Source organism: Capricornis sumatraensis, chromosome 14 (genome assembly GCF_032405125.1).
Source record: "Capricornis sumatraensis isolate serow.1 chromosome 14, serow.2, whole genome shotgun sequence".
NCBI classification, from domain to species: Eukaryota; Metazoa; Chordata; class Mammalia; order Artiodactyla; family Bovidae; genus Capricornis; species Capricornis sumatraensis.
The window spans coordinates 42,802,791-43,379,506 of NC_091082.1; the positions used below are offsets into that span (position 1 = coordinate 42,802,791).

A 576,716-nucleotide genomic window follows, 5' to 3' on the forward strand; every position below is an offset into this window, starting at 1 on the left:
GAAAAGATCAATTCATCATCATGGACTAGCATAGTGTCTGGTATGTTGTAAAGGACTTAATAGACATGTGTTGAATTCTATTGTAGAACTTTCTTATGGGCAGGCTCTAGGTGCATTTTCTTGTGCATTTTCTTCCTTATTTTGGGCAAACTGGCTCTATTTTACTATCGTCTTTCCTCTACCATGCTTTGTAACTTCCTGAGGATTTCACTTCCAAATCTCTCAGCGCCAGTGACCAGAACGTCTCTGACTCCAGAGATAAATTACTTAAGACAACCGAGTGCCCCCTTTTTTCTTCCTTTATCCTGGGAAGGGAAGTTGCCTCTTAGAGGCAGTATCACATAATGTAAGAATCATTAGATTTGGAAACTTAAGATTTAAGTCCTGACTCTTACTCTGCTGAGCTATGTGACCTTGAGAAAGTAAGTGCAAGTAATTGAAGCCCAGTTTCTTCATTTGGTTTTTGAAGGTTGCCCCTTCCATTGAAAAAGTGATTTAAAAAATTTATTTATTTTTGGCTGTACTGAGTCTTTGTTGCTGTGCCAGCTTTTCTCTAGTTGTGGTGAGCACGGGCTAGTCTTCATTGTAGAGCATGGACTTCTCATTGAGGTGGCTTCTCTTTTGTGGAGCACGGGCTCTAGGGTACACAGTCTTTAATAGTTGCCACATGTGGGCTCAGTAGTTGCAGCTTCAGGCTCAATAGTTGTGGTGCAAGGGCTTAGCTGCTCTGGGGCATGTGGGATTTTCCAGGATTAGAGATTGAACCCACGTCTCCTGCATTGGCAGGTGGATTCTTCACCACTGAGTCACCAGGGAAGCCCCAATCCCTTCCATTTTTATTATTTTAATGTTCTAATATTCTAATCACATCTTCTATCATTTCTAATTTGAAGACTGTTCTTGGCTAAGAATTTGGAAACTAAATAGGAAGTGAGTTGCTTTGTGTTTTCCTACCTTCTGAGGCCATGACCCCACTTACCCTTGTCCAGCTGCTGGACCATGCATCCCAATACCAGCCTTGTTGAAAGCTCCAGACATGGCCTGTTCTTTCCATGCTTAGCCCTCCTTCGGGAGATCTGCCTTCTATCTCTCATTATACCATTCTGATTTTGTATCTGGTTTTCGATACTTTCTAGACACCCTACCTTGCCTATTGGATGAACTGTTTCAATTACTGTAGCCCCTGGTGTCTGACCAACAGAAATGAGGGTCTATTTCTAGGTTTCTGATCTGATCAATATGACTGCTATCAGATTGTCATTCTAAATACTTTATTTACCTTTCAATAAAAAGATTTTCACAGCAGAACAAAACAGATAATATGAGTTTTGTTTTATTGTTAAGGACACTGAGGCTTAGAATGGTCAAGTCACCCATGTGACCTAGATTTTAAGCAGTGGAGTCAGTTAAAACTCAAGCATTCTCATGCCCTCTCTAGTCCTGTTCCAACATGCCAAAAGGGCAGGAACAAAGTTGCAACATTTCTGTATTCCTTCCCAAACTTTATACAGCATCTCACTCATAATATGTGCTCAACTAATTTAAAAGTGTATATAACATTTAAAAATTGTGTCATTTTGAAAGTAATCTATATCAGAATTTAAACATTTTAACAACAAGGAGGGTTATGATATGATTTCTTTTGTGTGATGATTCCTACTTATCCTGAGTGAAAGTTTTAGGATTTATGCTATGTTAAGCCATGCTAAGTAGTTCAAAATGGAGTCACAGTGGCCAATGTGCTTTCATATTAGTTGATTTGACATGTCTGCTGTAAGACTGTCTTTGAGCAATAGACTAACAGTGCTAATTTAGATAAGCAATTTACTAGGCAACTTGGGATTTATGTCACTGGAACTGAAGGAGCAACTGATAGAGACAAGATCCCCTGGCATGTAACTGTTACGCCTACTGACAGACAGACTTCTTAAAATTAGACCATGGAACTGAATAACTGTAAGGCTCTTTGCTGGAGGACCTAACTCTGAGATGGTGAGAGTTGTTCCAAGGATACTGCTGGGGGCTCCCTCAGAGCTTCAGATGACTTTCCACTCATACTTGTCCCTTGCAGTGAGCCTTGCTGCTGAACTTGAGACTCCTCCTGTCCAGGCTTCTCCTTAGGGCATTTCATTACCCCTTTCCATCTCCCCATGTTGACTAACTCACGTTGTGCAGTTATTCTGTGCCATATACCTAGTGATTTGTGAATTGAATTGGCTACAATTCATATGTCTCTAATTCTGTGAATCTTACCTGGCTTCATGGCTGGACCCTAATAAACAAGGGGAGAGGAATGCTCCTGATAAAGACAAATTTTAGTTTAAACTTTTTTTTTTAATGCCAGCCCTCTGACATTGGTATGGGAGTTCTAATTAGGAAGGAGATGCCCATAAAAATAGACAAAAGGATGGTAAACGTGGGGAATAATTCATTAATGAGAGTATTGTGCCATAAATAATTGAGTGTTGACCACAAAGAAGAAAGTATTTCTTAAAAATCTGTTATTTCGGAGAAGATTTCTTCAACTGCTTTGTGTTTTTCACTCTGCCTATATCAATCTCAAATCAATTATCCCTTAAAGCGCCAGTGTAATCCATTTAACATGTCCTCATCTTTATCCTTGCCCCTGTGTCACTTACAGTTTGTTCACACAATAAAAGCCTCAAATTAATAAAGTGCTTTCTTCTAGAAATTCAGAATGCTTTCTCCATGTTGCTGTTTAATTAATTCTCAAAGCATTTCTCTGTGGAGTGGGAGTGGAGTGGGAAAAGGAATTATTCTTTCCTTTTATGACACAGGAAACAGGTTTGAAGAGCAAATCATTTCTATATACTGTAAAACTTGATGTTAATTCAGTTTTGTTCAAACTCATAGACCATGGTCTTCTAGCACACCTAATCTTTCAAACAGAGTCATGTTCATGGATTTATTCACTCAATAAATCATGAAATAATTATTGGGTGCTCACTATATGTCCGGAGAAGGCAATGGCACCCCACTCCAGTACTCTTGCTTGAAAATCCCATGGACTGAGGAGTGCGACTTCACTTTCACTTTTCACTTTCATTCATTGGAGAAGGAAATGGCAACCCACTCCAGTGTTCTTGCCTGGAGAATCCCAGGGACGGGGGAGCCTGGTGGGCTGCCATCTATGGGGTTGCAGAGTCGGACACGATTGAAGCGACGCAGCAGCAGCAGCACTATATGTCAGGCTTCCCTGGTAGCTCAGTCGTAAAGAATCTGCCTGCCAAGCAAGATCCCTGTGTTGAGAAGTTCCCCTGCAGAAGGAAATGGCAACCCACTCCAGCATTCTTGCCTGGGAAATCCCATGGATAGTCCATGGGATTTCAAAAGACTCGAACAAGACTTAGCAACTAAACAACAACAACACAATATCCTGTTCTAGACCCTGGGGATGTAATGAGCAGGAGAGGAAAAACGCCTGACCTCACTGAACTTAAATTCTTTCAGAGGGAGAGAGACAACAAACTAGTCAATTGCACTGTATCTTCTCTATGACTGGACAAATGGATACATCACTACACCTTACCATTCAATTTGTTTGAGAAAAATATCTCAAAATACAGGGTTCATGAGGAAAAAGATAAGTGATTTTGAGTGATGATAGCTAAGAATCACATATTTACATGGTTTTGGAAAGAGACAGAAAAACATCTTAGAGTAACCATGTTGTTTTGGTGCTTGCAACATAAAAAGTCATTAAATGGGCCAAAAATACAACAAGAACATATTAAAGTCTCATGTTATAAGATCCAGATGGACTTTGAGGGATAATCTAGTCTAATTCCCTCAGTATACATATGCAAAATGTGAGTCCTAGAAATGTTGAAATGATGGACATGATTTTGTTTCCAGCACCCTGTAACAAAAATTATGAATTGCCTAATGAGGCTTAATAATAACAGTAGAAGAAACAGTGAAACGTGCTGTTCCTTGAATCTTCCTCCTTGATATTTGCCTTGCAAGGGTAAGTGGTCAGAAACATTCTTGAGTCATAAATGCACAGAGAGACAGAGGTGTAAGTCAGGTACATGGAGGGATGACAGTGAGATGAGAGATGAGACAGAAAATAGAATGAAAGGCATCTTGGTGGGAAACCCCTGGAGTTTTTTGAACTCAAACTGTTGCTGGAGGCATTTTTGCACATTATTTTCCATAGGACTTTGGAGACACACGGAGGCATATTTGAATCTGATTTCTAATAGAAGGTATATGACCACGGTCAGGTTTCCTAACTTGAACCCGCTCCTTTACATAGCTTGTGGGATAAATTTTGTCAGAAATTTTAAAAAATGTTGAGAAGGAATGTAGATACAAATGATGTCTATATATAAATATAGATATGGTAGGAATCCAGCAAATTTTAGTCTTATTACAGTAATTTTCCTAATGTGTTTCAGAACTTCTTGTGTCTTACTGGAAACCCTTTCCCTCTCTCAATCTCTACATGGAGATATGCTATCAATCCTTGAAGAGTTCAGGCTAATGTCACCCCATTTCCTTCAGTCAGTTCACATACCCCTGATCATCCAGTTTTGCACTTTCACATAGTTATTGGTTTCAGGGTTTTATCTCCCTAATTTGGATTTCTTGTAGAATAGTGAAAAGCATTAGGAAGACTTGGATTTGAACTCTGCCAGCCACTCAGTTTGAATTTGAGCAAACTCCAGGAGATAGTGAAGGACATGGAAGCCTGGCATGCTGCAGTCCATGGGGTTACAAAGAGTTGGCATGACTTAGTGACTGAACAACGAACAACAATAACAAGCCACTCAGGGAAATAGAACCAGTATGAGTATAAAGGAATAAGAGGTGTACTACAGGAACAATAGTTTATACAATTGTGACGGAAGCTGGGGAAGTTACTTTCTAGAAGGAGCAACTGAAATATCTGAGAAAAGTCATTACCAGACCCTCTGAAGCCATTTTGTGAGTGGGTAAGTTGAAGCTTACTTGTTGAAACTTATCCCTTCCCAGGGATATCTGGGAAGCCAGACATAGCCAGGTACTGGAAGGTACCTGAGGGAGCTGGTAGAAAGTCAGTGGGAAGCTGTGGTCTTCACATGGCTTCTGCTCCTTTAGGTCCACATTCAGGCCCTTGGTATGTGCATGGGGTGACTGTTGCTCATAAGGGTTGGGAATTAGGAATATCTGAATGTGAAGTGAGAGCATGGACACGCTAGAACATTCTGGGACGCTGAGTGTGTCACTGTAGTCACACTACAAAGTCCTTCAGAGAAGAATAGGTGTTACCTCACTCTATTTTCCTACTTTTGCACAAATTCCTCCTTTGGCAAATTCCACTCACATGCATACAGAGAAGGCAATCCTGAAAAATGTAGTTTTAGCTCAGCAAGCTGGCACAGTACAAATCAACACAGGCACTTATTGGTTATGTAGGTTGTATCCAGCAGCTTATGTAAGCTTTCTAATCCTCCCCTTCCCCATTGGTATCCAATATAGAAGAGATGACAATTATAACTACTTTCTCATGTGGCGCTAGTGGTAAAGAACCTGTCTTCCAATGCAGGAAACGTAAAGAGAGATGGGTTCTATCCCTGGGTTGGGAAGATGCCCTGGAGGAGGGCATGGCAATCCACTCCAGTATTCTTTGCCCAGAGAATCCCATGGACAGAAGAGCCTGGAGGGCTACAGTCCATAGGGTTACACAGAGTTGGACATGACTGAAGTGACTTGGCATGCATGCACGCATGCAGGGTTTTACTAAGGATTAAATGAGATAACCTAATACACTGGAGAAGGAAATGGCAACCCACTCCAGTGTTCTTGCCTGGAGAATCCCAGGGATGGGGGAGCCTGGTGGGCTGCCGTCTGTGGGGTCACACAGAGTCGGACACGACTGAAGCGACTTAGCAGCAAACAATGTATTCTAAATATAAAAACAATACTTATCATATTATTATTATTAGATGCATCAATTCATTTAGTTAACATGCATCTACTGTGTGCCAGACACTGTACTATGCCTGGGATGTTACACAGCAGTGAGATAAACAGACAGTATCCCGCCTGTCATGAAGCTGATCAGACACCAATTAGACGTTCAAATAGAGATGTTAAGGAGGCAGTTGACAGACTGGATTTCAGAACATGAGTCTACATGAAAGGAATACATTTGGGAGTTATTACTCTAGGAAACATTTAAAGGTCTGAGTCTGATTTATCTCACCCAGGGAGTTCTCATAAAATGAGAGGAGTAGAGGCCCAAAGATTGGGATATGAGGCATTCTAAAATTTAGAGGCAAAAAAGATAAAGAGGAACAAGCAATGAGGCTGAGAAACAGCAACCGGTAATGTAGAAAAGAAATAAAAAGGGGTAGGGGAAATGAGAGAAATAGGGGAGAGAGATTAAGAGGCACTTACTTTCCGTTTATAGCAGTATGGTGGCTTAGTTGTGTCTGACTTTTGCCATGCCATGGACTGTAGCCTACCAGGCTCCTCTGTCTATGGGATTCTCCAGGCAAGAACACTGGAGTGGGTTGCTATTTCCTCCTCCAGGGGATGTCATGGGTCTAAAATGTACAGTGTGGGACATGTAGTCAATAATTATGTCATATCTTTGTATGGTGAGAAACAGTAACTAGTCTGACTGTGGTGATCATTTTGAAATGGATAGAAATATTGAATCACTATGTTGCAACAGGAACTAGCATAGCCTTGTAGGTCAATTATCCCTCAGAAAAAAACAAGCACATGAACACATTCAAAGAAAAACATCAGATTTGTGGTTACCAGATGTTGGGGGTGGAGAAAGGGAATCAGATGAAAGTAGCCTAAGTGTACAAATTTCAGCCACAGATAAATAAGTACTAGAAAGGTAATGTACAACAGGGTAAATATTAACACTACTGTACATGGTATATGAAAGTTAAGAGAATAAATCCTAAGAGCTTTCACCACAAGGAAAAAATAATTTTTTTTCTTTCCCTTTGCATCTATGAGATAATAGATATTCATTCACGAAGTTTACTGTGGTAATCATTTTACAACGTATGGAAATAAAATCATGGTGTGTACACCTTAAACTTATATAGTGCTGTATGTAAATTATGTCTCAATAAAACTAGAAAAAAAAAAGAAATAACAGCCAGTGGTACCCTGATAACCAAATGTAGAAAGTTTTTGAGAAAGTGAGAGGCATAAACTTTAACTTATGTCAGTTCACATACTGAGAACTGACCATTGATATAGTAACAAGGAGATTATTGTCAGAATAGAATGGGTTCAAGGCAGAATGAGGGAAGAGGAAGCTGTTGGTGTAAAAGCAGAAAAATAGGACAAGAGTAAGTGGGAAGTGTGACAAGGGCGAGTTTACACATACCTATATCTGTATCTATGTATAGATGTTTCATGTATGTATCTTATGTGAGATAGTCTACATATAGCTATTGACATATAATGGGTAGATAGGTGGATGAGGTAGATGGATAATGGGTAGATAGATGGGTTTTATACTCTATGCATACAACTGGTGCATATTTTACACCTCATTCATAAAATATAAAATGTTAGCTCTATTCTGTTAGTTTGCTGATTGATGGGAATGTTCCATCAGTGCTGAGCTTGGGTGAGACCCCACTATCGGGATAAAATCTCTATCTTGAGATGTGAGGGAGAAAGACTGCTTCTTCCAGGCAGTCCTCCTTAACACAGTATTAACCAGAGACATATCTCTTACATAACAAATCGCCAGCCACAGGTGTTAGTTTCTGCAAATATCCTACAGTCAATAATGAGTTAAGAGAAAAATGTTCAAACAGTTCAGTTCAGTTGCTCAGTTGTGTCCAACTCTTTGCGACCTCACGAACCGCAGCACGCCAGGCCTCCCTGTCTATCATCAACTCCCGGAATCCACCCAAACCCATGTCCATCGAGTCGGTGATGCCATCCAGCCATCTCATCCTCTGTTGTCCCCTTTTCCTCCTGCCCTCAATCTTTCCCAGCATGAGGGTCTTTTCAAATGAGTCAGCTCTTCGCATCAGGTGGCCAAAGTGTTGGAGTTGCAGCTTCAACATCAGTCCCTCCAATGAACACCCAGGACTGATCTCCTTGTAGTTCAAGGGATTCTCAAGAGCGCTCTCCAACACTACAGTTCAAAAGCATCAATTCTTCGGCGCTCAGCCTTCTTTGTAGTCCAACTGTCACCTCCATACATGATCACCGGAAAAACCATAGCCTTGACTAGACAGACCTTGGTTGGCAAAGTAATGTCTTTGCTTTTTAATATGCTGTCTAGGTTGGTCATAACTTTCCTTCCAAGGAGCAAGTGTCTTTTAATTTCATGGCTGCAGTCACCATCTGCAGTGATTTTGGAGCCCAGAGAAATAAAGTCAGCCACTGTGTCCACTGTTTCCCCATCTATTTGCCATGAAGTTAATATGCCCAATTATTCTTTCCAAACTTATTAATCCAATTCATGACAACTTCCCAGAATTGACTGAATGAATGGCAAGAGAGGGGCTGAAGGGGAAGAGGCAGGTTTTGGCTACAATAAGAAAGTTAAGGACATATTTAGCAAAGAAGTTGAAAAAGTGGCAATTTTTTCTGAAAAAGATCACAATTTCTAGAGCGCACCATGGAAAGATTTTGGGAACTGGGGAAGAGAGGGAGATGGTCAGACTAGGGTGTGTGTAACATAGTTTGGGCTAGGAATCTCTGCCCTGTATTATTCAGAATACAGGGTAGGTTGAAAAAAATACATGTTCCCTGGTTAAAACCTGACAGGAGCCAGGTGGGACTGAGGAAATGCACTTGAGGACACCGTCCTGGGTTTACTTTGACGGGCTCTCCTGACCAGCTGTAAGTTCCATTTTTATCTAGGAGGTTAGGAAGAGGCTAGCTTGATTATTTTCTGTTTCTCCCTCACACCTGGCCCAGCTGTGGAAGGAAAACCTCAGATATTTTAACTTCACGACCCTGTCCCTGAAAGCCAGACACACAGCGTTCTTTACTATAATTGGGACAAAAGTGATTTTTCTTCTTAATGTCACTCTAATCCTTACAGAAGAACTAGTGACAGCAACCTGAAGAATAATTATGCGGGAATCATCACTCCGCCCTCATTCTTTGAAAACTGCTGGAGGGTGAGAGTTAAGTGGGTGACAGGTCCTCTGAGCATCTCTTGTCTAAAAGAGAAACCAGAGATTGTGACTATACCTTCACTGTAACAGGTGGCAAGATGTGCACTTCGAGTTGGCCGTCTCCAAATCGTTTCCCATTTCTCTAACTTAGGGGGAAGCTGTGAAATTTGCAGGCAAACGAGCTGAATGACTCATTTGATCCTGGACATTTCCTTCACTCCTAGGATGTCTCAGTATCTCTCTACTCCCGTTTTTAAAGCATAACGATAATCAGTCATCCGCTACCCTCGCACTGTCAGCGTAGTCACCGGGCACGTGACCAAACGGGCCCGCCGCAAGGGGCTACCTCCATTCCTGCATGCCTCCATCCATCCATCCACCCACCTACCCATCGCCCTTTCTGTTCTCCGGCTTACCCTCCCATCTCCAGGCCTTTAGCGGCGCGCACACCGGCGAGCCGGGTGTGCAAGGGCCCGGGTTGCACGCGCTTGGGGGCAGGGCGGCCACTTTCTCTGCCCGAGACGGTGGGGCGGCGGAGGAGACAGGGCAGCGAGGCCGCGCGGAGCCGAGCCCCCCCAACCCCGCCCGGCTCCCCTCCCCGAGCCGGCACCTAGGGACGCCGGGTCCCACGTGACAGTCCCCTCCTCCCTCCCCAGTCGCGCGCACGGGCCGGGCGTCTCGGTCCCGCGCGCGCTCGTGGTCCGGGAGTCCGGGAGCCAAGCGAAGGAGGGAGCGGTGGAGCGCGGGCCGTCAGAGCCCTGTGCCCGCGCGGAGGTGATGAAGCTGGCCGCGCGCTGACACCGCCGCACCCAGCCGCCGGGAAGCAGGCGCCTCGGGCCGCGACCTTGAGGAGGAGGTACGGGGCTGGGCACGGGGATGGGGGTGGGTGGGGGTGGGGGCGGAGGTCGGAGGCGGTGCCCCGGAGCCCCGCGCCCGGGTCCGCGGGGCTGACACCGCCGCCGGCCCGGCTCCAGTGCGCGGCTCGGGCTCGCCTGCCATTTGCTGCCGTCGCAGGCGAGCCGGGCTTGCTTGTTTTCCCCTGTCTCTGCCTGGTCGCTCCGAGGCTTCCGCAGTTGGCGCTGCTCACGGTGACCCAGGTAATTGCCTGAAGGGCCGACCTCCCACCTGGTCTTGTTGCCAGGACACCTTCTCTGCCTTCTGGCCGGGGTTGGGCAGGGTTACGCCGTGACTTCCGAAGCCGAGTTGGGCCGAGGGGAGAAGCAGCAGTGGCCGGGCAGTGCAGGCAGGTGAAAGTCGAGGAAGCTCCCTTGACTCTGTGTGGGAGACCTAGGGGAATGAAGAGGAAACATATGACTGGAGAATGGCCCAGGAATGGGCCTCTGATGCGCTAGCATGCGGGGAAACTAGACAGACACCTGGGAGAAAGTGCTGCCACAGGGTGTTGCCTTTTTAACCATTCGCGAAGGGAGGGGGAACACCATCCGGTGGAGATGCAAGTATTGGGAGAGAAGAGAACTCTGTAGGATGGAAATGGTAACAGTTTTTTTTTTTTTCCCCTCTCCAGTGAGCCTCAAACACTTTAAAAAATGAATATCCAGAAAATCAAGTCAATTAAAACCCTAGTCAAATGACAATTTTAACTAAAAGATTGTCATTTCCTACAATTTCCTGGGAGTACTGTAGGTGTAAGTTTGTTTGTTTGTTTTTTTTTTTGAATCTGTTTCTGTGCTACTTTCTACAAGCCAGCCCCAGCATATAAGCATGCTCCAATGTTGGATGGGGGAGATGAATCAAGAGTCAACCTTCTTGGATAGTTAGGGAGTTTGGAATAGTCATGTACACGCTGCTGTATTTAAAATAGGTAACCAGCAAGGACTATTGAACAGCACATGGAACTCTGCTCAATCTTAGGTGCCTGCCTGGATGGGAGGGGGTACTTGGGGGAGAATGGATACATGTATATATATGACTGAATAGCTTCACTGTTCACCTGTAACTACCACAACATGGTTAATCGGCTGTACTCCCATACAAAGTAAAAAGTTTAAAGTTTGGAAAAATAAGAGTCAACCTTCTTAAGTACTACCATTAAGAACTCACTGAAGTCTCTATCTCTTGCAGGGTAGACTGATAATTCCTGTATCTGAGAGTGGACCACGGGTGTGTGGTGACATGGCCCAGGGGAATAATTATGGACAGACCAGCAATGGGGTGGCAGATGAATCACCCAACATGCTGGTGTACAGAAAGGTAAGGATTTCTTCACTTTCCTGGAAAAAGGGAAACTTCTGACTTCTTTGAAATTTTCTTTTCCCCCTCAGATCAGAGTATCTATTTTGTGACCTTAGGGATTCTCCAAATCCCAGATTACTGCACATTGTACTTGAGGATGAGCTGACATTCTCAAGTAATGCATATGTGCAGGGACATAGTGAAGTACATGAGGCTACTGATACTCTCTTCTCACACTTTCCCAGTGGATCCTACATGGATGAAGCTGCAGTCAGCAGCAGCAGCAGCAGCAGCAGCAAATTTGGACATCCCACATATTTTATTTGTCACATACAGGATTTTATAGCATCTGTAATAGTTTTTAAAAGCTTTTTTTCTAATACTCCTCCGAAGCATTTGGGTTGTAATGATCATACAGATGTATAACATTTTAGAAATGAATGAAGACTACATTGCATTCCTGGGGCAAGAGTGAATGTGGCTATGTATGTATGGTTGGTTTAATAATTTTGCTTCTAACTAAATAATTCCAGTTTCTATTTTTAAAATCTTAGCTTAAGGTATTTTTTACTTTGTGCTATTTTTATAATTTTACTTATGGGTATTTATGTTCTAGTGCCATATGCCCATTAAATAAATCTTTATATTTTAGAAGCTTTTTTTTCCTCCAAACTGATCTGACAGCTTTATGCATTTTATAACGATGCTGTCAATACCAAACTTTTAGATATTGAGCCACCATAATAAAGGTGTATTTGAATATTGTATGTGCTTCAGAGTGGTTGCTTAGGTAAATTCTTTCTGCTTAGAATCAATAATCTGACTAAAATTAAGGAAACAGCATTCTTCATTTAAATTCTGGTACAGAAATTACTGCATTTTCTGGGGGATTATTTTTCTTTAGCATATTATCTGTAGTGCTTATTGGGGTAGGATTTCTTTAGTTAACACTATCAGTGGTAAAAAGGAAGTTGGGCCTGGAAACCAAGAAAACTGTTAATGACTTTAATTAGTGTGACCCCATTGAAGAGTCTAGGATGAGTTTACTAGAGGATCAGAACTGGTTATGGAGAAAGATGAAACGCTTTCCACCTTGACCTGTACTAAATTCAGACTTTCCTTCAGTATGGCCCAGTGTCATTAACAGGTGCTGATGATATGTGTTTGCAGAAATCTTGTTATTGTTTCTGTGTGAATATGCATGGATATCCTGACGATGCTAACCTTGTAAACTCTAGTATGTTGTGTACTTGTGAATGGAGGGGTGTCTGTGTGTGTGTGACAGCACAGTAAAACTTTTTCTTCACAGGGAAAAAAATTGCCTATTTTAGTCTTAAAGCATCCCGACTGGATAAATCAAGGAAATAATCCCTTTGAGCTTAATTATTACTATTCTATTCCTATCCTGATTGAAATTATTGGATATTTGCCCATTCTATATAAATTCAGTTAGAAGAAGACCTATTTGGGGGCAAGTTACATGTTTCTAAAGAAGTTGTAATATTCCTTATTTTTTGTATGACTTCGAATATCATAATATGAAAGATATGAGAATTGTAAATTCTATCTTGTAGGTTTATGCAGTGTTGAGAGTTGGACTTTTGTAAAATTACTAAGTTAGCTATTTTTGTTAGGTCATACACTGTATTCTCCATTTCCCTATAAATGATCTGAGGCTAAATGGATTGGACACCTAACAGTTAATCTTGATTAGAAATAAACAATATGACATCAATCTGTGTGTCTCATTTAGTCAGTTATCATGAGAATAACTGAAAACTGAGGCTAGGAGTTTTATAGATAGTTATTGGATTTAGTGTACCTAAGGTTCATACTGCTAACTTTGAAACACTAAGTTGTTTAGTATCAAATTGTCATTATGGTTACTTAAAAATGAACAGGCTATGATGACTTCATGGCCTGGGGAGAGAATGTAATTCTTTTTCATTCTTTTAAGCCTTTCTGTTCTGTTGTGTAAGCTTGGAACTACTTGTGCTACTTTTTTTGCCCTCCTTTGTTTAGGGTAGTGACACATATAATTAATTTCTAGAAAAGATTTCCCTGAGAAATCCTTATTAGAAAAATGTAACTCCAGTAAATTTTACTCATAATGCTTAATTGTGGGTTGCTTGTCTATCCTTTTATTCTCTGAATGTATATATATTTTTTGTTTTTGTTTGTGAGACAAATAATAATATTAATACATAAATACCAGATAATTTATATAAAGAAACACAATGTTCTTGATTATCATTTGCTGGTTACCAAGTCTCATGGTCTGTCTCTGTAGGCAGATATACATCATGACATCATGTGACCATTTAACTTCTGTTTTTTTGTATCTTATGTGGGCTTTGACATTTAATATCTTCTCCATAGAGACAAAATTTTAATGTGAAGAACAGCAAAGTAGTTGGAGGAGGGTTGTAGGTTAACTTAATGTATTAGAATATTTCAACTGGTGGACTTGCATAAAAGAATAAGTGACATGATGCAAATTCTAAATCAAAGGTAAGGAAAGAATTTCAACCTCACAGTGCCTTGCTCAGTATCAGTGAGGAGAATGCTTGGAGAAATTGCTGTTTTATTGATTTATGCCAATTTTCCACTTCTGGTTAATTGTGGAAACATAGCTTTTAAAGTGGGCTCTGAACTAGAAATGTTCATGGTGTTCTCACTATTTCCCCTCCCTGCAAGCCACCCAGGATTCAGATGGCTTATACCTACTAAAGATACGCATGCACTAATTCCGTGTTCTCTTGGTAAGTTATGCATGAGGTTTAGGAATGTTCTCGTGTGGAATAGGAAACAGTGAATGGTTGTCAAAGTGGAATACACAAAAGAGTTGGGGTATGTGAATTTCTTGTGTTGGTCTGATGCCCCTCCACTATGATTGCCCTCCTATGGATTATTGTGGTTCCTGCAAATAATGGGAAAATTCCAGGAATCTTTTTTCCATGGAGAATTCCTTTGTGATATTATGGGGAAAATGTACAATGGGTAGAACTATGATCTTCCAGGTAGAGTGAGTGCTACCATTGTAAAAGCTACAGGCATTACTAACACAGTTACTGACCAGGGTTCTTGGACTCCTTAATCAATAGAAATTGATAAGATTCTAGATGAGAAATTCAGGCAAGATTTTATTGGCTTTAAGGCTTTATTGCTTACTCCTCGAGGTGGAGCAAGGTAGCCCATTAAATGGGGTGAGGGTAAGGATGAATGTGTGGTTTGGACTGGACAGATGCCTTGGGTGGTCTGCCAGCCCCCTTGGTGGGGCTGTGTGCAGGGATCATGCACAGTACCCGGGATGCCTCAGAAGTGGCAGCTGGGTTTTTGGTCTTTTTGTATCTTGTTCATAATTTGCCAACTGCATATGTACGCAGTTATTTTTAGTGTCTTACAGTTTCTTTATATTCTGTTGCTTGAGATGAGCAGATGAGGAGATGTTCATCCAGGTGCAAGCATTGCAGCAAAGGGTCCCAGGTCCAGTCCCAGCTTGTCTCAACACTGCTTCATGATCGGGGTTGGTACCTGCAAATCAGTCTCGGATATTTGCTGGTACCTTTTTGACTTAATGTGAGGACTCTCTGTAGACTTCGTTTGATAGCAGAGGTACATTTTAAAAAATCATATGAACAAAATATTATCCTTACCAATTTTTCAATTTATAATGTTGCTTTTTCCACAAGCGAGTGATGAAACTAGAGTGGTTATGTCATTTTATATATCTGAAAACATTAAAAAATGTATAAAATGTGAGGCTTAACCACTTTTAGTAGGGGCTTCCTAAGTTCCTTTTGGTAGGCCTTAACTAGAATGGAATAGAAATAAATCAGCTTCCCGAAGAAGAGACCCACCTAGCTCCAACTCACCCTGGATTCAGACTAGCTTCTTGAAATGTATGTAGAGGTAACAACTCACATGTCAAACACTGCTCTCTTTCTTGGTCTTCTCATTCCTGGGGGTGGTACTGGCTGTGAAGGACTGCTGAGCTAGAACCCAAGATTATAGGGAGACACATTCTAAATTTGGTATCTGGCCAGCATGCTGCCCACTAGACAGCATACATCACATTTCGTCCAGAAGCTGACATTCCTGCATTTGAAAAACAAAATATCTAGGGCACCTTGTGGGCCAGTATTTCAAATTGGCTGGCATGCTGGCTTCATACTAGCAAAAATGTTCAGAATGACCAATAATTTCTGGTGTTATTGCAACAACCATTTATGCTCCAGCTGTCAGAAAAGAAAAGGAAAATATTTTCCTCATTCACTGTTTTAGTGGAATGAACACATCTTTTGGAAATAGCAAACGTATAAAGTTCACTATGCCTCTCCCCTCCACAAGCACCCTGACCTTTTTCCTCACCCCTTCTCTCTTCCCTTCCTCTCTCTTTGTTGTCCATCTAGTCACTCTCTTTCCATTTGTTTCTTCCTTTTTATTTTTCTTTTCAAAGAAGACCTAAGGGTGAAGATATAATTTTCTGTTAAATGCTGCTTATTTTAATTTTGAAACAAAAAGTTATGTTTTGGAGGTGAGATCAGGTACTAGCCTTCTTTTGACTACCTCTTAGGCACAGACACTCAGATGGGTGCTTTTAAACTTGGTATCGTATTGTGGTTGTGGCAAAGGTTTAGTCTTGAAGGACTCAGTTCAGTTCAGTCACTCAGTCGTGTCTGAGTCTATGTGACCTCATGGACTGCAGCACGCTAGGCTTCCCTGTCTATCACCCAGGGCTTGCTCAAACTCATGTCCGTTGAGTTGGTGATGCCATCCAACAATCTCATCCTCTGTCGTCCCCTTCTCCTGCCTTCAGTCTTTCCCAGAATCAGGGTCTTTTCCAATGAGTCAGTTCTTAGCATCACGTGGCCAAAGTACTGCAGCTTCAGCTTCAGCTTCAGCGTCAGTCCCTCCAATGAATATTCAGGACTGATTTCCTTTAGGATTGCCTCATTTGATCTCCTTGCAGTCCAATGTACTCTCAACAGTCTTCTCCAACACCACAGTTCAAAAGCATCAATTCTTTGGTGCTCAGCTTTCTTTATAATCCAACTCTCACATCCATACATGACTATTGGAAAAACCATAGCTTTGGTTAGATGGACCTTTGTTGTCAGTGTCTCTGTTTTTTAATATGCTGTCTAGGTTGGCTATAATTTTTCTACCAAGGAGCAAGCGTTTTATAATTTCATGGCTGTAGTCACCATCTGCAGTGATTTTGGAGTCCAAGAAAATAAAGTCTGCCACTGTTTCCCCATCTATTTAACATGAAGTAATGGGACTAGATGCCATGATCTTTATTTTTTGAATACTGAGTTTTAAGCCAGCTTTTTCACTCTCTTCTTTCACTTTCATCAAGAGGCTCTTTAGTTTCTCTTTGTTTTCTTCCATTAGGGTGGTGTCATCTGCATATCTGAGGTTATACTGATATTTCTCCCTGCAATCTTGATTCCAGTTTGTGCTTTATCCAGCCCAGCATTTCTCATGATGTATTCTTCATATAGGTTAAATAAGCAGGGTGACGATATACAGCCTTGATGTACACCTTTCCCAATTTTGAACCAGTCTCTTGGTCTGTGGCCAGGTCTGTGGCCGGTTCTAACTGTTGCTTCTTGACCTACATACAGGTTTCTCAGGACGCAGGTAAGGTGGTCTGGTATTCCCATCTCTTTTAAGAATTTTCCACAGTTTTTTGTGATGCATACAGTCAAAGGCGTTAGCATAGTCAATGAACCAGAAGTAGATTTTTTCTGGAATTCTGTTGCTTTTTCTGTGATCCAACGGAGATTGGCAATTTGATCTCTGGTTCTTCTGCCTTTCCTAATTCCAGCTTGAACATCTGGACGTTATCTGTTCACATACTGTTGAAGCGTAGCTTGGAGAATTTTGAGCATTACTTTGCTAGCATGTGAGATGAGTGCAATTGTGCAGTAGTTTGAACATTCTTTGGCATTGCCATTCTTTGGGATTGGAACAAAAACTGACCTTTTCCAGTCCTGTGTCCACTGCTGAGTTTTCCAAATTTGCTGGCATATTGACTGCAGCACTTTCACAGCATCATCTTGTAGGATTTGAAATAGCTCAGCTGAAATTCCATCACCTCCACTAACTTTGTTTGTAGTGATGCTTTATTGTAGGACTAAGATGGCTCTATTTTTAAAGATTAAGATGGGACAATTGGCCTGTCTTACATAAAAGGTGTAGGGGAGCTCTCAGCCCAGTCAGAAGATCACCTCTGCTGATTGCTTTGACGTAGACGTTGCCTTGGGAAGCTCTTTGTGTAGACAGTCTGTTCTGTGAAAACAGATATATCTGCAAGAGAGGGGAGTGACTTGTTTTCCTCTTTGGAAGAGAGTGAGTCACAGACATCACTAGTTTCTTAGTGGTGAGTTAGCTGACATTTTTAGCATTAACTCAGTGAATTTGTCTTTTCAGGATTGTCCAGTCTGGTCAACCTTGAAGTTGTCACATTTCTCCCTCCTCAAGCTCCTTTATGAAAAATAGCTTTGACATTTTTGCACTTTGAATATCTTGATCTGTCTGTGTATAGGGTGCTGCTGCATGTTAGTGTAGAATATTTATAGGTGATAAAATGAGAAAGGTTTGTTAGAAAACAAAGGAATGTTTGCAAATGGATAATCACAAAAGGCATTTAGGTCCTCAGATTTCTAAACTAGGGGCTCAGATGGAAGGCAGGCATCTATTCCATTTCTAGAAAATTCCAGAATGAAGTGTCTTCTGTGTATATGACTTGAAAGCTCCTTCCTAGACTAAGGGATGTGTCTACTATAGATATGAGTTTAATCTGTTTGAATCAGATGCAGACCTGTTTTTTCCCTCAGTGATACTAATGAACCCTGAGATAGAATAGGACCATCATCTGTGATACTTCTGAGAAGTAGACAGAGATGTTTTATGAGTAATAATTTAATGATGAATTTTGGATAATAATTAACATGAGCTTGGAGCAAGGAAGCCTTCCATTGAGCTTTTTGCCTCACTGATTGTTCCTTGTCAGTGCTATTTGTGGGATTAAGGTAAGGATTTGTGGCTTGAATTTTATTTCCTTCCTTTCTCACCTCCAGCCTAACCGAAATCTTAATTGATCAGAGGAAAGTGCAGATGCAGAAAGGAGAAACTATGTAGAGGTTTTTAATGCCTTATAATAGCCTTTGTGGCTTTGTTGAGTGATGGAAGCAGGGTATATTTAGGTAGTATGTTTGATGGAATGGGATCACTGCAGAGAATATGAAATTATTTTGGATTTGGATATTTATGACTTAATAAATGTTAGGTCTCCTTGAAAACGATATTGCAGCACAAGTAATTGGCCCTTGCTCTCCCTTTCTCCCTGTGCAAAGGAGGCATTTGAATGTCAGTGTTACGGAGGTTTCTATCTTACAAAATATCAATCTAATTATAAAATAATTGTAAATGTTAAAGTGGGTACGCAGTTCCTCAGGGAAAAAAAGACCCAATTCTCTGACATTTGCCCAAGGCAATATGAAAATTTAACTTACCCTCCTTTTAATTCCCTTTGTCTTGTGTCTAATTCAATTAACAAAGGTCTCAGGACATTGGAACTCTAATAGACAATCATGAACTTGATTCCAGTTCCATTAAAATTGGCACTTGGCCTAGGCTAGAAAGAATTTTGGCTGAGGGGCCTATCCAGGGAAATAAGTTGTTGTTCTGTCTTCTGGAAAAATATATAGGAAAATGGTAGCTTTTTGATATTAGCTGGGTTCTTAACAGTAGTCTAGGAGCCTTCTTATTTTAGGTCCTTTCTTCTTCTTTTTTTTTTTTTTTAGTTGAATTTATTTATTTTTAAAATTTAAATTTATTTATTTTAATTGGAGGCTAATTACTTTTACAATATTGTATTGGTTTTGCCATACATCAACATGAATCCGCCATGGGTAGGTCTTTTCTAATGATTAGCACGTAAAATTCTCTTTAGGAGTCAATGTGCTAAAGTAGAAGCATGTGCACTTCAGCTGAGTGGTTTTGGTTTTAAATCATGACTCTGCCATTGTTTAGCTATGCAGCTGTGGGTTAGCAACCTGCTGCTGCTGCTAAGTTGCTTCAGTCATGTCCGACTCTGTGCGACCCCATAGATGGCAGCCCACCAGGTTCCCCCGTCCCTGGGATTCTCCAGGCAAGAACACTGGAGTGGGTAGGTTAGAAACCTAACTCCCTTCATTTCAGTTTTCTTACATGTAAAATGTAAAATGATACAAAATAAAAAAAGTTTCCTTCATAGAGCTGTTGATAAAATGAGTTCGCCTGTTAAACAACCCAATAAGTCTTGTGTTTACGGTTTAGTTTCAGTAAGAAATAAGTGTCCTGGTTATGCTGTGGCATCCATGGATTATTCCAGCATATTTAATCACCCACTATACTAGATGACTAGATTCCCTTTTCCCTTCAACTATAGTTTAGCATTTGAAGCCCTGGGAATAAGACTGAGAACTACTCTGACCTACTCTGGTAGTAGTTTTGTTCTTGATTTAATCCTGACTGGAAGTTCTAGGCTGATGAAAACCCAGAATTTGATGTTCTGTGGCAGCACTGTCTAATAGAGCTTTCTATCATGATGGAAATATACTATGTACTGTCTAATATAGTAGCCACTAGCCACAGAGGGCAGTTGAACACTTGAAATGTGGCTAATGTGACCAAGGACTTGAATTGTAAATTATATTTAATTTTAATTAATTATAATTTAAATTTAAATAGTCCCCTGTGGCTGGTGGCTATTATATTTGATAGCACAGTGATTATGGAATAAAGCCCATAGAAAAAGCAGTATCAAAGAGAAAAGATAAAAGAGAAGGCTGTACTTAGCTTGAGACTTGGCATGCAGTGCTTGCAACAACGTTGCAACAAAAAAATTGTTCAACAAACAGTTATAAAAATTATAGTACAGCTAAGATGGCGGAGGAATAGGACGGGGAGACCACTTTCTCCCCCACAAATTCATCAAAAGAACATTTAAACGCTGAGTAAATTCCACAAAACAACTTCTGAATGCCGGCAGAGGACATTAGGCACCCAGAGAAGCAGCCCATTGTCTTCGAAAGGAGGTAGGAAAAAATATAAAAGACAAAAAAAGAGACAAAAGAGGTAGGGACGGAGCTCCATCCTGGGAAGGGAGTCTTAAAAAGAGGAAAGTTTCCAAACACCAGGAAACACTCTCACTGCCAAGTCTGTGGCGAGCCTTGGAAGCACAGAGGGCAACATAACAGGGAGGGAAAATAAATAAATAATTAACACCCACAGATTATGAGCCCAGTGGTAACTCCCCCAGCAGAGAAGCAGTGCAGATGCCTGCACCCACCACTAGCAAGCGGGGGCTGGGCAGGGAGGCGCGAGCTGCAGTGCTTACAGTAAGGATCTGGCCTGAATGCCCCAAGGGCAATCTGAGTGAACCAACTTGGGCTAGCAAAACCAGACTGTGGGATAGCTACCACCCGAAAAGCCCTAAGACACTGCCAGACCCACGCACAGAACAAAGTACTGAACAGAACTAGCCGGCTGCAGACCATCCCCCTTGGTGACAGGCAGCCAGAGCCAGAAGGGGGCAATCACAGCCCCAGAGAGGCATTATCTACCCAACTGCAAGCAGGCTTCTTTGCTAACTAGGACTTCTCGGGGTTCTGGACAGTCAACATCTGCCTGAGAAGGTGCGCTGGTTGTACACCCAGAAAACTGAGTGGCAGGGATGGGGGAGGTGATAAGTCGCAATGACCACATTGCCAAACACCTCATCACCTGAGCTGCTTGGACCTGGGAAGTGCACAAAACACAGGCCCAACTGAATCTATGCCTCTGAGGACTACCCGAGTCCCTGAACCTGAGCGGCTTAGACCTGGGAGGTGCATGCAGCCCAGGGCCGGCCTCAGATGGTTCCCAGCAGAGCAACCTAGAGCCTGAGCAGTGCGGGCAGGGAGGGCACACGTGCCGTGAGTCGGGGCAGACCCAGTTTGGCTGAGGCACTGCAAGCACACGCCAGTGTTATTTGTTTGCAGCGTCCCTCCCTCCCCACAGCGCAACTGAACAAGTGAGCCTAAAAAAAATGTCCACCACCGCTCCCTTTGTGTCAGGGCGGAAATCAGACTCTGAAGAGACCAGGAAACAGAAGAAGCTAAAACAGAGGGAACCGTCTTGGAAGGGACAGGTGCAATAGATTAAAACCCTGTCGTTAGTGCTGACAACATAGGAAGGGGCCGATAGATCTTGAGAAATATAAGCTGAACCAAGGAACTATCTGAAAATGAACTGACCCCACAATACCCACAACACCACCAGATAAAGTCCTAGATATATTTTTACTATTTTTATGATCATTTTAAAAAATTTAAAAAAATTTTTAAGTCCTCTATTAGTCCTTTAATTTTCACTTTTATAACCTACTATTACTTTGCAAAGAAAGACCCTATTTTTTAAAGCAAACTTCATATATATATATATATTTTATAATTTTTGTGACTTTTTTTTCTTTCTTTCTTTTCTTTAATATTGTATTTTTGAAATTCCAACTCTACTCTAGATTTTTAATCTTTGCTTTTTGGTATTTGTTATAAATTTTGTACCTTTAAGAACCCAATCTTCAGTACCCATTTATACTTGGGAGCAAGATTACTGGCTTGACTGATCTATCCCTCCTTGGACTCTCCTTTTTCTCCACCAGGTCACCTCTGTCTCCTCCCTACCCCCTCTCTTCTCTACCCAACTCTGTGAATCTCTGTGTGTTCCAGATGGTGGAGAACACTTAGGGAACCTATTACTGGCTGGATCTGTCTCTCTCCTTTTGATTTCCCCCTTTTATCCTCCTGGCCACCTCTGTCTCCTTCCTCCCTCTTCTCTTCTCTGTCTAACTCCGTGAACATCTCTGAGAGGTCCAGTTGTGGAGTGCACATAAGGAAGTGATTACTGGCTAGCTTGCTCTCTCCTCTATTGATTCCACCTCATCTCATTCAGGTCACCTCTAACTCCCTCCTCCCTCTTCTCTTCTCCATGTAACTTTGTGAACCTCTCTGGGTGTCCCTCACTATGGAGAAACTTTTCATCTTTAAAGTTTTAGTTGTTTTATCAATGGTGCTGTGTAGAAGGAGACATCTTGAGACTACTGTAAAAATAAGACTGAGAACCAGAAGCAGGAGGCTTAAGTCCAAATCATGAGAATATCAGAGAACTCCTGAATCCAGGGAACATTAACAGACAGGAGCTCATCAAATGCCTCCATACCTACACTGAAACCAAGAACCACCCAAAGGCCAACAAATTCCAGAGCAAGACATACCACACAAATTCTCCAGCCAACACAGGAACACAGCCCTGAGCTCTAATATACAGGCTGCCCAAAGTTACTCCCAAACCATTGACATCTCATAACTCATTACTGGACACTTCATTGCCCTGCAGAGAGAAGAAATCCAGCTCCACCCACCAGAACACCAACACAAGCTTCCCTAACCAAGAAACCTTGACAAGCTACCTGTACAACCCCACCCACAGCAAGGAAACTCTACAATAAAGAGAACTCTACAAACTGCCAGAATACAGAAAGGCCACCCCAAACTCAGTAATATAAACAAGATGAAGAGACAGAGGAATACCCAGCAGGTAAAGGAACAGGATAAATGCCAACCAAACCAAACAAAAGAGGAAGAGATAGGGATCTAGCTGATAAATAATTCTGAATAATGATAGTGAAAATGATCCAAAATCTTGAAATCAAGATGGAATCACAGATAAATAGCCTGGAGACAAGGATTGAGAAGATGCAAGAAAGGTTTAACAAGGACATAGAAAAAATAAAAAAAGAGTAAGTATATAATGAATAATGCAATAAATGAGATAAAAAACACTCTGGAGGCAACAAATAGTAGAATAACAGAGTCAGAAGATAGGATTAGTGAAGTAGAAGATACAATGGTAGAAATAAATGAATCAGAGAGGCAAAAAGAAAGATGAATAAAAAGAAATGAGGACAATCTCAGAGACATTCAGGACAGTGTTAAATGCCCCAACATTTGAATCATAGGAGTCCCAGAAGAAGACCATGAGAAAATACTTGAGGAGATAATAGTTGAAAACTTCCCTAACATGGGGAAGGAAATAATCACCCAAGTCCAAGAAACCCAGAGAGTCCCAAACAGAATAAACCCAAGTTGAAACACCCCAAGACACATATTAATCAAATTAACAAAGATCAAACACAAAGAACAAATATTAAAAGCAGCAAGGGAAAAACAGCAAATAAAACACAAGGGGATTCCCATAAGGATAACAGCTGATCTTTCAATAGAAACTCTTCAGGCCAGGAGGGAATGGCAAGGCATACTTAAAGGGATGAAAGAAAATAACCTACCGCCCAGGTTACTGTACCCAGCAAGGATCTCATTCAAATATGAAGGAGAAATCAAAAGCTTTACAGACAAGCAAAAGCTGAGAGAATTCAGCACCACCAACCTAGCTCTCCAACAAATGCTAAAGGATCTTCTCTAGACAGGAAACACAAAAAGGGTGTATAAACGGGAACCCCAAACAGTAAAGTAAATGGCAACGGGATCATACTTATCAATAATTACCTGAAACATAAATGGGTTGAATGCCCCAACCAAAAACAAAGACTGACTGAATGGATACAAAAACAAGACCCCTATATATGTTGTCTACAAGAGACCAACTGCAAAACAGGGGACACATACAGACTGAAAGTGAAGGGCTGGAAAAAGATATCCCATGCAGATAGAGACCCAAAGAAAGCAGGAGTAGCAATGCTCATATCAGATAAAACAGACTTTAAAACAAAGGCTGTGAAAAGAGACAAAGAAGGACACTACATAATGATCAAAGGATCAATCCACAGAAAAAATATAACAATTATAAATATATATGCACCCAACATAGGAGCACCGCAATATGTAAGACAAATGCTAACAAGTATGAAATGGGAAATTAACAATAAAACAATAATAGTGGGAGACTTTAATACCACACTCACACCTATGTATACATCAACTAAACAGAAAATTAACAAGGAAACACAAACTTTAAATGATACAATAGACCAGTTAGACCTAATTGATATCTATAGGACATTTCACCCCCAAACAATGAATTTCACCTTTTCTCAAGCACACAAGGAACTTTCTCCAGGATAGATCACATCCTGGGCCGTAAATCTAGCCTTGGTAAATTAAAAAAAAAATGAAATCATTCCAAGCATCTTTTCTGACCACAGTGCAGTAAGATTAATTCTCAATTACAAGAGAAAAACTATTAAAAATTCCAACATATGGAGGCTGAACAACACACTGCTGAATAACCAACAAATCACAGAAGAAATCAAAATATGCATAGAAATGAATGGAAATGGAAACACAACAACCGAAAACCTGTGGGACACTGTAAAAGCAGTGCTAATGGGAAACTTCATAGCAATACAGGCATACCTCAAGAAACAAGAAAAAAGTCAGATAAGTAACAACTCTACACCTAAAGCAACTAGGAAAGGAAGAAATGGATAACCCCAGGGTTAGTAAAAGGCAAGAAATCTTAAAAATTTGGGCAGAAATAAATGCAAAAGAAGCAAAAGAGACCATAGCAAAAATCAACAAAGCCAAAAGCTGGTTCTTTGAAAGGATAAATAAAATTGACAAACCATTAGCCAGACTCATCAAGAATCAAAGGGAGAAAAATCAAATCAATAAAAATAGAAATGAAAATGAGAGATCACAACAGACAACACAGAAATACAAAGGATCATAAGAGACTACTATCAGGAGTTATATGCCAATAAAATGGACAACATGGAAGAAATGGACAAATTCTTAGAAAAGTACAACTTTCCAAAACTGAACCAGGAAGAAATAGAAAATCTTAACAGACCTATCACAAGCACGGAAATTGAAACTGTAATCAGAAAACTTCCTGCAAACAAAAGCCCAGGACCAGATGGCTTCACAGTTGAATTCTACCAAAAATTTCGAGAAGAGCTAACACCTATCCTACTCAAACTCTTCCAAAAAATTGCAGAGGAAGGTAAACTTCCAAACTCATTCCTTGAGACACCATCACCTTAATACCAAAACCTGACAAAGATGCCACAAAAACAGAAAACTACAGGCCAATATCACTGATGAACATAGCTGCAAAAATCCTCAACAAAATTCTAGCAATCACAATCCAACAACACATTAAAAAGATCATACACCATGACCAAGTGGGCTTTATCCCAGGGATGCAAGGATTCTTCAGTATCCACAAATCAATCAGTGTAATTCACCACATTAACAAATTGAAAAATAAAAGCCGTATGATTATCTCAATAGATGCAGAGAAAGCCTTTGACAAAATTCAACATCCTTTTATGATAAAAATTCTCCAGAAAGCAGGAATAGAAGGAACATACCTCAACATAATAAAAGCTATGTATGACAAACCCACAGCAAACATTATCCTCAATGGTGAAAAATTGAAAGCATTTCCCCTAAAGTCAGGAACAAGACAAGGGTGCCCACTTTCACCGCTACTATTCAACATAGTTCTGGAAGTTTTGGCCACAGCAATCAGAGCAGAAAAAGAAATAAAAGGAATCCAAATTGGAAAAGAAGAAGTAAAACTCTCACTGTTTGCAGATGACATGATCCTCTACATAGAAAACCCTGAAGCCTCCCCCAGAAAATTACTAGAGCTAATCAATAAATATAGTAAAGTTGCAGGATATAAAATCAACACACAGAAATCCCTTGCATTTCTGTACACTAATAATGAGAAAGTAGAAAAAGAAATTAAAGAAACAATTCCATTCACCATTGCAACGAAAAGAATAAAATACTTAGGAATATACCTACCTAAAGAAACTAAAGACCTATGTATAGAAAACTATAAAACACTGGTGAAAGAAATCAAAGAGGACAGTAATAGGTGGAGAAATACACCATGTTCATAGATGGGAAGAATCAATATAGTGAAAATGAGTACACTACCCAAAGCAATCTACAGATTCAATGCAATCCCTATCAAGCTACCAGTGGTATTTTTCACAGAGATAGGACAAATAATGTCACAATTTGTATGGAAATATAAAAAACCTCGAATAGCCAAAGCAATCTTGAGAAGGAAGAATGGAATTGGAGGAACCAACCTGCCTGACTTCAGGCTCTACTACAAAGGCACAGTCATCAAGACAGTATGGTACTGGCACAAAGACAGAAATATAGATCAATGGGACAAAATAGAAAGCCCAGAGATAAATCCACACACCTATGGACAGCTTATCTTCGACAAAGGAGGCAAGAATATACAATGGGTTAAAGACAATCTCTTTAACAAGTGGTGCTGGGAAAACTGGTCAACCACTTGTAAAAGAATGAAACTAGAACACTTTCTAACACCATACACAAAAATAAACTCTAAATGGATTAAAGATCTAAATGTAAGACCAGAAACTATAAAACTCCTAGAGGAGAACAGAGGCAAAACACTCTCCGACATAAATCACAGCAGGATCCTCTATGACCCACCTCCAAGAATCCTGGAAATAATAGCAAAAATAAACAAATGGGATCTAATTAAAATTAAAAGCTTTTGCACAACAAAGGCAACTATAAGCAAGGTGAAAAGACAGCCTTCAGAATGGGAGAAGATAATAGCAAGTGAAGCAACTGACTAACAACTAATCTCAAAAATATAGAAGCAACTCCTGCAGCTCAATTCCAGAAAAATAAACAACCCAATCAAAAAATGGGTCAAAGAACTAAATAGACATTTCTCCAAAAACATACAGATGGCTAACAAACACATGAAAATTTGCTCAACAGCACTCATTATCAGAGAAATGCAAATCAAAACCACAATGAGATACCATTTCACACCAGTCAGAATGGCTGAGATCCAAAAGTCTACAAGCAATAAATGCTGGAGAGGGTGTGGAGAAAAGGGAACCCTTGTACATTGTTGGTGGGAATGCAAACTAGTACAGCCACTAATGGAGAACAGTGTGGAGATGCCTTAAAAAACTGGAAATATAACTGTTTTATGACCCAGCAATCCCACTGCTGGGCATACACATCGAGGAAACCAGAATTGAAAGAGACACGTGTACCCCAATGTTCATCACAGCACTGTTTATAATAGCCAGGACATGGAAGCAACCTAGATGTCCCTCAGCAGATGAATGGATAAGAAAGCTGTGGTGCATATACACAATGGACTATTACTTAGCCATTAAAAAGAATACATTTGAATCAGTTCTAATGAGGTGGATGAAACTGGAGCCGATTATACAGAGTGAAGTAGGTCAGAAAGAAAAACACCAATACAGTATACTAATGCATATATATGGAATTTAGAAAGATGGTAACAATAACCCTGTATGTGAGACAGCAAAAGAGACACAGATGTATAGAACAGTCTTTTGGACTCTGTGGGAGAGGGAGAGGGTGGGATGATTTGGGAGAATGGCATTGAAACATGTATAATATCATATATGAAATGAATCGCCAGTCCAGATTCGATGCATGATACAGGATCCTTGGGGCTGGTGCACTGGGATGACCCAGAGGGATGGAACGGGGAGGGAGGGGAGAGGGGGCTTCAGGATGAGGAACACGTGTATACCTGTGGTGGATTCATGTTGATGTGTGGCAAAACCAATACAATATTGTAAAGTAATTAACCTCCAATTAAATAAATTTATATTAAAAAAAACAAACAAAAAGATCTCCATAGCAACAGGATTATAAATAAGAGTGGAAGGTTGTGAGATTCTGAAATATTTATTAAGGTCATCTCTGGTGCTGTTTACATATTTTATACCATTTTCTATTTTGTCTAATGAAGCATTGCTTTTTATGGTCAGGCAAAACTAAATGCTATAAAATAGACTATTGCTTCAGAATAAATGGCATAATAGAAATAAAATAAACACACAATTGACTGAAAAAAATTATAGTACAGATGTAAAGCTTTAAAGGAGATCCATGGTCCGCTAAGGAAATATTAGGAGATATTGTAATAGATTACACCAAAGGTTTATGTTTTGGTTTTTTCCCCACCATATGGAAACTGAAAGTGGTCTGCAGAGGTGGCCCTCCAAAGGTCAGATGATAGAGGTTGTTTTGCAGTAAGACTAAAATCTTCATGCACCATGAATATCCCAGGAAATGCACTTGCAGCATCTTAGGTGATTTACTAATGTTGAAAGCATTCCAATTAACCTATGTATCTTATGGAGTCTCAATCATGCATTATAGCCATTCCAATTCCTGTTAAGACTGAGGGGAAAACCAGAAGTTCTGGGTACAAGGAATTTAAAGTGGTTGTAATCCTTGTTGAGAATTTAAAATTGGGGTATAAAAAAATCCATTTTTTTAAAGCTTACTTCTTTTTCATATATCTCAGAATGTTGAAAGGAAGGCAGTAGTCTAGGGAAAGTAGTTAATTCATGATGCAGTGACCGAGTCTTCAAGTCAGAAGATCTAGATGTGAACCCCTGCTCTGCCCTTGATTGGCTGCATAAGTCAGGGCAAGTTTGTTAACTTCTCCTAGAGACTACTTTACAGAATCATTGAAAAGATGAACTGTAAGTGAGAATGTTTGACTGAAAGTGATTGACAGGTTATGCTACAGACTGTTTGGGAACTGTGGAAGATACTGAGGTTCCTTGCAAGAATAAATTTTGCTAAACTCTCCTTGACCAAACTGGGAAGAAGTTTGCTGAGTGTCCCTGTGGCCATAGGTCATTTAGAAGCCTAGCTTCCCTCCAGTTGGTCATTGATGGAAGTTGTCAAGATTGATATATATATATACATGACCATCTTTGGCCACACAAAACCTTTTGAAAAATCAGGCAGACTGGTTCAGTAGAAAGTTTTTCTCTAGTACAGAATCTAGGGAAAATGTTCAACTTTAGTATTTAAAATGATGTATACCAAAGCATTTTGAAGGAAATTAAGTATCACATAGAACATATTATTATTCATATTTCTCTTGCCAAACTTTTTAAAATATATTTTTTTTTCCTGGAAATCAGGGCTATTTGTCACTTGCTCCAAGTATTATATTTAGTATTTTGGGTTTTGACTTTTAGTTTATTGTTAACTAGAATAGTTGTCATTTATTGAATGCTTACCATGTATCAAGGCCTTCATGTATATTATCTGATTTCCTTAAAATATATTGCATATTATTACCATCCTGTTTTTCTAATAAGAAAGCTGAAACTGACATACACAGACTAAGTGACTGTCCAAGATTGCTCAGGGATTAGTAGCAGAGCTGGTGAACTCCATGAGGATGGAGACTCCTATCTTCAGTGCTATGTTCACAGCACCCAGAGAAATGGTACATAGTAGATGTTTCTGAATATTGAGTGCCTAAGCACATGAATCAGTGAATGAACAAATGAATGACTGCACAAGTGAATGAATGCTTGATCCAAAGTCTGCATTCTTGCCTCTTCACTGTGTTGCTTTCATTTAGATTAGTGAATGGGTAGCATGTTCGAAATTCAATTCTGTGCACCATACATTCATTGAAACTCAGCTATGATTGAACCTTGTGGTGGGCCTTGGGAATAGAGTTTTGAACTAGACAGATAGGGTTTGAATCCTCACTGAGCTTACTTTACAGTGGTGAGATCGGGTATCAGATAACTTACTGTAGAGTGATTACTGCTGTGAAAAAGGAAGAACCGAGTGTTAGGAAAGTAAATTTATATTGGGTCATCTGGTTTCTAAAATCAATATGTTGATCCGTGTCTTCTGTTTGCAGTTCTAAGTGCTTATCACAGTGCCCAGCTTCTGACACTTAGTAAGTGCTCAATAGATGAACTAAATTGAGCTGAGCTAATGTTGAAAGTCTTCAGAGATTTACAGAGACAGATGAGGCAAGAGTGTTGATCTTATCCCTTCTATCTTATGATAGATCAAATCTCTCCTTCCATAGACTTAAAATTTACTCAATACTTGTGAACTTGAATAAAATTATTTTGCCTCTTTGAGTCCCAGTTTCCTCATCTATAAAATGGAGATAGTAATAATAATAATGATGATGACCATGACAGATTATTATAAAGATTAAATAAATAGTATATGTAAAGCTTGGATAAGTAGGAAACATTTAATATATGTTAACTATTACTTATAAATGCTACCCCAAATGGTTTCTTTATAAGTAGAAGAGATGTCATATGGAATTCTCCAGGCAAGAATACTGGAGTGGTAGTTATTCCCTTCTCCAGGGAATCTTCCCAACGCAGAGATCCAACCCAGGTCTCCCATGTTGCAGGCAGATTCTTTACCATGTGAGCCACCAAGGAAGCCCCTTATAATGAGCATGTCCCTTAAAATTTTTTCTTTCTTAGGCTTATTTTAGAATTTAGAATTAGCTGCTCTTCATTGGCTCTTGATAATTTTGTTTAAAACTTTTTCATATGGTAAATGTACAAAAACAATATTAAAATTTTTCATTATAGCACAATTCAAACAAGTGCAAAAGTAGAGAAAAATAATATAAAGAATCTTCATGTGCCAATCCTGTAGTGTCCTGTTTCATTTATATTTCCTCACTTTGGAGTTCCCCCAGTTGGTTGTTTGAAGCAAATCTCAGAAAATATATGACTTAAGATATAAGTTTTTTAGTGTGTATAAGTACTTTTAAGGAAGATAAAGGTAACTAAAATGATTATTATTTGTCCTGCATCCTTAAAACAATGACATATTTTACTCCATAAGCTTTTAAATTCTTTCACATTGCTCAAATGAGTCTATCATTCTTTCCATTTTTCCAAAAAAAAGAAGCACAACTTTTTAAAAAAAATTTTTTTTTTTTTTACAACTTTTTTAATGTACTTATTTATTGGCTGCTCTGGGTCTTCGTGTTGTGGCTCACCGGCTTTAGGCTCGAGGGCTCAGTAGTTGTGGCTTACAGGATTAGTTGCTCCACAGCATGTGGGATCTTCCCTGACCAGGAGTGGAACCTTTCCCAATGGAACCTTTCCTTTGGGCTTCTCTTGTGGCTCAGTAAAGAATCCCCCTGCAATGTCGGAGACCTGGGTTTGATCCCTGGGTTGGGAAGATGCCCTGGAGAAAGGAAAGGCTACCCACTCCAGTATTCTGGCCTGGAGAATTCCACGAACTGTACAGGCCATGGAGTTGCAAAGAATTGTACATGATTGAGCGACTTTCATATCTTTACCACTGGAACACCAGGGACGTTTGTTTCTGTTTCTTTTTGGTAAAATACACATAACATAAAATTTACCATTTTAAACATGTTTAAGTGTACAGTGGATGAAGCACAGCTGGGATGAAGATTGTTGGTAGAAATATCAACAACCTCAGATATGCAGATGACACCACCCTTATGGCAGAAAGTGAGTAAGATCTAAAGAGCCTCTTGATGAAAGTGAAAGAGAGTGAAAAAGTTGGCTTAAAGCTCAACATTCAGAAAACTAAGATCATGGCATGTAGTCCCATCAATTCATGGCAAATAGATGGGGAAACTGGAAACAGTGACAGACTTTATATTTTTGGGGCTCCAAAATCACTGCAGATGGTGACTGCAGCCCTGAAGTTAAAAGACACTTGCTCCTTGGAAGAAAAGTTATGGCCAACCTAACAGCATATTTAAAAGCAGAGACATTACTTTGCCGGCAAAGTTTCATCTAGTCAAAGCTATGTTTTTTCCAGTAGCCATGTATGGATGTGAGAGTTGGACTATAAACAAAGCTGAGCTCCAAAGAATTGATGCTTTTGAACTGTGATGTTGGAGAAGTCTCTTGAGAGTCCCTTGGACTGCAGGGATATCTAACCAGTCCATCCTAAAGGAAATCAGTCCTGAATATTTATTGGAAGGACTGATGCTGAAGCTGAAACTCCAATACTTTAGCCACCTGATGTGAAGAACTAACTCATTTGAAAAGACCCTGATACTGGGAAAGACTGAAGGCAGATGGAGAAGGAGACAACAGAGGCTGAGATGGTTGGATGTCATCACCGACTCAATGGACATGAATTTGAGTGAACTCTAGGAGTTGGTGATGGATAGGGAGGCCTGGCATGCTGCAGTCTGTGGGGTCACAGAGAGTTGGACACGACTGAGTGACTGAACTGAACTGAATGGAACTGAAGCATACAGTTCAGTGGCATAAAGTACATTCACAATGTTCAGCAACTATTACCATCATCCATCTCCAGAACTTTTTTCATCTTCCTAAGCTGAAACTCTGTACTCATTAAAAAACAACTCTTCATTCTCCTTTCCCTCAACCCCTGACAGTCACCCTTCTACTTCCTGACTCTATGAATTTTACTGCTCTTGGTCCCTCATCTAAGTGGAGTTATGCAGTGCTTATCCTTTTGTGATTGGCTTTTTAAACTTAGTATAATGTCCTCAAAGTTCACCCATGTTATCACATGTGTCAGAATTTCCTTCCTTTCTAAGGCTGAAAAATGCTCCATTGTATGTATGTACCGCATTTTGTTTATCCTTTCATACATCAACGGGCATTTGGGTTACTTTCTCTTTTGACAGTGTGTGTCATGCTGCAGTGAACACTGGTGCATAAATATCTGACCGAGACCCTGCTTTTAATTCCCAGAATTAGAATTGCTGGATCATATGGTTATTGTATTTCTAACTTTTTAAGGAACCGCCATATTGTTTTTCATAGTGGCTGTACCACATTTTACATTCCCACTAGCAATGCACAAAGACTTGAACTTCTTCACATTCTCGCCAACACTTGTTACTTTTGATAATAGTTTCCAAATGGGTATGAAGTGGCATCTCTTTGTGATTTTGGTCTGCATTTCTGTAATAATTGAGCATCTTCTCCTGTGCATGATTGGCTCTTTTCATATCTTCTTTGGGAAATTTGTGAACTTTTAAAGACAGACTAGATTGTCCATATCTAGAAATGGTTATATGAACTATATGATCATATGTCTAACCAGAATTCTGTTATTTTTGTTTGGATTTCTGAGCTACCTTTTTAATAATGATGAGATTTTCAAAATACTTTCTATCCTTAGGTTCCAAGTTTATACAGTTAAAGTGTAACTTCCATTTTTGACTCTTTCAGATGATGGTAGGTATGAAACTTAATGAATACAAAAATTAAAAAATAGCACATTTAAAGATAAATTCAGTTTTGTTTATTTTGAATCTATGAAATAACTGCTTTTTGGGCATTGAGGTGGGACAGGCAGTCCACATCTCTTAAAGAATTTTGTAAATGTTTGAAAGAATATCCGACTCTCTGAAATTATATATTGTCTTTCTTTAACTTTTATTTAGTCTCTCCACCTTTTTATTCCTGGCACATTTAAATGTACTAGGACAGTGCTAGTGAATATAGAGCATTCACTCTATTCTTTTTTTTAATTTAAATTTATTTATTTTAATTGAAGGCTAATTACTTTACAATATTGTATTGGTTCTGCCACACATCAACATGAAACTGCCATGGGCGTATACGTGTTCTCCATCCTGAACCCTCCTCCCACCTCCCTCCCCGTACCATCCCTCTGGGTCATCCCAGTGCACCAGCCCCAAGCATCCTGTATCGAACCTGGACTGGTGATTCGTTTCTTATATGATATTATACATGTTTCCATGCCATTCCCCCAAATCATCCTACCCTCTCCCTCTCCCACAGAGTCTAAAAGACTGTTCTATACATCTGTGTCTCTTCTGCTGTCTCGCATACAGGGTTATCATTACCATCTTTCTAAGTTCCATATATATGTGTTAGTATACTGTATAGGTGTTTTTTCTTTCTGGCGTACTTCGCTCTGTATAATCGGCTCCAGTTTCATCCACCTCATTAGAATTGATTCAAATGTATTCTTTTTAATGGCTGAGTAGTACTCCATTGTGTATATGTACCACAGCTTTCTTATCCATTCATCTGCTGAGGGACATCTAGGTTGCTTCCATGTCCTGGCTATTATAAATAGTGCTGCAATGAACATTGAGGTACTCGTGTCTCTTTCAGAATAGAGATACAATTGATTTTAACCAGAAAAGTTACTATTCATTTAGATTAGGGTAGAAAGATAATTGCAAATGAATTTGTCCTTTTATCTTAAACCTTGCTTTTATACAGTTATATATTCTTTTCATAGCATTTCTTTTAACTGATTTGAAGTGATTAACTGATGTGAAGGTGTTGGGATGGGACTTTCAGTGGCTTCAATCAAAATAATTTATCTGTTGGAAATGTGTTCCAGGATTCCTAATTACTGTCTTACTCTGAAAGTTTACTAGAATTAATTAATTTGCTGTACACTGTGATTTGTTTGACTTGTACCCTATTGATTTGTTTGACTCAAAGCTCATTATCACTTTATAAAACTATGTAAACCTGTCTGCCATTCATATTTCTTTTCTTCTTCCATAGTAATAGCACCCTGCATTTTCATCAAGGCATATGGCCTTTAGAATAAAGATTGCATTTCCCAGGTTCTCAGGCAGCTAGGTGTAGCCCTGTGATATATTCTGGCCAATGAGATGTAAACAGAAGAGATGTATAGTATCTGGGAAGTGCCCTTAAAGAAAGGATTCCTTTCTTTTTTTCTTTTCTTGCTCTTCCTGTTTGGAAAGTAGTCATCTTAGCCAGGAGGTGAAAACTGAGTTGTGGATAGCAGAGTGAAAAGGGAATGAATCTGGTTCCTTGATGGTTATAGAGGCAGCATAGCAACTTGATCTGCCTATGTAATTGTATTAGAGAAAAATTAACTTATGTCTTCTGTTTTTTTAAGTTTTTTTGTTTGAAGTAGTTCTAGGTTTACAATAAAATTGAGAGGAAGGTGAAAGTCACTTGGTTGTGTCTGACTCTTTGCGACCCCATGGACCCCAGTCCATGGAATTCTTTAGGCCAGAATACTGGAGTGGGTAGCCCTTCCCTTCTCCAGGGGATCTTCCCAACCCAGGGTTTGAACCCAGGTCTCCTGCAAGGCAGGTGGATTCTTATCCTGCTGAGCCACCAGGGTAGCCTATGAACACTGGAGAGGGTAGCCTATCCCTTCTCCAGCATATCGTCCCAACCCAGGAATTGAACTGCGGTGTCCTGCATTGCAGGTGGATTCTTTATCAGCTGAGCTACCAGAGAAGCCTGGTAAAAGTCTGGAAATTGAGAGGAAAGAACAGAGATTTCCCAAATATTCCCTATCCTACTTAACCAACCTTATCAATATTCATCAGAGTGGTAGATTTTTGCCAAAGATGTACTTATATTGATGCATCATTATCACCCAAAGTTCTTAGTTTACAGTAGAGTTTGCTATTTTTATAAAAAAATTATTTTATTTATTTATTTTGCTTTTGATTGTGCTGGGTCTTTGTTACTGTGTGGGCTTTTCTCTAGTTGCAGTGAGCAGGGGCTACTCTTTTGTTTCAGTGCTTGGGCTTCTCATTGAGGTGGCTTCTCCTGTTTTGGAGCATAGCCTCTAGGGTTTGAGGACTTCAGTACTTGCAGTTCCCAGGCTCTAGAGCCCAGGTTCAATAAATGTGGTGCATAGGCTTAGTTGCTCCAAGGCATTTGGGATCTTCCTGGACCAGGATTTGAACACATGCCTTCTGCATTGGCAGGTAGATTCTTCCCCACTGAGTCACTAAAGAAGCCCCAGGATTCACTGTTGATGTTGTACATTCTGTGGTTTTAACAAATATATAAAATGTATCCATCGTTATAATATCTCTCAGAGTATTTTTATTGCCATCTTTATGTCTTCTAGATATTATGTTTTGAATTTTCTGTAACTTGCGACCAAATCAAATTCTAACCAACTCAATAGTTATATCCAAAACCTTTTATTTTTAATCTGTAAGATAGTAATTGGGAAGAAGCTTTTTTATTTTGAATATGTTTGTTGTTTTATTTAAAAAACCATCTATTTGTTTTCTAGGAATAAATCTAATTTCTTTAAAGCAATATAATTTGGAAATTCTGACAAATAATTATGTAAATGGTTCAATTTAATTTAGTAAAAATTTGTTGAACAGTTATTTTGTGCAAGTTAATATGCTAGAAGTGTCAGGGGATAAAGAATCAGTGATGACAATAATATATTCTTTATTAGAGCACTTTACAATCCCCAAATAGGAGGATCAACATTTTTACAATTAGTTTCATGTATGTATATGTGTATTTGTAAAACCTCATAAAATTGATGGTCCACTTATTCAGTTAACAAAAACAGCTCTTGTTTTCTTTTGAGGAAACTAAGGCCTGGAAATGTTACCTGTCCATGTCAAAAAATGCACATTAAAACCATATATTTCATTTTGTGTCTTAGTCGCTCAGTCGTGTCTGACTGTTTGCCACCTCATGGACCCTGCCAGGCTCCTCTGTCTATGGAATTCTCCAGGCAAGATTACTGGAGTGGATTGCCGTTCCCTTCTCCAGGGGATCTTCCCAACCCAGGGATATAAGAGGAAAAAGTTCATAAAATTTTGAATTTATTTCTTTACCTTAGAAATTAGTTACTCATAGGATAGTTTTTATAGCTGAATATGTTCTTAGAGTGCCTTTGTTGCTTGTAAGTTTAACTGATTTGAAAATGGAATCATTTTACATAATAAAACACAAACCACTTAAAAGTTGTGGAGCTAGGCCAGTACTGCTTAAATTTATTTGAACAGTATATTCGAACCTTACTTTATGTCTGGAAGCATTTTGTTGAAATTATTTATGAATAATAGTATGAATTTCCCTTCTTGGTAGCATCTTTGTTGGAAATTGTACATTCTTAACCATGTAGATAAGGTCCTGAGTTGAATTTTAACAAAGCGAGTCAAATCAGTATAATGAAAACAATTTATTTACACCAGCTATTCCATCAATCTGTGGTGCCCAAGTATATCAGAAATATCCACACAACAAAGCAAAATATAGGCATTTCTGCTGTGGCATAATACATTCCATTAAAGAAACCCCACACTCTGCAAAATCACATGCTAAAAATAACTGGCATTTTGAAGGAAATAGAATAGGAATAGATCACTTGAAATGTTTTACTCACCCCAAACATTTAATGTTATAATTAAGCAATAACCAAAACAATCTTATTAAAAATTCTAGCACAGCTGTAAAAACATGCTGACTTCCTTATAAGTAAAGCAATAGCACAGTGATACAAGCCATTGCCTTTAGAAAGTAAAGGAGAGGGTGGCTTGATGGAAGAGTATATAGGGGAGTACTGCATGCTGAATTACGGAAAGGAGAACAGAAGGACATTATCAGATGGAGAAACAGTAACAGGCTTACCATGAAATAGTCCTAGCCTGTTATCTAGTGTTTGCTTGTTCATTTTGTACAGATGTCTGAGAGAAATGTGGAGTAAACCCTTTTGACACCTAATGATTAAGCCAGAGGAAGAACGGGTCATATGAGCAGTGCTAGATTCCTCCAGAGCTTGCTGTACCCACACCTTTTGGCTTGTTCCCACTTTCCTGGATATTTGAAATGATTAAGGATATATGACTTAATCATTGTATGACTGGATATTTGAAATGATTAAGGATGTGTGGTGGGGGGCATGCTTTATACATATAGTCTACAGGTTATAGGAAGTCCTGTGGTTATGAAGGTGGAGCTCAGGAAAGCTTAGTGCTAAATGAAGTCTTGTGATGCCTTCAGGCTTCTCTGGTGGCTCAGATGGTAAAGAATCTGCCTGCAGTGTGGGAGACCTTGGTTCGATCCCTGGGTTGGGAAGATCCTCTGGAGAAGGGAATGGCTATCCACTCCAGTATTCTTGCCTGGAGAATACCGTGGACAGGGGAGCCTGCAGGGCTACAATCCATGGGGTCACAAACAGTAGAAGACGTCTGAGTGACTGACACACTAACACTGTATATATATATATATGCATGTGTATAAAAATTTATATAAATATGAACATAGATATAGTAGTAACGCACCAGAGTCAGCTTAGTGCACATTGCTCCCTAACACCATGTTCACATACAGCCTGTGTACAGATTGAAATCTGCCATAGTGGGAATTGGCAAATGCTATAAAATCAGGGTTCTTTTACCCTCTTCCTCTTCTTAAATGTTAAACATTTACTAGGACATCATGGTGTGTGCGTGTGTGCCCGTGTGTGTGTGTGCCCATTTGTGCATGTGTGTGTGTGTATGTGTGTGTGTGTTTTAATCTTTGTAAGTATTTAGAAAGAGGATCTGGTTCTGGTTTCCCTTTATGTCCCTAGAGAAACTAACATATCACCTGGCAGAGTTAGTGAATATTTAATATTACCCTGGTAGCTCAGCTGGTAAAGAATCTGCCTGCAATGCAGGAGACCTGGGTTCCATTCCTGGGTTGGGAAGATACCCTGGAGGAGGGCATGGCAACCCACTCCAATATTCTTGCATGGTGAATCTCCATGGACAGAGGGGCCTGGCAGGCTACAGTCCATGCGGTCGCAAATAGCTGGACACAACTAAACAGGCACACACAATAATTGTTTGACAAATTTAAGAAAGAGAATTGTGGTTTAAAATTTTTACAACAGACTCAATATATTTGTTTCTATAATTTTATTAAAAAGTAATTCCACAGACTAAAATGAAAATAGCGATTTTTTTGCAGTTTGCTGTGTAAGTTGTTAAATTGATAGGAGTGGTATTAATGCTCCAATCCCAAGATTGTTTAAACAACCATTTAAGCCTCCACATAGTAGAAAGTACGTTGGACTGATGTGAAGTCCCTGGTCCTAACTTTGCTTATCTTTACTGGCTTTTTGTTTTTGACAGTCTGTCTGGATCTTAATTCTTTGATTTGTGGAACTTGCGTGTATCGGTGCATGTCAGAGGGGCATAGCTGATGCAAAGATGCTTTCCAAAGCAGTGCAGAGCTTTCAAGGCATGATTCAAGGTGCCAGAGTAACTTCCTGTACTCTCCTAGTAACCTGAGAGATGTAATCCATTTCCCAGTCCATTTCCCCCTTATGAGTGAGCTTAGTCTTTAGTTTCTTGCTGCACTGTTTCATTTTATCTGGTTTAGGCCTTCTTATTAGTGTGGAGATTGGAATAATCAGTGTGCAGGAAATTAATTGTCTCATGGATATTATTTTTGACTGTTTAAACATTAGACTGGCAAAACCTAGTGTTCCTGCTTGCTGATTGTTAATGACCTCTAATATGTCATAATTTAATAATGCTTGTGAAATAAATGTTTGCTTTATTTTGTGTTTGTGTATATTAGAGTCTTTGCATAATCAACTGATTAATTTATTTTAATTGGAGGCTAATTACTTTACAGTATTGTGGTGGTTTTTGCCATACACTGACATGAATCGGCTATGGGTGAACATGTGTCCCCCATACCAAACCCCTCTTCCACCTCGCATCCCATCCCATCCCTCTGGGTTGTCCCAGTGCGCTGGCTTTGAGTGCCCTGTTTCATGCATTGAACTTGGACTGGTAATCTATTTCACATATGGTAATATACATGTTTCAGTGTTATTCTCTCAAATCATCCCACCCTCACCTTCTCCCACAAAGTCCAAAAGTCTGTTCTTTATATCTGTCTCTTTTGTTGTCTCGCATACAGGATCATCATTACCATCTTTCTAAATTCCATATATATGTGTTAGTATACTGTATTGGTGTTTTTCTTTCTGGCTTACTTCACTCTGTATAATCGGCTCCAGTTTCATCCATCTCATCAGAACTGATTCAAATGTATTCTTTTTAATGGCTGAGTAATACTCCACTGTGTATATGTACCACAGCTTTCTTATCCATTCATCTGCTGATGGGCATCTATCTAGGTTGCTTCCATGTCCTGGCTATTATAAACAGAGCTGCAGTGAACATAGGGGTACACGTGTCTCTTTCAGTCCTGGTTTTCTTGGTGTGTATGCCCAGCAGTGGGATTGCTGGGTCATAAGGCAGTTCTATTTCCAGTTTTTTAAGGCATCTCCACACTGTTCTCCATAGTGGCTGTACTAGTTTGCATTCCCACCAACAGTGTAAGAGGGTTCCCTTTTCTCCACACTCTCTCCAGCATTTATTGTTTGTAGACGTTTGGATAGCAGCCATTTTGACCAGCGTGAGATGGTACCTCATTGTGGTTTTGATTTGCATTTCTCTGATAATGAGTGATGTTGAGCATCTTTTCATGTGGTTGTTAACCATCTGTATGGTTGGTTGGAGATATTTGGAGAAATGTCTATTTAGTTCTTTTGCCCATTTTTTGATTGGGTCATTTATTTTTCTGGAATTGAGCTGCATGAGCTGCTTGTATATTTTTGAGATTAGTTGTTTGTCAGTTGCTTCATTTGCTATTATTTTCTCTCATTCTGAAGGCTGTCTTTTCACCTTATAGTTTGCTTCATTGTACAAAACCTTTTAAGTTTGATTATGTCCCATTTGTTTATTTTTGCTTTTATTTCTATTACTCTGGGGCGTGGGTCTTAGAGGATCTTGCTGTGATCTATGTCAGAGAGTGTTTTGCCTATGTTTTCCTCTAGGAGTTTTATAGTTTCTGGTCTTACATTTAGATCTTTAATCTGTTTTGAGTTTATTTTGTGTATGGTGTTAGAAAGTGTTCTAGTTTCATTCTTTTACAAGTGGTTGACCAGTTTTCCCAGCACCACTTGTTAAAGAGATTGTCTTTAACCCATTGTATATTTTTGCCTCCTTTGTCAAAGATAAGGTGTCCATAGGTGCATGGATTTATCTCTGGGCTTTCTGTTTTGTTCCATTGATCTATATTTCTGTCTTTGTGCCAGTACCATACTGTCTTGATGACTGTAGCTTTGTAGTACAGTCTGGAGTCAGGCAGGTTGATTCCTCCAGTTCCGTTCTTCTTTCTTAAGATTGCTTTGGCTATTCAAGGTTTTTTTTTGTATTTCCATACAGGTTGTGAAATTATTTGTTCTAGTTCTGTGAAAAATACCTTTGGTAGCTTGATAGGGATTGCACTGAATCTACAGATTGCCTTGCATAGTATACTCATTTTTACTATATTGATTCTTCTGATCCATAAACATGGTATATTTCCCCATCTATTTGTTCCATATTTGATTTCTTTCATTTCAACTGATTATTCTTGAAGTGGTTTTATAGCTAGGACTAGTGATAGGATTCTTTGCCAAGGCATAGCCTTGGCATAGCCTTTTTCAATTCCTTCTTTTTATAAAAATACATAATGGTCATAATATTTAAAAAAAACAAACTGAAAAATCCATTGTTGTTCAGTTGCTAAGTCATGTCTGACTGTTTGTGACCCCACAGACTGCAGCATGCCAGTCTCCCCTGTCCTTCATTGTTTCCTTGAGTTTGTTCAAATTCATGCCCATTGAGTTGGTGATGCTATCTAACCATCTCGTTCTCTGCCACCCCCTTCTTCTTTTTGCCTTCAATCTTTCCCACAGTCAGGATCTTTTCCAGTGAGTCACCTCTTTGCATCAGGTGGCAAGTTTTTGAGCTTCAGAATCAGTCCTTCCAATGAATATTTAGGATTGATTTCCTTTAGGATTGACCAGTTTGATCGCCTTGCAGTCCAAGGGGCTCTCAAGAGTCTTCTCCAACAGTTCAAAAGCATCAATTCTTCAGCTCTCAGTTTTCTCTGTGGCCCATCTCTCATCTCCATCCACAGTAATTTTGGAGCCCAAGAAAGTTAAATCCATGGACTTAATGTTACTTTTTAAAAAATACAGTAAAGAAGGAGACTTTTGTCAACTGACTGGGGGGTCCTGCTTCTTGGGAGGAATGTTTAGTTTGCCCCCTCCTCACTATATTGCCCTGTGATAATACGAAATAACTTTTTAACAGCCATTCAATTGGAGAACGAGTCCCTTCAGGATAGGAAGTCTCTTTCTCTAGGACTTACCTGGTGGCTCAGATGGCAAAGCGTCTGTCTACAATGTGGAAGACCCAGGTTCGATCCCTAGGTCGGGAAGATCTCCTGGAGAAGGAAATGGCAATCCACTCCAGTATTATTGCCTGGAAAATCCCATGGACAGAGGATCCTGGTAGGCTACAGTCCATGGGGTTGCAAAGAGTTGGACACGACTGAGCGACTTCACTTTAAGAGGTGCATTAGTTCAGTGAGACTGAGTGTCATTGAGGTTATTAAAGCATTCTGTGGTCTAGAATGATCTTAGAGGTCTTTATGACCCAGACAATCTCTAACTAAGAATGAACTCTGCTATTTCAACCATTGCCCTTGTTCTTAGTGGAAACCTTAATTACTCTTTAAAGGGAAAACTGTTTTAAGCTACCGGTTAACTACCATGTTCATAATGTCTAGAAGCTGAGAATTCTGAAAAGCTTTTACTTTTTCTCTTCCATCATTGCTTATTCTAGAGGATTTTATTTCTGGTTTACTCTCTTTTTGAAGGAAATAAAACATTTTTGATATATATTACATTGAATTATTCTGATAATAGATTTCTGAGAAAGTTCCCTGTGGTTATGGCTTTTGTTTTACTTAAATATAATGAAACCAAACAGTGTTCACAAAATTATATTATAATTGCTATGAAACTTATTAAAATAGAGAAATACAAAGGACTGTTTTTTCTACTAAAAATAACAGATATAAAATAAATAGAACCTTTTTATATTAATAAAGAAATCTAAAAGTCAAAATGACCTTTTGATCTTGCTAATAGATCATACTACCTATACAAATAGTTTTGATGGTCTTACAAAAAATAATAAACCATAGGACTTTCCTGCTGGCACAGCATATAAGAATCTACCTGCTGATGCAAGGGACACGGGTTCAATTCCTGGTCTGGGAAAATTGACATGCCTTGGAGCAACTAAGCCTATGTTTCACAACTACTGAGTGCACACTCTAGTGCCATGTGTTGCAACTCCTGAGCCTGTGAGCTGCAATCACTGGAGCCCAGTGCCTAGAGCCCATGCTTTGCAAGAAGAGAAGCCAATGCAATGAGAAGCCCATGCACCACACCCCAACAAGAGAATAGCCCCCACCCCCCACAACTAGAGAATAGCCCCCACTCTCCACAACTAGAGAAAGCACTTGAGCAGCAACCAAAGACCCAGAGCAGCCAAAAATAAATTAAATAAATAAACAAATATAATTATATAAAAAGGAAAATATGGTGTATTCCTTTAAATCATTGTTAAATTATTGAATTTAAGGAGTCACATCATGACTATTAGGCTCAGTGAAAGATTGCTATAGCTAACATCTAAGCAGTATTTTGAACTTTACAGAGTACTTTTAAAGATGCTATTTCTTTTTAGTCCTTATCCTGTGGAAGTTATTTTCCTTATTGAGTATGGCAGATGAGAAAGTGCAGTCGTAGACTTAGCCAAGATTATAGATATGAGGACACAAACCAAGGTTTTCTAACTCACAAAGTGGTTCTCGTTCTTCTAACCTAAGTCTTTCCTTAGTCATCTAGATGCCATTTTCTGTTATAATGGCCTCAGAGTAAAAATTGGAATGATCTGGCTGAGATATATCTAGTCACTACTGGATTACTCACAGCAGATTTTCACCTGTGAATAAACAGACTTTATGAAGTTGCTGTACCTCAGTAACCTCATCTCAGCAACTGTGTGTTTTTCTGTCAATCCCCAGTAAGCTAGCAGGACTTCAAAAGTTAGTGATGAAGAAAGCTAGGGGAGGCAAATGACAGTATTATAGTGGTTGATGCCTTTAAGGAGTGACTGGGTCTACCTCTCTATTGATCTGTTTGGAAACTCTTTCTAAACTCCCAACTACTGAATTTCCTCTCTGTGAGAGACTCTTCAGAACAAAGCCTTGATTTGTTATCCTTTTCTCCCCAGGTGAGAGTGAATTGAGACAAACTCAGTCATGACTATTCACCATTTTGGAATAAAACTCTTCACCCCTTGCAAGAAGCAGTGAAAACAAAGCCTGGTGGGGGAAATAGGACTATCTGTTGCATTCCTGTAATATCTGAATGTGGTTCAGAAGTTGAAATGTTGATTTTTCTGTTCATGTCAGTTAGTGGCGAGGATTCAAAGGCTTTATTTTATCCACATTCTAGCTAAATTCTCTAAGAAAGGTCAAGTTGCCAGTAAGTTTCTGCTTCTCATTTGTTTATAGTATGCAACCAGGAAATACACCACGATCAAGTTTTCAAGAGTTTACACAGTTAATTAGGTTTTCTCTAAAAGGGAAGTGCCTCATTGTTTTTGATATTTCATTGGCAGTTTATGAAGTAAAAAATTATAAATCTGAATGGTACTTTTTGGAATAAATGTCTAGATGAAAGGACTGGAGTGGAGGCTGATGGTACAGTGGGTGAGAGGAAGATTCACTGTGAAAGTACAAGAACAGTTTTGGAAACTAGTCTGTGCTCTCAGTCTATTAACAATTTTAACCTTTATGGAATAACAAAACTCCTTCTCTATCTGCTGAACTCGCCAGCGTTTGACTGATGTTTCTTTTATGATGCTAATCACTTTTCATCTCTGCCTTACCATATATCTTTGTATTTGTGTGTATGTGAATGAAAAATTACCATGTGACCCTCTAACTTGGAATATCTAAATATAAGCTGTATTTCTCTCTCTTTTTTTTTTTTTCTGTAAAACATCACTGGGAAAACTGCTAGCTGGTTAATAAAATCACCCAGAGTTCTGCCTATAAGCTACATTTGGCAGAGCCAGGATTCAAGCCCACAATAAAAAAAAATGTTCTTTCCACTATTATATTATTATAATGCAGTAAATTAAATAGATTCTCAATCAGGTTTCATTAACAGTTTCTCACCCTCAAAGTGAAGCTAAGGGTTTTGCAACCTTAGTGATGACTTTAAGTTCAGTAAACAAAAGCACAGTGGATAAGTGATAATACCCGCTAAAATTAGAGTTTTTCTGTCATTTTTGATAGAGAGGATCTGAAATTGGCAATAAAATAGTACGTATATTTAGGTGCCTCTTTAGTTGGATTTTGATATCTGACAGAGTAGTTTTAGAAGGAAAAATCCACTAAATGGGAATTAATGTAGGAATTATGTACAAGCTATACTAAATAGGGATGAAATGATGAGTGATGAAGACACTTACTTCATCCAAATAGAAACAGGGTTTTATTTTGCTTTGTAATATGAAAGCGTATGCCTTTAGATTCTACAGTGAATAAATAGTTTCCATAATAAAGTTCAACCACAGAGTAGCTTGATTAGTAGAGAGCTCTGGACATTATAAATCTGTTTTTGCATGAGTGTTTTCAACAGCTCTTTGTTTTGTCAACCCCCTTACAGTTTAGTTCACATTGAACTTGCAATCAAAGGAAGACTCCAGGTATTTTTCAGAGAAGTCTATTATATAGCAAGGCCCCCTTCAAATTCTACTTTGATGATTATTTAAACCTAAACGCTGGCTTTACATTGAAATTTGTCTGATTACATTTTATTAAATTCAGTTCAGCTTTCCATCGTGTTGGTTTTTTTTTTTTTGTCTGACAGATTATATATTCTATTCCATTTCACTATCAGATGTGTGACATGGGCCACTTAAAGCTGATCATATCAGAAGACAGAGCCATGAAGCCTCACTTTAGTTAACAATTTCCCACCAAGTTTTCACTGATATATTTACCAGTATTTTCTGTAAACTCTAATTTGGAAACATCATATATATCTTGTACCTATATATTACCCACCAGGAGCATATAAGGAATTTTTTTGTATATCTTCCAAGATTTCACTTAAGTTCCTAGAGCTAAAGAACATTGTCATTTTATCTAGTATGAAGGACAGCACCACACTGTTCAGCAATTAAGAACCCATGGGAATCTGCTGCTTAAGTGGTTGCTGTTGACTTAGCTGCCTTACGGAACAGTGTTAGTTGGAATGTATGGTCAGTTGATATCACCAAGCCTTGTGTAGAAGATTAACTCTTCATTGCATTTTCACAACCGTAAAGTCTCTTGTGAACCATTTTGTGTAGCATGATACAGGAAAGAGACTGATATTTCACCTTTAGTGATGGATGTACCATCTGTGAACAGTTCCAAGCAACTGTAACTGGATTCACAATTATTTGGACATTTAAATACCCTTAAGCAATTGAGTGCATTTTGTATGCTTTCTGATCTTCATTGCTGTTGTTCAGTCCCTAAGTCATGTCCGACTCTTTGCAACCGCATGGACTGCAGCGAGCCAGGCTTCCCTGGCCTTCACTATCTCCTGGAGTTTACTCATGTCCATTGAGTTGGTGATGCCATCCAACCATTTCATCCTCTGTCGCCCCCTTCTCCTGCCTTCACTCTTTCCCAGCGTCAGGGTCTTTTCCAGTGAGTCGGCTCTTTGCCTCAGGCCTCTCTCTTTTTACATTTTATTGTTTGTTTATTTATTTATGACTGCACTGGGTCTGCATTGCTGCAAGCAGGCTTTGTCTACTGTGGTGAGTGAGAGCTTCTCATTGCAGGGTTTCTTTTGTTGTAGAGTGCGTTCTCTAGGTGTGTGGGCTTCAGTAGTTACAGCACATGGGCTCAGTAGTTGCAACATGTGGGCTTCATGGAATCTTCCCAGACTAGGGCTCAAACCCATGTCCCCTGAATTGGCAGGCAGATTCTTTACTGGGATACCAGGTAGGTTCTCTATTTTCTAATGATATTATCTTTGTATCTTATCAAGGTCAGATTGGAATGATTTCTGCAATTCTTTTGATACATATTGATTATATATGTAACTCATCTGTGGACCTTGGTATAGAAGGTTTTGGTATAGATATGGGTTATAGTCAAATTTGCCCTGAGAAATTTAGGGGATAAGTGACAGCCCCAAAGTTGGCCAGTGAGGGACGATAGATGTTGCTACTAACATTTTACAGATTGCTTTTTTATTAACTGGAAATATATCAACTACCTAACAAAAATGATTCTTTTCATTCCTTTGTGTTGTCCATAAGGGAAATGAGAGAAAGTATTGTTTACGAAGATAAGTCATGTTGGCCTCTATTTCACATTTATTGTTGATTTTTTGGTGTGAGTCTGTGTTCTGGAGGAAGGAAAAAAATCTTTGTATCCTTGGTAGACCACTTGCCTGAGCATCAGCTTTGTTTTCAGGATGATTCCACAAAAGAAATCACCCCACTATAGATTTATTTTGGGGTATTTAACAAAAGATAAGATGGACTTTTCTAAAATGTTATTATAGAGACCAGAGATTTAATAAACAGGGTTGCAGGAAGACATCATAAGGTATTAAAACAAGCATCCCAGACATTAGCCAAACCTAGGAAATGAAAAGGGCTTCCAAGGGGTGCAGTGGTAAAGAATCTGCCTTCCAGTGCAGGAGACACAGGAGACTCAGGTTACATCTCTGGGTTGGGAAGATCCTCTGGAGTAGGAAATGGCAACCCACTCCAGTATTTTTGCCTGGGAAGTTGCATGGACAGAGGAACCTGGTGGGATATAGTCCATGGAGTCACAAAGAGTTGGACGTGACTGTGTAACTAAGCAAGCACACACACATGAGATGAAGAAGCATGCTGGAGAGTTTAGCTGTCAGAGATCAGAACAGATAGCCATTATGCCAGTGGGGCATATGGAAGTTAGAGGCCAGAGCAGGTGAAACGTTTGAAATTCAGACAGGTTAAATTAATCTATGTTGAAAACTAAATTAAAGTGCTAGCCGTTAGATTATGGTTAGCTCACACTGGCATAAAATCTTGATTTAAAACCTGCCAGGACAGATATTAATTCTGTAATAGATGTGGACCCGGGCCTGTAGTTTCTGATAGTTAAAACAGCTACACCCTGGCTTGGAGTTGGTGAGCAGTTAGTGGTCTTTTCAAAAGTCTACAGTTGACAAAATATTGGGGATTAAGTGGACCAGGTAGTCCAACAGTTTTAGTTTATATATGAGAAGATGAAACTTTCTAGAAGCTAAGTCATTTGTCCAGGGTTACTAGCTAGGGGTCGTAAGGCTCTGAACATGCTGCCTACCACATATCTAAAGATGGTAACATGAAGAGACTTCTGTAAAAAATTAGGGTAGGATTTCACTTATTTTCCCCCCGGGGTTTCATTTTTAACAACTTGTAAGTGGATCAGTTTTTAGCCAAACACACATTCCAGGCTTTTCTGTGGCAGTTCTGACTTCATAAAAATTTTCAAAGAGCCATTAGATGTAAGATCAAATTTAAAATGTATGTAATCTTTTATACTGGAGAAGGCAATGGCACCCCACTCCAGTACTCTTGCCTGGAAAATCCCATGGACAGAGGAGCCTGGTAGGCTGCAGTTCATGGGGTCGCAAAGAGTCAGACACGACTGAGCGACTTCATTTTCACTTTTCCCTTTCATGCATTGGAGAAGGAAATGGCAACCCACTCCAGTGTTCTTTGCTGGAGAATCCCAGGGGCAGTGGAGCATGGTGGGCTGCCATCTATGGGGTCACGCAGAGTCGGACACGACTGCAGCGACTTAGTAGTAGTAGTAGTAATCCTTTATACAAATACTGCCCCCCCCCCAATCCAATACTTTTTCAAGTCATATCTCCTTATTTCTGTTTTGAAAAATTTGGTCACTTTAGCTGTATTATAATGTGACAGTTGTACTGTTAGGAACAATTTTAAATCAAAACCCTGAGTCAGACTTTAGCCACAGAATGAATTCTTTAACTTCTAGGTTAGTCGGTTGTTAGATTTTTTTTTTTGGTTTCTTTTTCATAAATGACAAACAGCAGTGTAAAGGTGTATTTTTGTACTTGTATTATTTAATGACTGATTTAGTTGCTTATGTGATAAAATGGTGAACTTTTGTCCTTGTGCTGTCATTTACTCAATAATAAATAATAAATCCAAAATGCAGTACTTGGATGCAATCTCAAAAACGACAGAATGATCTTTGTTCATTTCCAAGGCAAATCATTCAATATCACAATAATCCAAGTCTATGCCCTGACCAGTAACGCTGAAGAAGCTGAAGTTGAATGTTTCTATGAAGACCTGCAAGACCTTCTAGAACTAACACCCAAAAAAGATGTCCTTTTCATTATAGGGGACTGGAATGCAAAAGTAGGAAGTCAGGAAACACCTGGAGTAACAAGCAGATTTGGCCTTGGAGTACAAAATGAAGTAGGTCAAAGGCTAACAGAGTTTTGCCATGAGAATGTACTGGTCATAGTAAACACCCTCTTCCAACAACACAACAGAAAACTCTACACATGGACATCACCAGATGTCAATACCAAAATCACATTGATTATATTGTTTGCAGCCAAAGATGGAGAAGCTCTATACAGTCAGCAAAAACAAGACTGGGAGCTGACTGTGGCTCACATCATCAACTTCTTATTGCTAAATTCAGACTTAAATTGAAGAAAGTAGGGAAAACCACTAGACCATTCAGGCATGACCTAAATCAAATCCCTTTTGATTATATAGTGGAAGTGAAAATAGATTCAAGGGATTAGATCTGATAGAGTGCCTAAAGAACTATGGATGGATGTTTGTGACAAGGTATAGGAGGCAATGATCAAGACCATCCCCAAGAAAAAGAAATGCAAAAAAGGCAAGGTGATTGTGGAGGCCTTACAAATAGCTGAGAAAAGAAGAGAAATGAAAGGCAAAGGAGAAAAGGAAAGATATAAGCATCTGCATGCAGAGTTCCAAAGAATAGCAAGGAGAGATAAGCCTTCCTCAGTGATTAATGCAAAGAAATAGAGGAAAACAACAGAATGGGAAAGACTAGAGATCTCTTCAAAAAAAATTAGAGATACCAAGGGAACATTTCATGCAAAGATGGGCTTGATAAAGGACAGAAATGGTATGGACCTAACAGAAGCAGAAGGTATTAAGAAGAGGTGGCAAGAATACACAAAACGATACAAAACAGAACTTCATGACCCAGATAACCACGATGGTGTGATCACTCACCGAGAGCCAGACATCCTAGAATGTGAAGTCAAGTGGGCCTTAGAAAGCATCACTATGAACAAAGCTAGTGGAGGTGATGGAATTCCAGTGGAGCTATTTCAAATCCTGAAAGATGATGCTGTGAAAGTGCTTCACTCAATATGCCAGCACATTTGGAAAACTCAGCAGTGGTCACAGGACTGGAAAAGGTCAATTTTCATTCCAATCCCAAAGAAGGGCAATGCCAAAGAATGTTCAAACTACAGCACAATTGTGCTCATCTCACATGCTAACAAAGTAATGCCCAAATTCTCCAAGCCAGGCTTCAACAGTATGTGAACCATGAACTTCTTTTCTTGGGCTCCATAATCACTGCAGATTGTAACTGCAGCCATGAAATTAAAAGACACTTGCTCCTTGGAAGAAAAGCTAAGACCAACAGTATATTAAAAAGCAGAGACATTACTTTCCCAACAAAGGTCTGTCTAGTCAAAGCTATGGTTTTTCCAGTAATCGTGTATGGATGTGAGAGTTAGAGTATAAGAAAGCTTAGCACTGAAGAATTGATGCTTTTGAGCTGTGGTGTTGGAGAAGACTCTTTAGAGTCCCTTGGACTGCCAGGAGATCCAACCAGTCCATCCTAAAGGAAATCAGCTCTGAATATTCATTGGAAGGACAGATGCTGAAGCTGCAATCCTGTGGCCACCTGATGTGAAGAACTGACTCATTGGAAAAGACCTTGATGCTGGGAAAAATTGAAGGCAGGAGGAGATGGGAACAAGAGAGGATGAGATGGTAAATGACATCATCAACTCGATGGACATGAGTTTGAGTAACCTACGGAAGTTGGTGATGGACAGGGAACCCTTGGCTGCAGTCCATGGGGTCGCAAAGAGTCAGACAGGACTGAGTGACTGAACTGAATTGAAATAGTAAATATGAATGTGTCTAAAAAAGCCCCCTGAGTTAGGGTAATTATTTTATTGGGAAAATGAAATTAAAGAGTTTCAGATTTCTATATAGTTATTTTTTCCTGTAGAAATTTCAATAGTAAGAACTTTATAAATACCTTTATATGTGTAACTGTAAGACCTAAACATATAAACTGATTGATTCTTGATTACTTCTGACTTTTGCTCAAGAGTAATAGTCTTTCTTTTCTTTCCATCACCATCACTATCTTCAGCATAGCATTGTTTGACATTCTTATCACATTTCCCATTGAATGACAGCCTTATTTTGGGTGTCTAGTTTTGATGCTGCTGTTTTTGTCATTATAATACTGACTCACATAGTGGAACACAGGAAACAATTGATGTCCATATCCTGGGCTCAATTATGAAAACTTATGCTACAGTGTTTTCTTATTGCTTACTATGTATTGCTTATTAAGAAATCTCATGCAAATGTATTTTTATTTTTCAGGCTGTTTTGTTCATCTCCTTTAACACTATAATAGAAAAATAGCCATGCCAAGCCAGTCTTATGAAGTTTATTTATGATACTGTGTATCCTATAACCAACTGCATTTTCCCTCAAACATTAGTATGTTTATAGGTCATATCTGTGGCCTGCCTTGAATAGAGTGTAAGGATGAGAGGCAAGTATTATAATTACCTAACCATGCTTATGGTATGATTCTACTTTTTCTTCTGTCATTTTTGCTTCCTTGGGATTTTCTAATCATTGAAATTTAATGTATCTTCATAATTGACCATATATATATATATATTTTAATAAGGCATGGCATAAATAATAATGTAGATAAACTTCAAATATATTTTTTAAAGAACAAGATGAAGTACAAACAATAAATATATGCAAAATTTGGTACAGCTCTTGTTGGCAGACCTACAGATAATGTTAGTTCACAACCTCAGTAGCTTCCTGGCTGAAATCTGAAACCTGCTGATGGAGGGGAATGGGAAATGGAAGAGGCAGACACTGCAGGTTGTTGTTGTTGTTCAGTAGCTCAGTTGTGTCCGACTCTTTGCGACTCTATGGACTGCAACATGCCAGGCTTCCCTGTCCTTCACTATCTCCCAGAGTTGGTTCAAACTCATATCCGTTGAGACGATGATGCCATCCAACCATCTCATCCTCTGTTGCCCCCTTCTCCTTCTGCCTTCAGTTTTCCCCAGCATCAGGGTCTTTTCCAGTGAGTCAGCTCTTTGCATTAGGTGGCCTAAGTATTGGATCTTCACTTTCAGCATCAGTCCTTCCCATAAATATTCCAGATTCCAGGTGGCAGGTGGAATAAGCAGGAAACATACATATGAGACTTGCCTTGGGTGACTGTAAGACAAATGGGTCTCCACACCTGCCCTCCAGAATCTTAAAAGTTTACCTAGTTGTATCAACTGTACCTCAGTAAAAAAAATAATAATGCTAAGTTTGAGAAACTCTGAAGGAAAATTTATCTGGAGGCCTCAATAGGATTCAGTCATGTATTCATTTCAGATGGTCTCAACACCACACTGCTCTCTGAAGCCTGCCTCTGTCATCATGTCCTGTTGGAGAGCCCTGCATGGAGTGTGTACTCCAAGGACAGGGACCAGGTGGGGAGTCTCCGAATGCCTAGAGGCAGCTCAGGAGTCGACCTGCAGTCCTATCCTCTCCATACTTTGTTCCAGCACATACACAGAGAACCACTCTTGTAGGGATTGAAGAAAGGAAGGCGTCAGCTGAAGGATTCTCTACGTTGAAGTGATGGTGCAAATGAGGAGGCCAGATATGCACAACAGACAGTCTTTGGCAATAAGCCACCCTTCCTGGAGTGACCTGAGAGAAAGCCAGACCAAGAGTGGTTTCCTCTGCTCCTCACTCAGGAGTTGATGTCATAGCACAACTGGGGTCCCCTAATTTGGATGTCGAGGGATTTCTTCTTTCCCTTAGTCTTTTTCCATTAATGGTGAAACTGGAGATGTAGCTCTTAAAGGTACCTCTGTCTGGATATGAATCCTGAGGGAGGAAAATTGACGTTATTAGTGCTTGAACAGTGTTATGACTTTTCTGAGAAGGCTAATAGCCCCTGGGGAAGCTGACCTTTGCTGGGAGAGGTGGCAAAGGAGTCCCATTGTTTTATCAGTAGATTCTGTTACCCTGTACTTGAGTTTATTTAACAGTGTAGTCTCTAGAGAAGCAAGTACTTGTGATATAGTAAAAAAACAAAAAGAAAAGAAAAAAGGAAGACGAAAAAGCTAATGGTTGTTCCAAGTTATCCTGTTTACCTGGAGAAGTGAGGAAAATTACATTTTCCTCTGATCAACTTACAGATATTCCCTCCCTCTTTCCTTCCTTTCCTCCCTCCCTCCCTGCCTTTCTCTCTCCTTCCCCCTTCCTCTTTCTTTCTCTCCCTGACCCTCTCTTTGTGTCTTAGTACTTGATTTGTATTTAATTAAAAAAGTACATAGTTTCTGAGCATGTTATCCTACAACCCAACAGACACATGCACAACAGATACCAGATCTAAAATCTGCACTTGACGCCTTGGAGTTTGAAGAATGATCTCTATAAGAAATATTGGAGTGACCCAAATGGGTCACCGTTTCTCTTGCCAGTAGGCATATCTTGTTACTCTCCTCTAGAAATGAAGTGAATGTCAAACAAGCAAGTAGGTTTGTGTACCTATGTCTCACAGTTGATTATGCATACATGAAAGATGTCTTGAAGCTATTCAGATCCTTTAATTTTCTCCTGATTCCAGCCCTCATGTTAGCAACATAAATATCCCTTTTACCATTGTGTGGTCATAATGCAGTTTTGTATTTACAGCTTTATGGGAGGTACTGGAGATGGATGAGTGCAGTAGTACTTATTGTATGATTATTTTTGCCTTTTAATTTTTCCAGTTTTATTGAGATATAATTGACATATAACATTGTTTAAGTTTCAAGTGTATAACATAATAACTTGATATTTCTATATATTGTGAGATGATTACCACATTAAGTCAAGTTAACATTGCATCACAATTATACACTTTTTTCTCTTTGATGGGAACTTTTAAGATCTACTTTCGTAGCAACTCTCAAATATACAATATTGAGAAATGTATTGAAAATGTACATCATGCTGTACATTACATCCCCAAAACTTATATCTAGAACTAGAATTTGTACCTTTTGACCACCTTCACCCACCCCACCCACCTCGCTGGCCTCTGGAAACTACAAATATGATTTCTGCTTCTATGAGCTTGGTTTATTTATTTTCTTAATATATGTATTTTATTGAAATATAGTTGACTTACAGTGTTTCAGGTTCCCAGTATAACAGATTCAGTTATACAAATACACATATATTATTTTTCAGATTATTTTCCATTTTAGGTTATTACAAGATATTGACTTTAGTTCCCTGTGCTATACAGTAAATCTTTGTTGCTTGTTGCATATCTATTTTTTTTAATTAGAATTTTTTTTTAAATATTCCACATATAAATGAGAACATATGGTATTTGTTGTTTTCTGTCTGACCCACTTCTCCTCGAGTAATACTCTTGGTACGGTGTGTGTGTGCTCAGTCGTGTCTGACTCTTTGCAACCCCATGGACTGTAGCCTGCCAGGCTCCCTTGTCCATGAGATTTTCCAGGCAAGAACACTGGAGTGGGTTGCCATTTCCTTCTCCAAGGGATATTCCCAACCCAGGGATGAAACCCATGTCTCTGGAGTCTCCTGCATCAGCAGGCTGATTCTTTACCACTGGCACCGGCCAGGAAGCTCTCATAAATGCCTTTATGGTTCACCAATATCATTGCAAATGGGGGTGCAGACATCCTCTGGGGTAGCATTCCTGTTTCCTCAGACACACATCCACAAGTTGAACCACTTCACCATATGAAAGATCTGTTCCTAGTTCCCTGAGGAACCTCTTCACTGTTGTCCTCAATGACTGCATCAGTCTGTACTCTCCCCAAGAATGCATGAGGCCCACCCTTACCCCTGCCAGCACTGACCATCCCTCAGCCCCCTGATGACAGCCATTTCATCAGTTGTGAGGTAACTGTCATCCTGCTCTGACTGTCTTAATAATTCCATGCATGTGCTGGCCACCTGAATATCTTCTTTGGAAAAAGACCCATTCAGGATTGTATGACTTCCACATAACTGGTAGATATGAGGATCCCCTGCTAGTGTGGGTCATGGTGATCATTCATTAAGAATTTGGTGAAAAGGGTTGCATAGCTCCTTCATGTCTGGTTTCACTTTGTTGTGCTTAACACCAGCAGGAAGGCCTGCCGTTGTAGTGAGTAAAAAGTTTGTCACGTTGATATAGGGAAAATCTTCATTGTGTAAATGATTGTTTTGTTTTCCGTCATTAGGATCCTTGAAATCTCCTTAGAGTCCAGTTGTTGTTGGGGACATGTTGATGGGGAACTGTGGACGTTGAAATATATTATGTCAACTATTTTTGAATACATTTGCCAGTATTTTTCTCATATCAAGGTTACCTTGTTTATGAACTCTACATTCATATTATTTTTCCATTCCTCTTCATTTGAAATGTAGCTGCAGGTTTTTAAAACTTTTATTTATTTATTTATGTTTGGCCGCATTGGTCTTTTGTTGCTACAAGTGGGCTTTTTCCAGTTGCGGTGAGTCAGAGCTACCCTATTGTGGTGCCCAGGTAGGCTCTAGAGTGCAGGCTTCTGGTAGTTGTCGTGCATGGGCTTAGTTGCTCCAGGGCATGTGGGATCTTCCTGGACCAGGAATGAAACTCATGTTGCATTGGCAGGCAGATTCTTAACCACTGGACCACCAGGGAAGTCCCGTGGCTACCGATTTTTAAGAAAATGTATAATTATAAGTCTATAATAGAATGTGAAGTGTTAAGGTAGAAATACAGATTGCTCTGACCACAGAAAAGGAAAATTTAAATTCTGAATATAAGTACTAAATATATTTCATAAGGAAAGAGCAATATTCTGAACCTTGAAATAGGTCAGATTTTTACATACACACATAAGTTAGAAGGGGTATCTAGCCACGGAAAATTCATCGATATGAGAATGAGCCATGAAAAGTTGGTAGGCAGCAGTAGAGAATGATGCCAAGAAATGAAATCAGTTTGTAAAAGGTCGTCATAATAATTATAATAGAATGTAGCCTTTATGCAGCAGATGGTGGTGCTCTATAGGAGAGTTTTTAATTGAAGATGACTGTGAATTAGGAGGTATTTTGAAGCAATACAAAGATTGCATGTGTGAGAAGACAGAAGACTCAATGATGAGGTCCTCATAAAATCCCCAAGAGGGTAATGAGGGCATAAGTTGTGCTGTTTGTAGAGAAAATGGGGAAAAGGGCGTTGGTTATATATGAGATATAGCATCAGTAGGTAGTGATGGATAAGCAACTATCATCTAGGTTATAAGGCAAAAAATGTTCTGGGTTTCTGCTTCCATATCTATTCTTTTCCTTTACAAATTTTCTCCATGACAATGCATTGTAGATTTAAAATATTCACTATTATATCTAACTATTTGAAGTGATAAGATAGTGATAAGTAGTTAGGCAGTCAGTTTAAATTTAAAGCTCATTTATTCCTCTATTGAGTAGAAAAGAAAATCCTCATTATTATTGTCATTATCACAATTGTGATCATCATCTAACAACATTGAAGGCTATTTGTGCTCAGCACTATTGCTCATATTTTCACTTATTGCTTATAATAGCCCTTTGAGGCCCTCTTATTATACCCATTTTACACATGAGATACACGAGGCTTAGAGAGATTAAATAGCTTCAGTTCAGTTCAGTTGCTCAGTCCTGTCCTACCCTTTGCAGCTCCATGGACAGCAGCACACCAGGCTTCCCTGTTCACCACCAACACCTGGGGCTTGCTCAAATTCATGTCCATTGAGTCGGTAATGCCATCCAGCCAACCATCTGTCTTCTCCTCCTGCCTTCAATCTTTCCCAGCATCAGGGTCTTTTCCAGTGAGTCAGCTCTTTGCATCAGGTGGCCAAAGTATTGGAGCCTAAGCCTCAGCATCAGTCCTTCTAATGAATATTCAGGACTGATTTCCTTTAGGATGGACTCGTTGGATCTCCTTGCAGTCCAGGGGACTCTCAAGAGTCTTCTCCAACACCATACTTCAAAGCATCAATTCTTCGGTGCTCAGTTTTCTTATGGTAAAACTCTCACATCCATACATTTCTACTGGAAAAACCATAGCTTTGACTAGATAGACCTTTGTTGACAAGGTAATGTCTCTGCTTTTTAGTATGCTGTCTAGGTTGGTCATAGCTTTTCTTCCAAGGTACAAGTGTCTTTTAATTCATGGCTGCAGTCACCATCTGCAGTGATTTTGGATCCCAAGAAAATGAAGTCTGTCACTGTTGCCATTGTTTCCCCATCTATTTGCCATGAAGTGATAGGACTGGATGCCATGATCTTAGTTTTTTTAATGTTGGGTTTTAAGCCTACTTTTTCACTCTCTCACTTTCATCAAGAGGCTTTTAGTTCCTTTTCACTTTCTGCCGTAGGGCCACATAGGTAGTAAGTGGCAGAGCTGGACTTTGGTTTCAGGCAACATTGGCTTTAAAAAATGACACTATTTGCCTTTGTGCCTCTTTGCTGCAGCAGTTTATCAAGAAAAGATTAAATTCTTTTATTTATGAACTTCCAGAATTTACTCAAATTATTTGGACATATTATGAATCGGTTGTGTTGGAGTTTGGGTTATATTTCAGAATAGTCATAACCCAGTGGGTTGACTGAAATCAGATTCTCAAGGTATCAGGACCTCAGACAGCTCTCTAATGGCAACTACTTTGATCTGGCATCTTTTAAAAATAATTATTTATTTTTGGATGTACTAGGTCTTTGTTGGTGCATGGGCTTTTCTGTAGTTGCAGTGAGTGGGGACTACTCTCTAGTTGTGGTACTCGGGCTTCTTATTGCGGTGGGTTCTCTTGCAGGTGGAGCACTGGCTCCAGGACACATGGGTTTCAGTAGTTGAGCCAAGGCTGTAGATTGTCACCCTGCTTATTTAACTTCTATGCAGAGTACATCATGAGAAACGCTGGACTGGAAGAAGCACAAGCTGGAATCAAGATTGCTGGGAGAAATATCAATAACCTCAGAAATGCAGATGACACCACCCTTATGGCAAAAAGTGAAGAACTACTAAAGAGCCTGTTGATGAAAGTGAAAGAGGAGAGTGAAAAAGTTGGCTTAAAGCTCAACATTCAGAAAACGAAGATCATGGCACCCGGTCCCATCACTTCACGGCAAATAAATGGGGAAACAGTGGAAACAGTGTCAGACTTCATTTTTTGAGGCTCCAAAATCACTGCAGATGGTGATTGCAGCCATGAAATTAAAAAGTTACGACCAACCTAGACAGCATATTAAAAAGCAGATACATTACTTTGCCAACAAAGGTCCATCTAGTCAAGGCTGTGGTTTTTCCAGTAGTCATGTATGGATGTGAGAGTTGGACTATAAAGAAAGCTGAGCGCCAAAGAATTGATGCTTTTGAACTCTGGTGCTGGAGGAGACTCTTGAGAGTCCCTTGGACTGCAAAGAGATCCAACCAATCCATCCTAAAGGAGATCAGTCCTGGGTGTTCATTGGGAGGACTCATGTTGAAGCTGAAACTCCAATACTTTGGCCACCTGATGTGAAGAGCTGACGAATTGGAAAAGACCCTGATGCTGGGAAACATTGAGGGCAGGAGGAGAAGGGGATGATAGAGGATGAGATGGTTGGATGGCATCACCGACTCAATGGACATGAGTTTTGGTGGACTCTGGGAGTTGGTGTTGTACAGGTAGGCCTGGCATGCTGTGGTTCATGGGGTTGCAAAGAGCTGGACATGACTGAGTGACTGAACTGAACTTGAAAATCCCTTGGACTGCAAAGAGATCCACCCAGTCCATCCTGATGGAAATCAGTCCTGAATATTCTTTGGAGTATTCCAAAGATGCTCAAGGTGAAGCTCCAATACTTTGGCCATGTGATGCAATGAACTGCCTCCTTGGAAAAGACCCTGATACTGGGAAAGACTGAAGGCAGGAGGAGAAGGGGATGATAGAGGATCAGATGGTTGGATGGTATCACCAATTCGATGAACATGAGTTTGAGTAAACTCTTGGAGTTGGTGATGGACAGGGAGAGTCCTGGTGTTCTGCCATTTATGGGGTCACAAGAAGTTAGACATGATTGAGTGACTGAACTGACTGACTATCTTTATCTTACATTTCATAGAATGTTTGTTAGAAAAAAGTAGGGCCACTGACACTATGACTGTGTAGAACTAATACTTCCTGCTCTACTGTCAGTAGGATTTCCAGAACTAACACCATCAATAGTAGTCATGTTGGTATTTATTATTTGATGCCGTAAAGACCTTCAAGTTTTCTGAGGGTGGAACTTAAGGAACACCTGAGGGGTTGCCTAGCATCAAGGTTTAGTTCACCCATAAAGGAGAATTTATGCAGCTGACAATTCAGTTCAGGGTGGTAGATAATAAAGTCTTTTTTACTTTCACTTTTATAAGTAGGTTATTCAACCATCAGATTATTTTTCATTAACTTTCTTGATATGAAATATAAACAAGTGGCAGATAAGCCACTATGTAGGTTTTCTAAAACAAACTTCTGATATCAGTTATAGGGTGGACATAGAATGACTAATATCTTACAATACCTGGATCTATTAAGGAATGGTACTAGTGGATTATGTGGAAAAGGAATGTGTGGATTATGTGGAAAAATAAAATACTCCTGGAATGTCTTATGAATAATTATTTTAAAAGATCCAGTCATTCACTTATAGTTCTGAAGTTGTATACCTACTCTGTCCTCACTGCTGTGAGAGGCCATAAAATGAGTAAGATATGTTAGAGGTGTCAAGAGAGATATAAGTCAAATGATTGCGAGTGTAGAGGACAGAGATGTTACCCTCGTGTGTGCAGACTCATGGAGGAGAGGTTTGGATGAGTTGGGTGTGAATAGACAGAATGGAAGGAATGTTAGTCCAGTTGAAAAAAAAGAGGAGAGCACAGATGTAGGGTTGAAGGCGAGTTCTCTGAATGCTACAAGAATACCACAAAACCTTTTGGAGATGAAGTATAGATTTTTACAAAGGGTATGTGGTTTACCAGTGAAGGAGGCAGGTTGGAGCCAGTTTGTGAAGACCTTGAATTCTAGACTCAAGGTTTGGACTTTGTTCTACAAATAATGAACAGGAATTATACACGTTAAGTCAAGGACACATTTTTGAGCTATATTTTAAGAAGTCTAGTCTGGGTACTATGTCTGGGATATACTAGAAAGATTATTTAGGATTATGGTTATAAATTCCTAGGTATATTTTATTCTTTAAGTTTTGGAGTAAATATCTGATACATATGGTAATTCTATGTGATAATTCCAGATAAATGTGGTAATTCCAGATACATGTGGTAATTCCAGAACTGAAGCAATCACAGCCTCCTGTCTTCACATTGTTATGTATAAATGACAGTATTCTTTGGTTTGAAGTAGTAATTTTAGGAAAAAATGTTTGAAACAGTCTGATGTTGAAAACTAGACAGCATATTAAAAAGCAGAGACATTACTTTGCCAATAAAGGTCCATCTAGTCAAAGCTATGGTTTTTCTAGTAGTCATGTATGAATGTGAGAGTTGAAAGTCCATCGGACTGCAAGGAGATCAAACCAGTCCTAAATATTCTTTGGAAGGACTGATGTTGAAGCTAAAGCTGCAATCCTTCGGCTACCTGATGGGAAGAACTGACTCATTGGAAAAGACCTTGATACTGGGAAAGATTGAAGGCAGAAGGAGAAAGGGATGACAGGATGAGATGGTTGGATGGCATGACCGACTCGATGGAAATCAGTTTGAGCAGGCTCCAGGGGATGGTGATGGACAGGGAAGCCTGGTGTGCTGCTGACCATGGGGTCGCAATGAGTAGGACGTGACTGAATGACTGAACTGACCGATGTTGAATTAGTTAGAAATCTGGCTTTTGATTCTGAATCAAGTGGAAAGTTTTTCACGGTCCTCTTGGAAACTGAATCTGTGTCCCTTAAACTTCATATTTGTGGAATGTCATGGAAGAATGTTGGCTGAGTTAAAAGAGATGTAGGGTTCAGATCCATCTGGGGACTCTGAATTGCTTGGAAGCAGAAAGCATTGGAGACAAAAAAACTATTCATGCTTATTAGGTTATTAATATAGAAACAATTTCGTTTCTTTGGTAGGTAGGAAGGACAGTAATGCTGAAAGATGAGGTGGCCAAAAGTGACTCTGATCTTCTGTGATAATTTGATCTGAAAGAATTTCTCCCTGTGGTGGTACAGTTTAAGGAGAAATTTATTATCTCCTCCCCACCACCCTGCCCAAGTTTGGACCTAGGAATCATACTCATGCTTGTGCTAAGTCATTTCAGTCGTGTTCTACTCTTTGTGACCCTATGGACTGTAGCCCACCAGGCTTTTCTGTCCATGGGATTCTCTAGGTTTGGAAAATAATAAAATTGTTGCCAGATTTAAATATTTATAAAACCTTCATGAAATTCCCTTTTTCAGATCTAGACTTCCTGTAGTGAGTGACAGCATGTCCTCCTATCTTTCTCTGTGGGCCAGTGCTTATAACAGTGAGTTTTTGCTGTTTCCTCTGTCCATTCAAGTTATATAATGCTGCTAAGTCGCTTCAGTCGTGTCCGACTCTGTTTAACCCCAGAGACGGCAGCCCACCAGGCTCCCCCGTCCCGGGGATTCTCCAGGCAAGAACACTGGAGTAGGGTGGCATTTCCTTCTCCAATGCATGAAAGTGAAAAGTGAAAGTGAAGTCGCTCAGTCATGTCCGACCCTCAGTGACCCTGTGGACTGCAGCCTTCCAGGCTCCTCCGTCCATAGGATTTTCCAGGCAGGAGAACTGGAGTGGGGTGCCATCGCCTTCTCCAAAGTTATATAATATTGAGTGTTTACCCTGATGTTAGTCAGGTAACTGTCCAGTCCAATTTCTATTTTGCTTTGTATTGTAGACATAGCTGCATTTGGATTTTATGTGTTATTGAAACAAGGAAGTCTTGTTCCCACAACCCAACCAACCCCCCCCACCAGTGTTTTGCTTCTGCTGTGGAAAGTGCCTGCCTCAGTCCAACACTCAGCAACCTCTACTGTAACTGTTAATGTACCTTCTGTCTCCACTAGTCTGTTGAGAGAAGCAGCAGTGTCTCTCCCTTCTGTGTTCCAGTGCCTGACACAGGGCCATCAAGTGATGTTTAGTCAGTAAATGCTGTTGCTGCTGTTTAGTCACTAAGTCTTTGTGACCTCAAGGACTGTAGCCCACCAGGCTCCTCTGTCCATGGGGTTTCCCAGGCAAGAATACTGGTGGGGGTTGCCATTTCATTCTCTGTGGGATCTTCCTAACTCAGGAATCGAACTCGAATCTTTTGCTTGCCAGGCAGATTCTTTACCACTGATCCCCCTGGGAAGCCTCAGTTAATAAATACTGCTAATTAAATTAATGGATTGAGTTTACATGAATAATTGTAACCTTTCTTAACACGTCAAATCACCTAGTTGGTTTAACTGTTCTAGTCAAAGGGCCAATCATTTAAATGAAAGAAAGGACAAAGGCCTACCGTTTATTTAACTTATGGGAATGTCAATGTTGTTCATTCATTCATTTTTTTAATTCAGTAGGTGCTGTGCTAAGTCACTTGGGAATAACACTTTCTGCAGTTATTTCAGAGTGATAAATCCTTACTGTTGATGAATACATGGAGGGTTCTGTCCAAAGGATAAGCATTTATATTGCACTTGAGAGCCCAAAAAGTCTTCCTGGAGAAGGTGATGCTGAGTTTTGAAGGAAAATTGGAGTTAGTTAGTTTAAGAACATAGGGTAGGATACTTTTTAGGAACAGGAAGTTCCTTAGTGGTCCAGTGGCTAAGACTCCACACTCCCAATGTAGGTGACTTGGGTTCAATCCTTGGTCAAGGAATTAGATCTCACATGCTACTAAGAGTTTGCTTGTTGCAACTAAAGACCCGGAATGCTGCAACTAAGACCTACCAGAGCCAAATAAATAAATAAATAAATAAATAAATAAAAGTGTATATTAAAAAAGATATCAGGTATAGATCTACAATGGTGCAGAGTTGGAGTCGGCATAATGCTTCAGTGAACTACAAGTACTTCAGCATGGCTGGGGAAAAGCCTGGGAGAGTAATTAGCTTCTTTTGGACATTTACCTTAGATAAGAAATTATAAAATATTTTCTTAAAGATATTTAATTAGTAAAATGAGATGGTAATGTTCTCTTTCTTTTTATTTATCCTTATTAAAAATAAAACTTACTCACTTCAGCCCAATAGTAATACATGACTGTTATGGAAACTTGGACTACACAGAAAATAAAATGAAACTCCTTCTTTAATCTCTCCATTCAGAGAGCCTACTGCCATTAATATTTTGGTGTATTTTCTTACTGATTTTTAAGATATCAACATTTAACAGATATCATTAACAATAATAATTGATGTGTTTTTATAGTTTTTTCTTTTGTATGTTTCATATCTAATTCCATTAGATGTGTAGAACATGAGAAAAGTCAAAGTCAATCAATAAATCATTTCATCAGTAAATCATTTAATGATCAATAAATCATTAAACCATTCTCCTTTTATTTCAGAAAAGGAGAAGAAAGTTAGCATTCATAGACAAAATGTTAGGTATTTTCATATGAAATATTGTCAGCCAACCAAGTTAGCATTGTGAGAATTCAGACTATAATCCCTAGAAGAAGTACTCATGGGATGTTATGTTTCTGTGGATTTCCTGCTGCAGGTCTGGTTGTTCATGTGGTCATTTTAACAATCTGATGAATTACATGAAAAATCACAGATAATCCTAATGTAGTTTATGGATCAGTGCTCTTCATTTGATCATTTCTTTCTACCTTCTGTTTTTGTTTTTTTTAGAGTCACGTACCATGCATGTTTAAAGGGTTAAGCCAATGCAGTCTTTTCTAAAGGATACAGAGAATTGAATAACCAATTGCTTTATAATAAAACAGTATAAATGATGACTATTTTTACTTGTAAAACAGCACTCCTATGTTGAAAGCTCTCAGAGTAGGAGCACTTAAATGCTGGCAATTGCATGCATGTATTAATACATAAGAATAGTTTAAAATGCTATCATATATAAGAACCAACTTTTAAAAGTGGCAAGCTCTTAGAGATAACCCACTTGTTATATTTCAGCCAAGTATTATTTTACAGTTAATGTGAAATACTGTAGATGTGTATAATTTTATTGCTATTTTATTGTTAGAGCTGAGATATTTCCAGTAGTGTTTGATGTTTGGATTACCATATTGACTCAATAACCTTAACTTACTGTCCATATATATGTCTTTATTTTGCCTTTTCTATCAGAATGTTTACTCTTTGGCTATAAACTCCTGAGTGGCAGGAGATATATCCATAATACATAAGCAAATGTATTAAACAAGGAATAAGTATGCTCATTCTTCATTGAGAAGGTGAAATGGGTCAGGAGCATCAAGATGGCAGGAAATAGCTTTTATGTGGAATATGCAAGAAAGGATTTAGTTTATGTAAGGAAGCCAAGGCCCTGAAAGGGAATCTCAGAATAACTGGTACGGCATATGAATCACTGTTTACTGCACAATGTTATCTTCTGCTTTGGCAAAGGAGATGATGATATTATTGTCCTTTAAGATATATTCAGAACCTAAGAATACATCCAACAACAGCAACTGAGGAGTGGCTGAGAAACAGATGTGTGAAATCTTGATAATCCAAAGAGATATGTCTATAGTGTAAATAATTTATATGTTTATTCCATGATGTTTTATAAAGGTTGCATACTTTGATATGCGGGAACCACACTGGTCTCTCTTTTCAAAACCTGTCATCAGAATCCTGGATGACTAGGCATGTGGTTTAGTATGGTGGGTTCCTACATAAGATCTTAAAAAGCCGCAGCTGAAGGGTTGATGGCAGCTTCTTCTAGGCATATTGAGAGACCCACGAAAAGATGAATGCAGAAAGCAGGAGGCAAATCTTTTCCCTATTTTTGGCTCCAAGTCATCTTGCTTACTGGAAACCAAGCTGCAATTATAAAGCTGACTTGTGATGTTTCACAAGAGTCAGTTGTTAAACAGCTCATACAACTCAATAACGAGAAACAAAACAACTCAATCAAAAAATGGACAGGAGACCTAAATAGACATTTCTCCAAAGAAATAACGCAGATGGCCATTAGGCACATAAAAAGATGCTGCACATTGCTAATCATTAGAGAAGTGCAAACCGAAACTATAATGAAGTATCACCTCACACCGGTCAGAATGGCCATTATCAAAAATTCTGTAACTGACAAATGCTAGAGAAGGTGTGGAGAAAAGGGAGCCCGCTTAACACTGTTGGTGGGAATGTAAATTCGTGCAGCCACTATAGAGTACAGTGTGAAGGCTCTTCAAAAAAACAAAAATCAAGTTACCATATGATCCAGCAATCCCACTTCTGGGCATATATCCAGATAAAACTCTAATTTGAAAAGATACATGCACCCCTATGTTCATAGCCACACTGCTTACAATAGCCAAGATATGGAAGCTAAATGTCCATTGACAGAGGAGTGGATAAAGAAGGTGCGGTATATATACACAGTGGAATAGTACTGAGCTATAAAAAGAAAGATCAAATAATGCCATTTGCAGCAACATGAATGAACCTAGAGATTATCATACTAAGTGAAGTCAGAGAAAGAAAGGCAAATGCCATAGGATACCACATATGTGTGGAATCTAATATGACACAAATGAACTTATCTATGAAAAAAAACAGACTCACAGACATAGAGAATAGACTCATGATTGCCAGGGTGGAGAAGGGGTTGGGAAGGGATGGATTGGGAGTTTGGAATCAGTAGAGGCAAGGGAGCCCTGGTGGCTCAGAGGTTAAAGAGTCTGCCTGCAATGTGGGAGACCTGGGTTCAATCCCTGGGTTGGAAAGATCCCCTGGAAAAAGGAAATGGCAACCCACTCCAGTATTCTTGCCTGGAGTATCTCATGGACAGAGGAGCTTGGCAGGGTACAGTCCAGGGGGTCACAAAGAATCAGACACAAGTGAGCGACTTCAATTTCACTTTCTCTTATTATACATAGAATGAATAAATAACAGGGTTCTACTGTATAGCAGAGGGAATGGTATTCAATATCCTATAATAAACATAATGGAAAAGAATATAAAAATAATAGATGCATATAACAAAATCACTTTGCTATACAGCAGAGATTGGCACAATATTGTAAATCAACTATACTTTAATAAAATGAAAAAAGAGTCAATTGTTAAAGTCTCAGAAAGTTTTTGTCTTGGTTTTTAAACATAGCCATAAATAATATAAATTTACAATTCTATAAATTATATTAAATGAGATAATAAATACTAAAAGCTCATTATTTCCTATTGTTTTTTTTCCAAATTTTATTATTTTCTGTGCTTTTGAAATTATTTATCTTGTCAATAAACAGCTTATCGCTTCCCAACTTTGGGTTCCAGATTATACATTGTGTGAGTACTAAGTCACTTAGTCATGTCTTGACTTTTTGTGGCCCCGTGGACTGTAGCCCCCCAGGCTCCTCTGTCCATGTGATCCTCCAGGCAAGAATACTGGAGTGGGTTGCCGTGACTTTCTCTAGCAGATCTTTCTGACCCAGGGATTGAACCTGCATCTCATATCTCCTGCATTGGCAGGTGGGTTCTTTACCACTAGCACCACGTGGGAAGATATATTATTCATCGGAAGCTTGAAATCAACCACAATGGGGTTGTTACACCACAGAAATTAGCTAATAGTATGAATGAGTTGCTTACTTGACTGTTTCTTATTAAATTCTAGGTCTGAGAAAGTGATGGTGAAAACATTGACAATGAAGATGCAAACATGTAATACATTGTGTTTGTAGCTGTTACATTGTGAACAGCAAAGAAAACAGAAGTGTTTTAATATTCAAAAACTGTTATCTGAGTAAAAAAAAGTTGCACACATCATTGATAAGCAAGTTAAGTTTTGATAATCATCGTCCTTGTTTTACTTGTTAAAATAAAAATATCAACCAGCATCCCTGCCACATATAAAATTATAACAAAAATTTTATTTGGAAAGGAGCTATGGCTTGAGATTCAACTCCATTTGTCAAATCATGGTTGAATTCCAACCATAGTTGGCTGTGGATAGGACAGTTGGGTAGGAATCAATGAAAGCATCCTGTGAGAATCAATTGACTATATAGAATTTACAATAGAAGTATGTTTATTTTATTCTTGGTTAATTGTGTGGCAGTCATTCTGCCAGTAAGTGTGTGTGTGTGTGTGTGTGTGCGCGCGCGCTCTCATGTGCTCAGTCACTCAGTTGTGTCTGACTCATGGCCTGCCATGCTCCTCTGTCCTTGAAATTTTCCAGGCAAGAATGCTGGAGTGGGTTGCCATTTCCTCCTCCAGGGGATCTTCCCAACCCAGGGATCAAACCCATGTCTCTTATGTCTCCGGCATTGGTGGGCAGATTCTTTACCACGTGGGTATAATTTATAATAAACTTATGTTTATACTTACATTTTTGGAGAGCCAGGTTCTGTCATTTATTAACATAGTGCTGCCAAAATAGAGGCTGATGGCAATACCACCTACCCCTTGACCTTCAAAGTTGGGCTTGTTTATCGGACTCTGATTATGAATCTGTGGAAAAACCCTTTCTCCTCCTTCATCTTGATTAGAAATTTATTTCATAGACTCAAAGCTTTCTGTTTGTTTAAAATGTTAACATTCCCAAGAGAAGTGGCATGTTATTCTTTATTAGTCATTAGCATTATCGTATGCTTGAACTTATTGTATTGCTTCACTGATAAGAGAGTCAGGGATATTGTGGCAGTGAAAAACTCAGAACGGAGAGTCAGAAATCACAGAGGAATTTTACCCACTTCATTATTTTGTTCAAGGGCAGCAAGGAATTTAGAGTTAGATTTATTTATGAATATTGGCCACAGGAGAATTTAGCATCCTTTGTGGGATAGCGATCTTAAATTGCTTGCTTCTTTTACTGGGGTCTTTTCTGGTCAGCGGTTCTATGTGACATTCCACAGCTCAGGGGCGGGAAAGTTAGTAAGGTAGGAATTTTGGTATTGTTCAAAACGTAAGTCAGCTGAAATTATCAGGAAGAACTCGTATTAGAGAATGCATTCAAATCTTTGGTACTACAAGGAAGTGACTCGCTGATTACTGATATATATTTTAAGCCATTAAATTCCTGAAATCTATTTACTCCTAATCTGAAATTTTTCAAAAGTAAGGCATAGCAGTTTCCAGACATCAGAGAGTTAACAGGATAACTATGCTGGAGGAAATACAGGACTCAAGAGGAACACTTTAAGTTCATTATTAAAAAAAGATGAAGTCAAAACTTTAAAATTCCTTTGGTAAACAAAGTGTGGTGGTTGATTTTGAGACTGATCACTATTCAGTTTCAAATAATTCTGTATGAGGCTTGTCTTTTCCTTAGGTTGAACTCTGAGCACTATTAAGTAGATCTTAAATGCTGGCACTCTTGTACTCCCTAGCCCCACCCTCATTTCTGTCATTATTGACATCTCAAAAAGTGGTACTACCATTCATTCCATTGTTTAAGTGAAAAATCTGGAAGCTATTCTTGATTCTGTCCTTTTTCTTTTCTTTCTTTTTTTTTTTTTTTAAGAATAGTGTTTTGATGTCTTTATTGAGTTTGTTACAATATTACTTCTGTTTTATGCTTTGTTATTTTGGTCAAAGACATGTGGTATCTTAGCTCCCCAATGAAGAAACAAACCCACACCCTCTGGGTTGGAAGGTGAAGTCTTAATAACCACTAGACTTCTGGGGAAGTCGCAGATCCTGTCCTTTTCCTCAAGTTATAGTCCATACATCAACAAGTTCCCTTGGCTCTATCTTTAAAATATGTCATGACTTCAACCATGTTAAGTCATTTCCATAGTTACCACTATCATCTTTTACATGAAAGTGAAAGTGAAGTCGTTCAGTCGTGTCCGACTCTTTGCGACCCCATGGACTCTAGCCTACGAGACTCCTCCATCCATGGAATTTTCCAGGCAAGAGACCTGGAGTGGGTGCTATTTCCTTTTCCAGGGGATCTTCCCAACCCAGGGATCGAACCCGTGTCTCCCGCATTGCAGGCAGACACTTTTATCACCTGAGCTACCAGGGAAGCTGTGGCTTTACACAGCTGTGTATCTTGTCCTAGATTACAAATCCATATGGGATTTGCTGTGGTCATTGCTATGACCGCTTGTTTCACCAAATCTGTGAAAGGCAAGGGTCTGTCCCTGGCCCTTTGCTACAATTGCATTGGTCTCTGGATGAGTTTCCAGTGTGCCAAGCTCATCCTAACGCAAGCAGTTTACACCTGCTGTTCTTCTGTCTGAAATTCTCCTTCCCCAGATAGTCACATGAGTCTTGATTTCACTTAGGTCATTTGTCAACTTGCTTGAATTCCCTGCATTATTCTCTTTGTTTTCACCCTGGTGTACTTCTCAGCATTAATCATTATATGATATTATATTACATATGATTTTTAGTGTTTGTTGTTTGCTTTTCAATGAGGACTTCTTGATCACATAATTTAGTAATGCTGTTTTCCTGATATTTCTAATTCCCTTTCCCCTTTACTCTTATTCATAACATTTATCACTTTCTAACATTGTATGTAATTTGTATATTATGCTTTTGTTCCTAATTTGTTTCCCTCACTATAATGTAAGCTCCATGAGAATAGGTACCTTTGTAGGTTTTATTCACTGATGTATCCTCAGTGCCTAGAATAGTGTCTGACACATAGTCGGTGCTCAGTAAATAGTTACTGAATGAATAAATATCAGGAATGAATATTTGCTGAGTGATTGGAAAAAGTAAGGAAAAGCTCCCTATGGTTTGTAATCTAGTGATATTAATTCCCTAATCAAATGTCCTTTGTGAGGCTTAAAGTTAATAATATGCTAGGAAAGTCCCAGTTGTGGCAAAGTCACTTTATTTTTTAATAGTAATACCTTTTATTGAACACCTACTATATGCCAGTCTTTTTACATTCATTATGGCATTGCATCATTATAACCCTCTTAACTAAGAGCTGGACATGGAACAACGGACTGGTTACAAATAGGGAAAGGAGTACGTCAAGGCTGTATATTGTCACCCTGCTTATTTAACTTCCATGCAGAGTATATCATGAGAAACGCTGGGCTGGATGAAACACAAGCTGGAATCAAGATTGGTGGGAGAAATATCAATAACCTTAGATACACAGATGACACCACCCTTATGGCAGAAAGAAAAGAACAAGTAAAGAGCCTCTTGATGAAAGTGAAAGAAGAGAGTGAAAAAGCTGGCTTAAAACTCAACATTCAGAAAACAAAGATCAGGGCATCTGGTCCCATCACTTCATGGCAAATAGATGGGGAAGCAGTGGAAACAGTAGCAGATTTTCTTTTTTGGGCTCCAAAGTCACTGCAGATGGTGACTGCAGCCATGAAATTAAAAGATGCTTGCTCCTTGGAAGGAAAGTTAAGACCAACCTAGACAACATAGTAAAAAGCAGAGACATGACTTTGCTAACAAAGGTCTGTCTAGTCAAGGCTATGGTTTTACCAGTAGTCACGTATGGATGTGAGAGTTGGAGTATAAAGAAGGCTGAGTGCCAAAGAATTGATGCTTTTGAACAGTGGTGTTGGAGAAGACTCTTGAGAATCCCTTGGACTGCAAAGAGATCCAACCAGTCCATCCTAAAGGAAATCAGCCCTGAATGTTCATTGGAAGGACTGATGCTGAAGCTGAAACTCCAATATTTTGGCCACCTGATGTGAAGAACTGACTCATTAGAAAAGACTCTGATGCTGGGAAAGATTAAAGGTGGGAGTGCTATGTATGTATTCACCTTAAGTATCAGGGGCAAAGAGAATCAGTTTAAATTATTTGGGGGCCTTATTTTCCATTTTGGGAACACATTCCATGGTACAGTCAGTTTGGCTATACCACTCATTTGAAATCACAAATTTGTTCCAAAACAATTGCTATATTAGAGAGCAGTTTGCATATAATAGAAAGTTGACTTTTGAGTGAATGAAGAAAATGACACCCAGCTGAATTGAACCATATAAAAATGCATAAAATGTACATTTCATAAACATCTATAACTACCTCACATTTCAGACCCTTGCCATGATCCACACTCACCTCCATATGGTGGTGTTGTTTATTGTTTAGTCACTTAGTCACCACGTCTTTATTTGTTTTTGTGTTGATGGACATTTAGGTTGGTTCCATGTCCTGGCTGGGCTTCCCTGAGAGCTCAGTTGGTAAAGAATTTGTCTGGAATGTGAAGTCAAGTGAGCCTTAGGAAGCATCACTATGAATAAAGCTAGTGGAGGTGATGGAATTACAGTTGAGCTGTTTCAAATCCTGAAAGATGCTGCTGTGAAAGTGCTGCACTCAATATGTCAGCAAATTTGGAAAACTCAGCAGTGGCCACAGGACTGCAAAAGGTCAGTTTTCATTCCAATCACAAAGAAAGGCAATGCCAAGGAATGCTCAAACTACCGCACAATTGCACTCATCTCACATGCTAGTAAAGTAATGCTCAAAATTCTCCAAGTCAGGCTTTAGCAATACATGAACTGTGAACTTCCAGATGTTCAAGCTGGTTTTAGAAAAGGCAGAGGAACCAGAGATCAAATTGCCAACACCTGCTGGATCATTGAAAAAGCTAGAGAGTTCCAGAAAAAACATCTATTTCTGCTTTATTGACTATGTGGATCACAGTCACTTTGACTGTGTGGATTACAATGAACTGTGGAATATTCTGAAAGAGATAGGAATCCCAGACCACCTGACCTGCCTCTTGAGAAACCTGTATGCAGGTCAGGAAGCAACAGTTAGAACTGGACATGGAACAACAGACTGGTTCCAAATAGGAAAAGGAGTATGTCAAGGCTGTATATTATCACCCTGCTTATTTAACTTCTATGCAGAGTACATCATGAGAAATGCTGGGCTGGAAGAAGCAAAAGCTGGAATCAAGATTGCTGGGAGAAATATCAATAACCTCAGATATGCAGATGACACCATCCTTATGGCAAAAGTGAAGAACAACTAAAGAGCCGCTTGATGAAAATGAAAGAGGAGAGTGAAAAAGTTGGCTTAAAGCTCAACATTCAGAAAACTTAAGATCATGGTATCCAGTCCCATCACTTCATGGAAAATAGATCTGGAAACAGTGGAAACAGTGGCTGACTTTATTTTTCTGGGCTCCAAAATCACTGTAGATGGTCATTTCAGCTATGAAATTAAAAGACACTTACTCCTTGGAAGGAAAATTATGACCAACCTAGACAGAATATTAAAAAGCAGAGACAGTCCTTTGCCAACAAAGGTCCGTCTAGTCAAGGCTATGGTTTTTCTAGTGGTCATGTATGGATATGAGAGTTGGACTATAAGGAAAGCTGAGCACCGAAGAATTGATGCTTTTGAACTGCGGTGTTGGAAGGAGATCCAACCAGTCGATCCTAAAGATCAGTCCTGGGTGTTTATTGGAAGGACAGATATTGAAGCTGAACCTCCAATACTTTGGCCACCTGATGAGAAGAGCTGACTCTTTGGAAAAGACCCTGATTCTGGGAAAGGTTGAGGGCATGAGGAGAAGGGGATGACAGAGGATGAGATGGTTGGATGGCATCACCGACTCAATGGACGTGGGTTTGGGTGGACTCCAGGAGTTGGTGATAGGCAGGGAGGCCTGGCATGCTGTGGTTCATGGGGTCACAAAGAGTTGGACACAACTGAGCAACTGAACTGAACTGAATTGAATGCAGCAGACCTCGGTTCAATTCCTGGGTTGGGAAGATCCACTAGAGAAGGTATAGGCTACCCACTCCAGTATTTTGGGGCTTCCCTTGTGGCTCAGCAGGTAAAGAATCCACCTGTAATGTAGGAAACCTGGGTTCAATCCCTGGATTGGGAAGATACCCTGGAGAAGGGAAAGGCTACCCACTCCAATATTCTGGCCTGGAGAATTCCATGGACTGTAAAGTCCATGAAGTCACAAAGAGTCAGACACCACTGAGCAACTTTCACTTCACATGTCCTGGCTATTGTAAACAGCACTGCAGCGACACTGGGATTCATGTATCCTTTTATGGCTTTTTTGGGACGCATGTCCAGAAGTGAGATTGCTGGGTCATATGGTAGTTCTGTTTTTAGTTTTCTAAGGAGTCACCATAGTGGCTGTATCAATTTACATTCCCATGGGTGAAATTTTGAGTGTTGTGCTTCTAACTACATTTTCCCTCTGATAAGCTGTGTGGATTTTATTGCACAGTTTTTTGTACTGCACAATTTTTAGGAACACCTATGTTGTGTTATAACACAACAACAAAAATAGCAAAATTGTGTAACAAAAATGGTATGCCATTTTTTATTTTCATAGTGATTCTTTGAGGAAGATATAAATGAAGAATCAAAACATGAGAGAGAGTTGAGAACCTTGTCAAGAGTCAAAAATCAGTCAATGTCAGAACTATAGTCAAACCCAAGCCTCTGTCTGTAAGTGCAGTTCTCTGCCTCAGCAACTTCAAGGACGAAGATTCGAGGATGCTGGCTTATTTCTTTGATCAGTGTCTTGCAGATGTGCATTCCATATTCCTCTGTGGGAAATTGTCAAATGAATACCTTTGATTGAACAATGAATTTTAAAAATAACAACAAGAATATTAAGGGTTTTAAAATTTCACATAACAACAGAATATTGTTTAGTCACTAAATTGTATTCAACTCTTTGCAACCCTATGGACTGTAGCCTGCGTGGATCCTCTGTCCATGGGATTTCCCAGGTGAGAATACTGGAGTGGGTTGCCATTTCCTTCTCCAGGAGATCTTCCCGACCCAGGGATCAAACCTGTGTCTCTTGCATGGCAGGCAGATTCTTTGTCACTGAGTCACCTGCAAAGTCCAACAGTGCAATAGGAAAAAAATTTTAAATTGGGTGAGGGAGGTATTTATAGGCTATGGGAGCCTGATTTCCTCATCAGTTGCTCCTATAAGTCCTTTTTCATGGATAGTCATTACCTCCCTGGGAATTTTATGATGCTGTGATTTTGCCCTGGGTTTTGGTAACATTCTTTACTGTAGCAGATGGTATATTGGTAAAAAGAACACATTCCTGTCTTCCTGTGTTGACTGCTTCGTTCTGTCTTTCATCTCTCTCTCTCTCTTTCTCACACACACACACACACACACACACATTACTTCTTCATCCTGGTCTTAACTTACCCTAAGATAAACCTACTTAATGGAACATGGTTGACTTGACTAAATTAGAAGATAGATTTGCTACTAGGAGTCAATTTCTCAAGTTCTTGACTTTTTTGATAAAGAGAAGAATGACTGCAAGTATTGGTTTTTTGCTCTCCCTAAAATGAAAGTCCTTTGAAAATAATCCACCTTTCAGACATCAGGAAGAAGCAAACATGCTGTGTGCCTTGGAAATATGCCTTATTAACTTATAATGGAATTACTCACAAGACAGCTTTAATGGCATTTTTGGGCCGATGCATCTCCTATCTTGCTCTGGAATGCTAGCATATTTTTGTGAGTAGCAGAGTCTGCGGCATTTAAACTCCACTTACTAGGGTTCTTAAAGATACTCATGTCAGTGTGAAAAATAGATTATTTTAAATTAATAAGAAGCTGAGCACTGTATGGTGAGAGGTTAAACTGAGGCAATCATGCAGATTCATGAATCTGTTCTATTTCAATTCTCATGTTAACCGAAGTATTGTAATTTTAGATTAATTCTAACATTTGCATTTTGCCTTGCCTCTTCTGCCAGAGAATTAAATGTCACAATCTGTATTCTTTTCTTGAGTTTTTGGTGAATCAGGAATCTTTTATAGGAAAAGACACTGTAATGCATAACATTGTAACACACTATTCCTCAGATCTTTGTTATTATACTGACTTTATCACTTTTGCATTCTAGTAATGCTTCACTATATAAGTTTGTTGTTGAAATCTGTTTCCAGGGGCAAATGTCAGATCCCTACAGTTTTATTGCCAGATGCCATGACTTTTGAATGATTTCTTTTGATAACAAACTTTCTTTACAACAGCTTGGAATATGACCTAGATGACTGGATGATTTCTGTTCATTACGGACTCCTTGGCTTGCTTATTCTTGTCATTTTCTGTTGAGTGCTTGCATGCCTTGAATATTACAGGAGAGATTATTGGAAGATAAGTGAGTGAAAGAAAGTGGACAGTTTTGAGCTCCTCGTTTGTCCATGTACTCAGTCACTAATGCCTCTCTGACATAGGTGATGGCTGTTCCTCAGTTTAGAGAGGATGATGGCGAGGAAAACAAAGGAGACCTGATGTTATAAGAACCAGTATTTAAGGAATTACAAACATTTTTAGTTTAAACATCTGCATTAGCTCGCCCTTTTTTTTTTTTTTTATTAAATCCTGCTTGCTTTGTTTTGCTGATGATTTTTGTGTGCGTTAAGCTCGGAGGACCCCCAGACAGTGGGCTCATTGTAAGTATCTGTGGTGTGAATCAGTGTTTAATTCTGGAAGCATGCTGTAAAAGGCAGTCAAGAGTCATGGTCAGATCTACTAGATTACAGATACTTATACCCTGGCTATGTTAGAAACTTTAAAAATACTTAGCAACGGTCGAGCTCAAGGTCTTAAAAGTACTTACACAGCTGAGCACATCCCTTTCTAAGTCTTTCAAGAAACAGTTGTTGTTGCACTGTGGCCCACCAGGCTCCTCTGTCCATGGGGTTTTCCAGGCAAGAATACTGGAGTGGATTGTCAATTCCTTACCAAAGGGATCTTCCTGACCCAGGGATCAAACCCACATCTCTTGTGTCTCTTGCATGGGCAGGTGGATTCTTTACCCCTGAGCCACCAGGGAAAGCTTCTCAGGAAATAGATCTGCTGATAAAACAAACAAACAAACAAAAAAAACTATTTGCTCTGACCCCATATCAGGCTTGTTGCTGTCATCTTACAGAGCAAATGTTCAAAGTGTGATACTTTATTCAGGTGCTTGATCCACATAAGTGTAAAAATGTAAAGTTGATTTAGTTTTGCTTAAACATGACTAGAATATGTTACTATAGCTGAGTTGTAAGGCGATACTTTTATGGTCCTGTTTTAAATACCAAAATGGCATCACAGCTCCTTCTGTCTTCAGTGGACTGTAAGGGATTTGTTTGGAGGCTGGACTGGTGGTGTTTTTCCATTCTGGTCAGTATGCCCTGGGCTTCAGGCTAAAGAGAGCACTAAGTGCCCCCCTGCCTCATCTCCCTAGCAACTGCAGTGGCATCAGTGCCTGAAACAGCACTTGAGAAAGGATAAAGATCATTGTGTCCAAAGTTATTCCTAATTTCCAAGAGGTAAGGATGTGTGTGCATCCATCTGCACATTTTAAGCAGAAAATCGCAAGAGTGAAAAACATATTAGAATGGGGGGAAAAACAGTATCAACAGAGAGCTGGAATTCTCATTGAACACATATTCCTATTGCCATCTATATCTGTATCCTGAGATCAGGAGAAGCTTTGACTTTCTCACCAAGGATACCCTCTGAATGCTGTGGAGCTTTGGGTCAGCAAAGCTGTCTTCTGTTAGCTGCCTTGTTAGATAAGACATTCCATTCATTCAGTTGTTTGTGTGTTTATCCATGCTAAGTCGCTTCAGGCATGTCTGACTCTTTACAACCCTATGGACTGTAGCCTGACAGGCTCCTCTGTCCATGGGATTTTCCAGCCAAGAATACTGAAGTAGGTTGCCTTTTCCTTCTCCCGGGGATCTTCCCAACCCAGGGATCTAACCCACGTGCCATTGTGTCTCCTGCATTGCAGGTGGGTTCTTTACCACTCGTGCCACCTGGGAAGCCCTCAGTTGTTAATATTAACTGAGTATTTATGTGTATCAGATTCTCCAGGTGCTGGGAGACACAACAGAAACACAGAACAGATTAAGACCCCTGCTATTACAGAATTTCTTTTCCAGTGTATACTCATTCATGTATATGACTTATGAAAAGGGCTTAGGAAAATACCTTTCATATAATGGGTGATCAGTGACCAGCATTCTCTGGTGAGGATGAAGAAGTGACCTATCTTCTCTTTACCTGAATTTCAATTTCCCTAAAAAAATCATGTGTCTTTTAGTTGGTTTGAATGAATAACTAAATCTCTTAGCAGTTTGTTGCGATCTATTGAGGAATTAATAGAAATGTCTTTGAAAGGCCTGTTCACTGCCTTTGCTCAATGGGAAGTACTGAGATAATTGATGCACTCAAAACAGTCTGTTGTTTATTTTTATATAATATGCATTTGGTATTTATCTCCTTTGGCAGTTGGTTACACCAATTTCTATTAGACTCTTCCCCAATAACAGATTAGTGAATTTAGGAAATTTTCCTTTAACCGCTTTTAAATTCATTAGGATGTAGGAGAGAGTACACACTTCCAGGCTCACTTGGAGTGTTTTGGATGTCCTCAAAGTGTTCCTATAAATATCTCATTCAATAGATTGCATGTAAAGATTGGAAAGGAAGAAGAGCATTTTTCTATGGTCACATTTATAATAAAGCTGAGGAGGCTCAGGAAGGAGGAGATATATACATACACACACACACACTATTATGGCTGATTTGTGTTGTTGTAGTCAGAAATCAACACAACATTGTAAAGTAATTATCTTCCAATTAAAAATTTAAAAATGTACTATTAATAAAGCTGAAAAAAGCTAAACCACAAGCCACACAGTAGATTTCAATGAAAATCTATTTTAGCAAAAAACGGTGGATGAACAAATACTCATTTGCCTGCCAGGGGCTTTGATTTCATTTTTGTAGCCTTTCTCCCTTACAAACCACTTCATTACTTTGTTACGTTTTTGTTAGTGTGCTATGAAAGGAAACACTGTAAAACCAGTCATATGATGCTATTTTGCCTAACCCCTTCTGTTCCACAGTAGGCTTCTAGAGGTGTGAGTGAGTGTGTGTGTGTGTGTGTAAGAGAAAGAGAAAGAAAGAGAGAGAGAGAGAAAGAGAGAGAGAATGAGTAGGGTGTCTTCTTGTAGTTTCTTAGAAAATATATTAGTATTTCTCTTTTCTAGTCTACATTCCATCCTCCAAGGCCATGAACTATTTCCAACTTCATTTCTACTGGTTAGTTGCAAGTTAATTACCTTGGAGGAAGTTACTTCACCTCTTCACATCTTTTTTCCTTCTATGAAAAGAGAGTGGGAGAGTAAAGTTTGTCAGAAGACCTTTGAAGTTCATCCAGTTAAGAGATTATTTTATTCTTTTAATAATCTCTCTGAGGAAAATACCCACCCAGGTTCTTTGCACACGTTCTCTATTATCCTGACACACATTTTAGCAAGTGTGGTCATGTCTGATCCTATGAGAGCATGGCAGTCACTGAGGTGGAACTTGATCTAGAAAACAGGCTGAAAATAATGTGGCATTGAGCATCAGCTTCATATTAATGCCTGTTTCTCCAGTTATATATTTCTTAGTTAACATAGGAAAACTGGACGGTCAGTTCGTTTCTCTACCTGGCATCTCCTGGCACCTCCCCCAGTACCCTCTCAGCCCTTTGCTGAGTGATTTTATTTTCTATACAGCTTGTGGCACTTAGAAATTGAAGTCCTGCCTGAGCCATATTACACACTTTTAATCATCAGATACCTCCTGTGAAGTTGCTCAGTCATGTCTAACTCTTTGTGACCCCATGGACTGTAGCCTGCCAGGCTCCTCCATCCAGGGGATTTTCCAGGCAAGAATACTGGAGTGGATTGCCATTTCCTTTTCCAGGGGATCTTCCTGACTCAGGGATCAAACCCTGGCCTCCCGCACTGCAGGCAGACTCTTTACCATCTGAGCCACCAGGGAAGGTGGAACCAGATACCTCCTGGGCCACTTGCAAATAGCAAAAACAAAAACTGGACAACTCCAATCCACTGAGAACTTTGATTGGATGTTGTCATTCAGTCCCTAAGTCCTGTCCAGCCCATGGACTGCAGCACACCAGGCCTCCCTGTCCTTCACTATCTCCTGGAGTTTGCCTAAGATTCATGTCCATTGAATCAGTGATGCCATTCAACCATCTCATCCTCTGCTACCCTCTTCTTTTGTCCTCAATCTTTCCCAGCATCAGGGTCTTTTCCAATGAATTGGCTCTTCGCATCAGGTGACCAAAGTATTGGAGTTTCAGCTTCAGCATCAGTCCTTCCAATGAGAATTCAGGGTTGATTTCCTTTAAGGTTGACTGGTTTGATCTCCTTGTAGTCCAAGGTACTCTCAAGAGTCTTCTCCAACACCATGATTCAAAAGCACCAATTCTTTGGTGCTCTGACGTCCTTATGGTCCAATTCTCACATCCATACATGACTACTGGAAAAATCTTAGTGTTGACTATACAGACCTTTGTTAACAAAGCGATGCCTTTGCTTTTTAATATACTGTCTAGGTTTGTCATAACTTTCCTTCCAAGAAGCAAGTGTCTTCTAATTTCATGGCTGCAGTCACCATCTGCAGTGATTATAGGGCCCAAGAAGAGAAAATCAGTCACTGCTTCCACTTTTTCCCCTTCTATTTGCCATGAAGTGATGGGACTGGATGCCATTGTTAGATGTACTTCAAGACAAATCTAGGATCTGATGCTTCTCACCATTTCAACAGTTGTTGTTCCGTTACTCAGCTGTGTCTAATTCTTTGTGATCCTGTGGACTGCAGCACACCAGGCTTCCCTGTCCTTCACTGTCTCAGGGAGTTGCTGAAACTCATGTCCGTTGAATTGGTGATGCGGTTACACCCTGCCATTAAGCATGACTGTGGCTCTCCCAGGTGGGTGAAACACCTAACTCGTATCTCTGCTTCTACACTTGCCTCTCTGGTCTTTCCTCTGCTCAGCAATCAGAGTGGCCTTGGTAAAATGTAAACTCATCAGGTGGTTGACCAATGAAAATTTCTCTTATAGACATATTCAAATAATAAGTGGATAGGTGATAGAATGTAAAATATTATCATGTTGGAATGATCATCAATAGGCTTTTTCTACTATAAAATAAAACTTAATCTATATTACTGTTCCTCCTGATAAAAATACTCTTTCTTCATCTGTAAAGGAGATTTGTCCAAAAAATGGAACTGAGTCTGCACTAGCCCCTTGATCTTACTGCCAATTTATAGGAGACAGGGAATCATGTTATATGAAGTCAGAAGGCTGCAGTCTGCAAAATCCAGTCAGTTCAGTTCAGTAGCTCAGTCATTTCTGACTCTTTGCGATCCCATGAAATGCAGCACGCCAGGCCTCCCTGTCCATCACCAACTCCCAGAGTTCACTCAGACTCACATCCATCGAGTCAGTGATGCCATCCAGCCATCTCATCCTCTGTCGTTCCCTTCTCCTCCTGCCCCCAATCCCTCCCAGCATCAGAGTCTTTTCCAATGAGTCAACTCTTCACATGAGGTGAGCAAAGAATTGGAGTTACAGCTTTAGCATCATTCCTTCCAAAGAACACCCAGGGCTGATCTCCTGCAGAATGGACTGGTTGGATCTCCTTGCAGTCCAAGGGACTCTCAAGAGTCTTCTCCAACACCACAGTTCAAAAGCATCAATTCTTCAGTGCTCAGCTTTCTTCACAGCCCAACTCTCACATCCATACATGACCACAGGAAAAACCATAGCCTTGACTAGATGGAACTTTGTTGGCAAAGTAATGTCTCTGCTTTTCAATATGCTATCTAGGTTGGTCATAACTTTTCTTCCAAGGAGTAAGTGTCTTTTAATTTCATGGCTGCAGTCACCATCTGCAGTGATTCTGGAGCCCCCAAAAATAAAGTCTGACACTGTTTCCACTGTTTCCCCATCTATTTCCCATGAAGTGATGGGACCAGATGCCATGATCTTCGTTTTCTGAATGTTGAGCTTTAAGCCAACTTTTTCACTCTCCACTTTCACTTTCATCAAGAGGCTTTTTAGTTCCTCTTCACTTTCTGCCGTAAGGGTAGTGTCATCTGCATATCTGAGGTTATTGATATTTCTCCTGGCAATCTTGATTCCATCTTGTGCTTCTTCCAGCCCAGCGTTTCTCATGATGTACTCTGCATAGAAGTTAAATAAGCAGGGTGACAATAAACAGCCTTGACATACTCCTTTTCCTATTTGGAACCAGTCTGTTGTTCCATGTCCAGTTCTAACTGTTACTTCCTGACCTGCATATAGGTTTCTCAAGAGGCAGGTCAGGTGGTCTGGTATTCCCATCAAAATCCAGACCGTGGCAAACTTTGTGGCGTAGACAACCTGTTTTTTTCAATAACAGAAAAAACAAGTGCAAGAAAAAAAAAATGTTGGAGATCCTGCAGATTAAAAGCAACTTTAGAAAAAGCCACAATTGCAAGGTGTGGGTCTTATTTTGTTCTTTGTTCAAACACACAAACTAAAGAATATTGTAAGTTTACCAAGGAAATATGACCACTGACTGGACATCTCTTGATGTTAATAAAGCATTGTTAGTTTTTCAAAGATGAATCTAAAGTATGATGGTAAATATTTAATAAATGGATCTCCATAAATTAAAGCCCTGATTTTCATATTTGTTGATTTCTGTGAAGTATGTTCTCCCTTTGTGGCCAATTTCAAGTAATCTGTTTGAGATCAGCGATCCCTAAATGGGAAGGGATATACACACCAGTGCTTACTGGCCAAGTCAGTATGAACTGCTTCAGCCCACACTCTGGGTGATAGTTATTGATATATTACAGTGGTGTTAAAAAAGAGTGCCTATATTTTGGAGGTCTCTACTAAAATACATGGGTTTCTGTGGTGGCTCAGCAGTAAAGAATCTCCTATCAATGCAGGAGACATGGGTTTGATCCATGGGTAGGGAAGATCCCCTGGAGAAGGAAATGGCCAATCCACTGCAGTATTCTTATCTGGAGAATCCCATGGACAGAGGAGCCTGGAATCGCAAAATGAGTGGGACATGACTTAAAGACAAAGCAACAACCATCACTAAAATTCATGTATAATATTGTAAGGTAATTAGTCTCCAATTAAAATAAATAAATTTATATTAAAAATATATTTTAAAAACTCATATAGTTGAAATGACAGGATGTCTAAGGTTTTCCTCAAAATGATCTGGGGTGAGAGTGGAGTAGGGAGTGTAAATGAAGCAGTATTTTAGACTTAGTCACAAGTATACTGGAATTTCTTATACATTTTTCTCCACCTTATATGTGTCTTATATTTTCTAAAATAGACAAGATTGTAAAAAGTTATATTTTCTACTGAAAATCCTCCAGGACTTCCTATCTGAGTAGATGCTGAAGTCCTGCCTACAGGAGGACAGAAGGTTAAGAAGCCTACACTTAACCTCTCCTTTCACTCTGCTCCACTGCTGTTGGCCTACCTGCTGGGCTTCAGTGTGCTAAGCCTGGTCTCTCCTTTGGGCCTCTGTGCTGTCTCTGCCCAGAATACTTTCCCCAGATGACCATAGAATTCACACCCTCACTTTCTTCAAGCCTTTGCTTAGATGCTGTCATCCTAACAAGGGGCCTTTTTAAGGCCCCTTTCTGCTCACAGCTCCAGCCTAGTACTCTTGATGCCCAAAACTTATCATTTTCTAACACATAATATTATTTACATATTTAAATCAGTATAAACTACACATTTAAGTAGTAAGAAGCGCCTGGAATGCAGTGGTTACTCAAAATAAATTTTTGTTGAACAAAATGAGTGAATGAAGGTGACATCTGTGAATGTCACAGAATTTTTCTTCTCTTTTATTTGACACTTCTGATTATATTACCTGCACTGACTATAAGATTTTTATTTCTGGAAGCTGTAGCTGCTGGAAACACTTCTTAATATTGATAACAGTAGTACAGATTGTCTTAGATTCTCTTCAAAACATCAATATTAGCTAGTTTCCACACCAGTAATGCAGAGGTAGAAACCTTCTATAAAAGACTCCATTATCAGTTCAGTTGCTCAGTCGTGTCTGACTCTTTGCAACCCCATGGAGTGCAGCATGCCAGGGTTCCCTGTCCATCACTAACTCCCAGAGCTTGCTTAAACTCATGTCCATCGAGCTGGTGATGCCATCCAATCATCTCATCCTCTGTCATCCCCTTCTCCTTCCTTCAATCTTTCCCAGCATCAGGGTCTTTTCCAATGAGTCAGTTCTTTGCATCAGGTGGCCAAGTATTGCAGCTTCAGCTTCAGCATCAGTCCTCCCAATGAACATTCAGGGCTGATTTCCTTTAGGATGGACTGGTTTGATCTCCTTGCATTCCACGGAATGTGCAAGAGTCTCCTCCAACACCACAGATCAAAAGTATCAATTCTTCAGTGCTCAGCTTTCTTTATGTTCCAACTCACACACCCATTCATGGCTACTGGACAAACCATAGTTTTGACGAGACAGACCTTTATTGGCAAAGTAATGTCTCTGCTTTTTAATCTGCTAAGTTTGTCATAGTTTTTCTTCCAAGGAGCAAGTGTCTTTTAATTTCATGGCTGCAGTTACCATCTGCAGTGATTTTGGAGCCCCTCAAAATAAAGTCTGTCACTGTTTCCATTGTTTCCCCATCTATTTGCTATGAAGTAATGGGACTGGATGCCATGGTCTTCGTTTTCTGAATGTTGAGTTTTAAGCCAGCTTTTTCACTCTTCTCTTTCACTTTCTGCCACAAGGGTGGTGTCATCTGCATATGTGAGGTTATTGATATTTCTCCTGGCAATCTTGATTCCAGTTTGTGCTTCATCCAGCCTGGGATTTCTCATGATGTACTTTGCATATAAGTTAAATAAGCAGGGTGAAAATATATAGTCTTGACGTATTCCTTTCCCAATTTGGAACTGTTATTCCAGTTCATTGTTCCTGAGTGGCTCTAATTGTTGCTTCTTGACCTGCATACAGATTTCTCAGGAGGCAGGTAACTTGTGTGGTATTCCCATTTCTTGAAGAGTTTTCCAGTTTGTTGTGATCCATACAGTCAGAGGCTTAGGCATAATCAACAAAGCAGAAGTATATGTTTTTCTGGAATTCTCTTGCTTTTTCGATGATCCAGCGGATGTTGGCAATTTGATATCTGGTTCCTCTGCCTTTTCTAACTCCAACTTGAATATCTGGAAGTTCATGGTTCACATACTTTGAAGCTGGGCTTGGAGAATTTTGACCATCCTTTGCTAGCATGTGAAATGAGTGCAGTTGCACAGTAGTTTGAACATTCTTTGGCATTGCCTTTCTTTGGGATTGGAATGAAAATTGACCTTTCCTAGTCCTGTGTCCACTGTTGAGTTTTCCAAATTCGCTGGCATATAGAGTGCAGCACTTTAACAGCATCATTTTTTAGGATCTGAAATATAGCTCATGTGGAATTCCATCATCTCCACTAGCTTTAAAGAGATCATAACACATATTTTCAAAACAAAATTAGTAAGCTTCAAGAGGAAAAAGAATGACACTTTGATTAGTTTACTTCTAAAATGTCTTGATCATTGTTTTAGAGGGTTAACGATTTTTAGTTAGGAGCTGGTTCTTTTGGATTTTAGCATATTTGCATGAACCAGAATTCCCCCACCTCCACTGTTCCCCCATTGTCTTGCAGCGCATACTTAGATAACTTGCTTTTTTTCAGTACTTATTCATCTAGGTAGATTAATGTTGACACTCCATAACCATCATCACTAAATGTTCAGGGGAACATATTGTCAGAACTTCAACGAAGAACAAATCTCCTTACTTTTTGGACCTCAAAGAAGCACTGATAATGCTAGGTGAAATTCCTAATGCCATGGCCCAAGCAGAGAACTCCAAAACTTGTCTGAATTTTTTTCATACGTGTTAGTAGGGTGTGTGCTAAGTCACTTCAGTCATGTCTGATTCTTTTGGCTCCTCTGTCCATGGGATTCTGTAGTCAAGAATACTGGATTGGGTTGCCATGCATCCAGGGGATCTTCCTAACCCAGGGATCGAACCAGTGTCTCATATTTCTCCTGCATTGGCAGGTGGGTTTTTTACCACTAGTGCCATCTGGGAAACATGGGCCTGACTTCTGTATTGAATTGTGCTGTCCTTTTTTCCTCTTTGTTTCTACACAGATTTGTTTTCCCTAACTATCAAAGTTAGCTATTTCAGTGACCCAGGAATAGGAGCGCTTCAGTGTAGAATGTGAAAACCATGGTTGGTTTTTTTCTTAAATCACAACCAGCTAATGACTGAAGGGCTTGGTTTTCATTCTGTTGCATGGCTTTCAGTGGGACACTCAGGTATTGAGTAAAAGGAGAAAGGCTTAGAAAGTAAGCATATGTGAAGGTGCTCTACTTTGTATGGTGTTAGTCACTCAGACATGTTCACTCTTTGCAGCCACATGGACTGTAGCCCACCAGGCTCCTCTGTCCATGGAATTCTCCAGGCAAGAATACTGGTGTGAGTTGCCATGCCCTTCTCCTTCCTGACCCAGAGATCGAGCCCAGGTCTCCCTCATGGCAGGCAGATCTTTTACTGTCTGACCTACCAGGGAAGCTCTATCTTCAGTTCAGTTCAGTCACTCAGTCATGTCCAACTCTTTGCAACCCCATAAACTGCAGCAAAGCAAGCTTTCTTGTCCAACACCAACTCCCAGAGCTTGCTAAAACTCATGTCCACTGATTGGTGATGCTATCCAACAGTCTCATCCTATGTCACCATCTGCAGTGATTTTGGAGTCCCCAAAAATATAGTCTCTCACAGTTTCCATTGTTTCCCCATCTATTTGCCATGAAATCATGGGACTGATTGCTATGATCTTAGTTTTCTGAATGTTGAGTTTTAAGCCAACTTTTTCACTCTCCTCTTTCACTTTCATTGAGTGGTCCTTTAGTTCTTCACTTCCTGCAATAAGGGTGGTGTCATCTGCATATCTGAGGTTACTGATATTTCTCCCAGCAAACTTGATTCCAGCTTGTGCTTCATTCAACCTGGCATTTCACATGATGTACTCTGCATAGAAGTTAAATAAGCAGGCTGACAATATACAGCCTTGACCTACTCCTTTCCTGATTTGGAACCAGTTCATTGTTCCATGTCTGGTTCTAACTGTTGCTTCTTGACCTGCATACAGGTTTCTTAGGAGGCAGGTGAGGTGGTCTGGTATTCCCATCTCTTTAAGAATTTTCCATAGTTTGTTGTGATGTACATAGTCAAAGGCTTTGGAGTGATCAATAAAGCAGAAGTAGATATTTTTCTGGAATTCTCTTACTTTTTCTATGATTCAATGGATGTTGGCAATTTGATTTCTGATTCCTCTGCCTTTTCTAAGTCCAGCTTGAACATCTGGAAGTTCACGGTTTGCATACTGTTGAAGCCTGGCTTGGAGAATTTTAAGCATTACTTTGCTAGTGTGTGAGATGAGTGCAATTACACAGTAGTTTGAACATTCTTTGGCATTGCCCTTCTTTGGGATTGGAATGAAAACTGACTTTTTCCAGTCCTGTGTTCACTGCTGAGTTTTCCAAATTTGCTGGCATATTGAGTGTAGCACTTTCACAGTATCATCTTTTAGGATTTGAAATAGCTCAACTGGAACTCCATCACCTCCACTAGCTTTGTTTGTAGTGATGCTTCCTAAGGTCCACTTGACTTCCCATTCCAGCATGTCTGGCTCTAGGTGAGTGATCACATCATTGTGGCTATCTGGGTAATGAAGATCTTTTTTTGCATAGTTCTTTTGGTATTCTTACCACCTCTTCTTAATATCTTCTGCTTCTGTTAGGTCCATGCCATTTCTGTCCTTTATCAAGCCCATCTTTGCATGAAATGTTCCCTTGGTATCTCTAATTTTCTTGAAGAAATCTCTAGTCTTTCCCAGTCTATTGCTTTCCTCTATTTCTTTGCATTGATCACTGAGGAAGACTTTCTTATCTCTCCTTTCTATTCTTTGGAACTCTGCATTCAAATGGGTGTATCTTTTCTTCTCTCCTTTGCCTTTAGCTTCTTTTCTTTCCTCAATTATTTGTAAGGCCTCTGCAGACAACCATTTTGCCTTTGTGCATTTCTTTTTCTTGGGGATGGTCTTGATTGCTGCCTCTTATACAGTGTCACAAACCTCCATCCATAGTTCTTCAGGCACTCTTTCAGATCTAATCCTTTGAATCTATTTTCACTTCCACTGTATAATCATGAGGGATTTGATTTAGGTCATGCCTGAATGGTTTAGTGGTTTTCCCTACTTCCTTCAATTTAAGTCTGAATTTGATAGGAGTTCATAATCTGAGCCACAGTTAGTTTCTGGTCTTGTTTTTGCTGACTGTATAGAGCTTCTCCACCTTTGGCTGCAAAGAATTGCAGCCAGATTGGGATTTGGCAGTCAAATTGGGATTGACCATCTGGTGATATCCATGTGTAGTCTTCTCTTGTGTTGTTGGAAGAGGATGTTTCCTATGACCAGTGCTTTGTCTTGGCAAAACTCCATTAGACTTTGTCCTGCTTCATTTTGTACTCTATAGTCAAATCTGCCTGTTGCTCCAGGTATCTCTTGACTTCCTACTTTTCCATTCCAGTCCCCTATGATGATAAGGACATCTTTTTTTGGGTGTTAGTTCTAGAAGGTCTTGTAGGTCTTCATAGAACTGTTCAGCTTCTTCAGCATTACTGGTCGGGGCATAGACTTGGATTACCATGATACTGAATGGTTTGTCTTGGAAAAAGCAGAGATCATTCTGTTGTTTTTGATCATTCTGTCTGACTTAGGGCAATGCAAATTAAACAACAAAGATACTACTATATGCCTGTCTGTTCTGGAAATCCAGAACACTGACAGCACCAAATGGTGTGAAATATGGGGTAACAGGAACTCTTCATTCATTTTTGGTTGTATAGTTACTTTGTAAGACAGTTTGGAAGTTCCTCAAAAAATTAAGCATAGTCTTATCTACAGTCCAGCAATCACTTTTCTTTGTTATTTATCCAAAGATATTGAAAACTGTATCCACACAAAAGCTTGCGCATAGATATTTATAGCAGCTTTATTCATAATTGCCAAAAGTTGAAGGCAGCACAACATCCTCTAGTGGGCTAATAGATAAATAAACTGTGGTATAACCAGACAATGTAGTATTATTCAGCACTAAAAAGAAATGAGCTTTTAAGCCATAAGAAGACATGGAAGAACATTAAATGCATATTACTAAGTAAAGAAAGTCAATCTTCAAAGACTACATACCGTATAATTCCAACTATGTCACATTCTGGGAAAGGCAAAACTATGGAGACAGTCAAAAGACAGGTGATTTCCAGGGATTAGCAGGGAGGAAAGGACAAATAGGTGGAGAACAGTGGATTCTTAGGGCAGTGAAATTACTCTATATGATCCTATAATGATATTTACATGTCACTATACATTTCAAAACTCACAGAATGAAAGTACAATACCAAAAGTGTACCCCTAAAGTAAACTATGGACTTTGGGTGATTATGATGTGTGAGTGTTATTGGAGTAACAAATATACCCCTCTGGTGGTGGATTGATAATAGGGAAAGCTTTTTGTGCATTGGGGGTTAGGTGGAATATGAGTACTCTCTGTATTTTCAACTCTGTTTTGCTGTGAACCTAAAACTGTTAAAAACAAAGTCTATTTTTTTTAAAAAAGACAGGAAGGCTTACTAAAACTGAGAGGAGAGTACATTAATGTGTTAATGTGATTAGTTAAGGAATGAATTGAGAGGCTGCTCCATAATTCTCATACCTTTGTAATAGATTGTTATCTGTTGATATGCAAGTATAAGTGTAAATAGATTTCAGGAATGAAAATCAAAGCTATATTCAAAATTAGAGTGGATTAGACCTCATAGTCTTTCCTGTTTCCTGCAAAAGATGCTAGATGTGTAGCGATACTGGCTTCAAATCATTTTCTAAATATTCCAGTTGCCATAGCAGCCAAAGCTGATGATGGAATTTATATACAGAGCCTTCAGAAAAGAGATTTGCTAAAAAAGTCTTAATAGTTGCTCAAGACGGGTTTTCATTTCTCATCTTCAAAACATTTTTTTGATTATAAGTTTTCTGCATTTATTTTAGTAATTAACATGGTAGTATAAATATTTTTTGACCTAAAATATGGGCCTATCATCTAAGTGACATATATGAAATGGTTAGTGTAGTAAGTAGTCAGGATAATTGAAACACTGACTTTTCCGGAGAATATGAAGACTGTCAACAAATCTGGGAGTGTCAGTGGCTGAACAGGGAAGCTCAAGAGCCTTTAGAACTCTATTAGCTCAGATTTGTTAGCCCTTCTTTCTCTTTAAACATATTATTATTTCTTGGGGATTGATCCTAGATTTCAGATTGTACACACTGGAATTAAAATTAAAGGGGGGAGTGAGAAGTACTTGTCATGTCCTGGGTTCCCCTGGATATGTAGTTTTGCCGCCTGTTTATCTGTGATCTATGTGGTGGCAAACATGCCTCAGCCTTGTGCATAGCTCAACTGACCTTATTACATTTATTTTTGTATTTCTTTTCTAGATGCTTATCTTAAGGTTGCCAGAAATGTTGTGAAAGGAGTGAACACAATGGACACTAAATTCTTTCTCCATGACTCTGTGATATCCTTGGATGATTAGATGATGGGAGTTCTGGAAACTTTGAGAGAACTGACCTTTATCAGTGTTGCTGCTACCAATTAACACAGTTTCCCTGTTGACTGGTGCCACTGTCTGCTTAGTGTTTAACATTCATAGTAAAGAACAAGCCTTATTTGGGGAAAAGTATTTGTGAGTTGCTCGTCTACCCTCTGTAGGCGCCAGAACAGTCTCTAAAGTTGGGTCCTGGTTTCTACTTAGCCTAAGCGTCTCTTTAATAATACACAAGGGGGTAGATGACTGTGCTCAGTGCAATGAAGAAACAGTAAAATATGCTATCAGGGAATATGGAAAAACCTGAGTTAGTCGGAGGAGTGAGATGAGAGAAGATCTTCCTGAAATGGTGACATTTAAGCTGGGATCAAGAGAGTGAGTAGGTGTCAGTCGGGCAAATGACTCTTCTTGGGTTAACTGACCTTATTTTAACTTTTCAAACGTAATGAAAGCTTCCTGATCAGGGTCTTCAAGTTACTTAACATTGGCTTGATGTGAGGGTCCTCTCCTGGTTTCTGATTATTTTTGTGATCATCCATTTCTTAGTCTTCCCTAGTAATCCACAATCAGGAAGTTAAGTTTCTTTCTTTATCATCTGAATTTGAGTAATATTGAATAATTTTGTGATTCCTCTTCTATGTCCCATTGGTCACTGTCCACCCAACATCTCCTTTGAGGGGAGTGAGTTAATGTACTGGTAGTAGATCCAATGGGAATTGAATAAGACTTGGCTTGAAAATATTTCCGTGTTGTTCAAGTTCCCTTTAATAAAATCATTTTAGTGGTTTTCTGGTTGACTTTCTTTAATATATTGCTTTACCATGTATATGATGTTTCAGTGTTCGGTTTAAATCTTGTAGTAAAGTTTGCAACATTACAGTTATTTCTTTACCATTTCATTTGACACCTTCAGACTGATGTAGGTGCCACTTTGAGTCACTTTGATTTTGCTTTCTTTGATACTATTCATTAGAAAAGGATTCTTTACCATCTGAGCCACCAGGGAAGCCCAGAAAAGGATTCTTACTACCTTGTACACTTAACATCTCAGGATTAGGACACTCTGAAAATCTGAAACTGCTTGTATCAACCCATTATTGAAGTCCAGATTAATGGTTTATGAAGTCAAAACTGTCTATGGCTTAGTACTATAATTGTTTACATGTCAAGAATTCAGCCCTGGCTTTTATAGACTTCAAAGCAGCTCAAGCTTTACCATGTAGTTTTTCCTGGTATTGGCCAGTTACACTGTTGAATTTTCACCCGGTGGTGGTGTCCCTAGAGACAGGTTCATTCTTATTTGCTAATGAATTCTTAAATTTCTGAAATGAGGTTTTTAGAATCACAGAGTTTGTTACTGATTTGTCTCCTCATGGAGCTGAATAATCAAAGCCATGTTCAAATTACATATGAAGAAAACTGACTATTCCTATACCTTGTTACAAAAATTTCTATCTTTTCCTTATATTAGTAGGACATTCTTGTGTCCTCTCTGAATTGAGTCCACTTATCTTAATTGAGTGGTTCTAAAATGATGCTGCTATCCTTCTGGAGATTCATTCTCATAATTTATCTGTCCTTTCCATCCCTCCTTTTACACATTAATCCCATAAACATTCATTGAACACATTCTATGAGCCAGACAGCTATCTAGGTTCTAGGACTACAGCACTTAATTAAAGATACACAAATCACTTTCTTGATGGAGTTCACATTCTAAAGGCATGAAGTGAGTGAAAGTCGCTCAGTCGTGTCTGACTCTTTGCAACCCCATGGACTATATAGTCCATGAAGTTCTCCAGGTCAGGATACCAGAGTGGGTAGACTTTCCCTTCTCCAGGGGATCTCCCCAACCCAGGGATCGAACCCAGGACTCCTGCATTGCAGGCGGATTCTTTACCAGCTGAACCACAAGGGAAGCCCAATCTAAAAACATGAAGCAATGAATAAAAGAAATAAAGAAATACATCATTTTAGTTGGTGATGAGTGCCATAGAAGGAGAAAGCAGAGAAATGGAGTGCTGGTGGGCAAATTTTTAAATCAGGTGGCTAGAGGGGAAAAAAAAAACCCTAGCTGAGAATCTTCCCTTGGAATACAGATGTGAAGGAAATGAGATGATACTATCGGAGGAAGAACATCCAAGCAAAAAGAGTAGCAAGAGGGAAGATCCTAGAGGAGAAGAGATGCCTTGAAAGGTCAGGGGTCAGACTGGAAGGACCAACAGCAAGAGGAAAAGAGGATAAGGTCAAATATGTGACAAGGACCAGGACATATAGGGCTATGTGGGCTACCTAAAGGACATTATAGGGAGATGGAAAAGCCCCTGGAGTTCTGAGGAGAGGAGTGATATGATCTGATTTACACACAAGCAGGTTTACTCTGACTGTTATATAATGGGCTGAAGGGGATTTAGGGAGACTGGATAGGAGTTTGTTGCAATAATCTGTGCAGGAGGTGAAGGTGATATGCATCAAAGTGGTGGCTGTGGAGGTGGTGAGAAGGAGAAGGATTCTGGGTGTATTTATCAGGTAGATGTAGAGAGTTTGTTGATTGATTGGGATGTGAAAGAAAGCATCACATCAAGAAGGACTCAAACTTTTTTGGCTCAAGCAACTGGAAATGTGAAATTACTATTAAAAGAGGTGGGGGCTTCCCTGGTGTCTCAGTGCTAAAGAACCCGCCTGCCAATACAGGAGATGTGGGTGTTCGATCCCTGGTCTAGGAAAATCCCATAGGCTGTTGAGCAAATGAGTGCGTGTGCCACTGCTGAGCCCACCCCCTAGGGCCCTTGAGACACAGCTGCTGAGCCCACGTGCCACAACTACTGAAGCCCTTGAGCCCTAGAGCCCAGGCTCCACAACAAGAGATGCCACTGCAGTGAGAAACCCATGCAGCACATCTAGAGAAGAGCCCCTGTTCTCTGCAACTAGAGAAAAGCCTGCATAGCAACAAAGACCCAGCACAGCCTAAATTAATTCATTAAAAAAGAGAGAGTTGGGGAAGGTTGGAGGAGTATAGGTTTGGTTGAAGATCAGAAGTTTAGACAAGGCCTCCTCCTTCCTCCTCCTTTCTTAAGAGCCACAGTTGTTCTCAGTCCTGGCACACACATGCTCACTCCTTCCCCACTGAAGGTGGTTGACAGCTTCCTAGGCACTAGAGTCTCATTCAGTGCTGAACAAAAGGGGCTGGAGCAGGGGAGAGGATCTGTGTAGAGACAGAGTTGCCTTTGTAACATTTGAATTTTGTATGGAGTCCTGGAGGGCCAGGGACTTGAAGAAAAAAATGCAAATTATATTATACTTCATATTTAATTTTAATACAATCTCAGAAAGAGTCAAATGGAGAACTTTGGTTGTAGTTGTTCTGATACACTGGTGTGTGTTTTCCTCTTTCTAGTCAGAGTTGAGACCTCAAGCTAGAAGCCATTCCTCTGGAATTCAGATTTTTAATTCCCTCATGCTATTCCTCTTCTCCTAGGCCCTTTCTGCCTAGATTTAGATCTTGCTCCCAGCCTGGTGCATCGGGTGCATATTTGCTTCTTCACTGCTGAATTTGTTGACTGAATGGGGTTCAGATCTATGATACGACTTGTGCCTTAAAAACTTCTCCTTTTAGAACAGATCATACTCTCATTTGTAAAAGGATTTCACATTAAGATTGGGCTTCACTGGGAAGAGATTCATTAAGATATGGGTACATAAGCTATTTGAATGTAACAAGGAAAATGGAATCTTTGAGATTCAGAATTCTCAGAGATAATAGCATGTTAGTCATTTGTTAAACTGTATTTTATCTAGTAATGTTTACATGTTTATACTATAAGGCCTCTTTGAAAGAGGCTTACCTAAAAATATTGACTTAAACAAATGTTAAGTAAGTAATAGTACAGGAGGGTCACAGTAATAGCAAAAATTGCGAAAGTTTGGATGTAAATAAAAAGTTAGGAGCCTTGTTGTTATTTAGTTGCTAAGTTGTGTCCAACTATTTTGTGACCCCGTGGTCTGTAGCCCGCTGGGGTCCTCTGTCCATGGGATTTCCCAGGCAAGAATACTGGAGTGGGTTGCCATTTCCTTCTACACGCGATCTTCCTGATCCAGGGATTGAACCCCATCATCTGTTTGGCAGGTGGGTTCTTTACCACTTAGCCACCAGGGAAGCCAGTTCTAAATAATCAGCTGATACTTGGAAGTATTCTTCTGTATCTTTGCACATTGATCATTCAGCCTATCATTGTGTATGTTGAAGACTGGAGATTTTTCATGGCACAAGGTCATTTCAGACATACTGGGATTTATGAGAGTTCTCGATTGTATTAATGATACTTTTCTACTGAATCTAGTAATTGTAAGAAGCATATAAGGATCTTGAACTCTCAGTTCCCCTGGGCTGCTTCTCAAGCATGTTTTATTTGTTGTTTTAGTACTGTTAGTAACAGTAATTTGATAGGTAGCATGTGTGTGCACTCAGTTGCTCAGTCATGTCTGACTCATTGTGACACCATGGACTGTAGCCCACCAGGCTCCTGTCCATGGGATTTTCCAGGCAAGAATACTGGAGTGGGTTGCCATTTCCTCCAGGGGATCTCCGTGACCCAGGCATAGAACCAGTGTCTGCTATGTCTCCTTGCATTGGCAGGCAGATTTTTTTTACCACTGAGCCCCCTGGGAAGCCTATTGGTAGCATTGATTCAGATAGTTTCAGGTATTATCTACTTTGGCTCATAGAAATGCCAATAAAATGAATAAAAGAAAAATCAATTTAGGTGAAAAAGAGAATAGACTGAACAGCTGATTCTTGTCCGTTTCCCAAGCTGGCCCTTCGGGACAAGAAGAGACATAAGCAAGACCCAGTGTGTGATGTAGGTCTTCCCCAGTGTCTCAGTCGGTAAAGAGTCTGACTACAATGCAGGAGACCCAGGCTCAGTCCCTGGGTTGGGAAGATCCCCTGGAGAAGGAAACAGCAACCCACTCCTGTATTCTTGCCTGGAGAATTCCAGGGACAGAGGAGCCTGGTGGGCTACAGTCCTTGAGGTCACAAATAGTCGGACACAACTGAGTGACTAACACTTTCAGTGTTTGGTTTGCTTTTGCAAGGATGTTTAGGTGTAAAAATTTCCTCTTCAGTATTAAGGAAAAGTATCAGTTTGATTAAGGAGTCGCTAAAACTGTGTCTTAAAAAACAATTAAATCCAATTTGAATTGATAAATATATTTTAGTCCACAAAGCTAAGAATTAGTTTGTCTCTCCTGACTGGTACCAAACTGCTTGGTAGATTTTTATCATTCTAGTTTTTAAAGAAAATAGCCTAAGTCAGGCAGTGTTCACAGACACCTGCAACCATGCTGAGTCCCACACAACAGGATTTGAAAGAACAGCTTCATTTCTATGCATTTCACAGCCTGCAATGTAGTTGGCAATGGGCAGAGTTAAAAAACAACAGTTGTCCTGTTGGTTGCTGTGGTGATGGCCTCAAGCTGGTAGCATTCCAGAGGTGAATGTCTCAGCTCATTTGGGTGAGGCAGAAATGACACGCTGCTTAGAGCTCGGCTCTCCAGGTGTGTTTTTAACGTGACAGTTACTGCAGAGAAATGTCTATTCTGAGACTGGTTGATTTTATTTTTAATGTTTCACCTGAAAACATTTTAATGTCACTTGACACCCGCCGCCCCATCACCATTTCCAGCAGCCGTTCCTCAGTGCTCAGTCTCTCTGAATGTGGGGCCACGTTTACCATTGAGGGTGGCGTAGCATTCTTGGCTCCTTTTCTCCATGGTACTGAAATAGGGGCTCACCTTTCTGTTTGTTTTTCGTGGCTCTGTCAGCGTCCACTTTTCTTTGTTACAAAGTATGATTCTCTGAGGTTATTCCTGTGTCCTCTGTCTGACTCTTTCTTTGTCCCTTCTCCCTTCTCCTCTCTCTCTCCTACTCTTAATTTCCCCACCTTCTCTTAGCCAGCCACCACTCATGTCTATACAGATGATTCCTGAATCCATGTAACCAGCCCAGAATTCTCTCTCAAGTTTTAAATTCACATTTCTAATTCACTATTAGAATCTTAAGATACCCCTTTGTTGTTCAGTCGCTAAGTCATATCCGACTCTTTGTGACCCCATGCCAGGCTTCCCTGTCCTTCACTATCTCCCGGAGTTTACTTGAACTCATGTTTATTGAGTCAGTGATGCTATCCAACCAGTTCATCCTCTTCTGCCCCCTACTCCTCTTGCCCTCAATCTTTCCAGGCACCAGGGTCTTTTCCAGTGAGTCATCTCTTCGCACCAGGTGGCCAAAGTTTTGAAGCTTCAGTTTCAGCACCAGTCCTTCCAGTGAATATTCAGGGTTGATTTCCTTTAGGATTGACTGGTTTGATCTCCTTAAATGCTTTAAACTCAACTTGTTGAAAATATACTCCTACCTCAATTTTTTTGAATAATATGGGCCTCTAATTAGTCACCCAGAATTGAGTCCTTGAGGCCATCTTTAATCCTCCCCTCTCCCATCTGTATCCAAGCATTGGTTGAGTTATAACCAGACACCGAGGTCTACCACATCCTCACCTTCGTCACTCAGGCTTAGCCTGACACTTAGACTCTTAAAATAGTCTTTCACTTTAACTGATTCAGGATGCTACTTGCTGGAGTAATCTCCAGAAGCACAGTTTCAGCCGAGCCTTCCCTGGTACTCAGAATATGCTCTGTGGACAGAAGAAAATCTCTGTTCCTAAGTGTGGTATTCAGGGCCCTTTCTGCCCTGTCCCCTTTCCCTATATTCTGCCTCAGCACAGCTATCTGCACCCACATACCAGTGCTCTGGCTGCTCAGGAAATGGGTTTTGTTTTCTTTTTATAAAATAATTTTATTTATTTACGTATTTGTCTTTGACTCTGCTTGGTCTTCTTTGCTGTGCAGGCCTTTCTCTAATTGTGGTAATTGGTGCCTACTTTCTCATTGTGGTGCATGTGGCTTCTCTTGTTGCAGAGCATGGGGCTTTAGGGCATGTAGGCCTCAGTATTTGCGGCACATGGACTCTAATTGCGGCTCCTGGGCTCTAGAGCACAGACGCAGTAGTTGTGGCTCATGGGCTTAGTTGCTCCACAACATGTGGGATCTTCCTGAACCAGGAACTGAACCTGTGTCTCCTCCACTGGCAGGTGGATTCTTTACCACTGAGTCACCAGGGAAGCCTGGGTTTTACTTTCTTACTGACTTGTCTTTGCTTTGAAAACTCTTTCCCTCAACCTCTGTTATCTTTACATTTTTCTTATTATATAACAAACTTTAAATGATGAATACAACCTCACAGAAATTTTGAAATACAACAGAAAAATTTTAGAAAGGATCTAAAATTCTTACATAATCACGTCACTCAGATGCAAGAACTGGTGTGTGTTTATATATAAATATATATATATATTTACCATACATTTAAGGGCTTCCCTGGTGGCTCAGATGGTAAATAATCTGCCTGCAATGGAGGAGACCCAGGTTTGATTCCTGGGTAGGGAAGATCCCCTGGAGAGATGGCAACCCACTCCTGTATTCTTGCTTGGAGAATTCCATGGACAGAGGAGTCTGGCTGGCTACAGTCCATGGGGTCGCAGAGAGTCAGACACAACTGAGCTACTAACACACATGCCAAACTTGTAGTTTTGTGATATTGATAAACACTGTATGTACAGATTTTACATCAGCTCTTTTTACTTTAAATTATGTTTTAAGCACTTTCTGGTGCATTAAACATCATTTTAGAATATGTGTCTAATGTCTGCAAAATATTTTATCATATGAACATACTGTAACTGACTTGAAATCTACTGGTCTGTGTAGTAAGTAATTTTAAAGAGGTGTAGTTTTCGGTTGCATTTTAAAGATGATTATCCCTATACTGTTTCTTTAGGACACATGGTTTATTTCCTCTGTCCTCTCTCTCTTATCTCTGTTATTATCCCTTTATTTTCCCTAGAATGAGGAGTGTTCAGTGTAGATTAAGCATTTGGCTGTAAGCAGGGGCATGGGCTTGTCCATGGATCCACCCACCCTTGGCTTGAGTGCTTATAATGTCTTCTCACACCCACAGCCTGGACTGGTGGTGCTATGAGCAGTTTCTAAATCCTGCACTGGTCTGTTGGATTAATGGGATCCTCTTCTATCCTCACTATTTGTCTCTCTAATGGGCTAATAAAGGGACAAAGCACATGAAAATCCACAGCCCTGGTGTCTCCTAATGTTATCAGGGCTCTTCAGACTTTGCTGTAGAAGCCACCTTATAGTGTTTTGCTTTGTACAATCATACCCCCTTTCAAGAAGTGCTTTAAGTCTTAAGTGATCCCGTTTACATCCTCTCTTCTCGTTTTAAGGAGTTAGTTTGAGAAAAGTTGAGGAAAGAATAGTATGCATTAAAGTTGAAGCCAAGACACCGTTTCTCTCATTGATTGCACTACAGAAGGAGTGCTCTTAGTACTTTGAATACTGAGAATTCTTTGGGATGGAATTAGAAGAATAAGGAGTGTCCGATCTCTGCTCAAGCTGGTAACACTGTCCCATTTTAGGCAGTAAACCATGTTCTGGCCAGTTACAATCCTCAGTTCAGCTCTGCAAGTTGGTGACCAGTGGAAATTCTTTAGGGTTCTTTATTGGAGAACCATCTGCCTTAGCCTCTCTTTCTGTGTTAACATGTTACTTCAGTTGTGAGACTTACTAACTGTAAGCCACACATCAAAAGCTCCCCATGGCTCTGTGAAGCCCATCTAAAATGGCCTTTGCATGAACTGATCCTGATGTCCAGGGGAACTTGGCCCCAAATCTTTCTCCCTGTGTTCTCTTAACATGTGGGTTATTCTGCTTTCATTTGGCATAATCTGTGTACAGTGGCCACAGGACTGGAAAAGGTCAGTTTTCATCCCAATCCCAAAGAAAGACAATGCCAAAGAATGCTCAAACTACCGCACAAATGCACTCATCTCACATGCTAGTAAAGTAATGCTCAAAATTCTCCAAGCCAGGCTTCAGCAATATGTGAACCATGAACTTCAGATGTTCAAGCTGGTTTTAGAAAAGGCAGAGGAACCAGAGATCAAATTGCCAACCTCTGCTGGATCATGGAAAAAGCAAGAGAGTTCCAGAAAAACATCTACTTCTGCTTTCTTGACTATGCCAAAGCCTTTGACTGTGTGGATCACAATAAACTGTGGAAGATTCTTCAAGAGATGGGAATCCCAGACCACCTGACCTGCCTCTTGAGACACGTATATGCAGGTCAGGAAGCACCAGTTAGAACTGGACATGGAACAACAGACTGGTTCCAAATAGGAGAAGGAGTATGTCAAGGCTGTATATTGTCACCCTGCTTATTTAACTTCTATGCAGAGTACATCATGAGAAAGGCTGGGGTGGAAGAAACACAAGCTGGCATCAAGATTGCTGGGAGAAATATCAGTAACCTCAGATATGCAGATGACACCACCCTTATGGCAGAAAGTGAAGAGGAACTAAAAAGCCTCTTGATGAAAGTGAAAGAGGAGAGTGAAAAAGTTGGCTTAAAGCTCAACATTCAGAAAACAAAGATCATGGCATCTGGTCCCATCACTTCATGGGAAATAGATGGGGAAACAGTGGAAACAGTGTCAGACTTTATTTTTTTGGGCTCCAGAATCACTGCAGATGGTAACTGCAGCCATGAAATTAAAAGATGCCTCCTCCTTGGAAGGAAAGTTATGACCAACCTAGATAGCATACTCAAAAGCAGAGACATTACTTAGCCGACTAAGGTCCGTCTAGTCAAGGCTATGGTTTTTCCAATAGTCATGTGTGGATGTGAGAGTTGGACTGTGAAGAAAGCTGAGCATGGAAGAATTGATGCTTTTGAACTGTGGTGTTGGACAAGACTCTTGAGAGTCCCTTGGACTGCAAGGAGATCCAACCAGTCCATTCTGAAGGAGATCAGCTCTGGGATTTCTTTGGAAGGACTGATGCTAAAGCTGAAACTCCAGTACTTTGCTCACCTCATGCGAAGAGTTGACTCACTGGAAAAGAGTTTGATGCTGGGAGGGATTGTGGGCAGGAGGAGAAGGAGACGACCTAGGATGAAATGGCTGGGTGGCATCACAGACTCGATGGACGTGAATCTGAATGAGCTCGCGGAGTTGGTGATGGACAGGGAGGCCTGGCCTGCTGCGATTCATGGAGTCACAAAGATTCGGACACGACTGAGCGACTAAACTGAGCTGAACTGTGTACATTTTAATCCCTTTGCCAGTCTAAATTCATTAAGGAAAGAAGTACCTTATTTACCTTGCCATTTTCTCAATAGAAATCTGGGAAAAGAGGTGGGGTGAGTGGAAACAAAAGATGAGTGCATATAGCACACTAGGTCAGGTGCATGATACTTTCCTTGTGCCATTGCATATGACCATTATATTCTGATTAATTGCATACATGTGTGTGGGTCTCCTTTTCAGTGCCAGTGTCACATTAAAAAGGAGTGATCACAAATATACACATATTTACAAATAAGTTTAGTTATTAAAATCCATCTAGTCAATCCTTGTAATGTCTACACGCATTTCCCATTGACACTTGAGAAAACTGAGCTTTGGAGAGTTTACAGAATTTATCCAGACTCACATGACTATGAAGTGACAAAACTGGTATCAAAATCCAGATCAGATCAATGGCAAAACCTCTTTGTCTTCCTCCCATACCCCCTACTTCTGATAAATTCATGCTGAGGTGTTCAGTTAATGTGCAGGTGAGTACAGAGTGCATTATCTTTCTTTAATACTTGGTTTTAATGGGAGGATAATTGCTTTACAATGGTGTGTTGGTTTCTGCTGTAGAACAATGTGATTCAGCTGTAAGTAGACATATATTCCCTCCTCGGGAGCCTCCCTCCCTGGCTCCCATCCCACCCTTTAGGTTGTCACAGAGCGCTGACCTGAGCTCCCAGTGTCACACAGCAGCTTTCCGCTAGCTGCCTATTTGACATGTGACGGTGTATATATGTCAGTGCTGCTTTCTCAGTTCACCCAACCCTCTCCTTTCTCCTGCTGTGTCCACAAGTCTGTTCTCTATGTCTTCATCTCTATTGCTGCCCTGCACATAGGTTTATCAGTACCCTTTTTCTAGATTCTATATATATATATTCAGTTCAGTTCAGTTGCTCAGTTGTGTCTGACTCTTTGCAACCCCATGGACTGCAGCACGCCAGGCCTCCCTGTCCATCACCAACTCCCAGAGTTTACTGAAACTCATGTCCATTGAGTCGGTGATGTCCTCCAACCATCTTATACTCTATTGTCCCCTTCTCCTCCCGCCTTCAATCTTTCTCAGCATCAGGGTCTTTTCCAGTGAGTTAGTTCTTCTCATCAGGTGGCCAAAGTATTGGCATTTCAACTTCAACATCAGTCCTTCCAGTCAACATTCAGGACTGATTTCCTTTAGGATGGACTGGTTGGATCTGTATATATATGTATGTATAATATGTATGTATACATATTATACATATATATGTATTAATATACAATATTTGTTTTTCTTATTCTCTTTTTTAAAATCAATCTAACTTGAAAAGAAGCCAACATTTCCTATTTTGCAAAAAAAATATAGAAACAGAAGATTTTTATTTTGCACTCAGAGATAGTGAATAATGGGAGAGATGTTTAGGTATTTGGATTTCATGTAACTATGCTAATTTTCTACCTCTTTGCTATCTTTTGGTAAGCTTTTGTTAGAGAAGTTATTCATGTATCTTAAAAATTTAATCTGTTGGCTAGTGGACTGTGTCTGAGGGAAGTTTGCCCATGTTCTTTGGAATGCTACTTTGTTTTCAAACCATCTGAGTTGCACATTTGGCATCAGCTGCTGCTATTTTTCTCTTGATCATCTTGCCTATAGCAGTTGTGGGTGAGACATTATTGCATATGCACTCCCTAAAATACATACTTCTCATTTACAAACACTTGTACATATGAACCCTACTTGCTAATGTGGCATTTGATTTTTTAAAAAGATTTAGGTATTTATTGACTGGTGGGTCTTTCTTGCTGCATGTGGGCTTTCTCTAGTTCTGGTGCACGGGCTTTTCGTTGTCATGGCTTCTCATGTTGTGGAGCATGGGCTCTAGCTGTTTGGGCTTCAGTAGTTGCGGCGTGTGGGCTCAGAAGTTGCCACATCCTGGCTTAGTTGTTCCATGGCATATGGGATCCTCCTGGACCAGTGATCGAACTGGTGTCCACTGCTTTGCAAGGCGGATTCTTAACCACTGGACCAGGGAAGCCCCAGCATTTGATTTTAGAGGGAGATTTTCATATGTGTTTGCAATTAAGTGAAGTCGCTCAGTCGTGTCCAACTCTTTGCAACCCCATGGACTGTAGCCTACCAGGCTTCTCCATGGGCTTTTCCAGGCAAGAATACTGGAGTGGGTTGCCATTTCCTTCTCCAGGGGATCTTCCTGACCCAGGAATCAAACTCGGGTCTCCCGCATTGCAGGCAGACGCTTTACCCCCGAGCCCCCAGGGAAGCCCCATTTGCAATTAACTAGAACATAAAAACTGAGGTAGAAGACTGAGATACACTGTGGCTTTAACCTTTTCATATGTTCTAATGATATCTTCTTTGGTGAGATCGGAAATTCCTTGAGAGAGGATTCCAGCTGAGTTTGGATAAGTGATGACACCACCCCCTTCCAGTGCACTGGGTGGAAGGTGCCTCTGTGCTCTCCCTTGCCTCCATAGCTCCTGCTCTTACTTAAGTAGCACCAGGCACAGTCATGCCTCAACCCTGTTGTCTTCCCTGCCATTCCCCATCTCTCCTCCAAGCAGGTTGTTTGAGAGTGTGTTTGATCTCTGATGCACCGGAAAAAATGAGATGTGATGAAGGCTTCCTTCACTTAGAATAAGAACTCAGGAACCCATGTGCTTTCTAAATATGCTTTGAGGTTGCTCTGTAAATATTGGTTCACTCAATAAAAAGATAAGTACACCATTTTGTTAAGGACTTATTTAAACTACTGTGTCATTGAATCTGAAACTATAAAATTGGATGAGTTGTATAGAATCTGATTGTTGAGGAAGGTTACTAGATGTTACTGTACAACATGGTGAGCATTATGATAGAAGCCTGGAAAGGCTATTAAGTGAAGTTCTGTTAAATTGCTCAGTTGTGTCCGACTCTTTGCGACCCCATGAATTGCAGCACGCCAAGCCTCCCTGTCCATCACCAACTCCCGGAGTTCACTCAGACCCACGTCCATTGAGTCGGTGATGTCATCCAGCCATCTCATCCTCTGTTGTCCCCTTCTCCTCCTGCCCACAATCCCTCCCAGCATCAAAGTCTTTTCCAATGAGTCAACTCTTCGCATGAGGTGGCCAAAATACAGGAGTTTCAGCCTTAGCATCAGTCCTTCCAAAGAAATCCCAGGACTGATCTCCTTCAGAATGGACTGGTTGGATCTCCTTGCAGTCCAAGAGACTCACAAGAGTCTTCTCCAACACCACAGTTCAAAAGCATCAATTCTTCAGCGCTCAGCTTTCTTCACAGTCCAACTCCCATATCCATACAAGACCACTAGAAAAACCATAGCTTTGACTAGATGGACTTTAGTCGGCAAAGTAATATCTCTACTTTTGAATATGCTATCTAGGTTGGTCATAACTTTCCTTCAAAGGAGTAAGCGTCTTTTAATTTCATGGCTGCAATCACTATCTACAGTGATTTTGGAGCCCCCCAAAATAAAGTCTGCCCCTGTTTCCACTGTTTCCCCATCTATTTCCCATGAAGTGATGGGACCAGATGCCATGATCTTCATTTTCTGAATGTTGAGCTTAAGCCAACTTTCACTTTCATCAAGAGGCTTTTTAGTTCCTCTTCACTTTCTGCCATAAGGGTGGTGTCATCTGCATATCTGAGGTTATTGATATTTCTCCCTGCAATCTTGATGCCAGCTTGTGTTTCTTCCAGTCCAGCGTTTCTCATGATGTACTCTGCATAGAAGTTAAATAAGCAGGGTGACAGTATACAGTCTTGATGTACTCCTTTTCCTATATGGAACCAGTCTGTTGTTCCATGTCCAGTTCTAACTGTTGCTTCCTGACCTGCATATACGTGTCTCAAGAGGCAGGTCAGGTGGTCTAGTATTCCCATCTTTTTCAGAATTTTCCACAGTTTATTGTAATCCACACAGTCAAAGGCTTTGGCATAGTCAAGAAAGCAGAAATAGATGTTTTTCTGGAAATCTCTAGCTTTTTCTATGATCCAGCAGATGTTGGCAATTTAATCTGTGGTTCTTCTGCCTTTTCTAAAACCAGCTTGAACATCTGGAAGTTCACAGTTCATGTGCAGCCTGGCTTGGAGAATTTTGAGCATTACTGTACTAGCATGTGAGATGCGTGCAATTGTGTGGTAGTTTGAGCATTCTTTGGCATCGCCTTTCTTTGGAATTGGAATGAAAACTGACCTTTTCCAGTCCTGTGGACACTGCTGCGTTTTCCAAATTTGCTGACATATTGAGTGCAGCACTTTCACAGCATCATCTTTCAGGATTTGAAATAGCTCAACTGGAATTCCATCACCTCCACTAGCTTTGTAGTGATGCTTTCTAAGGCCCACTTGACTTCACATTCCCGGATGTCTGGCTCTAGGTGAGTATCACACCATAGTGATTATCTTGGTTGTGAAGATCTTTTTGTACAATTCTTCTGTGTATTCTTGCCACCTCTTCTTAATATCTTCTGCTTCTGTTAGGTCCATACCATTTCTGTCCTTTATCAAGCCCATCTTTGCATGAAATGTTCCCTTGGTATCTCTAATTTTCTTGAAGAGATCTCTAGTCTTTCTCATTCCGTTCTTTTCCTCTATTTCTTTGCATTGATCGCTGAGGAAGGCTTTCTTATCTCTCCTTGCTATTCTTTGGAACTCTGCATTCAGATGCTTATATCTTTCCTTTTCTCCTTTGCTTTTTGCCCTTCTTCAGAGCTATTTGTAAGGCCTCCCCAGACAGCCATTTTGCTTTTTTGCATTTCTTTTCCATGGGGATGGTGTTGATCCCTGTCTCCTGTACAATGTCACGAGCCTCCATCCATAGTTCATCAGGCACTCTTATCTATCCGATCTAGTCCCTTAAATCTATTTCTCACTTCCACTGTATAATCATAAGGGATTTGATTTAGGTCATGCCTGAATGGTCTAGTCATTTTCCCTACTTTCTTCAATTTAGTCTGAATTTGGCAATAAGGAGTTCATGATCTGAGCCACAGTCAGCTCCCAGTCTTGTTTTTGCTTACTGTATAGAACTTCTCCATCTTTGGCTGCAAAGAATATAATTAGTCTGATTTCAGTGATGACCATCTGGTGAATGTCCATGTGTAGAGTCTTCTCTTGTGTTGTTGGAAGAGGGTTTTTGCTATGACCAGTATGTTCTCTTGGCAAACCTCTATTAGCCTTTGCCCTGCTTCATTCTGTGTTCCAAGGCCAAGTTTTCCTGTTACCGCAGGTGTTTCTTGACTTCCTACTTTTGCATTCCAGTCCCCTATAATGAAAAGGACATTTTTTTGGGGTGTTCTAAAAGGTGTGGCTTCCCTGGTGGCTCAGACGGTAAAGCATCTGCCTACAATGTGGGAGACCTAGGTTCGATCCCTGGGTTGGGAAGATCCTCTGGAGATGGAAATGGCAACCCATTGCAGTACTCTTGCCTGGAAAATCCCATGAATGGAGGAGCCTGGTAGGCTGCAATCTATGGGGTTGCAAAGAGTCGGACACGACTGAGTGACTTCACTTCACTTCACTTCTAAAAGGTGTTGTAAGTGTTCATAGAACCGTTCAAATTCAGCTTCTTCAGTGTTACTGTGGCATAGACTTGGATTACTGTGATATTGAATGGTTTGCCTTGGAAATGAACAGAGATCATTCTGTCATTTTTGAGATTGCATCCAAGTACTGCATTTCAGACTCTTTTGTTGACCATTATGGCTATTCCATTTCTTCTAAGGGATTCCTGCCCACAGTAGTAGATATAATGGTCATCTGAGTTAAATTCACCTATTCCAGTCCATTTTATCTCACTGATTCCTAGAATGTTGATGTTCACTCTTGCCATCTCCTGTTTGACCACTTCCAATTTGCCTTGATTCATGGACCTAACATTTCAGGTTCCTATGCAATATTGCTCTTTACAGCATCGGACCTTGCTTCTGTCACCAGTCACATCCTCAGCTGGGTATTGTTTTTGCTTTGTCTGCATCCCTTCATTCTTTCTGGAGTTATTTCTCCACTGATCTCCAGTAGCATATTGGGCACCTACCGACCTGGGGGTTCCTCTTTTGGTATCCTATCATTTTGCTCTTTCATACTATTAATGTGGTTCTCAAGGCAAGAATACTGAAGTGGTTTACCATTCCCTTCTCCAGTGGACCACATTCTGTCAGACCTCTCCACCATGACCTGCCGATCTTGGGTGGCCCCACATGGCATGGCTTAGTTTCACTGAGTTAGACAAGGCTGTGGTTCGTGTGATTAGACTGACTATTCCAATCGTCCGAGGTCGGGGCGACGGCCAGTGAGGAGATACCCCTCGTCCAAGGTAAGGAGCAGTGGCTGTGCTTTGCTGGAGCAGCCGTGAAAAGATACCATATGTCCAAGTTAAGAGAAAGCCAAGTAAGACGGTGTTGCGAGAATGCATAGAGGGAAGACACACTGAAACCAGAATCACAGAAAACTAGTCAATCTATTAAGGGAAAGCAGAAGACAAATAAATTAAGCTTGTGAATTAGGGAATATTTCCTGATAACTGGACAATGGAACTAAATTTTTAAATACGAATGGGCATTTACTAGGTGGAGAATGTCCACAGGATAGAAAGAAGAAAAAAATTATGCAAAAAAGTGCAGTTTTAAGAGAAAGATGATACGTTTAGGGACCTGCAATTAGTTTGAATTGATGGACTGGGCTGAACTCGAGCATCAAGAGAAGCTGAGCAGCTTCAAGGAGTCCAAGGGTGCCCTTGGTGAGCGTGTATGACCAGCTTATTAGCCTCTGTCCTAAAGGTACGTCATTGAGTTGCTAAACTTACAGTAATTAATTTCCACTGGCAATTCACAGAGATAGTGGGCTAATACACGTCTAATTCTGCTCAGCTTCTCATTGAAACTCGAGTTCAATCCATTCATTGAAACATGTCCCCACAGCCCATCCCCTTACCACTGCACAGTGTGTATGCAGTTTGTGTGGAAGGAAAACCTACTTTCTCTAGCCTGTCATTACCAGTTTTGCCACAGCCACTGGGAGAAGCACTGCTCAGTACTTGTCAAGGATGGTCTGGGTATGAGTGTTTCTTGCATGGCTCAGGACTCCCTGCTTCAAATACCAGAGGACTTCTTGTTTCTGTTGCTGCTCAGTGAAGAATCGAGACAAATACAGGCACTACCTCTTCAGGGACTTCGTGGAGAGTCACTGCCAGCTCCAGCTGTGTCCTGGTGCAGACTGCCCCATGGTTATCAGGGTACAGGAGCCCTGAGCTCACCAAGTACAGTGCCAGTGGTACAACAAAGTCTTCTGTTTTAAGTGTCATCAGATGTATCATGCCTCCATAGACTGCGCTGCAATCTGGAAATGGATCTCAAAGTGTGCAGATGACTCTGAGTCAGCCACTGCATTAGTGCTCACACTAAAGACTGTCCCAAGCACAATATTTGCATTGAGAAGAATGAAGACTGCAGTCACATGCAATGCTCCAAGTGTAAATATGACTTTTGCTGAATATGTCTAGGAGATTGAAAGACCCACAGGAGCGAGTACTATGAGTCATGAAGTTGGTACAAGGTGAACCCTGACATTGTCAATCAGAGACAGCAAGTCCAGGCTAGGGAACCCCTCAAGACATTCTTTTTCTACTTTAAGAGAGGCACAGACATACCAGTGGATTCATGAGAAGATTCAGGAGAGGATCATGAATAATCTGGACACACGGATCAATCAGTAGTACCTTCAGAAGGATGCCAGCTCTTGGACAAGTGTTGATATATACCCTGCAGGACACATACCTGTGTGCATAGTACATGGAGTCTGGACTCAGGAAGAAACTGAATACCAGTGGATTCAGCTGGAGGTTGAGATCCAAAACCTGTCATAAAAGGTGAAGCGTGTGGACAACTATGACCAGATGCATATACCAGAGCAGTGGAGGAGAACCCTGCTGAAGGGTTTTTGTGACACATAGGTTGGGACATGGACAGACTGGTGGGAGGAAGATGTGGCTGCAAGGTCTTGCAGTTGCCCTACTGCATGCTGCAGGCTATCACAACCCTAGGCAACAGCCAGAGCCTCACTCCTAAGAGATGGTGGCCACATACCTCTTAGTCAATTTCTGTTTTTTTTTTTTTTCCATCTTTTCTTTCCTACCAGGGTAGAGGCCATGTTGAATTGGCCTCTTCTCAGGACCTTTAGTTCCCCCAGGATGGTTGTTGGGAGGGGGGAAAATTTTTCCTGAATGACTGGTAACAGTACAAGATCATTGTGCTTGTGCTTAGTCACTCGGTTGTGTCCGACCCTTTGTGACCCCATGGACTGTAGCCTGCCAGGCTACATGGAGATTCTCCAGGCAAGAATACTGAAGAGGGTTGTCATGCCCTCCTCCCGGGGATCTTCCCAATCTAGGTCATTACAACCTATGTAATATTTAGTGGTTGTACAATTATATGAAAAAGGAAGGAGGGGGAGCAAAGAAACCATAGAATTACACAGAACTCTTTTAAAAATAAATTGGCATTGGAATGTTAAAAAATAAACAGAAAGTAAGTGATAAAAGATGGAATCTTAAAATATCAGGAAGGAGCAAAGAACATGTTAAGTGAAAGTATGGGTAAATACAGTAATTTTCCTTCTCCTTTTCAGTTTTCTATTGTGTTTGACAATTGAAGCAGAAACTACAACTGTGTCTAATATGGCTAAGTGCATATGAAGGAAATATTTAAGGCAACTATATTGTAAAAAAGAGAGGACAAAGATAGATAAAGTGAGTTAAAGTTTCTGTATGTCACTCAAGTTGGTAAAATAATGATACCCAAGTAGATTTTGATAAATTATGTGTCTATAATGTAAAACCTTAAAGCAACAAAAAAGGATTACTCACAGAAATTCACCTAACAAGACTATAAAGGTATCAAAATGAAATTTTATAAAATTTCAAATAATCCACAGGAAGGCAGGGTAACTAACACATATGCAAAAAACAGAATAGAAAAAAATTACAAAGGCAGACTTAAGACCTAACATTTCAGTCAATCATTACATTAAAAATAAATCACTCAGTGAAAGGTTGTTGCTGAACCGCAAAAAGACGCCAGGATTCTTGGCCTCCCGAGGAGAAGAATTCAATCCTGGGCCAGAGACGAGGCTTGATTGCTCAAAGCTTTTGTGTAATAAAGTTTTATTAAAGCATAAAGGAGATAGAGAAAGCTTCTGACATAGGCATCAGAAGGGGGCAGAAAGAGTACCCCCCTGTTAGTCTTCAGCTGGATGTTATATAGTCACTAGCAGTTTGTTAATGAAAGGAGTGTCTTAAAATTCAGAATGTCACCAGGCCCCTCATCCATAAGATGTATTTTGGGATAATCTTGGCACCAGATGAGTCATCCCCGGCCATAAAATGATTGACTTGAATCTTGTAGAAGGGCAGATTACCATACAAATAGTTTTGTTTACATAGATTAGGGGAACAACGTCTGAGTACAACATACTGGTTTGTCAAGTAGGTTCTGAGCCATTAGGCGAACCGACTTGAAGACAGAGTCTGGGATAAATGTATAGTACATTAACATAGCTTAAGACAAATATTTCCATAAGAAAAATACATTGGTTAACTCAAAGTTTGAGAATAGTTAACTTCAGGTGGAACCAGGTGTCATTATGGCAACACAGTATTTTAAGAGAAACCTTTTAAAATTTGTATAGAGAAGGGAAGAGAAAAAAATCACTAGTTTGTTTCCTCCTGCCACTTAAGAGAGAGAAAAAAATGTCTGACACTTGCAGCCTATTTCCTCTGTTTGGAGACCCCTGGCCTTCTTGTGTTTTAGTTACCTTCTCATCAAGTATACCAATAAAAACAGTTTGGCAGAGTGGATCTGAAAACATGACCCAACTATACGCTGTCTATAAGGAACTGACTTCAAACACAATAATAAACAGATAGAAAGTGAAGAATAGGAAAATTTATACAAATATTAAAAGAAACAATAAGTGACTATATTAATATTATATAAATTAGGCTTCAAGGTCAAAAATTACTAGAAACAGAAGGGGACATTATGTAATGACAAAAATGTCAATCTAGCAAAAAGATAGCAGTCTGAAATATGTATACATCAAAAAGTAGTTGCAAAATATTTCAAACACAGCTCATAACATTGAAAGGAGAAGTAGACAGATCTACAGTTTAGCTTGAGACTTCAACAATTCTCTCTCAAAAGTGGATTAGAACAACTGGATAGAAAAACAATACGGTTGTAGAAGAACTGAGCAACACCTTCAACCAGCAGAATCTAATCAATATTTAAAGAATACCCTATAAGTAAGATATATATTTTGGTTCAATCCCTCGGTCATGTCTGACTTTTTGCAATGCTATGGACTATACAGCATGCCTGACTTCCCTGTCCTTCACCATCTCCTGGAGCTTGTGCAAACACATGTCCATTGAGTTGATGATGCCATCCAACCACCTCATCCTCTGTCATGCCCTTCTCCTCCTGCCTTCAATCTTATTATAAAGATACACACACACACATATATACATTTCCAAATCCTTATGGAACAATGCCAAGATAGACCACATCTTAGGACATAAAACTTCTTTCAGTAAACTGTAAATAATCTAACCCATAAATAGTGTGTTTTTTGACCACAGTGGACAAATTAGAAATTAATAACAAAATAATAATAGGAAAATCTCCAAACACTTGGCCACTAAACAACATAGTTCCAGATAAATCATGAGTCAAAAAGGAAGACAAATAGGAAATAGTTAAGATAGATCTGAATGAAAATGAAAGTACAGTATATCAAAGTTTGGGAGAAAAAGGAATTCTCTCTAAAATTGAACAAAGAAAAGATGTTTACCCTCACCACTCTCATTCAGCACAGTGCTTAAAGTTTTAGCCAGTACAGTACTCAAGAAAAGGAAAGGACATTCAGTTAGAAAAGAAGAGGTCTCTGTTTGCCGATGACATGATTGATTATGTGGAAAATTCCAGTGAATTTATGAAAAAGCTCCTAGAACTATGAAGTGAGTTCAGGAAGGTCATGGGATACATGATACAAATCTTAAACTCACTTGTATTTCTATTATCATGGCAGTGAAAATTGTGAACACCAAAATTAAAAATGCAATGCTATTTACAACTGCTAAAGATAAAATTGTAATGTTATATATAAACATAATGAAACAAGATATATGTTGAAACTGTGCAAAGCTGATCTAATAAATGAAAGATTTAAATGAATGGAGAGACATACTATGTTCATGGATTGGATGACTCAAAATATTACAGTGTTGATTCTCCCCTGAATTGATATATAGGTGTAATATAATTTCTATCAAAATGCCAACAAATATTTTTGTAAATATAGGCAAGAATGCTCGAAAATTTATAACGAAAAGCAGAGGAATTAGAATAGCTAAAACCATTTCAGAAAGAAGAATAAAGTTGGAAGAATCTGTTTTCTCAATTTTAAGACTTATTATATAGCTACAGTAATCAAGATTGTGTGGTATTGTCAAGAGGGACATATACATAGATTAAAGGAACAGAACAGAGTAACCAGAAACAGACCCATACAAATATGACCAACTGATTTTTAACAAAATTGCACATTTTAAGGAGGAAAGGTAGCATTTTCATTGAAAGGTGATGGGATAATTGGACACTCGTGAGGAAAAGTGAACCTCAACCTCTGATATTTCTCATACTAAAATTAACTGAAAATGGATTATGAGCTTAATATAAAGTAAACTGATAAAGCTTTGAAGAAAAACTTAGGAGAAAACTTTAAAAATAAAGAGTTAAGAAAGATATTAAAAGCATAAAATATAAAAGGAAAAAAATAAAAGTGGACATCATCAAAATTAAAAGCTTTTGCTCTCTGAAATACCCTGTTAAGAGAATGAAAGGCAAGCTTTGGATTAGGAAAGAATATTCGCAAACACTATATTTGACAAAGGACTACTACTAGGAATATATAAAGAGCTGTCATGATCCATCTTTGAAAAACCAAACAATGCAGCTTAAAAATGGCAAAAGAAATGAGGTTTTTCACCGGACAAATGACAAGTATATAAAAATATGTTCTACATCATTGCTTATAAGGGAAATGAACCTTATTGTTGTTAGAACCAACAATAAGAAGCAACTACACAGCTTCAAATGTCTAAAATAAGAAAACAGTAGCAGTAGCAAATAATGGGGAAAATGCAAAGAAACTAGATGATTCATACATTGCTAGTGGGAGTGCAAATTGTGATAGGCATGCTGGAAAATAATTTGACAAGTTCCTAAGAAAATAAACTTACAACTATTACTCTCAGTTCAGTTCAGTTCAGTTGCTCAGTTGTGTCCGACTCTTTGAAACCCCATGAATCGCAGCATGCCAGGCCTCCCTGTCCATCACCATCTCCCGGAGTTCACTCAGACTCACGTCCATCGAATCCGTGATGCCATCCAGCCATCTCATCCTCGGTCGTCCTCTTCTCCTCCTGCCCCCAATCCTTCCCAGCATCAAAGTCTTTTCCAGTGAGTCAACTCTTCACATGAGGTAGCCAAAGTACTGAAGCTTCAGCTTTAGCATCATTCCTTCCAAAGAAATCCCAGGGTTGATCTTCTTCAGAATGGACTGGTTGGATCTCCCTGCAGGCCAAGGGACTCTCAAGAGTCTTCTCCAACACCACAGTTCAAAAGCATCAATTCTTTGGCGCTCAGCTTCCTTCATAGTCCAACTCTCACATCCATACATGACCACTGGGAAAACCATTGCCTTGACTAGATGAACCTTAGTCGGCAAAGTAATGTCTCTGCTTTTGAATATACTATCTAGGTTGGTCATAACTTTTCTTCCAAGGAGTAAGCGTCTTTTAATTTCATGGCTGCAGTCACCATCTGCAGTGATTTTGGAGCCCCCAAAAATGAAGTCTGATACTGTTTCTACTGTTTCCCCATCTATTTCCCATTAAGTGTTGGGACCGGATGCCATGATCTTTGTTTTCTGAATGTTGAGCTTTAGGCCAACTTTTTCGCTCTCCTCTTTTACTTTCATCAAAAGGCTTTTTAGCTCCTCTTCACTTTGTGCCATAAGGGTAGTGTCATCTGCATATCTGAGGTTATTGATATTTCTCCTTGCAATCTTAATTCCAGCTTGTGTTTCTTCCAGTCCAGCGTTTCTCATGATGTACTCTGCATATAAGTTAAATAAGCAGGGTGACAATACACAGCCTTGACGTACTCCTTTTCCTATTTGGAACCAGTCTGTTGTTCCATGTCCAGTTCTAACTGTTGCTTCCTGACCTGCATACAGATTTCTCAAGAGGAGGTTAGGTGGTCTGGTATTCCCATCTCTTTCAGAATTTTCCACAGTTTATTGTGATCCACACAGTCAAAGGCTTTGGCATAGTCAATAAAGCAGAAATAGATGTTTTTCTGGAACTCTCTTGCTTTTTCCATGATCCAGCGGATGTTGGCAATTTGATCTCTGGTTCCTCTGCCTTTTCTAAAACCAGCTTGAACATCTGGAAGTTCACAGATTACGTAGTGCTGAAGCCTGGCTTGGAGAATTTTGAGCATTACTTTACTAGCGTGTGAGATGCATGCAATTGTGTGGTAGTTTGAGCATTCTTTGGCATTGCCTTTCTTTGGGATTGGAATGAAAACTGACCTTTTCCAGTCCTGTGGCCACTGCTGAGTTTTCCAAATGTGCTGGCATATTGAGTGCAGCACTTTCACAGCATCATCTTTCAGGATTTGAAATAGCTCCACTGGAATTCCATCACCTCCACTAGCTTTGTTCGTAGTGATGCTTTCTAAGGCCCACCTGACTTCATATTCCAGGATGTCTGGCTCCAGATTAGTGATCACATCATCATGATTATCTGGGTCTCGAAGATCTTTTTTGTACAGTTCTTCCGTGTATTCTTGCCCCCTCTTCTTAATATCTTCTGCTTCTGTTAGGTCCATACCATTTCTGTCCTTTATCAAGCCCATCTTTGCATGAAATGTTCCCTTGGTATCTCTAATTTTCTTGAAAAGATCTCTAGTCTTTCCCATTCTGTTGTTTTCCTCTATTTCTTTGCACTGATCACTGAAGAAGTCTTTCTTATCTCTTCTTGCTGTTCTTTGGAACTTTGCATTCAGATGCTTATATCTTTCCTTTTCTCCTTTGCTTTTCACCTCTCTACTTTTCATAGCTATTTGTAAGGCCTCCCCAGACAGCCATGTTGCTTTTTTGCATTTCTTTTCCATGGGGATGGTGTTGATCCCTGTCTGCTGTACAGTGTCACGAACCTCATTCCATAGTTCATCAGGCACTCTATCTATCAGCTCGAGACCCTTAAATCTATTTCTCACCTCCACTGTATAATCATAAGGGATTTGATTTAGGTCATACTTGAACGGTCTAGCGGTTTTCCTTACTTTCTTCAATTTGAGTCTGAATTTGGTAATAAGGAGTTCATGATCTGAGCCACAGTCAGCTCCTAGTCTTGTTTTTGTTGACTGTATAGAGCTTCTCCATCTTTGGCTGCAAAGAATATAATCAATCTGATTTTGGTGTTGACTGTCTGGTGATGTCCGTGTGTAGAGTCTTCTCTTGTGTTGTTGGAAGAGGGTGTTTGCTATGACCAGTGCATTTTCTTGGCAAAAGTATCAGTCTTTGCCCTGCTTCATTCTGCATTCCAAGGCCAAATTTGCCTGATACTTCAGGTGTTTCCTGAGTTCCTACTTTTTCATTCCAGTCCCCAAAATGTGCATTCCTGGATATTTTTATCCCAGATAATTGAAGATTTTTTGTTATTTTTTTTAGTAATTCATGTCTGACTTTTTGTGACCCCACCTACTGCAGCACACCAGGCTTTCTTGTTCTTCACTATCTTCTGGAATTTGCTCAAACTCATGTTCATTGAGTTGGTGATACCATCCAACCATCTCATTCTCTGTCATCCCCTTCGCTTCCTGCCTTCAATCTTTCCCAGCATCAGGGTCTTTTCTAGTGTGTGAGGTCTTCGCATCAGGTGGCCAAAGTATTGGAGCTTCAAGTTCATCATCAGTCCTTTCAATGAATATTCAGGGTTGATTTCCTTTAGGATTGACTGGTTTGATCTCCTTGCAGTCCAAGGGACTCTCAAGAATCTTCTCCAATACCACAGTTTGAAAGTATCAGTTCTTTGGCGCTCAGCCTTTTTCATCGTCCAACTGTCACCTCCATACATGACTAATGGAAAAACCATAACTTTGAGTATACTATTAATTTTTTGGGCATAGTGATGTCTTTGTGTTTTAATATGCTGTCTAGGATGTCATAGCTTTCATTCTAAGGAGCAAGCATCTTTTAATGGCATGGCTGCAGTCACTGTCTGCAGAGATTTTGGAGCCCAAGAAAATGAAATCTGTCACTGGTTCTACTTTTTCCTTTTAAGCCAGCTTTTTCACTCTCCTCTTCACCTTCATCAAGAGGCTCTTTAGTTCCTCTTCACTTTCTGCCCTTAGAGTGGTATCATCTGCATATCTAAGGTTATGATATTTCTCCCAGCATTCTTGGTTTCAGCTTGTGATTCATCAAACCGGGCATTTTGCATGATGTACTCTGCATATAAGATAAATAAACAGGGTAACAATATACAGCCTTGCCATTCTTCTTCCCTGATTTTGAACCAGTCACTTGTTCATGTTAGGTTCTAACTGTTGCTTCTTGACTCACCTACATGTTTCTCAGGAGGCAGGTAAAGTGGTCTGGTATTCCCGTCTGTTTAAGAATTTTCCACAGTTTGTTGTGACCCGTGCCGTCGAAGGCTTTTGTGTAGTCAGTAAAGCAGAAATAGGTGTTTTTCTGGAATTCCTTGCTTTGTCCTGATCCAACAAATGTTGGCAGTTTGACCTTTGGTTTCTCTGCCTTTTCTAAACCCAGCTTTGTACATCTGTAAGTTCTCAGTTCACCTATTGCTGAAGGCTAGCTTGAAGGATTTTGAACATAACTTTACTAGCATGAGAAATGAGCGCAATTCTCTGATAGTTTGAACATTCTTTGGCCCTGCCTTTCTTTGGGATTGGAATGGAAACTGACCTTTTCCAGTGCTGTGGCCACTGCTGAATTTTCCAATTTTGCTGGCATATTGTGTGCACTTATTTAACAGAATCATCTTTCATGATTTTAAATAGCTCAGCTGGTATTCTATCACCTCCACTAGTTTTGTCTGTAGTAATGTTTCCTAAGGCCCACTTCATACTCTAGGATATCTGGCTGTAGGTGAATGACAACACTATCATAGTTACCTGGGTGATTAAGACCTTTTTTGGTATCATCCTTCTATGTATTCTTACCGTCTCTTATCAACAAACTTCCTTTGGTGGCTTAGCTGATAAAAAACTCGCCTGCAATGCGGAGACCTGGGTTTGATCCCTGGGTTGGAAAGATTCCGTGGAGAAGGGAATGGCTACCCACTCCAGTATTCTGGCCTAGAGAATTCCATGAACTGTATAGTCCTTGGGGTCACAAAGAGTCAGACACAACTGAGCGACTTTCACTTTTTTCTTATCTAGTCTTTCCCATTCTGTTGCTTTGCTCTATTTCTTTGCACTGTTCATCGAAGAAGGCCTTCTTATCTCTCCTTGATATTCCTTGAAACTCTGCATTCAGTTGGATGTATATTTCTCCTCTCCTTTGCTTTTCACTTGTCTTCTTTCCTGAGCTATTTCTAAAGCCTCCTCAGACAACCACTTCACTTTCTTTTTCTTTGGGATGGTTTTGTTCACTGCCTCCTTATGAACCTGCATCCATAGTTCTTCAGGCACTTCGTCTACCAGGCCTAATCCCTTGAATCTATTTGTCACCTCTACTGTACTGTATAATCATAAGGGATTTGATTTTGGTCAAACCTGAATGGCCTAGTGGTTTCCCTTACTTTCTTCAGTTTAAGCCTGAATTTTGCAACAAAGAGCTCATGATCTGAGCCACAGTCAGCCCCAAGTCCTGTTTTTGCTGACTATATAGAGCTTCTCCACCTTCAGCTGCAAAGAATATAATCAATCTAATGTCAGTATTGACCATCTGGTGATGTCCATATGTAGAGTTGTCTCTTGTGTTGTTGGAAAAGGGTGTTTGCTATGACCTGTGTGTTCTCTTGACAAGACTCTGTTAGCCTTTGGCTTGCTCTAAGGTACTCCAAGGCCAAACTTTCCCATTACTCCAGGTATTTCTTGACTTCCTACTTTTCAATTCCAATTCCTATTCCAATTTCCTATGATGAAAAGGACATCTTTTTTTGATGTTAGTTCTAGAAGGTCTTTTAGGTCTTAGAACTTCAACTTCTTCAGTGTTAATGGTTGGGGGCATAGACTTGAATTACTGTGATATTGAATGGTTTGCCTTGTAATGAACAGAGATCATTCTATTATTTTTGAGGTTGTACCCAAGTACTGCATTTCAAACTGTTTTTTTTTTTTTGGACTGTGAGGGCTACTGATTTCTTTTGGACTGTGAGGGCTACTGATTTCTTCTAAGGGATTCTTGCCCACAGTAGTAGATATAATGGTCATCTGGATTAAATACACCCATTCCCATCTATTTTAATTCACTGATTCCTAACATGCCTATATTCATTTTTCCTATTTGACCATGTGAAATTTGCCTTGATTCATGAACCTAACATTCCAGGTTCCTATGCAGTATTGTTCTTTACAGGACTGGACTTTGCTTTCACCACCAGACACATCCACAACTGATGTGTGGATCATTCCCACTTTGGCCCAGCTGCTTCATTCTTTCTGGAGCTATTAGTAATTGCTCTCTACTCTTCCCCAGTAGCACATTGGACCCTTTCTGACCTGGGAGGCTCATCTTCTGGTATCATATCTTTTTGCCTTTTCATACTCTTCATGGTGTTTTTGTGGCAAGAATACTGGAGTGGTTTGCCGTTCCCTCCTCCAGTGGGCCATGTTTTTTCAGAGCTCTCCACTGTGACTCATCCATCTTGGGTTGCCCTGCAAGGCACAGCTCATAGCTTCATTGAGTTACACAAGCCCCTTTGCTATGCCATGACAAGTCTGTGATCCATGAAGGGGGAAATTTTCATTATACAAGATGAACAAGTCCTAGAGATTAATCATTCAACATTTTGTCTATAGTTAACAGTACTCTATTGTAGACTTAAAAGTTTATTAAGAGGATAGAGCTTAACTGTTTTTTATCATAAAAGTAAATAGAGAAGGCAGTAAGAAACTTTTGTAAGTGATGAATATGTAAGCATAGATTATGTTGATGGTTCTGTGAGTGTATACTTATCTCAGCATACTTAATGTGTATTAAGTATTGAATACTTAAATGTGTACAAGTTTTGTATGTCAGTTGTAACTCAATAATGCCATTTGAAAACTGTGGTTAAAAATATAAGTGTGATAGCATTGAGGAAAGCAAGCAGAATAAGATGAGAAAAAGTTATAATGATTTTAAAAAGTGGTAAATATTTAAGAGAAAATGAATCAGCATACACATATTTACTATTTCTGAAAAAAAGAAGCAATGAAATGGAAAAAAAAAAACTAAAGACACAATTTAAGAAAATTTTTCATAACCAAAGGAAGCCTTGAACCCAGGATTCAAGTGCCAAAATTTTTTGATGCAAAACAATCAAAATAGCTGTATATTCTAGTAACTTTACTAGTTCTCAAAATTAGAAAAAATGATTTGGGTATAATATGATAAAAAAAAAATAACTGAGCCCAGTTTTAGACATTCAACAAATTATCTACAGCAGAAATAGAAGCCATTGGAGCAATACCCTCTATTGTTCTTTACCCACCTCCCCCCAATTGCAGCAGTGCTTTTAACAGCAAAAGAATCAAAGAAATATGTAAATGCAATCATTAGAGATCTATTTAAATGAATTATAATATTAAATTATAGTATATACATGCATTGGGAGATTATATAGCTGTTAAAAGAATACAGCACCCCCAACAGTAATATTTGGAAAGACTTCAAAGATATACTTTAAACAAAAAATCCAATGACATGCTACTCCGTATTATTTTAAGATATATTTTTAGAAACTAATAGTAGAGATTGTCAGCAGAGGTAAGAGGGATACTGTTAGCTCTGTCTCTTCTTTTTTTTTCTCTATGCCCATGCTACTAAGAAAAAGAACTGAAACAAAAAGAAATGAACTTGTTTATTCAAAATATGTTCTCTACCAGAGCCTGAAAATTCCGTTAGAGTCACCCTTCAGTTTAGCCACTGATTTCCATTATAAGGTGATATTCATAGGTCCGGAGAAGGCAATGACACCCCACTCCAGTACTCTTGCCTGGAAAATCCTATGGATGGAGGAGCCTGGTAGGCTGCAGTTCATGGGGTCGCTAATGGGGTCTCACAGAGTCAGACATGACTGATGTGACTTAGCAGCATTCATAGGTCAGATAGCACACTGTGGTTTCCTTGGGAGAAATGGACCATTACAATTCGTTTGTTTTTCTTCAGAACCAGAGAAGATGCTCCACAAACACTGCTTGTCTGAACATTCCCTAAACTAAAATGAAGCAACAGAATAGAATCCTTAAGATGATTCATATTATTGCTTGAATATGAAGATTTTACCAGATTGTCAGCATTGCTCCTGAAACCCATTTAGCCAAATGAAACAAGGAATTGAGAACTGGAAATAAAATTAGCACTTCCAAGCCGTTTTTCACTCTGCTGTAAGACTTGTATTTTTCATTTTTTGATCAGAAAGATATATCTGTGCCTGTCAGTAGAATAATATTAACCTTTTAGGCTTTATCAGGAGCTAAGTATACTAATGACTGGAGTTATCCTAAGTTAATTGTTTTTAGTCTGAACTGTTTATAGAATATTTTTGAGGTCCCTAGAGCATTCTGTGTTCTGATCCATTTTGAGCTGATCTTAATGTCTCTTACTTCATTTCCAAGTTCTGTAGGACAAATCTCACTGTAACCCCTGTGGTTCCACTATTGACACAAGAGTTATGACGGAAAAAGCTCCAAGGGATCTTCCTGACCCAGGGATCGAACCCGCATCTCTTATGTCTCCTGCATTGGCAGGCGGGTTCTTTACCACTAGTGCCACCTGGGAAGCTCCTCTTAAATAGGGTAGGGTGATAAAATAATTGGATCATCTCAGTGTTTCCCATACAATCACATGTTTATTTCTCAGCCATCAGCATGGATCATTTTGGTGTTGACTTAACCCACACAAGCCCATGTAAGGCACCTTTCTAGATTCATTAAAATCTTCAGATAACTAAGTCTCCGTTTGAATGATTGATACTTCTAAAAACAAGTAGGTTTTTCTTTTGTGTGCTCAGTCACTTTAGTCATGTCCAACTCTTTGAGACCCCATGGACTGTAGCCCACCAGCGTTTGCTGTCCATGGGATTTTCCAGGCAAGAATACTGGAGCAGGTTGCCATTTCCTCCTCCAGGGGATCTTTCTGACCCAGGGTTCAAAACTGTCTCCTGTGTCGCCTGCATTGGCAGGTGGATTCTTTACTTGCTGAGCCATCGAGGAGGTCAGGTCTTTCTTTTACTGACTTAGTTTTGTTTCCTACTATAACTTTTTGAGAAATGTATATACAAGTTACAGAACTGAGTGAAAAGAGCAAGGGAGAAGTAGCTAAAATGCCATCTGGAATGGCAGTGCTTGGACTCTGGCTAGTTTAAAGCATGCAAGCTTGATTCTTTCCCTGTTGTGCTCAAGTAGGGCTCTATGAGATCACTGAAAGGAGGTCCCTGGAAAGCTTTTACAGATGAATACCTTGCCTGCTCTTAACTCTGTTTTTTTATTCAGGCCATTAATAAAGACCTACTAGCTAATCTTAATTGCTACAAGAGAGAAAAAGGTGCCCTCAACTGTGGCCAACATTTCCTACCACAGAAGATTTAAAAAATATCTTAAGCTACTATAAGATGCAAATAGAGAGACACAAAACTCAAGATGGCGGAGTAGAAGGACATGTGTTTCTTACGAGAACACCAAAATCACAGCTCACTGTTGAACAACCATAGACAAAACTCTGGAACTTACCAAAGAGATACCCTACATGCAAAAACAAGGAAGAAGTCACAGTGAGATGGCAGGAGAGCCGCAATCATAATAAAATCAAATCCTGTACCTGCTAGTTGGGTGACTCACAAACTACAAAATAATTATACAGCAGAAGTTTTCCCACTGGTGTGAAGGTTCTGAGTCTTATGTTAGGCTTCCCAGCCTAGAGGTCTGGTAATGGGAGGAGGAGCACCCAGAGAATCTGGCTTTGAATCTAAGTGGAGTTTGATGGCAGGAATTACACAGGACTGGAGGAAACAGAAACTCAACCCTTGGAAGGTGTACACAGGGACCCATGTGTACCAAGACACAGGGGGGAAAAGTGGTGATCCCATAGAGACTAGGTTAGACATAACCTGCTTGTATTGAAGAGTCTCCTGCAGAAATGTGGGCTGGCTTTGGCTCAGTGTGGGGACAAAAACGTTGGCAGCAGCATTCTGGGAGTACTCATTGGCATGAACCTTCCCAGAGGCCACCAGTAGCCCCACCCAACAGACAGCACAATGATCCAAAACTTACAGGATGCAGGATAGGCACTTTTAAGATGGAAGTTTGTAGCAGTACAATCACAAATAAACAACCTAACTTTACACGTAAAGCAAATAGAGAAAGAAGAACAAACAAAGCCTAAAAATAGCAAGAGGAAAGGGATAATGAAAATCAGAGAAGAAATAAACAAAATAGGAATAAAACAATAGAAAAGATTAAGGAAACTGAAAGTTGATTCTTTGAAGAGATAAACAAAATTGAGAAACCTTTAACCAGACTCGTCCAGAAAAATAGGGAGAAGGTTCAACTCAATAAAATTAAAAATGAAAAAGAAGTTACAATGCACACCACAGAAATACAAAAAATCATAAAAGACTACCACAGGTAACTATAGTCCCAAAGATGGAAACATAGAAAAAAATGGACAAATTCTTACAAATGTACAATCCCATAAGACTGAACTATGAATAAATGGAAAATATGAACAGGCTAATCACAGGCATTGAAACTGTGATTAAAAATCTTCCAACAAACAAAAGTCCAGGACCAAGTGGACTCACAGATGAATTCTATCCAGCATTTAGAGAAAAGTTAACATCTACCTTCTGAAACTATTTCAAAAAATTGCAGAGGAAAGAATTCTCCCAAACTCATTCTATGAGGCCACCATTACCTTGATACCCAAAGCAAATATACCACAAAAACAGAAAATTACAGGCCAGTGTTACTGATGAACATAGTTGCAAAAGTCCTCAACAAAATACTATCAAACTGAATTCAACAATACATTAAAAGAATCATACACAGTGATCAACTGGGATTTCTTACAGGGATGCATGGGTTTTTCAATATCTGTAAATTAATCAGTATGATTCGCCACATCAGTAAGCTGAAGAATAAAAAACCATATGATCATCTCAGTAGATCCAGAAAAAGTTTTTGATGAAATTCAACACCTGCTTATGATAAAGACTCTCCAGAAAGTGGGCACAGAAGGAAAATACTTTATCATAATAAGGGCCATATATGATAAACCTATAGCTAACATCATATTCAACACTGCAAAGTAGAAAGCATTTCCTTTAAGATCAGGAACAAGGCAAGGATGTCCACTATTGCCACTTTTGTTCAACATAGTTTTGGAAGTCCTAGCTATAGCAGTCATAGAAGAAAGAGAAATAAAAGGAATCCAGATTGGAAACAAAGTATAACTATCACTGTTTGTAGATGACATGATACTACATAGAAAATTATAAAGATGCTACCAGAAAATTACTAGAGCTCTTAGAGCTCATCAATGAATTCAATAAAATGATGAGAAAATTAATATACAGAAATCTGTTGTATTTCCATACACTAAAAATGGAAGATCAGAAAGAGAAATTAAGGAAACAGTCCCACTTACCATCACTCAGAAAGAATAAAATACATATAAATAAAGCTTCCTAAGGAGACAAAAGAATTGTACTCTGAAACCTGTAAGATGCTGATGAAAGAAATCATGGACAGCACAAACAGGTGGAAAGATATACCATGTTCTTGGATTGGCAGAATCAATATTGTTAAAATGACTATAGTACCCAAGGCAACCCACAGCTTCTGTACAATCCTTAACAAATTACCAATGGCATTTTTCATAGAACTAAAACAAAAAAATCTTAGAATTTGTATGGAGACACAAAAGACCCCTAATAGCCAAAGCAATCTTAAGAGATGAAAAACAGTTGGAAGAAAGGGCTCTCTGACTTCAGACTATACTACAAAGTTCAGTTCAGTTCAGTTCAGTTCAGTCGCTCAGTCATGTCCGACTCTTTGAGACCCCATGAATCGCAGCACGCCAGGCCTCCCTGTCCATCACCAACTCCCGGAGTTCACTCAGACTCATGTCCATCGAGTCCGTGATGCCATCCAGCCATCTCATCCTCAGTCGTCCCTTTCTCCTACTGCCCCCAATCTCTCCCAGCATCAGAGTCTTCCAAGTTACAACAGTCAAAACAGTCTTGTACTGGCAGGAAAAAACAACAGAAACATAGATCAATATAATACATTAGAAAGCCCAGAAGTGAACCCATGCACCTATGGTCAATTAGTCTACAACAAAGGAGGGAAGATTACACAATTGATGAAAGACAATCTTTTTAATATATGGTTCTGGGATAACTGGACAGCTATATGTCAAAAAATGAAGTTAGAACATGCTTTAATACCACACATAAAAATAAACTCAAAATGGATTAAAGACCTATTTGTAAGACTGGATACTCTTAAACTCTTAGAGGAAAACATAAGCAGGACACTGACATAATTCATAGCAATATCTTTTTGGACTCATCTCTCAATCTCACACAGTAATGAAAGTAAAAACAAAAGTAAACAAATGGGACTTGATCAAACTCAAAAGTTTTTTTGCACAGTAAAGGAAACCAAAAAAAAAAAAAAAAAAAGAGAGAGAGAAAACAACCCACAGAAAGGGAGAAAATATTTATTTTCCATTATACAACCAACAAAGAGTTAGTCTTCAAAATTTATGAACAGCTTATGCACCTCAGTAGGCCAAGAAGCATGTGAAAAGATGTTCAACACCACTAATTATTAGAGAAATGAAAATTAAAACTACAGTGATATAGCACCTCGCACCAAGCCTAATGGCCATCATCAAAAAAGCTATAAACAATAAATGCCGGAGAGAGTGTGTAGAAAAGGGGACTCTCGTACACTGTTGGTGGGAATAAAATGTGGTACAGCAACTATATTGATACAGTGGACTACTACTCAGCTGTTAAAAGAATGAACTAATGCTATTTGCAGCAACATGGATGGACCTGGAGATTATCATACTAAGTGAAGTAAATCAGGCAGAGAAAGACAAATATTATATTATATTGCTTATATGTGGAATCTAAAAAATGATAGAAATAAACTCATTTACAAAACAAAAACAAAGTTTTGGTTACAAGGAGGGATAGAATTGGGAGTTTGGGATGGACATGTACACATTACTATATTTAAAATAGATAACCAACAAAGAGTTACTGTGTATAGTACAGGGAACTCTGCCCAACATTCTGTAATTATGTAAATGGGAAAGAATTTGAAAAGGAATGGATGCTTGTATATGTATAACTGAATCACTTTGCTATACACCTGAAACTAACACAACATTGTCAATCAACTGTACTCCAATATAAAGTAAAATTTTTAAAAACATCTTCAGAAAAATAAGATGCAAATAGCAAGTTCACACATACCATGTGTGTTTTAAGGAATCAAACAACTGATTGTACAGACTCTTCCTACTAAATATCACCTTTCTTCAGAAAAGATAGACAGCTTCTTTCACTCATCATAGGAATTAGTAAGTACTTAGCAATGTCTTGTCTGTCCTGCATCAAAACATTATTGCTGGACTGTGGCTTTAATGTATGACTGTGGTCGCTTCTGAAGTGTCAGCTATTATCAGTCTTCATGGTGAAAATCTGTTATGCTGAGCCACCCCTAACTTTCCTCTGTACTGGGTGCCATGAGTGCAGTTATAGTACACTGTTTTGACTCTTAACTTTCACTTCTGTCAATAAATCCAACTGGCCATCCAGATAATACAGGAGTGCATCCACCTTGCCAAAGTTAACTTGAATAATCAATCCATCCTGTATAAGGAAAGGTCTTAGTGCTCTGGTTGTGGTATGATCTGAAAGAATGTATTTAGAAGGTGAATGATACAGATAATTTAATATAATTTCTCAGTTTAATATAAACCAGGAGAAATTTAGGATTGCAGTTTTCCATTGTCAGTCATGAGATTGGGAGGAAATACCAAATGTAACCACAGGGCATTTCCATGGGCAGTAATTAGATTTTACTAGTAATATAATTGTATTCATTTTAAACCTGGGAATGTCATGAGTAATAAGCCAATTCAAACCATCCATTAAAAATTTTCTAACTTAATTTCTGTATTTTCCATCTAAATACATTAGAGTTTAGCCTTCTCAGTTAATATCATAATCATATATCATAGATTAAATGGATATTTCTTCATCTGTAAAATTGCGGCAGATATCCATGGTATAAAATCACAATAAATAATATTAGTTCCAGGTAGAAATTACCTTGGAATGACATTATTACTAAAAGTTATTTGAATAGTTCTGTTATTTGTGTTGTTACTTCTTCAAAAAGTTCAGGGGACTTTTAGTTTAATTAATCTTTGTCCAGCTAGGTGTCTGGGTAACACAAGCAATTTGGTGTCTAATTGTGTCTAATACCACTTTCCTCTTTTTACACGTTCAGTAAAAGTTTGCACATTTACACATTAGTAAGTGGTGTATCTAATACTACTTTCCTTTTTTTGCACATTCCGTTAAAGTTTGAGTGGCTACCAAGTATCAGCACCAGTCCAGATGCTGAAAATATAAAGATGAAGAAAATTTCTGGTTGGATGTAGGAAGTTGCAAGGGAATATCACTCCCACACTAACTTTGACATCAAGCCACATACTCTACAGTATTATAATCTTTCAAATCTACCAGAAAAGAAAAGAAAGCCAAATTAACTAAATGCCAGACAGCCAAAAGCTGTTTTTATGAGAGGAGAGACTCATAGTTGCTTTCATTCTTGGTAGATAATCAGGAGAGGAAAAAATCTACCATAAGCAAAAAGATAAAGAGAAACCAGCTTAACTTTTTACAGTGGCATGTGAGTTGGCATGAAAGATTAGAATTCCAAGGAGCTCCAGACACAGACTATCTGCAGCGATTTGTCAACTCTTTTCTAGGGCCCTTCACCAAATGTACAGAGGTACAATGCCAAATAATGGCATCAGAACAAGTTTGCTGAACTCACTTATCTCTGAGATATGAGAGGCCTTCCTGAAATACAAGTCAGAAGACTACTGAAAGCTAGGGGTAGGGCACGAGGGATAAGACATCTCTCTCTCAGGGGTTTTAGACCTTTGTCAAGTACAGTATAATAGCCACCTTCATTGGAAGCACTGATGCTGAAGCTCCAATACTTTGACCATCTAATGCAAAGAGCTGACTCATTAGAAAAGACTCTGATGCTGGGAAAGACTGAAGGCAGGAGAAGAAGGAGATGACAGAGGATGAGATATGGATGGCATTGCTGACTCAGTGGACAGGAGTTTGAGCAAGCTTTGGGAGATGGTGAAGGACAGGGATGCCTGGCATGCTGCAGTCCATGGGGTCACTAAGAGTCAGACATGACTGAGCAACTGGACGAAAACAGAAGGCTGCCAGTGAGGCCAGAAAGCTGAGATCATCTCCCTTGAGTAATTAGGATCTTCACAGAATGTACTGGAAAAGCTTTCCAAAGACTAGGGGTCAGGTAGTAATGCTAAGAGAGATATCTTGAGGTGCACAGAGCTATTAGTGGGACTGGAATAAAAAAGATAACTCCCTAGAAACCCAAACAAACAAACAAAAAAAACTAGAAGATGGACTGAAAAGTAAGTAGAGATTTTTCAGAGCTTGAAAATTGGGTGGCTGAGTGCTAAAGGAGAACTTTAGCAACTCTTGTAGACTTGCCCATGGGCCAGTCTTCCTGAAGGGAAAGTCCTAATCATGTCTTTAAACTTTTGAAGCCAGTGCAGAAGTAAATGTGACTAAAGCTAAATTTCAGCCCGGATGCATCTCAACTACAGATTATTTGAACTCTGCCCTGACAGAAGAAAGAATGTATTCTTTCTTGGGAATTACAATTATTTTCTTTAGCCTCTAATATTATTTTATCTACAATGTCTGAACCACAATAAAAGTTTATGAACTGTGCAGAGATATAAGGAATATGACTTGAAGTAAAGAGAGGAAATAGTCAATAAAAGTAGACTAAGGGATGGACTAGATGATGGAATTATCAGACAGACTTCAAAAGCCCATAATATAATTCATTAAAGGATCAGTGGAAAAGTGGACATAATATGTAAACATACAGGCAATTTCAGCAGAGAGATACAAGCTATTTAAAAAAGCCGAAAGTATACTAGAAATGAAAATTACAAAATAAAAAAAAAAATTACTTGATGAACTTAATAGCAGATAGAGGAAAGGATCAGTATATTGAACAAATGAAAAGTGAACAAATGACCCAAACTATAAAATAAAGAGAAAAAAAGAGAAAAGTATGAAAGAAACTACTTGAAACCTGGGCAGAATTTTAAATGGTCTAATCATAAGAAATTAGAACCTATGGAAAAACAGCAAAGTAGCAGAGAAAAAAAATATTTGATGGGAGAGTAATGGAGAATTTTTCAAAATTGATTGACAATCTTAAACTTGACAGAAAATCTAGAGAAAGACTGGATATATAGATGGGGTCAAGAACTTTTCAGATTGGATTTTCAAGGAATGCTTATATGAGATTAGCGTAATTTGAACATAAATCATTAGCCATGGTAAAATATAGCTGAGAGAATTTTAGGGCAAGAAAAAACCAAACAAAGCCCTAACTTAGTATTAATAATAATCCTTGCGTGTTTGAGGGCAGCAGAAAGCCAGTAAAGGAAATGCTGTGGAAATAATGTGTAGAGATCAACAGAGTGAAATCACATGACCTTGAGTATGCCATTGAAAGATGTGATGGGCAAATTCTGCTAAGGGAAGATATTGGCAAGTCTTTCTGCATTTAATTGGAATAGTTTGGACTTTGGAAATACCCAGACAAATTTTGACATCTGATTTCCTTTTTAATCCTTTTGAGATATAAACTTTTCAATTCAGGAAAGGTTATTTACTGGTTTTTCTAGTCAAGCTCATCAGGAAGCTCTGACATCATCCTTGGGTGAAGATCATAATAATTTTATTATTTTTGATTTCTTGATGATGATATTTATTAGCATTGAATTATGTTACTGTCTCCAGATAAAATTAGAGAATTTCTGTTTGTCTTAGTTTACTAGTTATTTATTTATTATTAAAATTTTTTTAGTTATTTACTTACTTTATTAATCTTTATTAGAGTATAGTTGCTTTTCAATGTTTTATTAGTTTCTGCATATAGCAAAGTGAATCCGCTATACATATATCCCCTGTTTTGGATTTCCTTTCCATTTAGGTCACCGCAGAGCATTGCATAGAGTTCCCTGAGCTATACAGTAGGTTCTCATTAGTTATGTGTTTTATACATAGTATCAATAGTGTATATATGTCAATGCCAATCTCCCATTTCATCATACCCACTCTTACCCCCTTTGTGTCCATATGTTTTTTTCTCAATGGCTGTGTCTCTCTTTCTGCTTTGCAAATAAGATCATCTATACCATTTTTCTAGATTATGCATATAAGCATTAATATATAATATTTTTCTCTTTCCGACTTACTTCACTCTGTATGACAATCTCTGGGTCCATCCATGTCTCTACAAATTTCCCAAATTCGTTCTTTCTATGACTGACTGAATAATATTCCATCGTATATATGTACCAAGTCTTCTTTATTCTTTTTTCTGTCGATAGATATTTAGATTGCTTCCATATCCTAGCTATTGTGGGTAGTGATGCAGTGAACACTGGGGTACATGTGTCTTTTGAAATTATGATTTTCTTTGGGTATGGCCTATTAGTGGGATTTCTGGGCCATATGATAATAGAAACCTCCATAGTGGCTGTATCAATTTACATTTCCATTAACAGTGCATGAGTATTTCCTTTTCTCTGAACTCTCTCAAATATTTACTGTTTGTACATTTTTTAATAATGGCTATTCTGACCTGTGTGAGTTGATTCCTCATCATAGTTCTGATTTGCATTGCTCTAATGATTACTGATGTTGAGCATTTTTACCTCTTGGCCATTTGTATGTCATCTTTAGAAAAGTATTTATTTGGGTCTTCCACCCATGTTTTGATTGGGGTATTTGTTTTATTTTTTGATATTGAGCTGCATGAGCTGTTTGTTATTTTGGAGGTTATTTCTTTGTCAGTTGCTTTGTTGCAAATATTTTCTCCCATTCTGAGGGTTGTCTTTTTTTTTTAATTTTAATTTTTACTTTATTTTACTTTACAGTACTGTATTGGTTTTGCCATACATTGACATGAATCCGCCACGGGTGTACATGAGTTCCCAATCCTGAACCCCTCTCCCACCCCATATCATCTCTCTGGATCATTGTCTTTTTGTCTTGTTTATTATTTCCTATACTGTGCATAAGCTTTTCAGTTTAATTAGATCCCGTTTATTTATTTTTATTTTCATTACTCTAGGAGGTGAGTCAAAAGATCCTGCTGTGATTTATGTCAAAGAATATTGAGCTTTGCTTTATTGTGCTGTGCTTTCTTCTAAGAGTTTTATAGTGTCTGGCTTTCTATTAAGGACTTCAGTTCATTTTGAGTTTATTTTTGTGTATGGTGTTAGGGAGTGTTCTTATTTTGTTCTTTTATGTGTAGTTTCACCAGTTATTGAAGAGGCTGTCTTTTCTCCATTGCATATTTTTGCCTCCTTTGTCATAGATTAGGTGACTATATGTGCATGGGTATATCTCTGTACTTTCTGACCTGTTCCATTGGTCTATATTTCTGTTTTTGTGCTAGTACCATGCTGTCTTGATTACTGTAGCTTTGTTGTATACTCTGAAGTCAGAAAGCCTGATTCCTTCAGCTCCATTTTTTTTTCTCAAGATTTCTGTGGCTATTTGGTGTCTTTTGTGTTTTCATACAAATTGTAAAATTCTCTGTTCTAGCACCATTGGTAATTTGATAGGGATTGCATTGAATCTGTAGATTGCTTTGGATAATATAGTCATTTTCACAATATTGATTCTTCCAGTTCAAGAACATGGTCTATCAGTCCATCTGTTTGTGTCATCTTTGATTTCTTTCATCTGGATCTTATAGTTTTCTGAGTACAGATCTTTTGCCTCCTTAGGTAGGTTAGTTCCTGGGTATTTTATTTACTCTCTGGCAATGGTACATGGTATTGTTTCCTTTATTTCTCTGTATTATGTTCATTATTAGTGTATGAGAATACAAGAGATTTCCGTGTATTATTTTTGTATCTTGTGACTTTACTAAATTCATTGATTATTTCTAGTGATTTTCTGGTGGCATCTTTTGGATTTTCTATGTATAGTATCACGACATCTGCAAACAGTGACAGTTTTACTTCTTTTCCAATTTGGATTCCCTTTATTTCTCTTTCTTCTCTGATTACTATGTCTAGGATTTCCAAGACTATGTTGAATAATGATGGTGAGAATGAAAATTGTTGTCTTATTCATGATCTCAGAGGAAATGCTTTTAGTTTTTCACCACTGAGAATAATGTTTGTTGTGGGTTTGTCATATATGGCCTTTATTATGTTGAGATAGTTTCCCTCTATTTCATAGAGATATCTTCCCTCTATGTCCACTTTCTGGAGGGTTTTGTTTATTTATTTGGCTGCAGCAGGTCTTAGTTGTAGCATTCAGGAACTTTAGTTGCAGAAATGTGGGATCTTGTGCCATGACCAGGGGTCAAACCAGGGCCTCCTGCATTGGGAATGCAGAGTCTTAGCTACTGGACCACTAGGGATGTCTCTCTGGAGAGTTTTTATTATAAATGAGTGTTGAATTTTGTTGAAAGTTTTTCTGCGTCTACTGAGATGATCATGTGGTTTTTATTCTTCAGTTTAATGGTGTATCACATTGATTGATTTGCATACATTGAAGAATCTTTCCTTTTCTGGGATAAAACCCCACTTGATCATGGTGTATGATCCTTCTAATGTGTTGTTGGATTTGGTTTGGTAGTATTTTGTTAAGGATTTTTGTGTCTATGTCCATCAGTGATATTGGTCTGTATTTTTCTTTTTTGTGATATCTTTGTCTTGTTTTGGTATCAGGGTGATGGTGCTGGTAGAATGAGTTTGGAAGTGTTCCTCCCTCTGCAGTTTTTTGGAAGAGTTTGAGAAGCATAGACGTTAACTCTTCTCTAAATGTTTGATAGAATTTTTCTGTGATGCCATCTGGTCCTGGACTTTTGTTTGTTGGAAGATTTTTAATCTCAGTTTCAATTTCACTACTTTGATGGGTGTGTTCACATTTTCTATTTCTTCCTGATTTAGTCTTGCAGGACTCTACTTTTTGTCCATTTCTTCCAGGTTGTCCATCTTTTTTTTTTTTTTTTTTTCATATATTCCTTATAGTAGTCTCTTATGAGCCTCTATTCTTCTGTAGTGTCACTTGTAACTTCTTTTTCATTTCTAATTTTATTGATTTGTGTCCTCTCTCTTTTTTTTCTTGATGAATCTCACTAAGTTTTATCAGTTTGTTTATCTTCTCAAAGAACTGTGCTGTGGCATGGACCCTCTGTGTAGGTCTCACTCTGTCCAGTCTGCCACAGACTGGTTGTTTCACCCTTCTCCAACAGCCTCAGATGCTCCTCCTCTGTTCCAACTGATCTCCCTGTTGATGAGGGGTCTTCCTGGATGTGGGAAACTCTCCTCTTCCTCAGCTCCTCTATGAGGGACACAGGTCCCATCCGTCCTGCCCTCTTCTTTTTCCCTTATTCTTCCTCTCATCATACCTGGACATGTGGGGGTCTTTCCTATCCTTTCCAGTGTCCAGGGTCTTCAACTAGTGTTCAGCCAGTGCACTGTGATAGTTGTTCATTCTGTAGGTGTATTCTTGATGCATTTGCAAAGAGAGATAAACTCTATGTTCTCCTACTCCTCCACCATCTTGAAATCCTTATGGTCATAATAGTTTGATGTTTTAAAATTAATATATATGTATTTTTTTGTCTGCACTGGGTCTTTGTTGCTTTGCATAGGCTTCCTCTGGTTGTGGCAAGTGAGGGCAGTTCTTCATTGTGGTTTGAGGGCTTCTCATTGCAGTGACTTCTCTTGTTGTAGAGCACAGGTGCTTGGCACAGGGGCTTCAGCATTTGGAACACCTGGGGTTTAGAGCAGGGCTCAGTAGTTGTGGTGTGTAGGCTTAGCTGCTCCATGGCATATGGAATTTTTCTGGACAAGGGATCGAACCTGTGTCCCCTGCATTGGCAGGTGTGCCAATCCATTTATCCACTGTGCCACCAGGGAAATCCCATAATAATTTTAAAGGTTATAAAGTATATTTACATTTTTTGAGTTTTAAATTCACATTTTAAAAGAAACATTTTAGCTAGGTTAGTTTCCACCACCAGAAAATAGGTCAAATTTCCACATAGATCAGAAGTGAGATGATGAGTGTTTCGGCCATTGTCATGATATTTAAAATATCATGCAGAAGTCAAAAGGGATGTTAAATATCTGAATGGAGAGTTTTATTTCTATGAATGTTGCTTCATAGTCATTCTGAATGTCAGGTCTTTTGTACTTCTCACGACTTAGAACAATAACCTACCTGAAGAATAAAAATCAAATTCACTAGAACTTTAATTGGTGGAATTTTCTTTAAACTAAGAGTTCTTTAAACTAAGTTAAAACTTGAAAGTTTTCTTTACTAAGACAGATGCTTGACCTTTGAGTCATCAGTATGCTTTCCAAGGCCAGGCTGGAAAAAACTGCTTGAATTTTCATGTAAGCCATGGAAATATGGCTTAAATTTTGTCTGTTAAAAAATAAGTTTAAGTAGGTTTGGAATGGGTTTTTATTATTGTAAGATTTATAATTCAAAAACCAAATGACCCCAGAATCATTTAAAGAGGAGTATTTCTGCCCCTTGAGATTGATGGAAGGAATAGATGTCTGCTGTTCCATGTGTTCAATTTTAAACATGCTTCTAGTTAGGCCAAGGGCACAGACATATTTGTGCCATAGAATGTTTTTAGCCTTATTCTACTCTGCCTACTGAGGTGGAGAATTTTAATGGGAATTGACCCTGCAGGAGAGGGACTGACATTTTAATGGATCCTTGAGAGCAATCAAGGAGGCAGAAACAGGCATCCATCAGTGGAGCCAGTGGAAATCAGGCAGGGCTGACACAGTAGGTCTCCCAGAGTGGGTGAGGCTTACACCAGTTCTGAAATTAGTGAGGTGAATTAACTAAGATTTTGTAATACTCAGGGTCTCTGAGTTTGTTTTAAAAAAGCTTTTATCTGTTCCTCTGTGTTATCCAACTCATTTCAGGCTTGCTGATAAATGTGCTGCCAAAAGTAATGATGTTCAGAAAAAATGAGCTGTTTTTAATTAAGCTTCATAACACCCTAAGTTTGCCAACTACTTTTAAGTCCATGGCCCTAAATGACTAGGATGATTTACAATGATGGATTTGTTCATGTATTGTTCGGGCACTAATGTGAAAGTCTACTGGAAAATTCATAGATTAAGTTTTGAAAAACTGGCACTTCTAATTTGGGATACTGATGATGCTTTTAGATAGAGGAAATGTTTTTATGGTTCAAAGAATATCAGATCGCCCCATTGTCATCAGAATGACTTTCCTTTACTTTTAAGTTTCTAACTGTTCCATTTTTCTCTTTCTTTTTCAGTTCTTCTGACTTAGTCTTTTCCTTTTCCTTGGTTTCTAAATCTGACCAGAGGCATATGAATAGACAAACTGAAAGCGTGCATGTGTGGGTACGTGCTCAGTCATATCCAACTCTTTGCGACCCCATGGACTATAGCCCTCCAGGCTTCTCCATCCATGGAACTTTCCAGGCAGGGATACTTCAGTGGGTTGCTATTTCCTCCTCCAGGAGATCTTCCTGGCCAAGAGATTGAATCCACATCTCTTGTGTCTCCTGCATTGGCAGGTGGATTCTTTACTTATGTGTCACCTAGGAAGCCCAAGCTGAATGCACATTTTTGTCAGTTGTTCTTGGAAAAAGCTTTGGAAAATTGTATGATAGTTGTATTACCATTCCCACCTAGTAAAATCTATCAAGCTAGAAGGACATGACTTGGCAGGAGTCCTTGCTTGAGGAACCCTGGGAATGAGATGTGTGGTACAATCCTTCACATTTATTTTTACTTGCTGGCACCCCCAGATGTTGTGGTTGTCCAGTGGGAGGTCTGGGAGGTATCCCCTCATTTTTCCAAAAAAGCATCACTGGACAAGAGTGTCACCTCCTTAGTCCTCCTACCTATTCATCTGAGGCTTTTGAGAGTTTTAAGTTTTAAAAGGTTATAGAAGAGTTAGAAAACAAGTTTTCTTAAAAAGAGGCCCTGGATTCTGTCAGCTCCTCCATTTTCCTTAAACTATTAAAGATAATCTCCTGGAAACATGAGGTAATTGACTTGAGTTAGGAAAAAAAAATGACAAGGATGATCAGTATCATGCTGTATAATTAGTCCATGAAATTTTCAGGATAACTGCTGAAGAAATTTCTCCTATATTTATCTAAACAAAGAATTGAAGTTGTAAAATAATAGTACAAATTTCTAGTTGAGCATGGAGCTTTGAACATGTGGTTCACCTCAGCGTCCTAAAAGTCCTCTTAAATGCTGGTGCAAGATATAAAAGTTTAAGTTCAATAGTCAAGAGGAAGGAGAGAAGTCAGGAGTGGGCTGGGAGTACCCAAACATTTCTGGAATAGGTAAAGAGGTTGTAGGGGTGGCGACTGATACAGTAATGGGATAGAGCTGTAATTTGTGCTTGTAGATGTTATCATACAACACTCACATGATTCTCAGAAAGGCAGCATGATTGGAGGTACCGATCATGGTATCCCCAGGTATCATAGGTACAAGGATAAAGTACAGGAAAATCAATTTGCGTACAACATTTAAACCTGCGCTTTCCCTCCCATACCCCACGGTGCCAGGCAGCCACTCCTACCGTTGCTTCTTTAGGAGCCTAGACATCTGCAGCTGGGAAAACAGACTGGAGAAACTGCTACCTCAGGGAGCCCAGGCACTTGGCAGGCCTGGGTTCTCAAGCAGGGACTGTTTTGCTCCCCACCTTCTGGGGGAAGCTTGCCAATATCTAGAGACCTTTTTAATTGTCAGAACTTGGGAAACTTCTGGTGTCTAGTGGTTAGAGAGGCTAAACAGCCCAGCAGTGTCCAGCATGGCCTCCCATAGCAAAGGATTGTTTAGCCCCAGATGCCATTAGTGCTGAGGCTGAGAAACCCTGCTCTGGGGTGAGCAGAGGCACAGGGTTGGATGAAGGGAATGAAACCAGAGTCTGCCTGTTGAACACTGGGAACCCCAGTTCCTTTCCCTACTCTACTCTTGGAGTACCAAATGGCAGGAAGTCACTCAGAGGTGTCTCTTCTGCAACAGAGAAGAAAAGGTAATGGGACAGTGTCCAACCAGCAACTGGCAAGACCACCAATACACATAGAGATCAGTCAGCTTGTTACCATTTTAGCTTTAAATATGAGTGACAGGAATTAATGTTAGAAATATTTCAGACTTAGGTTGTTATTTTAGAACAACCTCTGAAAGAAAGCACACACATCCTTACACTGAAATTAAAATTGTACAAACTATAAACAGAGAACACTAAAAAAATGTGTAGAAAAGAGAACACTTCAAAAAAAAATCTCATAATATCCTCAGAGAGATATTAGAAGTTTCAATGTATTCTATACTAAAAAGAGAAATCAGAGAGCAGGAAAGAACATAAAAAATGTGTGGTGCTGAATAAAATGGGAGCATTAAATGAAAGTTGAACTTTTCCAGGAAGTAAAATAAGCAAAGAAACTGACAATTGGAGAGAGAAGATGAGAACTACAGTTCTATGTGTCTACTGAAAGTTATATAGAAAGAGAATAGAGAAAATATAGGTGAAGAAATGAATGAAAACAGTAATGTGAGATTAATTCCCCAAACCAAGGAATTTGAGGCTCAAGAGGGGAAGAACTGCCAAGCAATCAGCACCAAAACTTGGAAGAGAAAAATCAGGTCAAATTGTTGTGAATTTTTGGAACACTAAGAGAATTAATAGGTCCAAAGAAAGGATTGGGAATAAAAATTGGATCAGGCTTCTTAGCAGCAACCTGATCCACTAGAAGTTAATGAAACAATCCCTTCAAGAGTTATGAAGAACAAATGGTGTGGCCTGATCACAGTCATCAAACTAGAATTCTAAACCCAGTCAGACCTTCTATGAAAGGTGAGGAAGAAAAAGGCATTTTCAGATAAGCAAGAGGCCCCAAATCTACATTTTATGCAGCCTTTTCTGGGGGAAGATACTGAAAGAGGGGAGAAGCTATCGGAGATGAACCTGGGATCCTGGAAGCAGGGTACCAAGGTACCTCCCAAGCACTTTACCTAGGGAGCACAATGGGTAAGGGAACTTGCAGTTGGGCCATTCTGGACCCCTCCTGGTTTGCTGCAGATTGTTAAGACACATATAATGTTGTGCCTTGATACCTCAGGGTCTTTCTTTTATCTCTTGCTCTGTGTATGTGTTGTCTACTTAATCCTTTCCTGCACTAATCACTGCATTTACCTTTCCCTCTCTTGTGACATCATGGGAAAAAAAATCAATCCACAGTCACTGCTTTGATATACTCAGTATTATGAGATAAAATATAGCTTGATGGAAACCTCAAGATTGTCTCCCTTGATAACTTCATTTCGTAGCTCAGGGAATGAAAGCTGTGGCATGACTTGATCATAATCCCATAGTATTGCTGCTGGGCATAATGTTATTAAGATAAAATAGTCATTTATTTGATTGACAATGAGATACTTTGGAATTTCCATTCAGGAGCCATAGAAGGCTTGGGTCTTCACCAGCTGAAAAGGGACCTTAAATATTTTAAGAATTAGAACAAGGGGTCATTAGCCACATACACATAACTCTCCTGTGTCATCTGCGGTACTTGGGATCCATCCAGAGAGGCCTCCTTCCCTTCTTCTCCCTAGCACACTGTAAATGACTAAGGTAGTGCAAGGGGGGAAGATGAATAGAGTAGGGCAGTGGGCTCTAACCCTGAAGATGAAGAGCTGAAATTCAGACTTTGAGGATATATTGTTGTGGTTTAGTGGCTAACTCATGTTCAACTCCTTTGCAACCCAATGGCCTGTAGCCCTCCAGGCTCATCTGTCCATGCAATTTTCCAGGCAAGAATACTGGAGTGGGTTGCCATTTCCTCCTCCAGGGGATCTTCCTGACCCAGAGATTGAACCCTCATCTCCTGCATTGCAGGTGAATTCTTTACCAATGTGCCACCTGAGAAGCCCCTGAAAATATATAAATGTGCTGTAATGTTGTTAAATAATTTTATTTCACTTGAAAAATCCTTTTTCCACCGGTTCTTTGAAAATAACTTATTTTTCCTGGCCCATCCACAGAGTATATATGCAATATATATTATTTTCATTTCAATCTGAAAAGTGCCTTCATTTTTTAAAAATGTACAAACACACTATAAAAATCAGGGCAAATAGCATTTTTTACTTCTGGCTTTCCTAACTATCATAATTTTCTATAGGTCGGAAAATCCCATGGATGGAGGAGCCTGGTAGGCTGCAGTCCATGGGGTCGCTAAGAGTCGGACATGACTGAGTGACTTCACTTTCACTTTTCACTTTCATTCATTGGAGAAGGAAATGGCAACCCACTCCAGTGTTCTTGCCTGGAGAATCCCAGGGACGGGGGAGCCTAGTGGGCTGCCATCTATGGGGTTGCAGAGTCAGACACGACTGAAGTGACTTAGCAGCAGCAGCAGCAGCATTATTACTAAATGGTTATTTTTCTCTACTTGGTTACAGTTAACATCAAGACTACTGGTCCTTATTTAGCAGCTGTCTTCCGGGTATAAAGGGTGGCATAGAATTCTAGAGCTGGAAAGGATTTTTGTTACCATCTCAATTATTGCCCTTATTTTTTAAAGAAGTAACTTGAAACCCAGGCAGAGCTGAGACTGGAATATATATATATGAGAAACCAGACAATTTGAGGCTCCTGTTTGTGTGACAAGGCTTGAGGAGCGCCAGCAGGACTCCTTTGCTAAATGTCTGCGCCACTGTCTGTCATCCAAGAGGACGTCGGAACCTTTGAGGCTTGAGGAAGCTTTACATTAGAAGTATTCTGTTGAAACACAGATGTCTGATGGAGGAGTCCCATCTTAAGTCCATTTTATTTTATTTATTTAAAATTTTTAATTAATTTATTTATTCTGTTGTGTCAGGTCTTAGCTGTGTCATGTGGGGTCTTTGTTGTGTCACGTAGGATATTTTGTTGCGGCACACGGATTCTCTAGTTGTGGCTCAAGGGCGCAGTAGTTGTGGTGTGCATGCTTAGTTACTCCATGGCACGTGAGATTTTAGTTCCCTGGTTTGGGATTGAACCCGTGTCCCTGTATTGCCAGGCCGATTGTTAACCACTGGACCACCAGGGAAGTCCCTTAAGCCCATTTTAGCCAACTTTGTGGATGTTTGCTGGAACTGTATAAGGAGTTAGCAGAATGAGGCACAGGACTGATCTGGATTTAGGTCACAGAGAACAGTGGGATATAAAAGAAAAGGGCATTCCAATGCTTTGTTACTGACTTTCATGACAATATTGTCTACATATAGTGTAGATACTACTATCCCCATATTAGAGATAAGGAGCCCATGATTCAGAGAGGTTAAGTGACTTATCCAAGGTCTACCTACAGAACAAAATGAAATGTTCCCAAACTAAACAATAGAGCACTTTAATCTTTTGTCTTATGCAAACCTAAGTTGAATGTCTTTTGAGTTGTTGTTGTTGGTTTTTTTTTTTTTTTGGTCTTTTGAGTTTTGAAACATGAATGCTTGGATTAGCTACCTTGTGAGAAAGCATATGTTACTTTGAAGAGAAGTCAGGCTTTTTCAGGCAATAAAGGTAATTAATATACTCAACATAGGTGGACAGAAACAATTAAGTTTCATTTCATGATGATTCAACCACTGAACAGGTATTAAGAGCCATGTTGTCTGTGTCCAGTAGAAACCAGGAACAGAAGAGCAGTAATCAGTCCCTACCCTCCAGTCACCTACAGTGTGTTTGTGTGCATTTCCTACGAGGAACAATAGAATGTTATTAGGACAACTGTGTGGCTTAGCCTGCAAGTGTTCTAGGAACTCAAAGAAGACTGAGACCAGTAGAGCCGCAATGGTTAGAGGAGTTCCAAGGTGAAGGTGGAGCTTTCAGTGGACAAGCAATGAGAATTTGGATGTATACAAGACAAATGTAATATGAATAGGAGGCAATGTGGTGTAGCTGAACAAACATAGGGAGTCAGATGACTTTGCATTCATTCTGATCTTCACCATGCAACAAGCTGATTATGGAGTTATAAACCAATATTTTAATCTCTATTCTAACTTTTAAAATGAGGGAATAAGACTACTTGATCTCTAAGGGCCCTTCTAGTGCTAGTATTTTATAATCTTAAATGGTGGCAACTAAGTGGATATCGGGGATATCAGTAAGAGTGGGTATCAGTTGAGATTTGAGTACTATCTCATGGGACTCAATGATGCAGATGATGTGCCCTGCTTTGTCCTAGACCCTTTCACTCTTCGACCTCAGAAACAGTTGTTTTTGCTATTAGATTAGTATTTTAGTGGTATATAATTTGCTCCTGACTTTGTTCTTTCTTTGTTCTTTCTTTTTAGTCTTTATACTTACCACATCTTTATATGTCATCCCAGTGAGTACATTAAGTGATAAGCTCCTTGAAAACAGGACCATACCTAATTAATACTTGCCTTGTATAGCATGTGCCACACAGTTGCTGCTAAATATTTTTCAGATAGAATTAAATAGAACGTTTGAAATGCTTCTTGACTTTTTATGAGAGATATTGCATTGGTCATTAGAGTTGGTGCTGGAAACTGAGACGAGGGAGAGTGGGACAAGAAGGGAAAGTGGCCTTGGTTATGTGGGCCGAAAAACCGGAATTGGGGCTCATATCTCTATCTGTCTATAATTTCCTGCTGTGTAGCATGGTTCACTGATGGAACTGACATTTCCTGTAGTATTGGAGAATCATCATTTCTATTTAGATGTAGAAATAAAAAAAATGATGGTGTAGATTTAGACTAATTGTTTTCTCTGAGGTACTGTAGGATGGTAGTATAGAAATGTGAATTCCCATGTTGCTGGGCAAAGTCACTTGGTGTAGAAATTTTTGCTTATATCTTACCTCTCGTAGATCATTTGAGTATTCCTCTCCTTACTCCCCCCTTGAAGTTTTGCTTGTTAAAATTCAGGCTTTGATGATGTCCACAGAATTTCTAGCCCAAATCAGTTCTATTAGAAACTACCTACACTTGTCTATTCCTTAATGGGCTTGTAAGTTGTTTGACTTGCGTGACCTTGGCCTTTCCTAGTGTAGGCATGGATTGAGAAAAACCTGTGGTTGCTTGGGGGGAAAATTGCATTTTATGACTTCCTCATTTTTTCTACTTGATTATGTTCTTTAAAAGGCATGGCATGCATATATGAGTACTGAAAGGCTGCTGTGGTACTCACTAAATATTTAAGTAAATTGCCTTAGAGAAGGTCATCAAAATCTTTGTGTGATTCAATACAACTGAATTCTGCCACTCAAATTCTATTACTTCTTGTGTCTGAAACATATAAGACTTTTAGTCTGGAATAGTTTTCTCGTTTCTTTCCCACTCACATTTCCTGTCAATTTGTTTTATCTACTTTGAATCTTGGGCTCTTCTCTCATTTTCACAGGGGATATGGGGTTCACTAAGATTATTAAAGTGCTGCAATTAATTACATTTCTGGAAGAAAGGGGAAGTCTTTCCACTTTCTATAAATTAAAATGAATAGGATGAAATGGAAAAAAGAATTAAACCTCTTGCCAACCTGGTATATCAGATCTCATTAGATAGTCACTAGACAGTTCTTTAATTGTATTCAATCTCTGAAGGAGATCTAAATTTTTATAAGGTTGTAATGTATATCTTTAATATACTATTTAAGTCCTCCTATGTGTGTGGTGGTGTTGTTCAGTTGCTCAGTCCTGCCCAACTCTTTGTGACCCCATGGACTGCAGCATTCCAGGCTTCCCTGTCCTTAACCATCTCCCGGAGTTTGCTCAAGCTCATGTCCATTAGGTCTGTGATGCCATCCAGCCATCTCATCCTCTGTCCCCTTTGCCTCCTGCCCTCAATTTTTCCCAGCATCAGGGTCTTTTCTTTTTTTGCATCAGGTGGCCAAAGTATTGGAGCTTCAGCTTTAGCGTCAGTCCTTCCAATGAATATTCAGGGTTGATTTCCTTTAGGATTGACTGGTTTGATCTCCTTGCTGTCCAAGGGACTCTCAAGAGTCTTCTCCAGCACCACAATTTGAAGGCATCAGTTCTTCGGCATTCAGCCTTTTTTTATTGTCCAGGTCTCACATCCGTACATGACTACTAGAAAAACCATAGCTTTGACTATACGGACCTTTGTAGGCAAAGTTATGTCTCTGGTTTTTAATACACTGTCTAGGTTTGCTTTTCTTCCAAGGAGCATCTTTTAATTTCATGGCTGCAGTCACCATCTGCAGTGATTTTGGAGCCCCCCCAAAATAAAGTCTCTCACTGTTTTTATAGTTTCCCCATCTATATACCATGAAGTGATGGGACTGGACACCATGATCTTAATTTTTTGAATGTTGAGTTTTAAGCCAGCTTTTGCATTCTCCTCTTTCACATTCATCAAGAGGCTCTTTAATTCCTGTTTACTTTCTGCTATCAGGGTGGTGTCATCTGCATATATGAGGTTATTGATATTTCTTCTGGTAATCTTGATTCCAGCTTATGCTTCATCCAGCCCAGCGTTTCACATGATGTACTCTGTATATAAGTTAAATGAGCAGGGTGACAATATACAGCCTTGAAGTACTTCTTTCCCAATTTTGAACCAGTCTCTTGTTCCATGTCTGGTTCTAACTATTGTTTCTTGACCTGCATACAGGTTTCACAGGTGGTGGTCTGGTATTTCAATATGTTTAAGAATTTTCCACAGTTTGTTGTGATCCACACAGGCTTGGGCATAATCAGTGAAGCAGAAGCAGATGTTTTTCTGGAATTCTCTTGCTTTTTCTATGTTCCAATGGATGTTGGCAGTTTGATCTCTGGTTCCTCTGCCTGTTCTAAACCCAGCTTATGTATCTGTAAGTTTTTAGTTCACATATTATTGAAGCCTAGCTTGAAGGATTTTGAGCATTACTTTGCTAGCATGTGAAATGAGTGCAATTGTACAGTAGTTTGAATATTCTTTGGCGTTACCTTTCTTTGAGATTGGAATGAAAACTGACCTTTTCTAGTTCCGTGGCCACTGCTGAGTTTTCCAAATTTGCTGGCATATAAGGGCAGCAGTTTCATAGTATCATCTTCTAGGATTTGAAATAGCTCAGCTGGAATTCCATCACCACCACAGGCTTTGTTTGTAGTTGCTAATTTTCAATGATGTAAAGGAACTGGGTTCTTTCTGCTTATTTAATGATTGGTCTAGTAGACTAAAAGTTAATTCTAATTCTAGCAAACACTTTTTGCGTGAAATTGGGCATTCCATTTCAATTCTCTGCACCTCTGGTTCCTTATCTGTGAAGCAAGGTACATAGTTTTTCTTCTCTTTTCTTTCCTTTGTGTGTACCTGCAAGATGAGTGAGAGAATAAGAAGTGGGGAGAAAAAAAAATGAGGAGAAGGCTGTGGACAAACAGTGAGAATTTGGGTGTCGACAGTTAATCTTCACTTCCCTCATTCAGTTTAAACACAGGGGATGTTTTTATTTTTGTTGTTCCCTCAAATTCAGTGTCTGTTCATTTTTCTGTCTGTCCTTAGAATGCTTTTGGGTTGGTGTTTCCTGTCATAAGCAGTGAATTCCTCGAAATTGTTTGATTGAGTTTGAATGATACTGTATTGAAGTAATGGGCATTACTAACTGCTTCTGTCAATGACATAGTGGAAAGAAGGTTTTTAGGTGATGATTAATGCCAGCCTCTCTGTAAAACTTGGCTTCAAAACTGAAATAAGAGTTATTTCTAATTCCCAGGAGAAGCTTAAAATACTGTTAGTAGACATGAATGATTCAGAACCAGTCATATCTCATTGCTTTGTTTCATGTTTATCATCCAAATAAGTTGAAAATCAGTAGTTGCTAACTAACAATTATATAAATAGAGTCAGTGTGAGATACTGTTCACTTATTTAGAAGAATTGTGAGAACTTTAGCAAACTAGTTCCTAAGGTTATATATCTTCAGGGTTAGAAAAGATTTCAACAGTCATCTTCAGCCCTCTTTGTGTCCCAATTTCTTCATCTTCAAAAGGAAAGAAGGCCGAATAATTGGATAAGATGATCTACCAACTCTGAAATTCTTTGAAATTTTGTGTTGTGGGTGTTTCAGTGCTTGAGTAGGTGAATTCTAGGATCAGTCTCAAGAATAAATCAAATATTTCAGGGGAGAATGTTAGAAATGTTGGTTTCTAGCATTTTCCAGGTGGTAAAATACTTGGTAATATAATTCTTAGTATATAATTATTGCTTTGCAATTTATCCAGTTACTTTTCTGAGAATATTCTGAGATTAGACAATATTATTCTGAAAATAGTCAGCATCTTATAACTAATTTATAAACAGACAGCTAAAACCTCAAAACCCAGCATCCTATGGACTAAATGTTTGTATTCCCCCAGATTCTTATGTTGAAGTCCTTAATTCCTAATGGGATGGTATCTGGAAGTAAAAGTTTGGGGAAATAATTGGGCTTGGATGAGGTCATGACAGTGGAGGCTTCACGGTGGAACTGGTGCCTTTATGAGAGGAGAATAGGCCAGAGTTTTCTCTCTCTGCCATGTGAGGGCACAGTAAAAAGGCTGTATGTAAACCAGGAAAAAGAGGGCCTTCACCAGGCTTCCCAGGTGGCACTAGTGGTAAAGAAGCTGCCTGCCAGTGCAGGAGACATAGGAGATGCAGGTTCGATCCTTGGGTCAGGAAGATCCCCTGGAGTAAGAAATGGCAACCCACTCCAGTATTCTTGCCGGGAGAATCTCATGGACTCAGATGAGCCTGGCAGGTTACAGTCTATGGGGTCACAAAAGAGTTGGACTTGACTGAGGCGAACCAGTCTGGCACCCTGATCTCAGCCTTCCCAGCCTTCAGAACTGGGAGAAATACATTTTGGTAGTTTAAACTACCCAATCTATGGAATTTTGTTAATAGCAGCTTGAACAGAACAAAACACATCTCAAAAAAAAAAAAAAGGAAAGAAAAACTCAGTCGCTCAGTCGTGTCTGACTCTTGGCAACCCCATGGACTGAAGCCCACCAGGCTTCTCTGTCCATGGGATTCTCCAGGCAAGAGTACTGGAGTGGGGTGCCATTATGTGACAGCAAATGATAGGCAGACTCTGGGAGCTGAGGGCCTTACTACTACAACCTCAAGAAATAAATCTTGTCAAAAAATGGTGAGGTTGGAAGAAGACCTCAGACAGGAGTGCAGATTAGCTAATGCCGTTATTGCAGCCTTGTTTAACCCTGAGCAGAGGACTGATGTAAATTGTGCCGAGATTTTTGACCTGTGGAAGCTATGAAGTAATAAATGTATGTTGTTCAAAGCTGCTAAGAAAACACATCATGTCAAACATCTGTGTAGAGAAGGTGAAAATGCCATAACATCTATCCTTGAAGGATTTAAAATTTATTTGTAGAACTAGCTAAATTGGATATGTATGGGTGGGGGGAGTTGTGAGGCTTAGGAAAACTCAGGTGAGAGACAACCAAGTATGGTTCAAGACCTCCTATCCCTCTAAATTCTATGATCCTCATGGAAAGGGGTCATCCAAGATCTTTTAGAAAGTGAAAAGTGAAAGTGAAAGTTGCTCAGTCATGTCCAACTCTTTGCCGTTCCATGGACTATACAGACCATGGAATTCTTCAGGCCCAAATACTGGAGTGAGTAGGCTTTCTTTTCTCCAGGGGATCTTCCCAACCCAGGGATCGAATTCAGGTGTCCCACACTGCAGGTGGATTCTTTATCAACTGAACCACAAAGGGAGCCCAAGAATACTGGAGTGGGTAGCCTGTCCCTTCTCCAGCGGATCTTTCCGACCCAAGAATTGAACTGGGGTCTCTTGCATTGCAGCCAGAGTCTTTACCAACTGAGCTATCAGGGAAGCCCCAGATCTTTTGGAAATAGCTACTAAATGAACTGAGAAAACACTGAGATGAGTGTAACATGTTTCCCAAGTATTGAGACTTGACTTTGTGATGTTTCCCAAAGAAAGAAAACCCCAATGTGTTGTTCAGGGGGCGTGTCAGGGAGATGAAGAGAACTTGGTCTTCACCTCCTGGTGATAAGCTCACTTTTCAGTTCCATTTGCTTTTAGAATTATCAAGAAGGAAGTGCAAAAGTTAGCCTTTTCTTAACATATGGTTATGAAGGACCATGTCATACCTGCAGTGTCATTCTCTGCAGCCTCATCCTGTAAATCTGGGTATGGCTGGTGAGGGTTCTTTTGCTCTTGGCAGATCTCCCAAATAACTTGCTTCTTCTGGTGGCCAAAGGATTGGCTTCTTATGATTTAAATGTGTGGCTTCATTTTTGGAACTTGAGCATACATTCTTGAAAAATTCTGGGCCTCCTGTGAACTGGAGAGCCCTTTGACTGGAATGACTTTCACTCCAGTCAAACTTCATGTGCTTTATTCCTTAGACTATTTCCTTTCTTTGCTTTGTTCCTCACAGTCATATACTCTCTACAGTGAGAGCATAATAGAACACATTTCAGGAGAGGTTCTTTTCTTGCTGAGCTGCAATGATAAAGGTAAGATATCTGAGTAATAATTAATGTCTTTGAAGCCCAGGGTGGTTGTTGAAGGCTTCAAGTACTTTTTTATTAGCACCAAACACAAAATTTAATTAAAAGCAGCCAGGGATTAATTTTTAATCTGTACCACTGGTAATACCTTCTCAGTATCAAATAATTACTTGATTAATGTCTCCAAAATGTTGTGAAAGTGTGTTTAAATTTTCAAAGGATTCAGAATTTGGTGCAAAAATACAGGATTTGAAAATATACAGTGGAAAAGACATGTTATTATTTAAAGAGTCATCAAAAAATAAATGTCAGAGTATCAATCAAGAACACTTATTAAAAACCAGACCTAAGTATAAAGGATTCAAACATTACCAAGGCTTAATCCTGTCCTTGAGGTGAGCAGGGGAGGCAGACCTAAAAATAACAAATATAGCGAATAGCTTATTATTCAAAGGGCCTTTCAGAAATCCCCTGGGCTCAGCCTTCTTGTTTTTTGAACTTCCTGATGGTATCAATATTTCTTGGTTTGAAAGAGCTGTTATTTCCTCTTGAGTTACAGAGTCTCATATTTGCTGCGTGACAAGTGACAGGCATCATCTGACACATGTCCAAACACCCATGGAACAGCCATTTATCAAAATGACTGGTGCTTTAACGACACAGTGCTTACCCCTAAGTACAGAAGGTTTGTGCACCAGAGAGATCTGAAAGAAAATGGAGAGGCAGAAGAGAAAAGCACTGCCTGCTTTATCTTACAAAGATTTGTTTTTTTACAAAGATTAATTCTCACAGTTTAAAGTGCACTTGTTACTCTGGAGGTAGTGAATGTCGAAAACCACAGTGTTAAAATGTTCATAGTGGTGACTCCAGGTATTATATAGAGCATCATTTTGTTATTCATAGGTCAAACATAGAAAGGTATGAATAAGCAATTACACATTTTTAAAAGTAAAAGAATCATAAGTGCTCGTCATCGACTGAATGTTTGTGTACACCCCCACATTTATATCTTAAAATCCTAACTCTCTAAAGTGATAGTATTGGATTCTGAAACCGGGAGGTGATTAGGTGATAAAGGTGGCACTCTCATGAATGGTGTTAGTACCCCTATAAAAGAGACCCAAGAGAGCTCCCTCCCCACTTTTGCCATGTGAGAATGCAGTGTGACATCAGTGTACTGGGAAATGGGTTCACATTGATTTCCCAGTGCCTTGATCTTGGACTCCCAACCTCCAGAACTATGAGAAGTAAATTTCCATTGTATATAAGTCTCCTAGTATATGGTAATCTGTTATAGCAGCCTGCACAAATTAAGATGGTGCTTTTGACCTGTTTCGCTAATGTGAGATTTAATTTACTCTTATTTCCTCCTCCAGCAAAATTATTTGCTCTTTCTTTTTAAAAATGAATTTTTATTAAATATGAAATATAAAAAGACAGTGTAAAATGTAATGTATGCCATAGAGAATAACACTTAAATGTTATGTACTCATCATTTATTTTCCTTCCACTAAAAAATTACCCATATCTTGATTCTTCTATTTAACATTCTCTAAGGCTTCTTTACAGTTTTCCCATGTATATTTGCCTTGTAAAATAGCATCTTTGGCTTTTCATATTCTTGGTGGTTTAGTTGCTAAGTTGTGTCCGACTCATTACGACCCCATGGACTATAGACTGCCAGGCTCCTCTGTCCATGGGATTCTCCAGGCAAGAATACTGGAGTGGATTGCCATTTCCTTCTCCAGGGGATCTTCCCAACCCAGGAATGCTTAATGTAATATTAATAGAATCATATTATGTATATCCTTTAAAAAGTTAGCCATTATGAATCAATTCATTGTTAACTGCCATATAATATCTCTTATTTACATATAAATACCATTTATTCTTTCAACTGATGAAGGAAATTGTCAGTATCTTTCTGCTACAAACAGTGGCACTAGAGGCATCCTTGCATATGTCTCCTTGTGAACTGTCAAAGAGTCTCTAAGATGTATACCTAGGCAGAGATTGCTGTGTCACAAGGTATGTGTAAGTTTTCCCTCAAAAGATTTATAGATTTAATGCAGTATCAATCAAGACCACAGCAAACTTTCTAGGTAGAAACTGGCACGTTGATTCCAAATTTATATGGAAATGTGAAAAGCCTAGAATTGCCAAAACAATTGGGAAAAGGAGGTCAAAGTTGAAAATTTTACATTACTGACTTCAGGACTTATTCAATTAACAAAACAGAATAGTAATCTAGAAACAGACCATGCACATATGGTCAATGAGTTTTGATAAAGATGCTAGGACAGTTATATGGGAAAAATAATCTAGACAACAAACCTAGACAGTACATTAAAAAGCAGGGAAATCACTTTGCCAACAAAGGTTCATATAGTCAAAGCTGTGGTTTCTCCAGGAGTGGTGTATGCATGTGGGAGCTGGACTATAAAGAAGGCTGAGCATGGAAGAATTGATGCTTTCAATCTGTGGTGCTAGAGAAGATTCTTGAGAGTCCCTTGGACAGCAAGGAGATCAAACCAGTTAATTCTAAAGGAAATCAACCCTGAATATTTGCTGGGAAGACTGATGGGGAAGCTGAAGCTCCAATACTTTGGCCACCTGATGTGAAGAGCTGACTCATTGGAAAAGACCCTGCTGCTGGGAGAGACTGGGGACAAGAGGAGAAGGTGGTGAAAGAGGATGAGACTGTTGGATGGCATCATCAACTCAATGGACACGAGTGAGCAAACTCAGGGAGATAGTTAAGGACAGGGAAGCCTGGTGTACTGCAGTTCATGGGGTTGCAAAGTGTCAGACATGATTTAGTGACTGAACAACAACAATACAAATAAAGTCAACTCAATATTTTTCATTTGCAATGATTTCAGAAATTTTAAAAAATCTAAGCAAATCAGGTATAAAGCAAAACAGGCCATCTCAAGTAACTTCTGATAGTGTACATTCCTAGAACTTTTGTGGAGGATAGTAGGCTAAATGTGAGTATCCCAACTTCATTCTTTTGGACTGGGCATTCTAACACTAAGAAAATAATTGTATATCTTCAAATATATATTTATTGTAGCACTATTTATGTTAGTAAAATTTTAGAAACAACTTAAATGATCCTTAACAGAGGAGTCAGTTCAGTTTAGTCTCTCAGTCATGTTAAATCAGTTATAATGCATACATAGTGTGGAATATGTAATTATCAAAAGCATTGATTGCCCAGTTTCTCCCATTTCCAGTCATCCATTTATCATTCCACACATTTATGTGTGTGTGTATTCATATTTGTGTAACTAGGGGGAGTGACTCCTGTATTAAATGTTTCAATTCTAAGTCACAAAATGTTACATATTCTAAGGCACTATTAAGTTTTTCAATTGGAGAGAAAAGTCCATCCCCTGCTTGAGGTGGTAGGGGGTTTAAGAGAGGGGGATGGGTCTAAGAAAAGCTGAGAAAACACATACTGACAAGTAAAAATAATGAGATGATGGTTTTAAATCATGATAGACTATTTTTCATGGCTCAAGTAAACTTATTGCCAAATTCAGACTTAACTTGAAGAAAGTAGGGAAAACTACTAGACTATTCAGTACCGGACCACCTGACCTGCCTCTTGAGAAATCTGTATGCAGGTCAGGAAGCAACAGTTAGAACTGGACATGGAACAACAGACTGGTTCCAAATAGGAAAAGGAGTACGTCAAGGCTGTATATTGTCACCCTGCTTATTTAACTTCTATGCAGAGTACATCATGAGAAACGCTGGACTGGAAGAAACACAAGCTGGCATCAAGATTGCAGGGAGAAATATCAATAACCTCAGATATGCAGATGACACTACCCTTATGGCAGAAAGTGAAGAGGAGCTAAAAAGCCTTTTGATGAAAGTAAAAGAGGAGAGCCAAAAAGTTGGCTTAAAGCTCAACATTCAGAAAATGAAGATCCTGGCATCTGGTCCCATCACTTCATGGGAAATAGATGGGGAAACAGTGGAAACAGTTTCAGACTTTATTTTTGGGGGCTCCAGAATCACTGCAGATGGTGACTGCAGCCATGAAATTAAAAGACGATTGATTACTCCTTGGAAGAAAAGTTATGACCAACCTAGATAGTATATTCAAAAGCAGAGACATTACTTTGCCGACTAAGGTCCGTCTAGTCAAGGCTACGGTTTTTCCAGTGGTCATGTATGGATGTGAGAGTTGGACTGTGAAGAAGACTAAACACCGAAGAATTGATGCTTTTGAAATGTGGTGTTGGAGAAAACTCTTGAGAGTCTCTTGGACTGCAAGGAGATCCAACCAGTCCATTCTGAAGGAGATCAGCCCTGGGATTTCTTTGAAAGGAATGATGCTAAAGCTGAAACTCCAGTACTTTGGCCACCTCATGTGAAGAGTTGACTCATTGGAAAAGACTCTGATGCTGGGAGGGATTGGGGGCAGGAGGAGAAGGGGACGACAGAGGCTGAGATGGCTGGATGGCATCACTGACTCGATGGACGTGAGTCTGAGTGAACTCTGGGAGTTGGTGATGGACAGGGAGGCCTGGCGTGCTGCGTTTCATGGGGTCGCAAAGAGTCAGACATGACTGAGCGACTGAACTGAACTGAACTGATTCAGGTATGACCTAAGTCAAATCCCTAACAATTATACAGTGGAAGTGAGAAAGATTTAAGGGACTATATCTGATAGACAGAGTGCCTGAAGAACTATGGATGGAGATTTGTGACTTTGTACGGGAGACAGGGATCAAGACCATCCCCAAGAAAAAGCAAAAAAGCAAAATAGCTGCCTGAGGAGGCCTTACAAATAGCTGTGAAAAGAAGAGAAGCCAAAAGCAAAGGAGAAAAGGAAAGATATATCCATTTGCATGCAGAGTTCCAAAGAATACCAAGGAGAGATAAGAAAGCCTTCCTCAGAGATCAGTGCAAAGAAATAGAGGAAAACAATAGAATGGGAAAGACTAGAGATCTCTTCAGGAAAATCAGAGATACCAAGGGAACATTTCATGCAAAGATGGGGTCGATAAAGAACAGAAATGGTATGGACCTAACAGAAGCAGAAGAAATTAAGAAGAGATAGCAAGAATACACAGAAGAACTGTACAAAAAAGATCTTCACGACCCAGATAATCACGATGGTGTGATCACTCACCTAGTGCCAGACATTCTGGAATGTGACATCGAGTTGGCCTTAGGAAGCATCAGTACGAACAAAGCTAGTTGCGGTGATGGAATTCCAATTGAGCTATTTCAAATCCTAAAAGATGATGCTGTGAAAGTATTGCACTATTATGCCAGCAAATTTGGAAAACTCAGCAGTGGCCACAGGACTGGAAAAGGTCAGTTTTCATTCCAATCCCAAAGAAAGGCAATGCCAAAGAATGCTCAAACTACCGCACAATTGCACTCATCTCACACGCTAGTAAAGTAATGCTCAAAATTCTCCAAGTCAGGCTTCAACAATACATGAACCATAAACATCCAGATGTTCAAGCTGGTTTTAGAAAAAGGCAGAGGAACCAGAGATCAAATTGCTGAGATCTGCTGGATCATCAAAAAAGCAAGAAAGTTCCAGAAAAACCTCTATTTCTGCTTTATTGACTACTCCAAAGCATTTGACTGTGTGGATCGGAATAAAATGTGGAAAATACTTCAGGAGATGGGATTTGAGAAACCTATATGCAGGTCAGGAAGCAACAGTTAGAACTGTATATGGAATAGTAGACTGGTTCCAAAAGGAAAAGGAATACATCAAGGTTGTATATTGTCACCATGCTTATTTAACTTCTATGCAGAGTGCATCATGAGAAATGCTGGGATGGATGAAGCACAAGCTGGAATCAAGATTGCCAGGAGAAATATAAATAACCTCAGATATGCAGATGACACCACCCTTACAGCAGAAAGTGAAGAGCTAAAGAGCCTCTTGATGAAAGTGAGAGGAGAGTGAAAACGTTGGCTTAAAACTCAACTTTCAGAAGACTAAGATCGTGGCAATTGGTCCCATCACTTCATGGCAAATAGATGGGAAAACAGTGGAAACAGTGAGAGACTTTATTTTCTTGGGCTCCAAAATCACTGCAGATGGTGACTGCAGCCGTGAACTAAAAAGACGCTTACTCCTTGGAAGAAAAGTTATGACCAACCTAGATAGCATATTAAAAAGCAGAGACTTTACTTTGCCAACAAAGGTCTGACTAGTCAAGGCAATGGTTTTTCCAGTGGTCATGTATGGATGTGAGAGTTGGACTATAAAGAAAGCTGAACACTGAAGAATTGATGCTTTTGAACTGTGGTGTTGGAGAAGACTCTTGAGAGTCCCTTGGACTGCAAGGAGATCCAACCAGTCCATCCTAAATGAAATCAGTCCTGAATGTTCATTGGAAGGATTAATATTGAAGCTGAAGCTGCAATACTTTGGCCACCTGATGTGAAGAACTGACTCATTTTAAAAGATCCTAATACTGGGAAATATTGAAGGCAAGAGGAGAAGGGGACGACAGAGGATGAGATCGTTGGATGGCATCACCGACTCAATGGACATGAGTTTGAGTAAACTCTGGTAGTTGGTGATGGACAGGGCGGCCTGGCATGCTGCTGTCCATGGGGTTCAAAGAGTCGGATAGGACTGAGCGACTGAACTGACTGACTGAAGTAGACTATGCTTGTGGTAATGTCTACATCTGCCCCATGGACTGAGTTAACCTCTCTCCATATGATGTTTCTAGGGAAAGAAGAAAGCGTTTTATGCGGGATGAAATTCAGAGTCAGAGATAATACCTAACTTGAATATTTAAAGAGATGTATTATCAATTCGTTCCATAACTGCTGAAAAAAAAATGTACTTGTTACAGCAGTGTATGCCTATAACAGGGCTTTCCGTATGGTGCTGGTAGTAAAGAACCCGCCTACCAATGAAAGAAATGTAAGAGATGAGGGTTCAGTTTCTGGGTCAGGAAGATCCCCTGGTGTAGGGTATGGCAACCCACTCCAGTATTCTTGCCTGGAGAATCCCATGGAGAGAAGAGCCGGGAGTGCTACAATCCATAGGTTCACAAAGAGTTAGACGTGACTGAAGTGAATTAGCATGCACTCATAAGACGAGATGTCTGGAATATAGTCACTTAAAAGCTCATGGTGGCCATCTTTGAGTAGTGAGATTTCGGGCTTAAAGTTTCTTCTTTAATTTTTATACATTGTTTGATGTTTTCCAAATAGCCAAGTATTATTTTTACAAAGTCCAAAAGATGATTTTAATAAAATGCCATTAGTGTGTGTATGTGATCATTTCATTAGGGAAATGAAGCTGACTAATTTTTAAATATGTTAATTAGTTTTTGAACTTTGATAATGTTTTCAACCATCTACAGGTACTCTTGTACAAGCTTCTAAAATTTAAAAAGAACTCTAGAAAGAAAATTCTTTTCTGACTTGGAAATGTTATAATTTTGAAGATAATCTGTGGATTTACAAGAGTCCCTCTTTTGTCTTTACATCTTTGCTATTCAATTTTCACCTCTTTACCAATTGTCATAAATAAGTTCAACAGGGTTACCAGGATATCTGAAAATGGTATGTGTTTTGTAAAAATTTTCCTTAAGATCTCAGAGATAAGAGCGGAGATGGCCAAACAGTTGTTTTTTTAAAAAACAGTTTTTTTTATTTTTGGCTGTGTTGGGTCCTCGTTGCCATGCAGGCTTTTCTCTAGTTGCGGTGAGCTGGGGGCCAGTCTCTAGTTGTGGTGTGCAGCTTCCTCTTTGCGGTGGCTTCTCTTGCTGTGGATCATGGGCTCTAAAGCACAGACTCCGTAGTTGTAGTGTATGGGCTTAGTATCTCTGTGGAATGTGGGATCTTCCCAGGTCAGGGATGGAACATGTGTCTTCTGCACTGGCAGGTGGATTCTTTAGCTCTGAGCCACTAGGGAAACCCCAAACAGTAGTTTTTAATCTACTTAAAAATTATCTTGAAATAACTTTTGTAGTAGACTCCATATAAAATTGTGGACTCAGGAAACCATTTAAAGTATATCTCAGATACAGTATAGTTTGATGACACTGCTTTAATAAATTACTTTCCTGGTTTGACATCCATTAAGCTACTCCTTGTAATAAGTAGAGGAAAATCAAAACAGGAATCCTTCACCATCTCCCAGAGTTTGCTCAGCTCTGAGTGATGCCATCTAACCATCTCATCCTCTGTTGCCCGCTTCTTCTCCTGCCCTCAATCTTTCCCAGCATCAGGGTCTTTTCCAGTGAGTCAGCTCTTTGCGTCGGGTGGCCAAAGTATTGGAGCTTCACCTTCAGCATCAGTCCTTCCAATTAATATTCAGGGTTGATTTCCTTTAGGGTAGACTGGTTGGATCTCCTTGCAGTCCAAGGGACTGTCAAGAGTTTCTCCAGCACCACAATTAAAAAGCATCAATTCTTCAGCACTCAGCCTTCTTTACAGTCCAACTCTCACATCCGCATATGACTACTGGAAAAACCACAGCTTTGACTATATGGGCCTTGATCCGCAAACGGATGTCTGCTTTTAATATGCTGTCTAGATTTGTCATAGCTTTCCTTCCAAGGAGGAAACATCTTTTAATTTTATGGCTGCAGGCATCGTCTGCAGTGAATTTGGAGTCCAAGGAAATAAAATCTGTCATTACTTCCACTTTTTTCCCTTCTATTTGCCATGAAGTGATGGCACCAGATGCCATGATCTTAGTTTTTTGAATGTTGAGTTTTAAGCCAACTTTTTCACTCTCCTCTTTCACTTTCATCAAGAGGCTCTTTAGTTCTTCACTTTCTGCCGTAAGGGTGGTTTTATCTGTATATCTGAGGTTATTTTTATTTCTCCCAGAAATCGTGATTCCAGCTTGTGCTTCATCCAGCCAGGCATTTCTCATGATGTACTCTGCATGTGAGTTAAATAAACAGGGTCACAATATATGGCCTTGACTTACTCCTTTCCCAATTTTGAGCCAGTCCATTGTTCCATGTTCAATTCTAACTGCTACTTCTTGACCTGCAAATAGTTTTCTCAGGAGACATGTAGGGTAGTCTGGTATTTGCCTTTCTTTAAGAGTATCATTTGTAAATTTATGGAATACAGCCTGGTGATTTGATACATATATAATTGAAAATGATTGTCACAATAGGATTAATTAATATTATCTTAATAAAACTGGAAAAAGCAATACAGGATATAGGAATACATTTAAAAATTTTTATTTATATTGTGGTATAGTTGATTTAAAATGTTATATACTTTTAGGTATCCAGTTATATGTACACATATTTCCATTCTTTTGTAGTTTCTTTTCCCATTTATTATAGTATATTGAGGAGTCCTCTGTGCTGTACAGTAGGTCCTTGTTGATTATCTGTTTTATGATAATAGTGTGTACTATATTAATTCCAAACACCTCATTATCACTCCCCTCCATGTTCCCCTTGGTAGTCATAAATTTATCTTCTAAGTCTGTGAGTCTGTTTCTTTTTGTAATTAAGTTCATTTGTATCATGTTTTTAGATTCCACATATAAATAATATCATATATTTGTCTTTCTGTGTATGATTTATTTCACTTAATATGATAGTTTTCCAGGTCTATCATGTTGAAAACGGCATTATTTCATTCTTTTTTATGGCTAAGTTATAATCCATTGTATGTATGTACCAGATCTTCTTTATCCATCCTGCTATTAATGGAGATTTATTTTGCTTGCATGCCTTGGTTATTGTGGATAGTGCTGAAGTGAACATTGAGGTGCGTGTATCTTTTCAAATTATATTTTTCTTCAAATGTATGCCTAGAAGTGGGATTGGTAGATTATATGGTAGTGCTATTTTTAATTTTTTTAGAAACCTCCAAGCTCTTCTCCACAGTGGCTATACCAAGATTCCCACCAACAGTGTAGGAGGGTTCCCTTTTCTCCACAGTGTCCCCAGCATTTATTGTTTGTAGATTGTGATGATGGTCACTCTGACCAGTGTGAAGTGATACCTCATTATAGTTTTGATTTGCATTTCTTTAATAATTAATCCACTCATCTCCCATGCTAGTAAGGTTATGTTTAAAATCTTACATACTAGGCTTCAGCATTATATGAACCCAGAAATTCTATATGTCCAAGCTGGATTTAGAAAAGGGAGAGGAACAAGAGATCAAATTGCCAACATTTGCTGGATCATAGAGAAAGCTAGGAAATTCCAGAAAAATATCTACCTCTGTTTCATTGATTATGCCAAAGCCTTTGGCCTTGTAGATCATAATAAACTTTGGAAAGCTCTTAAAGAGGTGGGAGTACCACACCATCTTACCTGTCTCTTGAGAAACCTGTATGCGTGTCAAGAAACAACAGTTAGACCCCTGTATGGAACAACTGATTGATTCAAGATTGAGAAAGGAGTACGACAAGGCTGACTGATGTTACTGTGTTTGTCTAATCTATACACTGAGCACATCATGAGAAATGCTGGGCTGGATGAGTTACAAGTTGGAATCAAGATAATTGAGAGAAACACCAGCAACCTCAGGTATGCTAATGGTATCACTCTAATGGCAGAAAGCAAAGAGGAACTAAAAATCCTCTTGATGAGGGTGAAGGAGGAAAGTGAAACAGCGGGCTTAAAACTAAATATTAAAAAATGAAGATCATGGCATCCAGCCCCATTGCTTCATGGCAAATATAGGGTGAAACAGTGGAAGTAGTGACAGATTTCCTTTTCTTGGGCTTTAAAACCACTGCACATGGTGACTGCAGCCATGAAATCAAAAGATATTTGCTCCTTGGCAAGAAAGCTATGACAAACCTAGAGAGTGTATTACTGTCTAGGTAATTACTCTAGCAGACATTACTCTGCTGACAAAAGTCCATATAGTCAAGGTTGTGGTCTTTGCTGTGATCATGTACAGTTCTGAGAGCTGGACCATAAAGAAGTCGGAGCACCGAAGAATTGATGCCTTCGAACTATGGTGCTGGAGAAGACTCCTGAGGGTCCCTTGAACAGCAAGATCAAACCAGTCAATCTTAAGGGAAATCAACCCTGAATACTCATTGGAAGGACTGGTGCTGAAGTTGAAGCTCCAGTATTTTGGTCATCTGATGCAAAGAGCTGACTCATTGCAATCTCCCTGGTGCTGGGAAAGATTGAGGGCAGAAGGAGAAGGGGGCAACAGAGCATGAGATGGCTAGATGACATCACCAATGCAATGGACATGAACTTGGGCAAACTTTGGGAGATAGTGAGGGGCAGAGAGGCCTGGCATGCTGTAGTCCATGGAGTTGCAAAGTGTTGGACATGACTGGGGCACTGAACACCAACAGTAATTAGTGAGGTTGAGCATCTTTTTCATGTGATTTTTGGCTAAGTGTATGTTTTCTTTCTAGAAATGTCTATTTTGATCTTCTGCCCATTAAAAAAAAATTTTTTATATTGAGCTGCATGTGATGTTTGTATATTTTGGAGGTTAGTCTCAGGGCAGTCACATCATTTGCAAATACATTTTGTAATTGTTCTTTCTTTTTGTTTATAGTCCCTTTGCTGTGCAAAGGCTTTTAGGTTTAACTAGGTCCCATTTATTAATTTTTTGTTTTTATTTTCATTGCTCTTTGAGGTGGATCTGAAAAGATGTTTTCTGTGATTTATGTCAGCAGTATTCTGACATACATAGAAAATACAGCAGTATTCTCTAAGAGTTTTGTAGTATCTGGTCTTACATTTAGGTTTTTTTTGTGTATGGTATTAAAGAATGTTCTAATCACATTCATTTACATGTAGCTGTCCATTTTTCACAGTACTACTTATTGAAGAGACTGTGTTTTCTCCTTGTATATTCTTGCTTTTTTTTTCATAGGTTAATTGACCATAGATGCATTGATTTCTGGCTTTATATCTTGTTTCATTGATCTATAATTCTGTCTTTGTGCCCATACCATACTGTTCTGATTACTGTTGCTTTCTAATATATTTTGAAGTTGGGGAACCTGATGCCACCAGCTCCATTATTCTTTCTCAAGGTTCCTTTGGTTATTCAGGGTCTTTAGTGTTTTCATACAAACTGAAATTTTTTTGTTCTCATTCTCTGAAAAAATGCATTGGTAATTTGACTGAGATTGCATTGAATCTGTAGATTGTCTTGGGTAGTGTAATCATTTTGACAATATTGTTTGTGCTGATCCAAGAACATGGTATATCTTTACATCTTTTTCTATATCTTTGGTTTCTTCCATCAGTGTCTGAGAATTTTCAGAACACAGTTCTTTTGCCTCCTTAGTTGAGTGTATTCCTGGAATTTGATTTTCTTTGATGTGATGGTAAATGAGATTGTTTCCTCAATTTCTCTTTCAGATCTTTTATTGCTAGTGTTAGAAATGCAGCAGATTTCTGTGTATTGATTTTGTATTCTGCAGCTTTACTGAATCCATTGATGAGCTCTAATAGTTTTCTGATAGCATATTTACAATTTTCTATGTGTAGTATCATGTCATCTGTAAATAACGACAGTTTTATTTTTCCAACTTGAGCTCTTTTTTTCCTTCACTGATTGCCATAGTTAGGACTTTAAAAACTGTTGAATCAAAGTGGCAAGAGTAGAAATTCTTGTCTTGTTCCTGTTCTTAGAGGAAATGCTTTAGACTTTTCACTGTTGAGTATGATGTTAGCTGTGGTTTTGTCACATATGGCTTTTAGTATATTGTGGTATGTTTCTTCTATATCTACTTTCTGGAGAGTTTTTAATCATAAATGAGTGGTGAATTTTGTCAAAATCTTTTTCTGCATCTATTGAGATGATCATATAGTATTTACTCTTTAATTTGTTAATTCAGTGTATCACACTGACTAATTTGCAAATATTGAAAAATCCTTGCATCCCTGGGATAAATTCCACTGGATCATAGTATATGAGCCTTTTAATGCTTTGTTGGATTTGTTTTGCTCGTATTTTTGTGCCTATGTTCATCAGTGATATTGGACTTTGTGTTTTATTTTTTTAGTGGTATGTTCTTTAGTTATGGTATCAGGGTGATGATGGCCTCATAGAATGAGCTTGGGAGTGTTCCTTCCTCTGCAGTTTTCTGGAATAGTTTAAAAAGGATGAGTTGCACTCATCTCACACACTAGCAAAGTAATGCTCAAAATTCTCCAAGCCAGACTTCAACAGTATGTGAACCATGAACTTTCAGATGTTCAAACTGGATTTAGAAAAGGCAGAGGAACCAGAGATCAAATTGCCAACATCCACTGGATCATCAAAAAAGCAAGAGAGTTCCAGAAAAACAGCTACTTCTGCTTTATTGACTACAACAAAGCCTTTGACTGTGTGAATCACAACAAACTATAGAAAATTATTCAAGAGATGGGAATGCTAGACCACCTGACCTGCCTCTTGAGAATCTGTATGCAGGTCAAGAAGCAATAGTAAGAATTGGATATGGAACAACAGACTGGTTCCAAATTGGGAAAGGATTACGTCAAGGCAGTATATTGTCATCCTGCTTATTTAACTTCTATGCAGAATACATCATGAGAAATGCTGGGCTGGATGAAGCACAAGCGGGAATCAAGACCGCCGGAAGAAATATCAATAACCTCAGATATGCAGATGACACTACCCTTATGGCAGAAAGCAAAGAAGAACTAGAGAGCCTCTTGATCAAAGTGAAAGAGGAGAGTGAAAAAGTTGGCTTAAAACTCAACATTCAGAAAACTAAGATCATGGCATCTGGTCCCATCATTTCATGGCAAATCGATGGGGAAACAATGGAAACAGTGAGAGACTTTATTTTTGGGAGCTCCAAAATCACTGCAGATGGTGACTGCAGCCATGAAATTAAAAGACACTTGCTCCTTGGAAGAAAAGCTATGGCCAACCTAACAGCATGTTAAAAAGCAGAGACATTACTTTCCAACAAAGGTCCCTCTAGTCAGAGCTATGGTTTTTCCAGTGGTCATGTATTGATGTGAGAGTTGGACTATAAAGAAAGCTGAGTGCTGAAGAATTGATGCTTTTGAACTGTGGTGTTGGAGAAGACTCTTGAGAGTCCCTTGGACTGCAAGGAGATCCAACCAGTCCATCCTAAAGGAAATCAGTCCTGAATATTCATTGGAAGAGCTGATGCTGAAGCCGAAGCTACGATACTTTGGCCATCTGATGCGAAGAACTGACTGATTGGAAAAGACCCTGATTCTGGGACAGATTGAGGGCAGGAGGAGAAGTGGGCGAAAGAGGATGAGATGGTTGGATTGCATCATCAACTCAATGGACATGAGTTTGAGTAAGCTCTGGGAGTTGGTGATGGACAGGGAAGTCTGGCGTGCTGCATTCCATGGGGTTGCAAAGAGTTGGACATGACTGAGTGACTGAACTGAACTGAAGAAGAATAGGTGTTAAATCTGTACATCGTTTATAGAATTTGCCTCTGAACCATCTGGTCCTGAACTTTTCCTTCTTTGGAGTTTTAAAATCACACTTTCAGTTTCTGTATTTGTGACTGATTTGTTCATATTTTTATTTCTTCCTGCTTCTGTTTTGAGAGATTGTACCTGTCCACGAATTTTTTCATATCTTCTAGGTTGTCCACTTTATTGGCACATAGGTCCTTGTAGTAGTCTCTTATGATCCTTTGTATTTATATGGTATCAGTTGTAATTTTTTGTTTTTCATTTCTAATTTTATTGATTGAGCCCTTTCCTTTTTCTTCTCCATGAGTCTTCCTAAAGGTTTATCAATTTTATCTCTTCAAAGGTCCAGGTTTTACTTTCATTGATCTTTTCTATTGTTTTCTTATTTTCTATGCTGTTTATTTCTGCTCTGATCTTTATGACTCTTTCCTTCTACTAACTTTGTGTTTTGTTTGTTCTTCTTTCTCTAGTTTGTTTAAGGCGTAAGGTTAGATTGTTTATGTGAGGTATTTCATGTTTCTTGAGGTAAGCTTTTATTACTGTAAACTTCCCTTTTAGAACTTCCTTTGCTGTGTCCAAAAGGCTTTGGATTGCTTTTTTTTTTACATTTTAATTTTTCTTTAAATACTTTCTGATTTCCTCTTTGATTTCTTTAGTGATCCATTGATTGTTTAGTAGCATATTGTTTAGCCTCCACATGTTCGTTGTTGTTTGTTTGTTTGTTTTTGTAGTTGATTTCTAATCTCATAGCGTTATGCTCCAAAAGGATGCTTGGTATGATTTTAGTTTTTATAAATTAACCTATGCTTGTTTTGTGGCCCAGCCCATGATATGTCCTAGAGAATGTCCCATGTGCACTTGAAAAGAATGTGTATTCTTCTGCTTTTAGATAGAGTGTTTTGTAGATATCAATTAAGTACATTGGATGTAATATGTCTTTAAGGCCTGCGTTTTCTTATTTTCTGTCTGGATGATCTGTCCTTTGATGTAAGTGGAGTGTTAAAGTCTGCCACTATTATTGTGTTGCTGTCAATTTCTCCTTCTTTGGCTGTTAGCATTTGCTTCATATGTTCAGGAACTCTTATTTTGGGTACATTTATTGTTGGAGAAGGGAAGGACTACCCACTCTGGTATTCTGGCCTGGAGAATTCCATGGACTGTATAGTCCATGGGGTTGCAAAGAGTTGGACACAACTGAGGGACTTTCACTCACATTGTTGTTCAGTCTCTCACTTGTGTCCAATTCTTTGTGACCCCATGGACTGCAGCATGCCAGGCTTCCCTGTCCTTCACCGTCTCCCAGAGCCTGCTCAAACTCATGTCTATTGAGTTGGTTATGCTATGCAACCATCTCATCCTCTGTCGTCCTCTTCTCCTCCTGCCTTCAATCTTTCCCAGCATCAGGGTCTTTTCTAATAAGTCAACTCTTCACATCAGATGGCTCAAGTATTGGAGTTTCAGCTTCAGCATCAGTCCTTCTAATGAATATTCAAGGTTGATTTCCTTTAGGATTGACTGGTTCGATCTCTGCATTCCAAGGGACTCTCAAGAGTCTTCTCTAACATCAGTTCAAAAGCATCAATTCTTCGGCACTCAGCCTATCTATGGTCCAACTCTCACATCTATACATGACTACTGGAAAAACCAATAGTTTTTTGGATGCATGTATATTTATAATAGTATATCTTTTTCTTGGATAGATCCCTTCATCTTAATGTAAAGTCCTTCTTTCTTTTGATAGTATTTAAAGTCTGTATTGTCTGATATGAGTATTGCTATTCCAGCTTTCTTTTAATTTCCATTTGTGTGGTACAGTTTTGCCATACCCTCACTTTCAGTCAGTATGTGTCCCTTGAAAATGGGTCTCTTGTAGACAGCATATATTTGGGTCTTGTTTTTGTGTATGTTCTGGAGAAGGAAATGGCAACCCACTCCAGTATTCTTGCCTGGAGAATCCTATGGACGGAGGAGCTTGGTGGGCTACAGTCCACGGGTCACAAAGAGTCGGACACAACTGAGCGACTTCACTTTCACTTCACTTTGTGTATGTTCATCCAGTCTATGCCTTTTGCATGACGCATTTAGTCCACTTATATTCAGTGTAATTGTTGATAATATATGTTCCTATTGTCATTTTGTTGTTTTGGTTTACTTTAGACAGGTTTTTTTTTTTTCCTTTCCTTTTTGTACTCTTCGCTTGTGATTTGGTAACTAAATTTAGTGTTGTGTTTGGATTCCTTTTTCTTCTTTGTGAGTATCTATTGTAGATTTTCACTTTGTGGTTCCCATGAAATTTGTATATAGCAGTTTATGTATGAACAAGATTGTTTCAGTTTGTTGCTTTTTTAATTTACAATTCACTTCAAATAGCCTGCATTTGTACTCTCCTGAGCTTTCTTGGAGTAGGTTGCCGTTAACCCCACCATAGAGCCACCAGAACTTACAAACGGCTAGGGAAACAGACTATTGGAGGGCACAAACAAAACCAGGAGAAAGGAGCAGTGACCCCAAAAGAGATTGATCCAGATTTGGCTGTGTGTGTCCAGGATAATCTGGCAGAGGCGTCGGTTGGCAGTGGCCTGCTGCAGGGTTGGGGGCACTCAGTGCAGCAGTGCATGCCTGGGGCCTTTTGAAGGGGTCACCATAAAGTTCATTACCTCCACCATAGTTTGGTCTCAGGTCAAACAACAGGAAGGGAACATAGCCTCACCCATCAACCGAAACTTGGATTAAAGATATACTGAGCATGGCTTTTCTTGCTCCTTGGAAGAAAAGCTGTGACCAACCTAGACAACATATTAAAAAGCAGAGACATTACTTTGCCAACAAAAGTCTGTCTATTCAAAGCTACAGTTTTTCCAGTAGTCATGTATGGATGTGAGAGTTGGACTATAAAGAAAACTGAGTGCTGAAGAATTGATGCTTTTGAACTGCAGTGTTGGAGAAGAGTCTTGAGAGTCCCTTGGACTTCAAGGAGATCCAACCAGTCCATCCTAAAGGAGATCAGTCCTGAGTGTTCATTGGAAGGACTCATGTTGAAGCTGAAACTCCAATACTTTGGCCACTTGATATGAAGAGCTGACTCATTGGAAAAGACCCTGATGCTAGGAAAGATTGAAGGCAGTAGGAGAAGGGGACAACAGCAGATGAGATGGTTGGATGACATCACTGACTCAGTGGACATGAGTTTGAGTAAACTCTGGGAGTTGGTGATGGACAGAGAGGCCTGGCATGCTGCGGTCCATGTGGTTGGAAAGAGTCGGACATGACTGAGCAAGTGAACTGTTTGGTCTATAATTTTCTTTTCTTATAAAGCTTTTATGAGGTTATCATAACAGGGTTATGCCAGCCTCATTAAACTACTTAAAAAGTGTTTCCTTGTATTTTCTGAAAGAGTTTGTGTAACTGCCATATGAGTTTTGACCTTAAACCTTTGGTAGAATTTGTGAGTAAAGCCATCTGGTTTGGGATTTTCTCTGTTAAAAAGCTTTAAAAATTAAAAAAAAAATATATATATATATATATTTGGTTGTTCTGAGTCTTCATTGCTGTGTGCAGGTTTTCTCTTGTTGCAGCAAGCAGGGACTACTCTGTTGCAGTGCATGGGCTTCAAATTGTGGTGGCTTTTCTCTTTGCAGAGCAAGGACTCTAGATGTATTGCAGCTTGCAGGGGCTCTAGAGCGCAGGTTCAGCAGATGTGGTGTATGAACTTAATTCCTCTATGACATGTGAGATCTTCCCAGACCAGGGATCAAACCCTGTCCTCTGCGTTGGCAGGCAGATTGTTTTCCACTGTACATCAGGGAAGTCCTGTTGAAAAGTCTTTAATTATGAAGTCAATTTTGAAAATGGATACAAAGGTCTTTGAATATTTCTGTTTTTTCTTGTGCTAATTTTGGTAAGATGTGCTTTTCTAGAAATTTTTCCACTAGCTCTAAGTTGTTGCAATTACAGGCAAAAATCATTAATGTTTTTGTCTTCTTGGAAATTTGAATCCCTTTTCATTATGTAATAAGCCTTTCCAGTGAGTAGTACTAGTGAGTGATATTTCTTTTCTGACATCTACTTTAATATTAATAAAGCTATTTCAGTTTTCTTTTGAGTTGTGTCTGAATGGAATATCTTTTTTTCATTCTTTTGCTTTTAATCTATTTATGCCTTTATATTTAAAATGGTATTCTTAGCATGCAGTATATAGTTGGGTCTTGCTTTTTGTCTAATCTAAAACTAACAGTTTATCTTTGAATTAGTATGGCTAACATTTAATCTGATTATTGATATGGTTAAATTCAAATCTACCATCTAACCAGTTATTTCCTTTTACAGATCTATTATTATTATTATTATTATTAATCTTATTTGCTTGGCAATTTTGGGCTTCCCTGGTGGCTCAGATGGTAGAGAATGCGCCTGCAATGTGGGGGACCTGGATATGATAAAGGGTTGGGAAGATCCCCTGTAGAAGGGAATGGCTCGGTATTGTGGCCTGGAGAATTCCATGAACAGAGGAGCCTGGCGGGTTAGTCCATGGGGTCACACAGAGTTGGACACAACTGAGCAACTTTCACTTTTCACTTGATTTTCAGTGCTGTGTTAGTTTCAGGTAAATAGAGGAGTGCTTCAGATTTTATATTATATACATACATACATATATATATATATATCAGTTCAGTTCAGTTGCTCAGTCATGCCTGACTCTTTTCGACCCCATGAATCGCAGCACGCCAGGCCTCCCTGTCCATCACCAACTCCCGGAGCTCACTCAAACTCACATCCATCGAGTTGGTGATGACATCCAGCCATCTCATCCTCTGTCGTCCCCTTCTCCTCCTGCCCCCAATCCCTCCCAGCATCAGGGTCTTGTCCAATGAGTCACCACTTCACATGTGGTGGCCAAAGTATTGGAGTTTCAGCTTTAGCATCAGTCCTTCCAATGAACACCCAGGACTGATCTTTAGGATGGACTGGTTGGACCTCCTTGCAGTCCAAGGGACTCATATATATATATATATATATATATATATATATATATATATATATATATATATTCTTTCAAGAATTCTTTTCCTTTATAGGTTATTGCAAGATATTGGGCATAGTTCCTTGTGCTATATAGTAGGTCCTTGTTGGTTATCTATCTTATATATCAGTTCAGTTCAGTTCAGTTGCTCAGTTGTGTCCCACTCTTTGCGACCCCATGAACTGCAACACACCAGGCCTCCCTGTCCATCTAATAGTGTATATATTTTAATCCCAAACTCCTAATTTATCTGTCTCCCTTTTCTTTTTTGGTAACCATAAGTTTGTTTTCTGTGTCTTTGAGTCTTTTTCTGTCTTCAGATAAGTTCATTTGTATGATTGTTTAATATTCCATATCTAAGTAATATCATATATCTTTCTCTATCTGACTTACTTCACTTAGTATGAAAATCTCTAGGTCCATCTATGGCATTATTTTATTTTTTTATAGCTGAGTAGTATTGGTGTATAGGTATCACATTGTGTTATCCTTTCCTTATATTGTTCAATATTTAAGTTGTTTGCAAGTCTTGGCTGTTGTAAATAGTGTTGTAGTAAATATTGGGGTGCATATATCTTTTCAAATTAGAGTTTTTTCTTTTATGGATTTATACCAAGGAGTGGGATACTGAATTGTGTGATAAGTCTGTTTTTAGTTTTTTTAAGAAACCTCCATTCTGCTTTCCATAGTGGCTGTACCAGTTCACATTCCCACCAGTGGTGTAGCGGCAGGGTTGGGGGTGGTGGGGGTCGGGGGGGTGGGGGGGGAGTCCTTTTTCTCTTCACCCTCTCCCACATTTAATGTTTGTAGACTTTTTGATGATGGCCATTTTGATTGATGTGATATAGTACCTCACTGTAATTTTTATTTGAATTTCCCTACTAACTAGTGATATTGAGAATCTTTTCATGTGCTTGTTGCCCATTTATATGACTTCTTTGGAGAAATGTCTGTTTAGATCTTCTGCCTATTTCTTGATTGGCTTGTTTGTTAGTAATGTTAATTCTTGAGTATTTTAGGAATATGGCAAAAGAATCTCTGCTACCACACTCAATTTTATTATACCTATAGTTGGATTGTGAGTGAGTGCTCATGCTCAGTCGTGTCTGACTCTTTGCAACCCTGTGGACTGTAGCCTGCCAGGATCCTCTGTCCACAGGATTTTCCAGCCAAGAATACTGGAGTGGGTTGCCATTTCCTCTTCCAGGGGATCTTCCTGACCCAAGGATCGAACCCCTGTCTTGGCGGGGGATTCTTTACTACTGAGCCACCTGGGAATCCCCCATAGTTGGTTTATTGCTTACCATTTTTCCACTTTTTCCTTTCCTTTCTGGTTTATACAATCAGATTTGACCTAGCACTTGTCTGTGTACTTAAATCACTTTCTAAAAAGGCCATAAACAGTTCTTGATGTACATTTTCCTTATCTTGCTCTTCTTGGGAAATGCTACATAATAAACCAAAATAGGTAAAGCAGAGGCTTTTGGAAGGCAGAAAAGATTTATTCTTTGTAGCATTTAATAGGGCCTAGATTTTTTTTCCCCCTGAAATTTATATATGTTAATCATAAGATGGATTTTTTTAAAAAAATACTAGAATTATTTTGAGCCCTTGGTCTATGGAAAATTTTCTTCCTATAGCTTTTCTGCTCAGCACTATTGGCAATTTTTAACCTATGTCAACTTGAAATTCAGACTGAAATCATATTGGTTTTTTAATGATTGTAACTTGGGCATGATAATAATGCTGGGACCTTTCACCTGAGTTTTCCTGGTCCTATATTATTCACATTCTCTCAAATCTAAACAAGCTCAGCACAAATCTGACTGAGATTATGGCTTAGTTGCAGATAAAGTGCACAGTTTAATAAAATATGTCTTCCTTACCTGTAACCAATGTGTTAATTGGAAACAGGAAATCAATAAGTTAACACTATTCTCTCTGTGTGATGGATGTGCAGAAGTCCTTGTTTTGGGTCAAATGACAAGGTGTTAGCAAGAGAAATTAGCATCTGTGGGAGATTTAAGTGGGTCATTTGGTGTCTGTAAATTTGTTTCATGACTAACTCTACACACTGAGGAAAAATAAAAACCTTGAGCTGTGAAATTGTGTATTACGTAATATAATATCCTGAATACATTTCACTTTGTATTAGTTTTCAGATTAAAAAAAAACAAAACAAAACAAAACAGATGACTGCTTCCTTTCTAGGTGTTTAAATATGTGCATTCATGTGCTAGCTTGTTTGCTTTGTGCTAATCATGAATTCAGCTATGCTCCTATTAATAAAACATCAGGGACATAGAATATATATATCAGGGATATTTGTTACCTTGGGGTATTCTGCTTGCTTCTCCTCTTCCTCTTCCCCACAGCATCTCAGTGGGAAGCAAATCAAGGTACTTGGCTTCATGTTAATAAATCTTGAAGACCTCAGAGGTTCCTTGCACTGCCTCGTTTCCACTCAGAGGCAGACACAATATCCAGAGTTGACTAATCAGACTCTTTTCCATATACTTAAAGTCCTGAGTGACATATAAGCTGGAATACTTTGTGACTGAAAGTAGGAGATGAGCTTACGGGTGGCTTAAGCAACAAATATACGATCTCATATAACAAGAGCTCTGGAGGGAAATATTTGGTAGAGTGAGGAGTCATCAGCCCAGAAACATCACTGAGGACTCCCTGCTTCTCTTCAACGTTTCTCAGAGGGCTGAGTTTTTTTCATTCTTATGTATATCATCTCATGGTCCCAAACTATGGATGTTATATATTCACATAGGCACGCAGAAGATTTAAAAACAGAATATGAGGGGTTGTCAGGAAGCTGGAAAACACACACACACAGTCACATACACACACTTTCTCTCAAAAAACAAACATTTCCTAGGGCACTTCAAGAGACTTCCCCTGTGTTTCATTTCCCTATGGCTAGTTAAGGGAAACCGGGAAGATGGACACTTGGCAGTCTCAGCCGCTATCCTAGGAAGCTGGTTTCAGTCTGCAGGGAAGAATAGAAGGGGGGAATGGGCCCAAAACCAAAAACAAAAATCCCACAACCGGAATGAAGAACCAAGCAGTAGATATTGCTGGAGCTTATAAATCCATTCCATTGGCCACATCACCATAAGTCATGGAGCTAATATTGCCATGAAAATTTTATAGAGCTGCCTGGTGTCTGTCTGTCCCAAATCTTGATCTTTTACATACCCAGATTTAAAACATATTTCCCATTTTGCTTATGTTAGCCAATTTGCTCTTTACCAAAAGAACCCTAACTTATTCAAAGAATACCAAGTTGGAAGCCAGATTAATCTGGTTTCTGACATCAGTTCTGCCATTCAGTGTTTGTGTGACCTGGAATTAATTGTGCAACCTCTCTGAACTTCAGCTTTTCATCTATGGAATTGGATTGTTTAATGGCTTTGCATGCTATTGTCATTAACGGCTATGATTTTGTACAATCTATTATTATATTCAATTATAGGCCTTCACTCTGCTTGAATATCCCCAGAATAATTGCATAAATTAGTCTTTTTCCTGCTACATCAAAAAAACAAAGAGCTTATTAGTATCATGAGAAATAAATTAAAATAAATTAGATTAAAAAAATCTGAGAGGCTTCTGAAGGCCATATTGTATACCTAATATATTATAAATTTAGTACCCTGGAAATAGAATGAAACTTGAAGTTGATATTCCATGAAGTTTTTTTTTTTTCTTCTACTTTTGCTATTTCTTTGCAGTAAACCAGCAGATATCAGCTAAACACCTACAAGGTGTTAACACTACATCAGTTACTGAGGATGCAGTGAAGTGTGGTGTATATGTTTGGATTAAATTTGGCAATAGGTAGCAGAGACCCAGAGACACAACAACTTGTGTCAGGGAGCAGTGCATGTCTTTCTCATGGAAAGCCCAGAAGCAGGTGACCAGAGTTGCATGTAGAGATGCAGGCTCTTCTCTTATTGTTGCTTTGCTGTATATGGTGCCCCATTCCCCAGATCACCACATGGTCAGGATGGCTGCTGCTGATCTGCCGGTCAGGTTGGAGACTGGCTAGCAAGGAGAAAAGCGTAAAGAAGGAAAACGTGTACATGGGCTGTTTTGGAGGGAAGATTTCTGGAAGCTGCCTCATGAAGTCCTGCTCGCTGATCACACTATACTCATGCTGCTACATCTAACTGCTGGGAGGTTGGGAGATCTAATCTTTAGTGTCTTTTTGTTTTTGTTTTTGGTGGTGTTGTGCTTACTAAAAACCCAGGGACTCTGTTTCTTTGGAAGGAGAAGGTGAATATTGATGAACAACTAGCAGATTTTCCTATTCATGGTTATTCAGTTTCTCAAGATGTGTATATAAGAATGTAGTTAAAATGCAATATGGAAAAAACAATGATGGACCTCCAATTTTAGGGTTTTGGAAGCACATAAGAGGAGCTCTGTGTGTGTGTATGTGCATGCGTGCACTGTGCTCATGCATTTCACAGTGGAAGGTGGGGCAGGTGGAGAGAAATCAAAAGAGATTTCTAGGATAAGAATGTATAAACTAGGTATGAGATATAAATGAAAATTTAAGCAAGAAACATCGTAGGATTGCAGGGTGGTACCAGTGCTAAGGAAACAAACACTCTGAGTTGTGGGTGATAGGAAATGATGTTAATTAGCAGGCTGATATGGTGTCATGAAAATCTTTTCATACATCACATGACTTCTGTAGAAAGGTTATAAGATTTTACTTTATAAAAACCAGTGGTCTACAAAACTAATTTTATGTATACTGGCAGCAAGCAATTTTACAATGAAAAAAGAGCACAGTTTCATTCATAATAGCATTAAAAACTCAAGTCACTTAGTAATATATGTAACAAAAGAAGTGTAAGGTGTGGACATTGAAAATTACAAAGCGTGGATGAGAGAAACACATGTTCATGGATTAGAAGTCTTAATATAGTCAAGATGGTAATTCTCTAGTTGATCTATACAACACAGTTGCTGAATCCCCTCTGGCTTTTGTTTTTTCTAGAAATTGATGAGCTAGTTTTAAAATTTATATGAAAATGTAAAAGACTCAGAGTATCCAAAGCAGTTTTGAAAGAAAAAAGTAGACTACTCAACTCAAAAACTTATTATGATCTTACATTAACTAAGCAGTATGTTATTGGCTCAAGAATACACATATAGATCAGTGGAATGAATAATGAGATCCAAAATAAATCCTATATTTATGGTCAACTGATTTTTCAACAACAATGTCAAGATGATTAAGAGGGAATAAGAACAGCTTTTATAGTACTGGGACCATTAGATAACCACATGTAAAGTGGTGAATTTAGATCCTTACCGTCTATCATACACACAACATAAAATAGATCATAGACCTAAATATAAGCTCTAAAATTATAAAACTTCTAAAAGAAAGCATAGTAGAATATTTTTGTGACCGTGAATTAGTTAATAGGTTCTTAGACATGACACCAAAAGCGCAATCATGAAAGAGAAATTAATAAACTGAATTTTGTCAGAATTAAAACCTTTTGTTCTTCAAAAGACACCATCAATAAACTGAAAAGACAAGCCTTAGCCTGAGAGAAAATATTTGCAAGTTATGTATTTGATAAAAACATGTGCTGTAGAATATATAGAAAAATCTTACAACTCAGAAATAAGATAATTTGGGGAGGGAGGAGGGAGGGGGTTCAGGATGGGGAACATGTGTATACCTGTGGCGGATTCATGTTGATGTATGGCAAAACCAATACAATATTGTAAAGTAATTAACCTCCAATTAAATAAATTTGTATTAAAAAAAACTGAAGGCAACAAAAAAACAAATAATAGCAAAAAAAAAAAGATTACTTAAAAATGGGAAAAAAGCTGAGTAGCTATTGCATCAAAGATATATTAATAACCATTAAGCACTTAAAAGATGTTCAACATCTTTTGTCATTAGGGAATTGCAAATTAAAACTACAATGGAGTACCACTTCTTATCCAATAGGAAATGTCTGTTATCAAAGACAAACAATTACCAGTGTTGGTAAGGTTGTGGAGAAAATGAAACTCTCATGCATTACTGGTGGGAATATCAAATAATTCAACCATTTTGGAAAACAGTTTGAAATTTTCTTGAAAAGTTCATTATGAACTTATAACATAGCACAATAATTTTATATTTATCTATTTATCTAAGGGAATTGAAAATATAAGTCCACACGATAATATGTACCCACATGTTCATAGCAGAACTATTCATAATAGCCGAAGATGCACACAATCCAAATATCCATCAAATGGTGAATGACTGAAAAATGAGTATATGCATACAGTAAGCATATTTATAGCCTTTAAAAGGAACAAACTACTGACACAGATTATAATGTGTAGGAACCTCCAGAAAGAAGCCAGTCTTAACAGGTTACATTTATGTGAAATGGGCAGTACATGCAATTCTATAGAGAAAAAAAGCAGATGGTGGTTTCCTAGGGATAGGTTGGAAGCAGGCTTTACTGTATATGAACAGAAAATCTTTTCAGTTCAGTTCAGTTGCTCAGTCGTGTCTGACTCTTTGTGACCCCATGGAGTGCAGCACGCCAGGATTCCTTGTCCATCACCAACTCCTGGAGCTTACTCAAACTCATGTCCATTGAGTCAGTGATGCCATCCAACCAACTCATCCTCTGTCATCCCCTTCTCACCCTGCCTTCAGTCTTTCCCAGCATCATGGTCTTTTCCAATGGGTCAGTTCTTTGCATTAGGTGGCCAAAGTATTGGAGTTTCAACTTCAGCATCAGTCCTTCCAATAAATATTCAGAACTGATTTCCTTTAGGATAAACTGGTTGGCTCCCCTTGCAGTCCAAGGGACTCTCAAGAGTCTTCTCCAACACCACAGTTCAAAAGCATCAATTCTTAGGCACTCAGCTTTCCTTATAGTTCAACTCTCACATCCATACATGACTACTGGAAAAACCATAGCTTTGACTAGATGGACATTTGTCAAGAAAGTAATGTCTTTGCTTTTTAATATGCTGTCTAGGTTCATCATAGCTTTTCTTCAAAGGAGCAAGTGTCTTTGAATTTCATGGCTGCAGTCACCATCTGCAGTGATTTTGGAGCCCCTGAAAATAAAGCCTGTCACTGTTTCCATTGTTTTCCCATCTATTCTCCATGAAGTGATGGGAGTGGATGCCATGATCTTTGTTTTCTGAATGTTGAGTTTTAAGCCAGCTTTTTCCCTCTCTGCTTTCACTCTCGTCAAGAGGCTCTCTAGTTCTTCTTTGCTTTCTGCCATAAGGGTGGTATCATCTCTGTATCTGAGGTTATTGATATTTTCCTCAGCAATCTTGATTCCAGCTTGTGCTTCATCCAGCTGGGCATTTCTCATGATGTACTCTGCATACAAGTTAAATAAGCCCAGTGACAATATATAGCCTTGACATACTGCTTTCCCAATTTGGAACCAGTTTATTGTTCCATGTCCAATTCGAACTATTGCTCCCTGACCTGCATATAGGTTTCTCAGGAGGCAGGTCAGGTGGTCTGGTATTCCCATCTCTGGAAGAATTTTCCACAGATTGTTGTGATCCACACAGTCAAAGGCTTTCGCATAGTCAATAAAGCAGAAATAGATGTTTTTCTGGAACTGTTTTGCTTTTTTGATGATCAGGTGGATGTTGGCAATTTGATCTTTGGTTCCTCTGCCTTTTCTAAAACCAGCTTGAACATCTGGAAATTCACGGTTCACATATTGCTGCAGCCTGATGTGGAGAATTTTAATCATTACTTTACTAGTGTATGAGATGAATTCAGTTGGGTGGTAGTTTGAACATTCTTTGGCATTGCCTTTCTCAGGGGTTGGAATGAAAACTGACTTTTTCCAGGTCTTTTAGGCATTATAGAAATGTTCTGAAACTGAATTGTGGTTAAGGTTGCCAAAGTTTGTAAATTTATGAAAACTCATTGAATTATGCACACACAATGGGTGAACTTTATAAATGTAAATTATACATCAGTAACACTTTTAAAGCAAAACACGGCAATCTGAATTAGAGTGGTCCATGTTCTGGATTAGAGACACATGTCAGAAGTTCTGAGAAGACTTCTTAATATATGCATGTTCAGACACCCTCCCTCCCTGCCTCCTGCCCCAAGGTAGTCCTGATTCTGTAGGTGAGGAGTGGGCACAGGCATTTATTTTATGAAAATTTCCCCAGCTGATTTTGGCAGGCACTCTTAGATGATATTGTATGCAGGAGACACTGAAGACTTATCGTCAGGAGAGACCCAGGGTGACATTTATCTATTAATGAGCAATGGCAATTTAGTGGAGAGTAGATTTGAAGATAATTAGACTGTAAGCAGAGCATGTTAGAGGAGATTATTGCACTTGTTCAGGGAAAAAGTGATAAGGACCCAAATGGAGGTAATCTAAAGCACCTGTTTCCTTATCTATAAAATGAGCATAAGAGACTCATTTTTGTTAGACCATAGTTCATAGAGTTGTTGTGAGGATTAAATGAGTTTGTATGTGTAATGTGTTTAGAAGAGCTTCTGGCAAAGTATTATATGAGCATTTGCAATTATCATATTATAATTAGCAGCAGCTTGTTATTGTTGTCGTTGTTTTAGTCACTCGGTCATGTCCAGCTCTTTCGTGATCTCATGGATTGTAGCCCGCCAGGCTCCTCTGTCAATGGGGTTCTCCTGCAAGAATACTGGAGTGGGTTGCCATTTTCTTTTCCAGGGAATCTTCCCAATCCAAGGATTGAACCCGGATCTCCGGCATTGGCAGGCAGATTCTTTCCCACTCAGCCTCCAGGAAATTAGCAGCAGCTTAAGACATGTCTAATCATCAGAAATACAGATTCGGATAATCCGGTGAACAATGGTAATACTGACTCTATAAGAGAAGGAAAGTCAGTAGGATAAGGAATCAAGATGACCCAGGAGAGAAGTGGGGAGGCCGGGGTGGGATCGGACCCATCACCCTCTGTGACGGGAGGAACTCAAGCATGGATGTGGTGGTAGGTGTGATGGCAGGTGGGGAGGAGATGGGGAGCTGCGCTTGCAAACAGGCACTGGGACGGCATCTCGCTTGCTTGAGGGAGGAGAAAGCGAGTTTTTCGGCTGAGGGGGCACCGTTGTGGACCTGGGGAAGCCATATAGTGCCCAGGACATCCTTGTTTCCTCATCTCCTCAAGTTTTACCTCTGTGCATTAGTACTTCTGTTAGTTCTTTGTACCCTCTCCTGTTTCCCATAGTGACCAGTCTAGGAGTCATTCCTCCTTAAATTTTCTATGCTTTTCTCTTTATCCTTAGGTGAAAATTTTTTCAAGTTGGCTTTGATGAAGCTAGGTGTGAAATGACTTCTGTTTTATTACTTTCTTTGTAAAAGAATTGTATGACTGGACAGGAGGATGACATAAATGCCCCTTGAGGCCAGACAGGGAAGATTCTGCCAGTGTTTTTGCATTTTATAAAGCAAAAGAGCATCCATTTATTTATCCCTTTTGAGGATGTAAAACATAACAGGCTATTTGATGAAAATTAATGTTACCCTCTTTAGTCCTAATGAAAATTTCTTTGTTAGCATAATATCTTAATAGATATCAAGTGTCTTGCTTTTAATGATTTTCCAGAGCACCAGTGGCAGAATCACCTTTTGCTTTGCTCTTACTCTGGAAGACAGCTGGGGATGAGAACAAGTAGCCTGATGAAGTGACTGTAGTACAGACCAAGACCTATGGCTTTGAGGAGTTATTTGACATCTTGTGGAAATAAGATGTGATTTAATTTCATAAATAGTGAAGTAATTGAAGAAAGAAGAGAGAGAAATAAATTCTTCCTGAATATAAAAAAGTGAAAATGAGCAGGGATATATAATACTTGTATAATGAGCTAGTTTATCCACTCTGGTTGGAGAACAGTGCATTCTAGTTTTGTATGATTCTGGTAGTTTTCTGTACAAACCTAAGGACAACTAATTTTCAAGGACTCATAATACAAGAAGTCATATTTGACCCTATGGCTTTATGCTCAGTTGTGTCCAACTCTTTGTGACCCTTTGGTCTGTAGCCTATCAGGCTCCTCTATCCATAGAATTTTCCAGGCAAGAATACTGGATCAGGGTGCCATTTTCTCCTCCAGAGGATCTTCTCAACCCAGGGATTGAACTCCCACCTCTTGTGCCTCCTAATTCTTTCGCTGCACCATCTGGGAAGCCCTATGGCTTTATTAAACATAAGTTACCTATACTTAATGATTCAGAAGATACTCTCAGGCATTGTACAGACTTTGGGGTCAATATTATTGCTGACTAAGAATACTGAACTATGAGAATAAAAGATGGACCATGGTTAATGGCTCTGTGGTGTAGAAAAGTGAGTCTGTGTGGCCCCAAATTGTGTTTTCTTACTACATTGACACACATCAAATAGGAATTTCCAAGAATGATAAGGCAAGGACTTCAGGTAGAAAGCAGTCTGATATTAGAGAGACACAATATAGTACAGTAAAAAGAACCTTGAATATGGATGTTGGAGGTTATTAGTTTTATGAACTGATGAAGATTGGTCATCTTGTAGCCAAAATTCTGAATGTTGGGCAGCAACCCTTAACATTTAACTGTAGAAGTTACCTGTTTTCTGTTATAGATCCAAAAACAATATGTTTTTGGAACAGTCTGTTCTTTTGGTTTTGAGACAGGAGGCCAAGCCCAATGCTGTTCTGCTCCTTTGGTATCTTTATGTTCATGAAAGTGAAAGTGAAAGTGAAAGTCACTCAGTCGTGTCTGACTCTTTGCGACTCCATGGACTGTATAGTTCATGGAATTCTCCAGGCCAGAATACTGGAGTGGGTAGCCTTTCCCTTCTCCAGGGACTCTTCCCAACCCAGGGATCAAACCCAGGTCTCCCACATTGCAGGTGGATTCTTTACCAGCTGAGTCACAAGGGAATCCCCTTTATGTTCATTGATAAGTTTTATGAATGTCCCCAGGATTTGAAGGTGGGAGTTGGCAAAATTATTTTTAAGTGATTCTGATTATTGACCCCAGAGTTATCCTTCACTTTCTCCTTTACGGTATGGCAGGGTTCCCAGACCCCTGGTAGATTGATAAAATACATGTTTCCTTGAGGGAAAAAGGAATTGGCCCACTCTACCATTTGTAAAAGCTCTTTAAATATCTTACTCAACCTTCTTTGGTGCAACCTCATTTTTTCACATATTAATAGTTAGAGCAACTCAATTAGCTTTGGAAGGCAGTTTCAGAGAGTGTTCAGCTAGTTCGTGGCCGCAAACAGATGGCATCTAATGGCATCTAATGGTGTCTCATCTCTGAACAAGGGCAAGTAGAAGTGGAAGCTACAGGTGTGAGGACTCTCAACTAGACGAGAGCTTGTGTCTGCCAAGAACTCAAAGACCAGAGAAGAGGTCTAGACATTTCACTACTGTGGAAAGTTTCCCATCATCTACTTCTGAAGTTAATTTTCTCAAAAATGTTTTGGCTGCAATGTGCTTGACTGTAGCTACAGTGTGTTAGGATACTGCCTCTGAAACAGGGCCTGAACTACCAGTCAGTTGACCGTCTATTCTGACTTTATCAGAAAGTTGCGATGGGTGAAGCAAACGACAATGGAATACTTTCTAATCACCAACAATGGTATTTTCCAAACACAGTGTTAAAAAAACCTTACTAAGTAACTAGTATTTTCCTTTTTTAAAAAAATTTAGGTCAAATTTTATTTAGATCCGATTTTGCCTTAAAAATTTTGCGAAAATACTATGGAAATCTTGTATACCCCTCTCACAGCTTCTCTTAATATCAGCACCTTATATATAGTCTTAGTGGAATGATCAAAACCAGAGAATTAACATTAGTACAGCTCTATTAATTACAGATCTCATACAAATCACTATGGTTTTTCTGCTATTGTCCTTTCTCTGTATTCTTCCATTTTTCAATATATAAGGACACTGAAACATAAGGAAGATTTTTAAGGACATAATCAGCTTGGATCGGATTCTAAAACATGTGATTTTTTTGAAATGGCAACCCACTCCAGTGTTCTTGCCTGGAGGATCTCAGGGATGAGGGAGCCTGGTGGGCTGCTGTCTCTGGGGTCTCACAGAGTTGGACATGACTGAAGCGACTTAGCAGCAGCAGCATCATGTTTGGTCTAATGGGATTTCCCAGGTGGCTCAGTGGTAAAGAATCCGCCTGCCAGTGCAGGAGATGTGGATTCTATCCCTGGGTCAGGAAGATCCTGCAGGGGGAAATGACAATCCACTCCAGTATTCTTGCCTAGAAAATTCCATGGACAGAGAAGCCTGGTGAGTTACAGCCCATGGGGTCACAAAGAGTCAACAATGATTGAGCACACAGGCATGCTTGGTCTAATATTTTGGAAAGAATGCTGGCAGAAATCTAAATTCCTTTCCTGGATCTGCCTTTAACTGTGTATCTTGATCCAAGTCATTTTTCTCTGGGTCTCAGTGTCCTCAGTTGAATGTCAGATGATCATTTTATTGTTATGATTTTATCATTCTATTTATTTTTCTATGATCTAGTTAACTGAATCTTGCTGTGCCTTAGATTTTTCATCTGTTTAATGGGCTCAGTGCTCATAGTAACCCTTATAGGGAAAACAAAAACCAAAACATTTGTTTTAGTCATTTATTTTTAGATAACAAAGAAACTCGCTAAGCCTGATGGCTCTAATTTATATTTACACTATTTCATTATGCTTATGGTTTCTGAGAGTCAGGAATTTAGACAGTGGGGTGTGGTTTGTTTTTTTTTTCCCCCTGCTCCATGATGTCTAGGGACTCAGCTGGAAGGACTCAGATGGTTGGGAGAATCACTTCTTAAACAGCTCCTCTATTCTCTTTTTGACCTCTTGGCTAGAATGGATGGAAGACTGGGCTCACCTGGGACGAGTCTGGAGCATCAGTATGCAGCCTTTCTAGTGTGGCAGTCAACCTTGGAGTGGTCAGACCCTTCCGTGGTTATGGCTTCTCCAGAGCAAGTGTCCCAAGAGAACCAGGCAGAAGCTCCATGGCCTTCCTGACCCAGTCTGAAAAGTCACTCAGGGTCACTTCTACCACATTCTGTTGGCTACTAACAAGTTATAAGGCAGCCCAGATTCAAGGGGAGGTAAATTAGGCATCACTTTTTTTTTAGGATAATTGCTTTACAGTGTTGCGGTGGTCTCAGCTGTACATCAGCACAAACCAGCCATAGTGTATGTGTGTGTGTGTGTATATATATGTATGTATCTATATCTTCTATCTTGAGCTTTCTTCGCCTTCCCCATTTGACCCCTCTAGGTCATCACAGAGCTACAAGCTGGGCTCTCTGTGTTGTACAGCATCTTCCCATTAGCCATCTGTTTTGCATATGATCGTGTATATGTGTTAGTGCGGCTTTCTCGATTTGTCCCACCCTCTTCTTCCCCCGCTGTGTCCACCAGACCATTCTCTACATCTGCATCTCCATTTCTTCTCTGTAAACAGGTTCATCAATACTATTTTGCTAGATTTGTATACATGTATTAATATATGATATTTGTTCTTCTCTTTGGATGTCACCTCCTAATGGAGAAATGAGAAGATCTCATTGGAGAAGAATATGTGGGCTGAGAGATATGGTGGGGAACATCTTTGGAAAACCGTAGTATGCCACCACATTAAATAAAATAATGATAATAAAGAGTTCTAAGCTACATAGAAGTGCCCTCAGGGTACCTGGTTAATCAAATCACTATTGCTTGTTAAAATTCTGTGCATCTTTAATTTGAAAAATGTCTTTTTTCGACCCTGAAATCTGGCCTTTTGCATAATGAAGCCAAATAAAACTCTTGAGCTTTAGGCTTCATACCAATTACCTGCTTTCTGACCTTACCTTTTCCCTCTATGAGCAATTTTTGCCACCGAGTTTATTTTACCCATAGGTGGATTTCATCATATTCCAGTGCATTCTAAGCCATTGTCACTTGCTGGCTGAGCAACCTGAACAGTATCTCTCATCTCTATGAGTCCCTTATCTGAAGTGTGAGGAGTTCAGGATATACAGTTCCTATATCCCTCTACACCTCTTCTCTCGTGTATGCGTGCACATGGATCTATTCCAATACATGGGCTTTATTTTGCTATTCTAGATCCCAGCTAAGAAAACTTTTCCCCAGCTGACATAAGTGAATTTTAACAACTTTAGGCTTACTCACCAGAGCTGAGCTTTCCGTTGTCAGTTCACAGTCATTATTGCATCAGACCCCAGATTACCTTCCCAGATTGCAAAAGTGACACATGTTCTTACACGTTGGAATGTCGTGAATGATCATGACAATCTTTAGTGATGTCATCTGGGCAAGTAAAACCCATTTTGTATTACCGTATTTTTTTTTTAGCTTTTGATAATTCAGAATTTAAAAAAATCAAACAAGACAAAGCAAAAACCTTGTGCAGAATAAATTGTTGAAGAGTTTTGAAAAATAATGATTTGTAAATCCATCTGAGGGTAAAATAAACTTGGTGGCAAAAATTGCTCGTAGAGGGAAAAGGTAAGGTCAGATAGCAGGTAATTGGTATGAAGCCTAAAGCTCAAAACAGAGTTTTATTTGGCTTCGTTATGCAAAAGGCCAGATTTCAGGGTCAAAAAAAGACATTTTTCAAATTAAAGATGCACAGAATTTTAACAAGCAACAGTGATTTGATTAACCAGGTACTCTGAGGACACTTCTACTTAGCTTAGAGGGCACTTCTACCAGGCTTCCCTGGTAGCTCGGTTGGTAAAGAATCTGCCTGCAGTGCAGGAGACCCGAGTTCGATGCCTGGTTGGGGAAGATCCCCTGGAGAAGGAAATGGCAAGTCACTCCTTTATCCTTGCCTGGAAAATCCCATAGGCAGAGGAGCCTGGCAAGCTGCAGACCATGGGGTCCCAAAGAGTTGGGCACGACTGAAGGACTAACACACATACCTGTCAAGGGTGATGATGACTTTCTCTGATCAATTCCTTTTTATCCTTTATCATTCAGCTGAAATGTCACCTGGAAGTAATCTGTCAATTTTACCAATTTTATAAATTCCTAATCTTATTTATCTCTTTTATAACATTTGCCACAAATGTTATATAATTGAAAAAATATTGTGTAATGGATATTATATTGTTAATTATTTTTTACCTTCACTTTTGTATAAGCTTCATGATGATCTTACTCATTATATTCCCCACTGCCTGGTCATTAATAGGTGCTCAGCAAAGTTTCACTGTCTATAGAAATGTAGGATAGGAAATACCCTGAATCCTGTATATTGAGATAGCGTGCATGCTTGCGTGCATGCTCAGTCATGTCTCACTCTTTGCAACACTATAGACTGTTGCCCACCAGATTTCTCTGTCCATGGGATTTTCCCAGGCAAGAATAGTGGAGTGGGTTGCCATTCTCTCCTCCAGGGATCTTCCTGACCCAGGGATTGAACCTGTGTTTCCTACATTGGCAGGCAAATTCTTGACCACCGAACCATCCAGGAAGTCCCATATTGAGATAGAGAGATCATCTAATTATTTTACCCACCAGACTCGGAGACTTGCCTTATCTTGAACATGACTGGAGCAAGTACCCACAGAAAACGATGCTAGCCTTCCTTGAGCTCCTTCAAGGGTACGTGCAGACTATGATGTAGCCAGCTTATTGTTTCATACATTTTAGAGGAGTATTTAATATTTAATAAAACATTTTATTTGTGTTCCTCACCTAGAAGATAAAATAGATTTTCTCATTCTCTCTTCCTTTTCTCAGAGAGTGTCTTTATTTGGCTAATGCAGTTATCTGCTTTTGTAGATGTGTGTTAGGGAATTTTAAGGGACATGAGGTGCTCTCACCTCCAGCATTCTTGGTGTGAGAAGTAGCCACTGAACTGCCCTTGTGGATGAAACAGTACCCTCTTGATGTGTATTTCTCTTGGCTCTGAGCCCAATTTCAAGTGGTGTTGCAGATATCAGTGCCCAAGTTTCAAGTGGTGTTGCAGATATCAGTGCTCTTGAAGAGGTTTCAAATATTTAGTCCAATAGATCAATTTTTCCCTACTCCTAGTACTGCTAAATGGCACTCTTTTCTCAGTGGCAGCAAAAAAGGCAACTTAACATGGAAACTGCAATTGGGAAGTTGGCATACAGCTCCTGTTTATATCTCGCTCAGGCTGGACTGTTATCACTGTTGATTTCTGTACCTCACAAGTCAGAAATAACTGAGCTCAAGAAAGTATTCATACTTTTACCCTCTCTGTCAACATGAACTTTAAGATGCTAAATAAGTCATATGCTCAAAGAGAAGCTTGGTGGAAATATCATAGTCACTCAAAGGTCTTGTAATATCTCTTTAAAAGGCACATTAAACATTTCATTTTCAAAGCCTGCTCATTCATTCATTTAGCCAGTCTTTGTGGAGCAGATGCTGTGTGCCAGGTGCTGGGATACAGCAGTCAATATGAGAAGAATCCTCCCTGACTTCAGTGTACTACTGTATTTTATAAGGGAGGAAGCTGAGCATAGAATTTGAAGATTCATTAAAGTTCTTATGGTATCAGCAATGAAGTGTATGATGCCTTAAGCCAGTATATTTACTATATATGTCTTTTTTTGGAAAATTGCATGAATTAGATCATTTAAGCCCAATTCTTTTACTTTTCCCTGAATTATAGGAACCTGTCTAAAACATACTTTTCCTGAATTACACATTTTCCTCAATTTTCCACTATGCTCTGAGTGCAGAACCACAAACAACTTTTTTTTGGTCTAGGTCATATCCAAATCAAACTTTTGTTGAAGACATTCTATGTGGCAATCACTCTGCTATACATGGTAGGGGAACCAAAACTGTAGTTTGGGCCTGTTTAGAAACTCAAGTGAAAGAGGAGAGTGAAAAAGTTGGCTTAAAGTTCAACATTCAGAAAACTAAGATCATGGCATCTGGTCCCATCACTTCATGGGAAATAGATGGGGAAACAGTGGTAACAGTGGCAGACTTAATTTTGGGGGGCTCCAAAATCACTGCAGATGGTGATTGCAGCCATGAAATTAAAAGATGCTTACTCCTTGGAAGAAAAGTTATGACCAACCTAGACAGCATATTCAAAAGCAGAGACAGTACTTTGCCAACAAAGGTCCTTCTAGTCAAGACTATGGTTTTTCCAGTGGTCATGTATGGATGTGAGAGTTGGACTGTGAAGAAAGCTGAGCGCCGAAGAATTGATGCTTTTGAACTGTGGTGTTGGAGAAGACTCTTGAGAGTTCCTTGGACTGCAAGGAGATCCAACCAGTCCATTCTGAAGAAGATCAGTCCTGGGTGTTCTTTGGAGGGACTGATGCTAAAGCTGAAACTCCAGTACTTTGGCCACCTCATGCGAAGAGTTGACTCATTGGAAAAGACTCTGATGCTGGGAGGGATTGTGGGCAGGAGGAGAAGGAGACAACAGAGGATGAGATGGCTGGATGGTATCACCAACTCAATGGACATGAGTTTGGGTGAACTCTGGGAGTTGGTGATGGACAGGGAGGCCTGGCGTGCTGCAATTCATGGGGTCGCAAAGAGTCGGACACAACTAAGTGACTGAACTGAACTGAACTGAGAAACTCTTGCTGTGGAGAAGGTGAGACAGGCACAAATTCAAGAAAATAAATGGACTGATCACTCCTGGTAGCTGCTAAAGAGAGACATTGGCCTCTGTTCTCTCTCAGGAAATCTTTTATCCACCGATGTATTTGGTGGTGTTTATATTAAATATCGGAGAAGGCAATGACAACTCACTGCAGTACTCTTGCCTGGAAAAATCCCATGGATGGAGGAGCCTGGTGGTCTGCAGTCCATGGGGTCACTAAGAGTTGGACACGACTGAGCGACTTCGCTTTCACTTTTCACTTTCATGCACTGGAGAAGAAAATGGCAACCCACTCCAGTGTTCTTGCCTGGAGAATCCCAGGGACGGGGGAGCCAGGTAGGCTGCCGTCTATGGGGAAGCACAGAGTCAGATATGAGTGAAGCAACTTAGCAGCAGCAGCAGCAGCAGCAGCATATTAAATATAATGAACAGTTCACAGTTAGCCTCCTGTTAAGTTTTCATCAGGCAACACCTGCCATATTATTGTCATGAATTTTTGCTAATTTTAGTAATGCGAAAAGAGAGACCATATTCTACTGACGTTGGAATCAATACACTATATAAATAGAGAGTGTGTATTTTATTCACTAGTTATAGGACAAGACATTTCATAAAACATCTTTTCCTGGAAACCTATGATATGTAAAGATAGAATCTTAGAAATATACTTGGCTTTAACTATCTTCTTATTCCTTTCTAGTGCCAAAAAACAATTTTAGTATCTACTTGAACATTGCAATGGATGAGACCTCACAAATGTGATAATAGAAACAAAATTACCTAGTATTTTATATGCTTTTTACAAAACATGTTTTCTCATTAAATTACCCCGGAAACCTTGCTTGTTATTTTTAGAACAGCACTAATTATTGGAAAGTCTTCTTTATATCAACTACAACTTCCTTTTCTTGCAAAATGCAACTTATGATCCTGATTTAAATCTCTAGAGATAAGCAGAATCTGCTTATTTTATTTGGATAAGCATAATAACCTCTTTTAGTTGACAACTTTCACAATATTTGAAGGTATTACCAACGTTCTCTTTTTCCAGTCATTTTTTCTCTCCACTCCAAGTTATTTTTGCCTTTTTTGTGTCAAACTCTTACATATTATTTTAACCTCTCCCTTGTGGAAATTGCTTACAGACTCTCCAACAACCTGATCATCCCTTTCTGGACACAAATTTGCTATTGTCTTTAAACAGAGGTGCTGGGGCTAGAACATAGATACCTGACTGTATGTGGCACAGTGAAATTCTTACTTATCTTAATCAAGGCATTTTATTCAGGTGGATGGGAGGTGTCATAGCCTAGAGTTCAGAGTGTAGACTGAAATCAGCAAGACCACTGGCTTAAACTATGGCTATCTGACTGTGGCTGTAAGCTCTTGAGCAGTTTACCTAGTCTTCTCAGTTTGAGCTTTGGTTTTTTCAGCTAAAACACGCAAAGCATACTATTTACAAAGCAGTTTTGTTGTGAGATATGTGTGTAACCTTCTTGTTACTATTAATAACAACAATAATAATATAGCTCAAGGACTTCGCTGTGAGGCAGGCACATCATGCTGTTCTTTTATATTATGCTTTTCACCCACAGACTCTTGGTTTCTCTTACACGTTACTTTTCAAATCTGGTCTCTGTCATCTTGTGGACCATTTGTTCTCCAACTTATCACCTGGGGAGCATTTAGAAATTCCAGTGCCCAGGCTGTACTTCAGAAACCAATTAAATTATACTTTCTGGGAGTAAAGACCAAGCACCAGTATTTTTAAAGGCTTTTTTTTTTTTCATACACAGCTAATTTTGAAAGCCATTGCTGTAAAATGTAGCTTCAATATGATCTAATTAAACATCTACCATGTTATTCCTATTAAATACACAAATGTTAGTAGTTGAGCACTGTGAAAGTCCATTTCCCATTTACTCCACGTCCAATATGGATGTTTCTAGTTGTCAGGAGGACTTCTGATGCACAAATTCAAACTCCTTCCATTTTGTCTGTTGTTTTTGTTGTTGTTGTTTAGTTTCTAAGTTGTGTCTGACTCTTTTGTGACCCCATGAACTGTAGCCCACCAGGCTTCTCTGTCCATTGAATTTTCCAGGCAATAATAATGGAGTGACTTGCCATTTCCTTCTCCAGGGGATCTTCCCGACCTAGGGAATGAACTTCCATCTCCTGCATGCATCTCTGCATTGCAGACTGATTCTTTACTACTGAGCCACCAGGTCTAATTCTTTCGAGTTCTTCCTAAAAAGTTATTGTCTTGATCAGGGCTTTTCAGAGACACCAATAAGTAGGATATGGACACACACATACACACACACACATATAGTACATATTCATGTATGTATGTATTGGGAGAAGGCAATGGCAACCCACTCCAGTACTCTTGCCTGGAAAATCCTATGGATGGAGGAGCCTGGTAGGCTGCAGTCCATGGGATCGCTAGGAGTTGGACATGACTGAGTGATTTTACTTTCACTTTCATGTATGTATTTATATACATAATATGCATAAATACAACTATGTGCTGTGCTTAGTCACTCAGTTGTGTCTGACTTTTTGCAACCCCATGGACTGTAGCTTCCAGGCTCCTCTGTTCATCAGGCTTCTCCAGGCAAGAATACTGGTTTGGGTTACCAGTTCCTCCTCCAAGTGGGTCGTCATTTCCTCTTTCAAACTACAACTATATATATATATATATATATATAAGGATTTGTTTTAAGGAATTTGCTTACACAGTAGTGAAGGCTGTCAAGTCTAAAATCTGCAGGTTGGGGGGCTAGTAGGCTGAAGACCCTGAGAGGAGCTGAAGCTGTAGTGCAAATCCATAGTCCCTCTATTGCAGAATTCTCCTCTGCTCAGAGGATATCACCTTTTTGTTCTAGTCAGACCTTCAACTGATTGAGTGAAGCCCACCACATTATGGAGGGCAATCTGCTTTATTCAGATGGAACTAAATATGAATTTATTTCTAAAACATCCTCACAGAAATATCCAGAATACTGTCTGACCATCTGTCTTGGCACCAAGTGGTCCAGCCATGTTATGCATGAAAAGTTTTCATTAACCATCTGTTCATATCACACTGGCTAGAATTTAGTCATATCACTACAATCAAAGACAAGAAAAGTTGGAAAACATGGTTTAGGTGTCTACTTAAGAAGAGAAGAAATAGGTGAACATCTAGGCTGTATAAGGGCTTCCTTGATAGCTCAGTTGGTAAAGAATCCACCTGCAATGCAGGAGACCCCGGTTCAATTCCTGGAGAATGGATAAGCTGCCCACTCCAGTATTCTTGGGCTTCCCTGATGGCTCAGCTGGTAAAGAAACCAGCTGCAATGCAGGAGACCTAGGTTCGATCCCAGGGTTGGTAAGATCCCCTGGAGAAGGGGAAGGCTACCCACTCCAGTATTCTGGCCTGAAGAATTCCATGTGCTGTGTAGTCTATGGGGTCACAAAGAGTTGGACACAACTGAACAACGTTCCCTTTCAGGCTGTATAAGCCACATCTACATTAAAAAAAAAAAAACAGAGAAATAAATATTAGCTCTTATCAACTAATAGAGAGTTGTGTTCTTGTTTCTTCTTTAACTAAAGTGAAGAACCTTATTTTTGTCTCCCTCTGTTTTTTAAGTTTTTCATTTCTTCTTTTTATTTCATTAGAATCTAAATCCTTAGTATACTTGCAGAGTATCAACAATACTAATAATATTAGCAGTTACGCTGCCACTATAGGAAGAGTCTCCCTGCCCTAAGATTAAAATGATCTTTATAAGAACCCAATAGGGTTCATAACACTATAACACCCCATCTAATTTGAAATCTGCCTCCCAGTATCTTCTCTCCCTTATTTGAGGAGTTTTCTCCCTTTCCCACTATAAAAAAAGAAAAGAAGAAAAGGGAGAATGAGAAGGAAGAAAAATAATTTTCTCATAGGAATAGACTACTTTCAAAAGTTCTTGATCCTGAATACACATTAGAAATACCTGTGGAATTTAAAGTATATTCTGTGTTGGCCCTGCCTCTAGACATTTTAACTTAATTTGTCTGCAGTACAGCTCAGGCATTGATATTTTTAAAGAGATTCCTAGGCAAATCTGACCAGAGTTAAGAACTCAAAATTACTTTTATTGGCAGGGTTAAAATCTAAAATTGCAAAATTGAATATTTTTTTAAATACTAAATACTGTAAAGCTATATATATATATAACATTTTCAAATAGGTAACATAATCAAATGAAGCAGACCATAATCGCAATCAGGTGGAAAATGTATATGACAGAAGTGTCGAAAGTAGAAATGTACTTCTTATTTGCAGATCAGGTTAGTCAGTCAGTGAGTGCAGCCACTCAGTCGTGGCCAACTCTTTGCAACCCCATGGACTGCAGCGCGCCAGGCTTCCCTGTCCATCACCAACTCCCAGAGCTTGCTCAAAATCACGTCCATTGAGTCAATGATGGCATCCAACCATCTCAACCTCTGTTGTCCCCTTCTCCTCCTTCCTTGAATCTTTCCCAGCATCAGGGTCTTTTCCAAGGAGTCAGTTCTTCTTATCAGGTGGCCAGAGTATTGGAGTTTCAGCTTTAGCATCAGTCCTTCCAATGAGTATTCAGGACTGATTTCCTTTAGGGTGGACTGGTTGGATTTCCTTGCAGTCCAAGGGACTCTCAAGAGTCTTCTCCAACACCACAGTTCAAAAGCATCAATTCTTAGCCACTCAGCTTTCGTTATAGTCTAACTCTCACAGCTATACATGACTACTGGAAAAACCATAGCTTTGACTAGACAGACCTTTGTTGGCAAAGTAAAGTCTCTACTTTTTAACATGCTCTCTAGGTTCATCATAGCTTTTCTTCCAAGGAGCAAGTGTCTTTTAATTTCATGGCTGCAGTCACCATCTGCAGTGATTTTGGAGCCCCAAAAAATAAAGTGTCACTGTTTCCATTGTTTCCCCATCATTCTGCAATGAAGTGATGGCACTGGATGCCATGGTCTTCGTTTTCTGAATGTTGAGTTTTAAGCCAGCTTTTTCACTCTTCTCTTTCACTTTCATCAAGAGGCTCTTTAGTTCTTCTTCACTTTCTGCCATAAGGGTGGTGTCATCTCTGTATCTGAGGTTCTTGATAATTCTCCCAGCAATCTTGATTCCAGCTTGTGCTTCATCCAGCCTGGCATTTTGCATGATGTACTCTGTATATAAGTTAAATAAGCAGGGTGACAATATATAGCCTTGGCATGCTCCTGTCCTGATTTGGAATCAGTTTGTTTTTCCATGTCCAGTTCTAACTGTTGCTTCTTGACCTGCATACAGATTTCTCAGGAGGCAGGTAAGGTAGTCTGGTATTCCCATCTCTTGAAGAATTTTCCACAGTTTTTTGTGATCCCACAATCAAAGGCTAAGGGCATAGTCAATAAAGTGGAATTAGATGTATTTCTGGGACTCTCTTGCTTTTTCAATGATCCAGTGGATGTTGGCAATTTGATCTCTGATTCCCCTGCCTTTTCTAAATCTAGATTGAACATCTGGAAGTTCATGGTTCATGTACTGTTGAAGCCAGGCTTGGAGAATTTTGAGCATTACTTTGCTAGTATGTGAGATGAGTGCAGTTGTGTAGTAGTTTGAACATTCTTTGGCATTGCCTTTCTTTGGGATTGGAATGAAAACCTTTCCAGTCCTTTACCAGTCCTGCTGAATTTTCCAATTTGCTGGCATGTTGAGTGTAGCGCTTTAACAGCATCATCTTTAGGATTTGAAATAGCTCAACTGGAATTCCGTCACCTCCACTAGCTTTGTTCATACTGATGCTTCCTAATGCCCATTTGACTTCGCATTCCAGGATGTCTGGCTCTAGGTGAGTGATTGCACCATCATGGTTAATTGGGTCATTAAGATCTTTTTTGTATAGTTCTTCTGTGTATTCTTGTATCAGGTTAGAGATTAGCAAGTATTCTTGGTATGGAATTTAAAGATTGCCTTTATGTGGAACTTGTGATATCATATACATCAGATAAAAAAATGTCCATTGTCATATGAATGGCAATTTAGAATGAAGGTGATGTTTATGAGGAAGCCCAAAGCAAACTACCACTTCTTCTGTTGGAATGATCATTCCAACTCTTGGCTTTGAGATTTAGTTAAGCCAAGAATGAAAAAAATTAAGGAATGAATGAATAAATTTTCTACACATTAAAAAAAATTTTATTCACCTTTTAATACAGGAATATAATATGAATTAAGATATGTATGTAGTGGGCAAAGAGTAAACAAAATATCCTTTTCTCTTTGACCTTTGTTTATCTTCCTTGTACTGTTTTCCTGGAAACAGATAAAGATGGCTTTGGTCAACTTTGTTATCAGGCTTCGTTGTAAAACTGACCCATGTTGGTATTGATTGGTCCTGTACCTGGACTGAGAGACCTATAAATGCCTGATAGGAAGGTTTAATTTTGGTCCCAGACTGGGACTTGAGTAATCAACATGTCCCTTTTGGGGGTCCTGAAACCTAGGTCTGTGGAGTTACTTTAGAAAGATACGAGGCATGTATATTCTGAACCAGGATGCTCCTCACACCTACCAGACCTGAACCTGGCAGCTCCTGACGACCGGGTGAGCTACTACAAGGATTCCCCAGAAGGCAAGATGTATCTGTAGCATTTTATTAGTGGTTCTTACAGTGTGGTTCTCCAGGTTAGCATCATGATTATCTCCAGGGAACTTACTGAAAGTTCAAATTCTGGGGCCTTATCTCAGGACTCCTCAATCAGAAACCCAGGTGGAAGAGGAGAGGTGGGGAACAGCAGTCTGTGTCTTAACAGTCCCTTGAGGTGATTCCAGTGCATACTCAAGATTGAAAACCATTGCTCCAAGTGAACTTGACACTAAGTGTGGCCTATGGTAGTCTTATGCTGAGTGTTTAATTGAACCTATGATGGTGCTCTTCTCTCGTGGGCATTGTGCATTAACTATACTCCAAAGTGTGTCAGGGAAATGCACTTGTTTTTCCCAGGGGTTAGAAGTGGTTTTAGTGTTTACTGAGGATTTAGTTTGACATGTATTTTATGGACCATAACATGAAATAATGTTCCTATTTGTGGTAAAACTCATTGAGTCCATTTTGCCTATTAAATTGCATTTCCCAAGAGCATGGTCCACTGGAGAAGGGAATGGCAAGCCACTTCAGTATTCTTATCTTGAGAACCCCATGAACAGTATGAAAAGGCAAAATGATAGGATACCAAAAGAGGAACTCCCCAGGTCATTAGGTGCCCAATATGCTACTGGAGATCAGTGGAGAAATAACTCGAGAAAGAATGAAGGGATGGAGCCAAAGCAAAAACAATACCCAGTTGTGGATGTGACTGGTGATAGAAGCAAGATCTGATGCTGTAAAGAGCAATATTGCATAGGAACCTGGAATGTCAGGTCCATGAATCAAGGCAAATTGGAAGTGGTCCAACAAGAGAGGGCAAGGGTGAATGTCGACATTCTAGGAATCAGCGAACTAAAATGGACTGGAATAGGTGAATTTAACTCAGATGACCATTATATCTACTACTGTGGGCAGGAATCCCTCAGAAGAAATGGAATAGCCATTATGGTCAACAAAAGAGTCCAAAATGCAGTACTTGGATGCAATCTCAAAAATGACAGAATGATCTCTGTTCGTCTCCAAGGCAAACCATTCAATATCACAGTTATCCAAGTCTATGCCCTAACCAGTAACGCTGAAGAAGCTGAAGTTGAACGGTTTTATGAAGACCTACAAGACCTTTTAGAACTAACACCCCCAAAAAATATCCTTTTCATTATAGGGGACTGGAATACAAAAGTAGGAAGTCAAGAAACACCTGGAGTAACAGGCAAATTTGGAATGCGGAATGAAGCAGGGCAAAGACTAATAGAGTTTTGCCAAGAAAAAGCACTGGTCATAGCAAACACCCTCTTCCAACAACACAAGAGAAGACTCTACACATGGACATCACCAGATGGTCAACACCAAAATCAGATTGATTATATTCTTTGCAGCCAAAGATGGAGAAGCTCTATACAGTCAACAAAAACAAGACCAGGAGCTGACTGTGGCTCAGATCATGAACTCCTTATTACCAAATTCAGACTTAAATTGAAGAAAGTAGGGAAAACCGCTAGACCATTCAGGTATGACCTAAATCAAATCCCTTATGATTATACAGTGGAAGTGAGAAATAGATTTAAGGGCCTAGATCTGATAGATAGAGTGCTTGATGAACTATGGAATGAGGTTCGTGACATTGTATAGGAGACAGGGATCAAGACCATCCCCATGGAAAAGAAATGCAAAAAAGCAAAGTGGCTGTCTGGGGAGGCCTTACAAATAGCTGTGAAAAGAAGAGAGGCGAAAAGCAAATGAGAAAAGGAAGGATATAGGCGTCTGAATGCAGAGTTCCAAAGAATTGCAAGAAGAGATAAGAAAGCGTTCGTCAGCGATCAAAGCAAAGAAATAGGGGAAAACAACAGAATGGGAAAGACTAGAGATCTCTTCAAGAAAATTAGAGATACCAAGGGAGTATTTCATGCAAGGATGGGCTCAATAAAGGACAGAAATGGTATGGACCTAACAGAAGAAGAAGATATTAAGAAGAGGTGGCAAGAATACATGGAAGAGCTGTACAAAAAAGATCTTCACGACCCAGATAATCATGATGATGGGATCATTAATCTAGAGCCAGACATCTTGGAAAGTGAAGTCAAGTGGGCCTTAGAAAGCATCACTATGAACAAAGCTAGTGGAGGTGATAGAGTTCCAGTTGAGCTGTTTCAAATCCTGAAAGATGATGCTGTGAAAGTGCTGCACTCAATATGCCAGCAAATTTGGAAAACTCAGCAGTGGCCACAGGACTGGAAAAGGTCAGTTTTCATTCCAATTCCAAAGAAAGGCAATGGCAAAGAATGCTCAAACTACCGCACAATTGAACTCATCTCACATGCTAGTAAAGTAATGCTCAAAACTCCAAGCCAGGCTTCAGCAATACGTGAACCGTGAACTCCCCGATATTCAAGCTGGTTTTAGAAAAGGCAGAGGAACCAGAGATCAAATTGTCAACATCCGCTGGATCAAGGAAAAAGCAAGAGAGTTCCAGAAAACATCTATTTCTGCTTTATTGACTACACCAAAGCCTTTGACTGTGTGGATCACAATAAACTGTGGAAAATTCTGAAAGAGATGAGAATACCAGACCACCTGACCTGCCTCTTGAGAAATCTGTATGCAGATCAGGAAGCAGCAGTTAGAACTGGACATGGAACAACAGACTGGTTCCAAATAGGAAAAGGAGTACGTCAAGGCTGTATACTGTCACCCTGCTGATTTAACTTCTATGCAGAGTACATCATGAGAAATGCTGGTCTGGAAGAAACACAAGCTGGAATCAAGATTGCCAGGAGAAATATCAATAACCTCAGCTATGCAGATGACACCACCCTTATGGCAGAAAGTGAAGAGGAGCTAAAAAGCCTCTTGATGAAAGTGAAAGAGGAGAGTGAAAAAGTTGGCTTAAAGCTCAACATTCAGAAAACTAAGATCATGTCATGCGGTCCCATCACTTCATGGCAAATAGATGGGGAAACAGTGGAAACAGTGTCAGACTTTATTTTTTTGGGCTCCAAAATCACTGCAGATGGTGACTGCAGCCATGAAATTAAAAGACGCTTACTCCTTGGAAGGAAAGTTATGACCAACCTAGATAGTATATTTAAAAGCAGAGATATTACTTTGCCAACAAAGGTCCATCTACTCAAGGCTATGGTTTTTCCAGTGGTCATGTATGGATGTGAGAGTTGGACTGTGAAGAAGGCTGAGCACCGAAGAATTGATGCTTTTGAACTGTGGTGTTGGCGAAGACTCTTGAGAGTCCCTTGGACTGCAAGGAAATTCAAACGGTCCATCCTAAAGGAGATCAGTCCTGGGTATTCTTTGGAAGGACTGATGCTAGAGCTGAAACTCCAGTACTGTGGCCACCTCATGCGAAGTGTTGACTCAGTGGAAAGGACTCTGACGCTGGGAGGGATTGGGGGCTGGAGCAAAATGGGATGACCGAGGATGAGATGGCTGGATGGCATCACGGACTTGATGGACTTGAGTCTGAGTGAACTCTGGGAGTTAGTAATGGACAGGGAGGCCTGGCATGCTGCGATTCATGGGGTCACAAAGAGTTGGACACGACTGAGTGACTGAACTGAACTGAACTAACTGATAAAGCAAAAGTTCTCACCTTGCAAATGCTAGTGAAGGAGGTTAAAAGAAGATATTTGAGACTCTTTTGCAAGAAGCACATTGTGTCCTTACTGTTAGAGTTAACAGAATTTGAGGGTGAAGAAGATTGTAATTCAAGGACACATAACACACCCACATACATACATCCATGGGCTTTCCTGGTGGCTCAGATGGTAAAGAATTTGCCTGCGATGCGGGAGATCCCCGGGGGGTTCAATTCCTGGGTCAGGAAGATCCCCTGAAGAAGGAAATGGCAGCCCACTCCAGTATTCTTGCCTGGGGAAATCCCATGAACAGAGGAACCACACACACTCTCACACTTACATGCACAGACACACCAATTACCCTCCCTTTTCCCCTTTGACCTTTCTTTCCTTCTTCCTTCCTCCTTCCCTCCCTCCTTCCTTATTATTCAATTTTTTTCTTTTTTCTCCAATTATTTAATTCTCATAAAAATATTTCTTTTTGTTAGTTCCTCAAAATTGGAAAGAGACATACCAGTTACATGGTTAGCCTTGTTTGTTTTTAGCACTTTTAAAATTTATTAAAAGCCATCTGAGAGTTCATCCTATAGTAAAGAATTTTTTATTCCTATTTTCAGTATTGTCCTCTTGTGTCAAGTTGAGACAATCCTGAGTGGGTTATGTGAAATGGCTCTGGTTTGAGAAAAATGTAATTAGGCCAGGCTTAACACATAATAGTTAAGTGAATAATTGGTAGCAATTGTGTGATTGCAAAGTCCCTTTAGTTTAATTGGAACCTTGATTTTTGCCAGTGAACTACTTGGAAAGGTAAAAGGAAAATTTTAAAAAGTAAATTTTAAAGGTTTTTGTTAATACAGTGGATTTTTAGTCTTAATGGGGATATTTTACTGAATACAGTATGGTTTTTCTTGAAGGGGAGTTTTGTCAGTGGAGTAAATTGGCACGATAGGGTTGTCATACAAATCTACCTATGGAACCCTTACTGCCGTATTGTATGGTAACAATATTCATAGTTTTAAGTGACTCTTAACTATATTAGCCTACTCTGGCTGCCGTGACAAAATTCCCCAGATTGGGTAGCTTAAACAACATGCATTGATTTTTCTCACGGTTCTGAAAGCTAATTATCCATCATCTACTAGTTCTGAAGGCTAGTAGTCCATTATCAAGGTTCCAGCAGATTTGGTTTCTGGTGAGGACTCACTTCCTGGCTTGTAGACTGCCACCTTCTCCTTGTGACCTTACATGGCTTCTCCTTAGGGTGCTCATGGGGTTGGATGAGTAGGAGAAGGAGAAATAACTTTCTGATGGCTCTTCTTTTACCTTATTTAACCTTAATTGTTTCTTTAGAGGCCCCATTTCCAAATACAGTTGCACTAGGGGTTTAAGGCTTTAACACGTAAATTTTGGAATGACACAGCATTCAGTCTGTAACACCAGCTTAATTGAAAATGTCTTGAGGGCTATTAATGTGGTCAAATAAGTGAAATTTCAGATCCGTTTATCAAAGTTGCTGGATGCAGGCTTAAATGAATCTGTTGGGACTCTTTTCTATATTTCTTAGCTTTGATTTTTATTCTCAGCTCGACTCTCAGCAAGAGATGGCAAATGATCACTACCTAATTCCAAGTTTATGTTCTGTCATCTAACTCAGTGAAAGAAAGCTTCACGTTACCAACCAACTGTTCTGTTCAGATTCCCATGATGGTACCTTTTTAGGCATAATTGAGCCACAGATTCATTCCTGAATCAATTATATTGATCAGGAAACCAGTTGGTCAGACCCAGGTTATGTGGCCAGATCAAGGATTGGGGCTGCTGCTGCTGCTGCTAAGTCGCTTTAGTCGTGTCCGACTCTGTGTGACTCGGTAGACAGGGGCCCACTGTCTCTGGGATTCTCCAGGCAAGATCACTGGAGTGGGTTGCCATTTCCTTTTCCAATGCATAAAAGTGAAAAGCTAAAGTGAAGTCGCTCAGTGGTGCCCGACTCTTAGCGACCCCATGGACTGCAGCCTACCAGGCTCCTCCGTCCATGGGATTTTCCAGGCAAGAGTACTGCAATGGGGTGCCATTGCCTTCTCTGAGGATTGGGGCAGGCATGTCCAAAAACACGGATCAAGAATAAAGAAGAGGGTTTCCCTGCTAACTCAGTGGTGGAGAGTCTGCCTGCCAGTGCAGGAGACAGGAGTTTAATCTCTCATCCAGGAGGATCCCCCATGCTGCGGGGCAGCTAGGCTCTTCTGCCACAACCATTGAGCCTCTGCTCTAGAGCCCAGAAGCTGCAACTATTGAGCTCATGTGCTACAACTACTGAAGCCTATGTGCCTTAGAGCTGGTGTTCCACAACAATAGAAGCCACCGGGTTGAAAAGCTCCTGCACTGCGGCTATAGAGTAGCCCCCGCTCATTGCAACTAGAGAAAAGCCTGCGCAGCAACCAAGACCCAGCACAGCCATAAATAAATAAAATTACTTAAAAAAGAAGAATTTACACAAAGGAAACTCTTTATGCTGTTGATGAAAGAAAAGCCCGTTCTTGGCATGCAGAAATGATACCTGCAGCATAACTTGCTAAGCAGAGTGGACTTTCCTCCAGAAAACTGCTTATCTCTTCCTGCAAATCTGGCTGGTATTGATAGGATTCTGTCTTAGTTGATATGTATTTTTTCTAAATTTGAGCTGGATTCCTGAACACTCTTTGAAGGTTTAAGTATAGAAAGTCATAGTCAAACCAGGTATGTTTTAAATCTTTAGAATTAAACTGTCCATGGTTTTTTCTTTCTTCTTTTTAAAGAAGAAATGTACATAGTCATCTACCCTTACAAATAGATGAGCTGAAAGATGAGATACTTCAATAGTACCAATTCTTGGAGTATACTTTTTTCTGTTGGGAATTTAAAGACATTATTCTCCTCACTCATATGAGATACCAAAGGCATTGGATATTTACCAGCTGCAGCTACTGAGCCTGCACACTCTAGAGCCCATGCTTTGCAGCAACAGAAGCCTGTTCACTGCAATGATAACCCAGGGCAGCCAAAATTTAAAAAAAGATAATAATGAAAAAACTTGTAAAAAAGAATGGTAAACTCTGGGGGAAAATTTTAAAAACCAAGTCACTGGGAAGTAATCAAAAGCAGACAGAAGTTAGAATACATCTGAAACAAGTCCTTAACCTCTGATTATATAAGAAGAGTGTATTTTGCTCCAGGACATGTTTCTCCTTGTTAACAAGAACCTTCTGACTAATTTTGTTATCTTAAGATATATGTTGTGGGAGTGGGTCTGTTAAAAGTAAATAAGGCCTTGATAAGACTAGCAGGGGAGCTTTCTCTGTTCTTTTTTCTGTAATAAAACTTCTGCCACATATACACAAGAAGAAGAATCTCTAAGAATCTTAGCCAATATATGTAAAAAAAAACCACACACACATAGGTGCATCTACTGAAGTCCTGAGATTAAAAGAAAATCTTAAGATCAACCAGAGAAAAAAAGAAATACTATATCTTGGATAAAAATGAAGAGAGTTTAAAAGTTTTTAAAGATATGTCATTGGAAATAGTTGAGGCCAGACAAAGTGGAATGATATCTTTCAAGTATTGGGGAAAAAAAAAATTGTTGATCTAGAAATCTGTATTAAACAAAATCATATTTAAAAAAAATAGAAGCACAATAAAGGCGTGTGTGCGGGCTCAGTCACTAAGTTGTGTCTAACTCTTTGTGACCCCATGGACTATAGCCTGCCAGGCCTCTGTGTCCATGGGATTTACCCAGGCAAGAATACTGCAGTGGGTTGCCATTTCCTTCTCCAGGGGATCTTCCCAACCCAGAAACTGAACCTGTGTCTCCTGCATTGGCAGGTGGATTCTTTACCACTGAGTCACCTGGGAAGCCCACAATAAAGACATTTTCAGATAAATAACAACTCAATTTGTTGCTGATATGTCTGCAATTCTAGATATGGTAAAACAGAGTATTCAGGCTAAAGGATTCAATATTCAGGAAATTTAGAAATACAGGGGAAAAAAGCAAAGGACATTTTTGGTATGCAGATAAATATAATGAATGTTGTAGTTTCTAAAATTACTTGAAGTCAACTGAATGTTTATACCTAAACTAATGACAGTGTATTTATGGGGTTAATAACATGGGTTTTCTCCTTGGGAGAAAAGCTATGACCAACCTAGACAGCATATTAAAAAGCAGAGACATTACTTTGCCGACAAAGGTCTGTTTAGTCAAAGCTATGGTTTTTCCAGTAGTCATGTATGGATGTGAATTGGACCATAAAGCTGAGCACCGAAGAATTGGTGCTTTTGAACTGTGGTGTTGGAGAAGACTCCTGAGAGTCCCTTGGACTGCAAGGAGACCCAACCAGTCAATCCTAAAGGAACTTGTCCTGAATATTCGTTGGAAAGACTGATGTTGAAACTGAAATTCCAATACTTTGGCCACCTGATACGAAGAACTGGCTCCTTGGAAAAGACCCTGATGCTGGGAAAGATTGAAGGCAGGAGGAGAAGGGGATGACAGAGGATGAGATAGTTGGATGGCATCACTGACTCAATGGACATGAGTTTGAGCAAGCTCTGGGAGTTGGTGATGGACATGGAAGCCTGGCGTGCTGCAGTCCATGGGGTCGCAAAGAGTCAGACATGACTGAGCGACTGAACTGACTGATTGACTGAACATGGGTGAGTGTACTTTGCCTGCATACATGTTTAGACACTTAGCTGTGTCCAACTCTTTGCGACTCTGTGTACTTTAAACAATGTCCTAATCTTTATGGTGGCAATTAAAAGATTGCTATAAAGGGGAGTACTGAAAAATTCAGTAATGATGTTGAGTGTGACTCTGAGGAGGGAGGTGGGTGTTGACTATTGTTTTTGTTTGTTTGTTTGCTTTTCCAGTAATCTTTATACAGAATTCAAGGGGGTTTTCTTTTTTCCATTCCTATGGCTAAGTTTCACCTCCTGTCATATATGGTCCAGTTTCACATGAGTTATGACAGCCTAAGATAGATAACTTGATTTGCATTCAGGATTCATTCTGATTTGTATGCGATAGGCACAAAGTAATAACTGGAGCAGAGACATTTCAGTCCTTTGCCACCTCAAGTGAAATTTATGATTGGTAATGAAAGCCCAGTATCTGATACCCAAGGACATGCTTGTAAACAAGACATTACCTAGCAATAAGTCCTCATCCTTCAGGAGCAGTTTAATAGATAAATAATGCATTCCAAATACTTTCCAAGTCAGCAGCATCAAAGCAGAGTCCACAGTATGTGGCTGAAGGTTATTCTCAGGTATATTTCACCAGGAAGCTAAAAATAATTGAGGGTAAATAGAAACAAGGAAAAAAAAAACCCACACTTGGATTAATATAAGGTTTGACCCATTTTCTCAGTAACTGATACCAGGAACTTTGGGGAAATGTGAGAGAGTTCCCAAATAAATGGAGCTCAGACCAAGGAGCAATAGAAGGATGTGTTGATTCTGGAAGCAATATTTATAACCTGGGACACGAAGCTGTTCCTGCAACGTCTCTTTATGTTCCTGGGCAAGTCATTCATTAGACAGAATGCAGAGAGTGTACCTCTGATGAGCTGGGGACCTTGGAAAAGTCGCCAAAATTCTGGAGGCCTGTGTCTTCAACTGAAATCAGAAGGTGGGACTGACTGATATCCAGGGTCCCTAGGGTTCTGATTCAGTGCTGCAGTCCAGTACAGCTGAAGCCCTTTCCTGCTCAGACAACCAGAACTTCCTCCTCTAAGCCCACCTTTTTCTCTTTCTCCCCCACCCCTGGTTCCTTTAGATTCAGCTTGTATTATCACTGGCAAGACTGGCTACATAATTTGTGAGGTCTAATGCAAAATGAAAATGCAAGGCCCCTTGTTCAGATACTAATTAAATTTCAGGTTGGAGAGAGCAGAGCATGTCTTAGAAGCGCAGGGCCTTCTAAACATATTGCCCTGTGTGACTGCCCAGGTTACGTGTCGGTGAAGCCATCTCTGCTCCCTGTGCTTTGGAGATGAAAGCTTAGCAGTGACACAGATTATCCCAAAAGACAAATATGCAAGTATTACATTTTGATGTTAGAGTATTTGTAAACTAAACTGTCTCCTCATAGTATAAATCCGATATCTGACATGGTAGAGAAATGGTGATAGGGTTAATAATAATTTTTATTGACTGAATTAATTTAATTACTGGTAATGATATTGATTTTCTAATAGATTTTATTTTTTTAGAGCAATTTTAGATAGTGAAATAGAATGAAGGGTATGTGTGTGTGTCTGTATCACTCACCCACCTCACCACACACACACATAGCCTCCTTTTCTTGATCAATATCACTCACCAGAGTGCTACATTTGTCACAAATTGTTGAGCCTAGAGTGACTTGTCATTGTTACTCGAAGTCCATCGTGTACGTTAGGGCTCACCCTTAGTGTTGTATATTTTATGGGATTTGGCAAATTTAAAATGACTTGTACTCATCATTACAGTATCATATACAGTAGTTTCACTGACCTGAAAATCCTTCATTCATGGTTCACATATTTGTCCTTCCCTCCCACGTAACCCCTGGCAACTATTGATCTTTCTATTGTCTCATAGTTTTGCCTTTACCAGGTCATACAGTTGAATTATACAGTATGTAACTTTTCAGACTGGCTTTTTTCACTTAGTAATATGCATTTACTTTCCTCCAGGTCTTTTTGTGACTTGATAGTTCATTTCTTTTTAGTGTTGAATTGTCTGAACGTACCAGTTTATTTATCCATTCACCTACTGAAGGGCATCTTGGTTGCTTTCAAGCTTTGACATATATGAATAAAGCTGCTGTAGACATTAATGTATAGGTTTTGTGTGTATGTAGTTTTAAATTCTTTTGTACAGTTACTGGCTTGTGTAGTAATGTAGTGAGACACTCAGTCGTGTCCGACTCTTTGCAACCCCAGGAGTATAGTTGGCCAGCCTTCTCTGTCCATGGGATTCTCCCAGCAAGGATACTGGAACAGACTGTCATTTCCTACTCCAGGGGGTCTTCCCAACCCAAAGATTGAACCAGCATCTCCTGCTTCTCCTGCATTGGAAGGAGGATTCTTTACCACTAGTGCCACCTGGGAAGCCTGGCTTGTGTAGTAAGTGAAAGTGAAAGTGAAAATGCTCAGTCTGGTCGAACTCTTTGCAACTCTGTGGACTGTAGCCCACCAGGCTCCTCCATCCATGGGATTCTCCAGGCAAGAATACTGGAGTGGGTTGCCATTTCCTTCTCCATGTGTAGTAAAAGTATGTTTAATTTTGTAAGAAACTGCCAAACTGTCTTTGAAAATGGCTGTACCATTTTTTATTCTCACCAGCAATGGGTGAGAGTGCCTATTGTTCCACATCCTCACCAACATTAGGAGTTGTCAGCTTTCTGAACTTTGGTCATTTTAAAAGGGGTGAAGTGATAATTCATTGTTTTAATTTCTATTTCCCTGGTTACATATCATATGAAACATATGGAACATCTTTTCAAATGCTCATTTGCCATTTGCCTATATTCTTTGATGAGGTGTTTGTTCAACTCTTTGACCATTTTTACAATCAAGTTGTTTTCTTATTGTTGAGTTTTAAGAGTTGTTTGTATATTTTGGGTGACAATCCTTTATGAGATTTTTTTTCCCCTAAAATATTTTCTCCTAGTCTTATCTTCTAATTCTCTTAACTTGTTCCTTGCTGAGCAGTAATTTTAATGAAATCTAGCTTTTTCATTCTCTTGTTCATGGATTGTGACTTTGGTCTTGTATCTAAAAAATGTCATTTGCAGACTGAAAGTCATCTAGATTTTCTCCTATTTTATCTTCTAGGAGTTTTATGGTGATACTGGTTTTCTGCTTGTATGACTTGTCACCATACACTGAATGCTTTTCACCTAACATAATTATATTGGGTTTTTAGAATCCCGTGAAAAACAGTGGTTTTCCAGATTAAGCAACTGAGGCCATGAGACAGAACAATAATTCAGAGCCATTTCTTTTTACTCTTGGTCTAGCTTTCTTTCTTTGAGACCAAGATACCCCACTACATTACCTCCGTGAACTAAAACTAGATGAAATACAGAGAAACTTTTCATTTAGGAAGTTCAAACTGCTCTACGTGCGGTTACTTATAGAAGATTGTTTTGGTTGTTTTGTATAAATAACACCGGTACAGCTGTGTGTGTGTTGTGTGGTCAGTGGCTCAGTCATGTCCTACTCTTTGCGACCCCATGGACTGTAACGTGCCAGGCTCCTCTGTCCATGTGATTTCCCAGGTGAGAATACTGGAATGGGTAGCCAGCCCCTTCTCCAGGGGATCTTCCCAACCCAGCAACCCAACCCATGTCTCTTGCGTCTCCTGCATTGGCAGGCAGATTCTTTATCACTAGTGCCACCTGGAAAGCCCCCAAAACTGGTATAGCAGATGCTATTAAAAAAAAAAAAAAAAAAACACCTTTATGACTACCAGCCATATGCTAGAATAGCCTTGGGTGCAAAGTCTTTTGTGATTTTTTTTTCTTTTGTTGAGTACAGAGGAGACTTACCTCTGCTCCCCATGCTTTGCATTTCTTGTCGTTGAGCTAGAGTAATGGGGTCTTTAGTTATGAAGGTTAAGGGTTTCTAAACTTTACAATAAAGTTGCTGTTTTAAGAATGAAATGCATTGTTCAAAGATAATATTGAAAATGTTATCTACTTGATACTATACTATGCCTATCTTTCATTTTATGGTGGGATTGGGATAGTTAGAAGAGGATAGCCTGATGAATTAATAGGAGTTCAGTTCCATCACTTACTAACTCTAACACTTTGGACAAGTTACTTAATCTTCCTGTGCCACTAAAATATTGGAAAATATTGTACCAACAAAAAAGGGTTGTGCTGACTAAAAGAAATAGAAACCACATAGTTAGCTCCCTAAAATTCAGATAACAGCAGTTTATTATTTTAGAAGGAAATAAAGTGAAGAGTTGATAGAACAATGTTCTATGAGTGATTTTGTTAGCGACTTGATGACACACTCTGGGAACTAGCATGAACATTATGCAAAATGGGAATATAGTGAGATGGCAAAAATGGAATGAAAATGACAAAAACATAATTTAGGAGAAAATGTTAATAGTAAAAAAAAAAAAGCAAGCACACAAAAACAAACAGCTCAATCGAAGCAAAAAATATCTGAACTAAGCTTTGGAAAAGTAAAATTACCCAAATCAGATTATGTAGGAAAATAAAAGATGCAACCTTTAATTCAATTAACTTATTTATCCAGAACAAGCATTATTCTGAAAGGCAATTTAAAACTAATGTAAAATGGATTTAGGGACTTTTGAAAACAATTAAGGTCAAGGTAATGTGTGCTTAAGTTCAAATTCAAATGATTATAAGTTTGCTTTATGTCAATATACTCTTGAAATATCTGTTTGTAGCATATTTCAAATTAGTAGATGGGAATTCTCTTAAAATAGTTACTTTGCTCAGGGGAAAGTAAGCTATAAGCTTATGAGTAAGTCACAATCCCTGCCTATGGGTAATCAGGCATATAAAAGTCAATAAATGTTTATTGAATCTAATGGAAACACACAGAGGTACAAGTGGAGGCCTTCTCAGAGGACTTTTGGTTTGGTAACCATAATATACTGTTAGCCTTGGATTTCATTATATTGATGTATTATCAAAACAGTGCCTTTAGTTTATTGATAGACTCGCAGGGTAATGGTCCTTGGCAATCACTTGGTCCTACGTCATCTTGTATCTACAGCTTGTTAATCCTCCACAAGGCTTGATTCCCACTAGACATCTTTTTATTGACTTTTATTAAGTCCCTTCTTATTGTCCTTCACATCTAAACCTTGTTCTTTGTAATTTGGGAAACAAAGTAAACACTCTGTGGAGTGTGCCTGCTATTATTTCCATGACCACTCCCTGCAGAAGTGCAGACACCAGGGGGACAGCCCAAGGCTTGAGGACCCCTGCAAGCTGTTATGTTTTTCTCTTTCTGTTAAATAACAGAAAGGTCTAAATATACCAATCTAGTGGTTGCATAGCCTCTCTTAAAGAGAGTTAAAGAGAGACTCCATTTTTCCTACAACAAAATACAATACTTTCAGTGCAGGCTGATGTGGACAAACTAGAGAAGCATTGTTAATTCTCTTGTTCTGGGCATTATTCTTTAACAATGCTTGGTGGTGGTGGTTTAGTTGCTAAATTGTGTTTGACTCTTAGATCCCATTAATATTTTTGACAATCTCAATTCAATATTGATGCATTTTAAGTTACTTTGTAGTTGTTTCTTCACTTGTAGAATGGGAATGCCAGTAATTTATCACACTTCAAGGGTTTTGTACAGAATGAATGAGTTAATGATTTTGAAATATTAGACACTTTAAATGACTAGAGCAGTGCTCGGTACATGTTAAACCCTTGATATTTGTTAGCTGCTATTATTTTATGATTTTATTATTATTCTTATTGCTGTGCTTAGTCACTCAGTTGTGTCCAACTCTTTGCAACCCCATGGACTGTAGCCCACCAGGTTCCTCTGTCCATGGGATTCTCCAGGCAAGAATACTGGAGTGGGTAGCCTATCTCTTCTCCAGGGTATCTTCTGAACCCAGGGATCGAACCCAGGTCTCCCGCATTGCAGGTGGATTCTTTACCGTGTGATCCTTATTAATGATCAGTTAAGATTCCTGTTTTAATCATATTGATGTTCAATAACATTCTTCCTATCCATTCTAATGGGGGTTTTGTTTTATCTTTAAGGGAAAGATTTGGATTTACTAAATAGAATCTCATTAAAGATCCGTTATGCCACATTATCTGAATCAAGATACTCTTATCCAATTCATGCTGTGTTCTTCTGGACTGTGCATTATTTCACATGTGATAAGTGTGTCATCTGTGTGCCCCAGGCTGTTAAGTCTCTGTTAAAGGTGTCAGGTTGGACAGTGCCCTGCAGCAGACCACTAGAGACACTGCTCCAGGTTGACACTGATTTAGTAATTAGTTTTCTTTGGAGATAGATGCTCAGCCAGCAGAAAGCTGACCGGAATTTATTACCATTCCACCTGTGTTGCATGTGCAGCAGATCCTGCATCCAGAGACGTGGTGTTGACAGAGGCCTCTGCCTTCATAGGCGCTCTACTTCTGCCTGAGTGCTCCGAGATTTTCAACTGTGGTGCTGTGATCTCTTTGGCCAGTTCTTTCACTGCCTGATAGTGCCATTAAAACAATGAAGCTCCTCTTATCTCACCTGAATATCTCTCTGTTAATTATATTTTCAAATCTCTCAGGGTTTCTTCCCTGTTTTCTGGACCACCTAGGCACATTGGAAAGAACAAAACCATTGCTTGAACACAGAGCTTCTGTAGTATTGTGAGCATGTTTGGGATTTTGTTTCTGATTCTGGTGTGGCACTGGCTTGGGACATATAGTTGGAATAGGGAAACTATAGTATCCTACTCACCTGGAATGTTTTTCTTTGTCATGGCAAAGGAAATTGTATAGGGATATGGCTAACTGGGAAGGGCTAAGGGTTGAAATTAGACCAGTTCATTGGGGTGGTCATTGTCACTGCCTTTCCTTCATCTTCAAAAAGAGGATACTCGTGTGGTTTTGGAAATGCCTCCTGGTCTGTGGACATCACTGAGCCTGTCACAGTAGCCTCATTCCAGTGATCATTGATTGACTCAGACATGAGCATGAGATGTAGAGTATGAGGCAAAGGCCAAGTGAGAAGAACTGTGTCCAAAACAAATGCTAAGAATTACAACTATTTTTATTTTAGATAAGAAAACAGAAGGCAATGATATCAGAGTTTCTGCTCAAAATCCCACAATATGTAAAGAGGAAAGAATTAGTCTACTCTTTAATCTTGAACACTGAGCCATTATTTTCTTTTCCAGTGGCAGCAGTTCAGTGAACCTTCCATTTGAGGAGTAACCCACTCCAGTGTTCTTGCCCCAGGGATGGGGGAGCCTGGTGGGCTGCCGTCTATGGGGTTGCACAGAGTTGGACACGACTGAAGCGACTTAGCAGCAGCAGCAGCAGCATGGACAATTAACTGCTTCTGTTAATTGATCCAGGGGACTGAGATATAAAAATTTTTCAAAACATTTTTACTTGAACACTTCACTTGATTTTTTGGTGAGTTCGGTTAATGAACCCTTTTGAAAATGCCCATTGTAAAGCTCTTTGCCAGTACCTCTTATTTTATTACCAGCAGTTATCACAGCCTGAAATTTTCTTCTTGTCCATTTTCTTGTTTGTTTTCTGTCCAGCTCAGTGTGGGTTGCATGAAGACAATGGTGTTTTCTGTCTCATATTTCAGTGTCTGGAATTTGTAGTTGCTTTATAAATGTTCACTGAATGAACAATCAGATTTGTAGTTATCTCTATCATATCAGTATGTAAACACATTTTTAAATGCTTTCTCTATTCCTGGCATAGTGGTAAACAAAATATCTCATATGTGATTCTTAATTTTTAAAGGAGGAAACCAGAGAAGGAAGGATGGTAGATAGGAGGAGAGAGAGAGGAGGAGGGAGGAAGAGATGGAAGGAAGCGAATGAGGGAAGAAAGGATGAAAGAAAGGAGGGAAAGGGAAGGAAAAAGAAAAAAAGGAAAGAAGGAGGGAAGAAAGGAATGACTTTCACAGTTCTGGAGGCTGGGGAGTGTGCAAAATCAAGATGCCAGCCAATTTGTTTCCTGGTCTTGCAAATAGCTCTCTTCCTGGTTTGCAAATAGGTGCCTTCACCCTCTGTTCTCACCTTGTCTTCCCTTAAAGTGTGCATGTGGAGATCTCTGTCTCTCTCACTCTTCCTTTTCTTATAAGTGCACTAATCCCATAATAGGGGTCTCATCCTTTTGACCTTTGTTGTCATTGTTCACTGAGTCTTGTCTGACTCTTTGTGACCCTGTGGTGGTTTAGTCGCTAAGTCGTGTCCGACTCTTGCAACCTGGTGGACTGTAGCCTGCCAGCCTCCTCTGTCCATGGGGATTCTCTAGGCAAGAATACTGGAGTGGGTTACCAGTGCCTTCTCCAGGGGATCTTCCTGACCCAGGAATCGAACCCAGGTCTCCTGCATTGCAGGCAGATTCTTTACCAACTGAGCTATAACCCTATGGACTGCAGCAACCTAGGCCTCCCTGTCCTTCACTGTCTCCTGGAGTCTGCTCAAACTCATGTCCATTGAATTGGTGATGCCATCCAACCATCTCATCCGCATTCACCCTCTTCTTCTCCTGCCTTCAATCTTTCCCAGCATCAGGATCTTTTCCAGTGAGTCAGCTCTTTGTATTAGGTGGCCAAAGTATTGGAGCTTCAGCATCAGTCCTTTCAGCATCTGCTTTGACTATACAGACCTTTTGTTGGCAAAGTGATATCTCTGCATTTTAGTATGCAGTCAATTTTGTCATAGGTTTTCTTCCAAGGAATAAGTGTCTTTTAATTTTGTGTCTGCAGTGATTTTAGAGTCCAAGAAAATAAAATCTGTCACTGTTTACTCTTTTCCCCCATCTATTTTGACCTTATGTAACCTTAATTACTTCTCAAAAGTTTTATTTCTAAGTACTATAATATTGGGACTTACAACTTCAATACATAAATTGGGGGTGGGAGATGCATTCAGTTCACAAAGGAAGGAAAAAAAAGAATATGAATGAAAGAAGAAAGGAGGTAATTTTAGATAGCATGAAGCGTTACGGAAAAAAATTAGGTTGAACCATGTAATGTGACTGGAGAATTGTTAAATTGGGTGGTCACATGGCCTCTTCAAAGAGGTGACATTTATTTAAGATTGACATGTGTAGGTAAGCAAGAAGAGATTTCCAAGCAGAGTGGTTAGGTAGTCCAGTGTTCTGAGGAGGAAATAGCTCAGTGTATTTGAAGAACTGAAGCTCAATGGGGTAAGCATGGTAGGTGAAAAGATGGTGACAAGGAATAACGTTAATCACATTGGTGGGAGTTCCATAAAACATAGATATGTAAATCATGGTTAAGAAGTTCTAATTTATGCAGAGAGTATGGGAAGCCAATGGGAAGTTTTTAAAAGAGTAAAACCCTCTGATTAGATTTTTTCAAAGTTCACTCTTTCCTTTATGAGACAAATGTATTATAACTCAGTAAGAGTGGCAACAGGAGACTTAAAAAGCTATTGTGTTAGTTCTTGACATAATAATGATATGTGGGACCAGGTTGGTTATAATGGGGATGGGGAGATGTATTTTGGAGTCAACTAAAACTGATAATAGATTAGAAGTGGGGGCTTAAATGCAAAAAAGGGACATTACTGCTTAGTTTTGGATTGAGCAATGAGCTTCACAGCTGTGAAAAAAGTCCAGTGTCTTGCAAATTTCCTCCACAGTTCTTTTCACCCAAACTGTGAAATCAAGACCCATTACCTCTTGTTATCATTACTGGTACCTTATAATCCCTTTTTTGGGCTTCTCTGGTGTCTTAGTTGTGAACAATTCACCTGCCAAGCAGGAGATGTGGGTTCGATCTCTGAGTTGCAAAGATCCTCTGGAGAAGGAAATGGCAACCCACTCCAATATTCTTACCTGGAGGATTTCATGGACAGTGGAGCCTTGTGGGCTACAGCCCATAGATTGCAAAAGAGTTGGACACAACTTGGCAACTGAAAAACAACAATAATCCTGTTTTAGGAGTTTTTTCAAAGTTAGAATCAGGAAGTGTTCAAGATAACGAGTTTCCATTTTTCTTCATTAGCTAATTATTTAATGAATTAGCAAAAAATGTTCAAAAATAATGACTAACATGAATGTAGGGGCCTATCTATGGATTCTGTTACTGATCCTTGAATTTAAGATTATAGATAGAATGAGCTAAATCTATTAATAAATAATTTCACTTTTGTCTATATGTGTATACATACAGTATGCCTATACATGTATGTGAATATTACTTGAAACTCAGCACTTCTGAGAGCAAGATGTTTAAATATGAATTTTTAGTATAAGACATTTAAAAGCCCTCAAGTGGAACATTTTATTTTTGATACTATTTAAATATATTTTCTGTTTTACGGCTTATGTATTGTTACTCTGTGAAAAGCCAATTTAAAACATTAATGAAAACCACAGAGTTTTCCTCCATTAACATTTCTTTTAATATATTCACTATTTTTTTTTTTTTTTTGTAGCAGATGGGAAGGAGAAATAAAGCAAAAAGTCAGTTAAGACAATGGTCTCTTCTCTTTTGTTGATACATCTACTGACTTTTAAAGAAACCTCCCTAAATTGGATTCTTTCATTTTTAAATATTTCTGTTCTAAATTGGCAGACACCATAATTGTTAGCTTTTGAGAGAGAAAGGAGTGCTCTAGTTACCTTGATTTTATTTTTTTGCCTAATGAATGTCTCCCTTATTCACCAAGAAAACTGTACAGTACCCACTTCACATTTATGATTTGTGCTATGTGTTTTAAGACTTTGCACATCACACCTGTCCCCACCCCTCCCCATGGACTATAGGATAATGAACATTCTGGAACTTCACAGGCAATCACAATGCTTAACCTTTTCTTCTTCAGAGTTCTCTTTCTGTGGGATCCTTTCCATTTTAACCAGTATCCTCTTCTGTTATTTGTTAACTCTGATTCTTGAGCTCCCTTCTTTGTGTGGTTTCTAAGAGTATTTTACCCCATATCATTCTATCCCTCCCCCTTCGCACATGTCTAAGTTCTTCCATTCTTTTAAGGTTCATTCTTTCTGATCCCTGCAAACATTTTATCTGTTTTCTGTCCCTATATTTTGTCTTTTCCAGAATATTTTATACAATATTTTATACATTGTCTTTTCCAGAATATTTTATACCTTTTGTACAGAGTAATGGAGAAGGCAATGGCACCCCACTCCAGTACTCTTGCCTGGAAAATCCCATGGATGGAGGAGCCTGGAAGGCTGCAATCCATGGGATCGCTGAGGGTCGGACACGACTGAGCAACTTCGCTTTCACTTTTCACTTTCATGCATTGGAGAAGGAAATGGCAACCCACTCCAGTGTTCTTGCCTGGAGAATCCCAGGGACTGGGGAGCCTGGTGGGCTACCGTCTATGGGGTTGCACAGAGTCGGACACAACTGAAGCAACTTAGCAGCAGCAGCAGCATACAGAGTAATATTGTATGAAGTCTTTTGAATCTAGCTTATTACACTTAATATAACATTTCAAATTCAACTATGATATTGCCAGATATTAGTGTTCTATTTTTTTTGCCAAGTCATAGTTTATTTCATAGATGCATCATTGTTTATTTAACCATGAGATTAAAGATATTTGGATTGAAATTATGAATAAAGCCTCTATGAAATTCATAAACAGGTTTTTGAGTCGAGCATAACAATTTGAAAGGCAGGTCAGTTCAGTTCAGTTCAGTTCAGTCACTCAGTCATGTCAGACAGAAATGGCTTAATATCTGCTTTGTAACATTTTTATTATCCTTTCGTTATTTGTTAAGGTTTATAGTGATGGGCATTTTGTATCTCCAATGTTGATGATTTGTATCTTCTCTCTTTTACTCTTTATCAAACTGGCTAAATATTTATCAATAGTTTATTTTTCATGAAGGAACCTTTGATTTTATCTATTGTTTTTCTGTCTTCAGTTCCATTGGTTTCTTTTCATAACTGTCATTTTCTTTCTTCTGTTTATTTTGGCTCTGGTTTGCTCTTATTTCCCTAACTTTTAATATGGAAAATTATTCTTTTTAAATTTTAGTCTTTAATGCTATGAATTTTCCTCTAAGCAGTCTTGAATGCATCTGATCATGTTTGATATATTGTTTTCATTTTCATTCAATTAAAAATCCTTTCTGTTTTCCACTGTGACTTCTTTTTTGGTTCATGGCTATTTAGAGGCATGTTTTTAAATTTCAAAACATCTGGGGATTTTCCAGTTTCTGTTTGTTCTTAAGTTCTAGCTTAATTCTATTATAATGAGAATTTGCAAGATTTTAATTTTTATGATTTCTTAAGTTTTGTTTCATGGCTGAGATTATGGTTCAGCTTGGCGGATGTCCCAGTGCACTTTAAAAGAATGTGTGTATTCTGCTGTTGGATTGACTATTCTACAAATATCAATTTGTAACTTTAGTGCCATGGTTGGGGTCACCTGTTTCTTCACCTTTTCTGTCTGTTCTATTGATTACAAAAAGTCTTGAAATATTGAACTGTAGTTGTGAATTTGTTTCTTTCAGTTCTATCAGTTTTTGCTTCATGAACTTTGAAGCTCTGTTTTTATGTGATCATGGAGATTTCATATTAAAATAGGATGAAGAAGTAGAATCAATTGTTGTTGTTCAATCACTCAGTCCTGTCCAACTGTTTGGAATCCCATGGATTGCAGCACACCAGGCTTCCCCGCCCTTCACAGTCTCACAGAGTTTGCTCAAACTTATGTCTGTTGAGTCGGTGATGCTATCCAATCATCTTATCCTCTGTCATCCCCTTCTCCTCCTGCCTTCAATCTTTCTTTCCCGCCATCAGGGTCTTTTCTAATGAGTCAGCTCTTCACATCAGGTGGCCACAGTATTGTAACTTCAGCTTCAGCATCAGTCCTTCCAATGAATGTTAAGGGTTGATTTCCTTTAGGATTAACTGGTTTGACCTCCTTACTGTCCAAGGGACTCTCAAGAATCTTCTCCAACACCACAGTTTGAAAGCATCAATTCTTCGGCACTCAGCTTTTTTATTGTCCAGCTCTCACATCTGTACATGACAACTGGAAAAAACATAGCTTTGATTATATGAACATTTGTCAGCAAATTAATGTCTCTGGTTTTTAATATGCTGTCTAGGTTGGTCATAGCTTTTCTTCCAAGGAGCAAGTGTCTTTGAAATTCATGGCTGCAGTCACCATCTGCAGTGATTTTGGAACCCAAGAAAATAAAGTCTGTCACTGTTTCTATTGTTTCCTCATCTATTTGCCATGAAGTGGAAACAATGGAATTGTTTATTTCTCTTTAAGAAATTACTTTAAAAGGAGAATCATGTTCATTTATAAATCATGTAGGCACAGTTTTTGTTGTTGTTCTGTTCATTAGATTACGTGGTGGTTCTCAGACTTTAAGTTAAAAATCCTACATGATTGTAAATCCACATCCATGTGTACTTCATGGATAACTTCAGAAATTTAAAAGGATGCATTTAACTTTCTTTGATTTTTCCTTATGTACTTGAGAGCCCAATCTCTTATAAAAATGTACCTCCACAATATTATTTCTCCTTTTTTCTACATGAAAATGTTCAAATTAAAGGTTAATTTCTCCTTAGTAGATTAATCTGAACTTGCACATCTTTTCAATTATGTCTGTATCATGGCACTTGAAAATATATTATATCTGATAGCTACCTTCCAAGAATAACTTAGCCATCTGTTTATCCATTGCTTGTCATAGCAACCTGACATGTGCTTAGGTCAATAGGAGTTGTTTTTAAAATAAATAGGTATAAAAATAGCTATAAAAATTAATATATTCTGTCATCTTCAACAAAGCAGCTAAGTAATTTATTTTTTTCTGGGCTCCTGACATCACAGTAATTGTAGACTCATGATCCTTAGTAGAATGTGGTGGTTGGTGGTGGTTTAGTTGCTAAGTCATGTCCAACTCTTGGATTGTAGTATTCTATCCATGAAATTCTCCAGGCAAGAATACTGTAGTGAGTTGCCATTTCATCCTCCAGGGGATCTTCCCACCCAGGAATTGAACCTTGTCTCCTGAGTTTCCTACATTTGCAGGTGGGTTCTTGACCACTAAGCCACCTGGAAAGCCCTTTAGTAGAATATGTCACTCAATACATTTTTAATTTTTTTGCTCAATGCATTTCTTGATTAACAAGCCAGAACTGTTTATGTTAGCTATTAAGTGACTTTACTTTTTTATTAATAATATAACCCTCTTTTTGTCTGTTGATTGATGCAAAGTTGCCTCATCCTTACTTGTAATACCCAGAGGTGAATTGCGCTCCATTTCCCACCCTTTTCTGCTGTATCTATCTGGCTTCTACCAAGTAACAATCACTTCTTTTAGCTACCTGGTGTCTTTTTCCTGACAATGATGCCACAGATGTTTTTTGATCTGAAGATGCCTAAGGGATGTCAGGTTCTCTGATGTCATCCTTGTGCCAAGGCCATACAGAAGTAGGGAGAATGCTCTTCTCTCATTACTTTTCCATTTTTTCCACATGGTTCCCATGGGGTTCACAAATGTTTTTCTTTTATAACCTCTCTTTCCCAATCTCTTACTAGAATTCAGACAGGAATATATGGGAAGACTGGGCTGAATGACAAATCTGAACTCATAAAATTAGTCTTCTTCTCTACAAATTATCTTTGCACTTGACCCAGCTTGACTTCTTCCTAAGAGTGAATTATTTCCTTAGGAAAATTTTCAGTACCATCTACAGATAGAGTGTTTATAGGCCTGACCCATCTATCTACCACACATACATAGATTACTTTTTTCCAGTTGCCATCACAGTTGTGATAAATGAAGGATGATTTATTGTGCTTTGAATATCTACAGGGCCTATTTAGCCGTTTGCAACAGGATAAGCCAGACGAGAAAGGTTCTACTCCTGTCTGGTGAGAGAGAGCAGACCGTGGCTGAGCTGAACCTTTCTCAGGTGCTGACAGTAGAAATCAAGTCCCAAAGATAGACACACACTGAAATCACACTGCAGTCATTGTTGCAAAGAAATCATTATTGATAGAGATTTCTAGAAAGGGTAGTGTAATAGGCACATGTGTGAAGTCCAAGGACTGAGAGCTAAGACATAGTCAACTTGTATACCTAAGCAGGAAGGCAAGTCATATTTGGGTGGTCTCTAATAGGAAGAAGGACCAGTCCTCAGACTTAGCGGTGAATCTGGGCTTCAGGGTTTAGTGAATACATGGCAGTTGTAAATTTCACAGACAAATGTAGAGGAAGGTACAGTGGTTTCCCTGCTGCTGCACATGCATAACCTCCCCCACTACTGACATCCCACTCTAGAGAGGTTGTCAATAGTGAGATACCCTGGAGTAACAGGCAAGTTTGGCCTTGGAGTACAAAATGAAGCAGGGCAAAGGCTGAGAGGTTGTCAATAGTGAGATACCCTGGAATAACAGGCAAGTTTGGCCTTGGAGTACAAAATGAAGCAGGGCAAAGGCTAATGGAGTTTTGCCAAGAGAATGCGTTGGTCATAGCAAACACCCTCTTCCCACAACGCAAGAGACAACTTCTCATCCAAGAAATGGACATCACCAGATGGTCAATACCAAAATCAGATTGATTCCATTCTTTGAGCCAAAGATGGAGAAGCTTTAGACAGCAGAAATAAGACTAGGAGCTGACTGTGGCTCAAACCATGAACTCCTTATTGCAAAATTCAGACTTAAATTGAAGAAAATAGGGAAAACCACTAGGCCATCCAGGTATGACCTAAATCAAATCTCTTACAATTATACAGTGGAAGTGACTGTATAATTCAAGATTAGATTCAAGGGATTAGATTCAAGGGATTAGATCTGACGGATAGAGTGCATGAAGAACTATGGACAGAGGCTGATAACATTGTGCAGGAGGCAGTAATCAAAATCATCCCCAGGTCCAGGTTCGATGCAGGATACAGGATGCTCGGGGCTGGTGCACTGGGATGACCCAGAGGGATGGTACGGGGAAGGAAGTGGGAGGGGAGTTCAGGATGGGGAACACATGTACACCCATGGCAGATTCATGTTGATGTATGGAAAAACCAATACAATATTATAAAGTAATTAGCCTCCAATTAAAATAAATAAATTTAAATTAAAAAATAAAAATAAACAATGGAAACAACCCAGGAAAAAAATAAAAATAAAAGTATAATGCAAAAAAAAAAAAAATCATCCCCAGGAAAAAGAAATGCAAAAAGACAAAATGATTGTCTGAAAAGATGTTAAAAATAGCTGAGAAAAGAAGAGAAGTGAAAGACAAAGGAGTAAAGGAAAGATATACCCACTTGAATGCAGAGTTCCAAATAATAGCAAGGAGAGATAAGAAAGTCTTCCTAAGTGATTAGTGCAAAGAAATGGAGGAAGACAAAAAAATGGGAAAGACTAGAAATCTCTTCAAGAAAATTAGAAATACCAAGGGAATATTTCATGTAAAGATGGGCACAGTAAAGGACATAAATGGTATGGACCTAACAGAAGCAAAAGCTATTAAGAAGAGGTGGCAAGAATACACAGAAGAAATATACAAAAAATATCTTCATAACCCAGATAACCATGATGGTGTAATCACTTACCTAGAGCCAGACATTCTAGAGTGCAAAGTCAAGTGGGCCTTATTAAGCATCACTATGAACAAACCTAGTGGAGCTGATGGAGTTCCAGCTGAGCTATTTCAAATCCTAAAAGATGATTCTGTTAAAGTACCGACTCAATATGTCAGCAAATTTGGAAAACTCAGCAGTGGCCACAGGACTGGAAAAGGCCAGTTTTCATTCCAGTCCCAACAAAAGACAGTGCCAAAGCATATTCAAACTACTACACAGCTGCACTCATTTCACATGCTAGCAATGTAATGCTAAAATTCTCCAAGCTAGACTTTAACAGTACATAAACTGAGAACTTCCAGATGTTCAAGCTGGATTTTAAAAAGGCAGAGGAACCAGAGGTCTAATTGCCACCATCCTTTGAATCACAGAAAAAGCAAGAGAATTCTAGAAAAACAGCTACTTCTGCTTCATTGACTATGCTAAAGTCTTTGACTGTATGGATCTCAACAAACTGGAAAATTCTTAAAGAGATCAAAATACCAGACCACCTTACCTGCCTCCTGAGAAATATCTATGCAGGTCAAGAAGCTACAGTTGAACCAGATATGGAATAACAGACTGGTTCCAAATTGGAAAAGGAGTATGTCAAGGCTGTATATTGTCACGCTGCTTACTAATGCAGAGTACATAATGCGAAATGCCAGGCTGTGTAAAACACAAGCTGGCATCAAGATTGCTGGGAGAAATATCAATAACCTCAGATATACAGACACCACCCTTATGGCAGAAAGTGAAGAAGAACTAAAGAGCCTCTTGATGAAAGTGAAAGAGGAGAGTGAAAAAGTTGGCTTAAAACTCAGTATTCAAAAAATGAATATCATGGCATCTGGTCCCATCACTTCATGGTGAATAGATGGGGAAATAATGGAAGCAGTGACAGACTTTATTTTCTCGAGCTCCAAAATCATTGCAGATGGTGACTGCAGCCATAAAATTAAAAGATGCTTATTCCTTGGAAGAAAAGCTATTGACATCTTATTACAAAGCAGAGACATTACTTTGCTGATAAAGGTCTGTCTAGTCAAAGCTATGCTTTTTCCATTAGTTAGATATGGATGTAAGAATTGGACAATAAGGTTGAACACCAAAGAATTGGTGCTTTTGAACTGTGGTTTTGGAGAGAACTTATGAGAGTCCCTTGGACTACAAGGAGATCCAGCCAGTGAATCCTAAAGGAAATCAGTCCTGAATATTTGTTGGAAGGACTGATGCTGAATCTGAAGCTCCAATACTTTGGTCATCTGATCCGAGGAACTGATTCATTAGAAAAGATCCTGATGCTGGGAAAGATTGAAGGCAGAAGGAGAAGGGGACGAAAGAGAATGAGATAGTTGGATGGCATCACTGACTCAATGGATATGAGTTTCAGCAAGCTCTGGGAGATGATGAAGAACAGGGAAGCCTGGTGTGTTGCAGTCCATGTTGTCGCAGAGTCGGATATGACTGAGCGACTGAAGTGTCTGACAGAGCGACTGAACAACAGTAATAACTAAAGTGGTGCATTTATTACAGCTGATAAACCTACACTGACATAGCATTACCACTCAAAGTCTTTACATTAGAGTTCACTCTTGTTATTGTACATTAAATGAGTTTGGACAAATGTATAATAATATGTATCTACCACTCTAGCATCATGCAGAATAATTTCATGACCTGAAAAATTCTCTGTATTCTTCCTATTCTTCCCTCTACCCTCTAGCTTCTGAAAACCACTGATCTTTTTACTGTTTCCATTGGCTACTTTCACTTAGTTACATTTTAGATTCTAGTGGTACTGTTCTTCTCGGTTTATAGATGAGAAAATAACAGTGAAAGCTGTGTGACTTGCCTAGGATCATACAGAAGAAGTTTAAGTGGCTATGTGTCCGACTTCAGAGCTGGAGATAGCTCCAGACCCCCTTCCTCCTGCTGACCTTTGTTGGTAGCAAAGTCAGGAATCCCCAAGCCCCTTGACTCTTGATCAATTGCTCTTTCTGTGGTGCCATTTTGTTTCTCAAATAAGGTGCTATTACAATATAAGAGAAGGGCTTTCCTGGTGGCTCAGGGGTAAAGAATCTGCAGTGCAGGAGATACAGGAGATGCAGGTTCAGTCCCTGGGTTGGGAAAATTCCCTGGAGCAAGGCATGGCAGCTCACTCCAGAATTCTTGCCTGGAGAATCCCATGGACAGAGGAGCCTGGCGGGCTATAGTCCATGTGATCATAAAGAGCTGAACATGACTGAAACGACTGAGCACACATGCACTCATAAAACAAGAGGGGGGCTTCCCAGGCGGCTCAGGTAAAAGTATCAGCTTGCCAAGCGAGAGATGCAGCTTCAGTTCCTGGGTCAGGAAGATCCCTTGGAAAACAAAATGGCAACCCACTCTAGTATTGCCTGGGAAATCCCACAGACAGAGGCGTCTTAAGGGCTACACTCTATGGGGTTGCAAAGAGTAGGACATGACTGAGCGACTGAACCACCACCACCACCACATACAAATACAAGAGTAATTAATTATAGGGATGGAAACCTTATTCTCTGCTTGGAAACACAGTGCCACATGCAGGCTGTGTCCTCGAGACCTGTTCCTCAGCATTACATTTCCTTATGGTTGCCATGCAACAAGAAACATCAAGGTGTGTTCTTATATATGACGTTTTGGGACTGATAATTTTTAAGGGAGAACAAAACACACACGCACACTTTACTATGTTCTTGTGTTCACCAAACATTCAGCTAAAGATTCTTATCCACCTTATATTTGAATCACACTGAAGAGTGGATGACTATTAACTATATAGGACCTCACATTTGTAATTTTTCTATTATTGCAATGTTATATTTTTATTTAACATTTTGTAAAGTGAAAAACATATACCTAAATAGATTTTAGAATTCCGAAAGGCCTGGAAATGTACTCTATATTCCTTTGTATCCCTCATAGTATCTGTAGAAGTGCTTCCTGTGAGTATGATTTAATACAGATTTGCCAATTAACCTGTCCCTAAAACCAAACTGTGATAATCGCACACCTTTTAGCAGAAACTCTTGGTGAATTTCTTCTTGGGTGTCCACATACTGTGATATTATATTCTTCTGGAATTTGGTGGAGAATTGGACTAAGAGGCCTTTTAGATCAATTGTGTATCAGTAGACTCTCTATAATTACTGTGAGGGAAACTGTAGGTCAGCGTTGTCCATCTGCACCTGTGTGGCAGTGAATCGTGTGCTTGTGGAGGTTTTTTTATGTACCAATATTATGAATAATGGAAGGCTTTAGAGGTACATTGGTATTTTCCTGCTTACACAGGACTTTGCTCAGTTGTGGCTACCTCATTTCAGTATGTCAAATGGGAGTGCTCACCATCTTTTACTTGCTCTAATTTGGTGCTGCAGTGACTCAGAATAAGTGATTGATGATTAAATTATCTATCAACTGGAGTTTTTGAGAATCTACAAAGTATTTGACATTTGTTGAATTCTAGGACTTTATCTATGAACATATCAGGCCTGGTCCCACCCTCACAGATCTAACAGTTCAGTAAAAATGTATTCAGTGATGCACGTGTCTTTAGGCTGAGCTACAATGTTATAGGCATCTTTAAAATTCTACACAGTGAGAACTAAAGATATATAGCATAGTTTGATATATATCTTGGTATATAGAGCACAGATTGATATATATCAGTCTTATAGTAGGATCTAAAACTGATGAATGAGAGATAAGTGGAAGTGATAACGAATAAAAGTTTATCTTTATTCCAAACATCTGGTGTGAGTAAATGTATTAAATTTTACCTGAATTTTCATGTCATATCAGTAAAACCTAAGATGCATTCTTTAGAAACTATATCCACAAGAAATATAATCTATTTGACAGAGTTTGATACTGCCTTATCTTATGCAGTGTATCAACCTCATTATATATACTATTGACCACGTCCTCCTTGAAACATCTTTTTCTATTGGCTTCTGTCTATCACATTCCTTTGGTTTTCCTCTTATCGCAGTGGTCCTTGATGGCTATTCACTCTCTATCAGCCTCCAAATGCTCAACTCCCAGGCATTGATATTGGGCACTCTTCTCATCTCTATGATTAGTCTCTCCCTAAGTGATCACAGCTAGTCCCACAGCTTTAAATCCATTCAAATACTGATAATTCCCAAATTTGTATCTCTTACTCTCAATAATATCCTAGACTCTTGACTTACGTATACAACTACCTTTTTCACATCTTCATCTAATTATTAGTAGAAGTCTCAACTGTAATGCAACTGAATTGAATCTCTGGATTTCCCTCTTGTTTATTCGCTAAGTTGTGTCTGACTCTTTGCAACTCCACAGACTGCAGCATCGCCAGGCCTCCCTGTTCCTCACCATCTCCCAGAGTTTGCCCAGGTTCATGTCCATTGAGTCAGTGATGCTATCCAACCGTCTCATCCTCTCCTGCCCTCTTCTTCTTTTGCCTTCAATCTTTCCCAGCATCTGGGTCTTTTCCAGCAAATTAATTGCTCCCATCAAGTGGCCAAAGTATTTGAGCTTCCAGCTTCAGCGTTATTTCTTCCAGTGAGTATTCAGGGTTGATTTCCTTTAGGATTGACCGTTTGATTGAAGTAAATTGAACCTCTGGATTTCCCCCTACCCTTCCCTTTTCCTCCAGTTTTCCCAGTCTCGGTAAATGCCACATCCATCTAGGTAGTTGCTTAGTCACTTAAGAACAAGACCTAGGATTTGGCTTTGTTCTCTTTTTCTCCTCATTCTTACCCCATTCTCACCAAGAAGTCCTGCTGGCTCAGTCTCTAATATATGTCTTAATTCTGTTCATTCCTCTACTTCCCCACTGCCACCGTCAGTCCAAGCTAGTATTGATTTTCACCTGAATTGTGGCAGTAGCCTTGTAACTATTTTATCTCAGAATTTGCTTTCCTGCAGTCCTTGCACTCAGCATTCAGAGTGCATAAAGTTATTTGAATAATTTTTTTTGTCCTAAAAGGACATTCCCTTGTTCAAATTTTTCCAGTGGCTTCCTATATTCACAGTAAAACCCAAATTCATAAATATGGTCACAGATGATCTGGCCAGCATGAACTTCTCTGACCCCCTTTCCCAGTGTGTTCCCCATCCATCTTTATGCTTTAGGTTCACAGGCATTCTTTGTTTCCATTGAGCATGCCATATGCGTTCTTGTCAGAAGACCCTTAGATCTATTACTTCTCTCTGTGTTTGATGCCCTCCTCTGGCCCTTGACTTTTTACCACGCTGGTGTCTGCTCATTCATTGCTTCTTCAGACAGGTCTCCTTTGGCCAGCTCTATGAAGTAGCCTTTCACTCACTTTGTGATGTGATCGGAGTTTATTTCTTTCATGGCCTGTTTCATTATCTCTTTACTGACTGTGACAGGAATCTTTATCCGCAGACCTGAATGTAAGCTCGCTGAAGACAAGTGCTTTTCCATATTGTTTATTGTTCTCTCCTAGTCAGTCAGAATACCCATCAAGCCCTCAGGAAGCACTGCTTGCATAAATCCCTTAGCTCTGTGCATAGCCTCAAAGTCCTTTTCAGTTTGGTGAGATGGTACTGTGTCAACTTGATACATCGCCATTTTTAGATCTTGGAAGGCCAAGTTGCATAGGGTCCTACTCCAATACTTTGGCCACCTCATGAAAGAGTTGACTCATTGGAAAAGACCCTGATGCTGGGAGGGATTGGGGGCAGGAGGAGAAGGGGACGACAGAGGATGAGATGGCTGGATGGCATTACTGACTCGATGGACATGAGTCTGAGTGAACTCCGGGAGTTGGTGATGGACAGGGAGTCCTGGTGTGCTGCGATTCATGGGGTTGCAAAGAGTCGGACGACTGAATGACTAAACTGAACTGAACTGATTGCTGGACAGTTTCTCATGCCTAATCCCAGTATTTCCCAGAGGAGGGAATCAGCACAACAGACTACCAGAGGATCCTGCCTTGTGACTTCACTCTCCAGGATTTCCCTCAAGATGTAAAGACTTCAGAGTACGGTTTATTTTTCCTTATAAGGTTAATATTATTTTTGCTGTTCAATCACTGTCATGTGTCTGACTGTTTGCAACTTTAAAGAATTGATGCTTTTGCACTGTGGTGTTGGAGAAGACTCTTGAGAGTCCCTTGGACTGCAAGGAGATCCAACCAGTCCATCCTAGAGGAGATCAGTCCTGGGTGTTCATTGGAAGGACTGATGTTGAAGCTGAAGCTCCAGTACTTTGGCCACCTGATGGGAAGAACTGACTCATTTGAAAAGACCCTGATGCTGGGAAAGATTGAGGGCAGGAGGAGAAGGGGATGACAGAGGTTGACATGGTTGAATGGCATCACCGACTCAATGGACATGGCTTTGGGTAGACTCTGGGAGTTGGTGATGGACAGGGAGGCTTGGTGTGCTGAGGTTCATGGGGTTGCAAATAGTCAGAGACAACTGAGCGACTGAACTGGAACTGGAACTGGACTGCAGCACACCAGGCTTCCCTGTTCCTCACCATCTATAATGCTGTTATTGAGCTGTGCTGTGCTAAGTCACTTCAGTCATGTCCAACTCTTTGTGACCCCACGGATGTAGCCCACCAGGCTCCTCTGTTCATGGGATTCTCCAGGCAAGAAACTAGAGTGGGTTGCCATGCTCTACTCCAGGGGATCTTCCCAACTCGGGTCTGAACCCACATCTCTTATGTCTCCTGCATTGGCAAGTGAGTTCTTTACCACTAGCGCCACCTGGAAAGGTGAGTATTATTGTTAATCATAACCTAGAGCTCACAATACACTTTAATGGGGAGACTTGAGAGTTTATGAGCTTTAATTACCCCAAATGCAGCTGCATTTTACCTTTATTTAAAATATAAGCTCCTGGTCCACGTTTCCTATCCCAGCGGTTGTGTATAATTCTCAGACCTTCATTTACTACTCTTGGGTTTAGGATCCTTCAGTTCAGTCACTCAGTCATGTCCAACTCTTTGTGACCCCATGGACTGCAGCATGCCAGACTTCTCTGTCCAAAACCAACTCCCAGGGCCTACTCAAACTCATGTCCTTTGAATTGGTGATGCCGTCCAACCATCTCATCCTCTGTTGCCCCCTTCTCCTCCCGCCTTCAATCCTTCCCAACATCAGGGTCTTTTCCAGTGAGTCAGTTCTTTGTATCAGGTGGCTGAAGTATTTGAGTTTCAGCTTCAGCATCAGTCCTTCCAATGAATATTCAGGGCTGATTTCCTTTAGGATGGACAGTTTGCATCTCCTTGTAGTCCAAGGGACTCTGAAGAGTCTTCTCCAATACCACAGTTCAAAAACATCAATTCTTGGGCACTCAGCTTTCTTTATAGTCCAACTCACACATCCATACGTGACTACTGGAAAAACCATAGCTTTGACTAGATGGACCTTTGCTGGTAAAGTAATGTCTCTGCTTTTTAATATGCTGTCTAGGTTGGTAGCTTTTCTTCCAAGGAGCAAGCATCTTTTAATTTCATGGTTGAAGTCACCATCTGCAGTGATTTGGGAGCCCCCCAAAATAAAGTCTGTTACTGTTTCCATTGTTTCCCCATCTATTTGCCATGAAGTGATGGGACCAGATGCCATGATCTTCTTCTTTTGAATGCTGAGTTTTAAGCCACCTTTCTCACTCTGCTCTTTCACTTTCATCAAGAGGCTCTTTAGTTCTTTGCTGTCTGCCATAAGTGTGGTGTCATCTGCGTATCTGTGGTTACTGAGGATCCTTAGCCAATTAGAAAAGTTCATCTGACTTCTAGGTAAGTAGTGTTCTCCTAGAGGGTAAAATGAGTGCTTGGAAGATATTGACTCAGAAATAAAGTGCTTCAGATGAGTGTACAAACAAGCGAACAAGCTAATAACTAAGATTTTAAAAGCATCTCAGGCAGCTCTGGTCTTCCCAAAGCTCAGCACTGAACCTAACCCTGATAGAAATCTTTCAAAGCTTTCCATTGCTGACACATCCTATTTGAGGATAATGCTCAAGGACTTTTGATTTCTGCCATGACTCCCCTTCACAACCGTATCCCCCATGTCTTTCCTTCCTAGGATGACAGAATAATAAAGGGAAGCCGGGGTCTGGCTGCTGGTGTGTCTGCCTTGTCTCAGCTCTTCCTCCTTTCACATATGGTCTTCCCTTGTTTAAGTTTATTGAAGTTTAATCCTTTTTGCCTCCCTTGTCATGGATTCCTCCCACCACACAGCCTGACACACTTCTCTCCTTTAAATCTCATATTTCTCAGCTATCCTCTTAGATATTAAATTACCACATTCTGGCTACCTTTCTGGCTTTGATGCAGATGTTCACTTTCTTTCCTAGTCTTCAAGCACCTTACAGTCTTGCAGGTCTGTGAAGATCTGTAAGCCTTGCACAAAAGCCTGGGCTTCCCTCTGAGAGGACCTCTTCCTCACATGTGGCATCCTGGGGGGTTATTCATGGAGCAGTGAGTGAGGAAGTGATACTCAGAGAGTTACATGAGACCCCCACAGACTGTGGGGGTGGTGACTGAAGCCACCCTGCTGTGACATCCCGTTCTGCTCTCTCCTGTGTGCATGTTCAGTCGCTCAGATGTGTCTGACACGCTGTGACCCCCATGGACTGTAGCCTGCCAGGCTCCTCTGTCCATGGAATTTTTCAGGCAAGAATACAGGAGTGAGTTGCCATTTCCTACTCCAGGGGATCTTCCTAACCTGGGGATCAAACCTGTGTCTCTTGCCTCTCCTGCATTTGCAGGAGGTTTCTTGCACCACCTGGGCAGCCCCTGGTAACCATATAAAAGTAGTGATGAATCTTCCATGCTGCTAATGTGTAACAGGAGACAGAGATGCCTTCTGTTTCTCACGTATCTTTCTTTTGATATTTTCTGTGAATTGGAATCTAGAAACACATGGGAGATATTTTCCCTTTCAAATATTCTAAAAAAGCGCTCCATTATTTCTTTTCCAGTATTCATAGAGCTACACAGAGTGCTCTTCCTACTGATCACCAAGTGTAGAGGAAAAGAAAGGGGTTGCCCTGGTATAAGCACTTTTCCACTTAATTTTTAAAAATAGCTCAAGATTGTAATGTGTTTTAGCTTTGGGTCCACCACTAATATGCTAGACTTCCCAAGTGGCTCAGTGTTAAAGAATCCTGCCAATGCAGGAGATGCAGGTTTGATCCCTGGGTCGGGAAGATCCCTGGAGGAAGAAATGGCAACCTACCCCAGTATTCTTGCCTGGAAAATTCCATGGATGTGACTGAAGTGACTGAGCATGCACGCTAACTAGCTGGTTCCTCATAAAATGGGAATTAGTAATAGTCTCACCTGAAAGAGTTTTAAGGATTAATGAAAATACTTCATGCAAAGCACTCAGCCTAGTGTCTGGTGAAGAGAATGATTAAGATATTAAAAATAAAAGTTTCCCTTGGGTGTGTCGTGCAACACTTTGAGTTTTCATTAGCATTAATAGCTCACTCTAATTCTGTAGATCTGAACCGATGCAGTTCTTATTGGGACAGAAGAATCAGCCTCTTATAAATTTGTACTTTGGGCGAAGTAAAGATTTACATTTCTAAAATTGCCTCTTGCTTTCTGACTCTGGTTTTAACACATAGAAATTGCTTTTGTGGACAATAATTTAAGTGGTGGAATGCTTCCATGATAGATTTTCAATTCTCTCAATGTGGTACTTCAAGCAATGTTCAAAGTTAACCATGTTATTTAAAAATTGATTGTGTCTTATTAATTTCTTAGGATCACTAAAATTGTTGGTAAATTCCTCAGGATTAATAAAAGAGGGCTGTGAGCTCCTATTTTTCTTTACTTTCCCTTCAGCAGATCTCAAGGTGGGTGGTAAGTGAATATACGAAGTCAGTCCACTTGGAAATCAATTTGTACTTTTAAACGGCTGAACTCTCCATACACTGACTCAGAAACATGAGTAGCACTTCCTCTCTTGTCCTTCCTCCAGAGTAAGCGTGAGTAAGTGTGTTCTGAGTAAACTAGAAGAATGGGAATATGGACTCGTTTCTCAGTACTGTCTCAAGCTGCATCTCTTTCTGTAAAACTGAGGTATCATCTGGCTTAACTAGTAGGAGAGCAGAAGTGGTGGTTGGGTGGATGGGTAGTTGGGAGGCAAAAATTGGTAATTATTAGATTATCATAAAAATAGCTAACTTAGAGCCATGTAACCACTTTTCTCTCAGGCAAGTCAACCATACTTTCTATAGGCTTTGAAATAAAAACTTCTGGCTATTAAATTTCTAAAATATGTTGATATACATTATGATGTTTGATATTCATAACAACTCTATGACCAAGGTAAGTCAGGTGTTTTTATTTATTTATACAGAAAAGGAAAGGAAGAGTCAGGCAGTCAAAGTATCAAAATTCACTGGAAGAAGTTAACTAGAACAGAGGCTTGTGTATGGAATCCAGAGGGTGTGGTTCAAATCCTAAACCTGCCCCATGTTAATGGTGACTCTGCCAAAGGATATAAAACCTCTGAACCTCAGCTTATGAATCTAAAAAATGATTATAACTGATATTATGTATGATTTATTACAGGGAACATAAGTTGGAAGCTACATTTAAGATATAAAGATGGTAATAATCTCTAAGGAAAAAAATTGCATTGGCTTATTTATGCTTCTCTTTCAAGGACCAAAAAGTTATGCCAGGAAAATTCCTTGGCTCCCTTTTGCTGCAAAAATGTGGAAGAAAGGCCTGACTGTCATGTATCCTTCAAGTTGCTTGCCTTTTTGCTCTTTAAAGGAGCATTGTGAATTTTTGGGAAAAAAAGAAAAAAGAAGTGCAGTTACTGGTAGATAATCTCCACTGTTTATTGCATTCTTTATGAATTTTAGAAATAAAATTTCCTTTCCTGCTGATTTTGTTCTTTCCCACTTGACAGAAACAGATGACTCATTTCTCCAGGTTTGAGGATGACAACGATTTAATGTTTTCAAAGTCATCAGCAAATTAACTGACATCAAAATCAAAGCTGAGTTTAGACATAAAATCAGATTACTTTGTCCTTGGATTGTCAGCTCAAAATCTGGTGAATTCTTTCTAATGTGAGTCCAACTTACTGTTCACAAAGCATTAAACTATGCTCTGTGCGTGTGCGTGTGTGTGTGTGCATACTCAGTCGTGTCTGACTCTGCAACACCATCAGCTACTTTATCCATGGAATTTTCCAGGCAAGAATAGTGGAGTAGTTTGCCATTTTCTTTTCCAGGGAATCTTCTTGACCCAAGGATCAAACCTGTGTCTCTTGCATCTCCCACACGGCAGGCAAGTTCTTTACCAGCTGAGCCACCACTATGGATAGGACCTTAATTTTAGTCAGTAATTTGTAAATGTACAGTCCAGCGAATCTATCTTATTCTTTGCTCTAGTCTTCTGGTTAAGTATTGGATTTTGAGATACTGTTTTTTTTTTGTTTGTTTTCTTTACTATGAGTAAATGTAATTATTTCAAATCCTGGATTTGAAATAATATTTCAAATAAAAATATTTTTGTTTTACCATTATATCTTTATGTTTTGCAATTTCTTTATCAAAGTCAATGTATTCATTCCCCCCAAAGCATAGCTAGTGATGCCAGCAAAGATCATAATATCTAGACTGCTACAGAAGCTGTGCTTTTTAAAAAAATAATGTGGCAAAATCAGAAACAGAAGACAAAACCAACAAGTATCTTAGCAGCACAGAAGTGACTGTATAAACAATAGTTTCATTGGAAAAGCAGTTTCTAAAATACACTGAGTCCTGGTAGAGAAATCCTAGTTTGCTAAAGGCTCATCTGAGTATAATCAGTTAGGCTAACCTTTCCATCACATAATTTTCCACTCGTCAAATTGTGAAGATGATGCAGTCTTTTTTTTCTTTCTGGCTTGTTAATTGGGATATTTCAAGAGTAGCACAAACACTAAATTTACACAGTTTTAAAAGAAATACATTGAATAAAGAAACCTGTAGTCAATCCCTTTGTGACAGATGTATTAACTTTGATTTCTTTGCACTACTGGAGTGAGTGATTAAGAAAGCATTACAAAGGTGTTCTAATTAACTAATTATCTAATGAATATAGAGAAAGCTTGAGTCATTTCTATTTACTGTACCTATTTCTCTCACAAATTAGGTACAGAAATAGTCTGGTTTTCAAAATATCACATGTGTTAAGATATTTGCACATTGTTAACTAATGACAGGTACTAGAAAGTGATTTAAAAACCTCTAGAACTCACTTTTTATAAAACTGAGCTTCAGAGGAGTTTTGGATCATATTGTACTATAATTGTAGATTTACATTTATTTTTAAAGTTTCTGGCATTTTATTTTGTGGAACTATTGGTCATATTAATGTTCAATAAATTTGTGTTGAATGAATGAATGAATGGATCTGTGAAAGAACATTTATAGAAGTTAAAAGAACTGCGTGCTTGCTAAGTCACCTCAGTTGTGTCCAACTCTCTGTGACCCTATGGACCCTACCAGGCTCCTCTGTCCATGGGATTCTCCAGGCCAGAATACTGGAGTGGGTTACCATATCCTCCTCCAGGGGATCTTTCTGACCCAGGGTTCGAACCCAAGTTTCTTATGCCTCCTGCTTTGGCAGGTGGGTTCTTTACCACTAGTGCCACCTGGGAAGCCCTGAAAGTACTGAGTCCCTGTCTAAGATTGTGTGGCTGTGTCTCAGTTAAATTGTCAGCACAGTGGGACTGATATCTGATTCATGGGATTATGGTGAGAAATGAAAGAAAACCACTGATAATTATTTAAATGTAATGTGATGCTTTATTTAGTGTGGTAACATTTAGTTTATCCAACATTGGGAAAATGATATGTTTGATGAATGAAATTTCTAGGCATTCACCAATTCAGTTCAGTTCAGTTGCTCAGTCATGTCCGACTCTTTGCAACCCCATGGACTGCAGCATGCCAGGATTCCCTGTCCTTCACCAACTCCCAGACCTTGCTCAAACCCATGTCCATGGAGCCGGTGATGCCATCTAACCATTTCATCCTCTGTCATCCCCTTCTTCTCTTGCCTTCAATCTTTCCCAGCATCAGGGTCTTTACTAATGAGTCAGCTCTTCACATAAGGTGGCCAAAGTATTGGAGCTTCAGCTTCAGCATCAGTCATTCCAGTGAATATTCAGGATTGATTTCCTTTAGGATTGACTGGTTTGTTCTCCTTGCAGTCCAAGGGACTCTCAAAAGTCTTCTCCAACACCACAGTTCAAAAGCATCAGTTCTTTGGTGTTCAGCTTTCTTTATGGTCCAACTCTCACAACCATCCGTGACTACTGAAAAAACCATAACTTTGACTATATGGACCTTTTTCAGCAAAGTAATCTCTGGTTTTTAATATGCTGTCTAGGTTGGTCATAGCTTTTCTTCCAAGGAGCAAGCGTCTTTTAATTTCATGGCTGCAGTCACCATCTGCAGTGATTTGGGAGCCCCCCAAAACAAAGTCTCTCACAGTTTCCATTGTTTCCCTATCTATTTGCCATGAAGTGATAGGACCAGATACTATGATTCTTTTTTTGAATGTAGAGTTTTAAGCCAACTTTTTCACTCTCCTCTTTCACTTTCATCAAAAGGCTCCTTAGTTCGTCTTTGCTTTCTGCCATAAGAGTGGCGTCATCTGCATATCTGAGGATATTGATATTTCTCCCAGCAATCTTGATTCCGGCTTGTGCTTCATCCAGGCCAGTAATTTGAATGATGTACTCTGCATAGAAGTTAAATAAGCAGGGTGACAATATACAGCTTTGACATACTCCTTTTCCAATTTGGAACCAGTCCATTGTTCCATGTCCAGTTCTAACTGTTGCTTCTTGACCTGCATAATTTAAATAGTATTAAAAATAACTAATTTGACAGAAAAACTCTAAAATGTGGCATGTATTTCTTTCCTTTATTGACCAGAATATAATGAACATAATTTAACCTTGCTCTAATGACTCATTGTTACAAAGTGTGCTGCAAAGTAATAATTTTTTCTTGATTATTCAGTTTGTAGGACTGATGGCTCCTACATCAAATGGCCCCTGACTGCTTTGCTTTTAGGTTACTCCTATCACCGGTCACTTCTAACTATCTTAAAAAGATGACTTTATTGCTTCTAGTCTTTAGTTCTCTGTGTCTTGGATGAGGTAGGATTCATAGGAGAAAGTGGGGATCTAAACATGTTGAGTAATATATTGTTTTTTGTCACTAATTTGTTTCCAACTCTTTTGTGATCCCCTGGACTGTATTAGAGTGACTGCCATTTCTTCCCAACCCAGGGATCGAACCCAAGTCTCTTGCATGGATAGTCAGACTGTTTAGTACTGAGCCACTGGAGAAGCACTTTTGAGTAATATTTGTTATTGTTGTTCAGTCCCTAAGTCAGCCCAGCTCTGTGACCCCATGGCCTGCAGCATGACAAGCTTCCCTGTCCTTCACTATCTCCCAAGTTTTCTCAAATTAATGTACATTGAGTCAGTGATGCTATCTAACCATTTCATCCTCTGCCACCCTCTTCTGTTTTGCTTTCAATCTTTCCCAGCTTTGGAATCTATTCCAGTGATTTCACTCTTTCCATCAGGTGGCCAAAGTATTGGAGCTTCAGCTTCAGCATCAGTCCTTCCAATGAATAGTAAGGGTTGATTTCCTTTAGAATTGACTGGTTTGATTTCCTTGCAGTCCAAGGGACTCTCAAGAGTCTTCTGAATCATCGTAGTTTGAAAGCATCAATTCTTCTGTGCTCAGAGTTCTTTATGGTCCAACTCTCACATTCATACATGACTACTGTAAAAACCATAGCTTTGACTATACAGACCTTTGTTGGGAGAGTGAAGTCTCTGCTTTTTAATATGCTGTCTAGGTTTGCCATAGCTTTTCTTCCAAGGAGCAAGTGTCTTTTAATTTCATGGCTGCAGTCACTATCCACAGTGATTTTGGAGCCCAAGAAAATAAAATTTGCCACTGTTTCCATATTTTCCCCATCTATTTGCCATGAAATGATAGACCTGATGCCCCTGTGAGTATGTGCACATAGTATAGTTTAGTACTATGGTTATGGTTATAGTCATTTGAGTTAAATGTTTTTCAGTGATATTCAGATTATGTAAAACCTTATTGGAAAATCTGAGAATAGTTACTTGCATTCAGACTGAGGACAAAAGTTTCCTCAATATTGGAGTTTATTGATCCCAAGTACATGTTAGCATATGTCCGGTTGGTTGTTTGCAAACTGGTGCCCCATGGACAAAATCTGCATAGTTGATAATGTTTTGTTTGTCTTGCACAGTATTTTTTAAATGTGGCAAACTTCACGTGCATATTTAGATACCTGGCTTCTTGATAATGTCCTTAGCAACGGTCTGCCAGGTCTAATTAGAAGCTACCATATTCAGATGGATTAGGGGCTTCTCAGAGTAACAGTACCCCACTGGTCATCTTACACCTGGCTTTCACTCCTTTATGTTGCTTCCTTGGCCCTCCTGTAGACTCATGAGTTTTAAACCTGTCATCGTGTTATATAACAAGCATTAGCAAGCATGTGTGATGTGAAGAGATGATTAAGACAGCCCTAGGCCTCCAAGCACACACAGTCTGTTGGGAAAGACAGGCACTGAAGCAAATAATTATAATGGTAAAGTGCCATAATGAAGATTTGCATCAAGTATTAGAGGAGTTATTACTACTTATTGCAAAGAAGCAAGAGAAAAAGAGAAAAAGTATCCAAAGGTTTTTTTGTTCTTTATGAGATGAAATGCCACAGATATGGGGAAGATTTTTTTAAAATGCAGAATAATTCTTGGACAAGTGCATGATTTCCACTGGGCGTGTCCTTCCCTTTTTTCCCTTTTTATATGTAACTGTTTTGTTTATTGAAAACATTTGATATGTGTTCCTCTTATCTTTACCACTGAAGGTAGCAATGTAAGTTTATTGATTTTGTCTTTTTCTTTCTTCATGTTGTCATGCACGTGATAAAATATTTCATTTCAGATTACTGCTTTTTCAGTGTCACCAGAAACAAATGATAATAAAAAGTAATTAAACAAAGCACTACCAACCACCACCACCCAATGTGTTTTGTATTTGGCTGACACTGTTAATATTTTAGCTTCATCAATGATTTGTTTTACTTTTCATCAGAATCATTGTTTTTAACCTGAATGTATGAAACATGATAATTGCCTGTGTAATTATGACAGAAGTACTATTTCATGTAGGATTTAGCATAGGAACACTTGGAGAAATGTCTCCCTGTAATTTGTGATAGCATTCATATTTGTTTGTTCTTGTGACCTCTGCCCAAAGGAATTTTTGTTCCTCCCAGGAGTATGTACCTCATTTTATCTGTGTTAACTGGGCTTCCCAGATGACTCAGTGGTAAAGAACTCGCCTGCCAATTCAGGAGACAGGTTTGATCGTTAGGTTGGGAAGATCCTCTGGAGGAGGAAATGGCAACCCATTCCAGTATTCCTCCTGAGATAATCACATAGAGGAGCTTGGTGGGTTACAGTTCATGGGATTGCAAAGAGTTTCACACAGCTAAGTGACTAAAGCACATCTGTTTTAATTACTAGTGGAAAAGGAATGAAGCACTGGGATCACCTAGAGAAAAAGAGGTTCTCAGGCTAAAAGTCTAAAGATTTTTGTACATGAGACTATCTTTTTTTTTTTTTGTTTGTTTTTTTCAACTGGAAAGTAGTTGCTTTACAATGTTGTGTTGTTTTCTGCCATATAAAAATGCAAATCAGCCATAAGTATACATATATATATATCCCCTCTCTGTTGAATGACATAGTAAGGTCTATCAACAAAAAATTTTCTGTAAAATGAAGGTGAGATACTAAATGTAATACTCAGTTTAGTTCAGTCACTCAGTCGTGTCCGACTTTTTACGACCACACTGACTGCAGCATGCCAAGCCTCCCTGTCCATCACTAACTCCCGGAGTTTACTGAAACTCATGTCCATTGAGTCGGTGATGTCATCCAACCATCTCATCCTCTGTCATCCTCTTCTCCTTCTGCCTTCAATCTTTCCCAGCATCAGGGTCTTTGCCAATAAGTCAGTTCTTCTCATCAGGTGGCCAAATTATTGTAGCTTCAGCTTCAGCATCAGTCCTTCCAATGAATATTCAGGACTGATTTCCATTAGGATGGACTGGTTCGATCTCCTTGCAGTCAAAGGGACCCTCAAGAGTATTCTCCAACACCACAGTGCAAAAGCATCAGTTCTTCGGTGCTCAGCCTTCTTTATAGTCCAACTCTCACATCCATACATGACTACTGGAAAAACCATATTTTTTTTTTTAATTTTAATTTTTTATTTTTTTAATTTCAAAATCTTTAATTCTTACATGTGTTCCCAAACATATTTTTGACTAGATGGAACTTTGTTGGCAAAATAACATCTCTGCTTTTTAATATGCTGTCTAGGTTGGTCATAGCTTTTCTTCCAAGGAGTAATCGTCTTTTAATTTCATGGCTGCAGTCACCATCTACAGTGATTTGGGAGCCCCCCAAAAAGAAAATCTGACACTGTTTCCACTGTTTCACCATTTATATGCCATGACGTGATGGGACCAGATGCCATGATCTTCATTTTCTGAATATTGAGTTTTAAGCCAATTTTTTCATTCTCCTGTGTCACTTTCATCAAGAGGCTTTTTAGTTCCTCCTCACTTTCTGCCATAAGGGTGGTGTTATCTGCATATCTGAGGTTATTGATATTTCTCCCGGCAATCTTGATTCTAGCTTGTGCTTCATACAGCCCAGCATTTCTCATGATGTACTCTGCAAATAAGTTAAATAAGCAGGGTGACAATATATGGCCTTGACATACTCCTTTACCGATTTGGAACCAGTCTGTTGTTCCATATGCAGTTCTGACTGTTGCTTCTTGACTTGCATACAGATTTCTCAGGAGGCAGGTCAGGTGGTCTGGTATTCCCATCTGTTTAAGGATTTACCACAGTTTGTTGTGATCTACACAGTCAAAGGGTTTGGCATAGTCAATAAAGCAAAAACACCACTCCTGCACCGTGCAGCTGCCAAGTGTAATACTGGATCCTGGAGTGTCAAATTTTTTTTTAATTGATTTTTTAAAAATAATTAAAAGCAGAACAGAATTTATTAGTTTACAGTACAAGTTGACAAGAGTGCTGAGATCTTGTGTCTTCGAATCAACCAACATGCTCTCTACAGATAAAATACATGAAAAACTACATTAAAAATGGAAAGTTCGTTGTGACCATGTTGTATATAATGTTGCGTATAACTATTCCAATCATGCACTTTCAAAGTAAACCCCAGGACAGCTGAATTCCCATCTTTGACAAGATGGGTGTTATGCAGTTATCTCCTCAAAGCTGCATTTAAGCCCTGGGACTGAACGTGTTGAGGTAAATCACCTTGTTTTCGGCGAAAGGGTTGCAAAGTCACTACAGCTGCTTTCTTTAAGTACCTTCTTTTCCTGCCTTCTTCCGAGTCAGTCCCTATTCATCTCATTGACTGAATTACGCCACAAGTGGTCCTGCTTTCCTACCCATGGAAGTAGTCTTTCTTTAAGGAGATGTTGTATATAACTTCCGATTGTATAGTTTTCAAAGTAAACCCCAGGACAACTGAATTCTCATCTTTTCCAAGTTCTTGGAACATAATGCTGTCATTTCCAATATACTAACTCTGAGTATCCATTCTAAACATATAATAGGCTTAATGAAGGAAATAGCTATCAAGGAACTGGAAACTATGATTTAAAAACAGTTTCAGACTGCCTTAATTCAAATAAGTGCTCTGCTAATTACTGGCTCTGTAGATTTCACAAAGAAACGTACAACTTTATGTCTCAATTTTAACATCTGTAAGAATAGTTATGATTAAATGAGATGATATACACATAAAGTTAAGCAAGTTTCCTGACATTTATTGAAGTAAGCATTAAGTTGAATGTTAGTTATTAGTATTATAGTACATGGCATTTTAAATCATATCTTAAAAACACCAATCAGATGCAGTGGTCTGACCAAGTCTTGATTTTCTTGGTGCAATGAGTTCTCTGAGTCAGGAGTAGCATTTTCAGGATCCTCCTGACTGCTACTTTTGATCCATTGGTAGCTATCATCCCCTCTCATGACATATTGCATCAGAAATTATATTTCAGACCTCTGCATATGCAGATACAACCTGGGAATGATGTAGTTTCTATTTTGTAACTCCTTAAAGAGGGTGTTTTATTTTATGAAGATTTCTTAGTCATTTCTACAGATTATTTGGGTGTCTAACTAAATACCCAATGCATCAGCTATCATGTTCCTTATGATTTCAAATCAGCAAAATGTAATAAACAGTATGAATTCCTAGCATAGTGCCTAGCTCTTGAAATAATTTGTTGGAAAGATTAACTGTAATTAATGTCTGACTAGGCATCATAATCCCTATGGTAATTACCTTAATTTTATTTAGTCATATAGAAAGAAGTAATTGAGGCTTAGAGAAAAGAAGACGGAACTCAAAAGGATTTCTTATTTTCAGCCTGTGGTCCATTTGGCCTTTTCTAAAAACCAGACAAAACCTAAATATTATCTGAAGAATCACACTACATGAAACACAGTGCTCAGTTGTAAAATTTGTGTCTGTTTTTTAATTTTTTTAAATAGAAGCTGACTGGAATTCTCATTTGCAGACTAAATTGTTTATTTGCGGATAAACAATTTTACTTTAAACATACAATTTTACAGAACTTTATTTTGAAAGGTGTTTGATTTCTTAATTGACTGAACAGCACAGGCAATTACCTTGTTTTTCTTCAAATGAGCATAAAATTTTGGATATTGGGCTTCTCAGGGCTTTCTGACAGTTCTCAAATTTCTTGGCTTCTCTTTGGATCCTGTAAAAGTACAAAAGATGCCTTGTTTCTTTTTTTTCTTTTCACAAATTGTTCTGTGCAAATCTCCATTTTTATTTTTTGAAGAAGATGAAAAGGAGAGTGAAAAAGTTGGCTTAAAGCTCAACATTCAGAAAACTAAGCTTATGGCATCTGGTTCCATCAGTTCATGGGAAAACAGTGTCAGACTTTATTTTTTTGGGCTCCAAAATTACTGCAGATGGTGATTGCAGCCATGAAATTAAAAGACGCTTACTCCTTGGAAGAAAAGTTATGACCAACCTAGATAGCATATTGAAAAGCAGAGACATTACTTTGCCAACAAAGGTCCGTCTAGTCAAGGCTATAGTTTTTCCAGTGGTCATGTATGGATGTGAGAGTTGGACTGTGAAGAAGGCTGAGTGCCGAAGAATTGATGCTTTTGAACTGTGGTGTTGGAGAAGACTCTTGGGAGTCCCTTGGACTGCAAGAAAATCCAACCACTCCATCCTAAAGGGGATCAGTCCTGGATGTTCATTGGAAGAACTGATGCTGAAGCGGAAACTCCAATACTTTTGCCACCTCATGAGAAGAACTGACTCATTGGAAAAGACCCTGATGCTGAGAGGGATTAGGGGCAGGAGGAGAAGGGGCCGACAGAGGATGAGATCAATGGATGGCATCACCGACTTGATGGACTTGATTTTGGGTGAACTCCGGGAGTTGGTGATGGACAGGGAGGCCTGGAGTGCTGCAAGACACGACTGAGCAACTGAACTGAACTGAATCAGATTAATTATTTTGCAGTATCAACCAGTTAAAAGTATTTCTTTTGTTTTCATTGTTTGTGTGCTCTCAGTAGCTCAGTCATGTCTGACTCTGCAAATTTACCATGAAATTTGCCTTTTGGCAATTTATCTTGAGATCAGTGAGTTTGTGATAAAGTTCTTTTTTTTATCCCCTTTATTGATTTTCTTTTTCATATGTGGCCTGAACTCTTTTTGGAAAACAGCATGGCTGTTTGGACAGTTTTTTTTAACTTTTTGCAAGTTGCTGTCATTGTTGATTATATCTTCCCTTGGAGTGATCATTTATTAGACACGTCTCATATCCTGTCTCTGCTGTCACTGACAATAAAATTAGGTAGCTGACCCCAAGTTGTCTATTATTTCTCTCTCCTCTTTGCCCTTGTCAGGCAGTATGTCTCTGGGATTTGCCACCTTCACCTTGGTACAAGTTTTCAGATTTTGGCATCTGCAATAACTGCCTAAGGCTAGGTTCTACTTATCTTGCACTTAAAATATTTTAATGGCCTCAGCCCTGTTTCCTTGGCATTCATGGAATGAATATATATATATATCCAGCAATGGGTTCATTTTCAAGTTAAAGTGAAGTTAAGTCACTCACTCATGTCTGACTCTTTGCAACCCCATGGACTGTAGCCCACCAGGCTCCTCCATCCATGGGATTCTCCAGGCAAGAATACTGGAGTGGGTTGCCATTTCCTTCTCGAGGGGATCTTCTTGACCCAGGGATCGAACCCAGGTCTCCCCACATTAGAGGCAGATGCTTTAACCTCAAGAGCCTTCTAACAACTTTTCCTTCTCTGGGTGCTGCCCTGGCTCTCACTGACCTTTTCTTAAGGTCCCCCTCCTGTCACTGCTACCTTTACTCTTATGTCCTGGGCTCACCCCTTCTCTTCAACGTGAGCCACACTGGCCTCCTAGGAAGACACACTGGTTTCTCCTTGAGCTCTAACAGTTGCTGCTTCCTCAGTTTGAGATTCTGCTCTCCCTATGTCTCCTTGAGGCTCTTTCCCTCCCTACACCAGGACTCTAATAGAATTCTATTTTCACAGACCAGAGTTAACCATCTGCCCAAAGAAGCCAGACCCACTCTTCTCTGTCCTCTTGCTCTTCCTTATTTTTCTCCATGGTACTCATTAGTATGTAAAAATATTTTATATACTTATCACTTGTTTATTGTCCATCTTCCCCCATTACAATATCACCCACAAAACAAGACTTTGTCCCCTTCACTGTTTATTCTGTGTCCTTATGCTGGCAAAGGTCAAAAGTCAAAGGCAAAGATTCTTACACTGACTATCTGAGAAATTATACATCTTGATAAAATTACACATTAAAAAAAACTTTTTATTTATGTATCTTTGATTTGCAGTCTTTTATTAGTTTCTGGTGTACAACAAAGTGATTCAGAGAGATATATATACACACACACATATGTATATTTTTTCATATTTTTCCTTTTATGCTTTATTACAGGACATTGAATACAGTTCCTTGTACTATATATAGGGCCTTGTTGTTTATCTTTTTATGCATAGTAGTTTGTATCTGCTAATCCCAAACTCCTATATTATCTCTCTCCTATCTCTTACCCCTTTGCTAATCATAAGTTTGTTTTCTATGTCTGTGATTCTTTTTCTGTTTTGTAAATAAGTTCACTTGTATCATATTTTAGATTCCATATTTAAGCGATATCATATTTGTTTTTCTCTTTCTGACTTACTTCACTTAATATGATACTCTCTAGGCCCATCCATGTCACTGCTGCTACTGCTGCTAAGTCGCTTCAGTCATGTCTGACTCTGTGTGACTCCAGAGACGGCAGCCCACCAGGCTCCCCCATCCCTGGGATTCTCCGGGCAAGAACACTGGAGTGGGTTGCCATTTCCTTCTCCACTGCGAGTGACATTATTTCATTCTATTTTATGACTAGTATTTCATTTTATATACATCCACACATTCTTTATCCATTCTTCTGTCGACGGACATTTATGTTGCTTCCTTGTTTGGCTATTGTAAATAGTATTGCGTGGACACCGGGGTGCACATATCTGTTTGAATTACAGTTTTCTCTGGGTATATACCCAAGAGTGGTATTGCTGGATCATATGGCAACTCTGTTTTTTGAGGAACCTCCATACTGTTTTTCATAGCGGCTGCAGCAATTTACATTCCCGCCAACAGTGTATTTGGGTTCCCTTTTCTCCAAACCTTTTCCAGCATTTGCTATTTCTAGACTTTTCAATGATGGTCATTCTGACCACTGTGAGGTGGTACCCCATTGTAGTTTTGATCTACATCAAGTTAAACATTTTAATCATAAATAGAAACAAAATTGCAAGCATTTAAAATATACCCAGATAAGAATACTATCCTTACTTTTGTGTAATAGTACTGTACCCCCTGGAATACTCTCATCCTCCTCACTTCCAAGTCATTTATCTTCCCTCTTTCCAACCTTAGCCTGTGGCTGGGGTCTTCTCCATTAGACCTTTCTGCTGCTCTATTTGAGGTGCCTAATAAATAGTGCTTGCTTCCCTGCCCAGATTTTGGGCAAGTGGAGACACAAAGCATAGCGGTAAGACTGAGGAGACCACATTACCACCATTATTCCTGGTGAAGGCTACACTGAGAGATGGGGTTTAGATCTGCAGGAAATATGCTACCCAGTGCTGAGCATTCAAAGTAGATACACTGATCTGTGTGGCCACAGGTGGCACTCATCTGGGGCAGACCCCTCCTCTGCTAGGAAAAGCTTACCTTAGGGGTACAGTGGAGAATATTTCCGTTAATGCATTTTTATGTATAAGACCATGAATCTAACCACTTTTCCCCCAAATGATCTCATCTCATATGTATAACTTGTACAACTCTCTTCTTCACCAAATCATGCAGTACCTCATTATGCACATTATAATGTCATGCTCATACCCAGCAATTATTTTTACTTTTAAAGTTGATTGAGCTGAATTGCATAACACGTTGAAGGCAGTGCTTGAGTCTCAAGGTACCTGTAGGATTACTGTGCTGTCACTGTAGTTGTTAGCACTTCTGACACTATTCTTTACAATGCCACCCCTCATTTATCAGTCTGATATATGTACCTCATTTCTGTCTTACAAAATGAACTCAATCCATCTGTGGGTTTATGTATAGATCCACAGTGGCTATTCATTACCAGTTGATGTTTACTGAGTGACACTTAGATGGGGAATGTACTGCCTAAATTACCCTGACTTCCAATCAATCAATTCATAGACTTTTTTAAATAAAAATATTACACTGACTTCCAGTCCAGGCATATTTGGTAAATGACCTGATCAGCAAATATCAGTATAGTGAAGTGAAATCGCTCAGTCGTGTCTGACTCTTTGCAACCCCTTGGATGGTAGGTAGCCTACCAGTCTCCTCAGTCTATGGAATTTTCCAGGCAAGAATACTGGAGTAGGTTTCCATTTCTGTCTCCAAATATCAGTATAGAGATATGCAATAATACATTTATTACAGTCAGACTCAGTTAGGGTATGGAAGCTAATAACCTCCAAATCTCAGTGGCTTAAAACAAAGTATTCTTCCTTACTTTTGTCCTTACCCATTGAAACAGTGCTGGCTACTGGGATAGGAGGAAGAAAGTGATCTCCCACCAGCAAGTGTGCAAAAGTCTTGGCACATCTCTCCCACTCACACAGTGGCCAGAGCTAGCCATATAGCTCTGTTCAACACACGGCTCCAGCTCTCATACTCGTAACTTTTCCCTAGACAGTGGGGAGCCAGGAATGCTTGGTAAAGGGCATCAGGGACTATGTCAGCATGGTAGCACGTGTGACGTTGTAGCATATGTAGCCTATGGCTGCACTGAGTCAGAAATTAAGCAGACTGTATTGTGGCTAAAAGCATGTGGAACATTCACCAAGCTTAGTGAAAAGGGTTTCATTCAATGACAAAAAAAAAAAAAAAAATAGCAGTTACTATTAGATACAGTTCTCAGTATTTCTAAATAACTTAAAAGAGCCATTACTAGGGTACTGCTGCTGTATCTTCAGTGAATAATACTTTTTCAGTAACAATGCAAAAAGATACCACTTGAGACCTATTTTTAAAGTAATATACATTGCCTGACATTAGGACATTATTTTGTTGATACTTTGAAACTGGGAGGATTTTGTTCCAGAGTTAGAGTTAAATTATCAAGAAAAGTATCAGATATGTATGGCACTGGTGTCCAGCTCTACAGTTTCCTTTCTCTTTAGGACTTTGGTCTGCCCTAAAATCCCACTTTTTTCACTCTCAGTGAACTAGAGTCACCTTTCTTCCTCATTTTCCATTAAGTCCCTCATTAAAATTTCCATCAGCATCAATAAGAATGCTATTTACAGGGGCACACATTAGGTAACGAAGGGAAATAAGAAGCAAGTAAGTGGAATTTCTGGACTAACTTTGTTGTTTAAGTGAATGTACCATAGACATAGTTTGCAAAGATGGCTCAGGTCACACCCTAAGGTACAGTAAAAGTTTTTATAGATGATCCCATGGCATCAAGAAGTGGTGTCCATTCACAACACATATAGACGTCAACGTAAAAATGTATCATTTCCTCTGAGATGAAGTTCTTTGCTATTAATTTAAGAGAAATTCTACTGGATGTTTTTCTGGTTCTTCTAGCAAGTGTGTAATAGTGCATTTTCTCATTATAATAGCAAAGCAGTGGAAGTGGAGTCATCTTGTTAGATGCACCCCGAGGGTTTTGGCAGCCTGGAATCCAGACCTAAAAGGATTCCTAGTTCACTATTTCCTGTATTCACATGGTAGCTCCCGTCTATGCTCCCCTTGACCAAACTAGAACTGGATGTTTCTCCTCTGGTCCTTATTTACAGTCCCTTCTGAATACCACGTGCTAAGTGAATGCCTCAGTTTCCTTCTGCTAGAGTCTCTACACATGCCTAGGCTGCTTTCATGGACATGGTCTAAGCAGCTCAGGCTTTCTTTGCTCTGACACTTAGGGGGCCCAAATTGTAGTACCCACTCTTCGGGGCGTTTTCAGAACTAATAGCCAGCACCATCTCTCTTATAGATTTTCAGGCATCAGTCAGATAGACATCAGGCCAAGCCCTACCTGCCTTGTCTATCTGTATTATTTTATGGGTGAGGAAAACATCAGGTGCCGTGACATGCCTTAGGCCACACATAGTGGAGGGAGTGTTATCATTTAGTATTATGATTATTATTTACATTTCAACTGACCCTTAGAGTTGTACAGGGCTAAGTGCTGGGAATAAAGTATTGAGACATAGTCCATGAGAAGTTAAAACATACTTAGCAAACAAAAGGATTTCTCACTTACACTAACCAATGTTCCCAGCAAAATCTATCCATTACCGTCTGGCTAAATGACATGAAGTGAACAGAACATTTAAAATAACCACATAGTACCTGTAAAGCTGTTTTGCCACTGGGCATATCCATGTAGTTACAGCGTTTCCTCGAAAGCAGTAGTCATTCGATGAATATTTGTTGAACAAGGAATGAATGAGAAAAAAGTAAAGAGGTTAGAAAACAGCCTATTTTTTGAGTCCCCTTATGGTATTGTGCTGCTTTCTTACAGTGTAATACTTAATCTGGATGGAATATTTAATCTGCTGAAAAAGAAAAAAATAGTTACTTTGTGGAGTAACTGATTCTCCGAATGCTTTAAAGATGCATTTTACTGGTACCCTGCATAGAAGTTACATGTTGAAACTGTGATTTACTGGGGGTATTAGACCTGTTAGACAAAAGATTCAGATGAATCGTTTATGCTTATCATTATCAAATCTTTTTTTTCTGTTTTCCTTTAATCATAAAATATGGAGAAAATAAAATTCATTGTATTTTACAGACAGAGAAGACCCAGACAGGTAATGTGGCTTAATTGGTCGTATAGCAAGTAAATTCACCCAAAAATGAGAAGAGAATCCTACTTCTAGGTTAAGGCTCTAGGTTAAGGTTTGCTTGTTGTCGTTCAGTTGCTTAGTTGTGTCTGACTCTTTTGCGACCCCAGGAGCCTGCCAGATTCCTCTCTGTCCATGGGATTTCCCAGGCAAAAATACTGGAGTCGGTTGCCATTTCCTTCCCCAGGGGATCTTCCTGACCCAGGGATTCAAAACCATGTCTCCCTGCATTGGCAGGCAGATTCTTTACCACTGAGCCACCTGGGAAGCCTAAGATTTGGTAACCAGAATGAATAGTAGTGGTGGTCTGATCTTGCAGCAGATTGAGATTAATTTAGATTTTGCTTTTTTTTTTTTTGGTATGTAGGGAACGATCATACTGGATCCAAATGAGTGGGGAAGGAAAAGAACCAAGGACCGTGAATTTCTTTGCATTAATCAGTGTGTCTCCCCATTCTTATAATAATCTCTGGACCTTTCTCTGACTAGCCAGAGAGTAATTTTTTTTTTTTTCCTGGAGGTTGCCTTTGCTAGAATGGAATCTTGTGTGTATGTGTTATTAGTTACATGTAGTATGCTAGAAGGAGATGGTGATTGTCAACCCAAGGGATGCTTCAGGTATGAAAGAAATGTGCAAGTGAAGTCACAAAACTTAGCTGTCAATAAAGCAAAAAAAAAAAAAAAAAAAAAGGCCTTGAGAAATGCAATGAGTGCCCTGTGGGGAGAAAGAAGAGAATATCTTATTTTCTTGCTTGGATATGTAGTTTATGTTGGGAATCTTGTCCCCAAATTATTTATGTCCAGAGCTCAGCTATTGTGACAGGTTTTCCAGATGAGTCCTCTGATGCTGACAGTTTACTGAGAAGGATAAGGGAGCAATTGTGTGACTCTGCAGCTGCATCAGTAGCTTTTGGAAGTGCTTTAGGAAGAGCACATTGCCTTCCCTTCGTCAGCTTTCTCTATCTGCCATCCCCACCCCCAGCAGAGCAGAGATGTGGTTACCTCTTTATCTTCAGCCAACAGACAAAAACACCTTGCCCTTTCCAAACTGTGACTTTTCCCTTCAAAGGTCCACTTAAGGGATTAAAAAATCTTATAGCTTACATCTTCCTCAAAATAGAAATATCAGGAAATTTGCAAGGCAGGAGAGCCCTCAAAGAAAATGCAAATTTTCACTCTAATTATCACTAGAATTGCTAAGTAAACTGCGGATAAGAACGTGGAATTATAGAATGTAAAAACATAGCAGAGGGACCTTGAGGGCTGTCTAATTCAACTTGGAACCTAAAGTGAAAAGTTCTTGTCAAAAATCCTGCTTGAGTCCTTCCAGTGGCGGAAGGGTTGGTTTCTCTCAGGACAAAATGCTCCCTTTTTATAGAGCTCCAATTAGTGTGAGAATGTGCCTTTCAGACTCTGCCTGGAGCAAATAGGCATAGAAACCTTTTTTTAAAAAAAAATGAATAAATGATACCAAAGCCTGAGGCGGGGAAGCAGGAGAAGGAAGGGAGAAAGAGCCAGCTCCTCCCGACTTACTAAGCCGTCTTTTTGGAGAGAGTAAGATGTCAAGGAAGAAAAAGAGGTGAAAAGAAAAGAAAAAGAAAAAGAGGCAGGAGCGGTAGCAGAAGAGGAAAGATAATGGTGCTCCTCATGCTCTCTTGCAACACTGACTAGTTCAAGGGCTTCCTGCCCCGCTGGCAGCTTTGAGGTTGACTGGCTGGATGTCAGCCCTGTGCATCAGGCTTGTGGCTGCTCGGGGGATGGAAGGCTCCAAATGCCAAGTTTAGCATCCCTCTGCTTCTGTCTGGCAAATGCAGCCAGATAAACAGCACTTATTGAGGCAGGCCCAGTACGGAGCAGTGGCAGAGATGTTTAGGTTTCTGCTGAGGAGGCCAGCCCTTTGAAAGCACTTGCCTGGTGGGTTAATATGCTACCGCAGTGCACATCAGTGAAATATTACGTTTATGGCTTCCCAAGGAAGGTGGGGTAGTTTGAAAGTTTACAGAGCTGCCTCTGCAGATAATCCTCTGTGCCTCAGTAAATGATAATGGGGTCTAGAAGTTCTTATTGATAAGGCCTTTCGCCAAACATCACTGTGAGACTGATAGGGGGCTCTACGGGACATACCTACTGTGTATGTTTCTGTGCGCACGCATGCCCGTGTGCATAGTACCTCCAGGGTGTGCACATGTGTGCAAGTGCATAAGATAGATGCATGTACAACAAATATTTGGTTTAAAGACCAGTGGAGTAAATAACATACGCACCAGCACACAGATAGCAGTTTGAATGAGAAGTTGAGTGTTTTAACAGCATGTGCTGTGGTCTCTCTTCCAGAAGCAGGCCATCTGAAGAATGCTTTTAGTTTTATATATATTGTCAAAACAAACTTGGAAAATCGGTAAAATCTGTGCACTACTATTTCAGCCAAGTAAGTAGTTTAATTCTATGGAAAATATATTCCTCCCTTGCTTGCTTTAAATATTCCATTCAGAGCTGCCTGCTTATAGCAGTGGTTCTTACTTCGAGAGAGAATAGCCATCTCTTTGAGGGCTGTCAGGAATGCACATTTCCAGTCTTGCTGCCAGAGAGTCCAGCCCAGTGGATCTGGGAGGTCAGGGCCCTGCACTGGAGGGACTGGTGATTCTGAGCCTCTTGATCAGGCCTCATAACTGCACCTTCTTGGGCTGTCCCTCCAAGGGGTTTTGGTTGGGGCTCTGATCTTCGCTTGCCTTCACTCCCCATCAGTAGTGAAGTTCAATAGTCAACAATCCATAGCTCCAATTTGGGTAGAGAACATCTACTGTAAAAGCACACTGGTTCTTAGAGACATTGCACACTTTTGGGATTGAAGAAAGATGCTTTGGCAACTTTAGGAAAACTGAAAGTGTACCTTTCTTATTTTTATACTGAGAAGGGTGGAGGTGGTGGGATTGTCTTCTACTGCAAGTGACTGCAAAAGCAAGATAGGGAGGTGAGTGTTCTCACAAGAAACCCAAATGCTGTGAAATCAGAGGGGAATGGACGCTAGTGGGTAAACTGTGTCAACTATGCCTAAATCAATGACTTCAAGATAACTGTTAATATTATATTTTTGTTTTGTGCATATTAATAATATTTTGCTTATTTTTTGTGTCAGTCAGTGAGCCAGAAGGAAGGAGGATGGACATTTGAAAGTGGCTATTTGAAGAGAATGAAAGATGCCCAATCCAAAGGGTGGGCAAGGTTAAGGAAACCATCAGGGAATGGGGGAAAATAAGGGACCAGTCACTGCAAGGAGCCCTTCATGGCTCTGGGCTGATGGTACAAGGGGAAGGAGGTCTTGGTGGGAGCTGTCAGGAACCTCCAGCCACAAGAAAGGGCCTGCCTGGCAGGACTGTTCAATAGGAAAGGATACAGGGCATTGTTCTCCAATCCTGCTATCCTGCTGCCTGTGTTCCAGTCATAAGCCACGCACAAGGAGCTTAGTGTGGAGGAAGAGAGAAGGGGCGAGACATGAGTATGGCAGATGTGGAGAGCCAGTGAGAGTGTGCTGTGAGGTCTGTCTCTGCAGGGTAGTTCGTGTAAGGAGCAGCACTCAGAAACAGGATGGTTGTTGGGTATGCTCTCTTAAAAAATCTATTTGGGTTGAAACCAAGATTATGACTGTAAATCTGAGTTGAGGCAAAGCTTTTTGGGAGAGTGTTTTACTAAATTGGGGAATTATAACAATGAGAAAAAAATAGTTGAGAATTTATTGTTGTGTTGTTCAGTCTCTCAGTTGTGTGTGGACTCTTTGCGACCCCATGAACTGCAGCATGCCAGGGTTCCCTGTCCATCACCATCTCCCAGAGCTTGTTCAAACTCATATCCATTAAGTCAGCAATGCCATCCAGCCGTCTCGTCCTCTGTCATCCTCTTCTCCTCCTGCCTTCAATCTTTCCTAGCATCAGGGTCTTTTCTAATGAGTCGGCTCTTTGCATCAGGTAGTCAAAGTATTGGAACTTCAGCTTCAGCATCAGTCCTTCCAGTGATTATTCAGGACTGATTTCCTTTAGGATTGACTGGTTTGATCTTGCAGTCCAAGGGACTCTCAAGAGTCTTATCCAACACCACAGTTCAAAAGCATCAATTCTTTGGCGCTCAGCCTTCTTTATAGTCCAACTCTCACATCTATATATGACTATTGAAAAACCAGTTAAGAATAGTCAAATGAAAGTATTTTGAAATGAACACTTTATAAGAAAGCATGGCATAAACACACAAGAAGATACAGAGCATCAATAGTCATTAGGGGAATGCAAATTAAAAGTACAGTGAGATACAACCACACACCCAGTACAGTGGCTATCATCAAATAGACAGAGAATAATATGTTGGCTACCATGTGGAGAAATGGGAGCCTTCAGACTTGTTTGTGGGAATGTAAAGTGGTGCAGCCACTATGGGAAATAATTTGGCACTCTCTTAAAAAGGTAAACACAAGCTTATCCTCTGACCCATTATTTCCACTCCTAAGAATCCATTACCTACCCAAAGGAAAGAAAAATATATTTGCATCTGCAGAATAGTATGTTAATGTTAGTGGCTGCATTATTAATCATAGCCCCAAAGTGGAAAAAACCCAAATAGTCATCACAGCTGGTGAATGGATAAACAAAATGTGCAAATATTCACTCAGTGGAATGCTATCTGGAGAAAAGAAGGAAGGAGGAAAGGGAGAGAGGAAGGACACAACCCACCAAAACATGAAACAACACAGATGAACCAAAAAAAAATCATCCTAAATAATCAAGTCAGACATATATTTTATGATTCTATTTTTATAAAATGTCCAGAAAAGGTAAATCTTATGGAGGCAGAGTTTTGAAGCATTTTTAATCTTTTATGATATTTTACTTCTCTTCATTCCTAGGAATTGAGTGTTACAGATTGATGATTTTGTATCAAATATGCAAAAAGCCTGATGCTGATACTTCATTCACTTCATATTAGGTACAGTCATTTAGCCCTAGTCTGAATTATGAAGATCTTTTATTTTTTAAAAGCATATTATGGGAGGAACTTCCACAAAGAATTTAAGAAAATTGGAAATAACCCTAAAAGCTTTTAAAGAAATACATTAATAAAATAAATATTTATGTGGAGAAATTCAAGTAGTAACCGGAAAGGGTGGATGACTTTTTTTTAGATACAATTTTTTAAGAAATGGGAGTTAGTTAAGTAAGTAAAATAAAGAGGATTCAGAAGACTCTACACATGGACATCACCAGATGGTCAATACCAAAATCAGATTGATTATATTCTTTCCAGCCAAAGATGGAGAAGCTCTATCAGTTCAGTTCAGTTCAGTTCATTTGCTGAGTTGTGTCCGACTCTTTGCGACCCCATGAATCACAGCACACCAGGCCTCCCTGTCCATCACCATCTCCCGGAGATCACTCAGATTCCCATTGATCCAGTCAGTGATGCCATCCAGCCATCTCATCCTTTGTCATCCCCTTCTCCTCCTGCCCCCAATCCCTCCCAGCATCAGAGTCTTTTCCAATGAGTCAACTCTTCGCATGAGGTGGCCAAAGTACTGGAGTTTCAGCTTCAGCATCATTCCTTCCAAAGAAATCCCAGGGTTGATCTCCTTCAGAATGGACTGCTTGGATCTCCTTGCAGTCCAAGGGACTCTCAAGAGTCTTTCCCAACACCACAGTTCAAACGCATCAATTCTTTGGCGCTCAGCCTTCTCCACAGTCCAACTCTCACATCCATACATGACCACAGGAAAAACCATAGCCTTGACTAGATGGACCTTAGTCGGCAAAGTAATGTCTCTGCTTTTGAATATGCCATCTAGGTTGGTCATAACTTTTCTTCCAAGGAGTAAGCATCTTTTAATCTCATGGCTGCAGTCACCATCTGCAGTAATTTTGGAGCCACCAAAAATACAGTCAGTCACTGTTTCCACTGTTTCCCCATCTATTTCCCATGAAGTAATGGAACCAGATGCCATGATCTTCATTTTCTGAATATTGAGCTTTAAGCCAACTTTTTCGTCCTCCCCTTTCATTTTCATCAAGAGGCTTTTTATTTCCTCTTCACTTTCTGCCATAAGGGTGGTGTCATCTGCATATCTGAGGTTATTGATATTTCTCCCTGCAATCTTGATTCCAGCTTGTGTTTCTTCCAGTCCAGTGTTTCTCATGATGTACTCTGCATATAAGTTAAATAAGCAGGGTGACAATATACAGCCTTGGTGCACTCCTTTTCCTATTTGGAACCAGTCTGTTGTTCCATGTCCAGTTCTAACTGTTGTTTCCTGACCTGCATACAGATTTCTTGAGAGGCAGGTCAGGTGGTCTGGTATTCCCATCTCTTTCAGAATTTTCCACAGTTTGTTGTGATCCACACAGTCAAAGGCTTTGGCATAGTCAAGAAAGCAGAAATAAATGTTTTTCTGGAACTCTCTTGCTTTTCCATGATCCAGCGGATGTTGGCAGTTTGACTGGTTCCTCTGCCTTTTCTAAAACCAGCTTGAACATCAGGGAGTTCACGGTTCATGTACTGCTGAAGCCTGGCTTGGAGAATTTTGAGCATTACTTTACTAGCATGTGAGATGAGTGCATTTGTGCGGTAGTTTGAGCATTCTTTGCCATTGCCTTTCTTTGGGATTGGAATGAAAACTGACCTTTTCCAGTCCTGTGGCCACTGCTGAGTTTTCCAAATTTGCTGGCGTATTGAGTGCAGCGCTTTCACAGCATCAACTTTCAGGATCTGAAATAGCTCAACTGGAATTCCATCACCTCCACTAGCTTTGTTCATAGTGATGTTTTCTAAGGCCTACTTGACTTCACATTCCAGGATGTCTGGCTCTAGAAGAGTGATCACACCATCGTGATTATCTGGGTCGTGAAGATCTTTTTTGTACAGTTCTTCTGTGTATTCTTGCCACCTCTTCTTAATATCTTCTGCTACTGTTAGGTCCATACCATTTCTGTCCTTTATCGAGCCCATCTTTGCATGAAATGTTCCCTTGGTATCTCTAATTTTCTTGAAGAGATCTCTAATCTTTCCCATTCTGTTGTTTTCCTCTATTTCTTTGCATTGATCTATACCATCAGCAAAAACAAGATTGAGAAGCTGATTGTGGCTCAGATTATGAACTTGTTGCAAATTTCAGACTTAAATTGAGGAAAGTAGGGAAAACCACTAGACCATTCAGGTATGAGCTAAATCAAATCCCTTATGATTATACAGTAGAAGTGACAAATAGATTCCAGGGATTAGATCTGATAGACAGAGTGCCTGAAGAACTATGGACAGAGGTTCGTGACATTGTACAGGAGGCAGTGATCAAGACCATCCCTAAGAAAAAGAAATTCAAAAAGGCAAAATGGTTGTCTGAGGAGGCCTTCTGTGAAAAGAAGAGAAGCAAAAGGCAAAGGAAAAAAGGAAAATTATACCCGACTGACCCAAAGAATAGCAAGGAGAGATAAGAAAGCCTTCCCCAGTGATCCCCAAAGAAATAGAGGAAAACAATAGAATGGGAAAGGCTAAAGATCTCTTCAAGAAAATTAGAGATACCAAGGGACTTTTCATGCAAAGATGGGCACAATAAAGGACAGAAATGGTATGGACCTAACAGAAGCAGAAGATATTAAGAAGAGGTGGCACGAATACACAGAAGAACTATACAAAAGAGATCTTCATGACCCAGATAACCACGATGGTGTGATCACTCATCTAGAGCCAGACATCCTGGAATGTGAAGTCAAGTGGGCCTTAGGAAGCATAACGATGAACAAAGCTGTGGAGGTGATGGAATTCCAGTTGAGCTATTTCAAATCCTAAAAGATGATGCTGTGAAAATGCTGCACTCAATATGCCAGCAAATTGGAAAACTCAGCAGTGGCCACAGGACTGGAAAAGGTCAGTTTTCATTCCAATCCCAAAGAAAGGCAATGCCAAAAAATGTTCAAACTACCACACAGTTGTACTAATCTCACATGCTAGTAAAGTAATGCTCAAAATTCTCCAAGTCAGGCTTCAATAGTACATGAACCGTGAAATTCCAGATGTTCAAGCTGAATTTAGAAAAGACAGGGAAACCAGACATCAAATTGCCAACAACCACTGAATCATCGAAAAAGTAAGATAATTACAGAAAAACCTCTACTTCTGCTTTATTGACTATGCTGAAGTGGACTGTGTGGATCACAAGAAAATGTGAAAATTCTTCAAGAGATGGGAATACCAGACCACCTGACCTATCTCCTGAGAAATCTGTATAGAGGTCAAGAAGTAACAGTTAGAACTGGACATGGAACAACAGACTGGTTACAAATTGGTAAAGGTATGAATCAAGGCTGTATATTGTCACCCTGCTTATTTAACTTATATGCAGCATCCATCATGTGAAATGCTAGGCTGGATGGAGCACAAACTGGAATCAAGATTGCCGGGAGAAGTATCATTAACCTCATATACTCAGATGATACCACCCTCATGGCAGAAAGCAGAGAATAACTAAAGAGTCTCTTGATGAAAGTAAAAGAGGAAGGTGAAAAAATTGGCTTAAAACTCAACATTTAAAAAGAGATCATGGCATCTGGTCCCATCACTTCATGGCAAATAGATGGAGAAACAATGGAAACAGTGAGAGACTTTATTTTGTGGCTCCAAAATCACTGCAGATGGTGATTGCAGCCATGAAATTAAAAAAAAAAAAAAACAAAACACTTGCTCCTTGAAAGAAAAGCTATGACCAACCTAGACGGCATAATGAAAAGCAGAGACAATGCTTCGCTGACAAATGTCCGTCTAGTCAAAGCTATGGTTTTTCCAGTAGTCGTGTTTGGATGTTAGAGTTGGAGCATAAAGAAAGCTGATTGCTGAAGAATTGATGCTTTTAAACTGTGGTGTTGGAGAAGACTCTTTGGAGTCCCTTGGACTGCTCGGAGATCCAACCAGTCCATCCTAAAGAAAATCATTCCTGAATATTCATTGGAAGTACTGATGCTGAAGCTGAAACTGCAACATTTTGGCCACCTGATGTGAAGAACTGACTCTTTGGAAAAGACCCTGATGCTGGGAACGTTTGAAGGCGAGAGGAGAAGGGTATGACAGAGGATGAGGTGGCTGGAAGGCATCACTGACTGGATAGACATGAGTTTGAGCAAGCTCCGGGAGTTGGTGATGGACTGGGAAGCCTGGCATGGTACTGTCCATGGGGTCATAAAGAGTCAGACATGACTGAGCGAATGACCTGAAACTGAAACAGGGTATGAAATTATATTAATTATCCAATTCTAAGCATCTGTTACTGTCACTGGATCAAAACAATAGGTGTGATAATTTTAGCAAACATTCTGTGGAAGTCAGGTGTGCCTGGGGGCGCTTTCCTTCTCAGAGAGGCGCTGTGCCTCATGTTGGCCTCCTGTTTACCTGCAGGGTATTTAGTTTCAGTTGGAAAACTGTGCTTAGCCTGTTCAGTATCCTTAAATCTCTCCTCTTCCCGCTCTCTTTGTACTTCCTCTCTAATGCCTCCTTCTTAATTTTCATTCACTACAACACCCTTTTCTGGTTGCCCATAGCATTTGTTACTGATGTTACAAATTTTAGCTTTTGATTAAAATAAACTTGTATTTTATTTTGTTATTCTCTAATAGCCTTGTGTTGATTAATACAATCATTTCAAATTGATAGCATTCAAGTTCCTCTTGGGTAGTATAAAACCATACTTTGTGATTGAGTGACTGAACTGAACTGAACTGAGAAATAGTGGTTTACTGGTAAACCAGCTCTCTGGGAGAAAGAAAAGGCCCTAATTTGTAACATTTGTCAACTTTTGTGGTTTAAATACTCCTTCCATGGCCAGTTTCAATCTAGCTATTATTTAACAGGAACTTCCCTGGTGACTCAGAAGTAAAGAATCTACCTGCCAACACATGAGACTTGAGTTTGATCCATTGGTTGGGAAGATCCCTTGGAGAAGGAAATGGCAACCCATTCCAGTATTTGTGCCTGGAAACTTTCATGGTTGGAGGAGTATGGCTGCCTATAGTCCACAGACTCACAAAGAGTCAGACACAACTTAGTGACTAAACAACAAACAACAACTTGTTTAATGATCTCTCACACAATTCCTGAAAATTTAGCCTTTGGCTGCTGCAAACAGGTGTGTGCCAGGTCCAACCCACAGCACAACTAGGTAGAGACTAATGACGTCCAGCAACTGGCTTGGAGAGTCTGAATCAAATCACAATGGAGGTTCCGGCAGTTGAAATTTTAGGATCTTATAATGAATATTAAAATTTGGAAGCTCAAAGTCATAAAAGACCCCTTTGTAAGCCCTTGTATGTTCACACACCCTACAACAACAATGAAGAAAAAAAATAGACTAATAGCGTTCTGTATTAAAAGGGCTCAGTATTTTTTATTCAGATATGATTCATCATTTATCTGATGTAGACTCTGTGCCACTCTCTGACTTAAACACCAGATATGTGAAGACTTAGGAGACATAACTACTCTTCTCGATGAATTCATGGTAGGAAATGAAAAAAAGTAAGAAGAAATGCGTATAAAATACAATTTTTGCTGGAAAGGAATGATGTCTGAGCAGAGCCCCTAGAGACCATCTCTCCCTGAGAAACTAGCCTCCTCAGCTTACTGGGCAGCAATTAATCATAATAAACATTGTTTTAATAAAGAAATTTATAATAGAATTTTACTTTTTTCTTGAAGGGACATCAAGATGATCCAGGCAACTAACAGATTGACAGAGGCACATCTTCATGGCTTCTTTGGGCTCCTCATAACTCTAACATATGAAAAGTACACATTTTTTTTTATGCAAAGGATGAGAAAATAGTCTAGATGCCGAGTCATTGTGAAAGCAAAATAAGAATACTATAATTCCTATTTGTAATTTTTTAACAGGTGAATTTACAAATGCACTTGAGCTGGGACTGTGGACATTCCCCATACCAATTGAAAATGAAAACAAGGTAGAACAAATTAGCTATTTTTTGGTATTCTTTAAAAATAAAGAGCATAATCATTTTCAGGTGATCAGGTAATTTTGTTGCTTCTTCACCCCAACTTTCCCAGTTGCTGCCTAGCACCTTTGTGCCTGGAGCTCCTCACCAGATGCACAGTGCTGCACATGGCCAATCACTGAGATTTTGTGCTGACTGTATGAGCTCTCTCAGATGTCACACACCTTTTGGGTGTCTCCACTCACCACTAAACCACTAGGAAAGTTTTCATAATGTGCTTTCCAAGGAAAATCTCCATTGTGACCATCTGTGGAGACAGTGGAAACCTGCATTTACTTTTTATTTTTTTGACTTTTTTTATTTGTTCTTTTTTTTTAATTGAAGCATAGTTTCTTTACAATGTTGTGTTAGTATCTGATGTACGGCAAAGTGATTTAGTTACATTTATACGTATACATATATACAGGGGCTTCCCTCATGGCTCAGACCGGGAGAATCCATCAGCAATGCAGGAGACTTGGGTTCACTCCTTGGGTTGGGAAGATTCCCTGGAGAGGGAACAGCAACCCACTCCAGTATTCTTGCCTGGAGAATTCCATGGGCAGAGAAGCCTGGTGGGCTACAGTCCATGAAGTTGCAGAGTTGGACACTGCTGAGCAGCTAACACTTTCACTTTTCATACGTATACATATTCAGTTCAGTTCGGTTCAGTCACTCAGTCATGTCTGACTCTTTGCGACCCATGGACTGCAGCACGCCAGGCTGCCCTGTCCATCACCAACTCCCGAAATTTACCCAAACTCATGTCCGTTGAGTCAGTGATGCCATCCAACCATCTCATCCTCTGTCATCCCCTTCTCCTCCTGCTCTCAATCTTTCCCAGCATCAGGGTCTTTTCAAATGAGTCAGCTCTTCGTATCAAGTGGCCAAAATATTGGGTAATTTACATGAATTAGCCAGCAACACTTATGCTGCCTGATCTTCCTAACCCACTTTCTTTCATTGCCTCATTGCCCCTGGCTTATCTCTGTGTCATCCTTATACATATTCAGTTATATATATATATATATATATATATATATATAAATACATAATATATACATGTATATATTATTTCTGTTATAGGCTAGTAGAAGATATTGAATATAGTTCTTGTGCTATACAGTAGGACCTTGCTGTTTATCTATTTTATACACAGTCATTTGTATCTGCTAATCCCAAACTCCTAATTTATCCCCTCTTGCCCTTTTCTCCTTTGGTAACCATTAGTTTGTTTGCTATGTCTGTGAGTTTGTTTCTGTTTGTAAATAAGTTCACTTTATCATATTTAAATTCCATATAAGTGATGCCATATGGTATTTGTCCTTGTGTGATGTACTTCACTTCGTAGGATAATCTCTGCATCCATCTGTGCTGCTGCATTATTTGGCATTATTACCATGGCATTATTTCATTCTTCTTATCACTGAATAGTATTCCATACACCAAATATTATTTATCCATTCATCTGACAATGAGGATATAAATTGATTTCATGTCTTGATTATTGTAAATAGTGCAACAATCAATATTGGAGTTCACTGAATATGGTTTTCTCTGAATATATACCCAGGAGTGGGATTGATGGATCACGTGTGTGCCTGCTAAGTCTCTTCAGTTGTGTTCGACTCTTTGCTTCCCTATGGGCTGTAGACTGTAGACCGCCAGGCTCCTCTGTCTGTGGAATTCTCTAGGCAAGAATACTGGAGTGGGTTGCCATCCCCTTCTCCAGGGGATCTTATCAAACCAGGGATCTAACCTGTGTCTCTTATGTCTCCTGCATTGGCAGGCGGGTTGTTTACCACTTGTGTCACCTGGGACCTGGCAAGCCCTTGCAGGATCTTATGGCAACTCTAATTTTTAGTTTTTTGAGGAATATACATACTGTTTCCCATGGTGGCTCCAGCAATTTATATTCCCACCCGTAGTGTAGGAGGATTCCCTTTTCTCCACACCTGCTTCAAAATTTATTATTTTTAGACTTTTTGATGATGACCATGCTGACCAGTATGAGGTGATACCTCTTTGTAGTTTTGATTTGCATTTCTTTAATAATTACTGATGTTGAGCATCTTTTCAGGTGCCTGTTGGCCATCTGTATGTCTTCTTTGGATAAATGTCTATTTAAATCTTCTGTTCAATTTTTGATTGGATTATTTGTTGTTTGTATTGAGTTGTATGAGCTGATTGTGTATTTTGGAAATTAAACCCTTGCTAGTTACATTATTCTCAAATATTTTCTCCCATTCTGTAGGTAGTCTTTTAATTTTGTTTATGGTTTCCTTCACCATACACAGCTTTTAAGTTTGATTAGGTCCCATTTGTTTATTTTTGCTTTTATTTATTTTGGCTTGGGAGAATGGCCTTAGAAAATATTGTTACAATTTATGTCAGAGAATGTTTTGTATGTGTCCTCTTCTAAGAGTTTTCTTGGAAGAAGTCCTCTTCGTAAAGTGGTGTCCCATTTTATATTTAAGTCTTTAACCCATTTTGAGTTTATAGTATTTGAGGGTATGGAGTGAGAGAGTATTCTAGCTTCACTGATTTATATGCAGCTGTCCAACTTTCCAACACCACTTCCCAAAGTCATGTATGTTCTTGCCTTCTTTGTCATGGATTAATTGAGTGTATGTGTGTGGGCTTATTTTTGGGTCTCTGTTCTGTTCAGTTGATCCATATGTCTGTGTTTCTTGATTCAGTTTTGATAGACTGTAGGTTTATAGGAACTTGTTCATTTCTTCTAACTTGTTGAGTTTGTTGGCATATAATTGTTCATAATATTATCTTATGTATTTTTTTTTTTAATTTCTGTGGCATCAGTTGTTATTTCTCCTCTTTCATTTCTTGTTTTGCTTATTTGGATTCTCTTTTCTTCTTCATGAAGAAAAGATGACCGATTGTCACATAAACAGATATTCGACTTATAACATATACTTTTATGTTTGTATCTCCTTTCTCTTAAAAGTAAACATCATGGTTCCTAACGTCATCAAAACATCTACTTATTTTCCCTATTGTACTATAAAATCCACTAAACAGTTTCAAAAGTAGAATACCAATACTACTAAAAACAATAAAGCTGCTAATATTAAGATAGTTTTTTCAGACTATTTTCCCCTTAGACTTATATATTACTAAAACTGGACAGCTATATTCAAAAGTTATTTGTAATAATTTTGTTCTGTGTGGTTGTCAGTTTGAAGTACACTTAATCTTATTTATTTCTGTTCCTATTTAATTTTATATAAAAACTTTTTTCTTTTTTATAATTACTTTCATAACTGTATTTCTTCACTTTACTAATGTAAAAAAAAACAGTATTTAAGTTTATATTACCATTATTTTATTGCAGGATAATTAACCTATGATATTATATTAGTTTCAGGTATAAAACATAGTGATTTGATTTTATATATTACACACTGATCTCCATGATAAGTGTAGTTACCATCTGGAACCATGCAGTTATTATATTATTATTGACTATATTACATATGCTGTACATTACATCCCTGTGACTTACCTATTTTACAACTGAAAGCTCATGTTTCTTAATCTCCTTCACTCATTCCATTCATCCTATCACTTATCTGCCTTCTAACAAACATTTTGTTACATGTGCCTATAGGTCTGTTCCCCTTTTGTTATATTTGTTCATTTTCTGATGTCCAATATAAGTGAAATCACATAGTATTTACCTTTCTTTATCAGATTTGTTTCACTTATCATAATACCTTTTAGGTCCACCCATGCTGTCTCAGAGGCTGGATTGCATTCTTTTTCATGGCTGAGTGTATATATATATATATATATATATACACACATACACTACATCTTCTGTGTCCACTCTTTGTTGATGGACACTTGCTTCCATGTTTTGGCGGTTTCAAATAGTACTATAGTGAACATGTGAGTGCATGTATCTTTTTGAATGAGTATTTTTATTTTCTTTGAAAAGTATCCAGAAGTGGAATTGCTGGATCATATGGTAATTCTACTCTTAATATTTGGGAAAATTCCATACTGTTTTCCACAGTAGCAGCACCAATTTACAATCACAAAAGTGCCCAAGGGTTCCTTTTTCTCCACATCCTTGCCAACACTTTATGTTTGTTATCTTTTTATTAACATGTTCTGACAGGTATGCGGTAAAAATCTCAAGGTTGTTTTGATTTGCGTTCCCCTGATAATTAGTGATGTCTAGTACCTTTTCATGTTACTGTTAGCCATCTATCTGCTTTGGAAAAATGTCTATTTAGGTCCTCTGCCCATTTTGTTACAAACCAGATCTTCAAAAACATTTTGAATAGTATGAGTTCTTTATTTTAGATTACTAACGCCTTTTTGAGTATGTCATTTGCAAATAAGCTCTTCAGCAGGATGCCTTTTTTTTGTTGTTGATTGTTTCCTTTACTATAAAAAACCCTTTTATTTTATGCAGTTCCATTTGTCTATTTTTGCTCTGGCTTGCCTTTGCCTGAGGAAAGTGAAAGTGAAAGTCACTCAGTCATGTCCGACTCTTTGCGACCCCATAGACAATACAGTCCATGGAATTCTCCAGGTTAGAATACTGGAGGGAGTAGCCCTCCCCTTCTCCAGGGGATCTTCCCAACCCAGGGATTGAACCCAGGTCTCCTACATTGCAGGCAGATTCTTGACTAGCTGAGCCACAAGGGAAGCCCAAGAATACTGGAGTGGGTAGCCTATTCCTTCTCCAGTGGATCTTCCTGACCCAGAAATTGAACTGGGGTCTCCTCCATTGCAGGCAGATTCTTTACGAACTGAGCTATCAGGGAAGCCCAGTAGGAGACATATTCAAAAATGCATTGCTAAGGCTGTTGCCAAAGAGCATACTGCCTATATTTTCCTGTAGTTTTATTATGCCTACATTTTCCTCTGGAAGTTTTATGGCTTCAGGACTTTCATTTAAGTCTGCAATACATTTCGAATTTACTTTTGGATATGGTGTGAGAAAGTCGTTCAGTTTGGTTCTTTTGCATGAATGTGTCCAGTTTCTCTAGCACAAATTATTGAAGAGGCTATTTTTCCCCCATTGCATATTATTGTCTCCTTTTTCATAGATTAATTGACCATATAATCATGGGTTTATTTCTGGGTTTTCTATTCTCTTTCATTGATCTATGTTTTGTTTTTTTGTGATACAATATGGTTTTGATTACTGTAGCTTTGTAATATAACTTGATGTCAGGCAGAATTATGCTTAAAGCTTTGTTTTGTTTGTTTTGTTTTTCTTCAAGATTCTTTAGGCTGTGTGGGGCCTCCTTGTCTCTAGTCAAATTTGAGAATTAGTTACTCTAGTCCTATGATAAATGCCATTGCTATTTTGGTAGATATTGCAGTGAACCTGTAGATTGCCTTGGGAAATATGGTCATTTTACAATATTAATTCTTGTATCTGTTAGCATGGCATATTTTTCCATTTTTTGTGACATATTTCTTTCGTAAATGTCTTATAGTTTTTCATGTACAGGACTTTGATATCTTTGATTAAGTTTAACCTATTATTTGTTTTTGCTGCAATTGTAAATGGAATTGCTTTTTAATTTTTATTTATTTTGTTTTGTTTTGTTTTGTTTTTTTCTATGACTGGCTCCTTCAATTTATTTTTTTTTTAATTTTAAAATCTTTAATTCTTACATGTGTTCCCAAACATGAACCCCCCTATCATGTATACTATCATGTAAGAATTGAATTGCCAGTCTATGTCTGACGCAGGATACAGCATGCTTGGGGCTGGTGCATGGGGATGACCCACAGAGATGGAATTGCTTTTTTAATTTCTCTTTCCAATTCTTTACTTTTAATGTATAGACACAAATTTCTATATATTAATTTTGTATCCTGTAACTTTACTGAATCATTGTTTCTAATAGGTTTGTGTGTGTGTGTGTGTGTGTGTGTGGCTCCTTTATGGAAAAGTCTTTTTCTGGACTTTTTATATATAGTATCATGTCATCTGCAAGCAGTGACAGTTTTATTTATTTTCTGTCTGATTGCTGTGGCTAGGACTTCAAGTACCATGTTGAGTTTTTTAAAAGTGTCAAGAATGGGCATTTTTTTCTTGTTCTTGATCTTAGAAAAGTGCTTTCATAGTTTCCCTGTTGAGTATGATGTTAGCTACATTTTTGTCACATATGATCTTTATATATTTAGATGTGTTCCCTCTATACCTACTTTGTTGATAGCATTTTTTAATAATAAATGAACATTGAATTTTGTCAAAAGTCTTTTCTTTATCTATTGAGATGATCATATGAGTTTTATTCTTCAATTTCTTAATGTGATGTGTCACAGTGATTGATTTAAGGATCTTGAATCATCCATTAATCCCCAGGGTAAATCCACTTGATCGTGATATATGATCCTTTTAATGTATTTTTGAATTCAGTATATTATAATTTTGCTTTTGTTATGCTGCTTTTAAAATTCTTTCTGTATCCTTTTTTTTTTCCATTTTATTTATAATGTATCTCGAAGTGGAACTCTTTGCAAAGATTGGTCATGACCCTATATGGCTTCTGGTATCTGGATGTCTGTTTCCATTCCCAAGCTAGAGACATTTTCAGCTATTATTTCTTCAAGTAAGTTCTCTGCCCCTTTCTCTCTTTCTTCTTCTTATGGAACACCTATAATGCAACCATAGTACATGTCCTGTTGTTCCAAAGGCCTCTTAAACTATCCCAATTTTTAAATATTACTTCTACTTTTATTCCCTTCATTGGGCTATTTGCACTACTGGGCTTTTCCTTTTGCTGATTCATTCATCTGTATCATCTAACTTACTGTTGATTCCTTATAATGTACTTTTTATTTCAGTTGTATTTTTCAGCTCTTTTTCTTCTTCTGTATGTTTTCTAACTGTTAGTTAAACTTTTCACTGTTGTACATTCTTCTCTCAAGTTTGTTGAGCATCTTTATGACCATCATTTAACTCTTTATTGGGTAAATTGCTTTATCTCCACTTTGTTTAGTTTTTCTTCTGATGTTTTATCTTCTTCGTTTGTGATATATTCCCCATCTCCTCATTTTGCCTAATTTTTCATGTTTTTTTCTATGTATTATGTATGTAGGTTGGTTACATTTCCTGTACTTGGGGAAGTGGCCTTATATAGGAGCTCTCCTATAGGGCTCAGTAGCACATTATCCTCTGGTCACCAGAGCTGTATGCTCTAGGGGTGCCCCATATGTGAGTATGCCCTGAGCCCTTCTGTTTTGCCATGGCAAACTAACGTGTGAACACCGGTAGGTGGTGCTTGCCCCCAGCCTGGTTGGCTATCAGCTCCTGTCTCTAGTGGTGGCTTTCAGCCAGCTGGTTGGTGAGGTTGGGTTCTAGGGTAGCTGACTAAAGCATGCAGTGGCCCAGGGCTTGTGCTGACCTGCTGGTGGGCAGGTCCAGATCCCAGGGCAGCTGGATGCAGAGCCTGGGGGCCAGGTCTGTTCCTGGCCTACTAGTGAAGTAGGCTGGTTCCTGGGGAAGCTGGCTGCATGGCCTGAGGAATTGTGTAGCTGATGCTCACCTGCTGGTGGGCGGGGAACCCCCCTGGCACTAATAGGCTAGTGGGAGGATTCTAATGCGCCAGCACCGATGTCCTCATGATTGAAGGAACTGCCCAAAATGGTTGCTGCCAGCATCTAATAGATCCTCAGAGGGATTCCCAGTTGGCTCCTGCCTTTCAAAGAGGCTCTCTGAAGTGTCTTGAGTGAGGCTGCTTTTAATTTACTGCCTCTCTGTTGGGACTCAATGTACATGTGATTTTTGTTTGCAGCCTTTTACAGAGTCTCTGTTTCTTGCAGCGCTCCCATTCTCCCATACATAAGCCCCACTGGCTTTCAAAGTTGGATGTTCTGACGGCTTGTCTTCTTGTTGCAAGGCCCCCAGGCTATGGAGCCCAGTATGGGGCTTGAATTCCTTAATCCTTGGAGAAAACCTCTGCAACTGTGATTATTCTCCTGTATGTGGGTTGCCTGCTCAGGGGATATGAATCCTGACATACTGCATCGTCACCCCTCCTACCTGTCTCATTGTGGGTACTTCATGTGCCCTTTAGTTGTGGACATCTTTTCTGTTAATCTTCATGTTGTGCTTATCAATAGTTGCTGTGTAAGTAGTTGTAATTTTGGTATGTCTATAGGAGGAAGTTAGCTCAGTGTCTTCCTACCCCATCATCTTGGCCACATGTCCTCTGTATTACAATTTTTACAACCTGTTACATTTCTACAGTGTATTATGATATAGAATATTTTGCTCATTTTTTTATTTTGAAATTCCATTCTTATAAGTCAAGTTGTTGAAAAATTTTAATAATAAATCTAATTTTTAACCTTGAGATTGCTTCTATTCTGTAAGATTTGGGGCTAATGTACCCCCTCAAGAAATGCAAGTATCTCTTATAAACTTGTATCAATGTATTCCATAGTGTCCTACACTCATGCCAGTTGTATTTAGTTATTTAGTTGCTTATTTTTCCCTTTGATTAAAAAAAATTTGCTTGAGACTTTTCTCTCAAGCAGTTGGTGTATTTTTGTTCCTAGCTGACAGGCTGTCAAAACTAATGAAGAGAGGGATTTTTTTTTTCCTATCCAAAGCACAGACCTGGGCCTATGCTTTCCATGAATGGTTATTAAGTAAATATGCAAATGAACATTTTTCTGAGCTTCATTCTACACATGGAGACAGGGGAAACATTCAATGAAGTCCTTGTGCTATTGTAATAAAATATTTATGGATTTCTGCATGAAAAATATTAGTCTACCCCAAATTATCCTCCTTCTTAATTTTTGTAAGAAACATGTACAAGCAGAATATTTTCCATTGTCTGTAGGCGCTCAGAAAGATTTGAATTGTATTTGTGAGAATTTTTTATTAGTGAAAAAGGGGGCAGAATCCTTGGCTTGTGAACAATGACAGTCCTTCAACAGGTCCCTTACTAATAGACTGCTGCTTCTTTCTTTCCTTTTATTTAATCTAATACATCACATTTTCTAGTTAGGGTTGATAATAATGCTGCATTTGGTTTGCTAAATTTTTGAGCATCATCTATTAACAGGATATGTAATGTGATTCAAGCTAGTATAATGAACCAGACAAGTAAAAGAAAAAATGTCCTTCATTCTCTGCTTGATTAATAAACATTTCTTTGCATTTTATGTTAAGATAGCTAGCAAAGGAAGTCAAAGATTTTTTGTTTCTTTAAGAGAAAAAAAAAATCAGTGAAGTAACACTGGATGTTGGGTTTAATCAGCTCCAGCTTGTACATTTGTACTGCTCAGATTTGGAATCATAAATAAGTAGAAAAATGAGAGCTGTGATGTTATGAGAGATACATGGTATATCCTTAACAGTTTCGGTGTCCTTTTTCTTATGAAATATTTTCCTACGCTGTGCCCAGTTCCCACATGTATGTCTAATGAGACAGTCTCTACTTCATACTTACCAATCATTACCCATCTTCTAGAACAATAATCCCTAACTGTGGACCCGATACCATCAACGTCAACCAGCTTATCCTGGAAAAATGTTACAAATGCAAATTTTCAGGCCCTACTTCGGATCTACTGACTTGGAAACCCTGGGGGTGGGACCCAGCACCTCTGTTTTAATAAGGCTACCAGTTGATTCTGATACAGGCTCAAGTTTGAGAACTGTTGTTCTAGAAAGAATGAAATATCATCATTATTTTGGTGGTTAGATTCAAGTGAGTGAGCAGAGATCCAAATTCCTTTACTTTTCCAAATAAACATTTCATTTCTTTCACATGTGATGAGTGTTTAGTTTAATTCAAGGATGAGTATAACTCATGAGTGACTCTGGAAAGGTGTTTTTAAGGTACAGAGAGGAAAGTCTACAGGAGGAACACATATTTTGCTTAAATTTTTTTTTTTAAGTGAATCATGTCATTGGCATGGACACATCATTCTTCAAACTGGCATTAATTCAGTTAATATTCCTTCTTAAATTGTCGCCATCTCTATCATGTTAGCCATGAAATTAAAAGACGCTTACTTCTTGGAAGGGAAGTTATGACCAACCTAGACAGCATATTGAAAAGCAGAGACATTACTTTGTCAACAAAGGTCCGTGTAGTCAAGGCTATGGTTTTTCCAGTAGTTATGTATGGATGTGAGAGTTGGACTATAAAGAAAGCTGAGCACCGAAGAACTAATGGTTTTGAACTGTGATGTTGGAGAAGACTCTTGAGAGTCCCTTGGACTGCAAGGAGATCCAACCAGTCCATCTGAAAGGAGATCAGTCCTGGGTGTTCATTGGAAGGACTGATGCTGAAGCTGAAACTCCAATACTTTGGCCCACCTGATAGGAAGAACTGACTCCTTGGAAAAGACCCTGATGCTGGGAAAGATTAAGAGCAAGAAGAGAAGGGGATGACAGAGGATGGGATGGTTGGATGGCATCACCGACTCAATGGACATGGGTTTGAGTGGACTCCGGGAGTTGGTGATGGACAGGGAGGCCTGGCGTGCTGCAGTTCATGGGGTTGCAAAGAGTTGGACAAAAGTGAGCGACTGAACTGAACTGGACTATCATGTTACAACCAACTCTCCTTTCAGATCAGAATTATCCTGGCCTCTTATTTTCTTTTACTTTGTAATTAAAAATCTTTTTTCCTATTATTTCATATTTAATTGCTATTAACACTTATCTCCAAAGATGAATGGTGCAGGGGAAGGAGTTGTCACCTTTAGACTGTATTTGAAAGGAATATTAAAAAGCAAAGACATTCAATCCAAACCGTTAATGCTTTATTCAGGTAAGGAAATGGTGCTCAAGAAAGTTAAGTGGCTTGCAAATTTAAGATGCTTGGTGGTTTAACAGAGAATGTTTACTGGTGTTTGTTGTTAGCAATTCTATATAGTTAGGAAAAAGATTTTAGAGTTATTGACTAAGAAATATGTATTTTTTGGCATGAAGTCATGACTGATTTTATCTTTGCCTTTTTCTTATTGTCTCCTTTGTTATTAATAGACATGAATAATTGAAAGTTTCCTATAGAATTTATAGAAGTAATTACTTGCTTATTACAACAAGTAATTGTTGCCAAGTAGAAGGGAGATTCATTCCAGGACTTTTTTTGTGAGTCAAAATGATTCTGGTTCTCGAAAATGAGAATGAACAATGGTCCATAGTACAATTCAAAGCATCAGTAGAGAGCTTAGTGCTTTTTTTCTTTGTTGTTAATCACTTAAAATGTGTAATTAACTCTCAAATTAATCCCTGGAAAATTAAAGGAGCATCTGGTGAAGTGCATTGTTTTGAATTTTTTTACTTTAAAGTGGTTACCAAGTGAATGCTTGTTGGGCTAGAAAAAATTGTAACCCCAGCCTCTTTTTCTTCTCCTTTTTAAAGTCAGCCAAATAATGCTCATTCTAAATAGAAGTAATGGCTCCATCTATAGAAAGCCTGATTGCTTAGTTGGTAAAGAATCCACCTGCAATGCAGGAGACCCCGGTTTGATTCCTGGATTGGGAAGATCCACTGGAGAAGGGTAGGGTACCCACTCCAATATTCTTGGGCTTCCCTGATGGCTCAGCTGATAAAGAATCCGCCTGCAATGTGGGAGACCTGGGTTTGATCCCTGGGTTTGGAAGATCCCCTGGAGAAGGGAAAGGCTACCCACTCCAGTATTCTGGCCTGGAGAATTCCATGGACTCCGTGGACTTTGTGTCCATGGGGTCGCAAAGAGTTGGACACAACTGAGAGACTTTCACTTTCACGCAGTAACACTGATGATTTGAAGACTGTGTTTACTGAGCAGTGATAGCAACTTTCTGAGTTATAGTCTTGTCCTAGATTCAGATAGATATATCAGTAGTTATATACATCAAAAGCTTGTGATTCTAAAATACCTAGAAGATATTCAGTTATGTCATCAATTTGATCTAAAAGTAATGGATGAAAAGCAGTTTTAATAATATATCTGATGAACTTTGGTTGATTACCTAAGAGTTATTCCCCTGACACACACCCAGTTTTATGTAGGCATTCATACTCACTCGTGCTTTAGAGCAATACAAAGCATGCTTACAAGGATCAGCATCACCTAGGAGCTTTTTGAAAATGCAGACTCATAAATCTGCATTTTAATAAGGTCTCCAGATAACTCCAGTGCATACTCAAGTTTGAGAACCACTGCTTTCTGGGTGGCTGATTTTGTGTATTCCATTCTCTTTGCCAGTGATGGGCTAATCAAGCACATGTAACCAAATTCTGGCTGATTTGACCTTAAGAGATCTCCTTTATAGGGCTGCTAGGAACATTTCTTTGCTATTTGAAGGAAGCACAAGTAAGTGCTAGGCCCATTTTGTTTGTATTTCAAACTGGAGTATGAAATGTGATGCCTGAAACTGTTGCAGCCACCCTATGATTATGAAGGTCACAAAGATGTAACCAGATCTCAAGCCACTCTATCTCAGGGCCTCTCATTTTGTGAGATCTTAGAACAGACAAAAATAATCTGTTATTTTACTGCTTAAAGAATTTTTGTTCAGTTTTGTGTGTGTGTGTGTGTGTGTGTGTGTGTGTGTGTTTTCCTGTTTGTTTCTGGTGGCCAATAGCCAAGTGCACTTGAACACACAAGTTATTTATGGCATTTTGCAAATAAATCTTATGGTTGATTTCAGTGTTGAGACTGAGGGTGAAAAACTCACTTCTTTTTTCGACTTCTATTTGGAAAGTTCTTTTTCAAAGTGTTCCGTTGCTCAGTCGTGTCCGACTCTGCGACCCCATGAATCGCAGCATGCCAGGCCTCCCTGTCCATCACCAACTCCCAGAGTTCACTCAAACTCATGTCCATCGAGTCGGTGATGCCATCCAGCCATCTCATCCTCTGTCGTCCCCTTCTCCTCCTGCCCCCAATCCCTCCCAGCATCAGAGTCTTTTCCAATGAGTCAACTCTTCGCATGAGGTGGCCAAAGTATTGGAGTTTCAGCTTTAGCATCAGTCCTCCAATAAACATCCAGGACTGATCTCCTTTAGGATGGACCGGTTGGATTTCCTTGCAGCCCAAGGGACTCTCAAGAGTCTTCTCCAACACCACAGTTCAAAAGCATCAATTCTTCAGCGCTCAGCTTTCTTCACAGTCCAACTCTCGCATCCATACATGACTACTGGAAAAACCATAGCCCTGACTAGACGGACCTTGTTGGCAAAGTAACATCTCTGCTTTTCAATATGCTATCTAGGTTGGTCATAACTTTCCTTCCAAGTGTCTTTTAATTTCATGGCTGTAATCACCATCTAAAAAAGTAAAGTCTGACACTGTTTCCACTGTTTCCCCATCTATTTCCCATGAAGTGATGGGACCAGATGCCATGATCTTCGTTTTCTGAATGTTGAGCTTTAAGCCAACTTTTTCACTCTCCTCTTTCACTTTCATCCAGAGGCTTTTTAGTTCCTCTTCACTTTCTGCCATAAGAGTGGTGTCATCTGCATATCTGAGGTTATTGATATTTCTCCCGGCAATCTTGATTCCAGCTTGTGTTTCTTCCAGCCTAGCGTTTCTCATGATGTACTCTGCATATAAGTTAAATAAGCAGGGTGACAATATACAGCCTTGACGTACTCCTTTTCCTATTTGAAACCAGTCTATTGTTCCATGTCCAGTTCTAACTGTTGCTTCCTGACCTGCATACAGGTTTCTCAAGAGGCAGGTCAAGTGGTCTGGTATTCCCATTGCTTTCAGAATTTTCCACAGTTTGTTGTGATCCACACATTCAAAGTATTAGAAAAGTATAATTTTGATAAAGTTATGTTTCCCCCGTCTCCATAGTGTTAATTGGCACATAAATAGAAGCTGTCCTTCTGTCACTATTTCTTAGTAGGAACATCAATACAATCATTTAGTTGTTCAAGCATTATTTAATTTGCCTTCTTTCTGAGCTTAAGAGAGCATATAGGATAGAGGATGAAAATGTGAGTGTATCCAAAACTGAAAAAATCTTAATAGAGTTCCCACCTCTTTTGTAAAGTTCCCTACCTACTTCTCTGATGAGCTGTTTTATTATTATTATTATTATTCTGTATATTCAAATAACATTTAAGTAGTCAGTTTTTGAGCAATTGCTTTGAGAAATAATTTTGAAATATTTTGTAGAGTTGTAGAATATTCATATATACTTACATAAATATATGTGTTTTATAATTTAAATTTTTTGATATAGTGAAGTCATTTCTGACCTTTTAGTTACATATCTCTCTATATTTCCATTTGAAGCTAAAGATTTGTTTATCCTTATATATTTATGAAACATGTTACATTTTTGCAGAGAAAAGTCTCTAAAACTATGTTTTTACATCTAGATGTATATACCTAGATGCATGTTAGTACCATAGTTGGCAGTCTACCTTGTTCAAGTATTTACTTCTATTTTAAATTTAATTGATAAAATAGTATGGAAATTCTTTTTAAATGGCTATTTCATCTTTAGTACTGTACCTAGTTTAATACTGTACCATAATGCACATGGGGCTTCCCAGTGGCATCAGTGGTAAGAACTCGCCTCCCAGTGCAAGAGACTTAAAAGTTGTGGATTTGATCCTTGAGTTGGGAAGTCCCATGGAGGAGGGCGTGGCAACCCACTCCAGTACTCTTGCCTGGAGAATCCCATGGACAAAGGAGCCTGGCAGGCTACAGTGCATAGGGTTCCAAAGAGTCAGACATGGCTGAATTGACTTAGCATGCATGTATAGTACACTTAGTAGGCACTCAGGAAGTATTTCTGGAGGGGAGGAAAGAAGGAAGAAAGGCAATAAAAAAGGAAGGAAGAAAGGGAAGTGATAGGAAAAAGAATGAAAAGAAAGGAGGGATGTGAACAATAAAATGGTAATATGTTCGATTTAATCATATGCTTAGAATTCTGCAAGGTTGGTTTCTGTAGTTAGACAATGCTGTCACCAAGAGAAAAAAAAAAATCGACTCAGGGTTGCTAAAAAAGAATGAGCAATTTGAAAAGAAGACATAATTATAGCCAACAGTTATGTGCTGTTTTTTTGTACCAGGCACTTTCCTAAGCTCTGTGGTAGGTGTATGGGGAGCTGGGGGTAGGAGGGTGTAAACTCATTTAATCCTCACAATAGCTCTGTGAGGTGGATACTATTATTTATCATTTCTATTTTTCAGATGCTGAGATTGAGGCGATAAAATGTTGACTAAGTTTCTCAAGATCAGAAGCTACAATAGCAGATCTGTGATTTTTATCCCAACAGTGTTGCTCTAGAGCCTAGTTTGAACCACATGCTGTGCATACTACCCCAATAAGTACAAATGGGAGAAACCTCAGATTTTAGCAATTTTGAGAGAAAGCACAAAATTTGAAAACTTTTTTCTTGGTGAGACAACATTGTCTCCTGGCCCTTGACTTGGGTTTTTAAAACTCCAGGTTCTAGCTGTTGTTCTGCCCTTTGCTGCCTGCAGGCCAGTTTTGGAGTCATTTAATCCACTTATGTCTCCTCTTCTCTCTCTCTGCACATTGAAAATAAGAGCATTTTTCCTTTGTTAGAGGGCAACTGTGAGATAATGTCTGAAGTTCATATTCCTAAGAGGAACTGAGATCTATGTAGTTAAGGGGAATTAATATATGCCTTTCCCTTTATAAATTAAATGGTGTGTGTGTGTAAAACTCTCTGTCAACCTAGGCTGTTTCCATGCCAGCTCACAGCGCAGAGAAGCCTCTATACTCAGAGAAATAAATATGTATGTATCTATTATATTCTAAACACCTACTGTGTGTCTAAATTAGTTTTGAAAAATAGGATGATTGCTTTATTCTTTTTGCAGCTGGCATGAGAACTTTTCTTAAATAGAGAGTTGACTTGGTTGAGAACGCATGCTTGGAATAGAAGCTGAAGGCTGAGTGTGGGGGAAGAAGCTGATGTTCAAGAGAGCCAAGGAGAAACCCATGACTTTTCTGCAGAAGAAAGGAAGGATGAAGTCAGTGTGTGTGTGTGTACGCACACACACATACAAACATGCATACATGCATCAGAAGTATTTGGATGAGGGAAAAGGAGGGACAGAGACCTACAGCAGCCTTCTCCATGTTATCTTCTCAAATACTGAGTGAATTCTAGAAAACCTTTAATTGATGTGAGTAGCATTCTTATGGAGAGCTATGTAATTGTTGATCTTGAGCTCACTATATGCAGACACAGAATGATGACCCTCTGTCTGTATAAATCTGAGCCAGGAAGAGATTAGCCGATATCCCAGAACAGCATAAAACTTCCTCATGTCATTCATTGGAAGGTCAAAGAAATTCTACATTAAACTCCAAGGACATAGCATTCCACCTGACATCTAGATTGTGGTTCATGAAGCAAAACGGCAAGACCATGCCTCAAATATTTAAGATCCCAAGAAACATTTTCCACATAATATGTTTGTTTTCGTTGTTGTGTTTAGTCACTCATGTCCAACTATTTGCGACCTCATGGACTGCAGCAATCCACGTTCCTCTGTCCTTGAATATCTCCTGGAGTTTGCTCGGATTCATGTCCTTTTAATCGGTGATGCTGTCCAACCATCTCACCCTCTGCTGCCCCCTTCTCCTTTTGCCTTCAATCTTTCCCAGCATCAGTGTCTTTTCCAATGAGTCAGCTCTTTGCATCAGGTGGCCAAAGTAATGGAATTTCAGTTTTAGCATCACTCCCTTCTAGTGAATATTCAGGGTTCATTTCCTTTTAAGTTGAATGGTTTGATCTCCTTGTAGTCCAGTGGACTCTCAAGAGTCTTCTCCAGCACCACAGTTCGAAGGCATCAATTCTTCCATGCTCAGCCTTCTTTCTGGTCCAACTCTAGCATCTGTACAGACCACTGGAAAAACCATAGCTTTGACTATACAGACCTTTGTTAGCAAAGTGATGTCCCTGTTTTTTAATACATTGTTTGTCATAGCTTTCCTTCCAAGGAGCAAGCATCTTTTAATTTCACGGCTGCAGTCACCATCTGCAGTGATTTTGGAGCTTAAATTAAAAAAAGAAATTGTCTTGGGGAAAGACAAATCCTTTATTCTCTTTCTGAGTGTGGGGAACTCTCCTCCCCTTCAGCTCTCCTCACCTTTAGCTTCCACTATGATTTCTGGTTCCTTTTTTGATTCCTCTTTTCCTTTTTTCCCCTTCTTTTGTCCTACCCAGTTGCAAGGAGATTTTTCTCATCCTTTTAGGTATTTGATGTCTTCCTTCCAAAGTTCATCAAGTGTCATCTTTCCTACTAAAGTTCAATAGGAGCTCTGAGAGAATTGTTCCATTTGTGATATATTGTTGATGTACTTGTGAGAAGCAACAAATTCCACATCCTCTTCTGCCGCCTCCTTGACTCCTCCTACAGTTGTGTTTTGGATGTCTTTTGGGGGATAGGTGATCTCAATATTTTCTCTTAGTCTGCCACCTTGGTTGATGTCCTACAGCCTGATTTTTAACATATATACGTACATCATGAAATGATTAACACAATCAATTTAGTAAGCATCTATCTCATAGGCACAAAATGAAAGACAAAGCAGCAACTTTTCCTTTTGATGAGAGCTCTTAGGATATAAAATTACCCTGGAATACTGTTAATTCATGCTATACAACATAATGATTTGATATTGCTTTGTATTTCAAAATAATCACAATGATAAGTCTAGTTACATGTCACTGTGCAAAAATATTATATAGTTATTGACTGTGTGTCCCACACTGTACATTTCATACTCCTGACTCATTTATTTTGCAACTAGCTGTTTATACCTCTTAATTTCCTCACCTACTTCTTTTTTCCCCTCTACTCCCCTCCACCTGTATGTTCTCTATCTATAATTCTGCTTCTGATTTGTTATGTTTGTTTATTTGCTTTGTTATAAAAATGCCACATATACATGAAGTTATACCTGACATCTATGCTTTAACTATAAAATAATAGACACAGATGTTCTAGGAGGAAGTAAGGCAAACTATTTTTTTAATCATGAAATTGTTGAGTATTGTCAGGAAGAAGGCAGCTAGGAGTTCTGAATTCCTTGGCATGAGAATTTTGCTTTCAAGAGGAAAAAAATCAAAGTATGGGTGATATAAAAGAAATGTTAATTCAATGAGAAGTGATATATTTTGTGTCTAGTTTTGGACCTAATTTGTATAGGAATTTTGTATTAGCTTGATTATTATGTATCCTAGTTTCTCTTTTAAGAGTAGAGTTGAGTGAGTGAAGAGCTGCACTAAACTCAGTGTAGAGAGCTTTTTTCGGTAGACATATCAGTTATTAAGAGGTGATTTTTGCCAAATCCCCATCTCCAACCTTCTACATGTGAAGGGTGAATCAGAAAAGTCACATGGAATTTTCCCTTATTTATAGCTAACTGTTCAGTAGGTTGGAAACATTAATATTTCTGTTCAAATGCTTTTGAAAAAATAAAACCCATTTTTGCCTGGTAATGCCTGAATTGGTAGCTTTATGACAGATAAAAGAGGAATTTTTCCCCTTTTGATTTCTACAATTTACTTATTGACTTCAAAAGAATTCTAAGAAACTGAACTTTAAAAATCATTTTATGAAATAAGTAAACCAAGGAATTCATGTAGAGAAGATCAGTGAAAACCAATTTAAAACTTTGACAAACATGAAATATAAGGCAGATAGCCAAATCATCGTATTTTTATTTTTAGAGTGTGCCTCTGAAGTAGGTAAACCTTCATCATTAGCATGAGTATGCTTTTGTCCATTTAAAGTGCTTTTGATTTACCTTCAGGTTATAATCCTTAATTTTTTTTCAAAATGGGAGCCACAGACAGAGTATTAATTCTTACGCTAAGCAGGCTGGATTAACCTGGGCTAAACAGTAATCACATATCTGGTGGTGGTGATCATAAAACATTGTTTTGGTCATTCTTGTTACAACGATAGTGAAATCATTCCCGTAGCCCTTCTACCCAGACTTAATCTAAAGCCCTCATTTTTTCTCAGCGGAAACAGAACATAGCTAGTGCTAGTGACTCCAAAAATAACACTCCATGCACTGACAGGTCTCGTCTGGAACAGAACGCTCTACCAGGATTTTTTGAGAATATTAAACCCTAATTGCCTGAGGGTTCCATTTTATGTAAAAAGTTAACTGCTATACTATCAGAATGCCACTACCCCACTACCAACTTTGAGAGAATTCAGAAAATAATCACAAATATCATATTTTGAAGGGCTTAATTCTCTTTTGGAATCCCTGATGGGAAAGGAGCCTGGGCAGAATAGTACTTCCTCTGTCATTGTCTTTTGTAGTTTTGTGAAGGAACGAATAGTCCAATCTAGGAGAACCTATGTATCAATGAAACCACTGGATAAATTTTTTTTAATAGTCCTTGAAAAGGATCTCACATTTCTGACTCCTGAGCCCTGACAAGAATGTTCAGATTCTAGGTCTTCAGGCATATAGATGGGCAAAGAACTGCCTGGTGCTTCCAGGCTGGGAAAAAACACAACACATAGTGAATACAGATCTTGTCTACCTAACTCAGAAAGTTTGCCATATTTTCCTACTTGATCAATGCTGCAAGTACACTTGTCTCTTAAGTTTCTTTCTCAGTGCACCTTCCTTTCTGGTCTTAAAAATCTCTTGACAGTTTTCTATATCTGAAGTTTTCCTGGGGTAGTGATGAGACTTAGGGAACTTAACCTTATATTTACAGCTCTAGCTGGACTGCTGGTTTTTCGAATAGTCATGTATGGATGGGAGAGTTGAGGATAAAGAAAGCTGATCACTGAACAATTGATGCTTTTGAATTGTGGTGGAGAGGACTCTTGAGAGTCCCTTGGACTGCAAGGAGATCCAACCAGTCAATGCTAAAGGAAATCAATGCTGAATATTCATTGGAAGAACTGATGCTGAAGCTGAAGCTCTATTTCAGTACTTTGGCCCCCTGATACGAAGAACCAACTCATTAGAAAAGACCCTGATGTTGGGAAAGATTGAAAGCAGGAAGAGAAGGGAATAACAGAGGACAAGATGGTTGGATGGCATCACTGACTCAAAGATACTACTGGAAGTATTATGGTCTAAGGTCTTTCATTTAAATCTTTAATTCATTTTGAGTTTATTTCGGTGCTTGGTGTGAGAGAGTAGTTCAGTTTGACTCTTTTGCATGTAACTGTCTAGTTTTCCCAACAGTGGCCTTGTTGAAGGTTATCTTTTCCTCACTCTATATCCTTGCATCCTTTCCCATAGATTAATTCCCCTATAATTGTGGTATAGTTTCTGTGGTCTCCCTTTTGTTCCAGTGATTTATGTGGCTTGTTTTGTCCCAGCGTCATACTGTTTTGACGCCTGTAGTTATGTGGTACAGTTTGAAATTAGGAAATGTGATACCTTCAGCTTTGTTCTTTCTGCAGCTGATTTTGGCTTTTGTGGGTCTTCTGTATTTCCATACAAATGTTAGAATTATTTGTTCTAGTTCTGTGAAAAATACAGTGTGTATTTTGATAGACCTTGGATTGAAGCTGTAGATTAATTGGGGTAGTATGGTATTTTAGCAGTATTAGTTCTTCCAATCCAACACCATGGTATATCTTTCCATCTGTTTATGTTTTCATTTCCTTCATCAGCATCTTACAATTTTCCATGTTCAGGTCTTTTACCTCCTTACATTTATCCCTATATATTTTATATTTTGCTGCAATTGTAAATGGGATAGTTTTCTTAATTTCTTTCTCTGATAGTTTGTTGTAAATTGGTAGAAATCCAATAGACTTCTATATATTAATTTTAAATCTTGCATCTTTGCCCAGTTCACTGATGAGTTCTAATTTTTTTTTTTCGGTGACTTCTTTAGGATTTTCTGGGTAATATGTCACTTGAAAATAACTGTTTTACTTCTTTTCCAGTTGGAATTCCTCTTTTTTCTTGATTGCTGTGTCTAGGACTTCTAATACTATGGTGAATAAAAGTAGTGAGAGTTGGCATCCTTTTCCTGTTTGTGATCTTACAGGAAAGAAGTTCTTTTCATCCTTGAGTATGATGTTGGCTGTGGGTTTGTCATTGTTGTTGTCCAGTCACCCAGTCGTGTCTGACTCTTTCTGACCCCATGCAGCACACCAGGCCTCTCTGTCCCTCACCATCTCCTGAAGTTTGCCCAAGTTCATGTCCATCACATCGGTGATGCCATCCAGCCATCTCATCCTCTGATGCACTCTTCTCCTTCTGCCCTCAATCTTTCTCAGCATCAGGAACATTCCAATGAGTCAGCTCTTTGCATCAGATGACCAAAATACTGGAGCTTCAACTTCAGCATCAGTCCTTCCAACGAGTATTCAGGGTTGATTTCCCTTAAGATTGATGTGTTTTGACTTCCTTGCTGTCCAAGGGACTATCAGGAGTCTTCTATACCACCATAGTTTGAAGCTATCAATTCTTCAACCCTCTGCTTTCTTTAGTGTCCAGCTCTCACAACTGCATGTGACCGCTTATGTGGGTTTATCATATATGGTCTTTTTACATGAGGTTTGTTTCTGTTATACTCACTTTGTTGAGTGTTGTTTTAAATCATATATAGATATTGAATTTTGTCAAATGCTTCTTTCTGTATCTGTTGAGATGTTCATATAATTTTTATTCTTTAATTTGTTAATGTACTGTATCACATTAATTTACAGATATTCCACTGTTGTTGATTCAGTTCAGTTCAGTGCAGTTGCTCAGTCATGTCCAACTCTTTGTGACCCTATGGACAACAGTACATCAGGCTTCCCTGTCCATCACCAACTCCAGGCGCTTGCTCAAACTCATGTCCATTGAGTCGGTGATGCCATCCAACTATCTCATCCTCTGTCATCCCCTTCTCCTCCTGCCTTCAATCTTTCCCAGCATCAGGGTCTTTGCAATAAATCATTTCTTTGCATCAGGTGGCCAGAATATTGGAGCTTCAGCTTCAGCATCAGTCCTCTCAATGAATATTCAGGACTGATTTCCCATAGGATTGACTGGTTCAATCTCCTTTCAGTCCAAGGGACTCTCAAAAGTCTTCTCCAACACCACAGTTCAAAAGTATCAATTCTTGGGCACTCAGCTTTCTTTATGACCCAACCATCATATCCATACATGACTACTGGAAAAACCATAGCTTTGACGATATGGAACTTTGTTGGTTAAATAATGTCTCTGCTTTTTTAATATGCTGTCTAGTTTGTCATACCTTTTCTTTCAAGGAGCAAGCATCTTTTAATTTTGTGGCTGCAGTCATCATCTGCAGTGATTTTGGAGTCCTTGAATATAAAGTCTGTTACTGTTTCCATCGTTTCCCCATCTGTTTGCCAGGAAGTGATGATCTTCCTGGGATGCTATGATCTTTGTTTTTTGAATGTTGAGTTTTAAGCCAGCTTTTTCACTCTGCTCTTTCACTTTCATCAAGAGACTCTAGTTCTTTGCTTTCTGCCATAAGGCTGGTGTCATCTGCATATCTGATGTTATTGATATTTCTCCCAGCAATATTGATTCCAGCTTGTCTTTCATCTAGCCTGGTATTTCATATGATGTACTCTGCATATAAGTTAAACAGGGTGACAATATACAGCCTTGATGTACTCCTTTCCCAACTTGGAACCAGTCCGTTGTTCCATGTCCGGTTCTAACTGTTGCTTCTTGACCTGTGTACGGATTTCTCAGGAGGCAGATAAGGTGGACTGGTATTTCCATCTCTTGAAGTTTTCACACTTTGTTGTGATCCACACAGTCAAAGTCTTTGGCATAGTCAATACAGCAGAAGTAGATGTTTTTCTGAAATTCTCTTGTTTTTTATATAATGCAACAGATGTTTGAAATTTGATCTCTGGTTCCTCTGCCTTTTCTAAATTCAGCTTGAGCATCTGTAAGTTCTCGGTTTGCATACTGTTGAAGCCTGGCTTGGGGAATTTAGAGCATTACTTTGCTAGAGCATGAGATGAGTGCAATTGCTTGGTAGTTGGAACATTCTTTGGCATTGCCTTTTTTTTTTGAGAAATACAGATAGATAGGTAGATAGATAGATGTATATATACAAGTCTTATTTGAAAGGTAGGACATCTGAGTCTTTAAATTAAAGGTATTAAATTAAATTAAAGCTATGACATCTGAAGCCTTAAATCATCTCAAAGGGTTTTATCATTTATTAGAGTTACTTTTTTAGTCTCTTCCTATCGAGCTTGCTATTTAGTTTGTCTGCTCTTATTTTCTAATCTTATAATGAGAATGCTGGTAATCAAGCATGTTAAAACCTGCTTATTTTAAAAATAGACTCTGAGTGAAAGCTTAAATGAGTTTAGAATGATTTTTTTATTATATGTGGCCTTTGTGACTGATCTTAGCTTTTAAAAACTAGATTGAATTTATCTTTGTTTTCTCATTTTGTTTACTCTTTCTATTTCATGATAAAGTTCATGCATAGATCATATCTGAATTAAGAAAAAAAACAGATGAATTCATTTTGATCATCACATTTTCAATCTGGAATACAAATCCTGTTTTTACATGAATTTTTAAACTTTTTTCCTCCTGTGGAAATTATGGCTCAAGAAAATGGAAGATTTTAAAATACAACCACATAGTTCAGTTCAGTTCATTCAGTTGCTCAGTCGTGTCCAACTCTTTGCGACCCCATGAATCATAGCACGCCAGGCCTCCCTGTTCATCACCATCTCCCGGAGTTCACTCAGACTCACGTCCATTGAGTCAGTGATGTCATCCAGCCATCTCATCCTCGGTTGTCCCCTTCTCCTCCTGCCCTCAATCCCTCCCAGCATCAGAGTCTTTTCCAATGAGTCAGCTCTTCGCATGAGGTGGCCAAAGTACTGGAGCTTCAGCTTTAGCATCATTCCTTCCAAAGAAATCCCAGGGCTGATCTCCTTCAGAATGGACTGGTTGGATCTCTTTGCAGTCCAAGGGACTCTCAAGAGCCTTCTCCAACATCACAGTTCAAAAGCATCTTCGGCACTCAGCCTTCTTCACAGTCCAACTCTCACATCCATACATGACTACTGGAAAAACCACAGCCTTGACTACACGGACCTTAGTCGGCAAAGTAATGTCTCTGCTTTTGAATATGCTATCTAGGTTGGTCATAACTTTTCTTCCAAGGAGTAAGTGTCTTTTAATTTCATGGCTGCAGTCACCATCTGCAGTGATTTTGGACCCCCCCAAAATAAAGTCTGCCACTGTTTCCACAGTTTCCCCATCTATTTCCCATGAAGTGATGGGACCAGATGCCATGATCTTCGTTTTCTGAATGTTGAGCTTTAGGCCAACTTTTTTGCTCTCCTCTTTCACTTTCATCAAGAGGCTTTTTATTTCCTCTTCACTTTCTGCCATAAGGGTGGTATCATCTGCGTATCTGAGCTTATTGATATTTCTCCCGGAAATCTTGATTCCAGCTTGTGTTTCTTCCAGTCCAGCGTTTCTCATGATGTACTCTGCATAGAAGTTAAATAAGCAGGGTGACAATATACAGCCTTGACGTACTCCTTTTCCTATTTGGAACCAGTCTGTTGTTCCATGTCAAGTTCTAACTGTTGCTTCCTGACCTGCATATAGGTTTCTCAAGAGGCAGATCAGGTGGTCTAGTATTCCCATCTCGTTCGGAATTTTCCACAGTTTATTGTGATCCATACAGTCAAAGGCTTTGGCATAGTCAAGAAAGCAGAAATAGATGTTTTCTGGAACTCTCTTGCTTTTTCCATGATCCAGCAGATGTTGGCAATTTGATCTCTGGTTCCTCTGCCTTTTCTAAAACCAACTTGAATATCAGGGAGTTCACGGTTCACATATTGCTGAAGCCTGGCTTGGAGAATTTTGAGCATTACTTTACTAGCATGTGAGATGAATGCAATTGTGCAGTAGTTTGAGCATTCTTTGCCATTGCCTTTCTTTGAAATTGGGATGAAAACTGACCTTTTGCAGTCCTGTGGCCACTGCTGAGTTTTCCAAATTTGCTGGCATATTGAGTGCAGCACTTTCACAGCATCCTCTTTCAGGATTTGAAACAGCTCAACAGGAATTCCATCACTTCCACTAGCTTTGTTCATAGTGATGCTTCTGTTAGGTCCATACCATTTCTGTCCTTTATCGAGCCCATCCTTGCATGAAATGTTCCCTTGGTATCTCTAATTTTCCTGAAGAGATCTCTAGTCTTTCCCATTCTGTTGTTTTCCTCTATTTCTTTCCATTGATCGCTGAAGAAGGCTTTCTTATCTCTTCTTGTTGTTCTTTGGAACTCTGCATTCAGATGCTTATATCCTTCCTTTTCTCCTTTGCTTTTCACCTCTCTTCTCTTCACAGCTTTTTGTAAGGCCTCCCCAGGCAGCCATTTTGCTTTTTTGCATTTCTTTTCCTTGGGGATGGTCTTGATCCCTGTCTCCTGTACAGTGTCAGGAACCTCATTCCATAGTTCATCAGGCACTCTATCTTTCGGATCTAGGCCCTTAAATCTATTTCTCACTTCCACTGTATAATCATAAGGGATTTGAATTAGTTCATACCTGAATGGTCTAGCAGTTTTCCCTACTTTCTTCAATTTGAGTCTGAATTTGGTAATGAGGAGTTCATGATGTGAGCCACAGTCAGCTCCTGGTCTTGTTTTTGTTGACTGTATAGAGCTTCTCCATCTTTGGCTGCAAAGAATATAATCATTCTGATTTTGGTGTTGACCGTCTGGTGATGTCCATGTGTAGAGTCTTCTCTTGCGTTGTTGGAAGAGGGTGTTTGCTATGACCAGTGCTTTTTCTTGGCAAAACTCTATTAGTCTTTGCCCTGCTTCATTCCGCATTCCAAGGCCAAATTTGCCTGTTACTCCAGGTGTTTCTTGACTTTTTACTTTTGCATTCCAGTCCCCTATAATGAAAAGACCATCTTTTTTGGGTGTTAGTTCTACAAGGTCTTGTAGGTCTTCATAAAACCGTTCAACTTCAGTTTCTTCAGCGTTACTGGTTAGGGCATAGACTTGGATAACTGTGACATTGAATGGTTTGCCTTGGAGACGAACAGAGATCATTCTGTTGTTGCTTCTCCTGAGGTGGCTTCTCCCGGCCGCCCCGACCTCGGACGCAGGGTAGCTCCTCCTGGCCGCCACTGACCTTGGACGCAGGGTAGCTCCTCTCGGCCGTTCCTGTGCCATTGCAGCCTGGCACTCTAGGCCGCTGCCCCTGACCTCGGACGTGGGGTAGCTCTAGGTTACTCTTAATTCCCACGCTCATAACATTGGTCCTTTGAAATTCAGCAGACTGAGAGGCAGACCTTAATTCCACACCCAAAACCAGAGGTGATGATTGTTACATGCTGGGGAGCTGAACTGATTAAAGTGAGAGTCAGAGAGGTTTCCATGTCCAAGCTGATCATACAAAGGTTTACAGGCTGATATTAGGTAAAGCAAAGCAGCTTATTCGTCGTTTCTGAATGTTGTGTCAGATGAATGAAGGACAAACAACAACAAAATAAACGTCATAAAAGTGGATCTTTTTTCATGATTCTGTAATTGGATGAAATATATTTACTACATGTGAGGAATTGAATATGTTGGGGTGTTTTGGGGTCTGATCTTAGAAAAAAGACTTCCTTTCCTATCTGAATTCAGAACCCACTGAAACTCACAACCAGAAGTTAAAGCAGTTAGAGATCACAGTAGCACCTTGATTGCTGACACAGCTGTTATACTGAAGAGTATTTGTGAACACGGGAGACTTAATCCTAAAACCTAGTACCTAACTGACTACTCACCCACTGGGGTGGGCCTCTCTAAATCAGCAGATTTGGGTAGGGGCTTCCCCACAGGAAAGTGATGGGCCCAATAGGCCAATTTCTCTTTCCCAATCCTTCTACTTAAGTCAGCCCAGTTCCCCAGAGTGGAATGGATTAGCGAACAGAGAGAGGCAGGAGAATTCAGCTGATGGTGCTGCTTTCAGGTGGAAAAGGGACATAAGGAGTGGAAAATGCACGTCTCCAAGTATCAGGGGTGTTTATAGACATCGGAAGCCCAGTATGTGCTGTCTGCCCATGTATGGTGCTTTATATATGCTAGCTGGTTTAGTAAATTACCCCTTTTGCCCCAACCCAATCCTACAAATATTGTGAAAGAGTAATTATAAATATTATAATATGCATTTTATACATGAGAAAATGAAGCCTTAGCAAACTTACGTAGCTTGTTCAGAGAGTCATAAATGATAATAAGAGCTTATATCCATTCTTCCCACATCTCAGTTTCTCATGTTAATAAACCTGAAAATACTTACCCAGGCAAGTAAGATTTCTTCACTGAATATTGTTCTGAAGTTGTATTGGTTGATAATTGATTGATAAAACAATTAGACATTGAGGGGAAGAATGGGGGGAAGGGATATTTAGGGAGTTTGGATGGACATATATATACATCTATATTTTAAATGGATAACTAAGAAGGACCTACTGTATAGCACATGGAACTCTTCTCAATGTTATGTGGTGGCCTGGATGGGAGGGGAGTTTGGGGGAGAATGGATACATGAATATGTATGGCTGAGTCCCTTTGCCACTCACCCTAAACTATCACAACATTGTTAATCGACTACACTCCAATACAAAATAAAACTTTTTTAATGTTTTATTTTGAATAATTTTAGATTCACAGAAAAAGATGCAAAAATAATACATAAAGTTCTCTATATGTCCTTGACTCAGTTTCCTCTAATTCCAGCATATTATATAATTATAGCATAATTTTCAAAAATGGGAAATTTCTATCGGTACTACACTATTTAATGAAACCTTACTCAAATTTTACCATTGTTTTCAATATTGCCTGAATTTTTTTTGAAGGCAGCAAGTGTATTATATTCATTTTCACATCCATAGTGCCTTCCGTAAGTCTGGTCTAGAATCCAGCATCAGTAATTTTGTTGTTTTTTAGTCGCTAAGTCGTCTGTAGATGGACTTCCTAGGCAAGAATACTGGAGTGGGTTGCCATTTCCTTCTTCAGGGGATCTTCCTGACCCAGAGATCGAACCCGCATTTCCTGTGTCTCCTGCATTGGCAGATGGGTTCTTTACCACTAAGCCATTTATAGGATCATAAATGAATAGGTTTTGAGATTAATACTGTTCATACAACATATGTATGTTTGTGTGTAAATATATGCCATAGGTTTAGAAGCACATACAAAAGTCTGAAGCTGTGACTTGGTAAAGCAAAGGCCTTTAAAACTGAAAAATTTATAGAAACAGAAGAGAATGTACTAATCAAATTGAAAGAAAAATACATATCTTGGAAGGTAGTAAATAGGCAAAAGGCTATCATGTGACATTTATTTTATTAATTGTGTACATGTGTGTTCATGCATGTACATTTCATATCTCACTTTAGTAAATGCCTGAACAAGAGAAGCAACAGTCCTGTATTTCTAGGCAGATCACAGGTTGTAGAAGTTAATGTTAATTTAAATCATAGAAACTCTCTTGTTTGAAGAGGAAATCCCAACTGATGCTTTTAAGTCTTCTATTTTCTTTTGCACTGAGTTCAAGAGATAGCACTAATGAAATGTGGATCTTATTATCACAATATTTTCTATCATTTATAACCAAAGAATATGAAAACAGGAGAGAGGCAATATTCTAAGCACAAAATTATTCTTAAGCTTAGTGGACTCAAAAATAACCATCTTTCTGTTTTCTCAATCATCTTTTAACCAAACTGAAAATATTTATATGATAAAGTGTAGAAAGACAAAAATATGGCATTATTCTTAGCTAAGTAAAACAGATATTCAAAATTCTTATGAGAACTTTTTTCAAAAGGTTCAACTTTTAAAATGCTTTAATCATTTTATTATTGTTATTTAGATGGAAGACGTCATAGCACGCATGCAAGATGAAAAAAATGGAATTCCTATTCGTACTGTCAAAAGTTTCCTCTCCAAGATACCTAGTGTCTTCTCTGGTAAGTCTGCATTCAGTGTAACAGTATTTCCTCCTGCACTTTTCACAAAACTATTTAAAATCTGTTCTAGCCATTTACTTATTGAAGCTCTTTCTAACTCATTAGGTCAACATTATGTTGGATACTTGACAGTAAAACAAGTCAAAACTGCAAAAAAAAAAATCATAATCTTACCAAATTTAATTGCAAAAATGTAATAAATAAATGTGAAATAATAGAAAATAATATTAAAATAAAGATGTATGAACCAGTATGATGTAGATTATATACAGAAGTCGGAGGGTGACTGAAATCAATGGGGAGTCAAGAAAGGGTTCCTGAGGAGTAGTGATAAGCTGAGTTTGAAGAATGAAGAATTTTATCAGGCTTAAGACTACTACTGCAACCAACTCTGCATGTAGAGCTTGGAGGGACCAAACTGCTGAGAACTGGGTGGATAGATGGAAACATCTAGAGTTGGGTCAAATAATGAGGGTCTTTGAAAGCCAACCAAAGAGTTTAATTCTGATACAGTGGGAAATATGGAGACATGTACCATGTTTGCCACGAATGTTATGATGAAAGTGCTTAGAAATACGTGTTCTGGCTCCAGGAGACAATGAACGGCCAAGCTCAGTGTACTCGGGTGTGCTCTGGCCTTGGCTTGCACAGCTTAGAGAAGAGAACAAAATCAGAAAGACCAAAGCCTTAGCAGTGATTAAGCATAATAAGGAGGCTAGTGCTGACCATGTGGAGGGGGCAGTGCTTGATAAGAGTCATCAGCAAGAGTTGTACAATGCTTCCTTGTGAACAAGGATCAAAAGAAGACCAGTGATCGAGAAGAATTCAGCCCTGGGACTGTGCTAATAATTAGGACCAGAACACAAGAAGGCAGGCCCAGATGTTGGTGTTTAATAACTGCATTGCTCTCAGATGAAAGAGAGAGAGCAATGGAGCAGATGAAGGCTGAAATAGAATGATATTTTGCTCTAATGAGATGTATTCTCTTTTTTCCTGTTACTGTCTTTTAAGCCCACTTTGTTCTAGTTTCTTGTTCTTCCTTGGTGACACCTTATATTTTCCCACATCTGGGACTTCCTTCATCACTTCTCCACTTCCAGACTTCCAGGTCATTCTGACCATTAAATACTGTCCATTCTTCAATGGTTATCTCAGAAAGCTCTTTGGAGAAAACTATTCTGAACCTTTTCCTCTGTTCTCTCAAAACATTTGTGGTTATTGTTTTGCCTCTATTATTATACCTCACCTTGGCTTATAGTTATTTTCTGTATGTCCTATGCTTGCGTGCATGCTAAGTCACTTCAGTCGTGTCCAACTCTTTGTGACCCTGTGGACTGTCAAGCTCCTTGGTCCATGGGATTCGCCAGACAAGAATACTGGAGTGAGTTGCCATGCCCTCCTTTAATATGTCCTATGTCCTCAAGTAAATATTAAACTCCTTGCCATCAGTAACTCAAGAGAGTTAGCTTTACGTTTAAACACAAAATGTGAAAACTACTTCTTTTGTCAACCATTGAAAAAGAGACCGTATCTCCTTAAACTACTTCAATACAAGGGCTGTAAACTGAAATGCATTCAGAATCCAGGCACATAAGTTCACCGAGTTTTCCATCTGAACTGGGATTATGGTAGATTCAGTAGTGCGTAGCCAGCTTCCCTGGTGGCTCAGTGGTAAAGAATTCACCTGCCAATGCAGAAAACATGGGCTGAATAGTATTCTATTAGCCTCAAGTTTTAGGCTCAAAAAAGCACCCTTAATTCTCTAGAATCCATTCACTCCATTTTTTCCCCTCTCTGTTCTATTCTTATTCTCAGCAAGTTTAATAACAAAGGAAGCCCTTACCAGTAATATGTTGAGCTGCTCCAATTACATAGAAAGAGGAACTATTGTATTTCATATTACTGGATAAGGAATCATTATTCATATTTCATTATTATTTTGGCCCTCTAATAAATTATACAGTTCTCTGTGATCTGTTGTTTTCAGGCATATATAAAAAACTGAGTAGTATGTATGAGCTTAAAAATTAAGTTGCTTTTAAATGAAATAATTTGAATATGTCCTGCCTCTTATATTTTCTTCTTCCAAGGCTTGTATGAATATTTGTTAGTTATCATGGAGAAATGATCTGTGTAGCCTTAAAGTTATCTTGTGGGTAGCTGCATGGGTAAGAAGAAAAAGGAGAAAGCTTGATGATATGAACTGGCTGAATGCAAGTTTAGTTAGTGTATATTTTATACCTAAAAGTTTTTGAGAAAGCTTTTAAGATGCCTTATCGCTTAAACTTGACTACATCTGGAGTCAACTTAAAGACAATAAAAATAAATAATGTGGAATATTTTTCATAGAGACTGTCTAGGTAATTCTAAGATACTTCTAAGAGTCTAAGATACTCTTTTCTGAAACTGACATCTTACTGTGAAATATTTTTCATCTGTCATTGGAATGGCTAGCATGGGTTCTGCAGAAACTCAGAGAGAAATAGATTGCTTTTCAAAACAGTTATAAAATATTTTGGCATGAATCGTGCTTATAATATTTTGCTCTTATAAATAAGCTAAATATGAACCAGAAAAAAATGGCATACTTGGGTTTTATCCTTATTTTTTTATGTTGATTGTTACTGGGAATTTCAATATTTCTGTGTGTAGTACACAGGAAATGAGCACTAAGTGGAAAATTAGTGTAGTTAATACCAATAATATTATTACTTTTATTACCACTTTCAGAAGCCTGAATTAGGCCCAGATTAGACATTCTCTGTCCTCCTAGATAGTTCATGTGTTGCAAGATCATGAGTAACTACCTGTGTTGGAGACTCTGTAGCATGTAGCATAAGGTTTTTTTAGTACATCCTTAAAAGGTATTTTTTGAATGCCTTCATTAATTGGTGACGATTCCCCACATTCTCAAGGTGTAGCTTATAGATTTTAACACTATTTAATGTCTCCTATCTTTTATTTCTCACGAGTAACTAAGCATACGAAATTGAAATCTCCTAGGGAGATGAATGCATGTTGATGGCTCTTTCATATAGTTATCATTGGAACTTAAGATCATTACATATGGATATTGATTTTTCCTTAAATAAATCACATTTTGGCTTTCTTAGCTAATTTTTTTTTTCATTATCATCATGTCAATACCCAGCTAATTATGCCATCTGTGCTTTAGTGAAACAATAGTGTAGTGAAAGTCAGAGGCAACCTTCCAAATTTGTTTAGGGAGATTTAACTGATGGGGGTATGTTAAATTTTCATTTTGTATTTACCTACTCTGTGAAAATTTTCACAAATGTTGACCATTCTTTAAAGCAACAGACCTGAAAACCTTAATTTTGTTCATTGGTGAGTTATTTTCTAAAATCCTAGAAATGATAGGATTGCTAAAGAAAAGCCTGTCAATGTGGAGCTTTTCTTCTTTTAATTAATGCATTAGCATTGCTTTCTTTGGGGAGGAGATCAAAATTGACTGTAGAGACAGACACTTAGTTGGGATGACACTAAAGCCTTAATTATCTCCAAGAATGAACAAATCTTGATGACTGAATTGCTGGTCTGGATATGTTTTTGAAATGATGAATCAGTGCACGATGATTGAGGTACACCATTTTGCTCTGCCTTCTTATCCTGATGCCACCTAGGTTTCTCTTCATTTCTGTTTCTCTCTCTCAACATACTGTGAAAAGTTTCCATTTTTGACATCCTAGAAATTCTAGGGTAGAGAATTATCCTGTCTTTATCCCCGTCCTGCCCTATCTGCATCCCCAAGCCAGCCTGTATTAATCATTCCTTTCTTTGGGTCTTTCTAGCACTGTGTCCTTTTTTAAAAATGTACTGATTTTTTAATTGAGTGATAATTGCTTTACAGAATTGTGTTGTTTTCTTTCCAACTTCAACATGAGTCAGCCATAGGTATACATATGTCGCCTCCCTCTTGAAACTCCCTCCTATCTCCCACCCCATCCCACTCCTCTAGGTTGAAACAGAGCCCCTGTTTGAGTTCCCTGCAACATACAGCAAATTCCCATTGGCTATCTAATTTACATATGGTAATATAAGTTTCCATGTTTCTGTCCCCATACATCTCACCCTCTCCTCCTCTCTACCTGTGTCCATAAGTCTATTCTCTGTGTCTGCTTCTCTATTGCTGCCCTGCAAATAAATTCTTTGGTACAATCTTTCTAGATTCCATATGTATGCACTAGGATACAGTATTTATCTTTCTCTTTCTGACTTACTTCACTCTGTATAATAGGCTCTAGGTTCATCCACCTCATTAGAACTGACTGACTCAGATACTTTCCTTTCTATGGCTGAGTAATATTCCTTTGTATATATGTACCACAACTTCTTTATCCATTCATCTGTCAATGGACATCTAGGTTGCTTCCATGTTCTAGCTATTGTAAACAGTGAACACTGGGGTATATGTGTCTTTTTTCAATTTTGGTTTTCTCAGGGTATATGCCTAGGAGTGGGATTGCCGGGTCATATGGTGGTTTTATTCTTAGTTTTTTAAGGAGTCTCCATACCATATTCCATAGTGGCACTATTGATTTACATTCCCACCAACAGTGCAAGAGGGTTTCCTTTTCTCCACCACCCTCTCCAGCATTTATTGTTTGTAGACTTTTTGATGATGGCCATTCTGACCATTGTAGCACTGTGTTCTGCTTCATGGAATTTGTTTTATCTCACATTTTGTCCTCAGTGAGCATGTGTTGTGATTCTTACTCATGGCTGTAAGCACCTGGAGAACAAGAATAACTTCTCATTTCAATTTGTATCTTCTGTACATCCAGTGTCTGGCACATGGTAGATACTCAGCAAGTGTAATGACTTCTCACAGGACAGCTGATATCCCAGGCATTTGGGTACATCCACAATGAATTTCACTTTTTGATTCAGTAGCGGTGGAAAGAGCACTCAGGATAATTATTTGCTATGTTGGCATCCAGCGCTGTGTGATCCTTTTATTTTAGTAGAGAACACTAGAAAGCTGACAACTCTGCATTGCTGTCATCTACTAACTTAGAAGGGTTTCAGGATGGAGACTCAGGATAGATTCCAGAGCCCAAAGCACCCTCGATTTAAATTTTATTATTTGGTTTAAAGTGAATGTTTAGAATGTCAGACATTTCCATATTTAAATGTATTCTTCAACATCTGCCTAGAATAGTGGAAAGAGTATATATGTTTTGGTATATATTCTCTTGTGTATATACTTTTTTACATATATTCTGGAGACCTAGATTTCCATCCTATTTTTCATGTTGTAAAGGAGAACATTATGTGTTAAGTGATAGCTCTAGCTCCAGTGCATTTACGAATATGAATGTTTTGGTCATAACTGCTATATAGGAACTACTGGCACTCACAATATGCTTGATATTCAGTAAATATTTACTTCCTAGATGTATTCATTTATGTATCATTGTCCTTACAAAAATAAGTAAAAGAAACTTCAGAGAAACTAAATAACTTGTCCAAGGTAATGCTGTTAATAAGGTCCTAGGTATTTTCATCATCAACACCTTTGCTGCAAATAGTTTCATAGCAAGCTAACTGGCTATAAAGGCATTTTGCTATTAAAAAAAAAAAGATTCACAGTTTTTTTGGATTGCAGTAGAAAATGATAAACCATCAGTTTTGCAAATCCTTTGGTGATCCCTCCCATATGTCAGAATCGGAAGTCCTCCATGGTAAGCAAATTTTGTAAGAGATGGCTAGAGATTCCCAACAGTTTTTGAGAGCACTAATGATCGATCCTTTACCTAATTTAGTTACCATGACTTGTTCTCTCTTGCTGTCTTTCCCAAAGTTATGACATAATATTAGAAATTGTAAGCAAAAGAAGAATAAAATCAAGCTCCTTCTATCCTCCTGCCACCCCTCTACCTCCCAGAATTGGTTACATGATTCCTGACGCATCTAAGTTTCTTGAAAACATTGAAAACTTTAATAGAATATGGCTAAATTAGATCACCAAAGGATTTGCAAGAACTGCTATGTTACTATTTTCCAGTGTGATGAAATGGTCAGTCATCTTATCTTCTACAGCAAAATGGCCTCACAGCCAGTTAGGTGTATGAGAAACTGCTTGCCTGGAAGTTATTCATAGGAAAATAGTGGACATGTATTAGGTAAACTGTAGAGCTGATGTTAATCTAGTGTGTGTGTGTGTGTGTGTGTGTACAAATGTATACAAATTATGATAATACATATCATTATATAGATAGTACATATCATTGTATATGATATACATAATATGTATATCATTATATATATAAAACATTTATATATATGTAAGACATTTATGTTGGAAGAGGGTGTTTGCTATGACCAGTGCATTCTCTTGGCAAAACTCTATTAGCTTTTGCCCTGCTTCATTCCATATTACAAGGCCAAATTTGCCTGTTACCCCAGGTATTTCTTGACTTCCTACTTTCGCATTCCAGTCCCCTATAATGAAAAGGACATCTTTTTTGGGTGTTAGTTCTAAAAGGTCTTGGAGGTCTTCATAGCACCATTCAACTTCAGCTTCTTCAGAGTTACTGGTTGGGGCATAGGCTTGGATTACCATGATATTGAATGATTTGCCTTGGAAACGAACAGAGATCATTCTGTCGTTTTTGAGATTGCCTCCAAGTACTACATTCTGGACTCTTTTGTTGACCATGATGGCTACTCCATTTCTTCTAAGGGATTCTTGCCTGCAGTAGTAGATATAATAGTCCTCTGAGTTAAATTCACCCATTCCAGTCCATTTTAGTTCTCTGATTCCTAGAATGTCGACATTCACCCTTGCCATCTCCTGATTGACTACTTCCAATTTGCCTTGATTCAGGGACCTAACATTTCAGGTTCCTATGCAATATTGCTCTTTACAGCTCAGACCTTGCTTCTATCACCAGTCCCATCCTCAGCTGTGTATTGTTTTTGCTTTGTCTGCATCCCTTCATTCTTTCTGGAGTTATTTCTCCACTGATCTCCAGTAGCGTATTGGGCACCGACCGACCTGGGGAGTTCCTCTTTCAGTATCCTATCATTTTGCCTTTTCATACTGTTCATGGGGTTCTCAAGGCAAGAATACTGAAGTGGTTTGCCATTCCCTTCTCCAATGAACCACATTCTGTCAGACTTTTCCACCGTGCCCGCCTGTCTTGGGTGGCCCCATAGGGCATGGCTTAGTTTCATTGAGTTAGACGAGGCTGTGGCCCATGTGATTAGATTGACTAGTTTTCTGTGATTATGGTTTGTGTGTCTGCCCTCTGATGCCTCTCACAACACCTACCGTCTGACTTGGGTTTCTCTTACCTTGGACGTGGGGTATCTCTTCATGGCTGCTCCAGCAAAGTGTAGCCACTGCTCCTTACCTCAGATGAGTGGTATCTCCTCACAGCCACCCCTCCTGACCTTGAACGTGGAGTAGCTCCTCTCGGCCGGGAGCTGACTGTGGCTTAAAAACAAGAGTGGGAGTTGACTGTGGCTCAGATCATGAACTCCTTATTGCCAAATTCAGACTTAAATGGAAGAAATTAGGGAAAACCACTAAACCATTCAGGTATGACCTAAATCAAATTCCTTATGATTATACAGTGGAAGTGAGAAATAGATTTAAGGGACTAGATCTGATAGATAGAGTGCTTAATGAACTATGGATGGAGGTTCGTGACATTGTACAGGAGACAGGGATCAAGACCATCCCCAAGGAAAAGAAATGCAAAAAAGCCAAATGGCTGTCTGGGGAGGCCTTACAAATAGCTGTGAAAAGAAGAGAAGTGAAAAGCAAAGGAGAAAAGGAAAGATATAAGCATATGAATGCAGAGTTCCAAAGAATAGCAAGGACAGACAAGAAAGCCTTCCTCAGCGATCAATGGAAAGAAATAGAGGAAAACAACAGAATGGGAAAGACTAGAGATCTCTTCAAGAAAATTAGAGATACCAAGGGAACATTTCATGCAAGGATGGGCTCGATAAAGGACAGAAATGGTATGGACCTAACAGAAGCAGAAGATATTAAGAAGAGGTGACAAGAATACAATAAGAACTGTACAAAAAAGATCTTCATGACCAAGATAATAACGATGGTGTGATCACTCACCTAGAGCCAGACGTCTTGGAATGTGAAGTCAAGTGGGCCTTAGGAAGCATCACTACAAACAAAGCTAGTGGAGGTGATGGAATTCCAGTTGAGCTGTTTCAAATCCTGAAAGATGATGCTGTCAAAGTGCTGCACTCAATATGCCAGCAAATTTGGAAAGCTCAGCAGTGGCCACAGGACTGGAAAAGGTCAGTTTTCATTCCAATCCCAAAGAAAGGTAATGCCAAAGAATGTTGAAACTACCGCACAATTGCACTCATCTCACACGCTAGTAAAGTAATGCTCAAAACTCTCCAAGCCAGGCTTCAGCAATATGTGAACTGTGAACTTCCAGAAGTTCAAGCTGGTTTTAGAAAAGGCAGAGGAACCACAGATCAAGTTGCCAACATCCACTGGATCATGGAAAAAGCAAGAGAGTTCCAGAAAAACATCTATTTCTGCTTTATTGTCTATGCCAAAGCCTTTGACTGTGTGGATCACAGTAAACTGTGGAAAATTCTGAAAGAGATGGGAATATCAGACCACCTAACCTGCCTCTTGAGAAATCTGTATGCAGGTGAGGAAGCAACAGTTAGAACTTGACATGGAACAACAGACTGCTTCCAAATAGGAAAAGGAGTACGTCAAGGCTGTATACTGTCACCCTGCTTATTTAACTTCTATGCAGAGTACATCATGAGAAACGCTGGACTGGAAGAAGCACAAGCTGGAATCAAGATTGCCAGGAGAAATATCAATAACCTCAGCTATGCAGATGACACCACCCTTATGGCAGAAAGTGAAGAGGAGCTAAAGAGCCTCTTGACTAAAGTGAAAGAGGAGAGTGAAAAAGTTGGCTTAAAGCTCAACATTCAAAAAACGAAGATCATGGCATCTGGTCCCATCACTTCATGGGAAATAGATGGTGAAGCAGTGGAAAACTTTTTTGGGGGGGAGCTCCAAAATCACTGCAGATGGTGATTGCAGCCATGAAAGTAAAAGATGCTTACTCCTTGGAAGAAAAGTTATGACCAACCTAGATAGCATATTCAAAAGCAGAGACATTACTTTGCCGACTAAGGTCCGTCTAGTCAAGGCTATGGTTTTCCAGTAGTCATGTATGGATGTGAATGTTGGACTGTGAAGAAAACTGAGTGCCAAAGAATTGCTTTTGAACTGTGGTGTTGGAGAAGACTCTTGAGAGTCCCTTGGACTGCAAGGAAATCCAAACAGTCCATCCTAAAGGAGGTCAGTCCTGGGTGTTCTTTGGAAGGACTGATGCTAAAACTGAAACTCATTCTAAAATACCCTGATGTTTGGAAAGAGTGAAGGCAAAAGGAGAAGGGGGCGACAGAGGATGAGATGGTTGGATAGTATCACCAACTCAATGGACATGCATTTAGAGCAAACTCCAGGAGTAAGTGGAGAACAGCGGAGCCTGGGTTCATGGGTTTGCAAAGAATTGGACATGACTTAGTGACTGAACAACAATGATAGTCAGTGAAGGAGAAGAGAACACTTGCTGACAACAGTATAGTGGAAAGAAATAGAACAAAACAGAGCAAAAACAAATAGAACAATAGCTAGAGTGTTAAAGAAGGGACCATACTTACGTAGATTTCCCTGGGGACCTAACACTGCAACAAATACACTTCCTTCCTTTCCACTGACTCTGAGCAGCAAACACAGGGACATCCCACGAATATTCCCAGAACTGGGGCACACTCAAAATTCCATAGCTCTATGCCCATCACTTTTATCCAAATACCGAGACTCACGTTTCATAATTTTCACATTTGTTCTTATTATTGGTCACCACAGAATGGTCTTGTGTCCCAGTTAGCCATTTTGTCTCTCATTTATTTTTGGGATCAGATTTCTACTAACTTGTGTGATTTGCATAACCACTCAGATCTTTTTCCAGGGAAACAGTTATACTTTTCATGTAGATGTAAGTTTTTTGTCCTAACTCCACTTTGTCACATTTTCTTACAAAGAGATATTTCGGATAGTTGTTTATTTTTAAAATTTCTGCTTTGAAATGATTTCTTGTGGAAATCATGTACAAAATGACTTATCCCTTTTACTATATGCAGAACTTTATTGAGAAATGAGAACGTTGACTGAAGATCATTTGTTTGGACAAGGGAGAGTTAAAAAAGTTATAAGATTGGACTTTTAGTTTTGTCTTTAGCCTATGGTGTGGAATTAATTTAGAGTGTGATTTCTCCAGCGTGAGCTGGAGATTTGGGCAATTATTTACACAAGATCAAATTTTCCATGAGAGCAAAATGACGATTTTGGAAACTACGCCCTTTCTTTTGTAGCATTGGAGTTCTTCACTGAATAAAAATTTCCCCACTGTTTATTCCAGAGTGCTGCATTGTCTGTGTCTGTGGTTGTGAATGGTGGAGGGAAGGTATCATGAGGGCTGGGGAGGGGGATGCTCATCGCTAAAAGGGAGAGGGATATGGAGGCAAATGAAGAACATCCTGTTAGTAGAAGAGGCTCAGTCTGAGAAACATGACACTTGAATCAAGTAGCATTATCTTTTCCACCCATCATGGTAGATATGGATCCCTCCTGTGGAGTCCTCCAGGGAGACTGGCTCAGTATAACAAGAGGATGGCTTTGAGTGTTAATCCACTGCAAGTTGAAACTGAAAACTGCAGATTTCAAATTGTTTGGGAACAGAGTTTGGTGATGGATGAATCATTTTAAGAGCCAGTCTAGAAAATACTATCACTAGAGTTACACTGATGATTTAAAATGTTTGGAAAGCATCTGCGCTCATCAGTGATATTGGCCTGTAATTTTCTTTTTTTGTGGCATTTTTGTCAGGTTTTGGTATTAGGGTGATGGTGGCCTCATAGAATGAGTTTGGAAGTTTACCTTCCTCTGCAATTTTGGAAGTTTGAGTAGGATAGGTGTTAGCTCTTCTCTAAATTTTTGGTAGAATTCAGCTGTGAAGCCGTCTGGACCTGGGCTTTTGTTTGCTAGAAGATTTCTGATTACAGTTTCAATTTCCATGCTTGTGATGGGTCTGTTAAGATTTTCTATTTCTTCCTGGTTCAGTTTTAGAAAGTTGTACTTTTCTAAGAATTTGTCTATTTCTTCCAAGTTGTCCATTTTATTGGCATATAATTGCTGAAAGTAGTCTCTTATGATCCTTTGTATTTCTGTGTTGTCTGTTGTGATCTCTCCATTTTCATTTCTAATTTTATTGATTTGATTTTTCTCCTTTTGTTTCTTAATGAGACTGGCTAATGGTTTGTCAATTTTATTTATCCTCTCAGAGAACCAGCTTTTAGCTTTGTTGGTTTTTGCCATGGTCTCTTTTGTTTCTTTTGCATTTATTTCTGCCCTAATTCTTAAGATTTCTTTCCTCCTACTGGGCGTCCCTGGTGGGTCAGAGGTTAAAGCGTCTGCCTGCAATGTGGGAGACCCTGGGGTTCTTCATTTCTTCCTTTTCTAGTTGCTTTAGGTGTAGAGTTAGGTTATTTACTTGACTTTTTACTTGTTTCTTGAGGTATGCCTGTATTGCTATGAACTTTCTTCTTAGAACTACTTTTACAGTGTCCCACAGGTTTTGGGTTGTTGTGGTTTCATTTTCATTCATTTCCATGCGTATTTTGATTTCTTCTGTGATTTGTTGGTTATTCAGAAGCGTGTTGTTCAGCCTCTATATGTTGGAATTTTTAATAGTTTTTCTCCTATAATCGAGATCTAATTTTACTGCATTGTGGGCAGAAAAGATGCTTGGAATGATTTTGATTTTTTTGAGTTTACCAAGGCTAGATTTATGGCCCAGGATGTGATCTATCCTGGAGAAGGTTCTTTGAGCACTTGAGAAAAAGGTGAAATTCATTGTTTGGGGGTGAAATGTCTTATCGATATCAATTAGGTCTAACTGATCTATTGTATCATTTAAAGTTTGTGTTTCCTTGTTAATTTTCTGTTTAGTTGATCTATCCATAGGTGTGAGTGGAGTATTAAAGTTTCCCACTATTATTGTGTTATTGTTAATTTCTGCTTTCATACTTGTTAGCATTTGTCTTACATATTGAGATGCTCCTGTGTTGGGTGCATATATATTTATAATTGTTATATCTTCTCCTTGGATTGGTCCTTTGATCATTAGGTAGTGTCCTTCTTTGTCTCTTTTCACAGCCTTTGTTTTTAAGTCTATTTCATCTGATATGAGTATTGCTACTCCTGCTTTCTTTTGGTCTCTATTTGCATGGAATATCTTTTTCTAGCCCTTCACTTTCAGTCTGTATGTGTCCCCTGTTTTGAGGTGGGTCTCTTGTAGACAACACCTATAGGGGTCTTGTTTTTGTATCCATTCAGCCAGTCTTTGTCTTTTGATTCAACCCATTTACGTTTCAGGTAATTATTGATAAGTATGATCCCGTTGCCATTTACTTTATTGTTTTGGATTCGAGTTTTTACTCCCTTTTAGTGTTTCCTGTCTAGAGAAGATCCTTTAGCATTTGTTGGAGAGCTGGTTTGGTGGTGCTGAATTCTCTCAGCTTTTGCTTGTCTGTAAAGCTTTTGATTTCTCCTTCATATTTGAATGAGATCCTTGCTGGGTACAGTAATCTGGGCTGTAGGTTATTTTCTTTCATCACTTTATGTATGTCCTGCCATTCCCTCCTGGCCTGAAGAGTTTCTATCAGCTGTTATCCTTATGGGAATCCCCTTGTGTGTTATTTGCTGTTTTTCCCTTGCTGCTTTTAATATTTGTTCTTTGTGTTTGATTTTTGTTATTTGATTAATATGTGTCGGGGTGTTTCGCCTTGGGTTTATCCTGTTTGGGACTCTCCGGGTTTCTTGGACTTGGGTGATTATTTCCTTCCCCATTTTAGGGAAGTTTTCAACTATTGTCTCCTCAAGTATTTTCTCATGGTCTTTCTTTTCGTCTTCTTCTTCTGGGACTCCTATGATTCGAATGTTGGGGTGTTTAGCATTGTCCCAGAGGTCTTGGAAAGCAAAGTTTGATATAAACTTGATGTGAAAAGTCACTGGCCACTTGGTCATTCTCATCCCACAAATAGTGGTATCTTAAGGTGACACACTAATTGGGTAGTTCAATTTAGCATACTTTTCAGTGCCCATATGTCTTTATTAGATCATATGCTTTTTAGTGATCTTTCTTACTCAGAACAAATTTCATGTTAGAAATCTTTCAGGGCCCAGGTACTGATATGATAGAGGACTGGATTGCCTATGGAAGACCTGCGTTCTCTCTTTGTCCCCCTTATCAGACATTTTAATAGAGGGTTAATGAAGCCTAGGTATGAAATATTTGGCTTTTAAAGCTTTTTGCTACCTGACCTCTTTGTTAGACTAAGCCTTAGAGAACCAAAACACAGAGTTAAAAATAGAGTTAACATTTTCTTTAAAAATTTAAGCATCTTCCTCTTTTGGATGAGAGCAAGGAGGTTTCTTTTAATATTTGACTTTTCCCCCCTTCTCTTTTTTGGCAGCCTTCAGATGTACAGATCTCACTGAAGTCATTCCAGAATGAAAGCATTTATGATCAAATACCAGAAACTAAAAATAATTATCCTACCCTTTCTCTAGAGGTTATTGAATATTTCTCTTAACTATTCTGGTCAGGTGGCCTTTTAACAAGAGATGGATTTTTATGGTTGTGGGGGCAGGGGGTGAATGTGGTAGAAGATTAGTAAATAACTCAAAATAACTGCACTCAAAACCACCCTTTAGTGCCAAGCAATCTGGCTTGTTTCACAATTCAAATAGTTTTGGAAAATGGTGATGCAGCTCAAACTCCAAGGCAATATTAGATTACACCAGTTAGTAACGGTTGTGTTTGGTGATGTCTCAGCCATCCTCCCCTTCCCTGGCACTATCTCTGTGGATTTACATTGTGCAAATATCTCGTCCTACTCTCAGTCCAAGTGGTTTGAGTGGGGCCACCCAATCTGTGGATCAAAGTGAGGGGATGGAATGTGACTCAGGTTTGGCGAATCTGAAAGTCATGACCAGTAGTTTTGCTGAAACAATTGGAGAAAGAGACCTTTTCTTTCTGCATGTTGTTGTTAGTAGGTATAAACCTAAGGTGAAATTTGTCTGAAAATGAAACCAGTACAGAGAAGAGCAGAGTCATAGAGCAGAGTGAAATTTGGTCTTGACAACAGCTTTTTTTTTGGCTATTATTTTATCTATTTTATGTTTTTAATTGGAGGATAATTGCTTTACAATGTCGTGTTGGTTTCTGCTGTACGTGAACTAGCCATAAGGATATATATAAATATATGTGTGTGTGTGTGTGTGTATACATCTGTGTGTATGTGTGTGTGTATAGATATACCTTCTCTCTTGAGCCTCCCTCCCTCTACCCACCCCTCACCCCTCTAGGTTGTCACAGAGCAACAGGTTGGACTCCCTGTGTTATATAGCAGCTTCCCATTAGCTGTTTTTTTTTTTTTTTTTAGTTCCTCCTGGATTCCATGCTGTAATTGAAGCTTTTCAGTTACTGAGCTAATAAATTCCCGCTTTGCTTAAGTTAGCTTAACCTGGGCTTCTGGTAATGAGTTATGAATTATACATTCCTCTTAATTATATTCAGTCCTAATTTTTCCCTAGAAATTCTTTGCATCTGACACTAAACTTGGTTATTTTGATTTGTTTTGCGGGGGGTGGGGGGGAGAGTAAAATTTTTCTTTCTAGGTTTCATTTTTTTATTTCTTTGAGCTGCAAGGCTAAAACAATGCATCTTTTGTTCCTGTTAAAAATAGAGCAATCTAAGACACAAAGTTAAGCTTTGTCTACTTGTATCTCTGAGGTTTGTGGCCTAGACTTGACTTGTCACAGTTGCAGAGATTCAAAGAAGGTTCACATTTGTAAAGGATGTTAAATGGTGCATTTATTTTACAGGATATTGCCCACTAACTTTTTAATTATTTGACTATAATAAAGTTTTTGTGGCTTTTTGTTCTTCTTAGGTGCTTAACACTAGAAAGAAGCATGGTCATGCATACTCTTGTTCCTACTGCAAGTTTTCAGAGTCAAACCTTTCTGAAGGAATTTCACCACAGTATAAACCACAAGAAGTAAAACTTGTGTTTTATTTACCCTCAGATCATGTGTCAGTGGTCAGTGCCTCTCTGGAACCAGAGAAGTAGATGGGAAACAGCATTATTGCAGCCTTTTGCAGAATGGAGGGTCTCCTGCAAGGTAGTCTGTGCAACAGTTTCTCACAGACCACTTGTCTTGCCATGTTCCAGGAAGGATGGCCAAGAACATTCTGCATGAACATGGTCAGACTGTAATGGAGCCTAGCCTGCATGATCTGTATGGGCATATGCAAGGTCCCAGGGCACTCTGGCAAAACTGTCCCCAACATGTGTCATTTCTCAACGTCTTCTGCTGTTTCTTGCACTGTGGTATTTTAATGACAGCTTTAGTTTTAAACTCTACCCAGTTTAACTCATCAGATATGCTGTGTTTTTATCTGATGTCTTTTAAAATGTGTTTACCACTTAGGTGACTAGATTATGGATCTATTCTGAGAGGTGTCAGAAATATTACCATCTAGTTCCATCCATTTCCTTATTTCAACCTTTACACATTTTGTATAATTTGAAAGTGATAAGGCATCTTTCAGTAAAAGGAAAAGACTAAGGGTCACATTTTTTAAATCATTTTTAAACCTTCCCCTTTTCTTTCTCCTTTTCATACTTCCCTTCCTCTTTCCTTTTGCCTTACTTGGGGTTTGTAGTGTAATGTTATGTTTGTCTATGGATGGAGGTGCTTGGAATGTGATTTAATTAACTTTATTGAGTGAGGAAATGGCAATCCACTCCAGTAATCTTACCTGGAGAATTCCATGGACAGAGGAGCCTGGCAGGCTACAGTCCGTGGGACTGCAAAAAGTCGGGTATGACTGAGCGACTATTACTCACTCAGAGAGTGAGTGAAAGTCAGGATATGGGTCTAGATTTCTTGAGTGGACCTTGTGAAAGGTTGTTGTTGAATCATGACGCCGGGATTCTTGGCCCCTGGAGGAGAAGAATTCAATCCAGGGCCAGAGACGAGGCTTGATTGCTCAGAGCTTTTGTGTAATAAAGTTTTATTAAAGTATAAAGGAGATAGAGAAAGCTTCTGACATAGGTATCAGAAGGGGGTAGAAAGAGTACCTGCTTGCTAGTGTTTGTTTTTTTTTTTTAATTTTTTTTTATTTTTTTTTTGCTTTTGTTTTTTTTTTTTCTTTTTTTTTTTTTAATTTTAAAATCTTTAATTCTTACATGTGTTCCCAAACATGAACCCCCCTCCCACCTCCCTCCCCATAACATCTCTGTGGGTCATCCCCATGCACCAGCCCCAAGCATGCTGTATGGAGTTATATGCTCTCCAGTAAATCAAAAGCATGTCTGGAGGTTGTAAAGACCTCACCAGACCTACTCCCATAATTTACATTTTAAGATAATGGAATTAGCCAGGAGGTTTAATCCAGAGACTGTCCTCAGGCAGAATACATAATACATTGTTGTTATATAATCCTTGTAAAGAGCAGGTCTACTCCCATAATTTACAGAATTAGCCAGAAGGTTTAATCCAGAGACTGTCCTCAGGCATAATACATTGCTGTTATATAATCCTAAAGAATGTAGAGAAGGAAAAAAAGTTTGTCCTTTCTTCCTCCTTGAGAATTCCAGACCCCTCTCTCCTTGGGGACCCCTAGACTTCTTATCAACCTGCCTAGGAAATGACTGTCTCACTTTGATTGTTAATTGTTCTTTGTCTGATGGGATTAATCATGAAAATAAGAAATGTGTAAAAATTTAGCACAGCATACTTTCACATATTATATTCTTAGTAAAAGTTTACCTTAAAAGTAATTTAGTATCTAAGGATTAACAAAGATTTTACATGCCATTTTATTTGAGCCTGTCAGTACCCTATGGAGAAGGCAATGGCACCCCACTCCAGTACTCTTGCCTGGAAAATCCCATGGACGGAGGAGCCTGGAAGGCTGCAGTCCATGGGGTCGCTGAGGGTCGGACACGACTGAGCGATTTCACTTTCACTTTTCACTTTGATGCATTGGAGAAGGAGATGGCAACCCACTCCAGTGTTCTTGCCTGGAGAATCCCAGGGATGGGGGAAGCTGGTGGGCTGCCGTCTATGGCATTGCACGGAGTCGGACACAACTGGAGTGACTTAGCAGCAGTAGCAGCAGTACCCTATGAGGTAAGCCTGACTGCTTTTTCACTATTTATGGCAAAATAATTAAAGATTGGGGCTTTCCAGGTGGCTCAGTGGTACAGAATCTGCCTGCCAATGCAGGAGACTCAGGAAACACAGGTTCAATCTCTGGGTCGGGAAGATTCCATGAAGAAGGAAACATCAGCCTGCTCCAGTATTCTTGCCGGGAAAATCTCACAGACAAAGGAGACTTATGGGCTACAGTCCATGGGGTCACGAAGAGTTGGACGTGACTTAGTGACTGAGTATGAGCTCAAACTAAAGACCAGAGAACAAAAATGTCTTGACCAAAACACACTGCCGACAAATATAGAAATAAGATTTGAACCCAGGCCTGGCACAGTTGTCCGTAGTTATAATTATCTTGAATCTCACACATGTTCTCTCAGGAGCTGTTATATCCTGAATTGTGTCCGCTCCAAATCCATATGCTGAAACCCTAATGCTTCGTAATTCCGAATGTAACTGTTTTGAGGTACAGGGCCTTTAAAGCAGTATTAAGTGAAAATGAGGCCCTTTGGGGTGGGCCCCAATCCAGTCTGACTGGTATCCTTATAAAAAGAGGCGATTAGGACAAAATAGAGACACCACCTCAGAGAAAAGCCACATGAGAGCACAGTGGAAAGGTGGCCGTCTGTAAACCAAACACCGAGGCCGCAGGCAAAGCCAAACCTGCAGACACCTTAATCTTGGCCTTCTAGCCTCCAGAGCTGCCAGAAAGTAAATTTCTATTGCTGAAGTCATCCAGTCTGTAGTGGTTTTTTTTTGTTTGTTTTTGCTTTTATGGCAGCCCTAGTAAACTAGCATAGGGACAAACAAAAGCTAAGGAATTCGTTAATTCAACCATGTTCTTACATCAAGACCAGCTTTCTGTGCAGGACTGGTTCTGAGCGGAAACCATGGAATATCTACTCAATTAGTGCTATGAAAGATGAATGGATAACTTTCTATATTGGAGATGTTTAAAATATCTGCCAAGGCATGCTGTCTCTGAGAAATACCCTGTTGCCTAAGAATATAATCAGTCCAGTCCAAAACCTCCTACTGAGAAAGTGAGTTAGAAAACTAAAGTTGGAGAGAATTCTCCTCCAGCTATAAACTAAGGTGAAGTACCGATAGCAATAGGAAAAAATTAAAATGGTCATAAAATACCAAGTTTTATAGACAATGCCACATGCACCAAGGTAACTAGAGAACATGTTTAATAAAAACCAAAGAAAGGAAGACAATTGACCTTTTAAAATATTTATTTATTGTATTGGAGGATAATTACTTCACAGCATTGTGATGGCTTTTACCATCCATCAGTATGAATAAGCCATGGGAATACATTTGTCCCCTCCATCCTGTACTCCCCTGCCATCTCCCTCCACACCCCATCCCTCCATGTTGTCACAGAGCACTGGCTGTGGGTGCTCAATGTCATACATCAGATTCCCTTGTGGGAATTTACTTATGGTAAATGTCAATTCACTTACGGTAATGTGCACGTTTCAGTGCTATTCTCTCAGCATTCCACCCTCTCCTTCTCCCACTGAGTCCAAAAGTCTGTTGTTTATGTCTCTGTCTTCTTTGCTGCCCTGCACATAGGATCACTTCACTTTTACCATATATATTGTGTGAGGTTGAAAATGTCTCTCTAACAGGGCTATTGTGAGGATTAATGGGGCTTCCCTGGTAGCTCAGATGGTAAAGAATCTCAAATCATCCCAGCTTCTACCTTCTCCCACTGAGTCCAGTTTGATACAGTTTTTATAAACTACACACAAAATGGAAGCCCAATGTTATTGTCAAACTTTTTGAGAAGAAATGGGCATTTTTTTTTATCCCCATCATTCAATTTGTCCTTCTGAGTTATGTGAATATGATGAATTTTGTGCCATTTCTCTTCTAAACAGAGAATATCCTACATAGTACCTGTTAGCTGGTTACCCAAGCATGACCTCCTGTTGGGCTGTTTCTCACAATATTTTCTTATAATGGTTTGCCAAATTGTATGCCTAAGGAAATTATTACCCATCCTAGGCATGCCCTGCACACCATCTGGGTCTCTTTTTGTGCCTGCTTCCCAGCGGGGCAGCTCTGCCCACAGTGTGGTCATCCTCCTCTGGAGGCTTGTCTTGTCCCTAATCAAGCCCTGAAGAGGCATCTCCTTATGGCGCTCACAGATGGCTGTGTGGAAAACATTATCTCATCTTGGGAAAGCTTTTGTAAGGTCATCTTTAGGCCAAGGTGAACTTAAAAAAAAAAAAAAAAGTTGTTCAAAGAGGCTAGAAAACAATTGCTTGACTAACATTGGAAAACCTCTAATTCCCCAGCTTATAAAAGTGACAGAGATCATAGATAAACTGATTTTGTTCAGCCTACTCTACTTCCCAGGTGGCTCAGTGTTAAAGAACCGACTTGTCAATGCAGGAGACACGGGAGACATGGGTTCAATCTCTGTGTTGGGAAGATCCCCAGGAGGAAGGCATGGCAACCCACTCCAGTATTCCTGCCTGGAGAATCCCATGGACAGAGGAGCCTGGTGGGCTACAGTCCATGGGGTCAGAAAAAGTCGGACAAGACTGAGCAACAGGCATGGAACTAGCCTACTCTAATGACTTCTTGGCTGGGGCCTTCTTTGAATTTTTACCGAACTATGGAGAGAATCTCACGGGTTTATTTGGATTACTGAGCAAATTATCAATGAACAGCTGATCAACTTATGTTTCATAAAAGTGACCAGTTCAGCTGCTGCTGGTGGACTTTCTTCCCCTGCTTACCTTTCCAGATGTTACATTTGCAGTCCCTCTTCATGTGTCCTCTCCAGCCCTGTCCACTTGCTCCCTACCCTTGGGGTCAGGGAGCAGTTGTGCACATAGGCTCCTTGTCAGGAAAAAGAATGTTGCCCTTCTTTGAATGGTCCTGTGTTATCATAGACAAAGGCTTTGTCATCTGAGCTTCTTTGAACCTGCCTAGCTAGTACGTGCCACTAGGAAAAGTAGTGTATCTGAGACTCAATTTTCTCAGTAAAATGAATATAACCATACCTTTCTGTTAAGATTGTTGCAACATTAAATATAATTTATATGCATATATATCTCATATCTGTAAATGCATATATACCCCAAACCAGTAAATATAAGATTCCTTCCAAGTACAGGTTATGTTTGATTATTTTTTTCCTTCAGTCAGTTCATTTGGTTTCACTGTAGTTTTTTTCAAATAGCATGTTCCTATCAAAGGCACTTTTGACTAGTACATTCATGCATTTTCATATGCCAGAAATAAGTCAGCAATGAAATGTGTTTCTTTTACATTTTCATGAATCTTTCACCGTCTCAGTAGTATAAGCCACATATGAAAAATTAAATACATGCAAAAGATGCTATACTATCCCTTCCTTCCTGAAGCAATCTGAAATCATTGCATGATTTCTTCCCCTCATGAAATATTTAAATTTTTCTCTTACTGACTTCCATATGAAAGATAAATTGTATTAGCATGTTTACACCTGTTACTCTTATTGCTCTGAGGTGTTGGAGGCTCACTACGAAGTGCTTATGCTTTTAAATTAGGCATAGATTTCTCCATTTCTCTGGAGACATGGAATATGGGGGAATCAGAGTTACCAAATACACTACTAGTTTTAAAATATTTATATGTATCTCTGATAATATAAAGACTGTGATATTGACCAAAGATGAAGAAACATTTACTCCTATTGTGCTTCTTGTGTTTTAAACATCTTTCTCCCCAGTGCCAAGGCCATACTGCTTTCCTGTACCTTCCATTAACAACACCCTCAGAGAAGAAACAGTGAGAGGTCATGGATATGAGTGCAGACCCTGAAGCCACACTCCCCAGTTTAAACCAGCCCTTCCGTTCACGAACTTGTGACCTTAGATTCTCTTGTGCTTCTGTTTCTTCATCTGTGGAAAAAGAGTGATGGGAGTTGCTGTAAAAATTAAATGAGTGAATAAATATATGTAATATATTACTAGAGTAGCTGGGCCATGATCAATGCTCAGGAAATTTTTGGTTATGGTTCTTAGCTGTCATAGAGATGAACAAGAAAGAGAAGCTAAAGGGAATCCAGAGATTCCTTATTTCTTAGGTTACAGGATGGTTCTATAAAAAATTAGATTTACAAATAGTATTTTAGATAGATGATTGGAAAGGAAGAAAGAAAAGAAAGAAAGAAATGAAAGACGGAAGGGTGAAAGGGAGGAAGGAAGAAAGGTAATGAACCCCACAATTTAGTAAGCTTTATTTTCTCTGGTCAAAATATGGACCCACCCATTGAATTAATACAGTGCATTCTGTGTTAGCTTCTTCATTAGCTTCTTTCCACTGCTGATTGGTGGAGAAGCTTATAGTCAGCAATAATACATCTCCTGAGTTGCTGTCAAGTCTGCTCCCAGTTGATATTATTGCTTTAAAAAAAAAAAAAACCGTCAATGTATGACTTTACTTTATATTCCATTTTGGACTCAGCCCAGATCATTTAAATGGGAGCAATTACCTGTACATCTTACTATTAGATAAGAAACCAACCATAGAAAATTAACAATTTATTGTTCTGATTATACTGATTTCTATAATTATTAATATATTTGCAGATCTTGTACTTAGAAAAATTCTAATTTTCAAGTAGGCTATTGATTTTTCATGACTATTGACTAGCTGTATGTATAGGTATCTGGAAGTCCTGGAAAGATACCTCACTCAGTTCTTGCTTACTTAGACATTATAAGTGTCTGCTAAGTGTCAAGCTAATGTCATGGAATACAGAGTTAAATCGGTGACAACTCTTATACTTAAGGAGTTCCCAGCCTACTGGGAGAGTAAAGCAGACACACAATGATCTTCATAACACCGTGTTGTAAATATTATAATAGAAAGGAGAGCACAGCTAAGTCAAGCTACAGCACATAGAAGAGTTCATCCCTTTAGCTTCGTTTAACTGTTGTGGAATTTCACCAGAATGAGTATGTTAAGGCTTAACAACATTCAACTGGAAACTTCACACAGCTAATTAGTACTTAAACCCTTTGGGAAATCCAAACCTCCTGATGCTAAACGATGTAAAGTTGGACAGTGTGTTTTAGTGAAGGAAAGATACATTTCTCCTCTTTTCACCAAATCAACAAATTAGTGATTATTCTTGCCAGTGATTGCAAAAGCTCCTTAACAACCAAACTCCTAAACAATCTTACCTGAAGATTCTTTCTTATTTCCTCCTACAACAAAGGGGCAAGGGGTTCAGTTTCACAACACGAGGAAGTCTTGCAATAATGATCCACACCATGCATCTGATGGATTTCAGTTTTGCTGTTCTTGTTCCTCTGTCAATCAAGTACTTTCACTTAAAAGCTTCAGCGAGTGTCTAAGTGGGTCTTAGACAGGAGGGTAGTTATTACTGGAGAAGTGAAAGATGAGAAGTAGACAGTTGGGCACATCTAAAAGAGATGAGGGCTCGTCAGAAAAAAGAAAGAAGTCTGTAAGAACTATGTATTGAGGGCACAGTGTTGCCCACTGTGAATGTTTAATCAAATCTCGTAGTTTAATTTTTTAATAGTAGTGAACTTGGTGGATGGTTAGAGAGAAGGAAACAGAAATGAGCTATTCAGCTAACCATTTAGCTACAGGACTTCTGCAAGCAGTTCTTTATTTGTGGTGCTTATGCTTAAGAAGCCCAGAGCAAAGCAAAACTGAAAGTGTCTTTTTTTCAGCATGATTGTTTGCATGGACCATCCTAGAATGGGCTAGGTGGTTCAGAGTTATACTGCTCTTCATAACATGGGATCAATGTATGTACAATTCTGATTGCTTATCCATTCACTGATACAGATAATCTTGAGGGTAAATGAGGAGTGCCTTTATGAATAATAGGTTAGAGTTAAGAGTGAAATAAAGATCAAAATTTCATAAAGGTGGTAATTGATTTTTCTTGCATGAGATAAATGAGAGTTTGTCATTTACTGCATTATTATAATGTATGCTTGTGCTAAACTTAATTCTTCATAAGAATTGAAATAGCTTACATTCTGTTTTTATTATGTATTGTCAGTAACTACTCTCTGTGTGGTAAATAATACTAAATAGCATTATTAGAGTGCATACCATATGCCAGATACTGTTCTAAGTACTACATATGATTTACTTTATTTAGTTCCCATAACAATTCTATGAAAGAACTATTAGCCTAATTTAATACTTGGGATGTTTGAGGCTAATAAATAGTTCATGTAACATCACTCAGCTAATTAATAAACATTTATTTACATCCACGTAATCAAATTATAGCTCTTCCATGTGACAATACACAGTCTCAATAATATCTATTGGATGGATAAAAAATTGATGAATAAATTAAAAAGTGATGTTTTAAAAACTAAATATAAGCAATGTAGAGAGAATAATAAATGTTTTCTGTTATTGAACATTAACATTAAGTCTGTATCCAGACTTTCTGGTAACTTAAACTAAAGTATGGTGGTATGTATAATTCACATTGATATCAAAGAGAAACAATGTTTCAACCAAAAAAAAGTGAACTTGATTCTGGTGCCATATTCTAAAGGGAATTTAACATCTAACATTTTATACATCAGAAAGGTAAGGTCTTAAAGAACAGCATTTCAGAAGAGTTTTTATATGGCTACTATTAGTTTGCCAACTAAGGTCCATCTAGTCAAGGCTATGGTTTTTCCAGTAGTCATGTATGGATGTGAGTTGGACTGTGAAGAAGGCTGAGTGCCGAAGAATTGATGCGTTTGAACTGTGGTGTTGGAAAAGACTCTTCAGAGTCCCTTGGACTGCAAGGAGATCCAACCAGTCCCTTCTGAAGGAGATCAGCCCTGGGATTTCTTTGGAAGGAATGATGCTGAAGCTGAAACTCCAGTACTTTGGCCCCCTCATGCGAAGAGTTGACTCATTGGAAAAGACCCTGATGCTGGGAGGAATTGGGGGCAGGAGGAGAAGGGGACGACAGAGGATGAGATGGCTGGATGGCATCACGGACTTGATGGACGTGAGTCTGAATGAACTGTGGGAGATGGTGATGGACAGGGAGGCCTGGTGTGCTGCGATTCATGGGGTCGCAAAGAGTCGGACACAACTGAGCAACTGACCTGAACTGACTGACTCTGTTAAAACTGGCAAAATTGATGGAGGGAGGGTAGTTAAAACTTGGAGAGCACCCATCCAAGCCATCTTTTGCTGGGTGTTTATCTGTAAATATTTCAGTCTCAACAACTAACTTGTCATTGTTCCTTGCTAACTGTCCCAGTTTTATAGAAGAAAAAACCAAGACCTGCACAGATTATATAGCTTGTCAAGCTTATGCAACTAGTAAGTAGTGAAGGTTTATCTTTCTGTTTCCAAAATCCATGCTTTCCTCACTACACCGTTTAAAATATAATGATGGCTCAAGCTAGAGTCTCATATATATGACTTTCTAGCAATGTTACACTTAAAAGAAGTAATTTTCAAAGAAGCTCTAGCACTAGATTCTATTTTTTCTGGGTATATTACACAGTAACTCAAATAAATTTAAAAAACTTAAAAGAGAGAATAAAATATCTAGAATAATTATTTATTCTGACCTGGGAAGTTTCAGTCTATCCAATTCAAGATGAAAGATCTATCCAAGACTGGATGTAGAGGGGGTATGGTATGGAGAGATTGAAATCCTATTAATTTGTTACTTCCAAGCATTTTCTGATAATATAGGATGGCATCTAAAGAAAAGAAAGGCAGGTGAAAGCAGAAAGTTTTAAATGGCTATCAATTAGATAAATCCCATACTTTAAAAAAGAACAGATCCTCTGTTTGAGGTGTCTGTTTGGGGGCTAAATTGCTTGCTTTCTGAATTTCCCATGCTCAGTAGCTGGAATTCTGCTCTGAATCTCTGTGTAAGAGTCTGCAGTTCTCCTGGCAATTGATGAGGCCCTAATCCAAGCCAGAAAAAATACTCTTTTTGCCTATTTTAGAGGGGAATATTGTGTGCTTCTGTATGAAATGTTCTAATTCTTCAAAACTAGTAGCTGTTAACTCTCATCAAAGTATTTAGTAATTTGTGGGTTTCCTACATCACTCACACAAATCAGATTTTCACCAGTAATCCAATGTTGCTGAGAAATTTTGAAGGAATACAGCTAAATAAAAACTAGGTGAGGATTATACAGTTTTGGTGTTGTTCTGCCAGGCACTTGAGATGATGGGCAGTATGAAACAAGGAGAGATTGGCTACATTTAGCTGGAAAAATTGCAGTTTTGGTTAAATGAATTAGTTATGCTTAGCCATACCGATTTCTATATTGTTTGAATATGTATTTATGAATACAGAATTCTAATCAGTTGGTCATTTTTCATTAGAAGGGAGCCCCTTTATGTGTACTTGTCTATACTCTGTGAGAGACTTCCTATAGAAGAGAATTTCTAATAAGACTTTGAAGGGTAGTGATTATACAAACTGACATTTTTAATGATCACTGAAGGAAAAGCAAAAACAGAAACTGAGCAACTACCTTAACTGGAATGGAACAAATTGATCTATGATTCTTGACTGTTGGGATGCAGCCAAGCATGAGTCTTGGAGCTTGAGATACTTTTCAAGTGATAGTGAAGATTCAGTGTGACAGATTTAGTAGGTTACAGAAAAAAAACAGATAATGATTTCAGTTCAGTTCCGTTCAGTTCAGTTGCTCAGTCGTGTCTGACTCTTTGCGACCCTATGAGCTGCAGCACACCAGGCCTCCCTGTCCATCACTAACTCCCACCCAAACCCATGTCCATTGAGTCGATGATGCCATCCAACCATCTCATCCTCTGTCATTCCCTTCTCCTCCTGCCCTCAATCTTTCCCAGCATCAGGGTCTTTTCCAGTGAGTCAGCTCTTTGCATCAGGTGGCGAAAGTATTGGAGTTTCAGCCTCAACATCATTCCTTCCAATGAACAACCAGGACTGATCTCCTTTAGGATGGACTGGTTGGATTTCCTTTCAGTCCAAGGGACTCTCAAGAGTCTTCTCCAACACCACAGTTCAAAAGCATCAATTCTTTGGCACTTGGCTTTCTTTATAGTCCAACTCTCATATCCAATAATGATTTAGGCCCACATGAAGTACTGAAAGCTCTGAGTCAAGATGATGAAAAAATCCTACCAAAGGGGTTGCCTGTTTCACCTAACTTCCCAAGCCTTCACCTGGTGAAATTATTTCTCAAAATCTAGTTCAAGCATCACTTCTTTTAAAGTCCTATCTCCTACCCTCCCCTTCCTTAACTGATTTAATTGTCTTCCTGTATGCTCCTGTTGCTGCTGCTGCAAGGCATGTCTGTCGTGTCCGACTCTGTGTGACCCCATAGATGGCAGCCCACCAGGCTCCTCCGTCCCTGGGATTCTCCAGGCAAGAACACTGGAGTGGGTTGCCATTTCCTTCTCCAGTGCATCAAAGTGAAAAGTGAAAGTGAAGTCGCTCAGTCGTGTCCGACTCTTAGCGACCCCCTGGGCTGCAGCCCACCAGGCTCCTCCATCCATGGGATTTTCCAGGCAAGAGTACTGGAGTGGGTTGCCATTGCCTTTACCGGTATGGTCCTGTAGAATCCTATTTATGTCTGTAGCTGAGCACTTACTTGGAATGGATGGGCCTCCCTACTGGCTCAGGCAGTAAAGGATCTGCCTGCAATGGAGGAGACCAGGGTTCAATCCCTGGGTTGGGAAGATACCCTGGAGAAGGGAAAGGCTACCCACTCCAGTATTCTTGCCTGGAGAATTCCATGGATGGAGGAGCCTCACAACTACAGTCCATGGGTCGCAAAGAGTCGGACATGACTGAGTAACTAACACTTTCACAAATTTTAGAAGTCTTTTATACTGAGAAGGCAAAACTAGAGTATGTAACTCTACAATGTAATAAGAATTAAATAATACCAAATAACAAAATCCACAAAGCTCTGAATTTGTCCACTGGTGCTTGTTCTATATTAACTTTTTTGTTAACTATACGACAGTATAGGTTTGTGGGTTTTTTTGTATTAACTGTATCAAACTCTTTTAATTTTTTTCTCAGCATCTTTGGTTCCTTGTTATGCTAGTATTCTAAGTATGAGGTTAATCTTCCTGTTGGACAGTTTTGGGTTTTTTTGTTTTTTTGTTTTTTTTTTACTTAAATGACCCATTTGTGTGTTTACTTTCACCAACATACAGTGAGTTTTTAAAAGGAAAATGTGTGTTACAAACTCTGTATTGCAAGAGTTTGTCAAATATTGGTTGAACTGGACATAACTGTTCCTTGATAGACAATAGAAAATTTGGTTGCACTGAGTCCAGAATATTGGTCAATAGGCATTAGTGATTCATCTCAGTCTGTAGGTTTGGGGCCTACTCCAGTCCTTAAGAAGCAAATTGGTGGATGGAGGTGGAGTGGAAGGGGAAAAAAGGGAATCGCTTCCTTTCCTAAAGAGACAAGAGAATGAGATGGATGCAAATGTAGGATTCAATATATCAAGGCTAGAAAAGCAGCAAATGTAATTTAATAGTGAGCTTGAAGTCTTAGATCATTATTTCTTAATTCCGCATTACTTCCCATTCCCAGTAGGCTAAGAATTGGTTCTTGAAATCAAGATACTAGAAATCATGTTGAAAATATTGGCTTATTAATTGATTTATTGAAGTATCTCCTCATTCATATTTATTCATTTGTTCAACAACAGGCTACTGCATGTCAAATTATGTGCAAAGGATACCAAGGTTAACACTGACATACCTAATCTATAACATAACAGAGTATGCATACTGCTGCTGCTGCTGCTGCTAAGTCACTTCAGTCGTGTCCGACTCTGTGCAACCCCATAGATGGCAGCTCACCAGGCCCCTCTGTCCCTGCGATTCTCCAGGCAAGAACACTGGGACTAGTAGGAGTTATAATTGCATGAATGACATGACTTGTCCAAAGTGGTGTTTAGATCAGTTTCTCATTGTAAATGGATTGGTATTTGCTCTGACTGTCTGGTGCATAGATATTTTTAATATTCACTTATTTTACAGTGAATAGCTACAATGTAATTAGAACACATATTTCCATTTTTATGAGTTACTTTGACTGACATCACAGAAAAAAACAGGAAGAAAGTCATTGTAGTGACCTAGGAGAGATGGGAGAGTGCTAGCAGCCTAGATATTGGAAGTGCCAGTGGAGATGGAGGGAAAGAGATGGGTCGGAAAATTACTTAGGTGATAGGGTTAAGGGAGCATGGTACCTGACAGAATGTGGGAAATGTGGGAAATTCTCTTGATCTTTTCATTGGGAGTGGTCCCTCTGCTTTGTCATTTTACTCATATTTCTCTGAATCTTTGAGTTGAGGAAAAACAGTTTTCTACTGTGTGCTTGAAGGACTATTTTTATGTGGAAGTATCCCTGTGTAGCATGTGTGATTCTGATATTTTTGGTGCAAGGGCTGTTTTTAGTCTGAGTGCTTGCCATGTCTTTTCTCAGTGTGTGCTAGCCATTATCCTCTTGATAAAGGGGTGAGATTAGTGTTGCGTGACCAGGAAAGAATGTTGGAGTGGGTTGCCGTGCCCTCCTCCAGGAGATCTTCCCAACCCAGGGATCAAACCTGCCTCTCCTGCGGCCCCCACATTACAGGTAGATTCTTTACCACTGAGTCACCGGGGAAACCTGCTTATACTTATCAGCTAACATCAAATATATGGTAACGTGTTTCATGAGTCTCTAAACTAACAGTTCTCAGAATGAGTCTCTCAAGATGATTCTTCATGAAACAACTGACAAGGGATTAATCTCCAAAATGTATAAGCAGCTTATTCAGCTCAATACCAGAAAAACAGCCCAATCAAAAAGTAGGCAGGAGACCTAAACAGACATTTCTCCGAAGAAGATATACAGATGGCTAATAAACACATGAAAAGATGTTTAACATCACTCATTATTAGAGAAATGCAAATCAAAACTTCAGTGAGGTATAACCTCACACCAGTCAGAATGACCATCATCCAAAAATCTACAAACAATAAACGCTGGAGAGGGTGTGGAGAAAAGGGAACCCTCGTGTAGTATTGGTGGGAATATAAATCAGTACAGCCAGTATGGAGAACAGTATGGAGATTCTTCAAAAACTAAGAATAAAATTACCATATGATCCAGCAATCCCACAACTGGGCATATACCCCAAGGAAACCATAATTGAAAAAAACACATGTACCCCAGTGTTCATCCCAACACTATTTGCAATAGGTAGGATATGGAAGCAATCTAGATGTCTATCAGCAGATGAATGGACAAAGAATCAGTGGTACACATACACAATGGACTATTACTCAACTGGAAGAAGGAATGTATTCGACTCAGTCCTAATAAGATGGATGAACCTAGAAACTATTATACAGAGTAGTAAGTCAGAAAGAGAAAGACAAATATTGTATATTAATGCATATATATATGGAATCTAGAAAGATGGCACTGATGCACCTATCTGCAGGGCAGCAATGGAGATGCAGACATGGAGAACAGACTTGTGGACTCAGCTGGGAGAAGAGGAGGGTGGGGTGAACTGAGAGATATGTTATGGGGTGAACTGAAACATACATGTTACCATGTGTAAAATTAGATAGCTAGTGGGAAGTTGTTGTATAACACAGGAAGCTCAACTTGGTGTTCTGTGACACCCTAGAGGGGTGGGATGGGAGGCTCAAGAGGAAGGGGACATATGTATACCTACGGCTGATTCATGTTGCTATATGGCAGAAACCCACGCAATATTGTAAAGCAATTATCCTCCAATTAAAAATAAATTAATTCAAATATAAAAAAAGTTTTTTAAAGATGATTCTTCATGAGAGAAGTACTTGATCAAATAATTGAAGGTTGTGTTATATACTGTAACTTCTTTATGGAGTTTCGCAATGTTCATTAGCATTTTTTAGGTTCTGAAAATTCCCGTAGTAATGATACTTAAAAAAAAAAATATTTCTTAACCCAGCACTTCTGAGCATATTTGAAAATAAATTCTCCCCATCTTTTTTTTGAAGGCAACCTCATTTTCAGTTTAGAGTGTACTTTGGAAATTCATGTTCTAAATTAAATATTCCCCAAAGTTTAAGGGGCTGCCATCCAGTTGCTAACCTTATTTTGCCAAGTGAAGACATTAAAAAACCCCGTATAATCTTATTGTTATAATTTATTAAAAAGAAGGGCATTTTATCACCCTAAAATTTTAGAAAGGGTAGTAAAAAATAAACTTAAAAATTAAGGATATTTAGTTTCATAAAAATTTCAACATGTCATTTTAATTTTTCTCCTTTCATTTTAAACCAATGAGAATTTCATCATGAGTATATAAGACATTTCAGTTTTTTTTTTTTTTTTTTTGCTGTGGAGCATCCCTTCCTCCTTTTAACATCAGACCCTCCTTTTTTCAATAAGAAGGCCTTCCTTCAATGTAGTTTGTTTGGGGGTGGTATGAGGGAACTCACTGTTCCCTGGTCACAGGTATGAGTGTGATTTCGGGCTGGTCCAGCTGAGCTCCCCCCATCACCTGATATGACCCTGGACTGTCAGCCTCCATTTTTGTTATTATGTGGATAGGATTTTCTAAAGAGGAGTGTGTTTTCATTATTACTTTGGCTGTTGTGTGAAGAATGGCTTTAGGAGGAAGACTGGAAACCAGGAGACCCAGAGAGGTCCCATGGCATAGTCCAGGGGAAAGATAATGTTGCTCAGACTAGGATAGTGACCGAGGAGATGAGAATGAGTCAGGTTTTGAAATTCTTTTGCTGATAGAGCCAGTAGGACCTGTTGATGATGGGGATGAGGAAAAGAAAGATCAAGGAGACTCTGGTTTTGGATTTGAACAACTGGATGGGAGGTGGAACCATCTGCTGAGGGGTGCATTTTTTATGAAAAGTTATATAAGTTGTGGTAAAAACAGACCAACTTAAAAATTTATCTTGATGCTCTGAAGGAGAAAAGAAACTAACCTCTCAATCAGTACCCGACGTACCTTTTGTCTCAACAAATCATGGCTGATGTGAAAGAAAAGAGAAACCACTTTTAAGCCTCCCAGTCAACCCAGTTTTGTCACTACCTGGATGGAGTAGGAGGGAAACCATACCCGGCTATTCCTTTAAATAAATTTCCAAATATTATTGAGAAAGTGGCAATTGAAGAAGAGTGATCTTTACACTTTGCTTAATTAATAGCTTAAATCAAAGGCTCTTGCCCAAACCTGGAAGCTGTATATTGTGATGTGCATCACTCAGGAAGGCCTTCAGAAGAAAGCTGTAAACCATCATCAGTAAAATAGAAATGTCTGTAATTTGTGCCTCTTCATTTCACATGTGGGCTTCCCTGGTGACTCAGACGGTAAGGAACCTGCCTGCAGTGTGGAAAACCCAGGTTCTATCCCTGGGTCCAGAAGCTCCCCTGAAGAAGGGAATTGCTGCCCACTCCAGTATTCTTGCCTAGAGAATTCCATGAATAGTGGAGCCTGGCAGGCTATAGTCCGTGCGATCACAAAGAGTCAGACACAACTGAGCCAACTAACACTTACACTTTCCTTTCACGTATAGCAACTACCAACTATATTTTAAAAGGTGAATAGCATCCAAGAGAATGGAAATAAGTTAACGCTAATACAGTCCTTTTGGTAGCTGTTGTTTAGATCAGAACTGATGCACACAAGAAACCATATCTGTATATTTGTGTGTCAGTGTTGTGAAATCAAAGGTTAGAGACAAACTGTCAGTAAGAGTGTGGTATCCCCTGCAGGGGGAATTAATTATTCAATTTAGCAGTAAATAGATTAGTATGCTGGGAAAACTGATGTTAAATTAAACCCTGGAATGCAGGGTAATAGAATAGTCATGGGTTTTATTCTTGTTCAGATTAACATTCATCGTAAAGGCTTAAAATATTAAATGTCTTAGTTTTCACATGCCACTGAACTCAGAATATTCTGCTCAAAAGGCAACAACAGGCTCTACAGCAGATGGGTGGAAGCTCATTTACAAAATATTTCACTTGCCACCAAAGTCATTTTAAACCACATTTCCAAGACCTATTTCAGCCTTTTTTAATTAAAATGGTAGACTTGAGGAGAGGTTATGTTTAGAATGAATGAACATAATTTTATGGGTTTTTAAATTTCATGAAAAAAAAAAAAACAGCACTGAAAGTAAATATTCATGTCTGTTCCTGAAGCTAAAAGAAAAATGGATACTATTGACTTTACTGAATTCTTAATTTTTTCTGCATTTTTTTGTCAGTGAGAAAATCACTGGATTTGTGCCTGGTAGAACATCTTCCTCTAATTTCTGCTTTTCTTCCTACTTCATAAACCTCACCCTACTTAGCCATTTCCAGATTGCTCCTGACTTCAGTCTTATTCTCCATTATCCTGAGGATTATTTTGTAACCCAACTGAACAACTGATTTCTCCTACCTGCCAACATTGCTCAGACCCGTACCTGGAACATCCTTTTTCCCTCTCCCCATGCATCTAACTCCTAGTTTCTCAAAAATATGGATGAAATCTTGTATCTTTCAAAGCTTGTTTTGGATTTGTCCTGACTACCCAGATGAAAAGCCTCTCAAAAATAAGAATATTGTTGAATACAGTTGTTGACTCCTTCATGTCTGGTTTGTGTCTCTTTACTTGGCCTCTCCCTTTTTACCTATCTAAAGGTATCTATACTATAGCCTCAATGGAACTAGCAATGCCTATTTGGATTCTCACTGGTCTCCTTGTTTGCTTTCATCTTACTTGACTCTTAAGCAGCATCTCTTGGCTGAAACACTTTCTTTGGTTGGCTTTTGCAGTGTGATGCTCTCTGGGCTCTCCTTCATCTCATCCTCAGTTATGTATTCTTGGCTCAAAAATCTAATACAAAAGTTAATCCACTGGCACAGACTGTGTATCATGCTAGCTTTTTTGATTCTCTAACTACATATCATCTGTAGCTATATAACAAGTATAATGTTATAACATTAAGGCTTTGGATATGCACACACTATAATTGCATTTATTTCTACAAGCTGAGTATGAGTTCCAAACTCTGTCCTAGCAGACAACTTAATCTAGACACTTTCAATTCAATAATGTGATTTCTTGGTCGAAGGGATGATTGTTAACATGTACCTGGCATTTAGTAGTGCCTCTTATTCATAAGATCTTTTTGATTTTCTTCAGAGTGCTTAATATCTGAAATAATTGCACTTATGCAATACTACAATTGTCTGTCTTCTTCACTACTATGTAAATATACATGATCTTGCTTATTGACTCATATTGACTCATTGTTATGAAAGTGGCTGTTCCCATCCAGAGCTTGACATTTCAGATACCAACCAAATAAATGTTCATTTAATTATTTACAAATCTTTATGTACTACAAAGAGGTTTAAAATATATTAAAGAGACAACTTGCCGATATCCATCTAGTACTGCTAGCTTTAGAATATATGCCTACATTACCATATGCCATTTATACTACATACTGAATAAAAAGTATAAATAATTTAGACTGTATTTCCCCTGGGAATTTATCATCCCATTATGATTCAGTTTTAACACCAACATGCCTTCACTTTAAGAAAATTAATATGCGATTGCTTACATTATTGATCTGTTAATCATCTAGTAGGCATCTGGGCATTTGGGTTCTGTACTACAGTAGCTCCATCAAGTAACTGATTTCACTGAAAATGATCCCCATACTAGTTATGTTCTTTTTATGAAGTGTGGCATTCTCTGTTAGAAGAGGCAGAGTAGCCAGAGATCAAATTACCAACATACATTGGATAATGGGGAAAGCAAGAGAGTTCCAGAAAACATATCTAGTTCTGCTTCATTGACTGTGCTAAAGCCTTTGACTGTGTGGATCACAACACACTGTGGAAAATTTTTAAAGAGATGGTAATACTGGACCACCCTACCTGTCTCCTGGGAAACCTGTATACTGGTCAAGAAGCAACAGTTAGAACTGGACATGAAATAGCTGGCTGGTTCAAAATTGGGAAAGGAGGACATCAAGGCTGTATATTGTCATCCTTCTTATTTAACTTATATGCAGAGTACATCATGAGAAACGCTGGGCTGGATGAAGCACAAGCTGAAATCAAGATTGCCGGGAGAAATATCAACAACCTCAAATATGCAGGTGATAGTACTCTTAATGGCAGAAAGTGAAGAGGAACTAGAGAGCCTCTCCATGAGGGTTAGAGAGGAGAGTGGCTTACAACTCAACATTCAAAAAATAAGACCATGGCATCCAGTCCCATCCCTTCATGGCAAATAGAAGGGGGAAAAGTGGAAGCAGTGACAGATTTTCTTTTTTGGGGATCCAAAATTACTGCAGAGAATGACTGCAGCCATGAAATTAGAAGACACTTGCTCCTTAAAAGGAAAGCTATGACCAATCTGGGCGACATATTATAAAGCAGAGACATCACTTTGCTGACAAAGGTCTGTCTAGTCAAAGCTATCGTTTTTCCAGTAGCTGTGTACAGATGTGAGAGTTGGACCATCAAGAGGGCTGACTGCTGAAGAATTGATGTTTTCAAACTGTGGTGTTGGAGAAGATTCTTCAGAGTACCTTGGACTACGAGGAGAACAAACCAGAAAATCCTAAAGGAAATCAACCCTGAATGTTCATTGGAAGGACTGATGTTGATGCTGAAACTCAAATACTTGTGGCCACTTAGTGCGAAGAGTTGACTCATTAGAAAAGACTCTGATGCTAGGAAAGATTGAAAGCAGAAGGGAAAGGGAGCGGCAGAGGACGAGATGTTCAGATAGCATCACTGACTCATAAAGTCTTCCCTGGTGGTTCAGTCGGTGATAAGTGTGCCTGCAACATGCAAGAGCTGGGTTCAGTCCCTGGGTCAAGAAGACCCCTGGAGAAGCAAATAGCAACCTACTATGGTATTCTTGCCTGGAGAATTCCATGGACAGAGAAGCCTGGTGAGCTACAGTCCGTGGAGTCACAAAGAGCTGGACACAGCTGAGTGACTAATACTTTCACCGACTCGAGGGACATGAATTTGAGCAAACTCCTGGAGATAGTGGAGAACAGAGAAGCCTGGCATTCTACAGTTCATAGGGTCACAAAGATTTGAACAGGATTTAGCAACTGATCAACAACAACATCCTTCATCCAAAGAAAAGCTTCTGTATTATAATTTCCCATTTTTATACATGCTTCATCTCTGTGGTTCTCCAGGCCAAGATAAAGGAAAGCGTTATTACTCCTTCCCCAAAATTTGATTGTAGTGATTTTTAGCAATGCAGAATATGAAAAGCTCCCTGCCACAGCCCCAAGCCCTAGCCATGTCAAGTGGTTAAGAGCATGAACCCGGTATTGGGCTGAGGGTTTGAACCTCAGCTTACCGGTTCTGTAACCTTGAGAAAACACCTGAACTTTTCTGTTTTACTTTTGTTATCTGTGAGCCTGGATAAAGAAAGCATCTAAAGGATTATTGTGAGGATTATAATACTTAATACATATAAAGCCTTTGAATCAATCATAGGCAATTCGAATATGTTCTATACAGCATAGAAGCAGTATTGTCTATTGACTACTGGCCTGTCTTCAAATATTGTGTATTTTAACTTTCCCTGATAGCCCATATCCTCCACTATATGTATGCATTTGAGAGTACATCACTTGTCTTAAAATACTTTGCATTTCGTGAGTTGAAATATTTTTTTCTCAAAAACCAAAGGATGACATTCACTCTTCCCAAGAGTATTTTAGACTTCCTGACGATAAAGCCTGAAACCAGTTGACCCCTGAGGCTACTTCTTGGGGGCACAATGGAATGAAAGCATTTGCAGTCCTTCAAACTTTCTAAAATCAGTAGCTCTCCATAGGAAATTATCGAAAAGTAACATGGGTATATGCATGCATGCTCAGTCAAGTCCAACTCATTGCAATCCTTTGAGCTGTAGCTTGCCAGACTTCAAATCAGACTCATGTCTCCTTGCAAGAAAATTCTTTACCTGCTGAACCATCATAGAAATTAACATTTTAATTGTACATTTGTGCATGCTCAGTTTCATCTGACTCTTTGAGACCCCATGGACTGTAGCCCACCAGGTTCCTCTGTCCATGGAATTCTCCAGACAATAATACTGAAGTGGGGGGCCATTTCCTTCTCCAGGGGGATCTTCCCAAGCAGGAACTGAACCTGAGTCCTGCATTGACCGGTGGATTCTTTACCACTGTGCCACTTGGGAAGCCTCAACATTTTGATAACAATCAAGAATTGCTTTGACCTATTCTGCTCTAGATAAAAGGATGAAAAGATCACATTTCCTTTTTAAAATGGAAACAGTAGAAAACTGGCCTAAATTATCCTCAGTTAATACATAGTCATTTCAAATTAGTGAGCTGCAAGGGTTTTTTAATTTCAGTATTTTTCTTTGGAGTATAGTTGATTTACAATGTCTTGTTAGTTTCAGGTATACAGCAAAGTGATTCATCTGTATGTATATATATATACACACACACACATATATATATACACAAGATTTAGAATTAAATGGACCCGCCCATAAATTCCTATTTAATGAGATCATAGGCAAATCACTTAGCCTTTTTATTTATTTAAATTGAAGGATAATCACTTTACAGTGTTGTGATGGGTTTTGCCATACATCAGTATGTATCAGCCATAGGCATACATTGGTCCTGTCCATTCTGTACCCTCCTCCCCCTCCCTCCCCACTCCATCCCTCCAGGGTGTCGCAGAACACTGGCTTTGGATACCTTGTGTCATACATCAAACTCGCACTGGCTGTCTGTTTTACATATGGTAATATATATATTTCAATGCTATTTTCTCAAATCATTCCACCCGCTCCTCCCAGAGTCCAAAAGTCTGTTCTTTATGTCTGTGTCTCTTTTGCTGCCCTACACATAGGGTCACTTCACTTTTACCATATATATTGTATGAGGCTAAAAACATCTATCTAATAGGACTACTGTGAGGATTAATGGGGCTTCCCTGGTGGCTCAGACAGTAAAGAATCTTAGTGTAATGTGAGAGACCCTGGTTCAATCCCTAGATCGGAAGATCCCCTGGAGAAGGAAATGTAACCCGCTCAAGTATTTTTGCAGGTCTTGAGTATTACAAGCCTTGCGTATATCAGTTGTCAATAAATGAGAGTTAATATAGTTCTCTTAGCTGTCTCTTAGTTCCTTAGCTTAACTAATATGGTTCCTGTTCTGCCTCAAAAACTGCTGCCTTAAACAGCACAGCATAACACACAGTGTTCAGAGAGAACCCAAGGGGCAACTAGCCACCTTTATCATACCCGCTGTTAGGCCTCCCCACTTAGAAATGCCATATGTTCAGTTGCTTATCCTTTCCCACATTTCTCTCTGGCCTCTAAGGTTGAACAGAACATCTGCTCCAGTATTGGGAAATAAACCAGGGCAATGGAGGTGGAACACCAAGTGATCAATGATTATTTAATAATGGAAACTGATTAGCTTTTGCAAAGACACAGAACTGAACTGTTATCCACTAGGAATGTTTCCACATACATTTTTAATAGTAGTGAAAAAGACATTCAGTCTTGGTTGATAGTCTGTCTTCCATCTCCTTGTTACTCTTCATAATTTTAAAAGTGACAGAGAATCTAAAACTGTCCACACACCACTGAGTCAGCTAATACCTAGTTCTTATTTTGAAACTGGGTAAATGGTCTTGTGAATCCATACTTCTAGTAAACTGTGCAATTTTGTATTGTTCTCTACCTGTCAGAGGTGTGTTTGCTGTCTAAATGATATGTATATGCTCAGAAATGAAGCTGAAGCATTATATCTAAGAGAATATTTAAACATTTTGAAAACAGATTACAGATCTTGGAAATTAAGATAACTATATTTTGAAACAACCTTTTTTAAATTTAGAAATGGAATATTATTGTCTCTTTGCTCTCTTATTTACCCAGCTCTATGTCTCATCCCTGGCATGTGCACTGAACCAGTGAGAAATAAAACAACAAAACTGCTTATCACAGTAGAATGAGGCCTTCTAAGCAGCTGCTGTAGTGTGACAGAGGGGGATAGATAAGCATAAATTGTTCATTGCTACTGATGCATGCAAAATAGAACTTCTTTGGTTCTGGATCCCAAATTGAATTTGAGAAAGAAATTAAGATGAGGCAATAAATGCAGTTATGTTGACAGCACTAATAAGGAGGTCTACCAACACTTCAAGTCTTTCTGTCAGCATTTCTAATTAAACTGTAAACATTAACTGAATTACCCTTCTGTCTAAATTTCCCATTTACAACACAAGAACCATATTATTTGCTTTTTCTCTACTTAAAGGAATGATCCAGAGTTGCTTCTGAAGATAAAATATTGTGATCCACTCTAGAAGAAAACTATAATTTGATATGGTTGATCATGTTTCATTGAGTATTTAGCCCTTATGATTATATAGTGGAATCTATTGTGTTGGACAAGGAAATAAACACATTCCACTCTGGTCTTCTAGGGAAACTAGAACTTTACACAAATATTTAAGATGAATCCTTTGACTAAACTGATAAGTTGTTTCAGTGCAGCAACCAATTTAGCTAATGCATTTTTGTAAGTTGAATGGTGACCCTTCAAAAGTATGTTCACAGCCCCTAACTCCTACAACCTGTATGTGAGCTTATTTTGAAAACAAAAAAAAAGCCTTTGCAGGTGTGCTGAAGTTAAAGATCTTGAGATTAGGCCACCCTGCTTTATCTGGATGGGCCATATGAGCGTCCTTCTAAGAGAGAAGAAAGGAGGACTTTCCTGATGGTCCAGTGGTTAAGAATCCGCCTTGCCAGGTGGCGCTAGAGGTAAAGAACCTGCCTGGCCATGCAGGAGATGTAAAGAGACCCAGGTTTGATCCCTGGGTTGGGAAGATCCTCTGAAGAAGGGCATGGCAACCCACTCTAGTATTCTTGCGTGGAGAATCTCCATGGACAGAGGAGACTGACAGGCTACAGTCCATGGGTCACAACGAGCCAGACATAACTAAAGTGACTTAGCATGCATGCATGCACACCAGTGCAGGGGACATGGGTTTGATCCCTAGTCTGGGAAGATTCCACATGCTGTGTGGCAGCTAAGCCTGTGTGCCATAGCTGTTGAGACCTGCATACTCCAGAGACTGTAGGCAGCAATGAAGATCCAGCACAGCCAAATATAAATAAATAAATATTTTAAAAATTAAGATAAGAAGGGGGAAGAAAGAGAGAAGAAGGCCAGGTGAAAATGGAGGCAGAAATTAGAGAGATGCTACTACCAGAAATGCCTGGCACCACCAGAAGCAGGAAGACGTGAAGAAGTATTTTTCCCAAGATCCTTCATAGGGAGCATGGCCATTCCAAAACCCTGATTTTGTGCTTATGGCCTCCAGAATGGTTTAAGCCTCCAAGTTTGTGGTAATTTCTACGGCAGCTCTAGGAAAGTATACAAGCATGTTCTGTTGACTTAGAGAAACCATGTCCCTGGAAGGATTTGTTGGATTATTCTGTTTTGTTTAGATGCAGCATGTGAGACAACTAGTAGATGAACTACTATAAAAGAAAACCCACTGAACTATAAAAATATGCCATGTTTATGTAGCCGTAAATCAAGTAGGCAGATCAAGAGTTCATTCCTTTTTGAGTCAAATTTGTCTGTTGGCATAATGGAGAGTGGAATCATCATCGAATGAACATCAGATTTTAAAAAATGCAAAAATGGATTTAGTAACTCACTAAGATTCTCACAGAAAAGAAGAAATGTGACTGCTACTTTCACCTCCAATATACAAAGAACTTGTAATTCATCACTCCCATCCTTACAATGAGAAAAATCTGGACAAACTTAAATCAGTGACCTATCCTAGACCTATCAGAGAACTGAGGTCATCAGTCTACCTGCCACCCTGAAAACTGTAGAGAGGTAGTTGCATTCATGGAAATACCACATGAGAATAGGAAGGGAGTGGGCAGAATTCCTTATGGGGAAAAGAAGATACAAGATATTTTTAATTAGTTGTTATGTTGTTTAGTTGCTGAGTCATGTCCAACTCTTTGCAACCCCATGGACTGCACCCTGCCAGGCTCTTCTTTCCATGGGATTTCCCAGGCAAAATACTATGGATTGCCATTTTCTTCTCCAGGGGATCTTCCTTACCTAGGGATCGAACCTGCATCTCCTGCATTGGCAGGCAGGTTCTTTACCACTGAGCCACCAGGGTAAGAACACTGAAATAGTAACCACGATGAACTAACTGGTGGAGACTAAGGGCAGAGTAGCATGAGAGTGAGGGGGTCCTAGTCATGGTGAGGTCCTCATACATTGTGGGCTTTCCCTTTAGAAAGCACATAAGGTTCTCAGGGTTAGGCTCTGAGAAGGATCCTCTCAGAACTTTGGCAGAGGGGATGGAAAGGTAAGCATTCCAGACTGTTTTCACCAACAAAGGCCTTCCCTTCAGAGGGAAGGAATTTTCTGGAACTTTATCATAGCTAGGATAAGGGGATTCTGCTCCAATTCCAGCACTATCTACCCTGAGGAAAAAGAAAAGCTAGTCATCAAGGGGCAGCTGTTTAAAGAAGTAGATTGGAAACACCCAGAGAAGAGAGCAGGGAAAGTGGGGGAAAAGCACAGATTTATATCCCTTGAGGCAGATAGGACAAAAACACATATGAAGGTCACAGCCCCACTAAATAACTGAGAAGCATTCAGAAAATTGTAGAATGCTCCTATCTGTTATGCCCTACCACTGTATCAATAAGCCTCCAATATATTAACACTGTATTAGAGTTTGAAAACCAGTAAGGCTCAGATCTTCTTGAAATCAAGAGGGCTACCAAGAGTAGCCCTCAAATCAAGAAGACAAAAATCAATCAAGCAAAAACAGACAAATGAAAAAATGGAACCTGGAGGAATTGAAAGCCTCTGATCCTGTAGCTGCAACTAATAGCTGAAATCTTAGCCATATTAATAGAAATTCTCACATTAAAGCCTTATTTTTCTTAGTCCCTATTACTTGATACAGCATGTCTGGCTCTCAACAAAGAAATTACAAGGCATGCAAAAAGATGAGAAAAAACACAGTCAAATTAATCATCAGAATCAGACTAAGATACAGCACAGATACTGGAATTATCAAACAGAATTTAGCATAACAGTGATTAAAATATAAAGTGCTATAGTAGGGCTTCCCAGGTGGCACAGTTGGTAAAGAATCTACCTGCCATTGCAGGAGATTCAAGGTACATGGGTTTGATCCCTGGGTCAGGAAGATCCTTTAGAGTAGGAAATGACAACCCACTCCAGTATTCTGCCTAGAAAATTCTATGGACAGAGGACCTGGGGGGCTACAGTCCATGGAGCCGCAAAAAGTCAGACACGACTGAGCACACACAATAACTAGTAGGAAAAACAGACAATAAAGAGAACAGAAGGTGAAGTAGGAATTCTTTTTAAGGAATAAAAGAACAAAAACAAAATCCTAAGCATATTATACTTATTGTGGTAAACTAAAAACAGAAAATCTTCAAGAAAGATGAGGATAAAAATCACCTTTAATGTAGGAAAATGCACAAGAATCAGAGAAGACTTATCAGAAACTATACAATAGAGAATAGAGTGAACCCCTTGAAATATTGAAAGAAATATCTGTCTTCCTATGATTCTATGTCAGATTGGATTTAAAAAATAGATCCAACGGTATGCTGTGTATAAAAAACACACACATTTTGAACATAGAAATTCAGGTAAATGCTATGTGGATGGAAAAAAGAGATTCTAGTCCCAGACCTCTCCCTGAATTGATATGCATTACAAAACTCAACATTCAAAAAACTAAGTTCATGGCATTAGTCCCATCACTTCATGACAAATAAAAGGGGAAAAAGTAGAAACAGTGACAGATTTTATTTTCTTGGGCTCCAAAATCACTGCAGACAGTGACTGCAGGCACAAAATTAAGACACTCCTTGGAAGGAAAGGAGTCTATGACAAACCTAGACTGCATATTAAAAAGCCGTGACATCACTTTGCATTCAACGATCCATATAGTCACAGCTATGGTTTTTCCAGTTCTGTTCCGTTCAGTCGCTCAGTTGTGTCTGACTCTTTGTGACCCCATGAATCACAGCACGCTGTCCATCACCAGCTCCTGGAGTTCACCCAAACTCATATCCATCGAGTCAGTGATGCCATCCAGCCATCTCATCCTCTGTCATCCCCTTCTCCTCCTGCCCCCAATCCCTCCCAGGATCAGGGTCTTTTCCAATGAGTCAACTCTTCGCATGAGGTGGCCAAAGTATTGGAGTTTCAGCTTCAGCATCAGTCCTTCCAATGAACACCCAGGACTGATCTCCTTCAGAATGGACTGGTTGGACCTCCTTGCAGTCCAAGGGACTCTGAAGAGTCTTTTCCAACACCACAGTTCAAAAGCATCAGTTCTTCGGCACTCAGCTTTCTTCACAGTCCAACTCTAGCATCCATATATGACCACTGGAAAAACCATAGCCTTGACTAGATGGACCTTTGTTGGCAAAGTAATATCTCTGCTTTTTAATATACTATCTAGGTTGGTCATAGCTTTCCTTCCAAGGAGTAAGTGTCTTTTAATTTCATGGCTGCAATCACCATCTGCAGTGATTTTGGAGTCCAAAAAAATAGTCTGACACTGTTTCCACCGTTTCCCCATCTATTTGCCATGAAGTGATGGGACCAAATGCCATGATTTTCGTTTTCTGAATGTTGAGCTTTAAGCCAACTTTTTCACTCTCCTCTTTCACTTTCATCAAGAGGCTTTTTAGTTCCTCTTCGCTTTCTGCCATAAGGGTGGTGTCATCTGCATATCTGAGGTTATTGATATTTCTCCTGGCAATCTTGATTCCAGCTTGTGCTTCTTCCAGCCCAGCGTTTCACATGATGTACTCTGCATATAAGTTAAATAAGCAGGGTGACAATATATAGCCTTGACGTACTCCCTTTCCTATTTGGAACCAGTCTGTTGTTCCATGTCCAGTTCTAGCTGTTGCTTCCTGACCTGCATACAGGTTTCTCAAGAGGCAGGTCAGGTGGTCTGGTATTCCCATCTCTTTCAGAATTTTCCACAGTTTATTGCGATCGCTGAGGAAGGCTTTCTTATCTCTCACTGTCAAAGGCTTTGGTATAGTCAATAAAGCAGAAATAGATGTTTTTCCAGTAGTCAGTCACAAATGTGAGAGTTGGACCATAAAGAAGACTGAGCGCAGAACTGATGCTTTTGAACTGAACTGTAGTGTTGGAGAAGACTCTTGAAATTCCTTTGGACTGTAAGGAGTTCAAACCAATCAATTCTAAAGGAAATCAACCCTGAGTATTCATTGGAAAGACTGATGCTGAAGCTGAAGCTCCAATACTTTGGCCACCTGATTCAAAAAGCTGACTCATTGACAAAGACCCTGATGCTAGGAAAGATTGAAGACAAAAGGAGAAGAGGGCAGCAGAAGAGGAGATGGTTAGATAGCATTACTGACTCAGTGGACGTGAATTTGACCAAACTCTGGGCTTCCCTGGTAGCTCAGATGGGAAAGAATCTGCCTGCAATCTGAGAGACCTTGTTTTGATCCCTGGCTTGGGAAGATCCCCTGGAAGAGGGCATGGGTACCCACTCCAGTATTCTTGCTGGAGAGTCCCATGGAAAGAGAAGCCTGGTGGGCTACAGTCCATGGGGTTGCAAGGAGTCAGACATGACTGAGCAGCTAAGCACAGCACACTAGGACATGGTGAAGGACAGGGAAGCATGGCATGTCTGGCTCTAGGTGAGTGATCACACCATCGTGATTATCTGGGTTGTGAAGATCTTTTTTGTACAGTTCTGTGTATTCTTGCCACCTCTTCTTAATATCTTCTGCTTCTGTTAGGTCCAGACCATTTCTGTCCTATATTGAGCCCATCTTTGCATGAAATGTTCCCTTGGTATCTCTGATTTTCTTCAAGAGATCTCTAGTCTTCCCCATTCTGTTGTTTTCCTCTATTTCTTTGCACTGATTGCTGAGGAAGGCTTTCTTATTTCTCCTTGCTATTCTTTGGAACTCTACATTCAGATGTTTATATCTTTCCTTTTCTCCTTCTCTTTCCTTTCCCTTCTTTTCACAGCTATTTGTAAGGCCGCCTCAGACAGCCATTTTGCTTTTTTGCATTTCTTTTCCATGGGGATGGTCTTGATCCCTGTCTGCTGTACAATGTCACGAACCTCTGTCCATAGTTCATCAGGCACTCTATCAGATCTAGTCCCTTAAATCTATTTCTTACTTCCACTGTATAATCATAAGGGATTTTACTTAGGTCATACCTGAATGGTCTAGTGGTTTTCCATACTTTATTCAATTTAAGTCTGAAGTTGGCAATAAGGAGTTCATGATCTGAGCCACAGTCAGCTCCCAGTCGTTTTTGCTGACTGTATAGAGCTTCTCCATCTTTGGCTGCAAAGAATATAATCAATCTGATTTCGGTGTTGACCATCTGGTGATGTCCATGTGTAGAGTCTTCTCTTGTGTTGTTGGAAGAGGGTGTTTGCTATGACCAGTGCTTTGTCTTGGCAAAACTCTATTAGACTTTACCCTGCTTCATTTTGTACTCCAAGGCCAAATTTGCCTGTTACTCCAGGTGTTTCTTGACTTCCCACTTTTGCATTCCAGTACCCTATAATGAAAAGGACATCTTTTTTGGGTGTTAGTTTTAAAAGGTCTTGGAGGTCTTCATTGAACCATTCAACTTCAGCTTCTTCAGCATTACTGGTTGGGGCATAGGCTTGGATTACCGTGATATTGCATGGTTTGCCTTGGAAACAGAGATCATTCCATCGTTTTTGAGATTGCATCCAAGGACTGCATTTCAGACTCTTGTTGACCATGATGGCTACTCCTATTCTTCTAAGAAATTCCTGCCCAGAGTAGTAGATATAATGGTCATCTGAGTTAAAATCACTGATTCCAGTCCATTTTAGTTTGCTGATTCCTAGAATGTCAGTGTTCACTCTTGCCATCTCCTGTTTGACCGCTTCCAATTTGCCTTGATTCATGGACCTAACACTCCAGGTTCCTATGCAATATTGCTCTTTACAGCATCAGACCTTGCTTCTATCACCAGACCCACCACAACTGGGTGTTGTTTTTGCTTTGGCTCCATCCCTTCATTCTTTCTGAAGTTATTTCTCCACTGATCTCCAGTAGCATAATGGGCACCTGTGGAGTTCCTCTTTCAGCATCCTATCATTTTACCTTTTCATACTGTTCATGAGGTTTTCAAGGCAAGAATACTGAAGTGGTTTGCCATTCCCTTCTCCAGTGGACCACATTCTGTCAGACCTCTCCATCATGACCCGTCGGTCTTGGGTGGCCCCACATGGCATGGCTTAGTTTCACTGAGTTAGACAAGGCTGTGGTCTGTGTGATCAGATTGGCTAGTTTTCTGTGATTATGGTTTCAGTGTGTCTGCCCTCTGATGCCCTCTTGCAACACCTACCACCTTACTTGGGTTTCTCTTACCTTGGACGTGGGGTATCTCTTCATGGCTGCTCCAGCAAAGCTCAGCCACTGCTCCTTACCTTGGACAAGTTGCCCCTCCTGACCTTGAAAGTGGAGTAGCTCCGCTTGGCCCTCCTCCGCCCATGCAGGTGCAGCTCCTTGGACATAGGGTTGCTCCTCTCAGCCACTGCCTTTGACCTTTGTCGTGGGGTTGCTCCTCTCCTTCACTGCCCCTGTCCTCAGACTGGGGTAGCTCCTATTGGCTGCCACCTCTGTCCTCGGACATGGGGTAGCTCCTCTCGGCCACCACCCTGACCTGGGACATGGGCTAGCTGGTCTCGGCTGCCGCCCCTGACCTCGGATGTGGGGTAGCTCCTCTAGGCTATGCTGAAAAAGTGGTGAAAATCCTAATTGGAAATGAGAAGTTTTATTTGATAGTTTTTGCATTATGTTTCGTCTTTTAATTTGTAGCAGCACAGTGAGCCTAGAAAGTATGGTGCAGATGAACATAATGAAACTTTAAATTTCAGGTAAAGTGAAAATGCATCATTAAAAGTCATCACTTTCCTTAGCTCCCCAGAAACTGACTTAGAACATCTGGCTCTTTCTCTGTGAGCCTGGAGATGAAAAATGCAAAGCTTTTAGAAACTGTGGTTCTTTAAATTTAGAGGTATCTTAATCATGAGTTTGAACATGGGTGAATGTTTCAACTCATGCTTCAGTGCTCATAAACATTCAGGAAAATGAAGGGGTATTCTGAAATCTGGCAACTCTTTTAGTTTTTAGTTCAGTTCAGTTCGATCGCTCACTCGTGGCTGACTCTTTGGGACCCCATGAATCACAGCAGGCCAGGCCTCCCTGTCCATCACCAACTCCTGGAGTTCACCCAAACTCATGCCCATCGAGTTGGTGATGCCATCCAGCCATCTCATCCTCGGTCGTCCCCTTCTCCTCCTGCCCCCAATCCCTCCCAGAATCAGGGTCTTTTCCAATGAGTCAACTCTTCGCATGAGGTGGCCAAAGTATTGGAATTTCAGCTTTAGCATCAGTCATTCCAGAGAACACCCAGGGCTAATATCCTTTAGTTTCGTCTCACTCTATTTACTGATGCCCCATCTGAACTAGATTGCATGTTGTTTCCATTAAAATTCCTGTGTTTTGTATAAGCAGTTGGCACGCCTGTTTATCTCCATGTGGGGTATCATCTTTCAGTCTAGGAAAACTTACCCATTCTTCAAGGCCACCTGAAATGCCTTTTCTACTCACCAGAGCCTGGAATGATTTATTTCTTTCCAAGATTTTCATAGTTATTTCTATCCAGTCATATGGAAACTTTCATACTGCAGTTATTTGTGAGAATATTTTAATTCCTTTATATGATCATACACATCATAGTATCATGGTACTTCCTGAACATAATAAATATACAAAGAATAAGTGAATAGGTTGAGCAGTCTTCATGTTTGGGAAATGACTATAGTTACTTGGTTGGCCCAGTAATTTCTGCTGTCTTTACAGTCCTATAATAGCCTTTGCTCTATTGCCAAAAACACGAGAGAGAGCTTGTAATAGTTCAATTCTGAGGATACCTGTAGTTAAGTAATATAGAGTGCATCTGTCCAGTGGATTTAAAACTAAAGTGCTGTGTGATCCATTAATGTTTAAAACTTTATTTTTAGATAAGATTGCATAGAAGGCTAATATCATAAACATATATAGATAACGTCTAGACAATGCTGTCTGTTTATTGGGCGGACTCAACTTTTATTTTGAGGAGTGGATGTAAACAAAGGGATGCACAGAAAGAAATAATTTTAATTTTCTATGCTAGTTACTGTTGTGCCATCTAGTTTTTGCATTTTAAGACATATGCTTTGCTTAGTCGCTCAGCTGTGTTTAACTCTTTGCAACCTCATGGACTGTAGCCCGCCAGGCTCCTCTGTCTTTGGGGATTCTCCAGGCTAGAATACTGGAGTGGGTTTCCATGCCCTCCTCCAGGAGATCTTCCCAACCCAGGGATCGAAGCCAGGTCTCCCGCATTGCAGATGAATTATTTACCATCTGAGCCACCAGGGAAGCCCATTTGAGACATAAAACTCAGTAAATGTAGAAAATGGAAGATTGTAGGGCAAAAAGAAACCCTACAACCTTTTTAGAAATAATGTTTTAACGCCTTTCATCTAGAAAAGACCATCATCATCATTTCTCAAGTTAACGTCCTAATGCTAGTGAAGTTCCCTGAGAAGGGCATTCTCTCTGTAGCTCTCATTCTCTGAAATTTTACTGAGTAGGATTTAGCAATTTCATTCACATTATTCTGCTGAAAGTTCCCATTAATATTCTGACTCTCAGGAGTGGCATCACCCCTCTTTGTCCCCTCCTGCCCTATGTCTTTCACTAATATGTTATGGTGGAGACATTTTAATTATGGGGCATAACACTAGGTAATGTCTCTATTTTCCTTTTTAAGTTACAGCTTCTTAAATCCATTACATCCATTGACTAGGTTGATTTCCTTTTGCTGTGCATGAGTGGAAAGAGGCACATTTATTGAGCTGGATTTCTCATCAGCAGGGAGGAAGCAATAGTCAAGCCTTCTGAGCTTTGAAATGGAAAGGAATTTCCCTTTTGAACCCCTAGTTCAGGTTTTTAAAATTAATCACACCATGACATCAACAGAAACATACATATGCGTCATTTTATTTCTGAATAACTGACCTGAACTTCCTTGTGAGCCCTATTGCTATTCATTCATTTCCAGTTTCATGAAATATGACTGGATTTTGCCTGTTATATATAACTGAATCACTTCAGTTTATCCTGTCACTTCCCAGTGACTTACTGTCATTTGGGTAAAGTTTCTTCCCTGATCCCCTTTCCTTCTTTCCTTTTCTTGGAAAGGGGGATGCAGGGGGATGGGGGAGGGGTGGTAGGTTAATATGACATCATGCTTTTGCCAGAGGGGCCTTGGACATCTTGCTGGCTTCAGGTCCTTATTTGTTCCTTGGGCTCTCACTGGCCTTCACTGAGGTTTTTCTTGCCATATTATATTATCTTTGCATCTTGCCCTCTGGGCTGGCTATATCCAATGTTCAGTTTACCAGCATTGGTGCAGCCCATGTTCTGTTCTCTGGGCATGGTCAATGTTAGACACTCCTTTCCCCATCACCACCATCATCACTGTTGTCTATAACTGGCCACCTTCATCTGCAAGCCCCTCATTCCACAGTGTAGAGAACCTCAGTAGGCAACATATTTAATTCTCACCTGGCATCCATGCCCAACATTCAAGGGCCTCAGGAATGTTTGAACTTCTTCAGCCTCTGACAGATCCTCTTTGAGCAAGCAGGGCCAGATTCCATTATTTCTTCCTGAGTCTACTCCACTTTGCTGTCAGCCATTCCATGAGACCAGTCCCTCCCATGATGCTAAGAAGGAAGTGGGACATGTGTTATTCTGCCTTTGGATCCCCAAACCTATCTGGATTGTTATAGACTGATAGGTTCTATCCTTCTCTGACCGTCAGTTAGGACTTTCTGCTAAATGTTGCATTAAAAGAAAGCAAAACATAAGAATGAAAAAAGACCCCAAAATCCTTGTGTGTTTCTTAGACTAATCCAAAAGGACTAGCCCTCCCAGAGAACATACTCCTCCAGGCCTCTTTTTATAGGCTTTTCTCTGCTTGAGACAAAAGAAAATTTCTTTTTATATCACTAGAGTTATATATTTAGTTTTAGTTAAAATAAAATGCATATAGTTCTTGTTAGATACCAAAACAATCTGTGTGCAGTGTTTCTGATGAGAAGATAGAGCATCTGATGGAGCTCTTCACCTCTTGCACAGGAGCTAGTTGTCATTCTCCCTCTTAGGACACCCTAGATGCTGAGTTTCTCAGATGAGACCCATTGATAGTATCAGCTGGAAATTGCAGCATTGGCCTCAAAAGATGTTTGCTTGAAAGTCACAGAAACACACAGTTAGTTATGAATGTTAACTAATATATAGATACATTTCTAGAAGAGATGTTGAGCTTTTGATCTATGAGTTTTAATTTAGTTTCTCCCTCTTGGCCTTCTCTGCTAGGTTGGAGAGCAGAATAAAATAGCCCAAAATGCAGTCTCATTCTTGGCATGTTGCAGATAATCAGCAAATTGTTCCTCTCTGGGTGGTAAACCTGCTTGTGAGAGATGATCAAAGAAAATGATTCTTAATCCTTTTGGGACTTTCTCCTGATGTGTTCAGTTAGGAACAGGAAAGCTATGTTGCTAAACGTTTCATATTAAAAGTTTATGTCTATGTGTATTCTCTTGCTAATATTTATTCGCAGAGGGATCCAGTTTCTTTGGCTCTATAATAGGTGCCCACACTTTGGACTATTAACACCATTAGATATTTTTTCACAGCACCAACAGGGTAATTGCTTTAGAGCAAAGTGCCCTTCAGGTGCTCAAACCCAGGTAGTCATACCAAATCTCTTGTCCTTTTACTTTAGCACTACCCAAATGCCATATCATTTACTCTATTGCTTGGCCAGGGCTGCCATAACTAAGTTATCACAGACTAGTTGGCTTAAACAACAGAAATGCATTGCCTCACTGTTCTGGAAGCTGTACACCTGAGAACAAGGTATTAGCAAGGTTGGTTTCAGGTGAGGCCTCTCTCTTTAGTTTATAGATGCCCATCTTCTCCATAGATTCCTATGGTCTTCTTTCTGTGTGTGTGTCCTGGTTTTTTCTCATAAGTACACCCATCATGTTGGATTAGGGCCCAACCTAATGACCTTCCCTAACCTTAACTACATGTTAAAACACTATCCAAATACAGTCACATTCTAGAGTATTGGGAGTTAGGAATTCAACATAGGAATTTGGGAAACATGATTCAGCCCATAACATTCACTTAACTCTATGGTTTTATAGTTTCAGCTGACTTAATTTTGCTTTTTGTTCCCCTTCGCTGACTCTTCTTTCAACCATATATAGTTTGCCCTCCAGCATGCCTATTCAATGATGATGATGACAGAGAGGTTCACTTCCATTTCTTGATAGTCTTTTCAGTGTCAGTCTGTCCCCAGAGGTCCAGATGATGCTGGCAGTTCTCAGTTTGGTGACTGAAGAAATTTGTGAACAGCACTTCCTATTGGAACTATAATCTCCAAAGCTATTGAGCAGTCTTGGAATTCATACCAGTGTAGACTTCTTCACCATGGAGACCCAGGGATCCCTCTCTGGTTCTTCTGCTCTTTGTCTGATATCTGGCAGCTTCTCTTCCTTTATTCTACAACACAAATATTTATGAAGTCACTCAGAATTGACTTACACTCCTCATGGTCAGAAGCAACGTCACCTGGGCATTTGTTAGAAATGGAGACTACTGGGTCCCAATCCAGTTTTACTGAGTCATAACCTGCATTTTAACAGGATTTAAGCAGTGTTATTAATGTGCACATTAAAATTTGAGAAGTGCTGGCCTTTCTGGCATCTCTGTCATTCCAGAGGAGATAAAACTAAAGAGTTTTAGCTCAGTTACTAAGTCTTGCTTATATATAGAAACCTCGTCATGTCTCTCTTTTTTTTTTTTTAATTTTTATTTTTACTTTACAATACTGTATTGGTTTTGCCATACATTGATAGAGATCTTTTAGACTCCTGGCCTTAATAGAAGCTTGGTCTTTCCTGAAAGACACTGCTTTCTTTATAGCCCTGTATAGCAGAGGCTGAACATGCGCATGTATCTGTGTGTTTGAGATGGGGCAGGAGAAAAGAGATTTTTAAACTTTATTGTCGTTTTAAGATTCTTGAATCTTTTCTAATACTTTCAACCATTTTTCTAGATTTCCTAGATCACTGAATGGCCACCAGGGCCTATCCTTGTGCCCCACACACCTTGAAAACCTCCTGCTTCCTCTGTGAGCTTGTACCTATACAGCTGAGAGCTGTTGGTGGAAGCCTCTCACAGTGCTTCCTAACCTCACCTGGGCCCTAAGTGTCTCTCTTCAAACCTTTGTCAGCAGCCTCTCCCACTTACAGCAGCACTTCCAATTCCTCACTTTTTTCTTCACATTCCAGATAGTAACCACACCTGACTCAAAAGCCCGCCCTGCCCCCTGATTCATGGGAAAATTTTGAGGTATTTACATGCCAATTTGCATATGTTGAGAGTACTTTCAATTTCTAGTTCCATCTTTCTTTCCATCTCAGAAAAAGTGTTTTGGTTTGTATCCTGTCTGAACTTTTTCCTGTACTTTGATTTGAATTCTGTCCTATCTCTTCAAGAAGTTTCCTTTCCTATAATTCCGTCTCATACATAAGTTCAGCCTTTCCATCCAGATGTTTGGAAAAACCTCTCCTGCTTCCAGATTACACCAGGATCCCTTCTTTTATCTTTCATTGTTCCCTTTAGTTTTTGGTCATGATATTTGCCACTTCAGTTATATATTTGATTTGGGATTATATGTACAGTATTTTCTCACTTGCTAGAGTCTGAGTGCCATATTGTTTTTTATGAAGCTTCCTTTTTTCCTTAATATTAAAAAAAAAAAAAAACTTGAGGGCAAAGTACAATTAAGCCCTTGAGGAGATGGAATAAAATGAGATAAAAAGGGATTTGCTTTGGAAAGGAAAATAGAACCCTCTTCTTCAGAAACTGGGGAAATAGGAGGGAGGAGATACAAAGACAAGCAAATTTATGCATGTAGGGGCAGTAAGTTGATAGAGTTAATCTTTGTTAGCCTCCATTTTTAAATTGAAGTGTGAGGTGAGGGGAGGTCACTTGAATATTAAATTGAAATTTATGGACTCTCTCTTACCATTGGGTTTTTTATGCCCACTCTCTAACTTTTAAGGTTCAGAAATGCTATATTCTGTTTGTCAAAAGCAGGTGGAAGGTATTCACATTAAAAATGAAAACTTGAGCCTATAATAAGAAATGGCTTGAATATTCATAGCAGTTTTATCTATAATGACCGTAAGCTAGAAATAACCCAAAGGTCTATAAACAAAGTGCAGTATATTCATATAATGAAAGAACTCATCAATTATAAGGAATGCTGATGCATGCAATAATATGAATGATATTAAAAAGTATGTTGAGCAAAAAAAGCCAGGCACAAGTAAGTGCATATTGTACAATTTTGTGTTTTGGAGTTCTGGGATAGGCAAAACTAAACCATGGTGATAGAAATGAGAGTCCTAGTTTCCTCTATCTGGAGAAGGGATTGTCTTGTCCAAAAGTGATCAGGAGGGTATTTCAGTTAATATGATGATGAAAATGTTCTGTGTCTTAACTGAAGTATAGCAACATCTGTCAGAACTTACCGAATTTTATACTTGAAATAGATGTATTTTGGTGTGTATAAATTATACCTCTGTAAAGCAGGACGTAAGTTTTAGTTAACTTAAGCTTCTCTATTTTTCACTCATTTTGAGCAACCTCATAGCAGTTGAGAAATTTGAGCCGGTAGTGAAAGATTGGAGTAGTCACCATAAAGAACAGGAGAGGAAGCTAACTATGAATGCCAGTTCCTGCTGTCCCATCTCTTTCCTTCTCTCTCACCTTATGTTAGGTACCCTATGTACTTGTTCCTCAGAGGGCTGTTCTTAGGGCTGTTCTAGCGCTAACCACATCTGTTTCCTTGCCTCAGCTGCCGTTCGGTGAAAATGAGCATAGTACTTTTTTTTGCCTTATCTCTCTAGTGTGCCAGTGTCTCCAGTATTACATAACACATAATGAGTGAATGAGTGGAAAATAAATTAGAGTACCCGTGAGTACCAACTCATTGGGAAAGATCCTGATACTGGGAAAGACTGAAGGCAAAAAGAGAAGAGGGAGGCAGAGGATGAGATGGTTGGATAGCATCACCAATTCAATGGATGAACTTGGGCAAACTCCAGGAGATGGTGAGCGACAGGGAAGCCTGGCATGCTGCAGTCCATGGGGTCGCAAAGAGTCAGACATGACTTAGCGACTAAACAACGACAACAACCAGTGAGAAAGGCTGAGGTAGGAGACTAAATTCCTAATGGAGGTCTATGAGTTGTGTGAAATCTTCAGGATTTTCAGTCTTGGAATAAAGGCACAAGGTAACAAGGTTCCAACTTTCTTCCCTTTATGCAGCTGCCTTCCCTAACTAGGCAGGAAACTTCTTCTAGGTAGAAATCATGCTTCTCTTGCTTTATTCTTTTGCAGTGCCCAGGAGGTGCTAAGTGAATTTGTCTTAATGACTAGGTGTATGAATTCCTATGATGCTTTGCTGGAGACAGATTCAGGAGTAGGAAGGCGAACCCCTTCATGAATTAGAATTGGGTACTATTTTTTTTGTAGTAATTATATTTTAATGCAAATTCAGAAACCCTTGTTAAGACAAAACACTTTATGTGATTCTGTTATCCTCAACACTGAGCTTCTTTTTAAGAGTGAGGTTGATACTCAGGAAACTGGACTCACTTGTTCAAAACACCAGAATATCAGATTGTATTGACACTTTATCTGAGGGAGGGTTATTGCAAACAATGCTGAAATGAGTATGTTATTGTGTTAGTCGTGTCCAACTCTTTGCGACCCCATGGACTGCAGCATATCAGGCTTCCCTGTGCTTCACTATCTCCCAGAGTTGCTCAAATTCATGTCCATTGAGTTGATGATGCCATCCATTCATCTCATCCTCTGTCGCCTGCTTATCCTCCTGCCCTCAATCTTTCCTAACATGATGGTCTTTCCCAATGAGTCGGTGCTTTGCATCAGGTGGCCAAAGTATTAGAGCTTCAGCTTCAGCATCAGTTCTTCCAATGAATATTCAGGATTGATTTGCTTTAGGATTGACTGGTTTGATCTCCTTGCTGTCCAAGGGACTCTCAAGAGTCTTCTCCAGCACTACAGTTCAAAAGCATCAATTCTTTAGCACTCAGCCTTCCTTATTGTCAAGCTTTCACATCCATACATGACTACCATTAAAACCATAGTTTTGACCATATGTACCTTTGTCATCAGAGTGATGTCTCTGCTTTTTAATGTGTTGTCTAGGTTTGTCATAACTTTTATTCCAAGGAGTAAGCAGCTTTTAATTTCATGGCTGCGGTCACTGTCCACAGTGATTTTGAAGCTCAAGAAAGTGAAGTCTGTCACTGTGACAGCTATATAGATAGCTAAAATTTAATAAACTATACAAAATTATTGTACAAAGGGACTGAACTCTAATTAATGTATAAAAGTTCTAGTTCCCTATCCTTTCCTCAAAATGGTACATTATAAAGGATTTTTTCCATTTTGCGAATTTATTGAGTATAAATTTTATGTATATGCTCTAGAATTTTTTTATATATGAGTGAAGTTATTTATTTAATATGGACTATTTCCATTTAATTTTTAGTGAATATCTTATTCATATTTCTGCCTGCTTTGCTGTTCAGTTGCTCATCGCTGTTATTTACTCAAAGTTTTAAATTTATATTCATCCATTCATTCCTCACCGTTTATTGAATTCTTATCATATGCCAAAACTACTTGAGGCACTGAAGGTACAATCATAAACAAGGCAGATCACAGGCTTTTCTGCATGGATCTAATATTTTACTTGGGGTTGAAGACAAACACCCACAAATCTAGTGTTAATAAATATAAAATGTAATGTCAAGATGAGTTCTGAGAAGAAAACATGGAAGAAATACGTCCTTTTCAAATTTGACTACAAAAACTTCACAATTGTCCTTTTTATTATTTTGTTTATATGTCTTTCCTTTTTTTGTATAGAATTTTTTAATTTTAAAAATTCACATCTTTTAGTTATTTATTTTATAGCTTCTTGATTTTACATCTTGTTTAGAAAGTTTTTATCCTTACTATTGCACTTTTTAAGTAATCTTTAAGTTTCTTCTGCTATAAATTGATTTGAACTTCTTTTCTTTTCAGTTTGGAACAATTTCTTGAATTCCCTTGCTTTTTTTCTTACTCTTACTACATGGAAATGTTACTTCCAACTTTAGTGGAAGAAATACAAACACATTTTTGTTGTTGTCATATGGCTTTATATTGTGTTAGATTCTGTGCTGTTTACTTTCACAAGCATAATCTCATTTGAAAAATAAGGTTTAGCCTGTGAAAACACATACATATTCAGATAATTGTTCTTATAATACTTTAATATCTGGACCAGTGCTGTCCATTAGACTTTCTGTAGTGATGAAAATGTCCAGTGTCTGCAGTTCCAGTACAGTAGCCACTAGCCACATGAAGATATTAACCACTTGAAGTGTGACAAGGAGGAACTAAATTTTTTTAAAAAATTCATTGGAGTAGAGTTGAAATGTTGTATTAGTTTCAGATGTACAGTAAAGTGAATCAGTCATAGATATACATATATCCATTCTTTTTTAGATTCTTTTCCCATATATACCATTACAGAGAATTGATTAGAGTTCCCTGTGTTATATACTAAGTCCTTATTAATCATCTACTTTATATATAGTAGTATGTGTAGTTCAGTTCAGTTCAGTCACTCAGTCATGTCCAACTCTTTGCGACCCCATGAATCGCAGCACACCAGGCCTCCCTGTCCATCACCATCTCCCGGAGTTCACACAGACTCATGTCCATCGAGTTAGTGATGCCATCCAGCCATCTCATCCTCTGTCGTCCCCTTCTCCTCCTGCCCCCAATCCCTCCCAGCATCAGGGCCTTCTCCAACGAGTCAACTCTTCACATGAGGTGGCCAAAGTACTGGAGTTTCAGCTTTAGCATCATTCCTTCCAAAGATAAACCCAGGGTTGATCTCCTTCAGAATGGACTGGTTGGACCTCCTTGCAGTTCAAGGGACTCTCAAGAGTCTTCTCCAACACCACAGTTCAAAAGCATCAATTCTTTGGCACTCAGCTTTCTTCACAGTCCAACTCTCACATCCATACATGACCACTGGGAAAACCATAGCCTTGACTAGATGGACCTTTGTTGGCAAAGTAATGTCTCTGCTTTTCAATATACTATCTAGGTTGGTCATAACTTTCCTTCCAAGGAGTAAGCATCTTTTAATTTCATGGCTGCAATCACCATCTGCAGTGATTTTGGAGCCCAAAAATATAAAGTCTGACACTGTTTCCACTGTTTCCCCATCTATTTCCCATGAAGTGATGGGACCAGATGCCATGATCTTCGTTTTCTGAATGTTGAGCTTTAGGCCAACTTTTTCACTCTCCTCTTTCACTTCCATCAAGAGGCTTTTTAGATCCTCTTCACTTTCTGCCATAAGGGTGGTGTCATCTGCATATCTGAGGTTATTGATATTTCTTCTGGCAATCTTGATTCCAGCTTGTGCTTCTTCCAGCCCAGTGTTTCTCATGATGTATTCTGCATATAAGTTAAATCAGCAGGGTGACAGTATACAGCCTTGACATACTCCTTTTCCTATTTGGAACCAGTCTGTTGTTCCATGTCCAGTTCTAACTGTTGCTTCCTGACCTGCATATAGGTTTCTCAAGAGGTAGGTCAGGTGGTCTGGTATTCCCATCTCTCTCAGAATTTTCCACAGTTTGTTGTGATCCACACAGTCAAAGGCTTTGGCATAGTCAATAAAGCAGAAATAGATGTTTTTCTGGAACTCTCTTGCTTTTTTGATGATTTGATGGATGTTGGCAATTTGGTCTCTGGTTCCTCTGCCTTTTCTAAAACCAGCTTGAACATCTGGAAGTTCACGGTTCACGTACTGCTGAGGCCTGGCTTGGAGAATTTTGAGCATTACTTTACTAGCATGTGAGATGAGTGCAATTGTGCGGTAGTTTGAGCATTCTTTGGCATTGCCTTTCTTTGGGATTGGAATGAAAACTGCCCTTTTCCAGTCCTGTGGCCACGGCTGAGTTTTCCAAATGTGCTGGCGTATTGAGTGCAGCACTTTCACAGCATCATCTTTCAGGATTTGAAATACCTCCACTGGAATTCCATCACCTCCACTAACTTTTTTTGTAGTGATGCTTTCTAAGGCCCACTTAACTTCACATTCCAGGATGTCTGGCTCTAGGTGAGTGATCACACCATCGTGATTATCTTAGTCATGATGATCTTTTTTGTACATGTCAGTCCCAATTTCCTAATTTATCCTTCCCCAAGCTTCCACCTGCCCCCAGTCATCATAAGTTAGTTTGCTGTATCTATGACTCTATTTCTATCTTGTAAATCTGTTCATTTGTACCATTTTTTAAAGATTCTGCACATAAGTGATATCATATGATATTTGCCTTTCTCTGTTTCACTTATTTCACTCAGTATGACAATCTCTATGTCCATCAGTGTTGCTGCAAATGGCATTATTTCATCCCTTTCTTATGGCTGAGTAATGCCCCATTGTATATTTGTACCACATCTTCTTTATCCACTCCTCTGTCAAAGGACTTTTAGGTTGCTTCCATGTCTTAGCTATTGTAAATAATGTTGCAGTGACCACTGGGGTGCATGTGTCTTTTCAAATTATGGTTCTGTTCAAATATAGGCCCAGGCCTGGGATTGCTGGATCATATCATAGTTCTTTTTTTAGTTGCTTAAGGAACTTTCATACAGTTCTCCAAAGTGGTTGTTCCAGTTTACATCTGCACCAACAATGTAGGGGAGTTCCCTTTTCTTCACATCCTCTTCAGAATTTTTTTTTGTAGGCTTTTTACTGATGGCTGTCCTGAATGGTGTGAGGTGATACCTCATTTTTAGCTTTGATTTACATTTATCTAATAATTAGTGATATGGAGTAATGTTCATGTGCTTTTTAGCCATCTGCATGTCTTCTTTGGAAAAATATCTCTTTAGAACTTCCACATTTTTTTTTAATTGAGCTGCATGAGCTGTTTGCATATTTTGAGATGAATCCCCTGTCAGTCACTTAATTTACAAATATTTTCTCCCATTCTAAGATTATCTTTTTGTTTTGTTTATGGTTACTTTTGCTGTGCAAAAGCTTTTAAGTTTAATTAGGTCCCATCTATTTACTTTTGTTTTTATTTTCATTACTCCAGGAGGTAAATCCAAAAAGATGTCCTGGAATTTATTTCAGAGTGTTCTACCTGTGTTTTCCTCTAAGAGTTTTATAGTTTTCAATCTTACCTTTAGGTCTTTAATCCATTTTGAGCTTATTAATATGTATGTTGTTAGAGAGTGTTCTGATTTCATTTGTTTACATGTAACTGTCCAGTTTTCCCAGCACCGCTTACTAAAGAGACTACATTTTCTCCATTGTATATTTTTGCCTCCTTTGCCGTAGATTAGGTGGCCTTAGGTGCATGGGTTTATCTCTGAACTTTCTATCCTGTTATGTTAATCTATATTTCTCTTTTCTTGTGCTAGTACCAAACTGTTTTGCTTACTACAGCTTTGTCATACAGTCTTAGGTCAGGGAGCCTGAATTCTCCCCCTGCATTTTTCTTTCTCAAGATTCCTTTGGTTATTTGGGATCTTTTGTAGTTCCATACAGATTGTAAAATTTTTTCATTCTAACTCTGTGAAAAATACCATTGGTAATTTGATAGCTTGAATTCAATCTACAGACTCAATTTCTGCATTGAGTCTGTAGATTGTTTTGGGTAGTGTAGTCATTTTGACAGTTGTGATTCTTCCAATCCAAGAATATGGTATTTCTCTTCATCCATTGTGTCATCTTTCGTTTCTTTCAATAGCACCTTGTAGTTTTCTGAGTACAGGTCTTCTGTTTCCTTGGGTAGGTTTATTCCTAGTTATTTTGTTCTTTTTGATGTGATGGTAAATGGAATTGTTTCCTTAATTTCTCTTCCTGATCTTTCACTGTTAGTAAATAAAAATGTGAGAGATTTCTGTGTATTAGTTTGGTATCCTGTAACTTTGCCATATTAGTTGATTTGCTCAAATGGTTTTCTGGTATCATCTTTAGGATTTTCAATGTATAGTATTATGTCATCTACAAACAGTGATATTTTTACTTCTTCTTTTACAACTTGAATTTCTTTGATTTCTTTTTCTTCTGTGTTTGCCATGTCTAGAACTTCCAAAAGTATGTTGAATTAAGAGTGGTAAGAGTTGGCATCATTGTCTTGTTCCTAATCTTAAAGGAAATGCTTTCATTTTTTCACCACTGAGAATGATGTTATCTGTGAATGTGTCATATATGGCCTTTATTATGTCAAGTTAGTTTCCCTCTATGCCCACTTTAAAGAGTTGTGTTTTTTTTATCATATATGAGTTTTTGAATTTTGTCAGGACTTTTTTCTGTATCTATTGAGATCATGTGGTTTTTATTCTTCAATTTATTGATGTGATAATCACACTAGCTGATTTGTGTATATGGAAAAATCCTTTCAGCCCTGAGATAAATCCCACTTGAACATGATGTATGATTCTTTTAATGTTTTGTTTGATCATGTTTACTAGTATTTTGTTGAGGATATTTGCATCTATATTCATCAGTGATATTAGTCTTTAAATTTTTTCTTTTAGCTCTTCATCTGGTTTTGTTACCAGGGTGATGGTGGCCTAATAGAATGAACTTGGGAGTGTTCCTTCCTCTGCAAATTTTTGGATTAATTTGAAAAGAATAGTTGCTAATTCTTCTCTAAATGCTTGATAGAATTTGCCTATGAAGTCACTTAGTCTTGGGCTTTTGTTTGTTGGAAAATTTTCCATCTCAGTTTCAATTTCATTACTTATAATTGATCTGTTTATATTTACTATTTCTTCTTGGTTCAGTCTTTGAAGGTTGTACCTTTTTTAATAAGAATTTGTCCATTTCTTCCAAGTTGTCCATTTATTGACATGTACTTGCTTGTAGTAGACTCTTATGATCCTTTATATTTCTGTGATGTTGGTTGTAATTTCTCCTTTTTCATTTCTCCTTTCATTATTTTGAGTGCTATCCCTTTTTCTTGATGAGTCTGGCTAAAGGTTTGTCAATTTTGTTATGTTCTCAAAGAACTAGCTTTCAGTTTTATTGATTTTTGCTATGTTTTAAAAATTCTATTTCATTATAATTTCTCTCCTTCTACTAACTTTGGATTTTGCTTGTTTTTCTTTCTCTGGTTGCTTTAGGTCTAAGGTTTAGGTTGTTTGAGTCTTTCTTGTTTCTTGAGGTAGGATTGAATTGCTATGAATTTCCCTCTTAGGACTGCTTTTGCTGCATCTCATAGGTTTTGGGTAATTGTGTTTTCATTGCCATGTGTTTCTACATTTTAATTCCCTTTGATTTCTTCAGTAGTCTCTTTGGTTTTTTAGTAGTATATTGTTTAGCCTCCATGTGCTTGAGTTTTTTAGTTATTTTTTTCCTGTAATTGTTTCTTTTTTATTTATTTTAATTAATTAATTTTAATTGGAGAATGATTACTTTACAATCTTATGATGGTTTTTGCCATATATTAACATTTCTAATCTTATAATGTTGTGGTCAGAAATGCTACTTGATATGATTTCAGTTTTCTTAGATTTACCATGGTTTGATTTGTGTCCCAAGATGTTATCTATCCTGGAGAATCTGTGTGCACTTGAGAAGAAAGTATATTCTTCTGCTTTCTGATGGAATGTCCTATAAGTGTCAATTAAGCCTCTCTGATTTATTTTGTCATTTAAAACTGTGTTTCCTCATTTATTTTATGTCTATATATTCTGTCCACTGGTACAAGTGGGGTATCAAATTCCTCCTCTATTATTGTGTTACTGTTAATTTTCCCTTTTTTGGTTATATAAAGTTTTTCTCTTTATGTATTGGGATGCTTCTATGTTGGGTGCCCTTATCAGACATATCATTTAGAAATATTTTCTCCCATTTTAGTAGGTTGTCTTTTTGTTTTGTTGATAGTTTCCTTTGCTGTGAAAAAGGTTTTAAGTTTAAATAGGTCCCATTTATTTATTTTTGCTTTTGTTTCTTTTGCCTTAGGGTACAGAAGAAAAAAAAATATTGCTACAATTTATGTCAGAGAGAGTTCTGTTGGTACTGTCTTCCAGGAATTTTATGGTTTCAGCTCTTACATTTAGGTAATTTATTTTGAGCTTATTTTTGTACATGGTGTAAGAGAAATATTCTAATTTCATTCTTTCACATGTAGTTGTTCAGTCTTTCTAGCACCATTTATTGAAGTTTTATCTTTTACCCATTGTGTATTCTTACCTCCTTTACTGGAGATTAATTGAACATAAGTATGTGAGTTTATTTTTCATCTCTGTATTCTTTTTCAGTGTTCTGTGTGTTTTTTTTGTGACAGTTTCAAATACTGTAGCTTTGTAGTACTGGAGCATGATATGTCCATTTTTGCTCATTTTTCTCAATATTGCTTTAGCTATTTGGGTCTTTTTTGGTTATATAAAGTTTAGGATAATTTGTTCTAGTTTTGTCAAAAATATCATGAGTATTTTGATAGGGATTGCATTAAATTTTGGGTAATATAGATGTTTTAATAATGTTAATTCTTCCAAAGCATGAATACAGTGTGTGTTTCCACTTCTTCCAATTGCTTTTACCTATGTATTATAGTTTCCAGAATATAGGTCTTTAAACTTGGTTGTTTATTCCTAGGTATTTAACTTTCTTCATGTGATTTTAAAGTGGAGTATTTTCTTACTTTTTCTCCTTCTGATAGTTCATTATTAGTATACAAAAAAGCAAGAATTTTGTATATTAATTTTGTATTCTGCAATTTAGAGATTTCATTAATTAGACTTTTGGGTCTTCTTTATATAGTATCACTTCATTTAGAAATGCTGATCATTTTGCTTCTTTATATCCACTTTGTATGCATTTTATTTCCTTTTCTTGTCTGATTGCTGTGACTAAGACTTTCAATACTATATTAAATAGAAGTGGTGATAATGGACATCCTTGCTTTATTTCTGATTTTAGAGGAAAAACTTAAAGCTTTTCACTGTTGAGTATGATATTGTGGGTTTGTCATAAATGGCCATTACATGTTGAGATATGCTCACTGTATACCAATTTTGATGAGAGTTTTTTATTATGAATGGATATTAAATTTTGTAAAATTCCTTTTGTATGTCTATTGAGATTGTTATAAGATTTTTACCCTTCCCTTTGTTAATGTGTTATATGACAGAGTTTGATGAATGGATATTGGGCTATTCTTACATCCCTGGGAAAAACCACTTGATCATGGTGTATGATGCTTTTTATATATTGTTGAATTAGGAATGCTAATATTTTGTTGAGGATTTTTCTATGTGTGTTCCTCAGATATATTGGCCTGTAATTTTCTTTTGTTTTAAGGTTCTTTATCTGGTTTTGGTGTCAAGGTAATTGTGGCCTTTTAGAATGACTTTGGGAGTGTTCTCTTCTCTTCACTTTTCTGAAATAGCTTGAGAAGAATAGGAGAAGAGGTGTTAGCTTTTCTTTATATGTTTGGTAGAATTCCCCAGTGATGTTGTCCAGTTATGGACTTTTGTTTGCTGGGAATTTTTTTAATGTTAATTAAATTTTACTACTAGTAATTAGTTTGTTCCGATTGTCTATTTCTCTGTCATTCAGTCTTGGAAGATTTAATGTTTCTGGAAATTGAAACGACCTTTTTGTCCTCATATCCTCTTGCTTTTAACTTCACTGACTCTGTTCCAGTTGTACCTACCTTGGTGCTGCTTCTCTAATAGGTCAAGAAGGATTCTAGCTTTGGGCCTCAGAATTCATTTTCTCTGTCTGGACTATTTTGCCCATATATCTGTATAACTTATCTCATTCCTTCCCTGATAGCTCAGTTGGTAAAGAGTCTGCCTGCAATGCAGGAGACCCCGGTTTGATTCCTGGGTTGGGAAGATCTGCTGGAGAAGGGAAAAACCTATCCAATCCTGTATTCTGGCCTGGAGAACTCCATGGACTGTATAGTCCCTGGGGTCACAAAGAGTCAGACAGGATTGAGCGACTTTCACTTAGTTCCTTCAGATCTATACTAAAACCATACTTTACCAGAGATGTCTTTCCTGACCACTCTATGAAAGATAGTAGCATGCCACCCACCCTCAACATCAGGCTTCTTGCCTCGTTACACTCTTATTTTTACTACTGCCATTATCATCACCTGACATATTTACATATTTATTTGCTTATTTTCTGTCTATCCTCATCAGAATATAAGAGCCAAGAATGTTGTTCACTGCTGTTTCCCTAGAACAGGACCTGCCCCAATGTAGATACTACAGTCTTTCTGAAACTACCATTTATGGAGTGGCCATCCTTGCTAGACTGTGTAAAATGCTTAAAATGTATTTTCTGTTTACATCATACTGAGACTTTGAGAGAGAAGCATAAAATTTTAATAGAGAAGTAAGCAGTTGGACTGTAGGCATGTTACATATAAATTAAGTAACTTAGTAATTGAATAATATGCAAACAGATTTTAAACTTCAAGAGAATGAATAGAATGGACATATTAAGAAAAGTGAAAGTCTTCTAAAGGAATAAATCAAAAGTAAATCTTTTAAATGGATTGTAGAAATTTGATCTGACAAAGGTGATAAAAAAGAGTATGAGTGAAAAGTTGAAATAGAAAGAGTAGACAAGGATTCATTTGCCAATTAGGTATCACCTCCATTTCCACTGATTTGCAGTTATAACATGATTTTATTCAAGAAAATGAAGCAGAAAACCAGTAACCAATAACCATACTCTGACCATTGTGGATTTATAATACAAATTCTGACTTTACAGGATCAAGTTGAGTTAATAAGTCTATGAACTGATTTTTTTATTGAAATATGCTGCTGCTGCTGCTAAGTCACTTCAGTAGTGTCCGACTCTGTGCGACCCCATAGACGGCAGCCCACCAGGCTCCCCCATCCCTGGGATTCTCCAGGCAAGAACACTGGAGAGGGTTGCCATTTCCTTCTCCAGTGCATGAAACTGAAAAATGAAAGTGAAGTCGCTCAGTCGTGTCCGACTTGGCGACCCCATGGACTGCAACCCACCAGGCTCCTCCATCCATTGAAATATGAGAACTTGCCAAACAAAGTTATATTATTATATGTCTTTTTTAAAAAAAATCTGTGTCTAGCCTGTATTACAACTTACTAGACTGTATTATAATAAGTTGTGAAATGAGAAAGTGAACTATAATAAAACAGGAGATATGTTGAAGAGCACTTATTTATCCATGATTCTAATACAAAATTTTACATTAAAAGTTAGGATAATTATGATACTTATTTTTATAACTATTTCATAGAGTGGATAAAGTACTTTAATTCAGTTCAGTTCACTTCAGTTCAGTTGCTCAGTCATGTCTGACTCTGTGACCCCATGGAGACTGTAGCACGCCAGGCCTCCCTGTCCATCACCAACTCCTGGAGCTTGCTGAAACTCATGTCCATCGAGTTGGTGATGCCATACAACCATCTCATCCTCTGTCATCACCTTCTCCTCCCTCCTTCAATCTTTCCCAGCATCAGGGTCTTTTCCAGTGAGTTAGTTCTTTGTATCAGGTGGCCAGAGTATTGGAGTTTCAGCTTCAGCATCAGTCCTTCCATTGAATATTCAGGACTGATTTCCTTTAGGATTGACTGATTTGATCTCCTTGCTGTCCAAGGAACTGTCAAGAGTCTTCTCCAACACCACAGTTCAAAAGCATCAATTCTTCAGCACTCAGCTTTCTCTATAGTCTGCATAAATTTAGATGAACACTACTGAACTGATAATGAAGAATGTTGTAGAGTAAATTATGGAGAGCTAAGATTTGACAGTTTTCAGTTTTGTTTTGTTTTGTTTTGTTTTGTTTTCCAAGAGAATGCTTTGGTGAGAATGGTAAATTTGAAAGTATCTGTATTCTAGGAAACTTGCATTCATAATGTAACCATTAAAAAAACAGATGTTGAAGTGTTTACTTTCAGGAAAATTGATTACATATATCTCTACTTATTCTTCCTGGTAAGTACAACTAAAAACTGTAGTCACTATATATGGGAAAAAATGTAACATTCTGGAAGGTAGATAGAACAAATTAGGCTATGAGAACTCAGGAACCTAGGAATGCCATGGTTATGAGTTCCCTGGGTTATATGTTTGCTTCATATATCTCAGACTTGAAGTGGAAAAGGTCAACAACCCAGAAATGTTAATGGGTATAGGCAAAAAAGGGGCTTCCCAGGTGACCATGATGGTAAAGAACTGGTCTGCCAGTGCAAGAGTTGTTAGATGAGGGTTTGATCCCTGGGTCAGGAAGATCCCCTGGAGGAGGAAATGGCAACCCACTTCAGTATTCTTGCCTGGAGAATCCCATGGACAGAGGAGCTTGTCCACAGAATGTCAAAAAGTCTGACATGACTGAAGCAATGTCACATGCATTGCACCCATAGACAAAAAACAAAAGAGTAAAACACCAATTAGGTCCATGCATTCAAGCCAAAGGATTAGGAAAAGGACAACCTAGCGAGTAGGTGGGTAGCTTTTATATAATAATTGCTTCATTCCAGTGAAACACCACAGGAAAAGCTATAGCCCCAATCTCAACCATACTAACAAAGGCCAGGTAGAGAGCCTAGATTTCTCTCCATGTGTGGGTATAATGAAGTAATCTCATACTGACACTGGTGTGGTGTTAGAGAAGGCCAAGCAGGGAACCAGGAATTTCATCCCCACTAGCCAGTAAAGAGGTCCCTTCCTCCAGCCCTGCTGTCAGTGGATAACCACACCCACCTGGTAGTTTAAAAGCACCTGCATCGCCCCACCACAGTGGTATCAGAGGAAACCTAGTGGAGGGTCAAGACTGTGACCATCAGTCAGTGGCAACCAGGCTACCCCTCTGCAGCGTCATATTTCTACCTTCACCCGACAGTAACGAAAAAACAACCCCTTCTCCCTAGCAGAAGTAGTGTCAGAGAAAGCCAGCAGAAGGTTTAAATAAAATCCAGAGTCTCATAGTAGAAAAAGGTTCAGATTTTAATTAAGAAAAGCACTTTCTACATCTAGAGCCAGGAATATCTCAAGCTTAATGAAAAACCATCAATAATGCCAACACTGAGATGACAGAGATGTTAGATTATCTTACAAAGATTTTGAAGCAGCTCTGATAAAACTTTTTCAATGAGTAGTAGTGAACATTTTTGAAAAAAGAAAAAGGAAAAAAAACACTGGAAGCTCTCAGAAAACTAACAGAAATTCTTAGCAAAGAAATATGAAATGTAAAGAAACACCAAGCAGAAATTTTAAAACTGAAAAATACAATAACAAATGAAAAACCTCAGTGGATGTGCTTGACTGAAGATTGGATGAAACAGAGGAAAGAATCAGTAAAATAGAAGATAGAGCAATAGGAATTCCCTAAGCTGAACAGCGGAGATACAACAGACTGACAAAGATGAGCACAGCCCCTGACACCTGTGAAACTATAACAAAAGATCTAACATTTGTGTCATCGGAGTCCTGAAAGGTAAGGAGAAACAAGGTGAGAATTTAAGAAAGCTATCAAAGAAATAATGGCTTAAAAATTCCCAAATATAGGATAAGACATAAACCTGTCTAAAATAGGGTACATAAAAATCATCAAAATCTATGCTAAGATGTGTCATAATTAAATTTTAGACAACAGGAGAGATTTTTGAAAGCTGTCACAGAAAAATGATACTTTAATGGAAAAATAATTCAAATGAGAACAGATATCTCATCAGGAAACAGAAAGAAATGGCATGATATTTTCAAATACTGTAAGAAAACAATTGTCAACCCAGAATCCTGTGCCCAGCGATCATTTTCTTGAGGAATAAAGTAAAGATAAAACATTCTCAGATGAATGAAAACTAAAAGAATTTGTCTCAAGCTGACCTAGTTTAACAGAATGACTATAGGAAATTTTCTAAATTAAAAGGAAGCAATAAAGGAAGAAAGCTTGAAACAACAGAAAAAAAGAAAAACATGGTAAGCAAATATGTTGTTGCTGTTGTTTAGTTGCCGTCATGTCTGACTCTTTGAGACCCCATAGGCTGTAGCCCTCCAGGCTCCTCTGTCCATTGGATTTCCCAGGCAAAAATACTGGAGTTGGCTATCATTTCCTTCTCCAGAGGATCCTCCTGACCCAGGAATCGAACCAGCATCTCCTGCATTGGCAAGGAGACTCTACCACTGAGCCAACAGTGAAGTCTAAGTAAATAAGTAGGTAAATGCAATAGGTTTTTCTTCTACTCTTTGGTTTTCTAAATAATTTCATTGCTGAAGAAAAAAATATAGCAAAGTCTGATATGCTTCTAAAAGTATATAGGATAAATACTTAAGAAATATTACAAACTAGAGATTAAAGGGACATAAAGGAATATAAGGTTTCTATCCTTTACTAAAACTGGTAAAATGATAGCGCCACCAGAAGTTGTGATGTTACATGTATGTACTGTAATTTTTGCATCAGCTATGAAATGCTATACAAAATGATACCCTCAAAACAACTTAGATAAATCAAAATGAAATTCTTAAGAAATGTTAATACAGCCCATAGGATGGCAGAAAAAAAGAACATAGAGACAAGAAAATAATGTAGATAAACCAGAAAATGATAAATAAATAGCATATATTGACATATCAGTAGTTACATGAAATTTGATAACACCAATTAAAAGACAAAAGTTGGCACAGTGGACAAAATATCATAACCCAACTTAATACTCTCTACCAGAAAGTAACATTAAACATATTTTAATCAATGGAAGGTAGGAGTAGCTCTGTTAATTTCATATTAAGCATTACAAGGAAATATTCATTATGTCCATTCCAAGGAAAGGTATCAAAGATCAAGAAAGGTAGTAAATAGAGAGTTTAGTTCTCTTAAGAAGATGTAACAAATGTGTTTATACCTAAAAAGAGAGCATCACAATACACAAACCAAAAATGGACAGAACTGAAAAAGAAATAGATGGCTACTTTATTACAGCTAGAGATTTTTGACACGCTTCTAATTGATAGGTCAAGCAGCATTTCCCACACTTACTCTCACCATCCCAAACAAGAAACACAGTGGTGTTTTTCAGAACACGATTTGGAAAAAAACTTTTCTGGTTGATCAGTAATTATCTTGAGCTCTGCGACAGGGTGAGAAACAATTCTTAAGATCTGCTTGATTCATTATAGTCATTTATACTTCCTTCTTGTTTTTGCGGGCTATGTTTACAATTTAGGCCTTGAAAAGACCCATACATAATCCTTGCTTTGTGTCTAAAGAGATTTTTTTATGGCTTATGGAAGTTACACAGCAAAGTTTTAAAATCTAGAAAAAATTCCCAAGGTCTTGATTAAATATCTGCTTAAAAAACAACCAGGGACCTTCTCCCCCGCCCCCCCCCCCCCAATAACTCCAACTTACTTTCACTGTGCTTTATTAGAAGATAGAGAAATGTATTTTTATTCTTTCTATCTTCAGTGCACACTATTAGTACTTGGTATGAATATTTGGGCTTTAGTCTCTTTAATTTGCACGTTCAGGTTATGTTTAGAAGACCAGTATTTTCTGTGATTCTACTTTTGTTCAAGAGCCATAGAATTCTAAGAACCTGAAAAGAAAATGTAATCAACCATATAATTTGTTTTTGCCATCTCATCTACAAATGCATTTAAATGCCCTTTTTTCTACCTTTTTAAAGTGTTGTAGACCAAGGCTTAAAATGTGTTTCAGATTTAGCAAAAGCAAAAATTTAGCAAATGTACTATTTTGATTAATAGTCTCCCAGTGGTCTCTGGATGTCAGGGATGTTATTAGGTCTGGAAGATTAAGAGATGTGCTATTATAACTTCAATCCAGTTTCAGACTGTGACCAGAAGTAATTTTTAATTCTATAAATACTGGAAAATGTTTTCTAAATGAAGCTGATATATTAAAAAAAAAAAAAAAACAGACATAGGGGCGTCGCGAGGCAGGGAAGATGGCGGCGCGGCCCGGCCCCCGGACGGCCGCGAGGGCAGGGCCTGCGCTCGGCTGGGCCCGGGGGGCTAGAGCACTGCCGGGCCCGGGCAACGCGACCTCCTGCCAGCCCGCCACAGCCGCCGCCGCCGCCGCCGCCGCCGCCGCCTCCACGGCCTCCGCTCCCCGTGCCCGGCCCTGCCCCGCCTCGCACTTGCCCAGGATGGGCCGCACGCCTCAGCGCTGCTTCGCCGAGCTCATGGCGGAGCAGTTGCGACCGCGCTCCGAAGGCAGGCGTGAAGGGGCCGCGTGGGGGCCTAGCGGGCACCGCCAAAATGTCGGATCAGTTCAGTTCAGTCAGTCAGTCGTGTTCGACTCTTTGCGACCCCATGAATCGCAGCACGCCAAGCCTCCCTGTCCATCACCAACTCCCGGAGTTCACTCAGACTCACGTCCATCGAGTCAGTGATGCCATCCAGCCATCTCATCCTCTGTTGTCCCCTTCTGGTCCTGCCCCCAATCCCTCCCAGCATCAGAGTCTTTTCCAATGAGTCAACTCTTCGCATGAGGTGGCCAAAGTACTGGAGTTTCAGCTTTAGCATCATTCCTTCCAAAGAAATCCCAGGGCTGATCTCTTTCAGAATGGACTGGTTGGATCTCCTTGCAGTCCAAGGGACTCTCAAGAGTCTTCTTCAACACCACATTTCAAAAGCGTCAATTCTTCGGCGCTCAGCTTTCTTCTCAGTCCAACTCTCACATCCATATATGACCACTGGAAAAAAATGTCGGATACCAAGGTAAAATTGCCCTGCCGGTCCGGTCCCTGAACAGAGGAGAACTGGAACTCAACACCAAGTGTGTGGTGGAGATAGAAGAGAATCAAATGGTCCTGCACCCTCCTCCTTTTAACAACCAAACAGGGAGAAAGGAAACCTGCCAAGGTATTTGCATTTGATTATTGCTTTCGGTGCATGGGTGAATCTAACTCTACAAAATATGCTGGTCAAGAAGTGGTTTTCAAGTGCCTTGGGGAAGGAATTCTTGAGAAAGCCTTTCAGGGGTATAATGCTTGCATTTTTGTATATGGACAGACAGGCTCAGGAAAATCCTTCTCCATGATGGGCAATCCTGAGCAGCGAGGCCTCATCCCAAGGCTCTGCGGTTCTTTATTTCAAGGAATCTCTCTAGAGCAGAATGAGTCACAGACCTTTAAAGTGAAAGTATCCTATGGGGAAATTTATAATGAGAAAGTCTGGGATGTTTTAGACCCAAAAGGGAGTAGACAGTCTCTTAAAGTTCGAGAGCATAAAGTTTTGGGACAATATGTAGATAGTTTCAGAGAAGGCAATGGCACCCCACTCCAGTACTCTTGCCTGGAAAATCCCATGGACGGAGGAGCCTGGTAGGCTGCAGTCCATGGGGTCGCGAAGAGTCAGACACGACTGAGCGACTTCCCTTTCACTTTTCACTTTCATGCACTGGAGAAGGAAATGGCAACCCACTCCAGTGTTCTTGCCTGGAGAATCCCAGGGATGGGGAAGCCTGGTGGGCTGCCATCTATGGGGTCGCACAGAGACAGACACGACTGAAGCAACTTAGCAGCAGCACCAGCAGTAGATGGTTTATCCCAACTGGTGTATCATAAGAGACTACTATCAACAATTATATGCCAATGAAATGGACAACTTGGAATAAATGGACAAATTCTTAGAAAAGTACAACTTTCCAAAACTGAACCAGGAAGAAATAGAAAATCTTAACAGACCCATCACAAGCACGGAAATTGAAACTGTAATCAGAAATCTTCCAGCAAACAAAAGCCCAGGTCCAGACAGCTTCACAGCTGAATTCTACCAAAAATTTATAGACGAGCTAACACCTATCCTACTCAAACTCTTCCAGAAAATTGCAGAAGGTAAACTTCCAAACTCATTCTATGAGGCCACCATCACCCTAATACCAAAACCTGACAAAGATGCCACAGAAAAAGAAAACTATAGGCCAATATCACTGATGAACATAGATGCAAAAATCCTTAAAAAATTCTAGCAATCAGAATCCAACAACACATTAAAAAGATCATACATAATGACCAAGTGGCCTTTATCCCAGGGATGCAAGGATTCTTCAATATCCGCAAATCAATCAATGTAATACACCACATTAACAAATTGAAGAATAAAAGCCATGCGATTATCTCAATAGATGCCGAGAAAGCCTTTGACAAAATTCAACATCCGTTTATGATAAAAACTCTCGAGAAAGCAGGAATAGAAGGAACATACCTCAACATGATAAAAGCTATATATGACAAACCCACAGCAAACATTATCCTCAATGGTGAAAAGTTGAAAGCATTTCCCCTAAAGTCAGGAACAAGACAAGGGTGCCCACTTTCACCACTACTATTCAACATAATTTTGGAAGTTTTGGCCACAGCAATCAGAGCAGAAAAATAAATAAAAGGAATCCAAGTTGGAAAAGAAGTAAAACTCTCACTGTTTGCAGATGACATGATCTTCTACATCAGTTCAGTTCAGTTCAGTCGCTCAGTCATGTCCGACTCTTTGCAACCCCATGAATCGCAGCATGCCAGGCCTCCTTGTCCATCACCAACTCCTGGAGTTCACTCAGATTCACGTTCATTGAGTCAGTGATGCCATCCAGCCATCTCATCCTCTGTCGTCCCCTTCTCCTCCTGCCCCCAATCCCTCCCAGCATCAGAGTCTTTTCCAATGAGTCAACTCTTCGCATGAGGGGGCCAAAGTACTGGCGTTTCAGCTTTAGCATCATTCCTTCCAAAGAAATCCCAGGGCTGATCTCCTTCAGAATGGCCTGGTTGGATCTCCTTGCAGTCCAAGGGACTCTCAAGAGTCTATTCCAACACCACAGTTCAAAAGCATCAATTCTTTGGCGCTCAGCTTTCTTCACAGTCCAACTCTCACATCCATACATGACTACTGGAAAAACCATAGCCTTGACTAGATGGACCTTAGTCAGCAAAGTAATGTCTCTGCTTTTGAATATGCTATCTAGGTTGGCCATAACTTTTCTTTCAAGGAGTAAGCGTCTTTTAATTTCATGGCTGCAGTCACCATCTGCAGTGATTTTGGAGCCCCACAAAATAAAGTCTGACACTTTTTCCACAGTTTGAAAACCCTAAAGACTCCACCAGAAAATTACTAGAGCTAATCAATGAATATAGTAAAGTTGCAGGATATAAAATTAACACACAGAAATCCTTTGCATTCCTATACACTAATAATGAGAAAAAAGAAAGAGAAGGAAACAATTCCATTCACCATTGCAACAAAAAGAATAAAATACTTAGGAATGTATCTACCTAAAGAAACAAAAGACCTATATATCAGTTCATTTCAGTTCAGTCGCTCAGTCATGTCTGACTCTTTGTGACCCCATGAATCACAGCACTCCAGGCCTCCCTGTCCATCAGCAACTCCCAGAGTTCACTCAAACCCATGTCCATGGAGTCGGTGATGCCATCCAGCCATGTCATCCTCTGTTGTCCCCTTCTCCTCCTTCCCCCAATCCCTCCCAGCATCAGGGTCTTTTCCAATGAGTCAACTCTTCGCATGAGGTGGCCACAATATTGGAGTTTCAGCTTCAGCATCATTCCTTCCAATGAACACCCAGGACTGATCTCCTTTAGGATGGACTGGTTGGGCCTATATATAGAAAAGTATAAAACAGTGATGAAAGAAATCAAAGAGGACACTAATAGGTGAAGGAATATACCATGTTCAGCGATCGGAAGAATCAATATAGTGAATATGAGTACACTACCCAAAGCAATCTATAGATTTAATGCAATCCCTATCAAGCTACCAACGGTATTTTTCACAGATCTAGAACAAATAATTTCACAATTTGTATGGAAATACAAAAAACCTCAAATAGCCAAAACAATCTTGAGGAAGAAGAATGGAACTGGAGGAATCAACCTGCCTGACTTCAGTCTCTACTACAAAGCCACAGTCATCAAAACAGTATGGTACTGGCACAAAGACAGAAATATAGATCAATGGAACAAAATAGAAAGCCCAGAGATAAATCCGTGCACCTATGGACCCCTTATCTTTGACAAAAGAGGCAAGAATATAATGGAGAAAAGACAATCTCTTTAATAAGTGGTGCTGGGAAAACTGGTCAACCACTTGTAAAAGAATAAAACTAGAACACTTCCTAACACCATACGCAAAAATAAACTCAAAATGGATTAAAGATCTAAATGTAAGACCAGAAACTAAAAAACTCCTAGAGGAGAACATAGGCAAAACAGTTTCTGACATAAATCACAGCAGGATCCTCTATGACCCACCTCCCAGAATATTGGAAATAAAAGCAAAAAGAAACAAATGGGACCTAATTAGAATTAAAATCTTCTGCACAACAAAGGAAACTATAAGCAAGGTGAAAAGATAGCCTTCTGAATGGGAGAAAATAATAGCAAGTGAAGCAACTGACAAAGAATTAATCTCAAAAATACACAAGAAACTCCTGCAGCTCAATTCCAGAAAAATAAGCGACCCAATCAAAAAATGGGCCAAAGAACTAAACAGACATTTCTCCAAAGAAGACATACAGATGGCTAACAAACACATGAAAAGATGCTCAACATCACTCATTATCAGAGAAATGCAAATCAAAACCACAATGAGGTACCATTTCACACCAGTCATAATGGTGGCTATCCAAAAGTCGACAAGCAATAAATGCTGGAGAGGGTGTGGAGAAAAGGGAACCCTCTTACACTATTGGTGGGAATGCAAACTAGTACAGCCACTAATGGAGAACAGTGTGGAGATTCCTTTAAAAAACTGGAAATAGAACTGCCTTATGACCCAGCAATCCCACTGCTGGGCATACACACCGAGGAAACCAGAATTGAAAGAGACACGTGTACCCCAATGTTCATCACAGCACTGTTTACAATAGCCAGGACATGGAAGCAACCTAGATGTCCATCAGCAGACGAATGGATAAGAAAGCTGTGGTGCATATACACAATGGAGTATTACTCAGCCATTAAAAAGTATACATTTGAATCAGTTCTAATGAGATGGATGAAACTGGAGACTATTATACAGAGTGAAGTAAGCCAGAAAGGAAAACACCAATACTGTATACTAATGCATATATATGGAATTTAGAAAGATGGTAACGATAACCCTGTATGCAGGACAGCAAAAGAGACACAGATGTATACAACAGTCCTTTGGACTCTGTGGGAGAGGGAGAGGGTGGGATGATTTGGGAGAATGGCATTGAAACATGTATAATATCATATGTGAAATGAATCACCAGTCCAGGTTTGATGCATGATACTGGATGCTTGGGGCTGGTGCACTGGGATGACCCAGAGGGATGGTATGGGGAGGGAGGTGAGAGAGGGGTTCAGGATGGCGAACACGTGTACACCCATGGCAGATTCATATTGATGTATGGCAAAACCAATAAAACATTGTAAAGTAATTAGCCTCCAATTAAAATAAATAAACTTATATTAAAAAAACACATAAAAATACTCAACTGGATGTTATTCAGTTTAGAAAATAATTTCCTTAAAAGGATACACACTCATATCCAAACCCCAATGAATTTTTTTGCATATATACCATGAAGTTCTTTTGCATAACTTTTATTACACATAAAGTGTGGCTTTATTCACACACACAAAGATGTATTCATACTCTGCCTTTCAGGAATATAATAATTTCGTAGAACAGAACACATTTATATTTATAACAAAGCAGAATAACATGCTCATTTCATTCACAATTTGACATGCTTTTGAGTTCTACCTCCTTCCTCTTCTCTTTTTTTCTGATGGAAATATAAACATTAAAGAATTGAAGGAAGCTGTGTTTTAACCTGTTGTTTTGTCTGCCAAGTACTCACATTTCTGGACACTGTTTTGTATATGCCTCCAACCAGTATACCAATGTTTGTGACCGCACTTTTCTTGCCATAGTTGATTGATGCAGGAATGAGGACTGCAGAAATGCAGGAATGCATGTCCTTCCCCAAACTTAGACCACCACCCCACACACACCATGAGAAATCAGGAGTTGTGCCTATAAAGTTTTAGTCTCAAACTTCTTGATGCCTTTAATGAGGAGATGTAAACCCAAAAACTATGAGCCCTCATGATCCACCTTGTAGGAGAGAAACAACAGGGCTGTTTTTTAGACATAAGTGTATCCAGAGAGGAACCGTGAGGAACTCGCATGTCATCAGAGTCTTGTTTTCCATTTTTCCTTGAAGCCCAAATGTATCCTTTTCCTCTGGTCCAAAGTTGTTGTTGTTTAGTTGCTAAGTCATATGTGACTTTGCAACCCTGGAATACTGAAGTGGGTTGCCATTTTGTACTGCAGGGGATCTCCCCGATCCAGGGATTAATTGGCAAGTGGATTCTTTACCCTTTCGCTACCTGGAAAGCCCTGTTTTTTCAGTTCAATTCAGTTCAGTCACTCAGTCATGTCTGACTCTTTGCGACTCCATGAGCCGCAGCATACCAAGCCTCCCTGTCCATCACCAACTCCCGGGGTTCACCCAAACCCATGTCCATCGAGTCAGTGATACCATCCAGCCATCTCATCCTCTGTCGTCCCTTTCTCCTCCTGCCTTCAGTCTTCCCCAGCATCAGGGTCTTTTCCAGTGAATCAGTTCTTCGCATCAAGTGGCCAAATTATTGGAGTTTCAGCTTCAGCATCAGTCCTTCTAATGAATATTCAAGACTGATTTCCTTTAGGATTGACTGGTTTGATCTCCTTGCTGTCTTTGGTTGCTTACAAGTCCTCATATATCGTATTTATGAAAATTTAACAATATTTTTCTTTTGGTGAACTTCATTTTCAGGTTCAGGGTGGGGATAGTTATAGTTGTCACTTGTGAGGAGATGTGCTGTAATCTGGAGAGGCTATATGGCTATATGGAAATACAGTTATAGTTGTCACTTTTGAGGAGATGTGCTGTAATCTCGAGAGGCTATATGGCTATATGGAAATACAGTAGCCTCAGCATAGAACCTATTCCTGTCTTGTCACTCAGCATCGGAGCAGTCTTGAGGAAGCCCCTTTTCTACTCAAGTCCATAGCATGGGTGAGGAGATAATATTTATGTCTAAATGTCTTTGGTTCTTTTTCTTTAATTATGGATGGAGTCCTGAAGTGATTGCCTTGGAAATGGAAGATTATCACTATGAAGAGAATTTATGGTAGCCGAAAATTATATGCCAGTCAAATATCTTTGTATGACCACTGCCTTGTTTTATAAATTCCCTTAGAGTAGGATATGAGGGGGGAAATTTTGCTGTTTGTTCATTCATTCTTTTAACACTTGCTCATCACCTTTTATATGTCAGCCACTGGTCTGGGTGTTTTAGATCCAGGGATGAGTAACACACACCCCGACCTTCAAGGAACTCAAGATGCAAGGGGAAGACAGACAAAAATTAACAGAGGATGATAAAACCGTTGACAAGTGTAATGAATGATGAGGATATTAGTAGGTCTTAAAGGAGACACGCATTACCTGGCAAGGTGGAGGTGAGGGTGAGAAGAGTAGGCTTCCTGAAGTAGGTAATATATGAACTGAAGTTGATGAAGTCAGCTGGGATTAACTGAAGGAAAAAGAGAATAGCATAACTAGTCATGGAAGTAAGAAACAATACGGCATTTGGAGAACTATGAGCAGTGTGTGAGGAGCACTTGCTTGCTTGTTTTGCTTGTTTTCACGTCAAATCATAGACTATGGGATTGTACAATAATGTAATTTACACTGCTTCTGTTAAATAGAGAGGACACATAATTTTGTAACTCTAAAAGTGATAGATGCCTCTAAGATTTCAAAACAAAAGCACAGATCAAGGCTCAACTTTCCAGAAGCTGCAGTGACAGGGGCGACTTTTATCTCTTAGGGTATAGGATACTGTTACATCTCTTTTTTTTTTAATTTTAATTTTTATTTTTACTTTATTTTGCTTTACAATACTGTATTGGTTTTGCCATACATTGACATGAATCAGCCATGGGTGTACATGAGTTCCTAATCCTGAACCCCCCCTCCCACCTCCCACCCCATATCATCTCTCTGGATCATCCCCTTGCACCAGCCCCAAGCATCCTGTATCCTGTATCGAACATAGCTGTTACATCTCTTAACTAGTTTCACATTGCAGCTAATTGATAGCTCTAATGCAGTTTAAAAAGGAAAAAAAAAAATCCTACTTGTTACTCTGATGTTCTCAGTATAAAGATAAATGAAACGCTGAAGTATTCTGGATATATACATTTGTGCATGAAAATTTTAGCATATCTGCCCACTTATTTGTTAATGTTAAAGATAAAGCTTAGAAATTGCTACAAAGGTGCTATTCCTTCCTGTAACCCTCCTGACTATAAAGCCATTGAATCAGTTCTTAATGTGACTATGATAACACATTTCCCTTTCAATCTTGTGGTTCCATAAAATGCTGGAACTTTTTACTTCCTTTCTCTGTCTAACTGTCACAACTGGGGGTTAAGGTCATGCTAACATAGGTGCCTAATAGATGTATATGATGAACATGATATGAATATAATATGTTTAACAATAAAATAATAATTCATAATGTGTTAACTTAAAGCCATAAATATATTGGGTGATTACACAACAATAAAACCACTATGATTATACTGCTGCTGCTGCTAAGTCACTTCAGTCGTGTCTGACTCTGTGCGACCCCACAGACAGCAGCCCACCAGGCTCCCCCATCCCTGGGATTCTCCAGGCAAGAACACTGACAAGCAATCAAACTGGCTTTTTTACACTGAACTGAGACTACCTCTGCGACAGAAATAACCAAAAACCAGGCCAGTAAAATAAGTTTCTTGTTTTCTGTATTAAATGTAACTTCAAAAATTAGGCTTCTTTGCGTTTCTTTCTGTTCAGGAAAGTGCGGTGGAGGAAGAGAGAAGAAAACCTTTAACAAAACAAAACAAAACCAAAAAAAACCTTTTTCTGAAGGTATTTTAAAATCATCTTTCACAGTAAGAAAAAATTATAGTCCTGGAACTAATATTTGACTCTCTTCAAAAGAATAGACATTTTCCAATGGCTGCTTGTATATTTTCCCTAAATAGATGCTCAACTGTGAAAAATAAGCAGGGTTCCTGGAGATAGCTAATAAGATTTAGGTACTTGAAATTCTACATTGGTCAAGTAGCACTACATACATATTTGAAAAGCTGAGTTTCTGCTTTTTTCAAAAGGGAAGACCACTCCTCAAGATAACTTAGGCTGTTAGTGGCAAGTTAGGCACAGCACTTTGCAATATCTGTGCTCTTGTGAATGGTTTCCTATCCTTCATTTCCTCAGAGCTTTCTTTAGGATCTAGATGAATCCATCATCTCAAATGCATTTAAATCAATGGCAGTTTTAAAGGAACAGCTATGAAAGAGCACAAGTTAGAGTCAATATTTTCAAAATGCGTGCTTATTAAAGGCTATTTTGGGTGTAAATGTTTTCATAAATTTTAGGAAATTTCATAAACATTATTGTCAAGTTTGATAATCAAGTTTATTTTAAAATTAATTTGGACCCATTCTATTTTAAGCAACTGGAATTATTTGTCCACTGTTAATGTCATTTACTAGATCTCAGGTGGGTAGGCTACAACACTACCAAGTCTCCAAAAGAGGTAGAAATGGAATCTCGATTTACACAGAATTTCATCCATGCACCACTGAGGCAGTTTACTGAGTGTGTATAGCTATTTATGTTACATATTTTTTGTTGTTGTTGTTATTTTATGTAGAAATTAATTACACTGAAAACCAAAGTTACACAGAAATGAACATCTTAGGTAAATCTCCTCTTCTAGAATCTCCCATTTCTGCTCATATTTTTACCATTCTGTTCATCCATAATGCTTGTGGACTGGAAACCTTGAGTCCTCATAGTTCTCCCACTGGCCAACTCCAGCCCTAATTAGTCACAAGTCTGATTTTGTTCTAATTCTCTTGTACACTGAACTAGCTTAGGGCCTTTCAATCTTGGATCACATTTAGCAGAATGTTGACTACTATGCTTTTCTTTTGACTGGCTTAAGGCTCTCCACGCACACTGCCAAAGGTGAGCATCAAGGGAAGTTCTACTGTGTAAATCAATCTTGAGTATCTTGAAAATAGTGGAAAGACCTTTCAGTCAAAGAGAATAGTACTATAAAGGCTTGAAACACAAAGGAGTTTCAAAAACTGACAGCACATTTGGGTTGACTTGAGAGTAGATATAGGGATGGATGGGGCAAACCAGAAATGAGACAATTATTATCTTATGAAGTATTGGCTTTGCCATACTAAGAATTGTGCTTAAAAGATAGTGGATACTCAGCAATCATTCATTAAGTGAATAAATAAATGAATCACTTTATCCACTACTAATATATTAAATCTTTCTGTTTAAACATTTCATATTTAATAATTGACTAGTTTGCACTTGAGTCATTGAATGAAGACAATGTAGTCACACTATTTTCAACACCTTGTATGTAGCTGATCATAATCTGTTATAACAATTAGAAACATTCCTTCTCCTTGTGAGTGCTGTTAAATGTTCTTGAACTTAACATGTATAGATATTCACATATATTTGTGTTTTTCTTTTTTTCTTATTCTAGGGTCAGATATCGTTCAATGGTTAATAAAGAACTTAACCATAGAAGATCCAGGTAAATAAATCATTTTCCCATAGAATTATTTTCTTTGTGGTTTTAAGAAATATGTTTCCTCAGGGCTAACATGACAAACAAACTTGGCAAGCAAGCCTGAAAAATTATATTTAATTATATTTTTCACATATATACAGATTTTATGGTAATCAATGTATATTTAACTAAAAACTATAGTATATTTAACTGTATTTAATTCTGTTTACTATAATTTTTTTCAATATGTAATGTCCTATTTTATAATATTTAATTCAAGTGATTGGTGACTGTTAGAATTGATGAGCATTATACATGTCCATAAATAATTATACATATAACTTACAGCAAGTGATTATGAAATAATGAGATTTCTCTTATGAAAACACACAGAACTAAATCTCATTAATTTTCCCTTAACTATATTTTTTTGTGTGAGGTTTGAAAACAATTTTATTTTAAATTCCAACTTCTTTTTATCATGCCTATATTTTGTTTTTAATGGTCTTATTACAGTCATGGACTCATTCATTGTGGTAGGCATTTTGTATATTCTGCAACACAAAACCAACATGCAGAGTTTGAAAACAGTTTCTATGAGCACACATTTTCATTGCCTAGAACATATTCCTAGTTATGAGGAATTTAATGAATTTTAAAAAGCATCAGGTAAGAAGAGCCTTCATGTGTCGCAAGTTTTTCACATCCCTGAAATTAAAATGAGATGTATTTTGTTTAGAGAAGATGCATTGAACTTACTAAGGCCTCGTGGTGTTTTTCTGTTTTACTGCCGGTTGCATGAGAATAATTCAGCTGTTCTCCTACCATTCTGAACTATGGTATTGTTTCAGTTCTCCAAGGTTCTTTCTGCATGGGCACACCATTTATTCTTTACAGTATAAGCCTTCTGGCTTTTCACGTCTCCATTGGGAAACAAGAAACAGGTAGTCTGTGCTCTTAGATAAAAAGGTAGTAACCTTTTGTTTGTTTCCCCCCCCCCCCCATTGTTTGAAATAGTATTCCATCATATCGATTAACTTTTGCTGTGTAACAAACTACCCTAAAACTTAGTGGCTTAGAATAAACAGCTCTTTGGATTGGCTGGTCACGTCTTCTGGCCAGTTTCCTTGGTTGATTCCTGCTGGACGTTCTTATGGACTGTAGCCAGGTGGTGGGTGGATGATCCAGGATTTCTGACGTATTTGGTGCTCAGCAGGCTGTCAGCTGTTCTCTCCTCCTTCAGCCTGCTAGCAAGGGCTTTTTACCAGGGTGTTTTCAGGGTTCCAAGTGCAACACAGGCTTCTGCTTGTGTAACATTTTCTCTTGTTTCATTTGCCAAGGCAAGCACCGTGGCCGGGAGCAGAACCAGTGTAGGAAGGTACTATCCAAAAACACGGATACAGAAGGATGCAAGCAAATTGGGACTCTTACTAAAAAATCTTCCGCCTTTATATTTCTTCTGCCTTCCAGATCTGCCCTCCTATGATATGTCCTACTAGCTTTTGGTTTGGAGTTGCAAAATCCACCCCCCATCACCTGTTCATCTTTTCTTAGTAAATATGCTTTGTATCCAATATCATATCATACTAATTGTAGATGTGATTTTGAGTGAATTTATCAAAAGATAAAACTTCAGTGAATTTTCCATCCTTCACAAAATAATTGGCAAACCATCAGTAACTCCTTGATATCACCCTGCTCATCTGTGATCCTTGCTGCCTCTCACTGGAAGGGTCACTGTTACCAAACTTTTGAAATTATACTGATCAAGGTGAGTAATACCTTAGACTAATGAGTAGTGATGACCTCTGGAAATCAAAGATCATTAAACATGTATATGTTCCCTAAGTGGCACCCTAATCACTCTACTTTTCTCTTAGCCTATGCTTCTTGAGATCCCAGTATTCCTTGAGAGGCATCCTGGAATTGAAGATGGGTCATGGGCTTTGCTGACATGCTTGAGCTTGAATCTCTATATATACTTACTCTGTATGGGGCATTGGGCAAGTTACTTAATTTCTCTGTTTTTACTTTTTTTCTTCTTTTCAGTAAGATGATTTTAGTACAGTGTTTTGTGAAGCTCAAATGAGTCAACATGCAAGTGTGCCAAAATCCTAATTTTATTTTTAAATAGGCCAGATTCTTTTAAAACCCTGAACATTTGCAGGCACATTTAACTAAATTGAATTCTCTAAAAATGTATGCAATTATTATATTAGCCTTCAAAAACACTACCTGATCCATGAAACCTTTTATTTATCATTCAGCTCCCATTGGCTTTCCTTTACCATGAATATTTTCCAAGCATATTTACATTTGTTAGCTTAATTTTATTACCTTTTATATTTAATTTTACATGTTGGTCTTATTGCTTCAATCAAATCTCCATAACATAATGGCAGAGAACATACATCCTGTCCAGTCATTGACTGAAGTGCCAAGATTAATCAGTTCTCAATTATTACTTGATTTTTTTTTAACTTATGGAATCCACAGAAGTGATATCAAATTTATGATAACTACTGATTTAGTTTGTGATCTCCTAAATGGATGAGGAGAAGTGAGGAGGAAGAAATTTCAAATGAACTTTTCTTCATCTAAACCAAACCCAAAGTAAAATAAATGGTTTTAAATGCACACAGAAGAATAAGATTAAGGATAAGTGTAGATTTATCCAGGATCAAAATTTAATTTTGAACAGTTGCAATTTTTTCTTTAGAAGTATCATCTATGTAAAAAAAAAAAAAAACTGTGAAAATTGAGATTTGTACGAAATTGAGATTCACCTGGATGTTTTATCAATCTAAATTGACTATCTTACCTGGAATTAATTGAATCAATCTATTGTGTTCAGCATTACAGAGTCTGTCATCTGCCCCTAAGTCCTGCCACAAGTCCTCTAGAGAGAGTGATCTAAATTCTATTCTGTTATATATGGCCTTTGTATTCCCTGGATTTGGTTAACTTGCCAGTGAGATCAGTATGTTTCAGATTTGAGAAAGTATAGAATATCTCTGTTTTTAGTTTCAAAACATTGTTTTTAAATAGATCACTTCATCTGAATACCACAAAAATATCATGAAGTAGCCATACCGACAGTTATTTTACAATTGGAGAATCAACTGAGAGGAAACTATGAATGCCCTAAAACTGACAAAAACCCATTTAAACTCATTGAAACTTTTCCCCAATCTCTACCCTGTGTGTATGCTCATTTTTGCACAATTATTTCCAAACTAGATCCTGCTTTTCCTTAAATGATTGGCAGCCATGGTAGCTGCATAGATCTACCTGATAAGATGTTTCAGTATCTTTTGGAATAAAGTACTTGATTTTCTGGGATTTGTTGTTATATTTACCTATTACATTCTGAGTATACCTTTTGTCAGAGCTATTTCCTATATATCTCAATTCATATGTAATATAGGCAGAATAGGAGATCTTTTCTGTATACGCTTGTTTCAAACAATAGTCTTACTTGGATAGTGGAAAGTAGAAGCATTTAAAACACTCTGAACCTATAAAAATACATATTTTATTGTCCAGTTGACAAGTTATCATGTCAATATGAAATAAATTAAAGTGACTGCTTTATTAATCATTGTTTCAATGCTAAAGAACCATTATAAGAAAATATTCTGTGTTTCTAAGGCATAATTTTAAATTCTGATGAAAATAATCAAGAAATCATAGACTGGAGCCGTCACATGCACACTTCTAACAAGACTGATTAGTTTAACATTATTCAGAGTGATAGATATTACTCAAGCATACATCTTGCAAATTTGCATTTTCTATTACAAGTAATGTTTAAAGAAAACACTAATAAATTCCTCATATTCTTTGAGTACCTGCTCCCAACCCATGTCCCTTCTCCTGCCTCTGTCTATGGAATTCTCCAGGCAAGAATACTGGAGTGGGTAGCCATTCCCTTCTCCAGGGGATCTTCCTGACCTAGGAATCAAACCCAGGTCTCCTGCAGGCAGATTCTTTACCATCTGAGCCACCCGGGAAGCCCAGTTATGTACACAGGGAATACTTTATGTTGTTCTAATTATTTTCATGTGAGATAGGCAAGAACCATAGTTTCCATTATGCATTCATTTTAGTGTCTTATCACCTTTTCTTTTTTTCATGTACTCCATTGGAACCCCAGGTTTAAAGATACTTAAATATTTAAAATACAAATACGATATATATATCTTTATATTGAATATATTCAGGAACCTCTCTTTTGGTGGGCTTTGCCCCCTTGGGAATGCTTCAGCATGACAGAAAGTAAAAGGTCTGCAAATGTTTACTCTATGGTATCTTCCAGTTAAAATAATCAAAACCAGCAAGTAAATTTCAGTCATATCTATGCTACTAGCATCAACTCTTTTATTTAACTTATATCCTAGCCATACATCCTTCTCTCCCTCTCCCCCATTTATCTGTATTTTACATTTGCATTTAAATACCATATTTCATAATGAAACAAGTAAGTGCTAGTGTCATTTTATTTATATAATCATGCAGTTACTCTACATAATTAAAACTCAAAGCCCAGAATGTACTGAAAAATATTTAGAAGTCCATAAATCAAAGTTTTGATTGCCAAAATAGAGGCTGTAATTGCCAGCATGTCTGCCATGGTGTACCTATGCGTAGGCCATCTTTCCTGCTGATAGAGGCTTTTTCTGGTTTTGGCTTCTGGCTGTCTTCATCTCCCACCTCGATTACTATATTGCAATAACAGAAAATAATTAAAATACATTAGCACTAATTAATCAGGTGCCCCCAGGTACGATGCTATATGTTTTCTACCTATTTAAATCATATGAATAGGAAGGAGACAAAAAAATTCACATATACCAACTATGCGCCAAGTACCTGTTGAAAATTTGGTATACAGTTGACTCTTAACACAGCTTTGAACTACATAGGTCCACTTATTTGTAGATTTTTTCAATAGCAAATACTGCAGTACTATAAAATCTGAAGTTTTAAATCTGAGGATGTGGAACCCTGGATATGAAGGATTGAGTGTAAAATTATACTTATATTTTCAATTATGTGGTGGGTTAGTGCCCCAAACCTCAACATTGTTCAAGTGTCAACAGTATGTTGTTCAATTTCAAAGAAAAAAAGAGAGAAACTTCATATAGTAGGTGGTAGACCAGAAAGCTAAGTCTCAGATCATGGAACTACTAATCTCTAACAAATATATTGAGTTGCCATCATGTTTGATACATGAGCTGTGAACCCCTACTCCACATCTCAGCTCTGTTCTGAGTCTCAGGAACCTCATCTGTGAAGTGAAATGATATTCTTTGTCTGGATCTGAAAGTGTTCATTTTTTCCATATCAAATGTATCTGGATTAATTTTTCCAGATAAAAAAATGAACAGCAGATGCTCTCTGGCAATGCTAGTTTTTACTAGCTAGCAGCATGCACCTATAACTGATAGCAGCCCCAGAGTTTTGTAACCTCCCTCAAGTTTACCTGATTGTCTGATTTTTTATATTTTACTTACAGTTGCCAACTGTTAAGGAATATACTAAAAGCAGCTGGGAATGTGATTAGAATTGCTGTCTTTTTTGCTTGTAAAACTAGAATAAGCATAATGATAGCCTTGTTCAGTGTACTTTTTACTAGGTGATTAACTCCCCTTAGAAACATGTTCTATCTCAGCAGAGCTTGATATTTCTATCATTTCCTCTAGAAAACCCAGAAATATAGATTACTTCACAGATCAAAGTGCCCTGTGACGTTGTCTCAATTCTTTTAGGAGCTGGTTGACCTGATTGCTGTCTTCTTCTTTTTAGGTCTTCACTTTATTTTTTATTAATCTTTTTGTGTACACATATTCCTGAATATTTTATTTTGGAGAATAAATGGGGCATGTATCACTTTTTAAAAAAGGAAAGGAAGGAAAACAGAAAGTAGAAAGGAAAGACATAAAAAATTATAAAGAGGAAAGAAAAATAAAAAGAATTAGTAAAGCTAATAAAGCTGGAGCATAAGATATCATTGAAAATATACCTATTCATCAAAGTAGACTACTCAGAAAAAGAAGGGAAATGTAAGTAATTATATCTTATCCAGAGGAAACCATAGACAGTTGTATAAGAGCTATCTAAAAAGTCAGGCCCCTTTGTTTTTTATTAAATATAACAGTATTTTTTATCTCCTAGCTGGAGAATGAATTAGGTTATTTTTCCCTTTGTATTTGAGTTGAGGGCATTGCTACTTGCTTTATTTCTATATCATAATAGCGAAGCTTTTCCTTTTATACCACTAAGAATAATCAGAAATGATAGCTACAATAGTACAGAAAACATGAGAAGTGCTGATAGAAGCTTTGTGACGTAAATATGGTCTTACTATGGCATGAATATACTGGTCTGTTCAGCTATCATTTGATCACAAACCATGCATAAAGGTTACTGCTCTCACAGTAAAAAAAAATTACTCTTTTTAAAATAATGTCTGAGAAATTCAATGTAACATATAATATGATTTTTAAATTTTGAAAATTACCCTCTAACTGAGGAATTCTTGCATCTAATAAAACTAAAATGCTTTTGAAAATTTTGCAGTTACATTAAAATTTAAGTGATTGGACCTTTTGAATTATCCATAATTCCTCCTTCCTAATACCTGGGCACTGAGGCCTATTTGAATACATACCATAGATTCTGATTAACTCCATTTCACCTGAGGCACACACTCAGAATATGGTTTGTGTTATTTTTCTATAAATAACTGCTCATATGATTTAATCTAAATTTTTGGAAAGAGAATTTGTAGGTGTCACTAACACTTTGATGCTATTGAATGGCCCAAAGAGAGTGTCAGTTTACTGACTCTGGGAATTACTTGTCTATTTCAGCAAACCTGAAGTTTAATTTTTACTTTACTGAGGTTCATCCTTGAAAACAGATGTGGTTTGTGTAACTGGGAGCTTCTGTAAGCAGTGATAAACATCAGTTCAGTCGCTCAGTCGTGTCCGACTCTGCCACCCCGTGAATCGCAGCACGCTAGGCCTCCCTGTCCATCACCAACTCCCAGAGTTCACTCAGACTCACGTCCATCGAGTCGGTGACGCCATCCAGCCATCTCATCCTCTGTTGTCACCTTCTTCTCCTGCCCCCAATCCCTCCCAGCATCAGAGTCTTTCCCAATGAGTCAACTCTTCGCATGAGGTGGCCAAAGTACTGGAGTTTCAGCTTCAGCATCATTCAGCATCAGTTGTGATAAACATACAGCTTCTTTAATCTGTTTCTGGCTGTTTGACCAGTGAAGCTTTCAGTTCAGTTCAGTTCAGTTCAGTCACTCAGTTGTGTCCAACTCTTTGCGACCCCATGAAGTGTAGCATGCCAGGCCTCCATTTCCATCACCAACTCCCATAGTTTACTCAAACTCATGTCCATTGAGTCGGTGATGCCATCTAACCATCTCATTCTCTTTTGTTCCCTTCTCCTCTTGCCTTCAATCTTTCCCAGCATCAGGGTCTTTTCAAATGAGTCAGTTCTTCGCATCAAGTGGCCAAAGTGTGGGGAGTATCAGCTTTAGCATCAGTCCTTTCAAAGAATACTCAGAACTGATTTCCTTTAGGATTGACTGGTTGGGTCTCCTTTCAGTCCAAGGGACTCTCAAGAGTCTTCTCCAACACTACATTTCAAAAGCATTAATTCTTCAGCACTTAGATTTCTTTATATGCCAATTCTCACATCCATACATGACTACTGGGAAAAACCATAGCCTTGACTAGATGGACCTTTGTTGGCACAGTAATGTCTCTGCTCTTAAATATGCTGCCTAGGATGGTCATAACTTTCCTTGCAAGGAGCGTCTTTCAGTTTGATGACTGCCGTCACCATCTGCAGTGATTTTGGAACCCCCCAAAATAAAGTCTGTCATGGTTTCCATTGTTTCCCCATCTATTTGTCATGAAGTGATGGGACAGGATGCCATGATCTTGATTTTCTAAATATTGAGTTTTAAGCCAACTTTTTCACTCTCCTCTTTCACTTTCAACAAGAGGCTCTTTAGTTCTTCTTCACCTTCTGCCATAAGGGTGGTGTCGGTGTCATCTGCATGTTGAGGTTACTGATACTTCTCCTGGCAATCTTGATTCCAGCTTGTGCTTCATCCAGCCCAACATTTCTCATGATGTACTCTACATATAAGTTAAATAAGCAGGGTGACAATATACAGCCTTGACGTACTCCTTTTCCTATTTGGAGCCAGTCTGTTGTTCCATGTCCAGTTCTAACTGTTGCTTCCTGACCTGCATACATAGTTCTCAGGAGGCAGGTCAAGTGGTCTGGTATTCCCATCTCTTTAAGAATTTTTCACAGTTTATTGTGATCCACACAGTCAAAGGCCTTGGCATAGTCAATAAAGCAGAAATAGATGTTTTTCTGGAACTCTCTTGCTTTTTGATTTGATGAATGTTGGCAATTTGATCTCTTGTTCCTCTGCCTTTTCTAAATCCGGCTTGAACATCTGGAAGTTCATGGTTCATGTACTGTTGAAACCTGCCTTGGAGAATTTTGAGCATTACTTTACTAGCATGTGAGATAAATGCAATTGGGCGGTACTTTGAGCATTCTTTGGCATTGCCTTTCTTTGGGATTGGAATGAAAACTGACCTTTTTCCAGTCCTGTGGCCACTGCTGAGTTTTCCAAATTTGCTGGCATATTCCATGCAGCACTTTCACAGCATCATCTTGTAGGATTTGAAATAGCTCAACTGGAATTTTATTACCTCCACTAGCTTTTTTTGTAGTGATGCTTCTTAAGGCCCACTTGACTTCACATTCCGGGATGTCTGTCTCTAGTTGAGTGATCACACCATCATAGTTATCTGGGTCATGAAGAACTTTTTGTATAGTTCTTCTGTGTATTCTTGCCACCTCTTCTTAATATCTCCTACTTCTGTTAGGTCCATACCATTTCTGTCCTTTATTGAGCCCATTTTTGCATGAAATGTTCCCCTTGGTATCTCTAATTTTCTATCTTCTAAGACTAGAAGAGATCTCTAGTCTTTCCCATTCTATTGTTTTCCTCTGTTTCTTTGCACTAATCTCTGAGGAAGGCTTTCTTATCTCTCCTTGCTATTCTTTGAAACTCTGCATTCAAATGGGTATATCTTTCCTTTGCTCCTTTGCCTTTCACTTCTCTTCTTTTCACAGCTATTTGTAAGGCTTCCTTAGACAACTATTTTGCCTTTTTGCATTTCTTTTTCTTGGTGATGGTCTTGATCGCTGCCTCCTGTACGATGTCAGGAACCTCCAACCATAGTTCTTCAGGCACTCTTTTTATTAGATCTAATCCCTTGAATCTATTTCTCACTTCCACTGTATAATCATAAGGGATTTGATCTAGGTCATACCTGAATGGTCTAGTGGTTTTCCCTACTTTCTTCAATATCAGTCTGAATTTGGCAATAAGGAGTTCATGATCTGAGCCACAGTCAGCTCCTGGTCTTGTTTTTGCTAACTGTATAGAGTTTCTCCATCTTTGGCTGCATAGAATATAATCAATCTGATTTTGGTATTGACCATCTGGTGATGTCCATGTGTAGAGTCTTCTCTTGTGTTGTTGGAAGAAGGCATTTGCTATGACTCTTCATTAAATGATCTGCCAGTTTTTCCATATGTATTTCCTCAAGTGTACCTTCTGCTCTGCTTGGCGGGTGGTTCAATATATCTTTTGGGAGGATAGATGTCAGATATCAGATGTACATGTTGTACTTTAGTTATATACATTTTTCTTAAAATATTCTGAACTATTAAAAAGATACATAAATCTACCATAAATAATTTAGGAAATGTGAATAAATATAAAGAGGAGAATAAAAAGTTCTCATAAAAAGCAGTCAGGTAATCACCACTAAAATTCTGGCACATTTGTTTTTTCCAGTCTTTTTTGATGGCCTAAGTTTTTTCTGACTTTTTTTTAACTGGAATTTGTCTCACTCAATGTCTTTCCCTCCCCATGTATGGGAGTTTTCCTCAGCCACTCAGGAGCCAGTATCTAATGTCCCTTTGCCCTCATCAGTTTGTGAGGTCCGCATCCTGGCCACAGCTTCAGTTGTCCTTATAAGATTGCTGTGTCCCAGCATGATGACCCCCTGCCACCATTGTTTGATCCCAGCTAAGGGCACCATTCCTACCTTGAAACTATGAAGTCTGTCCTTCTTCCCAACTTCCGCTTTCGTCTCTCAGATTTTAACTCTTCACAAGATTTGTTTGTCTCATGGAGAGTAGTGGGAAAATACATCAACAAATGTAGCTATCACCCCTTCATAGTCCAAATTTGTCTCTGGGTCCTTTAGAAGCTGACTCCCTCTTGCCCTCCTCATGTCTAGTGACAGTGGCCAATATCCCCAACACTGACAGTCTTCCAGGTATATTCAGGTCCAGTATCTGAGCTAAATTTGCTCCTAGTCAGTGAGAAAAGGATAGAATTTGCCTTCATTCTACTCTTAGCCAAAGTTTCTAAATTCTCATTGCTGACTCTAGGCTTGAGCTTTCCCAAGGACATCTGAGGACTGACCTTTGCTAAGGATATTTTTAGGATTGACCTCTTTCAAGAGCATGTTGACATAACACCACCCCTGTGGACAGAGGCCTGGGATGCCCTTCTGTTTTCACATGATGGTCTAATTTCAGGACATTTCCCAAAGTCTGAGGCAGATTTTCACTAGACTGTGAACTTTGTAAGTAGAAGGACTTTGTTTTGTTGTTTGCTCCATATCTGGCATCTTTACTGTGCTTCTCATACATATTGGATGTTTAAATATTATTTAATTTTAAACATTTTTAACAAAGAGAATATTAATGTAAAAATAGACTGTTTTATTTTAATATTTCACTTAATGTTATATAGAGGGCATTTTCATATTTATTATTCCAGCTCTAGATAGAGGTTTATCTCAAAGTATAAGCCCTAGGTTCCAGTTACCCTACATGACACCAAGGGTTTAATCGTAGGACATAAAATGAAATATCCTGGGCTTATCAATTCATAGGTTTCATATTATGTATTTTTCTCTAAGAAAAGGCAAGAATGAATGTTATCCAACTGTAGGAAAGTATTCTAAATGTTCTCAGGCAGCCTAAGGAAGTTGTTTTTATTGCATGGAAGTATGAGTTTTATAGGCAAGTGGTAGCTCCTGTTAGAAATAAAACATGATTTACTGGTTGAAATATTGTAGCACTCTGGAAAACCCAAAGCAAAGGCATAGTAAGGACATAATGAGAGTCTCAAAAAAGTCATAAAAAAGCCAACATAGTTTGGAAGTTTACTTTTAGGCCTCAAATAATATCATATTAAGTGAAATAGCTATTTTAGGTTATGATTTGATTATTTTTCTGAGAATTTTTCAAAAAAATATAAGGCCATTAGAAAGTATCCTGAAATCCATTAGGAATTCTTTTTTTAACATGATTCAAGTCTGACCACTTGCATCCAGCTTAGAAAAGTCGCAGTCGAAGACATTTCTTTTTCCTGCAGTTCAGGAGAGAGAGTGGATCATCCTGTCTGGAATGACACATTTATACCAGCAAGTATTGTAAGATAAAATGATATTGCAGGTTGGAACACATGACTACTGAACTACTTACTCTTCTGGGACCTTTCTGCTCAACTGGTGTGTAGTGAACAAACTATGAAGGAAGGAGAATACCTTGTCCCTATATAATAGGCAAATTCCCATTGCCTCACATTTTTACAAACATGCACTCTTAGATTTATTAATGTCCTCTAGTTCCCAACTAGAAGATGTCCTTTTCATCATAGGGAACTGGAATGCAAAAGTAGGAAGTCAGGAGATACCTGGAGTAACAGGCAAGTTGACCTTGGAGTACAAAATGAAACAAGATAAAGGGTAACAGAGTTTTGCCAAGAGAATGTGCTGGTTATAGCAAACACCCTTTTCCAACAACACAAGAGACAACTCTACACATGGACATCACCAGATGGTCAATACTAAAATCAGATTGATTATATTCTTTGCAGCCAAAGATGGAGAAGCTCTATACAGTCAGCAAAAACAAGAATGGGAGCTGACTGTGGCTCAGATCATCAACTCCTTATTGCCAAATTCAGACTGATATTGAAGAAAGTAGGGGAAACCACTAGACTATTCAGGTATGACCTAAGTCAGATCCCTTTTGGTTACACAGTGGAAGTGACAAATAGATTGAAGGGACTAGATCTGATAGGCAGAGTGCTTGAAGAACTATAGGCAGAGCTATGTAACATTGTGCAGGAGGTGGTATCAAAACCATCATCAAGAAAAAGAAATGCAAAAAGGCTGTCTGAGGAGGCCTTACAAATAGCTGTGAAAAGAAGAGAAGTGAAAGGCAAAGAAGGAAAGGAAAGATATACTCATCAGAATGCAGAATTACAAAGAAAAGCACAGAGATAAGAAAGCTTTTTAAAGTGAGCAATGCAAAGAAATAGAGGAAAACAATAGAATGGGAAAGATGAGATCTCTTCAAGAAATTTAGCAATATCAAGGGAACATTTCATGCAGAGATGAGCACAATAGGAAAATTATACAAAACAGATCTTAATGACCCAGATAACCACAACCGTGTGATCACTCACCTAGAGCCAAGTCAAGTGAGCCTTAGGAACCTTCACTACGAACTAAGCTAATGGAGGTGATGGAATTCCAGCTGAACCATTTCAGATCCTACAAGATATTGCTGATAACGTCCAGCACTCAATATGCCAGCAAATTTGGAAAACTCAGCAGTCGCCACAGGACTGGAAAAGGTCAGTTTTCATTCCAACTGCAAAGAAGGGCAATGCCAGAGAATGTTCAAACTACCACACAGTTGCACTCATCTCACACTTTAGCAAAGTAATGCTCAACCCACAGAGATGTTATGGGGAGGGAGGTGGGAGGAGGTTTCATGTTTGGGAACACATGTAAGAATTAAAGATTTTAAAATTTAATTAAAAAAAAAAAGGGAAAAAAAAAAATCCTTCAAGCGAGGCTTCAATAATACATGAACCATGAACTTCCAGATGTTCCAGCTGAATTTAGAAAAGGCAGAAGAATCAGAGAGCAAATTACCAGCATTTGTTGGATCATAGAAAAAGCTAGAGATTTTCAGGAAAGCCTCTGCTTCTGCTTCATTGACTACACTAAAGCCTTTGACTCTGTAGATCACAACAAACTGTAGAAAATCTTACAGAGATGGGAATAATGGATCACTTTACCTGCCTCCTCTGAAACCTGTATGCAGGTCAAGAAGCAACAGTTAGAACCAGACATGGAACAATGGACTGGTTCCAGATTGGGAAAGGAGTATGTCAAGGCACCCTGCTTATTTAACTTATATGCAGAGTATATCATGCAAAATGATGGACTGAATAAAGCACAAGCTGGAATTAAGATTGCTGGGAGAAATATCAATAACCTCAGATATGCAGATGACACCAGCCTTATGGGAGAAAGCAAAGAGAAACCAAAGAGCCTCTTGGTGAAGGTGAAAGAGGAGAGTGAAAAGTCTGGCTTAAAACTCAACATTCAAAAAACGAAGATCATGGCATCTGGTCCCATCACTTCATGGCAAACATTTCGGGAAACAATGGAAACAGTGACATACTTTATTTTTTGAGCTCCAGAATCACTGTGGATAGTGAAATTAAAAGAATATAAGAAGAGGAGGCAAGAATACACAGAGGAAATGGAAATACCAGCCCTTTAATGTCACTGCAGCCCTGAAATTAAAAGACGCTTGCTCGTTGGGAAAAAAAAAAAAAAAAAGCAATGACAAATCTAGACAGCCTATTAAAAAACAGAGACATTACTTTGCCTACAAAGGTCTCTATAGCCATAACTATGGTTTTCCAGTAGTCATGTATGGATGTGAGAGCTGGACAATAAAAAAGACTAAGCACCGAAGAACTGATGCCTTGAAACTGTGGTGCTGGAGAAGACTCTTGAGAGTCCCTTGAACAGCAAGGAGATCCAACCAGTCCATCCTAAAGGAGATCAGTCCTGGGTGTTCATTGGAAGGACTGATGCTGAAGCTTCAGTACTTTAGCGACCTGATGCCAGGAGCCAACTCATTGGAAAAGACCCTGATGCTGGAAAAGGTTGAAGGCCGGAGGAGAAGGTGATGACAGAGGATGAGGTCGTTGGATGGCATCACTGACTCAATGGACATGAGTTTGAGCAAACTCTGGGAGATAGTGAAGGAAAGGGAAGCCTAGGGTGCTGCAGGAGTCAGGGGCTGCAGGACTCCATTGTGCTCCATGGAGTCACGAAAAGTCAGACATGACTGAGCGACTGAACAACAAAGCTCCCAACTGGCCTCCTAAATTAATAAATACACCTAATTTACTAAAGGGCTTCTCTGGTGGCTCAGTGGCAAAGATTCTGCCTGCAATGAAGGATAGCCCCTCCAATGCAGGAGACGCAGGTTCGATCCCTGGCTTGGAAAGATCCCCTGGAGATGGAAATGCAACCCACTCCAGTATACTTGCCTGGGAAGTCCCATGAATACAAGAGCCTGGTGGGCTACACTTCATGGGGTCTCAGCAGTTGGCCATGACTTAGAGACTAAACCACCACCCCAAGTTACTAACAGATGTGCAATGACAACCTAATAAAGATGCAGTATCATAAAAAGGAATAAGTTATTGAAAGTAGGAAAGACTTCTTAATCCAGTGCCTTAATTTGGTTTTCATCACATCCCCACTGTTCCACTCAGTCCTTTACAAGAAAAGTTGTTGCAAATAGTTGAGCATAAGTGTCTGGACACTCGGAGCCCCTCTTCAGTGGTGGTGTTGAGAGGAAGGGGATCATGGTAGCTGCTTCTCAGGCCTGTGCTCATTGTCTTTCTGTACCTTCTGCCAACTCTGCCTTTCACTTCGCATGTTCATTTACTGTAGGGAAATCCTAGGGCCATGGCTTGCAGAAGCTGCCACCAGAAGTTAAATAAAGCTGTGCAGTTGGGAACACCTCTAACTAATAACTGAAACATCTTAGCACGTAATCCATCCCGGGCATATCATGTCACAGAAAAAGATTCAAGCAAATTGACAGTGATGTGGACAGTTTAAAAATAAAGAATAGGATAGAAATATAGCTGTTTGTATAGATTATATCATATAAACAGTGCAAAACTTTCCCATCTTAAACAGGACCTCTGTAGAATATAACCTGTAATGAGAACAGTAGAAGTGTGGGAGAGAGTTCATTGTGAAGTACAGAGGTTATTAAAGAGTTAGAAAACAAACTTATGAGAACAATAGAATAGGGCCAGAATATTTTACTGGGAGATGCAAAAGTAAAATAGACAATTTAATGCATGAATCTTTTCAACTCTGAAGAGTTCTGATGGTGACCAAACTACATGGGCATGTAGAGGACACAGCCAAGCTTTATGAACACATGAGACAATAAGTGTATGAAAGGGAAACTTATTTAAAATCAGTGGCTTCAGGCAAGGCAAAGGGATATTCTTTTGAAGACTCTTTAGAAATAGACTTTGTCCCTTTACCTTTGGGAGTCAGAAGGTAAATTGAGTAATATTTTATCTCCAGTTAGAGTTAAATAGCCTTTCTGTCTGCCGTAGAGTAAACAATCTGAAAACTCTCTGTGGTATGACGCTGTGATAAAATAATAACAAGATAAACCAGGATTTCAGACAGGACCATTCATACATTTATTAATTCCACGCATGCAAAATGTGTCCATCCTGCATTGCAAATGCAGTAATGATCAGTGTGTGCATATAATTCTCCTCTCACCAGCAGGATAGACGTTGGAGAAATCATTACACCAGCAGCATAGCAATCAGCCTCTTCAACTCACAAATGCTCTGAATTTCCCCTCAGCGTGTCCTTGCAACAGATTGTCTGACAGAGTGCTTAATCCTGGCTCACTCTCATTGTGTTCCTGTGTTTCAGATGAAATAGTGCATGTGCTATTGAAAAATCACTCAGTGCCACGGCTGATCAATACTAGGATGTCATGGCTTCAGATCCCGATCATGCCTTCAAGATTTCCTGGCAATTATAGATTTTAATCATAGGAAATGACTTATCCAGTGGGAGTGATTGTAACCTTCATTTTCCTAAAGTTCCCTGTCACGCTCATTCTCAGTCATCCTCAGCATCAGACCAGAACTTTTCAGAGAAAATAATAGAGTAGCTTTCTCAACTTTCTAACTTTTCCTACCTCATAGAAACATAACCATATGTATACTTGTTGTCACCTCCTCTCCTATCTGAGTTATATTGCCCCAGGGTTCTTGTTGCACCCTTCACATTTCTATTTTCTGTTTTAAACTACCATATATTTTTTGGTTTACTCACCACAGTTCTCTCCCGTCCTAAATGCCGTGTTGACCCATGATACACTCTACCTACTCTTCCATATCTCTCCTATTTTTACAAATTCATTTTCACTTGCTATCTCTAATTCTTCTCTCTCCAGTTTCTCAATTCATGAAATCTTGCTTGTGTCCTCCACTTATAAACTGAAACTTTTATTCAGTGTGGTGAGTGATATTCTTCTTTTTGCTAAATTCAGTGATCAACTCTCAGTCCTTGTCAACATCCTTGCAGTGTTTTTCACACTTTTCTGTATTTTATTCGTCCATTCTCTGGTTTGTGCCATCATGTCCTCATCCTTCAACTTAGTATCGTTCCCAGATTTCTCTGCCTGCGTCAAAAACTTTCAGGGTTTTTGAGACCCAAGCATCTTTTTTCCCCCTATTTATTGGCTCTATGGAGTTCATATACTTTCTTATTTTATCCACTATTGCTGTGAATATACATATAAAATCCCTTCTGAGCCCCTCACCTATAAATCCAACTGTCCAATAGAGATTTCCACTTGGATTTTTTATCAGGCATCTAATGTATGCAAAAAAAAAAAATTTACCTCAACATTTTGTTCCCAAATCTGGGTAGACTTTTCCTCCTAAATATCTCTCAGATTTGCCCACTTATCTCCATCATCTCTGCATCTTTCCTGATTTCGTACACAGTCACATCTCACTGGGAACTACCATTATCTTCTAACTCATATCCCCTTTTTCCTTGCCCCATACCCATATGTTCATTTCAATGCATCTAAGATGATCTTTTCAAAATGCAGACCTAAGTATGTCTGTTCTAGGGTTCAATAGATCCCCCATTGTCCTCAGGATAAAGTCCAAACTTTTAAGATTGAACTTTTTGATACAGCCCTGTTTATCATGGCATTTATTCAGATGACAAATTTTTGTGCCCCCCGCCACTGTACTTTCTAGTCACCAAATTGATGTCTGTTAAGTGACATTATACTCCTGATTACAAGCCTTTGAATATACTGCTTTTTTGATAAAACTTTTAAATTTATTTTTTTATTTTTAATTGGAGTAATAGGCTGCTTTCTTTGCTTGGAACCTCCTACTTCCTTTATAGTTATTCTTTTTCATTAGAACTTGTATTATGTATCAATATATAATGATATGCTGATTATGTATCAGCTTCTCCAGGAAGGGTTCTTGATCTCCAAAGATTTCACTGGATGTCCATTTAATGTGTTTCCAGAACACTGCATTTGCCTCATTGGCACTTTTATCACAAAGTATGTTTGCATGCCCATTTATACACCCCATATTTATTAAGGATTGGGCTGGCACTTTGTTTAGTACATTTTGCCATGTATGAGCTATATAGATTTGGTAGTAAAAGCTATGAAAGTAGAGGAGCTTGCCAAAGAAGAAAGAATATGGAAACAGTAAAGGAAAATGGGAGCCTTGCAAAGAAAAATTTCTAAGTTTGGGAGGAGAAAGGGAAGAAGAGATCCAGAGTCAGAGGGAAAAATACTAAGGTAGATAGAGTATGATGGAAGTCAAATGGGAGGTCCCTGGAAGAAATTCATCAGTAGCTTGTTGAGCAAAAAGGAGTGAGGGAGTGGGCAGAAGCTAGGAATTTTGCACTGGGAAGTCATTGGTGACCCTTTGAGAGAGCAAATTTAGTAAAGCTTTGGATTCAGAGGCAGGGTAAAGGAAGCTAAGGAAAAGATTGAGAGCAGGAAGTTAGGGACATGTGCACAATACTCTTTCAGGAAAATTGACCTCAAAAGGAAGGGCACCAAAGGGTGATAGGGTGGTACTCGGGACAGTAGTAAAACCAAGACAGATTCTCTCCTTCCCTTCCCTCTTCCTTCCTTTCTTCTTGCCTCCCTCCTTCCCTTCCTCTTTCCCTCCCTTTCTTCTTTCCTTTGACTTCCCTCACCTTCCTCTTTCCCTTTTCTTACTTCCTTCTTTCTCCTCTTCTTGCTTCTTTTTTCTCTAACAATAATTCTTTCAGGATACTTATAGTAATAATGAGAAGAAAACTGAATGAAAATAAAAAACTTGATGACTCAGCAAAGAAAGGTTTACTTGACAAATCTCTGAAACTGTTGAGTGAGCAAAGCACTCATAGTGAAGAGAACTGAATTAGGAGTACAGAATGGGACAATGTTGGAAAACAAGATAAATGCCCCATTTATGAACAGAGAGATTTAGTGCAAGGATAACATTCATTGTGTGTTTGAAAAATAACAATTAATGGATTTCAAGTCATCTGAATCCTATATTTTCAGCAAAGTGTCAGATAAATACAAGCACAGATTTAGAGAAACAACCTTGATATCTGAGCTTCAGTTAAGTGCAAAGTTTTGAACAATATATTAATCAATTAAAGATAGAATGTGAAATATCAGAATTAGGATGGATAAATACTTCAAACTCTTTAAGTTTCAGAACTCTTAAAATATTTTAATGCCCTTGAAAATGATCCTTCTCCTACAAACTGTTATCCTCAGAAAGATGTAAATTTAATACCAAATGCCCTTTGACCCCCTTTAGGTGGACTTCATTACATACTCTCATTGTAGACAGGGAATGTTACAAATTTAAAATTAGAGTATGCCAATAGATAGCATGCTGCTTGTCAAATAAAATTTTCTGGAATCAGCCATTTGTTATTCACGGTTTTTTTTCTTTTTTATACCACTTTCAAAATTTCTCAGCATTCAAATTCAAATTATAAATGTACCAAAGTATTAATGTAATTAAAATTGTTTCTACCATTAAACATATCTTTATTCATAACTGTACTTCATAAGTCATTCCAGTCAGACATTTTTGTAATTAGACTGAAGTTCATTGAAAATAATTTTTCATGTGAATAAAAGATATTTGCATTTTCACCATGGTTGTCTCAAGCTGTGTTGCCCTTATAAAGAAAATTTTCACATCCAGTATTTGCTTCAGTTAGTTTCTTCTTAAAATGGGTTTTCATCTGTCAGGAAGTGCGACATTACTTCCCATTGGCAAAATTAAGGGACTATGAATAGGTTAGTTTATGTCATCCATGAATGGGTAAGGTCTAAAGTTCCATGAGTTTTGTCTCAGCTACCATTAGTCTACTGAGTTTTTTACTGAATTTTTCAAGCTGAGTTTAAGATGTATGGGAGAAATATAAAGGGATCTTTTAGTCATTTTCTGATCCAAATGTATCAAAGCATGTACTTGAATTTCAAAACATGGACTTGTGGGTTAAAATAATTTTTGCATTCACACTAGGTATTAATTAAAAACAGGGAAGATGACATTTGAAGTTTGTTACCCTCTATGCTGTTTTAGAAATTGAACAAATTCTCAAAACTTCTTCTGATAATGTGTGATTTTTAGATATAAAGTAACAAGTGTAAAATTCTTACACATAAATTATGTATTTTCTTCATATTCTTAGAGCAAGCATTAGATGTGCCGCTTGTTTCAAGACATTGTGACTCTTTTAATTTAGTCCTGTAGAGGTAATATATCACTTGCAAAAATGCAGGCTTTTAATCATATCTGGTATCAAAGCACAGTGGGTATATGAGTATTAAAGAAACACTCAAAAGTGAATGTTTTCTTTAGAAATTAAATTTCTCCCAAATCATCCCACCCTCTCCCTGACCCAGAGGGATGGTATGGGGAGGGAGGTGGGAGGAGGGTTCAGGATGGGGAACACGTGTACACCCATGGCGGATTCATGTTGATGTATGGCAAAACCAATACAATATTGTAATTAGCCTCCAATTAAAATAAATAAATTTAAATTAAAAAAGAAATTAAATTTCTTTTCCTTGCTTTATTTTAAATACAAATGATATATTATTCCACTTTACATTTGTGAATTGTTTGGCCAGGGGAAAAAAAAGAGTTTAAGCAGAGTTCCTGTATTTCAGGATGTTAAAGAAATAATAGGAAACACTAATACCAGAACACAATTAGTTACAATAAATGACATCAGGTACCGGAGGCTCATTGGAGGGTGAGCTTGCTCCTAAAGGAATCAGAAAAGGCTTCATGAGGGAGGGCTATATTTGAGTAGATCCAGGGAACTGCAAAGAATTCTACGTGATAGCAAGGAGGCTTTTCTGGCAATAATGACACAGAGGAGAGAATTATCTTCTCCAGATCACTAAGTGATCCCGTTTGACTGGAAGGATGAATGTATGAATGTAGTATAGTGGCAGGATTTGGCCATAATGAGCTCTGGGGAGCCACTTGCTTATAGAGGAGGGGTCAGAGGTGTCCTGTAGGACATCATTAGGGAGTGAATTGGGTGATGTGCAGAAGGTGGAACTTTGAATAGATTTAACTTGGAAAATAGAAAAGTAATGTCCACATTTGTTTGTTTCTACTATGTTCCAGATAGAGTTAGATATTTTAGCTGCATTATCTTTTATCCTTACAGCAAACACAAGGTTAGAGTTTGTCCTTTAAAAGATACTGTGGAGAATATATTAGAAGGCAACCAGGCTAGGAGCACACTGGGGAGGTGACTCATGCATATTTCATCTTTTATTCCTTTTATTCTGTGTACTTGAAAACAATTTCAACTCTCCCACATTCTTGAATACCATTCACATTGGTTGCTGTCCACACGCTCTCCAACTTTCAGTTTCCCTTGTTGTTAATGGCTTACATTTGTATGATACATTAGTCAAAAATAATGAGCCAATCAGTTCAGTTCAGTCGCTCACGTGTCCGACTCTTTGCGACCCCATGAAACAGCATGCCAGGCCTCCCTGCCCATCACCAAACCCGGAGTTTACCCAAACTCGTGTCCATCGAGTCAGTGATGCCATCCAGCCATCTCATCCTCTGTCATCCTCTGTCATCCTCTTCTCCTGCCCCCAATCCCTCCCAGCATCAGAGTCTTTTCCAATGAGTCAACTCTTCACATGAGGTGGCCAAAGTATTGGAGTTTCGCTTCAGCATCAGTCCTTCCAATGAACACCCAGGACTGATCTCCTTTAGGATGGACTGGTTGGATCTCATTGCAGTCCAAGGGACTCTCAAGAGTCCTCTCCAGCACCACAGTTGAAAAGCATCAATTCTTTGGCGCTCAGGTTTCTTCACAGTCCAACTCTCACATCCATACATGACCACAGGAAAAACCGTAGCTTTGACTAGACGGACCTTTGTTGGCAAAGAAATTTCTCTGCTTTTTAATATGCTATCTAAGTTGGTCATAACTTTCCTTCCAAGGAGTAATCGTCTTTTAATTGCATGGCTGCAGTCACCATCTGCAGTGATTTTGGAGCCCCAAAGATAAAGTCAGCCACTGTTTCCACTGTTTCCCCATCTATTTCCCATGAAGTAATGGGACCAGATGCCATAATCTTAGTTTTCTGAATGTTGAGCTTTAAGCCAACTTTTTCGCTTTCCTCTTTCACTTTCATCCAGAGGCTTTTTAGTTCCTCTTGACTTTCTGCCATAAGGGGGGTGTCATCTGCATATCTCAGGTTATTGATTCCAGCTTGTGCTTCTTCTAGCACAGTGTTTCTCATGATGTACTCTGCATAGAAGTTAAATAAGCAGGGTGACAATATACAGCCTTGATGTACTCCTTTTCCTATTTGGAACCAGTCTCTTGTTCCATGTCCAGTTCTAACAGTTGCTTCCTGACCTGCAAATAGGTTTCTCAAGAGTCAGGTCAAGTGGTCTGGTATTCTCATCTCTCTCAGAATTTTCCACAGTTTATTGTGATCCACACAGTCAAAGGCTTTGGCATAGTCAATAAAGCAGAAATCAATGTTTTTCTAGAACTCTCTTGCTTTTTTGATGGTCCAGTGGATATTGGCAATTTGATCTTTGGTTCCTCTGCCTTTTCTAAAACCAGCTTGAACATCTGGAAGTTCACTGTTCATGTACTGCTGAAGCCTGGCTTGGAGAATTTTGAGCATTACTTTACTAGTGTGTGAGATGAGTGCAATTGTTCAGTAGTTTGAGCATTCTTTGGCATTGCCTTTATTTGGGATTGGAATGAAAACTGACCTTTTCCAGTCCTGTGGCCACTTCTGAGTTTCCCAAATTTGCTGGCATATTGAGTGCAGGACTTTCACAGCATCATCTTTCAGGATTTGAAATAGGTCAACTGGAATTCCATCACCTCCACTAGCTTTGTTTGTAGTGATGCTTTCTAAGGCCAGTAGTGGTACATTATTAACTGAAGTCTATACTTTATTAACATTTTCTTTGGTTTTACCTAATGTCCTTTTTATGTACTACAGTCTCATCCAAGATACCATGTTACATTTATTTGTCATGTCTTGGTGCATGCATGCATGCTCAGTTGCTTCAGTCATGTCCAACTCTTTGCGACCATATGGACTGTAGTCTGCCGGCCTTCTCTGTCCATGGGATTCTCCAGGCAAGAATACTGTAGTAGGTCACCATGCTCTCCTTCAGAGGATCTTCCTGACCCAGGGATCAAACCCGCATCTCCTGCATCTTCGGCATTGTAGGCAGATTCTTTACCACTGAGCCACCTGTAAAGCCTGTTGTGTCTTGGTACCTATCTCTAAACTGTGAGTTTCTCAGCCTTTCCTTGTTTTTGATGACCTTGACAGTTTTGAGGAGTACTGGTTAGGTGTTTTATAAAATGTCCCTGAACTAGGATTTGTTTGATGTTTTTTCCTCATGATTTCTGTGGGGTTTTAGGTTTGAGGGAGGAAGATCACAGAGATAAGTGTTCTTTTCGTCACATCAGACAGCCATTGATCTGTTTTGTTTTTGTTCAGTTGCTAAGTCATGTCCACCTCTTTGCGACCCCATGGACTGCAGCACGCCAGGCTTCCCTGTCCTTTACCATCTCCCAGAGTTTGCTCAGACTCATGTCCATTGAGTTGGTGATGCTATCTAACTATCTCATCCTCTGCTGCCCTCATTCTCCTTTTGCCTTCAGTCTTTCCCAGCCTCAGAATTTTTTCCAGTGGGTTGGCTCTTCATATCAGGTGGCCAAAGTATTGGAGCTTCAGCTTCAGCATCAGTCCTTCCAATGAATATTCAGGGTTGATTTCTTTAGTATTAACTATTTTGATCTCCTTGCTGTCCAAGAGACTCTCAGGATTCTTCTCCAGCACCACAGTTCAATAGCATCAATTCTTCAGTGCTCCGCTTTCCTTATAGTCCAATTTTCACATCTGTACATAACTACTGAAAAAAAATCATAGCTTTGACTATATGAACCTTTGTTGGCAAAGTGATGTCTTTGCTTTTTAATATGCTGTCTAGTTTTGTCATAGCTTACTGATCTGTTTACTGTCTCTATTATTCCTTTTTCAGAATGGCATATAAATGATATCAGACAGTCTATAATCTTTTTAGACTGCCTTCTTTCAAGTAGTAATATGAATTTAATAAGGGTACGCAGAATGCTGGAGGTATGCAAATGGACACAGAAGCCAATCGAGAGAGTTCCCATTGGAAAGATCGAAAACATTTTGCAACAAAATAAATTAAGTAGTATTGTCATAGGGGAAAGAACAGACATATAGATCAATGGAACAGCCCAGAAATAGACCCACACAAATATAGTCATCTGACCTTAGACAAAAGTGTAAAGGATATTTAATAGAAGAAAAGGATTCTTTTCAGCTTTAAAAAAATTGTTTTACATAACAAATTGCTATGTTTTTTAAAAAGCAATGAACCTAGACTTTTACTTTATGTTGATGATATAAATCTCATTGTAAAGTGACATTTTCCCCACCTTTTTCATATTTACTCTTTGGAAAGAAATTCCTAAATGTAGCTCAAACTAAAGGAGTAAGAATTTATGCTCCAACTCATTCAGGGTGAAATGTATACATAAATTACTCCATTTTTTTGTTGTTGTTTTTTGTTTTTGATGGAGAACTTTGTCCATATCCTCCACTTATTCAGTCACTTATTTATATCAGCATGAACCTCTGTGTTTTTTATACTTCCTCACAAAGTTTGGGAGAAGAAAGACAGGGAAGAAGATTGATTGTGGTAGAATCCTTTTTTTTATTGATTGTTGAATTTAATTTGATAATATTTCATTGAGGTTTTTTTTCTATGTTAGTAAGAGAAAGTGGCCTGTCATTTTCCTTCTTGTAACATCTTTCTCTGAGTTTAGTATTCAGGTAATAATAATCTTATAGAAACTGTTAGGAACTGTTCTATCTGCTTGTAATTTTCTGGAAGAACTGGTAACACTTCTTCCCTAAATATTTGGTAGAATTTACCAGCAAAACTTTCTAGAACCATTGCTTTTTTTGAAGGGAGTTTACTATTGATTCCTCTCTTTGAAAAAATAGAGCTATTCAGGTTACCTGTTGCCTCTTCTGTATGTTTTGGTTTATATCTTTCAAGTAATTGATTATTTTACTGAAGTTATCAAATTTGTGGGCACAGCACTGTTAATAGTGTTACTTTATTATCTTTTTAATATTCATAGGTCAGTAGTAATGATCCACAGTGTCTCCCCTTTCATTTCTGATATTGGCAATTTGTTTTTTTCTTTCTTCTTTTCCTAGTTAGCCTGGCTGGAAGTCTATCAATTTCATTGATTTTTCTCTATTGTTTTCTGGTTGCTTCTGTAATTTTATCCTTTCTTTAGCTTTAAATCACCCTTCTTTCTCTAATTTCTGTGATACTAAAGTTCCACCTTACGTTATTGATGCATTTAGCACTATAAATTTCCCTCTAAGTACTGCCTTTGCTATAGAATACAAGTTTTGATAAATTATGTATTCATTCAGCTCATTATAATTTTTAATTTCTCTCTAGGATTTTTCTTTGACATGTGAATTACTAAGATGTATATTATTTAATTTTGAACATTTTGGTATTTATCAACTGTCCTTATTTTATTGATATTTAGTTTAACTTTATAATATATGTAATTCTATTATAATAATACTTTGCATGATTTTTATTCTTTTCAATATTTTCAGGTTTGTTTTATGGCCCAGAATGTGATTCATCCCTTAACATTGATGTATATTTCATGTGTGCTACAGAATAACTCTACTATTGTTGGATAGAATATTATATACACATCAGTTACATCAAGTGATGGATAGTGTTCTTCAGGTTCATCTAAGTCTTATTGATCTTTTTGTCTATTTTATGTATCTATTACTGAAAGACTGGTGCTGAAGTTTACAACTATAATAATGGATTTGTATATTTCTTCTTTCAGTCCTATCACTGTTTGCCTTACATATTTTGACACTCTGTTAAGTTTATAGACATCTAACTTGTTCTGTCTTCTTGGAGAATTGACCTCTTTATGATTATTCATCATCCGCCATTAGCCCTGACAATCCCCCTGTTATAAAGTTTGCTTTGTCTGAAATTAATATATCTACTATAGTTTTTGCGGGGGGGTGGGGGGGTGGATTCCCTGGTAGCTCAACTGATAAAGAATCCACCTGCAGTGCAAGAAGCCCTGGTTTGATTCCTGGGTTGGGAAGATCCCCTGGAGAAGGGATAGGCTACCCACTCCAGTTTTCTTGGGCTTTCCTGGTGGCTCAGCTAGTAAAGAATCCGCCTGTAATGCAGGAGACCTGGGTTCAATCCCTGCGTTGGGAAGATTCCCTTGGAGAAGGGACAGGCTACCCACTCCAGTATTCTGGCCAGGAGAATTCCATGAGCTGTACAGTTCATGGGGTCGCAAAGAGTCAGACATGACTAAGCTACTTTCACTTTTATAGTTTTTTAAAGAAAGCATATTTTGTAGGCTCATTTGGTTCATTCCTTTAGTTAATTAAGGTAAAGAAATCTTTTAAAATTTATAAGCTAATACTTCTCAAATAATGCAAATTTGTTTGTTAACCTCAAAATTATCAATGATGAATTCAGCAAGGTAGGAAGATCCAATATTAAAATACAGAAATCTGTTTCATTTCTTTATACTAACATTGACATATCAGAAAGGGAGTCAAAAAACAGTACTTTTTAAAATTGCATCAAAAAATAAAATATTTAGGAATAAACTGACCAAAAAGTTGAAAGACTTACACGCTGAGAACTATAAAACTTTGATAAAGGAAATGATTCAAAGAAATGGAAAGATATATTGTGGTCTTAGACTGGAAAATTAATACTGTTAATATGCATACTATCCAAAGCAGTCTACAAATTTATTGTGATCCCTATTAAATTACCCATGACATTTTTCACAGAACTAGAACAAATAATCCAGAAATTTATATGGAACAATATAAGACCCAGAAGTGTCAAAGCAATCTTGAGGAAAAAGAACAGAATGCTGTTTTGAACATTCTGCTGGATGCAGAATCCTCCCAGATTTCAGATAGTACTACAAAGCTGGAGTACCCACAACAGCACGGTGTTTGTGCAAAAAGAGACATATGGATCAATGGAACAGAATAAGGAGTATAGAAATAAACTCACACACCTATGGTCAAATAATCTTTGACAAAGGAAGCAAGAGTATACAGTGGAGAAAACACAGTCTCTTTGACAAGTGGTGTTGGGAAAGCTGGATAGCTGCATGTTAATCAGTGAATTTACAACACACACACACACCATACACAAAAATAAGCTCAAAATGGCTTAAATATCGATATAAGACGACATTATAAAAGTCTAAAAGAGAACATAAATTAAACATTCTCTTAAATAAATTGTATGAGGACAATAAAAATTTTAAAAGAGGCATCAAAAGGAATGAAACAATTTCATTTCCAGAGCTGTGGATAGACCCACTATCATATCATATCAGAGTGAAGTAAGTCAGAAAGAAAAAAACAAATACTGTGTATTAATGCGTATATATATGGAATTTAGAAAGATAATACCAACAATCCTACATGCAGGGCAGCAAACGGAAACTTCTTTAACCTGGAAAACGAAAGAGTCACCTAAGTCCAGAAAGTGCAGAAAGTCCCATACAGGATAAAATAAGGAGAAACATGTCAAGACCCATGCTAATCAAAATAGCAAAAATTAAATATAAAGAAAAAGTATTAAATGCAACAAAGGAAAGGCAGCAAGTAATATATGAGGGCATCCCCATAAGATATTCAGCTGCTTTTTTAGCAGAAACTCTGCAGGTCAGAAGGGAGTGGCATGATATCTTTAAAGTGAGGAAATGGAAAAACCTACAGCCAAGAATACTCTACCCAGCAAGACTCTCATTCAAATTCATCAGAGAAATCAAAATCTTTACAGGAAGAAAAGCTAAGAGAATTGAGCAGTACCACATTATCTTTACAGCTATTGCTAAAGTAACTTCTCTAGGTGGGAAAGAGACCAGCAACTTCAAACAACTTTCTACATATATAGACTGTTAAACAAAAAACTTATGGGGAATGCAAACCAAAGAACTACAATATATACACAAACAAAAAAAGAAAAAGCATCCCAAACAGAACACTAAAGATGGTCATCAGCAAGAGAACAAAGAGGAAGGGAAGAAAAAAAGACCTATAAAAATGAACCCAAAACAACGAAGAAAATGGCAATAGAAGAAAATCCCTTGTGGTCCAGTGGCTAAGACTCTCTGCTCCCAATGCAAGGAGTCCGGATTCGATACCTGATCAGGGTATTCGATACCTGATCAGGGTATCTACATGCCGCAACTAACTACATGCCACAACTAAGAGTCTGCATATATCGGAAGATCCCGCATGCCACAACTAAGATCCAGTGCTGGCAAATAAATAAACGTTTTTTAGATGAAAATGGAAATTTTGCAGAATGTATATTGAACTTTAGAAGGAATGTTGCTTTACACTGTAATTTATTATTGCCTTGGCTCTTGTGATTATTACACTTTCCTTACACTATTCTTGAATAAACTCAGTGTGATTTTTCTCTCCTCTGAATACTGTTCTAGCACCTAATCACACATGTAAATAAAACAGAATCTTGTTGAAGTGTGGCTCATTTTATACAATGATGCACCTAGCAGTTTTACAAAAGGATATACTGTGTCAGTGAAATGAACATCCTGATATAATTATAGTTACCAGATACCATGGATCTTAAACCAGTCCTCCACACCAATATCACAAAGATATCACCTATGTGATACCTTTCACTTTTAAAATATTTCAGCACTGTTCTTCATATTGAAATAATTTCCTAAGCTTTCATACTTAACCATATGAGGCAACTAGACTACTCTACCCTGTGTGTGTGTGTGATAAGGGCTATTGATACCTATTCTAAAAAAGTATAATATTTTTAAATATTTCTATAACCACTTCCCTATCTTCTTAGAGAATAACAAGTTTAACAAAATCTTTCCTTTATGAGACACATGAAGATAAATGTCTGTTATTTTATTAATACTATTTAATAACTTACTTGTGACTACTTTTTAGCTTTTCTTGCCTTAATGTCATATTATCCATGTCTTTTTTTTTCTGTCTTGAGTGAATTTCCTTCTAAAATACTTCTCCCCATTCACTAATCATATTTGCTACATCTTGTATGCTGTGTTGATAAATGAATCACATTTGCTGATTTATATACCCATAAAATAAAAGTAAGAACGCATAACAGGAATAAAAATGTAATTTTTAGTGAACATTTTTATTATTATTTTCTTGACTCAGAAGCATTGTTGTATCAGTGTCAAAATATAGGGTGTATCTGGGAGGTACTGAGACTGCCAGCAGTGGGACTGCTGGATAAAGAAAATATACTGAGTTCTAAAAATATGTTATAATTACAAATTTAATATAGAAATGTGTATATTTCTATATATGGAAATATAGAACTGAACAACACAAGCCTCTTTTATAGTATACTTTTTATCCTTTTGACTTTCTGAAGTAGTTATGGTTCCAAAGTAAATTACACCATGTAGAATTCCTTTTGCTTTTTGGACCTAGACCAAATAGATTTGATAGATTTTGATAATTCTATTATTTAAAGGTTCGAGGTGAAGTAATGAAATTAGTACATCTGGCTTAACACAGCCACATTACACTGTTCACATAGTAACAGTTGTCTAGAGATGCAGTTTACTCCTGAGTTTGTTCATGCTTGAATATCCAAATGAAAAATAAACTGGAATCTTACAGTAAATTTGTTGTTGAACTTTATTTAGCTGTGTGGGTGATGTGGATAACACATGTACAAGATGAATAATTATTTTGCTGAGAAGCATAATGTTGTGGAGCCATCTGCTGTGCCATTATTGGGAGGGTGATCTTGCTAGATTACCCACTAAATTCTTTCAACACTTAGATCCAGGACTGCCAGTAGTCCTCCAGATTCTCGTTAAATTAAGGCTATTGTGGAGATTCAGGAGCAGCTGGACCATGTGGAAAAATGTCTCCATGTTATTACTACCAGTAATTCAACCTTGAGAAAAGTATCTCAAGCCCACTCTAAGATCTTTTAGTGGGATTTCAGTCATTTATATCACTGTTATCTTTTCCCATATAATATACCTACAACAACCCCACTTCAAAAGCTTTAAAAGTATTTTGAAAAGATATTTTGAACATCTACATTATCTTGGCAGAGCTTAACAAGCTCCTCATCGTCAAACACACAATAGTTTGTATTTTTTGTGCAATACTATGTTTTTCATATTCTGTATACCATTTATTCATAAATCTGCTTATTCACTCATTCAGCAAACATCAATAGCTACTTTTGCTATTGCTATGCTAAATGCAAGGTTATAGTCTTAAATGAAATGAAATTCACCATGATGCCCTGATTTTTATCTTAGCATTCATCTTGTCCTAGAGTCATGTTCTCTGGAGGTCCTGTGATAGAGCATTATAACTTCTGTAATCTCAAACTTTCCAGGTTACTATTTGACCAATGAAATTAAAATCATTTTAAATGGTTTGTTAGAAATTCAGTCCTCTTAAATATTAAGTTAAATAGTTTGACTTGACCTCTGCATTGAACTTTGTGTGGGCCATATAGAAACTAAATTTTGATCTTATTGATATTCCCACAAATGTGTATCTGTTGGATTGAGGGCATTTAAAAAACCTATCAAAAACAATTTTCCTTATTAATAAAATTATGAGCCTGAGAATATCTTAGAGGGTTGTAAAATGAGAATATATATGATTAAACACAATAAAATGGAGTATTTGTACCTCAGAAGTGGGAGGCTGAGATTGCTTGCTAATTCACTTTCTACATATATAGATATTATTATTATAATTATATAATTATTATATGTATTATATATTATTATACATATTGTTATTATGTATTATATTATTATACATAATGTAATTATTATATACATATATTATTATGTACATTATTATACATATTATTTTTTCTAGCAAGCATTTATGTAGGCCTAATTATGATAGTGAAGAAAGCCTGCAGAAGAAAGCCAGTATTCATCTTGCCTCTAGAAATGTTTGATTTATCATATAATTAGTAACTATTGAATACAGTAAGAACTTATTCATTTTCTTCTGATTTTCTTTTCTTCAGCTTCCCTATATTTACTTTCACTATGTTTTTCTAATCCTCATCAGCATGTTAGCATCGTTTTGTTTTGGTTTTTTTTTTTTTTTTTGGTGTTTCTTTGTATTATTTTAGTCACACTCTTTCCTGTATTTAGAGTTCAGAAGCTCTTTACTGTTAATCTTTCTGGGCATCTCAGTTTTCCTTTTTGTATCTATATTTTGAAAATTTGCTAATGTGCCATAACTCAATTTCTCTTTCTGGAAAATAGGACTAATAATATTTTCCTAGGCCACAGACTGTTGGAATAAAGTGAATAAGGATGGTTGTGACAATATAGGTAATACCTAACTAGAAGATAAATAGGCCACCTGACTTTGAAACCCTCAAAAATTGTTCTTTCTAGTGCTGCCAACATGAGTAACCAGGGATTCTGAACATGACCAAGGCTGTAAGCACCTGCTCATTATTATAGGCCAGCATGCCTCACAGATATGCTTGCCATTTTAGTTTTATAAATAACACACAAAAAGAAGATGGACTGGCTGATGCTATTTAGGAATGCCAGATCCTCACTCAGCCTAGTTAAAGACCAATTATGGAAGTGGATTTCCTGAAAGTACTTTGGAGAAAAGTAAAAATCATCTGGTGTGTAAATAATGAAGCACAACGTGCTCTGTGCTCAGTTGTGTCCAATTCTTTGTGACCCCTTGGACTGTAGCCTGCCAGGCTCCTCTGTCTATGGACTATTTCAGGCAAGAATACTGGTGCGGTTTGCCATTTCCTACTCCAGGGGATCAAACCTACATGTCCTGTGTCTCTTGCATTGGCAAGCGGATCTTTTACCACTGAGTCACCTGGGAAGCCCAACGAAGCACAAGAGCTACCATGTATTGAATATCTACTATGCACAGGATACTATTCCAACTTCTTCTCTTTAAATTTTTTTTAAATCATTTTTATTCATTTATTTATTTATTTGGCAGCATCGGGTCTGCACGTGGAATCTGTCAACATGGTGCATGGACTCCAGTTGTGGAGTACAGGCTCAGTAGTTGTGGCACACAGGCTTAATTGCTCCAGGGCATGTGGGATCTTAGATCCCTGACCAGTGATTGAATCCACACCCACCTGGTAAAGTGGATTCTTTACCACTAGGCCACCAGCAAAGTTCTGCAACTTCTTTATATATATATATGTATGTATGTATTATTTGATTTTCATATGAGCTGTGCAGGGTGGGTTTATTACCTGTATTAATGGATAGGAGAGGCACAGAGAATTTAAATAACAAAAGTGAAAAAGTGTTTCCAAAGGTTTTGTTCTTCCCATCATATAACACTACCTTCTCAGCTTTAATGAGAATCACAGAATATGTGAGTATATACTTATAAGCAGCACAGACTTTGAGAAGATCTTGATTTTGAACTAAAAGGATACATAAAGGATGAAATATCCTCCTTTGTAGAAAAAGAACACTCTATGGAGAGAGGTGTGTAATTGATCGGGTGTGTAAACAGGATAACTGGGTCACTTAATAACAGTCTTCCAGGTCCATGGTAAAGAGGACGGTCAGCCGTTGTTCTTTCTTATTGACAAGAACGGTAGAGTGGAGGCCAGAGGTAGAAGTTACCACTTAAAATTTTGCAATATGCTAGATAATATTAAAAGGGGCACTATAGTACCCAACTACAGGTTAAATAAATTTAACAATTATTTCATTATTAGCAGTATAGACGTGGGAAGGGGATAGGAAGAGATTCTTGTGCTTAGGTAGGTGGGCCATAGCAAGCAGTTTAGGGACTCAGTACTAGCTGAAGTGTGAAAATTACCTGTGATTGACAGATGGAGTTAGAGATACACATAGTCCTGGAAAGTCTGTTAGAATCCTAGAGTTAAGGAATCATTTTAGCTGTTTATCTAAAAATAGAACTAAATCTATAAATTGCACATTAAAGTGTAAAAAAGTATCAGTTGCTCAGTCGTGTCTGATTCTTTGCAAACCCATGGACTGTAGCCCACCAGGCTCTTCTGTCCGTGGAATTATCCAGGCAAGAATACTGGAGTGGATAGCTGTTCCCTTCTCCAGGGGAACTTCCTGACCCAGGGATTGAATCCAGGTCTTCTGCATTGCAGGCAGATTTTTTACCATGTGAGCCACCAGAAAATTGCACCTACAGATACACAAACAAATCAATAAACGTAACTTTTTTATTTTCTATATACATATATGCTTATGTTGGACTAAAAAACTATCTTGAATAGTTCCATAGTTTCTAAGCTTCAAGTTAGCAAACTTTATGTTGTCCCTGCACAAATGCAGTAATAATCCTAGTGATCAAATTTTATTATCCCTTTTGTTGGGCCTTTGTTGGGCCATTAACTTCTATAGAAGGACTGTGAGTATTACAGTATTATGTTCCAACTATTTCTCAGACTACTGGGAAAATATAATGTTTTCATTGTTATATAAATCTCTACATAGTCCATGTCTAGAATATTGTACATACAGTAGCAAAAGCTAGAGCAATCTAGCCAACCACAGACTGCAGGCACTCTTAGTGCAGTATAAATTGTTCTAGATGCCTAAACATTGCCTATTAACATTATCTAGTAACGATCCATGTCATTAGAAGAATTGCTAATAGTATTGGATATTCATATTACAGGACAGGGAATGATGCAAATGAGAACTTTTAGAAGTTTAAAGTGCTATATAAATGCCAAATATATTTGTTTTTGGAAGATTATTAACCCATAGCAAAACATGTCCCATCTATAAAATGAAGGCAGCAGATTTTTTGATTACTGAAAGACCTTCAGTTTCAGGATTCCATAGCTTTATGTTCTCATGGTCTGGTCACATTCACTGCTGGTCATTGTGGTCACTGCCAGGAAGCAGAACCATCTTGGTACCTTAGGTGAAAGAGCTGAAAGAAGTACAAAGACAGGCTTTTCTGGGATGCTGAGTATTCCAATGTAGGAATGTGCTCAACAGAAACAGGATAAAACTCTACCTGCCTAAGAATGAACAGCTTTAAAGAATTATATATGTGTTTTCCCATTTGTTTTCATGAACTAGTGGAGGCACTCCATTTGGGAACGCTAATGGCTGCCCACGGCTACTTCTTTCCAATCTCGGATCATGTCCTCACACTCAAGGATGATGGCACCTTTTACCGGTTCCAAGTAAGTTTATTAAAAGTATTATTTAAAAGTAAAAATACGTCTGCATTTTCATTGTTTGTACAGAAATTTTGAGACTTGGTTTATTTTACTTTGACTTGAGCTAGTTAGAATCTAATTAATAATTTGTGAAAGCTGAGTTGTGTAATGATTGAAGTTACATTTCATATAAAAAATTTGAGAAAAATTCAGAGTGACAGTGGAATTCAGGAAAATGAGACAGTCATCTGTAAATTATATTTATTTGCTAGGAAGGAAGTTGAGAGATGGTAACTAAATTTGTTATACTCTGGACCCTATGTCATCCAGAGCCATCTACAGTCCAACCAGTCATGGGAATGCTTGAAGCTCCAGGATAGAATTAACTAATAAATACATATCCTCTGCATGTCTGAGACCTTCTATAAGTCTGTGGAGAAAGTGGCAATGGAGGATGAGATGGTTGGATGACATCACCGACTCAATGAACTGGAGTTTGAGCAAACTCCAGGAGATAATGAAGGACAGGGAAGCTTAGCATGCTGCAGTCTGTGGGATCACAAAGAGTTGGAAATGACTTGGTGACTGAAAAAGTCTATGAAGGACACGCATGATGCTTTGCATGTATATAGGAGGCCATCTTAGATAACTTATTAACTGACAAGAGTTATTCTAAGTCATTTTCAAATGAGATACCTATAAAGAATAATCTTTGAGGAAATGATTATGGACTCCAATTTTGGTCATTGGGCACACAGTTGACACTTGAGTTACGATGATTTGCCTGAAGTGTATTCTACATTTCATTAGACATTATGATTCATTAGTAACTGACTAGTGGATTCCAGTCTGTAAAATTAAGGCATATATAATGCCAGAGTTCAAACTCTAGCTCTAGGTACTTTCAGAGGATTCTTCCCATTCTCCCACTTTTAGACATTGGAGCATTCTTCTCACTAGCTCTGATTTATTGATTAAATAACTGACTTGAGTGCCTAAGGACTTGCTTGGGGAAGCGGAGAACAGAGGGAATATGTTTTGAAAAAAAGTTGTTCTCAAAGCTCATTGTCCTCCTAGAGTATTCTCACTCTTACAAAGCACTTCTATCCCAGGAAATAATCGTTGGATTTTACACTGAATAGCTAGGAAATAATGCAACCTCCTGAAATTGTGATGCTGACCTAAGTATTCAAGCAATTGAAATTAGTTGGATCACTTAATTTTAAAAGTCTTTAAAATAATGAAGCTTTATCCTTAGAACAGTTAAATTTAAAGTAATAGTGCTTAAAATAGCTTATTATTAAGTTAGAGTAACTTGTGGTCCTAAGGTTAGCATTTTAGTGAATAAAAATTACTAGTTATTAGAAAAGAAATTTTGTATGTGCTACTAACACTTTTTGATTTTTTAAAGGAGTTACTTTGGTATTGCAGGGTTATATTTTCCATAAAATCTTATTTTCTTATATGAATTTTTCATATATAAAGTAAACATTAGGCCTAAATTTTTTTTTACAAATTCTAAATGAAAGATATTTTTTGATAAAATGCCAACTTTTATCCATCTTTACTGTCAATTTACAAGTAAAATCATCTATGTATAAGATTAATATATCTGTAAGGGAGGCATTGAATATAATCTGCGTGTGTGTGTGTGTGTGTGTGGTAGGTCACTTCAGTCATGTCCGACTCTTTGCTGTCCTATGGACTGTAACCCACCAGGTTCCTCTGTCCATGGGATTCTCCAGGCAAGAATACTGGAGTGGGTTACCATGCCCTCCTCCAAGGGTTCTTCCCAACCCAGGAATTGAACCCTGGTCTCTTATGTCTCCTGCATTGGCAGCTGGGTTCTTTACCACTAGCACCACCTGTGAAGCCCTGAATATAATCTACCTTTGACAATTATTGAATTAAAAATTTCCCTCAAAACAAATTAGCTGAGGCATGGATGAAAATTAGTAGTGATGTCTTGAAAGTGAAAATGAAAGTCGCACAGTCACGTCCGACTCTTTGCGACCCTGTACAGTCCATGGAATTCTCCAGGCCAGAATACTAGAGTGGGTAGCCTTTCCCTTCTCCAGGGGATCTTCCCAACCCAGGGACCAAACCCAGATCTCTTACATTACTTCTAGGTACAGGCAGAAGATTGCCAAGTTTGATATACCTAAACAGATGATCAGTTCGGTTCAGTTCAGTTGCTCAGTCATGTTCAACTCTTTGCAACCCCATGGACTGCAGCACACCAGGCCTCCCTGTCCATCTCCAACTTCTGGAGCTTACTCAAACTCATGTCCATTGAGTTGGTGATGCCGTCCAACCATCTCATCCTCTGTTGTCCCCTTCTCCTGCCGTCAATCTTTCCCAGCATCAGGTCTTTTTAAATGAATCAGCTCTTCGCATCAGGTGGCCAAAGTATTAGAGTTTCAGCTTCAACATCATTCCTTCCAATAGATGATAGATAATCTTTTAAATTATATGAATTAATGTTAAATACTTTAATGACATATACACATGTTCAAAATAGGATATAATATGATATATTTGTAAATCTAATAACCATACAATCTTAAAACCAAGGTTTTAAAAGCAAAGAAACCTCACTAAAGTCAGGGATAATTTAATTCCTGCTACAGTGTCTACCAAGGCATTAATTAATCTATACTTGAACAGCTCTAGAAATAGAAAACACATTATTGTTCAAGGTATATGCTTCCATTTTTGCATTGGTTCCAGGCAGCATTAAGTTCTTTATTACAGTAAATTGAAATTCAATTCCATGAAAGGATTTTAAAATTCATGAATTAAACTAGGAAGCTTGCAATGTTGTGTTTATAATTGCTTCAGGAAATGATTGAGATTCTGGCCATCATTAGGAATCTGAAGAAGCTTTGGGTCATAAGTTTGAGACAAACAGTTTCACTGGTATGCTGCATTGTGTAAATTTTCAATCGTGACTTTTGTATGTACTGTAAACTTGTGATTGTCTAATTATTCTCCCTCGCTAACTGAAATTGAGATCCGACATGATTATCCAGATCACTTTCATGACTTTCATCACATTAGTATATGTGCCAAAGATTACTGAGTGATGGCTAGACAGTTTTAAATCTGTTTAATCACAGCTAAAGAACCCAACTCTGAAAAACACTAACGTGTCCTACAGTCTAGCTGAACTGTGAAAGTAAATTTTTAAATTCCAGCAAACTATAAGATTTGTTATTCTTTAAATTGCCTTTTGTGCTTTGTGCTATGCAAGTCATTTCAGTCACATCTGACTCTTTGTGACCCTATGAACTGTAGTCCACTAAGCTCCTCTGTCCGTGGGATTCTCCAGGCAAGCATACTGGAGTGACTTGTTCTCCTCCTCCAGGGGATTTTCCTGACCCAGGGATCAAACCCATGTCTCTTACATCTCCTATATTAGCAGACAGGTTCTTTACCACTAGAGCCTTCTGGGGAAGAAATTGTCTTTTACTATAAGTCAAAATATGTTTCCTAGAAAAAAATATTGCAATATTAGTAAAGAGTGTTAGTTTTATGCCTTTTCCACTTAATGTTATTGTTGTTCAGTTGCTTAGTCGTGTCTGACTCTTTGTGACCCCATGGACTGCAGCACACCAGTCGACCTTGTCTTTTGCCATCTCCTGAAACCTGCTCAAATTCATGTCCGTTGAGTCAATGATGCCACACACCCAACCATCTCATCCTCTGGCGTTCCCTTCTCCTCCTGCCTTCAGTCTTTCTCAGCATCAGGGTCTTTTCTAATGAGTCGGCTCTTTGCATCAAGTGGCCACAGCATTGGAGCTTCATCTTCAGCATCAGCATCAGTCCTTCTAATGAATATTCAGGGTTGATTTCCTTTAGTATTGACTGGTTTGGTCTCCTTGGAAGACTTGGAACCATCTTTCCACATAATATCACAGGATAAAATAGTTTCAGTCATTTATTTTACAGTCAGGGAGTTTTCACTAAATAAATGATAGAAAAATAAAATTGTAAGAATACTGATGAAAACATTCCTTGTAGTTTTGAGAAAAAAAAAAAGTATGTGTTTGACCAGTCTGACTAGAGTAAATATTTTAAAAATTAAATAAATATGCTTGCATACACACACACATCCCCCAAACTAAAGAAGCAACCCAAAGGGAATAATGCATTATTTGAGAAGTATCTCAAACACTACCAGCCTGCATGAGAAGATTTTTTCTATGTTTCTCTATGCTTCCCCTAGAACAGTGACCCAATTTTGCCCTCAAATTGGGTTAAGTGAATTTATTTGCCAATGAGGGAGTGCTGTATAAAGCCTTGATATCCCCCTTTATCTAGTGCTTCAACCTTTTTACCCTCTAAATTTGTTCACCTATATGCAGAATTAGTATTAGTAGCCTTCTTTATGATACCGGAGCAATTTCCAAGAAAGTATAGAAAGTGAATCAAATCCCCTGGGGGTCCTGAACAGTTTGGAAGGACCCTCTCTCAGAGATGCAAAAAGTTCTCCCAGTTACCCTTTTCCCCTCCTTGAGAATCCCTCTTCTAGGAGGCAGAATTATCAAACTGGTAATCAGAGATTGGGCTTCCCAGGTGGCACAGTGGCAAAGAATCCGCTTGCCAATGCAAGAGAGGTAGGAGATATGGGTTCGATCCCTGGGTTGAAAAGATCATCTGAAGAAGAAAACAGCAACCCAGTCCAGTATTCTTGTTCGGAAAATTCTATGGACAGAGGACCCTGGCTGGCTACAGTCCATAGGGTCGCAAAGAATTGGACATGACTAAGTGACTGAGCATGCATGCACGCAATCAGAGATTACACCAAATATGCTCGCTACACACAGATTGTTAATGTAATTGACAAATAAATATAATCAAATCCACAAGTCTGATGTCTGCAGAGACTGTCCCATTGAATCCCAGGGCCATCATCGTGCAAGGAACAATTTGAAACAGCAGACAGATAGTCATGGAGTTTGCTCAGGGTTTGGAGTCAAGCATGTCTAGCCATCAGGGCTAGAAAAGGCCTGTCAGAAAATATAATCTGCTGATGATAATAATTGGTTTTCCCAATCAGACATTTTCTTTGTAGTTTCATCAGTCAGTTTCTAGAATCATTTATGTCTATTGTTAAGCAGTCAACTAAGATATTAGTTTAAAAAACTGATCTCTGACTTGGGTAGTTAAAAAATTTAGAGAAGTAAGTGTTTCTATGAAGAAATGTTTTTTAAAGTGAAGGAGAAAAGTTGTTTTAATCTAGCTGGATAATGTTGAGAACTGCATTATATAATTAATAGAGCCAGGCAACTGTTTGCCCATCTTAAGGAAAGATTCTGATGGTTGTGCTTTTGGATATATGGAGGGCAATGATGAAATACATGAATCAACAAAAATAATGTGCTAAATATAAACTTATTTCATCATGAGTCTTAGTGAATATAATACTTTGCTTTCAGTCCTTGTGGATTAACACTTCTATATAAATAGTGCAATCAGTCCTTTTACCTTTATATCAGGTGACATACAATTGTAGCAAAGGTACGCTGTTTTTTATACATGCTGTACTTATTTAGAGGCTGAACAATTGATTAGCAAAGTAAATTTAAAAGGAAAACCTTTCAGTGCCTCTCTGAGTATTTTTTTCTAGATAATAAAACACATCGTTAGCAAACTGTTCTAGATGATTGCTGAAGATAAACACGGCTCATAAACCAGGAGCCCCACTAATTCTTTACATGTTTAACCTAAGTTCCACTTCTTTTCATTCCACAGACACCCTATTTTTGGCCATCAAATTGTTGGGAGCCGGAAAACACAGACTATGGTCAGTGCAATATCTCCTCATTTTATTGTTGACAGTACCATTATGTATGGATGAGCAATGCTTGCATTTTATTGTTTGTCCCTGAGAAGAGAATACTAAAATTTTCAATATGAGAGTAATATTTCTAACATTGAATTTATAAATGACCTTGTTTAGAAAGTCACCAAATCTGGTGGCAGCTTATTCCATGTTATAGTGTCTCCTGTGACTATTTAAAAAAAATCCTTTTTTTTTGAATAGCTTAAAGAGCTATAAATAAACCTAAAAGGACTATTATTATTATTATTTTTCTGTACCACACTGGTCTACTGGATAGAGTAACAAAGGGGTTCGGAGAGCCAGAATTTTTGTTCACCTCTTCTATTTAGCTATGATTTGTAGTAAGTCCCTTGCCTTCCACACTGCACTTTTCTCACTATTATTTGAGGGATCTTGTGATTCTGTTAGCAGAAGGTTTTGTTAAACATGAAAGGCCAAATGCAAACAAAAGAAAAGATAGAGTAGGAAATTCAATCATAGTGAATCAACTTCAGTCTACTTCAAATCTACTTCTGTCTAACTCAGTTCAACAACCATGATTTTAATTAAACTCTTCAAGGAAACAGGCTCCTAATAAGTGCCGCTTCTTACATTTTCCTGAAGGCTACAGTTTTCAAACATAATATTGTATGGTTTTTAAATATCATTTTTACGAGTATTTATTGAGGCTTTGTTTCAAAGCCAAGGGCCGTAGTAGGTGCTGGGATAAGGAGACTCTGACTTTATCTATACTATTGAGTAACTCATAGGCTAGATGAGAAAAGAGAATTAGACAAAAGAAGTTGCTGTGAAGTGCCTAGTGAATGTTAATAGTGGTATATGTAAAATAGATGGAAGTTTGTAAGTATAAGAGAATTACTTTGAGGGTTTCCAGAGTGATCTCACAAAAGAACTGAGAGCATTTGAGGTGGATTTTAAAAGAGGGGAAATTTTTCAGGAAGCAAGGCAGAGAAGGCATTTGAGGCAGAGAAAGGGCCAGCATATGCAAAGACAGAAACTTGACAGCAATCTGGCTTTCTTTGCCTCCTGGAAAGACATTTGATAGAAAACCATAGGAAAGTCCATAAAAAACCAATGAAGTCATCCCTCATTTTTGTCAAACTTGGATTTCATAGTTCATCCAGGTGGTCATGTGCCAACCAAAAATTCAAACTAACATAACTTACAGAAAACAATCTAAAAACCAGAGTACTTAACAATTAATAGAATAGATGATTCTTTTCTAGTGGGGGGAATGTTGCTTTTTTTCATCCAGGGTACCCAGCAGGGTATACTTCCCAAGTGGCTCAGACGGTAAAGAGTCTGTTCACAATTTGGGAGACCTGGGTCCAATTCTTGAGTCAGGAAGGTCACCTGGAGAAGGAAATGGCAACCCACTCCAAGTATTCTTGCCTGGAAAATCCCATGGACAGAGAAGCCTGGCAGGTTATAGTCCATGGGATTGCAAAGAGTGGGACACAACTGAGCAACTAACACTTTCAGGGTACACATTCTTCAAAACTGAGATAAAGAAAGAAGTTACTTAAAAACAAACAAACAAACAAACACACACACAGCTTTCTGATTGGTATATCTGAGTTGGAGAACTTTGTGGAGAGTTTTGTCCATCCTGGGATTGTTCAGTTCAGTTCAGTCGCTCAGTCGTATCTGACTCTGTGACCCCATGGACTGCAGCACTCCAGGCCTCCCTGTATCACCAACTCCCAGAGTTTACTCAAACTCATGTCCATTGAGTCAGTAATGCCATCCAACCATCTCAACCTCTGTCATCCCCTTCTCCTCCTGCCTTCGATCTTTCCCAGCATCAGGGCCTTTTCAAATAAGTGATTTCTTTGCATCAGGTGGCCAGAGTATTGGAGTTTTAGCTTCAGCATCATCCTTACAATGAATATTCAGGACTGGTTTCCTTTAGAATGGACTGGTGGGATCTCCTGGCAGTTCAGGGAACTCTAAAGAGTCTTCTCCAATACCACAGTTCAAAAGTATCAATTCTTCAGCACTCAAATTTCTTTATAGTCCAACTCTGACATCCATACATGACTACTGGAAAAACCATAGCTTTGACCAGACGGACCTTTGTTGGTAAAGTAATGTCTCTGCTTTTTAATATGCTGTCTAGATTGGTCATAACTTTTCTTCCAAGAAGCAAGCATCTTTTAATTCATGGCTGCGGTCACCATGTGCAGTAATTTTGGAGCCCAAAAAATAAAGTCTGTCAAAGCTTCCAGTTTCCCCATCTATTTTCCATGAAGTGATGGGACCAGATGCCATGATCTTAGTTTTATGAATATTGAGTGTTAAGCCAACTTTTTCACTCTCCTCTTTCACTTTCATCAAGAGTGAAAGTTATTCTCTTTCTTCCATAAGGGTGTTGTCATCTGCATGTCTGAGGTTATTAATATTTCTCCCAGCAATCTTGATTCCAGCTTATGCTTCTTCCAGCCCAGCATTTCTCATGATGTACTCTGCATATAAATTAAATAATCAGGGTGACAATACACCACCTTGACATACTCCTTTCGCTATTGGAACCAGTCTGTTGTTCCATGTCCAGTTCTAACCTAGGATGGTGCCTGGGAATTATTTCACCAAAGAGTATGGCATACTAGTGAAGAAAACACCTGGACATCCAAAAAGGAGCTCATGGAGAAAAACCCAGGTGATGGAGGCAGACAGACCTGAACTCAGTTGGTATGTCACAGCGACATACCAACTGTGTAACTTTGGGCAAGGCTTGTTACATCTCTGAGCCTGTCTGCTTGCTTTTCAAGAAAAAAAGATAATAATATTGACTCCCTAAAATTGTTGAATGAATCAAAATTAATATGCCTAAGAAAACTGGTATTGTTCCTCTCATACTTAATGAATCAAAATTGTTTTCACTTGTCATTATTATTTACTGACAGATATGCTTTCCCTGTTCCTTGCATAAAAGCAAATTCTTATTCTTAATGTTCTCTCAATACATCTTTTGTGTTTTTCATGAATATGTTAGTGTTTACAATTGCAGTTCATAGTTCAACACTTCATGATAGATTAATGTTTTAGTGCTAAACATGAGGAAATGGCATGGCTTACACAGAAAATAATTTATGGAACATCTCTCAAAGTCAGTCATCTCAAAATTATTAATATCATTCAGTTTAACATTAGCTCTTGTCAGAGTCCATTTAATGAGAGTCATTGTCTAAACTTTCTCCCAAACCTGGAGAGCATTTAATTTTTAACTAAAAGTAGGCATAGTCTTTATTATTCTGTTTGTTTTTTTTCCCCTGAATAAACATATACCTGTTTATGTCTCATTTGCTTGGTTTATTATACAAGTGAAGATTAATATGCAAGTGTATTATTGTACAAGTGAACAATAAAATAAATATTCAATAAAAGGTTATAGACAAAGAGAAAGTGAAATGATAATGATCTCAGACACTATAGCACTCCTATAGGCAATGATGCTTTGTCTTCTGTGATTTTTCTTTTTACGTACAAGTATAGAAGCGATTCAAAGTATCCAGCTTTGAATTTCCCACCACTGTTTGTTTAAAGAACATTTATAAAGCATGAACACTTTCTTATAAAGAGGATGTTGATGCTGTAGTTGGGTTGGAAGGCCCAACAGAAATAATAGTGATTACTTAGCTGTTTTTTCTGAAACAGCTTGGGACAGACAAAGCTTATTGATTAAAGAAGATTTAAAGAATGCTTCTTATATTCTGTCAATATCTAATGTCTGTTTCCATCACCAATTGAAACTTACTGGAAAGCCTCTGCAGAACATAAACATCTACAAGCCAGTTTATATGGAGGAACACTTTTCCATGATTACCTTGGTTTTGTAGAAAAATAGAATATGTTGATCATGTTAAGGGCTATGGAAAAAAACACCATTTTTTGAAAATTAAGTTGTGGGAGATTTCTGATATTTTTTCACCCAAGTACAAAAAAATAATCCAATCCAATTAAAATGGAGTCAGGAATGAATTTCCCGTGTATTTACATCAAGGATCATCTAGTATAAAGGGATTGCAATGAAAGCTGGAGGCCAAGACCCAAGGAAGTTTTTTAGAGAACTGTGGTAAGAAGTAGAGACTGTAGTGGTGATAGAAAACTCAAACAGAAGCGAGAGGTGGGAAGTTCACTGATATTATAAGCAAACAATGCACATTGAAATTCCTGCAGATGAACACACATCAACCAACATCTTTCATCTGTCTCCTGTTAAGGGTGCAATCTCCAGTGTTCAAACAGAACGTGGACCTCAAGAAATTGAAATTTCCAATAAAGACAGGAGCTGATGCTATACTTTTATGACTCACCTCATTCACTTCACCCAAATCCTGGCCCTGTTGGAGCATGTCCTTATTGAATCTTTTATATTTTGTTCATTGTAGATTTTTTTGCAGTTTTATTTTTGCATATGTTACATTGCTGCTGCTGCTGCTGCTGCTAAATCGCTTTAGTCGTGTCCGACTCTGTGCGACCCCATAGGTGGCAGCCCACCAGGCTCCCCCGTCCCTGGGATTCTCCAGGCAAGAATGCTGGAGTGGGTTGCAATTGCCTTCTCTGATATGTTACATTAAAGTATTATTTATTTTCTTGATTAGTGGGTAATTTGGCAATCTCTTGACTTACCCTGTAGGCAGATGCCTCACTCATCTCATCCTAGGGTCAACTGAGACCAACGCATGCCAACTGCAGAAAGGCAGACATGTTCTCAACATAAGGAACTTTTAACAATTTAACAATGAAAATTGTCCAGAACTTGCCTTATCTTGCAGAATGATGGTTTGTGCCCCAAAATATTCAGCCAATGCTCTATTTCCTCCAGGATGTTTTGAGGACCTCTAGCCTATATGGAAAGGTTCTGGGACTTCCCAGATGGCTCAATGGTAAAGAACTTACCTGCCAATGCAAGGGACATAAGAAAGGCGATTTTGATCCCTGGTGGAGAAGATCCCCTGGTGGAAAAAATGGCAACCCACTCCAGCATCCTTGCCTGGAGAATGCCTCGGCTGGAGGAAACTGGCAGGCTACAGTCCATTGGGTTGTAAAAGGGTTGGACACAGCGTAGCAGCTAAACAACAACAATAAAAAGGGCTTTGACAGTGTCAGTGTACAGCCAGACTTCCCATTTTGCTTAGGCTTAATAACTACAGGAAGCTCATTTATTTCATTTAAAGTTTTACTAAAGAAAAATAGTTGTGGTGGACATGAAAATAAAAGACTGTTTACAATCCTTATATAGACTTTTTGATGATCAAAGAATGAAAGGGAAAATTTAAAAATTAAAAAAAAATGATCTCATATAAATGAGATCATTTATAATATTGTTGTTCAGTCGCTAAGTCATGTCCAACTCTTTGCGACCCCCTAGACTGGAGCACGCCAGACTTCCCTGTCCTTCACTATCTCCCAGAGTTTGCTCAAACTCATGTCCATTGAGTCAGTGATACCACTCAACCATCGCATCCTCTGTCACCCTCTTCTGCTCTTGCACTCAATCTTTCACAGCATCAGGGTCTTTTACAATTAGTCAGAATATAAGTAAGCACTAATAGGCAAACCTTACCTTCCTCCTTAGAAACCTGTATGCAGGTCAAGAAGCAACAGAACCAGACATGGAAAAGCAAACTGTTTCAAAATTGGGAAAGCAGTACATCAAGGCTGTATATTGTCACCCTGCTTATGTAACTTATATGCAGAGTACATCATGTGAAATGCCAGGCTAGATGAAGGACAAGCTGGAATGAAGATATTTGATTGCTCTATCAACTATTAATAACCTCAGATATGCAGATAACACTACCCTAATAGCAGAAAGTGAAGATGAACTAAAGAGCCTCTTGATGAAGGTGAAGGAGAAGAATGAAAAAGCTGGCTTAAAACTCAATATTCAAAGAAGTAAGATCATGGCATCACTGACTCAATGGACATGAATTTGAGCAAGCTCTGGAAGATGGTGAAGGACAGGGAAGCCTGACATGCTGCAGTCCATCTACAAATTAGCGATACTATTTCATGAAGACTCAGTTTCCTCAAGTCTAGCAATTAAAGCTGAAAAACATTCTTAGTGAATACACAAATCAACAACAGAGGCATTATTTTTCCTTGTTTTAATATAGAGTGGCTGGTAAGGTGCAGACTATTGTTCAGTCAGGTTTTGGTCTTTGAAATTTTCTCAGCCTGGGAAGTTAAGAGACAGAAACTTCATACCCTAGGAGGTAAATATTCTATATCCTAAGACTTTCTGGATAGATAATAGACTTTTTTTGTGGCACAGAGCTGAAATAAGACTACTTCTAAGTCCAAGTGATTTGCCAAAAAAATTTTTTTTCTTTTAATTAAAACCTGCTTAACAAGAAATTTGGGTGTCTGGTTTCACATTTTCCTTAAGCAAGGAGAGGGTGTGGGGATTTTAGTATCTTGTTTCTATATTCTCTTAACAGAAAAGAGATTTTGTTGTTGTTCAGTCACTCAGTCATGTCCGACCCTTTGCAACCCCATGGACTGCAGCATGCAGGCTTCCCTGTCCTTCACCATCTCCCGGAGCTTGCTCAAACTCATGTCCATTGAGTCAATGATGCCATCCAGCCATCTCATCCTCTGTCATCCCCTTTGAAGGAGATTTAGATTGTTTTAAATCACACTAGACAAAAGCTCTTGTAGGAACCCTGAAGAAAGTGAAGTCAGAGAGTAAACTTGAACACCTGGCAAGGTTCCAAATTTTCTTTCGGCATAGCAATTGCATGCCCTTCAACTCTTCCTTGACTCAGAATGTCCATGTCAGTGTTAAATCATGACTTTATCCAGTAATGAAATTTCAGAGCTGGAGGGTCATCCAATTTGACCATCTCAGCTAAGGATGAGGCAGCTGAGTTCTAGAGAGTGACAGGATTTGTTCAGTCAAGGTCACAAGTTATGGGCCAAGTTTTCAATGCATGAAAAAGTGAGATAAATAGAAGATTGCTGATATCTAACTTAGCAGAGCATTCAGTAAAGACTTTCAGTAATATATTGAATAGTTGCTACTTTTCTCAGCTATTAAGGACATATACCAAATGTGGGGCTTCCTTTGTAGCTCAGTTGGTAAAGAATCCACCTGCAGTGCAGGAGACCTGGGTTCAATTCCTGAGTCAGGAAGATCCTCGGAGAAGGAAATGGAAGCCCACTCCAGTGTTCTTGCCTGGTGAATCCCATGGACAGAGGAGCCTGGCAGGCTACAGTCCATGGGGTCGCAAGAGTTGGACATGACATAGTGACTAAAATACAACACGTACCAATTGTGGGGTTTCCCTGGTGGCTAAGTGGTAAAGAATCCACCTGCCATGCAGGAGACATAGGTTTCATCCCTGGGTCAGAAAGATCCCCCAGAGATAGAAATGGCAACCCACTCCAGTGTTCTTATCTGGGAAATCCCGCAGACAGAGGAGCCTGACAGCCTACAGTCTTTGGGACCGCATAGAGTCAGACATGACTTAGCCCTGAACAACAACAAAATAAAAACAAATGTGCTGTGTCTTTGCATTTCTATCATTGTTACAGAACAAATCCTGGCCAGATAAGTTTTCTGTGACTGACCTGAGCTCTGCTTTCATGCTAAGTCTGAGGTGTCAGGTTCTTGTTAAAGAAGTTTCTCTTCAGGCCTAGAAATATTATTCCAAGGCTGCTCAATCTCCTACTGTTGCCCCTTGGACTCTTTGTGAAGCTTTGGGCAGCTGTTATAATAAAAGTAAGGGATACCACACTGTACTCCCAAATCACCATGCTGTTTGTCAAGCTCCGGTACTACTCCTCAGGCTGATTTCCTGGAATGGGAGGCAAAGGGCCTGAATTGCAAAGCCGTCATAAACATTTCTCTTTTAGATATAGTTTACCAGCTGGGGAGGAACAACATCTCTGCTTAGTTTATAGGAAGGACCTAGAATTCTTCTGCCCAGCTGACTGACTGTTCAGTTCAAACCACCAGATGAAATGCCTTGGAGTTAAAATGTGTCAAGAGGAACTTCATAGAATGGAATCACTGGAACATGACTGAGCAGTTGCTGAGTGCTTTTGGAGGTTAAATCCTGTCTAGAGGCTAGTACAGTACCCTGAGAGAACTTTTAATGATGTATGAAATGGTTACCAAGCTTCTAAACATGTCTATTTTCTTATAACACCTTTTAAAATTACCACTGTGTTTGAGTGGCTCAGACAGTAAAGAATCTGCCTGCAATTCAGGAGACCTGGGTTCAATTCCTGGGTTGGGAAGATTCCCCTGGAGAAGGGAATAGCAACCCACTCCAGTATTCTTGTCTGTAGAATCCCATGGACAGAGGAGCCTAGCAGGATACAGTCCTTGGGGTCACAAAGAGTTGGACACCACTGAGCGACTAACACTTTCTCTTCACTTGAATTTCAGTAATGATGTTACAGATTATTTGTTTTGCCCCCCAAAAATGATAAAATCAGAAATTTACAACTTGGGGAAAAATGATAAAGACCAATATGCTTTGGTTTATAATGCTCTATTTTTTATTTTTAGTGCCTCAATGTAAATAAGCAGGCAAGAAATGATTGTGGTTTTTTCCCCCTTTCAGCGGTTTACCTCTGCAAAAGAACAATGCAAAACAAAGCAAGGCTTGAGCTGGCCGACTATGAAGCTGTAAGTACCAAGGACTTCCTGGCAAAGAAAGGTATAAGATGAGCAAGAATAAGGCCTATGGTCATTTCTGGGCACTCTGAACTTTCTACATTCATGAATCTTAGAGACCAGATTTCCAGGGAGGGACAGCATAATTACTATATCCCTTACTTGCTTACTTCCTCTCATCATTCACAGTGATGATGAAATTCTAAATACACAAATTCAGGGAAGAAGTAGAAAGTATATATTATGTGCTAAAATTGACTTTAATGTAAAAGTTTTATGTATGTTGTCATTTGTTTTTAGTCACTAAGTCGTGTCCCTTTGTGACTCCATGAATGTAGCCCTCCAGGGTTCTCTGTCCATGGGATTTATGCCAGGCAAGCATACTGGAGTGGGTTGCCATTTCCTTCTTCAGGGGATTTTCCTGACCCAGAGATCGAACCTGTATCTCCTGCATTGGCAGGCAGATTCTTTGCCACTGAGCCACCAGGAAGCCCAAAATCTTTATGTGTATACATACACACACAATCACACACACACACACACACACACACACACACACACATATATATATATATATATATATATATATATATATATATATATATATATATATAATGAAGATATCCAAACTTAGAGAATTAAAGAGTGTTTACACTGGAAAAATGGTTTTTGCAAAATCTTTAGGTTGGTCACCATCAGCAGATTAAATTGACCTCATGTAATCTGTTCAGATGATCGCTATCTTCTGATTTACTAAACTTAAAGCACTATCTGTAAATGGGTAGTAGGGGGCCAAAGGTTTACATTTTTCTCAAAAATCAGATAAACTTATTGAATCAGTAGTAGAAATGTACTGATTTCTTATTCAGTAAAATGGGCAAAGAAAAATCCAATGGATTACTCTTGAGCACTTTTTAATGTAAGTTTAGTATTTGGGGGTTTTAGTCATATTCACTAATATTGATGTTTGTAATAGGCTTTCCTATGTAATCTGTGACTGTTAATTTGAGGATTAGCTGCATTTAGTGAGCATGACTTATCATTCCAAGTACACTTACTCCAAGGAATTTTTATTTGTTTTCTTGGTAAGTACATATGGTATACAACCGGGCAGAAACAGATAGCTTTTGGGCTTCCCTGTGGCTCTGCTGGTAAAGAATCCGCCTGCAGTGTGGGAGACCTGGGTTTGATCCCTGGATTGAGAAGAGTCCCTGGAGAAGGGAAAGGCTGCCCACACCAATATTCTGGTGTGGAGAATTACATGGACTATATAGTCCATGGGGTCGCAGAGTTGGACACGACTGAGTGATTTCCACTTTCACTTTTCACATATGGTAGATAAACTAGAAGGGGGCATAGTAAGACTGAGCTCCAGAATGTCTTCTCCATGGTATATTTTACAGGAGAGCTTGGCCAGGCTACAGAGAGCATTTGCCCGGAAGTGGGAGTTCATTTTTATGCAAGCAGAAGCACAAGCAAAGTGAGTCCTTGTGAGTCTTTTGGAAGATTTGTTCAAGTTGTGGCCTTTTATCCACAGAGGCACTATGATTAACACTGCTTACTCTTCATTGTTGTGATGTTAACAGAGTGGACAAGAAGAGAGACAAGATTGAAAGGAAGATCCTTGATAGTCAAGAGAGAGCGTTCTGGGATGTACACAGACCTGTGGTGAGCAAGCACATGCACCAACATTGTCTGAATTCATAACTTCAGCCTTTGGAAAGTAAAGGAAGAATGTAGTAATTCCATTTCCCGCCGCCCCCCGCCCCGCCCCCGAAGTCATGGTGAATTTAGGAGAAGAGTGCCACTTTTATATAAAGTGACTAGAGTATTCAATAGTATAATATTTAATTTACAAGACTGCATTTTTCTAACATGACATTACTTGCATACTCACTTTTTGCTTTGAGGTGCTTGATACTTTCATACACTTGAAGGAAAAAAGTCTGCAACAAAGTAGTTTTGCATGGCTTCCAATCTACATTTTTTTTCTGAATTTAGAGTAAAAGTATGAGTTAAAATGTTATTCCTCCACTAAGTTTTCTTTTTTAAAACCTACTAATAGCCTGCCTTGAATGTCAGCTTTAATGGAAACGTTAGGTGGCTCTGCTTCAGCTTAGCTCATTCTTCTAATGATGTAACTGGTCATTGACTCTATATACAATAACTTAGCTGGTTTTCTTATATAGTAATGTTATAGTATTAGTAATGTTAAACCATATGAACCAGAGTAACAAATAACAAACAATCTTGATTAATACCAGAAAACTTTGTGTAAGGAGTTAAACAATGGTTATGAGCTTATATCTTTAAACACAGACCTAGAGAATGATATTTATATAGTATTATTAAATAACAGGATCACAGCAAGAAATGAATCGAGATTCTTTGAGACTATCTTAAAATTTTCCTCTCAACTACCTGTGGGAATGGGCCAAAACAGGTCTGTTTTCCAAAGGTTTGTATACATGTCTATATATATATGATTAAAATTAAAATTTTGTATATATTTAAATTCTAGATATTAATTCAACTGTCAGATTTCATATGGAATTTTTTTGAATTCACAAAAAATTAGAATTGAGACTTAACTGTCTTTCCTACTCAAAATTCAGCTTAAGTTTTATTTCTCATGGTGTGAAAAAGATTGTTGAGGTCACATGCATAAGTATTACAAGGATATGAAGTAGGATTTTTGCTTGCTTTAAGCCATCTCTAGAAACTGATTAATAAGTTATGTCCTCATGTTCATTCACTTTATGCTCCTGAACATCTGATGGCCCATCTCTAGCCTAGTTTAAATCTGATGACTCTTGGCAACTCAAGAGGACTTGCTCCATGTCAGATCCCCTTCTCTCCCCACATCTATTCCACAGCAAAAACTCATGTTCTCAGATCATGTAAACTGATCCCACCTCAACACACTTGCCTGTTCAGTCGCCCAGGAATTACTCAGCCAGTCCCGTCCCTTCTATGTGCCCTGTAACCATTGTGAGTAGGCTCCAGTCCTGTTCTCCACAGAGTAAGGCATGTATGAATGTTCTCCAGGGGGCCCTGCTGTACCCCTCACTAGATGTTCAGTTAGAAAGTCCTCCCAAAGAGCGCCTGGAGGCAGAAACCACCCTGAAGCTGTTAGTTCCATTTCCCTTATTCAATTTGTGGATGCCTCTGTGGGGCTTTATATCTCTTAAAATGAACATGTTATACAATTCTTGGTTACTGTTTATTTTCCAGAGGGGGAAAAAAAAATAGAGCTTTGGGTTATCTGCACGTTTCTGAGAATGTAATGCACCTAATCCAACCCTACCTTCAGTTAGTTATTTTTTATATTACAACTTTGTATCCCGTTAGAAGAAATGTTTTCGAAGTGGTCCCAGGTGCACGTGAAGTGATGACACTTGTCTGGAGGCCGTATCAGTCACACAGGTCCTGCCTTGTGTCTGGATTTTAGAACTCTGAGTGCTTACTGAGGGTTAATTGACAGAGATGATGCTGGCAGGATTGTTAAGCAAGACATCCCTAAAAGAGCTTTTAATGGCTATTTCCCCAGCAAAATACACAAGCTATACTTCTATTCATTGGCTGTAGTGTTAAATAAACAATAATAAGAAGAACTTTCTAAGATAACTATACCTCCAAAAATGTCCTTATTTTTATTTTGGTTTTGAAAAAGTCTTATTACAAAATTGTGAATACACTACTGCATGTTTTTAAAGTATAGAAAGTAATATTCTCATTGGAATAAAAGACTCTCTATTCAAATTTCACAGATATATAACACAATTTAATTAAAACACTTTTAAGCTATATATTATATTTTTCCTGTATTACTTTAGATTTATGAATATATTAATATCTTTGTTTTCAAAGACAAAAATGGAGTTATCCTAGCAGTACTATTTGTTGATTTGTTTCATTTTATTTCCTCTTGCATAATCCTACTCTTAAACCTTCAGTTCAGTTCAGTTCAGTTGCTCAGTCGTGTCCGACTCTGCAACCCCATGAATCGCCTCCCTGTCCATCACCAACTCCCGGAGTTCACTCACACTCATGTCCATTGAGTGAGTGATGCCATCCAGCCATCTCATCCTCTGTCGTCCCCTTCTCCTCCTGCCCCCAATCCCTCCCACCATCAGAGTCTTTTCCAATGAGTCAACTCTTCGCATGAGGTGGCCAAAGTACTGGAGCTTCAGCTTTAGCATCAGTCCTTCCAAAGAAATCCCAGGGCTGATCTCCTTCAGAATGGACTGGTTGGATCTCCTTGCAGTCCAAGGGACTCTCAAGAGTCTTCTCCAACACCACAGTTCAAAAGCATCAATTCTTCGGCGCTCAGCCTTCTTCACAATCCAACTCTCACATCCATACATGGCCACAGGAAAAACCATTAGCTGAGAACAATTAATCCTGATAAAACTTTTACTAGTTTAAGTCAAGGTGATATATACTATATTGCATTTTGTTTGGTTTGCTTTGATTTGATCTGGTTTGATGCTGTCATTTATTTAATTAAAATAGGTTGGAAACAATTAGCCAGAATTATAGTCAGGAAGGGGAAATCTCAAAAAGAAGCTCAGAATCTTTAAAGTAAACTTAAATTTAATGTAGAATATTATAAAATATTATGAGTTTATACTTAGAGATGTAGAAAATATATGTATTGTGATTTTTTTAGTGAAATCACTTAACACAGTATACTCGTTTATTGCATTTAATACCTTTTTGAAATAAATTTAGTTTCCCTAAGTACATCCATGTTTACTGCCGAAAAAAAAATAATAATAAAGTCATAACACTGAGAAGGACTCTTCAGTTATTAAGGACTCCAGACAGAATTGTCAAACACTAACTACAGTATGTCCCTACATCTGAACCTTCAAGGTGCAAACTTGAGAATGTGCGCCCTAATGTCCGAACACATAAGTTGGTTCACTTGTCTGGCGTACATTGTCACGTGCATACATCCTCTTGTCTGCATACATCACTTGTCTGGCGTACATTGTCACGTGCAAACATCCTCTACAAGTGGTTGTGTTTTTGCGTGCTTTACTGTACAGTAATGCATAGAATTCAGTAGTACAGTGTATTTATTTCAAGCTATTAGTCAGTCTACAAGAGGAGAACTTCACTGAACTCCTTGCTGTGCAGCACAGGGAGCTTACTAATGAAAACCTGATGGAATCGGAGCCCAGAGAAAGGACAAAGAGGGACAAGAGAAAGAAGAAGTAACTAATGAACAGGCGATTTACAGCACAGGAAATGGCAAAGGGATTTTCTTTATTTGAGAAGGCACTTTATTTGAAAGGTTAGCTTTTGAGGCACAGGCCCCAAACGCAGAATGGTATATGGAGGTTGTAGCAGCCGTTCAGAATGAAATCCAGTGCTACTATGTCATCTATGATGAGAAAGAAAGGGCTAGTACTCAGACATCCCTGGATCGTTTTCTCAAGAAGATAGAATTGAACCCAACAAGGAACCAGAATGTTTGCCATCAAATTTAGGCATGAATGAAATTTCAGCTTGCCCTCCATCTCTTATTGCTGACAGTCCTTCAGCTCACCATCTCGCACTTCCTCTCTCGCCTCCAGTCAGTAACCCTTCTTACCTGTTCACTTGATGCCAGCCCCTATATGCCAGTTGTACTGCACTGCTGTATCTTTCAAGATACTGTATTATAAGATTAAAAATGTTTTCTTTATTTTTTATTTGTTTTTATGTATTATTTGTGTGAAAAGTATTGTAAACCTATTACAGCACAGTACTAGATAGCCAATGGTGTTAGTTGGGTACACAGGCTAACACTGTTAGACTTAATGAAAAAAACTAGACTTCCCAAGGTGTTCTTGGAATGGAACTCATTTATATGTAGGGGACTTACTGTATTCAAGATATTGGTAGGGGAAATAGACCAAATTGTAACAAATGTCAAAGATAATTTGGGATATGGGTTGACTTGTGTATTTAGTGTTTTGGTACTTTTATAAAGCCTCTTCGAGGGCTAACGGGTCTTATTGTTGTTGTTCAGTTGCTAAGTCATGTCCAGCTCTTTGCGACCCCATGGACTGCAGCACAGAAGGCTCCTCTGTCCTCCACTGTCTCCCAGGGTTTGTTCAAATTCATGTCCATTGAGTCGGCAATGATCTAACCATCTTAGTCTATATTAACTGAGTTCGAGCAACTAGTTGGGTGCCAAGTCGCTCATTCGTGTCCAACTCTTTGGGACCCCCTGGACTGTAGCCCACCAGGCTCCTCCATCCATGAGATTCTCCAGACAAGAATACTGGAGTGGGTTGCCATTTTCTTCTCCACTGAGCAACTAGTTAAATTGCAGTAAAAATTCTGTTTGTCACAGTGCTAAAGAGTTTCATTAACACTAACTTCCTAGTACTTGTTTTAATATCTTCAGATTATAATTTCTTGAAGATCAGAGAGTTTGTCTGAAATTTTCTGTACATTTCCTATAAATCTTTTTTTTTTCTTTGAATAAATTAGTGTGGAGAGTCTAGTGAAGCATGTATGTGTATGCACAAAGCCCATTAAAATTTGGGGTTTAAAAGTGTCTGAAGAAGAGGTTATAAATTTGCTTAAGAAGTTTGAGAAGTTCAAGTGATTCTAAGGAAATACAACCATCATGGAGGGGAAAAAGTAGTCTTAGTGAACTGGCCTTTCAAAGTAGAATGGTCCTGATATCTGGAACCAAACTTGTTCCTCATGGCCCCATTGTGGTGCCCCTTATACCCTTAGCACTGACTTTGGTTTTTTGTTTGTTAGTTACATTTTTTTCAGCCTCATGGAGGTGTACCTGACAAACTGAATTGTAAGATACTTTAAGTGTACAATATGATGATTTAGTTACATTTTCTTCAGCCTCATGGAGGTGTACTTGACAGACTGAATTGTAAGATACTTTAAGTGTACAATATGATGATTTTATATATGTGTTCTTTGTGAAAGGACTCCTGCCATCAAGTTAGTTAACCCTGACTTTGAAAGTTGATCTAAAGAGATGGAGTGTAGGGAACCTGGGCACATTCATATGTGCAAGGTAGAGTCAGCTGTATAGAGTGAATCACCTCTCCTCTCACCTTGGAAATCCATAGTGAACCGTGGGAGCTCTAGGGTTATACTTTAAGACAGTACTGTGGATGAACATTATTTATACCGCAAACTATAAAGCACAAGACCGCAATTATAAATATTCTTGCAGATACACTATGACGGGCATCACCTTGGCACATTTTTGTTTAGGAGGGTAGGGGGAACCTGGTATTAGGTTAAGATACAGATATTTTTTTAAAAAATTTATTGAAGTATACCATACATAGAAATGCATACCAAATCTGTAATGAAATAGCACCTCACACCACTTAGAATGGCAGTTCTAAAAAGATAAGAGATAATAAGTGTTGGTGAGGATATGAAGCAAAATTCTGTGCATTGTCTTGGTGGGAATGTAAATTGGTGCAACCACTATGGAAACAGTAAGGAGGTTTCTCAAAACATTAAAAATAAAACTGTAGTATGATCCAGCAGTTCCACTTTGGGGTATTTATCCAAAGTAAATGAAAACATGAACTTAAAAAAGCACCCTCATGTTCAATGCAACATTATTTACAGCAGATGCAACCTAAGTGTTCATTGATGGGTGAGTGAATAAAGAAAATGTGGACCCAGGCATACCTCAGGGATAGTGTAGGTTTAGTTCTAGAGCACCACGATAAACAAGTCATACAGAATGTTTGCTTCACCAGTGTATATAAAAGTCATGTTTACATGATATGGTGAGCTATTAAGTGCGCAATAGCATTATGTCTAAAAACTAACGTCCATGCCTTCATTTAAAAATACTTTCTTGCTCAAAAATGCTAACCATCATCTGAACCTTCAGCAAGTCATAGTTGTAATGTCAAAGATCACAGATCACTATAACAAATATAATAATAATGAAAAAGTTTGAAATATTGTGAGAATTACCAAACTGTGACTCAGGGACACAGAATGCACAAGTACTGCGGGAATAATGGTGCTGATAGATTTGCCTCATGCAAGGCTGTCACAAACCCCTTCAGTTTGTACAATGATGCAGTATCTGTAGCTCCCCAGCTGGCACAGTGGTAAAGAATCTGCCTGCCAATGCAGGAGATGCAAGAGAAGTATGTGGGTTCAATCCCTGGGTCAGGAAGATCCCTTGGAGGAGGAAATGGCAACCCACTCCAGTATTCTATTCTTGCCTGGAAAATCCCATGGACAGAGGAGCCTGGGGGGCTATGGTCCATGGGGTTGCATAAAGAGTGGGACATGACTGTTAAGAACAATAAAAAGTGTGATAAAATGAGGTGTCCCTTATGTGTGTACATGTGTGTTTGTGTACACATATGTACATACACAAACACATTTATAATTCAGTCATAAAAAGAATAAAATCTTGCCATTTGTGACAGCATGGGCATGTGAAATAAGTTAGAGAATGACCAATACAATATCATTTCACTTATGTGTAGAATCCAAAAAATATACTCTTAGATACAGATTGGTGGCTGCTAGAGGTTGGGGGTTGGGATGCGGGGAGAAATGGTGTGAAGGGGGTAAACAGGTACAGACTTCCAGTTTTAAAAGAAGTAAATCCTGGAGATATGATATACAGCACCTTGACTTTAGTCACTAATACCAAAGTGTATATTGAAAAGTTGCTGAGACAGTAGATTTTAAAAATACTCATCATGAGGAAAGAAGTTTAAACTGTGTGGTGATGAATGTTAAGCAGACTTATTATCTAGTTTTGCAATATATACATATATTGCAATATTATTTTGTAATATACACATATATTAAATCATTATATTGTATACCTGAAGTGAACATAATGTTATATGTCAATTATATCTCAATAATAATTTTCTAAAGGATCTCTACATACCGAAAATTGCACAAGCTTAAGTGCACAATGAATTTTCATGAATTGAACAGAACCAGTTCACTAGCCTTGACTGGCAAAGCAACGACAAACCTAGACAGCATATTAAAAAGCAGAAACATTATTTTGCCTACAAAAGTCCATTTAGTCAAAATTATGGTTTTTCTAGTAGTCATATACAAATGTGAAAGCTGGACAATAAAAAAGGCCTAGTGCCAAAGAACTGATGCCTTCAAACTATGGTGCTGGAGAAGACTATTGAGAGTCTCTTGGACTGCAAGGAGATCACACCAGTCAATCCTAAAGGAAATCAACCCTGAATATTCATTGGAAGGACTGAAGCTGAAGCTGAAGCTCCAGTATTTTGGCCACCTGATGAGAAGAGCTGACTCACTGAAAAAGACCCTGAAACTATTGAAAGCAGGAGAAGGGGACAACAGAGGATGAAGTGGTTGGACGGCATCACCGACTCAGTGGACATGAGTTTGAACAGCTCCGGGGGATGGTGAAGGACAGGGAAGCCTGGCATGCTGCAGTCCATGGGGTCACAAAGAGTCAGACACAACTGAGTGACCGAACAACAAAAGCACCAGGATCCCAGAACTCTGCCAGGGACCGTTCCAGTCACTGCTGCCTAGGTCAGGGGTAACTTCTCATACCATAGATAAGTTTGCTTATTTTGTCTTTATATAAATGGAATTATTAATATCACTCTTTTCATATTCAACATCTTCTTTTGAGAGTCTTTCATATTATTGCATATAGTTATAATTTGTTTATCCCCCTTACTGTATTAGTATTTTGCTATATGACAGTAGAGGATTTCTTTATATATTGATGCTAAATTAACTTCCATAGTGTTAACACTCCATTATGTTATCCATAATTTTGATTTTCAATTTATTATTTCACTAACTTGTTACATTCATGATTCAACTTAAGTTACTCCGGACTTTTGTTTATCACACAAAACCGTCATCTCAGTCTCTTTAATTTAGGTTCAAAAGCAATGCAGACCTCAAAATAAAATAGAAAAATAAGGTGAATGATATTATATTATATGTTATCATATATAATAAAGGAGTAATTTTATTTATATATAGAACTCATACATCAGTGAGAAAATATCAAAGAAGTAAAAAATGTAATGGGAAACATTTATATTTTTACCTATTAAATTTTCAAACAATTTTTAAAAGGTAATATGACCATATATTTGCATACAATCTTATACTCTTAGGTCCAAAGGTCCATTTTAATTCTTTGGTTGTTGCAAGAGGCATAAGTAAATAGATAGGCAGGTGGATGGAAAGATAGGTATATAGTTAGATAGACAAGACAGAGGGACAGGCAGATATGTAGAGAGAAGACTGAAAAGATATATACATGAATATCAACGATACTTATGAATGCTGAAATTCTGTTGATTTTATCTTTTTATGCTAATCTGTTTTAAAATTAAAATTTAATGTGTTTACATATACAGTAAGAAAAATCAATAATAGTTTTAAAAAATAAGTCAAGATTTCCAGTCCAGCATTGAAAGATCTTGGAAATTATCACTTTTAATCTCACAGTAAGTAAAAGAGCTGAATAAACTGAAAATCAACAATTTTTCTTACATCTCAGAATGAAGTCATTAGGCAAAATGCTATAAGTCCCCAAAACTGGAGAGACAGGTGAATATAGGAAATCACAACTTACCAGAAGCCCAAGAGCAGAAACCTCCAAGGAACAAATACTGGGGTAAGAAACTTAACCTGGAATGGACAAATTGCTGGAGGTTCAGAGAAAACTAACTTAAAAGTTAAGACTCCAAGGGAGCCCGGTCTTGAGGCGACACCACACACTTGTGAGTTTTGCTCCAGGAATTCTGCTAGATGCTCACAGTGAAATCCGAAGAGAAATCCCTTTGTACATCTCTCAGGGGAAGGGAGTAGGGAACTATTTTCAAATACTCTCAGAACATTCTCATCTTCTTAACAAGATCTGCCTTTAAGAGAAACTGATCGGAGTTGTACAGGAACCTCACCACCACACACAAAAAAGGAAATACCAGACTAATGTTGGTCTCACCCAAGTGAGGGGAAAAAAAAATTGGAGAGAAATTTGTAAAGGTTACAGCCCCAGAGCACAGGCTCACGAAAAGACTGGCACCTAATCCTAGAACTATAGAATGCTTCCACTCCCTCTGCACCAGCGACAACATTAAGAGAGTCTAAACAACAACAGGGAACTGCAAAAGAAAAAACTGCACATCTTAACCCTTATTTAGGAAGCCTTAAGGACGGACTCTATTTTGGGGGGCTCTAAAATCACTGCAGATGGTGACTGCAGCCATGAAATTAAAAGACACTTACTCCTTGGAAGGAAAGTTGTGACCAACTTGGACAGCATATGAAAAAGCAGAGAGATTACTTTGCTGACAAAAGTCCATCTAGTCCAAGCTATGGTTTTTCCAGTGGTCATGTATGGATGTAAGAGTTGGACTGTGAAGAAAGCTGAGTGCCGAAGAATTGATGCTTTTGAACTGTGGTGTTGGAGAAGACTCTTGAAAATCCCTTGGACTGCAGGGAGATCCAGCCAGTCCATCCTAAAGGAGATTAGTCCTGGGTGTTCATTGGAAGTACTGATGATGAAGCTGAAACTCCAATACTTTGGCCACCTGATGTGAAGAGCTGATTCATTGAAAAAGACCCTGATGATGGGAAAGATTGAAGGCAGGAAGAGAAGGGGACGACAGAGGATGAGATGGCTGGATGGCATCACCGACTCAATGGACATGAGTTTGGGTAAACTCTGGGAGTTGGTGATGGACAGGGAGGCCTGGCATGCTGTGGTCCATGGGGTCGCAAAGAGCTGGACACAACTGAGTGACTGAACTGAACTGAGAGAGAGGTTTCCCTGGTGGCTTAGTGGATAAGAATTCATCTGCCAGTGCAGAAGACATGTGTTTGATCCCTGATCAGGAAGATCCCGCATGCCGATCCCATGTGCCGCAGCTATTAAGCCTGTACACTAGAGCCTGGGAACTGCAACAACTGAAGCTCAGGAGCCCTAGAGAAGCCGCTGCAATGAGAGGCCTGTGTACCTCAACAAAGAGTAGCCCCCCTGCCCCTTGCCGCTTGTCGGGTTAGAGAAAGCCCTTGCAGCAATGAAAACCCAGCAAAACCAAAAATAAATAAATAAATAAATAATGTTTGTGTTTTGAAAAGCCTAAGGGAAACCTGAAAACAACTGGGGAGACAAAAGCAAGGAAAGCAGAGGAAAGTTTATCTCTGATATAACAAAAAAAGTAGTAAATACAGCTTAACCTCTTAGCTAGATATGCATAAAGCCACACAATAAACACTGGTTTACCTCAGGGCCTTTACCCAATACATGTTATCTGGCTTTCAGCAAAAAATTCACATAGAGTAAAAGGAAAAAAAAAGCAGCTCAAACAGACACATTAAGCATCAGAATCAGACTCAAATATGGCAGAGATGTTGAAATTATCAAACTAAGGATTTGAAACAAGTATGAAAAATGTGCTAAGGTTTCTCATGGAGGAAATGAACAACATAAAGGAATAAAGAATAGAGGTATAAACATAAATATAGAAACTCCAAGAATAAGAAGAAAATGTTGGAATAAAAAATGCCTTAACATTAAATGAAGAATGCACTTGATATGCTCGTAAATAGACTGGACATGGCCAAGCAAATAATCAGTGAGCTTGAAAAAATATCAGTAGAAATTTCAAAGCCCAACTGCAAAGAGAAAAAGGATGAAAAAGACAAGAGCTGTGAAATAATTATTAAAGGTGTCACATACATATGATAGGAATACCAGAAAGGCAAACAAGAGAGCAAGAAGAGAAGAAATATTTGAAGCAGTGATGACCCATCATTTCTGAAAATTAATAGCTAACTGAGAGCCAAGAAGCTTAGAGAACACCAACCAGACTAAATATCAAAATATCCAAACCTAGACATAACACATTTAAATTTCAGAGAGTGGAAACAAAGTGAAAATTTTCAAAGAAGCCAGAGGAAAAAGAAACACTTTACATAGGGAGGAAAAAGATTAACAATTGCATTAGACTTTGAGAAATCATGCAAGCAGGAGAGCAGAGTGAAATATTTTGTGTTGAAAGAAAAAGAGAAAAAACTTTAGAATTCTATCTAGCAAAAGTATCCTTTATAAGTACAGGAGAAATGAACATTTTCTCAGATAAACAAAAATTGAGGGACTCTGTCATCAGGAGACTTGCAAGAAATGTGGAAAATCTTCAGAAAGAAGGAAATACTATAGGTCAGAAACTCAGGTCTTTTTTTTTTTTTTAATTATCGTTCAAATGATAATAGCAGTGTTAAAGGGTACAGAAAGGAGAAGGCTTTGGGAATAACCTATTAAAAGGTAATTAAATGGAGTAGTATAGTGTGATTTGAAAGAGGAGTCTGAAAAGATGTAAATACGTATTGCAAACCAAAAGGCAACCGCTGAGGAAAGTTTAAAATGAAATAGAATTAATATGTTAAGAAAGGCAAACAAAAGGAATAGCAAAAATTCTCAACCGAAAACATAGAAGGTAGAAAAACAGAAAAAATAAAGAAAAGGAAAAGAATCAGAGCAATGGCAATGAATAGAAAACTGTGAAAAAGATATGGCAGATATGAATCCAGCTATATTATTATCTCTTTAAACAGCAGTGGCCTAAATACACCAGTTAAAAAGGAGAGACTATCAAGAGTGAATGAAAACCTAAAACCTAATTATATATTAAGAAACTCAAGTATAAAGACAGAGGTACAGATTAAAAGTAAAGTAAAGCTAACACTAGTCACAAGATAGGTGGAGTTGTTGTTCAGTTGTTCAGCCATGTCTGACTCTTTGTGACACCATGGACTGCAGCATGCCAAGCTTTCCTGTCTTTCAGCATCTCCTGTAACTTGCTCAAACTGGTGTCCATTGAGTTGGTGATGTCATCCAACCATCTTGTCCTTTGTAGTTATCCCCTTCTCCTGCCTTCAATCTTTCTCAGCCTCAGGGGGTTTTCCAATGAGTCGGCTCTTTTCATCAGGTGGCCAAAGTATTGGAGCTTCAGCTTCAGCATCAGTCATTCCAATGAATATTCAGGATTGATTACCTTTAGGATTGACTGGTTTGATTTCCTTACTGTCGAAGGGACTCTCAAGAGTCTTCTCCAACAGTTCGAAGGCGTTATTTCTTTGGCCAAAGTTCAAAGGCGTCATTTCTTCAGCACTCAGCCTTCTTTATGGTCCAAATCTTACACCCATATATGACTACTTGAAAAACCATAGCTTTGACTATACAGACTTTTGTAGGCAAAGTGATATCTCTATTTTTTAATACACTGTCTAGGTTTGTCATAGCTTTTCTTCCAAGGAGCAAGTGCCTTTTAATTTCATGGCTGTGGTCCCTGGGTGCAGTGATTTTGGAGCCCAAGAAAATAAAGTCTATCACGGTTTCCATTGTTTCCCCATCTATTTGCCATGAAGTGATGAGACCAGATGCCATTATCTTTGTTTTTTGAATGTTGAGTTTTAAGCCAGCCTTTTCACTCTCCTCTTTCACTTTCATCAAGTGGCTCTTTAGTTCCTTTTCACTTTCTGCCATAAGGGTGGTGTCATCTGCATATCTGAGGTTGTTGATGTTCCTCCCAGCAATCTTGATTCCAGCTTGTGCTTCATCCAGCCCAGCATTTCACATGATGTACTCTGCATATAAGTTAAGTAAGCAGGGTGACAATATACAGCCTTGTCGTAATCCTTCCCCAATTTTGATCCAGTCTGTTGTTCCATGTCCAGTTCTAAATGTTATTCCTTAACCTGCGTTCAGGCTTCTCAGGAGGCAGGAAAGGTAGTCTGGTATCCCCACCTCTTCAAGAATTTTCATAGTTCGTTTTGATCCATACAGTCAAAAGCTTTAGCATAGTCAATGAGTCAATTTCAGATGAAGCCAGCTCCAGATCAAGAAAAATTATCAGAGATGAGGAGCAACATGTAATGATAAAGAGATCAATTATTCATGAAGACATAGCAATCCTTAATGTGTGTACACAATAGAGCATCAAAATATGAGACAGAAACTGATAGAACTGCAAGGAGAAATAGACAAATACACCATTATAGTTGTAGTCTTCAGCACACCTCTGTCATTGATTGACAGATCTAACAGGCAGAAAATAAGAACATAACTGAACTGAAGAGTGCCATTAATCAACTGTATTTAATTGATATCATAAGCTGCTTCATCCAATAGCAGCAGAATATACCTTCTCCTCAAATTCCCATGGAACACACTAAGAAAGAACACATTCGGGGCCACAAAACTCACCCTAATTAAGTGTAAAAGAATTTTAATGGAAATTATATGAAGTATTCCCAGGCCACAGTGGGATTAACTAGATACCAGTAATGGAAAGATAGATGGAAAATGACAAAATACTTAGAGTTAAGCAACACTTTTCTAAATAATATATGGGTCAAAAAGGAGTTTCAAGAGTAATTGTAAAATATTTCAAGCTAAATGAAAATACATGTTATCAAAATCCGTGGATGCATTGAAAGCTGTACTTGGCAATTTATAAATATATGCATTGATACATATGTTAGGAAAACCTAAAATCAATAATCTAAACTTTAATATTAGAAAACTAGAAAAACCCAGAAGAAAAGAAATAAAAATTAGAGAAGAAATCAGTGAAATTGAAAACAGGAAAGTGATAGAGAAATACAACAACACTTAGAAGTGGTTGAGTAAGGTTGATAAATTGCTCCTCAGTCCATGGAATTCTGCCCAAGCAAGAATACTGGAGTGGGTAGCCATTCACCTTCTCCAGGAGATGTTCTCCACCCAGGGATCAAACCAGGTCTCCTGCATTGCAGGCAGGTTCTTTACAGGCTGAGCCACCAGGGAAGCCCCTCTAGTTAGAGAGCAGACACAATTACTAATAGAAATAAAAGAGGAATGATTACCACTGATCTGCTTCTGCTAAGTCGCTTCAGTCGTGTCCGACTCTGCGCGACCCCATAGACGGCAGCCCACCAGGCTCCCCCGTCCCTGGGATTCTCCAGGCAAGAACACTGGAGTGGGGTGCCATTTCCTTCTCCAATGCATGAAAGTGAAAAGTGAAAGTGAAGTCGCTCAGTCGTGTCTGACTCTTCGAGACCCCATGGACTGCAGCCTACCAGGCTCCTCCGCCCATGGGATTTTCCAGGCAAGAGTACTGGAGTGGTTTGCCATTGCCTTCTCCTGATCACTGATCACACAGGTGTTATTTTGATAACAAATGAATGTTGTGAACAACTCTATGTCCACGAATATGAAAACCTACATGAAATGCACAAGTTTTTTGAAAGACAAGTTTACCAAAACTCACCCCAAAAGTAATTAATATGAATATGCCTACATGTATTAATGAATAGTGTATCTATTATTAAAGATTAAACAATCTATTCAACAAAAGAATTTAAATATATAACAAATAACCTTCCAAAATAGAAAGCAAAATCCCAGATGAATTCACTGAGGAATTCCAGCAAGCATTTAAAGGAGAAATTATACCAATTTTTTTTCTTTTACTATTTTTCCTGAAAAGAGCAGAAGGCCTACTTCCTATGAATAACTCAGTCTATGATTCCAGAATTACTTTAATACCCAAACCTGACAAAGTCATTGCAAGAAAGGCAAACAAATATCTCTCATGACCCACAGCTGCAAAATTTTCCATAAATTATGAATATGTGACATCCAACAATTGTATAATAAGAAGTATACACCACAACCAAGTGGAATTTATTCCATGTACACAATGCTAGTTCAACATTCCATAATCAACAGTTTAACAATAGAAGCAGAAAAATTGTAACAGAATCCAACATTCATTCAAAGATAAAAATTGTCAGCAAACTAGGAATAGAGAGGAACCTCCTCAACTATTGTTAAAGCACATTTACCAAAAACCTGCAGCTAATATCATACTTAGTGGAGAAATACTATTAATAGATGGTTTCTCTCTGACATCAGGAACAAGGCAACATGTTCCTTCTCACCACTCCTATTCAACATCTTACTGAAGGACCTAGCTAATATAATGACAAGAAAAGGAAATTAAACATACATAAATTGTGCTGTATGTCTCAAGGAACTCAAACAGGGGCTCTGTATCAACCTAGAGGGGTGGGATGGTGAAGCAGATGGGACAGAGGTTCAAGAGGGAGGGGACATATGTGCGCCTATGGCCGATTCATGTTGATGTTTGACAAAAGACAAAATTCTGTAAAGCAGTTATCCTTCAATTTAAAAATAAATAAAGTTAAAAAAAATACACGAATGGGAAGGAAATTGGGAAGGAAGAAATAAAGCTGCCTTTGTTCACATATAACATGGTTTTTTTCTATGTTAAAAATCACAAGGAATCAACAGCCACAGCAACAAAGCTATTAAGATTAATAAACTGCAATAATATAGTTGCAGGATATAAAGTTAATACACAGAAGTCAACTGATTTCTTATATATTAGCAATAAACAATTGGAATTTGGAATTAGAAACAATACCATTTCATTAGCACTAAAAGTTAAATGCTATTACATATAGATTTTAAGTCTAACAAAACACATAAGAATAATATGGGGAAAATACTGAAGCAATTTCAGTATTTGCTGAAAAAAAAATAAAGATCATGATAAATGCAGGGACTATTTCATGCATGGAGATAGGAAGACAGTATTGTGAAGATGTTAGTTCTTCAATACTAGGTCTATAGATTTAACACAGTCCAAATCAAAATCCCAGCAAATTATTTTGTGGATATTGACAAACTAATTCTAAAATTTATGGAAAGGACAAATGACACAGAATAACTACCACAATACTGAAGAAGAACCACAAAGTCAGAGGACTGTGTTCATGTTCAGTTGCTCAGTTGTGTCTAACTCTTTGCACGCCAGGCTTCCCTGTCCTTCACCATCTCCTGGAGTTTCTTCAAACTCGTATCCATTGAGTAGGTCATGCCATCCCATCATCTCATCCTCTGTTGCCCACTTCTCCTTCTGCCTCAGTGTTTCTCAGCATCAGGGTCTTTTCCAGTGGGTCAGCTCTTGGCATCAGGTGGCCAAAGCTTCAACTTTAGTATCAATCCTTCCAATGAATATTCAGTGTTAATTTCCTTTAGGATTGTCTGGTTTGATCTCCTTGCAGTCCAAAGAACTTTCAAGAGTCTCCTTCAGCACCACAGTTTGAAAGCATCATTGCTTTGGCACTCAGCCTTCTTTATGGTCCAAATCTCACATCCTTACATGACTACTGGAAAAATCATAGCTTTGACTAAATGGACTTCTGTAGACAAAGTGATGTCTCTGCTTTTTAATATGCTATCTAGGTTTGTTATAGCTTTTCTTCCAAGGAGCACGTGTCTTTTAATGTCATGGTTGCAGTCACCATCCACAGTGATTTTGGAACCCAAGAAAACAAAGTCTGTCACTGTTGCCATTTTTCCCCATCTATTTGCTATGGAGTGATGTGATCAGATTCCCTGGTGGCTCAGATGGTAGAGAATATGACTGCAATGTGGGAGACTCAGGTTCAATCCCTGGGTTGGGAAGATCCTCTGGAGAAGGGAATGACAACCCACTTCAATATTCTTGCCTGGAAAATTCCATGGACAGAGGAGCTTAACAGGTTAGAGACCATGGGGTCACAAAGAGTTGGACATGACAAAGCAATTGACACACACACGTGCACACAGATGGGACTGGATGCCATGATCTTAGGGTTTTGAATGTTGAGTTTTAAGACAGTTTTTTGCTTTCCTCTTTCACCTTCATTAAGAGGTTCTTTAGTTCCTCTTCACTTTCTGCCATTAGGGTTGTGTCATCTGCATACCTGAAGTCACTGCTATTTCTCCCAGAAATCTTGATTCCAACTTGAGCTTCATCTAGCCCAGCATTTCGCATGATGTACTCTGCATATAAGCTACTGTAATCAAAACAGTATAATACTGATAAGAAAATATATAAATACATCAGTTGAATAGAGAGCCCAGAATTATAGCCACATAAATTTATAGTCAGCTTATATTTGACAAAGGGCGAAACAAGTCAATGGAGAAAGAATAGTCTTCCCCAAGAATGTTGCTGAAAGAACTGAAGACCTACATTCAAAAAACGGAAGGAAAACATGAATCTAGATATAGACCTTACACCTTATTAAAAAATTACCTCACAATGGACCAGTCACCTAAATGTAAAATGCTAAACTGTAAATTCTTAGAGAATAACATATGAGACAATTTGGATGACCTTTGGTTTGGTGATATGTTTTTAGATTCAACACTAAAGGCATGAAAGAAAAATTTGATAAGTCAGTTTATTAAAATTAAATCTTTGGGGTCTGTGAAAAACACTGTTATGAGAATGAGAGGACAAATCACAGACTGGGAGCATAATATCAAAATAAATAAGTAACTGAAAATTGACTAGTATCCAGAATATACGAAGAATTCTTAAAACTCAACAGTGAGAAACAAATCAACCAATTAAGAATGGACAAAAGATCTGTATAGACACCTCACCAAAGAAGATACACAGATGGCAAGTAGGTATACGAAAAGGTGTTCAACATCATGTATCGTTAGGACATTTTAGCACATTACTGGCCTGTAGAAGGGAGGTACACCTCCCCACTGTGGAACGTATTACTTTGGAGCCTCTTATATCCTTTGGAATTAAAGGATATTGAGTTCAAGATCACTATTGTAATTCAAGGCACTATTACACTCAATATATGTAATTCATCATATGTTCCAATATGATTTTTATGAACTTGTCATTTTCTAATTGTCTCATGTTATCTATTATAATAATTATTATACGCCTTTTGAACTTACTAAGAGTTATTTATACTAACAGAAATTTTATTTGGTTCTTCCTCACCTTTTACATTACACCATTAAATCGCCAGTCCTAGCAATAGTAATATTTACAAAATTAAAAATTGCTGTCACCAATTCGGTCACATTTTCCTACTTTTTGGGTTCTCAGTTTTTATGCTGTGGGAAATTTTTGTTGCCATCAGAGAGCTAGCCTAGGTTTCATTCCTTCATTCTTACATTCAGTAAACAGAGTCAAAGAGTTAAAATCAAAACTTCTAAGTCATTGATGATATTCAGTCTGAGGATCAGGGATTCCAAGATTGTGTGTTGCTGCTCACCCTTAATGAATGAGATCCCAGAGAGACAGCAACACAGTGTGAACCAAAAGCCATGTCACTGGTGCTTATGGAAGCATCCTAGAAGCCAACCCAGGACTCCTCTGTGTATGGCAAGTTGGAGCTTGTATGCTAAATCCAAGAGGGATCTTTTTAATCTCCCCTTTGAAAAATCTTTGCATGTCCCCAAATTATAACCAGATTTTTGTAAGGAAAGAATCATAAAAAGTGCTAGAGATCAGTCACTTGTGTACATGGCAGACCAGGTGCAACAGAACAAAAGGGCCCACGCACATGCGCCTCAGGCTTTGTCTCTTCAAGGAGCTCATATTCAATATTTTACTCAAGGTAAGTACAACAACTAACTCTTGGTGGTTTTTTTTATTTCTGAATAATTCTAGCTGGGAATATTTTCAGTATTTTAAAACTGAACCTGAAACATGAGCAATGCCATTGATCACAGAGAAGCTCTAGGCAGACTTACTTGTTAGACTCCTCTTGGTAGCTTGTTGAGAACTGTAACAGTCTGTGTCAACACCACAACAGCTAGTATATAAAATGGAAATATCATTGAAGGGTGAACAGACCATCCATGGATGTTACATGGAAGGGTCTTATTTCTACCAGAGCAGATTAGGAGAATGTGAAGAATGAGGAAGTATAGCCAAGACTCTGAACAAGGAGGCTGCTCTACCACCCTGTTGGTAATTGACCATTAGGTAATAATCTTGCACATTTCAGTGATGTGCTTAAATCAGCAATGATGATGCAAAAAGGCAAGACACAAAAGGTAGGGTCAGAGGCAGGTTACTGTACAAACATTTCTGTTGGAGATGATCTGTGCCATTACTCAATGATGCATATATGTTCAGTCGTGTCCAACTTTGTGCGACCCCATGGTCTGTAGTCAGCCAGACTCCTCTGTCCATGGAACTTTCCAGGCCAGAAAACGAGCAGGTTGCCATTTCCTCTTCCAGGGGATCTTCCTGACCCAGGGATTGAACCCACCCACTTATCCTACGTCTCCTGCACTGGCAGGTAGTTTCTTTACCACTGCATCATCTGCGAAGTCTCGTGACTCTTGATAATGACTGCATAAGGAGCTCTATTCCAATTGGAAAATTCAGTAAATGTTAAAATCACATGTAAATACAATATCAGAGTTATCTCTGACTCATGTCTTCACTTCCATTTATTTCTGTCCCAGGCTTCCTCATCTCAGCTGATGGCAACTCAGTTGCCAAAACCTAGAAGTCATCATTGACTATTCTCTTCCTTTTAGCTCCCAAACCCAACACATCAGCAAGTTTTACTGATTCTGGCTTCAAAATGTATCCCAAATACAACACCCACGATCTTTCGTGCTGATGCGCATATGCCATCAGCATCATTTCTTGCCTAGATGGTTACAGTAGCCCTGTAACTGGTGTCCCTGTTTCCACTTTTGTTCTATCCCCATCCTGATAATCAGTCCCAAAGGACCCACAATTCCTAATTTGTTTGTTTGTTTGTTTGTTTTCAAGTAAACTTTCTTAGAGCAGTTCTAGGTTCACAGAAAAATTAAGTAAAAAGTATAGGTAGTTCCTATACCCCTCCTTCCCTTCCCACACACAGCCTCCCCCCGACCCCCCATTATCAACATCCCCAGAATGGTACTTTGTTATAACTGAACCTACACATCACTGTCACCCAGAACCTATAGTTTACATTAAGGTTCACTCTTGGTATTTTACGTTCTGTGGGTTTGAACAAATGTATAATGACACATATCCCCCAATATAGTATCATACAGAGTAATTTCACTGCTCCCCCAAATCCTCTAGCTCCACCCATTCTTAGTCCTTCTTCTCAATCCCTGGCAACCACTGATTTTTTTTTTTACTGTCCCCAAGGTTATGACAGGGAAACCTGGTGTGCTGCAGCCCATGGGGTTGCAAAGATTTGGACATGACTGAGCAAGTGAACAACAGCAATTTTCCAGAATGTCATATAGTTGGAATGATACTATGTGTAGCCTTTTCAGCTTGACTTCTTTCACTAAGTAAGATGCATGTCAGTTTCCTTCATGTCTTTTCATGTTTAACAGCTCATTTGTTTTTAGTGCTAAAAAATATTCCACTGCATATCTATACCACAGTCTATTTATCCATTCACTGAATGAAGGACATCTTGAGTACTCCCAAGTTTTGGCAATTATAAATAAACCATCCATATGCAGGTTTTTGTGAGGATCTAACTTTTCAACTCTTTTGGATAAATACTAAAGAGTACAATTGCTGGATCATGTGATTAGAGGTATATTTAGTTTGTAAGAAACCACCAAACTGTCTTTCAAAGTGACTGTACCATTTTACACTTCCATCAGCAGCAAATGAGAGTTCCTGTTGTCTCACATTCTCTTGCATCTGGAATTGCCAGTGTTTTGGTCTTTCTCATAGGTGGTGTAATGGTACTTCATGGTTGCTTTAATTTACAGTTTCCTAGTGACACATGATGTGAAGCATCTTTTCATATGCTTATTTACCATCTGTATATCTTCATCAATGAGTTGCCTGTTCAGATCTTTTACCCATTTTTTAACCATGTTGTTCATTTTCTTATCATTGAATTTTAAGAGTCTCTGTATATTTTAGATAATAATCCTTTATCAGATCTGTATTTTGCAAATATTTTTCCTGGTCTGTGACTTACCTTCTTGTTTCCTTGACAGTATCTTTCACAGAGCAGAAGTTTTTAATTTTTATGAACTTCAACTTATCAATTATTTCTTTCATGGATTGTGCCTTTGCTGTTGAATTAAAAAGTCATCGCCAAACCCAAGATCACCTAAATTTTCTTTCATATTATCTTTTAGGAGTTTTATAGTTTATCATTTCACACTTAGTCCAATTGTTTTATGAAGGATATAAACTTTGAGTTTTTAAAAATCTAGAGCATGACAAGCCACTATCATGTTTGAAACACTCCAGTAACTTCCACTTATGTTTAGAGTTGAACCAGAGATTTTTACCGTAATCTATAATTTCTACCTAAGCTAACCACTTTCCACAATTCCAGGCTGTCATGGTATATTTCTCTCCCCTCTGCTGCAGTAGACTTCCTTGTGCCTCTTGACATGCAGAGTTCATTCATAACATACACAAAAGTAGGATTACTTAATTAACAATCTATAGACAACAATTAAGACTGAGTAGAAATCAAATGAGTAAATATTATAGAGGAGAGTGAATGTAGTAAATTCCAGGAACTTCACTGGTGGCTCAGTGGTAAAGAATCCATCTGCCAATGCAAGAGACATGGATTCAATCCCTGGTTCAGAGTTCGATTACTTGGTGTGGAGCAACTAAGCCCGTACACCATGACTGTTGAGCCTGTACTCTGGAGCCTGGGAACCACAGCTGTTAAAGCCTGCACACTCTGTAGCCTGTGCGCAGCAGCAAGAGAAGCTGCTTCAATGAAAAGCCCAAGTACACATCTAAAATTAGCCCCTGCTCTTCCCAACTAGAGAAAAGTCCTCACAGCAATGAAGACCCAGCACAGCCAATAAATAAAAGATTATATTAAAAAAGCCAACTCCTTCAAAAAAAGGGAGAAGAATTCCAGCCACAGACAGCTTCTTTCAGTTTGTGTGTAGCATTTAGTAAATGAGTGGGTCAGCCAAGCTGAAAGGATCAGAAGTTAAATCAATTGGCAAGTGCCCAAGAAGAGAAAGAAAAGTTTGAATTGGATCTTTAAAAAATATCCTGAGGTTGAACACCTTAAAAACCTAGAATTGTTTTGTATAAGAATAAGGGATCATTTTAACTGAGGTACAATATGTTGCAAATTGAATTTTTAAAACTGGTACAGTGTTACAGAAGGACAAATCGTTTTCAATAATGTATTTGTTTGAACCAATAATTAACATATATTCAAAATGTTAATTTTCCCAGAGTCAAGTCTGAATTTTTAATTTCCAGGAATGTGTGTATCTCATACTATCAGCTCCATATGCCACCTGATTCTTAAATCTCCACTTATTTGTCCCTTAGGACATTGTTTTACAGTTACATATCACCATAGTGATTGAATTTAGGGAGTTGTTTTCTCCATTACTATTAATAATGCTGTTCTTCGTCAAAGAATCCTTCAGGTATCCCAAGTTATTCTGAACTCAGGTGTGCCTTCTGCTACAGTTAATAAAAATGCATTATGTCATGAGAGGAAATAAGTGATTTTTAAATTCTTTTAAATAAAATGTCAACAGTGAAACCAAGAATTCTAGCTTCTGTTTTGCAATTCTTTAAGACACTTAAATGAGCACTGTGTCAGTAATAGTTCTCAATAGTATGCTCCTTTTGCCCCTGCAGGAATGGATTCCAAGACATTAAATTCTGCTTTTAGCAAACAGTATTATAGTAGTGTTACAACACAGCTTAGTTTTGTTGAAAATAAATTCTCCTTTGAATCACTAGAAATAGTTCTTTTCTAGGCCAATGTAAATGCAATTGTATTATTTCTTAAATCCAACAGTAATGTGTACTTCGTTATATCTGTAAAATAGTACATGTTTGACCATTTTTACTGAGTGCCTACTTGGTAATGGTACTGTCATTTGTACCTTATTGGGAAGATACATTTTGTAGTACAGAAAACCAATTTATGCACAGCATTTCAATTGAATCTGTTGCCAGCTAGTGGTATGGGTTTGGGTGGACGCCAGGAGTTGGTGATGGACAGGGAGGCCTGGCGTGCTGCTGTTCATGGCGTCTCAAAGAGTCGAACACGACTGAGTAACTGAACTGAACAACGGAACTGAGTGATACATATTATATATACTTCAAAAGGATAACTGCCTTTTCAAAATAATCAAGGGGCACATCAAATTTACTTAAAAGCAAAGTTTTAAAAAATCTTTATCTGCCACGTTGGTGAGGAACAGCAGTATTCACATAAGCATGGATGTCTGGAATGTCCTCTTGACGTGTGATGCCCTCTGCCATCTACTGTCTAGTCCTTATGCTTCCACACTGTGATGATTCGTCTGTCTGGCATCCTTACTATACTAACAGAATATTGAGGTATGGTCATACCTTCATTTTTATACCTTACCATTTATCACTAGATTTAGATACAAAAATAAAATTTCTTAAAATTATTATTTTAAAAATTCCAAAGAAATATTCCCATATTTCATCCACTTCAGTGCCTGATTTCTGAAAGTAGTTATTTTGAAATGACATTAATTATTCTGAAATATACTAGATGGCTTTGAGCATTGAAGCTTTTTCAGTGTTCAAGAATTCCCTATTTAAGCTTAGATACCAGAGACCGATCTAAGCATGAACTTCCTAAGGGGCTCTTTAGAAATGAAAGGACGCTGGAAGTCCACTGAGACATGCATCCCAGGTTCAGTTTATTATTTTAACCATTGTGCCATTAACAAAAAATTTTGAACTAGCATATTTCATTAGCCTGGAATGAGAGCTGAGTTATGAGACATTACCTCAGGGTTCAGTCTTCTAATAATATTTACTTTTAGGATCAATGACTTCTTATTAATTTGCTGATCAATGGTGTTAAAAATTGGTTCAAGTAGAATTTTAGATGTCTGCTAATGGCTCATTAACTAAATTTGAAAGACCAAAATCTTTTAACTTTGAAAAGGAAAATTCTCTTTGAGAGGGCAGTCAGATACATTTTTATACAAGGAGAAACTATCTTTCTACTTCATGCCTTCAGTGGTTGACACAATTTCTAGGGCCATTTATCAATACCTATTTGGTATGACTTGCTATGAAGTAAGATTGATTTAGAATTCTAGCTTATAACAGAAGGTGCTTTCAAATTCTATTAGGTCAGACTCCTCATGTGTATATAGAAACTATATTTTCTTGTGTTTTTTTTTAATATATGATTGGCCTATTTATCTCAGAAACATCTGAAGGATAGTCTTCAATGTGTGTGCTCTGTATGATGCAATCATTTAAAGCATCTGCTAGGTAAATTTCGGGTAAGTGATCACACTTTCAGTTTTCTTCCGCCTTTCCCTGCCTCTATGCAAGGTAGTTTTGATAGGAGTTTGGAGTATAAATGCTTTGTTTTTATATGATCTCATACAGTGGAAGAAGGGTCAACAGGACTTCTGGCTTCTTTCTGATTTCTGTTTTAGATACATCAGTCGAGTTTATTCCTGGGACTGTTATCATGGGAATACCATCTCATCTTTGGGTGCTCACTGGAGTTTGTATTCCAGACATTTGTGCTACCGGCATAAAATTCCTGCACACTTTGGTCTTGTCTCAACCTCAGGTTCCCATCCATCTATTAGTCTCAGAACTTCTGCCTCCTTTACCACTGAGGCATGCAACAAAATCTGGGTCTCTTGCCTACTTCCTACAGGCCCTGAGAAACACTATCTCAGCTTTATCTCTCTTGCCAACTCCAATTGTAAACATTCACATTGTGTGTGTGATGGCATGTGGTGATTCTTCTAGGTAAGTGGGACTAGCTATCCAACCCACACATTATAGGCTCCCTCATAATTGACTGGGCATTTCTATCACTCTTTTCATTCTGCATGAGCTGTCTTCTCCAGAGGAAGAAAATGAGGACACATGTTGGATGCTGCATCTTACCTTTATTTCTCTTTTCCCCCTCAGTTACAGAGGGACATGCCTTCCTTTTCCTGTATATTGCATTCTCATTTATCCCACTCCTTTAAGTATAGAAGAAAACCTTCTATGATCTGTCTTGTCATGCTTGACTCTTGATATATCAATAGGAAATGGAAATTGAATAGGAAATGAACACACACTGCTTTAACATTTTTAAAACCTTATCTTTGTCACTTCTTAGATCAGTGGTTATGAATTTTTGTTGTTGTTCAGTTGCTCTGTCTTGTCTGACTTTTTGCAACCCATGCAGCACACCAGGCTCCCTGTCCTTCAAACTCTCCCAGAGCTTGCTCAAACTCATGTCCATTGAGTCAGTGATGCCATCCAACCATCTCATCCTCTGTTGTCCCCATCTGCTCCTGCCTTCAATCTTTCCCAGCATCGGGGCTTTTTCTAATGAGTTGGCTCTGCATCAGGCGGCCAAAGTATTGGAGCTTCAGCATTAGTCCTTCCGATGAATATTCAGGATTGATTTTCTTTAGGATTGACTGGTTTGAAATCCTTGCTGTCCAAGGGATTCTCAAAAGAGTCTTTTCCAGCACCACAGTTTGAAAGCATCAATTGAGAAGGTGATGGCACCCCACTCCAGTACTCTTGCCTGGAAAATCCCATGGACGGAGGAGCCTGGTAGGCAGGCTGCAGTCCATGGGGTTGCGAAGAGTCGGACACGACTGAGGGACTTCCCTTTCACTTTCCACTTTCATGAACTGAAGAAGGAAATGGCAACCTACTCCAGTGTTGTTGCCTGGAGACTCCCAGGGACGGGGGAGCCTGGTGGGCTGCCATCTATGAGGTCACACAGAGTCAGACACGACTGAAGTGACTTAGCAGCAGCAGCCTTCTTTATGGTCCAACTCTCACATTCGCACATGACTACCGGAAAAACCATAGCTTTGACAAGATGGTCTTTTGTAAGCAAAGTGATGTCTCTGCTGTGTAATATGCTGTCTAGGTTTGTCACAGATTTTCGTTCAAGGAGCAAGCATCTATGAATCCTGGCTGCATATTAAAATCACCAGTGAGAGAGGATATGGACTGGCTGGTAATGGGGGAGAGGGGACTTGTTAACATACACTTATACTTAGAACCAGCCACAGAAAATCAAATCAGAATATCAAATATTGGATCAATCTGATGCCAGTAAAGTTTAAGTGAATCACTCAGTGTCAGTTAGTAAATAAGTCTCACCCAAGAGGGTGCTCTTCCTTTCTCCTACACTTCTAAGCAGATCATGGTGCTAAACCAGCTACTTCTGTTGTTTTTGGAAAAATTATTTATTTACTATTTATTTTTGGCTGAGTTTGCCTTTTGTTGCTGTGTGGGCTCTCTCTAGCTGCATCAAGTGGGGGCTGCTCTCTACTTGTGGTGCGCAGGCTTCTCATTACAGCGGCTACTCTTGTTGCAGAGCACAGGGTCGAGGCACGGGGGCTTCCTTAGTTTCGGCTCAGTAGTTGTAGCTCACAGGCTCAGGGAGCAGGCTCAGAAGTTGTGACGCACGGGCTTAGGTGCTCCGTGGCATATGGGCTCTTTCTGGACCAGGGCTCAAACTTGTGTCCCCTGTGTTGGCAAGTGGATTGATAACCACTGGACTACCAGGGAAGTTCTTTTTTTTTTTTTTAATTATTTATTTGTTTGCTTATTTTTTTTTAGAAATTATTTACTTACTTTTTTTTGGCTGTGCTATTTCTATTCTTAAATAGATATGCAAACCAAATTTACAGTTTATTTAATGTTTACAGGGCAGTGTATTATAGTACATATATTTCACATACAGCCTACAAAGAAAACAATTCAAGAGAAAAATGCTTTCTTCATTTACTTCTTTATCCCTTACAACATTGTAGTGGAGTATTGTCACAATGGTTGGACTGTCAGGAGAAGGTTCTTTAAGAAAAATGTCCTGGGTTCTCATTATACAAAGAGCTAATCCCTATTGCTTACCAGGGCTTGTGGAGAATAACTTCTTTCTCTAGTCACATCAGTGCTGCCTTTTGCCCTTGCCTTCATGTCCTCCCAGCTCCTCAGACTCATTTTCTCCACTTTCATATTTTCTCTGGAGTCACTTTCAAGAGTAACTTATGATATTTCAGTCTGTGGAGAGAAAATACAGAACTTGAGCAGAGATATACAATGTAATAATTTTAACTAATACCAGAGATTCTTGCATCCTGTATCAAAAGTTGCAAGTAAAGGAAATACAACCATGTAACTGCTAACTTCCAGTCAAATCTAAAGGATAAGTGATGTCTAAGGAATGCTCAAACTACCACACAATTTCACTCATCTCACATGCTAGTAAAGTAATGCTCAAAATTCTCCAAGCCAGGCTTCAGCAATATGTGAACCGTGACTTCCAGATGTTCAAGCTGGTTTTAGAAAAGGCAGAGAAACCAGAGATCAAATTGCCAACATCCATTGGATCATCAAAAAAGCAAGCAGTTCCAGAAACACATCTATTTCTACTTTATTGACTATGCCAAAGCCTTTGACTGTGTGGATCACAATAAACTGTGGAAAATTCTTCAAGAGATGGGAATACCAGAGCACCCGACCTGCCTCTTGAGAAACCTAGATGCAGGTCAGGAAGCAACAGTTAGAACTGGACATGGAACAACAGACTGGTTCCAAATAGGAAAAGGAGTACGTCAAGGCTGTATATTGTCACCCTGCTTATGTAACTTCTATGCAGAGTACATCATGAGAAATGCTGGGCTGGAAGAACAAGCTGGAATCAAGGTTGCCGGGAGAAATATCAATAACCTCAGATATGCAGATGACACCACCCTTATGGCAGAAAGTGAAGAGGAACTAAAGAGCCTCTTGATGAAAATGAAAGAGGAGAGTGAAAAAGTTGGCTTAAAGCTCAACATTCAGAAAATGAAGATCATGGCATCCGGTCCCATCACTTCATGGGAAATAGATGGGGAAACAGTGGCAGACCTTATTTTGGGGGGCTCCAAAACCACTGCAGATGGTGACTGCAGCCATGAAATTAAAAGACGCTTACTCCTTGGACGGAAAGTTATGACGAACCTAGATAGCATATTCAAAAGCAGAGACATTAATTTGCCAACAAAGGTCCTTCTAGTCAAGACTATGGTTTTTCCAGTGGTCATGTATTGATGTGAGTTGGACTGTGAAGAAAGCTGAGCACCGAAGAATTGATGCTTTTGAACTGTGGTGTTGGAGAAGACTCTTGAGAGTCCCTGGGACTGCAAGGAGATCCAACCAGTCCATTCTAAAAGAGATCAGTCCTGGGTGTTCATTGGAAGGAATGGTGCTAAAGCTGAAACTCCAGTACTTGGGCCACCTCATGCAAAGAGCTGACTCACTGGAAAAGACCCTGATGCTGGGAGGGATTAGGGGCAGGAGGAGAAGGGGACGACCGAGGATGAGATGGCTGGACGGCATCACTGACTCGATGGACATGAGTCTGAGTGAACTCCGGGAGTTGGTGGTGGACAAGGAGGCCTGGTGTGCTGCAATTCATGGGGTCGCAAAGAGGCGGACATGACTGAGCAACTGAACTGAACTGAAGGACCTTTCTCCATTTAAGATCTCAAGTATTTTTAATCTCCTTTCTTCTGTTTCCTGATTTGTGTTTTCTCTCTCCCACCCTCTCTCTCTCTTTCCTATTCTTCTTCCTTTTCCTTCTGCTTCTTCCTTTTTCTTTCTCCCTCCCTCCTTTTCTCTTCTCTAAATAAGAAAGAAGCTTTAGAACTCTTTGCTTCTTTGCAACAGAAAAATAAATGTGGCAAAATGATATTCCTGTGGTTGTCAAAAATCAAGGAGCAAACTGTCCTAACTTTTCCTCCAACCCACCCTGTTTGAAAGGGGCTTGCTTGTCTATGGAAAAGGAAAAAGAAAAGTTAGGAATTTTGAGAAGAAGCATGGTCTGTTGATTACCAGTTGCTTTCTTCATCTTCCACATTTTGACCATTAACTCCACTGCACATTCTGTCTATAGACAAACAAATATTCCAAGTCACTGGATGTCATAGATCCCTGTAGAAAAATTGCTCTGGGATTTGAGCTTGTTCAACTGAATGCCATTGATTTTCTAACTTAGGAGATGCACACAACCATCTAGTGTCATCTCATCCAGAGGGGGTAGACTCTGAGGGAAGCTGAATGCAGATACCAGCTAGGGGCATCACCTTATTTGGTCTCTGGATACCCTTGCTCAAAATCTGTTGGGTTAGCAGCTAACACTCACTTTCACATGCAGATCTCTTGCATTTCTTTTTCCCGTTTTTCTGGTAGTTTTTCTAGAACGGTATCTGAAGACTTTTAAACTTAAGGTGTGAAAGAAGGCAGTGCCTTTCTCACTGGATAACTGCCCAGAGAGGTGGCTGGGGCCATTTGGACAGGGCTGCTGGGGGCTTGTGTCATAGCAGCGTTTACTGGGGTCCTGGAGAGTGAATGTGCACATCAGAAACTTTACACCCAAAGATTCCTTTGTCTCTGTTTTCCATTTCTAGCCTGGATGTGTAAATACCACTGAAGTGGACATTAAGAAGTCATCCAGAATGAGAAATCCACACAAAACACGAAAGGTAAAATCAACATTTGTTGTGCTGATCTTGCAATGTGTGTCCTGTTTATGATCTCAGGTGGCCTCGGCCTGCAGTGGCTTAAAGTGGGGCTTCCGTTCCCCGGCCAGAGATTGAGGCCAGGTCGCAACAGTAAGAGCACAGCATCCTAGCCACTAAACGAGTGGTCAGTGACAAGGGCCCTGCCCCTTCAACTTTGCAGAAATGAATTTCCTGAGATGGAAAGTAGTGAAAAAAGTATTTATTTAGAGAAGAAAGAGTACATTACATGTGGCTAGACACATGGGCAGACTCAGGAGAGTCCCTGAGTCACACCCTCTTGGCAGTTTGAATTATGGGGAATTTCTTCCTGGTTTATTTTGGCCAATCATTTTAATTCGCCTGGTTCACAGTCCATATTTGGTGTATCCAGGACCCTCCCATTTGTGTGCACACATCTCAGCCAAAATGGATTTCACAGAAAAGGCGTATGGGTAGAACATCCCTTGGCATCACTCCCCTTTGGCCTCCAAGAAGTCTTTCTGTGCATGTGTGGTTAAGGAAGTCTCCTGACTTCAAGAATGAGAAATATGTAGTCTGGGCAGGGCCCAGCCTCCCCAGTTAATTGTCCTGCTACTCTCGTCTTGGATTTTCAGTCCACAGGGAATGAATTTCCAGTCAGTTTACCCTGTAGGGAACTGGGGGAGTATCTACCTCCTGCCTCATTTAGAGGACGTCAACCACAAAAACAAAAAGCAGACAAAAAAACCCTCTTCTTCCATTTCATGAGTCCTTTATAGCATATTCCCTGCTCTTCCTTATTACTTGGCTAGAAGAAAACCTGGGGGGTCAAGCCCTGGACTTCTGTCAGTTCCTCTCTCACCAGGAAGGAGACCCCGTCCTGATTCTCAAGCACGTCAAGGTCTCAAGGTGTGGAGGTGGCTGTGACAGGAACAGGATGCTGAGAGGCGAGCCATTAGCAGAAAAAGTATCTCTTTCAGAGCCCAGGAAATGAGGAAAAATAGATAGAGTTTATCTGAGAACAAGTGGTACTCGTGAGATACAGGCATTGTTAGAGAAAAAATTGAAGAAAAAGACATCATCATAAAGATGTTTAATTATAGGTACTGTATGAAGACCACATTGTAATATCAAAATTTTGTGGCACAACTATAGGATCATGGCAGTAGGTTTAGGATCTCTTATATGAGGAAGTATGTAACAAAAACGAAGTGCTATCCTGAATTCAATGATGTTTAATACAATCTTTTGAAAACACATAGCTGAAGTACCTACACTTTTTAAAGTAGCACATGCATATAAAAGCCGTTTTTTCTTTGGGCTTCCCCGTGGCTCAGACAGTTATTATAGAAGATATTTTTCAATGGTAAAGAATCCGCCTGCAATGCAGAAGCCTCGGGAGATCTGGGTTTGATCTTTTGGTTGAGAAGATTCCCTGGAGGAAGGCATGGCAACACACTCCAGTATTCTTGCCAGAGAATCCCATGGGCAGAGGAGCCTGGTGGCTACAGTCCATAGGCTCTCAAAGAGTCGGAAATGACTGAAGCCACTTAGCACACACACATAGATTTATTTTGAACGTCCCTGGTGACTCAGATGGTAAGTATAGAAGATATTTATATTTATTCCATAAAAAATGACTGACGCACGTAAGGATATCTGGCCTATAGTAGTCACTCTGAGGACACAGCCAAAGGTCAGTGCCACTAGATCGAACCATTCCACAGAGTTTAAGACCTTCTCTTCTGTAGCTTTTTACTTATGCAGCGTTTTCTGGGATATGTGTCCAGGCAGCAGGTACTAAGCTTTTTCTGTAGTCTGATGTTTTAATGTCTTTTTCTTTCATCCCTAGAAATAAGCATTATAGTCTAAGGCCCCACTATGGTCAACGTACCTTTTTTTGTGGTTGTTCTTTTAAAACTGTTGACCTTGATGTTAGGATAAAGAAGGCACAGGAAGAGTGCCATAAAATCCATTCAGGTGAGGTGCTCAAAAGCTTTTGGTCCCAGCATATCTCTGAGAAAGAGAGGCAAAGCCAGACCACAGCAAACCTGTTGGCCCCTCTCTCTTATGATCAGCCCTAGGCATTTCCTCTCACCCTCCACTCACAGCATGGCCTAGTGTACCGGGACTAGCTTTGTGGTACCAAATTCAAACATGCAGTCAGCTACCCCAGAGTGCATTAAGTCACTTCTCACTACTTTCTGAATTTTGAAGAGTTCAAAATATATTACTTTGTGTCTGGTTTCCCCTATAGACACCAGCTGAGATGTGCTCTGAATCAGATGAGAAAGTATCTGGATTGATGAGATAGAACTTAAAGATTAATAAATTGTTTACACTGTCCCTGTAACTCTGTACTCAGTTATGGTGTCTTACCAGTGCTTCACAGGGCATCATTGTTTTTGAAAACTTGGAAATCATTAGTTTTCAGTGTTGCTCTTCAGATACCATCAGCCCTCACTGACTGGTAGAGAAACATTGTCATAGCAAAGTGAAATGTTGTAAAGAGATGGAACCATGGAGCTCAACTCTATTGGTCTAGTTGGTAGCCTAATTTCCCGTGAATCAGTCATAGTAGAACTGGGGAGCCAATAGCAGAGCTGTATAGCACTAAAACCACTAGAGAAAAACAGAAGTCCTGCAGGATGCAGATAGCGTACATACCCTTGTTCTTAGCAATTGGAGAATACTGATTTTCTCACCTTCTGATAAATGCAGCTTTTCATACTGAGAAGTACTGGATTTTCTTTAATTTTCACCAATAATGTTACTTTATATAAAAGGTTAGAGGACTCTAACTCACATACTGGTTTGTCTTTAGAATTATTACCGCTTGTGCTTTAGCTCATATTTGGCTAGGAACAGGAATGATCCATTCAATCAGCAGATTTAGCAAATCTCTGCTTTATGCTGGGTATGTACTGGTCTTTTGTTATTCAAAAATAAATGAGACAGGCATGGCCTTGCTCCCATAACTTACGGTCTTAATGAGAGTACACATATTGAGCAAGCAAACAAAACAAATGTGTGTATGTATGTGATCTATATACTAGTATATAACAATTGACAAAATTGTGTGTGATATATATATGCTATGACTATTCTAACAAAATACTACAGCCTGGGGAGCTTAAACAATAAGAATTTATTTTCTTCCAGTTCTGGAGACTGGAAATCTGAGACCAAGGTGCTGATAAATTTGGTTCCTGATGAGAGCTGTCTCCCTGGCTAGCAGATGGCCAGCTTGTTGTGTTCTCACATGGCAGAGAGAGAGAACTCAGTGCTCCTTCTCTTCTTTTTAAGGGTGCCAGCTCCATAGGATTAGGATCCCACCGTATGATCTCACTTAACCTTGATACCTCCTTTCAGACCCCATCTCCAAATGCAATCAGAGTGGGCTGCAGCACAGGAATTTGGGAGGGACACAACTCAGTCATGTTATCAAGGGCATTTAAATGGTTTGTGATTCTAAACTGTCACACCATTTTATTAATGAATAGCTTGACAACAAGAACAAACTGTTTCAACATACTGTGAAGACTTCACAGTTCTCTCCTTCAGGAGCAAGCAGTTCTGTGAGAGTCTAGACAGAAATGGCAGAGGCCAGCCTGCCACCTGTGGAAGCTGCCTTCGCCTTCTGCTGTTAATTGGCAAGTGTCCTTTGTTCCTGTGTGGTCGCCCTCTGTGCTATGCTGAGGCTGGTAAGGAAGTGGAACCCCCGGACTATACTTAATCTTTGAAAGCAGCTACTGCCCTTACTGGAGAGAGCTGCCGTTCCATTCTTTGGGATTCAACTGTGATGATATTGCTTGTGATTATGTGTCACAGAACAAAGGACATATATGTTAAGAATAAAAGACCAAGTGAGTTCCTTGAGTATTCATTTAGCACATGTACCTGAAGAATATCAGGGTTTGGGACATTGTATTTAATTATTTAATTTCAAATATATTTGTCAAATATGTGAAAAGAAGGCTGAGACGTACATCTGGTTTGAAATACTTTTGAATAGGTAGGGCTAACCAGTGTTTAAACCTGTCTTTTTATTTGAACATAGTTTGCTAAAATACAAAGAAATAAGTGAAGTGTATATCCTCAATTTTCTGTGAAGGAATGATAATGTAGCATAAGCAAAAATACCTGGAGAAAGAAATGGCAATCCATTCCAGTATTCTTACCTGGAAAATGCCACGAACAGAGGAGCCTGGCAGGCTGGTCTGTGGGGTCACAAAGAGTCAGACACGACTTCACAATTGAGCACAAGTGGAAATAAATCAGCCTAATCTAGGCAAATTTTAAGGGGCACTATGTACCTGACTTTCTTCAACTGATTCTAAAATTTTAACTCTAATAAGTCAGGCTATATTTGTATTATAGCCAAATTTCTCCAGAGAAACAGAACCAAAAATAAGGAGATATATAGATATCTGTATGCAGAGAGAAAGAGAGAGAGATTTATTTTAAGGTACCAACTCACATGATTCTAAAAGGCTTGGCAAGTCCAAAATCTGATGAGGTAGGCCAACAAACTAAGGATTCAGGGAAGAATTGCCATCTGTTGGCAGGATTTCCTCTTGGTTGGTTGGTGGAGGTCTTTTTGTTCTATTTAGGTCTTCAACTGATCGGATGCAACTGCATTATTGAAAATATTCTGCTTTACTCAAGATCCACTTATTTAAGTTTTAATCTCACCCCAAAATCATGCTTATAGAAACACCCGAAATAATGTCTGATCCAATATCTGAGCACCATGGTCCAGTCAAGTTAACACATAAGATCACCCTTCTATATGACAATTACTAGAAGAGGTCCTGCTGCTGCTGCTGCTGAGTCGCTTCAGTCGTGTCCGACTCTGTGTGACCCCATAGATAGCAACCCACCAGGCTCCCCCATCCCTGGGATTCTCCAGGCAAGAACACTGGAGTGGGCTCCCATTTCCTTCTCCAATGCGTGAAAGTGAAAGTGAAGTCACTCAGTCGTGTCCAACTCTTAGCAATCCCATGGACTGCAGCCCACCAGGCTCCTCCATCCATAGGATTTTCCAGGCAAGAGTACTGGAGTGGGGTGCCATCGCCTTCTCTGAGAAGAGGTCCTAGAAAAACACAAAACATAAGGAAAAACGACAAAAGCATTTGTGCTTACATGACTGCAGCCACACTTCAGATTGTTTCCTGTAACTCTAGAACCTACATTTCAAAACAACAGTAAGTTGTTTGCTGTCTCATTATCTTTCTTTCCTCTGTTACTTGCATTTGGACATAATGGCATATAAGATTTTAGTTAACAGCTAAAGTGCACATCCTGGAAGAACAGTTAGCAAATTCATGATTAATGCCTAGTTTTCCTGCTATTAATGCAGTGGTTATAGCCGTTCATACTTTAAAAGATTGGTATTTCTTTACTTCCATATGCCAAATGTGAAATTTTAAATTTTAATGTGTTACATAACAGAATAAACTATTCATATCTTAGTGCAGCACAAAAGTGTTTCAAGTAAGAAGTACAATACCTTTGCAGGCAAGAGAAACTCTGCTCAAAATAGATGAAAGAGGAGAATATTCTAAAACCTTAGGAATAGGCAGGGAGTTAGCCTAGATATTCTTGGATGCAGAGACTTGGACACTGGCAAACTTTCTCTCTCAATCTTCTCTAATCTCCTCTCACTGCTCTGTCTCTGCACTGGCTTCTTCCAGAGGGCATCGGACATGGTCCTAACCATTCTCCAGTCGAGCTGAGCATCTCCCCTCCTCCACCCATCATTGCACTCCACATAAAAAAGTATAGAAACTTCCTTCACTCTTTAGTTCTTAAAGTCCCTTCCCCTTGACCAAAAATAAAGGACAGAATTTTCTTATCTCTTCTGAGATATAAAAGGAGATCACATATGAACAGATTCATGTAGAAAGTCAAATCTGTTTCATTTAATGAATAACCCATTCAGTATTCATTAGGATGGTACTGCATATGTAAAGTGTTAATCCAGGCACCCTGAGGAACAACAGCAACAACAAAAAAGGTGTTATCAGTCAAAGCATCTTGGTTTAGTAATTATCTTTGCTATTAAAACTCAAAGTGGATCCAAATTAGTTAACTTAATTTTCCCCATCTGCAAATATTAAGACATTAGACAATTCCATTTTTCTTTCTCTCTAGCCCTGTCTGCTCTATGCCAAGGTTTCTAATATATTTCAGTTTTCTAAAAGGTGTAAATCCTTTTACATTGCAAATGATCCTCATAACTTATTGTCCAAAATAGGATCAATTTTCTTACCTCCTTTAGCATAAAGTAAGCCCTGAGCATAAAATTGCATTATTTGTGGCTATTTTCACTCTAGCCAAGAATCAAAGTTAAAAGCTATTACTGATCCCCAGAAAATGAAAGGTACCCTGAGTGAGGAAAGAGAGAATTCATGATGTTTACTTACATGTAAGACAAAAAAGGAAACATCCCAGGAACCTCAGAACCAGTGGCCAGGTTGCTGGAAGACTATTTGAAACAGCACCGCCCAATGGTTTGAGTGTTTTATGGAACTTCATGATGATCATGTGAAATGCATGTATACTGAAATAATCATAGAAATGTAGAGATAGAAGGTAATTTATTAATTATTTTACTTCTTTGGCACCGTAAATTGTGGTATTTTTCTAGCGCTCTTTTAAATTATTTTAAATTTTAACCAACAAACTCACTGTTAGAACTGTCAGCTGTTTTGTCTTTAAAACATTTTTTACATGAACTAGAGATTCTTATTAAAGAACCTTAAGTAATTAAACCAAGGTTAGTGAGAATGGAAAGTTTAAACCTTAGACGTCTTTTTTATTTTCTTTATCAAAAATTAGTATGATACAACTAAGAAAATAGCAGACATTGGAAAGTATAATTGTTTCATAATTGGTGGTCTTTTACTTCACTAATTTTAAAATACCCACCTCAACTGTTACTTCAGAGTTCAGAGGGTTATGTTGTTTAATCACCCTCAAACACAACTAGCAGTAGTTCATGCAGACCTTTCGTTTCTTCAGTGAAAATTAAGTCTCCTTGTATTCCAGGTACTGTAATCTTGTCATTCTTTTCTTTCATAATACTTATCACAGTTTTAATCATATGTTTATTTATGTGATTCTTTGTGTAACCATTAGGTCATAAGTTCCAAGGAAGGAGGAAGCATACCTACTTTTGTTTACATCTATATCCCTAATGCTTAACAATAATATACAGCATATAATAGGTGTTTGATACATGTTGCATGAATGATAGAAGGAAAGAAAAAGACAGTTCAAGCCATTTAGTTCAGTCCAGTTAGTAATTAACTGACATCATGTGTGCTAGTCCTTGGGTTGAAATGTATGCCCAGTAACAAGAATTGAGTTTCAAGGAGGTTGGAGCTATGTCAAAAGAGGGAAAATTGAAGTTCCTACCAAAGATAGAAAACCAAGCTAAATATGTTAAAGATGGGCTAAGAGCAAAATAGTGGGAACTCACAAGGGAAAAGGGCCCAGGTACAGAGCCAAAAGGTTAGCATTAAGACGAGGTGGAATCCAAGTGAAAACAGGTCAGTTAACAGGATGAATTTTAAATTTAGAGTTACTGGTAAGATGGGCCTGAAAATTGGCTTGGTTAAACATCTACCTTCTTCTGATTTCAATAGCTTCTTTCCACTATCTGGCAACTTTAATTTTGTAGGGCTCATGAAACTTTGTCATGTCCTCCTCCATCCTCTTGTCCAGAGAAAAAGTGCTTAGTGGCTAACATTAAATTCTTTTTTTTAAAGTAAGAGTGCTTTAATATTAAAGAAAAGGTAATTTGGCCTCTCCCTTGAGTTGACATGTAAGATGTCTCACCTTCAGTTAGGGATGAATTTTTGTTCTTGAAGTCCCCAGATTTTTGTTTATATTTACTAAGCAATGGGTCTTTCCCAAAAAAGAGCATTCCTAAATAGTAGGGTTCACCTTTTGACAAAATAGTAACGAAGCACTGGGATAAAGAATTTCAAAGATGTCCAAAACCTTCGAGGTCACTGACATTTGTAAATAGCACCTACTGAAACCAAACGACAAGGTCAGTATCGTGAGGTAGATAACCCAATGTTGAGCTGGGAAAACAGGAACATTCTGGTGTGTGTGTGATGATACCATCAGAGACAAAATCAGCAATGGAATTCTTAACCTAGTTTCTCTCCTTATTACTCCATTCCTTTCCTATGTAAAACAACTAGATTATTTTTACCCTTTTTGCCTTATTACATTTTTATTCTATTATGTATCCACCTCTGTTTTATTCCAAAATTAATACTCATTAGATGCTATGTTGTGCTGTCATTTCCCAAATTAGTATTCTCAACTCACCCCATATTTTATCACAGTTACCTAGTTTTATTCATTTAGTCAATTATTCTGTCAGTTAATAATACAACCACATATTTTTTCCAAAAATTCTGTGCTTTCATTTTAGATTCATATGACATTTATGGTAGCAGTGCCTTTTGAATTTTGATAAGCTTAATCCAGTATGCAGCAAAGTTTTGAGTTACCTTAATGAATATATAACACAAAATTACATTTTAGAAAGTCTGTGAATATAAATGTAACTTTCTCTTAACATATTTCTTTTTTATTTTAATATAGTCTGTCTATGGTCTACAAAATGATATTAGAAGTCACAGTCCTACCCACACACCCACCCCAGAAACTAAACCTCCAACAGAAGATGAGTTACAACAACAGGTGGGTCAACCTAGAATAATGGTTTACAGAGTAGATGGTTTACAGAGTAGCCAATATGAAGACCAGATGTTGATGTTAATAGGAGATATTTTAAAAATTGACTTGTAAGATTGTATTTAAAATGTCATTTTAAGATATGTATTCTCTTGAAGATTTATTAATATAAGGAGATAGTTTTCAAAACTCTTCCCTTGTTATTTCTCCAAATCCTTTTTCCTCTAACTAATTTTTAAAAATCACACACACTGACTCATAGATGATTCCATTATTGAGTTAGTTTATATTCCATAATTCTGTTCTAAAAAATGAGAAGACAGTAGGTTGGTGACATTTAGATCATGTGTTTTCCACCGCCAGTCATGTGATGTGATCTTCACAAGAGTGCTCAACCTTGTTTCTGCAGTACTGATCTCTAGAATCCTCTTGAAGTTTTTCCTCATTAGCACTGATGAGCAGATATATTGCTTCTTGGTATAGCAATGGTATAAATTGCTTCTTGTCGCATCTGTTGATGAATAAATAGCTTTGGCTGCAGTATTTCAAAGGCAATACCAAGTGTCTCTTATCAATTCATCATCAAATCTCTTGGTTAGTTGTCATGAGACTTTTTCTCCTTTTGCTTATTTCTTCCTACCAACTATGTAATACATACTTTTTCTAGTATATTTATAATCACCTTGAAGGAAAAGTAACTCAGAGAGTTTTAAATTTCCACATGTTGTTATGTCCCTGTGAGAATTTGCTCTGAAATGTTGATAAAGTTATTCTTAAAACAAATATCATTGATGCCGTTGTTGGGCTAGTATTAGGAAGTAGGGTTTATCTTGAAATTATAGTAACAAATAGCAAATACATTTATTTTCTGAATTCACTGTTTGACGGAGAAATGTGATTCTAATTTGGATAATCACCATGAATAAATGCTTAAAATTTCTATAATACTTTAAAAGTAAAGTTATTTTGCTGATTGTGGGCAGAATGTTCAACCTCACTGCTGTTCTAAAGCAATACTGGTTATGTGTTTACAGTCAAGTAGAGTTTAATTTTTATTAACTCTTTCAGAGTCCTCATGTTTGAGTTTTTCTGTAGACTGAAATTTTCCTGTCTAGAACATATTCTTGTTTAGAATTACTCAATCTATTAGAGTTTAGAGTTGAAAATTGGAGAATGTCACTACTTATGTAACTACTTATCTCCTTTTTCCAGATAAAGTATTGGCAAATACAGTTAGATAGACATCGGTTAAAAATGTCAAAAGTTGCTGATAGGTAAGTACTGCAACCATGCCCATATAAATTAAAAAATGTTCAGATGACAATTAAATGTGTTCAGTATGAACTGGTGGGAGGAGAACTGATATAATTGGAACCCTGTAAGAAATGTTATTTTCTTTTCCCTTTTGAACATAGAAAATTTTCACAGAGCTCTTTTGTTGCACTTCAAATGACAGAATGATCATTATTATCTTAGGGCTCTAGAGGCCCAATCTTTGTGCAACCACAATCAAATACAGAAGATAATTCCAAGGAATTGAATCTTTTCACTCCTGCTAGGAGAAATAAAACTCAATTCATTAAGTTACTTGTTGGCAACTTAGAAACTTTCTGTTAATTCTTCTTAACATTTATACTACTCAGTTACTTTATGACTTCAGAATTTGAATTAAGCTTAGATTTTTACATATTTTCTTCATTCAAATCTGTTAAGACGTTTCTATTCTGCACTTTGAGGCATTGCCAAATCTTACCTCTCCAGTGTTTTTCCTCTCCTTTCTCCCTTTATTTTGTTTTAAAAACAGATTTTTTTTCCCCAAAAAACCGTGTTGTAAGTGATTCCCCCTTTACGTAATTCCTGTCAATACTGTTGACAAAAATTGCCTTTTAACCCCTTCTCCAAGTTGAGCTAACATCTTTTCTGCTGTGGGTAGGCTAGTTGACCAAGGGTTGGAATTGCTCCTTGGCACTTCCTTCTATGCACTGACCTTTTCCATTTTGTCTCATTTTAACGACATTAAAATGTCTCATTTTAATTCATATTGCTAAGGCATTGGGAAAGATGGAATCCTTAACCACATTTATCTTCAAAGATGCATGAAAACTGCTATCAGATTTTATTCTATAAGCAAGCAAGAATTCCTTGGCCAGATGTTTTTATAGTGTGTCCCTTACAAAGATCAGTTTTACCTCAACCAGAAAACTAAAGAAAATGAAAATGTTTCTTTTTCTCAAGTCTGCTAAGTTACACAGAACAGTATGTAGAATATGACCCGTTTCTTGTGCCGCCTGACCCTTCTAACCCATGGTTGTCTGATGATACTACCTTCTGGGAACTTGAAGCAAGGTAAGTGACATTTTCTCTTCCTTCCAAATATTTCACTTATTTCAGGATTTGAGTGATATAAAAAGAATCCTACAGCAGACTAATTGTAAAAGTAATTTTACTCTGTGTCTACATTAACCATGATATAAAGCTCTTGTTCAAGGCAATGGTTTTTGAAACTTAGATGTTTGCATGATATTAGATTTGCATTTCCAGAAAGATTGGCACAAAAAAAATCAGATGTGCAAGGGTTTTAAGGTCGACTAGTTAGGATCTTTAGTTCTTAAAATTTAGGTCATTGTTTTTAGCTTCCTTGAAAATCCACATAGCCACAAAGGTCCATCTATTCAAGTAAAATGAATGCTAAATCCATACTTACTTAAGCCCAACACAAGTATGATGCCTTTATAAATTCTGTTTTGGAGCAAAATGAATTTACCATAAACACTCTAAGACAAACTGGTAAGTGTCTGACTTCTTAAGAAAACCAGAACACAATTTAAGACTCCCTGGTTTCTTTCATCAGCTGTATAAGAGAAGAATTATATCACCAATCTTGATAGAGTCATAAAAAGATCACTGCATACCCCTTCACAGAGTGAGGATTTAGTATTCTGTAGCACTTAGTTAGATTGCATTTATGGACTTTCTCTTGCTTTTATATCCGTTCAGTGGTTCTCAAATGCTTGACAAGTATATATCTCTTCATCCCTAAGTTCTTAGTTTTATAGATGTGAAAGTTGGAACACCAAAATGTTGTGACTCAGCCAGGACTATGTCATACATTTAATCAACAACAAAGTCATAAACCAGAATGTAAGCCTTTTGATTCTCAATGCATTTTCCTCCAGTACAGTGTGCCACCATGAGACTTCATAGTGTAGTGGTTAAGAAATTGAGTCCTGGGGTCAGAATGTCTGGAATACTACCTATTTGACATTGGAAAGTTATGACCCTCTATCTTTGACTTCCTCATTTATAAAATAAGAATTATAATAGTACCCATCTCAAAGTTGCTGAAGAAATCTAAAAGAGAATCCATCTCTTGGCATTTAATGCTTAATAAATGTTAGACTTTTTATTAATGCCTAGCTTTCATCTCACTATAATTTCATGCAGAGTCATCAATCAGAGGTTTTTTTTTTTTTTTCCTGAAAAATATGTTAAAGATGGGAGCTTCAAAGAATATATGATTTTGAGGGGAAATGTAATAGCAGAATATAGAATTTATAATGAAAGGAGTATATTTGGCTTTGTTTTATTTTCTATAGCAAAGAGCCAAGTCAGCAGAGGGTAAAACGATGGGGTTTTGGCATGGATGAAGCATTGAAAGACCCAGTCGGGAGAGAACAATTCCTTAAATTTCTAGAGTCAGAATTCAGCTCAGAAAACTTAAGGTAAGACATCTTGTTTGAATCTTATATTCTAAGCAAGAGTGACCTTCGTATGATGGGTCTGGTGATTTTGCACTCGACAGACCAGTTACTATCCCACCAACATCATGATGAAGCTATGGACCTATTGAATTTCTGCCTCTTGATGGAGGAAGAAAAGGTAATGAAGGCAAAGCACTTTGTCCAATATTATCACTTCTTCATAATGGTTTATTTTACACTGTCTCCTGATCTTTGAACTATGTAAATCTGATGCATTTGAAATGGACTGCATAAAGAAGTATCAGACTAGTACTTGGCAAAACAAAGAATCATCAATAATGCATGTGTAGTTTAATTAACATATCACCTATTTATCATATTGGTCTTCTTTGTGTATTGCATCTCAGGTAAGATCTAGAAAAGGAAATCAAGTGCCTGAATAAAATAACTTGAAAGAAAATGATGGAGGCAGTGCCTTTACTTCGTACATTTAAACACAGCCTCAGGGCAGTTGAGAGCAGTACCAGACTGAGCTGTTAGTGTCTGCTGGAGAGGTGTGTGTCCTGCTTATCTGTTGTAAACATCATCCTCACATATTTTTGAAATTTTTCTGACTTAAGAGGCACCTGGAAATTGAATTTTTAAATGTGAGACACTGGAATAGATTTTAGTAGCTCTAAGATGACTGAAGTGAGCGATAACTTTCCCCTACATAATATGGTTTTTCCCCAAGCTCTTTCATTCAGTATTCTTTTGAAATGGAACTCTTTAATTTATTTTCCCATGACTTATTCAGTCCTGTGAAATCCATTTAGAGAAAGTTGCCAGCATTCCTTTATTTTCACTGCAACTTAGCAGTTCCAGAATCATCACATTCTTTGCAGGAGATTTAAGAGATACCCAAACCAAACCATTTAGAAGAACATAGAATTTTGACCGATGTCCCATGGATTAAGCAAGTTGACCACAGGCAGAATCTGGAGAGATTTAATTATGCCTGTCATAGGTTTCAGGCACGCAGCTTCCTATTCTTTTTCAAGTTTACTGAAACTTGAAAGCTTGACCAGGGTTTCAAGAGGTCTGCAGGTGCTAAGGATTTTTTTGGACCTAAATAATATTTTCTGTCATAAGGTCACATCATCAGTTATTGAGTACAGAATGCTTTAGAAAATAATGCAGAGATAAATCTAGTTTTAGTCTTTTATGGAGTTTCCTCTAATTCTCTGTGTTTTTGAAAAAAAATGCTATCATCATGGGTTTCATGATAAAGAAATAAATAAGCAGTACTTCACCATTATCACCCAATCAAATAAAAGTCCTTCCTGATTTTATTAGAAGTACAGCTTACGTGTGAATACAAAGATGAAAACAGATCACAACACAAAAGGATGAGTGTTAGATCTGAGAAATACAGGCGAATGGCAAACCCAGAGGGAGAGATCACTCAAAGCCTCCTCAGGGAAGCAGATGCTGCTGCTGCTGCTGTCACTTCAGTCGTGTCTGACTCTGTGTGACCCCGTAGACGGCAGCCCACCAGGCTACCCCATCCCCAGGATTCCCCAGGCAAGAACACTGGAGTGGGTTGCCATTTCCTTCTCCAATGCATCAAAGTGAGAAGTGAAAGTGAAGTCGCTCAGTGGTGCCCGACCCTTAGCGACCCCATGGACTGCAGCCCACCAGGCTCCTCCATCCATGGGATTTTCCAGACAAGAGTACTGGAGTGGGGTGCCATTGCCTTCTCCGTGATAAGGAGATAACCAGGTGAAAAAGGAAGAGGAAAGAGACTTTGGGACTAAAAGATTAGCATGTGCAAACTCTCTTTCATGAATGCAATTGATCACTGCTGATTTTTTCCATGCCTTATCTTATTTCCATTTTTATTTCAATAATCCTATAACACACTAAATTGCCTGATAAATAATTGCATATATGAAATATTACACATTTCATTGTATGAAAATGTATAAATATCATCCAAAAGGCTTTCTGCCCTATATTTTGAAAATACAGAATAATTGCATTTGAAGTAGTCCCAGCCCTAATTCTATAGAGCTTGGCTATTTCGTATTTTTATGGAAGAAATGTTTAGTTCTGGAAAGGTAAATGCTTGTGTATATTTTTGCAGCCTGGAATCTCCCTTTCCCATTTCTTCCTTTAATTTAAATGGCCCATGTTTATGTCCTTCCCTACTGTGTTAGGAAAATAGGGGCTGGATATACCAAGAATCAGAGGTTATATAAAAATGTTGCAAATAGACAGCAGACATAAGTACCTACCAAATGCTATTTTTAATTTTGGTCTAAACTGATCATTTGGAAATAGATTTATTGTGTTTAATTAGAATGATTTCTTAAATCTGAACTAAATTGCTTTTAAAGTCCCTTTTTTCTTTGTAAGCATTATAATCTGTTAATATTTTATTGCATGTTACGTTGAAATAAAAACAAAGTTATATGAAACAGAAACATTGCATATTTCTTATGTAGTGACATATATATTTATTGGGTATATACTGTAGGTCTGTTATATGTTTCCCTACTAAGAACAGATAGATAGATATAGACATCAAGTCTTGAACACCTAGTATATGCCGTGTGTGTGTGTTTGCCTAGTCGCTTCAGTTGTGTCCACTCTTTGCAGCCCTAGGGACTGTAGCTCGCCACTCTGTCCATGGGATTCTCCAGGCAAGAATACTGGAGTGGGTTGCCATGCCCTCCTCCAGGGCATCTTCCCAACCCAGGGATTAAACCCGCATTTCCTGCGTCTCCTGCATTGCAGGCAGATTTGTGACCCACAGAGCCACCTGGGAAGTCCAGTGTATGCCATACCATGTTATGCTTTATATTCACTACTTTTATAAGTATGCCATGCCATATTTTGTATTTATTGTTTCTGATTATCATTCAACTAATCATCACTTCAAACATAAAATTTAAATATTAATATCCTTGCCCCATTTGACAGGCAAGCAAAATATGAATAGAAGAAGTTAAGCATCTTTACAAGTCAGATTGCTAATAATTGCCATCCTAGGCTTTCTATAAACCAATACTAAGCTTCTGTCCACTGCTCTTCCTGTTTCTGCCTAGGTATCTGGTGTCACAGACCAAGAGAGACAAAACAGTCCATTTAACCAGCAGGGCTAATTACACCTAAATGCATCTCAGTGCATCTTATTTAGCATCTGCTATTTATGGAAGTATGGCACTCATGTGAGCGTTTTCTTCAGGTATTGAGACAAAAAATAGTCAAGAAATACTGCTCATTGATAAGTACTTATTTCTCAAATAGAACTTCTATTCTCACTTGGTGTGCTTTTGCTCATTCCTCTTTCAGGTAAACAGAGTAAGTACCAAGTAAATTCAGAAATATGAGAGTTATATGATATGAGTGCCTAAAAATATCTCAAGCACTTCAAAAGTGCCCTTTACATAATTTATCTCATTTTACCTAATGGAAACCCAGTGAGATAAGCATTATTATCCCATTTTACTGATGAAAAAAAAAATCAAGGCTCAATGACATTAAGATAATTCCTCATATTCCAGCTTTCATATATTAAGGGGGGAGTCGAGTTTTAGTGAGTTCCCTTTACATTCTACTAAATTATTGCAATGATGACTATGCTGAGGATAAGAAAAACAATGATGCATTTAGTGAGGCATTCAAGAGAGTGCTTTTGAGAATGTCATCTGCTGCAGATCTGGGAGCAAACCCTATATATGGCAGTCACAGTGGGCAACTTAAATAAGTGACTTAGTCTTCATATATTCAGATTTCTCTGAAGTGGGGGAAATATTAGCACATACTCTATAAAGTTGAAGGGATTGCATGTTTTAATATAGCTAAATCACCTAGAATAGTGCCTGCACTTACAGTGTAGGTGCTGTCATTATTACCTCCTCAGCCCTTTGATTTCTCATCTATAATTTCAAGTCTATTTAAGACATCACTGCATCTGTGTGCCTTCCTAGAATTCCCTTTTCCAGTGCAGTAGTTAGTTGCCCCAGCAGAGGGGCTCCTTCCTGCTCAGCATTCCCAGACTGTCTGGTTTGTGCCTATTCCTTGAGAATCTCTCGGGTGCTTCCTTGTATTATGGTCATTTGAATGGTGTATCTTTGCTAGTTCAAGAACAAAGACATTCTTTTTATCTGTATGTTCAAAGAATGCTGAAATGAACTTCTTGTTGTTGTCATTCAGTCTCTTAAGTCACGTCCAACTCTTTGAGAAACCATAGACTTCCCTGTCCTTCACTATCTCCCAGAGTCCACTCAAGCTGATGTCCATAGATTTGGTGATGCCATTCAACATCTCATCCTCTGTCGCCCCCTTCTCCTGCCCTAAGTCTTTCCCAGCATCAGGGTCTTTTCCAAAGAGCTGGGTGGCCAGAGTATTGGAGTCTCAGCTTCAGCATCAGTCCTTCCAATGAATATTCAAGGTTGATTTCCTTTAGGATTGACTGGTTGGATCTCCTTGCAGTCCAAAGGAGTGACTCTGAAGAGTCTTCTCCAGCACCACAGTTCAGAAGCATCAATTCTTCAGCTCTCAGCTTTCTTTGTGGTCTAACTCTCACATCCATACATGACTACTGGAAAAACCATAGCTTTGCCTATTCAGACCTTTGTCAGCAAAGTGATGTCTCAGCTTTTTAATATGCATCAATTATAACACTTAGGCTCCTTCAGATTGCACATAGCATTCCTATTAGATTGCACATTGTCAGAACCTGTATTTAAAACAGAAATGGTCTTGACCCTTGCCTTCTGACAGCAAAAACATGTAAGACATAGTCCGTATTGGATTATCTGATACCTGTCTATAGGAAAATGGTACCTAGAAACTGGAAAATTACTAGATTAAGTAATATTTGATATTCTAATTCTAGCTCAACTGCTTTATTACTTATTTTTTGAACTTTCCCTAATCCCTAAGTTTAAAACGTAATAGTTATGAAGGGACTGCTTATCCCCTTCTACTTCTGTTAAAACTCTATAGCCTGTGTTGTGTGTTAGTTGCTCAATCATGTCAAACCCAGGTCTGCTGCATTGCAAGCAGACTCTTTACAGTCTGAGCCACCAGAGAATCCCCTGTAGCTTGTAGTCATTCATCTCTGGGGTCATCTTCTCCATATCAGGATCACATCTGGCCCCTATTGAGGATAACAGATGTAGTACTTCCTTTTTCAAGTGTCCTTTTTGTTTGTTTGTTTAAAGACACTGTTATGACATACATATTCATGTTTCATCATTATTTCTAGGTCTAAACAAAAAGATATAGGGCAAAATTGTAAAAAATGAAACCCATTAATATGATGTGGCTTTTTATTAGACTTTGCTATTTGCATTTATCAACCAGAATATGTCCTGGTGTTCTTTCCTTTCAGGATAGACTATATTCTATACAGAAGGACATAAAATATATATTTTATATTTAGAAGTAGGTCAATATTATTTTTTCCAGAGCTTCTGAATTGCTATGATGCCTCTGCAGATTTAAGCCTTTTGAACAATTACATGTGAAAGCTTGCTGCTTCTGTCATTTCATAAGTCTCGGAATTAAATAGCCTAAAATTAGTTACTTGCCCTGATTTCTCCAGCTAGGGCATTTTCTAATCTGTCCAGGCCTCTTTTCATTCCCGTAAAGCTTCATGGTAATTCCCTTACCAGGTAAAGCAGAAAATCCTCTCCATACTAACCCCTCATTGCTCAAATGGACAAAAGAGCCAAAAAATAGAGTACATGGTGTACTTTATGCCCCCAGTCAGATGATCCATGTCACTCCCCCTAAGTCCCTTCAAACTCCTCTTCCGGTCTAACAAAAGGTTCTTCAGTACTGCTACATTGTTTCAGTAAAAATCTGAGGTTGTGTGGAATCAGGGCCCTAGCAGGTCTGCCTTTCAGTGTGTGTGTGTGCTTAGCGGCTCAGCCGTGTTCCACTCTTTTTGACCCCATGGACTGTAGTCTGCTAGGCTCCTCGTCTGAGCCACCTGGGAAGCCCCTGATTTTCAGAGAACACCTAAAAAGGATTGTTTTCAATATTTCCTTTCCCCAAATGTTATATCTTTGAATACAACTAATAAAAAAATCAGTAGAAGCCTGTTTCTGGACGCCCTCAGAGAAAATTAGCTTATTATTATGCCTCACTGTGAATTATATGATGAGTCAATATTTTAAGAATTTTCAGACTATGAGACATCAGACATCAGATTATGTCTCATTTTGTGTAGATTCTGGCTAGCAGTGGAGGACCTGAAGAAAAGGCCTATTAGAGAAGTTCCCTCTCGAGTTCAGGAAATATGGCAAGAATTTCTGGCTCCAGGAGCCCCCAGTGCTATTAACTTGGATTCTAAGAGCTATGACAAAACTACACAGAATGTGAAAGAGCCCGGACGATATACTTTCGAAGATGCTCAGGTTGGTACATGGATGGAACTCACATTGCATCACAAATGTGCTCCTGAGAAGTTGAAAGTTGAGATTCTTTTGTTTTATTTTCATTATAATCTGTGGCTATGTCTAACATGTTCAATTTAGGTGTGTGTGTGTGTGTGTGTGTGTGTGTGTGTGTGTGTTCGCGTGCACACGTGCTAAGTCACTCAGTCATGTCCAACTCTGCGACCCCATAGACTGTAGCCGCCAGGATCCTCTATCCATGGGGATTCTCCAGGCAAGAATACTGAAGTGGGTTGCCATGCCCTATTCCAGGGGATCTTCCCAATCCAGGGATCAAACCCAGGTCTACTACATTGTAGCTGGATTCTTTACCATCTGAGCCACCAAGGAAGCTGTATGAAAAACAATTAAATGATCTATAAGAAAACGGAGATACTTTAAAAAGAAGAGTTTTTAAAGCCTGGAGATTTTTGTAAATTTGAATGTTTTTACATGAAAATTTCTTGAAGGGAAATATTTTAAATATTTGAAAGCTTTTTACTTTAGTTTCAACTCTGATACCTCAGTAACACATACTTGAACTCTTTAACTTATCTTCTAATATGGAGAGTCTGAGATTCTGACCTTCCTAAATAATATATTATTATGAATAGTCAGAACTAAATTAAATTAGCTTAAAGTTATGTAAAACTCAAACCTGTTTTGTCTCTGATGACACAACGAAACAGTAAAAACCAGTTTTGTCTCTGATGACAAACTGAAACAGTAACTTTAAGGCATTTTTAAATTTTCCAAGTTACTTTTTTAGTCTACAAAAAGAAGAAAAAATGAAATTAATATTAGTATATTAACTTCCTAAGACATAGTTTTATTTAAGTGTGTTTTTTTTTTCCTGAAACTGGATGTACTTGTCTCCTTAGAAGTAATTTTAATTTCTACTTTCTCTTAAAATAGTATATTGTGCTCAAGAGGAAAAATAAATGTGTAATGAGAGGATATCATTTCCTAATGATGTGTTGAAATTGGCTTTTAAACCTGAACAAACATGTTTCATAATTTCTTAAAACCTATTTTAGAGAAGAATGTTAGCTCTAAAAAGTGTCTTATTTTTTAAATAGCTATGTTACTAAGAGAAAATATAGAAGATGAAGCGTGAGGTACAGAAATTTCCTTTCTTATTTTTACTCTCGGTATAAAATATATTTATCACTGGCTTTGGCTTAAAAAGAAATGAGCCACTGTGCAGGAAACTAACACAGGTTGAAACAGCCAACCAGAAACCCATTCATTCACCCGGGCTCTGCCATGGTCTTCAATGTGGAAATAATTACATTTTATGGGGACACATGAGAGAGAGCAGGAGGAAAATTCTGTTGCTTATTTCTCTCCTGTTTTATCATTGTTTCAATTCAAGATAAACTTTCAAGCATTTTTGTAGACTCAACAATGTGTAAAATATTTGGAATGACCTTCCCAAAAGTCTTTAAAAGAGCATTTCTTTGTTATCTGTGTCATTGAAAAATATTTTTGCTTAATGTGTCTTCAATAAAAGAAAAAGGCGTAATTTTCTATAGAAAATATTACCACCTGACCATAGGTTTTTCTCAGTCAACCTCAGCTATTTAATCCCAGTTTTTTGTGGGTTTATAAACCCTATATTCAAAAATATAATAATAAAAATTCTTGCCGCTGTTTAAGAAGAGATACAGTGTAATAGGGAAGCAGATTCTGAAGGCAAATTGCCTGGGTTCTAGTCTGAGCTCCGCTCTGTGACCTAATGCAAGTACTTCTTTGTGTTTTAGTTACTTCATATTTAAAATATATATGCAAATGGTTGCCAACCTTGTTGAGGTTTTGTGGGAATATAATTAACTAACAGAGGCAAGCACTTTGAAGTGTACCTGGCACATACTCAAACATATTTGAGCACTTACTATGCATTCCCTTATACTTTGCTAAATGTTGATCATTCCTCAAATCCTGACAATAACTCTAGTTTATAGACTAGAAGGTTGAGGCTCAGAGAAGTGAATAAAATTGTCAAAATTAACATGTTTGTAAGTGGTAAATCTTGAGCAAGATAGGACCTGAATCCCAAAATGCTTGAGTCCAAAATAAAACATCATCCCACTTTTCCAACAACAAATTCTGATACAGTTCCAAATGTACCATACTTTTGGAGACGAACCTTGGGCTAGAGCCTGAATGTCAGGATTACTGAGGATTAATCCTGAATGTCATTAAGTGGATTCACAGTAACTACAAATCATTACTGGTGTATTTAAGACCAGGAAACTAAGTCATCTCTTAAAATATATGTTTTCTCCAAACAAGTAGACACTGGGACATTCAGGATACTCTCAAATAGTTCAGAACTCTGTCTCTAACAGACTAGAATGAGCAAGGAGCATTTATGCTCCCTTGGGCTGCAATAAACCAAAGCAGAATCTCCTTGGATTGGGCCAACATTGAATTAAATGAATATTTTTTTTCCTTTGTCTACCAATATTCATCTTCGAAACAAAACATTACAAACTGATTAGGATTAAATTATCGAATATTTACCTAATATATTTCAGAATAAGTCAAAACATGCATACAAATTAGGACATTAAGTAATTAAATATCACAAAATTTATTTCTGAACTTGTGCTCTGGCCTAAAGTAGATTTGCATGACAATTTTCACCAATGAGATGATTCATTTGGAAAGTCTGAACCCTCCAAGTACGTATAAATGCCAAGGTATCTAGCATGATTATTGAATCCTGACTTTGCATCATTCTCTTTTGGCTTAATCTTAAGAGATAGCTGATTTATTTATCTTAATGGTCTATATAAATCAACAACTTGATTTGAAATTATGTGATGACAGTCTACTAACTAAATCCCATTTTTTTAAGGACTGGATTTGATTTGCCTCCTCCATAGTTCCCAAACCAGTTTAAACATGGATCCTTAAATAAAAGAATAAATTTGTCTCTTTCAATTCTGGTTTCCTCGGTGTGTATACCCATCAGTGGGATTGCTGGGTCATAAGGTAGTTCTATTTGCAATTTTTTAAGGAATCTCCACACTGTTCTCCATAGTGGCTGTACTAGTTTGCATTCCCACCAACAGTGTAGGAGGGTTCCCTTTTCTCCACACCCTCTCCAGCATTTATTGCTTGCAGATTTTTGGATCACAGCCATTCTGACTGGTGTGAAGTGGTACCTCATTGTGGTTTTGATTTGCATTTCTCTGATAATGAGTGATGTTGAGCATCTTTTCATGTGTTTGTTAGCCATCCGTATGTCTTCTTTGGAGAAATGTCTATTTAGTTCTTTGGCCCATTTTTTGATTGGGTCGTTTATTTTTCTGGAATTGAGCTGCATAAGTACACAATGGAGTATTACTCAGCCGTTAAAAAGAATTCATTTGAATCAGTTCTGATGAGATGGATGAAACTGGAGCCGATTATACAGAGTGAAGTAAGCCAGAAAGAAAAACACCAATACAGTATACTAACACATATATATGGAATTTAGAAAGATGGCAATGACGACCCTGTATGCAAGACAGGAAAAAAGACACAGCTGTGTATAACGGACTTTTGGACTCAGAGAGAGAGGGAGAGGGCGGGATGATTTGGGAGAATGGCATTCTATCATGTATACTATCATGTAAGAATTGAATCGCCAGTCTATGTCTGACGCAGGATACAGCATGCTTGGGGCTGGTGCATGGGGATGACCCAGAGAGATGTTATGGGGAGGGAGGTGGGAGGGGGGTTCATGTTTGGGAACACATGTAAGAATTAAAGATTTTAAAATTTAAAAAAAATAAAATAAAATATAAAAAAAAGAATAAATTTGAAGGTCTAAATTGTTCTATAGGCATAGAAAATATTCTCATCAGCATTATCATTATTACAGATTTGTTTTTGAATCTGATGTTGCATTCTTATCACAGTATTTGATTTTTCCTGAGAAATAATAAAAAGGCGCTTCAACCATTATTTCTTTTTAGGAGCACATTTACAAACTGATGAAAAGTGATTCATACCCACGTTTTATAAGATCCAGTGCCTATCAGGAACTTCTACAGGCAAAGAAAAAGGTATTGGTTCTTTGTGAACTTTTATGACTTAGTTCTCAGTTATAGTTATTTGGAGTAGTTATCTCTGCTGGGACCACAGTATTGGACAAATGGTAAGTGAATATACTCCAAGACCCTTCCCCAAACCCCTGCCTTTTATCAGGGTCATTTAAGTTGTATGTGTTTCTGCCTGTTGATTGCTTATTTTCTTTATTGCGTGTCTGTCCTGGCAGATGTCCATGCTTTACAAAGTTTTTAAGATGCTGTTCTCATGTTTCATGTTAGTCTTCTGTATGCCAGTTTAAGGAGATAAGAAAATACAATAAAGAAAAGAACAATGCCATCAGATCAAAAACTCAGGGAGGATTTTCCTCATCCTGTAAACTGGAATGTATATATATGCCTCATAATTCATTTTTTTCCTATGATAGTTGCCAAAATGCAGCAACTATCAGTAAACTAAATGTTTTCTTCAAAATATTTTCATTTGGCATTTATCCTGAGTCACTTAGTATTCCTGCAATGAGACTTCATACCTAAGAGCTCCTAGCATATTTTTGAAGAACTGCAGTAGGCTACATTGTTCAATTAATGTTTATAATCAAAGTCTCACTGCCAGTAACACCTTATTAAACAGTTTAACAGAAAATGGAAAATCTGGATGTAAACATCAACATCATTCATTATTTTGTAATATTAAAATAGTCCATAGCTTCTTGAAATTCTGAGATGAAATAATTTTTATAATTCATGATCATCACTTAAGCTATGATATTTTTCAAAGTCCATTGACTTTGCGACCAGACAGTTTCACTGACCAGTACAGCAACCACCAGCACATGCAATGGTTTAAAATTAGTTAAGATTACATAAAACTCTAACCGAATTTCTCCTACTCAATGGCCACAGCTAAAGACTTTTGAAAGTATAGAATGAAATTTCCATGCTTTCAGAAAGTTCTGTTGGACAGCAGTGGTCTACAGAATTAATGATATCAACAGAAATTTAGTACCGGTAGAAAATTATGAGGACATTCTGAACATAAGCCACTGGATTTTCAATAGTGTAGGCTTAGAAGATGTCAGCATAAAACCTAAACATATCTACTTTATTTCAGTGTCATTCGATTTTGCTTGAAATCACATCATTTTGTTTGCACAAGAAGAGTTTTGGTGTTATAAGTATAAGCATTAGTGCAAACAGAGCCCATGCCCTGTGACAAGAGGCCTTTGGTGGCAGCTCTCCTGTTTTCCTGATCTCTGTAATTTAGAACATGAATTTGGTGTTGCGTCATTTCATCACCCTGTCTTTTTCTGCCTTTTTTTTTTCTGGCTTTTGCCTTCCTTCCTTTCTTCCTTCCTTCTCTCTCTCTTTTTCTCTCTGTTTGTTATTTTTCTTTGCCCCGCCCAACCCCACTCATGGACCGCAGAACATGTTTTGAAAACTTTGCACAGAATGTGGTAAGTTTTCATTTTTAAAGAATTGCAAATCATGAAGTCCAATTGGGAAATGTTCCCAGTTTCAAGCCCCATCTTCCATCTTGCATCGTTTGATGTGACAGCAAAAGTATTTATTGTCTGTATTCAAGTTCAGAACTTCCTACTTACCTTTCTGTCCCAGCACTTCCTAGAGTAGATAAAGATATCATATGTGAAAATCTGTATGTATCAAACTAAGACTTGGAAAGTAGTGGGTACTATGATACATAAAATGAAGAAATAACTATTTATATTTTAATTTTTATTCTATATATCTCTGTCTTTGTTAACAATAGTGCATGTATTTCTGTACTCTTTCCCTTAGCTCTTCCTAAGGCTTAAAAGATTAAGAACTACAAGGGTTCTGTGTCTCTTACTTTTGCAAAGAGAAAATGACTTATTTAACAGTGTAAAGCCAGAGCCAGACTCAGTATGAATGGGGGTTGGTGAGAATATATGCCCACCAAAGACCCACTAGCATGCCTTTCTCATTTGTTATTTTTCAGCAAAGTATTAAAAACTATTGCATAAATCATCCAGGAAACCAGTTGTTTTCCTACCAGTGTTTTCTTAGTATCTTGCCATGTGTTTTAGTGATATATCTGTTTGTGAGATTCTTTTTTTTTTTTTTTTTGGTATTGTGCCAGTGCCTTTGGAACTTTCTGACATTGTATAAGCTCAAACTAAAGCCTTCAACACATTTATTTTTATAGGGCAGAAACATCCCTATTTTCCCATGCCATAAAAACTGTACACCAACACTGAGGGCCAGCACTAACCTGTTATGAAAAGAGGTAGAAAAATCTTGGTTTATACTCCAGTTTGTCTGCATTGTCTGTTGAGTTGTGTGGTCAGCTCCATGCTGCTGCTGCTGTGGGTGTGTGTTGTGGCTTTTGCTGTGATGGCCAGTTAAGTGGAGTTATGTGTGTTGAAATGTAAGCTAATTGGATTCAGCAAAAATACGGTTTTTGTTTTTAGTCTCCTTCAAGGCTCCTTGTGGTGGGGAATGTTAATCAGTTCTTTTTATGAATTCCCAATTAAAAGACTTTAAAAAGCAGTATATACTTTGAACATTCACTGTGATTGCACAAATTAAAGGACTCCAAGAATTAATCACACTATTAACTTCCCAAAATTTTGGCTGGATCTTTTGGAATCTCTGACCTTTAACAAAAATTTTTCTTAAGCATGCCTCATAAGTCACCATGGGAAGATAAAGACAATGCTAAAGAAATGCCTCAAGATTTTGCTGGAGAAAGTCACCATAGGATGTTGCACAGTGCTCTGTGTATTGTTTAAGAATTGTTTCAAATTCATTCTTTTCTAACATAGCGCTGACAGAATATTGTTCTTGAGATTGGATTGGAAATTGCTGTGATATAATTAAAAACATATAATGTAACTTAAGGAAGATGGAAAGGGAAAGCAAAATGGCTGTCTTTCCTCCAACACCATCTCCACATCTGACCAACTTCCTCAAATCTTAAAGTAGCACCACATTGTCATTCATTGCAAACCTTAAGAAAAGATCAATAGAAAATAAGAGGAGTGAGGAAGTAATCCTATGCACCTTCAATCAAAATTTACACACAAAGTGCCAACTAGACTCCAGACATTGTGCTTTATCTTAAAAACAAGACCTTAATTGCTATGGTACATAATGATATAAACAAAATATTATGATGTACAGGAGAAAGATAAACTATTTCTATTTATTAGGGTAAACAAGTAGAGTCCATGAATAATATGAGAATTTCCGGAAGTTACATTTAACTGGGTAGATAGGATTTCATTAGGCCGAGAAAGGCAACCATCTTTTTAAGGAGAATGGTACAAAAGGCTGAGATTACTGAAGAAAGATAAGTTGAGTAACATTCATACCAGAACACGTATATACACACAACATACTGATAAATTTCAGATAACCTTCAGACAGTTATTTAAGGTTAATCCTTTTCCATCCAGGAAAATGAAAAGTAATATCTTGATTGAATACTTTGTTTTGATAGTACTCTAAAGAAATGGAGTAAAAAATTAGAAAGGCTCTCTAATTTCCTCAGTAGATTACAAATTACTATATTTATTTGATTAATCATGAGAAGTGAATTTCTATCCTGAAAATTATTTTTATACAAAAATTAAAAATATTATACTGTATACCATTAAATCTTTTGATGGTTAATTTCTATTTAAGGTTCCTTTTAACTTTCTATTTTCATTTATTTTTTTATTTCCTCTCGGTTCAGTGTTCTTCAATATTATGATTCCTTTTAGAGTCAGCAGTTGTGATAGGCATCTGAAGTACTTACATAATAAATTTTATGGGATGCCTTTATAGAATCAATAAAATGATTTTAACACAAGATAATGAATGAGTGGTTTTATTATAACTAAATAGAAATAATGGAGGAAAGATAGAGTTTAAATAAACGTTTTAAAGGAGTTCTATGTGGAAGTTGCTCTGGTAAATATAAGGAAGCTATGAGATAAAGTGTCTAAGAAATGAACTTGGGGAAATACTTTTAAACAATATGTAGACTCTGAAAGGACCTGGGGAAAGTGAGATAATGATAGTAACTCACGTTCGTTGAGTACCTGCCATGTGCCAGGCTCTTCACTAGGTACTTTATATTATCTAATTCAATTTAATCTGAACCTGCTAGTTAGGTAAATATAATACTCATTATTTTACTCATTTTATAGGTGAGAGAAAGTCAGGACTAGAAGGAAATTTTTCTGACTTTAAATTCGTTACTTTATAGAGTACTCATTTTCTTCCTATTATACCCAGCACTGGAAACCTGAAATGTTAATATTTAGGCTTGAAACCCAGTCTCACACTTTCTTGCCATATGAATTTTTAGAAGTCAGTTAAACTGCTGCACCTCAATTTCTTCATCAACAATTTCTTTAGCCAGAAATAGCCGTAAATAGTACTTGTATAAATAAATAGGTTTAAGAAACTCTTTAAGCATGCTTTTGAAACATGCTTTATTTGCTTAAATTGCATCAGAAATATCTTCCAGGTCATTTCATATTCTACACAATTCTGTTTATTGGCTGCACAAAATTCCTCTGAATGGATATACCTATAATTTATTTTTCTATTCCTCTATTGATGGACATTTATGTTATTCTTTTTTCTTTCTTTATTAATTGCCAGTATAGCTCAAAGTGTGATAGGCATTCATCAAGTTAGATATTGATTTTTTCTTATAAAAAATTGAATTGCTCAGTTAAAAGGAATACAAAATTACAAAAGAAGAGATGTCTATTTATTTTTCTCTCTCTTATCATTATGTTTGCCCTAATGCAAGAGATACATACACTAGAAGGGAAAATAACTTGGAGAAGGCAGAAGTCATAGTTTGTATTCTTGATTTCCACAGCACTTGTATTACACATTAATAGCAGGCTTCCTTGTCAATTAGTCTTCAATCTGTGAAGAATTACAGTGTTTTCTGGCAGTTTTACGCTGTTTTAAGATGCTATCTAAAACTCTATGGATTATTTCTAGTCCCTGGTCAAAACATTTTGATCTTGGTTTTATTAAACATGAAATCTGACATGAAATTTCCTTTCCATATGCTAACAATCACCATTATTGTACACTGAGCCCACCCTTCCCACCCGTGAATAATATAGATTCCAGGTTTTGGAAATACAACCTGACCAGTTATGGAGCAAACCTGGGAGAGGGCAGTGCTGTGTCAAATCTATTCATGCAGACTCACAACACTTGAGAAGTAACCAAACCAGCATAGATTAGAAACAGCAAATGCCCAATGGAAAGAAGAAACATATAACTTGCATGGTTCAGCCTGAAAATTGCATCAGATTGCAGTCAGAGCAGCCAGGTTATTTGGGGCTTAAAATGTTTTTTAAATCTAGAATTTTTTTTTTCTTGTGAACTAAGATTATATCTCCTCGATCTCTTTTGCTGTTAGACTTTTGGTTTATTGTTTGTTTATCAATTTTCGTGTCAGGTCAGTTCTTTATTCTTCTTTCCATTAAATTGTATCTTGTGAGTTATCACATTAGGTAATTTTTTGGAGTATCTCTTTGTTATCCTGTCTTTTAACCAAGATTAGCAAATTGGCATCATTCATGCATTCATTTTAGTAGAATTATATCAATTTAGTCAAGCAAATTGCTGATTAAAATGTCATAAGAACAGAAATGAAGAGAGATCCACTACTCCAAAAATTAGCACACCTTGAAGGTAGTTGTTTATTTAGTTACGAACTTCCTCTTTTTCTGTCTTATCCACAGAAATACCATGAAAGACTGCTAAATGCCTTACTTGTTTAAAGCAACTTCCTGTCCTCAAGTCCGGTGAACTCTTTTTAAAAACAAGTAAATGAGCATGTACTTGACAAAGATCTAATGTGATTTATATGGGGAGTTCTTTGCAAAAAAAAATAATCAGAAGAGCAATACGCCATTAGAAAAATAAGCAAAAGTCTTGATCGGTTTTAACAAAGGAAATACAAATAGTCAATAAATATATAAGAAAACAAAAAGAAAGCCTATATTAATAACCAAATTTAATTCAAAAGGCAACAAAATAACTTTTTCCTCCAATAGTTTAGTTTTTTAAAATAATAATATCTAGGATAAGAAAATTAGTGAATTCACATATTGTTCACACTTAGTAGGGATATGAATTGCTAATCATTTTCTTGCAGAGAACTTTATACAATGTGTCAAAAGCTTCAAAAATACTCTCTCACATTCAGTTAGTATTTCAGCTTCTAACAATTTAATTCTAACAAAACCCAGATGTTTATACACAAACAAAAATATTAATTGCGTCATATAACTGCCAAAAATAAAACAGAATCTGAATATACAATTGTGAATTTCTTAAATGCATTAAGGTATATCAACCTGATGCAGTTATTAAAGAATAGATTTTAGAGCATTGGCTTTCATCTTTTTTATCACGACCCATTACTATGACATAGTAATGCAATATGTATATGTTTGTGAGTGTGTGTGTATGTATATATAAACTGTACTTATGCATGTTTATATGTGTATAGGGCTAAAATAACCTTTTAGAAATAACACATTCCCTTATTATATGTAACTTACCCTAATATGTTTTTATTTATTCTATGTTATGGGATTTTTTTCTAAATGTTAATAGCATCTTTCTAAATTGATTTCCTTTCCCACTAGTGTGATGAATTTGAACAAAATATATGTTACATGGGTAATTGATCAAAATATGATAATTTTAATTAGCACATTACTCATAATAAGCTTTAGTACTATGCATAGTATAATTTTAGTTTTTTTAAAAAAAGAAATAAAAATATTTTTGCATAAAAAGTAGAAGGATATATTAACATGTAAATAATTGTACTTTGAGTAATGTTTATTGCTTCTTTATATTTTTCTATGTTTTCCTCATTTTCTCTAATGGATATACGCTATTTTTATTTCAGGAAGCTATTCTTAACTAAGGAGGTGAAAGTATTTGGCTTTACTTTTTCTATCTCAAACCATACAAGAAGCTACTAATAAGAACTGGTATATAAATATGTTCACAAACCATCTCTTTTAAGTACATAACAGAATTTCTTCCTGTGTTCAACATTAAATATACCAACCTCCAAACTAGCTATAGAATCCCCTTCCTTTCTTTCTTTCTCCCTCCTTCCCTTCCTTCTTTTCTTTTTCTTTCTTAATTCTCAATAATTGAGTTTTCTTTAATTTTTGAGGAACTCACACTTTTCAGTTTTGCTGAAATTATCTACTGTGTTTCAGTAAACTTACCTGAAAATTATCCTAGGGGACTTGGTTTCATTTGAAGCAGGGTTTTTCCAAACGATTCATGGGGTCGCAGAGTCGGACACGAATGAGCGACTGAACTGAACTGAACTCAGCTTACTAGTTCAATTCCCTCAACATATCCCCACTTAGTTTCACTGATAGCAACAACCAGGGCAAAATAAAAGTTAAAAAGGCCCAAATTCTATCAGTTAATTACTTAATAGTTAGTGTGTGTCCAACATGCTCCCATTTCTCATCCTACCATGCCTCTCCTCCCCTAAAAGTTACTTGTACCAATACATTTGAATCTCATTACCCTGGTTTCTAGAAGCTTATTCCTAAACTATGACTTCCAGTCAAGGAACTCAACTCATGCAAAGAAACAAGTACATTTTTGGAGACTTCTATAGTATTAAGATTGTTTAACAGCTATCAATTGCTTTATCAAGCCAGATGACTTAGAGGATTGTACAAAACAGCATTTTAAAAAATGCACTTGCCATTGTTGTTTAGTCGCTAAGTCATGTCCAACTGTTTGTGACCCCATGAACTGTAGGCCACCAGGCTCCTCTGTCCATTGGATTTCCCAGGCAAGAATACTGGAGTGGGTTGCCATGCCCTCCTCAAGGGGATCTTCCCAACCCAGAGGAAAAAAGTACTGACAAAAAATCAAGAGGGGTAAACTGCAGAACTTAAGGGGCAATTAGAAGACTTCAACAAAAAAATGAGTAAGAAGTTTATCTGAAGAGTGAGTGAGAACCCAAGCTCAGAGAGTAGCAGGTGCAAAGACCAGCCAGGGAAGCCAGGTTCGGAAGGATTTTGAAACCCAGGCAAAGACGTTTATATTTTTAAAATGAAACAGGTGCAGTTTTCATATGAGAATAAACAAACAAATGTTTCCTTTAGTTCAGCCTGTCATGAGCATGTACGTTTCTTATCTCTAGTCCAACAGCATCTCATTACCATCAAACAGTCAGCCCTTTTTATTACGCAGCTGTGGGGCTCAGCACAGATCCGGTAACTGGGTCACATACATCAGTAGAAAGTCAATGACACGATTTGCCCTCTCCTGGTCCCAGAGCCTCTGGAGCTGACAAGGCATTCTAGAAGGTGTTTCTAAGTCTATAGCAACACATGGGAAAGACTAGGAGGTAGTGATATGAAACAAGCAAGTAGGAATAAGAGTTAAGATGTTAATATTTTTTTAATCCGAAAGATCCTGGTAATTTCCTACTCTTTAAGCGCTTTTATGGCTATCTTCTAAAAATCCATCCCTTCAGTTAGTGTTGGTTTGTTTTGTGTCCTGTAGACTGGTAAAGACTGAATACATTGTTTTTATGTTTTATGACAGTAACAAAGCAAGTAGATGGTCACCCAAGTGAATATGGCTTCTCCCCTACTTCCTTCATGGATTAGTGTCTGCAGGAAAGGCGTGTGGACATTTGCTTCCATCTCCCAAATGCTGAGGGCTCTCATACGGAGCTAAGAGCCTGATCTTTATTTCCATTTCTAGGGATTCACAGCTCTTTGTCAACTTTCTGTTATTACTTTAAGACCAATAAAAAATTTTAAATCATGTGAAATTCATAATGTTTGATACTCAACTTGAGAAAACTAAGAATGAGCACATAGGTCGTTTTATTGGGGGGAGTTTTATTTTCTTAATTATAACAAAATCTCCATGCAACATTTTAAAAGGAAGGAATTAGTTTGGTGGAGATGAAATTTTATTGTTAGACACTAGAAAAACTGCTTTATTTATGTGATAGCTATATTGTAGATTATCCAGAGAATCTGTCTTCACTTAGATGCCAGTGAAAGTCAGGTTAATTTTGCCCTGAAATTGATCATGTGCTAGCATATTGTCCATTAACTAGATATTATAAAATCTCACAGGATGCTGAATTTTTGTTTTGAGTTTCTGTCTTTGTCTTTCTCTATAGATTTCCATTTCCAATATAATCTGTTTCCTTTCTTTTAACTTTTATTTTACATTGGAGTATAGCATAGTTGATTAACTGTGTTATTTTTAGGTACACAGCAAAGTAATTCAGTTATACATAAACATTACATGTATCCATTCTTTTTCAAATTCATTTCCTTTAGAATCTATTAAGAATGGGTATAAATGACATAGCACAAATGTAGTCATTGGGTTGAAAATAGTTATTATTCATACAGAATTCAATTGTAAGCAACTTGATAAAAACAAACAAACAAAAAACATACTATTGGTTAAGGAATTTTAGCCCTTTTAGTTTCCAGAATTAAGATTTTTAGAACTTAACTATGAAATTGTCCCAGATTCTTTAACTTAGAAAAATTGGCAAAAATTAGATAACTTCAGGATTGTCTTTTAAGATGATTTAATACAGCCTCCAAGGATCCACACTGAAAAGGATTATTACAAAACATCTGGTGTACGAGTATATTCTTTCTTACCTGCAGAAAAAGAATTAGTGTTCTTTTTAAGATTTTTCCAATAAAGTGAGAAACTGATATTTCTTTGCATGCTAGAGAGTACACAAAATACCTTTGCATGGCATTTTTCTTTCCAGTACGTGAACAAGGCAAGATTTGCACAGGGCTTACAGACACATCCACGTGATCTAGGTCTTTAAATCTAGATAACTCACTTGGGTGTCCATGCTATTTACTTTGACCCTTGGGTGAGGCACATAGTTTTTTTTTTTTTTTAATATTAGATATACCTAAATTTGCCTTTTAACTGTCTCAATACACAAAACAAATACCCTTATTATGTATTTGGTGAGTCCACATCTTACAAGAGTTTCTTGTGTGGGTTTGTTAACATATATACATATGTTCTCCCCTTTCTGTTCATCTGCTTTCTTATTGTCACAAACCCCAGATTTACTATAGGCCTGTATTTCTCCATGGGCTTCCATGAGTGAGTATTTTTAAATTATTTCCTGCTATACCAGCTTACCAAGCTAAATCTGTACCTCCCCACCCTTTTAAAAATGAAGCCAATACCAGGACAATACTAATAACTTCATAGATATTTGAGGGGAAAACTAGGTAGAGAACCATATTACCATTTGTTACATTTACAAATATGACATCGTTTCCACTGATCAAAATGAAAAATGACTCTGAGTTGCGAATGGCTTCCTATTCAACCTAACTATGTTATTAATCCTCCCAATAGTTAGAACCAAATTATATTAATCTGTAGTTTTAATATAAATAGTTTTATGTTAGCATCTTCCTCTTCCTCCTCAACTGTACATGAATTCATTCTTATACTTCAACCAGTATAGGTTTTCCCCACCCCACAAATGGCATTCGAAACAGCAAGCACTTTTAAAAAATGCATTAGTATCAGAATGAATATATATATATGCACACATTAGTAGCATAAGAGAAAAAAGTAGTAGATGTATAAAATAATGTGATTTTCAAGTATAGAAAAGTAGTTTTTTTATGCAAACATTATTTGATTAAGGTACTGGAGTGTAAAAGTAGTATAATTTTAGCTTCCAAATTCATGAAAAATTTTGTGTTCTTTTCAGAGTCAGAAAAGTGACTTTGGGTCTCAGTATCCTGATGAGAAAGAATGTAACAGTAGCAATAATACTAATAATAGTAATAATATAATAAGGTAATGACTAGCAAACTGAGTACACAGAATGTTCTGAAGTTGTTTTAAGTAATTTACTTGTATTATTCTTCGTGAAAAGCTTTTAAAATAGGTACTTTACTTATTCCCATTTTGTGAATGAGGAGGAAACAAGCACAGAAGTGACAACAAGAAGCAAAGCATAGTTTGCCTAGAAAGTCAATGTGAAATAGGGTGTCCTGTGAGAAATCTTCTGCATTTTCTTTCAGTATTTTTCTTCCCATAAAGTGATTAGAGCGTAGCTAAGTGGGAAAGTCCTTTGCTCAACTGGCTCTTCTATAATCAGAAATCAAAACTTGCTAAAAGCTAAGTTATGAACTCCTTTTCCCCAATTGAAAGAGATTGGTGCTTCATTTTTGTTACTGCTGTTCAAGTATACAAAAAGACCTTATCAGTTACTGTACAGTATGTAAAAAAACATTGATTCTGGAATTATTAATCATTTTTTACATATATCATTCTTTTTCCAAAATATAGTCATGAATGCTGATTTCTCTCCCCAAACCACACCATTCATTTATCAAACTCTGAGCCACGTTAAATAGTAAATCAGGACTATTGCTATGACTAACATTACTAAAATATATTTCTCAAAAAATCTTTTGATTTTCCCTTATTATTTTATCCTCTAAGAAGTAAAAATGCCTATTTTTTATACTAAACATATACAGTGAGGGATAAAACAGAAATGACCAAATTGACAATCTGTTATTCTGATCAGAAATTTAAAATTTCATACCTTTCTCTAGAGTATTTGCAATTTACAGGGACAGTTTTGACTATCAAGATGTTCAAAAAAATGAACATGTATAATAGTTTTAACACAATAAGTGGGATCAGAATTTATGGGGTTTTTCTGAGATTGAGGTTAGAGGAAATCAAATGGAAAAGGAAGACACTTACAGTATGAAGTACAAAGCAAATAGACTTTTCTCAACTTTTAGGCACCAATTGTTTGTTTTTCCATTACCATATAGAATAGGGAATAGATTCAATCATGAGTTTCCAGCAGTCTCACCCTCAAAAATCATTTTGTTTAATTAAATCATACCCTGTGCACATCTAGATATTTATAAATGCAACACTAATCTTAGCAGTTGGACAAAAATGCATCACATCGCTGACTTGCAGAGCAAGTTTCTAAAGTTTGCTATAACATAGCCGGTTGCAAACCTAGGTGTTGCATTATTGCTAAGCCTCAATGGAACATTTTGGACATGTTTTATGATTTGCTGACTTGTGCTGTGAACCCATCAGTCTGTTTGCAGGGGGAGGAAGTGGGTGGAGGGGTGGGAGGATGGAAGAAGGGAGGATCATTTTGTTTGATGTGTTGGTGGAGGAAGGGAGGGAACTTGGTCATGAAATTTGAACTAAGATGCATCTAAAGGGCTCCATTTTGACCCTTGTACAGTATCAGCTGCAATAAACAGATGTTACTCATAAGCAGGTTTTCAGTGATCATATTGTTTTCTCTTTTTTCCCTTGTTTATATTTTTTCTCAGGGGAAATCTCTCACGTCAAAGAGGTTAACAAGCCTCGTTCAGTCTTATTAAAAGGATCATCTTGTAGCATGAAAGCGAACTGGAGTCACTGCATATACTTTGTAGTTCTTTGTTGTTACCTGGAGCAGAGGACATTAGACCAAGATGTTGCATGAGCAAAGGACCTGAATTGTTCTTTCTTTGTGTACATTAAGGCACTGCCATCTCCAAGGGACTCTACCATCTTGACGCCTCCATTTCAGAATGTCTGCTAACTTCTTCCTTGTACTAAGCTGGATCTGTGTCTTTTCCTTTTTAACAGTTCAAGTGAAGTAAACCTTTTGTTTTCCCCCTTTCTCTCTCTCTTAAACCTTCTTCTAGACACACAGGTCACTAAAAATTCAGTCACAAACTGGAAGAATCGTAAAAGGAAAAAAGCATATATCGAGAAGTATACATACAGCTTCACATTTATTAAATAATAAATTAGCAGAGAAAGTTTCATTTCACCAATGTGTCACAGTCAGAAACAAACTTACGTCTTTGTCTGTTGTCTGTACATTCTTGGTTAATGTTTCTTGCATTTATTTTTATACCATATTTAAATAAGAGACACCTTTTACTCCAGATGTATCAAAGTTGATCCCTTCTCTGTAAATTTGTGTATGTTTATATTGTTGTTTTATCTTTCATTAAAAGATGCGTAATCTCGTTGCTTTTGTAACTTTTGACTTCTGTGCTAATTGAAAATGAAAATATTGGGAAGGCATTGACAAATGTGGTCACAATGTAAGCTCTCACCCTAGGAAGTTTATTTCAGGGTTTCAAGACAAGCTTGGATGGTGGAGCAGCCAGGAGCAGATTCGGAGTGATTCATCTGGGAGCTTACCCCAGGTCAGGAAAATGGGTTTGCTCCCAAGGAAAACAACACAAATGACCTTCCACATTTTCCAAGTTATTTATGAGGCCTTTCTAATTATGAATATGAGTCTCTATGTTTTACCAATGCATATTCTATTAGAATTACATTTTAGTGTGACTTCTCAACTCAGGAACTGGTTCTTTAAAGTATAATCTTAAAAATGCCTTAGGTCAGTGGCTCTTAACTCTGGTGGTTGCAAATTCCTTTGAGAGCATGATGGTAATTACTAATATTTAGTGAGTGCTAAGTACCTACCACTGTATTATGGGCTTCACATACCCACAAAATTTTCCCATTTAATTCTCACAGCAGGCCTATAAGGTTATTTCTGCAATTTTGAGAACACAGAAGCAGAGAAAATTTGCGTCATTTGTTCAAACAGCCAAGTCGTATGTTGTGATACAAATCCAGGCAGTCTGACTCAGAGGCTACATACTACACTGATCCACCATATCACACAAATTCTTCTGGTAAAAGTTTTACATGAAAATCCATACACTCTCTCACATAGGGAACATTTGCACTGAATTTTAAGACATTCATAAAATACCCTCTGAAATTCATCCAAGGACCTCAGGTAAGAAACCTGACTGCTTTTAAGGAATGGATCAGTGACCCAGAAGGTCACCCAGCCGAGAGATAGGCCTAATTTGTTTGGTTTTGCGTCTACCACAAGGTTGCAGACTCTGGCTATTAAAAAAAAAGAAAGAGATCATGTTATTAGTGGCTATTCATTACTGTGAGTAAATTTAAATTCTGAAAAAGTTTACCAACACTGGTGCAAAATCAGTAGTGGAGTTTGTTAGCTACTTTATAAACTGCCGCAAAATGGAAAAGACTTATAGATAGGTTGTAATCAGGACACTGTGAATAACTTAAGAAAGATTTGATTATATGCTCCTGTGGCTTTTTAAAAACAGTATATAAAATGCAAATAAACCTAAGTTGATAGTTGTTCTTTCTTAAAAACACTTCTGTCAGAACAGCTTTTGGCACTGAAGCTAAATTGAAACCCTATCTAAAGGGAACAGTGCTTGAAAGAAAGCAATACCCCTTTTATAGTAATCTGATGCATAAACAGTATGCCTTGCACAAATATGATTGGTCATTTCGGAGACTATTTTTAAAAAATCATTCTTACTAATTCCAAATCATGGAATTATACAGAAATGAAACACATACGAATGACAATAGAAGACAAAGAAGTGAAACTCTCAAGCAAGTATCCCCAAGTCAGGAGCTCCCAGTGAAAATGTGAGTTAGTTTATAGGTACACGTACTTAAAAGTGGAACTAATGACTCATTTTAATATGGTTTAGACAAGACTCAAGATACAAAACTGTGGTATTTCAGGATAAACACTTAGAAAAGTTTTAGAATTCTTTTCACCTAACTGAAATAAGCATGGGGAAACAGTGACAGATTTTCTTTACTTGGGCTCCAAAATCACTGAAGACAGTGACTGCAACAAAGACGCTTGCTCCTTGGAAGAAAAGCTATGACAAACCTAGACAGTGTATTAAAAAGCAGAGAAATCATTTTGCCAGCAAAGCTTTGTATAGTCGAAACTATGGTTTTTCCAGTAGTTGTATGAATGTGAGAGTTGGACCATAAGGAAGGCTGAGAGCTGAAGAATTGATGCTTTTGAACTGTGGTGCTGGAGAAGACTTCCGAGTCCCTCCTTTGGTCGGCAAGGAGATCAAACCAGTCAATCCTGAAGGAAATCAACCCTGAATGTTCATTGGAAGGACTGATGCTGAAGCTGAAGCTCCAATACTTTGACCACCTGCTGCAAAGAGCTGACTCATTTGAAAAAACCCTGATGCTGGGAAAGATTGAAGGCAGGAGGAGAAGGGGATGACAGAGGATGAGATGGTTGGATGGCATCACTAATTCTGTGGACATGAGTTTGAGCAAACTCTGGGAAATAATGAAGGCAGGGAAGCCTGGCATGCTGCAGTTCATGGGGTCACAAAGAGTTGGATATAACTTAGCAACTGAACAGCAACAACTGTCTCCCTTCCCAGTTTGATCTATAATGCATAGGATAAAATCTTTCAAGTTTCTAATGAACAAAATATTTTTTAAAGTCTTTTTACCTTAAAACAATTTAAAAAGTTGTTCACCAAAGCAGTGACCCAGTGATATATTACACCACAAGAGTAATATATTCTCTAAATTGCACTGACTGCTTCTTCCCCTTGTGATGTATGTTACAGTAACAGTTTGGTGAGTCTCCAAAGGAATTCCTGCCTGAACCAGTGTAGTAGAAAGTGGTCAGCAATCTTAATTAAGCCATCTCCTGTCAGATGCCAGGAAAATAGATGAAGGCAGAAACTCTCCCTCTTCGTTATGATAAGTACATGAGATGATCTTGCTACTTAGGAGTAATAGTTCTCACTTCTCTTTGTTGATTTGTGATTTTTTAAATTAATTTTCATCTATGAGGAAAGGCAACTTTTTGCTACTAGCATGAATTTAGTCCAGTTATATGCACTAATTGTCTCCACACATAGGATTTTTGTGTTCTTAGAAATATACTTAAAAGAGCACATTGAAATATTCAACAGTTTTACTACTCCCCATGACTATCTCTGCATATTATAATACCTTGTAAAATATCAATGTGATATAACCGACAGTCCAATCCATCTTCTAAGACATTTTAGAAGATAAGGGATACTGAAGAATTTTATGAATGTAAAGAATGAGGAGAGAAAACTAAACTCATGTAACACACAGTGGTATCTCATATATTTTGTCATGCAACCATGTATTTGCATCTTTTGATTGAGAATTTTGTACCACAAATTTATCTTTAAAAAGATACCAAATGATGTATCAAGCCAAAATATTGTTATTTTAGAAGTGCATTAAAACAGAAACTGTTGTATATGCCCTTGAATGCCTATGGCAGTTTCCTTGGAGTTGAAATAAAATGCATTTATAACAATTTAACTTAACTTCAAAAAGATCATTAGTTGCTGGGAAGACATGAATACTTCTTGACTAATAAACTGATCAATAAATCTTGGTGCTTTTATTAGGCTATAGGACCTTAATCATTTCACACTTGTTTGGAAATCAACTAAATTGGAGTGTGTTTGACATCCTCTTAAAGGTTAATGACATCTAACTCCAGTATTGGTTGAACTGATTAAGAGTGTGTCTAAATCATCAAGCAAAGTATTTTGTATGTATTTGGTAGTCAAGAAACAATATTTAACTTAGTCTCTTCCCTTTCTTTTCCTCCAAAAGGTCATCTTTGTAAAACAATAAAAGATGCATCCAAACACCTTTCCTAGCTGGGGTGGAATCAGGAGTGAAGTTCAGGAGACAAAGTGAAAGTCACTCAGTCGTGTCCAACTCTTTGCGACCCCATGGGCTATACAGTCCAGGGAATTCTCCAGGCGAGAATACTGGAGTGGGTAACCTTTCCCTTCTCCAGGGGATCTTCCCAACCCAGGGATCGAACCAGGGTCTCTTGCATTGCAGATGGATTCTTTACCAACTGAGCTGTCCGAGAAGCCCTCAGGGGATAAAACAAAGTGCCAAATCAGGATATCAGAGACCAAGGGGAAGGTGTGGAGATCAGTCAGGTGTGATGTTGGTTGAGAACCAACCAGATAAAGTCAATAAAGAATCAGGACCAAATGAGTGACCAAAAACTGAAATTGATAAAGGAAATGAAGCCTTGAGCAAATTGATTCTGGAAAGGATGGCTCTGGAAAGCAGAAATGGGGCTTTAAGAGAGCATCAGTGGCCTCAGCTGTGGATAGAAAAGAAACTTTTGCGGGAACCTATCCACTATGAGCTAGAGATGAAGAACAGGGTAGATGGCTATGACCATGAAGAAGAGATTATATCATCTCTTTCCCAGTTCAGGGTGTTCAAAGGAATCTTTGTCTGGCCCCGAAGTACAAGGACTTCTCTCTCACACACACTGTAAATTTCCAGAGGACTCCTGGGCTAGCGGGGAAGTAGGTATTTAGTAACTAAAACATTCCATTTTGTAATCAGGATCTTATAAAAAATACAGATTTACTTTACTAATTTAGTACTACTTTCTTTGCTTACCATTAATTCTTCATTCTTGCTTATATTCTTCAAACTCCTTTTTTTCTCTTGATAAAGACCATTCTCTATCAAGAAGTAAACTTGGAAGTTGAAAAGTAGAAAAGAGTAGAAAGAAATAAAACACTTCAACTTGGTCTTATTTGTGAGAACTAAAGTGGGAATTAGGTTTCTATTTAGCTAGAAAAATACACTTTAAATTTGAATTAACTATATACTTGTACAGTATAGAATATGAATATTGAAAAACACCATGTTTTAGACAATAGCGAACTGATGAAAAAAAAAAATAAAACTAGACCTACACAATTGTAAATAAGAAAGGTGAAGGGAAGTAACATCAAACTAAATGCCAAACACAAAATAACATGGAATAAGTTCAAATATATTAGTAATTAAAATGCAGGAGATGATTTAAAAGTGTCTCTTAAAAATACCCAGGTTAGACTAGAAATGCATCTGGGCATAACAGTGGTAAAGAATCTATCTGCCGATACAGGAGATGCAAGAGACACAGTTCTGATCCTTGGGTCAGGAAGATCCCCTGGAGTAGGAAATGGCAACCCATTCCAGTATCCTTGCCTGGAAAATTCCCTGGACAGAGGAGCCTGATGGGCTCGAGTCCGTGGGGTCACTGAGAGTTGGACATAACTGAGCGTGCACTCAGACACACAGTTTATAAGAGACACCTAAAAATGATACTACCCAAAGTTCTAATCTAAGGTGGCAGTGCAGCAAGACCCTGAACTCACCTTTTTCTCATGGACACTTCATATCAACATTTGCACATAGAGCAATGCCTCCTGAAGAAGGGCTAATTGAACAGAATCTGTACAAAATAAATGACAGAGATGTTCATAGGAGATGTGTGCCTATAGAGATGAATAAGAGATGGAGTCCCCAGGAACCCCACCCTTGACACTGTGACACATAGTAGGGATGCTTATCACTGAAGGGCAAGTGCACAGACTCGCTTGCCCTAGGAGAAACAGTGGGCTAAAAGGCACCTAGATTATTTGTGAGGGAAATTTATTTATCACCCTTAGAGCTTCTGCCACATGGGAAGGACCCTGCTGAAACTCTCCTCAAGGTCAGAGGTGCCAGACAGCACCTCTGATTTTGTGTATTCTCCTTCCACTGTGCTATCACAGGTGGGGACACTATGTCTAGGTGCCACTTTCCCCCCCCTTGGTTTCAGGTTTTACCTGATTGAGGAATTAGGCAGGTACTTGGGACCTGTATTTAATTTTCTGATGTGCAGAGAGATGCAAGACAAAGACAGGAAAGAAAATGAAGTAAAATGGATAAATTTCACATCAAAAATTTTTTTGTCTTGGTATACACTCTTTTAGACCCTAGGAACTTAATTTATAAAACCTTCCTCTGTGTGCCTTGGTAGATTTATTCTTGCCGTGGAGGTCTCTCCTCTAGAGAGAGAGAGTTCTTCTTTTTCTCTTTCCTCAGTCTTGTTACAGCTTATGTCCATTATTATGTTCTGAACAATATTTAGGTGACTTTTGGAACTAGCGCTAACATTGCCAAGCAATTAATGTAGGCTGTCCTCTGAGCCTGTTCTTTAACCAGCCCCTCCATGACTGCAAACTCTCATGCCCACATGCCACTGGTCCAGGATCGCAGTGCAATTAAAGAAAAAGAAGAGACTTTTATTCCAAAAGGCTTGATATCTTAAGGTGTAGAGTTTGATGACTTTTATATCAGTGAATAGATGTTTTCTTTTAGTTGTAGCTTCTGATTTTCACTGTAATCATACCACTCTCAGCCTGGTCTTTTCATCACTATTTGATTTTTTTAGGGCTTTGCAGTTGTCTTCTTCCTCAATATAACTTGGGTCCATGGCCACCTGTGTGTCAGCCACTCTATCACATGGACTGCAAAAATAGCAAACTGTCCTTAAATTTTATCCTTGAAGAAAACAGATTATACTGGCATGAAACATAGATTTGCAAACTCAAACAAAATTGATCCCCAATAGAAATGTGACCCTCATGAAATGGTTGTCAAAGTCACGGAAAATCTCTTCATAAAAAGGTGGAGAAAAGACTTATGGACATGGGGAGAGGGGAGGAGAGGGTGAGATGTATGAAAAGAGTAACATGGAAACTTACATTACCATATGTAAGATAGAAAGCCAACGGGAATTTGCTGTATGGCTCAGGAAACTCAAACAGGAGCTCTGTATCAGCCTAGAGGGGTGGGATGAGGAGGGAGATGGGAGAGAGGTTCAAGAGGGAGGGAACATATGTATCCCTATGGCTGATTCATGTTGAGGTTTGACAAAACAGCAAAATTCTGTAAAGCAATTATCCTTCAATAAAAAAATAATTGTAAAAGAAGGTGGAGAAATGAATGTGGTTTCTGAGCAGCTCTGACATCTAGTGGTCAATTGGCATTTCCAAGGTAGCTACAGGAGCCAGTTCTGCTCAACTGAATTGTCATGGAGCTGTGGTACAGACACTGTCAGCGGACAGACTGACGGAGTCCGTGCAATGAAGTTAAAAGGTAAGGAATGGAAAATTATGAAAGTTACCCAGATATTTGTTATACCTATGACAGACAACTTGAGTGACTGTGGACTCAGAAATATGAGTTCCAAGCAATCACTTCTTCAGGAAAATGGGGCATGGAAAGGAAAATGTACATAGGACAGTGTTTCTTGATGACAGTAGTAACTATGTTACATGATAGCATAGGACAAGTCTTACACTAAATGCAGCAAACATCTCTGTCTTCCCAGCAACCTTAAAAAATAAGTAACATGATATTTATGGCCGGTGAAATTGAGAGGTTCAGTGACTTGCTTTGCTGCCCAAATTCTTATAACAAAAGTTAGTAGAGAAAAATCTCTTACCTTCCAACTTGGCTATAATAGTGAAGCATGACGTAACAGGCAGAAGGAGAGATGAGTGATTGTCCCTCTCTGATTATGGGATCATTATGGGCTAATAATGTCATGTGTGCTGTGCAAAGTCGCTTCAGTCGTGTCTGACTCCTTGCGACCCCATGGACTGTAGTCCGCCAGGTTCCTCTTGTCCATGGGGATTCTCCAGGCAAGAATACTGGAGTGGGTTGCCATGCCCTCCTCCAGGGGGATCTTCCCAATCCAGGGATCGAATGCACATCTCATATCTCCTGCATTGGCAGCTGGGTTCTTTATCACTAGTGCCACCGGGAAGCCCAATAATATCATACTATGACTAAATATAAACACTACTGTTAATTAATATTATTAAAATAAGTGATAAACTATTATCACTATCCATAAGTTGAAGACAACTAAAAAATAATCCTTTGCTCTAACAGAGTTTTAAATTTTATTTATTGGTCAATTAGCATGTGTGTGAATTATTTTTAAGATTTGAAAATTTTCTCCCCATTTCATTTTTTGTTGAGCTATGAGTAACATAACGTTGTATTAGTTTTAGTTGTACAATATAATGCTTTGAGGTATATATACAGCAAAATGATTGTCATGATGTGTTTTCCTTTGCCCATGTGGGCTTGTCTTGTCAGTCTCTTTGCCACCCTATGGACTGTAGCCTGCCAAGCTCCTCTGTCCAAGGGATTTCCCAGGCAAGAACACTAGAGTGGGTTGCCATGCCCTCCTCCAGGGGGATCTTCCCAACCCAGGGATTGAACCCACATCTCTTACATCTCCTGCACTGGCAGGCAGGTTCTTTACCACTAGCACCACCTGGGAAGCCCCGTGTTTTCCTTTGTAAGTTGCTTTAGTTGTGTCTGACTCTGTGCGACCCTATGGACTGTAGCCAGCCAGACTCCTCTGCCCATGGGATTCTCCAGGCAAGAATACCAGAGTGGGTTGTCATGCCCTCCTCCAGGGGATCTTCCTAACCCAGGGATCGAACCTGTGTCTCTGAAGTCTCCTGCATTGGCAGGCAGGTTCTTTACCATTAGGGTCACCTGGGAAGCCTTACGTTTTCCTTTAGAACATCACAAGTTGCAGCTGGAGACCATGTTAGAAGAGAAAAGACAAAGACAGAAGCCCTTACTCCCTGCACATCTCCATTTTTCTGACCAGAGAGCAACTTTCAACACAACACGATTGCTTGTCCTCGACCCTTTAGAAGCCTGGGGTGGCTTCTTGCCATGCACTATGGTTGCCAAATGGGACAGTACTCCAGGTAGTCTTCTTACCTAAGCCTAGCCCTCAGAAAGCTCAGTGAACTCCTCTAAGATTTTAAATTAAAAAATTATGAGACTCAGTCAATTAATATGGTAGGGCCTTAAATTGTTTTGCAGGCAGAGTCTTCAGTTACTCGAAAAGACCTCTGACATTATTCAGTTTGCAGCTCATAATCTCTGGAAGAACTCCTCTGAATGACCACAATATCTAAGAAACTCATCAGTGTAGAACCCTCATCTGAGTCAGAAATCCCTACCCTACATGAACTAGAGTGAAACTCTAGGGGCAACATGATCCAAAAGGACACTGAGCATATAACCTAGAACAAGTCCATAAGTGTAACAAAGGACGAGTGGGCGGTGATGTGCAGAAAGGGCCTAAGGGTAGGTGCCCAGAAACTCTTTAAGCTATGCACTGCCGCTGCTCACAGGTTATTGGTTGTCTAATAGTGGGGTGCTTGCTGTGGAAAGAAGTGTCAGGTCAGGAAACCGGCAGGCCTGGGATCAGGACAAGGAGAAATTTTCTCTCTTACGCAAGCCAGAATGTTTCTTCATGAGAGAGGTTGACTCTGGTCAACTGCCTGACTCTTGGAATGAGTGGATGTGGATGTGGATGACTGTGAAGCCTGTTTGTTCAAAGAGCTGTGTGATCAGAAACCAGGAGTGTCGAAGTCAGCCTATTGCTAACAAACTAGTGAATAAAACAAACAAGAAGCAGACTCAGAGACAGAGGGGAAAGGATAGCGGTTACAAGTGGGATAAGGAAAGGGGGGGAAGGGCAATATAGAGACAGGGGAAGAAAAGGGGTTATTATGGGGTTATATGAAATTATCTGTGTGAAAGTTTTTTAATTAATTTATTTGCCATACTGGGTCTTACTTGTGGCATGCAGGATTTTTAGTTGCGACATGTGGGATCTAGCTCCTTGACCAGGGATTGAATCCCGGGCCCCCGATTGGGAGCATGGAGTCTTAGACATTGGACCACCAGGGAGGTCCCTGTGAGACTTCCCCTCCCTAGGTGGGGAAGCTACTATGGAATTTAAAGAATCTTTCACTCAATAATTTTTTTTTTTTTAATATTAAAAGGAACAAAGAGACACTTCTTGATCCTTTCCGTGCTGAGAAATCACTGCTGACCCAGCAGTGAAGGTCCGGGTCCACTGCTTCCAGCTGTGTTCAGTCCTTCGCACCTCTGGGATGCCAAATTTTGGTGGCATTACAGCTGTGTCATATGCTGGCTAACCAGGGGACAGTGACTGAACCAGATCGCCAAAGATGGTTCCAACAGCAAGACGGTGGGGCAGCAACAACTACAGCGATAACGCATTTGAGTCAGTTCTAATGAGGTGGATGACCCTGGAGCCTATTATACAGAGTGAAGTAAGTCAGAAAGAGGACAAATACCATCTATTAATGCATATATGGAATTTAGAAAGGTGATACCGGCGATCCTACATGCAGGGCAGGAAAGGAAACACAGATGTAAAGAGCAGACTTTTGGACTCAGCGGGAGAAGGCGAGGGTGGGATGATTTGAGAGGAAGGCATGGTACATTACCATGCACATGTTAGATAAAATAGATGACCAGTGCAAGTTCGATGCATGAAGCAGGGGCCCCAAAGCCGGTGCTCTGTGACAGTCCAGAGGGATAGGGTGGGGAGAGCGATGCGAGGAGGGTTCAGGATGAGGGGGACACATGTATACCTGTGGCTGATTGATTTGACGTATGGCAAAGACTATCACAATATTGTAATTATCCTCCAATCAAAATAATTAATTAAAAACTACCATTGCTCTGATGAAATGAGTCATATCTAGGACTGATCCTTTTGGACAGGATTTGAAAGGCACTGACTTAGGATTCTTTAAGTCTTTATCTTCTGGTACCTGACCTACCCCCAAATTGTTTTTTCCAACTTGTGTTTCTTCGGAGTTGAGACAAAAACACTCTTTTCATTATATAAGTATTGTCTGTGAAGTATGTCTAGTCAACTGGTTTGTTGGCTGTATCACTACAGGCAATGTCAATTTTCAAATTATTTAGCTAGTGAGTTCCTGAGAGAAGGAATCAGAGGTAAGTTTGATTGAGGTGAAGAGATTATCATTATTTTTTAAAATCTTATTTTATTGAAGCATAGTTGATTTACAATGTTGTATTAATTTCTGCTGTACAACAAAGTGATTCAGGTTTTATATATATATACATTGGTTTTTTATTTTGCCGGGGGGGTGGGGGGTGGGTCTTCCCTACCTGCCAACACAGGAGACACTGGTTCTACCCTTGGATCGAGAAGATGCCCTGGAGAAGGAAATGGCAACCCATTCCAGTATTCTTACCTGGAAAATCCCATGGAAAGAGGAACCTGGAGGACTACGGTCCATGGGGTTGCAAAGATTGAAACAACTTAGCACACACACACACACACACACACACAGACCTATATGTGTACATTTCTGACAAAGTGTCGGACATGACTGAGCACAGAATACATTGTTTTTTATATTCTTTGCTATTATGGTTTATCACAGGATAGTAAATATAGTCCCCTGTGCTATATAGTCAGGCCTTCTTGTTTACCCATGCTAAATATAACAGCTTACATCGGCTAACCCCAAAGTACCAACCCATCCCTCCCTCACTTACCTCCCACTTAGCAATCACAAGTCTGTTCTCTGTCTGTGAGTCTCTTTCTGTTTTATCGACAGGTTCATTTGAGCCATATTTCAGATTCCACATGTAAGTGGTATCATGTTGCATTTGTCTCTTTCTGACTTACTGAGGTGGAGCTTATTGATGATTGCTGATGTTTGACAGCCAAGAGACAATAAGAAAGCATAGTGTATGTGTGGCAGGGCAGAGGGAGAAAATCAGCAGACATGGTAGCAGTCATATTTTCCCAAAGACCCACTGGTTCCCACCCCTTTGCAATGGTGGTGACAGCAGAGAGGCACAGGGACAGAAGGGGTATGTGAGCAGGTAGCCAACTCCGAATTTCTAAATCACTGTGTTAGACCTCCAATTCCTACCTGGAATTGGACTGGGGGCATTACACCGCCTTTGTCACTGCTGTTGGGCTGTGGTATTGACAGGTCGGTGTTTGCATCTGTGCAGAAGATTCTAGAGTTCAGTGCTATAAAAAGTAAGGATTCTCTACAGTGAAGATCTTGCAGACCAACACTGTCACTTCTGATGGATGACAGTCTAAAAACCACAGAGGAAAGAGGACTGAGAGAAATGGACACAGAGGAAGAAACTTGAAATTTACACCTCAGCTCTGCCACTGACATTGAGCAAGTTACCTCACCTTAGTGAACATCAGTCTCCAAGTCTATAAAATAATGTTGTATGGTAGCAGGTTTTGCAAAGAGTAAGAAGGCATCTGCAGTGCTCAGGGGTTCTCTTGGAAAGACAGAACCAGTGAATCATGTATGTATATGTGTATGCGTGGATTGACTGGCTGCAAGGAATTGGCATATGCCATTGTAGGGGGCTAGGCAAGCTTGAAATCTGTAAGGCAAGCTCATGCAGGAGTGGTCTACAGTGCACCAGTGGAATCTCTCCTCCTCAAGGAAACTTCAGTTTTGTTCTCAGGGACTGTAAGCTGATTGGATGAGGTCCATCCACATTATTGAGGATAATCGCCTTTATTTAAAGTTAATTGATTGTAGATGATGTTAACGTCATCTACAAATACTTTCGACCTGGCCAAGTCACACATCAAACTAACCAACGCAGCACCCAAGCTTGTTTTTCCTTGCCTTTGCTCCAGTCTCTGAGACCTGGAGGAATATCCTTGGGACACTATTTATGTGGGACAAACAAAAGATTGTAGAGGTGTGTAGAGATGCCAGCCCTCTGTGGAGAGAACTCTGCCTTCCGGTCCTTGGAGTGTCTGTCTAGGAATCATCAACCAGGAAATTGCTTGTGGTTCCTAAAGTGAAGGTGCAGAGGCCCCTGAAGCAGGAGAAAAGTGGGCTCCAGGTTAGACATTTGCAACTGGCCTCCTGTCTGCATCTCCTGAGACAAGATATAGCTGGGCTCCAGGTAAGGCATTTACAACCTCCTGCTTGCCCTTGGAAATGGAATCAACAACAGAAAGAAGATAAACAAATAACTCGTCTTTGTCTCTTGTAAACAACTTAAAGTAATAGTCATGGCAAAGACAGGCAAAACCCTGTTTGAGTAAAGGATTAAGGGATCTCCCTCCCTGATTTTTTGGGACAGGGAGACACTGTACATGTGCAGAAAGGCTGCTTGAGGGCTCAAAAGTAAGGGGATAATGCTAGGCCATAAGGAGTCTTGTCCTCCCAGAAGCCTTCACTTCAAGATCCGCCTTGGCTGAGGGTTGCACGTGCACCCAGGAGAGGGTCCCAGGGTAGGTCACATGTGGAAAAGGAAACCAGATAACTGGCTAAAGGTAAACCAAGACCTGGAAGAACTGCCCTATATCGATGACATAACTGCCTTTTTACTGCTCCCCTCCTCACTAGGGGAGACACCCACACTCTCTCTCCAGGTGAGCCTCTCTGACTTGCTTATATCATCTGAACTAAACAAATTATTTTTGTGTGCTTTCCCACTTGTTGTGTTATGTCTCTAGTAATAAACTTTGTATCGGCATTTACAGTTTTTGTCTCCATGATAAATGCATTTTTCCATTGAGGGCAAAGATCCAGGGGATATTAGCTTCTAGCCTCTAGCACTTGCTGGTCTGGTGAAGAGAATTCCTGGTTTTCATCCAAGCTACTCAGATTCAATTCCTGGGCAGGGAATTAAGATCTCACTTCATGCCTACTCACTGCTGCTTTGCAGAGATCACCCCTACCCTCTTCCACTGTTCTCACAGGCATGAGGGTACAGGAAGAGCAGTGGTGGGGACCCTGGGCAACCAAGAGAAAATTAGAATCTGTGAAACCTGGAGTCAGCACAACTTGTCGGGTCCATATTAGGACTTAGATAGAATACACCTGGGGCTGGGATGAGACGTTGGCCACATTCTTGTTCTCAATCGGAAAAAATCTGGAATTCGCTTTTTCTGTTCATGACCACTCTGACTTGCCGTGCCTCGGGGCATAGCTGGGTGTGTGTTTGCATGCATGTGTGTGCCTGCATTTATTTAATGGGGGGGTTTCTGTTCCTACTGGAGAAGTCAATAAACCTTTGGGGGCAGACTCACTGTTTTAGAAGAGCACTTTTGGGGTGCAGGGTTGTCAGCAGGAGCATAACAGGGAGTTTGGGGTGAACTGGGACTGGTTCCAGAGAGGCAGCTGTGATGGCCCCCCACATCCCTTCAGATGGTGTGGAGCTTGGAGGTTGTTGAGCAGAGATTGGACAAGGGTCGTTAGGACTATAGTGATCTTTTACAAGGAAAGAGATTCAGATCTCCACTTTTTCTCTTTGTGGTTCAGCTTTAGTGAAATACACTGGATGCCCCCCACCACCACCTTCATGGATTATAGCCTTTTCGTGGCAAAGCAGCTTGTGTAACTCAATGAAGCTATGAGCCATGCCACACAGGGCCACCCAAGACAGATGGGTCATAATGAAGAGTTCTGACAAACCACAGTCCACTGGAGAAAGAAATGGCAGCCCAGTCCAGGATTCTTGCCTGGAGAACCCCATGGACAGTAGGAAAAGGCAAAAAGATATGATGCTGGAAAATAAGCTCCCCAACCACCCCCCCAACCCCGGCCACCAGGTTGAAAGGTGTCCAATATGCTACTGGGGAAGAGCAGAGAACAATTCTAATATCTCCAGTAAGAATAAAACAGCTGGGCCAAAGTGGGAATGATGCTCAGCTGTGGATGTGTCTGGTGGTGAAAGTAAAGCCTGATGCTGTAAAGAGCAATATTCCCCAGAAACCTGGGATGTTAGGTCCATGAATCAAGGTAAATTGGATGTGGTCATGCAGGAGATGGCAAAATTGAACATCAACATCTTAGAAATCAGTGAACTTCAAAATGGACAAGAATGGGAGAATTTAGTTCAAATGACCATTGTATCCACTACTGTGGGCAAGAATCCCATAGAAGAAATAGAGTAGCTCTCATAGTCAAATGGGTTCAAATTGCAGTGATTGTTTAGTCATTAAGTCATGTATGACTCTTTGGCAGCCTCATGGACTGTAGCCTGCCAGGCCCCGCTGTCCATGTGATCTTCCAGGCAAGAATACTGGAGTGGATTGCCATTCCCTTCTCAAGGGGATCTTCCCGACCCAGGTATCAAACCTGTGGTGCCTGCTTTGGCAGGTGTATTCTATACCACTGACCCACCAGGAAAGCCCTGATGACTGGCTTCTTTCACTTAGCATATTGCTTTTGAGGTTCGCCAACCCACTCCAGTACTCTTGCCTGGAAAATCCCATGGACAGAGGAGCCTGGTGGGCTGCAGTCCATGGGGTCGCTAAGAGTCGGACACGGCTGAGCGACTTCACTTTCACTTTTCACTTTCATGCATTGGAAAAGGAAATGGCAACCCACTCCAGTGTTCTTGCCTGGAGAATCCCAGGGATGGGGGAGCCTGGTGGGCTGCCGTCTACAGGGTCGCAAAGAGTCGGACACGACTGAAGCAACTTAGCAGCAGCAGCAGCAGCAGCAGCAGTACTTCATACATACTTCAGTATGTAAGTACTTCATACCCTTTCATTCTAAATAATAGCCATCTTTTGTCTACCCATTCACTTGTTGATGGACATTTGGGTTGTTTCTACTTTTCGGCTATTATGAATAATGATGCTGTGAACATTCATGTATAAATTTTCATGTTGAGTAATGTTATTATTATCCCCTCTTCATAGATGAGGAAACAGGCTCAGAGAGCTTAGATGGGTTGTACAATATCACACAGCTACTAAAGGGTAGAAGTCAGATCATGTGATGGTAGGTCTCCCTAGCATGCTCCCATCCACAACGTCATATATCCCCACTGCACATAGAGTGTATCTAGGAGGAGCAGTTATTTTCTCTGCTTGTGCCTTCTCTTGGTTTCTTGTCAGATGCCCACCAGGTCTCTAGAACTGCCGTAGCAATTAAGGGACAGATCTGTACTCACACCAGGAGGGAACCTGACTATAGGAAAACAGTCAAGCGAGAGACGTGGTCATCATGGTATCAGCAGGATCTCAAGGGCAACCTGGAAGATTGCCATCCTCCAGGAAGGCCTGGGTGACAGGGAAGCATTCTCAGAAGTTTTTTGATCCAGATTTTGGCAAAAGCGTGAATTTCTTGGTGTAAGTAAAATATGAAAGTGAAAGTGAAGTCGCTCAGCCGTGTCCCACTCTTTGCGACCCCGTGGACTGTAACCTATGAGGCTCCTCCGTCCATGGGATTCTCCAGGCAAGAATACTGGAGTGGGTTGCTATTTCCTTCTCCAGGGGATCTTCCCAACCCAGGGATTGAACCCGGGTCTCCCACCTTGCAGGCAGACGCTTTAACCTCTGAGCCACCAGGGAAGCCCAAGTAAAATATAGTTGTGTTCTATTATAGTTTGGGTTATTAATGGAAATGAGATCTCAAAGTCTAATGAAGTCTCAAAAATGTTGATTGTCTTTAAAAGGAGATGGTTAAACTTATTGACGAAAATGTGCTGTAGTTGAAACATTGAAAAAAATGGTTTGTAAATCCAAGAATTAACTTTGCATTTTTAAAAGATTTTATTAACATAATCGTTTATAATGACTAGACTTCAAATCAGGGGCCCACATGTGTAAGCTATGCCACTGTTTGGTAAGCCTGCTGCCAGGAGGGCTATGAGCAGGATGACTCTATAAATTTCTCACCCAGCGAAGAGGAAGCGATATGGGCACCACCGATACCTTCCTGTCGCAGAGGGAAATCAGTGAGTCCTTGGGAAACATGGAAGGTGACCATTCTGGCTTGTCTGGGACTGAAGACCTCACTGGAACATGGGATCTTCATTTTGAAACCAGACAGCATAGGTTTGCCCAGGATTAGTTGATCAACCTGCAATGCGGAACACGTGATTGTGGGAGGACCGCTGGGAGGCACGAACCCTGCTGTTTTGAGCATAGAAGGAATGAGTCTCTTTCCCAAAACGGACAGGTCAGAAATGAGAAGTAGAGACTCTCACAGATGAGCACTCCTTTGTAGGCTTAAATCCCTACTGCTGCACTTTTCTCAGCATCCTGTAGGTGGGGCTATTGCTCAGCACATTATGTACAGAAGGAAACCAACGGCTCAGAACAGCAGATAGTGTTCGAGGTGGTTAAAGCAGCTGCTTATTTCATTACAGACGGCGCTTTTCGTTTGTCCCAGCTATATCGTCGGAGAAGGCAATGGCACCCCACTCCAGTACTCTTGCCTGGAAAATCCCATGGACGGAGGAGCCTGGTAGGCTGCAGCCCATAGAGTCGCTAAGAGTCGGACACGACTGAGCCACTGCACTTTCTCTTTTCTCTTTCAAGCAATGGAGAAGGAAATGGCAACCCACTCCAGTATTCTTGCCTGGAGAATTCCAGAGACAGAGGAGCCTAGTGGGCTGTCCTCTATGGGGTCGCACAGAGTCGGACACGACTGAAGTGACGCAGCAGCAGCAGCAGCAGCAGCCGCCGCAGCCGCAGCCGCAGCCGCCGCAGCCGCAGCCGCAGCCGCAGCCGCAGCCGCAGCCGCAGCCGCAGCAGCAGCAGCAGCAGCTGCTATATCGTGCGTTTCCCTGCCAAGTGCTTGATAGGGTCTGAGACATAGAGATGTAACTGAGCAGGACCCTAAGAGGCCTTCCCAAGGACAGGCCTTCCTGTATATCCTCTGCGTTAGCTCCTCTCTGAAGTAACTGTGTGTTAGTCGCTCAGTCATGCCCAACTCCTTGTGATCCCATGTAGTGTAGCCAGGCTTCTCTGTCTGTGGAATTCTCCAGGCAAGAATACTGGAGTGGGTAAGCCATTTCCTTCTCCAGGGGATCTTCCCGACCCAAGGATAGAACTTGAATCTCCTGAATCGCCAGCAGATTCTTTACCACCTGAGCTGGAAGGCTGTTATTTCCTAAAGTACCTAGATGAAAGTATTCGATGCAAATTTCCTGAGTTGTTTTGCAGATGTAAACCCCTCCCCATCTCCAGCAAGATGTTAACTACTTGAGAACCTTGAGCACAAAGCCCCAGGCCTCCTGGAGCCTAAGGGCTGATAATGTTTACCCCTGTGACACCACCCTACTACCTCACCAATGTATCTGCCAGTCAGAGAACTGTGTACAAGTTGATCACACACCCTGCAAACCCCTCCTTTACCTGGCTTTTATTTATTTATTTATTTTTCCTGTGTAACCTCTTACCTGGCTTTTTAAAAGTGCTTTGCCGAAACCTTACAGAGTTCAGGGCTGTTTAAGGCAATCAGCCACCCATTTCCTTGCATGACCCTTGCAACAAACATTTCTCTGTTCCAAACTACCATGTTTCAGTTTGTTTGACTTCACTGTGCATTTGGGCATACAAACTTGGGTTAATAGAAACACTGCATACAATCTTAAGATTTTCTTCTCTCACAGTTGTTGCAAAACTTCAGATTTGTAGCATGGCCTAGAGTTGATAAGATTTTATAGAAAGGGTCAAGAATCAGAGTTGGTGAGTCCTGCAGGCTCACGGCACTCAGAAGTACAGGTGCAGGGTTTATTTACTAGTTCAGAACCCAGAGGCCCTGGGCTTGTGAAAGTGAAATTGCCCAGAATCAATTATTAGATTGTTGTTTAAGAAGCAAGAAGGACTTTCCTGGTGACTCAGATGGTAAAGAATCTGCCCACAATGCAAGAGACCTGGGGTTTGATCCCTGGATCAGGAAGATCCCCTGGAGAAGGGAATGGCTACCCACTCCAGTATTCTTGCATGGAGAATTCCAAGGACAGAGGAGCCTGGTGGGCTACAATCCAAGAGGCCACAAAGAGTCAGACACGACTGAACGACGGGCACTTTCACTTAAAAGGCAGGAACCCCATCAGTGGGTTTACACAAGGAGGGAAAGGGAAGTAGAGAAAGCATAACCTTCCAATGCCCTGGTCTCCTGCTGTGTAGCCCAAGTCCTGTATGAGGCCTGAAGAGTTACACCGTGGGTGGGACAAGGGTGCTTTCTTGAATGTGCTTAGTTCATTTAATGAATACCCAGAAATCTGGGGTGCCAGTAACTCCATGAGCAAGGGCTTTGGTGTAGGCAGAAATGTATGTGTACGTACATAGGGTAATTTGGGGGAAGGTGGCATAAAAAGAAGGGATCCATAGTTTTTATGATAGGTCCTATCACCTTCCAAAGTTGGGATCTGCCAATCTACTATGCTATAATGTTTGTTAGTGACATGGTCAGCCCATGGCTTCAACTTTCAACATATGTGCCGATGACCCGTAAGATTCTCGCGAATAGTCCTCTTCTTTTGCTTCCACATCCATAGGTGCTATGGCCTACAAGACATCTCCAGTCTGTGTCTCATGGGCACCTCAATGTCAACACATGGAAACCTGAAGTTAGTAACTTCTCTTTCAATATATTCCCTGTTTAGGTGAATGACATCACCACTGACTCAAGTACTAGAGCCCTGTGAGTTGTCAGAGAATGGCTCTCTTCCTTCTGATTAGCCTTCCTTCTGATAAACCTGGTCTATGCCACCTCAGGAATTCTTTTTGGTTCAGCTGTACCGCTTCCTTTTCTCAATCCCACTGCCATTTCATTTATCCAGATGTGGAAACCACGGTAATAGGCCCTCTGCCCTCTCAACCTCACTGAGGAAAAATAACCTCAGTTAGCTGTTCGCTTTTCCAAGGATGGTTGAGTCAAAACTTCTTTTGAAATACAGGCAAATCTTTGGTGTATTCAAAGACCAACTGTAGTCTCCTTTCAGAGTTTCAGTGTCAAGTCCAGGAAGCCAGAAATGGAGGCTTCCTTGGCCAACGGAGAGAAGATTCTGGAAACAGCCCCATAAAAGAGCCTGTGTGATTAGAGATGGAATTCAGAGTCAAGAGCAGCTAGGAAGCACCTGACTCCAGTTAAGTTCTGTTATGCCCAAGTCGCAAAATCTCCCAATGACCACCAGGGAGCTGGTATCCGATGCAAAAGCAAGAGAGTTTTTATTACCAAGCTCGAGCTGGGGCTCCCACCGTTACTGATGCAGCGGCTAAGGAGAGGAGCCCCGAGTTTTGGGTTACACTGCTTATATAAGGAATATTCAAGTGAAAGCGTAACAAAGGGGGTGTTCAGGCTGAAGGACTACTGATTGGTTACCCTCTTCTATAGGGCTGTGTGGGGATTTCTGATTGGTTTTTTTACTTCCACGGTAAATCATTACTTTCAAGGTAAATCACAATGGTAACTCATTACTTCCAAGGTAAATCACAAATTCTTGAACTTAAAGTCAGGAGGTTTAACCTAAGGGCTGATTGGCTCGTGCACAGTGGGGCAAGTTTAGGCAGTATCCAAAGTCTGAGTCTGTTTGCCCAGTACCTTTTGCAAAATGGAGCTCTTTTACAAGATGGAGTAGCTTAGGCTCTTCAGTTCATCTTTAAAAAGGAATATTTTCAAATTTTAAATATTTTATAGACTGATTTTTAACATTTTATTCATTTATTTTATTTTTGGCTGTGCTGAATCTTTGTTGCTTTGCACGGCTTTTCTCTAGTTTTGGGGGCTACTCTCTAGTTATGGTGTGAAGGCTTCTCATTGTGGTGGCTCCTTTTCTTGTGGAGCACAGGTTCTAGGTGTGTGAGCTTCAGTGGTTGCAGCTCACGGGCTCTAGAGAGCGGGCTCAGTAGTTGTGGCACCTGGGCTTAGTTGTTCCACAGCACATGGAATCTTCCCAGAACAGGGATTAAATCCTCATCCCCTGCATTGGCAGGCCAATTCTTGTCCTCTGTACCAGAAAGGAAATCCTAAATATTTTAAAGACTCAGTTCTGTGCCAAAGAATTGACTCTTTCGAACTGTGGTGTTGGAGAATATTCTTGAGAGTCCCTTGGACTGCAAGGAGATCCAACCAGTCCATTCTGAAGGAGATCAGCCCTGGGATTTCTTTGGAAGGAATGATGCTAAAGCTGAAACTCCTGTACTTTGGCCACCTCATGTGAAGAGTTGACTCATTGGAAAAGACTTTGATGCTGGGAGGGATTGGGGGCAGGAGGAGAAGGGGATGACAGAAGATGAGATGGCTGGATGGCACCACCGACTTGATGGATGTGTTTGAGTGAACTCTGGGAGTTGGTGATGGACAGGGAGGCCTGGCGTGCTGCGATTCATGGGGTCACAAAGAGTCGGACATGACTGAGCAACTGGACTGAACTGAACTGAACTGAAAAAAAGCTTTGGAGTTCCTCAGCTGTGATAGAAACCCATTGTGTGCACAATCTCTACCCAGGCCACTTGGCCTCATCCTTGTGGAACTTAAGAGGCAAGAGGAACTGATGCAGCCGTGAAGGGCATGCTGCCTACTCTGTCATGAGTGATGACGTTCTTTGGCCAGGGAACTTCGTGTCTTTTGCCAGCATCCATAAAACTGGCAGGCTAACTTGTTAATGTGGAAAGAGGACATAGTCTTAAAACCTTCACAGTTCTTGACAACCTTGATGTTGAGATATGCCATTCCCATGTATGTTCTTGCAAATTTCCTAATATATATGAATCTATAACTAACCCACTTGTTTTATATATCTTAAATTACAGGTAAATGATTTTAATCTTTACAGGTCATTTGACACATTTTTAATAATTCAATGAATGATTTAAAAATAAAACCACATTTATAAACTTAGTTACAATTAATTCATTCATTCTAATTGTTCTATCATCATTTATTAGGTAGTTTTCCATTTTATGAACAAATGAAAGTGAAAATCACTCAGTCGTGTCCGACTCTGCGAATCTCCAGGCCAGAATACTGAAGTGGGTACCCTTTCCCTTTTCCAGGGGATCTGCCCAACCCAGGGATTGAACCCAGGTCTGCTGCACTGCAGGCAGATTCTTTACCAGCTGAGCCACCAGGGAAACCCAAGAATACTGGATGGGTAGTCTATCCCTTCTCCAGTGGATCCTCCTGACCCAGGAATCAAAGTGGGGTCTCCTGTATTGCAGGTGGATTGTTTACCAACTGAACTATCTGGGAAGCCCTAATAAGACTTATGAACAAATCTTAGTTTATTTCTGAGAGCCAGCTTCCTGAAGAGAACCAGAAAAAAACATCTTGCAGTAAAAAGAGTCGTTGCTGCCAGGGACCTGGGAGAGAGGGGATGAACAGGTGGAGCACAGAGGGGTTTCAGGGCTGTGGAAATACTCTGTGTGATACCATAATGTAGGGTACATGTCATAGGTTTGTGCAGACCTATAGAATGCACAACACCAGGTGTGAGCCCTAATGTGAACTATGGACTCTGGATGATGATGGTGTGTATGTAGATGTTGCAGGGCAAGTGGAAGTGTTAGTTGCTCGTGCGTGTCTATTTGTGACCCCATGGACTGTAGCCCGCCAGGCTCCTCTGTTCATGGGATTCCCCAGGCAAGAATACTGGAGTGGGTTGCCATTCCCATCTCCAGTGGATCTTCCCAACCCAGGGATCAAACCTGGGTCTCCTGCATTGCAGGCAGCTTCTTTACCATTTGAGTCACCAGGGAAGCCCCAGGTGTTGCAGGGAAGAGCCAATTCTGACTCCAAGTTGGAACTGTTTCTTTGACTTCCTTTTCTTGCTTTTGTTATTTTAATCATACATAATGGCCTGTCTCAGAGAATCCAGCCCCTCTGCCTATTAAGCTGAAGTGCCTTGGTTCAGAACCCTGTCCACCTGTGACTGACAGGAAGGAAGAAGTTAACACATCCTCTGGCTGAGGCTTGCCATCCTGGGAGATATTTACAAGATGCACGGCCCTTTTAGTGTTTCCTCAGCTCCCCAGCATCTGTGTTCTATAAAAGAAACTGGCATCCAGACCCCATAAGATGGTTATTTTCGAGACAATTTCTACCATCTTCTCCATCTGCTGGTGGTTCATTCATTGGCCTGTCATGTGCTGAGCAAAGTGAGCTTGGACTCAGTAACATAGGTTCATCGGTTGTAACAAGCATACCATCCTGGATGGGGGATATTGACAGTAAAAGAGGCTTGCAGGTGTGAAGGCAGGGGGTTTATGGGAAATCTCTGTACCATCCTCTCAATGATGCTCTAATGAATCGGGTCTACTAAGGAAAAAAAAAAATCTGTCTTGCCTTTTGTGATGTAGCCTTGGAAGTCTTATATCCTCACTTCTGTCATAGTTCCACCGACCCCAGATTCAAGGGGAAGGGAAGGGGGACCCTACCTTTGGATGGCAGGTGGGTCACAGTCACATTGGAAGAAGAGTGCATGGCCTGGCAAATGTTCTTATGGCCATTTTTGAAAAAAAAAAAAATAATAATGTTAGTTTAGCATTTATACACTTCTGTATATTTGCAATGCAGCAAGCATAAATATTTCAGTGCAATGCTCTTAAAAGGTAGCAGAGTAGGAAAGCAGTTTTCTGATTGTATGGCCCCCTGGGGTGATTCTTCCTTCTTGTTTCTATCCAAATACAAAAGAAAATACACATCTCAACCTCCCCACCCACCCCTGCAATTTTCCCTTTATGGATGTTGAAAGTTATCTACAAAGACTGAGGCAGGAAGTAGAGGCCCACCCCACCCCACTCCCACCCCCTCTGCCACAGGTAGATTCTGTGTATCTAAACTCTGAGGAGAAGAGCAGAATAATTAAAGGAGAGGGCTGGGCCCTGCCCAGACCACAGATCTCTCATTTCTGAAGTCAGGAGACCTCCCCGAGCACACATGCACAAAGAAGGCTCCCTGCCGATGTTAGGGGGAGCAATGTCAAAGGATGCTTTACCCAGACACTGGTAGGATCCATCTTAGCTACAAGGGAGCATAGCGTGCGCACACAGGGAGGATCCTGAGATATACCAAATATGGACTCAGAACCAGGCAAACCAAAATAATTGGCCAAAGGAAACCCAGAAGAATTTCCTCGTAGAAGTAATTCAAACTGCCATGAGACTCAGCAACTCTCTTTCTGAATCTGCCTGTATGTCTCTCCACACGTACTATACCTTTATCCCTCGTAATAAATACTTTACTTGTTTCACTACTTTCCATCTTTGTGGAAATTCTTTTCGGCAAAAGTAAAGGGCCAGAGCCCTTGTCACTGACCACTGGTCTAGTAGCTAGGGCCCAGTGTTTTCCCAGTCTCTGGCTGGGAATCCAAGTCCCACTCCAAGTCATTACAGGCTGAGGCCACCCAAGCTCAAGACTGCGGTCTCCAATAACGTGCTAGAGTTATGGGTGGAGAGCAGTCCCTTTCAATCCTGGCTAATAATCAGTTACAATCTTAGCAAAGCCACCATCACAGGGCCTTTTATGATGCAACTTGTGGATCTAAAAAACTCAGTTGCTCAGTCGTGTCCGACCCTGTGTGGCTCCATGGACTGTAGCCCACCAGGTTCCTCTGTCCATGGGATTCTCCAGGCAAGAATACTGGAGTGGATAGTCATTTCCTTCTCGAGGGGATCTTCCCAACCCAGAAATCAAACCTGCGGCATCTTTATGTCTTCTGCATCTCAGGCAGATTCTTTACCACCGAAAAGTGAAGAATGGAGGGTAAATGAAGTTAAGTAGGGTAGGCAACGCAGAAGGTGTATTTGATGTAAAACTCTATGATCACCAAAGATACATTCACCATTATTTATGATAAAGACTTCAATAATTCTCTGTATATTTCTTTCTGTGTGGCTCTTTAACTCTTCATAAGATGTTTTCTGTTGGTTCTGATGTGGATGACTCTGAATTCTTCATGATAATGGGAATAATGGGAGAGTTTTAAAAATTAATTCCCAAACCTCACATTAGTCATTAGTTTAACCTTTTGCTCCCTCTCCACCTGTCTGACTGATTGTGTGGGTTGCTTGGTTAAGCAGCAGACATTGGCTTATTGGCATTTCACCCTTTCCTTTTCATCTGATGATGTTACTAGTAACAAGACAAATACCTGGTATTTGTATTGTGCTTTGGAACTGATGGCACATTTCCACACTATCTCAAACACAAAGATGAGAGAGACTCATGGAGAATTGTCCTAAACACTGCTCTTAATCAGACACTGGTAACTGTGTTTGATTGTAGCTATGGATCCTCCTCTCTGCCTTCCAGGCCACCCTGCAATTGCTTTCAGCACATCTTCCTACAGTTCTGTCTGAATATATTACCTCTCTGCTCCAAAACCTTCAAGGACTCCCTCTTGGCAACATAAATAGAAAGGTCAAATTCCTTAGTCCATCATTTAAAACATTTCAAAATTGAGTCAACATACTATTTGAGTCTAATCTCCCACTAGTCTTTTGTATGTATGTATAACATGCATGCTCCAACCAGTCCTCTCTTATCCTTTTCACATCCAAGTTTCAGCTCTTACTGTTCTTTTCATGTGGAACTATCTCCTTTCATCTTTTCCTGTTAAAACTCTAACTTTTAATGTCCAGCACAAAATGCATCTTCTCCACTGAGCTTTCTCTGATAGCCTAATCATTCTCTCTCTCTTTAGCCTCCTCTACTATGTTGCTTGTATGACCCCCTGTTTTTGTTTTTAATTTGTTCTTTTCTGGCTGTGTGGGTCTTTGTTGCAGCCCGAGGGCTTTCTCTAGTTGTGGTGGGGAGTGGTTACTCTGCATTTCGGGGGGTGGCTACTCTCCGTTTCAGTGGACTTCTTATTGTAATGGCTTCTCTTGCTGTGGAGCATAGGCTGTAGGCACGAGGGCTTCAGTAGTTGCAGTCTGAGGGCCCTGAAGATTGCACTCATCTCACACGCTAGTAAAATAATGCTCAAAATTCTCCAAGCCAGGCTTCAGCAATACGTGAACCATGAACTTCCAGATGTTCAAGCTGGTTTTACAAAAGGCATAGGAACCAGAGATCAAATTGCCAACATCCACTGGATCATGGAAAAAGGAAGAGAGTTCCAGAAAAACATCTATTTCTGCTCTATTGACTATGCCAAAGCCTTTGACTGTGTGGATCACAATAAACTGTGGAAAATTCTTCAAGAGGTGGGAATACCAGACCACCTGACCTGCCTCATGAGAAACCTATATGCAGGTCAGGAAGCACCAGTTAGAACTGGACATGGAACAACAGACTGGTTCCAAATAGGAAAAGGAGTACGTCAAGGCTGTATATTGTCACCCTGCTTATTTAACTTATATGCAGAGTACATCATGAGAAACTGAGGCTGGGCTGGAAGAAGCACAAGCTAGAATCAAGACTGCTGGGAGAAATATCAATAACCTCAGCTATGCAGATGACACCACCCTTATGGCAGAAAGTGAAGAGGAACTAAAAAGCTTCTTGATGAAAGTGAAAGAGGAGAGTGAAAAAGTTGGCCTAAAGCTCAACATTCAGAAAATTAAGATCATGGCATCTGGTCCCATCACTTCATGGGAAATAGATGGGGAAACAGTGGAAACAGTGTCAGACTTTATTTTGGGGGGCTCTAAAATCACTGCAGATGCTGATTGCAGCCACAAAATTAAAAGACGCTTACTCCTTGGAAGGAAAGTTATGACCAACCTAGATAGCATATTCAAAAGCAGCGACATTACTTTGCCAACAAAGGTCCGTCTAGTCAAGGCTATGGTTTTTCCAATGGTCATGTATGGATGTGAGAGTTGGACAGTGAAGAAAGCTGAGCACCGATGAATTAATGCTTTTGAACTGTGGTGTTGGAGAAGACTCTTGAGAGTCCCTTGGACTGCAAGGAGATCCAACCAGTCCATTCTAGAGGAGATCAGTCCTGGGTGTTCTTTGGAAGGAATGATGCTAAAACTGAAACTCCAGTACTTTGGCCACCTTATGAGAAGAGTTGACTCATTGGGAAAGACTCTGATGCTGGGAGGGATTGGGGGCAGGAAGAGAAGGGGACAACAGAGGATGAGATGGCTGGATGGCATCACCAACTTGATGGATGTGAGTTTGAGTGAGCTCCGAGAGTTGGTGATGGACAGGGAGGCCTGACATGCTGCAATTCATGGGGTCACAAAGAGTTGAACAGGACTGAGCAACTGAACTGAACTGAAAGCCTGGACTCAGCAGTTTGGCTCATGGGCCTAGTTGCTCTCTGGCATGTGGGATATTCCTGGACAAGGGATTAAACCCTTGTTCCCTGCATTGGCAGGTGGGTTCTTAACCACTTTACCAACAGGAAAGTCCACCTATTTCTTATCTTTCAAAAACTGGTCAATTTAAAATGTCTCTAATTTTCTTTATTATATTATATAAATATTTGTCTTCGTTAAGGATATTGTGTGTGTATGCATACTAAGTCTCTTCAGTCGTGTCCGACTCTGTATGGCCCTATGGAATATAGCCCACCAGGCTCCTCTGTCCATGGGATTCTCCAGGCAAGAATACTGGAGTGGGTTGTCGTTCCTCCGGGAGATCTTCCCGACCCAGGGATTGAACCTGCATCTCCTAGGTCTCTGGTATTGGCAGGAGGGTTTGTTACCACTGGGAAGTACCACCTGGGAAGCCCATTAAAGATCCTACATGCTGCAATAGGTAAAATATTGATACTCAGTATTGACTGGTTTTCACTCCTGTGATGTTCCAAGGTGGCACCCTGGTTGGAAGAAGCCATGTTGTGACTCCACCATTTTTAACACAGATTCTCGAGTTTCCCTTGGTGGCGGTGGTGGTGGGTGTCTTCTTTCTTTCCCGTCAGCTGGCAGGGGAAAGAACATGAACAGGTGTGTGCGGATGGTTCTTATCAGAGAACTGGAAATAGTGTGTTCCACTTCGTGTCATATTCCATTAGAAATCTGTCAAGCCGAGCAGTGGTGGGAAATTTCTAGATCTGTACATATGAAGGAAAGGAAAGGAGTTTGTGAGCAAACTTATCAAGTAGCTGGTGTCCTCACAGAGTAGTATAACTTCCCTCTTTTCTCGGTGTTCCAACATCAGCTCTTAAAGGAACTCGGTAATTTTTTTTTTCCTCTAGGAGTTTTTTTTTTTTTTTTCCTCTAGGAGTTCCGAAGAAAAAGATTCTGCCACTTCTCTACTCTTCACTTGCTTTTCCCCATGAGGGGAGAAATAGCTCAACTTATTAGGGAGGTCAGTGATACGTGGACACCCCTGGGCCAGGTTAACTCGAGTGCAGGGTGCAGGACAGACTCACACTGTGTGATACCGGAAGCTGAATAATTTCAAGAACACAAAGCCGTGTGCACAGAACTGTCAGTGCCGCCAGGTCTTTGGAAGGGCTTTGGCAGGCAAGGGTGTAAAACTTAAGCCCCACTAGGTCCATGATGAACCCCCGGGCAGGCCACCACGTTGGCCACCGGAACAGCCTGAATCCCTGTCCAGAGCTCCATCAGGATGTGAGGTGGGCATGCCTCTCACTGCCATTTTCTAGACCAGGGATGCCAGGCCTGCCCCAAGGTCTGAGTTTAGACAAGTGCCTTGTTTTGGCTTCAGGTCCAAGCTGCATTCTCTAGCCCAATGTGGTGGCTTTATAATATGTGAATTTAGGTAGCATTTGTGTGTGCTAAGTTGCTTCAGTTGTGTCCGACTCTTTGAGACCCTATGGATTACAATCCACCAGGCTTCCCTGTCTATGGGATTCTCCAGGCAAGAATACTGGAGTGAGTTGCCATTTCCTCCTCCAGGGGATCTTCATTACCCAGGGATCAAACCCACACCTCCTGAGTCTCCTTCCTTGCAGGTGGATTCTTTACTGCTGAGCTAGCATTAAATCCCGGAGAAGGCAATGGCACCCCACTCCAGTACTCTTGCCCGGAAAAATCTCCTGGGCAGAGGAGCCTGGTAGGCTGCAGTCCACGGGGTCGCGAAGAGTCGGATGTATGACTGAGCGACTTCCCTTTCACTTTTCACGTTCATTCATTGGAGAAGGAAATGGCAACCCACTCCAGTGTTCTTGCCTGGAGAATCCCAGGGACGGGGGAGCCTGGTGGCCTGCCACCTATGGGGTCGCACAGAGTCGGACACGACTGACGCGACTTCACAGCAGCAGCAGCAGCAGCAAGGACATATCGCTAGGATGACACTAGCCCCACTGAAAGTACCTGCCTAAGAAAACTTAAGGCAAAGAACTGTTTGTTCCAGCCAACACCTGAAGATAGTCTTCATTTCGCAGCCTCTGTGGGAGGTAAGTGCCAGTTAGTAAATCTGGATGAGGAGGATCACAAGGATCAACCACCCCCCACTTCCTGTTTCTTCTTTTCTTTTCAGGCTTTCATTTCCCTGACTCTACTGAGCCCCTGTTCACCCTCTCTCTTCCTGTTCTCTCATTCTCTCTTTAAAATACCCCGTCACCTCTGTGCAAGTCAGAGTGGAGTAGATTCACACCGAACTCTTTTCTCTATTGCAATGATATATGACTGATTAAAACCTGGCTGATTCATGTGAATGTATGGCCAAAACCACCACAACAGTGTAAAGTAGTTAGCCTCCAATTAAAATAAATTAAAAAGAAAAAAAAACCTGTCCCTTAGTGTCTGATTTTGTTTACCTTGGATACCCCTCTCTATCGGTGCTACCTGAGACTCTCGGCATTTGGGGGCAGCTATACCAGGTAACTAAAATGCCTGGGTTTCCCCACATCAGCTGTTATTAAGGCAAATTTGTGCATCCTGTATCCTGTGTGGTCAACTTACTAAAATCTATTTGCAGGACTTTAGTCTTATCTCTTATAAAAAGCATCTGTTGAATTTTAGCCTATTAAATTATTTTTGGATGGAATTCTGCTGTATAATGCATCATTAATCCTCCCCACTCATGTCTCAAAATCGTCTCTCTATATATTAACAGAAATATTGAAGAGAGCACAGATGTGTGAGAGTTACAACTGCCAGCAACCACTTTTTTGGGTAAGAGAGGCAAGTGAGTGAATGTTCAGTTGTGTTGGATTCTGCGCCACCCTAGGGATTGTAGCCCATCAGCCAGGCTCCTCTGAATTCTCCAGGCAAGAATACTGGAGTGGGTTGCCATTTCCTCCTCTAGGGGATCTTCCTGACCCAGGGTTCAAACCTGTGGCTCCTGCATTGGCAGGTGGATTCTTTACCACTGAGCCACCTGGAAACCCAAGAGAGGCCATTCAACATTAATTCTTAGTTAACGGGAAAATTGAATTAAACCTTCCAGTATCTGACCCTTCTTATTAGCTAATGTTCATAGCATTATTGTTAAATGTTTGAAGAAATATTGTGTGAGTGTCCCCAATTTGGGGCATACATAATACATATCAGGCACTGCTACTGGGGATTTGAACTTGCAGATGAACCAAACCAACCATCAGACATATTCAACTAGCCTGAAACTAATTTTCTTGAGTTCCTGAGTGTTTGTTTCTAGTTGATTTTCAGGGTCCTCTCCAGCCCTTGGGCTTCCCCGGTGGCTCAGAGGTAAAGTATCCGCCTGCAATGCAGGAGATGCAGGTTTGATCCCTGGGTTGGGAAGACCCCCTGGAGAAGGGAATGGCAACCCCAGCAACCCATGCCAGTATTCTTGCCTGGGAAACCCCATGGACAGAGGAGGCCAGTCCATGGGGTCGCAAGAGTTGGACACAACTGAGCAACTAAAGCAATAAGGACTCCAGTCCTTCCTGGTGGGAAGCCATGCATTATCACTGTGATAGTTTGCCTCTCCTGGAGATTTCCGTGCACAGATTCAAGGTCACTATCTCTCCCTCAACAGTCTTGGTTTTCGTTCCAAGCGTTCTCTGTAGAGAATGGAGATGATCAGAGAAAATCACTGCTTCTGTTGTTTCTCTGCCTCTTCCTCTTCCCTCTTTTCGCTTACTCACCGGGGAAGGACATGGGAGGAGGGATATGGGATTCAGGGGGAGGGAGATATGATCAGATTTGCCCTAGTGGTGGCCTGAGAGGAAAGGTGCCAGCTTCATTTTCAATCTATGGGCGTGTGTGGTTAGCCTCCTTGAATCAAGGAGCTAGCAAGCTGAACAGTTCAGAGACAACCGTGTGACCCAAAATTCTGCACATCCCCTCACCCCCACTGCCATGTAGGATTGTCCCAGAGCCCGAAAATCTTCATGTATGGACCACCGAAGGTGACTGTCCAAAGAGACACCCCACATCCACTAGCTGCCCCAGCTTCTTTCCACGTCAATCTCGCCCGCCGACACTAGGTGGCAGCAAAGCGCCAATTCACCAACCGTTCCTCGCTGCGTCCTGTCTCCTGGCTGACTGCAGAACTTAAAAAAAAGAAATGTTACTGCAGATTTTCCTTTTAGAGAAAGAACTACCCATGCAAAACGTATCAGCTTTAAAGAGAGCCATGGCGATAGCTGACACGTCATCAAGATGAAAGCTGCTTTTAAGAATAGGATAGGCAAACAATTAAAAGAGCGAAACAAACTAAAACCCCTAAACCAAACCATCAATATGAAACACCTATGAGAACACAATGCAGTGTTGGCTTTAGAGGACGTAGTTTTCCAGGCTTTAGGAACCTCCAGCTTCCAGTCCATGCTTGCAGGGTCTGCAGTATTAGTGAGTGTCTTATAGATGATATATGGACCCCAGGCAGGTGTAAAGGTGGGGCTTTCTAGCTGACAAGGATTAGTGCAGAAGAATCCATCTGCTTTTAAGGCTGAGCTCTCAGAAAGTAGATGATTCAGACCATCTCCTTGTTGCAAACTGCATTCCTGAGGAAGGAAAAGGACAAATGGCAAGGAGACATTGTGTCTTGGGAGATACTCCAAAGACAAGAGTACTCTGCTAGGGTTCAGAACACCCGAGTTCTGTCTCCCAAAGACCAAATGGGGCTTAAAATTCAGTAAACTCACCCCATCATCCCTGCTCCCCACCCCCACCTGCATACCTTGCTGCTTCAACAGTAAATTTTTAGAGCACTCTTGAAGTCCTTTGGGGCTTCCCAGGTCGTGCTAGTGGTAAAGAACCTGCCTGCCAATGCAGGAGACATCAGAAGCACAGGTTTGATCCCTGGGTGGGGAAGATTCCCCTGGAAGAGAGCATGGCAACCCACTCCAGTATTTTTGCCTGGATAATCCCATGGACAGAGAAGTCTGGCAGCTATAGTCCATGGGGTCACAAAGAATCGGACACGACTGAAGTGACTTAGCACAAAGTCCTTTAAAAAGCCAGCCTGTTTCAGCTGAGGCTGTTCTTCCTGCAGAAGCCATCTTCTTGGTGAAGACGAGCTCTTCAGCTTGTTTGAAGCTGTTCACAGGGCTCTAGAGATGGCACGCAGACTTCAAAAGGCAAGGGAGAGAAAGCTAGACTCAGAGGGGTAGCTCTCAGAACCTCTTCCTTTTCCCTTTTGCCATCATCTAAGTAGCTCTGAATTTCAATGCAGGTGAGAGCTGTAAGTTTACAGGGGGGTGAGACATCTGATCTCGCCCAAGGCTTTCTGAGAGGTGTACGCTGCTCCCAAGTGCCGCAGTCAGGGGAGTCGAGAGTAAAGAATGGGACAGATCTGCAGAAACCAGGCACAGGACCTGCCTCTTGGGAGGAAGAAATCATCTATTTAAGTGCACCTATTCCCATGAAGGTAGAGCTGTAGGACATTCTGCCTTGCCAGGTTAGGGACTGGCAGGTGAAGGGGGTATCCATCAGTAACAGAGCCTGGTTGGTGGAGAAGTCCAGGATTCCAACTGGCAGCTGGTCCTAGTGGGGACTGACACCGGTCCCTTGGCAGCGGCTACCTCAGACGGATGTATGGGGGGCTCTCTCCTCTCCTGGAGGCTCTGCAAATGATTGGGGTGGACCCTAGCTCCACAGACCTTGACAGCCCCAGCTGCCCAAGGCCTGCCTAAGGGGTGGCTATTCTGCAGATGCACAGCACACTTCAAAGGAGCCAGGGATTGGGAAGAAGGCAAGGGGCAGGCAGGAGTGGTCAGGTCTTGGGAGAACAAGGTGTCTACCTAAGGCCAAGCCCTAATTTACCCCAACAGGCAAATGCCCACTGCAGCCAGAGCAGGAGAAAACCAGACTGCCCTAAAATGGGACCAGGGACAATGGCCAGGGTGTTCCTCTGGAAGAGGCATGCAGGAGTCCTGGTGGCTAGAGAGGCCTGGGACCCCATCAGGCAACAAGTCCAAATGGGAACTGCTAAAAAAGATGTAACAGCCTCAAAATGGAGTCACTGGTGCTAAGCTTATATCACTAGACCAAAAGCTTAAGACCTAACCTAGCTGCAATCTCGACTTTCCCCAGAAATGTAGTCTGAACCTGTCAGTCTGGAATTTTCTGGTCAGTATCGATGAAGTAATTTGGCACATAGGCCTTTTCCATTCTGAAAAGAAGATGACCCTCCCCTTTCCCACTTATATAGATCTTCATATTGTAAAATTCCTGGCAGCTCCTCCCTACTTGTTAGGTGGGATGTTGTTATTGTTGTTCTTCTTCTTCAGTCATTAAGTCATGTCTGACTTTGTGCGACCCCATGGACTGTAGCCCACCAGGCTCCTCTGTCCTCCACTACCGTTCAGAGTTTGCTCAAATGCATGAATTGGTGACGCTGTCTAACCATCTCAGCTTCTGCAGCCTCCTTCTCCTTTTGTCTTCAATTTTTCCCAGCCTCAGGGACTTTTCCAATGAGTCAGCTCTTCACATCAGGTGGCTCAAGTGTTGATGTTTCAGCACCAGTCCTTCCAATGAATATTCAGGATGGATTTCCTTTAGGATTGACTGGTTTGATCTCCTTGCAGTCCAAGGGACTCTCCAGAGTCTTCTCTAGCACCACAATTCGAAAGCATCAAGTCTTTGGTGCTCAGCCTTCTTTATGGTCTTCAAGGTGGGATGATCCTAATTCAATAAAGTCAATCAGATCTTTTAAATTTCCTCGGTTGAATTTTTGTTATTTAACAGGAGTGACAGTCGCTCACTTGCTGCTACCTTCTTAGAGCAATATCTGGGGATGGGCTCCCTCCTTCCTGGAGGCTATGCAAGAGGTGAGGGTCAGCCTTAGCTCCAAGACCTGGAGGGCTCCTGCTGCCCAGTGCCTGGTGAGGCGGTGGTGCTCTGCATGCATGTGCAAGCAGAGCTCAGGGGATCCAGGGATCTGGAGCAGGGTGGGGTTCCGGAGAGGACTTGTTACAGGAACTAGCTATCGGGGAAAGAGGCATCTGCTCAATCCCAAACCCTGTGCTGCTATGCTTAGTAGCTCAGTTGTGTCCAACTCTTTTCGACCCCATGGACTGTAGCTTTCCAGGCTCTTCTGTCCATGGGGATTCTCCAGGCAAGAATACTGGAGTAGGTTGCCATACCCTCCTTCAGGGGATCTTCCCAACCCAGGGATCCAACCTAGGTCTCCTGCATTGCAGGCAGATTGTTTATCATCTGAGCCACCAGGGAAGCCCAAGAATACCAGAGTGGATAGGCTATCCCTTCTCCAGGGAATCTGCCCAACCCAGGAATCAAAGTGGGGTCTCCCACATTGCAGGCAGATTCTTTACCAGTTGAGCTACCAGAGAAGCCCATCCCAAGCCCTACCTAACACCTTCATATACATGTTTCCCCTTAAGGCAGAACTGTAGGAAACTGCACTGTCTTGCCAGGGCAGGTCTGGCAGCTTGGTGTGAGTATCCCTCAGTAAAGGTCATTTGGAAACCCTGGATCTCCATCAGGTAGCTTGTACCAATGGGGGCTGACTGCTGCCCATTTGAACGGTCATTTCCATGTGATTTTGGGGAGTTTTGGGGGTTGGGCTTCCTCTACAACATAGGCTGTGCAGGTTTTGGGGGCTGCACCCTAAATCCACACACTGAAAGAACTTGGGGCCCAAGGCCCCCTGAAGGGGTTTGTACTGCACATGTGCCTGCAGCATTCTAGGGAGCCAGGGATCTGAGACAGGGCAAGGTTTCAGAGAGTCTTGGTCATGGTATCTGACTCAGAGCAACTGGATTTCTACCTTATTTCAAGCCTGGACTTAATCATTGGAGGGTGTTCTCACTTAAGGCAGAGCTGAAAGGAAACTGACTGCTTAGCTAGCTAGCCACATTATCTTCCCATAATAGAAAACTGGGAGCCCTGCTGGGTCATTGGAGAGACCTGGATCCCTTTAAGGCAGCAGATCCTAATGGAGTCTATCTGTTGTCCATTCCCAGCTGCTGCTTCAGAGTGATTTGGGGGTGTTTTCTCCCTCCATCCTGGAGGCAATGGAAGGATTGGGGCCGGGTAAACAGATCTGGAGGGCCCTGGCTGCAGAAGACCTGCCGAAAGGGTGTGTGCTGCACATGCGTGTTCAGCAAAGTTCACTGTGGTCAGGGCTGTGGCACAGGGCAGCGGTTCAGAGACGTCAGGTCAAAGGTGTGGGTTCTTGGGAGAACAAGGCGTCTGCCTACTACCAAGTAACCCATATTCCCTTGAACTTAGAGTTAAAGAAATTAGACTTCCTTGCTCAGGCAGGCCCTAGATGGATGGACTGGGTGTTCCCTCCAGACTCCGAGAGCCAGAGTGGCTGAGTACCCTTGGGTCACACTGTGTGTCCATTACAAATGGGATCAGACCATCACCATTTTGCAGCTGCTGCTTCAGGGCAACTTGCTGGGACTGGGCTCCTTCTACCCTGGAGGACAGACAGATTTTGCAGCCCAGGCCTAGTTCACTGACCTGGAAGAACCATTCTGAAGCAATGTATACTGCACATGTGCTTGTAGCTCAGGTCAGGGGAGCCAGAGATCTGGAAGAGGGTAAAGGCTGGGAAAAGCCATCTCTTAGGGGTGGACTGTTGGGTGAATAAGGCATCTACCTAATTACAGTTCCTTGGTCACTGAAGTCCAAGCCTTGGTAGGGTGACTTAAACTCTTCCATGTTTATCACAATTGGGTCCTGGATAAACAACCTAAAGGAAATCAACCCCGAATATTCATTGGAAGGACTGGTGCTGAAGCTGAAGCTCCAATATTTTGGCCACCTGATACGAAGAGCCTACTCATTAGAAAAGACCCTGATGCTGGGAAAGATTGAAGGCAGAAGGAGAAGGGGACGACAGAGGACTTGGATGACATCACCAACTCAATGGACGTGAATTTGAGCAAGCTCTGGGAGATGGTGAAGGACAGGGAATCCTGGTGAGCTGCAGTCCATGGGGTTGCAAAAAGTTGGACACAACTTAGTGACTGAACAACAGACAGTCATGACGATAATGGATGGAGATGCTGTGCGCTCTGCTAAGATAGGTAAAAACCAAATTGAAAATTGAGCTCTACGTTGATTAATTCACCATAATGTTTTTCCTCATTGTCTCCTCTGTTTCTGGATTTTTTAATCTTTTTAAAAAATATTTATTTATTCATTTTTGGCTGTACTGGCTCTTCGTTGCTTTGCATGGGCTTTCTCTAGTTTCAGGGAGTGGGGACTACTCTTCACTGCGGTGTGTGGGCTTCTCATTGTGGTGGCTTCTCTTGTTGCAGAGCATGGGTGCTGGGCATGTGGGTTTCAGTAGTAGTGGCACATGGGGCTTAGTTGCCCTCTGGCATGTGGAATCTTCCTGGACCAGGGATTGAACCTGTGTTCCCTGCATTGGCAAGTGCATTTTTATCCACTGTGCCACCAGGGAAATCCTTGTTTCCTGATTTTTAGACATAGTTTTATTAATTTTTTCTTGAATATCAAACTTAGTATGCTTATTGTAGAAAAAAGAGAGTCTTGTTTATTAAAAGCTATGCAAATGCTCTCCAAACTCAAAGGATACAGCGAAGGTGACTGGGAAGACTGGAAAGAGAGGAGACTGAGCACAAACCAGTGCAGCATGCTTTTGACTGGGGGACTCTGAGCAAACTCCTGGGCACTCCTAAGGATGAAACTCTTCTTCTACCCCCAGTTCTTCTTTTGCTGGATCTTGTGGAACAGTGTGGGGGAGTGCAAAAGGCACCACCATACTGGGAGCAGGGCAGACCTAGTTTGAAACTCTGTTGCTATGGTGAGCATCTTGGTATCATTTTTAAAGCTTGCTGAACTTTTGCCTCCTCATCCATAGAGTGGGGGGAAATAATACTTAATCTGCAGAGCTATTATGAGATTAGAAGGCGAGGATACTTGTCAAGTGCCTGGTACTTTGCAGGTAGTGGGTTTAAAACAGAAGCAAGCGGATCCAATCTCCTGTCTAATATCAGAGTAGGCACTGCTAGGATATTATATGGTGGCCTGGCCATGAGATCTGTCGGGAGATTGACTGCCCTCCTTCATTCAGAGCTCCTTAGTGCTTGGGCAGGAGAGTAGTATCTCCTCTTCTATGTGAGGCTCACATGTATTCAGTCACTTCAGTACCCATCATCCCAGCAGCACTGAGGCTGAGTTGAGAATTTCCTTCTCCCTTCCACAGTCCTCTCCTGGGCTCCAGGATTTATATCTGTTTTTCCCTCTGGACACCACACCCTTCATGGTTTACTAAGCCTGGTTGTTGTTTAGTTGCTCAGTCATGTCCGACTCTTTCATGACCCCATGGACTGTAGCCCACCAGGCTCCTCTGTCCTTGGGATTTTCCAGACAAGAATACTGGAGAGAGTTGCCATTGCCTGCTGTAGGGGATCTTCCTGACCCAGGGATCAAACCCACATCTCCTGTATCGGCAGGAGGATTCTTTACTGCTAAACCAGTTAAGCCTGGCTATTTATTGCTTGTTTAAAATCATGGTTTTTGCATGTGCTTTGGGGAGAAGAAGGCATCTGAGAGCCGCAGTAGATGCTCCCAACCCTTTAAACCCACGAGATGCCTGATCTCAGTTCCCTTGCCCTGCACGTGGCTCTGTCTTGGTGATGTGTCAAATAGGGGTCACTCTTTTTTGTGCCTTTCTGGAAGAGAAGAGTCCTGTTAAATACGTGCAGAAATAGCCCAGGAAGGTAAGGTGACAACATTAGAGAAACAGGGTGACTGTATTTTCAGAAACAGTATGAGGATCCAGGGGCAAAGTAAGCTATTTAACCTTCATTAAAAAAAAATTATTTATTTTGACTGTGCTGGGTCTTCATTACTGTCCGGGCTTTTCTGTAGTTGCGACCAGCAGTGGCTTCTCTTGTTATCGAGCACAGCTCTAGGGTGCATGGGCTTCAGAGCACAGCTAACAGCTGTGGCTCATGGGCCTAGTTGCTCTGAGCCATGTGGGATCTTTCTGGATCAGGGACTGAACCTGAGGCTCCTGAATAGACAGGCAGATTCTTTGCTACTGAGCCACCAGGGAAGCCCCTCAACCTTCATTTTATTGCAAGCTGAAGTCAAGTAACACTGGGTATATAGAGGAGGAATCTGTTTTAGGCAGTTCTAAGTGATGGACAGGGAGGCCTGGCGTGCTGCGATTCATGGGGTTGCAAAGAGTCGGACACAACTGAGCGACTGAACTGAACTGAACTGAAGTGGTGTTTACAGTGTTTCCCACTAGGGAAGCGCCCCTCAGCCCCTGCACAGGCCGGTTAACTCTCTAAGAGTTATACAAAAGGACTTTTAAAATGATTGCTTAAATTTAACCCTGAAGATCTTTGCCATCTCTTGTCTTTACGGGTGGTGTAGGTTTCTTTCTGTAAGAAGCACTTCTTAAGTGGCAAAGAAAATACCACAGGATTAGAGAAAATTTAGTAAAATTATAAACACTGTTTTCAATCTTCTCACTTTTTTTTTTTATTAATCACTTGGTATTATCTTTAAGTACAAAGACTTTTCCAATCACATCACGTAGAGATCATTTTATCCACTGCTCTGTTTGGCTGCCAGTCTCCTATCTCTCCTCAGCAACGGTAAGGCGAATACCTTTCCCACAGGGAAGAGAGAGCCACCGTTTGTTGCCTTTGCCAATAATGAAAATGTTCAAGAGCCATGTGGCAAAGCTGTTGCTGTTTGCATCTTTCATATGAAGTACATCAAAAGAACCTGATGTCTCTCCCAGTTGGTAATCACACCAATTCTTCCCAGGTTAGCACCACCAGTCACCATGCACAGGTTACCAGTGTCAAACTTGATGAAATCAGTAATCTTGCCAGTCTCCAAGTCAATTTGAATGGTGCTATTCACCTTGATGAGGGGGTTGGGGTAATGGATGTGCAAGCATCATGGGTCACCAGATGAAGAATTCCTTTTGTCCCCACAAAGATCTTTTTTACTTTGCACAATTTATACTTGGCCACCTCAGGTGTAATACAATGAACAGCAAACAATCCCTGGTGTCACAGATCAAATGAAAATTCTCCCCAGTCTTATCAATGCTGATGACATCCATAAAATCAGTAAGGTAGGTTATATCAGTGTGGAGTTTGCCATTGATCTTAATGAAATGCTGCATGCAAATCTTCATTTCATCTCCTTTTAGGGCATACTTAAATCTGCTCCTTAGGAGAATGATTAGGGGTAGACATTCCCTCAGCTTGTGGAGACCAGTAGATGGACAAGTGGCAAACATACCAGTCAGTTTATCCAGCATCCAATGTTTTGGAGCTGCTACGTGCTTCGGGTGCTTCTTGGGACCCTGAACCATGGCTGTGCTAGGCATGAAAAGAGGCCTGCCTTCTTCCCCATCTTCTCACTTTGCTCAACTATTTCTATTTTTCCATATTATTTTTCCATGCATACACATATCTATTTAATTGCAATCAATTTGAATATTATTTTGAAATGTATATAAATTTTATACTATGAAGTCTTCCTCATATTTTATAGACTATTATAATTTTAATTTCTGTGTACTATTCCATCTTATTTGTGTAAATTTATTAAATCATTATCAGACTGCTGTATGTATTTAGCTTTTCAACAAATATTTTCAGTGTATGATATATACTTGGGACTGTACAAAGTCGACCTTTTTATGCTGTAATGAGCAGTTTTGTGCCTATATATTTTTTCTTCTCTTTGTTACTTTAGGGTAGCTTCCTTGGATTGGGATGACTAGGCCAAAAGCTGTGAATTTTTTTCTGACAAATGCTTTGCATTAACAATCCAAAATGATTGTACTAGTATATCGTGACAAGCAGAACATGAGTACAATAATTTTGCCCTGTGCTCACTAGCATTAAGTGTTATCATTTTTTATGGTTTTTCTAAAAGCATCATTTCCCACAGAACCCTAAAATAATCAGGAGAAAGCAGCGTTTACTGCCCTGAAGTTGTCCATTTTCTAGTCATGCTTACATGATGGCAGTGAGGTTTTAATCAGGTAACTATGCTATCTTTTTCTTTTTCTTTCACTGAAGTGTTTTCAGTTGAGGGGAAATGTTCAGCTATTGACTCAGATTCGTGTCATCCCTTTGCTTTAACACCTCCAACAAGTTCCTTGAAGACAGACCACGTGAAGGCAGGGGTGAGCTGGTGGTGGGTATGGAGGTGGTGACTTGAAGTTGCCCAGTGACTCAAAACAGACTAGCCCCACCTCAGGGAGAGGCCACGTCTGGCACCTGCTGTGAGAGCTTCCCCCCACCTCCCCCACACTGGTCCTCCCACTCAGGCGGCTGCCTGCAGGAAGATCTTTGAAAGAAGAGGAAAGAATATTATATTCAATACCTAGAAAAAAGCATGATAGACACGGCTGGCTTCTAAAAATTGCTGAGCTTAATAGAAAAGACTTTTGAAATCTTGCTTGTGTCCAGAAATCTTCACTCTGTAGAGCAGCTGATTCAAGATTTTTAAAAATGAAGCTTCTCTTGTGGTTCTCTTCTTGCATTTATTCATGCATATTTATTCCCCAGTGTGTTTCAAAAAGAGTCCAGTGCACATTTCCTTTTCTGCAGAGGGAGATTGGAAATTTAAAAAAGAGTCAGGTTTCTCTCAAGCCAGGCAAGGCAGTGGGGAGCCCTGCTGCAGAGATATGGAGCTATGACTTCAGAGTATTGCAGGTAAAAGTGAGAAATAGCAGAGAGCTGCAGGCAGATAAGCAGGCTATTGATAAAGACCATATTTTTAAAAAAATTTCTTAAAGAGATTCTGAACATAGGCATCCCTCATTTTATTGTGCTTGACTTTATTGTACTCTGCAAATACTGCAGTTTTGGCAAATTGAAGCTTGCCAGCTCCATGTTATGAAATGATGGTTAACATGTGTTTTAGCAATACTGTTTTTAAATTAAGGTATGTACATTGCTTTTTTAGTTCTTTTTAAAATTTTACTTATTTTTAAATTGAAATATAGTTAATTTGGGCTTCCCTGGTGGCTCAGATGGTAAAGAATCTGCCTGCAGTGAGGAAGATCCAGGTTCAATCCCTGGCTAAGAAAGATCCCCTGGATAAAAGAATGGCAACCCACTCCAGTATTCTTATCTGGAGAGTTCCATGGACAGAGGAGCTTGGTAGGCTACTGTCCATGGGGTTACAAAGAGTTGGACATGGACACATTCACTTTTATAGTTTTTTATTGATGTGTCAGTTTCAAGTGTACAGCAAAGGGATTCAATTATTTTTCAGATTCGTTACCATTATAAGTTATCATAAGATACTGAGTATAGCTCCCTGTGCTATTCAGTAGATAAGGTATGTACATTGTTTTATAAGACATAGTGCTCTTGCACACTTAATAGACTTCAGTATAGTGTAAACATAATGGGAAACCAAAAAAGTTTTGTGTGACTGGCTTTATTGCAATATTCACTTTTTTGTGGTAGTCGGAACCAAACCTTCTGCATCTGTGAGGTATGACTATATTTTGAAGTGGGTGCAGTGATCAATTCCTACAGGAAGAAAATATAAGAAATGAACATCATTCTACTTTTTAAAACAGGGAAATTAATTTGCAAGCTCAGGGAAAACTGTGGATGGAGTGTATTGCCTTTGTGCTGGCTCTTAAGGAAGTATGTGTTGTGCTGGAGATGACTGTATACCATTTGACTGAATGTTATTGTTGTCAGATGTACCCAGACCTGCTGCAGCAAATAGTAACCCCTTCCAGCCCATGGGATGGTCTCTGAAGCACAGGTCTCTGTCCTTGACCTTGGCTTTTTCCTGTTCAAGAACATGACTCAACTGAGGAAAGAAACATTATACAATCCAGCAGATGGGACAAAGCTCAGAAGAACCTAATAACAGTGATGGCAGGACAGAGATTTGAGAATAATTTTAGTGGCCTGGAATTAAAAACTGAAACTGAAACTAACATGATGAAGTGAAACACTTCAAAGATTTTTAAAAAGTAATTGTTCAAATATAGAACGAGAACAGCTCCTGGGAAAAGATCTGGGAGTAATGAGATACAGCAGCTAAAGAGATGATGGGGATTCAGAGACACGCAGGCTCTAGATAAGCTTGCAAACATGTGCCTGTGGACGCTGGTCCAGCATTCCCCGGCCTGGAGTCCCCTAGAATTTCCATCTGAGGGGCTCAGAGGCAGCAGTACAGTCAGAGCAGGCCTGCAGGAGGGTTAGAAGGCTCGAGAACAAAGAAAACACAAACAACCCCCCCCCCCCACCCCACACAAACCCTACAAAAAATAGGAGTATTTTTAAAAAGTGTGAAACATAAAGGGGGACTTGAGAGTTATTCTTAAATCTTGCAATAGATTTTATATAGAAGTGGGGCTGACTAGTTTTAGGTGACATCGTACACCAGAACTAGTTCTCTAAACCTCTCTAATCCCATCTTCACCCACTCGGTTCCCAGCAGCTCCTCTAACAAGGCTTCCCTGAGTGTCTGGAAAAAATATCAGCCCATCATCCTTTCTCCCATACTCCTCTCCCTGATGTGTTTTTCTTCACAGCACATGTAAGCAACTGAATACTGACATTTACTTGTTTCTGGGCAGTTTTTGAGAGGCAGTATGCCTTGGTGAATGATGCTAGGCAGTAGAGTCTGACTTCCTGGTTCAGAGCCCAGTCTTGTTTCTTTCTAAGCATTTGACTTTAGGCATGTTTGTTGACCTGTCTGAACTCCTCATCTCCTCCATCTCCTCATGTATAAATGGGAGATCGTGAGCGTACCTGCTTCACAGGGTAAGCTTGTGCTGTTTTTCAGTTGTGTCTGGCTCTTTGTGACCACATGGAATCTAGCTCGCCAGGCTCCTCTGACCATGGGATTCTCCAGGCAAGAAGACGAGTGGGTTGGCATTTTCTCCTCCAGGGGATCTTCTGACCCAGGGATCGAACCCACGTCTCCTGCATTGTGAGGATTCTTTACCTCTTGAGCTATTGGAGAAGCCTCTCAAAGGGTAGTTGTAAGCATTAAATGAGTTGTTTTCCTGCAAAGAGCTTAGAAGCGTACCCACCTATGTTCTCAAAATCTGTTTTCTGTTCTTGTTTTTCATTATTACCACATAAGAATGCAGACCTCCAGAAAGGCAGGAACTCTGTTATATTTTAGTCCTATGACAAAGTAGATGCTCTCTAAAAATTTATTGAGCCAGTAAGTTTAATGGATGGAAGTTTCAAGCAGCCAGACGGTGTTTTGTTGTAAATGGGAAGGAACTTGCCCCCACATCAAAGCTCGTTAAGATTAGAAAAGCTGTCTGGGAGATAATGGATCCAGCCACCTGAGATATTGAGGAAGGAAGGGGTTGGTGGTCCTTGATTTGGGTGGGGTACAAAACATCTCTGCTTAGGGTTGGATGGAAGATCTGTAGTTTCTGAGTGGGGAAGTGATCTGATGATGAGACAAAGATCATCACTGACTTCATGCCAGATATGGCTCCTTTGTGGGCTTTCCAGGTGGCCCAGTGGTAAAGAATCTTCCTGCCAAGTGAGAGATGCAGGAGATGTGGGTTTGATTCCTTGGGTTGGGAAGATGCTCTGTAGTAGGAAATGGCAACCCACTCCAGTATTCTTGCCTGGGAAATCCCATAGACAGAAGAGCTTGGAGGGCTATAGTCCATGGGGTCACAGAGAGTTTGACATGACTGAGTGACTAAACAACAACAACAAGGGTTCCTTTGTGTGTAAATAACACAAACAGACCCTGGGGCTCACAGCTCACTGGGAAGCTGGAGAAGCGGGCTTGGCAAACAGGAGGGGACCAGCTTTGTCCTGGTGGGTCAGGAAGCAGGGAGCACAAAATACTTTAATCCTAATTCTGAGTGATATGTCATCACTGGCTTCTGCAGTGTGAATGGGGTGGATGCTCTCTTATGAAGACCCACAAAAGAGGAAATACCCCCAGGCAGGAAGTAGGTTGGTTGCTAGGGAGCATGGCCAACATCCCATGTCCCAACCTGTTGAATGTACATCTTCCCAATGAGCTCTGGTGCTGGGAGGACAGTCTTGTTCTGCAGACCTGCGTCATGAAGAGAATTTGTCCTCAATCCCCAGCCAGCAGCCTCTCCTTTGCTATTTCTTCATCTGCCAGTCATCCAGCTTGGCGATGTGCAGTGTGTCTCTTCATGGACCACAGTTGATGCCTCACATGTGGTGACTTGGTGACTGTAACCTTAATGGTCTTGTAACACTAACAGTGCTTCCCTGGTGCTCAGTGATAAAGAATCTGCCTGCAGAGCAGGAGATGTGGGTTCGATCCTTAGGTCAGGGAGATTCCCCTGGAGAAAGAAATGGCAACCAACTCCAGTATTTGAGCCTGGGAAATTCCATGGACAGAGGAGCCTGGTGGGCTACAGTCCGTGAGGTCACAAAAGAGTCAGACACGACTTAGCAACTAAACAACAACAAACACTATCAGTAGTACTATACTATTCAGAAAAATGATTGCTGTGATGTCTGAGATTGCTCCAGATGTCAAGCACTGAGTCTGGCCATTTGTATGCATTACTGCTTTAATTTGGGGGGCTCCAAAATCACTGCAGATGATGACTGCAGCCATGAAATTAAAAGACACTCCTTGTAAGAAAAGCTATGACCAACCCAGACAGCATATTAAAAAGCAGAGATATTACTTTGCCAACAAAGGTCCGTCTAGTCAAAGCTATAGTTTTTCCAGTAGTCATGTATGGATGTGAGGGTTGGACTATAAAGAAAGCTGAGTGCCGAAGAATTGATGCTTTTGAACTGCAGTGTTGGAGAAGATTCTTGAGAGTCCCTTGGACTGCAAGGAGATCTAACCAGCCAATTGTAAAGGAAATCAGTTCTAAATGTTCATTGGAAGAACTGATGCTGAAGCTGAAACTCCAATACTTTGGCCACCTGATGTGAAGAACTGACTCATTGGAAAAGACCTTGATGCTGGGAAAGATTGAAGATAGGAGGAGAAGGAGATACCAGAGGATGAGATGGCTGGATGGCATTACCAACTTGATGGACATGAGTTTGAGTAAGCTCCGGGAGCTGGTGATGGACAGGGAAGCCTGGCATGCTGCAGTCCATGGGGCTGCAAAGAGTCGGACATGACTGAGCGACTGAACTGACTGCTTTAAATCCTCATATCCTTGAAGAAGTTATACTTTTTGCATTTGATAAATGGGGAAACTGATGCTGATAAAGGTAAAGTAACTTTGCCAAGGTTGTTGAGTTAAGAAACATGAAGCTGGGATTTGTAAGCCTTTGTTGGCCTCTGAGTCTCCCATCATGTAGGCAGAAAACCAAAGGTGCAGAGATCTTCCATCTTTACCTTTGCAAAATGTCAAAAGAAGATCTGTCACCTGGAGATTGGTCTTCTCTAAAACTTTTTTCATTAAGCAAAAATATGTACTTGTAAAGAAACTTCTAAATAGTAACCCTGGCCCCTGGCCCAGCCACACAGGTGCATTCAAGTCCCAGCAGGCATGGATAGGCTGCCCTGGAGAAGGTGCAACTTGAGAGCTGGAGACTGGGAGTGTCCCCTCTCACATCTCTTCTTGGTCACTGCCTTTCTTTCCTGTCCTAGGAATAATATGCCATATGGTGCCTGCTCCCTTGCCCTGTCTTGTCTGAACTTTTCTCTCCTCTCTTCTTCCTTCTTCTCCCCTTCTCATCTTATCTTTTGTTGTGTTTCTTCTTCTAGCTTAAGACTATTCCTCTTCTGGCCCAAATACCTTAGGAAAATCTCCCTCATTCACTAACTTCTCTTTTTGTCTCCTCCTTTTCCTCTTTCAATTTGCTTAGTTGATTTGTGGACCAAAAAGAAGAGGAATCTTATTAATAATAAACTCATGAGTATTACCACCAATGTATCTGTATAAAGGAAAAGAAAGTTCTAGAGCTGAAGTGATATTAGACAACTGGGATGACCAGGATATAAAGTCCTGGAAGTCAGTTTGGAAAATTCACACAAATGGATTTTATTCTCAAGTACAGGAATTCAATGAGTAAAAACATTCAGTGGTGGGCTATGAGCTGAGACCAGGAAGGCAGAAAAATAATTCAATAAGAATACTCCATGCCCTTAAGGAGCTCTCCATCTAATTTTACTCATTATTTAGAATCACTTTTGGGTACTAATTTCTTATATCACACACACTCACGCCTCCCCCCAAGTGGTTTTTCTTTTTGCTAATGTGTACCACTTCAGCTACTTAGTGGGATAGAAATGTTTTATAGGTGGTTTTGGAACCTAGTCATCTTTTATAAGAAAATAATTCTATGGGGAAATGGCTTTTCCATTTGCAAAAACTGAGTTAAATGCAAATGGGGCACTATTCCTTCGTAGGTGGGGGTTGACTACCTGCCAGAGTGTTGTTGGGGTGTTTCTCTAAGTCATTAGTGTGACATGTGGCCAAAAGGAATCTATATCTGGCACCATCTGGTGTCTGGAGGTAAAGGAAGTGCTGCTCTCAACATTTATTCTAAGACTTGACCTTAGTACGACACCAAGAAAGCCCCAAGTTGGAAATGATACCCAAAGAAGTGGATACAGGTTTCTGAATGGGTCCTGTTATCTCCACCAACCATTGGCATTGAACTTTGGCTTCTAGCTTTCTGTCCATCCTCCTGTCACCTTTCCTGACTCCAGCCACTCTTCATCTGTCTGGGACACTTTACCACATGAGTGAGCCACTCTGTCCACGGAAGTCTGGTGGTGGTCTGGGAATGGATGTTGCTGTGGGGAGCCTGGGGTAGAGGGCCACTGGGAATCTTGGTTCTCCACTGACAACTGCGGGAAGATGCAGGTGAAATGGCATGAGGGCTTGGTTGACTGTGGCCAGTGTGGTTATGATGGTGATGATCACACAGGATGGAAAGCTTATGCAGGAGAAGAAGGGGAAGGAGGAGGTGAGTGCTCAAGTCTGCTATTCCTGGAAGTCATGAAAGGAGCGGCAACGCTGCATACTCCAGAATAGACAGTCAGGGGAGTCCGTTTAGATAAAAGCTCGTCATGAGAAGTAGGCTGGGTCTGCAAGGCCAGGCTGGACTTACATTGGGCAGAGGGTCCAAAGAGAGGTAGGCCAGTTCGATAGACTTTTCTCTTTTACATTTCCTTTCAGATTTGATATATATTTTTTACCATCAGTGACGAGACCAAGGCTTTGTGAAGGTATGAGTTACGAGTCAGGAGAGAGAAGAGAATTAAGAACATGTAGATTGCTCAGTGGAAAGGCCCTCATGTGCACAAGGAAGGTGACTAGGTAGTTACTTGTGAGTCTATCAGCAAATTCTGACATCCTGGCTTTTGAAAACGACCTTTGTGGTTGATAAACCAGAACACCCTAAATATTATCACTGGCATCTAGCACCCTTGTCTGAGCACTCACGAATGCTTAGAAGATGTATGATTAAGTCAGCAAATTACTTATTCAGCCAGTGTTCACTAAATGCTAGACTTCATTGGTGGTTTAGATGGGAAAGAATTCACCTGCAATGCAGGAAACCTAGGTTCAATCCCTGGGTCAGGAATATCCCCTGGAGAAGAGAATGGCCACCCACTCCATTATTCTTACCTGGAGAATTCCATGGACAAAAGAGCCTGGCAGGCTATAGGCCATGGGGTCTCAAAGAGTCAGACAGGACTGAGAACTAAGCACACACACTTATCTTACAGATGAAGAAACTGAGGCCCAGAGAGGCAGGAAATCTGTCCCACAGGTCAGTGGGATGGCCAGGTCTCTGATCCCATCAGTGGTCCAGGATTCCTTCCCTTAGCATTGCAGGGTTCTGTGCTCTTTGGAAAACTGCCACTCTGAAGATGAGATTCAAGTCTGTTTGTTGTTGCCACCTCTTAGTCAACCAGACTCAGCTTGCACCCCTTCCCTGAAGCTCTGCTCCCCCTCCCCAACCACCTTGCTCATCCTTCTGGAGTTTGGATATCCTTGGAAGAAACGAACCCTCCTCTCGGCACTGAGAGCTGAGTCCAAGCAGGGGGTGTATCTGGAATAATTGAGGGCTTGAGAATATGGGTGAGGATTGACGTATCATACAACTCAGACATCTGTTCTTTCATCAGATATTCACTGAGCACCAACTAGCTAATAAGCATCATGCAACAGGCTGAGATGACTGGTTAGTTTTTAGGCTAATGAGAAATAAGCAATTAGCTTGCAGCCTAGGAAGTGCCATGAGGTGAAAAACAGGAGCCATATGAACACAAAAAGAAGCCACCAAACCCAGTGTGGGCAGGGGATGAGCAGTCATGGGTGCTTAGACTAAGATTTAGTGGGGACAAACTTTCCAGGCAGAAGAAAAGCCCCAAAACAGGTGAGGTTGGGAGGGAGACAGAGACAGAGATGGGATCAGGCCAAGGGATATTTAGGGTCTGCACAAGGCTCAGTGTCTGAAGCTCTGCCTGCTCGTGCGGGGCTGTGAGATGGGAAAAGTCGGTGGAGCAGATAGTGAAGATTCTTTGAGACATTTATGGAACTTGGGTTTTAAATGATAGGTAGTGGGGAGCCATTCCTCTTACTTAATAAAAACTTAGAGAAGACTTTGTGCCAGATGTTGTTCTAAGCTCAATATTAACCTCAGTCATTCCTTCAAGCACTTCTTTAAATTTTTTTTTATTCATCTATTTATTTATTATATTTTTGGCTGCACCGGGTCTTTGCTGCTGTCCAAGGGTTTTCTCTAGTTGCAGTGAGTGGGGCTACTCTACTTTGGTGGGCAGGCTTCTCATTGCAGTGGTATCTCTTGCTGCAGAGCCCAGGTTCTAGAGCCCAGGGGCTTTAGTAGTTGTGGTGCATGGGCTTAGCTGCTTCACAGCATGTGGGATTGTCCTGCACCAGGGATCAAAGCAGTGTTCCCTGCATTGGCAGGTGGATTCTTAACCACTGGATCACCAGGAAAGTCCTCAAGCAATTCTTAGTGAGACAGATACTACTACAAAACCCATTTTACAGATGAGGAAACCAAGGCCAAGAGAAGTGATGTCACTTTCTCAGGGTCCCTCTGGGTAGTAATGAGAGAGTCAGGATTTTAAACCAGGCAGTCCAGCTTCAAGGACCATGATCTTAGCCATTGTGCTCTGTGGCCTTGTTTATGGGTTTTTAAGCAGAGAAGTGTCATGACCAGACAGAATTTTGAGTAGGCCTATGTCTGCAGTGAGGGAAGACCTGCCAGTGAGGAAAGGGGCCTGAGGAGCTGCTTGGAGAAAGGTGGGTGTGTCTGCAACCACCCAGAAATGCTGTCCCTGAACCTGGAGGTCGTAGTTGCTCCCTCCACAGTGGGCATGGAGCATCTCTTGACAGTTTCCTGACTATTACCATTTTAGGTAACAAACAGACACATCTTTGGGGTGTTAAGGAGAGAGCAACAGACATGACTAAGGAAATAGAGGAGGGACAGTGATAGAGTTAGATCACTGAGCCGACTGCCTCCTGAGGGCTTGGTGGAAAGCTAGGGAAGGGATCAGGTAGGCAAAAAGTAGGAGGGGCTGACATAGAGAGGGGTAGGCTCTGTCAATAGTCCATGAACCCGGGAGATGCGAAGGACTTCTCTGGGGATTCTCAGGGGGAGGGACTCAGAGCACAGTCCCAATATGGTCAGGACCCAGAAGATCGCACAGCCACAGCAAGGGGAAGTGTGGGAGGTCAGCTGTTGTAGGTGAAGTCGGCCCCTCTGCCCGCTGTGAGAGCCAGATGGAAACTGGACCGCCTCTGCCCAGCTTAGCTGTGTACGCCATCCACAAAGGGCTGTGTGATGCATCCTCATCTCTGCTCCTGGCCTGGCCCCTCATGGGCTGCTCCGCTTCTGGGTCAGAGCCTCTAAGGAGAGTAACTCAAGGAGACAGTGAGCTGGGAGCAGGCAGGAGCTCCTCCAATCTCGGTAGACCTGCCAGTGTCCAGCTTTGTCTATTCACCTGGAAGGCATCCCTCTTTCCCACTGTGTGAAGGGGAAGTGAAAGTGGAGGTTTTAATTGCCCAGTTGTGTCCGACTCTTTGCGACCCCATGGACTGAAGCCAGCCAGGCTCCTCTGTCTATGGGATTTCCCAGACAAGATTACTGGAGTGGGTTGCCATTCCCTTCTCCAGAGGATCTTCCCAACCTAGGGATCGAACCCAGGTCTCCTGCATTGCAGGAACACTACTGTCTGAGCCACCAGGGAAGGGGTGATAGAGAAAAATGGCTGAATGGGCCTGACCCAAGAAGCTGCCATTTGTCAACCTGCACAGCTCAATTCCCTAACACCTGGCACAATACTTAGCATCACATCCTACTCAACAAGCATCAGTGAATGGATGGATGAATGCCTGCAGTGTGTATAAGTCTGGCTCAGTCCAGTTTATAGCTGGGGATATTGAAGACACCAGGGATAGACAGATATGAGGGGTCAAGGATGTATCTAGAGTTTTGCATTTGGAAACCCAGACCATGGAGGACTTGAGTGGACATCATTCCTTCTAGGGGAAGGGTACAGTTGTTTCTGAGGCAGGCCACTGTCCTCATCATTTGGAAACCTCTGAAATACTCTCCCTTTTGAAATAGAGAGAAGTGACCTGTTACTTAGGGTTAAAAAATCACTTTGCAAGAAAACTCCAAAGAGTTGCTGAGTTACGGTGGGGAGGGTGGAGGCTGTCCTTGCCTCCCTCCCCCCTGCTGCAGGCTGACTCACACTCCTCTGCAGCAAACAGATTGCGTCTTGCGTGGGGGCGGCTCTGCAGAGCTCAAAGCTGTTCCCTGAGAGTTATAGGGATTACAACCTGCTGCAGAGAACAATTGTTCTAAATGTGTTCTTTTAATGATACTTTATTTTTATGATCATTTCATTAATGAGTTCCTCAGAGGAAACAGCAGGTCCTACTGTCTTGGGAAAATCATTTGCTTTTCTCCTTGGAGGCACTTGGTCTATTGGCTCTGAATTTTAAACCCTGCAGTGCCAGGTCAGGCCTGACTTTAAGTGCCTCTGTGTCTGGCATAAGTCCCAGGCTAAAATCCCTTTGTAAGGCTGTTGTCTTGGGATCAGCATCTCTGGGCGTTCTTCTCCATGGCAGATGGTATCATCCTGGGGTCTGATGACTTATTAGCAAGGCCTCCAGAGAGGTATTACTGGTTCATTATCATCAGGCTCTGTCAGGACAGAGAGCTGACAGCCGTCAAGGCCTCCAGGGCAATGAGAAGGAGCAGATATCGTGGGCGTGATTTTTCCAGGTACCAAGGCCGAAAGAGCTCACCCAGACCTGGCTGGCAGGGGCTTTCCCTGCTTGTGCACTCACCCCTTAACCCTAGATAATTGCTTTTGGTTCCATTCTGTGGGAGATGTGGGCATAGTGAGCTTTCTAACTATCCCCAGCTTGCAAAGCCCTGGTAGTGTGCGGTGGCCCCTGGTAAAGCAGGTGCCATTCATGTCGGTGTCTGCTGTGTGAATATGAATGGGAGAGGGCTCTCAGAACAGCAAGAGCTACAGTGAGTATTACTAGGAGGCAGGCTGCAAGGAATGCCCAACTGGCTTGTTAATCCAGTGCAATTCAACAACTGTTTGCTGGCTGGCTGCTAGAGGCCTGGGGCAGAAAAGTGAAAGGTAAACCCAGCTTCTAGGAGCTCACAGACTAGCAACTGGTTCCCAAAGAATTTGATTAAAGCACCAAGAGTTCAGCATCCTAATATATGAAGTGCTGGTGCGTGCATGCCTGTGTGTTCAGTCACTCAGTCGTGTCTGACTCCTTGCGACCCCATAGACTGTAGCCTGACAGCCTCTTCTATCCATGGGATTCTCTGGGCAAGAATACTGGAGTGCATTGCCATTCCCTTCTAAAATGGAGATAATAAAAACGTAATGGTGGTCTTGGGAAGATTTAAAGGAATAATGCATATAAATTAAACCATTTTGTATGTGGCCTGGCACATAGTCATGCACATTACTGGTTGAAGGAATCAATGAATAAAGATGAATCAGAAGTGGATCAAGCATGTGTATCTTGCAGATTGCTATGAAGTCTAAACTGGCGTCTTAACCCATTCCCAGATGGGGGGTAATAGAGGTTAGTTTGGGAAGGGGCTGACCTATCATCCAAGTCAGGCAGTGTTGAAATCATCACAGAGGGAGTGCTAGGTTGGACTGGAGACACAAAGCTAAAGTGTCATGAGACCAAGGAGGCCTTAGCTGACTATTGGCATCCAGAGTGCAGTGTGGATGAGGGTCAGAGAGGAAGGGCAGGGTGAAGGGAGTGTGAACAGAGAGGGTGAATGGACTTGGAGGCATGGGGCCCTACCTGCTGGGCTATCATCTCTGTTGGAGGTGTGTTTACATGAGCTAGCCTTGTCTTTCAAAGCAAGTAGAGGAAGGAATCTCCTGCCTGGAGGTGTTTGCATTCATCTCTAACTCCTTATTCCGAGCACATGGTGATGATTTAGTTGCTGAGTCATGTCCAACTCTCATGCAACCCCATGGACTGTAGCCCACCAGGCTCTTCTGTCCATAGGATTTCCCAGGCAAAACTATTGGAGTGGGTTGCCATTTCCTTCTCCAGGGGATCTTCTTGACTCAGGGACCAAACCCACATCTCCTGCACTGGCAGGTGGTTTCCTGCCAGTTGTCAGGTATAGACCATAACGAAGGACCCTAAAGAAGGCTAGGTGCCAAAGAATTGATGCTTTCAAACTCTGGTGCTGGAGAAGGCTCTTGAGAGTCCCTTGGACAGCAGGGAGATCAAAACATTTAATCCTAAAGGAAATCCACCCTGAATATTCATTGGAAGGACTGATGCTGAAGCTGAAGTTCCAATACTTTGGCCACCTGATGTGAAGAACTGGCTCATTGGAAAAGACCCTGATGCTGGGAAAGATTGAGAGGAAGGGTTAAATTTGAATTTATGCTGGATCTGCTTCTGTGACTTGAACCTTCATCCACTTTTGTAAGCATACTTAATGGCCTGCCTCGCGGAGATAACCTGAGCCGCCCACCTGTGAAGGAAGGTAGGCCTGACACATTCTCCTGCCCGAGGCTTGCCATTCTACGGCACATTTGCAAGGACTGAATAGTCTTTTTACTTTGTTTCAAACCTCCCCAACTTCTCTTCCATAAAAGAACCTGGCAACCAGGCCCTGACAGGATGGTTATTTTGAGGCGCTAGTTTGCCTTCTTCTCGGTCAACTGGCTCCCGAATAAAGTCCCTTCCTTATCCCAACACCTCCTCTGGGATTCACTGACTTACCTTGTGGCCAGCAGAGCAAGCTCCTTCAGGAAGGTGAGGGTTTGGGACACAGGCATGCTTGGGATCCTTGAGCAAAAGATTTGGGGTCTGACCAGAAATGGGAAGCTGGGAAGGCAAGGGAGAAGGACAAGTAAGAATGACTCTGACCGGGGCCAGCTCCATACTTGTGTGGCAGAAATCTGAGTTTGGGTCTGTGTTCAGCTTTTTACTTTGAATAGGATGGGAATTGGGATGGGGATAAATATTTCTCATCATCTAGTATCTTATCTGTAAAGTGGATATGATAATACCAAAAATATTTCCTCCTTTTTTGGGTTTGTTAGTGAGCACCAAGTGAGACTATATCTCTGAAGGTGCTTAATCAACTCAAATACCATGAAAATATTGTGGCTAGTATAATTTTCTATCTCATTGAGACTTTGATTCTCCAGCATGTCCTAACAACTTTTCCTTCTCAGGGATATTTTCACTTTCATAGATGGTCTAGGAAAAAAGTCAAAGGAATGAATGGTCAATGCTGAAATACCACTTTTATGCAAGAGAGACTTGTGATTTTTTTAAATTGAAGTATAGTTGGTTTACTATATTGTGTTAGTTTCTGATTATAGCAAAGTGATTCAGTTTTATATATATATGTATATATATATATATACACACATATATATATATAAGTGGTTCAGTTTTATACTATCTATATATATATAAGTACATGTATACTTACATATATATATATTTGTTTCATATTATTTTCCATTTTGGCTTATTATAAGATATTGAATATAGTTGGCTGTGCTATACGGTAGAACCTTGTTTATCTATTTTATATATAGTAGTGTGTACATGTTAATCCCCAACTTCTAATCTACCCCTCCCACCTTTCCCCTTTGGTAGCCATAAGTTTGTCTTCTATGTCTGTGAGTCAGTTTCTGTTTCATAGATAAGGTCATTTTTATCATATTTTAGGTTCCACATATACATATCACATGATATTTGTATTTCTCTAACTAACTTACTTCACTTATATGATAATCTCTAGGTCCAGCCTTACTGCTGGCATTATTTCATTCTCTTTTAGGGCTGAGTAGTATTCCGTTGTACACATATATGTCTGTGTATATATATATACACACCACACATCTTATCACATTCCTCTGTTAATGGACATTTAGGTTGTTTCAATATCTTGGCTTCTGTGAATAGTGCTGCTGTAAACACAGGGGTGCATATATCTCTTTGAATTATAGTTTTCTCTAGATACATGCCCAGGAGTGGGACTGCTGGTTCATACAGCAACTCTATTTTTAGTTTTTAAACAGAGTGCCTCTAAGATGCTTCTAAATTTCCATTACTTCTTTGAACTCCCACTGCTCTTTCCCTTTTTTTAGCCTTTTTAAGTTGTCAAGTGTCATAGGGGGTTGGAATGAGAAATCTCTCGGCTAAGTAAAGGTGAAAGCAGGAGTCAGTCTAGAGGGGTATGGAGTACCGTGGACCAAGTGAGGACTGGTTCTGACTAGGACGGAGGGTGATGGTTGCGAGAAGGAAGCGTGGGCTCTGTGGTTTCATTGGTTGCTGTGCCCTTTCTTTCCTCCATCAGCTGGGAAGATGCCAGGGAGGTAATGGGCCCTGAAGAAATAGACTTTGATAGAAATGTCTCTGACATTTAGCCACACAGACCATTGTCCAAACATCATGACCTACACTTAGTGAAATATACCCCTTAGATATGCTTTCACTCACAATAGGAAAATAGAACATTTTGGGAGGTGATTGATAGAGGCTTGCTTCATTTTTGAAAGTTTTTTTTTTCTTTTTCTTAACCAATGAGAGATAAACAGCATAAAGCAATTAATCTTGAATATGAATCAATGATCTGTTCCCAGAGAGTAAAATTCCTCTTGCTTTCATATAAATGCTATAAATAAATTGAAAGCTATATAACATGGAGATATTGAATCTACTTGCACACATTAAAAAATCCCCACATTGGACCATATGGGAAATATTCTTCCATTTCTTTTCTAGTGTACATGAACCTATTTTTTCTGGCATTGGTCAATCCTATGTAGCAAATGCATGTATACAGAAGGAAATAACTCCCTTCTCTCTTGAAAGAGAGAGTGGCATCTTCTTTGTTTTACAAGATAGTTGTGATAGGTAAATCTGATTCTTACTTTTTACAAATTAGTGAGAAATGAGAGGAGTGAACTAAGGACAGGTGTAATTAGAGAAGAAATATGGGTTTCTTGGGAACTCATTATCTAGTTGCATTTACCAACCTGTTGGGAAGAGAATGATTAAGAGAGTGAGTGAATTTCAAGTGCTTCCATGTAAGTGAGGTACCTTGAAATGCCACTGTTTTTTCTCACATAAAAATGTTTGTGACTGCCCTCCTCCTTTTTATCAACTATCAGCAATATTTGACGGGAAGAATCAGTTCAGTTGCTCAGTCGTGTCTGACTGTTTGCGACCCCATGAACTGCAGCATGCCAGGCCACCCTGTCCATCACCAACTCCTCAAGTTTACTCAAATTAATGTCCATTGAGTCAGTGATGCCATCGAACCATCTCCCATCTCATCCTCTGTCATCCCCTTCTCCCGCCAGAAGAATAGCACTTATACATACTTTGCCCCTCAGATTCCCTTTCCATGGCTGCTGATAAATGTGCTCATTTGCTTAAAAATATTAATTGAGAACATTTGAATTTACAGTATGATTTTTTAAAGGCAATTAATTTTAAAGTTTATTTATTTATGGCTGTACCGGGTCTTCATCGCTACATGTGGGCTTTCTCTAGTTGTGATGTGCCGACTTATGCTTCTCTTGTATGTGGAGCACAGGCTCTGGGTGTATGGGCTTCAGTAGTTGCTGCATGTGGGCTCAGTACTTGCAGCTCCCGAACTCTAGAGCACAGGCTGCTCAGTAGTTGTGGCGCATGGGCTGAGTTGCTCCAAGGATGTGGGATCTTCCTGGATCAGGGGTAGAAACTGTCTCCTGCCTTGGCTGGGACAGATTCTTTGCCACTAAAGAAGCCCTAAAGACAGTTTCTAGGGCAGTTTCAGGCTCACAGCAGAATTAAGAGGAAGGCATAGATATTTCCCATGAACCTTTCATGAATGCATAGCCTCCCTCATTGTCAACATCCCCCATCAGGGTGATACGTTTCTTATAAGTGATGAACTTATAATGACACATCATAATCATCCCAAATCCATAGTTTTCATTAGGGTTCACTCTGAGTGTTTGTTTGTTTTCTTAATCATGAATCAGTGTTGGATTTTGTCCACTGTTTTTTTCTGCATCTGTTGATACGATCATGTGATTTTTCTTTTTTTTTTTAGCCTACTGTGATGGATTGCATTAATTGATTTTCAGATGTTGAACCAGCCTTGCATACTTGGGTATATCCCACTTGTCTGTGGTGTATGATTCATTTTTATAGATGTTGGATTTGATTTGCTAATATTTTATGAAGATATTTGCATTTATTTTCACAAGACATACTGGCCTATAGTTTTCTTTTCTTGTAGTGTTTTGTCTGGTTTTTGTATTAGGGTAAAACTGACTTCATCAAAGGAGTTAGAAAGAAATACATGTGCTCTTATCCTCTGAAGGAGACTATAGAGAATTGGTATCATTTCTTCTTTAAATATTTGGTAGAATTTACTAATGAACTCATCTGGGCCTGGTGCTTTCTGTTTTGGAAGGCTATTAATTGTTGATTCAGCTCCTTAATAGACATCATTGCATATGTAGAAATGATGACACATTTCTGCATATATATAAAATGGAACCTCACTCACAATTTTTTGATGGAGGACGTTAGCTTAACCACAGTAGGGCTTGTCTTAGGGTACAGATATAACAGGATGAGGGCTCTTTTAGCATGAGGAAGGGCTTCTCAACCTTCTTCACTTTTTGCTAGATAGTAATGGTTATAATTATACTGAGCAGAAACAATGCTAGTAATTGTAGGAGACACTGAGGTTAACCTTGGGGGCTCCTGATCATGTGAGGGGTCTGGTTCTGCGACTCTTGCCTCCAATCGCAGCCCAGCAGCCCTGGAGACTTGGAGCAAATGGTATCTCCTGGTACACCAGTGACCCATTTGCAGCATGCTGGTAGAAAACTCTGGCTTGAGGATCCATATGTCTTCCTCAGAGGAGAAAGAGTCAAGCCTCACAAGCATCATTGAAGACCAATGCTGTGGAGCCAAAGATCAGGGTCAACATTGAGAACAACATTCATTTTGCAGTACTCTAGCTCAAGCACCGCGAGTTAAATGATGCTCTTTGAGTGCCTGTTAAATGTCATGCTCTGTGCAGTGAGCAGAGAGAGTGCACTCAGCTCAGAACTGAGGTGGGGGTGGGGCGTGTGGAGGAGGGAGCATCATTTCTGCTACTCAGGTCAGGGCCCTGAGGCCTCTGGCTGGCAGCTGGTGGCAGGCGTTGACAACATCTATGATTTAGCTACCCAGGACAGGAGGCGACAGCTTTGGCTATAGCTGAAGGCCTTTTTATGGGGACTCTGGAAGCTTAATTACTTGGCAGAATTTTTGAGCTCCAGACATCTCAGCATCAGAGTAGGAGAAAAGAAAACTGGCTGATGCTAGTATTGTGAGCACATGGAGACATTTCTTGGGCATTAAGCTAGGAAGTGACAGAGCTGGTCTTTTATCCAATATGCGTCTAAATTCAGATTTCATATTCTTCACTCTATCACTCTGATTCTCTGCACTCTGGGAAGACAGTTTGTTTTTTGACTATTTTAAGTCTCTCTTTCATTCTCAAAAATATACACATATGCATATTACATCATTAAAAATATGTCGCTCAGTATTATTGGAAAGTAAGACCCACATTTTCTAGACAGGAGATGAAATGTCTTCCCTGCTTCTTTAATGAAACTTTGGAAGATTTTCATAAGGAAGAAAAGTTCAGATGAGTGTTATGGTAAGTGGACTGGACCCTTCGGTACTTCCAGCAATTCATCCTAGAAGATTCCATTCCTTGATGGGTAGAGAAGGAAAATTTGGGAAAGTTTAAGGGGAATTGCAAGCCAGATGGCTAGATCAAGTACCCTTACAGGATTTAACAGCTGAGTGAATTTTGTAGGAAGTAAATATGAGAAAGAATAATCTCAAGCTGGTGTTGGGAATGGAGTAATTTGAGGGATGTTTTGGGGAGATCACCTTTATCAGCACCATTAGTACTTACTGAGAGGCAGTGTGGTAAGCACTTTATACGTATATTACTTTACTTAAACATCACCATAGCTTTATGAAGTAGATACCATTAATATCCCCACTTAAATGATGATACAACTGAGGCTTGGAGATATTGTTTTCTCTAAATGACTGGCTGGTGCTTCCCCGATTGTTGTTTAGTAGCGAAATCATGTTTGATTCTTTTGCAGCCCCAAGTCCAACTCTTTTGTAGCCCGCCAGGCTCCTCTGTCCATGGAATTTCCCAAGCAAGACTACTGGAGTGGGTTGCCATTTCCTTTTCCAGGGGATCTTCCTGACCCAGGGATCCAACCCTGGTCTCCTGCATTGTAGGCAGATTCTTTACCATCTGAGCCACAAAGCATTAGGTACTTTGTAAATATTATTTTATTTATCATCACAATAGCTTTATAAAGTAGATACTATTGATATCCCCACTTAACAAATGACAAAGCTGAGGCTTAGAAATACTGTTTTCCCTTAAATGACAGGCTGAGGCTTCCCTGATGGGCTACTGGTAAAGAATCTGCCTGCAATGCAGGAGACACAGGAGATGTGGGTTCAATCCTTGGGTCAGGAAAATCCCCTGGAGAAGGAAATAGCAACCCACGCCAATATTCTTGCCTGGATAATCTCATGGACAGTGGAGCCTGATGGGCTACAGTCTATAGGGTTGCACAGAGTCAGCCACAACTGAGCACACATACAAATGACTGGCTAGTTAACTATGAACAATAAGGATTTTGATAATAGTGAATATTGTCTGCATGGAGGGATATTACACTGTTTGGGGGCAGATTGGGCTTGACTCAGTAAGCAGGATGATTTAGCGAAGGTTTGTGGGCAAGAAGCAATGTGTTTAGAATGGTGTTTTAGCACAATTTTCCAAACTACATAGGATATACTGAAGCAGAAAGACTGGTGACCAGTTAGGAGGATGTTGTGTGGTTTGGGGGAGAGAAGTTGAATATTTGAACTGGGTCATGGTAGGAGGTCTGGGAGCAAGGAAATTGATACCAGCAACCTTGAGGCAGTCCAAGTGGGAGGCCATGGTCCCTGAGTGAGTAATGAAGTAGGTTGGGCGGGGAGTGGCGGGCGGTGAAGGACTTCAGAGTGATTTCAGGGTTCCAGATTCAGACACTGGGAGAATAATTCAACAGAAGAGGGAAGTGACAAGGTAGACCTGTTTGGCTAGGCTTAAGGGCATCAGAGAATTCTGGGTGAACTTATAAAGCAGGTGAAGCAGGTGGCAAGAGGTCAGGTTTTTTTTTTTTACTTTATTTTAACTTTACAATACTGTATTGGTTTTGCCATACATTGACATGAATCCACCACGGGTGTACATGCGTTCCCAAACATGAACCCCCCTCCCACCTCCCTCCCCATAACATCTCTCTGGGTCATCACCGTGGTCAGGTTTAAGGGTAGAGATTTGGGCCTCAGCTTTAAAGTGGTGGTGGTAGTAACTTCACAAGTGTCTGCTCCCAGGCTGGGCATCTAAAGCCATAGCGTCCATCCTTGACCCTGACCTTTGGGAACTGGCTTGTTCACCTCACCCTTCTATCTCAGGCCTGCCAGCTAGTCCATGCTGAAATTTGGTGTGAATTAGAAAAAGCATCCTTCCCCTAAACATTTTTCTGATATCTACTAGAAAGTGTCAAAATACCTGTAGAAATCTACAATGATTAGGAATGAATAGTGCCCCCTGAAGTTGGACAGCACATCTGATAAACACCAGTCCAGTCACCTATGTCAAATCTCATGGTCCTGATATTTTGGCTTTGTACTCACCCTCCTCCTTCTGAGCTTTCCCAGCTAGGTTTGGTGTCTGGCTCTGGACTGGGTGTTTCTCAGTTGGCTCACTAGCACTGGGGATTCTGTGGTGAGGTGTCCCAGGGATCCAGCTGTTGGGCCATCTATGGAGGCCCCCTCAGATTCTCACTTTGCCCAAGGTTACTGAGGGAGGGAAGGCTGAACTAGTAGAAAGGTAGCCAATATCAGGACTTTAGTGATCAGTACCTTTATAGGTAGAAGACACAAGGAGACAGGAACTCATTATGTGAATAACGCAGAGACCCAATCTGTTGATGCACAGTTCATTACTTGTGCTACTAACCTAGGCATCCTCCATTTAACAAGCCCTATGCAGGGGTTCTTGATCTTTAAAGCAGTCTTAACGTATTGCTAAGTCGCTTCAGTCATGTCCAACTCTGTGTGACCCCATGGACGGCAGCCCACCAGGCTCCGCCATCCCTGAGATTCTCCAGGCAAGAACACTGGAGTGGGTTGCCATTGCCTTCTCCAATGCATGAAAGTGAAAAGTGAAAGTGAAGTCGCTCAGTCGTGCCCGACTCTTAGTGGCCCCATGGACTGCAGCCTACCAGGCTCCTCCGTCCATGGGATTTTCCAGGCAAGAATACTGGAGTGGGGTGCCATCGCCTTCTCCTTCTTAATGTATTATGTAGTGCAAATGTCATATGTGTGTGTTTATTTATTCTTTAAGGCCTCTTTTGTATCATTCACCCAACTAATGTAAAACCGAATTGCAATTTCTCAACCAAGTCTTCTGCCCCACCAACCACAGGGTTAGATATTTTCTGCTATCCTGTATATGCTCACTTGCTCAGTCTTGTCCGACTCTTTGCGACCCCATGGACTGCAGCCTGCCAGGCTCCTCTGTCCATGGAGTTTTTCAGGCAAGAGATACTGGGTTGCCGCTGCCTTCTCCAGGGGATCTTCCCAGGGATCCAACCCGCATTCCTTACATCTCCTGCATTGGCAGGGGTGTTCTTTACCATTAAGCCACCTGGGAAGCCCTTTTGCTCAGATGTTTGTTGTATAAGTACAGGTTTTTCTCTGCTTGATTGGTGTGCATCTGGAGACCAAGTGCTGCATCTTATTATCTGCTTAACATGATGAAGCAGGCCGGTAAGTGCTGATAAGTGGTGTTGGTGAGCCCATCATCTCCCTATGCAGCGGGTTAAGTGGCCTCAAATACAGCTATTTGTTAACCTGTAGGTCAACAGTAGGAGCTAATTGGATGGTGGAAGGATAAGGAGTGGAGGGAGGTAGGAAGTTCTGCCTCAGGACAAGTCATATAACATCAAGGAGTGAAAAAGAAAATGATTGGGAGCACAGTGGTGAATTTCTTGCTGTTCTCATATAGGTATTGTGGCAAATTTCTGAAAATTTCTTTCTGTCCAATCTAACTTCGGTGCATTACGAAATATCAGGAACACCCAAAGAGATCTTGTAAGGTAATCAGATTGGCAAGCACCAGAGCTTTTTAAAAAGCAAATAGCTAAAGGTTAAATTGATGGCCATTGGCTTAAAAAAAAAAAATGGTTTCGTTAGATGAGGAGAAACCAAACCATCTAAGGATTAGGAAACGGATTAATGGTGTTGCTGAGGATTTAAGTTCCGTCTAGTCAAGGCTATGGTTTTTCCAGTAGTCATGTATGGATGTGAGAGTTGGACTGTGAAGAAGGCTGAGCACCGTAGAATTGATGCTTTTGAACTGTGGTGTTGGAGAAGACTCTTGAGAGTCCTTTGGACTGCAAGGAGATCCAACCAGTCCATTCTGAAGGAGATCAACCCTGGGATTTCTTTGGAAGGAATGATGCTAAGGCTGAAACTCCAGTACTTTGGCCACCTCACGCAAAGAGTTGACTCATTGGAAAAGACTTTGATGCTGGGAGGGATTGGGGGCAGGAGGAGAAGGGGACGACCGAGGATGAGATGGCTGGATGGCATCATTGACTCGGTGGGCACGAGTCTGGGTGAACTCCGGGAGTTGGTGGTGGACAGGGAGGCCTGGCGTGCTGCGATTCATGGGATCGCAGAGAGTCGGACACGACTGAGCGACTAAACTGAACTGAACTGAACTGAGGATTTAGGAAATGGATTAATGGTGTTGCTCACTTGCTTCCAGAATGATGCTGAGCCAAGCTGAATGAAATGCTGTCACACCAAGTTAATTGCTTTTGACTGCCCACCTGAAAGGGTTTGATTAATAGTTTTATGATAAGGTGAATGGTGTTGTGAAATATTCCACATTATATTTTGTCTTATAGGTGATATTTAAAATGTTCAGTTTGTTCCTTTCTGAGATTTTTTCCATTTTAGTTTTTTAAAAGTCACAAAATGCCTTTTCACACTTAATTAATTAGAACTCCTACTTAGGACATACAACATTAAGGTGAGCTTATGAGCTGGAAGGCTATGGTTGTAATCACCCTTTGAAATTGTAGTGCTTCAAAATATTATATTGCTGCTGCTAAGTTGCTTCAGTCGTGTCTGGCTCTGTGCGACCCTATAGACAGCAGCCCACCAGGCTCCACCGTCCCTGGGATTCTCCAGGCAAGAACACTGAAGTGGGTTGCCATTTCCTTCTCCAATGCATGAAAGTGAAAAATGAAAGTGAAGTTACTCAGTTCTGTCTGACTCTTCGCGACCTCATGGACTGCAGCCTACCAGGCTCCTCCATCCATGGGATTTTCCGGGCAAGAGTACTGGAGTGGGGTGCCATTGCCTTCTCTGAAAATATTGTATTAAGGGGTTGCAAAAGGAAACAACATACATGTGACAGCTTATTTTTAAGACTCATTTGTAGGTCTGTGCATGACATTGGGCTTCATCCCCTGGTTTCTCAGTCACCTTGGGTATATTACTCTTTGACATAGGTTGTCTGTACATAGTCTTTTCTGAGTCAAAATACTTTGACTTGGTGAATTAAAAGCATTTTTTAATAATTAGATTTTAAAATATTTATTTATTTACCTTCACCGTGCGCTAGTTGTAGCACACAGGATCTTCGATCTTTGTTGCAGCATACAAGATCTTTAGTTCCAGTGCTCAGGCTCTAGTTCCCTGACCAGGGATCACGTGTGGGCCCTCTGCATTGGGATATCGGCTGTGCTGGGTCTTCACTGCTGCATGAATTCTCTCCTAGGTGTGGTGGGTAGGGCTACTCCTCGTTGTGGTGTGTGGGCTTCCCATTGAGGTGGCTTCTCTTGTTTCGAAGCACAGGCTCTAAGTACAGCGGCTTTAGCAGCTGTGGCACATGGGCTCAATAGTCGAACTCCTGGACTCTAGACTGCTGGCTTGGTAGTTGTGGCACCTGGGCATTTGGGATCTTCCTGCACCAGGGATCAAACCCATGCCTCTTGCACTGGCAGGCAGATTCTTTACCATTGAGCCACCAGGAAAACCTTCAGTCAATATTAGTCTTTTAGATTGTCCTGAACCTAAATTCTTTAACAAGCTCATGAAAGCCATACACTTTCCCCAGAAAAGGGCTGCGTGTAATTTGAGGAGATTCAGGGTATGGACAGCAGCTAAAAACCCGGCTTTATTTCATCTTAGGAACTTCAATTGCCAGCCTTACTATCCTTCTTCCTTCTCCAGAAACCCTTCATTTCCCACCTAAACCGGGAACTGCACAGAGTGGGGAATAAGGACACATCTGAGAGGAGCAGTTCATTTCAGAATGAGGCTGGTCTCCATTGACGCTGCCCCTAGAGTACTGTGCTATGAGTGCTTGAGCCTAAATTTGACTCAGGCCCAGTTACATCATGAATTCATTTAACAAATAGCACTTAAGCATACCACCCTACACTGGGCTTTGTGACAGGTCTGAAAGTGGCCACGGTCTCTTACCTCAAGGGACTTATATCTAGTGGTGGAAACTGGTCTTGGCTCCTTTACAAGGTCAGGTGGCATCTTAAAGCCCAACCAGCCAGCTCACAGGTACATAATGTTTCTCATTAGGATGTGAGTGACAAATTTTCACAGGAAAAGCAGTTAAAAATGTATGTCTTAAAAAAAAAAAATGTATGTCTTGTCAACAATGAATAACTTTGTACAAATTTCTTGATAAGTTTCTGAGAGTGGGAGTATTCCTCTTGAGTAAGTTTCCACAAGTGGACATGCAAGATCTAAGGGTTTAATATTTAAATATTTAATAAAGAGACCCAATTCCTTCTAGAAAAGTTTATGTCATTTCCTACATCAGGAAAATTCCTGTCATTTATGAACGAGGATACCTGTTCAGTGATGAAGTTTGCCAGAAATATTGATATTCCCTTTCACAGTTGTTCCCTGACTCATTTGAAAAGACCCTGATGCTGGGAAAGATTGAAGGCGGGAGAAAGGGACAACAGAGGATGAGATGGCTAGATGGCATCACCGACTCAGTAGACATGAGTTTGAGTAAACTCCGGGAGTTGATGATGGACAGGGAGGCCTGCTGTGCCGCGCAGTCCATGAGGTCGCAAAGAGCTGGACACGACTGAGCGACTGAACTGAACTACACAGTTGTTGTTGTTTAGTTGCTAAGTTATAGTCCGACTCTGCCACCCCATGGATGGCCGCATGCCAGGCTTCCCTGTCCTTCATCATCTCCTGGATAGAAGTTCTTTTTTCCTTCTGTTGGAGCGTTACTTGTCTTCCCTGGGAGAATGCCACTGTAAAAATGACTTTACACACTGTTGCATCTCCAAAGCATTGTTTTTGGAATTTCACTTATCCTTGTCCTCCAAGTGGCCAGTTCACAAAGCCTCTTTGTCTTTGGCTGCTCTGGGCCTAGGTCTCCTCTTCTGCCATCTGCCTTGTCTTCATTCCATTTTTTTCAGCATCACATCAGGGCCTTTGGGGGTGAAATCTAACATGGCTTGCTCCAACCGCCTGCAACAAAGAGCATTCATGTCTTTTCCCTTTGAGGCAGGGAGGGGGTGGATCTGGGTAAGCATGCATCAGATTCTGAGTTGGAGAGGATAAGATGGCTTGAAAGAGAAGAGGGACATAGCAAATTTTTTCCTTAGTGATGGGAGCAAGCTTTCAAGTTTTATTTTGGTATCAGATTTCTTTGAATGTGACTTCCTGTTGAGAATGGTTAGGAGGTAAAAACATTGCAGCTTGGTGTTATGAAGATCTCAGGGGTTAGGGCCACCACTAGCCCGCTGCCTTTTTGCTAGATGTGTTCATAGCTATACCAATGTGAGAATTAGTCTTGGATGGCACCTTTGCACATATTTAAAAGGGCACTAAGTGCTTTTCCTCCAGGTGAACTGGGCTCCGAGCCACAATGCTTAGTGTTGTCAGAAAAGGGCCAGTTGCATTTCCTGGGTGGTCCAGTGGCTGAGAATCCACGCTCCTCATGCAGGGGGCCCAGGTTCCGTCCCACATGCCGCATGAAAACTGGGCACAGCCAAACAAATAAATACATAAATACATAGCTTTTTTTAAAAGGAAAGGGCATTTTACATTTCAGCCCCCACTCGTACTCTTGGCCGTGGCCCTTTGTGCATCGCCTGCCCACAGCAGTCCTGATAGCAGATTTTACACCTAATGAGGCTCCTGTAGGGCATCTGTACAATGAGCAATGGCTCCTCTGGGGCATCTGTACAGTGGCCTGTGGTGCCCTCAAGGAGACACAAGGCCTCGGCCCCCACAAGCTCATCATCCTTCCAGCTTTCCAGCCTCTGCCTGCTCCCAGCGCTTGCTTCTTGCCCTGTAGTCTCTTCTGTGTCTGGACAAAAACAACGCTGCTGAGGGATTTTGCTGTAGCGTGTTTCGTTTCAGTTAGGGAAGATTGTGTCTTTAGCTCTGGTTGGTGGCTTTGCATTCTGGACACAGCTATGGTGTCTCCTCAGAACTGAGAGTCCTGGCCTGAGGACTCATTGGATCATCTCACTGGCTTAACCTTGTTGGTGATAATGCTGTTGTGTTAAGGTGTTAATTCAAGCTGCTCTAACAGAGAAACTCAGAGAAAGCCCAGCCTTCTAACCCAAGATACTTTTTATTTCTGATTTATAAAACAGTTCAGTGACTGTGTTCAATGTGTGAATTAGGGAGCCAGACTCCTTCTAGTCCTTGCTCCCTGTCATCTTAACCTCGAGGCAGGAGAAGGGGTCAGAGATGGTGGAGATGGCCTCATTTGACCTGTGAATGACCTGCATCACTTCTACTCCCCTTCTGTTGGTAGGAACTGGTCACATGCGGCCTAAATCCATGATTCCCTGGGAAATAGACCCTTGACTGGGTGGCTACTTCTCAAAACAGCTTTTCCCCACAGAAGAGGGGCAGTGAACTTGGGTGGGCAGTAAGCCATGCGTGCCAGGGGACCCAGCTCTGAATGGCATCCTCTTCACTGTGTGGTTGTTATCCTTTTACTCTGTAGGGAGGAGTCCTTATACTTTACTGAGCAATGGGTTCTGCTCAAAGGTGATTTTATTATTAATTGAGGTTCCAGGTGAGAACAGGTTGGGAGAAGAGAGCTTTAACCTTTCTTTAGATTGGATTTACGGCGTTCCTCTTCTGCCTGCTAAGCGTAGCCTCTTTCTCCTATACATTTTCTCTTTCCCCAATTTCAAAGCAAAGTCACAGATAAATTTGCCAGCGAACTATTCAGGAGTGCCCTCTGTGATTCCCACTCCTGGTTGTTTTTTTTTGTTTGTTTGTTTTTTTTTGCTTTTGACCAGAGGGTGACTAGGGAAAGAAAGAACTTTAATAAAACGAACTTTTCTCCTTGTATTTGCTAACGTGGGGAGCGGAGCGGTGGGAGGACAGTTCTGAGAGTCCTGGAGACACTCAGATAATTAATAAAATCTGACAAAGGCCAGCAAAGTGCTGATCCAGAAGGCGAGAGCCCACTTTCCTGCGGAGGTGTCCTCCCTCGGTGACGTCAGAAGCGGCTGCCGTTGCCTTGGCAACTTCACCGCTCCTGAAGCTTTGAGCACGCATGCTGATTTCAGGGCTCTGTTCTTGATGACGAGGAGCTAAAAATGAATCTCACTGTCCTTCCAAATGCAACTTAATCATTGGGAGATGCAAGCCAGTGCTCATGCAAATTGTGGGTAAAAACAGCTCAAAGGAGGGGATGATGTTGGAATAATAGGAGGGATATGTGGGGGACCATGAATTCTTTCTTTTCACATCAAACCTTTATGTTCCAGAGAAAGGAAACTGCTGATCCACCCTCTAACAGTGCTCTTCACTTCCACCTGCTTCGCATAAAAAGTCTCTTGAATCGTGTGTCCATTACCCATGAGCTCTGCGTAGGATTGGAGGGTTCAGGAAATATTGCAGAGGTGGGCAACCTTATGTGCCAGTGTGGTAGACGAGGGGCAAAGGGCACACTCAAAGCCAAAAAATCCTCAGCTCCCCACTGTCAACAAATGTATTCTTTTTCTACCCATTTTCTGAGGGGCTGAGAAGTTTAAATATGCCAGTCACAAGAACTAATACATGAAGATGAGACAGAATTTCCTGGCGGCTAAGCAGGGGCATTTGCCTCACATTGACCCAGTGACTCTGGAGAAGGACGTGGTAACCCATTCCAGTTTTCTTGCCTATGAAATCCCACGGACAGAGGGGTCTGGTGGGCTATGGTTCAAGGGATCACAAAGAGTCTGACACCACTCAGCATGACCCAGTGACTGCCATTTCCTTGCTGTGTGATACAGGCCAGGTGCCACTGAGCTTCAGTATCTTTGTCTGCACAATGATAGCAATGTCTACCCTATGGCACTCTAAGAGATAAAGAACATAGTACATGTAAGGTGCCTAGCACAGTCTCTGGCACATGATCTTAATAACTACTCATATAAATCATATTAATATATTTCTCCTATTTAGAATGCTTCTTAAATGTTCCTAGTCCAGAGCTGACAATAGTGCATATTAAATCTTTGTACAATTTTATTTTTAATGTACCTCTGCTGGCCGAAAGGTTGAAACCAGGTGCTTCCTTCTCTAGCCTATAGCAGCACTGTGCAGGCTCAGAGGTGGATGGCCTGGCCCAGAAGTGTAACCTTCATGTAGTCATTCAGCAGCCCTGGCTCCTACCTCTTCCTTCTACCCTGTCTTAGCAAGTTTCCTGGAAGGGATTTTGAAAGGGTTAAATCTCATAGAAACATTAAGAAATTCAAAGTAAATAAGTGCTAGAGGGAACAGAAGTTGCAAGTAGCTTTAACTGCAGGACATCAGGCGTGAGGTCACTGAGGATGGTCTTATCTATGCTCTTGCCAGGAGTGAGCTCTCTTAGGTCACTCACAGTGACCTTCCTGTCTGTTTTGAGTTGCTTAGTTTTCTCATTTTCCTCCTTGTTATTATTTGCAGTTGTTTAGTTGCTAGGTTGTTTCTGGCTCTTGCAACTTCATGGACTGTAGCCCTCCAGGCTCCTCTGCCTGTGGGATTTCCCAGGCAAGAATACTGGAGTGGGTTGCCATTTCCTTCTCCAGGGGATCTTCCCAGCTTGGGGAGAAAACCCACATCTCCTGCTTTGGCAGGTGGATTCTTTGCCACTGTGCCACCTGGGAAGCCCCTCCATAGCCCTGTGAGACTGGTTAAATCTTTGACTTGTGTGTCAACCTCTGGCACAACAAGTTTCTGCAAACTGCTTACAAACCAGCAGCTGCCTGGAAAGCAAGAGATGCCCAGAATTCAGAATCACTTCTCTGCACTTCATTTCTCTGCACCTCATCTTCTCCCACAGACTTGGGCTGCTTGGGTAGCACTGGACTTGAATTTATGTCTCTCTAGCCACAGTGGCTCAGATGGTAAAGCATCTGTCTACAATGCGGGAGACCTGGGTTCAATCCCTGGGTTGGGAGGATCCCCTGGAGAAGGAAATGGCAATCCACTCCAGTACTATTGCCTGGAAAATCCCATGGACAGAGGAGCCTGGTAGGCTACAGTCCACGGGGTCACAAAGAGTCGGACATGACTGAGTGACTTCACTTTCAGCCACAAAATCACTGCAGATGGTGATTGCAGCCATGAAATTAAAAGACGCTTACTCCTTGGAAGAAAAGTTATGACCAGTCTAGATAGCATACTGAAAAGCAGAGACATTACTTTGCCAACAAAGGTCCGTCTAGTCAAGGCTATGGTTTCTCCAGTGGTCATCTATGGATGCGAGAGTTGGACTGTGAAGAAAGCTGAGCGCTGAAGAATTGATGCTTTTGAACTGTGGTGTTGGAGAAGACTCTTGAGAGTCCCCTGGACTGCAAGGAGATCCAACCAATCCATTCTAAAGGAGATCAGCCTTGGGTGTTCTTTGGAAGGAATGATGCTGAAGCTGAAACTCCAGTCCTTTGGCCACCTCCTGCGAAGAGTTGACTCATTGGAAAAGACTTTGATGCTGGGAGGGATTGGGGGCAGGAGGAGAAGGGGATGACAGAGGATGAGATGGCTGGATGGCATCACGGACTCGATGGACGTGAGTTTGAGTGAACTCCGGGAGATGGTAATGGACAGGGAAGCCTGGCGTGCTGCAATTCATGGGGTCGCAAAGAGCCAGACACGACTGAGTGACTGAACTGAACTGAACTGAACTGAGCCACAAAATACTGGTCAGCTTCTCAGCATTTGGCTCTATGTTGCTTACAGATCCATGTGTGTGTGTGTGTGTGTGTGTGTGTGTGTGTGTGCATATATCAATAAAAAAAATGGTAGCTATTGTGTTGCTGTTATCATGTGCTGAGTTTAGTAAACCTGGGTGCCAGTCTCTGCTCAGCCTCAGGGCCTTGGGCACATCATTGCCCTTCTCTGGGTTTCTTTTTCTTCTGTATAATGAGAGTTTCAGATAAGATGATCTCTAGGTTTTTTTCTACTTCTTGCTATCTCTAATTCTGGTGTCACCTCTGAGTATAGGAGAAGCACTGTGCTAGTTGGTTTTGTAGGGGTCAAAGAGGTGGAATCTTTGCCCAGAAGATGCTTCCAGTGTCATCATCATATTGGTGAAATAAGGTCTTCTTATATAGAAAGAATTAGAGAACTGAGTATTATTATCAAATGACAAGACAAAGATTTCAGTTCGGGTCTAATGAAATGATACAGCCCAATGTTATGAGCTCTTGTCTCTAGAAAAATAACCACCTAAAGCCTCAAAACTTTCTTGTCAGCACAGCTTGGTTAATTAATCCATGATTGATCAGAAAGGTTAATTGAATTCATAGAACTTAACTAACATCATGATGGATTTAGGATCCCAGTGGAGTTGCAAGTCATCTAAATTTGGTTATTTGCACAAGCTATAATTTAGACCTGACAACTGAGTTTTTTGTAAGCAGTGTGGCAGTTAAATGGATGCCAGTTGTGTCCAGATTAAATAGGATGGAATTAGGTGGTATTCTGCAGGCTCTGCAATTTAATTTGTTTACTGGGAAGGGAGTCAAGAAAAAAGTAATAAAAGCCCTTGGTTATGTAAGCATTGGACCAAAGCTGGGACTCCACTGGGAGTTCTTTTATTTATCTTTGCCTCCTCAGCCCCCTAAAATAGTGACCAGTGAATTGTCAATGATTAACTACCTTGGTTGTCGTTGCTGTTTAGTCACTAAGTCATGTCCGATTCTTTGCGAACCCGTGGAAGCCTGCCAGTCTTCTCTGTCCCGGAGAAATATCCCAAGGCAAGAATACTGGAGTGGGCTTTCCTTCTCTAGGGAATTTCCTTCTCTAGCAAATCTTCCCCTCCCAGGGACTGAACCTGTGTCTCCTGTATCTACTACCTTGGAAGACAGATTCTTTACCACTGAGCCAACTGGGAAGTCAACTACTACAGTAACTGTTAATAAATTAATAAATAAATGATTCCTCCAACCACCTGTGCAATAAATGTTTAAAAAAAAAAAAAAAAACAACCAACCTGCACTAGCCCTGTGGAAGGTACTGGGAAACAAGCCCCAGGTGCTACCCTGGGAAGGCACCCAACTTACTCAAAGTAACTTTCCCCTGACAAGCAATAACACAGTTTGATGTAGTAACCGACCAGGGAAAAGACTGGGATGGGCTGGAAGACTCTATCCAGAGAGAGAGTAAAGGATCTGAGGGAGTGTGGAGGATTTCCAGGGGAGATAACATTTGAGCTGGGTCTTCAGATAGGAATTTTCCAGGCAGAAGAGGGGGGAAACCACATTGCACAGAGAAGGAGAGTTTGTGTGTGGAGGATGGTGGGGTGAAAACAGAGAGCCCTTGATGAATGGCCTGTGGCTTCAGGTATGTGGAAGGGAGAAGTCAGGTTGGGAAGAGCCTAGAATGCCTGTCTAGGGGGTCTTGACTTTATCTGGACCTAGTGGGGAGTCTTTAAAGGATTTTCAGTATGTGAGTGATATGATCAGATTTATGATTTGAAAAGGAATTCGTAGAAGGGCATGGCAGGTGGGCTGGAGGAGAGTGGGACTCATGGCAGAGAAAACGGTGAGCAGTGGGTGGTGACTGGCATGAGGAGAGGGCAGCAGGGAGGCCACAGTCTGGGCATAGGTGGGCCAAAGTGTTGGGCTGGGCATAATTTCTCTGGGCATCGTCAATTTCTCTTATTTATAAAATGGGAACCGTAATTTCTATCTGTCCAGGGTTATTTTGATGTTTTGATGAGAAATTGCATGCAAACACTGAAGTATATATATTATCTGGCACATAGTGAAAGTATTCCCTGGTGGCTCAGACTGTAAAGAATCTGCCTGCAATGCAGGAGACCTGGGTTCCATCCCTGGGTCAGGAAGATACCCTGGAGAAGGGAATGGCCACCCACTCCAGTATTCTTGCCTGGAGAATTCCATGGACAGAGGAGCCAGTGGGCTATAGTCCATGGGGTTGCAAAGAGTTGGATGTGACTGAGCGACTAACTCTTTCACTGTTTTTCAGCTTATTTATTATTTACCTGGGGAGGGGTGACAAGCGTCCTGGCTAAGACAGCAGTAATAGGGACAGAGAGGAGGAGGGTGAAAATGAGAGCTATTTAGGAGGTAGGCTGGAATTCTGAGTGCTGTTGGCTTGTCCTAGAGCAGACAGGCAGTCAGTGCTGACTCTTGCTGCAGCAGAGCTTGCTCTGCTGGTCTCATTATAAAACCACAGATGAGGCCCTGGGGCTTTTGACCTTGGGCCATCCTGGACTCTCAGGGGGGACCGGCAAAACTAGGAGTTAGTTGCCAGCAAGAGAGGCCCTTCTCTGTTTGAAGGGAGAGCAACTTGATGCTCTGCCTTCTTGCTCTGATCCCTGCAGGAGCCCAGGCACGTCCTGCCTCTGCTCTGTGGTGCCTGATGCTCAGCTTCGTGATTCTGAGCAGCAGAGCCTGGGGCCCCTCTGCATGAGCAGCAGACCAGAGGAGGACCAGACCTGAAAAGCAGCTTCAAGGAGTCCGAGAGGGCGCTGCTTACCAGAGAAAGACTGAGGGTACAGTGAGGGCCCCACCTACTATTCTTCTCTGGGTCTGCAGTCCCACCATTAGGAACTGAATTGCTTGGTTTTAAAGGCTCTTTGTCTCTGACTGAACACAAGTAATCCAGGCAAAAGTACTGTCATTAAGGGAAAGGATAATAATCATAACAGAAAATAACAATAATAATGCTAACAACTGATATTTGTGGAGGACGGCTTAGTGCCAGGTACCGTGAGAAGTACTTTTACCCACAGCCTCATGAAATTTTTCTGATAGTCCTATTAAGTGAAAGTGAAAATGAAAGAGTTAGTCGCTCAGTCGTGTCCAACTCTGTGATTACCCATGGAGTGTAAACTCCCAGGCTCCTGTGTCCATGGGAATCTCCAGGCAAGAATACTGGGGTGGGTTGCCATCCCCTTCTCCAGAGGAATCTTCCCAACCCAGGGATCGAACCCAAGTCTCCTGCATGGCAGGCAGATTCTTTACCATCTGAGCCACTTGGGAGTGAACATTATTACATATGAGTACATGGAAGCTCAGAGAAGTTAAGAAACCTGATTAAAACACACAGCGTACATTTTTGAGGGTGCTATGACAGACTGAACTAGAACCATGGTAAGAGGAAGTGGAGGTGGATGTTGGGTATGGGATTTGGTAGGAAGGGAGAGTAAAAGAGAAATGAAATGGTAGAGAAGAAGCTAACTTTTGGCCAGGATGGGCACTGTTTACCTCACAGTCACCGAATTCATGCATTTGCCCTTTGTTGCTAGTTCTCTCAGCCCTTATACTTGTTAGGAGGCTTAAGGATGATCATGAGACTCCTGAAATGGGTTGGGTTAGAATAAATGACTCCTGACAGAACTGCCCGAGAGATTCAGCTTTATCCAAGTTTATCCAGCCATAGTCAGAGTGGGCAAAGCAGACCTCCTCATGACCAAGACTGGGGACCAACTGTCCTTGTGTTCCCCATGCAAGGCCCAGAGTATGGTACACAGAAGGCATCCAGTAGATGCTCACTGGATTGGGAAGATCCCCTGGAGGAGGGCACGACAACCCACTTCAGTATTCTTGCCTGGAGAGTCCTATAGATAGAAGAGACTGGCAGACTACAGTCCACAGGGTCACAGAGAGTCTGTCACGACTGAAGTGACAGCACGCACAGACGCTCACTGAAAGAACGTCGCCTAGAGTTCCCACTGGAACTCGAGCTTGCTCCCCTCAGAGCCCTGCAGGCGCCTCTGGCTGTTCTCCCTGTGTCTAGTGATAAAGGAATTGCAAGTCTCTGCTTATGAATTCAGGAGGGACCAGATGAGGATCAAATGTAATTAAGCTTCTCTGTTTATTAGTGATTGCTTGCCCAGCTCATTTGGGCCATTTAAGATTGTAATCCTAAATTCCATGTTTCCAATCAGGATGTGGACAGAGAGGATACGGATAAAACAAGAATCTGGACTGATTTTCAGGGTCATGGTGACACATGTGTCCTGGACGCGGGGTTAGAATGGCTTGAGGTGCGTCATCCAGTGACTGACTGTATGAGACGTAAGGTAACCCGGGCAGCTCCACGGTGGGAGGAGAGAGCCCTGGAGGTTTGGAGTTCTTGGTTTTGCCATTAGCTCTGTGACCTTGGACATTATGTTCCTTCTTTGGGTCTCAATTTGCTTGTCTGTAAATTGGGCCGTTGGATTTAGATGAGTGGTTCTTTAGCTCCATGGAAAAGATCTGAAGAGCTCTGAGGTCTCCTGGGGTGGGTCTTCTTTGATCTATTTAAAATAATGTATCTAACGTATCAACCGACAAAAGAGCACCAGTGCCTGACACATCAAGGGGGCCCCTCAGACATGAATTTATTTGTCTATCTGTATGTATATATGTATACATCTGTAAAAGCTCTTTGAAAAAGAAATAACCCCTAACTGGAATGACAAAAATTGGAGCCATAGATTGGTACATACAAACTGCCGTCAGAAGGATACCACAAAACTGAAATATCCCCAGACTATTTCTGCAACCTCCTTTTCAAGCTTTATTACCTTTGGGTGAAGACTTATGGCTCCAGGGAAAGCCCAGTAAAATGCAAATAATCATGTGGCTATTCTCCCAGAAGTATTAATACCTGGATGACCTATATAGTTCAAATTCATAGATATTTTGAATCTTAGATTTTCACTTATCCATATCATCATTTTTAGCATTATCCTTTTCCTTGTAAAATTTTCATATGAAAGCCTGGATGCAGATATTTAAAATATGCTCATCCGTTTGTCCCCTTTCCCCTTTTAATACAGGGTATATGTTGGAAGATGTTTGGTTCCCAGGAGTATCAAAGAAGAAGGGGTGGTATGCCTGGGACCACCCTGCTTCCTTTGCAGCATCAGTCAGGCTGTCCTGGAAGATGTGTGTGTGTGTGTGTGTGTGTGTGTGTGTGTGTGTGTGTGCAAATGCGTGTGTGCGCCCTCAGTCATGGCTAACTCTTTGTGATCCCTTGGACTGTAGCCCACCAGGCTCCGCTGTCCATGGAATTTTCCAGGCAAGAACACTGGAGCGGGTTGCCATTTCTTTCTCCAGGGTCTCTTCCAGACCCAGGGATTGAACCTGAATCTCTTGTCTCTCCTACGTTGGCAGGTGGGTTCTTAATCAGCTGAGCCCCTGGTCAAGCCCTCTTTGAAGGTGAGATTGAATTTAATTAAACTGCTGCTGCTGCTACTAAGTCGCTCCATTTGTGTCCGACTCTGTGCAACCCCACCAGGCTCTGCCATCCCTGGGGCTCTCCAGGAAAGAACACTGGAGTGGGTTGCCATTTCCTTCTCCAATGCGTGAAAGTGAAAAGTGAAAGTGAAGCTGCTCTGTCGTGTGCGACTCTTTGCGACCCCATGGACTGCAGCCCACCAGGCTCCTCTGTCCATGGGATTTTCCAGAAACTAGAACCTTTTTAATCCCTACTCTCCAGCAAGCCCAGCTAGTTAGGGATGCTTTGAGAACTTGGGAAGCTGGAGAATGTTTGGTGTGAGGCATGAGTAGAAAGAAATTTCTTCTAATCAGTAAATTACCTGATGCGGGATGATTGCCTGCCTCTATTCCACTTTCCAGTGACCTGAATCCATAACAACTTGCAGATTTTGGAACGAGCTCCAGGGGCAGAGAAACACTCCCATGACTGACACTAGATTTCTGGTTCTTCTGGAATTAGACTTCTAAACTTGAAAACAAGTTTAAATTTGGAAATATTACAGATAACACATGATCCCAGTTTTCGGTTTGAGGCCTGTTTGTTCAGTGCCATGTTCTTGAAAAGATGCTTTGAATTAAAATAAATACTTAAGGAAAACTATAAATAAATTTTGTGGACAGGTAGGGCTTTTTGAAAGTTCCTACCTTCAGGTTTATTAAGAGCTAGTACTTGGAACTGAGGCATATTCACATTGTTAAAGACTAGGAGAAAATTGACCAAATACATTGGTTTTGTCAAGATAAATAAATCACAGGTAAGTTTTCAGTTTTCTTTATTTTCTGAACTTTATATGACATGGTTGTATATTATACTGTGAATTTATTTGCAATCTTTACCCCAACTCTTGAACTTGCTCAAGACATCTTTTCTCCTCACTGCACTGAAACTGGGTCACCAGTGCTCTGCAGAACAAAGGGCATATTTTAGCCTCTGGAATCTTTAACTTTTTGGCTGCAACCACTGTTTGTTCTCTGCATCTATGACTTTTTTTTTGTTTTGTTGTGTTTATTTATTTTGTTTTTTTAATGTTACACACAAGTGAAATCATATGGTATTTGTCTTTCTCTGTTTGACTGATTTCACTTAGCATACCTCTAAATAAGTTTATCCGTGTTGTTGTGAATGGCAAGATTTCATTTTTTATGGCTGAATAATATTCCATTATGTGTGTGTGTGTATAAACATATACATATATATGTGATAATCCATTCATTCATCATTCATTAATCCATTCTTTTATTTATGGGAACTTGAATTGCTTTTATATATTCCTTAGTGGTTATAAATAATGCTGCAGTGGATATAGGCTTGAGCAAACTCTGGGAGATGGTGAAGGACAGGGAAGCTTGACATGCTGCACTCCATGGGATCACAAACAGTCTGACATGACTGAGTGACTGAACAAGAACAGCAATGTCTTTTCTAGCAGATTGTTTAAATTGTCTAGTATGGCTTTATGTATCATCATTAGAATTAATATAATGACTTATTTATTGAAAAATAGCAACAAGTTATTACCTTGTTCTCATAGTTGAAGGGGTGGATGGATATAAGAAAATCTAAAAGTTTTCTGACTGGATTTGTAAATAATTTTGACACATAGCAGTGCTTCCGAAAGGTTAAACAGTGAGAATTAATTTGGCCAAAACAAAGTGAAGATGCATACTTCATTGTTATTATTGATCTCATCTTTGGGGAGAGAGGTCATAAGGATTCAACATAGTCTTATCTCCCTGATCACTTAGTGCTGATGTTCAGTCAGATTCATTGAATACAGTAGTCTCTTGCTGAAATAAAAGTAATGAGTGAATGTGTTTTTGTTTTGTTCTGTTATTTTTAATGCTGATATCCAGTTACTATACTAGGTCTACTCTTTGATTAGTTTTTGTTTTGTGTTTTTAGGCAAATTCCTTAACTTCTTTGAGCCTTAGTTTTGTCACCATGTAAAAGGAAAACAATCCTGGCAATCATACTCCAATCATAGGCTCACTGGAGGTTTAAAGGAGTTTATATATGAAAAGTGCCTGACACAGCGCCTGGCACATTGTGTTGAATAGGTTCTCATGCAATCTAGCTGCCACTGACGTAAACATGAAGACACATGTACAAAGCATGTGGCCTCAAAGACAGAAGAAAAATCATGGCTTTCATACAGACAGGAAAACTGTCTAACAAGTCATAGAGAAATGAAGCCATACTGAAAAAGAAGAATGGCGAGGGCAGGCAAGTGGATTATTTCATTGAAACCACTTAAGGCAAGACTCATGATTTTGGGGGAATCTTAATGTATTTCATTTTGTATGCTTGTTGGTTGCTGGCCTGCCTTGACATCTTACAAGAGTTTGGATTAAAATTTCTCTTTCTTTCAATTACTCATTCCCACCTAAGTTGACACTATTCTCAGGAAGAACTGGAAGGATCTTTTGTGAACTTATTTTTCGGAATCATGTCTACAAACCTACCTGCAATTTAAGACATTTTTATTTCACAGTGGGTGAGGCAAGGTATTTCTTTTTAAAGCAGACATGTGGTGGGTGGGGAATGGTCTGAGGTGAGGGGGTCAGAGCAAGGAAAGAGTGAGGATAAAATTGGTTACAAATATCTACATCACTTTCTAATTTAAGCTATGACATTTGGACCCTTTCTCAAATTACTCAAATTTCCTCTGAAATCTTAGGTTGCTTTTCCAGGATGAAGTCCCTGAGGTTCCCCAGCCCAGGCTTTGTCTAGAATTAGCTGACAAGGTGGATCACGTTTGCCAGCTTGAGACTTCTGGGACAGCTCTGAGGATTGGTGGGGGCATAGAGCCAAATTAGAGTGTGGTCAGGGATGGGGGCCAATTACAATGGCCTCCGAGCTGCTCTTTTCCAGAGTGCATCTGGGCTGGAGAGGAATAGCGTGTGAACGCCAATGCGCAAGTCCCGGGTCTGATTAGTTAAATGAATTCTGCAAGTCACTTAACCTTTTTGTTTCTCATTTTCTACATCTGAAATGTGGGAATGATGTGATCTGCTTTACAGGATTGTTTTGAGGCTTGAATGATATAATTTCTCTAAAGATTCTTGGAAAAGGAGAAAGCACAGTATAAACGCAAAACACTTCATGCTAGAATTGACAGCCTGGGCTGCTTGAAAGAGAAAAGTAGGACTGAAAATGTCACCAAAAGGGCAAGATTGACAAGTAGAAGGGTGTGGTAAGCAGACAGGCAGTATTGGATGCTTACTGAGAGTTCAGGTCTGGGCTTCAATCCCGAGGCTATCATATACTGCATGTGTAATGTGGGCGTGCTATTTAACCTCTCTTCGTCTATTTCACCAATTGTAAAATGGGAATCAGAAACTATTTTCCACCTGGGTTATTGTGAGGATGAAAGAGAAAGGGCATGGAATGTGCTTGCTACCTTGTAAGCCCTTTAGTGATTGTTGCTGTGCTGTGCTTAGTTGTTCAGTCATGTCTGACTCTTTGCTACCCCATGGACTACCCTAGAGTAGCCCACCAGGCTCCTCTGTCCATGGGGATTCTCCAGGCAAACATACTGGAGTAAGTTGTCATGCCCTCCTCCATGGGATCTTCCCGACCCAGGAATCGAACCAAAGTCTCCTGCATACAGCTGGGTTCTTTACCATCTGAACCACCAGGGAAGCCCCAAAATACTGGAATGGGTAACCTATCCCTTCTCCAGGGGATCTTCCCAACCCAGGAATCGAACTAGGGTCTACTGCATTGCAGGTGGATTCTCTACCAGCTGAGCTACCAGTTAGTGATTGTTGGTAATATGGGAATAGATTTGGCAGTTCTATCAGCTTGTGCTGTGGGATGGCTACCTGTATATGAGATTTGGATCCTTTTTTTCTACAAGATCTTTCTCAAGTTCTTTATGCCCTACGTGACAGAGGGAGAATGGAGAATATACAGATACTGTGACAATTTCCTTATTGTCATACGTGCATATTTTTTTGCCTATAATGTGGAAATCTCACGGGTTTTAGTCCTTTCAGAAGGGGGTTTGGTAACATAGATTGAATATTTTTTAGAGTAGCCTTGTCTATGAGGTTGTCTAAGAACATTACTATCCATTCACTCAACAAACTTTGACTGAGAACTTACTCTGTGCAGGATGATGAGGTAGGCTAGGAGATAAAAATCTGGTGGTGAGCAGGAAAAATAAAGTTCCTGCCCTAAAGCAGCATATGCTCTGATGGGGAAGGCAAAACAATACATGTTTCATACATAGTATGTGCTAACAGGAAAAATAAAGTAGGGAAAGGGAGCAGTAACATCTTTGGGAGGACTTAGGATGGAGAGCGGAGAAGGCAATGGCACCCCACTCCAGTGCTCTTGCCTGGAAAATCCCATGGACAGAGGAGCCTGGTGGGCTGCAGTCCATGGGGTCGCTGAGTCGGGCACGACTGAGCGACTTCACTTTCACTTTTCATTTTCATGCATTGGAGAAGGAAATGGCAACCCAGTCCAGTGTTCTTGCCTGGAGAATCCCAGGGATGGGGGAGCCTAGTAGGCCGTCATCTCTGGGGTCACACAGAGTCAGACACGACTGAAGCGAGCAGGGTGGAGAGAGTGGCCACTCTCCTCTGCTCTGCACTTCAGGAATGCAGACTGCAGGGCGTGGCTCTGAGGACGTTGCCCCTGACTGCTCTCTGTGGTTGTATTTCCTTGTTCAGGTCATTAGAGAAATGGAATGAGAATGACCGCATATCACTCTGTCTTTAAGGTTGCTGTTATGATTTCTAGGCTAAGATAAAAGTGAAGTCAAAGTCACTCAGTCATGTCCGATTCTTTGCGACCCCATGGACTATACAATCCATGGAATTCTCCAGTAGCCTTTCCGTTCTCCAGGTGATCTTCCCAACCCAGGAATCAAACCCAGGTCTCCCGCATTGCAGGCTGATTCTTTACCAGGTGAGCCACGAGGGAAGCCCAAGATACTGGAGTGGGTAGCCTATCCCTTCTCCAGCAGATCTTCCCGACCCAGGAATTGGACAGGGGTCTCCTGCATTGCAGGCAGATTCCTTACCAGCTGAGCAACTAAGATAAGGCAGGTGACAATCTCCTCTCACCTGTGCCCCTGTCCTGGCCCATCACCCTGTGTGTATGCGTACGTGTGTATGTGTGAGCACTTGCGTGCGTCGGTGTGTGTGCATTTCTGTGTGTGTCTCTGTGTCCATTTGTGTGTGTGTGAGCATTTGTGTGTGTGTGTGTCTGTGAGCGCGTGTGGGTATGGGGCCAGGTTGGGTATAGAGGTAATGTTAAGGACACATAAAGTCTGTCTCAGAACAGTTGAAATGCAGACCTCATTTGGCAGGACTTTCTGTGACTCGGGTATATTATCTTCGCAGCTCACAGTTTCATGGGACATTTGTGCAGATGAAATTGATCAGCAGGAGGAGGAAAATAGCCATCACCTAGGCAACCAGCTGATGACTCATCCTGGCATTGAAGCAGCAAAAGCCTGAGACTGCAGTAATTTTCCAGATGCTTAACCTGCCCTCCTCTTTCTCTCTCTTTGTTTCCCACTCCCCATCCTTCACATCTTCCTCTATACCCACTTACCTGGGTTCTTCCAAAACTTGACACAGCTCCTTTGTGGGGTCTACCTGAGTCCTGAGCTCTCTGGAGCAGTTATGCAGACCCCACCCCTCCAGTAATTTGTGGGTGGCTTAATTTGCTGCTGCTCCTTGTCTCTAGCAACCAGGAAATGGCCAGGCTGCAATAGTCTGATGCCACAGAGCCCCCAAGATGTGGCTTGCTGCCCTTGATTAGAAAAGCCTAGAGGGAGTCTAGCACTTTTCCCCTTCTAATCTAAGCTAACCTGAGCTCATCCATTTATCTCAGAGAGCCGCAGTGTGTTCCTTTGCGGAAGAGCAGCTATACCTTGGACCTCCCAAGCGAAATTGTGAAAACGATGTTTAAAGGTGACAACACTCACCTTTGACAGCTTCTCTCCCTGCAGGGTTTTCCTATCCTCTTTTCCTACCTTTCTCCACTCGTAACCTAGTGTCTGATGTTTCAGCTCCTTCTTAATTATCCATCATAATCCTCTCTAAAACACAAAGTGATAGAAGCTTAAACCAGTCCCTGTCCCAAAGCATTCTCATTTTAATAAGGGTTTTCAAAGTCAAACTATTTCAAGACCCAGAGAGTAAAATAAACTATTAGCCTTTCAGATACAGATATAGGCACTGGGGCTAGGGTAGTGGGCTATGAGAGGGTCTTTCTCTGCACATCTTATGTGTATCACCTATGTTGCTGTTGATTCTCACTTAAAGCATTTTCTATGTTGGGTATAGGTTGCCTTAATTCTGTATTCCCATGCAATCCATACATATGCATTCCATTTACACATGTGCACACAACACACACACATACCACCTTGAGCAACAGCAATAGCTGGTGAAGAAACAACACCAAACCCTCAATGATGATTGGTCTACTCACTTTTATTTACTTTCTGTATGTCAAGCATTTACCATGCAGAACATGGTAGTGGGCAGTGCAATTGTGGTGTCCTGTTGTTTAGTTGCTCAGCTGTGTCCGACCCTTTTGTGACCCTGTGTACTGTAACCAGGCAGGCTCCTCTATCCATGGGATTTCTTAGGCAAGAATACATGAGTGGGACCATTTCTTCCTTCAGGGGATCTTCCCAAACCAGGGATCAAACCCGGGTCTCCTGCACTAACAGGTCGATTTTTTACCACTGAGCCACCAGGAAAACCCCGATTGGGGTTGTCCACATCTTTCAAAATAGCTTATGGTCAGCAGAGGTATGATCGCCATTGGGGAAGTGAGATATGAGACTGTAACATAGGGGACTCTGGGCCAGATGGGGTGGGAGGTAGGGCCAGGGAAGTCCAGAAATGACTTCCCTGGGAAAGTGATGCAGGGGTCAGAGTCAAGCTAGCTGGGTCTACAAGGTGATAGTGGAGAGAGGGAAGAGCATTTCAGACAGAGGGAACAGACTGTGTAAGAAAGCACCTTGGGATGAGAGGGACCAGGCCAGGTCTGAGAAAGGGCAAGAAGACCAGTATGTCTCAAGAATCCAGTGAAGGAGAAATGGCTGTGAGGCTGACAGCAGATGGAGCGTGAAGGCATCCAGGACACTAGCGGAGGTGCCGGCTGACTTGCAGGGCAGCCCAGGTGGGACACAGGGATGGTTTCTTTCTACCCTCCCCCCCCCACCCCTCCCTTTCTCTTTCCCCTCCTCTGCCCCTTCTCCTCCCTACATGGCCTATCGCCTTCCCTTTCTTTCCCCCCACTTCTGTCTCCTCCTCACCCTTCTTTGTCTTTGTGGGGAGATCAGCATCTAATTTTGTCTTTCTCAGAAACTCCATCTGCCGAGGAGCAAAAATTTCAGCTCCAAAGCTTAGTGTGACACAAAAATATAAATAGTCCCTTTTGAGTAGACCTGCTTAGACTCAGCTACCCATGCAGGTAACTCTTCAAGTTGGCTTCTAAGAGTATTGGGGTGGGTTCTGGCTTTGCTTTGTACTTGCAGCAGTGTGATAGAAAGGACCTTGGAGCCCTGTGGTGACCTGGAGCATCTCCTGACTCTTCCGGTCTCTGCAGCAGTGTCGCTGGTCTTCCCGGCCCATGTTAGCTGATCCTGTGGCGGCAGTCTGCTCCCTGTGTACCTTGTAGCTGGGCCATTGACTGATTCTCTCTTTTTCTCCCTCCTCCCCTCAAAGTGGTCAGAGCCTAATTGTCTCCTGGATAACTCAGCCTCACCCCAAATCTTGCTATGTTTCTGTCTTGTCCTCCAAATGGCCTCTGTTGTACTGTGGGGAACCCTGGGGTCTGGGGCAGCCAATCTTGAGTCTGGATTAAGCCAAAATAGAGGATAAAATAATTCAGAAAATCTTCCCTTTGATGGCTGTGGGCTTGTGGTTAAACATCATTTCAAGAGGTTTTCAAAACCTGGATACTCCCTCCCTTTATCCCCCTCGGCGTTCTTTCTTTGGAGCCCTACTCTTTTCTCAGCAGATAGACGTTCTGGCCATCTAAGGAGAAGCTGATTTTTTAGGGGAAGGCAAAAGATAAAAGCGTGTGGGTATGTGTGTATGCTTCAGAATAGGATTTCTGTTACTACACTATTTTAAGGATTTGGGATTCTTTTTTGTAAGATCATTAAGAAATCGCTGAACCATTTTTAGCAAGGAAGTGATAGGTTCATATTTGCATTTTTGTAAAAATCCTGGTGGCTGCTGTAAAGAATGGATTGGATGGGAAATCTACGTGCAGGCAGATCAACCAGTGGTTATTGGCTGATAGCAAAGAAGATAACCAGAGGCAGACTTGAGAGATGTTTAGGAGTTTGGGAGATAGGGCATGAAGATTTAACCACATGTGGGGATAAGGAAAGGCAGAGATGACTCAAAGAGCCTCAATTTCTGCTTTAGGTGACTGGAGAGATTTGAGGATTAGGCACTGAAAATGGGAGTAGGAGGCCTCGATTTGGAGAGTTGAGAAGACAGTAATAAAACCAGTAGGGTATTGGAAGTTTAAAGAGTCTTTGAGAAATGCAAATAGAAGTGACCGGTAACTGGGTATTTGACTTTGGAGCTCAGAGGAGAGTCATTCTTGTGAGCCTTGTTGCAGTGAAATTGCAGTGGAAGCAGGTAGCCTGAGGAGGGAGCAGCTAGGGAGGAGAGAAGTGAGACTGGAGGAACTCAAGCAATGAAGGGAGATAAAGGGGATTTATAAGTAAGGGGGATTCTTGAAGCTAAGAAAGCCTCAGGTGCGTGTGCTCAGTCGTGTCCAGCTCTTTGCGAACCCCTGGACTGTAGCCCGCCAGACTCATCTGTCCATGAGATTTTCCAGGCAAGAATACTAGAGAGGGTTGCCATTTCCTCCTCCAGGAAAGCCTTGAGCATATAGAAACATACAATCCTAAACACTTGACAAAGTGACAAAGTGTCTGAAGAGGAGGAAGTGGATGGTTTTAGAGTACACCTATAGGGTTCATCCCAAAGAGGGCAGAGACTCCTTTCTCCCTGTCATGTAGAGGGCAGCCAGGCTTAGAGCAGATGCATTAGTAGGTAGGATCCAAGGAGTTGAGGGAGTTTCCATTGATGGCCTCTGTTTTTGTTGTCACAAAAGAGTCAAGTCCTCTTGAAAGTGCATAAGGGTATTGGTTGGACAGGGGGCTGTAGGGGTGATTGAGGTGGTGCTGCTGAGGAAGCAGGAGACAGACAGACTGGAGTAAGTAGAGTGAGTGATAGGATTTTGTTGTGCCATCTCCAGTCTCAACTTGTGTACCATTTTTCTTCACCTTTTCCATCCACCTACAGCCAGGATATAACACAGACAGCCAGGATTTAACACAGATATAATGATTCTCTTCTTGACTGGCTTCTTCCATTTCTTCTTGCCCACCCCCACCCCTGCTCCTCCCGACCCTTCTAAAAAAATCACTGTCCAGAATTTGAGAAAATGACCCACCCCAATGAGTTAACAAATCAACAGATCACTCTTTAGAGACAAGCCATCATTTATTTAAATAGAACATTAGAAACAAACAAAAAACTCACTTCCATCAATTCTCTGTAGCAAATTGAAGCCTTCCCCTTTAATTCCCTTTTTCCTTCTCTCCAAACTAGGCATACTAAGTTTTCCTTTGAGTTGCCCTTCTGCTGAGAGATTAAGAACTCTGAAGGGAAAATGAGGTTATGAGCATTGCAAGGCTTCAAGGATTCTGAAAGATCCAGCTAAGACCATTATAGGCTTTGCTAGCATTAAAGAGAGGCATCATTTGTATAGAAAAAAAAAATTGAAAAGCACAGTAATTTCAAAATATCTACAGTGATTACTTTGTTTTGGTCTGAGATGAAAACATTAAATTGAAAAACTTCAGATTAAAAAATGAAAACAGCTAATGCTAAATGGCAATCTTTATAAGAAAACACTGAAAACAGTATGTGTGCATTCCCTCCATAACTGTTATATATTTGTGTACTTTTTTCAGATTCATTGAAAATATATCACCTCAATTCTTGGAGGGTAGCAAGATGGTGTTAGCTATAGAGATGATTTTTCCTCTTAGAATTGTGATTAAACCTGAGACAAAAGGCAGTTAAGCCCACATATTCCAAGTTCAGAGGACCAGAGTGAGTTACTAAGTCCAGTCATATCTTCGGAGGAATAATTTCACTGCATGTATTTGTACAAGAGGATTGAGGAAGAGAACGGAGGCCTCCTTTTAGAGTAACGCAGTGTTTATAATGCGAAGAGCGAATCATTGGAAAAGACCCTGATGCTGGGAAGGATTGAGGGCAGAAGGGAAAAGGGGCGACAGATGATGAGATGGTTGGATAGCACCATCAACTCAACGGATATGAATTTGAGCAAACTCTAGGAGATAGTGGGGGACAGAGGAGCCTGGGGTGCCACAGTCCATGGAATTGTAAAGAGTCAGACGTTACTTAACAACTGAACAAATGGTTATGATAAGAAGCAAGTCCTTTCCCTCCCTCCCCTCTAGTCTCCTGTGGGAAGATCTTTCCCAAATTGTGGGAGGATGTCCCAAGGGAATTGCCTATAGAAATCCCTACCTGGCAAGGCTGTTGTGAAAACGGAGTGAGGTAATTTGTATCCTGTGCCTCTCAGAACGTTTGGCTTGTGGTGGATGCCTCTTTCAAAGATTGCCCTGTGGCCACTCCAGGCTAGAAGCGAAGGAAGAGGATTTCAGCAATTCAATTCTTAATCCACTACACAGTATCTCAGGATATCTTGGTCTGTATTTTGTAGAAAATATCTTGTGTCTCAGCTGGTAAAGAATCCACCTGCAATTCAGGAGACCTGGGTTTGATCCCTGGGCTGGGAAGATCCCCTGGAGAAGGGAAAGGCTACGCACTCCATTATTCTGGCCTGGAGAATTCCATGGACTGTGTAGTCCACAGGGTCGAAAAGAGTCGGACATGACTGAGCACCTTTCACTTTCAATTTTGATCTTAATTTTTGACTCCATTTTACCACCAGTCTCGAATCTTAGTAGACTTCTGCGTGGCAGTAGTATCTGCTACCTCCTGCCATGACCAATGGGCGCTTCTAATGAACTTTCAGTGCCGTGTGGAAGGGCGCAAGGCAGCTTTGCTGCGGTGACTGCAGCCTGGAGCTGCCTTTGCCACGTTGCTGTTTAGTATGCTAATGCACTTGGCAGAGAAATGGCATCACGGATGTCATGGTCTTTTTCATTTTGAATCTGATTCTGTCAATAAACTCCTAAAGAGGAAGTGAAGCACTTTCCCTCCTTGGGCCTCTTGGGTACCATTTAGAAAAGCACGAAGTCGATGGAGTAGTGAACCCCGCTTCTCTCGATGGTCTAGCTAGTCTAGATGGCTTGGGACATGTATGGGTTGTCTACAGGTAACTGCCACTGTGAACTACTTTCTTCTATCTGCAGAAGAGGCAAATCAAGAAGCAGACCATTCTAAAGGAAACTATGTTCAGATTTACTAATCTAGGACTTTTTGATTTGAGACTGATACCATTTGATGTGTGTGTGTATGTGTGTGCTCAGTCGTGTCCAACTCACTCCTCTGTCCATGGGATTCTCCAGGCAAAAATACTGGATTGGGTTGCCATTTCCTTCTCCAGGAGATCTTCCCAACTCAGCAATGAAAACTGCTTCTCCTGCATAGGCAGGCAAGCTTCTTTACCTCTAATGCCACCAGGGAAGCCTGATATCATTTGATGTTGAGGTTTAAATAAATCAATAAAAAATATCAATCTCTAATCTTCAGAAATATCAATCTGGATGAATTTCTTTTTATTTTTTGTAACTAAATGTTTCCTCTGGAAGGCATAAAATTGCATTATAGAGATAAAACTTTATTACCAGTTTTCTTAATGCCATAATTATTACTGTCAATATAATAGTAGTTGTCTTTTGGGGCTTCCCTGGTGGCTCAGTGACAAAGAATCTGTCTGCCAATGCAAGAGAAACAAGTTCGATCCCTGGGTTAGGAAGATCCCCTGGGGAAGGAAATGGAGGCCTCCTCCACTCCAGTATTCTTGACTGGGAAATTCCATGGGCAGAAGAGCCTGGCAGGCCACAGTCCATAGCGTTGCACAGAGTTGGACACTAAACATCTTGAGCAACTAAACATCTTTTATTAAATCCTTGCTGCTGCTGCTGCTGCTAAGTCACTTCAGTTGTGTGACTCTGTGCGACCCCATAGATGGCAGCCTACCAGGCTCCCCCGTCCCTGGGATTCTCCAGGCAAGAATGCTGGAGTGGGTTGCCATTTCCTTCTCCAATGCATCAAAGTGAAAAGTGAAAGTGAAGTCACTCAGTCGTGTCTGACTTCGAGACCACATGGACTGCAGCCTACCAGGCTCCTCCATATTATGTGTTAAATACCATGCCAAGCGCTTAACCTATATAATCTCTTATTATTTTTATAACAATCCTGTAAGTAAAGAATTACTGAACCCTATTTTACTGCTGAGGAAACAGAGGCTCAACAGGAAATGACATGCCTTCAATTTCACTATAAGATCTTTTCCTTACTACTCTACTTACCTTATATAGACAATTGCTTTCTGAATCTTTGTGTATATGTTTTTAGACTTTCCAGTCACTTCCCTCATAATTATATCAAATGTGATCTGGGCTGTGAGCTCAGTATGTGAGCTTTGATGCTTTGATGTATGTGCTATAGTTCATCAGTATGGGATGTTGAGGGACTTTTCTTTTTGGCTTATACTCTAGGTTGATGAGAATGTCAGGGCACTGGCTCTCAGAAAGGAGGTGTGGTCCTGTGTTATTTTGTACACTTGGGAGTAAATATATGTGGCTTGATAATTCTGCAGTGAGACAGGCTCAAGATATAATTTTTTTAAGAAAGTTTTTAGGTGAATTTATCCAAGAGACTTTACTGTGAACATCAGAGTTGGCATGGCTGGCGCATCTTCTTTGTCCTTAGGTCCTGCTTCTCCCACGTACACTTTCTTCAGTCCCTGAAGATATCTTCCTCAGTTCTGCTTATGATAGTGGTACAGTCCCTTTCGCCATGCTGCGACACTTTTCTCCCACGCATGGATGCGGTGGGTGAGGGAGAGAGAAGCGGCAGCCTGGTGTCTGGTTTCTCTCCTTGACTCTACCACCAGCCAGCTGTGACATTGCTGGGAAGTCAATCTCGCAGGTTTCCTTACTTGTAAAAGAATGGCATTGGACTCATAGATCTCCTGAGAGGCCATTTCAACAGAAAATTAGGCTGCTTAGAATGGAGAAAGCCATCAAGCTGTAGTAGGGAATAAGCTACTGGTGCCAGTGACAGACTGTTGGATTAATTGAGCATAGCTATTGCTCCCTTCCCCTAAGATATTGAAAGTATATCTTCATTTCTCAGATGAGAGAACAGAAGCAGAATTGACCATTAGCCACCCATGGACTATTACTTATTGCTGGTTGCTTAATTTGCTGGGCAGATCAGTCGCAGTGAGTGACAGCTGATGTCGTGCCTGGGAGTAGTCACTAGTGAAATGGAGAGGGCTGCCCTCCTTTGCTGTAGTGACACAGGATGTTCCTGCAGAGGCTCCTGTGTGGATCCTAATGATTTTTGTTGAGTTGATGAAACGTAGGACTGCACATTAATTTTAGCCTTTTCCCCCCTGACATTTCTCGTTTAAAAGGTGGTAAAACTTTAAAATGAACAAAAATTAAAAATGACTGCTTTACTCTTGGGGAAAATTGCCTCTTTACAAAAATGCTTTCTAACCCATGGCTGATTCATGTCAATGTATGGCAAAAACCACTACAATATTGTGAAGTAATTAGCCTTTGATTAAAATAAATTAATTAATTTTAAAAATGCTTTCTAAGGAGTATTCTTGATTTGACTGACACATTTATATTGCATGACTTCCCTCACTGACCCTATTTCCCTTTCTTCCTCCAAGCTATTTCTGCTCCAATGTCCTCTCTCTCTCCCTCCCTCATTCTCTTTTTTCCTTCTTTCCTCCTTTCCTTCCTTCCTTCCTTCTCTGACCTAAGACAGCTTTTCTCCTTTCTAAGTACCAATACTTTTACCTACACTTTGAAATATTTTTCCTGATTTTAAGAACCAGAGATATTCATTATGAAAAACTTGGAAAATATTAAGAAGTAAAAGAAGGAATTAAAATCATTCACAATCCTCTTAATTATAGACAGCTGCTATTAACGTTTTTGAGGTCTTTCTTTATGGTTTTTCTTTTAAGCATACTTTAAAACAATAACAAAGTTGATATTCCACTATACACTAGTCTGAATATTGCTTTTTTAAAAATTAGTTTTACATCAAACACTTTCCATACCTTTCAATATTTTTGAGAACCTCATTTTGATGACTATATTATAATTTATTGTGTGATGATGATATTATACATGGTCATTCTCCTATCATCTGGTATTTAGGCTTGTCCCCTGTACTTGACCCTATCCTTTCTTAGCTTCCCTGGAATTTTACTTATTTTCACTCATGGCTTCTCTTCCCTGATTCCTGCTTGTCATTTGCACCTTTCTCTGTGACTTCATGGGCTTCCCTGGTATTTTACTTATTTTCACTCATGCCTTCTCTTCCCTGATTCCTGCTTGTCATTTGCACCTTTCTCTGTGACTTCATGGGCTTCCCCGGTAGCTCAATGATAAAGAACCTATCTGCTCATGTAGGAGATGTGGGTTCTATGTCTGGGTCAGAAAGACCTCTTACAAAAGAACACAGTAAACCAATCCAGTATTCTTGCCTGGGAAATCTCATGGGGAGAGGAGCCTGGTGGGCTACAGTCCATGGAGGGGCAAAGAGTCGGATATGACTTAGCAACTGAGTATAGACTATGCCTTCACACATTGCAGTTATGCAGACATATCTCTAGTCTCTCGGAGAAGGCAAGGACATCCCACTCCAGTATTCTTGCCTGGAAAATCCCAAGGACAGAGGAGCCTGGTAGGCTGCAGTCCATGGGGTCGTGAGCAACTTCACTTTCACTTCTCACTTTCATGCATTGGAGAAGAAAATGGCAACCCACTCCAGTGTTCTTGCCTGGAGAACCCCAGGGACGGCGGAGCCTGGTGGGCTGCTGTCTATGGGGTCACACAAAGTTGGACATGACTGAAGTGACTTGGCAGCAGCAGCAGCAGCATCTTCAGTCTCTAAAGGACCATGCCTGGTGCCCTTTCTGAATTTTGGTATTTTTATATTTTCCACATTTTAGTATCTTTCCCTTTTAAATACCATAGCTAATCTAAAGCAAAGTTCTGAGCATGCTGATAATCAAGCACCAGCCTCATTAGTGCTTCACTGTGCCCATCATCTAATCTATTGTATCATACACACAGCCATTTTGTTCATCATCTCCCTTCTGGCTTTCCATCCTTGACAAACAGGATAATCATTCATCTAAGCCACTGATGCGAACGTTAAACCTCAGCCCTTTGGCCCAACACTAGAGACTTACTCAAGAGATGACACCATTCTATTCATTAATATCCTATAAGAAAAGATTATTTTGCCAGCTGATTATGTGAGAAATTGCCTTATACTGTGGCCCATATTATTCCACTCTGCCTTCTGGGATATTATGAAAGTTGATATTTTGGAATGTATCAGGTATACAGTATCTCCACATTTTCTTGATCAAAATATCCTCTCAAAAAAAAAAAAAAAAGAAATTGTCAGATCCTGGTCTTTATGAACTGGTACTGGTTCTTGGGATCACTGCTGCCTTTTCCAACAGTTCTTAAGGCTTCTTCAAGAGCCACTCCAAACTGGTAGATTTTTCTTTCTCTCTTTAAAAAAAATTAAAATGATATGTATGGATTGTTTGCTGATACCCATAAGGTAACAAGTGGAAGGGGCAGGCCATGGCCCTGGGTGGACTTGAACTGGATAGGTGGTCTTTGTAGGCATTTGTTCTGTGGAAGACCCAAGTATTCTGCTTTCTCTCTCTTTCAGAGGCCCTACCCAAGGTCCAATGCCCTCTCAAATGCTGTGGTCACTCACTGACTTGGTAGATGTGATAAGGAGAATAATGGCCTCCTAAAGTCATGAATGGTCTGTCCCTGGAACTTTTGAATATGTTGCTTTACAGGATAAAACATATGCAATATTGGAGTGGGTACTATGAAACTGGGTTTCTTGATGGCTCAGTGCTGAAGAATCCACCTGCAATGTGGGAGCCACATAAGATGCGAGGACATGGCAACCCACTCTGATATTCCCACCCGGAGAATCCCATAGAATGAGGAGCCTGGTAGGCTATAGTCCATAGGGTCACAGAGAGTCAGACCCAATTGAAATGACTTAGCACACATGCGAGCAATATGCAATTACATTGGATTTTAATAGAGTCAGAGAAAGATTTGAGGATACTCTGCTGATGACTTTGAAGACAGAGGAAGGAATCATGAGCCAAAAATTCAGGCAGCATCTAGAAACTGGGAAAAAAATAGTGTACATGTTCTCCCTTAGAGCCTCTAGAATGAACATAACCCTGATGATACCTTGATTTTATTCCAGGGAAATCCAATGCAGACTTCCGATATTCAGAACTGTGAGGTAATAAATGCGTCTTGGTCTAAGTCACCAAGTTTGGGATAATTTGTTATAGCAGCAACAGGAAACTAACACAGTGGATGTTTTAAATTCTTGAGGTTTGAAAAGGACCTTAATGACTGTCTATTCTAGATCCCTAACTTTGAATTCCCTTTTTTGCTGCCTTTGTCAAAGGAGGAGCCTGTGGTGCATGTGGTGTGTGTATTGGACTTGGGAAAAGGAGCACATGCAGAAGGAAATGGCAATGAGGAAGCATTCTTTATTTAGAATAGCTTTTTGGAGATACAATTCATGTAGTTTATACTTTACCCATTTAAACAGTACAATTCCATAGTTTTTTATTATATTCATAGAGTTGTGCATCCATTGCTACAATTGATTTATTAGAGTATTTCATCACCCCATAGGACTTTCCTGGTGGCTCAACAGTAAAGAATTGGCCTGCTAGTGCAGGAGATGCAGGTTTGATCCCTGGGTCAGGAAGATCCCCTGGAGAAGGAAACGGCAACCCACGCCAATATTCTTTCTTGGGAAATCCCATGGAGAGAGGAGCCTGCCAGGCTACAGTCCATGGGATCACAAGAGAGTTGGACATGGTTTAATAACTAAATGACAACATCACCCCATAAAGAAACTCTGGATCCATTAGCCATCACTCTTCATTCCTCTGCCCCCACCTCCTGGAAATCACTGATCTACTTTCTGTCTCTATGAATTTACCATTCTGGTTATTTCATAAGAATAAAATCATATATCATAAGACCTTTTATGCCTATCTTCTTTCATGTAGCATGATGTTTTAAAAAATTCATCTATGCTCTAGCATGGGTTAGTACTCCATTACTTTTTATTGAAGAATAATATTCCATTGTATGGACAAAACACATTTTGTTTATTCATTCAGCTGATGGGCACTTGGATTATTTACCCTTTAGGATATTATGAAAAACATTGCTATGAACATTTGTGTACAAGTTTTTTTTTGTAAACATATGTTTTCATTTCTCTTGGGTAAATACCTAGGAGTGGAATTGCTAAATCACACGGTAATCCTATGTTTCACTGTTTGAAGGACTGCCAGACTGTTTTCCAAAGTAGCTATATCATTTTACATTCCTGTCAGCAGTGTATATGAGAAAGCATCATTAATAAAAATTCTTTTTGGCCCCTGAAAGTGTAAAGAACACAGAATACAAAGTGTGGCTTAGAAGGAGTGGCCTGAATATTTCCAGAAGTAAAGTGACATCAAAAGAAATGTGGGTCCCCAGAAAATTTGCTTGGGAAATCTGGAGTGACGTCTAAATTTTTTTTGAAAAAAAGTTCATATTGGCCAAGTTCCATTGTTAACTGACTGCAATAAATTCTCTTGATGGTTTTAGCCTGTTTGGTTTCCATAAATTTTGTTTGATTAACTTTGGAGAAATTCTGATGAATGATGACTCAGAAGAACTTCATGGACAACACTAGGGCACAACTATGTGCCCTCTATAAATAAACTTAGGCCATTCTCCTTTGTTAAAAATAAAGTCAATTCAAGGCGACAAGCATTTTGAAGTTTATGTTAGTTTGCTTGGGTTTTCATAAAAAAGGACCATAGATTGGGTGGCTTAAACAACAGAAATTTACTTCTCATAGGTCTGCTAGGTCTAAGTCTGAGACCAGGGAGTCCACAGGGCTGGTTTCTTCTGAAATCTCTCTTTGGCTTGTGAATGTCTGTCTTCTCCTTGAATCATCACCCCCAGTTTTCCCCTGTAAATACCCATGTCCTTACCCTCTCTCTCCCTCTCTCTCTCTCTCTTTTTTTATTTTATTTTAAAGGCACCAGCCATTCAGTTCAGTTCAGTTCAGTTGCTCAGTCGTGTCTGACTCTTTGCGACCCCATGAATTGCAGCATGCCAGGCCTCCCTGTCCATCACCATCTCCCGGAGTTCACTCAGACTCATGTCCATCGAGTCAGTGATGCCATCCAGCCATCTCATCCTGGGTCGTCCCCTTCTCCTCCTGCCCCCAAACTCTCCCAGCATCAGAGTCTTTTCCAATGAGTCAACTCTTTGCATGAGGTGTCCAAAGTACTGGAGCTTCAGCTTTAGCATCATTCCTTCCAAAGAAATCCCAGGGTTGATCTCCTTCAGAATGGACTGGTTGGATCTCCTTGCAGGCCAAGGGACTGTCAAGAGTCTTCTCCAACACCACAGTTCAAACGCATCAATTCTTCGGCACTCAGCCTTCTTCACAGTCCAACTCTCACATCCATACATGACCACAGGAAAAACCATAGCCTTGACTAGATGGACCTTAGTCGGCAAAGTAATGTCTCTGCTTTTGAATATACTATCTAGATTTGTCATAACTTTTCTTCCAAGGAGTAAGCGTCTTTTAATTTCATGGCTGCAATCACCATCTGCAGTGATTTTGGAGCCCCCAAAAAATAAAGTCTGACACTGTCTCTACTGTTTCCCCATCTATTTCCCATGAAGTGTTGGGACCAGATGCCATGATCTTCATTTTCTGAATGTTGAGCTTTAAGCCATCTTTTTCACTCTCCTCTTTCACTTTCATTAAGAGGCTTTTTAGCTCCTCTTCACTTTCTGCCATAAGGGTGGTGTCATCTGCATAGCTGAAGTTATTGATATTTCTCTCGGCAATCTTGATTCCAGCTTGTGTTTCCTCCAGTCCAGCGTTTCTCATGATGTACTCTGCATAGAAGTTATATAAGCAGTGTGACAATATACAGCCTTGATGTACTCCTTTTCCTATTTAGAACCACTCTGTTGCTCCATGTCCAGTTTTAACTGTTGCTTCCTGACCTGCATGCAGATTTCTCAAGAGGCAGGTCAGGTGGTCTGGTATTCCCATCTCTTTCAGAATTTTCCACAGTTTATTGTGATCCACACAGTCAAAGGCTTTGGCATAGTCAATAGAGCAGAAATAGATGTTTTTCTGGAGCTCTGTTCCTTTTTCCATGATCCAGCGGATGTTGGCAATTTGATCTCTGGTTCCTAGGCCTTTTCTAAAACCAGCTTGAACATCAGGGAGTTCACGGTTCACGTATTGCTGAAGTCTGCCAAAATGATCTGATTTAACCTTAACTACTTTTTCAAAGACCCTATCTCCGAATAGAGTAACATTCTGAATTACTGGGTGTTAAGGCTTCAACATGGGCTTCCCAAGTGTTGCTAGTGGTAAAGAACCCACCTGCCAATGCAGGAGACGTAGAGATGTGAATTCAATGCTTGGGTCAGGAAGATCCCCTGGAGGAAGGCATGGCAACCCACTCCAGTATTCTTCCCTGGAGAATCCCATGGACAGAGAAATCTGGCAATCTATGGTCCATAGGGTCGCAAAGACTCGGACACAACTGAAGACTTAGCACCCATGCATGCACACAGGGCTTCAACACATGAGTTTTGAAGGGGATACAATTCAGCCCACACCAAATTACAATACATAAAACTATTCTTACTACACTAAACGAGTCTGGGCTAGGGAAGAAAAAAGATTTTAAAATATGCATTGTTCCTGTTGTGTGTCTTTGGATGAAAGAATGAGCCTAAGACCCTTGTCTTCTTAAGAGTTGCAAAGTGTTTATTCTTGGTGCAAGATGTCCTTGAGGGCACCGTGAGACCTGGAGTGAAATCTTGTTAAGTAGAAGCATCCTTAGTTATCCTTCAAACTTTCCTTCTACTTTTTTGTCCAAGACAGTTATGCACCAGTAAAGTATCAGTAATTTTTTTCTTTATTAAATGAACTAGAATATACTTTAAATTTGTTACATAATTCTTCCTTTTTCTAGGTGAAAAGAATGGGATAGTAAAACGTTCTAAGCCAAATTTATACATATATCATCCTAAAGTATTATGGGAATTACATGAAATTTGAGTATTTTATTGCTATGTCTGCTTCTATTAAAAAGCCTGTTTTCATGATCTGAAACTTATTCATACCATACTGTAAATATTTGATAACCACTTCAAAAGTTATTCTATGCTTTATGTTTCATTTTGCCAGAAACCAAAGTCTTAAGTCAAAAGAATCACACTTCAAGGGAATTTTAGGGATCCGTCTGAGGATGCAAAAAGTATTTTCCAAGGTCCTTTATCAACACTGTGGAGATCACCTTTCTGAGACAATCGCTAACTCACACTTTCATAATATTAGCCTTGATAAGAATGCAAGATCAAAGATATGCTTAATTAAAAATAAAGTCTACTTCTAGAGATAGGTATCTTGCAAAAAATATTCTCCAGTCCTAGTTCTACTTAACTGAAATGCTTAAGATGGTGATACAATTCTTTTTTAAAAATTACTTATTTGTGGCTGCACTGGGTCTTCGTTGCTGTATGGGCTTTCTCTAGTTGCAGTGAGTAGGGTCTACTGTCTGTTGGGCTTCTCATTGAGACGACCCCTCCTGCTACAGAGCAAGGCCTCCAGGGTGCGAGGGCTCAGTAGCTGTGGCTCACGAGCTTAGCTGCCCCACAGCATGTGGAATCTTCCCGGACCAGGGATTGAAACTGTGTGCCCTTCATCTGCTGGTGGACTCTTAACCACTGGACCCCCAGAGAAGTCCCCGTGATACAATTCTTGATGTGAGTCAATATGAGCTGGCTCCTATTTTCGGTTTTCCTAGGTTTTTGTCTGCCTGCCATGTTTTCAGAAGAACTAACATCTCGTGAATATTAATACTGTTGGATCTGAGCAATGTTTGAGTTGGCTGGTTAGTGGGGTGAGGCTGGGCAGCTGAGTTTCATGTTGATTTCCTGTCTGCAGAACTGTTATCAGTCATGTAGTCTGCAAATTCCAATTGGAAAGGTGTTCACAAGGTCATTCACTTGTCTGAAGAGCAACACACTGTGAGTTAATAGTGATGACAGCAAAGAATGAAAGAATGAATATATTTGGTCCTCACAGTTTCTCGTTTTTAAGTATAATACCTTTATTGAGATAAAATTTCACATACCATAGTATTCCATCATTTAATGTGTACAATTTGATGGCTTTTTAAATATATTCACAGAGCTGTACAAATATCACCACAATCAATTGTAGAACATTTCTTCACTCCAAAAAGCTATGCTCATTATGTCACTACCCATTTCCTCTACCTTCCCCCTCTCTCTTTGACCCTAGACAAATCACAAATCTACTTTCTGACTATATGAATGTACATCTTCTGGATTGGTCCTCATGGTTTCAATGTCTGAAGCGGTGACTGGATTTCTATGTGTCTCTTTTCTTTCTAGTTGATGAAAATATCTTTGACTCAGTGGCAAGGTCCTTCAAAATGCACGCTAATGGATTTGTCAGGGCTTCTTAATTTTATACAAAAGGCTGCTTCTACATTGTGAGAATATAACTAGGATCATTCTATCATATTTGAGGAACAGTCAGAAGCATAGCAATTCAGGGGAGAAAATGCACAGAATACGTTTCGAACCTCATTTGACTACAACTAAATGACTGAGCGACTTCACTTTCACTTTTCACTTTCATGCATTGGAGAAGGAAATGGCAACCCACTCCAATGTTCTTGCCTGGAGAATCCCAGGGACGGGGGAGCTTGGTGGGCTGCCGTCTATGGGATCGCACAGAGTCGAACACGACTGAAGCGACTTAGCGGCGGCAGCAGCAAACTTAGCTCCAGAGAGCAGATCTGTAGGTTTTGAGTAGAGATAATTTTCTTCTCTAGTTCTGAGTGTGTGCTAAGGTGTTTCAGTCATCGCAGACTCTTTGCGACCCTAAGGACCATAGCCCATCAGGTTCCTCTGTCCATGGGATTCTCTAGGCTAGAATACAAGAGTGAGTTGCCATGCCCTCCTCTAGGAGAGCGTCCCAACCTGGGGATCGAACCCGCGTCTCTTGTCTCCTACCTTGGCGGGTAGGTTCTTTACCACTAGTGCCACCTGGGAGATGACTTTAATAGCCAAAGTTTGAAATTAGTTTAATTAAAGGCTAAACATCCATCTTCTATTTTAAAAAAGGAAAGATCAATATTGTTTAAATGTGCTAGAATATTGTCACCTGGTCCTTTCAGGGGAACTTGTGACAAGACATCTTCTGGGGATCCCAATTATATTTAGCTAAAGATTTCAAAAATATAAAGAAATAAAAAGAAAAAAGATTTAAAAAGTGTAGTTTATGATCTGACTACTGGGAGTTTGCAGTTTAAAGGAGATCATTGTTTCTCAATGAGAGGCTATTTTGCCCTCCAGGGATATTTGGCAGTGTCTGAAGCCTTTCTGCATGTCACAGCAGAAGGTCGTTCCTACATCTAGTAGGTAGTGATGCTCTTAATCACTCTACACTGTACAGCTCAGGCTCCCACAACATCCACCCACAAATATCAGTAGTGCAGAGGTTGAGAAATTTATTAGGTGTACAATGGCTCAGGCTCCTCTTCTGTTGCTTGGTAGGTGGTAAGGATTGATAGTTATTTAGCCTCTATGTGTTACCTTTTTCAGGGACTTCCTTTTTAAAAAGAATGATCGCTTCTTCCTTTGTACTCTATTAGGTCCTGCGTATATGTCTGTTGTAGCACCCAGGACACTTTATTGTACTCTGTCTGACCTTGGGCAATGCATGCAAACTGTCTGGGCCTCAGTCTTCTCATCTACAAAATGGGAATACTAACACTACCAACCTCAGACGGTCATTGTGAAGATGAAGTGTGTGAAGACATACAAAGTGCTTGTCACTGTGTTCATCACACTACCTGTGTGCTTAGTCACTTCAGCCTTCTCTGACTGTTTGCAACCCTATGAACCATAGCTTACCAGGCTCCTCTGTCCATGGAATTTTCCAGGCAAGAGTACTGGAGTAGGGTGCCATTTCCTCCTCCAGGGGATCTTCCTGACCCAGGGATTGAACCCGTGACTCTTGCATCTCCTGCATTGGCAGGATTCTTTACCACTGCTCCATCTGGAAAGTCCCTGTTTGTCATTCTAGGTGCTCAATAAATGATACAGGATGCTTGGGGCTGGTGCACTGGGATGACCCAGAGGAATGGTACGGGGAGGGAGGTGGGAGGGGGATTCAGGATGGGGAACACGTGTACACCTGTGGTGGATTCATGTTGATGTATGGCAAAACCAATACAATATTGTAAAGTAATTAGCCTCCAATTAAAATAAATAAATTTAAATTAAAAAATGATAGTGGTAGTTGTTGTTGTTTATGATTTATTTAGCTGTTTCCCCCTGCTAAGCGATAAATAACATCTTTTGAGGATAGGAATTGCATTGGCATATCATGGATGTTTAATGGTTTTTGGAGGAAGGATTAAATGAATCCTTTTAAGCCTCATAATCTTCATCTGTAAAATGGAGTTTCACTTGTTATTGTCACATTTAACAAGATAATGTAAGAAAAAGGAGAAATAAGGAGCCTAGCACATAGATACTATATAACTTTTCCTTGCCTTGGCACCATAAAAAACCTTTATTATAAGAATTTTAAATCTACAAAAAAATAGAAACAGTAATGTAAACATCTGCATATCATCCAGATTTAACAACTGTTAACATTTAGTCATATTTTCTTAATATATTTTCAGAGGTTTTTTTGGCTGAAGAATTTGAAGTGGATACAAACACAATTTTATTTTACCCCTAAATATTTATTATGTATTGGGATTCGCTGGTGGCTCAGATGGTAAAGAGTCTGCTTGCACTGTGGGAGACCCGAATTTGATCCCTGGGTCAGGAAGATCCCCTGGAGAAGGAAATGGCCACCCATTCAAGTATTC

General features: G+C 39.6%; 1 protein-coding gene and 2 pseudogenes across 1 annotated transcript; 2 read left to right on the forward strand and 1 right to left on the reverse strand.

Moving 5' to 3' along the window:
* The first annotated feature begins 9,894 nt into the window (after nucleotides 1-9,894).
* Nucleotides 9,895-477,200, forward strand: RGS7 (regulator of G protein signaling 7). Its single transcript, XM_068986068.1, has 17 exons — nucleotides 9,895-9,978; nucleotides 11,205-11,333; nucleotides 281,399-281,495; nucleotides 361,809-361,859; nucleotides 395,654-395,760; nucleotides 401,494-401,545; nucleotides 410,164-410,228; nucleotides 411,620-411,696; nucleotides 411,803-411,884; nucleotides 441,481-441,555; nucleotides 450,181-450,279; nucleotides 451,486-451,547; nucleotides 452,509-452,619; nucleotides 453,870-453,995; nucleotides 460,201-460,387; nucleotides 464,374-464,463; nucleotides 476,847-477,200. The coding sequence occupies exons 2-17, from the start codon at nucleotides 11,256-11,258 to the stop codon at nucleotides 476,895-476,897; spliced, it is 1,410 nt and encodes a 469-aa protein (XP_068842169.1). The 5' UTR covers nucleotides 9,895-9,978; nucleotides 11,205-11,255; the 3' UTR covers nucleotides 476,898-477,200.
* LOC138090774 (E3 ubiquitin-protein ligase ARIH2 pseudogene) lies at nucleotides 106,868-108,101 on the forward strand (annotated as a pseudogene).
* Nucleotides 477,201-515,650: 38,450 nt separating the features above from the next.
* Nucleotides 515,651-516,434, reverse strand: LOC138090862 (small ribosomal subunit protein eS4, X isoform-like; annotated as a pseudogene).
* Nucleotides 516,435-576,716: the final 60,282 nt, after the last annotated feature.

Excerpts from the sequence above, each read along its gene's own strand:
- RGS7 (XM_068986068.1), top strand. The coding sequence starts at position 11,256 with ATGGCCCAGGGGAATAATTATGGACAGACCAGCAATGGGGTGGCAGAT. Across the intron at positions 11,334-281,398 it reads ACATGCTGGTGTACAGAAAG|ATGGAAGACGTCATAGCACG; the intron begins GTAAGGATTTCT and ends ATTGTTATTTAG. Across the intron at positions 361,860-395,653 it reads CTTAACCATAGAAGATCCAG|TGGAGGCACTCCATTTGGGA; the intron begins GTAAATAAATCA and ends TTCATGAACTAG.